Genomic DNA, 480,803 nt, shown 5'->3' on the forward strand with positions numbered 1-480,803 from the left:
TGTGTGTTAATTAAATGTGTGAATCAATGTGTAGATATATCAGCATGTGTGAATGATTGTGTGTGTGTGTGTGTGTGTGTGAATGAGTATGAGTATATGTGAGTGGAAATGTGTGTAAATGCTTGAGTGTGTATGTGTGGGAGCAGATTTAAGTATGTTTGAGTGTAAAATTGTGTGACTATATTCTTGAGTGTGCATTTAAAGGTATGAGTGTATAAGTGTGAGTGTATATGTTTGAGGGTATGTAAATATGTGGGTGAGTGAATGGACACATGGATATAAAGTCTGAGTGTGTAAGGTATGAGCACATGTGTGAGTATATGTGTTTGAGCACATGAGTCTGAGCAGGTGAATCGTATGGGGGTGTGAACATGTGGATGTAAATGTTTGGGTGAACAAGTGTGTGCATGTATGAGTGTGTGTGTGTGTGTGTGTGTGTGTGTGTGAGAGATGAGTGTATGTGCAGAGGGTACCTGCAGGTCTGGAGAAGCAAGCAAGTGGTCAACCACAGCTTAGGGATAAAGCCAAGCTTCTCCCCTGGGATGTGCAGGGCAGCTGTCCTCAGGCAGTGTCTTAGGTCACACTGGGCAGAAGTTCACCTGCCCAGTGCCAGCCCCTGTATTGGACCCTAAGGCCCCTGGCCTCCTGGTCCCTCCTCACTCACACTCCTGAGGGGCAGCAGGTCTCCCAGGCACTGGTCTCCTGGCTGTGGCCTCGTCTGCCCCCTCCGAGTTGAAGAAGTCTGGAGTTTACAGGTCACTTTTGCCTCCAGGTTTGTTATCTGGGTAATGTAGGTAAAGCACGTCTTATTGGCACTGTTATACTTTTCCCATCAGCCTCATTGCAAAGGCTCTGAGGCAGGAAAGGCAGATGTGATCTGGAGGTTGCTTTTAAATTTATTTATTTATTTAATTTTATTTTTGGCTGCATTGGGTCTTTGTTGCTGTGCGTGGGCTTTCTCTAGTTGCAGCGAGCGGGGGCTACTCTCCGTTGTGGTGCACAGGCTTCTCATCGCGGTGGCTTCTCTTGCTGTGGACCATGGGCTCTAGGCACGCTGGCTTCAGTAGTTGTGGCACACAGCCTCAGTAGTTATGGCTCGCAGGCTCTAGAGCACAGGCTCAGTAGTTGTGGCACACGGGCTTAGTTGCTCCGCAGCATGTGGGATCTTCCCCAACCAGGGCTTCAAACCCATGTCCCCTGCATTGGCAGGCAGATTCTTAACCACTGCGCCACCAGGGAAGCCCTGAAGGTTGCTTTTAAAAGCCTGCTTCTATTTGAGGAATAATAGGGTAGCTCCATTTTTTAGAGCCAGACACTGTACGGAGGGCTTTGTGTATATTACCTTATCCAATCTTCCCAAATACCCATTAGGAAGCCCCATTCAGGTTCAGACAGACCTGTGATCCTGGTAGTAGTTAGCTGTGTGACCTTGACAACCAAGAGTCCCTTCTCGATCTGGAAAAGGTTGCTGGGGTCCGTCTGGAGGGGCGCAGCCTGTTCTCATCTGCCAGGCCTCCCCCCAGAACTTCACCTCCTCACCTAGTTCCCTCCCTCCATTTTCTCCATCACATAATCCTGTTTGTTTCCTAGATCACACAATCTACAATTATCTTAGTCTTTCATTTGTCTGTTGATGTTTCCACCTCCAGACTCCTCTGAGGCAGGTACTAAATCTGTCCTGGTCACAGCTGAATCCACAGCACTTAACACAGCTTGTGGCACATAGTAGGAGCTCAATGAATAACCTCACTGACTGGCAAGGAATTAACTCATGTATATGCCAGGGAGGTAAACACCTCTTGAAACCAGTTACCCACTGGAACCTCCCATTCGCAGAGCTCAGGTGTGGCATTTCCTTAATTTTCGAATTGGCTGATCCTAAGATTCTAGAATTGTACTTTTACACATTTCAATTATTTGAAAACTCCAGTTCTTGGTCCTGGGTCCACAGGCCACTGTCTGGCTATTTCTGACACTGCAGTGCCACCTACTGGTTACAGATGGATCTGCAGTCTCTGGAACAGTCCCTACCCTGCAGTCTTCAAACTAGGAATGGAATTGTGAGGGTGGAGGGGACTGAAACTGATGAGAAACTGATAAAGTGAAGCAATGACCATGGAGAATTCTGAAAAGCAACTTGACGGTAAAATATAGGAAACTTCTCTTCTCCCTCTGTCCACTTTCTTGAAACATTAAATTCCTCTTAAGACCAATTCTCAGGTTCCAGGGACCTCAGAATCCAACAAAACTCCTCCCCCTCCCTTCAAGTCGGCATCCCCGAAGCCTTCCCCATCTCACTAATTGCTCTGGCCAAACCACTGGAGAGATCCTGGGAGAGTCTTTGACTCCTCCCTTTCTCCCATGCCCACGTGTAGTCCATCAGCAAACCCTGTCAGCTCCATCTTCAAAAAATATCTACCTTCCCTGATCTTACTCTGGTCTGAGCTGACAGCATCTCTCTACTGGAAATGACTCCTCCATAGACGTTTCTCCAAAGAAGATACACAAATGACCACCAAGCACGTAAAAAGATGCCCGACAACGTAAGTCGTTAGGGAGATGCAAATCAAAACCACAATGAGATACCACTTCTCACCAACTGGGACGGCCATTATAAAAACCAAAAACACAAGCGTTGGCGAGGATGTAGGGAAATTGGAACCCTCATGCACTGCTGGTGGGAATGCAAAATGGTGCAGGCACTGTGGAAAACAGTCCGCAGTTCCTCAAAAAATTAAATATAAAAGGTTAGTTCTTCCTCTCACCACAGTTGCTCGGAGTTTGGATTTTTCTCGCTCTTTCTGGGCTCTATAGTTCTTTCCAGGCTACTTCGTAGCAATTTGAAGGTCTTGAGCGTCACCTTCTGGGGAACCCAAAGATCCAGGAGGGGTCAAGCTGTGACTAGACTTCCCATACACTCATCACAGAAGCTGAACCCAACCTGGATCCTGGCGTCTTCTCAGATGCCCAGTGAAGAAGATTCCTGGGAAGATTCCTCACAACGTATCTCAGGAGTATTAATAAAGAAGCTTAGTAACTTTACTCTCAACCCTAGTACCAAATTCCCTTCTTTTCTACTGCAATGTCCACCCCAGCAGGGCGGACAAGACAGAAAAAAGAACTTACGAGGGTTTGGTGGAGACACAGTCTACAGGAGGAAGAGTGGGGTAAGGACAATGATAAGTGCTTGGAGAGAAAGTGTGGAAAGGATGATACAAATCCAATCATTAAATACCACTACCTCAACCAACTTCCTCCACTTCAGAGAACTGCAGGAGAAGGAAGTGGATGTAAGTAGAAATTTTATGTGGGTGGGTATCTGGTTTGCTTTTTTGGAGACGAGGAAAGGGGAATTGGCTTGGACTTCCTGAATCTCCAGGAACTCTGGAGAAATCAGTTCATGTTTGCAATTTAAAAAAAAATAGTCTATTTTTCTTAAAGAGAAGTTTTAGGTTCACAGCAAAATTGAGGAGAAAAGTGAAATAGCCATGTACCCCCTGGCCCAACACATTCACAGATTCCCCACTATCAACATCCCCCACCAGAGTGGTACATGGTTACAGCTGATGAACCTACATCGGCACATCATCACCTAAAGCCTATAGTTAACGTTAAGGTTCACTCCCGGTGTTATGTTTGTACTTTTTTTAAAAATTTATTTATTATTTATTTATTTATTTTTGGCTGAATTGGGTCTTTGTCGCTGCTCACGGGCTTTCTCTAGTTGCAGCGAGCAGGGGCTTCTCATTGCAGTGGCTTATCTTGTTGCAGAGCATGGGCTCTAGGTGCGAGGGCTTCAGTAGTTGTGGCACGCGGGCTCAGTTGTGTGGCTCGCGGGCTGTAGAGCACAGGCTCAGTAGTTGTGGCGCATGGGCTTAGTTGCTCCGCGGCATGTGGGATCTTCCTGGACCAGGGCTTGAACCCGTGTCCCCTGCATTGGCAGGTGGATTCTTAACCACTGCGCCACCAGGGAAGCCCTATGTTTGTACTTTGTCATGTCCTGTCACAAACATGATGCTCGTGACAATGCCATGTAGTAAGGGAACAAATACCCGAGCACAGAATGTCCCGTAGCTGAATGAGTCACATTTAAGGCCTTTAGAGAACTGATACTAAGAACATTTCCATGGACTGACAATCGGCAGCTGTTAACCATTATAAAATGACCCACAATTTGGCATTCTTTGGTACCCATACATTTCAATCCTGCCTCTTCTTTTTCACCAAAACGTTTTGGTTTTGATCTTTTTTTTTCCTGGTGTTCTGTGTTCCAAAGGTTACTCTTTTTTTTTAATTAATTAATTTAATTTATTTATTTTTGGCTGTGTTGGGTCTTTACTGCGCAGGGGCTTTCTCTAGTTGCAGCGAGCGGGGGGCTACTCTTCGTTGCAGTGTGCCGGCTTCTCATTGCGGTGGCTTCTCTTGTTGCAGAGCACGGGCTCTAGGCACGCGGGCTTCAGTAGTTGTGGCATGTGGGCTCAATAGTTGTGGCTCATTGGCTCTAGAGCGCAGGCTCAGTAGTTGTGGCGGACAGGCTTAGTTGCTCCATGGCCTGTGGGATCTTCCCGGACCAGGGCTCGAACCCATGCTCCCCTGTGTTGGCAGGCGGATTCTTAACCACCACGCCAGCAGGGAAGCCCCCAAAGGCTATTCTAATAACCAACATTAGATTTGAGGATTGTTATATCTCTTTGGGGTAAAATTAATCCATTTCATTATTTTAATTATTAACCCAATTTTTTCCTGACAATCAAGAATGGAAAGATTCAGAAGTAGCTGTCATTAGTGCCTTTATCATAGAGGTATCTCTGAGAATTCTGGTATGGAGAATAATGATGACACAGACTCTATTTAGCCAAAATCCTTATTCTTGTACTGTTTTTTCTTGCTAGCAATTTTAGGATCATTATGGAGCAGCCTGGGCAAGCTACTCTATGCTAGAACAGACTGTATACCAATATTTTGATAACCTACAATATAAGTTCTGTGATATTTTTTTTCCTGCATCTTCTTTCTACCTTGATACCAGTAACTTATAAGGAATCTATGTAGTTTGCGTTTGAATGACTTCAAAATACTGTACTTCCACTTTTTGATTTGACCCAAAGAAACACAATAGATCTCAACTATTGCCTGTTTTAGAAGACTGAAATCAGTAAGTAAGATGAAACCAAACACCAAGATTTTGAAGCAAATTCTTAATTTGTGTGGAGGGAATGTAAAGAAAACATTGGGTGGTTTGGCTAGAACATAATTAGGGCAGGGTGCATTAACTAGATTCTCTGCTTTCAAAAATTTGAATTGCAATAAAAAACTTTGATGTGCTATTTCACTTTTCAGTAGCAAATAAATGCGTGTACAGAGGATCTTATTAAAATTTGAGACATATTAGAGTACTTTTAAAAATTCTTGTTCTTATTATTTTATATTTGTTTTTGATAGCCATGTATTCAGTGAACGGTAATTCTTATTTTCATAACATTTCTAGTATATAATTGTCTGGCACTCTAATATTTCATGATATTGTCCTACTGGTATGGAACTTTATGCATTTGGGTTAGGAAACAAGGGCACAGGTATTTGCACATATCAACTTCCTGGAAGAGATGTCAAAAATGGAGGGAGGTATGGTATATATACACAATGGAATGTTATTCAGCCATACAAAAGAAAGAAATAATGCCATTTGCAGCAACATGTATGGACATAGAGATTATCAGACTAAGTGAAGTAAGTCAGACAGAGAAAGACAAATACCATATGATACCACGTACAGGTAGAATCTAAAAAGTGATACAAATGAACTCATTTACAAAACAGAAACAGACTCACAGACTTAGAAACAATCTTACAGTTACAAAAGTGGAAAGGTGGGGTACATAATAAGGGAAGATGCAATCCAATAGTGTTTTACTTCAGTAATTTTCTCTTATAACCCATAATGTACACAGACCTGAATTTCTTTGTGGAATACAAAAGATATTTGAACTTTATCTTCTATCCTCCAAAATAATTAAATATAGAATTACCATATGATCCAGAAATTTCACTTCTGGGTATACACATAAAAGAATTGAAACCAGGGAATCAAAAACAGATACTTAGATCAGTATTCATAGCAGGATTATTCACAATAGTCAAGGATAGAAACAATCCAAACGTCCATCAGCAGATGACTGGATAAACAAATGTGATATATACACACAATGAAATATTATTATTCGGCCTTAAAAAGGAATGAAGTACTGACACATGCTACAACATGGATGGGCCTTGAAAATATTATACTGAGTGAAATAAGCCAGGTACAAAAAGACAAAGATCGTACGATTCCACTAATAGGAAATATCTAGGATAGGCAAATTCATAGAGACAGGAAGCAGATTAGAGGTTACCAGGGACTTGGGGGTGTGGAGAGAGGTATGGGGAGCTATTGGTTAATGAGTACAGAGTTTTTGTTTGGGATGGTGAAAAGTTCTGGAAGTACATCGTGGTGATGACTCCAGAACACTGTGAATGTACGTAATGCCATTGACCATACATTTAAAAATGGTTAAAATGGATTATCAAAAAGACAAGAGGGGCTTCCCTGGTGGCGTAGTGGTTGAGAGTCCGCTTGCCGATGCAGGGGACACGGGTTCGTGCCCCGGTCCGGGAAGATCCCACATGCCGCAGAGTGGCTAGGCCCGTGAGCCATGGCCACTGAGCCTGCGCGTCCAGAGCCTGTGCTCCGCAACGGGAGAGGCCACAACAGTGAGAGACCCACGTACCACACACAAAAAAACAAAAAAACCAAAACAACAACAAAAAAAAGACAAGAGGTAACAAATGCTGGGGAGGATGTGCAAAAATGGAAACCTTGGTGCACTGTTGGTGAGAATGGAAATTGGTGCAGCCACTGTAGAAAACAGTATGGAGGTTCCTCAAAAAATTAAAAATAGTACAACCATATGATCTAGCAATCCCACTTCTGGGTATATATCTAAAGCAAATGAAATCACTATCTGGAAAAGATATCTGCACCCCCATGTTCACTGCAGCATTATTCACAACAGCCAAGACATGGAAACAACCTAAGTGTTCATTGATGAATGTAAAGAAGTTGTGATATAGGGAATTCCCTGGCGGTCCAGTGGTTAAGACTTGGTGCTTCCACTGCCGGGGTCCTGGGTTCAATCCCTGGTTGGGGAACTAAGATCCCACAAGCCGTGCAGCGTGGCCAAAAAAAAAGTTGTGATATATGTGTATCCATGAATATTATTCAGCCATAAAAAAAGGAGGAAATCCTGCCATTTGCAACAGCATGGATGGACCTTGAGGGCATTGTGCTAAGGGAAATAACTCAGAGAAAGACAAATACCATAGGATCTCGATTGTATGTGAAATCTAAAAACAAAACCCCAAACTCATAGAAACAAAGAACCGGTGGGTAGTTGCCAAAGGCAGGGATTGGGGGGTGGGTGAAATGGGTGATGGTTGTCAAAAGGTATAAACTTCCAGTAATAAGAGAAATAAGTCCTGAGGATGTGATGCACAGCACGGTGACCATATAGTTAACACTTCTGTATCATGTACTTCAAAGGGGCTAAGAGAGCAAATCCTAAAAGTTCTCTGTACAGGGAAAAATATTTCTTTGTAACTCTGTGAGGTGATAAATGTTAACTAAACTTGTTGTGGTGAGCATTTTGCTATATACACCTATGTCATTATACTGTACACCTTAAACTTTCACAGTGTCAATTATATCTCAGTAAAACCAGAAAAAAATGGTTAAAATGGTCAATTTTATATTATGTATATTTTACTATGATTTTAAAAAGTGGGGGACAAGGGGAAAAGAGACTCCCCTCTGGTTTCCCTCCTTGCCCTCCCTTCAGCCTCTCCCCAAGTAGGAGCCACAAGGCTCCTGTGAAACCCTGTTGGGTCACCTCCAGCCTCCACTCAGAACCTCCCATGTCCCCCCCTTCCTCAGAGTAAAAGCCAAAGTCCCCACTGTGGCCTGAAGGTCCCATGTGATCTGGTCCAAGGTCACCTCCTGACCCCCTCCCCACACTGGCCTCCTCACCGCTCCCCTATCTAGCAAGGCGCACTCTCTCCCAGGGCCGTTGCACTGTTCTGACCTTTATCGCTGTAAATGAGTTAGGCCACTTCTGGAATTCCACACAAATGGGGTCATGCGATAGGTAGTCCTTTATGTCTGGCTCCTCTGCTCAGTGTAATGGTTCTGAGATTCAGCTGTTGTATGAATCAGCGGTTTGCTACTCTGATTGGATGGACGGTCACTTGTAGATAGATGGTGGGCTGTTTCCAGGTTTGGTAATTATGAAGAGTCCGTCACAAACCTTGCTGTCCAAGCCCCCGGTGGCCCTGAGTCCTCGTGTCTGGGGACATCTACCTGGAGCAGAATGCCTGGTCAAGTGCAGGCTTACCTTCCATGTCAAATGGCAGAGGAAGAGCGGCTGGACTTTGCATTTTCCCTCCCTCTAGTAGCCCAGGAGGGTTCCAGGTGCTTCCCATTCTCACCAACAAGTGGCATAGTCAGCCTTTTCGACTTTACATTGTCTGCACAATCAAGGCTTGTTGTGGCTGGAGATTCTGCTCACCTGTCCAGCCTTGGTCCCCGTCCTGCTCTTAGACCTGTCCCTGTGCTTCAGAGGCTCCACACTGGAACCTTCTCCAGGGGCTCCTCCCTCCACAGGGCAGGGAGTTCGTACCCTGCCCGCTTCTAGGCCACACCGCAGGGCTTCAGGGCCTGGAGACTTCAAGGCTTCTCTGTCCCAAGGTCCTGGAGCCCATTTCCAGGGCCTGCGCTTCCCCAGGAGGAGCGGGTGGTGCAGCTGCAGCAGGATCTGCTCTGGAGAAAATGGAAGCTGAAGAAGCTCAAGAGAGCCAAGCAGATGTTACAGAACCAAACTTGGGTCTGCTCGCCGTCACGCAGTAAAGCCAATCTACTGACACTGGGTTGTGGCGAAGGAAAGCTCAGCATTTATAGCAGGGTGACAAGCAAAGAGGCCAGGCGGCAAATGCTCAAAAGGCCCAAACTCCCTGAAGGCTTTCAGGGAAAGGTTTTTAAAGCCAGGGTGAGGGAGGAGTGTGTGTGATTAGCTCATTGACATTCTTCTGATTGGTTAATGATGAGGTAATTGGAAGTCAACATCATCAACCTTCTGGTTCCACCTGGTCTGGGGTGCTTGTGGGCAGCAGACAGTTAACTTCTTCTACCTGATGGGGGTTTCGGTATCTGCAAAACAGCTCAAAGGATATGCCTCAGCATGTTACCTATAGCCCTTGAGGAGGAGCTAAATGTCCTCAACTTTGTTTTATGGCTAAACTATTATTATTTTTTTCTTGCTTGACTGTTTTCCTTTCTTTCTTCATTCTCTCACTTCTCTCATTAAATTTACTCTTTGGAACTCGGAGAAGGCCTAGGAAGCGAAAGTTTTTCCATAGACAAGAGGCAGTCAGAGGACATGGGGTGGGAGGATGTGCTCTAAGAAGATCCCATAGGGTCCTGCTTGGTTATACAGAGGGCGAGCGCTGGGCTGGGCCCTAAGGTGACACTTATTGGCCTTGTGACTGAGCAGCACACTTCCCCTCTCTGGGACTCAATAGCTTTGTCTATAAAATGTGAGAGTTAGCTCTGGAGGTCAAAACCTGGCTGTTGTTTTCCTGACGAATCTGCCCCCAGACATGCTTTGCTTGACCCGCATAGTAATTTATGAACTTTGAATTAGTTGTCTACCTGTAGAAATAGGGACATTTCATCTAAAAGCAAGACGTGGGCCTCTTTTGAGAAATGAGTCCTTCCCTCATGGCTGTGGTGGACTGGGTGAAGTGGAGGCTACCCCCTTCAGAGGTCTCCTGTCAGCCTCGGGGGCTCAGCCTATGTAACTCCAAAGGCCTGTCTGAAGAATCTACGCTTCTATGAAGAGGATCCTGAGGTGGGGTGGGGGTGAGGTGTTAGGTTGCCAGATTTAGCAAATAAAAATATAGGACATCCCGTGTGGCAGCCCCAGGCTACTTGGGCTTTTGCCCTTCCTGGGAGCCTGCCTGACTGCAAGAAATGCTGCAAGGTTAAAGTGCAATTCTGATTCTTACCACCAGGGGGAAGCAGAGCTACAAAGTTGACCTGCGTCTTCCAGGCTCAGGAGTTTTCCTCTGCTGGGGGGTTAGCGGCGGGGGTGGGGGGGCCGGAAGCTGAAAGGAGAAGGAGGAGGGAGGAGCCGGGGACTGTGCCTGACCCAGTGTCCAGCAACAAGGGGAGGCCAGAGCGGGAGAATTAGTAGTGGGTGTGATCAATGGAAAAGGAGACTGGAGCCAGGCCTGAAAGACAGTCAAGGTTTGGATAGTAAAGAAGGGCTCTGTAGCAGGGAGGCATGGCTTGAGCAAAGGCATGGTGGGAGGAATAAGTTTGCACAGGGAGTGTAGCCTGGCTGGAGACAGTATGACAGTGTCAGAAATTCTGAAGTACTTCAAGCATTCTTTTAGTCATGATTTATGGATACAAGTGATAGAAACCCACCTCAAACTGACTTAAGAAAAAAAGAAAAAATTATGCTCTCATGTAACTAAAAAGTCCAGGAGAAGGAAGACTTCAGGTATGGCTGCCTCCAGGAGCTGAATCTAATGATGTCATTGTGCATTTGCCCCTATCTCTTGGCTCTGCCTCTCCCTGTGGTGGTTCCATTCTCAGGCAACCTGCCTTCTCCGAGTGGCAGGATGGCTACCAGCAGCTCCAGGCAGGCCCCCTAGAACATTCTAGCAACCACAAAGCAAGGAGAAAACTTGATTCACAATTCCACCAGATGTCCTGGGGCTTACTCTGATTGGCCTGGACTCGGTCATATGCCCATCCAGAAACTAATTGCTACAACTCTGATTGACATGGTCTGAGTCAGAGGCCACCTCTGGCATGAGGGGTGGATCCTTCTACCTCCAGGAATTATACCGAGGAAGGGGATAGTCTCCAGAGGAAAAGCAAGAGGGCTTTCTCAGAAGATGGGACAATGGGTCCTGGGTACCAGGTTCTCATCTGAGAGATGGTAAATCAGAAATTGTGGGGCAAGGAGGGGTGGGGCATGAGATTCATTTTTGTTGTCTGTTTATTTGTGGGTTTTTTGCTTATTAAAAGCATGGTTGTTTCAAAGCCATGTCTACAGCTTCCTTCTTGGCACAGACCTCCAGTGTGCCTTACCTAGAGAGCTGCAGCCTGAATTCACTCATGTTATAACTAGTTAGTGGAATCCACCATGTGCCAGGCACTGTGCCAGAAGCTGAGAGGGCAGAGCAATGGACAAAAGAGATAAAGTCCGGGCTTCCCTGGTGGCGCAGTGGTTGAGAGTCCGCCTGCCGATGCAGGAGACGCGGGTTCGTGCCCCGGTTTGGGAGGATCCCACGTGCCGCGGAGCGGCTGGGCCCGTGAGCCTGGCTGCTGAGGCTGAGCTGCTGAGCCTGCGCGTCTGGAGCCTGTGCTCCGCAACGGGAGAGGCCACAACGGTGAGCGGCCCGCGTACTGCAAAAAAAAAAAAAAAGAGAGAGAGATAAAGTCCATGCCTTGCTTTCCTGCAGTTTATAATGTGGTGGGAGAAATGGATAAAAACAAAGAGACAACTAAATACATATGTCCACTGCTGATTAAATGCTGTGAAGAAAAATAAAGCAGAGTAACGGAAGGTCGATTGGTGTGTGTGTTTGTGTGTGTGCATGTGTGTGCATGTGTATGTGTGTGTGATATTTCATACAGGATGGTCAGGGGAGGAATATTTAAGCAGAAATCTGAAGGCAATGAGGAGTGAGTCAAGCAGAGATCTGGTGATGAGTATTCCAGGCGGAGAGAACAGCAAGCGCAAAGCCCCTAAGGCAGGAATGAGTTTGGTGTTTTCAAGAAACAAGAGGGACTTCCCTGGCAGTCCAGTGGTTAAGACTCCTTGCTTCCACTGCAGGGGCATGGGTTCCATCACTGGTCAGGGAACTAAGATCCACATGCCGCCCGGTGTGGCACCCCCAAAAATGAAACAACAAAAGTCCTCAAGGCTCTAAGTGATGGGGAGAGCGGTAGGAGGGGAGGTCAGAGGAGTGGAGGAGACAGAGGCAGGAGGTACAGGGCCTTGTGGGCCACGGTAAGAACTTAGGTTTTTACTCTCCCTAAAGCAAGGAGCCATGGAAGGGTTCTGAGAAGCAGAGGGACATGAGCTGACTTTAATTTTTAAAAGAACCATCTGGGGACTTCCCTGGTGGCACAGTCGTTAAGAATCCGCCTGCCAATGCAGGGGACATGGTTCGAGCCCTGGTCCGGGAAGATCCCACCTGCCACAGAACAACTAAGCCCGTGCGCCACAATTACTGAGCCTGCGCTCTAGAGCCCGCGCTCTAGAGCCCGCGAGCCACAACTACGGAAGCCCGTGCGCCTAGAGCCCATGCTCCGCAACAAGAGGAGCCACCGCAGTGAGAAGCCTGTGCACGGCCACGAAGAGTAGCCCCCGCTCACCGCAACTAGAGAAAGCCCGCATGCAACAATGAAGACCCAATGCAGCCAAATAAATAAATAAATTTATTTTAAAAAATAAAAAGAACCACCTGGTAGGAGATAGTTCACAGGGGACAAAGGTGGAAGCAGGGAGACCGATGGGGAGGCTGTTGAAGTTGCTGGGGTGAGAGGAGATGATGGCTGGACCAGGGTGAGGAGGGGGGATAGGGTGGGATTCTGAGTACATTTTGAAGGATGAGCCAATAGGATCTGCTGCTAGATTGGTTGTGGGATGAGAGAGAAAGAGAAGAGTCAAGACTGACCCCGAAGTTTTTGCCCGAGCAACTGTTAGGAGAGAGTTGCCTTTTCAGAGACAGAAAGCCCGCAAGAGAGCAGTCAGCACATGTTAGAGAACCCACTGTTTGCGGCCAAGCCAGCCTTGTCCTAGAGCCTGGCGAGAGAGACAGACAGTAACCTCTCACAAGCAAATAAAGGAAGATGCCAGCTGGTAGGAATGGCCACACAGATCAGAACAGTGTCATGGAGTCTGCATGCTATTCGGAGAGCAACCAGAGACCACTGGACATCTTTCAGCAAGAGTGACAGGGTCTGCCTGACACTTTAGGAGACCACTCTGGCCGCCTTGGAGAGAACAGAGGGCCTCACCTTTGTCCACTTAGAAAATAGGGGTTGTAGACTGTGTACGTTAGGGAAAGGTGAGGATTCAAATAATTCATATTCTTAGAACAGTGCCTGACACACGGTAAGTGCTTTGGAAATGTTAGCTTATTATTAATTACCGCTGGGGCCACGGTGGGTGTAGCAGAGTCTGAGAACCAGCAGGGCTCAGTCTCAGCCAAAAGGCTGGCCCCTGCTCGTGGCCTGGCTGGTTCAAAAAAACCTCAGAAGATTTAATTCACCACCAACAAAATTGCAGAATGAGCCTTTTAAGGCCATCCAATCCAAGTCCTCTATGACCATTTTGCAGGTGGGGAAACTGAGGAGCAGCAAGACACTTACCCAAGTAATAAATGGGAGGCAGCATTAAGAGAAATATTTGGGAACAGACAGATGTGGGCTTGAAGCCCAGCTGAGTGACCTTGGGTCAGTACATCTGCCTCTCTGGGCCTTGGGTTTCTTTCTTTTTTTTTTGGCCATGCTGCTCGGCATGAAGGATCTTAGTTCCGCAACCGGAGATCAAACCCGTGCCCCCTGCAGTGGAAGTGCAGAGTCTTAACCACTGGGCCTCGGATTCTTGTCTATAAAATGAGTCATCGCTGCACCTATGGTTGAACATTAAATGAGGCTCTCTAAACGCTTATTAAATGTCAGCTCCTGTGTCACATCGACATTATCATGAAACATGGGCGCTTACGTGGTCATTCTGGAGGGAGGGGGCCTTCCTAGCCCAGGCCTCCAGGACCCTGGCCCGGGGGGGCTTCAGCCCCAGTCTTTCCTCCTAGTTCTGGCCCCGCACGCTATCTCCCATCTCAGCAGAGGCCCCCGCCGGCCTGGGCTCTGGTCCCACCAGGAAATCGATCCTGGTTGTCTGTCACTCACCTCCCCAGCACCACGGAGCTGCTTAATTGCATAGATGGTGGTGCTGTCGCCAAGGCCTCAATTCGTCAGAGCCACGTGGTCACAGCCGTGCTTGGCTGAGAGGTACATTCATTATGCAGACAGCTTTTATCGGGACTTCCAGACTGACGGGCCGAGGAGTGCGGCGAGCAGGCGAGCTCCATCCCTGGGCGCAGCAGGCCTCTCATCCAGGCTGCTGACTGACACTCACGTGGGCCCACTCTGTGCCAGGCATCATCCTAAATGCTTCACGAACAACACCTCACAACAGCCCTATGAGGTAGGTATGTCCCCATTTTATAGATGGGGCAACTGAGGCCCAGAGAAGTGCAGTGATACGTCCAAGTTCACTCAGATAATAAGTGGAGCCAGCGGCTCCAGGGTGGCCTCTCAGTGACACGGGTGTTGATAAGTATGACATCACTGGCAGCTTCCAGGTACTGGGAGTTAGCAGGAGCCAGGGGTGGTGCTAAGCACCTTTGCGGACCTGCTTTATTTGATTTCACTCGGACTCTCTGAGATAAGGATGAACAGCCCTTTTTATAAATGGCTGCGGCGGGTGGAGGAACTTGCCCATGACCACACAGCTGGTACAGGAAACAGCTGCTTTGTCTTGTTAAATGAGGCAGTTCTGGCTCCAAGCCTCAGCTTTAACCACCCCCTCTTGTGTGTGGCTCTGGTGAGGTCGCTGACCCTCTCTGGGCCTCAGTACACTTTTAATCCGTCAATGAGTCTTTACCAAGTTCCCGAGACTGGGGTTGGGGCAGATACAGAAGAGGGAGGGGACGCAAGTCTCTGCCCTGAGGGTGTCAGGTACCTATTTCCAGCCGCAAGGAGCGTGTCACCAGCGTTTCTCTGGGTGGGCACAGACCACCTGCAACGCCGTGATGGGGGGAGCTTATTGGTAAGATGGTGTCAGCCCCAGAAATTCTGATTCAGAAGGCGTAGGGTGGGACCTGGGAACCTGCACTTAAAGAAACTCCCACAGGCTGCATGGAAGCAGATTCTGCACTCTCCGCTCTTAATCAAAAAGGCTTATGAAGAGAAGCCATTCTCTATCCAAAGCCTCAAGAAGGTTATTTGAGTCATTTAACCAATTAATATGAAATTAAACAAGTTTTAAAAATCAGAAAAGTCATAAGTATACATGTTAAAACATTCAAACAGCACAGGAGGGTGAAGGAAGAGCTTCAGCTGCTCTCCCTCCACTCTGCACCCCCAGGCCTCTCACTGTTGTGGCCTCTCCCGCTGCGCAGCACAGGCACCAGACGCGCAGGCTCAGCGGCCATGGCTCACGGGCCCAGCCGCTCCGCGGCATGTGGGATCTTCCCGGACCGGGGCACGAACCCGTGTCCCCTGCATTGGCAGGCGGACTCTCAGCCACTGTGCCACCAGGGAAGCCCCCCTGCAGACACTATCGATCACCTTTTCAGAGCCAAACACTGAGCTGGGCATTGGGGACAGCAGGGGACCAGACAGACACAGTCCCTGCAGAACCAATGACAATGACCTCGGCAGTTGAAGTTTATTGAATGCTTGCTTACAGGGGCCAGGCCCGATCCTGATTCTTATAACGGTGCTATGATTATTCTCCTTTTATAGAAGAGGAGAATGGAGCATTTTGTCCAAATCATGATATCCCAGACTTTGTCTGAGTTCAGAAGCACTGGGATTGGCCATGTTGAAATGCAGATTCCTGGGCTTGCACTCACCTGCTTCCTGGAGTGGGGCCGGGAGCCTGCATTTTACGCACACACCCTGGGAGTCTCTGGCCCCTGTTTGATTTTGAGAACCACTGCCCCAGCTGTCCTGGGAGGTGGCAGGATGAAGAGACCACAGAGGTGGTAGGACTCTGAAGAGGGAAGCAGCCCCTGAGAGGGTGCACCCAGGGCGACGGTGCCGAGTGGGGTACGTTCACCTGCTGCGTATCTCTCAAGCTGAGTCTCGTCCACGTCTAACCACCCCCCGACCAAGGCCGCCAGCCCCCAGAAATCTCTCCCCCTCCTTCCCAAGATGTGCAATTATCCCAGCCTCCAACCCCCAGGCAATCCCAGCTGCTTTTTTTATATCTTATTAGTCAAGTGGAACATTAATTAAATGTGAGAATGATAGACCCAGAGGTTAAAAAAAAAATTGTAAAGCCCAAGAAAGAAAAGAAATCCATTCACAGGGCTCTGTGGTAGCTGGAACCCTTAACTTTGTGACAATGAGGAAAGCTATCACCCTGATGTTCGCACTCTGCCAGGTGACTCAAGGTAGCACCTTTAGGGGTGTGTGTGGGGAGGTGGCAGGCATGGAGACGGTGAGTCCAGGGAGCCTGCAGAAACCAGGGCTACCCAGGCCACCATGAGGCTCTGTGAGGGAGGGGCACAAGGCGGGCCACCACACTGGGAGAAACCAGACCCCATGGGAAAAGAAGTCCAGCTGCCTCCCTTGACCCCATCCTCACCCTCCTGCTGGCTTCCCCTAGTGAGCTCCTATTCATTCTTCAAGGTCCAGCCCAAAAGTCCCTGCCTCTGGGAAGCAGAGTTAATCGTTGCATTTCCGGGGCTGTGGCAGCACTCGGAGCAGCTCTGTCACAGTTCAGGTTCCTATTCCCATGTCTGTCTCCCTTGGGGTCCTCAGAACAAGGCCTGGCCCTTAGCAGGTGTTGATGACCATGTGTTTTGGTAAGACATGGGGCTGGAGCTGGTCAGTTCTGGTTCCAGACTCCTCCTTTCAAATTAAGTGTTGTCCCAACATCCAGCCAGTACAGAACAAGTAGACTAGAGTTGTGTGGACTTCTTTAAGTAACATTCAAGGTCCTTCGTGACCTCAGCCTCACCTCCCTCTTCAGCAGGTCTTCCCAAGCATGTTCCTGGGCAACCTGCATCCAGATCACCTGGGGCCCCACCCTGGACCTACCGAGTCAGAATCTCATGGAGTTTGAGGAGCTCCAGTCTGCAGAAGGCACTGGGCAGTGGGACGAGATGGTGATGGGCAAGGTCGCTGGAAGCCAAGTAGACTCGCCTCTTGCCAGCCCTCACCCCCACCCCTTTGGCAGTTCTCCTTTGCCAAGCAGTACAGTTATCTAAATTAAACACATTGCTCCTAATGAAACAATGAGAGTTATTACACACTCCGCTACCTCCTAGCAAAGCCTCTAATTGACTCAGCCACCCCAAGAAGGCACCGAGAATTGGAGTGTGGTCCACCCGCACCCTGCCAGAGGGGAGGGGCTTGGAAGCTGGAAGGCAGCTCAGCAGAGCCTGCCTACCTGCTTCGTTCACCGAGGTCCTAGAGCTGCAGCGCCCGCCCTGGGGGGACTGGGGTGTGAGGAGTTCAAAGTGGACCCATGGAAAAAGTGGACTCTTCTCTAGCCTTCCTTCCTTCCTGGCTTTGTGAACAAACACCGTCATGGCTGGGCAGCTGGGGGCTTCCCAAGCAGCCCCAGCCTGAGGCTCGGGCCCCCCCTGGGCTGAGTGACAAGATGCCCTGCGTGCTCTGCTACGTGCACCCTCACACGCTCACACCTTTTCCCGTCTCTGTCCCTTGGCAGCCCCTCCTCTCATTCCCCCAGCTAATAATATCCAGAGTCCTCTCTAAGACTTGCTGTAACCATTCCCACACCCCCAGCAGGAGGAGCTTGCCCTCCCCATGCTCCTGTGGTAACTTACAGGGATCCTATGAGAAGAAGCTAACACTTACTGAGCACTTACTCTATGCCGGGCCTCTGATTCCTCTCTGGACTGTCACTGCAACAGGCCTTGAGGCCCCAGTCTTTCCAGCCTGGGGAGGGAGTGGAAGAAACGGGGAGAGGGGTTTGGTTCCGAGGTGACCTTGTGAGGTCCCTGGGTGCCCCTGTGTGGTGTGAGAAGCAGCAAAGCGATGCCCACATTCCAAGAGACATGGTGTAGCCCAAGAGGCCCAGGCAAGGGGATCTTGCAGTGAGGACCCAGGGGTCTCAGACCATGTAGACCGTGACTACAGAGCACATGGGGACAAGGCTGGCGCAAAGGAGAGAGTGTGTGGAGGATTCTTCCAGACGGCCACAGGCTGGCCCATCCCCCAGGCTCATGTTGTAAGATGTCAACACCTTCCATGGAGAGGGGGACCTGGCTTCCCTCCCCTTGAGTGTGGTGTGTGACTATAGCTTGTGACTTCCAAGGCCATCATAAAAAGTGGCACAACTTCGGCCCGGTTCTTTTGGGTCACTTGCTCTTGGCACCCGACCACTCTGCCGTGAGGGAGCCCAAGGGGCTTGGAAAGGCCACGTGTAGGTTTTCTGGGCCACAGACCCAGGTGAGGTCCCAACCAACAGCCAGCATCAGCTGCTAACTGAGGGAAACTTCAAGATACCTCCAGCCCCAGCCACTGTCTGACTGTAAGAGCACAAGAGACCCTGAGCAGGAACCACCCAGCTGAGCCCAGTCTGTCCCCAGAACTGTCCAGAGAATAACAGACTATTCTGTTATTCTGTCAGTTATTGTTTTAAGCCACTAAGTTTTGGGATGATTCCTTGTGCAACGATAGAAAACCAGCGCAGGGACTTCGCTGGTGGTCCAGTGGTTAAGACTCTGTGCTCCCAATGCAAGGGGCCCGGGTTTTATACCTGGTCAGGGAACTAGATTCTGCATGCAGCAACTAAAAAGATCCCACATGCCATAACAGAGATGTGGCGCAGCCAAATAAATAAATACTTTTTAAAAAAACAGAGAGAGAGAATACCAGCACAGATGGGGACTCCTGGGATTGAGTAGTAGGGGTGGGAGATTTTAAAACGACTAAGATTAAGCTTCCACTTCTTAACAGAAAAAGAGCTTGCGATGGAAATGAAGTGCCAATCTGGAGAGTCAAAATTTTTGCACATTTAGCGTTCAGGCTTTTAGACACAGAAGTCATATCCTTCATGCCAGCTGTGTGACCTTGGGGAAGTCACTTTCCCTCTCTGAGCTTCAATTTTATGAAGGACATGATGTGCTTGGCACTCACCTGGCTCTCCATGTGTGCTCATCCCTGCTCTCACCTCCACGGGGGATTGGGTGTCCTGTACATCTCCCTTGCCACCCTCCATCTCCACTCTCAGGTCATGCTGCTCCTGGGGACACACACACTCCCCCTCCTGCTTCCCTTGGTGCTGGCGTGAGCTGTGAGCCAGGCGATAGATAGCCAGACCTGCCTGGATGAGTTCTCTGCTCATTAGAAGGGCCTGCCACCGCTGCCTCCCTCCTTTCCATCTCAGCAGGTACCTGATTCAGGGCAGGAATAAAACAACTAGAAATCTGTTTCTCACCCATCCCCCTCACCCCATCTGCCCAGAGCCAGAGACCTGGCTGCTTATCCTGGCCCCCTGTGCCAGGGCAGGGCTTGGATGGAGACATAGACCTTCTAGGGGATTTTGAGGCTTCTGGCCATTTACCTCTCCCCCTGGTCATTTAGCCTAAACATTTACCATTAGTCCAGACAGCAAGACCTGTTTATTGAACATCAGCTGTGCATATATATATATATATGTCAATCATTCCCAACTGAATCTCTGTGATAGGCACTATGATGAGGTCAATTTGATGGAGGAGAAACCGAGGAGCAGATTAGTCAATTTTCCTGTGGTGCAGTTGGCTAGAATCAGGCCCACCTGACTCCCAAGGCTCCCTACACACAAGGGCTATCAAAATAGCCTCCAAATTCAAGCACCATCTTGTCCAGAGATCAAAGGAAGAAATCCTGTGGTTCTGAAGAAGAGATAGGCAGACAGGGACCGAGGATGGGAGTGTGGTCTGCAAATAAACAAATAAACCTATTTGTTTATTTGAGGACCTATTAAGTACTAGGCTCTGTTTCAGGGGAAGGGATAGAGCAATAAACAAAAGGAAATCCCTGCCCTCACAGGATTTGCAATCTAGTAGCCCAGGGAGGTGACGTCACTTGTCTGAGGCCACACAGCCTGCAAGTAGCCATATCTGTGGGCTAACCAGAAGCAGGGGGGAGGAGGTCATGGGAAGAAGTCCCATCTGATGACCCAGGGTCAGGCCAGCCAAAGCACAGAGAGCAGGAACTACTTTGGCAACAGACCAGCCAGAGTTCCGATCCCACTACTGCCCCATCCTCACCTTGCAACCTGAGCAAGTCACTTCACCTCCCTGAGCCTCTGTTTCCGCCCAGGTGAATGGGGATGGTGAGGCCCATGGTGAGATATTTGGGAAGGTGAAATGAGAGCTGGCAAGTGCTTGGGACTGGCTCATCCTCTTCCCCTTCCAGTGAGGATTTCAGGCCTCTTCTAATTCCTCTGTATGGGCCACCTTGGCCTTGGCCGACCCTCATGAACTTGAAAGAGATCTGAGCATACTGTGGCCTAATCAGCCACCGCTGCTTCCTGTATACTTTCAGCGGTTCATTCATGGGGTCCTGGGGCAGAAAGTGGCAAGGCCTTGGTGTGGGTAGGCAGATTAATGGTAAAAAGTTACAACACACACAGCACAAATTATAAAAGAAAATATTAAAAAGTTAACTACATCAGTGTGTGGAGAATAGATTAGAGGAAGGTGTATCTGTCAGCTATTGCCACAATAATGCTGCAGAAAAAACCACCTCCAAACTCAATGGCTTAAAACAATCATCATGTATTCTCACAGGCCTGCAGGTGGGCGACTCTGCTCCACATGCCTCTCATCTCCCAGGAGCAGTAGAGTTGAGGGATGTTCTCATGTTGACGGCAGAGGCACAAGAGGGCAGGTCCCAGGCTTGGAACTGACCCACTTCTGCTCTATTCCATTGGCCAAAGCAAGTCAATGGCCAAGGCCAAAGTTAAGGGGCAGGGAAATCCATTCCATCCATGATGAAGCCTTGGCAAAGGTGTGGCTGGAGGAAGGGGAGAAGAGTTGGGACCAATTCTCAGTATACTCCAGGAGGAAGTGGGGAGTAGAGTATCCAGTTGAGAAGCCTCTGCAGACCTCCAGCTGAGCAATAACGATGACACAGACCAGAGTGGTAGCAGTGGAGGTGAAGAGAAATATCTCTTGGGTGAATGAATGTTCATATACCTTGCTATGGTCTGAATGTCTGTGTCCCCACTAAATGCATATGGTGAAATCTAATGCCCAGTGGGATGGTATTAGAACGTGAGGCCTTCGGTAGGTGATTAGGTCATGAGAGTGAAATCCTCGTGAATGGGATTACTGCTTTCATAAGAGAGACCACACAGAGCTTCCGTGCCCCCTTGCACCATGTGAGGACACAATGAGAAGTCTGCAGTCTGGAAGAGGGCCCTCACCCGACCGTGCTGCCACCGTGATCTGAGACTTCCAGCCTCCAGAACCGTGTGAAATAAATTTCTGTTGTTTATAAGCCACCCAGTCTGTGGTGTTTTACTATAGCAGCCTGAACAGACTGAGACACTCCTTGACCAATTAATGGTCACTCTTGAGAATTAAGCTGAAGACATAATCTAAAACATGAAGGTATTTGTGGCAGCATTGCTTAGAATAATGAAGCGCTGGAAACTATTTAAATGTGCATGAAATGTGACCCCTGATCTCTAGGGCCTTAGAGAGTATAGCAGAAAGAGACTGGGCTTTGGATTCAGATAGACCTGAGTTCAAATCCCAGCTCTATCACTGTTGAGATATGTGACCCTGGGCAAGTCACTTCACCTGTCTGAGCCTCAGGTGTGAAGGAAGGAAAGGAAAACGTAACTTTGTAGAACAGGAAAGAGAGAGGTCACTGGTGTCAGGAAAGGCCTCCCGGATGAGGAGGGCTCAAGTGTGGGGGAGGGGGTATGGTTTGCAGAGGCAGAGGGAGAAGGCAGGCACTCTCAATGGAAAGGATGACACGGCTAAAGGCTTGGTGGCGGGAACGACGTGGCACATCTGGGGAAGCGGGAACACTGCAGGATTGGAGCTGAAGCTCCAAGAGAAGTGGTGGAGATGGGGTGGGGTACGGTTGAGGGGCACGACCGCAAGAGACTCTGAATTCTGGGCCTGGAGACAGAGGATTGGGGGGTGGGGTTGATTGAATTGTAAGTATGACCCCACTTTGGGCTTGACCCTTGCTTAATGGGCTGTAATCCAACAAGTGCCTCTCCTGGGAGAGTCCCTGTTGGACCACTAGACACCCTTTTGTTTAAAATACGGTTTGCTATGATCTTATGGAAAAAAACTGGAACAAACTTTTTGGCCAACCCAATACATAGTCCATTATGTTGTTAATGGACCACCCTTCCTTTTAGTTTTAGGGAACCAGCAGAAATTGGGTGCCCTGCCCATTAAACCCCTTACTTTGGCTCTTGATATCACTGTCCCGGTTAGTCTCACAGTGTGTCTCTCTGAATGTACAACTTTGTGTGTCCATGTGTATCCTTGATGTGTGTTCCTGTGTGTGGGACTCATGTCTCTCTGTGTCCTTGTGAGTGTCCCTGTGTGTGTCTGTATGTCTTTGGTGTCCTTGTTTATGTCCCTCGGTGTGTACTTGTGGGTGTCTTGACCTCTTGGTGTTTGTGACTCTGCATGTCTATGTGTGTCCCTACTGAGTGTTCCTGTGTGTCTGTCTTCATGTCTCTGTGTCTTTGTGTGTGTCTGAGTCTCTGTATTAGTCTGCACATGTGTTCATCTGTGCGTTCTGAGCGTGTGACATTTACTCCACCACCTTCCCCACGCCCCACCTCCTTGTCCACTCTACCCCATCTTAGGAGCTGGCAACCCTGACCTCTGTCCACCATGGACTTCTGTCCACCTGGTGGCTGTGACCTGGCCAGTCTCAGCACTCAGTCTTCCATCCCAACCCCAGTGGAAGTGTCAGACTTTGCAAAGGGTGCTTGAAACCCAAGCCCCCATCACCCTAACAGCTGATTTGTGACTTTCTGGATACGGACTGAAAAATGACTGGTGATAATTGCAAGAGGAGGGCGTCTCTTTCTTCTAGACTCCAGCTAGAATTTATTAAATGTTCTTCTTACAACTTCTTTTCATTTCCCTACCTGTTGGACTCAAGTGGCTCATCAATCACGGGACGTCTTCGGTGTGAAGTGCATCCTCAGTGTTCCCACTCGACATCCGGCCCTGCCCATTCCTGCAGAGCAGGGAGCGCCGTGTCTCATTTCCATTCTCAGGCTGCGTCCCTGAAAAGACCAAGCTTATCCTTCATCAGAATGTTCTCATCATTGCATTCCTCTCTCCACATTGAGGAACATTGACTGTGATTGCAATTGGAAGAGGGGGGCTTGAGAGCACGTTTATGGGGAGGGGTCTCCAAGTTTCTTATCAGCAGGGCATTCTGAAACCCCTTGACTGGATCTCTCTATTTGACCATCTGGATCCACTCTCCCAACTGCCCCCCCTGCTCCGTGCTTGGGGAACCAGCCTTCAACAATGGCTTCCTTGGCCCCTGGTTTACTTTTGGGTTCAGCCAATGGCGAGTCCCAGAGACGATCAGAGGTTGGGAGAAGAAAGAGGCGATGGTGTCTAATCCCCTGGCTTCTCTCTGTGGGGTCCCTGAACTGAAGGCTACAACTCCTGCCAAGACCCTCTCCATCCAGCCCCTTCCTTCTCTGGGCTCTGATGACTGCTGCCTACTCTCCCCTTTTAGGCTCAGAGGTGCTATCAGGTGTCCTCCACCTTCCCTGGGTGCAACACTATCCCTTGTACACTTTGCCCATATTTTTATAAATATTCCTTTTATTGAATTATCCTCAAACTATCCAACTAGAAGATGCCATCTATTTCTTGGCCTAACTCTGACCTATACACTTTTTCTACCCAGACCATAAGCAGATACACTTCTGTTGTTTTAAATTTTTTTTAAATTAACTATATTTTTTTCTGATAATAGAAGTGCCCATTGGGGAAAAGTCAGAAAATAAAAAACTATCAGCCGCATAGCACAGGGAGATCAGCTCGGTGCTTTGCCACCGCCTGGAGGGGTGGGATAGGGAGGGTGGGAGGGAGGGAGACGCAAGAGGGAAGAGATATGGGAACATATGTATATGTATAACTGATTCACTTTGTTATAAAGCAGAAACTAACACTCCATTGTAAAGCAATTATACTCCAATAAAGATGTAAAAATACAAAAAAACAAAACAAAAAAAATCCTATCATTTTCCAAATACCTGCTCTGTTTCAGGCAAACATGGTGCCGGGAACATTCCACATTTCCTCACATCACCTCCATGAGGTATGTTTTACTACCCTTGTTGTACAGATGAGGAACCTGAGGTTTGGAGAGGTGATGCTACTTGCCCCAGTCACATAGCAAGGTAGTAGTGGGCTGAGGAATGGAAACCAGGTCTGTGATATTCCAGAGCGCTTTGTGCAGCCCTGCTCCCCTCCTCAGAAGCCCTTGTTTATCTGAGCATCATTCAAAGTGTCCTGAATAACTTTCTGGCCCCAAAACCAATAAAGGAAAATCTATTTGCTGCAACCAGCTCAGTCCTCAGAATAGCCCTGGAGATGAGAGCAGTCCCGGCCTTTGGTATGACCAGACCCGGGATGCTTGTTATGGACCGCTCTGGCTCACCTCTCCACCCCAGCTGTGGGCTAGTGCTAAGAGAAGCCCTTTGTTGTGATCTCTTCCCCCAGAACCGAAGTCCTAGATCTGCACCCACAAATTACTCCTGGATAAGTGTTGATAGAGGCATCAGAAGTGCTGAGGGCTCGGTGGGTCTGCAGGGAGGGAGCAAGTCTCCTGCACTTGGCCAGCTCCACTTCCCCACCTGCACAAGGTGACCTCTCCTGGTGCCTTACCGTCTTTTCTCAAGCTTTTCTAATATTACCCATTCTTCAGCACCCCAGTCAGCCCCATCTCACACTTCAAATTTGACTGAACATCTCCAGTCCATAGGGGCATCTTCCCATGAGACACATCATTGGTGCTATGTGTCTTGGCACGTAATTGTTCTCTAGTCGTTTATACTGTTTTTGTCTTATCTCCCAGTTGCCCTAGGATCTCCATAAGGCAGGAAACCAGTTTACTTCTATCTCACTCACTTACTCATTCACAGATTTACTCACTTATTTATTCACTCCTTGACTCACCCATTCATTCATTCACTCAATCACCTAAAACTTTATTATCCTTAAAATTTTCTGGTCTCCCTTTGGCTACATACGAATGAGACCACTGGAAATGACCCATCTTTTGAAAGTCCCGGTCAGATGTTGTCCACAGGGCCAAGCTGAGTCCCACAACACTGACCTTGGGAGCACAGAGTCTTTTTTTTTTTTTTTAGTACTTATTTATTTTGGCTGCACTGGGTCTTAGTTGTGGCATGCGGACTCAGTTGCAGCATGCATGCGGGATCTAGTTCCCCAACCAAGGATTGAATCTGGGCCCCCCGCACTGGGAGCACGGAGTCTTACACACTGGACCACCAGGGAAGTCCCACATCATTCAGTTTTTATGAGGATTTAACATAATAATGCATGGGAAAAACAATTTGCAGAAGGACTAGCATGTAGTAACCAATTAGTTGGCTGAAATCTTTTTATTATTATGAGTGCTCAAGCATTATTTTCATCTTCATTTTACAGAAGGAAAACTGAGCCCTAGAGATGTTAAGTAGTGTACCTAAACTCCCCTCCCCTCCAGTGAATCAGTGGCTGAGCTGGTACTTGAATGCATGCCTCCAGAGTCTGAGGCAAAGGCTAAGACGGGGAATTTGCTCCAGTGCAACATGGTCCCTCTTTCCTGTCCTGGGATCCCTTTACTTTTTTTTTTTTTTTTTTGCGGTACATGGGCCTCTCACTGTTGTGGCCTCTCCCGTTGCAGAGCACAGGCTCCGGACGCGCAGGCTTAGCGGCCATGCCTCACGGGCCCAGCCGCTCCGCGGCATGTGGGATCTTCCCGGACCGGGGCACGAACCCGTGTCCCCTGCATCGGCAGGCGGACTCTCAACCACTGCGCCACCAGGGAAGCCCCCCTTTACTTTTTGACTTTCATCTGTTGTCATTAGGTTGCAAGTGACAGAAAGGACAGCACAGACTGACCAAAACAGAAAAAGAACTTATCAGCTCTTCCAGTGATATGTTCAAACAGTGTCATGAGACACCAATTTACTTCCAAGTTCTTGGTTCAACTACCTTTGTGGTGGCAACATTCACAAGCACAATCTTTCCATCAGGTGGTAAGCATGGCCCCCAACAGTTCTGGGCTTACGTCCCACAACCCCAACCTGAAAAGAACACCTCTTGCTTTTAGTTTCAGTAAAAGTCTCAAGTTTGAGTCTCATTGGCCCAGGTTGGCCATACCTCTGTCCTTGAACCTGGGGCGATTCACACCCTGATTGGCCAGGCCTTGGTCACGTGGGTCTCAAGGTGATGCTAGCCCTACCCAAACCAACAGGCCCGAGGGCAGAGGAGGGTGCTTCTCCTCTGTAAACCTGGGGTCCTGTCATAAGAAAAAAGGGGACCGGAGCTGACCATTTGAATATAATAGCCGCCTATACAAATGAAATAAGACTTTCTTTCAAGTTTGTGAGAATTATTTATGATCATGCTGAGAACATTTTTGGCACACCTTTGGGCCCCTGCATGGGATTTTTTGTTTTCTTGATGTCCTCGACCTTCATTTGACCCAGCTGTGTCCCCTTACCCTTCCCAATCCTCAGCATTCCTCTTCCCTCCTACTAGCTCTCTTTCCTGAAATCACAGCAGAATCTCGAGAGATCCTAGTACAGAGGAGGAGGCCTTATCAGTCAGGATTGCAAACAGCAGACCCCAACTCTAGCTAAAGGGGGATTTATTTCTCAGCAGGAACACTAAAGGATTGAAGCAAAAAGGAGAGCCTTGGAGGGTCCAGGCAGCAGAGACTTTCCAAACATCCTATCCCAGCACTGTCGCTGCTACTGATATGAATGCCTCCCTCTCCCCAACAACTCTGCCATCTCTCCACCCAGGAGTCCAAGTCCCAGGAGAGACTGGGTTCCACAGGCCAAGCTTGGGCCACATGCCTACCCCTTGCACTGAGACGGGGTGGTTTGGCTTGTATCCCATCAAGGCCACACTGGATGGGGATAAGGCAACTCCCCAGGAGGAAAGATGGCTCCTTCTGCTTACTGGAAGTCAAAGGATGGATACAGGAGGCCAAAGCGCAATGGTGTCCACTCCAGACTCACAAGTGAGTTCTCATGGGGCAATGAAAAGGAACACGACTCTTAGAAGGGGCAATGGGCATCTCCTTGGGCCAGAGTAACCGGAAGTCTCCGTCAGCACCTGCTGCGGCCCTCTCCCTCCGTCTGTTGTCACCCTGACTCATGGCCTAGTGTTAGTAGCAGATTAATACCTGCTCCCCGACTTGCAATATTCAGGGTTCAGACTCCATGTATTTTGAGGACAAGCTCTAATTAGCCAGGAACATTGGGATAGAGGCTGCTTGTGGCTGACAGCAAGATAAACATACCTAAATGGCCAAGGTGATTTGCAGTTGGTTTTCATTTTTCTCCTGTAATAAGAGAAGTGATGGCAGGGGTGGGGGCTTGTTATCTCTGGCAGCCCTGATGGATGATGAGGTGTCTCATCCACCAGTGATGGAGGCTCACAGACAGCAAGCGGTTTATCACCCATCCCCACCCCAACCCGCCCAAAGCGCTTCCGTCCTCATCAGAATCAGCAGCCTGAGAGGATCCAAAGATAAGCTTCATGATATTTCAAAAGTCAGAGTCTCACTCTGTATTATGGGCCTTGAGACAACAAATAATACTCCCTTTAATGTGGTGAGGAGAAGAGGTAAACAAAACATCAAATAAAATTTTGTAAAAGGAAGAAAAATTCTCCGTATTCGTCAGCATCCTAACTGTAGCTATTTTCATCTGGGTAGATTCCCTTCCAGTGGGAAAAAGTGGAAAATCTTTGGAATAACGCAAACCTGAGTTCAAATCCATGTTCCTCTATTTCCTGGCTGTGTAACTTTAAACAAGCCACTTCACCACTCCGAGCCTTGGTTTCTTTAAAGAGGCAGAATAATTTTGACCTCATAGGACTGTGTGCATTAAATGAGAAAAAACGTGTGCAGGGCACCCAGGAGTTGGTTCCTACACACAATCTCTTTCTGCTGTCCCTCTCCATATTCATCTCCTCAGCACCCACTGTGTGCTAAGCTCTCTGGGAGATGAACACACTCTGTCCTCAAGGAAATTCCTTCTGTTACATTGACACACGTTAACTTACCAGACTAGCTAGCAAAGAACAGAGAATGAACGAGTAAACAGGTCAATGCTTAAGGAGGCAACGAGGGTGGCTTATTCACAGGAAGAACGTTGGATCTAGAGCCTTGTGCCTTCATTGGATGGGCTCACCAGGGACCAGCTGGACCCTAGGATGATCACTAGACCCTGTCCCAGACTAGGCCACAGATAGGTGTGCAACACATGCGCACACTGACCGGTACACCTGGGCACAAACACACATGCATACATGCACACCATACAGACAAGGACTGCACATATATACATATACACACTCAAGGTGCACGTGTGGTGCAGAGACATGCACATAAACACATATGTGTATGTGCTCCATGTCACCTAAATGCATCAGATAACACTCCAGAACCGCCCACGTGCATCCAGCTCCACGCCAGCTCTGTCGCTGGCGGCAGCTCAGCAGCCACCGGGCCCTCCCTGAGCACAAGCTCCATTCAGCAAGCTCCAGCTGGGCAGAAAATTGCTCTTTGGAAACAATCTGGACCACACAGATCTGCAATTGGCCTCTCGGCGGGAATGTAAGACCTCATAGGGGCACAGGGCCTCGGCTGGTGGGGCTCAAGCCTTCAGCTTGTCAGTCTAGACTGTGAGTGCAGACTCCTGGACTGGCCCCGAGCCCAGACAGGACAGACTCTGCCTGGCATCTCACAGTGAGTGGGAAACCTCAACAGTCCCTGGACATTATCCATCTCTGGACCATGCTGCTCTGGCGAGGGGAGGTTGGGGAGAAGATGTCTCTGCTCAGGAAGGGAAGAAAAGCAGGTCCTCGGACAGCATGGGCTCACCTGTTTCCAGTTCTGCTTGTCCTGATTACCCCCATTCTCCTGCCCATCCACCTCCAGGAAGCTTGCCCTGATTGCTCTTGCCTTCGGGTCACCTCCAAAACTGCTCCCCACCATGTTTGTTCCTCCTTCTGCTAAATGTCTTGACCCTCTCGTGCGTGTCCAGAGATGATGCAGGGAGGCTGCCTTTGTGCCACCTCAGCCCGAAGGACAGGGCCAGGCATCTTGTGCTCACTCTCTCTGGGCTGAACGCATTCATTCATGCAGTCAGTCACTCAGTAACTCTTTACCAAGCGCCAGCTCTGTGCCAGAAACTGAAAACAGCAGGGAACAGGAAGCTGTGCTCATGAAGCAAGATTCTGGTATGGGAGGCAGACAATAAACAAGGGGCAAGGAAATAAATACCCGGTGGCACTTAAAGATAAAGGCTGGCAAGGAGGAGAAAGTGAGGTGGGCACCTGTTTCAGCCAGGGTGGCCAGAGAAAGCCTTCTGGCAGGTCCTTTCATCCAAAGTAACTCCAAGTCTTGTCCAACACGCCACCCCTGACCTATGGGCTGGATCTATGGCCCCACTCCAGGGCTTCTGAGCACTTGGTACCCTGCAATGCAATCTATGTGGACACATTCTCCTCCCCTCCCAGACTGCTAATATCTTCAGAACAGTGCTCCTTTCGGGATCCTCTCTGTGACCCTAACAATCAACACATGACTTGCTTAGGAAATGTTTATTAAATGAGCAAGTAAATGGATGAATTGATGAATAGGCATTTGCAGTAGGCGCTAAAGCTTAAGTAAGTGGCTCACAGGTGACGAGGGGTAACATGGAGGTGTGAAACTGCACAGCGTATCTGTAAAATGGGTTCCATTGCTTGATGTGGTGGGCGGTGTCTGGACGTGGAATAAAAGGAGAGCTGGAAGGGGAGGAGCTTAGATTGTGCCCAAATTATAAAGGGTCTTGAATGCCAGGCTAAGAATTTAACCCTACAAACAGAGAGAACCATGTAAAGTTTACCCTTCCCTGCATTGTCTGCGTGGAGGTGGCACTCAATAAACGTGTATGGAATTGAAGGGTTCTGGACAGAATGGACTGAGGTAGCTCTTCTTTGCCGGCAGCTGTGCAGTGACCATGGGTGGCTTAAGTGGAATAAAAATAGCAGCTGTCAGGAATCCTCCTGGCACTGAAATACAGCTCTTTTCCCATCATGGTGTCTGAAATCCCTCCATTAGAGAGTCATTTATTAGGGGCTTAATGTTTTGGGGGAGCTGGGACCCCCAAAGTTTCCAGAAAAGATGATACTCATATTTTATGTTTTTTATTCAATAAAGTGTTTATTGAACATCTATTATATATCAGGTCCTCTTCTCAGTGCTAGGGATAGAGCAGTGAACAAAATAGACAAATATTTTTAAAAAGTCATTTATGGGGCTTCCCTGGTGGCACAGTGGTTGGGAATCTGCATGCCAATGCAGGGGACACAGGTTCGAGTCCTGGTCTGGGAGGATCCCACATGCCGCGGAGCAACTGGGCCTGTGAGCCACAACTATTGAGCCTGCGCGTCTGGAGCCTGTGCTCCGCAAAAAGAGAGGCCGCGACAGTGAGAGGCCCGCGCACCGCGTTGAAGAGTGGCCCCCGCTCGCCGCAACTAGAGAAAGCCCTCGCACAGAAACGAAGACCCAACGCAGCCAAAAATAAATAAATTAAAAAAATTAAAAGTCATTTACGGATTTTATGATGCATAGCTTAGAAGGTTCTGCTGTACGGTCCTCACTGTAGAATGCTGGCCTGGGCTTTCTCAACATTGCTTTTGTTGAGTTCAGAGTAGACGATACTCTTTTAATGGCAATTTGCTGTCAACAAAACCAGAACAAGATCCTGGGGGTGGGGTAGGACGTGGGGTGGAAGGCTGAACCCACTCTGCCAGCCAGAGTTTGGTCATTTCCAGCTCCTTTAGAGAAAACCCTGACCCAGGCAGCGTGAAGGAAAGACACTGGGTAGAACAGTGGTCTTGAGGTTGTTGCTAATTCACTGAGGGACTCAGGTATGCCTTTCCCCTCTCTGAGTTTTGGTTTTGTCATCTGTGCAATGGGGACACAGAAGACCTGTGTTGTCTTATTATGTGTATTTTTTTGTTTTTTGGGGGTTCTTTTGGCCTCGCTGCATGGCTCGTGGGATATTAGTTCCCCGACGAGGGACTGAACCCAGACCCTCAGCAATGAAAGCGCCAAGTCCTAACCACTGGACCACCAGGGAATTCCCTACCTGCATTTTAAGAGATAATACAAAGAGGTCATATGTACCCTTTCCCCAGCTTCCCCTAATGGTTAAAATTGGAAAATTATAGTACTATATTCCAGCCACTGATACAATCCACTGAACTTTTTCAGATTTCCCATTTTACTTGTACTCATGTGTGTGCATGTGTACAGACAGTTCTATGCAATTTTATCCTGTGTAGGTTTTTGTATCCACCACATGGTGGCTTTTTAATTATAGAAAATGGTACCTTTTATATATTCAGTTCTTTCCTTTGTATTCTGCTTTTGCTGTCAAAATAATAAAGGTCCTCTCTTCCCCAAGATCATAAAAATTATCTCAAGGATTCCAGGAAGAAGAGTCCATTTAGTGTCTGTCTTTTCTCCATATAAATTCACTCCAGAAACCCCCCTAATCAGATTCCATTGGAGATTTTTGACCCAGTTGATCGATGATTTTGTTGATGATGAATCCACTGCAAACTTTTCAGTTCTTAATTCAATCATGGATTTATTTCTTTATTCAACAAGTATTTCCAATATATGCCCAGGTGTCCAGCACAGTTCCAGCCCAGGCACACAGTGGGTGTGGGGCGGGGAGAGGGTCGTACACAATAAGAGAAAGGAGGGAAGAGGTCATTTTAAAGCAGCGACCCAGCCGGACAACAAGTTAGGGTCCTCCTTTCTCTCTCATGGAGCTAAGAGTCCAGTCATTATATTGCATATACTTTTCTAACTTGGTTTTTTCTTCATCTGATGACAAAAATGTGCTTGATTTCAAGACCCTGCCTTCCCTGAGTTCCTCTGTCCTCCTCTCTCAAAATCCCTCTGCTCCCTGTTCAGAGATGTCCCACAGATATTGCAGGGTCTTTATCAACCCTAAGCTGAAGAAGGTCTGAAGCAGCCTCACCCAGCCTACCTTTTCATTTTTTAATGAACATATAACTTTGAGTGAGGCTGCTTCAAACCCTCCCAGGGACTCAATAGCCCTCCTTCAGGAAGACGTATGTGTGTGTGTTGGGGTGGGTGGTGGTGGTAGTTGTAGGCACTGGGAGTCAGAAATAGCATACAAACTCCATTAAATTACCCCATTATTCATTTTCACAAGCATAGCCATATTAATTTGATAAGCAGCTACAGTTTTGAAATCAAGCACATTTTTATCATCAGATGAAAAAATAAAGCAAGCTAGAAAAATATATGCAATATATTGACTGGACTCTTAGTTCCATGAGAGAGAGGAGGTCCCTGACTTGTTGTCCTGGTGGGTCTCTGTTTTAAAATGTAATTTTTATCATTATTCAGGTATGGTAAGGCCAATAGATCAGGAGACGACTGTCACTGAATTACTCACAGTTCCCAAGAGGGGGGCAGACCACACCATGCAGGGCCGCAAGGGGAAGCACCAAGGTCCATCAGGAGGCAGAGGGACCAGGGAGTGGGGGAAAAGTGGGCAAGAGCCTTTATTGTGGTGTCTCGGGATGGAACAGGTGAAGTGGGGTAAACAGGTTTAGAATTGGCTAGTTTGAATAATACTAGTGAGCTCTGGGGCATCAGGGCTGTCCCTACTGGTCTGGCACCTGACCCTGGGGGATTAGGGCTCTGGATTGGTTAGTTTGTATGTGAAAGGTGTTCTCATGGGAGTTCTTTACTATCTCTAGGAACTGGCTACCCAGGGAGGGGCAGGCCCTCCAGAGTCAGCAAGACCCCAGAAGTCAAAACATCAGAAACACATCATTAATACAGTGCCCAAAGTCTTGAACAGGTCCTAGTACCTACTAAGGGCTCAGTGGATATTTGCTGAAAGAAGGAAGGGAGGGAAGGAGGAAGGGAGGGAGAAAGTTGGTTTGCTGAGGACACCTCAGATGCCTGTACTATCCTCTCTGGTCCCTTGCGCTATGTGGGAACTCCTTCCCCACGCCCCAGCCATCCAGGAACTCTCCTCCTAACAAGCATCTCAGATACCTGATTATAGAAATGCATAGAATGGGCTCACCAGGGGCCAATGTTCCAGCCACTTCACCCTCTGAGAGGCAGCTTTTCTATCCATCCACGCATCACTTCTTTCCAGTCTCAGACTCGCACGAGATTTTGTTGTTTTGTGTTTTGGTGCTGTTTGTTGGTTTGTGGATAGGTAATCCTGCACTTAGAAAAAATCCAAACACCACTAAGGGCTGCCAGTGAAAGCAAGCCCCCAACTGCCCTCCCCTTCTCTGGCTCCCCAGCTTGTTGGCGCTGTACTCTTGCATCCCCCCAGAGGGAGTCTCTGCGTAAGAGCATCACGGTCCATCTCCTGCACCATCACACAGTCCATCTCCTGTACAAATTGTTCTCTTTTTCACTTAATTTCCCTGGTGGCGCAGTGGTTAAGAATCCACCTGCCAATGCAGGGCACAGGTTCGAGCCCTGGTCTAGGAGGATCCCACTTGCCACGGAGCAACTAAGCCCGTGTGCCACAACTACTGAGCCTGCGCTCTAAAGCCCGAGACCCACAACTACTGAGCCCACATGCTGCAACTACGGAAGCCCGTGTGCCTAGAACCCATGCTCCGCAACAAGGGAAGACACCCAATGAGAAGCCTGTGCAGCGCAATGAAGAGTAGCCCATGCTCGCCGCAACTAGAGAAAAGCCCATGCGCAGCAACAGACTGAACGCAGCCAAAAAAAAAAAAAAAAATATATATATATATATATATATATATCCTGGAGCTTATTCCACATCCACACATGTGACACTGCCTCGTTCTTTTATTTATTTATTTATTTATTTATTTTTGCGGTATGTGGGCCTCTCACTGTTGTGGCCTCTCCCGTTGCAGAGCACAGGCTCCGGACGCGCAGGCTCAACGGCCATGGCTCACGGGCCTAGCCGCTCCGCGGCATGTGGGATCTTCCCAGACCAGGGCACGAACCCGTGTCCCCTGCATCGGCAGGTAGACTCTCAACTACTGTGCCACCAGGGAAGCCCCCTCGTTCTTTTAAAAGCAGCATAGTACCCTATAGTTCTGGATGGGCCCTAGTTGATTTAAGCAAACCTCTCCTGATTGACAGACAACCAGGCTGTTTGCAGTTCTGGCTTCTATAAATCATGCTGCACTGAATACCCTGTGTATACAACATGCACAGGTGTGGGTATCTGTAGGATGAATTCTGGGAAACGCAATTGTCTTGTGGAAGGTACGTACGTGTTAAATTTTCAGGTTGCCAACGAAAGAGATGGTATCGATTTACACCTCCACCACTGTATATGAAAGATAGCAGGTCTATGTGTCTGTCTGATTTAATGCTTAGCTAGGGTGGCAATTCTTCAAATCCTGGGGTCTGGCTGTGAGATCAAGCCTGGGGACATGAAGTGTGCCTGGGAGTTGGGAAGGTGATCAGGCCATCTCGTCAGACCTCAGTTTCCTCATCTAAAAACAAGGAGCGGACTATAGCTGGTGATCTGAAAGTTCCCTTCCACCTCTAGCCTTCAGAGTCTTTCTGCCTCTCCAGGCCTCTGTGTCCCGATCTGTAAAGTGGGACTAATAGTCCCTACCTCATTTATCTTGAGAGGTAAGGATGATGTAAGGGTGTTGTAAGGATGCAGTGAGATGATGGAGGTACCTGGAAAGTTGGGTGCTCTGCCAAGGAAAGGAGTAACAATGAAACACTTTGGGTTCCCTTGTCAAGCCACTGGCGTGGCCTGAGACATACAACAGGTACTGAAAGTTTTAGGCTGAAGAAGTATCGTATGGGGAGAGAGAATAATGTTGAGACTGTCCAGAGGTAGGAGATGCCTTCACTGATGTTGTTCGCTCTGCCTAAAATGTCGTCCCCTCTAAGTATGCCTGGCACACTTCTGTCTCTCCAGGAGGGACCAAGGAGCCTGGCACACTGTGGGTGCCCATTAAATGTTTCAGTACGGAGGCTGTGCCTAGTACTAGATGTGGCAACGCTCTCCTCCAATGCATCATCTGACTTTGGGGACTGATTGGTGGACAAGTTCCTCGGCATCTATGCTTTTCTCTTCCCTGTATCCTCTCCCCTCTTTTGCCTGGGTGAGGTAGATCCAAAACACTTCTCATCAGGGAGTCACAAACTCCAATGTTCCTCCTCCGTGACTAGAGCCACGCATTGGAAGTAGAAAGTGGTGGAGAGTGTAGTGACCAGGATCAGCCAGGCTCAGCTCCAGCTGGCTGTTGTCAGGAGGAAATGCAAGACCACATTTTCCCAAGAGATTTTCAAGAGAAGCCATAAATCCATATTTTTCCTGAGTTCTCCTGGTTTTAAGATGTTGGTTATTCAGATTTTTTTCAAAAAACACTATGGTGCTCAAACAAAACCAGCTATGAACTAGTGGTAGCCCATAGGCCATCAGTTTTGGAACTCTGAAAACTGTCTCCCTCCCCCACTGTACGGATGAGGAAATTTGACCAGAGAGGGGGAGGCATTTTCCAGAGGTGACAGAGTCAAGATCAAAGCCCAGGTCCACTTGTCCACTTTATTCATCTCTCAGTCTCTCCTATACTCTCCCTCCCTTCGCCACCTCCCGTCTTGACTGCCTCTGTGTCTTTCGGTCTCTCTGGTGTGTGACTGCTCTGTATCTCTCTCTGTATGCATCTCTCGGTCTCTGTCTCTATCTCCGATTTTCTCCTGTGTGCATCTTTGTAATTGTGTGATTCTCTCAGCAACTCTCTGTCCCCTACACGAGTGTTCTCGAAGACCTTCGAAGCTGGGTGCAGAAACAACCCGCCACCAGCCCCCTATTCTGCCGCTTGTGCCTCCTCGCTCCCCCTCCCACCCCCCGCCGCCCCCGCCGTCCCCGCCCCATAGTTCCGGCGGAGCTGGCTGGCAGGCGGGCGGGCGGGGTACCCACGGGGCCGGCTGCCGTCAGCGTCCCTTCCCGGCGGCCGCGACCCCTCCCCGCTGACCTCACCCGCGCCGCCGCCTCGCGCAGATATAAGCAGCAGCCCCGCCGAGAAGCTGGCAGCCGGCGTCCCGGGTCCTGCGAGCGCTCCCCGACTCCTGACCCGCCCACTCCAGACCCCAAAACTCCGGATCGGAGCCCAGGATCCCGGACCAGTCCGCGGAGCTCGCGCCGGGCAGGTAACTACCTCCGTCCCTTCTCCCCCGCAGGCCGCGTCTGTAGCCCTGGAAAGGGGGCCCTCCGCCCGCCTTCGGGTGCGCCCCGCGGAAAGCGGCGGCTTTCGAGCCCGGAGCGCGCCCAGGAGGGGCGCTGCGCTCGTACCCCCTGATCTTTCACAGCTCAGGCCGGGGCCCGATGGAGGCACGGCGCGGGCAGTGGTGGCGGTCCCTCCCGGGTGGGCACGCATGTCCCGGCCTCTGCAGCGCTCGCGCAGCGTGTCGGGGGAAGGTTCGCACCCTACCCCTGCCGGGGGGCCAGCTGGGGCAGCGCTGGGCAGGACATCGGCGGGAGATCTTGGGAGTTAGAATTCGAATCCGGACGTTAGAAACAGAATTTTCGCGGTGGAATCGAATCTCAGCCTTAGAATCTCACTCTCAGCGCTAAAATAGGATTTTAGAGGTGGAGTTAACGTTGAAATCAGGATTTTAGCGTTAGAATTAGATTCGTAGCCTAGCCATAGAATCTTAGCATTAGAAATAGAGTCAGCGTTGCAATCAGAACGTTGTAGAAGGAGTATTGGAATGAGAGCGTTGCGCTGGGAAACTTGGGGAGAATTTTAGCCTGCGACGCTGCAATTAGCATCCTGGCCGTCGGACCCGCGCTGCAGTCTTCGTGGTTACACTCCTGGAGAGTCAGCCCCAGCGCTGGTTTCCCCAGCTCCGCGTGGCCTTGAGAAGTGGCGGTGGCGATGGGGCTCCCACGGCTTCCAGGCTCGCGCAGGCAGAACTGAGCGCGGGCAGGCTCTCCAAGCATCCCTACGGGTGAGGACGCCCAGGACCCGAGGCAGACCCTCCGGCTGTCCCCGCCCCGCCCCCCGTAAGGTGGCAGGTGGTCCTGCTCCGGAAGGATGTTTGAACGGTTGGTTCCCCCTGGCCTAGGGAACCAACGGGAAAACGGGCGATAGAATCGGCTGGGAGGGGAGCGCGGGGCACCTATGCTCTCTCTCCCTGTCCTCCCTACCCCAGGCGCCGCGATGTCCGGCCCTTGGTTTCTGCTTGCCATTGTTTTGACCCTGACCCTGACCGGTGTCCCCGGCGGCCGCGCACAGCCGGAGGTGGCCCAGCAGGAGGCGGCTATGGCCGCCGAGCAACTGGGCCTGGACGACCTCCTGCGGCAGGCGGAGCCCCTCCTCCTCCTCCGGGAAGACCTCCAGCGACTCCGAGAGAACCAGGAAGATAGCGAATCAGGTAAGGGGCAGGATTGTGTGGGGCTGCGGGTTGAGAGGAGGACGCCCGAGAGGTTTAGGGGAAACTCGGCCGCAAAGGGGAGGGAGCGACTTGGTCATTCAGCCTCTTGCCTTTCAGAAGCTCAGAAACTCCCACTGGCCACACCCTCGGCAGGTGGTGAGTTGACCCTTTCCTGGGACCAGATTCCTTTTCCATCGCAGTTTCAGGAATATTTCAGAGGGCAGACCTTCAGTAGGAAAGATTCTGTGCCAGGGAGAGAGAGTCTTTTTGTGTGTGACAGCGTTAATTACAACCTACTAGGCACGCATATGCCTGGCACTGTTCTAAGCACTTCAAACACCTTATCACACGATGGGATCTTCCTAAGCATCAGATAAGTACTGTTATTACCCTCCCACACCCCATTTTACACAGAAGAAAACTGAGGCTCAAAGAAGTTAAGTGAGTTGCTTACGGTCACACAGCTAGGGAGTGGCAGAGCTGAGACTGGAACCAGAGGCCATGCCCTTGACCATCTGTGTGAGTGTCTATGTGTCTGTGAGATCTGAGAGGCAGGTGCAAGGCCATGAATCTGGGTGAATGCTGTGGGGATCTGCCTTGACTGGGAGGAAGGTTGAAGTGGGCATCTAGGAGTCAGGGGGTCCCTCACTGGCCTCTTTCCTTCCCCAGAGTCCCAGATCTTTCAACCATATTGGCTCTCCAAGCGTCAGCATCCAGGCAAAAGGGAGGAGGAGTCAGAAGAGGGAGTGGAAGAGGAAGAGGAAGGAGGGGCCGTGGGACCCCACAAACGGCAGCACACTGGCCGGCAGGAGGAGGTGGCTGCATGGCCAGAGGATATAAGCCAGCAGAAGCGGCAGCACCCTGGCCGGCGCTCCTCCTGGCTTGGGTACACTTTCACCAAGAGGCAGCACCCAGGCAGACGGCTGGCAGATCCCCAGGCCCAAAGCAGCTGGGAAGAGGAGGAGGAGGAGGGAGAGCTGATGCCGGAGAAACGCCAGCATCCAGGAAAGAGGGCCCTGGGAAGCCCATGTGGGCTCTGGGGATCCTGTGGTCAAGCCAGCCTCCTGCTGGGCCTCCTGGATGACCTGAGCAGGGGCCAGGGGGATGAAGAGAAGCGGCAGCACCCTGGGCGGCGAGCGGCCTAGGCCAGGGAGCCCCTGGAGGAGTGAGCCCCGTTTCTTGTAAAATCAACTTGGGGTCTAAGAATGTCTTGAGCCCTGTATGCCCTACCCCTTTGTGACCCCCTTTTTCCATCCTCCTTAGATGCCTGACCATACATACCTGAGCCCCTGGTATACATACACATCAAACCCCCCTGGCCTCACCCGCCTGCTTCAGGGATGTGAGAAAGCCAGCCTATGAGTTAAAACCTCATATTACTCCACTTTGCGCCACTGGCAAGGGGGCAGATCCCAGAGTCCCTCTCACCCCCGCCCCTGCAGGCCTGCTCCCCTCCCTAGCCCTGGCTAAGATGACCCTGCTGTGTCTTCTAAGGCATCCCCAGAGTGCGGCAGGGTGCCTCTGGTGTGAACAGGCAGTGAGGGTGGGTGGGATTGAAGCCATGATGTCCAAATCCAGCTTCCATCCCTTGCCCGTGTGTCAGGGTTTGCCATGTGTAAACTTCACTCCCAGTACCCGGGTCTCCTCCTCTTCTTGGGCATCCTTTTGTGGGTGGGAAGAGCCCTGACCCACAGCTGTGTGGGGGGAAGCATTGTAGGTGCTGCTGTGTTGTGTGGTGGCTGTGGGAATAAACATGTGCAGGAATTTGTAAACATCACCTTGGAAGTCACGGCTTGTGTGTAACCCTCTAGGCTCCTTTCCCCATCAATGATAATAAAACCTGCATCTGGATAACCTCGGTTCGTTGCAGTTCTGTCTCAGCTGGGATTTCTCTTTTCAGCATTGAGAGGGGACAGGCTGAGATCTCCCCAGCTCTGCTGAGAAGGGAATCAGGGACCTTGGCAGGGTGAAAGGTCCTCTTCACTGTCCCCATCTCAGAACAAGCTTGGGAGGTGCACTGGAGCTCTGGAGCCCATTTGACACCGGGGGAGACTGAGGCTTGGAGATGAGGAAGGGCTTGCCAGAAGACACACAGCTAGCTGAGGTAGAGCCATGGGTGTGAGAGACAGCTCAGGACCCTGCCTTGAGTTTGCCTGATTGTTAGAGGGCTGGTCTGGCTCAGGTTGGTGATCGTCATTGTCCTGTGGCAGGAACCAGCAGCCTGTGTCATCTGGCAGGCACAATGAGGACAAAGGAACAGGCTGTGGGTGGCAACTCTAACCAGGCACCTTCTGGGGCCAGGCAGGGAGGCAGGCTGGGTGTAGGATAATAGGGAGTGGTGGAGACTTGGGCTAACAGGAAGAGGCCATCTGAAGACACTTGAATCCAAAAACTTTGACATCATGTGAATCAAATAATAATAGTAGTAACATATAGCCAACACTTATTATGTGTCAGGCAGTTCTTATGCACTTTACATATATTAATTCTTCTACTCCTCACAATAATCCCAGGCATTACTATGATTATGCCAAATTTCCTGACAAGGAAACCAAGGTACAGAAAGGTTAAGCAACTTGTCTGAGGCTGAGTTTGGCTCACTCATTTCCGCTTCGCTACCTCTGACTCAAACTCTGAAATTTCCTCAGGCCTTAGACTCTGCATTGGACACCCTCTTTTTAGTGGGCAGATGGGCTATTTGGCTTTTCTGCAAATAGCTTTTGGTCACCTTCTTGGGGAGGGAGAGGAGAGGTTGGAAGAGTGTCTGAGACCCTGCTCCTCTCCTCAGGGAACCGCAGTTCAGGTGAGGTGGGGTTGGAGGGAGACTCGGGGCTTATAAAATACACTCACACCCACCATCTCCATTAATATTCTCAGAAGCCTGCTGAAAAATTGAGCATTCGGTGGATATTTCTATTTTCTGATGAGGGACCCGGCACAGAGGTTAGGTGCCCCGAGGTGCCTGAAGGTAGAGCTGACCTTTCCTCTAGGCCCTCTGGCTTTCTTCACTGGCACCATCAAGGCAATCAGGGCCCTAGCAGGAAACCCTCTGCTCACAGACTCCCCCTGAAGGCGGACACCCTAATACAGGTAACATGGGCCACTTACAGAGCACTTCTTAAATGCTCAGTGCTTACAGACACTTTCTCATCCAATCCCATGGCCACCCCAAAAGGCTGTCATGTCCTTTTGAAGTTGAGTTTCAGTTGAGTGTGGAGAAGTGAAGTACTTGCCCAAGAATACACCCTACCCTCTTCTCCTTCCAAACTTGCTTGGTGTGGCCGCTGTTGTTACCTCCTCAGATATGGGACAATTTGAAGAGTGAGAAGACCACTCCCCCAGCCATTTAACATTTCCCCTCTGCCCCTGAGAGTGATCAGACCAGTGCAGCATGATGGAAAGGGTCTGGGCATTGGCTTCAGTCCTGGACAAATGATTGAACCAACTTGAGCCTCAGTCTTCCCATCTGTAAAATGGGCACAGTGATCCCTACACCTTTCTCAGAGTTGTTCAAAGGAGTAAATGAGATGGAGCAATAGGTGTCCAGCTCCAAGCATAGTGCCTAGCACCAAGTAAACCCTTATAAATGGCCTCTTTAGCTCTAGTGCTCCAAGACCAGAAGGGACTCAAAACTGAGCCTTGCAGACACACTTGTTCCTTCCTTCGTTCATTCTCCAATCACATACACAAAAAAGAAAAAAAGTAAAAACCCAGACACGGGGGTTTTGATGTGAGTTCTTGTCAGGCACTGGGGCTTTATCCTTAATAAAATCTGCATGCTGCTCCCCAAATACCTCTGTCCTTCCCCCTCTCACACACGTACCTTTTGCTTGGCCTAGGATGCTGTGGCAGAGATGCTGCATGTGCTTCCCTACATTTCCCAGCCTCCCTTGCAGTTGGCATGGAGTCATGTGACTAGTCCTGGCTAATGGGCTGTGAGCTGGAGTGTCAGTCTGGGGCTGTGGCAGTTAGAGCCCCTTAACCCTTTTATTCCTGCCAAGGAAGGCTGGGAGGCTACCGGTTGAGAGAGCAGAGCATGTGAGGGAAGGATTCTGAGCCCTGGCGTCACCAGATGGAAGTTAGATCAGACTTCTCACATGGAAGAAATAAACTTGTGTTGTATTAAGTCACTGAGATGTCAGGGTTTCTTTGTTACCACAGCAAAACTTAGCCAATTCTGACTAACACAGATGCCTCCCACCTTGTTCTCTCTTCACTGAAATCCTTCCCATCTTTCCCTTCTCATATGTGTCTGCTTTTATCAATGCTGCCTAAATAAGGGCCTGGCATGAAGTCGGTGCTCAATATATATTTGTTGAATGGATGTTGAAAGCTTCAGGTCACTTCCATTTTAGTTTTCCAGACCGACTCCCAGCCCTTAAGGGGCTCCCCATCCAGTGGGGAGACAGACGACCACTTCGTAGTTAGCAAAGCATGCAAGGTAGACACAGATGGCAGAACAAATTGGTCTGGATGGGCAAAGCAGGCTTCCTGGAGGAGGAAACATCCAAGGTGCGTCAAAGGATAAATAAGAGATACAATATTTCAGGCAGAAGGAAAGAGCATGAACAAAGGCTCAGTGGGAAGAAATCAGTGTTCTTAGAGTTGTTAACACTGGAAATCTGGGGTGTTTTGGCCCATTCCTTTCCTCCTTCACCCTATCTTCTAGCCCTGATTGCCAACCCTTAGAAGTGTGAGAAAGCAGTGCAGTTTGGGGTGGAATCAGGGAAGCCTTCCAGGGAGAAGGTGCACTTGAGGTGAGCTCTGAAGAATGAAACAAAAAGGAAAATTTTCCTAAGCACTTACTCTGGGGCCAGACATCAGGAAAAGCACTTTTATCCCACTGCCCAGCACATAGTAGGTAATTTGTAAATATCTGTTGAATGAATTAATCACTCATCATAGTCAACTCCAGTTCAGAGAAAAGGAAACCAAGAGAGAAGTAAGGTGACTTTTCTCAGCTCATAAGGCTGAACCCTGGAGGTCGTCTCTATGCCTCCCCTCCCCTAACATCCAATTTTTACCATGTCCTATAAATTTTACCTCCTGGATATATCTCAGGTCCACCCATTTTCTCCCAGTTCCTCTGCCACCACCCAGATCCTGGCCACCATCATTTGCCGGCCTCAGGCTTCCACCCTTGTCCCCCAAGCCCATTTTCCACATAGCAACCAGAGGGAAGCGGATCTGACCATGGCAACCACCCTGCTTGAGACCTGTCAGCAGCTTCCATGTCATCTAGAATAAAATCCAAACTCCTTACCATGGCCTGCCCATTCTGTTTCCTGAACACACATCAGGGCCTTTGTCCATGTTGTTCCCTCTTTCTGGAGCCTCCTTTTCTCCTACTCCTCACATTCCCTGGGGTCACCTAGGGTGCTTCCTGAACTGTGGAGGTTGGAAAGCAAAAACTGCATTTCCAAGGCTCCCTTGCAGCTAGAGTTTTGGAAGCACAGTAAGCTCTTGTGTGAGACTGAGAAGGCCACTTTGACGATTCCTGCTGGAAAGCAAGGTGATAATGATTTGTTTCTGCACCAAACTCCAGCTCTTAAGTATCTAGAGACAGTTGTTCATAGTGGCTTTCTGGCCAGGTTCATACCTATGGTCGTACGTTCTTTTCTCTTTTAAACAACTTTATTGGGGGTATATTTTACATATCACAAGATTTATTCATTGCAGGAATACAATTCAATGGTTTTTAGTAAATTTACCTAGTGATACAACCATCAGCATAAATCAGTTTTAGAACATTTTCACACTCCCAGTAAAATCCCTGTGTCCATTTACAATTAATCTCTCTCCCCACTCTCAGCCCCAGGCAACTACTAATATACCTTCTCTCTATCAATTTGCCTTTTCTGGATATTTTATACTACTAGAATCTATAATACGTGGTCTCTTATGCCTGGCTTTTGCCAATTGGTGTAATGTTTTTGAAGTTCATCCATGATGTAACATGTTTTGTTACTTTGTTCTTTTTGATTGCTGAATAGTATTCCAAGTAGTGGGTTCTTTTTAAAAAATATATTTAATTATTTATTTGGCTGTGTCAGGTCTTAGTTGCGGCATGCGGGGTTCTTTGTTGCAGCGCACTGGCTCTCTAGTTGCGGCTCACGGGCTTAGTTGCCCCACAGCATGTGGGATCCCCGACAAGGGATCAAACCTGCATCCCCTGCATTGGAAGGTGGATTCTTAACCACTGGACCATGATGGAAGTCCCCAAGTAGTGGTTTCTTAACTTGATGATTCCAATGGCAGCCTCCTCGTTTCCCAGTTTCCTGATTAGAAAACTGGGAAACAGCTTCCCTGGCAGGGCACTTCTGTGGTATTTTTCTGCAGGACAGCTCCCCAAGCTCTGACGATTTCGTCAGCACTTTATTTCAAGAGTGATATTCAAGATATTCAACAACTGGTGCAAGACAGTCTTCAGCCAATCAGGGCGCATGTCCAATCAGAATGGACAGATTCTGACAAATCTGTGAGGCCACAGCAGTGCAACTAGCTGAACGCCAGCCCTGCTATGTTAAATTAACTTTTCCACTTAACATCCCTAGAGTGAGCGATACCTATTTGCTCTGCTGACGCCTGATGATTCACACTAGGTAACTCCTCCTCCTCAGCTGGCATTTCAGACAGCACTTCGCTGGGATGTGGCTCTGCGTCTCGCTCCTTCCTTGCAGCTGTCACAGTTTGTAATTATATCTGTCTTAGGCTGGTTCCCCCAGTACCTAACGAGGTACTGGTTCCCCCAGTACCTAAGACGAGGACTTGAGTGCGAGTGGTTTCCTTGGAGGGTGATCCCAGGAAGCAATGGTCTCGGAGTGGGGGAGGGATTCGGGAAAGGGAAGGAAGTGAATGTAGATGCATTAGTGAGCAGGGTTTCCTTGAGAAACTGTAGAAGAGGCCTCAGTCTCCCACTTGACAGGGTGAGGAAGCTGGAGATTTTCTTCTGATTCCCATTGATCAGGGGTTGAGGGCTGCTCCTAGGGATGTTAACTCCCTGGAACTTCCAGCTTGCCCCAAGCACTGACCACTAGAGGCCCTTAGGTGTAGAATCTTAGGATGCTCTTGTGTGTACCGCAAAGGTGAGCGCTGAGGGGATGGAGTGAGGGACCAGCAGCGTCTGCCAGTCTTCTTGGGCGATTTTTTCATAAATGCCTCCTCCTTCACCAAACTCTGTGCTCCACGAAGCAGGGACCACTCCTGTACCCCCAGCACCGAGGACAGTGCTGGCACAGGGCACACGTTCAGCAAACATTTGTCGAATGTGTGAATGAAGGTGGAGATGGGATTTGAGATCAGGCCTGCCTGAGCGGGAGCTGGAGACGCAAACCCAAATGTTGCAGGGTGCTACGCAGTCGCTACAAACCTGTGAGCCCAGCCTCAAGGATGACCCCGGAGCTGAGAGCTTATGTTGTGACCCAGTGTAACATCTGCCTTTTAAAATGCCTTAGAGGAGGGCTTCCCTGGTGGCGCAGTGGTTGAGAGTCCGCCTGCCAATGCAGGGGACACGGGTTCGTGCCCCGGTCCGGGAGGATCCCACGTGCCGCGGAGCGGCTGGGCCTGTGAGCCATGGCCACTGAGCCTACGCGTCCGCAAACGCAGCCTGCGCGTCCGGAGCCTGTGCTCCGCAACGGGAGAGGCCACAACAGTGAGAGGCCCGCGTACCAAAAAATAAATAAATAAATAAAATAAAATAAAATGCCTTAGAGGACATTTAACAGCCCTCTGCAGGTGCCGGTTTTTACCTCTACACTGTGCCACCAAGAACCTCCTTTGTGCGGGGACTTTCCACTCATGATTTACACCCCTACTTTATGGGTGAGAGATGCCTGGTTTGGAGAGGTGAGGCAACTCGCCCAAGGCCACACATCTCACGTGGGTGGTACCAGCAGGCTCACCCCAGTTCTGTAGACTCCAAGGCCAGTGGTCTTTCCTCTACCCCTGCCGTCCCTCGCTCAGGCAGCTTTAAAAGCTGGGGAACATTCTTTCAAGGAGCTGCCTCTCACAAATTCAGTGAAGCCTCCTGTCCTGCTTTGCTGTGAACGGTCCCGATGTCACGACTTCCTCTGATATGTTCTTTAATTAATTCTCTCTGCGAACCTTATTTTGATTAATTAGATGCAATCAGAGGACTGGTTTGCCAAGAGACTCAGTTCCTGCTCAGGCCTCTTGGGTGGTGGAACATGTGGGGCTTCTTACCTGAAGGATGTTGGCAATTAGAGCCCATTTCAATCGCCCGGGTATGAGCTAACTGCCTTGGAACATCAATTAGCTCAGTGGCTAAACTGTGCTGAGAGTTATGGGTTACCAAGGGGACCTGTGGTCAATGCCAGGATTTAAGTGGCTCTAGCCTTTGGGGATCATCTTTCCTGAATCGCAGCCACGTTCTGGGCCTGGTGATTATCGGCAGGCTGATTAGACCCCGTCCATTGCGGGGAGTGACTTCCTAATCACCAGCTGCCGAGGAGGAGAGCTTCCCGGCACCGACGCAGGTACACCCTGTTTGACGTGCCACAGGCTGACAGGCCCGTGGTGGCCGCTTTAGGCCTATGGCCAGAGAGGTGGCACAGGGCACATGTCAGGCTCAGTCCGGTGCCCCCTGGGAGGAGTGTGGTGTCTCAGGGCAACCCTGGAGGACATGGAACCCCAGGCCATCCTTGGGAGGTTGAACATTATCTCTGAGGAGATGCCCAACCTAGGAAGAAAAGGGAGCCCCTGCTAGTGCCAGGCTCTGAGCTAATAATCGTAACGGTCAGTGTTTATTGAGCACTTACTATGTGTCAGGCACTGCTCTAAGCACTCCACAGGAAGCAGGGCATTCAACGCTCTCAAGAAGAAAACAGAGGCATAGAGAGGCTAGGCCACTTGCCCCACATCTGATATTTACACCCAGCCAGTCTGCTTCCAAGCTGAACAGCGATGGATAGAATGCGGACTCTCATGCGACACTGCTCTGATGACCCTTCAGGTCCTAAAACCCTTTCAGGGGAACCACGAGGTTTTCACTTTCCTGACTACATATCTGTGTGAGGCTTTCGTATGCTTCAACCAAAATTTAATCTGTTGAGTAAATGCAGAAGCAGATAAGAGAATCCAGTTGTCCTCTATTAAGTCAGACAATTAAAAAAAATTGTAAAAATGTAAACCAATGCCACTTTTCTCACAAAACTATATTTTCCATGAAAACATTTTAGTTATGTTAACACATCATGGATTTACCAGTTATTTTAAAACAAACAAATGTTAAAAAATTCTCATTTTAATTTCTAATATGGGAAATAGATATAATCAAAATTCTTTGAGGGGGGTGTCAATAATTTTTAAGTGCATGAAGGGGTGCTGAGAGCAATGCGATTGAGACACACTGATACACACATACTATCTTAAGAAGAGCTGGACTTAGCACTCTTGTGTGTTAGACACTGTTCTAAGGGCTTTACGTATTTTGACCTACTTAGTCTTCACACCCAGGAGGTCACTATTACAATTATCCACATGGGGCAACTGAGGCACAGAGCGGTTAAGTCTCTTGCCCCAAGGCTACAACCAGGACAGGGTAGAGCCCAGCTGCCAACCTAGGTCTCCAGGCTCCAGGTCTGAGCTCTTGGCCATGGCTCTGCACCCTACCTCCGGGCAGCATTGCTCACCCTGGCAGGGGGCGTCAGCATGGAGCTCAGGGCTTACTGCTTTTAATGGAATCATCCTAAGTTCCCCATGATAAGGACATTTCTGCACAAAGAGATACAGCGCTTTGCCTGGATCACACAGCCAAGGGGAAAGGGGGTTGCTCCTGACTCCCCAGTTCTGAGCCGGCCCCAGGCCCCACCTCCTCACTGCCTCAACAGTGACCGGCTCAGGGATGGGCCACACCAGGCCGATGAGAGCCGGCTTCAGGGTTTCTGTGGGAACTTTGGTCCAGAGGCTCTCTTTCCCCTCACAGCTTGCTAAGCTGGTAGGAAGTTAGCCTGGAGCTGCAGGAGGCCACCTGGCCAGGGCAAAGCAAGAAACTGGCTGAGAATCTTCACGACTCAGAAGACAATCAAGCACTGGAGAGACAGACAGACGTCTGGTGACTTTGAGACCCGATCCAGCTGTACCTTACATCCTTGGCCTTTTCGTTTACATGAGCCAATAAATTCCGTTTTTTCTCAAGTCATTTGCGTTTCAAATATAACACAACAAGTTTAACATAATCTATAAATGTCACCCTCTTTGAGCACAGTTTTAAAGACAGCCTGGATGCAGCTCTTCAGAGGTTGGATGTCTGTGCTTCCCTTGAGCCCAGTAATTCCTGGCGATTCTATATTTTAAAGATCTCGGGAGATTTCTGGCTGAAGGTGGACAGTTGACGCACAATTAGCTCCTCTCTTTCCTGAATGAATAATCAAGAATGTTCTAAACCAGCGGTCCCCAATCTTTTTGGCACCAGGCACCGGTTTCGTGGAAGACAGTTTTTCCATGGACGGCGGGTGGGGGACCTGGGGTGGGGTGATTCAGGCGGTAGTGCAATGGGAGCGATGGGAAAGAGGCACACGAAGCTTCACTTGCTCACTCGCCCTCCGCTCACCTACTGCTGTGCGGCCCCGTTCCTGACAGGCTGAGGAGTCCGTGGGCCGGGGTGTGGTGGGGGACCCCTGATCTAAGCATTTCAGGAAAACGTGCAACCTAAACAAGAGACTAAGAGAAACAGAAAAAAATGACCCCAGAGGAAACAGATAATTCTGAAAACAGAAAAGGAGAAATAAGACGAAATACAGCATCCAGGGAATTCCCTGGCGGTCCGGTGGTTAGGACTTGGCGCTTTCACTGCCGTGGCCCAGGTTCAATCCCTGGTTGGGGAACTAAGATCCCGCAAGCCGAGTGGCACAGCCAAAAAAATAAATAAATAAAATAAAATACAGCATCCATAAAACGAGTACAAGGTGATACAGAAACGGATCAGTCAGGGAATGAGAAAAAACTCGGAAATTAAAAATATGATTGCTAAACATCTTAGAAATGCATCTTTTTCTTTAATCCCACTACCCCTGCCCTAAACCTAGGGCTGTTCTTCTCCTCCCTTACCTGGTCTGTTGCTGTCTCTGTTTCTTCATCTCTTCTGACTGCTGAGTATCCTTCTTTTTGGCCAGCATGGTGATCTTTTAAAAACATGGACTTCATTATATGTCCCTGCTTAAAAACTCTGATGAGTCTTCATTTCCTTCATAATAGAAGTCATTCATGGGACTTCCCTGTGGCGCTGTGGCTAAGACTCCCAATGCAGGGGGCCCGGGTTCGATTCCTGGTCAGATTCCACATGCATGCCGCAACTAAGAGTTTGCATGCCACAACTAAGGAGCCCACGTGCTGTAACTAAGGAGTCTGCCTGCTGCAACTAAGACCCAATGCAGCCAAATAAATAAATAAATAAATATTGTTTTTTAAAAGTCATTCATGTCCAGAACGAGTGGCAGACACTGTTAATTGCCTTCTCTACAGACATTTCCCCCATTTCTTCCTGGTCTTGTTCAGGAATCAAGCAGCCACGTGTCTCCAAAGAGGTGAATCTTCATTGGTCTAAGCCAATCATGAAAATTCAATTCTCTTGCCAGTGATCTGTTTAGGGATGTTTGTGTCACTTAGTGAAATATGAGACGTCAGTGGGGGAAAAATGGCGTCCTTGGAGAAAGGTTTGTTGCTGATAAAACAGATGCACCATGGGAAAAAATAAGCCCTCTTCTTCTACTTAATGTCATAATGTTCTCAAGTGATATCTGGAACTCTGGCAGCCATTTCATGACCATAAGGGCAAAGCCTGAGATAGAAGTCAACCCACCGGGAATGGCAGAGAGGAAAGATAGGTACGTCTGAGTCCTTGACAATGTCATTGAGTCACGTAGAATTCACCAACCCTGGACGCACCACATCTCCGAACATCTTGTTACGTGGGATAATAAAACTGAATCATTGTTTAAACCACTTCTACTTGGGGCTTCTGTTACTTGTGGCCCAAAGCATCCTAACTGCTATAGAACCTGACATTTTAGCTTCGTCATCTGCCACGTCCCAGCTCTCATGCTCCCCCACACTTTGCTGTCGCTTGTCTTAGCAGTGCCCCATCCCCAAACATGCCACACTCTTTCCTGACTCTAAATCTTTGCCCCCATCATTCTGTCTGCTGAGAATGCCCTTGCCTACTCATCCTTTAGTACCCAGTGACTCAATGACACTACTGCCTTTGGGATGTTCCTAACACCCCTGGTTGGGTTGGATGACCCTCCTCTATGCTTCCAGCTCCCCCTTCACACCACTGACCACCAAGGAGCATGTCTATTCCCCACTGAAGTGTGAGATCTTTGAGGGGGGGGTGAAGAATTGTGTCCGTAGGACTCAAGAAGGATGCTTCTCATGTCCTCTGCGGTAGGAGGAAATTGCCTCCAAATTTATGCTCGTGTTTATGTGTTTATGTGGTAGAATGAGCTGCTTAAAAGCCAGGCTTTGGAATTCAGCAGACCTGGTTCTGAGTCCGACCTCAACCACTCACCAGCTGTGTGGCTTCCGATGGCTAACAGCCTCTCTGTGTCTCAGTCCCCCACGGCCAAGTGAAGATGGCAAAACCTAGGGAGTCGTGAAGATTTAATGAGATGAGGCATGTAAGTCATTTAACTTAGGGCCTGACACATAGTAAATTATTCACAAATGCCAGCTCTTGGGATTACCACTTTATTAGTTTGTATTTGTTTTTGTTGGGGGAAGAGTTTTGAGCTTTCATATAATTCTCAGAGGGGTCTACAATCCAGGAAGGTCAAGAACCGTTGGTTTGGGAATAAAAGGAGCGTGGGTCTGCCTGCTGGGGTGGGGATATTATGATAAATGTGCACGTCTCGGCTTTGTAAAGTCCGCCGGGATTGCGCCGTGTGATTGCCTCTGTGGGGTCAGGATGCCCGACCTAGCCAGGATGAGTCCCCCGCCTTTATCATCCCTCCCCCAAGGCCCCAGTCCCTGTGACCTCAGAGCTCTCCAAATGCCTCATTAGCGCCTGCTGAGAGCAGAGCCAACAAGTGGGGCTGCCGTGGCCTCTGCGGAGCACGCCCCTCATTAGAGCAGAAGGAAGCAGCAGCTCTGACAGCAGGGTGGGCAGGGCCTGCAGTCCCTTTGTGTCTGGGCCTGATGACTCAGGGAACATCGCATTTCTGAGGACATTATTGTCAGCACAAAGCAGTGGCTTCGGCCCTCTGGACCAGCACTGGTCCTCCCCCCCCACGATTCTCCAGCCCACTTTCTAAGCTGCCACAGCACCAGCCCTGAAGCCGCCTTTATAATAAACTAGTTCTTTACTAATCGGTCCTCCTAGTGGCCAAGAGAGGGTGAATCAGAACATGAGGCTCCAGTGAGGGGGGCAGAGCCAGGATTCAGACCCCGTGTCTCTGCTCCAAACCCTTGAAGTGGGGGGCAGACTTGATGTCAGGCAAACATCGTGGCTCCTGGTTCTGCCACTTTCCAGCCATGGTGTTAGGCAAATCATTTCTACTCTCTGCACCCCACTGTCCTCATCTGTAAGAAGGGGATGAATAATCATGCCTGAACCCCTACTCCCCTACCCTGCAGACAACTCATTTCACAAGTCAGCTCTGTTCACGTTTCTCTCCTGCTGACATCCCTTAGCAACGCTAACCCCGGCCCTCAGGACACAGGCCAGTGCCTCGGCCTGCCGTTCAAGGCTCTTTGTAAGCCGGACCCTGCCCATTGCTCCTGTCTCAGCACCCACCACCCACCTCATCCAATCACACTGTACAGACCGAATGATTTCTTCCTGCCTTTCTTTTTGAAGTTGGAAAATCCCAACTTCAGACTCAGCTCAGGCACCTCCTCCTCCAGGAAGCCTTCTGTGACCTCCTCCCATGTTGCATCAGGCAACTCCTCTGGGATCCCACCTGCCAGAGTTAGATAGACCTGGCCCCAGGATCCTGGGGTCCATCTAGAACAGTGCATCTCAAAGTGTGGTCCAGCATCATCTGGAAACTTGTGAGAAATGTGACTTCTCAGGCCCCACTCCAGACCTTCTGAATCAAAACTGGGAGCAGGGCCCAGCAATCTATGTTGTAAAAAGCCATCCAGGGAATTCTGACGTTCAGGTTTGAGAACTACCAGTCTAATCCAGGCCTCTGCAACCTGTTATATTTCGGTGTTTGAAGTGCTTCATGACATGGTCCCGACTCCAGCACCTGCTGCAAGAGGGAGAGGCCTAGGCCGAGCGGTCGTCTCCTCTGGGTGCCACCAGCTCATGGAGTTGTTACGGAAAAGAATTTTCCCCATCAAGTCCCCTTCTTCCACTTCCTGAAGACCCTCAACCAATTTCAAATTGTAATTTCCTTTTATTAACAAAGAAGAAATTTCAGCACCTGTCTCATTTATTTCTCATTAGCTTCTCTTCCATCCTAATCCTGCCAGGCTGGGGCCTGCTGAGCTTGAGAATCAAACCACCGGTCAGCTGCCTCTTCAGGAAAATGATGTCAATTTCATGTGGCTCCTCTCAGGCACACCAAATGTTGTCTGGAAAAATACTTCTTTTCTCCTCTTCTCTTGCCCAACACCCCACCAGTGTGGTTCAGAAAGCTGGGAAGGTCTCAGCAGACCAGACATTTTCTGCACCAGGTTCTTCTCCCATCAGAAGAGTCATTCCCCTCAATCTAATCCCCTTCCTCCACTTCAGGAATCTGCTAACCTGAAGTTCTTTTTGGTGTCTAACCCAACTCTTTCTTTTTTTTTTTTTTAATTTTTTTTTTTTTTTTTTTAATTTTTGGCTGTGTTGGGTCTTTGTTGCCGCACGTGAGCTTTCTCTAGTTGCGGCGAGCAGGGGCTACTCTTCGTTGCGGTGCACGGGCTTCTCATTGTGGTGGGTTCTTTTGTTGTGGAGCACGGGTTCTAGGCGCGTGGGCTTCAGTAGTTGCAGCATGCAGGCTCAGTAGTTGTGGCTCGCGGGCTCGACAGCGCAGGCTCAGTAGTTGTGGCGCGCAGGCTTAGTTGCTCTGCGGCATGTGGGATCTTCCCGGACCAGGTCTCGAACCTGTGTCCCCTACCTTGGCAGGTGGATTCTTAACCACTGTGCCACCAGGGAAGCCCCCCATAGTTGTCCTTTGATGATGGGCTTCTGAAGCTGGAAGGAAGAGGAGGAGGAGGAAGCTGCCCAGGAGCTGAGAGCAGTGGAGCAGATGCTGGCATCCAGGCAGCTAGTGCCAACAGGTCTGAGAAAAAGTCCCCTTTCCTCGCACCAGGCTGGGGATCCTGTTAGAGCAAAGCTTCAAAACCAGTGACAAGGGCTTCCCTGGTGGCGCAGCGGTTGAGAATCTGCCTGCTAATGCAGGGGACACGGGTTCAAGCCCTGGTCTGGGAAGATCCCACATGCTGTGGAGCGGCTGGGCCCATGAGCCATGGCCGCTGAGCCTGCGCGTCTGGAGCCTGTGCTCCACAACAAGAGAGGCCGCGACAGTGAGAGGCCCGCGCACCGCGATGAAGAGTGGCCCCCGCTCGCCGCAACTAGAGAAAGCCCGTGCACAGAAACGAAGACCCAACACAGCCAAAAATAAATAAATAAATTAATTAATTTTAAAAAATAAAACAAAAACAGTGACAAGCAGCAAAGACAGAGCTTGTCCCCTCCAATGCCTCCCCACCACCCTGGCAAAACACGTGGCTGTTGAGTTAATGTGTCTCTTTCTTTCTTTCCCCCAAACCTACCATCATTTTTAATTTTTAAAATTTACTCAAGTAACAAATGTCAACATAAAGAAAACAAAAAACTACACAATGTAAAAGCTGTGAGACGAGTTTGTTCTGTGCTGCTCCGAGGACTACAGCCCAGGGGACAGCCTCTCAGGCTGAGGAACTGCCCCAAAGAGGTAAGTGGGGAGACCAGTATATATGTGATTTTGGCGAAGTGGGTACAGGCAACCGAGCACACATCTCAGTAGCAGGAACAGATAGCTTAGTTAACGGTTTTAGTGCTTTCTCAAAGTGTGGGAAAATGCAAGAGTTTAGGTTCATAAAATTTTCTCCTGAAAATATCCAGCTATCTGAAGGCCTGTTCTGCCAGTTTTCCCAGAGCACAGAGAGCCTCATTCCTGATCTCCACCCTGAACTCCTTTCAGGGTGTGTTGAAGGTCAGGGACTGTAGTGGCTAGTGACCTAATCCTTGTAGAGCCGGATGGCAAGCGACATTCTTCAGTTGGCATAAATTAATACATTATTGTTTAAAAATTCATGTATATACAGATCTGCAGAGCAAAAATTAGAGTCTCATTTTGTAACTCCCCACCTCCCTGCATCCTTCTGAAGACATTATCACCGTTCACAGTTTGGAGGTAGCTGGCCCAGGGCATTGCTGCCAGGAAGTGGAGGGGCCTAGGGAGGTAATGAGGAGGGTGTGTGACCCTGTGGCCATTGCTTCATGGTAATCCTCCCAGACTGCTCACAGGTGCCACCATTTCACGGGTAACATCTCCAGACGGACTGCAAGCCTGGAGGGATCTGGAGTACCTGGAAGTCACTGCAGAGCACACCGAGGGGTGGCCTTTCAGGTAGGGAGGTGGGGGAAGGTTTTTAAACATAGATTTTGTTATTGTTCAGGTGTGGTGAGGCCCACGGGCCAGGAGACCACAGCCATTAAAAAGAGAGTTTGGGAATTCCCTGTGGTCCAGTGCTTAGGATAGGATACGGTGATTTCACTGCCGAGGGCTTGGGTTCAATCCCTGGTCGGGGAAATAAGATCAAAAAAAAAGAAAGGAAGAAGGAAAGGAAGGAGGAAAGAAAGAAAGAAAGAAAGAAAGAAAGAAAGAAAGAAAGAAAGAAAGAAAGAAAGAAAGAAAGAAAGAAAGAAAGAAAGAAAGAAAGAAAGAAAGAAAGAAAAGAAAGGAAAGAAAGAAAGAAAGAGACAGAAAGGAAGGAAGGAAGGGTGGGAGGAAGGAAGGAAGAAAAGACAGTTTGTTTCCCACAGCTCCTGAGTGGAGGGGACTCACCACTCACTCCATTGCAGGTGGGGACCCAGTAGGAAGCACCAGGCTTGCTGGAAGGCAGAAAGAGGGAAAATGTGGGCAAGAACCTTTCCTGTGGTTTCTGTAGGAAGGAAGGGGCGAGGCAGGGTAAGTGGGTTTGAATAATTCCAGTGGGCTCTGGGGAGGAGGGGCTGTCCCTAGCTGTCTGCAGCCTGGCCCTGGGGTGCTTAGGGCACGGGGGCTGGGGGGCGGTAATGGCTCAGGGTATAAGAGCTCCAGAAAGGAGGTGATGGGGGTGTTGTCTCTGGATGGGTTAGTTTGCATCTAAAAGTCATTCTTCCAGGTAATCCTTTACTATCTCTAGGAATTGGCTACCCTGGGAGGGACAGCCTCTCCAGAGCCTGCAAGGCCCCAGAGATCAAAGAAAGCATCAGAAATCAGAGAAGGTAAAAGGCACAGGGAGGAGCCAGAAACTCTGGGCTTGAGGCTGGTAGGCCAAGGGGGAGGGTCCCGCACTTCCAGGGCCTGTGACGGATTCGCCAGCTGGGACAGGACGTGCCCCAGAGGGATGTGCTCAATGCCGGTTGTGACTTCCCTCCCGGGAGTGTTTGGAATAGAGGAGGTACAGGATCTGACCTCTGGCTTGTGTGTTGAGGAGAGGTGCAGAGGGCAAAAATGCCGAATGTGCTGGGCATATAGTAAACCCTCAGTAAGTGTCAGTTGAAAGGATGCTCAATGTGTATACATATAGCTGGTTCAGTTTGTTATACAGCAGAAACTAACGCAACATTGTAAAGCAATTATACTTCAATAAAGATGCTAATTAGGGCTTCCCTGGTGGCTCAGTTGTTACGAATCTGCCTGCCAATGCAGGGGACATGGGTTCGAGCCCTGGTCCAGGAAGATCCCACATGCCGCAGAGCAGCTAAGTCTGTGTGCCACAACTACTGAGCCTGTGCTCTAGAGCCCGTGAGCCACAACTACTGAGCCCACGTGCCACAACTATGGAAGTTCGTGCGCCCAGAGCCCATGCTCCGCAACAAGAGAACCCACTGCAATGAGAAGCCCACGCACCAGAACGAAGAGTAGCCCCTGCTCGCCACAACTAGAGAAAAGCCCATGCGCAGCAATGAAGACCCAATGCAGCCAAAAATAAATAAATAAATTTAAAAAAATAAATAAAATAAAGAGGTTAATTAAAAAATAAAAAAAAATAAACTGCCAAAAAAAAGAAAAAAGAAAGGATATCCATTGAGTCTCTGGAAAGAAACACAAATCCTAGCCATAGTAGCCCCTGCATTTGCATATTTGCACACATCACATGAGCTCACACACAAACGCACTCTCACAACTTGTTTCCTCTTATTTTGCATAAATGTATCGTCCCTCTACTCTATTCCTCGTCCTCAGCTGCTTTTAGCACCACATGACTGTGCCATTAGAGATATCCCCTGGGTTTTTTTGTTTTTGTTTTTGTTTTCCGGTACGCGGGCCACTCACTGTTGGGGCCCCTCCCGTTGCGGAGCACAGGCTCCGGACGCGCAGGCTCAGCGGCCGTGGCTCATGGGCCCAGCCGCTGGGCGGCATGTGGGATCTTCCCGGACCGGGGCACGGACCCGCGTCCCCTGCATCGGCAGGCAGACTCTCAACCACTGCGCCACCAGGGAAGCGCCCCCTGTTCTTTTTAATCACTGCAATGGTTGACGTATGGAGGCGCCATCATTCATTTTCGCACTCCCTTATTGCTGGATATCTAGGTTATTTTCAGTGCTCCCTGATGACAAACCATGCCGTGATGAGCAGCCTTGTGCAGACGTGAGAGTTTCTGTGGAATAGAACACCTAGAAGGGAAATCTCTAGGACAAAAGTCATGGACAGATACAATTTTTGTAAATCCTGCCAATTGTTCTACAAAAGGCTGTACACAATTTATACTCCCACAAGAGTGCAGGAGATTTGAGAGTGCGCATTTCCCTTCACCATTTCCAACACTGGATATTATGAGTCTCTAATATTATTTATTTATTTGTTTGTTTGTTTATTTTTATTTTTGGCTGCATTGGGTCTTTGTTGCTGCACACAGGCTATCTCTAGTCGCGTCAAACGGGGGCTGCTCTTCGTTGTGGTATGTGGGCTTGTCATTGCAGTGGCTTCTCTTGTTGCGGAGCAGGGCTCTAGGTGCACGGGCTTCAGTAGTTGTGTCATGTGGCCTCAGTAGTTGTGGCACACAGGCTTAGTTGCTCTGCAGCATGTGGGATCCTCCCGGACCAGGGATTGAACCCATGTCCCCTGCGTTGGTGGGCGGATTCTTAACCACTGCGCCACCAGGGAAGTTCCTAATATTTTAATTTTTTATTTTTTTGCGTTATGCGGGCCTCTCACTCTTGTGGCCTCTCCCATTGCGGAGCACAGGCTCCAGACGCGCAGGCTCAGCGGCCATGGCTCACGGACCCAGCCGCTCCGCAGCATGTGGGATCTTCCTGGACCAGGGCACGAACCCGTGTCCCCTGCATCGGCAGGCAGACTCTCAACCACTGCGCCACCAGGGAAGCCCCAATATTTTTAAAATTAACCTATGTCTAGTATACATTCTACTTGATTCCCAAAGTGGTTCAAAGCAGCTTTTACTCAAAGATATGTGAAGGAAGCATTCTAGAATAGGGCTCAAGTTGTGTGGGCTCTAGAATCAGACCACTTAGGTTCAAATCTCAGTCACAACACTTGAAGGCTGTGTGACCTTGGCAAGTTTCTTATCTTCTCTGTGTGTTGGCTTCTTTGTGGTAGGATGAGAAAAAGAGGTTGTGGTAGATGGTAGCCATAAGAATGCACCCCTGAGGTTTCCAAGGATGGGGTGTGTCACTGACTGCCTCAGCTGCCTGCACTGAAGGAAGGACACAAGACACTGCCTCGGAGACCAGGTTCTCATGGCCTGCTTCCAGCCAGGGACTGAGCGCACCAGGCCCTTCCCAAGGGACAGGACACCCCAAGGGCCTGGTGGCCACACCTTTTACTTCTTCTTTTGACTCGCTTGCCTCTCTTTGCCAAGAATGCTTGTGATTACATTTAGGGCCCACCTGGATAATCCAGAATCATCTCCCCACCTTGAGATCCTCCATTCAATCCTATCTGCAAATTCCTTTGGACACATAAGGTAACTGTCACAGGTTCTGGGCATTTTGGGGGGCCATTATCAGCCTATCGCATTACCCACTTGCCCTCTTTTCCTCTCCTTCCCAAGGGAGTGAGACCTGCGTTGTGGTCGGATGCCTCTCCCAGTTGCCTCCAGGGGAAGTACAGGATGCCCAGTTAAAAGTTGGATAAACTATGAATAAATTGTTTTAACTCAGCTTCTTGAGCCATTTTATTTTATTCGTTTGTTTTGGCCACACTGTGTGGCATGGGGGATCTTAGCTCCCCGACCGGGGATCAAACCCATGCCCCCTGCAGTGGAAGCCCAGAGTCCTAACCACTGGACCGCCAGGGAAGTCCCTATATTTTTAATAGATATGTGGATGGGACATACTGCATAGAATGTACTTCTACTATAAAATTGTTCATTGTTTCTCTGCCATTCAAATTTAACTAGGTGTCCTGTATTTTTTGTTTGCTTAAACTGGTGACCTTACTCTGGCTCCTTCCCCACTTTCCTTCGCAGGGACGGCTGTGCCCTGGCTGAGGCCTGAGGACGCCTACATGTCCCATCTAGAGTGCAGTGGGTGTCTGGGGACTAAAACACCAGGCGTCCCCACCCTGACTCTGTGTCTCTCCTGCCTGGACAGGGCTGGACATTCTCAGCAGAAGTCAGGGCTCTGGCACTGGCGTCTCCATCATGGACACTTCTTTCTGTTAACCTATTCTGTATCTTTTCAAAAATGATTTATTGGGGATTCCCTGGTGGTCCAGTGGTTAAGACTTCGGCTTCCATTGCAGGGGGGGGTACAGTTTCGGTCCCTGGTCGCGGAACTAAGTTCTGGCATGCCATGTGGTGTGGATCCCCCCAAAAAAGATTTATGTTTAAAAGTGAAAAAAAAAAAAGTCCAGAAGTTCCAGAAGTAGCTACTTTTACTAGTTTCCTGTGTGTTCCTCTAGAGGGATTTTAAGCATTTTCAACATCCCTGTGCTGTCCTGGACTTGGGAGTTATCCCCTCCCCCCTCTCCCTCTCCGTGCAAGCCTGGAAGGCAGCCTCTATTCCGTGATCGCACGTGCCCTGGGTGTCCCTTCTCTGCTCCCTTCCTGGTGTGGTGAGTGTGCCCCTGGCTCTGAAGAACATGATTTGGGTTGGTATATGGCTCAAAGTTTTAATAGTTTAGCTTTTATTTAAATGTGTATTAAAGAAAACAGACTAGTACATCCAACTCATAATTTCACATCTGCCTAAAATGTGGTTAAAATTTTAAATAAATAAATAAAATTTATTTACCTTGTCTTCAAGGTAAATAACAGGCGATTTGTAAAAGGGGTGAAATTGTACAGGAGGCACAGGGACAGCTCAGAAGCTTGGAAATGCTGCTGCCTATAACAGGTGGTTCAAGAAAGTGAGACAGATGCTTTGTGCCTAGAATGAGCCCACCCAGCGGCTGGTAGAGGGAGGCAGAGGTCCTGAGCTGTGATTCTCAGTCTTGGTTGAACATTGGAATCACATGGGAAGTGTTAAAAACCCCAGAGTCCAGGATGCGTTTCAGATCAACCTGAGGGTTCCGGACAAGCATCAGAATTCTTTAAGTCCCACCAGGGACAGGTGAGTGGTTCCCAGAGCTCCCCTGAGCCTCTCAGGAGAAGAAGATGTTGGGCGCCCCTGCTGGCGGGAGGAGCCGCTTGCTCCCCCTCTGGTGGGATTTGCTGGGAGACTCGGGGTCTCAGCTACATGGGGAAGAGTTTGGCCGGTTTACATAAACAGTATTCCAGGCTGCCTATTCACAGTTAGCCAGAGGAGGCTATTTAAAGCAGGAGGCTGGGAGGCACATGGGAGGCCACTAGGCCTGGCGCATGGGCTCAGGTCGCAGGCAGAAGACATGCCCCAAATTCTGATTCTCAAAGTGCCACCAAAGTCAAACAAAAATAAGAGCAGAAGGCAGCAGCCAGACAGCACGGGGGCGTGGAGGAGGCTCTAATTAAAATGCTTAATACGCTTGGTGAGAGTCTATTTTTTCTCCCAGCTAAAATCTTACCCATTTCCATGCTCTGGCTTTCTGCTCATGAAGTAGAAGGTCACTCATGATTCAGCAATTCATTCATTCAGCAACTATTTCCTGGGCCAGGTCCTTTGCAGGGCACTGGTGGATAATAACAAAAATACTAAAAGCTCACAGTTATTGAGCACTTACTTTGTGCCAGGAACTGTTCTATGTGCTTTGCACAAATTAACTCATTTGATCCTCATAGAATCCTATGAGGGGGGTCATTATCCCCATTTTACTGGTGAGGAAACTGATACATAGAGAGGATAAATAACTCACTCAAGTTCTGACAGCTAAAATGTCCTGGTGCGTGACTAAGACAGCGTTTCTTCCTTGAGAAGCTCACTGTGTCTGGTCCGGTGACAGGCCTGGGACTCACAAGAGATGAAATGCCACCTCCATCTGGGAGGGGTTAGGGAGGGCAGGCCCTTGAAATGGGTTCTAAAGGTTGAGAAGAAGTTAGCCAGGCTTAAAGGGGGTGGGGGAAAAGGGAAGGGCACTTCAGGTCATGCATTCATTCGCTGAGTCCTGCAACAAACATTTATTGAGGGCCTATCACGTGCCAGCCCGTTTGGAGGCTGGGATGCAGCAGCAAATGAGGCAGAGTTGCTACCACGTGCAGCTGGCATCCAAGAGGGAGAGAGGGGAGCAATAAACATGCAAATTCAGAAGAGATGAAGGAAGTGAATGCAGGGCACAGCCACAGAGGGAAAGGGGTCAGGAGGTGGGTGAACAGCCAGGAGCAGGTGAGGTGACTGAGACTCCCTGAGTGCAGAAGGGAGGCCTGCGGTGCACCGTCTGAGAGCGAGCGCCCCCTTCAACTTTGTACCATGGGTGCCTCACCCGGTCCCAGCTGTGGCCTGGGATGTGCTGCTTTGATATGATGGTCGGGATGAGGTGACATTAGTGCAGAGGCCTGAAGGAGGTGAGGGACAGAGGCATTTAGGTATCTGGGAGAAGAGTGTTCCCCGCAAGGGACCAGCAAGTGCAGGTCCCTGGAGGTGGAGCATCCTCCCCAGTGAGGGCAGGAGCTGAGGCCGCTGTGCCTGAGCACTGGGGCAGTGGAGGGCGCCAAGCGATGCATCCGAGGGGGACCGGGGTCCAGGTGAGGCAGTCCTGTGGGCCATTGGGAGGACTTTGGTGGGAGCCTCAGGAGGGTGCCCGGCAGAGGGCCTGACCTAACTTTGGTCCGGTTGGATGCCTCTGTCTGCGAGGGGAGCAGAGGCTGTAGGGGTGCCTGGGGCTGAGCAGAGGCAGGAGGGGCGGGGAGGAGGCTGCTGCCGTCATCCAGGCCAGAGATGGCGGTGTGGCAGCGAGGTGGGGAGAACTGGGCATATTCTAGATCCGTTTCAGAGCAAAAGTCCACGGGACTGGCTGATGGATTCCGAATGAAGTGTGAGAGAAGAGGGGTCAAAGACGACCCCAAGGCTTTGGGCTGGGGCACCTGGCTGAACGGAGGTGCCATTTACTCCCATTGACAGGCTGTGGAAAGAATAGATTTGGGGGTGGGGTCCCAGAGAAAAAAGAACCCATGAGCTCTGCTGAAGGCACAAGGACTGTCCAGAACACGCTGTGCGACGGGCCGTCTGAGCTCCATGCTGTCGTCAGCTGCTCAGTCAAGCCCCTGCAAGAGAAAGGGGGTTCACGTTCAGCGGTGCACGGGCCTGGTCGCGGAGCAGGAGGGGGGCTGACTCTCTCGCACCAGGCCACTGGGGTGCTCACCCTCCGCTGCTGGGCAGCAGGGGGTAGCCTCGGAAGGCCTAAGATGGGGACCAGCCCACGCTGGCAACGTGGGCCGTCGGCACGGCTCGACGTGGCCGTATGGCGCCCCCTGGTGGCTGTCTCGGCTCCTCTCAGCCCTCTGCTCACCCTGCACGCATAGCCTACAAAGAGCATGCTCTGTGAAAAGGTCTCCTCCAACCCAGCGCCCCTCCCCAGAGGCAACTACTGCCAGAATTTGCTTCCTTCCGGAGACTCAGCATGCATCCTTTTTTTTTCTTTTTTTTTTTTGAATTTTATTTTATTTATTTTTTTTACAGCAGGCTCTTATTAGTTATCTATTTTATACATACATATACATATACATAGTTATCTATTTTATACATATACATATTATACATTTATATACATATAGATATTAGTTATCTATTTTATACATATTAGTGTATATACGTCAATCCCAATCTCCCAATTCATCCCACCACCACCACCCACCCTACCACTTTCCCCCCTTGGTGTCCATACGTTTTTTCTCTACATCTGTGTCTCTATTTCTCAGCATGCATCCTTTACACTGACACTTATCAAGGGTTTACTATGTGCCAAGCACACGTGGCATTGCTGTCCTCTGCCTCTGTTCCCAGGACAGAAGCCAAAAGGCAAATCCTGTTCCTCTCCTGCTCCAAACCCTCCTCCTTCCCCCACCTCACTCAGAGTAAAGGCAGAAGTCGCCATAATAACCATGACCTGCCCTCTCGCCTCGAGCTCTAGGACCCAAGTCCTATCACTGTCTCCCTCGCTCCGTCTGTTCCAGCCACATTGGCCTCTAGTTTTTTTACTTATGGTAAACATATACATTATATTTATCATTTTAACCCTTTTTAAGTGTACAATTCAGTGGCATTAAATATACTTACAATTTTGTGTAACTAGCACCACTAACTACTCCCAAAACTTTTTCATCACCCCCCAAAAACTCTGTACCTATGAAACTCCCCCTCCTTCCCTGTCCCCAGCCCCTGGTCACCTCTTTTCAACTTTCTGTCTCCGTGAACTTGCCTAATCTAGGGGCTTCATAGAAGTGGAATCATACAGAATTTGTCCTTCTGTGTCTGGCTTACTTCACTAAGCACGAAGAAAATGGTCCATCCATGTTATAGCATATGTCAAAAATTCGTCCCTCTTTATGACTGAATAATGCTCCATTGTACGGCTAGACCACATCTTGTTTATCCGTTCATCCACTGATGGATACTTGGGTTCTTCCCACCTTTTGGGTACCGTGCACAATGCTGCTATGAGCACGGGTGTTGGCCTCATCATTCTTTTTTCAACCTGCCAGGCCCACCATGCCTTAAGGATTTTGCACTGGCTTTTCCTTCTGCGTGGAATGTTTTTCCCCAAGAGATCCATGTGGCTCATTCCTCACTGCCTTCAGTTCTTTCTTCTTCAAACTGTGCCTTCTCAGTGAGGTCTACTCTAAGCACCCTACTAAACACTGTGACCTGGCCCGCCCCATCCCCTTTACTCTATTTGTTTCTTTTTTCTATAGCACTCATCACTTTCCAACATACTATATAATGTACTTATATAGTATATTTATTGTTTAGTGTCTGTGTCTGTCCACTAGAATGTCAGCTTCAGGATCTGAGTTACACATTTCAAACTGGAGGCGCAGGCCTGATGTGTTAGATGCTCTACATGCCATACTCTCTTAAATACCTCAAATACTTAAAATACCACATATTATATACAGATTACTTCAATTCTGGGCTGAAATTGGGATTAACTTCTCAACTGCCTGAGCATACATATCTCCAGAGATTTATGTCAGAGGAATGAGATCTGAAGCTGCAGACAACAACTGTCATTTTTTTCCCCAACCTGAGGACCATGTTGACCTGTAATCTCACCTCTGTCCCTGGGACTGTAGTGCGGGTTGTGTATAGCACAGTCGAGGGGTTGAGTGGGAGCAGAAATCCAGGCCTCGCCCCACTCGCCAAGCACAGGGCTTGAGTCCTGGCACAGGGCTACATCTGCTGGAGGGAGGGGGGCAGCTTTCTCATTCACCAAAAGTCCCTCTGGGTGGGTGGTGGCCCTGCTTTGTCAAAGGAGATGCCGGTCCATGACCTGCAAATTGGGTGGCCTTGCAGTTCACGTGCCCCCAAGTCAATTCCATATTTCCTACTTTTCAGGTCTGCAGAGGCTGCCACTCCCCACCCCGTCATGGGATTCAATGAATGTGGTTACTATTTTATTCTGTTCTGAGTTCCCATCTGGCAGGGCCATGAGTCTCAAAAATATTGCCACGAACCAGACTGGATCCTCACACCTCCTATAGCACAGCTTGATACAACTGCCAAGGCATTTGAATGACGCCTCCCTTCTCTGTATTTAACAAACATTTATTTAGTCCTTCCTGTGCACCAGGCATTGTTCCAGCACTTTCCAAATATTAACCAACTTAATCCTCCAACCTAGGAGGGAGGCACAATCATGATCCCATTTTACTGATGACAAAACTAAAGCTCAGAGAACCTAAGTGACCCACCCGGGATAAGATTACAGGGCTGGGATTCAAATCTGGGCCCACTGGCTCTGGCATCTGACAACTACGATGTTTCACTACCCCTTCAGTTTTTTCTTGTCATTTTTTTCTCCCTCTTTCCCTGCTTGCGCCTCTCTCTTTCTTCCCCTTCCTTCCCTCTGCTTGCTTCCTCCCTGACCCAGAGCAGCCTTCATCTGCCTCCCCTGGACACCACCCAGACTGGCACAATATCTGCCGATTCTCCAGACCAGGCCCTACCTTCCTGTGGCCCTGCCAGATCTTCCGTCACGGCTCTCATTTCCCTGTGCCAGTGGACGGGGTGTGCCAGCCCTCAACCCACCTGCTCCCAACCGCAGTGGCAGGTGGCAGAGGCCTGGGAACTGGGGCCTGGGCCAGCCTGGAGGGAAGCCAAGTGTTTGGGGAGTTGCATGACGTGCCACACACCCGGCCCTGACGTACAATGCCCACATCATGAGCTCCCTCTCCTGATCAGCGATTTCACTGTGATGCCCAAACATCGCGCTGCTAGGGATGGACTTAGACACTAAGGGGCCATGCGGCCATTGCTTTGTTGAGCAAATGAAATGGTGAATGTGACACTGGCTTTTGTGAATGTTAGAATAACAGGCAAAGTCATGATGGTTTAATAAAAGTTTCATCGCCTGATGCCAGACATAGTCCTGCCTGGGAGCATGGCTTGCGCTGGGACTCCTCTGACCCAGGCATGAAATAAGGTGTTTTCATTCCCCAGTCCTGGCTACCAGGACCCAAGGCAGAGGCCAGTAACAAAGGCAGATCTGGGTCTGTTGCTTTGCTTCTGACAGGTTGGCAAGTCTCTTCCTTGTCTGTGCCAGTACACAAGGGGAAGTCCCTGTCCACACCTCCCAACCCTGTAAAGTGAAAAAAATGGGGTCATCAGGTTGAAAAAATAAAAGAGCTTTGGAATCCATTTTATCTGTACAGATGGGAAAACTGAGGCAAACTAAGGGGACGGGACTTGATCAAAGTCACAAAGTAAGAGGCAACCTGGGCTCTGGATACCTATTTAACTGCCCTTTCACTGGTGATTACCCTCCAAAAGCTCAACGTTCTCCATGCTGGGAGCCTCATGTCCTTAAACAGAAGGCTATGGAGGCCAAGTGCTAGTTGCAGAATCAGTGCTCCTGTCCAGAGTTGGAGCCACTGTTAAGAACACTCCCCATACTCCCCCCGCCCCACATAATCTCACTCAGTCTTCACAGTCCTATGAGGTGGAAACTATTTTATCCCCATTTTACGGACTGTGATACTAGGAGTCACAGCAGTCAAGTAACACTGCTGGAACATGAACCGAGGTCATCTTCTGACCCCAAAGCTCAGGATCTTCCGATTATGCTCTATAGCCCTTCCCCAGGAGCCCAGGCCGGTGCTGAAGGCTGGCACTTAGGCAGAGTACAAGCCAAGTAGCTACCAAAAGCTGGGGTGAGGTTTTGCCCCTGTGTACCCTGGGGTACCCAGGACAGTGCAGACCATGGACTGGTGCTGACTGAGAAAACTCTCATTTTTTTTAAAGGTATACTTCACATATACCATTATATCAGTTTCAGGTGTACAACATAATAGTTCGATATTTGCATACACGGCAAAATGATCACCACACTAAGCCTAATTAACATCTGTCACCATATATACTTACGAAAATTTTTTTTCCTGTGCTGAGAACTGTTAGGATCTACTCTCTAAGCAACTATCAAATATGCAATACGGGAATGTTAACTTAGTCACCATGGTGCAGACTACAACAACAGGACTTACTTATTTTATAAGTGGAAGTCTGTACATGTTGACACCCTTCCCTCATATCTACCCCCCACCCAGGGAACACCAATCTGTACTCTATATCTAGAGCTCGGTTTTGTGTGCGCCTATGTTTACATTCCACATATAAGTGACATCAAATGCTATTTATGTTTCTCTGTCTGACTTCCTTCATGTACTATGCCCATCTCCATGTCCATCCATGCTGCTGGAAAAAGCATTATTTCATTATTTTTCATGGTTAAGTAATATATCATTGTATATATGTACCACATCTTCTTTATAAATCCATCTGTCAATGGACATTTTGGTTGCTTCCATGTCTTGGCTATTGTAAATACTGCTGCAGTGAACATCGATGTGCATGTATCTTTTTGAATTTTGGTGTTTTCTCCGTATATAGGCCCAGGAGTGCGATTGCTGGATCATATGCTACATCTATTATTAGTTTCTGAGGGAACCTTCATGCTCTTCTCCATCGTGGCTGTTATCAGTTTACATTACCAAAAACAGTGAAGGAGGCTTCCCTTTACTCCGAGCCCTCTCGCGGATGTACTGTTTGGAGACGTATTAATTATGGCCATATTCACTGGCCCAAAGTGACACCTCTCTGTAGTTTTGATATCCATTTCTCTAATAATAAGTGATGCTCAGCATGTTCTCGTTTTATTTTTTTAAAAAGTGTGCATAAAATTTACTTCTTGAAATTGGATTCTAAAAAGTTGGCCCTGTTTTGAATTCTTCTTCGATTACCTACCCCCAGTATATTTCTTTTTTTTCTTAATTAACTAATTGATTACTTAATTTTTGGCTGCGTTGGGTCTTCGTTGCAGTGCGCAGGCTTCTCGAAGTGGTGGCTTCTCTTGTTGCGGAGAACGAGCTCCACGTGTGCCAGCTCAGTAGCTGTGGCTTGCAGGCTTAATTGCTCCGCAGCATGTGGGATCTTCCAGGACCTTGGTTTGAACCCGTGTCCCCAGCATTGGCAGGCAGATTCTCAACCACTACGCCACCAGAGAAGTCACCCTCCAGGACATTTCTTGAGGGCACATGTCATTTATGGCCCCTCAGGCCTTGTGACTCTGCAGTGCCCATAAGCACCGGTTTTCCAGGTGTTGTTACGGGAGATGCCCACAAGGTGGCGGCACTTCTTCAAGTCCAACCCCGTTTACTCGGGTAACCAGAGCCATAGAGAAAGTCGTGTTCCCGGGTTAGGTAAGGGTGGAATGTGCAAGAAGAAACAGCTAAGGGCTGGTGTCTCATTGCTCCTTCGCTTTAACCTTCAGCCCCAGGCAAATCCCAACACCTGCCCACAGGACAATGCTGAGGACGCTGTAGTACGGAGGGGGGGATTCCGAGGAAGAAGGCTACCGGTGGGAACCCACCAACAGGAGACTTGGAGACCAGGTGACTTCTCAAAACTCTTCCAGGCGAAAAACTCCACCGGGATTTGGGTGCACTCGACTTGGTTGAGCTGTACAACGGCCCGCCTGGATCTGGAGATGGTGGTCCCATCCCCAGGGAACCTGGCATTGCAGGTGCAAGGGGGGCTCATTTGCTGGCCCATCCTCCCTAGGTCATTCAGCTCCGCCACAGTCCAGCCTTGAGACACAAGTCGGCTCAGGTTCCAGGGATGTGATACCAGTCCAGGTCACTGAGGCCTGTGAGGAATATCATTGGGATTTCTTTTCTTTTCTTTTCTTTTTAAATTTAATTTTATTTTATATTAGGACAAAGTGGATTTACAGTGTTGTGAATGTGTTGTCTGTGCAGCAACCTGATTCAGTTATGCGTATACAGATATCCATTCTTTTGCCGATTCTTTTCCAATATAGGTTATAACAGATTGGTGAAGATATTCCCTGTGCTCAGGAGTAGATCCTTGGTAATTGTCGAGTGTACATATATTATTGTGTATATATTAATCCCAATGGTCTAATTTCTCCCTCCCTTCCCCCTGCCTCCCTTTCGCCTCAGGTAACCGTAAGTCATTTTCTAAGTTTGTGAGTCTGTTTCTCTTTGGTAAATGAATTCATTTTTATTGCTTGTTTGATCCCAGCTCTAATTGGTCTCCTATGCTATTTGTCCTTCTCTGCCTTACGTCCTCCGCTAAGTATGATCATCTCCAGTGCATCCATGTTGCTGTAATTGACATGATTTCATCCTTTTATGTGGCTGACTGATATCTCATTGTATGTACGTACCGCATCTTCATTAGCCACTCATCTGTCGAAGGACATTTTGGTTGCTTCCAAGTCTTCGCTATTGCATACCGTGCTGTAAGCAATGTTGGTGTGCATGTGCCTTCTCGCATGATGATTTTCTCCGGATATAGACGGAGGAGTGGGATTGCTGGATCAGGTGGTAACGCTAGTTTTTAGTTTTTCTCTTCAGGAACCTCCAGACTCTAGTGCATAGCGCCTGTCAGCAATTTACATCCCCACCAACAGCAGAGGAAGGTTCCCTTTCTTCCACGGCCTCTCCCACACTTATTGTTTGTAGACTTTTTTTTTTTTTTTTTTTTTTTTTTTTGCGGTACGCGGGCTTCTCACTGCTGTGGCCTCTCCCGCTGCGGAGCACAGGTTCCGGACGCGCAGGCCCAGCGGCCATGGCTCACGGTCCCAGCCGCTCCGCGGCATGTGGGATCTTCCCGGACTGGGGCACGAACCCGTGTTCCCTGCATCAGCAGGCGGACTCCCAACCACTGCGCCGCCCGGGAAGCCCGTTTGTAGACATTTTGGAGATGGTCGTTCAAACGGCTGCGAGGTTTGAATTGCGTTTCTCTAAGAATTAGCGATGTTGCGCATAATTGCAGGTGGTTTTGTTTTAAACAGTGTGAGTACAGTTTCCGTCTCGAAATTGGCTGCGTGAAGGTCGGCCCTGCCTTGAATTCTTTTTCCATTACCTCCCCGAGGATGTTTCCTGAGGGCAGGTGTCATTTCCAGCCCAGCCGGTTCTGTCAAGAAGCAGCGGGTTTAAAGTTGTTGTTACGGGAAAGGACCACAAGGCAGCGGCATTAACTCCTGCCCAACTCTGGTTACGAAGGCTACAGGAGCCTTAGCAAAAGTCCTGTTCCTGGTTCGAGAATTAGAGTGGAAGGTGCCAGAAGAATCACCCACGGGCTTGTGTTCCATTTCTTATTCCCCCTTGTCAGCCCCTCAACTTCAGACAATTCCAAACCCCTGTAAAACCGCCATGCTGAGGGTGCTGTCGTATGTACATGGAGAACGACTCTAAGGAAGGAGGCTGCACGTGGGAACCCCACGACCGGGACACGTGCAGACCAGGTGATGTTTCGAAGTTCTTCCAGCCCAGAGGGCCCACCATTCTTTGGATGCACTAGGCTTGGCTGACGTGTAGCAGGGCCCTCCAGGATCTAGAGATTGTGGTCCATGCAGAGAGGACCCGTCACTACAGGTCCACGGGGGCTGCTTTGCTACCACACCCACCCCAGCTCCCTCAACCCCAGGACAGTCCAGCCTTGGGACCCAGGTCAGCTCAAGCTTTAGGGATGTGAGCCCAGCCCCAGTCACAGAGGCCTGAGGCGAAGAGAGTGGGACTTTCTTTCCTTTTTTCTTTATTTAATTTTTGTTTTCTTTCGAGGTATACTTGATTTACTATTATGTCGTGTTTGTTTTAGGTGTCCAGCAGGCTGGTACAATTACACATATACACACATGTATACTTTTGTGGATTCTATTCTCGTATAGGGTATATCAGAGTGTTGAGTAGATTTCCCTCTGCTGTACACTAGGTCCTGGTTGGTTATCTATTTTATACATGTTGCAGTGTATATGTGAATCCCAACGTCCTAACTGATTTCTCCCCCCACACCTGTCCCTTGGGTAACCAGCAGTTTGCGCCTCGTTGCAGGTGGTTTTATTTTAAACGGTGTGATGAGTACAGTTTCCCTCTCGAATTGGCTGCGTGAAGGTCGGCTCTGTCTTGAATTCTTTTTCCATTACCTCCCCAAGGATCTCACTTGAGGGCAGGTGTCATTTACAGCCCCCGCAGGCCTTTTGAATATGAAGTGCCCTTGAGCACCGGTTTTCAAGTTGTTGTTATGGGGGACGTCCACAAGGGGGCAGCACTTCTTCACGCTCAACTGTTACACGGACAACCAGAGCCATAGAGAAACTCTTGTTTCCGGGTTGTAGATTAGGGTGGAATGTGCCAGAAAAAACAGCTAAGGGCTGGTGCCCCATTGCTGCTTCCCTCTTAACCTTCAGCCCCCAGGCAAATCCCAACCCCTGCCCACACGGGCAGTGCCGAAGGCGCTGTCCTTCGTAGGTGGGGGGATTCCGAGGAAGGAGGCTGCCGGTCGGAACCCACAATCGGAAGACTTCGAGACCTGGTGACTTTTCAGAGCTCTTCCAGCCGGAAGGTCCGCGGGCCTTTGGGTGCACTCGGCTTGGCTGAGCTGCAGCACGGCCCAGTTGGATCTGTAGGTCGAGGTCCCATCCCCAGGGAGGCTGGTACTGCAGGCGCAAGGGGGGCTCTTTGCTGTCACATCCTACCCAGGTCCCTCAGCTCCGCCACAGTCCAGACTTGGGACACAAGGCTGTTCGGGTTCCAGGGATGTGACAGTAGCACAAGTCACCGAGCCCTGTGGAGAATAGCGTTCGGATTTCTTTTCTTTTGAAGTTTAATTTTATTTTATATTGGAACAGAGTGGATTTACAGTGTTGTGCTTGTGTTGGCTGTACAGCAACCTGATCCAGTTATGCGTATACAGATATCTATTCTTTGTCCAATTCGTTCCCCATATAGGTTATAACGGATTGGTGACTGGAGTTCCCTGTGCTAAGCAGTAGGTCCTTGGTAATTTTGGAGTTTACATATATTCGTGTGTATTTATTCATCCCTCCCTTTCTCCCTGCCTTCCTGCGCCCACCTTTCCCCTCTGGTAACCAGAAGTTGTTTTCTACGTTTGTGAGTCTGTTTCTCTTTTGTTAATGAGTTCATTTGTGTCGATTGCTAGATTCCACCCCTCTGTGGTCTCCTATGCTATTTGTCCTTTCCTCTCTGACGTCCTCCTCTTCGGTTGACCATCTCCAGTCCATGCATGTGGCTGCAGAAGGCATTATTTAATTGCTATTGTGGCGGAGTCATATTCCGTCGGGTATATGTACCACATCCTCTGCATTCGTCCATCTGCTGTGGGACCTTTGGTTGCCTCCACGTCTTGGCTCCTGTTAATACTGCCTCAATGAACATGGGATTAATGTATCTTTTCGAATTTTAGTTTTTCTCTGCATAGACGCCCAAGATTGGGATTGCCTGCTCATGTGGTAGCTTCATGTTAAGTGTTTTCACAAACCTCCATACTGTTCTCCCCCGTACCTGGTACCAATTTACCTTGACAAAAGCAGTGCAAGAGGGTTCCCTTTTCTCCGTGCCCTCTCCATCCTTTGTTGTTTGTAGACTTTTGATGATGGCCCTTCTGACGGGAGTGAGGTGATACCTCGTTTTGATTTTGATCTTACTTTCTGTAATCATTGGCAATGTGGATCTCTTTCCATGTGGTTACAAACCAAAACAAAATTAACAAAAAGGTGTCCGTCAAATTTCCCTCTTGAAATGGTTTCTGGCAAGTCGACCCTGGATGGAATTCTTTTTCGATTACTTACCCCAGGACGTTTCTTGAGATCAGGTGTCATTTACAGCTCCCGCGGGCCCGCTGGGGCTATGAAGTGCCCTTGAGCACCGGTTATCCAGTTGTTCTTAAGGGAAACGTGCACAAGGGGGCGGCACATCTTCAGGCTCAACTGTGGTTACTCGGGCAACCAGAGCCAGAGAGAAAGGCCTGTTGCAGGGTTGCAGGTTAGGGTGGAATGTGCCAGAAGAAACAGCTAAGGGCTGGCGTCTCATTGCTGCTTCCCCCTTACCCTTCAGCCCCAGGAGAATCCCAACTGCTGCCCACATGGCAATGCTCAGGGTGCTGTTGTCCACGGGCGGGGTGATTCCAAGGAAGGAGGCTGCCGCCAGGAACCCACAATCAGGTGACTTGGAGACCTGGTGACTTATCCAAGCTCTTCCAGCCGAAAAGTCCACCGGGCTTTGGGTGCACTCGGCCTGGTTGAGCTGTACGACGGATCTGGAGATAGTGGTCCCATCTCCAGGTAACCTGGCTTTGCAGGGGCAAGGGGGACTCATTTGCTGGCCCATCCTCCCTAGGTCCATCAGCTCCGCCACAGTCCAGCCTTGGGACACAAGGCTGCTCAGGCTGCAGGGATGTGACATCAGCTCAAGTCACCGAGGCCTGTGCAGAATATTGCTGGGATTGCTTTTCTTTTCTTTTTAAGCTTAGTTTGATTTTATATTGGAACAGAGTGGATTTCCAGTGTTGTGTTTGTGTTTTCTTTACAGCAACCTGATTCAGGTATACAGATAGCCATTTATTTCCGATTCTTTTCCCATATAGATTATAACTGATTGGTGACTAGAGTTCCCTGTGCTAAGCAGTAGGTGCTTGGTAATTGTCGAGTTTACATATATTATTGTGTATTGTTAATCTCAATAATCTAATTTCTCCCTCCCTCACCCCCACCTCCCTTTCCCCACAGGTAACCATAAGTCATTTTCTCAGTTTGTGAGTCTGTTTCTCTTTGGTAAATGAATTCATTTTTATCGCTTGTTTGATCCCACCTCTAATTGGTCTCCTATGCTCTCTGTCCTTCTCTGTCTGACGTCCTCCGCTAAGTATGATCATCTCCAGTGCATCCATGTTGGTGTAATTGGCATGATTTCATCCTTTTATATGGCTGACTGATATCCCATTTTATATACGTACCGCCTCTTCGTTAGCCTCTCATCTGTCGAAGGACATTTTGGTTGCTTCCAAGTCTTGGCTATTGTATATCGTGCTGAGAGCAATGTTGGTGTGCATGTGCTGTTTCGAATGATGAGTTTCTCCAGATATAGGCCGAGTTGTGGAATTGCCGGATGACTTGTTCTCTGTAATTTTACGTTTTTTTCTTCAAAAACCTCCATACTGCTGTGCATAGCGCCTGTTAGCAACTTACATTTCCACCAACAGCAGAGGAGTGTTCTGTTACTTCCACGGCCTCTCCCGCACTTACTGTTTGTAGTCTTATTGGTAATGGCCGTACTAACCGCTGGAAGGTGACACCTCGTTGCAGGTTTGAATTGCGTTTCTTTAAGAATTAGCGATGTTGCGCATTGTTGCATGTGGTTTTGTTTTAAACGGTGTGAGTACAGTTTCCCTCTCGAAATTGGCTGCGTGAAGGCTGGACCTGTCTTGAATTCTTTTTCGATTACCTCCCCGAGAATGTTTCCCGAGGGCAGGTGTCTTTTCCAGCCCAGCCAGTTTTGTGAAGAAGCAGCGGGTTTAAACTTGTTGTTACGGGAAAGGGCCACAAGGAGGCGGCATTTCCTCCTGCCCAACTCTGGTTACTAAGGCTACAGGAACCTTAGCAAAAGTCCTGTTCCTGGGTTGTGAGTTAGAGTGGAAGGTGCCAGAAGAGTCACCCAAAGGCTTGTGTTCCATTTCTTTTCCCCCTTGCTCTTACCCCAGCTTCAGACAATCCCCAACCCCTGTCAAACTGCCGTGCCGAGGGTGCTGTCGTATGTACATGGAGAACGACTCTAAGGAAGGAGGCTGCACATGGGAACCCGACGACTGGGACACGTGTAGACCAGGTGACGTTTCGAAGTTCTTCCAGCCCAGAGGGCCCACCATTCTTTGGGTGCACTAGGCTTGGCTGACGTGTAGGAGGGCCCGCCAGGATCTGGAGATTGTGGTCCATTCAGAGAGGACCCGTCACTACAGTTGCAATGGGGCTGCTTTGCTACCACATCCTCTCCAGATCCCTCAACCCCAGGACAGTCTGCCTTGGGACCCAGGTAAGCTCAAGCTTTAAGGATGTGAGCCCAGGCCTGGGCACATAGGCCTGCAGGGAGTAGAGTGGGCCTTTCTTTTTTTTTTTTTTTTCCTTAATTTAATTTTTATTTTCTGTCGATGTATAGTTGATGTACAATTATGTCGTGTTTTTTTTGGGTGTCCAGCAACCTGATACAGTTATACATATACATACATGTATACTTTTGTGGATGCTATTCTGTTATAGGGTATATCAGAGTGTTGAGTAGATTTCCCTCTGCTGTACAGTAGGTCCTCGTTGGTTATCTATTTTATACATGTTGTAGTGTATATGTGAATCCCAACATCCTAACTGATTCCTCCCCACACACCTGTCCTTTGGGTAACCAGCAGTTTGCTCTTCATTTCAGGTGGTTTTGTTTAAATGGTGTGAGTACAGTTTCCCTCTTGAATTCGCTGCGTGATGGTCGGCTCTGTCTTGAATTCTTTTTGCATTACCTCTGCGAGCATATCTTTTTAGGGCAGGTGTCATTTACAGCCCCCGCAGGCCTTTTGAATATGAAGTTCCCTTGTGCACGCGTTTTCAAGTTGTTTTCATGTGGGATGCCCACAAGGGGGCAGCACTTCTTCAGGCCCAACTCGTTACTCGGGCAACCAGAGCCATAGAGAAAGTCGCTTTCCCGGGTTGTAGATTAGGGTGGAATATGCCAGAAGAAACAGCTAAGGGCTGGTGCCTCATTGCTGCTTCCTTCTTCCCCTTCAACCCTCAGGCAAAACCCAAGCCCTGCCGACACGGCAGTGCTGAGCATGCTGTCGTTCATAGGTGGGGGATTCCGAGGAAGGAGGCTGCTGGTGGAAACCCAGAATCAGGAGACTTCGAGACCAGGTGACTTTTCAGATCTCTTCCAGCCGGAAGGTCCCCCCGCCTTTGGGTGCACTCGGCTTGGCTGAGCTTCAGCTCGGTCCACCTGTATCTGTAGGTCGTGGTCCCATCCTCAGGGAACCTGGCACTCCAGGTGCAAAGGGGTCTCGTTTCCTGGCCCATCCTACCCAGGTCCCTCAGCTCCGCCACAATCCAGACTTGGGACACAAGGCTGTTCGGGTTCCAGGAATTTGATAGTAACAGAAGTCACGGAGCCCTGTGGAGAATATCGTTCGGATTTCCTTTCTTTTTAAGTTTAATTTTATTTTATATTGGAACAGAGTGGATTCACAGTGTTGTGCTTGTGTTGGCTGTACAGCAACCTGATTCAGTTATACATATACAGATATCTATTCTTTTTCCGATTCGTTCCCCATATAGGTTATAACTGATTGGTGACTAGAGTTCCCTGTGCTAAGCCTTAGGTCCTTGGTAATTATCGAGTTTACATATATTCGTGTGTATATATTCATCGCTCCCTTTCTCCCTCCCTTCCCCGCCCACCTTCCCTGTCTTGTAAGCAGAAGTTGTTTTTTAAGTTTGTGAGTCTGTTTCTCGTTTGTTAATATGTTCATTTGTGTTGATTGCTAGATTCCACCCCTCTGTGGTCTCGTATGCTATTTGTCCTTTCCTCGCTGACGTTCTCCACTTCGGGTGATCACCTCCAGTGCATGCATGTGGCTGCAGAAGTCATGATTTCATTGCTGTTGTGGCGGAGTCATATTCCGTTGGGTATATGTACCACATCCTCTTCATTCATCCATCTGCTGTGGGACCTTTGTTTGCCTCCACGTCTTCACTCCCGTAAATACTGTCACAGTGAACAGGGGGTTGATGTGTCTTTTTGAATTTTGGTGGTTCTCCACATAGAGGCCCAAGAGTGGGGTTGCCCGGTGATGTGGTAGCTTTATTTTAAGTTTTTTAACAAACCTCCATACTGTTCTCCCCTGTGCCTGGTACCAAGTTACCTTCCCAAACCAGCGCAGGAGGGTTCCCTTTTCTCCATGCCCTGTCTCGCCTTTCTTGTAGACTTTTTGATAATGGCCCTTCTGACGGGTGTGAGGTGATACTTCGTTTTGATTTTGATCTTTCTTTCTGTAATCATTGGCAATGGGGACCTCTTTCCATGTGGTTACAAAACAAAACAAAAGTAAACAAAACGGTGTCCGTTAAATTTCCCTCTTGAAATGGCTTATGGCAAGTCCTCCATAGTTTTAAATGTTTTTCGATTACCTACCCTAGAATGTTCCTTGAGGGTTGCTGTCATTTACAGCCCCTGCAAGCCCTTTGAATATTAAGTGCCGGTAAGCACAGTTTTTTTTTTTTTAACATCTTTATTGGAGTATAATTGCTTTACAATTGTGTTAGTTTCTGCTGTATCACAAAGTGAATCAGTTATACGTATACCTATATCCCCATACCCCCTCCCTCTTGCGTCTCCCTTCGACCCCCTCCAACCCACCCCTCTAGGTTTTCACAGAGCATAGAGCTGATCTCCCTGAAGTACTGGTTTTTAAGTTGTTGTTCAAGGAGTTGTACACTAGGCGGCAGCACTTCTTCAGGCCCGAGTCTGGTTCCTGGGCGATCAGAGCCATAGAAAAAGTCCTGTTTCTGGGTTAGATATTACAGTGGAATGTGCCAGAAGAAACAGCTAAGGGCTGGCGTCTCATTGCTGCTTCCCCCTTACCCTTCAGCCCCAGGAAAATCCAACCCCTGCCCACACGACAATGCTGAGGGTACTGTCGTATGTAGGTGGGGGGATTCCGAGGAAGGAGGCTGCCTCTGGGAACCCAGCACCAGGAGACTTGGAGACCTGGTGACTTATCAAAGCTCTTACAGCTGTAAGGTCCACCGGGCTTTGGGTGCACTCGGCTTGGTTGAGCTGTACGATGGCCCACCTGGATCTGGAGATGGTGGTCCCATCCCCAGGTAACCTGGCTCTGCAGGTGCAAGGGGGGCTGATTTGCTGGCCCATCCTCCCTAGGCCCCTCAGCTCCGCCACAGTCCAGCCTTGGGACACAAGGCTGCTCAGGCTGCAGGGATGTGACACCAGCCCAAGTCACCGAGGCTTGTGGGGAATATCGTTGGGGTTTATTTTGTGTGTGTGTGTGTGTGTGTGTGTGTGTGTGTGTTTTCCCCACACATTGTTCTTTATCCATTCATCCGTCGGTGGACACTTAGGTTGTTTACATATCTTGGGTACTGTAAGTGATGCTGCAGTAGATAAGAGGATGTAGATACCTCTTTGAATTAGTATTTTTCTGTTCTGCAGATAAACACCCGGAAGCGGATTTAGTGAGTCCTATGTTAGCTCTGTTTTTAAATTTTTTGAGGAACCTCTGTGTTTTCCGTAGTGGGTGCAGAAATTTACATTCCCAGCAATAGTCTACATGTGTTCCATTCCCATCCTCCCCAACACATTTCTTTTGTTAACGGCCACTATAACAGTTGTAAAGTGATATCTCATTACTGTCTTGTTTGTATTGGAAAACTTCACAGATTTTCCTGAGCACTCTGTACGTGTTTTGGATGTATACTTCCTGTCATTATAAGCCCACTCTCATGCTGTTATATTCCAGACTCTCCACATCCTCCAAGCCTCTCAAATAATTCCTTTACTCTCTAGCGCTCAGGAAGTTTAATTGACTCTAATTAATTTAGAAGTGTTCGTTGCCTCATTCACTGCGCACCTCGGTCAAGGAGCAAAAAAGCACAGGCTTCAGTTTTCCCATACTTAACAGTGGGGCGGAGAGCAAGGGGCGTGGTTCAACTTCGCTGGCGGAACTACCAGAGTCGTCAAAACGTCGCAAAATTACCCAGCCTCGCCTGGCCGGTTTTTCCTGCGCCTGCGCACAATCCGCCGCTGGCCTGCGGTTGGGGATTCCCTTCCGTGCCCTCGAAGACTTGGCGCTCCTCCGTGGTCCGTCTGCCTTTCTTTCGTTTTAGGCGTCGACGCAGGCGCGGCTGTTGAGCGCCGAGCAGTCGATGGAGATGGTGGCCTCGACCGCTTGAGGGGTCGTGGAGGCCCCGAGCTCGGGTCGGAGAACTGGACAGGCCTTCGCGGCTGTGGGACCGGGAAAGGTACACGGGCTGGGCGTGCCTGCGGGGCTCTTGTCAGAAACCGGGCGGGCGGGCCGTGCGGGCGTGGGATCCGTGTGTGGTGGGTGTGACGTGCGTGGTGGGCGCTGGGGCTCTCGGGCCGCGCGTCTCGCTCGTGTGCCCGGGGTGTTTTTACTCCGTGGTTGCTTGGGGTTGTGTGAGCTCTGTAGCGTTACGCGGCTGGGGCGGCGGGGGGCTGTCTCCCAGGAGCGTTTTCTGGGTCTTCTGTGGAGGTTTAGGCGTTTGGCTTCGGGGTTTGTGTGGTGCCTATGTGAAGTTGTCGTGTGTGCTTTGTGGGGATGAGCCTTTTCACCCACCGCACTGTGGGTGCGGTGATGCGGCGCGTGCACGTCACGTTGAGTTACGTGGAGGGTGGTCGGGCGGCCGGGGGATGTGTGGTAGCTGCGGCGTGTGGCCGGCAGCTCTCACGCTAGACGTGGAGTTGCAGGAGATGTGGGTTTTATTTGGACTTTGGACGTGATTTAGGGTGCGAGGCTCTCGCATATGTTGTGGACGTGGGGCCTGGCTTGGTGGTTTATGGTGGGTATTTGGTATATGATTGTAGGGCTCGTCCGTTCATTCATTTATTCACCCTTGGAGCGTTGTTGAGATTTTCGGTGTTTTGTGCCGGGCACTGACCCGGGGAGTGTGGTGTTGGGAACGAGGACGTGGCTTCTGCTCTCAAACAGCTTACAGGCTGTTGGATTAAGTCGCTTTGTGTACCTGTGATTACAAATTGAGATAAATGCTATGAGGAGAGGTGCAGGGCTGCCCGATGGGAGAATGCGTCAAGCAAGAAATTCTCGAGGAAGTGAGGGTGTCTTGAGATATGGGGAGTGTGTGTTGGTAGCGTGAGTGCGTGGGAAGGAAGGGGGCTCGGGTGAACCCCTGGCTGGGAGGGGCCGGGAGCTGCTTTATCAGCGACCGTCTGGAAAAGGGGCTGAGATCTGAATGTATATAACCATTGGGCTTTTTAGCTAGAGGAAGAAAACAGGGACCTCGTGTTTCATTTGTTTATTTCCTGGGTCACTGCCACTCTTCAGCTTTGAGGGCTTAGGCAGTTCCTCCTCCGTGGCCCTGTTAGCAGGTCCATCCACAGCTCAAAGATGATGGTCATACATTCTCCCTCACTCTGTACTGTGGTTTGTGGCCTCAGGTTCTTGGGGAGAAATTTCTCTGCTTTTGTGGATTGGTTTTGTCTGCATTTCCCTATGGCTATGCATCTTTCTGAGGTGACATTGGAAGTGACTTTGCCGTGGCCTGATAAAACTGAAAATGTAACTTATTAAGCCCTGAATTGTATAAGCATCAGCTTCTTTTATTTTTGAAGCAGTGAGAACGTTAGGCTTGCTGGTTTATAAAGTCTAGTAAGTTTATTGGAGAAAAAGTACCCTACAAACGTAAGACACAGAATAGATTTTTCTTTTTGATCACTAGGTTTCTAATGCTCCTCCTTAGACTGAAGCTGGAATTTTGTTTGATTTGGTTTGGTTTGATTTTTAGCGCAGGTGCTATCCCTTTTATATCAGTGCCTTTTTGACAGAGGTGCAAGAGCTCCATATATGTAGTTGAATAAATGGTCAAGGTAAAGAGAGTCAAATAAAAATTTGTGCTTGTTGATAACTATTTCAGACATTTCCCCAGCGGCTAAAGTGGAATACAGATTATGAAGCTAGATCATTGGAATGAATGTTAGTGAATTGCCTTGGTATTGTGTTTACTGTTGAAGTTGTATTTTCCTTTCTTCAAGAATCTGTGCTTTCCCTTTCACTGAGTTGCCATTGTCCAGTGATGTTCTCATATCTTAGAAAGTTTTGTGTTTTGGTCTAAGGATTCGAGAAAGCAGTTTGTGTTCTCAAACTTGCACTGAAAAATGTTAAGTACCCTTCCTGAACTGTGAAAAGGACAAGGAAAATTCTCAATTGCTGCTAATTTGCCTGAATTGGTTTCCCCCCGCTTCTTTCCTTTCTTAGGACTCCTACTCCAGAGAGGATACCTCATCCAGGGCCGTGATGCCACTTCCCCATCTCTTGTGTGCTGCTTGGTTAAGCTAATGCTGCGGATCCCTTGTCTCTTGTGGAGGAATCAAGCTGACTCTTGGCATGAGGACCCTGCCTTGCGGGGGTTGAGAGTGACACTGCCATGGCTTCTCTGGATGACCCAGGGGAAGTGAGGGAGGGCTTCCTCTGCCCTTTGTGCCTGAAGGACCTGCAGTCTTTCTATCAGCTGCAGTCACATTATGAGGAAGAGCACTCTGGGGAAGACCGTGATGTCAAAGGGCAAATTAAAAGTAAGAGACAGGGACTCTCTGCTTATCTCATTCTGTCACTGGGAGCTTTAACTCGTGGGATGGTTTTCATCAGCTACCATGTTGCCACCGTAATATGATAAACAATACGAAATTAATAATAATAATAGAGAACATATTTCTAGTGCTTTCCATGTGCCAGGCATTATTCAAAATCTTCCCAGTGTATTAACTTCATTTAATTCTCACGATAACTATGTGACTATGAGCCCATCTTACTGATGAGGATACCAGACACAGAGAGATTAGACACAGAGATAACTTGCCTGAAGCTGCAAAGTGAGGTAGAGCCCGGCTTTGAACCTAGTAAGTGTAATTACTGTCCTCTGCTGTCTCTTGCTAGAATGTTTGAATTACCTAACTGCCAGCCTAAGAGGGTTTGGGGTGGAATTCCTTTCCTTTGCTCTGTAAGTGGAGGCACATTGTACACCCATTTATCTGTCACAAATTCAGGCCTTCCTGCCATCCTTACTTCTTCAACTAGACCTTGTCCTCTGCAGCACAGGAAAAGGAAGATTATGGTTGAAATATAAGGAGTTAAACCCAAAAAGTTAAAACTTGGTTTTTGAGCTTCCAAGGACCCTCAGGTCCTGGAGGTTTGCAGAAAGAATTTTTCAGATTTTTGCTATACAGATTATTCATTTCCCGAACTTTAGATTCTAACCCCTAAGTATGATGCTGGTGCTCTGGAATTCACTTTCCTAGTGATTCAGTTAATAGCTGGCCACATTTCTGAAGGCAATGAGATTAAAAAGGTCTATTGCTGTATTCACAATTCTTTGTTGGGTGGGAGAGAAAGGAATGATCCATGTATTCCTAAGCGGACTCTGGTCTCCACACGTGTGAGTCACATGCCCCTTGTAATCAAAGTCTCACTCCACGTCTCACTTTTCAGTTCAGAAAAAAAGAGTTGTTGAAAGTATTAACATTTATAACTTCTGTCAAAAATATGACAAAGTCAAACATTTTCAAAATCCTGAAGGCTGCAGTGGACTAGGTGGCTTCTGGCTATAGAGGCTGGAGCAGAGTCATAACTCTGAGGAGACCCAAAAGGAAAAAAAAAGAGAAATGTATGTTCTTTCACATACATTGTTATTTCATTTGACTCTCCCAACAACCCTGCAGGAAGGTGTTGGTCTCATTTTATAGAGAAAAAGTGAGGCTCAGAGATGTGGAGTGACTTATCCAAGGTCAGATAGGAATTGATGGAGGTAGGCCTTGACCTCATGTCTTCCATCACCTTTAAGCCTAATGCTCCTCTTTGTGCGTGGCATCACTGATGAGGTGAGGCCCTGTATTCCAGTCACAGCATGCACTGCAGCTGGAAAACTAGCAAACGAAGGGACTGATTGTCTAAGGGTCCTTTGGATAACTGAAGGGCCTCCATGATTTTCAGTGAGCATCTAGTCTTAGTGCCAGCTCAACTGAGTCATATACCGTGATATCACTAAAACCTTGATGCCGGTGGGTGGAGAGATTAGAGAATGTCCTCACATTCCTGTGATGACTGCCCTTGTATTAGGGGAAAAATGTGTAAGATTATCGAGGGAATAACAGATATAGGACCTTCTGCTGCTGACTGAATTGAAGTGAGGGTTGATCCTGAGTAGTAGCTGGAGAGAGACCGGGAGTTATCAAATTTAGTTTCTCTTTTCTGTCAGTGTCTGTTTCTCTCTGCTTTTCTGTTTCTGCCTCCTTTGAGAGACAGTGAATTTCCTGCTCCTTTGGCTGTGAGGGGAAGACAGGCAAAATGAATAAGGCACCTAGATTTTAGTCCCCTTTTCTTTCATGTAGCTCATAATCACAAAGTCAAGAAGTCAAGACTTGGGCTTTCTTTTCACTAATGAAAAGGAGAAACCTGGTACTGAGTTGAAGAAATGCTTTGGGCCGATCAGATACTGGAAACTACCTCTTCAAGTGGAGTTCTTTCCTCCTACCTCTGCTTCCTTTACTTGGCTTGTTTTGGGCTCTTGGAAAACCTGGGACTGGAAATAACTCTCAAAGATGTTAGCTAAGGGGCCGGGCTGCAAGCACTAAAGCCCGCTTTTATTAGGAAGGGCATTTCTAATTCTCTGTTTAGTGTCCGTTACAATGGAAGGCTGCAAGAAGGTCCTTCTTTGGTTGGCTCAAGCTTTGGTTCTAACTCTAGCATAGTCTCTTAAAACTAGCCTCACCATCCCTGACAAGGGCAGGTTATGGGCTACTTTCTCTCCTAACTCACAGTATCTCACATCAGAGGGAAACTATTTATGTATATAGCCCATTGTCTTCCTGGTGCCTTCACTAGGCTTATTTATAGCTACCTTCTGTTATAAAAAAGCCATCCAAACCTTTCAGGAAGGATTCAGTGTCTAGTGCATTTTGTGTCTAGGACATTTGCCTTATCTGAGATGCATTTTTTTTAACAAAGCCTTTTCAGGACACAAGGGCTGTCAGTTGAATTTAACTTTCCTCATTTTCTCTGTTCCTCTTAATCAGCCTCTTTTTTAGGAAGCTTGAAATTTGGGAGACACTCTGGTGTTCATTAAGATTCTGATTCCATTTGTCTTGCTGGAATTTGGGAGGCAAGACCCAAGGCTAGGGAATGACTTACCGGGGAATAGACTGTACTATCCATAATGTCCTCGGGACTCCCCTGGTGGCGCAGTGTTTAAGAATCCACCTGCGAATACAGGGGACATGGGTTCGAGCCCTGGTCCGGGAAGATCCCACGTGCGGTGGAGCAACTAAGCCCGAGCGCCACAATTACTGAGCCTGAGCCCTAGAGCCTGCAAGCCACAACTACTGAGCCTGCGTGCCACAACTACTGAGCCTGCGTGCCACAACTACTGAGCCTGCGTGCCACAACTACTGAGCCTACGTGCCTAGAGTCGGTGCTCCGCAACAAGAGAAGCCACCACAATGAGAAGCCCGTGCACCGCAATGAAGAGTAGCCCTAGCTCGCCGCAACTAGAGGAAGCCCGAGCACAGCAACGAAGACCCACTGCAGCCAAATAACAAATAAATAAATAAAAACATAATATCCTCATATTCCTGCTATTTAGCTCTCTCTCTTTACCTTTCGAGCTCTTGACCTGGTGTTTTTGTCCTCATAGAAGCACATAGTTCCTCTTGTGTACTTCCTTGGCCCCGAGCTGTTACAGTCCTTGAATTTCTTTAATTTTGTCTGAAGTAGTCTCTTTTATATTTTATGGCCCTAGGATTTTAGACTAGAGTTAATCATAATAATACTGCTGAAATCACAGTCTGCGGCTTTCTTATGGGACCCCAGACCCAAGAGTTCCCTTCCGTACTACATATCTAAAGTACAGATCTTTGAATTCAAGAATCTCTAGTTCAGAACCAACTTACTGGTACAGTTTGCTGATGTTCCTCAGCCTGCAGTTGAGTCTCTCCTTAACTTTATAATTGATTTAAGCAACAAGATCCCTGTGATGTATATGGGCTGGAGGATGGAATTGGACCAGTAAATGGGATTGTGACAGTGATTCTAGAAGTTTTCCTCCTTCCCCCATACTAATTATGTCCTCAGAAAATGAAAGAACCCTGATACAGGAGAAGCCATGAAATGCATTGGGACCCTGTTGATAGGTGAAATCTAAGTGCTTTTCCTGTAGGACCTTGACTCTCTACTGGGTTATCTTCGTGGATTCATATGGTGTTTGTTCCATTTTTCAAGGTCTTGTCCAGAAGGCTAGGAAAGCAAAGAACAGGCTGTTGAAACGAGAAGGAGATGACCGAGCTGAATCAGGGACCCAAGGATATGAGTCTTTCAGCTATGGAGGGGTTGATCCTTACATGTGGGAACCCCAGGAGCTTGGTAAGAAATTCTTTTCATTCGTTCATTCATTCAGCAAATGTTTATTGAACATCTATATGTTTTAAGAGTTGGCTGAAGAGACACCAGTAAATCAGAATGGTTGTAAGCTTCTGAACCTTGTGTTCTAGTGGGGGGAGAAAATGGACAAGAATGAGCTGGGCCTCTGCTTTGTGTTAGGCACTGCATTAAATGCTTAAACTCTCGTTTAATCCTTACTGAACTCTATGGGGACCTCCCAGGATCAGACAGCTAGGAAACTGCAGAACTGGGGTAGGGATCCAGGTCTTTGACATCAGCCCAGGTGCAGTCCATTGACTGGGCTGTCTCTTCTTGTGTAGACATTGATTACCTCCCTACTGAGAAGCACTGGTTCATGCAACTTAATTTTCTGAAGCATGTAATTGTGTTATCATCTGCTTCCTTTCAAAATTACCATCTTTTCGGGATGATGAAAATGTTCTAAAATTTATTTTGGTGATGGTTGCACAACCCTGTCAATATACTAAAAACCATTGAATTTGTATGCTTTATATGGTGAATTGTATGTATTTGAATGATAACTCAGTAAAGCTTTTACCAAAAAGATCATGCCACATGGAGTTGAACTAGCTAATCTTACATGTCCTTTAACTGTTGAATGATAGTGATCATTAATATAGTATTTTCTATCCATGCGATGGGTAAATAATGATTCTTTCGTAGTAGTTTATTATACTTTGTTTTGTTTTGGGGCCGCTCTGCATGGCATGTGGGATCTTAGTTCCCCAACCAGGGATCGAACCCATGCCCCCTGCATTGGAAGTGTGGAGTCTTAACCATTGGACTGCCAGGGAAGTCCCATAGTACTTTATTATACTTTGATACTCATTATCTTGTTCACCTTTCACAAGAGCCTTGTGAGGTAGAAAGGGTAGTAATGCTCATTCCATTTATAGATGAGAACACAGGCTCTAAGAAGGGAAGTGATATTTACCCTGGGGTCATCTACCAAATAGTGCTGCTGCAGGATGTGTCTTTTATTTTATTTTTTAAATAAATTTATTTATTTTATTTACTTTTATTTTTGGCTGTGTTGGGTCTTCATTGTCGCGCACAGGCTTTCTCTAGTCGCAGCGAGCAGGGCTACTCTTCCTGTGGTGCACGGGCTTCTCATTGCAGTGGCTTCTCTTGTTGCGGAGCACGGGTTCTAGGCGTGCGGGCTCAGTAGCTGTGGCTCGCGGGCTCTAGAGCGCAGCCTCAGTAGTTGTGGCTCACGGGCTTAGTTGCTCTGCAGAATGTGGGATCTTCCCAGACCAGGGATCAAACCCGTGTCCCCTGCCTTGGCAGGACGATTCTTAACCACTGCACCACCAGGGAATCCCAGAATGTGTCTTTTTGGAAGAGGAAAGTCCTAGAATTACACTATCCAATATGATAGCTACTAACTGTATGTGGCTATTTAAATAAATCAAAGTTAAATAAAATTAAAAGTCAGTTCCACAACCACACATTAGCCACATTTTAAGTGCTCAGTCTCCATGTGTGGCTAGGGGCTACCATGTTGGAGAGTGGAAACATTTTATTTTCATTATGGCAGGAGAAAAATGGCTTAAAAATAAGATTATATGCATATATTTATTAGTTACATATGAAAGAAACATGAAGGAGACTTTTCAAGCATATGAATTATTAGCTTTTTGATAGCTTATTTCATGATTGCCAGTGTTAAATTATCAAGGTGATTTACTGATTAACTTACCTGTTTCAGCAACTGAAGGAAGTCACAAATTACAAAAGGTCACGTGAATGGCAAATTTTAAAAGTTAACGTGTATTGTCACTCCTAAAAATTCGAAACTAAAATTTAATTAGGTGTTAAAGTTGATTAGGGAAGAAGAAAAGCGTGGATGCTTAAGAGTGTAGCATGAAGATCTAGATATGGTAAAGCAGCAGTCCCCAGCCTTTTTGGCACCAGGGACCAGTTTCAAGGAAGACAGTTTTTCCATGGACGATGGTGGAGGGTGGATGGTTCAGGTGGTAATGTGAGCGATGGGGAGCGATGGGGAGCTGCAGATGAAGGTTTGCTCGCTCTCTTGCCTTCCACTCACCTCCTGCTGTATGGCATGGGTTGGGGACCCCTGTGGTAAAGTACCTAAATGAATAGGCCATCACTGGGTGGAAGAAATGAAATGAGTGCTGGGAGGGTTGAGGGGGCAGGGCCGGCTTTCAGAAGAGGTGAGATTGAGCAGGTTATATTTCAGATGCACTGAGACAACAGGCTACTTGGTTCCATTTGTGTGAGGAGGTTTGTCCTGGGTCTTGGCTGCTGGACTGAGAAGTTACCAGTTTAACTAGCCCCCTCCAAGGGCATCTATTAGCGTTTACATTTGGGGGGCTATTTTGAGAAGGATTGTTTTTACTCTGATGAAAAACTATATTGTACCAGCTTTGAAAAGTACAGAAAAGTATGAGATGTTTAAAAATTGCCCATAATGTTACTGTCTTTTTATTTAACAAAAATTCATGTGCCAGGCAGTATTCTAAGGATTTTATAAATTTTAACTTCTGTAGTCCTGATAACAGCCCTGTGGAGTAGGTACTACTGTTTTCCCCATTTTATAGCTGAGTACTCCAAGTTACAGAGAGGTTAAGGAACTTGTCCAAGGTCACACAGTGTGTGGCAGAATTGAAACTTGAGCACAGGCTGGCCCCAGAGTTCAACCTCTGTCCTTAAGGTCTTTCCTATCATACTTTGTGGCCCCAAGGTGACCACAGTTAATATTTTAGCAAATTTCCTTCCATTTGCTTTTCTAGTTTTTTAATTTTTAATAAGACTCTAATGGACTTCCCTGGCAGTCCAGTGGTTAAGACTCTGCGCTCCCAACATAGGGGGCCCAGGTTCAATCCCTGGTTGGGGAACTAAGATCCCACATACTGCATGGTGTGGCCAATAGATAGATAGATAGATAAATAAATAGATAAATATAATAAAATCCTAGAATGTTTGAAATTCAAGGTAGAGAGGCTCCCTCAGGAAAACGACAAGTCGTTTATGTCACCACCTCCCCTCCTAGGTGCTGTGAGAAGCCATCTTTCCGACTTCAAAAAACACCGAGCTGCCAGAATTGACCACTATGTCGTTGAAGTCAATAAATTAATAATCAGGTTAGAGAAGGTAAATCTTTTGTTTTAAAACACTTTTTTTCTGCAAGTATAAATCTTCTGGGGGGAGAATTACATTTCTGTAGCATGTGTCTTGTATATTGTGTATATCCAATGCTGGCAAGGAAGCACCCCACCTAGAGCTGTGCTGAGGACGTGGTGGATGGTTCTAGCCTGGGCTGGCTTTACTGAAGGTGGTGGCCCAGGTTGATGACTGGCCACATATCCCGCTTCCCTTTTTCTTCCTATGAAGGCCACTTGACTGCTGGACAGCCTTTCTGCCTTTAGATCCTTTCCTCGTTTGGGTGTCCCAGGGACAATCACGCAGTGAGGCATAGTGTGTGATACCATGTGATGGCAAACAGAGAGGCTAGTAACCAGGCGTGTGAGGAGTACCCTGCCAGGGCCAGTGTGCAGTGTGGGAACCTCTCGTCCTGTGGTTGGTTTAAGAGTGTGTCTTCAATACCACGATCGCTCTGTTTACTTTAACCCTGGAAATGCTTGTTGTGTATAAGCTGGGTGGTGTGGTGGGCATGGCAGCAACCACACGGGTTCAATTCTTTATGTGTACTTCGTAGGGCAGAAATATGTGACCACTTTCATTGTCCAGGAGGACTGTGGTGAATCGGGGGGTTCCCATTGCTTTCAGTAGCCACCCCACCGTGCCCTTGCCTACCCCTGGTTATTGCTTAAGCGGGTAACTGACAATAAAGAGATTGGAATGGGTCATGCGAAGGGAGGTACCTTCTGGATGCAAAGCTAATACTGTATCCCCCACAAAGTTGTTTTTGTGACATTTTGGGTTTGGAGACGACAGATAAGACTTGAGCAATGCTGGTGTGCTCATTCCCACTTGATGCTTCTGCCTGTAGAAAGTGTATACACCACCAGATTAATTCCTTCTGGCACTTTTTTCTCCTTGTCAGCTCACTGCATTTGACAGAACAAATACTGAGTCTGCGAAGATCCGAGGTAACTCTAGAACTTTGCTCACATTCCTTCTATTCTTTATCTTTCTTCTTGACCAGATCTCCTTTTTAAAATGGCCTACATTTATGTTTGTTTGGTTTTTGTTTTGTTCTTCCCAAAGCAATAGAAAAGTCCGTGGTGCCTTGGGTCAACGACCAGGATGTCCCCTTCTGTCCAGACTGTGGGAATAAGTTCAGCATCCGCAACCGCCGCCACCACTGCCGCCTCTGTGGGTCTATTATGTGCAAGAAGTGTATGGAGCTCATCAGCCTTCCCTTGGCAAGTAGGTGATGAGGAGGCGGGCCCTGGACCCTGATCTCCTTTTGAGACTAACTTGTTTACTAATTACCACTGGGTGATTTGGGGGACTTTTTAAAAAAATTAATGGCCCATGGGATCTTCATTCATTTACTTGTTTATTCCTTGAAGCCCATTACAGCCTAGGCCCTGTGTTAGGGACCAGTGATTCAATGGTCTGTAACAGAGGTTGGCAAACTTTTCCCATAAAAGATCAGGTAGTAAATATTTCAGGCTTTGTGGGCCACATACGGTCTCTGTCACATTTCTTCTTCTGTTTTAAACAACCTTTTTGAAGTGTAGAAACCATATGTAGCTTGAGGGTCATACAAAAACAGGCTGGACTTGGCTTGCAGGTTGTTGTTTGCCCACGTCTGGTCTATAAGCATCAGCCATTCCTTCAGGGAGTCCAGCATCCAGCAGGGGAGACAAACTGACAAACAACTGCTTTATAAAGAGGCAAGTATGATGAGAGAAGTTGTGTCAGGCACATGGGAGAGTTGACGGAATCTTTTTTTAAAAAATAAATTTATTTATTTATTTATTTTTGGCTGTGTTGGGTCTTCATTGCTGCCAGCGGGCTTTCTCCAATTGCGGTGAGCGGGGGCTACTCTTCGTTGTGGTGCGCAGGCTTTTTTCATTGTGGTGGCTTCTCTTGTTAGGGAGCATGGGCTCTAGGCGTGTGGGCTTCAGTAGTTCTGGTGAGCGGGCTCAGTAGTTGTGGCTCGCGGGCTCTAGAGTGCAGGCTCAGTAGTGGTGGCGCACGGGCTTAGTTGCTCCGCGGCATGTGGGATCTTCCTGGACCAGGGCTCGAACCCGTATCTCCTGCATTGGCAGGTGGATTCTTAACCACTGCGCCACCAGGGAAGTCCCGAGTTGATGGAATCTTTGTCAGCTCTGCTTGAAGTGGCAGGTGAGGCTTTGAGAGGAGACTGTAGGAGGTGGTCTTAAAATGAGCAGCGGGCTAGTCCTTTCTTTTGAGCAAAGAGTCACAGACAGCTCACCGTCATATAGAATAGGCTGTAATGTCATAATATGAGAGCCACTGAGTGCTGCTGAGGCCGCTGCAGAGGCTGAAGAAGAGTGAGAGTGTGGGTGCTCAGGGTCAGGAGGTGACGTTTGAGAGCAGCCTTGAAACACAACTGGGACTGCAGAGAGGTGGGGCAGGCAGGCATCCTGGGGAGAGTGAAGAGCTGGTGCTTAGGCGTGGGATGTGGAAAGGCCTGGGGAAGGTTAGTAGATGAGCAGGTACAGTAGTTGGGGGTGTGAAACACTGCTTGAGAATGTGGGAATGAGGCTGTAAAGGTTAGGTGGAACACCGTGTCCCAGTGGTCCAGAACTTTGAACCTCAGCTGGTTAAAGGTTGCGAAAGATGATCTCATGGGGTTTTGGCTAATTCTGGGACTTTTGGGGTGATTTTGCAACCCTGGAGAGTTCTGCTGACTCTGCATGTACCGTTGGCTGCAGGATGTCTGGATAACATGGGACAGAAGCAGATGCTTCCTCTGTCGAGCTCTGATGTCCAGCGGGCTCGCATTACCTTGATACTTCCCCTTTCTCCCTGAGGCGACTCCCTGTCTTACCTGAGACTTTATAAGCTATGTTTTGGGGACACTCTTCACCTTCCTTCTTTTGAGCTAATTAACTGACATTTACTGGGTAGCTGCTATGAGGTGGCCCTGTTGGAAAAAATATAGGGCTGCAGCTATGAATAAGACAGTTTCTACCCTCAGAATCACAGATTCCTAGGGCAGCTCTGGGGTGTACATAGAGCTATCACTACAGGGAAAAGTGGGAAGTGCTCCACAAGGGGTGATGTAGTAGAAACTGATAGAAAGGCAGATTGTTTTTGCCTCAAGGAATTGCGGGGGGCGGGGGGGCTTCCAGGAGGATGTGCCATTTGAGCTGAGCTTTGGAAGGGGTAGGAGTCGGGCGTTTGGGCGTGGGGGAAGGCCGTGGAGGGTAGCCCAGGGAGAGCCTGGGTTGTGTCTCAGGCACGGGGCAGGGCAGTAGGTGGTAAGGCCAGGTTAGGGGTGGGCTTCAGAGCCTCAGAGACAGACTGTCCTCGGTTGCCTGGCTCTTTGGCAGCTGCACTGGGCATCCATCCCACCTCAGAGCCTGAGCCCGGAAGGCAGAGGTGTGGGTGCTTCTCACCTGTGGGCAGAGCCTGCTCTCGTGCCACCCCCACCGTTGGACTCCACTGCTGTTGTGGCTGGTGGGGTGATTGGAGGCTGCGGGCTCACTGCTGCCTGTCCTGTGTTGTGCTTTACAGACAAGCTCACCAGTGCCAGCAAGGACTCCCTGAGCACTCATACCAGCCCCAGCCAGTCACCCAACAGTGTCCACGGCTCCCGCCGGGCCAGTATCAGCAGCGTGAGCAGCGTGAGCTCTGTCCTGGACGAGAAGGATGACGACCGGATCCGCTGCTGTACACACTGCAAGGACACACTACTCAAGAGAGAGCAGCAGATCGATGAGAAGGAGCACACCCCTGACATCGTGAAGCTCTACGAGGTGATTCGTGTGTGGCCTTGAGTCTGATTCGAGAGATCTGGCTGTTGGTTATATACATGCCTGCAGATTTTGGAGAATGCTTTGGGAAGTCATTCCCTTGAATCATTTTTAGTTTTTGCCAAAGGGCACTAGCTAGGGCCCTGGGTGAGTCGCAGAGTCACTGGGTATGTTGCAACAAACTTGTTCCCTCACCCTTTCATGCCCACTTGACAGCGGGGTGGGGGGGTGGTTAAGGGCTTCTGTGGCCCAGGGGCAGGAGGAGGAAGGGTGGTTGCCATGCGGTGTAGACAAGTTCTGTGGGTGGGCAGGAGCTGGAGCTGGTGGTGAAGAGTGGGCTGGAAGAGTCCTGCCACACTCACTTGGAGTTTGAGAAACTGCCCGGAGGCTTAGAGCTTCCTCTTTTAAGTCCATTCAAATGCCTCAGCTCTCATTACCACCAGCAACCCTGGAATGCCTTCAGTAGATGCTGCTTTAAAGGAGCAGAGTGTGGTGCCAGAAGCTGGGATTTAGAGTCAGACTGGGTGTGAGCCTGGCTCGGCCTCCTAATGGCCAGGTGAGGCCTGCAAGATGAGAAGGATGAGCCAGGTTGGGGTTGGGCAGGGAGGTGGTAGGAAACGGGGAGGAGGAAACCCGCCCAGGCATCGGAAGCAGTTTGTGCAAAACTGAGCAGAGGAGGGGTGTATCTTTTTTTTTTTTTTAATAGATTTTATTTATTTATTTTTGGCTGCGTTGGGCTTCATTGCTGCGCGTGGGCTTTCTCTAGTTGCGGCTAGCAGGGGTTACTCTTCGTTGTGGTGCGTGGGTTTCTCATTGCGGTGGCTTCTCTTGTTGCGGAGCGTGGGCTCTAGGCACGTGGTTTTCAGTAGTTGTGGCACGTGGGCTTCAGTAGTTGTGGCTCGCAGGCTCTGAGCTCAGGCTAAGTAGTTGTGGAGCACGGGCGTAGTTGCTCCGCGGCATGTGGGATCTTCCTGGGCCAGGGCTCAAACCCATGTCCCCTGCATTGGCAGGCGGATGTTTAACCACTGCGCTACCAGGGAAGCCCCAAGGAGGGATGTGTTTTTGTCTGATGATCACTGAATGGTCACTGGTAGCAGTTCTGTAGGTCACAGTGGCTGTATTTCTGAAACCACCATGAAAATACTCAGGCTACTAGAAATGGTGTTAATTAAACCCTTGCTGAGCTGCAGATGTAGCCATTGTCCATCCTTTATGTGGAGCTCATGATCTGACAACTCATTTTTGTAAATAGCTGCCACACTTTTGGCTTCCTTCTTTTTTGAAGTGAGCCCTGGCAGTGCCTTGTGCTGGTATCTGGCATCACCTGGCAGATACAGGACATAGCAACTAATTTCTTTTCTCTACCTTGGTAAACTCAGATGACTTGTGTCCTGGAAGGCCTTGCTCCTCTCAGAAACATCCGGTCAAACATCCGGGCTTCCCTGGTGGCACAGTGGTTAAGAATCTGCCTGCCAGTGCAGGGAACACGGGTTCGAGCCCTGGTCTGGGAAGATCCCACATGCCGCGGAGCAACTAAGCTCGTGCTCCACAACTACTGAGCCTGGGCTCTAGAGCCTGCGAGCCACAACTACTGAGCCTGCGTGCCACAACTACTGAAGCCTGTGTGCCTAGAGCCCACGCTCCGCAACAAGAGAAGCCACCGCAATGAGAAGCCCGCGCACCGCAACGAAGAGTAGCCCCCGCTCGCCGCAACTAGAGAAAGCCCGCGCACAGCAACAAAGACCCAACGCAGCCAAAAATAAATAAATTTATTAAAAAAAAAAAGTTCACCCTCGCTTTCTTTCCTTCCTGCAAGCTTTTCTTGTAGAGTAGGTCTAAATCAGGAAATTGATAACAACAAACAAAACAAAACAGAGCTAAAAACCACTCTCTGCACTTTTTTCATTTTATAAAACTGCACATTTTAAATACATCTGTTGATTCAACATAACCTCTGGGTAGGCTTTTCTGTACCTTGAGAGCACAACTCACCTCTTCTTTTTTGTTCTTAGAAATTACGACTTTGCATGGAGAAAGTTGACCAAAAAGCTCCTGAATACATCAGGATGGCAGCATCATTAAAGTAAGCTATTCCTCTCTGTTTTACTAATTTAGTGGTGACTGTTTTCTGGCATTTTAGGTCAATTCTTTAGTAGGTGAAAATGACATTCCTAACTCTGCCCAGGCTTTTCTTCTGCCACTGACTGCAGAGAATCTTCGTCATATCTGTATTTCTTTGGGGTGCATGTTACAGTCCTGTGTAGTCATGTTCAGTCATGTGACCCCAGCTTTTCTGATTGAGCGGGTTTAGGAAGGGCCTTGGACGATAAGCACCACTGCCAAGTGCAGCATCCGGAGGTGAGCAAGGGCACTGTGCCTCATGCTTGTGCCTGGGTAGATGCCATTCAGGGTGACACTGAGGTGTCAGGGCTGAGAGCAGACATTTCCTTTAGGTCAGGGGTTGGCAGACTTTGGCCCTCGGGCCACATCTAGTGTGCCATCTCTTCTTTTAAAATTAAGATTTAATTCACACACCATAAAATTCACCCTTTTAAAGTGTACAGTTCAGTGGTTTTGGTACAACCATCACATCACATTTAGTACAACATTCACAAAATTGTACACCCATCAGCACTGTCTTAATTCTGAAACACTTTCATCATCCTAGTAAGAAACCCCATACCCGTTAGCAGTCCCTGCTCCATCTCCCTTTCTCTGGCAACCACTAGTCTGCTTTCTGTCTATGGATTTGCCTAGTTTGGATATTTCATGTAAATAGAATCATAGATATATGATCTTTTGTGTCTGGCTTTTTTCACATAATGTAAAATTTTCAAGATTCATCCCTGTTGTAGCATGTGTCAGTGCATCATTCCTTTTGTGTGAAGCACCGTGTGGGTAGACCACATTTTGTTTATCCATTAGTCCCTTGGTGAACATTTGAGTTTTTCCACTTTTGGCTATTGGGAATAATGCTTCTATCAATATTCATGTATAGGTGTTTTGTGGACATATACTTTTATTTCTCTTGGGTATATACCTAGGAGTGGAGTTCTTGGGTCATATGGTAACTCTGTGTTTAACTTTTTGAGGAATTGCCAGACAGTTTTCCAAAATGACTGCACCATTTTACATTCCCATCAGTGGTGTATGAGACTTTGAATTTCTCCACATTCTTGCTCACACTTATTTCAACATTATAAATACAATGTTATTGGGACACAGCCATGCCTGTTTGTTTGATTACTGTAGCTGATTTTGCACTACAGCAGCAGAGTTGAATAGTTGCAACAGAGACTGTATGGGCCTCCATAGCCAGGGGGGAGCTACCGTTGCTAAGCATGTTTCCAGGTGTCTAACTCTTACGCCTCCAAAGACCAGTTCTGAAGTGCTTTAAGTAAGTGCCTTTCAGTCTGTCACTCATTCACTCAGTGGATATTTAGCAAGCACGAGTTATGTGCCAAGTGCTGTTCTGGGTGCTGGGGCTGCAGCAGTGGACAGTGGAGACAGCTTCATTATCATGGGAGTGCAGACCGTAACCAAGTGAACAAGTAACGCACATGATAATAATGCCAGGCATGATAGGTGCTCCGAGGAGATTATAGTTGGTTGATGTGACTGAGACCAGGGCAGTGATTTCGGATTTGGGCCAACCCTGTTATTTTCCACATGACTTGGCGTTATCAAGACAAAGTACAAGTCTTTTTAGTTCTGATCTGATGTTCTTTTTGCAAACTGTGCAGTTAGAGATGATGAAACAACTTTATTGAATCTGCAGATTACAGCACACACCAAGATTTTTCCAGCTAGGCCTGCCTTATAGATGGAAAACAGGTAAACACAGCAGTTCTTTCTGTTTATTTAACTTAAATTGCTGTTGCCTCAGGAAGAGAGTTGAGTGGCCATTGCTGAGGCTGGATTAATAGCTTGGAGATCATTTGAAATGTTTCTCTTCACAGTAAACATTGTTTAAGCTTGTCCCATGTGCTAGTTACTAGGGGTATAAAAATGAAAAGCCATGATCACTGCACTTGGAGTTCAGCAGTCTGGTGGGAATGGCAGACTAGTAAAGGAACAATTCTAAGACCACATGATAACTGTTGCTGTTCCTCTGAGACTGGGGTTAAGCCACCTCTGGCCTTCCCTGATGTCCCATCCTCCACCCTGGGCAGAGTTACTCCCTCTCACCTCCTTTCTTGAGTTGGAGTCCAAGTGATTTTCTCACACAGGGAGCAATTGTTCGTGAGACCTGGGAGCATGGGGCAACTGACAGTGCCACGTGGGCCGTGGCTTGGATTCCTTGGTCAGCTTTCCTATCATTCCTCCGCTCCCTGGGTAGTCTTTGAGTGAGAAAAGAAAGTGCCTTCTCTTACGTGGTCTGACCAACTCATTTAGTAAACCACTTCAACCGTCTTACTAGATGCACTGAAATTGTTCACGGAAAGTAGGCTGAAGTAGATTCAGTCACATTTATTTTGGCAATGAGCTTAGGAGCTGGTCCTCAAAGACCTCGGCACTAGTGTGTCCCTATGGTGTCTGCAAATTAAAAGCAGTTTCTAGTTGATTAGCACTTATATTTTGAAAAGGAATGAGCATTGCAATATATGCAAGAGTCTGAAATGCCATTTGGAGAGAATTAACTGTCTACCCCTCTGTGAGTCCTTTTACACCACGCTGTCCGTTCAGTGCGATGACATTTAGATCAAACATCTCTGTGATTTCTCCCTAGTGCTGGAGAGACAACCTACAGTCTGGAACATGCCAATGACCTTCGAGTGGAAGTGCAGAAAGTGTATGAGCTAATAGACGCTTTAAGGTAAGGTCTGTTAGGTGATGTCTTACGTGCTGCCTTGAGTGGAGGAGGTGCTTTGTTAATGAGTGGTGGGCGGCCAGCAGACCTGAGCTTACCCAGTCCTGGTGATAGTGGGAGTGTGTGAGGAGGAGGCTGAGGGAGTTGCCAGCTCTGGCACTCAGTGCATCTCAGTAACTTTCGGTTAAGGATTTCTATTGTTCATTATTATTAAAGGAATAGGAGTTGATTGACACCAGCTGTGTGCCAGTCACTGACTACTTCCACACAGAGTAGCTCCTTTATCATACCATGGTTACCCTGTGAGGTAGAGATTAACATCCCCATTTTATAGGTGAGAGAATGCACCACAGCTAGAAGAAGGACTGGAGCCCAGATGGAAACACAGATTCTTTTCTTCAAGTTGACTGCTGCCTTGGTTTTTTTTGGCCGTGCTGTGCAGCTTGTGGGATCTTAGTTCCTTGACCAGGGATCGAACTGAGGCCCATGGCAGTGAAAGCGCCGAGTCTTAACCACTGGACCACCAGGGGAGTCCCAGTCGCTGCTTTTTTTTTTTTTTTTTTTTTTTTTTTATAGTCGCTGCTTTTTAACTGTGGATTGGCTGTTGGGGTTACATCAGCCCTTTGCAGTGTAGGAAGTACTGTGACTCAGAACAGAGATGCGGAACTCTTGTCCATCTGTACGTGCAGGGCTAGCTACGTGGTTTAGGGTCTGCTGCAAAATGAAAATTCAGGTCCCTTGTTCAAAATTAAGGATTGTAAGACAGTAATAGCAGAATATGAAACCAAGCACAGGGCCCTTCTGCTGTGCTGGTCACTCACGCACGACGCTGGCCCTGCACCAGTGGTCAGTGCCTCGATGGCTGAGTGTTTGTCGTTCACCCTGTGCTTGTTTGGGGCCTTGGGTACAGCCAAAGGGTAAGAAATGGGCTTTGCCTGCAAGGACATTTCAGTGGAGTCTCTAACCCATTTCTCTACACATGTTGCTGGCATGCAAGCCTGGTGACTCGGGACTTTTCACCCATGTTTCTGAGGCTGGCAGTGCCTGTTACAGTGATGTATTTGTTCCAATTCAGTAAGAAGATCTTAACCTTAGACTTGAAGCAGGACCCTCCACCACATCCAAACACTTTACGGCTACAGAGGATGATCAGATACTCAGCTACGCTTTTTGTGCAGGTAAAGCCATCCTGGGGTGGCAGAAACGCCGCACTCGCCTCCCCTGCTCTTCTACCACTCTGAAGGCAGATTGGGCCAATGGCTTGTTTATTTTCTGTTTGTACATTTATTACTTTTTAAGGTTATAAATGTGTCAGTCACATCTAGAGAAAAATCTGGATGTCAAAGAAAAGTAAATATTCCTTTTAGTCCTATGTCCTTAACACCATCCTGCCTCATTCTGATATATTTTCTTTTTTATTCCATTTGCACTGGTTATATAAAGTAGTTACATATGCTACTTATAGTAACTTATATAAGTAGCATATTTGCAAGTTTAGGCCTTCTCATTGCTGAATTTTATATCATAAGCCCTTTTTTTTTTTTTTTGGTGGCGCCACACGGCATGCAGGATTTCTAGTTCCCCGACCAGGGATCGAACCCATGCCCTCCGCAGTGGAAACACCAAGTCTTAATGACTGTAGTGCCAGGGAAGTCCCATAAGAACTTTTTTATGTGGTCCTCAAACAGCTCTTGTTTGAATGACTACAGAATAGTGCTCTGTGTACACTATCCTTTAACTATTCCCCTTTCACTGGGCATTTGATAGATTCCCATTTTTTGCTGTTGAGGATTGCCTGATGGACATACTTGCACATAGCATTTCCTCCTTGGGATAAGCTCCTACGGGACTCTTCCTGGGCCATTGGTTTGGAGGAAACAGGTGACAAGGGCGCACTAGACGTAGGTGGTTGGATCTAAGTTGTTTCTACCTCAGAAAGCCCTTGTGAGAGTCACAGTCAATCCCCTGTGGGGCTCCTGACAGAGATCTAAGCGTCCTGTTGGGTTAGTTTCCCAACATCGTAATGCAGAGAATGAGGCCCTTCCTGCTTTTGATTAGTGGCTGTATTCCACAGTCATTTGATGAGTGCCTGCTGAGTCCCAGGCAGTGTTCTAGGTGCTGGGTATCCTGCCATGAGTAAAGACAGACATTCCTGTTCTCATAAAGCTTGTATTCTAGAGAGGGGAATAGAAAAGAAACAACTAAAAAGTATAGCTTAAGAGGGTGGAGAGTGCTGTGGAGAAACGTAAAGAGCGTGGGGTTGGGGCTTTGACGGAGGCTTACGGATGTAGACAGGGAGGGCAGGAAAAGGCCCCACTGAGAGGGCAAATAACTGGGATGTCTGGTGTTGATCATTTCATCAGGAAAAGGCTGGCCTATTTGGAAGTTGGCTCTGCTCCGATTTCAGCGTTAGGTCCTTCCCTGCTCTGCTCATTAACGTGATTGTCCGAGAGTGGGGTAGTTTAGCTTAAGTGGGCTCTCACTAGAGGGCTTCAGGTTCACTTTTTCTCCTAAAAGGGTTTAAGTGTAAAATTGCCTGTGACCCCCTACAGGAAAAGTTGCTTGGTTTGATGTCACTGCCAACCAAAGAACAGTTTGAGGAACTGAAAAAGAAAAGGAAGCAGGAAGTGGAGAGGAAGAAGATCCTGGAGAGACGGGTGAGTGAAGCTCAGGGATGCTGGCGTCCTGGCTTCTTCCCTGCGGCTCCCTTGAGCGCAGAGGCTTCCTCAGGCTCCCAGGAGGTCCTGTGAGGTTGTCGTTAAGTCAGAACCTCTCACTCTCTCTAGTTTGCATTCTCCTTCTGTTCTGTTTCTGGCCTCTCTCATCTTCAGAGGTCAGGGTAATTATTTTTCTCTCCAGGTCCTATTTTTCTTTCAGAGGTTCTACTGATTTTCTCCTGTCCAGAATACCATAGAGACTGGCAATCCTCCCCCTGGTACAAGCTGCAGAGGACCCAGACACCAGGGAGTTCTTTCTAGAACACTTTGGAATATGCAGTATTAAACAGAATAATATGTGTATTTAAGATTGTGTGAGGTTCTAGTGTAGATGAATGGTAATAGACCTCAGAGAGTTAAGTACGTGGCCAGTGAATCTAAGATTGAGAAAAGCTTATCCCTTAACTTACTGTTATTTGGTATTTTAATTTTGAAAATCAGGGTGTGTCCCTCCTTCCCTTCTGATAAAAAAGCCTGATTTGATTTTAGCAGTTGGATATCGTAGTCCTGAGGTGGAGAATTGGAGTCTCACTGACACAGGGATAGCGGGACCGCAGAGGGTGGCTGGCGGTGTGGCTGTTGGCCTGGTGACCGTGTTTCTTCTCTTTGGCTTTGGTGTCTCCCCAGGCTGCCCTGGAATCCCAGCGAAGGCTTGAGGAAAGGCGCAGTGACCTGGTGTCTCATGCGACCAACGGGGAGGTGGTGTCCCTTCGCGGGGGCCATGCCCCGTTGAGAAAGGCTGAGGGCTGGCTCCCGCTCTCTGGAGGTCAAGGGCAGGTCGAAGACTCGGACCCACTCCTCCAGCAGATCCACAACATCACATCCTTTATCAGGCAGGCTAAGGCCGCGGGCCGGATGGATGAAGTGCGTACGCTGCAGGAGAACCTGCGCCAACTGCAGGACGAGTATGACCAGCAGCAGACAGAGAAGGCCATTGAGTTGTCCCGGAGGCAGGCCGAGGAGGAGGACCTGCAGCGGGAACAGCTGCAGATGCTGAGGGAACGCGAGCGGGAACGAGAACGGGAGCAGTTCCAGGCGGCATCTCTGCACACGCGGACTCGGTCCCTGGACTTCCGAGAAATCAGGCCTTTTCAGTTGGAGCTAGGCAGAGAGCCTCGCAACCACCTTGCTCATGCCTTGGATCTGGGCTGTTCCCCAGCTCAGAGCAGTGCGGCACCCAAGACCCCTTCACCCAGCTCGGCTCTCGAGCCCATCAGACTGTGGTCTGGGCCCCCAGCCCTTGGCCAGGAATTCTTGCCCCAGAGCACCACGTCGCAGCACAATGAGGTGCCCTCCCTAAATCCCTTTGATGAGGAAGACCTCTCCAGCCCTGCAGCAGAGGGCACGGCCAGCCCTCCTGCTGCAGAGCCTCCTCTCGGCCCTCCAGCCTGTGTCCTCAAGGAGTACAATCCTTTTGAGGAGGAGGAGGAAGAGGAGGCAGTGGCAGGGAATCCCTTCACTAGCCCAGACAGCCCAGCCCCCAGCCCCTTTGACGAGGAAGATGGGCATCCCCCTCAGAGACCCTCAGGACCTCCTGTTCCTGGCAGCCCCTTCGAGGAGGCCCCCTGTACTAACCCGTTCGAGATGGACAGTGAGAGCGGGCAGGAGGGCGAGGAGCCCATAGAGGAGGAGCTCCTCCTCCAGCAGATCGACAACATCAAGGCGTACATCTTCGATGCCAAGCAGTGCGGCCGCCTGGACGAGGTGGAGGTGCTGACGGAGAACCTGAGGGAGCTGAAGCACACCATGGCCAAACAGAAGAGGGGCGCCGACTGACCATGATGGGCAGGGCGCCTTTGGGGCCTGGCAGGAGCCAGGGGAGCAGGAGGGAGGGCTGCTGGAGTTGATGGACAAGGAGGAAGGGCGAGATTTAAGCTGCACGCAGGTCAGCGGGGGAGGAATCTGCTGTTTCGTGCTGTGCACTTGGAGATTTTCCATGATAGTTGAATAATAAAATGGGAACTAGAACAGGAAGAATCAGCATGCATTTGCTGTTTTTCCTGTTTTTTTTGTTTTTTTTTTTTTATAATTGGGTTTTCCCTTTAGAAGGGAATTTAAAACTTCACTGCCGAGATATAACTAAGCGCAGTTCTGTTGGGCCCTGGGCAGAAATGGCTACTGTGTACCTCTTGCAGCCATTTGCTCCTGCCTGGTGTTTGGTCATTATGCAGTATTATAGGGCAGCCTTATATAGGGCCTTTCCTTTAGCCAAGACAGACAAGATAGAGTCCTGTAAATTTTACTCGGCTCTGGAGGAAGTCTGTCCCCATTAGGGTATTATGTTGCTTTTACCTGGGACTTCCACTGCTCTACTGGGCACATTCTGCCTGTACAATGGAAGGGGGAGGTCTTGCTATGAAGGCAGTATTTAAGACCCAGGAAAGCCCAGCACCTCTTCTTAAGAGTGGGTAATGGTGGTGAGGTTTCACCGGGGTCTGTTTCCCTCTTTGACTTCTTGTTTGTCTCTTTCAGGAAGTTAAACTCCCAGTGCAGGGGTATCACTGTGAGTCTGATCGTGAACTTTTTACAAAACAGGAGTGGGTAACTTTTTGGTTGATGGAGGTGGTATAATTTGGGAGAAGAGTCTCTATCCAAGTGTGGCTCTGTGGAACTGAATGACCGCTGGGACAATTGTCTGTCCCCAGAGAAAGCTTCCTCTAGAGCTTTGGCAAAATAACTCTGAGCTGGGCTTTTTCAGACTTTTTCATAGTTTAGGAATTGGTGACCAGGAAGCTCTTGTGGAACATTGTCAGAAGAATTAAAGCTCCCCTGAGTCAGAAGGTCAATTAAAATAACTTCCAAGGCTAGTTGATGAGCCTTCTTCCTTTTTGGTTCATCTTGTGCTGGCCGTGGACACTGGTGAGATATTTTTTTACCAATGTTTAGTATTAAGAAACTGAAATGGGGAATTCCCTGATGGTTCAGTGGTTAGGACTCGGCGCTTTCATTGCTGACGGCACGGGTTCAATCCCTGATCAAGGAACTAAGATCCTGCACAGTGCACCGCATGGCTGGGGAAAAAAAAAAAAGAAACTGAAATGTTTGAAAGAGGCACAACCCAGGATCATTTTGGTAGAATCGCAGTACTTGAACTCTTCACCAATTAAGGGCAAAAAGGGAAATTGTTAATTTAGCTCTGGTGCTTAGGTTTACAGGAACATAACCCTTAACTGACATCTGCCATCTTGATACCCAAGTGTGCTCAGCTCTGGGTAGAGTTCCTGCAATTATGCTTGTTAACTACTGAACAATAACTGACCACTAGTCACTTTATACCCCTTAACTAACTCTGGGTCATACTCTCAATGGTTAATGGTGTGAGAGTTGAAATTCACTTTGTTACATTCTGGGACGACCTCTCTTGATCTTGGGAAGGTCTGAAAAACATTGTGGTGTAAAGGTAATCTGTTTTTGTATTGACACTATTCACATTTCTTTAGCACCTGCTGGATCTTTGGGCTGAATGAGGGGGTCCTGTATGGGGATGTGGGAATGGGGAGTGGGTGGGTGGAGGGTGTGTGGAGGACCCCTCGAGTCTGGGTTCTCTTCACAAAGGAATGTGAGTGGGTTTGAGGTCAGCCAGTTACCAACCTTGCTGATTGTCATGGTTTTGGGAAGTTGGCCGTCAGGCATATAAAATGTTGCCCGGTACAGGCATTTTTTCTTCCTCAGGGTCATTGCCCTTCATGCTGTTACTCTGGAGGGATTTATGGATGGCTGCATGCTCCTCCCTGCTCAGTCTGTCTTTTCTCTTTGACTGAAGAGAAGGAAGCTCTCTGTGCCGAAAAGCAGGTAGTTCCAGAAGCTAAATGCTGGTCTCCCTCATGATTACTTTTCTAATGAGAATATATCTCTTTTAGTTAGCTGGTGGTTTCAATTAAGACTAGTTTACCAAACATACCCTTTCTCTGAAATCAATTGCAGGTGGCAATGTATAAGTAACTAAGAGCATTGAGAGCCACTAATATAAGAAACATGTTTTTAAGCTAAAAAAAAGAAATTTTTTAACTGAATATACTAAATCAAACTAAAACCCTCTGATGTGATTGAATTCTTCCACGGCTGTATGTTTCCATTTAATTCTTCCATGGCTATATTCTCCTATAATCACAGACATGACCGGAGTTAGAATTCTCTATCCCTCGGAATTCACACGGGCACAAAGTTGGATTTACAGGGATGGGTTAACGTCAGGGAAGAGATGGCCTATGAATTGCAACCACAACTTCAGGTTTTTGCCTCGTGTGAATAGTTCCCCCGTCCTGCAGTCCTTCATCGCAAACAGCTCCATCTCATTGGAAAATGGGCAAGTCCTTGATACGGCGTTGGCAGATGTCCCTAGACACAGATCATGTATGCAAGAGACTTTGGGGATTCAGGCATCAAATGAAGCTGGCTTTTCCCTGTTATGCCTTGTCTGTATTTTCCCTTGTCTAATACACTAAGGACGCTTACTCGTTATGCTTGCTGCTCAATGTGTCTGTTCTGTTCAGATACTAAAATGTACCTGAATCAATCAAGAGCCACGTGGTAGGTTGGACGTTGGCATAGGTGATGGGACTCGGTGAGAAGCTGGTCTCTTTACCAGGTCACAGACTGTGGTAGTAGATTATGTTGGTCATCTGACAGTGACAGACAGTTTGAAGGTCATTGATTTGCATGCACTACTCTGAGGCCTTGTATTGGAACCTTTTTTAAAAAAATAAAATAACATGTTAGTGGTTGGGGGTGTGTGTGAGTATGTGCACACATGTTGCGAGTAAGAATTACCAGATAACATCTCTCCCCTCCTTTCTTAATAACTTCTGAGTATCAGAAGACAGCCCAGCTCCTGTGTTACCTGTGTGGTTAAGGCCTCCAGACAAAATCGAGGTCACTGGGCTCTTAACAGGAGATAAGTATGGGTTCAAGTTCTGTCCTTATCTTTAGTTATGCCTGCAGTGTTGATTAAATGAACTGTCTTCGGCAGGTGTCGTGCAAAACCCTTTGAGGTGGTTAATCAGGTGTTCAGCTGACAGATGAAGAAACTGGTTGAGAGAGATGAGCCTGGCTGGGGTCAAAAAGCCAGTCAGTGGTGGAAGGAGGATTTAAAGCCCAGTCTGCCTCACTCGCTTGCCCTATGTAGCAAGGAGGGTTCCACGTGGGTCAGGTACAGTGGGAGTGCTCAGGCAAGGTTTGTGGCCCAAAGGTAGCGGAAGTGGGCGACGGGGAAAGAGATTGGAAGCTGCTGAGTGGATCTCTGATATTGCCATCACTTGGACCTTTGAGACCTCCCAGGACTAAACCAGGAGGAGGTAATATTTAGCGCTCACTCTGGGTCAGACAGAATGCCAAGTATTATGTATGTGTACCTCATTTAATCCTCTCAACAGCTCCAGTTTACAGATGAAAAAATGAGTGTGGTGAGGTTAAGCCTGCTCAGGGTTACACCGCTGGGATTCCAGCCCAGGTCTGTCTGCCTCCAAAACCCAAGCTGCCCTGGCCTGCTTCGTGTATGGACACTCAGGTTTCTCACATGGGGTAGGATATTTCATCCATAGGAAGCACCTCCTCTGAACTTTAAGGTCAAAAGCTCTTCTGACTAAAACTCTTCAGTAGCCTAGCATGGTTTTAAAAAATACTTCAGAAAGGACTTCTGGCTTCAGCTCAGGCATACAAAGAGTTTGGCAGTTGTCACTCCTGTCCTTACCACAAGGAAAAGCTGGGCAAACTGAAAGTCAGTGACTCTTTGGATCCATCAGAGAACTGAGTTTGCAGGGCCTACTGCCACCTAGAAATGTGGAGAGGTGAATGCAGAATCGCAGCCAAGATCTGCTTACCTGAAGCAGAAGCCACTGGAGCCAGAGCTGCTAGGAGAACTCGCTGAATTGCTGGAGGCTGAGTGTGGACTAGCATGGGAGTAAGAAACCCCTGGGGGTCAGCCTAAGGACACCCCACACTCTCGGGTTTTACATCCTGGAACCCCACCTGGTTTTCATAGCTAATTGCTTTGGCGGGGAAAGGGGGAAGAGTTACCTTTGTAAAATAAACTCAGCATTCTCCATAACAAAGGCCTGTTGGGGGGCTGGGAGGTTTACCAGAGTCTAACCCCACGTGGGGAAGGGCATTTCACACTAGTCCCCTCTAGCCTTCCTGTCTCATCCAAGTGTGGGGAGGGTAAAATTGAAAACTCATGTTTTTCTATACATTCTACTCATACACTCTTCTGACACTAAATACGGGGTTTTTGTTTTTGATTTTTGCGGTACGCGGGCCTCACTGCTGTGGCCTCTCCCGTTGCGGAGCACAGGCTCCGGACGCGAAGGCTCAGCAGCCATGGCTCACGGGCCCAGCCGCTCTGCAGCACATGGGATCTTCCCGGACCGGGGCACGAACCCGTGTCCCCTGCATCGGCAGGCGGACTCTCAACCACTGCGCCACCAGGGAAGCCCAATACGGGACGGGTGGGGTTTCCACAACGACCAATTCTCCAACACCAGCTGGGTGTCCAACAATTCAGTTCAATTCTGACACTGTCTACCTGGAGTTACCATCAGATCCCACACGTTAAGGGCTCAGTCCACCAAGACTGCCCCTCCACTTCAGATGCCAATCACAAGTGCGGGCCTCGGGTACTTCTGACTTTCTATGAATCAGGGGTTTCTACAACTCCTCCTTGGTTTCGATAATTTGCTATAATGGCTCACAGAACTCAGGGAAACAGTTCACTTACTAGATTATTGGTTTATTGTAAAAGAAGACAACTTAGGAACAGCCAGACGGAAGAGATGCATAGGGCAAGGTATAGGAAGGGGTGTGGAGCTCCCATGCCCCCCTCTGGGCACATCACTCTCCAGCACCATGGTGTGTTCACCAACTTGGAAGCTCTCCAACTCCCTAAATTAGGGTTTTTATAATGAAGGCTTTATTACATAGGCGTGATTGATTGAATCTTTTGGCCATTAGCGATTAACTCAACCCTTAGCCCCTTACCTTCCTGGAGGTCAGAGGTTGAAAGGGGCTTGTTATGAATAACAAAAGCCACTCCTTTCACCTTCATCTTTCCAGAGCTGTTTCAGGAACAGGGACAAAAATTAGATATGACAAAAGAAGCTCCTATCACTCTTATCATTAAGGAAATTATAAGAGTTTTAGGAGCTCTGGCCAGGAGCTGGGAACAAAGACCAAACATATTTCTTATTCTTTATCACAGAGGGGGATTCAGAGACAGGAAGGTCATAGCCCAAGGACACAGACCCACTAAAATACTGAAATTTCACCATAAAATTACAGAATGCTTCCCTGCTACCACACCTTACTACCACACCAACAGAACTCCAGTATAAGGATGCATTACAGCTAAAAGAGCTACAAAACACAGACTCTAGGGAAGCCCAAAGTCAAGAGAGACAAAAACAGACACTAGAGGAATTTGAAGCCTCTGGGGCCTACAGCTACAGCAAACAAACACAGCTCTACTTCTAGCCAGAATAACATAACCCCTCATAGTAGAGGCTTATTTACCTCAGTTCCTATTACCTAATACAGCCAATAATGTCTCACTTCCAACAAAAAATTTTAAGTGTGCTAAAAAAGGTAAGGGAAAACCCCACAGTCTGATAAGACAAAGCACATATCAGAACCAGATTCAGATATTACACAGATGTTGGTGTTATCAGATAGAAAACTAAATGATTAATATGTTAAAGAGTCCAGTGGTAAAAGTAAATAATATGCAAGAACAGATGGGTAATGTCAGCAGAGATAAGGAAACTCTAAGAAAGATTGAAAGGAAATGCTAGAAATAAAAAAGACTAACAAACAATGCCTCTGATGAGCTCATCAGTTGACACAGCCAAGGAAAGAATCAGTGAGTCTGGAGATAGGTCAATAGAAACTTCCCTACTGCAAAGCAGAGGGAAAAAAGAATGAAAAAAACCCAAAAACACCGAATAGAACATCCAAGAACTATGGGACAATTTCAGAAGAGGTAAAACATGCATAATTGGAATACCAGAAGGAGAAAAAAAACGAGAGACTAAAGAAAAATATTTAAAGTAATAATGGTCAAGAACTTTCCAAAATTAATGACAGTCACTACACCACAGGTCCAGGAAGCTCAGAGAACACCAAGCAGTATAAATACCAAAAATATACACCTAGGTATATCTTATTCAAACTCTATAAACCAAAGACAAACTTGAAAGAAACCAGAAGAAAAAACCATCTTACCTATAGTGGAAAAAAGAGAGCTGACTACTCATCAGAAACCATGCAAGAGGAGAGTGGAGTGAAATAAAGTGTTGAAAGATGCCTCCCAACCCCCAACCTAGAATTCTATATCTGGCAAAATTATCCTTCAAAAGTGAAGGAGAACGTTCTCAGATCAGTAGGAAATGCATCTCATCCACCTTTTGCTTTTCAAGAAATTGAGGTCCAGAGCTCTCAAGTGGCTAAACTAGAAAGGAGTGGATCCCAAAATCTCCTTTTTTTTTTTCCTTTTTGCAAGTCAGGTTTTTAATTTTGTTTTTTTTTTTAAGTCAATGTTAGAAATTGCTTAGTTCTAACCCTTCACTTTAAAACTGGAGAAGTTGAGAGAGCAAAACTGACATATTTGAGGTTGAACAGAAAGTTACTAGCCGACTTGGTGTTCAAACTCAGCTCTCCTGAATTATTTCCTACTGTAAGTTTGTTGTCTGAATGATTGAGTTTGAGCCTATATAAAATATTTTCCCCTGGCGGAGGGGAGAAAGACTTGATTCACAAATCGTGAAAACCTTAACGTTCCAACAGGAGCTTTAACGCTTAGGCGTACGTGCCGGCTCCCACCGCCCCCGCCTAAGGAAAACTCTGCCAGCCAGTACTACAAGTCCCAGGCCGCTCCGCGGCGCGCGCGCTGCCCGCCGGGAAGCGTCTCCTGTGAGTCTGCGCGGGAAGTGGAAATCGGCGCTGAGGAGAAGCGGCGAGAGGGCCGCCCGGGCGGCGTCAGCTTAGCTCGTCTCTACGCGTTGCTGGGCTCGCGGCCGGTGGTCCGGCCCCTCCGCCGCAGCCGCCATGCCCATGAAGGGCCGCTTCCCGATACTCCGCACCCTGCAGTACCTGGGCCAGGGGGACATAGTGTTCAAGGAGTCGGTGAAGGTCATGACGGTGAACTACAATACGCACGGGGAGTTGGGCGAGGGCGCCAGGTCAGTCCGAGCCGCCGGGTCCCACCAATAACTTGCGAGTCATTGAGACCCGGCGCTGCGCTGGCGCCAGGGCCCCCATTGCACGGACGGGCAGCTGCCCCGGGGTTCCACAGCAGAAGAGGACCTGAGGGCCTCGTCGCGCCGGGTGGGGGCGGCGCTGACGGGGAGGCCGAAGCCTCCTCAGCCACCCGTGCCCCGCGGGCGGCGCGCGGTCCGGGTGGAGACCAGCCCGGGGCGACCGACCCGCTGGGGTCCGGGCTCTTCCACCTGCTGGCTTTGGGAGAGTTGCTTTTCCTCAGTGTTGCGACCGGGGTGATACCTATGTTTCAGGGCCGATTTGGGGGTGCATGGCAGGGGTAACAGCTGCTGGCATTTATTGAGTCCTCGTACGTGCAGCGCGTTTCTGAATGCTCCTCGTGCACTAGCTCGTTTGATTTCTACAGAAACCTCGCTGTTCTCTTCACTCCAGGGATGAAGGAACGCAGGAGGTTAAGGAACTGGCTTGTCCAGGGTACCATAGTCAGCTGGTGAGGGTTCTCGAAGGACTCGTGACCCTTAGAGTGAAGGGACTGTGAGCTGCGCAGCGGCCCCCGCCCCAACTTCTTAATGCTTTTCAGCCCGCAGCAGAGTCGGGACTCATTGAATGGATTTGCAAGTGAAAGGTTTGAACTGAACCTCGAGGCAGCAGCAGTGCTTTGGGCTTTTCAGGTGTTAGGCATAAATTTACTGAGTGCCTCGTGCTGTTGCTGGGAATTCAAGTCCTGTCTTACAGAAACTTTGGGATTGGGTGTGTGGGATGGATCAGAGTGAGCCTGGAGAGCAACTCCCTGTGGAGGGTGGTCCCACCATGGCGCGGCCTTCAGTGCAGGGCTGTTCAGGAGAGCCAGCAGCTACCCCCTAGCCGTTTGCTTTCCACAGGTCAACGCAAGAACTTGAACCTACTTGGCGTGGGGTCAGCTGGGATGAGGGCTTCCTAGAAGACTCAGTCTTAGGGCTGAATAGGCACCCAGATACTCCTGCATAACCAACTTTGCATCCATCCATCCATCCATCCGCACCAGGAGTCACAGGGCAGAGGCCAGGCAGGTACAAACAAAGGAGAGAGACAGTCTGGATGGGCCTGCAGTAAACTGAAAACGTGCCCTGCCTCACGGGGCCATTCACTGCTTGGCTACATCTTAGCTCTTTGGGCTCCATGGAGAATTTCTGACCTGTCAAGGAGCCAGAAATTCAGATTTTTATGTAAATCTGTGGTTTTTAAATGGTCAGCCAATCAAAATAGGCCTGCACATACTCGCATGCTCAAGTATTTTCATACTCTCTGGGTAAATAGGAGCCAAACAGCCATTCTGTGTTTCACTGTTCCTAGTGATAAGGGCTTGACTGTCCCACCGGTGCCCTTCGGGTTTGAGCCTGTCAGACTTGCTCTTTGTAGCCCCACCGGCCTTTCTTTGCTTGTTCATGTGCCCTCAGCACTTCATCTGGCCCTCCATTCCAAGTGCCAGTGGCCAGTACAGCACCTGGCTAGCAAGTCTTAGGGTATTTGCTGGGTGTGTGGGGAGCTGCCTTATTCAGAGTCTGAGAGCTAAGTTCCTCCTCACCTCTGCCAGGTGTTCTTGCCCTTAAGATGCAATGGGAGAAGTAGTAACAGCTGCTGGAATTTATTGAGTTCTGTGTCCAGCCTTGTGCCTCAGGATCCAGGTGAATTTGATAGTGATGGAGCCCAATGCTCACAGCCCTGATTGTTTGACTTACTGGTCATGTGACCCAGGGCAGTTTACTTTTCTGGCCGTTTTTAAAAAATTAATTAATTAATTAATTTTTGGCTGCGTTGGGTCTTCATTGCTGCACGCGGGCTTTCTCTAGTTGTGAAGACCTGCATATGTCTTTTTGAATTATGGTTTTCTCTTGGCATATGCCCAGTAGTGGGATTGCTGGGTCATATGGTAATTATTTTTAGTTTTTTAAGGAACCTCCATACTGTTCTCCATATTGGCTGTATCAATTTACATTCTCACCAACAGTGCAAGAGGGTTCCCTTTTCTCCACACCAGCATTTATTGTTTGTAGATTTTCTGATGATGCCCTTTCTAACCCGTGTGAGGTGATACTCACTGTAGGTGATACCTCGTTGTTTTTTTAAAATTTATTTATTTTTGGCTACGTTGGGTCTTTGTTGCTGTGCGTGGGCTTTCTCTAGTTCTGGGGAGTGGGGGCTACTCTTCGTTGCGGTGTGTGTGCTTCTCACTGCAGTGGCTTCTTGTTGTGGAGCACGGGCTCTAGGCGCACAGGCTTAGTAGTTGTGGTGCACGGGCTTAGTTGCTCTGCGGCATGTGGGATCTTCCCAGGCTCGAATCTGTGTCCCCTGCTTTGGCAGGCAGATTCTTAACCACTGTGCCGCCAGGGAAGCCCCCTCATTGTAGTTTTGATTTGCATTTCTTTAATAATTAGTGATGTTGAGTATCTTTTCATATGCTTCTTGGCCATCTGTAGTCCATTGATTCGTTTGCAAATATTTTCTCCCATTCTGAGGGTTGTCTTTTCGTCTTGTTTATGGTTTCCTTTGCTGTGCCAAAGCTTTTAAGTTTCATTAGGTCCCATTTGTTTATTTTTGTTTTTATTTCCATTACTCTAGGAGGTGGGTCAGAAAAGATCTTGCTGTGTTTTATGTCCAAGAGTGTTCTTCCTATGTTTTCCTCTAAGAGTTTTATAGTGCCTAGTCTTACATTTAGGTCTTTAATCCATTTGGAGTTTATTTTTGTGTATGGTGTTAGGGAGTGTTCTAATTTCATTCTTTTTTTTATATATAAATTTATTTTTTTTTAATTTTTTAATTTTTGGCTGTGTTGGGTCTTCGTTGCCACATGTGGGCTTTCTCTGGTTGTGGTGAGCGGGGGCTACTCTCGGTTGCGGTGCACAGGCTTCTCGTTGCAGTGGCTTCTCTTGTTGTGGAGCACGGGCTCTAGGCACAGGGCTTCAGTAGTTGTGGCACGCGGGCTCAGTAGTTGTGGTACGTGAGCTCTAGAGCGCAGGCTCAGTAGTTGTGGTGCACGGGCTTAGTTGCTCCGCGGCATGCGGGAACCTTCCCGGGTCAGGGCTCTAACCCGTGTCCCCTGCATTGGCAGACAGATTCTTAACCACTGCACCACCTGGCAAGCCCTAATTTCATTCTTTTACATGAAGCTGTCCAGTTTTCCCAGCACCACTTATTGAAGAGGCTGTCTTTTCTCCATTGTATATCCTCCAGAGGCAACAACTTTCAACTCTAACCATTTGATTAGAGTTTTACTCCCATATAGTTAAATACCATACTTAGAGAGCTCCTTACTTTCTTAGCTTTAGGCTTTATCTGTTGACTTGTCACTGTGGAAGGCAAGGATTTAGCTCTTCAAGAAGCATTGCTGTTCGCTACCGCAGCACATGCATACTACTCGACGCCCCCCCATCCTCCCAATATAGTCATTTAAGAATTTTGGATAAATCAGTATTCACTGTTAAATTATTATGACTTTGTAAACACTGTACACAGTTGAGTCAAATACTTTGATTATTTTTCCTTTTTGTTTTTGCAGTTTTTTGTTTTCCCTGGAGTTATTGTCATTGCTTTTGTTTTAACTGCAGATTCTGCCCCAATTATGGACATCTCCCCAAGCAAATGTCACACAGTCAGACCTTCTGTTGATCCTGTCTTTTTCTTCTTGAGACTAAACTACAAGCTGCTATCTGGACTGGTTGTCCTGCGTTGCCATCATGTTGGCATAAACACTGAGGCACACAGCAGTAACTTGCTCTGGGTTATATACAGCTGGGAAGTGGTGAAGCCAGGCAACCATGCTTCTACCCGTGTACCACTCGCACCTTTCCATCGTCTGGTATGGGGAGCAGGGTGGCAGCAGGAAGCAGAGAATGCATTTAAATTCGGGTCATTGGGGAGGCTTTAATCAAGAGACTAATTGCAAAGGTGCAGGCAGAATCTTAACCACTGTGCCACCAGGGAAATCCCTTGCAAAGGTTTTAATGTAATCAAATTTATCTGTGTTTTAAACCTTCTGAGTTTAGAGGTTTCTCCACTCCTTGATTGTAAAAGTATTCCCCATGTTTGTTTTCATGGTTTCATTTATTTTTAAATTGTGGTATAATTTACATAAAGTGCTCACCTGTAGATACACAGCTTCTCATATGAGTACACTGTGCAGCTGTCACACCAATCAAGACCGAGGACATTTCATGGTTTCATTTTTATATATATACTTCTGTTTTGGTGAGTTTTAGGCTAATATGCAACATGAGGTAGGAATATAGATTTCTTTTCCCTAAAATGACAAACCAAGAGTCCCAACACCCACATTCAGACAACACGTTAGTGGATTCCTGAGACCTGCTTTTCCTACCTCCACCTTTTCGCGGGGGGGGCAGGGTCCTCTTAGAATCTGATGAGAGTTCTGGACTTTCTCTTTAGAAGAACATACAGGTGCATACAATTTTAGGTTAAAAACTCTCATGGGTTTAATTTCTTCTGTTTTGCAGGAAATTCGTGTTTTTCAACATACCTCAGATCCAGTATAAGAACCCCTGGGTACAGATCATGATGTTTAAGAACATGACGCCAACACCCTTCCTGCGGTTCTATTTAGGTGAGCGCAGGGCCCTCTGCCATGGCCCAGGCCTGACTTGCCTCCCATGTTCCTCCTGTGTGGCAGTCAGCGGGGGCTGAGATGGGAGCACTTGTAAACCTACGTTGGTCCTGTCACCTTGGCTGTTATACCTGGCACACAGTGACTGCACAGATCTGGTCTGTCCCTCTCCAGCCGCATCTCCTGTTGCTGCCACATCTCCTACATATGCCTCATGTCATATGGGCTAGTCTTTCCAAATTCCCTTGCTGCACTGTGCTTTGTTGCCTTTGCTCATGTCGGTTCCTTTGCTGGAAATCCCCTTTCTACTTTTCTTTGCTTAATTAAAAAATAAATCCTTTGGGACTCAGCTTGGGCACCATTTCACTCAGGAAACCTTACCTACACCTTAGATTGGACTCTCCCTTCTCTCAGGGCACGTCTCTCAGTGCTGGCCACATTCTCTTGAACAGTGTATGTGTCTGCGTGTGTCCTCTATGGACCATATGCATTTACATGATGCTCTCCTGTCCCTGTGAGGAGCAAACATGAAGATGTATTCAGTTAAATTGGGCTCAGTGCCTGGAAGTCAGAAGACCATATATTCTAGCCCAACTCTCTACTCAGTCATTCTGATCCTGAGCGAGTAGTGTTCCCACTTACATATTTCTAGGGGAAGGCAAAACATCTTCCTTACACGGTTACGAGAATCAAATGAAGTATAGACTGGGAAATTCGTCAGGAAAGAAAATGATGATGTTCTTTCATTCATTCAGCAAATATGTATCAACTTCCTGTTAGGACCCAGGCACTGTTCCAGGTGCTTGGGGTGTCAGGGGGCCATACAAACAAAGATCTCTAGCCTTGTAGAGATGATATTCCAGCAGGAGGAGATAGAATGAACAAGAAACTCAATAACATGGTTTGTTAGAAGATGAGTGCTATGGAGAAAAGAAAAATAGAGCAAGGTGGAGGCGAGGAGAATGGTGGTCGTTGGCAATTTCGTGTATATATTTCGTGTTGGCGTTTTAAAAAATTAACTTTATTGAGGTATAATTTACCCATAATAAAATGGACAGGTCTCACGTGCATGGAGTGATGAGTTCTGATAGATGTGACGGGCCTGTGTCACTGTTTCCCAGTGAAGCCCCAAAAAGTCTCCCAGTACTGCTTTCCAGTTCCCAGTCCCAAGAGGGGCAACCACTGTTAGCAGTTCTTTTTTTTTTTTTTGGCCGCACTGTACAGCTTGTGGAATCTTAGTTCCCTGACCAGGGATTGAACCCAGGCCCTCAGCAGTGAGCACAGTCCTAACCACTGGGGCCGCCAGGGAATTCCCTCTGTTAGCAGTTCTTTCACCATAGACTAGTTAGTTTTGTTTCAGAACCTAATATAGAATCTCACAGTATACGTTCTTTTGTGTCTGGTTTTCACTTGTCTTTTTGAGATTCATCCACGTTATGTGTATCAGTAGCTTACTCATTTTTATTGCTGCATAGTGCTCCATTATCAGAACATACCACAGTTTATCCATTTATTTGTTGATGAACATTTGGGTTTTCTATAGATGCCAAGACAGAGCTACAAGTATGAGGTTTATTGGAGATGGGGGGCAGGCAGGGAGTCTTCAGATGGCAAAGCACGTCTGACATCTCTGGAAGGAGGTCTGGCCAGGAGACGCCTCAGATGAGAAAGTCGGGGCTGGTCGGTAGGAAGCTCTGGCTGCGTGTTGGGCAGAAGCGGCAGGTCCTGGACGTGGACCTGGGAGAGCCGGGTGGGCTTGGCTCTGCTGCTGCTGCAGCGGGTCTCAGAGACTCCTGCAAGGAGGGTCTTGCTCGAGGTGGGTGTTAGCGGCTGCCTGCCGAGGGTGGTTTTGGGAAGGTGCATGTCGCTGTGGACCTAGGTGTTCAGTTCTCCTGGGCACAGGCTCAGGATGGGCTTGCTGGGCCACAGAATAGGCACATGACCTTAGAAACCACCCAGACAGGCCTCCAAAATGGTTATGCCATTTGTCTCTGCAGTCCACAGGGTGAGGGGTCCTGCTGGCCCCCCATCCTCACCCAAACTGGTCCTATTGCTCATCTGCATTTCCTGTGGCTGCTGTAAGATCACCACGAGGTTGGTGGCTTAAAGCAATACAGATTTCTCATCTTAGTTTTGTAGGTTTGAAGTCCAACATGGGCTAAAATCAAGGTGTTCGCAGAGCCTTCCTTCCTGGAGGCGCTAGGGATGAATCCATTTCCATGCCTTTTCCAGCTTCTAGAGGCCCCCACATTCTTAATTTATTTATTTTTAAATTCTTTCTTTCTGTCTTATTTTTGGCTGTGTTGGGTCTAAGTTGCTGCACGTGGGCTTTCTCTAGTTTCGGCGAGTGGGGACTGCTTTTCTTTGTGGTGCGTGGGCTTCTCATTGCGGTGGCTTTTCTTGTTACGGAGCATGGGCTCTAGGCGTGCGGGCTTCAGTAGTTGTGGCTCGCGGGCTGTAGAGCACAGGCTCAGTAGTTGTGGTGCATGGGCTTAGTTGCTCTGCGGCATGTGGGATCTTCCCAGACCAGGGCTTGAACTCGTGTCCCCTGCACGGGCAGGCGGATCCTTAACCACTGCGCCACGAGGGAAGCCCGAGACCCCTACATGCTTTGGCTCGTGGTCCCTTCCTCCATCCTCGAAGCCAGCTGTGTTCGTGTCTGGCCCTCTCCAACAGTCACACGTCCCTCTGACCACAGCCCAGGAGGGTCTCCAACTTTAAGGACCTTGTGATTAATGGGACTGTAAGATTATCCAGGAGAATCTCCCCATTTCTGGGTCCTTAGGTATAATTTCTTCTGTAGAGGCCCCTTGGCCACGTCAGGTGTCATATTCACAAGTTCTGGGGGACTAGGTGGGGGTATCTTTGGGGGCCATTCTTGTCATCACATAAGTCTTTTCAGCCATTCCAGTGCCTGTATATCTCCTTGACATTTTAATTTGCATTTCCCTGTATCTTTCCATGTGCTTATTGGCCATTCATTTATTTCTTTTGTAAAGAGTCTGTTTGGATCTTTCGTCCATTAAAAAAAAAAAAAGTGGGGGGCTTCCCTGGTGGCGCAGTGGTTGAGAGTCCACCTGCCAATGCAGGGGACACGGGTTCGTGCCCCGGTCTGGGAAGATCCCACATGCCGCGGAGCGGCTGGGCCCGTGAGCCATGGCCACTGAGCCTACGCGTCCGGAGCCTGTGCTCCGCAACGGGAGAGGCCACAACAGTGAGAGGCCTGCGTACCGCAAAAAAAAAAAAAAAAAAGTGGGGGCTCTTTTCTTGTTGAGTTGTTCATATATTCTGTATTCGGTTCCTTTGTGAGATGTATTGTGAATATTTTCTGTCTGTGGCTGCCTTTTCATTTTCTTAATGGTGTCTTTTGAAGAGCAGAAATTTTAATTTTGATGAATTCCATCTTATCAGTTGTTTTCTTTTATGTTTAGTACTTTTTATGTCCTGTCCAAGAAATCTCTGCCTACCCCAAAGTCACAAAGATTTTTCTCCTGTGTTTCAAAACTGGGAGAGTCCTAGATTTACATTTCGGTCTATGATCTCGTTATTTGTGTATTAAGTGAGATAAGGATTGAGGTTCATTTTAGGTGTTTTAGATTTGGGATATTCAGCTGTTATAGCACCATTTGTTGAAAGACAGTGCTTCCCCTTATTTAATTTCCTTGGCACCTTTGTCAGAAAAATTGACCATGAATGGATAAACAAAATCCGTATATTCACTCAGTGGAATATTATTCAGCCATGAAAAGATAAACAAAATCCGTATATTCACTCAGTGGAATATTATTCAGCCATGAAAAGAAATGAAGTACTGGCACATGCTACAACACGAATGAACCTTGAAAACATGCCAACGGAAAGAAGGCAGATGCAAAAGGCCATATAGTGTATGATTCCATTTGTGTGAGGTGTCCAGAACAGACAAAGCCATAGGGATAGGAAGTGGTTGTCAGGGGCTGGGGCTGGGGTGGTGTGGGGAATAGGAAGTGACTGCTTAATGGGTACAGGGTTTCTGTTTGGAGTCATGAGAAAGTGCTGGAACCTAGATAGTGGTGATGGATGCACAACATTGTGAAGGCATTAAAAACCACCAAATTTTACACTTTAAGCTGGTTAAAATGGGAGAATTCCCTAGAGGTCCAGTGGTTAGGACTCCGTGCTTTCACTGCCAAGGGAGCGGGTTTAATCCCTGGTCAGGGAACTGAGATCCTGCAAGCTGCATGGCACAGCAAAAAAAAAAAGAAGTATAATTGATGTACAGTAATATTATGTAAGTTACAGGTGTACAATATAGTGATTCACAATTTTTAAAGGTTATACTCCATTTATAGTTGTTATAAAATATTGGCTATATTCCCCATATTGTACAGTATATCTTTGTAGCTTATTTTATATATAATAAATATATATATAATAGTTTGTACCTCTTACTCCCCTACCCCTATGTTTCCCCTCCCTCCTTCCCTCTCCCCACTGGTAAACACTAGTTTGTTCTATCTGTGAGTCTGCTTCTTTTTTGTTATATTCACAAGTCTGTTGTATTTTTTAGATTCCAAAAATAAGTGCTATCATACAGTATTTGTCTTTCTCTGTCTGACTTAATTTCACTTCGCATAATGCCCTCCAAGTCCATCTGTGTTGCTGCAGATGGAAAATTTCATTCTTTTTTTATGGCTAAGTAATATCCCATTGTGTGTGTGTATAGTACATCTTTATGCATTCATCTGTTGATGGGCATTTAGGATGCTTCCATAGCTTGGCAATTATAAATAATGCTGCTTTAAATATTGGGGTGCATGTATCTTTTTGAATTAGTGTGGTTTTTTTCGGGTATATACTCAGGAGTGGAATTGCTGGGTCATGTGGTGGTTCTATTTTTAGTTTTTTGAGAAACCTCCATACTGCACCGGTATACATTCCCACCAACTGTGTACAAGGGTCCCCTTTTCTCCACATCCTCACCAACCTTTGTTATTTGTGGTCTTTTTGATGAATGCCATTCTGACAGGTGTGAGGTGATATATGTCATTGTGGTTTTTTGAGTTGCATTTCCCTGATGATTAGGTATCTTGAGCATCTTTTAATGTGCTTGTTGGCCATCTGCATTTCCTTTTGGAAAAATGTCTATGCAGTTCTCCTGCCCATCTTTTAATCAGGTGAAGTATTTATTTATTTACTTGGCTGTGCCAGGTGTTTGTTGCCACAAACTTTTAGTTGCAGCATGCGAACTCTTAGTTGCAGCATGTGGGCTCTAGTTCCCTGACTAGGGATCGAACTTGGGCCCCTTGCATTGGGAGCACAGAGTCTTAATCACTGGACCACCAGGGAAGTCCCTCATTTTGTTTTATGTTTTCCTTTGCTGTACAGAAGCTTTTTTTTTTTTTTTGGCGGTACGCAGGCCTCTCACTGTTGTGGCCTCTCCCATCGCGGAGCACAGGCTCCAGACACGTAGGCCCAGCGGCCATGGCTCACAGGCCCAGCTGCTCCGCGGCATGTGGGATCTTCCCGGACCGGGGCATGAACCCATGTCCCCTGCATCGGCAGGCGGACTCGCAACCACTGCGCCACCAGGGAAGCCCCTGTACAGAAGCTTTTAAATTTAATTAGGTCCCATTTGTTTATTTTTGCTTTTATTTCCTTTGTTTTAGGAGACAGGTCCCCCCAAAATATTGCTGCGATTTATTTCAAAGAGTGTTCTATGTTTTTTCTAGGAATTTTATGGTAGCTAGTGTTTATATTTAGGTCTTTAATCCATATTATTTTTGTAGATGGTGTTAGAAAATGTTTTAATTTCATTCTTTTACATGTAGGTGTCCAGTTTTCTCAGCACCACTTATTGAAGAGAGTGTCTTTTCTCTATTGTATGTTCTTGCCTTCTTTCTGGTAGATTAATTGACCATAAATGCGTGGGTTTATTTCTAGGCTCCCTGTTCTGTTCCACTGGTCTATGTGTCTGGTTTTTTTTGTGCCAGTACCTTGCAGTTTTGAATACTGTAGCTTTCTGGTGTAGTCTGAAGTCAGAGAGCATGATTCCTCCAGCTCTGTTCTTCTTTCTTAAGATTGTTTTGGCTATTCGAGTTTATTTCTGAACTCTTCATCCTCTTTAACTGAGCTGTATGTCTGTCCTTATGCTAATAGCACACTGTCTTGGTTTTTGTATTTCATGATATGTCTTAAGGTCAGGAAGTGTAAATCCAACTTTGTTCCCCACCCCCCCTTTTTTTTCCAAGATTAATTTGGCCCTTGTAGGTTCTTTGCATTTCCATTCTGACTTTAAATCTGCTTGCCAGTTTCTAGAAAAAAAGCTTGCTGGGATTTTGTTCGGAATTATAGATCACTGAGGATAATGGACATTTAAAAAAAATAAATTTATTTTTGGCTGCACTGGGTCTTCGTTGCTATGCACTGGCTTTCTCTAGTTGCGGCGAGCGGGGGCTACTCTTTGTTGTGGTGCGTGGGCTTCTCATTGCAGTGGCTTCTCTTGTTGCGGAGCATGGGATCTAGGCACGCGGGCTCAGTAGTTGTGGTGCACAGGCTTAGTTGCTCCGTGGCATTTGGCATCTTCCTGGACCAGGGCTCGAACCCTTGTCCCCTGCATTGGCAGGTGGATTCTTAATCACTGCACTGCCAGGGAAGTCCCTGGACATTTTAATAATATTGAGTATGTTTTGTGACTACTGTAAATGGTATTTTTAAAATTTTCATTTTTCAGTTCTTTGGTTAGCACCAAACAACTTTGTAGAAGTACCGCTGATTTTGTACATGGGCCTTGTGTCTTGCAATCTTGGTAATTCATATTTCTAGAAGTTTTTATTTTCTAAATTCCTTAGGATTTTCTACATACACAGTCATTACATGTGCAAATAAAATTCTTCCTTTCCAATCATTTAATTATTTTTGTGTGTGTCTTAATTCACTAGCTGATGTGGCTGTAAAATTTTGCATTTTTACTAGTAATTTAGGAAAGTTCCAGCTACTCTGCATCCTCACTAGCACTTGGTATTGTGTTTAAAAAAATTTTAGCCACCTTAATATCTCACTGTAGTTTTATTTTGTATTTTCCTAATGACTGATGATATTGAGTATCTTTTCATGTGCTTATTATTATCCATTTTTGTTGTTGTTAAATGTTTATTCAGATATTTTGCCCATTTTTTCTTTGGATTGTCTTTTTGACATTGAATTGTGAGAGTTCTTTAGTCAGGCTACAGGTCCTTTATCAGATATATGCTCTTCTTCCTCACTGAGTTGTCTTGTCATCTTTGCTGAAAATAAGTTGACCATAAATTTAGTAAGAGTTTATTTCTAGACTCAGTTCAGTTCCATTGCTCTAGGCTGTTCTTTTGCTCAGTACCACACAGACTTGATTACTGTAGCCTGTGGTAAAATTGAAATTGGGAAGTGAATGTTCGCCCATTTTCTTGTTTGTCAAGGTTGTTTTGGCTGTTTCGGGTCCTCTGCATTAATTTTAGGCTCAATTTTTCAGTTTTCTACAAAAACACCTGCTAGGATTTTTGATAGGGATTGACTGAATCCATAGACTGATTTGGGGAGGATTGCCATCTTAACAATATTAAATCTTTCTATCCATGAACATGGAGTTTCTATTTAAAATAGTATGCATGCTTTTGTACATACCTAAAGTTTATGTGTGCTCACATCTAAAGAAATACGGAAAAAGGGCAGCATAATTGGTTACATAAACACTTGTTTGACCATTAAAATGTTTCTCCTCTAAAAGCAAATCCCAAATCACCACCATTTGAGGCCAGGGAGTGTCTTGCTGTGTTCTCAGCTTTCTTTCCCTCTTCCTCCTGTTTCCAGATTCCGGGGAGCAAGTCCTTGTGGACGTGGAGACCAAGAGCAATAAGGAGATCATGGAGCACATCAAAAAGATTCTGGGGAAGAATGAGTGAGTTGTTGGGCTTGACCTGGAGAGGTGCAAACGTCTTGGCCCAGAGATTTGAGAGGGAGGAGATGGGCATGCTGGGAGGGGTGTTGAGAGGGCGGACTCTGGCAGGAGCCTCGGATGCTGACCAGAGAGTGGGCCGGAGTCTGTGCGCCTGAACCTCTGAGCTGCAGCTCCCTGCACCGTGAAGACAAAGATGGTCCTTTCCTCCTGGGTCCACGGGAAGCTGAGAGGCATCTGAAATGTGCGCCCTTGTGGCTGTGACCATGTCCCTCTTGGGGAATCTCAGCTTGGAGCTAGTGGGTGACCAACCCCAGGGCCTGCTGTGACACATTCCTTTTCTTCCCATGAATGGAGGGAGGGAAGATGGGAAAGTCTGTCTTGAGAAAGCGCACGAAGGCACTTCAGGCCCCTTGGTCCTGATTGCCTGTCCTCAGAGCTGGGGTCACCCCTTGCTACCCTTCACCAGGGTGCAGGCCTTCCTGCGCACTCCCAAGCCCCGGAGGCCCGGGGGGAGTAGGGAGCAGCGTAGGAGGTCTCCCTGGCAGATGCTGGGGCTCACAGCTGAGAAGTCCCCCACTTCCCAGCAGCTTGGAGCTGTGTCACCCACGCCTTGTTGCTGTCTGTGTTCTTTGGCAGGGAAACCCTCGAGAGAGAGGAGCAGGAGAAAAAACAGCTTTCTCACCCAGCCCACTTTGGCCCCCGAAAGTATTGCCTGCGGGAGTGCATCTGTGAGGTGGAGGGGCAGGTGCCCTGCCCGGGCCTGGTGCCATTGCCCAGGGAAATGACAGGGAAGTACAAAGCAGCTCTGAAAGCCAGTGCCCAAGACTGAGGCCCCAGAAAAGCCCCTGGTCCTATTCCCCGAAAGACTGAAAATCTCTTTGCAATAAAAGGGTCTCCTTTACACACTTGTGTAAAAGTGTATGGGGGGGAGGGGAGGAGTTGGGCTGTAGCCAAGCTGCCCAGTGAACACCCTGCGCCATCAGGGCAATAAATGCTTCAGGATCACTGAGCAGTGTGGCATGAATCCGGTCTGATAGGCCTTTGTAGGGAGGGAAGGTGTAAGGCCGCAGCCTGGTGACATCTCGTCTCAGTCCTGCAGCCCTTTCCTGGTCTCTACTGGCTTCGACTCTTCTTCCAGGCCTTGCTCTGGAGAATAATGAAGAACTGCCACGTCGCGGTCTGGCCGGAGCTGTCTGGCTGGTGGTATAGACGTCCTCTCCAGTCAGGCTCTTTGGGATTTTTCAGAAATCCCAGGGCAAGCCTGTGTGCAGCGCTCGCTTTTTAAACTAAAGCCAACTGACCACTGGGGCGAGGCTGTGCCAGAGGCCAAGAGGTCCCAGTGGAGGCTCAGACCTGCCTCCCTGGCAAGGAGAGGGCGCCCCCTGGTGGAGGGCGCTACCCTCTGGCTTGGTCAGCCTTCATTTACTGAGTTTTGGAAGAGGGTATGAGGTGTCACTGGGGGTCTGCCTGGGAGTTCTTTCCTCACAGGACACTGATGTTGCTGTCACTTCAGTTGTATTGGTTTCATTCCTCAGGAGACACCAGGGCCCTCTAGGGTCACCTTAAGATTAGGTTTACTTGGTCAGGAGTGAAGGACTTGGGCTGAAGCCAAAAGCTCCCTGTGAGATGGGAAGAAAGGTAGTCCTTGTCCCAGTGTGCGACTGGGATGTTTTATATAAGTGTTGCAGACTACCTCATTAAATTGGGGGAAGTTTGGCTCCTTTCACATATGGTGCTCAGGTTATGTGATTTTGTACCAGACCTGTGTTCGGGGTGATGGTGTAAACGTCAGGGTTGGGGGGAGGTGGGCATGTGGGTCTGATGTATAATGGGTAGCTGTCCTGAATGACCACAGGCTTATGAGGGTTGTTTAACTGAAATTCAACACTTTGGTGCTCTCTCCCCCGTCACCATTTCCGAGGGCGGCTAGAAAAACCTGTCCCCCATCCTAATCCCTCCCTGGGTGCTGGTCTCAGTTCCTGCCATGTTTCTGATACTGCTCCCAGCTGGTGGCAGCCATGGCCTTCACAGTGGCTGACTGGGCTTTTCAGAAAGAGTTGGTTCCTCTTGGCCTTGTCTCCAGAGCTAGTGAGACAGAAGGACTTACAGAAATGGCCCTTCCCTCCATGGTCCACAGGGCGCCCCCAGGGTTGCTAAATAGGAGGATCGCCCTGAACTAAGCTAGTTTTTGACCCCTCTTTAGAGAGAGAATAAATGTCCAGTGCCTGACACGATGGTGCTGCTGTTACTGTTTGCGTGGACTATTTTATAGGTAGCAGGTAACATGCATGGAGATAAACACCACTGGGGGGCATTATTCCTTTGTCATCTATTTCCTACTTTATTAGTGGTAAAAAGATGGGTTTAAATTTACAAAAATGGGAAGAAATTAGTAGAGAAGATTGCTATGAGGATCTTTTTAATTTTATTTTTTTATATAGCAGGTTCTTATTAGTTACCATTTTATATAAGTGTGTATGTCAATCCCAGTCCTCTCATATGAGGATCTTGTAATTGACACATTTTCTTAATTCTGTCTGCATAAGCAGTGTTCACCAGATGGTTTTTGGCCTTGTTCTACTGAAGTGACCAGTTTTCTTCTCATCTTGAGTTCTACCTGGCAAAGCCACTTAAAGCTATTTGGCTGCCTGTGGGTTCTGCCATGAATCTGACTTTGGACCTTAGAATCCTCATCTGTAAAATGAGAGGTCAGATGACATAATGAGCAAGTTCTAAACTTCTGAAACTTTAAGAAGACGTTTTTACCCTGGATAGCAAATATCCTTACAGGAAGCGTCTGCCGGTTTGAGGCCTGGCTCTGTGCACATTTGTCTGTGCCAGCGATCTGTGCGTCCAGAGGCCCAAGCTGTGCTCTGCTCTGCTCCGGGAAAGTCTGCGTGGCTTCTGGACACCATACCAAGGAGTGGCTCCACTGGGAGGACGCAGAGGGGATGGTCCCGCCAGCATTTTCGTTAAAGGTATTTACAATCCAGTGGACCAATCAAATGGACCATCAAGGGCTAAGTCACTTTTGGGCAAGGCTAAGGTGGGGTGCAAGCTGTAGGGGTCTGACGACCAGGGTGCCTCCTTGTCACCTACCTGGGGTTCAGGCAGAGCATTCTGGGTGCCTCTGGGGGTCAGGCGTTACCGATGTTACTATTACGAGGAGAAATGAGGAGCAGGATGCACATTAGTTTTTAATTCACTTTAATAGTATAAACCTCTTTTAGGTAGTAGTATTAAGCCACAACAATAATGCCACATTGAAACAGCATTTAATAAAATGCATAAAGCTAACTCATGCACTGCAATACTCTATATACAAACACAACAATGCAGATTCTTCGAGACTGAAGACATTGATTAGATATAAAATTCAGTTTAAAAAGAACATGCTGTTTTTTAAATGCCATCGCATAAACAAAGCTGATTTCAAGCTATACAGCTTTCGACAGATTTTAAACCTGGAATTAAAATGTGATGGCATAAACAATATTTTCTATATTGTGAAGGGCAGAGGTTACAGAAACGGTCCCAAAAATCTAACACCCAAATTTTCCTTTAACACACTTCTTTTGAAAGGGCTGGTAGTGCAGCTACATTTTAACAGACAGCTCCAAACTACAGGTAAAAACTATGGTTTGTACTATGAAAATGTGCAGTTTTCAGTTATAAAACTAGTTGGACACTGGTTTACAAGATAATTGGGAGAACGGAGAGAGTGTAGAAAAATACTCCAGCACTTGAGTTGTGTGTGGCAGCAGCATTTAGAATCCATGAGTGCTCTGGTTGTTAAAATGATAATTGACTACACTTTCCTAAAGAAAAGCCATTTTTAATGTAAAGACTACCATTTCTAATTGTTATCCAAGTGTTAAGCTTTATCACAGTCTGTCAATCGATAAATATTGCTGAGCTTTTTTTCCCAGCATTATTATCAGAATTATTATTGGCTTCTTAACTGAAAGTATAGCTGGGCATTAAAAATATCTCAGACATTCCTCACCCCCAAGATACTTTTTTTAAACTCACAGTTTAATTATTCTTAGATTAAAGTTAAGGTAAATAGCCCCAAAGGAACACTTTTAAAGATTCATTTAGAGACTGTCAGGCTTCCACTTGTTTTAACTGGAGAGCCACGTTCAAATAGTGCGATTGTCACGACAGGCAAGGACACGGGAAAGGTCGAACAATCACTGTGGGATGAGGCCAGTGAAGTAGCAGGAGCTTTTGTCACATCAAAGCTATGGGAAGCTGAAGGCTAAACGACCCACCATCTCACAAAAGGCACCGAGTACTGTGGTCTCAATGAAGTATTTTCAAACATTTCAGTAAGCTTATTTTTTTTAAAAAGTAACCTGTGGATTACGTGAGTTTTTGCAGTTATCCAGTGATTTCTTTCAGCAGGCCAGCTTTCAACCTTCCCACCATTCAGGTCTCTGCTTACCAGGTGCATGAGCAACTATTGCTGGGCTGGGCCCTGGCTCCTGAGTGCTGTATCTCAGTTAAAGCCCGATTAATGGGAAAATTCCTCAGAATAGACCTGGACAAGGAAAATTTGGCATTTGTAGCTTTAAGGGTATTATACATCTGTATAAAAATGCAATTTTTATCTGAAATTTAAAAATTTTAGAATCATAATTCATAGAAAGGAATAAGGTCAGTGGATTTCGTTCACATGCTATATATACAGTTAGATAATTTAAGATTTGTAATTTGTATACCATAGAAATCAGCCATCAACATTCATGCTTCCTAGAGAATAGAAAGCAATGTTATCCTGCCAGGGCCTTTCTGTCTGGAACTTGCCCTGGTGCAGAGTGGACACTGACCTCAGGGCCTTTCCCAGCCAGGCTCACCCAAAGGAAAATGGAGTTAAAGTCTCAGCAAATCCATCCTGCTGAGGGGACCATGGAACACCCACATCAATTTACTGTAGAAACTCTATCATAGATTCTCTGTAAAACAAAAGGGAAGTCTGGATACGTGGCTACATGTCTGTATACATAATATATACATCTATGTACACATACGCTATATACACTGTACATATAGAGAAGGTATAAACACATGTACATTCAGTCAGTCACACAAGCCTATAAATCTGTACACACACAATGCCGCCGAAGGGACCCCAGGGCTGAACACACAGAAGTGCCTGCTGGTGGGAGGCACAGGTGAGGAGGCCCAGGACTCTGTGTACAAAAGACTCATCCCACTCGGTCATGATGCGGAGCTAGCTTTGCAAATTTAACATCAAAGTTAAGACATTTTCCAAGAGCCGCACAACCTATGGAGAATGGAAGTGGGACAGTGAAGGATGTGAGTGTGTGCCCTGCTTTCTCCGGCCTTTCCAGGCTTTGAAGGGCACCATCCTCCAAAATAAAGGTGAGCATCAGAAGATGCCGCCTTTCATGACCTGGACTCAGAAGAGTTGTAATGTCACCTTCAGCCCCATTGCACATAAGGCCACTTCCACTGGAAAGTGGGCAATGCGTTTCCAGGCTCTAATCTGATCAGGCCCTGGAACTTGGATCCCCATCCAAAGGCTGCTTGTCAGGCAGAGGGCAGGGCTGGGAGCAAGACTGCTCTGCTTGGTGTTCCCTCAAAGGATCAGGATAAAGAGCACTAGGTACAACGAGAGCCCTTCTAGTTCTTGGCTCCCTGCCGTGGCTACCCCCAAACAAGCTAGAAAGCCAGTATGCAGTGTGGCTACAGCCCTGTGCCCCAGCGAGGGTGCTGCCGCCACATCGATCAGGGAGCCATTGGTAGCCGTGTCCATTGCCACCACCTTGGGAGAGAGTCTGCATTTAATACTGACGCTGACAGGCTAGAAAACGATCCCTCTTGAGGGCGATTACATAACATCTTACAAGTGACTACACCTGAAATTAAATATAAAAACTCAAACAACAAAAGAACCCTGACCACAGCCTCAAGGCAGAGGTTAGACAATAAATAAGGTAGCCTCCCCGCCCCACCCCCAAACACACATACACACACACACACACACACACACAAATCAGAAGGGTGGTAACATACTTCCTTAAAAATACTTTCAAGGAATAACATGGAAAATATTTGCTTGAGTAATTTGGTCTTTTTCTACATCTCTTCCGGTCCTGTTTTATGATTATATGTAATGAACTCCACAAATTTCAATAGATAACTGTCCAACATTATCTGAAATACCGATGGAAAAGAGCCCACTTCGTCAAGAAGCAGTGGTGTACGTCTGTCCCCACCTCCCTTAGGTACTTTCCTCACGGAGGGAGGGGTGGCTGGGCCAGGATTTTCGTGGCAAAGAATCCTGATCCTGGCTTATTTCACTCAGATGCAGACTACTCAGGGCTGGTCTCACTGTACTAAATCAGAGTTTCAAAAACTACTAACAAGGGTTAAAAGCCTGGTCAAAGTTGAGCCCAAATATTTACTTGCAATCTCTTTAAATAATTCTTGACTCTGGGTTTCTTTTAACCAGTTTGACAAGAGAGAATGGACCTGCTGTCAAAGGCTTGAGATGATCTGGAGTGGCGAGAATTCAGGTAGTGTGGAGCTGATTTTTACGGAAAAGTCCACTTCAAAGTAAGGCCAAGGGGATCTAGGAAACTAATGAGGAGTGTTCAAAGCCCAAAATGGTCCACTAGAATCAGCCATCAGCAGTGAAGGGACTCAGGGAGCAGGACCAGCTTAGAATCAGCTTTTCTCCCGAGCTGTCCTGCTGGAGTGGGGCATATGCTTATCCAGGTGTTCACTGGCTCCCTGCTGGTACCACCTTCTGTTCCCAGCAGAGACTTCAGTCTAGGTCTTGGCTAAGCTGCCCTCATACCTTAGCAACCTGAGTGTAAAAGCCTCACAGACACAGGACGCCCAGGGCAGCCGGCCAGTGTGGACCTTTTCACCATCACCGAGAGCTCAGACCTGAAAGATGTGTGACACAATACGTGTTCCCAGGGAGCTGCTACAGGATCAACAGACATGCTTACATCCAAAGTCAAAAGAACAGAAAAACAGGCAACTCGCTATGTAAGATGCACACAAGTGCTACAAAATACCCTCTGCGAAAATCCTTAGCCACTTTTTGCCTTAATTTTGAAACTTAAATCACTTCAAAGTTAGAAAACCAAAAATTTAAGCTGTCAAAATTAAATCCTTCCCATTAATTTTATAACAGGTACCCCCACTATTCTCCAAAATTTGCTCCCAAGGCATGAACGATAAATGACATAATCAGATCCAAACAGGAATTTCCAAGTTGGAGACACTGTTCCCACTGATTCCCACTAATGACTTCCATCAGTGCCGCCGCCAACTGCGGAATAGAGTCCCGTCTTGCCATAAGCCCGTGGCGGCAGCCCGGCACCCACCTTGCTCTCCTCAGCTTCACACGGCCGTGGATGCCTGGAGGCAGGGGAGTGAGTGCACTGGGGTCTTTTGGGGTATCATCTGATCAAAAGGTTCCAGAAATACAAGTTTAGCCTCACACTGTATTTTCTTAATCTGGGCTACACAGAAAGAAAGTACAGGTACCTGAGGCAGCCTTGCTACTTTTCCCAAATGGAAATGTGAGCTGCTGCTTCACAACCAGGGGAACTATGGGCGCTTTTCTCCAACTAAACTTCCCAATAACCGCATTCTGTTCTTGTAAACAATGGTCACTATCACTTACAAGGAGAAAGAAGATGATAACTTTGGGGATTAAAGGTTGTTTTTAAGGAGCATGCAGCCTGCTTCTACATCCATCATGTAAAACGCTCCAGAGTTCGTCTGCTGGCACACCGGGGGAACCCAAGTGCGTGGTACGCCAGGATCATTGAGAGACCTGCTGACAGAGGTGCTGAGCCTGGAGACACTGAGAAACATGCCACTCAGCTCCACCACACCTGCTGCCTGGGCAGGCAGCAAGACCCGCACCACAGTCCACCTCCCAGTTCGGACCGAAGTGCAGGAACACAGGCCCTTCCCAAGGGTTATTTGGGATGGAAACTGCTGAGAAGGGAGCCCTCGCACTCCTCCACCTGAAAAACATGCAACCCCCCGCCACACTGTAGTCGGGAGGTCCCGGCAAGGGTTCAGAATGCTCACCTTGCACTTTTTGGTCAGAACGCTCCAACTGCTGTAAGTGATGGAGGTGATTCGTGGATGTTTTCAGTTGCTGCAGGAATTGGCAGTTAACATCTTACTGGTTTAATCCAATTCTGAGAACCAGTCACCAGAAGAGGCCCGAGTTCAGAGGAGCCTGCAGATGCCCGTCACAGACCAGGACCAGAGGTCAGGGAGCCTGACAAGCATCAGCTCTGGCCGAGGAAGCTTCGAATTCAGGTCACCATGATTGTGCCACCACACTCCCCCTGACTGCACGTACAATAAGCTGCATCTTCATTCATTCCCGGGAATTTAGCTCTACACCAGCAACATGTGCGTACAGTTAGGAATGACGCCTTCCTTCCTTAAGCATAAATGATTGTCTCCTGTAACCCTATTGCATTTTCACAGAAATCATTAGTATTTCGGCAAAAGACATACACAGTTTTCCATTTGCCCTGCACACAGGCAAGATGTTGCTAACATTACACATTGATAAGAAGTGCTTAGAAAGTGCTAATATCATTACCCTGGTAATTAGTAGCTATTATTTCCAAGGACGTTTTTAATATATACACACATACTGTTGTTCTCTTAGGTTCTTTTAGTTTTCTTTAACTAGTCTGACGTTATAAAACTTTGCTTTTTTTTTGCCCTTTGAGAATTTCTAAATAAAAACTGAGTTAAAAGATTGTTCCAAAATCTGCTGCTTCATCAAAAGGCATTAAAACATTTCTTATGGCAGGAAAGGATCCTACTAGTCTTTTAGTTGCTACTGTCTGGGATTAACAGATAAGAAGAAACCAGGTAGGAAATAGCTAAGATACTGGAAATATTTGCACATACCAAAATACCACTACTTATTTTCTTTGTATTTGAGCGGTCCTGGGCGGATCCTGTGCTCCTCGGCAGGTGCGAGGTGTGCGCTATAGGCTGGCTCCGGTGATCTGGCCGTTATACTCTGCTGTCTCCATCTTGAGGATGTAGGGGATTATGCTGTCTATTGAAACATTGCCGATGAGACCAGTAAAAAAAAGTTCTTCTGTTATGTTGGAGCTCATCAGCCTGAGTGCTGGCAGGCGGACGAGAATCCGGGCCAACCTGTAAGAGGAAGGGTCATTAGAGAAAGGGGGGTTCGCTGCACTTCAGACTTCACCCTGGATAGGCTCCCAGGGGCCCTGTCTGCACTGCTCGGAACTGAACCAAACAAACACATTCACTGTCCCACCCTTGCTTTTCTGATTTCAACAGTTCCTCTTGTAGGAGTTTATCATGAGTGCAAAGATTATGTACAGATATGTTCCCTTCATTGTTTATAACGACTCTCCTCAGCCCCACCAAAATGAAAAATCTGAAAACCTGTCAGTGGAGGGTAGGTTAAAATAAAGTATGGTGCCTCCATATAATGAATCACTACATATTCATTAAAGAGGATAATAAAGGTCTATATCCACTGATAAGAATTCCATGACATACAGCTGAATAAAAACTTAAAAGAAGGATGTGAGGGCTTCCCTGGTGGCTCAGCGGTTAAGAATTCACCTGCCAATGCAGGGGACATGGGTTCAAGCCCTGGTCCAGGAAGATCCCACATGCTGCAGAGCAACTAAGCCCGTGTGCCACAACTTCTGAGCCTACGTGCCACAACTACTGAAGCCTGCGCGCCTAGAGTCTGTGTTCCGCGACGAGAAGTCACCGCAACGAGAAGCCTGCGCACCACCACGAAGGGTAGCCTCCGCTCACCGCAACTAGAGAAAGCCGGCGCGCAGCAACGAAGACCGAAGGCAGCCAAAAATAAAAAATAAAAGAGGATGTGAAACAGCAAGTACAGCGTGACCTCACTTGCGTATATTCCTTTGTACGTATGTGTGTAAATAAAGTACTTGGAAGGATGGTCACCAGAATGCTAATGGTTGACCTCTGGGTACTGGGATTTGAAGTGATTATATCAATTAAAACTTTTTCTATATTGCTCTAATTTCCAGTGTTCTTTTAGCATTGTAATTAAAAATAAAGCAATAAGATTTTTATTTGGAAGGAACCCCGGGAGGGCACACCATGACCCTGTCCTGGCAGGTCACTGAACACTATCTGAAGCATCTCGTGGATGGGCCATTTCCATAGCCAGCACCCAGAGCGGTGGGCACCAGGACGCAAACTGCAGGCCAGCCCAGTCTTGAAACGACTGATATTTTCATAAGTAGGGAAATGATGAAATTATGGCATCTCCTTAGCCATGGAAAATGATTTAGAAGAATGTATACATGCCCACTGAATATTAAGTGAAAAAAAGGTCACGAAACCTTATTTTCTATTTTCTGATTCCAGTTGCACATACTAAGAAATTACTGGAAGTAAATACATAAAACGTTAACAGGGAAGTGGTATTTACAAAGAGCTAAAAGTTTTCTTTTTGCTTTCCAGAATGTTCTAATTTTTTCTACACTGAATGTTATTTTTGAAAGGGGAAAATATATTTGTATTATGAAAGCAGTATTCCAGCACCATCATCCATTTGCCCAGCCATGGTGTCTGGCAGGGCACCCAAAGGTGCCAAGGGGCCGACAGGCTGAAGGGTCTCGGAAGTCAGCAAAGGCCAGTCAGGGGGGATATCTAGCTGGGCCTTAGACGCTGGCTAAGGTTCCTATCAGCAGAGATGCAAAGGATGGGAGAGGATTTCAGGAGGAACAAACAGCATGAGAAAAGGCCTAAGGATGGGACAGAGTAAAGCAATGACTGTATAAACAGGACGCAACCATTCTAGGGCCTTTTCTTTGGGAACTGAGTGTTCCCGAGTGCTATGAGAGAGCGCCCCTGCTCTCATTTCTGGCCCCAAATCACCTACCTGGCTTGCCCTCTTCTCCCCCAGGGTCCTTGACTGGACCAGGAGTAGTGATTCAGGAATTTTTCAGAAACATGTACTTTCAAAGGCCAGAGAGCTGCCATCGTCAAGGCAATTCTTGTGTGCTGGTGCTCTGCCAGCAGCCCCAGAGGAGCCTTTTCAGCCTCTTCTGGCCACAGGCTCTGTGTGGATTGGGCCCAGAGCCTTCTCAGGGGACAGCACGCCCACACGCCTGGCTGTATGAGCTCTGGTGTGGGTGTGTTACCACTTTGTATGCAATGAGACTGAAACCATTCTAGATTCATTGTGAGGTCTTCAGTGACTCCAGTAGAAAATGGATCCTGCTTTGGCAAAAGCTGTGTCTGGCCATGGCGGCGTGCCTAAAGCAGAGGCAGGCTCTCTGCCAGCCAGGCCCGCCACAGGCCCCCAGTCACACCAGAGAAACTGTCCCCCTGGGGCTGGGGCACTCAGGCCCACAGGGCACCTATTGACTGAGGTCTGTCTGCAGAGGACATGATGGGGGAAGGTGGGGAGGGAAACACTATGCTTGACAGGCCCCAGAAGTTCACATAGCCTCCAGTGGGTTAGAAGAGGTCACGAGGAAAGAGCTCTTCCACTCCTCAGCTGGAGGGAAAGCCTGCCAGCACATTCTGCCCTATTTCAGAACAACTTTCCTGGTCAAAGCTGCATGAGAAAGGCATACAGATAACATTTTTTTCCTGCTGCCCAAACATCATAAATTTTCACCCAAATAAAGGAACTTGAAAAAATCAGTTTATGTGAGGATTAAATTACTACTTTGTCCAACCCAGTCACTCTTTCTAGGGGTCAGATTTGGCTTCTGTCAAGGAAACCCTTTTGTCTAGCACCGTCTCCTCAGTGAATGCGGGGCAGGCGGGCAGAGGTGCCGACTGTTCTGGACAAGCGGAGTCTCCGTAAGAACTCATCTCACACACAACATCAGCCCCAAAGGAGATCACGGCTCCCAACCCCTCAAATTAAAGAGCAATAACCCAAGGTCTCACCCAGTCACCCAGCAACACTGGGATGGCCTAGGACTCCTGACCCTCCCCACTCCATTTTCAGCCGTAAAATGCAAGAATTAAAGTGTGATCAAATGGAGGCTCTACCAGGCTGCCAGCAATGGGAAGGCCAATGTAACTGATATCTGCAGCTACAGATCCAGCCTCGCCCCCATCGTGCCCGTGTGCCTCACCGGTAGGTGTCTTCCGAGTAGGTTTTCTGAACATAGTCCTGCAACTCCATCTGTGCCTTTTCTTGGAATTTTTCAATCTGGCTTGTGCTGGTCAAACCTGGATGATCTGAAAAAATAAAAGTACCCCAAATTGTCTTCTGTATTTGGAAAGCCTCATTTGCAGACGTCTCAGTACTTATTTTTAGTAAAACTTCTGACAAATTTCTCAAGTGCAATAGATTGAGCTCTGAAGGCTGGTCTAGTTTGGATACTCTTGCTAGAACACTGGCTCTTCCTCTGTGCTCTGCCACACCTGAAGGTTCCCAGGAGAGGTGTGGCCCCTGGGTGCTCACACCAGCCTCAGCAGCCCCACTGGGGCTGGTTCTAGACCTGTGGCTTCCTTCCTTACTCCAGACAACATATACCACATGAAATTAGAAATTATCATCTGCTCTCTAGATATTTAATCACATAGTGTCTCCCACTTTTATTAGCTATTTTGTTATTCATGAGTAGGGGACCAGGAGAGTGGGACAGAGAGGTTAAGCTGGGTCCACCCCTGCTGTCAAGGACAACAGTCACCAAGTGGCCTCTCAGGTGGCTCAGAGAGAAGAGCTGACGGGGAGTGAGTGAGGCCAGCCCCGTCGACTCTTACTTTCCACCAACAGTCCCGCTGCCTCTTCTTCATCTGCTGTGACCACACCTTTTGGCATGCCCTGCAGCTGCTGCTGCTACTGCCCTACAGAGACTGTGGGTAAACTTGTGCAGTTTCAATCTGTACTGGATTATAAGTGCTAACATACCTAAAAATTAGCAAAGAGCAAAACAGAACAAATCAAAACAAAAAAAGGACACTGGGTGGTAGTATAGTCATCCCTCGGTATCTACAGGGGATTGGTTCCAGGAACCCCCCATGGATACCAAATCCACTGATGCTCATGTCCTTTACGTTAAATGGTATAGTATTTGCATATAACCTACACGTATCTTTCCGTATACTTTTAAATCACCTCTAGATTACTTCTAATACCTAATACATTATAAATGCTATGTAAATAGTTGTACCTAGTTGCTGGTGCGTGGCAAAATAAATTTTGCTTTTTGGAACTCCTGGAATATATTTTTCCTTGAATATTTTTGATTCACGGTTGTGAATCCACTGATACGGAACCCGTGGATACAGAGGGCCAAATGTGTACTCAATTTTGTTTGCTGTAGTCTTATTTAGCCAATGGCTTAGTTAGGATACAGATGATATCTATTTAGCATATGAAGTTACCCGGCACTACAGCATATTTCTTTGGGAATATAAAGACAGGACTTTAAAAGAACGTATGTATTTATGTTAGCTAGCAAAGCACACATTACGGGAACATTCAGTCACACACAGTGTGGCAGGGCTCTCTCTACACTGCTGATAACCTGACAAACATGCTCATGTTCAGAAATATCAGTAGACACAGGTGGAAAACCGTCGTTGAGTGACCGTGACCACTGCATATCTTACCGGGGCTAAAGAGAACTATAGCTTTAAGGTATGCATACTCATAGCCGTCTATATCCAGCTTCGCCATACTGTTACAGAACTCCTGAAGCTTCCAGATGTGCTCCATGACTTGCTTTATCCGGTCGCCAGAAAGTTTATCTAGAAATCAACATCACAGATCCTCTGAGAAAGGCTAATGAGAGCAATAACATGAGCTTCTTTGAGGGGCCACATATTGAAAAAAATGAGAGAATAATTTCACTTTTAAATGAAAAACCAGTTATCTCAAGAGCCTCATTTTCCAGTTATAGGTGAAGTGACAACAGGCACTCAGATTCCACTCTGTTAATATTCTGCCTCAGTAACGACCTCCAAGACCAGTGATTCTCCCCGGCCCCACCCTGGGCAGCACCTTTGGCCTGCAGGTGCTGAAGGCCCACATGCCAGTTCTTATCAAGGTCAATTCTTTCCAAGTCTCTGCAGGCACTGAATAAATATTTGCCAACCTGAACACGTTGGCATTTTTTAGTTGTCAAAATAATTTTATCCGTTGTCTGATTTAGTCTTCATGACAGTATCTTGCTGAAGGCAGTATTATTATATTCAGTTAAAAATAAAACTAAAGCTCGTTTGCGAACAAACCTAAAATTCAATAAAATGTTACAGCGTTTTAAAAACCACCATTATATAACTATTCCAAAGGAATAACTAGAAAAACGAAGGTGTGACTAGGTGACTCACACTCCTAGGTCTCAAACACTGGGATGACTGATTGAAAAAGCAATTCAACTCCACCTCAGATGCAAGTGTGATCTGCAGGGATAGTCTAGACACTGGGCAGCGTGGGCTCCCTTGACAGTGTCTTCAGTGCGCTGCGGATGTGCAGCTTGTGGAGACCACCCCGGCTACTCCCCAGCCCTGATACGGCTGGGACCTGACCACCCGATGTCAGGTGGTTGCACAGATCTCATAATAAGAGACTCACTTGTTCATTCATGCTCTGGACTAGGGGGTCACATGACCCAGGTCTGTGCCCCAGTCCCCAGCTCTTCCACTTGCTGCTTTATCCCGGGCAAGCCAGGGACCTTACTGGGACCTGGTCTTCCCATATGTAACCCTGACATAACAGTTTCTACTGTACAGGGTTGTGAGGATTTGTGAGATACATGAAAGGGCAACCTGTCAATGAAGCTGAAAACAGAAGCTGTGACTGTTCTGCAAACATCACTCAATGTCTGTATGTCGGAAATCAGCACCTTTTCCCAATTATTTTTTTCCTTTCCTCTTCATTATATGAAAAGAAGGCAGTCGGGTAGAAATTTAAACATTCTGACGGGTAAGGGACGCTGTGGGACACAGGCTGGCTATGCGGAGGGCCAGCTGAGACGGAGCCGTCCTCACCCGCAGCCCCTGCCCTACCTTCCTGGATGCTGTTCTGCAGGTGGTTGACAATGGCGGCCAGGATGGTGGAGAGGCTCATGACCTGGGCGCACTGGGCCAGGCCGAGGGTGAAGAGCTCGTTCCAGCAGGCCCGCACCAGGCTGGTGTTGCAGTCCTGCCTGGGGACACAGAGGCGTGGTGGGTGCGGGGTCCGGTGGCACTCCTCCAAGCCCCCGCGTGTCCCAAACAAGTTGTGCCACCATGTATTTGCTGAAGGCCTATGGAATGCCCAGGATTGTTCTTCACAAACACCACTGTCTGTGACTACCTTAACTGAAGTCCCTCTGAGGAGAAACTATTCCCTTAACAGCCCTGGTATGGTTCTGTCACAAGAGGCTGCAGCGATCAAAGGACTGAGAGCCCGAGGGTGGGCTCCAAAAGGTAGAGACACACCCAGCCTGCCAGGGAGGAGCTGGGGCTGCAGCAGGGAGGAGGGGGGAATCTACGCTCAGGACAGCATGGCTGATGCACCTCGAGACAATCTGTCTTCATCTCAGAAGCCCCCAGACGCAGTACCCTGTATTTGTCTCAAGATCACAGGACGACTCCTGCCTTCCATTCCAGTCCATCCCCTGCACCTAGCACCAAGTCCAAGGCACATGGAGAAGGCACAATAAAGGTGTGAGGAACACTGCAGCCTTGGCCACCAAGGTTGTCCCCTTGCTACCAGTCCACCAACTGTATTTAACAAGCAAATCGGGCCAAAGGAACAAACTGGAAGGGCCCTCAGAGATCTTCCAGGCCATTCCTAGAGCAGGAAAGGCCCTGCCCAACGATACACACAGAGAAAAAAGCCACTTACCCAAGTGCCTGAAAGGCCGGGATGGACCTGGCCCAGTGCATGGAGAGGAAGAGCAGGCGGGACGCGGACTCGCAGATGTAGTGCACGTTGAGGTACTCGGGCATCGGGCTGGGCATCGTGAGCTGCGAGAGAGAGCACACAGCACGGGGGTGACCAAGTGACAGGGGCAGCTCATCAACACCAGTCTCTGACACTGAAGCCCCCGTGCAGAGCATCCTTGTGAAACATATGTCCTCTGCAGGGGGGCCGGCACTGACTCCCTGTGGGGTCCTGCCCAGTGAACTAGGGTCTGATGGCCCCTAGAATGTGGGAGGACGGGGACCTCCCAGCTTATCCTCACAAGACATACATCTCAACTCTGCTTCAACTACACTGGTACTTGTTCTAAGGCAATTCCATTTTGAGCCATAGGTTCAAGTCTAACTCAAAGTCGGGGACGGGTCGGCTCCACAGGCTAGCAGGGATTTGGCAGGTGGCCTCAGGGAACAGTGAATGAGAGCTGAGCAGGAGCCCAGATGGCAGGAGGAGGACACACCACCACCAGGATGTCGGGCTGGGTTCCGGGAGCCCCACTGTCTAGAAGAGGCTTGAATGCCTCTGAAGCTGGAATCCCACTGGTGACCTGTGTTCTTGGCACCCTTGGACAACTATGGCAGGGACTCAGTCTTCCTAAGTGATTGGCCAGATCTCTCTAGTGGAGAATACGAGGGGAACTGAAGACTCAATCTGCAGACCTAGAGACCAGGGGCTCAGGGAGGCTGGCAGTGTCCTGGAGAAGTGAGGCCGGGGAGGTGAGTGCAGGGAAGACTGTGGGGACCTGACCCAGTCTTCAAGTATATCTGAGATCTACTTTCTGTGGCTCTAGAGGGCAAGAGGTCAGGCCCAATGGCTGGGAACGCCTGCTGGAACAGACAAAGGGCCTGCCTGAGCCTATGCTGAAGCCAGGTCATCATGGGAAGGCGGACGGCAGAGCAGCCCGCATCAGCCTGTCTTGGCCGTGACAGGTGGCCACGCCTGCTTCAGGGTTACCGGCAGAGCCAAACAGCCAAGTGAGCAAAAGACAGTGAAAATGCTTCATAATGGGAACATTGTTCTGGAACACAAGATCCTGATCAAACACAACCGTATGAAAAATGAGCTCACTTCAAGGTTTCATTTTTTTAACTGAGACCAGCCTGGGCACAGAGCTCCTCTCCCAGCTACACACACTCACCTTAAATGTGACGTGAGTGTCTGAAAGGAGGGGGCCTTCGACCTCAATGATGGGTGTGGACTGGTCTCTGCTGATGACGTGGATGCTCCCTCCTCCACTGCCGTCTATCCCATCCGCCAGGCTTGGAGGTGAGGAGCTGTCTGTGGTGTTAAGTGCTTTAGCTAAGGTGTCGAATGCCCTGCGAGCAAAAACATAGCAAGCAAGTGTTGTGAGTCCACAGCTTCTATGAGGAGAAGAGCTCTAGCTGAGACGTAATTTAAGGAACAACACACTGGGGAAAAGATAATTAACTCTGACATGCTGAGAGGAGGGGCGGCGGCTTCCACATGCTGTCTCCATGGTGCCTTGGGTGCTAAGCTAGATATTTATTTTCACATGTAATTTGTTTTTCACAACTACTCTCCAAGGTAGAATTCTCTCCATCTTACAGATGTGAAAGCTAACTTTTCCAAGAACACCCAACTAGTAAGTGGTAGAACCAGAATTCGACCTAACTCAAATCCCATCCTCTTTCCACTGGATCCAGATTTTAATTTTCTACCAGACCACAAGTGAACATGAGGACTGGTGCACCTGAGTGGCCCCGGCCATGCACCTGCCTGGCCTGGCAAGAGGGGCAGGAGTGGCCGGCCCAATAGGAAAGGAGCAAACCTAGCGGCCCAGCTGCAAAGAGAACACACCCTTGGCAGCGGGAACAGGTGTCTGGACCAGCTGGTGCCATCTAACAGCTCATCTCTGTCTACCCTGATGAATCGATTTAAGCTCTAAACTCAATACTTGGAAAAAAGATACATAAGATAAACAGAAGTGGGAAAGGGGATGCACTGCTGATGTTTAGGCACCATAAGCAGTGACCAATACAAGTAACATCTCTTCCCCTGCTTCCACTGAGTTACTCAATTTAGTTTATTATCTGGAATGAAGAGTTTTTAGACTGTTTTATGTCATGTAATAAAATGCATCCACATTCCCATAGTTAAAATTTGAAAGAAGACAGACATGCAGGGGCACTGGGACAATTTTGCAATCCTTGATTAAATACAGGGTGGGTGTCAAAATGCTGCCACCCACCCTCACAACGCCATGCCTGTGTGTATGTCAGGAGGGGCCTCCACCCTCATGGGTTCGTACCGAGTAATCTCACTTGCAGACTGGTCCTCTGGCTGCATTTCTGAAGTGTCACCATTGTTAAGGGATTCACTTAGGTTGGCAAGGGAAGTTACTACATTTGCCAGTGTGCCCAGGGCTCCCTGGCTTGTTTCAGCCTGTTAATCAGAAAATAATAATGTTAAAGATGAACACATATACCAGACTCTCAGGGCAATGAAGGTTTAATGTTGCTTTAAAAACAGCTTCTATGGGGGTACGGCTATGATGGGGCAGTGAGAGGAAGAGCTTTTTGGTGATGAAACAGTTCTGTATCTTGATTGTGATGGTAGTTACACAAACCTACGCATGCGATAAAATGACAGAACAAAAACAGATAAGCTGGATGTCACCAAAATTTAAACTTTTGTGCTTCAAAAGACATTATCAAGAAAGTAAAAAGACAATCTCTCTCTCCCCACACACAAAACACAACCCAGAGAATGGGAGGAAAATTTTGCAAATTATACATCTGATAATGGTTTAGTAGCCAGAATATCTAAAGAGCTCTTACAGCTTAATAAGAAAAAGACAAATAAGCTAGTTAAAAATGCAAATAAAAACCACAATGAGATATCACTTTATACCCACTAGGATGGTCACAGTCAAGACAGATAACTACAAGTGTTGACGAGGATGTGGAAAAATTGGAACTCTCATACACTGCTGGAAGGAAAGTAAAATGGTGCAGGTGCTATGGAAAACATTCTTCAAAAGTTTAAACGTAGAGCTGTTATATGACAACAGCAATTCCATTCCTAGGTACATATGTAAGAGAAATTAAAACATATGTGCACAGAAAACCTTGTACACAATGTTCACAGCAGCATTATTCCTAATAGGGAAAAAGTAGAAACAACTCAAATGCTCATCAGCTGACAAATGGATAAATAACACATGATATAGCTATTCAATGGCATATTATTTGGCAATAAAAATGAATAAAGTACTGATACAGGCCACAACATGGATGAACCTTGAAAACATTATGATAAGAGAAAGAAGCCAGTCACAAAAGGCTACATATTGTATGATTTCCCCTTATATGAAATGTCCAGAATTGACAAAACCATAGTCAGAAAGTGAGTGGCTGGCAGGGGTCAGGAGTGGGAAGAAGGGGCAGTGACTGCTTAATGGATTCAGGGTTTCTTTTTGGGGTGATGAAAATGCTCTGGAATTAGATAGTGGAATTAGATAGAGGGGATGGTTGTAACAATCTTGTGAATATACTGAAAACCACTGAATTGTACACTAAAAGGGTAAATTTTTTGGTATGGGAATTACATCTCAACTAAAAAAAAAGAAAGCCAAAGATATACTCAAACAAATAAACCAAGATACGTATACAAACATGTCTGCTGTATCTTGATTATAAAAATGAAAAACTAGAATCAGTAGAAAAGATCATAAACAGAGATGTGGTTAATAAATCACAGAACCACCACAGCAGAATATCATGCAGCTGGTGAAAGATGTAGGTCGTCATGATAGATATGTTGAAGGGAAAAAGTTGAAGGGTGAAAAAAAGAAAAAGAACGATACCCACCCCTGTCCCCATATCCTGCCCTGGTCCTGATCCTGTGCTATGGCTCTGCAAGACACGGCCTCCGGGAGAGACTGGGTGAAGGGAGCATGCAGCACTGTGGTATCTTTGTATTTATTCAAAGTAAATGATTTTGAATGTATAATTGTTTCGTAGTAAAAGTTTAAAAATCAGCTTCTGAAAATAGCTACCTTTAAGGGGCTCTGCATATGTTCTATTATTCATGACAAGCTTCTGGGGTGGGTCCTGTCACTTCCACGTCCTGGAGGAGTGGCGGGCAGGGCCTGGCTATGACCTGCAGCTGCTGCCTTCACTACAGCTCACTCACCACCGCACAGCTTGGTGCTCCTTCTCCTCGGTGCAGCGACCACAACAACTCCTAGCAGCCAGCGTTTACGCAGTGGGCACTGCATGCTTTACCAAATTAACTTACTCGGGTTTCCCAACACCCCTGCCTGGTGGGCGCTGGGGTGGGGACGGGAGGGCATGGGGTGGCCGGCTCAGTACCAGCCTCTGTGCGGGTGGCACACGGGACAGGGGCTGCGCAACCCCCTGCCATCAGGAGTTCAGGGTGCTCAGGCCTTACTTTCGGGCTTACGGTGTGTCCACCCCACCAGGTGGTCAGTCACTGTCCTGCACGTCTGCCGGGTTAAGGCAATGAGCCAGGCATGATTCATCACCACCGCCCGAGGACAACAGGCTCAAAGCCCAGCCAGGGACCAATGGGTGGAGGGCAGCTGTCCATCGGCTCTCATTTTTGCCTTTCCTTTCCCAGAAGAGGACGTTCCTTAACGTGCCACATGTGCATGACAGCAGATGAGAGGGGAGCCTGCAGGCCCAGCTCTGGCTCTGAGGGCAGCAGCAACGCCAGCGCTGTTCTAAGTCGCTCCTTCCAGAGCAGAGACTTTGGGGCTCAGTGGGGCTGCCGCCGCTTCGTCGTTGCTCGAGTTATATCAGGGACAATAAGGTGAGAGAAGCAATGGGCTCCCTTGCCTGGATAAAACCCCCTCTCCTCACGTATCTCCACGGGAGGCAGCCAGCTGTTTCTTTCTTGGGATGACAAACATCTCTGTCCGCAAGTTGGATTCCCTGTAGCTGACCTGCTCTGTCCGGGTTGGAGCTGCCAGAATCCTGGCTGGACTTCTTCCTGCAGGTCATCTAATAAAAAGGAACCAGGGACTCCTGCAAAAGGCCATCTTAGGATAAGGAGCTCTTCCTCAGCCTGCCCGTAGTTTGCCAATGTGCGTCACTAGGGGGGAAAATCTTAGAAGTGAACCACAGAATTTTCACCAAATTGAACTCTAGACCCTGACATGTTAAGTGACCATGACCAGCCAGCTCTGACTGAGTTGCCAAAAAGCCATTGGCATCCCTGAAACGAATCACAGCACGGCTGTATCAGAAGTAAATGGAGATGCAGAAGGCCACGGCCTCAACTTAGTCTGAAGGCCAAGAAGAAGGTGGGTGCACACATTCAGAGAAGCAGCCTGCACTGAGACATAAAAGTGGAGAAGGCATGAGGAGAGAACATCACCTTGGAATCTGTGGCCAGGAGAACCGTACCATCCTCACGTATCAAAGGCTGCTGGATGTTCACAAGCATCCCTGGATCAAGAAGACCTGTTTGTCTATTTAAGACATAAAGAAACCCAGAGTAGCTTCCAACATTTAATGCACAGTGTGATCAGGCTGCGTTTACCTGTCCCGTCTACATCTGCAAGGCTGAGCAATAGTAAAGCTCACTAGACTCAGCCACCGAGTGACTCACCAACCCCCTTCTCTCTACAATGAGATGTGCAGAGCCGGGTCTGCAGCCTGAGACAGGATGACACAGACCGCACATCCCCCCAGGCTTCCACGTCCACTGCTGTGCCAGGAATGCTAACCTGATCTCAGAGTATCACCAGGGCATTCCCAACTCTAGCGCTTGCCATGATACATTTTGGATTTCTTGTTTCCCTCTTTCTGTTCCTTTAAGTTTGATAGATTATATTAAAAAAAAACACATATAAATTGACTTGTGGCACCATCTAGACCACACCTGGGTCTTAGGCCTTTTATCTCTACTGCAAAAAAGCCCCATTCCTGAGTGATGGAACAACTGTTTTCCTGCAAGAATGATGCCTGAACTACAGCACATAATCCCAGCACCTGGGAGAGGAGACATTCTGACCCCATCCTAAATCAACCATCCTCAGGCCTGGACAGAGGTGTGACTAGAGTGGCTCCAAAAAGGGTGGGATAAGGCAAGACAAGACTCAAGGCTGTGGCCCTCAGGTGGGGAGCCACATAAGCCCCCTTTCCAAGGAATATCTGTGCTTCCCCTAATCAGCTCCAAAGGCTGATTACAGTGTCGCCCTTTGTCAACACAGGGACTGACCTTGCTCCATCTTTATCTGCCACAAATGTTGGTGTGGCTATCAGAGGACTTCTCAGGTCCTTCCGGATATAGATTTTCTCCGTTGAAGCAGCACAATTGCTTGGTTTCTCCCGCTGCACATCAAAGGGCTTCCGTTCACTCTGCACAGCTTAAATCACAACAGAAATACCCATGTTTAAAAACCACATCCTTCACGGGAGAGGTAGGAGTCCTCTTGACTAAGCCCACTGCTGTCGGGATAAGCTCGGTGCTAGACACGCCTGGCTCAACTTCCACAGTGGATTTCGCAGCCAAAGGAGAGAAAGGCTCAAAGCCAAAGTGTTGTCAAATCTAAAGGAGCTCAAGATGGCGGGTGCCATGGCCAAGAAAGGACCGAGTGGCGTTTGTGTGGGTATCATTCTGTCACTTCCTGCTGCTCACAGGACTCTCTCCAGGAGGAGAAACACCCCCTCAGGTGGGCCCTTAACAGAGAGCTGCCCATGCCCCACGTGGAAAAGGAAGCATCCTAATGCCCAACTCGAGCTGGACAGCTTCTGCTAACTGTCAGTGGGGCTCCATTTTACGTGACACCAGTGACCTCTTCCTTCAGCATCTGGTACAAGAGCAAGAACACATGCCAGAAACAAATGAAGAAAACAGACCTTTGCAGAAGAAAAGAGGACCCCAGACACATCATGTAAGGAAGGCAAGGGTGCTATTTCATGGATGGGGACCTGTGGCTCAGAGGCCACATGACTTCCCAAGGCCTCCCGGCTCCTGGGGGCAGGGCTGGAGCTGACGTGGTATCAGCTTTACCCCAAAGCCTGTGTTCATCCCACTCCACATGCTGCCTCCCAAATTATCTGGACTAGGTTCCCACTGTGGAAACCAACCAATCCTAGTGGTATCAGCGCCGCATCACTGAGCTGACCCTGAAGGTGAACCAAAATGAAGCCTCAGCAGATACTGTTAAGAGTATTTTAAGGCCAGGCATGGAAACCTCACTTTTGCCCTCCTTATTAACTCACGTGGTTTTTTAATAGTTACTCACATTCCATCTTCATGCCCATCTCTAAGCATTTTTTCAGCCGGCAAAACTGACAGCGGTTCCGGTGGTGTTTATTGATGATGCAGTCTTGATTGCTCCGGCAGCTGTAGGTCAAATTTTTCCTTACGCTCCTTTTGAAGAAACCTTTGCAGCCTTCACAACTGACAGCCCCATAGTGACGGCCTGAAAGAGAAAGGTAAGTCTATCGGGGACTGGTGTGCAGGGTCAGATGCCAGCAGCCATGGGCCAACCACAGGCCTGAGTGCTAAGCATGGCACCCAGGGCCTTCACATTTTTCTACCATCTTTAAAGTAGCCCTGTGAGGTAATGATGGACAAATGGAAGCTCAGACAGGTTATGTGGCCGCTGGTAAATGGCATGACCTCGGTGCTCCGAGTGCACAGCAGGAGCTTGCGGATGATGGCTGGGCTGCATCATCCGTTGTACTCACCGGGCCCGGCTCTGCAGACCTGCCTGGTGAAGGCCCTCAGCTCCCCTGTCCCGTCAAGAGTGTCAAAGAGCAAACACAAGCCTGTGTTTTGTTAGCCCAAAGAGTCTCATCCTGCATTTACTCCCTCTGTGTGCGTCACGTCCTGGGCCCCAGACTGACCCGGGGTGGGGGGCGTGACTGTGTGAGCCCAGGCCAAAGGAAGGCCGCCAGTTCTTTTTTCTAAGCTTGTTTACTTTGGGGGTCTCTAAGTTCTAATTCCCTCCCACATTAAAAAGAGCTGTACGTGAGTTTACCCTTCCTCACGTTCCCAGCTGGGACTGTCCTCGCGTATGCTCTCCTGGTTTGGTCTCATGTAACCCAGGGTCACAACTACACTGCAGGGTCAGGGTTCACAGGGTCACTGTGGACGGCGGCTGCAGAGCAACCCATGGCCCTAAGCCCTAAGCTTTGGCACATGGAGCCGTTCTCCAACTCTGCACTTAGAGGGTCTCAACTGTGTGCCTTTAAGAAGAGTCATGCTGAAATGACTCTGTGGACATCATTCTTCCTTGCTTGCAGTGGATTTCCTTGGGCTCTCTAGGCCTTAGAGTGATCTCTAATATCTGGAGGCAATGGCACTGCAAGCCTGTCATGAGCTTTACGCGCAGAAGGGTAAGCCAAGCAGATTCTGTGGCCTCTGCTATGCACATGCTTCATTCACTTGTTCGAAAGTCTGCAGAATGTCTCTCCTTGCTGAGCAACAAGATGCGGATATAGAGATGAAGGGGTCAGACACGGTTCCTGCTCTAAAAAAAAGAGCACATTCTGGAGGGGAAGACAGGCCTGTAAGGAAGCAACTAGAAAAGAACACATCCAGTGCCCAGAGATCTGAACAAAAGGGTGATGAGGACAGAGGCAGCGCTGGCCCCTGCCTGCTGGGGCAGATGAGGGCTTCAGAGAAGGGGCGAGAGCACAGCACCTGAGGCATCAGCGGGCGGGGCTGGAGCTTCCGGCCTTCAGCTGGTGCTTGCCTGGGGTTGTCTTCCTCTTAAGAGGCTTGGCTCAGCACTTTTTTCTTTTTTTTAAAACCAGGACCACAAAGTATCCAAAGTTCCTACGAATGTAGTGACCACAGAATAAAGCAGAACCAAGTGGTCATCTCAGAACTCAGGTCAGTGTCCCTAGCATCACTTACCCTCTATGGCTCCCACTGTTAGCAGGCTGAAGTCTGAGCTTTGGGGCCAGACATCTTCTTTAGTCTCCTTGTACCCACCTCCTAACCATGGAAGCCCAGGAGTGCTTCCCCAGAGACATGGTGGGTATGGATGTTAAACTCTCCAGGCCCTGGTCCCGCCAGCTGGAACACTAAACTCTCCAGGCCCTGGTCCCGCCAGCTGGAACACCCTTCTGCTTTACCTGACAGCACACACTCAACCATCAAGGTCACCAATGTGACTTCAGGCCTTTCCTGACCCTGGGACTCCAGCCAGAATCGCATGCCCCCTCCTATTTATCACACTGGGTTACAGTGGGGGCATGACAGAGGCAGCTACAGTTAGGACAAGGGAGGGAGAGACAACAAACACATCTTGTGAAACAGCAAAGAACTGAGCCGATATTAACCAGACTAATGAAATGATTGCTCTTTTTTTTTGGGGGGGGGCAGGTGCGTGGCATGTGGGATCTTGGCTCCCCGACCAGGGATTAAACCCTCACCCCCTGCAGTGGAAGTGCGGAGTCTTAACTACTGGACCACCAGGGAAGTCCCAATTTCTTTCTTACTAGTACAAAAATAATTGACACCCAACCAAGATTTACAAATCACAGAAATAATTTCTTGATTTTTCCTTTTGATTCTTATAATCTGACAAACTGATTTGCTTATTTACATCACCACCCCAATAAGAAGAGTGGAGTTCATGTTTTGAAACCTACAACCCTCCCCCGCCCCAGATTTGGTGCATGATGTTGGCCCCTGATGTGCACCCAGCATGGCCTTTGGTTACTCACCTGAGGCTTTGTCGCCACACACCACACAGTACTCTACCACCTGGGGCCGCTGGACGTCGGCCTTCCCCAGAAGACGCTCCACAGAAGCAGAGTCCGTGACGATCTAAGAAGAATCAGGAAATAAGCAGAGTGCTGATGAAAAACCAGAGCACTAAGCAAAGTCATGTTGAACTGTGAATTCCTAATCTCAGGTTTCTAAGAACTCTGGGCAGAACTGGGAAAATGCCATGTGACAACTGAATATGCCACCAGGAATGGCGTGGCCGCTCATCTGGACCAAGCCCCTTGAGCGGTGGTGGGTGGCGGTGGGCTTGTCCAGGGTCAGACACTGGTTTTCAGGGACCTACCCTCCTATCTGGCCACCCCAACCACCTAGGAGTAGGGGCCGTGTGGGGACTCACAGGCGGATGCTCCAACATGAAGATACTCGAGGTCTTTTTGGTTGCTTCTCTATTCTCATGAAACAGCTTGAAAGTACACAGAGAGGCTTACTTGGCAGAGAAGTAATTAAGCTTTACTGACTAAATAACTAGCTCTCTCGTGAGGCAGCTGGCAGTGGAGGGACTAGGATAGGTGGCCTCTGAAACCTGCTATTTCTCCTTCATTTGTAGGTGACTTTCTAGGTGACCCACAGTGCTGCTCATCTGAAGAGTAATGTAACTGGTTTCAACATGAAAAAGTGAAAAATAGCTGTTATTAAATCATGTACTAACAATAAGCCTTAAAATGATTTATGTACAGTGAGAATATACACAGACATCATTATGTGCAATGACCTCTTATAAGACATGCAAGAGAATCACCAGCCATCCTTTCAAAAACAAGGAGTCGAAGCAAGCAGGGAGGAACTCTGATTCCAGATGATCAGAATGTACACTAGGAAGTATTTACTAATGGCATTATGAGGTGTCTCAAAAGTACAGCTCTGGAAGCTGAACATATTGGTGTTCTGAACCCAGCTGCAGCGGAAGGAAAAAAACCCTTTCCTTCCTGAATTTTCTCCATAGTAGAAATCTCCCTGCAAAACACATGGATTCTTAGCAGCATTATTCAAAGTAAAGGTCGAAGCAACCCAAGTGTCCACTGACAGATGAATGGAAAAACCAAGCGTGGTCTATACATACACTGGAATATTATTCAGCCTTTAAAATGAAGGAAATTCTGACACATAAGACAAAACACAGATGAACCTTGAGGACATTGTGCTCAGTGAAATTAGCCAGTCACAAAAGGACAAATATTACAGGATTTGACTTATGTGAGGTCCCTAGAGTAGTCAGACCCATAGGAAGTGGAATAGTGGTAGCCAGGGGCTGAGGGGTGGGGAACGGGAGTTGTTCAGTGGGGACAGAGTTTCAATTTGGGAAGATGAAGAGTTCTGGGGATTGGTGGTGGTGATGGCTACACAACAGTGTGCATGTCCTTAATGCCCCTCAACTGGACACCTAAAAACTATTAAGATAGTAAATTTTATATGTTACCACAAATTTTTAAAAAACTTAAAAACCAGAACCAAACAAGACCATGGATTGCACCCTGACCTGGACTAAACATGCTCCATGCTTGGCCACCATGGGACATTGGCCTTGAGTCCCTGCTTCTCTGAGTGTTGGACTTGGAAGTTCAATGCTTCCCAATAACCCTGCTCTTCTTCCAGCCCTTGCTCTCCTCCTTCCTGTACCTGCCCCAACCCCATCCCGCCTGCCAGAGCGGGGAGAACCAGGGCAGAACGGAGGGGCCCACAGGCAGCAGTTCACAGGAACAAGATCAGAATAAAGAGCCGGGCTAGTCCGAGGTAAGAGAACAAGTCGGTCCTCATCTGACTGTGGTCAGCCCTTGGTGGTGCCCCTAAAGCATCACAGGCCAAGGGCTGCCACCACATGGCCTTGGTTGAGAACCATTCTCCAGTGGCTCATGCCAACTGCTCAGGTGAGTCTCCTGTGGGACCGCTGATTTGCCGGCTCAAATTCCATCCATCTGAGCACTGCAGCGGCTGCCTTCTGGGCCTCGCCACTCATTTGCTGGTTTTTTACTTTAGCCGAGGCAGCAACCCACCATGTTTGCAGGTCCCCAAAGGACCCACTAGAGATGGATTTGGCCTCCACGGTAGAGGTAAGAGTCAAGAACAAGTGCAGTAGCAGAAGTGCTGAAACAAACACCTGTCAACAGGTCTTACTTGGATCCTGCCAGGGACGAGGTTGTCCGAGGTGGTGAATATGAGCTGCTTGGCACTGGAGGTCTCCGGGGAAGCCAGGATCACCTTCCCAGTTCCAGCTCCATCTGGGCTGGTCAGGATGAACTGCTGCTTGGGGGATCCGGAGGCGTCCACTGCGGTGACTATCTGGATCTTCTGTCCTGTCTGCTGGTCTGTCACGATCTACAAGACACAACACGGAGGCTGCTCTCACGGAGCATGTGCAGTGGCTGCCAACGCCGGCCCGGAGTCAGTGCTGGTCCAGGACAGTTTCACCAGTGCCGGTGAAATGGGAAAGAGAAAACAACAGGGAGCTTTTCAGAAACTGGTTTTCATACAGCTAATTTTATTCTAGGATGATATCGTCCCTCCTACTTTTAGAATTAAAATGCCCTTTGGAAGTGGAGGGAAGGGAAACTGTATGAAGGTGGTCAGCTTGAAGGTGTCCGGAGAGTAAATCCTTAGAGTTCTCATCACAAGGAAAAAAACACTTTTTTCCTTTTTCTTTTTTCTACATGTATATGAGATGGTGAATGTTAACTAAACTTGTGGCAATCACTTTACCATATATGTAAATCAAGTTATTATGTTCTATACCTGAAACTTAGTGCTGCATATCAATTACAGTTCAATAAACCTGGACAAAGAAAGGCCCTTTCTGTTATGAAATGAAGACAGTAATAAATAGTAGATGATAGGTTTAACTAAAAAAACAAGAAAAAAAATTCTTGTCCTAGGCATAATAAGAAATGTGGGCAACCCTAACTTTGTTTTTTTTTGGGCCATGCTGCACAGCATGCGGGATCTTAGTACCCCGACCAGGGACCGAATCCAGGCCCGCTGCAGTGGAAGCGTGGAGCCCTAACCACTGAACCGCCAGGGAATTCCCTACCCTAACTTTTTGAAACCCCAAAACCTGAGAATGGCTGCTTTAAAGGGCTATTTCTGAAGGGAAGGTCCTATAAATAATTCTGCCTTGCAGTGACAGAATGCAGGGAGTCCCTTGCTGACACACATCCAACTTCTCCCATCTCTTGACTCTGAGGTCTCTAAGCATAGAGATAACACCTGTTTCAGGGCTGCATCCCCAGGGCCAGCACAGGGCCTGGCACATGGAGAGAAGATGTGAATAAAAGACTGTGGAAGCCCTGGAGGCAGTGGGCGCTGACTCCGGAGAAGCCCTGAGCCTCGTTTCTCCAGGGACGGCCACCAGTCATGAGCCCCACTGCCATAGCTCACCTCTTCCCTGCATCCCTGCCTAAGTGCATCAGTCACAATTAAGATAGCTGCTACGTTAGAGCAACTTCTCTTATTCCTGCTCGTGAAGTTCTTTGAAGCTGTTCTAGCCCGTTCCTGTCTCTCTTCCAGGCCAAGTGCCCAACTTGGAGCATGGGGCCACCTTTTCCCTGAGGACCCCCAGCAGGCCCTCACTGCAGACAGGACTCTTGCGGTGCGTGCGCTGGGCCTTGGGAAGGGGAGACATACTGTGTCTCTGGTTGTACCCCAGCTCCCTACAGCACATTTATGGACAACATATCTGGAATCTGCGCCACCTCTTGATAGAACTGCTTTGGGTCATGGCATCCCAAGGTTCAGACAGCAAACTCACACAGAGTCCTACAGCTTTGCCAACAGTCCAATACGGAAAATCCAACAATGCTGGTAGGTTCAAAAGAAAATGACACAAGCAAGGAAAGAGTCAATTACTTAACACGTGTTAACTGGGCACCCACTAGGTGACCAGCACTATTCTCGGTACTAGAGATGGAAGTGTGAACACGGCGGGGAGCTCGCCTGCTAGAGGAAAGACAGACTGTGCACCCTGACATGAAGAGGCAGGAAGGAAACACAGAGGAAACAAAAAAGCAGGATAATGGACAGAACAAAATATGGGGAAGGAGGCAGGGGGGCAGCTTCAAGAGCAAAGACCTCTCTGAGGGAGTGACGGTGGACAAAGACCCAAATGAGGCAAGAGAGGAAGCCGTGCAGAGCTGTGACAGAGTGGGTTGCAGGCTGAGGGCCCAGTGAATGCAAGACCAGAGAGCCACAGGCTGGACATGAGTCCCAGCACATCATCGCTTCCAAGTGAATGGCCAAAAGACCTTTAAGGGGATTCCCTGGTGGCGCAGTGGTTAAGAACCTGCCTGCCAATGCAGGGGACACAGGTTCGAGCCCTGGTTCAGGAAGATCCCACATGCCACAGAGCAACTAAGCCCGTGCGCCACAACTACTGAGCCTGCGCACCACAACTACTGAAGCCTGTGTGCCTAGAGCCTGTGCTCCGCAACAGGAGAAGCCACCACAATGAGAAGCCTGCACACCGCAACGAAGAGTAGCCCCCGCTCACCGCAACAAGAGAAAGCCTGTGCACAGCAAAGAAGACCCAGCCATAAATAAATAAGTTAAATTAAAAAAAAAAAGATAGGACTGCCGAAAAGAAATAGAGTAATCAACCATTATAGTTGGAGTTATCATCACTCTTCTGTAAGCAACTGACAGATCAAGCAGGCAGAAAATCAATAAGGATATAGTTGACCTGAGGAGCACTAGCAACCCCCTTGATATAACTGACATGTGTAAACTCATCCATCTAGCAACAGCAGAATATACATTCTTCTCAAGCCTGCATGGAACATTCACTAAGACCACATTCTGGGCCACAAATATATGTATCAAACACACATATATATATCAAAATATATAGCTGAGTGTGTAAGGAAATGGGCACTCTCATACCAGGCTGGTGGGAGTATAAGTTGGTGGAACCTCTTTGTAAGGCAGTCTGGCAACTACTGTCAAAACTACACATAAGGGACTTCCCTGGTGGCGCAGTGGTTCTGAGTCCACATGCCAATGCAGGGGACACGGGTTTGATCCCTCTTCTGGGAAGATCCCACATGCCGTGGAGCAGCTGAGCCCGTGCGTCACAACTACTGAGCCTGCGCTCTAGAGCCCGTGAGCCACAACTACTGAGCCGGCGCGCCTAGAGCCCGTGCTCCACAACAACAGGCCACCGCGATGAGAGGCCCGCACACCGCGGTGAGGAGTGGCCCCTGCTCGCTGAGGCTAGAGGGGAGCCCGTGCAGCAACGAGAAGACCCAATGCAGCCAAATCTAACTAAATAAATAAAAGATAACATTCCTTCTTAAAAAAAAAAAACAAACAAAATAAACAAACTACACATGACACACCCTTCCAGCAATCCTACTTTGAGGAACGGATCCTACAGAAATACTCTCACATGTCTTAAATTAAGCAGGTAAAATGTTATTTATTGCAGCATCCAAAAAATGGGATATCAAACTGCCACTCAAGAGAAAGAGGCAGCTTATTTGTACCACAGGGAAATACCTCCAAAAGAGAGTGAAGTCCAGAGCAGTGTGGGCAGAATGTCGACAGGAGTGTAAAAATATGCTGTATTGTTTACATGTATGCTTGCAGGTGTAGATGCACAGCCCATCTCTGAAAGAATGAATATGCAATATGGTAACAGTGGCTTTTCTTGGGAGAGACGTGAATGACTCCATGAAGAGGGAGGGAGGGAGACTCGTCTTTTACTCTGTATGGTGTGACTTTGTTACAGTGTGCAACTACTACCCAGTCAGCACGTACAAACAGACAACTCCTACGAGTACCTGAGAGGGGCCACTAGAATATCAGAGCAAGAAAGGAAATATCAGATGGTTGCGGATGGAGAAAGGACAGAGAACAGGTACTGGCTGCTCAAGAAGGGTGTGCAGAAATAAAGAGCTGGTGGAAGAGAGACCTAGGGAAGGAGGATGCTACAAGAGCCCAAGATGCAGTCCCCTGGGGAATGTAGTAAGGATTTCAAACTTTTAAAAAACATATATACAGCAGAAGTCTTTTCTAGTAACATGTGAAACCTCAAAAAATAAAGTAGATAAAAAAGCACTGTATTATATAAATGTATTTTATAAGCTCAAATTTAAACATTTCCTTCAAACAATAAGTATAATTATGCTCTCCTGAAAACATAAATGTGAAATGGGGAGTGTGGAGGAATAGCTCTGGAAAACCTTAAAATCCATGGAGATGGCAAAAGAAGGTTTAAGCCAAGATCTGCCCCAAAGGGAATGAACACAGATTACAAGTGAGTGCACCAGTGACCTCCAGCATGTCAAATTTGGTATGTGACATGTTCAAGTGTATTTTTCTTTTAATCTACTTTAATTGCTTTGAAAGCTGGACTAAAAAATGAAATTTGAACATAATGTTTGTGTAATCTGGGAAACAGTAAAGAACACAGTTTGAAAACCACTGGCCTAAAAAGACTACATATGATGAAAACCCATGAAATTTACTGAGAAGCTAGATTTTGTGATGGCATGGCTCCGACTAAGCTTCATTTTCAGACAAGCAGGTGTTCTCCTACAGCTTTTCTTATCTCCATCTCCTTCCTCCCATAGTTTCTGCCCTAGACCTCTGTACCCCAAAAAATAACAGCTCTCAACCCCAGTCACAAGGCTACCTCTCCTGCTCTGAGGACTACCACCCTTCGCACTTGGCCCCAAAGCCCATTTGCAGCCATTAGGATGACATTATACTGATGAACACAAGTCCATCATCAGATCAGCCCTCTGTTGGTCTGCACAACTAGATATGTTGGGCTTGTGTTGACTGACACCTTAATTTTTGCTTTCATTATTTATTTATTTATTTATTTAATTTTATTTTAAGAGACGGGGTCTCGCTATGTTGCCCAGGCTGGAGTGCAGTGGCTATTCACAGGCGCGATCCCACTACTGATCAGCACGGGAGTTTTGACCTGCTCCGTTTCCGACCTGGGCCGGTTCACCCCTCCTTAGGCAACCTGGTGGTCCCCCGCTCCCGGGAGGTCACCATATTGATGCCGAACTTAGTGCGGACACCCGATCGGCATAGCGCACTACAGCCCAGAACTCCTAGGCTCAAGCGATCCTCCTGCCTCAGCCTCCCGAGTAGCTGGGACTACAGGCGCGCGCCACCACGCCCGGCTTTGCTATCATTATTAAAAACAAAAATAAATCCTGGAATGGGAAAAATATGGACTATGGACTAGATAATGGCATGTTTCAATATTAAATTTACTGATTTTGATAACTGTATTGTAATTATGTAAGAGAAAATACATGCTGAAGTATCCAGGGCAAAGAGGCATGATGTCTCCACTTTATTCTCAAATGATTCAGAAAAAACACATTATACATACATCCAGAATGTTACAGCAAACAACTGGTGAATCTGTGTAAAGGGGACACAGGATTTATGTGTATTATTTTCCTTAAGTTTGAACTTATATGAAAATAAAACATTAAAAAATTATATAACACAGATGCTAACATTTATTGACATCTACTTCCTACAGCTTTATAGGCAGTATCTCTTAATCCTTTTACAATCCTATAAAACAGGTACTATTACTGCTGTCACTTTACAATTATAGATGTTACAGAAACGTTTCCCAGGGTCACAGTGCTGAGTGGAAGCAAGATTTGACCCTAAAATCTGTTCCATTCAGAGCCAAAGCTCCTAAATATTGCATAGCTTGCCATCCTTACTGAATAATCTTTCCCTCCCAACCTTATCACACAAGCCACTATTTGAGTTCAGAGCACTGTTATTCATTAAAATATCAGAAAATGTATTCTTTCCCCACACCTCAGGGGATCAGAGATCCATTACTGAAGTCAGGACTAGAAATGAAAACTTCATCAAAGCCACAGCACCAACATCAAGAACCCAGAAACCAACCTATGACCTATAACTTTCCTTCAAAAAAACCAAACCTTGAAAAACAGTCAGTTCTGTTGCACCGAGGTAGGTCTCTTTTTTTTTATTTTTTTTTTTGCCCCACAGCACAGCATGCGGGATCTTAGTTCCCCAACCAAGGATCAAACTCGTGTCCCCTGCAGTGGAAGCATGGAGTCTTAACCACTGGACCGCCAGGGGAGTCCCAAGGTATGTCTAATTTTATTGACAGTACACAATGAAAAGATTTTCAACTATACTTACTTTACATAAAACTCTTGCTAATGGGTTATCTTCCCTAAAGAAACTGAAAGCTCAACGCGAAAGATCTATTCTACAAGACTGCTGCTCAAGAATCTTACTGCATTCTAGCCAGGACAGTGGTGGAACCATGGGCCAAGCACCAGGGCATGGGAACAGCCCCACTGTACGGAATGGGATGCCTGAATACCCCTCGGGAAAACAGAAAGATCCTTCTTATACCAATACAGGGGGCTGTATACCCTCTCTTGAAACACAAACTAGCTACCGATGGAGTTTTCTGGAAGAACTTTCTATGTTCTCATCTGCCCTCAGATGGTTGTGAAACCATAATATAACATCCATGGTTAAACGTACAAAGTTAGTTCCTAGTTAGTTAGAGTTGGGAGAGTTATGTAGGCAGGATCCTAACACCTGCTACATAAAACTATAAAGGACTCATTTTCAAGTCACAATCAGCAAATAAGAACAAAGCAAAAGAGAAAAAAATAACTTAGTTATATAAAGCTTCTAATTCTGAGGAATAGTAAAATCTCATTAACGTTGGACCAATTATCTGAATTTCTAGACACTCAGATATGTGTTTCCTACTTGGTGTGAAGAAAAGAAGTGTATGAACTTCGTTATTTATGATAAAATATTATGTAATACGGACATGATGGAAATATAATTTTTATCAACTCATTTCACTTTACTTATTAGAACTCTTCTATGCTTAGTTTATAATAATCCATAAAATCACTTTTAAGAATGGGTGAACACTATGGAAGTCATCTACTTATTACAGCATACTACTCACTTAATACTGAGTTTTAAAATAAAGAAACTGTAAATGAAAGCAATCCTTTACTTATTCACTCAAATACCTGTCCACCTGCTATTCTCTCAAACTTACGTTACATAACTAGAGTTTTCTCTGCCGTTCATTTCCGTGCATGTGTTTTGGTTTGGCCTTTTGAGATAACTATGAATCTCTTCTTTTTTTTTTACATCTTTATTGGAGTATAATGGTGTGTTAGTTTCTGCTTTATAACAAAGTGAATCAGTTATACATATACATATGTTCCCATATCTCTTCCCTCTTGCGTCTCCCTCCCTCCCACCCTCCCTATCCCACCCCTCCAGGTGGTCACAAAGCACCGAGCTGATCTCCCTGTGCTAGGTGGCTGCTTCCCACTAGCTATCTATTTTACATTTGGTAGTGTATATGAATCTTTAATGTATGTGTTTCATCAATAATTTTCCCTTCTTCTTGCTTGTTGATCATGATACATGTACCTTCTTTTTGTTCAGTGGGAAAGAGGCAGGTTCAGAGCCCTGGGAAGACTAAACCTCCCATAAGTGAATATCATCAATTAGTTAACAACAATACTAGCAATAATAGTTATTATAGATAATTAGTACATACCGAATGTTATTATGTGCCAAGCACCGTTTCAAGCATTTTACAAGCAATAGTCACTGATTCTTCCTAATAACCTTATGAGATAAGTACTACTATTATGTACATTTTCTAAATGGAAACAGTGAGACATTAGAAAAGCTATAAAATGGGGCACTGGATTTGACTTCAAGTGGAGGTCCACACTCTTAACGACTAACACATACTACCTCTCAATTTTGAAGCACATAAGTAATAAATGGTACTTCATTCCAATAGTTTGAAGTGACAGTTCAGACTTTTAGATTGAAAGTAAGTCAGCTTAGTAAATGTAAAATCTTTCTTCTTTTATCTTTTAAAAAATAAGTGAGATTGTACTATACTTGATGCCTAAGAAGCACAGCTCCTTAGTGAAACCCTTAGGCAGGTTTGTTTTCAGAAACGATTCAGGGAAGGCAGGTCTGCCCTCAGGCAGGTGGCTGGAACCAAGTGGGACTGGTGCAGGTACCTGAATGCGCTGAGGTGAGGCTACCGCAGAATCAGTGGAGATTATCTGGATGCGCGGGGAGGGGCTGGTCATCCCTGGAGATTCCGGCCGAGAAGTCTGTGTACGTGGTACCTGTGGGTGAGAAGAGGGCTGCATCACAAGGGGGCTTAGAAAGATGCCCAGTGGTGGTTTGAGGACCATGCCTCTTGCTTTCACTGTAGCTTTTTGAGTGATAAAATTGTATAGTTTTCGATGACAAAGGAATCAATGAGATATTTCCACAGAATGATCCTAAGAAACAGCTACAATAGCTGTTTCTAATGTTGAAAATGCAAGAAAAAAATGAAAGGTATTTTCAGGTCTGCTCTGCACAGCATCAATAAAATAAAAAGCTACCAAAATAACTTCTTAGAGATCATCTTTGAATTTTTTTCACTGTCTCTAAGGCCAGCTATAAAGCACTCCTTTAAGATGACAGGTTCCAGAAGACAGGCTCTCACAATACAGTTGAGGATGGCAAACAACCAGAATTACACTGGAAACTACTGGGATTAATACTTGTTAAAGAGTCTGGCAACCTCCCATCCTCACTGGGATGAAATCGGAAAAAGCTCATCAATAACACAAGGTCAATACCCACTAAAGTCAAGGTTCAAGGTTCTGAATGGTCACTTGGGCACCTGAAGTGAGCAGATATTATTTTTCCTTGAATAAAAGTATATCATGAACCAATGTTTTTCAAACTTCAAAAAAACAAAAAAAGGAAAAAGAAGAAGAGGAGGAGGAGGAGGAAGCAACACTTCCCAATTCATTCTATGAGGCCAGGATTACCTGATACCAAAACCAGACAAACATCACAAGAAAACTACAGATCAATATTCCTTATGAATATAGATGCAACAATCTGCAACAAAACCCTAGCAAAATGAATCCAGAAGCATATAAAGAATCATACACTATGACTAAGTGGGATTTATCCCAGGAATGCAAGGTTGGTTCAGCATATGAATCAAACAATATAACACACCCAAGAACAGAGGACAAAAGCCAAATGATCATCTCAACGTACAGAGGAAGCATTTGACAAAATTCAACACTCTTTCATGATAAAAACACTCACGAAAATAAGAACAGAAGTACTAGGCTTCCCCGGTGGCGCAGTGGTTAAGAATCCGCCTGCCAATGCAGGGGACAGGGCTTCGAGCCCTGGTCTGGGAAGATCCCACATGCTGAGGAGCAACTAAGCCTGCGCACCACAACTACTGAAGCCCGCGTGCCTAGAGCCCGTGCTCTGCAACAAGAGGAGCCACTGAAATGAGAAGCCTGTGCACGGCAACGAAGAGTAGCCCCTGCTCACTGCAACTAGAGAAAGCCTGCTTGCAGCAGCAAAGACCCAATGCAACCAAAAATAAAATAAAGTACATATTTAAAAAAAGAATAGAAGTACTGATATTCCATCAATCTGATAACGAGTATCTATAAAATACAGCTAACATAATACTTAGTGATGGAAGACTGAAAGCTTTCTCCTAAGATCAGGAACAAGACAAAGATGTCTGCTTTCACCATGTCTACTTGACACTGTACTGGAAGTTCTAGACAGGGCAATTAGGAAAGAAAAAGAAACAAAAGCAGCCAGATTTGGAAAGAAGAAAAACTATCTCTTTTTGCAGATGATACGATCTTGCACACAGAAAATCTGAAAGAATCCACAGAAAAACTATTAGCGCTAGTAAATGAGTTTCAAGGTTGCAGAATACAAGATCAACATATAAAAATAAGTTATCTTTCTATAAGTTAGCAAAGAGCAATCAGAAAATAAAATTAAAGGAACAATCCCACTGACCATAGCATCAAACACAAGAAAATAGTTAGGAATAAATTTAACAAAAGTGTAGTATTTGTATACTGAAAACTACAAAACACTGCTGAAAGAAATTAAAGAAGACCTAGATGACATCTGTGTTCATTCATCAGAAGATTTAATATTGTTAAGACAATATTACACAAATTGATCAACAGATTTAATATAGTTGCTATCAAAATTCTAGCTGTCTACATTGCATAAATTGACAAGCTCATCCTAAAACTCATGGAAATGCAAGGGACCCAGAATAGCCAAACAATCTTGAAAAAGAACAAAGTTGGAGGACTCACACTTCTTGGCTTCAAAACTTATTATAAAGCTACAGTAATCAAAACTGTTGGCAATGGCATAAAAACAGACACAATGACCAACAAAAAAGAACAAAGAGCCCAGAAATAAACCCTCCCATATGTGGTCAGATGATTTTTGACAAAAGTGGCGTGCCAATTCAATGGGGAAAGAACAGTATTTTCAACAAATGGTAATGGAACAACTGGACACAACATAGAAGAATGAAACTGGACCCCTCCCTCCTACTATATGGAAAACAATTAACTCAAGAGAGAGAATTCTGGGAAGATGGTGGAGTAGGAAGCACCAGGAATCTCTTTCCCTACCTAGACCACAATTGCACTAGTGGAATCTGTCTGATGTAACTATTTTGGAACTCAGGAGTCTACTGGAGGCTTGCAATTTCCAGGGGAAGCCTTGGACCATAAATTGCAGTTAATTTTGGTCAACTCCAGCTCCTAGCACAGTAGCAGCAGCTACCCATTCCCCACATCTACCCTATAACAGGCACCTGTGCACATGTTCCAGAAGCAGCTTGCACACAGCCTGTGGGAGCCAGGGTGGGCAAAAAGGGCCCTTGTCCTCCAAATACTGGGGATCTGTGCTCCAATCAATGATTGCTTCCTCTGATCCCACAGGTGCAGACAAAGAAGGGGTATCCATTGTCTTTGTACTTCTTCCTACTGTTGCAAGCCCCTCCATTTCTGCTGAAGTGATTTCCAGGGGACTTAAAAGACTGGATTGCTTCCCCCACCTCCCCATTTTTCTCTTTATCTTCTATTGGGAACCAGACATTAAAGACAAGGACATTCAAAACTAACTGCATATACAGGGACAATTAGAAAGTAAATACACATGCTCAGAGAAAGGCACAGGTTCAGAAAAGACCCTAGAAAAGACGTTAAGTTTACATGTCAGGATGCTCCTTGGAAAACAGCTTACAACAAAAACAATAAAGTAACAAAAAACAGTAAATATTTGGAAAGGGAGAGAATCTGATTTCCACAGTTACCACATTATTAGATTTAAATGTCCAGATTCAAATGTTGTTTCAACAACAACAAAACCACATGGCATACAAAGAAACAAGAAATTATGATCCATTCAAAGGAAAAAAAAATCAATGTAAGTTATCCCTGAAAAAGATCTCATGTCAAATGTATTAGACAAAGACTGAACTAAAGGAAGACGTGGAAAACTCAACAAACGATGTAAGAACAAAATGGAAATACCAATAAACAGATATAAAACCTAGAAAGAAACCAAAAAAAATTTTTTGGAGCTGAAAACTACAATAACTGAAATGAAAAATTCACTAAAAGGATTCAAAGGAAGATTTGAACAAGCAGAAGAATCAGTTACCTTGATAGAAAGTAGTGAGTCTGAGGAACAGAAAGAAAAAAGATTGAAGAAAACTGACCAGTGCCTGTGAGGCCTACAGGATACCAAAAAGTAGACCAACATAGCATTGTGGGAGTCTGGAGGACAAAAAGGGGGTGAGCAAAGAATATATGAAGAAATAATGTCTGAAAACTTCCCAAATTTGATCAAAGACATGAACATAAACATCCAAGCCCACCAAACTCCAAGTAATAGGAACTCAAAGAGACCGAAATCAAGACATTATAATCAAACTTTCAAAAGACAAGAAGAGAACATCTTGAAAACAGTAAGAGAGAAGCAAACTATCACATACAAAGGACCTGCAATTAGACTATTTGCAGATTTCTCAGGAGAAACTTTGGAGGCCAGAAGGCAGTTGGCCAATACAGTCAAAGTGCTCAAAGAAAAGAAACCTGTCAACCCAAAATACCATACCCGGCAAAACTATCCTTCAAAAGTGAGGGAGATTATAATTAAAACGGCAAAAGTTAAAGATAAAGAGAGGACTCTAAACGCAGCAAGAGAAAAACAAAGAGTTAATTTTATAAGGGAACCCCCATAAGGCTATCTGGTGATTTCTCTACAGAAATGCTGCGGGTCAGAAGGGAGTGGCAAGATAAATTCAAAGTCCTAAAAGGGAAAAACCTGCATCGTAGGATACTCTACACAACAAGATTATCATTAGAATAGAAGGAGAGTCAAAGAATTTCTCAGACAAGCAAAAACTAAAAGAATACAGCAATACTAAACTTTTAACCTGAAAGAAATATAAAAAAGTCTTCTCTAAATAAGATAGAAGCAAAAAAAAAAAAAAAAAAAAAAAGCAGCAGCAGCAGCAGCAAGAATCTATAGGAAAGAAAAAAAAAAAACCCACAATTGGGGCATTCCCTGGTGGCGCAGTGGTTAAGAATCCGCTTGCCAATGCAGGGAACAGGGGTTCGAGCCTGGTCTGGGAAGATACCATACGTCGCAGAGCAACTAAGCCCGTGTGCCACAACTACTGAGCCTGTGCTCTAGAGTCTGCATGCCACAACTACCAAAGCCCACGTGCCTAGAGACCATGCTCCTTAACAAGAGAAGCCACGGCAATAAGCCCACACACCGCAACAAAGAGTACTCCCCACTTGCTGCAACTAGAGAAAGCCCATCTACAGCAATGAAGACCCAACACCATCAAAAATAGACAGATAGATAAATAAATTACTTAAAAAAAACATAATTGAAAAGTATATCACTTAAATAAGCCAGTATGCAGATTAAAAAATTTAAAAAAAATTTGGGGGGTGAAAGTGGTAACTACAATGAACAGCAAAAGCATAAACATGAAGATATAAAAGAGGACATAGGGGCTTCCCTGGCGGCGCAGTGGTTGAGAGTCTGCCTGCCGATGCAGGGGACACGGGTTCGTGCCCTGGTCCGGGAAGATCCCACATGCCGTGGAGCGGCTGGGCCCATGAGCCATGGCCGCTGAGCCTGCGCGTCCAGAGACTATGCTCCGCAACGGGAGAGGCCACAACAGTGAGAGCTCCGCGTACAGCAAAAAAAAAAAAAAAAAAAAAGAGGACATAAAAATCATAAAATGTGGGGAAGGGAGTAAGAAATTGTAGATTTTTTTTTTTAGAATGTATTTGGAGCCTATATGACAACCAGTCTAAAGCAAGTAGATAACAGTAATAGGTTAGCATACCTGAAAAACAGGGTAACCACAAATCAAAAACATTATTCACAAAAACTAAAAATAAGAAAACACAAGCATAATATAAAAGAAAACCATCAAACCACAAAAGGAAAAACAGAAAAAAGGAACGAAGAAGAAATATAAAATCAACTGGAAAACATTTACAATCGCAATAAATATATATCTATTAATATTTACCTTAAATTATATGCCCCCATCAAATGACACAGAGTGGTAGACTGGATAATAAAATAAGAGCCTACAATATGCTTCCTACAAGGAACCCTTTAGAGTGAAGAACACACATAGATTGAAAGTGAAGGGATGGAAAAAGATATTTCATGCAAACGGAAATCAGAAGAAAGCAGGGGCAGCAATACTCATATGAGACAAAACAGACTTTAAAACAAAATCCATAAAGAAAGACAAAGAAGGACACTATATAATGATAAAAGGATCAATACAAGAAGAGGCTATTATGCTCATTAACATATGCACCCAATATAGGAGCACCTATATAGATAAAACAAATACTAACAGATATAAATGGAGAAACTGATGAGAACACAGTAATAGTAGGAAATTTTAACACCTCACTGACATCAGTGGACAGATCGTCCAGACAGAAAAATCAATAAAGCAACAGAGATCCTAAATGACACAATAGAACAGTTAGACTTAATTGATATTTTCAGGACACTACATCAAAAAAACCCAGAATACATATTCTTTTCAAGTGCACATGGAACTTTCTCCAGGATAGACCATACACTAGGACACGTAACAAGTCTCAACAAATTTAAGAGGATAGAAATCATTTCAAGCATCTTTTCTGACCACAATGGCAGCACAAAACTAGAAATCAACCACAGAAAGAGAAATGAGAAAAAAAAAAAAAACGATTACATAGAGACTAAACAACATGGTGCTAAAAAATCAATAGGTCAACGATGAAATCAGAACATATGTTGAAATAAATGACAATGATAACACAACCATACAAAATCTATGGGAGGCAGCAAAAACTGTCCTTAGAAGAAAGTTCATAGCAATACAGGCTTTCCTCAAAATACAAGAAAAATCTCAAATAAGCATCCTAACCTGCCATCTAAAAGAATTAGAAAAAGGAGAACAAACAAAACCTTAAGTCAGCAGAAGGAAGAAAATAATAAAGACCAGAGAGGAAATAAACAGAGATTAAAAAAACAACAGAAAAAGAACAATCAAACCAAGAGCTGGGTTTTTGAAAGGGTAAACAAAATCTACAAACCTCTAGCCAGGCTCACCATAAAGAAAAGAGAGAGGACCCAATAAACAAAATAAACGAAAGAGGACAAGTAAAAACTGATACCACAGAAATACAAAAAAAACATAAAAGAATACAACTATATGCCAACAAATTGGACAAACTAGAAGAAATGGACAGGTTTCTAGAAACATACAGCCCACCAAAACTGAATCGAGAAGAAATAATTTGAACAGACTGATTACTAGACGTGAAATAGAATCCGTAATTTAAAAAACTCCCTGCAAACAAAAGTCGAAGACCAGATGGCTTCACTGGGGAATTCTACAAAACATTAAAAGAACTTACACCAATCATTCTCAAACTCTTCCAAAAGAGTGAAGAGGAGGGTACACTCCCAAAGTCGTTCTAGAAAGCCACCTCACCCTGATGCCAAAACCAGACAAAGACACCACCAAAAAAGAAAATTACAGGCCAATATCTTTGATGAGTACAGATGCAAAAATTCTCAACAAAATATTAGCAAACTGAACCCAACAATACATAAAAAAGATCATACACCACAACCAACTTGGATTCATCCCAGGGTCACAAGAATGGTTCAACATACATAAATGAATCAGTGTGATACAACACATCAACAAAAGAAAAGACAAAACCACATGATCATCTCAATATACGCAGAAAAGGCATTTGATAAAATTCAACATCCATTCATAATAAAAACTCTTGCCAAGTAATAGAGGGAACATATCTCAACATAATAAAAGCTATTTATGACAAACCCACAGCCTACATAATACTCAATGGTGAAAAGCTGAAAGCCTTCCTGCTAAAATCTGGAATAAAGCAAGGATGCCCACTCTTACCACTTCTATTCAACAAGTTTTGGAAGTCCTAGCCACAACAATCAGACAAGAAAAAGAAATAAAAGGTATCCAAACGGGAAGGAAGAGGTAAAATTGTCATTATACTCAGATGACATGGTACTAAGATACAGAAGACCCTCAAGACTCCACATAAAAACTACTAGAAGTGATAAGTGAATTCAGCAAGGTAGCAGGGATACAAGGTTAACATAAATAAATCAGTTGTATTTCTTTACACTAGCAAAGAAATATTAGAACGTAAAAAAAAAAACCCTTTAAAAATCGCATTAAAAAGTAAAATATTTAGGAATAAACCTGACCAAGGAGGTGAAAGACTTACATGCTGCGAACTATAAAACACTGATAAAGGAATTTGAAGATAATGCAAAGAAATGGAAAGATATCCCATGTTCTTGGATTGGAAGAATTAATATTGTTAAAGTGGCCACACTACCCAAAGCAATCTACAGATTTAATGCAATGCTTATCAAATTACCCATGACATTTTTCACAGAACTAGAACGAATACTCCTATAAATTTTATGGAACCATAAAAGACCCAGAGGGCTTCCCTAGTGGCGCAGTGGTTGAGTCCGCCTGCTGATGCAGGGGAGACGGGTTCGTGCCCCGGTCCAGGAGATCCCACATGCCACGGAGCAGCTGGGCCCATGAGCCATGGCTGCTGAGCCTGCGCATCCGGAGCCTGAGCTCCGCAACGGGAGAGGCCACAACAGTGAGAGGCCTGCGTACCACAAAAAAAAAAAAAGACTCAGAACTGCCAAAGCAATCCTGAGGAAAAAAGAATAAAGCTGGAAGCATAATCCTCCCAGATTTCAGCCAATACTACAAAGCAAGAGTAATCAAAATCTCATGATATTGGCACAAATGCAGACATATGGATCAACCAGAAATAAACCCACACACCTGTGGTCAATTAATCTTCGACAAAGGAGGCAAGAATACACAATGAAGAAAGGACTCTCTTCAGCAAGTGGTGTTGGGAAAACTGGGCAGCCGCATGTAACTCAACAAAGTTAGAACACTCCCTCACACCCTACACAAAAATAAACTCAAAATGGCTTAAAGACATATATAAAACATGACACCATAAAACTCCTAGAAAAGAACATAGGCAAAACATTCTCTGACATAAATCGTAGCAATGTTTTCTGAGGTCAGTCTCCCAAGACAATAGAAATAAAAACAAAAATAAAACATACAAGCTTTTGCACAGCAAAGTATACCATAAACAAAACAAAAAGACAACCTGCGGACTGTGAGAAAATACCTGCAAATGATGTGACTGACAAGGGCTTAATTTCCAAAATATACAAACAGCTCATACAACTCAATAACAGAAAAAGGCAAACAACCCAGTCAAAAAATGGGCAGAAGACCTAAATAGATACTTCTCCAAAGAAAACCATACAGTTGGCCAATAGGCACATGAAAAGATGCTCAACATCGCTAATTATTACAGAAATGCAAATCAAAACTATAATGAGGTATCACCTCACACTAGTCAGAATGGTCATCATTAAAAAGTCTACAAATAGAAGCCCTGGTGGCACACTGGTTAAGAATCCGCCTGCCAATGCAGGGGACATGGGTTCGAGGCCTGATCCGGGAAGATCCCACATGCCTTGGAGCAACTAAGCCTGTGCGCCACAACTACTGAGCCTGCGCTCTAGAGTCTGCAAGCCACAACTGCTGAGCCCACGTGCCTAGAGCCTGTGCTCCACAAGAGAAGCCACCACAATGAGAAGCCCGTGCACTGCAATGAAGAGTAGCCCCCGCTCGCCGCAACTAGAGAAAGTCCCTGTGCAGCAACAAAGACCCAACACAACCAAAAATAAAAATAAATAAAAAATTTTTTTAAAGTCTACAAATAATAAATGCTGGAGAGGGTGTGGAGAAAAGACAACCCTCCTACACTGTTGGTAGGAATGTAAATTGGTGCAGCTACTGTGGAAAACAGCATGGAGGTTTGCTAAAAAACTAAAAGAAAGAGTTGCCATATGATCCAGCAACCGCACTCCTAGGCATGTATCTGGTGAAAACTCTAATTCAAAAAGAAACATCACCCCAATGTTCACAGCAACACTATTTACAATAGCCAAGACATGGAAGCAACCTAAATGTCCATCAACAGATGAATGGATAAAGAAGATGCAGTGTGTGTATGTGTGTGTGTGTGTGTGTGTGTGTGTGTGTATAGTGGAATACAACTCAGCCATAAAAAAGAATGAAATAATGCCATTTGCAGCAACATGGATGGACCTAGAGATTATCATACTAAGTGAAGTAAGTGAGAAAGAGAAAGAGAAACAGCATATGATATCACTTATATGTGGAATCTTTAAAAAAAATGATACAAATGAACTTATTTACAAAACAGAAGCAGACTCACAGACGTAGAAAACAGACTTATGGTTACCAAAGGGGAAGGGGATAAATTAGGAGTTTGGGATTAGCAGATACAAGTGTCAATGAAAATAATCAATAAAGAATCTATAGTAAGAAGAGTTTTATTTGAGCCAAACTAAGGACAAGCCCAAAAGCCAGCTTCCCAGATTAGTCTGAGAAGCTCCTCTGGAGAAGCATGGTTTCCAGCACAGTTTTATATCTTGTCAGAACAAAGAACATTACATTTCTTCAAGGTTTAAAAACAAAAGACCCCACAAAGATCAGTGATCAGTAAGTCAGCATGGCCTTGGCACCTGGGAAGGGAGTTTTATCATCAAAGAAGGCCCAGCATTGGCACCTAAGGAAGAGAGGAATCTTTATTTTTGACATGGACATTCTTTACTTCTGGTCAGTGTGCCCTTTTCTTTAATAATTAAAGCATATGTACAATGTATGTTTGATACGCCACAAACAGGCTATTTTAGTTAGCATAAAATTCAGGTTAACTCATGCATAAGCCAGAATGACTTCCCTGTATCTCAATACGTGAAAATTTCTTTTATCGCAAACTATACACACACACACATATATATACTACATATATTTACATATATAAAATAGATAAACAACAAGGTCCTTTTGTATAGCACAGGGAACTATATTCAATATCCTGTAATAAACCATAATGGAAAAGAATATGAAAAAGAATATATATATAAAAAACTGAATCACTCTGCTGTACGCCAGAAACACAACATTGTAAATCAACTATACCTCAATTAAAATAAACAGATAAATAAATACATATTTTTAAAACAGAGGGAGAAACCAAGACATTCCCAGATAAACAAAAGGCAAGGGAATTTGTGATCACTAGCTTTGCCCTGCAAGAAATGCTCAAGGGAGTCCTGCAAGGTGAAAGGAAAAAACACTAGGACATTGGAGAAATAAAGATTTCAATACAGGTAAGTAGGTGGGCAATTATAAAAGCTAGTATTATTGTAGTGATGGTTTACAACTATACTTTTTATTTTCTACAAATACATTTAAAGAAAAAAAACCCCTCAATTATCAGTGTAAAAGCTAGTACTGTTGTGACTTTAACTCTTGTTTTCTACATAGGAGACTAATGTATTTAAAAGAATTATTAGCTTATGTTTTTGGGCACACAATGCATAAAGATGTAATCTGTGACAACAACAACTGAAAGGGGTGGGGACAGAGCTGTAAAGCAAGAATGTTTTTCTGTGTGATTGAAGTTAAGTTGGTATAAATTCAAACTAGAGTGAATCTGTAACTTTAGGATGTTATATGTAATCCCCATGGTAACCATGAAGAAAACAGCTATAGAATATATACAAAAAAATGAGAAATGATTTAAACATTTCAATACCAAAAAAATCAACTAAACATAAAGAAGACAGGAATGCAGGAAATGAAGGACAGAAAAAGCTGTAAGGCATATATAAAACAAAGAGCAAAATGACAGAAGTCCCTCCTCATTAGTAAATATTTAAATGCAAATGGATTAAACTCTCTAATCAGGAGATAACGGCAGAATATTATAGAGAAACTGTGTTCCAACTGTATGCTGCCTATAAGAGACTCACTTTAGAGCCAAAGATACAAATAGACTGAAAATGAAAGGAAAAAGACCATGCGAATAGAAACCAAAAGACAGCAGAGGTAGCTGTACTAAAATCAAACAAAATAGACTTTAAATTTCAAAAGGTTGTAAGAGACAAAGAAGGACACTAATAAGAGGATCAACACAGCAAGAAGATATAACAATCACAAACATTTACACACCTAATAACCAGAAAAATATGTGAAGCCCAAACTGATAGAACTTAAGGAAGAAATGGACAGTTCTGCAATAATAATTGGAGACTTCAATAGCCCAATCTCAGTAATGGACAGAACCACTAGACCGAAGATATATGAGGAAATAGAAGACTTAACACAATAAAAACTAACTAGATTGAACACACTATACAGAACACTCTACTCAGAAACAACAAAGACACATTCTTCTCTAGTACACATGGGACACTCTCCAGGACAGGCCATAAGTTCAGCCACAAATTAAATCTCAACAAATTTTAAAAGACAGATACCATACAAAGTGTCTTCTCTGACCGTAACAGGATGAAGTTAGAAATCACCAACAGAAGGAAACTGCAAAAAATTGCAAATCTGTGGAAATTAAATAACACATTCTTAAACAGCCAATGGATCAAAGAGGAAATCACGAGGGTAATTATAAAAAACTTAGAGATGAATGGAAACGAAAACACAACATACCAAAACTTAGGGGACACTGCAAAAGTGGTGTTAAGTGGGAAATTTATGAGCTCTAAGTACTTACATTAAAAAAAAAAAATCTCAAATGAGCAAACTAACTTTTACAACTAGAATAAAAAAAGAACAAACTGAATCCAAAGCTGGCAGGAGAAGAGAAAACAGAAATATAGAAAACAGAAAATCAATGAAACTAAAAATTGATTATTTGAAAAGATCAACAAAATTGACAAATCTTTAGCTAGACAGACTAAGGAAAAAAAGAGAAGACTCAAATTACTGAAATCAGAAATCAAAGTGAGGACATTATTAACAATTCTACAGAAATATAAAACATTATAAGAAAGAGTAATTGTATGCCAATAAATTGGACAACCTAGACAAAATGAACAAACTCCTAGAAACAAAACATACCATGAGTAAATCATGAAGAAATAGAAAACATGAAGAGACTTATAACTACTAAGGAGACTGAATCAATAATAATAAAAAAAATTTTCCCATAAAGAAAACCCCTGGACCCAAAGGCTTCACTGGTCATTTCTTCCAAACATTTAAAGAAGCATTCTCAAACTATTCCAAAATACTGAAGAGTAAGGAACACTTCCAAACTCATTTGAGGCCAGCATTACCCTGATACCAAAGCCAGGCAAACACACTACAAGAAAACTACAGACCAATATCCCTCATGAACTCTGATACAAGAATCCTCAGCAAAATACAAGCAAACTTGTATCAGCAGCATATTAAAAAGACTATACTCCATGACCAAGTGGAACTTATTCCTGAAATGCAAGGATGAATCAACACGTAAAAATCTATCACTGTAATACACTGCATTAGCAGAATGAAGGAAAAAACCCCACAATATCATCTCAATAGAAGGAGAAAAGGCATTTGACAAAATTTATCACCCTTTCATGATAAAAACACTCAAGGAATTAGGATAGTAGACTATCTCAACATAATAAAAGCCATGTATGAAAAACCCACAGTGAACATCACAGTCAATGGTGAAAGACTGAAAGCTTTTCCTCTAAGATAAGGAACAAAAGCAAGGATGCCTGCTTTCACCACCTCTACTCAACATTGTACTAGAAGTTCTAGCCAGAGGAATTAGGCAAGCAAAAGAAAGAAAAGGCATCCAAATTGGAAAAGAAGAAGTAAAAGGTAAAAGATCTGTACCTTAAAAACTACAATACATTGCTGAGAGGAATTAAAGAATAAATGGAAACCTTTTCCATGTTCATGGGGTTGGAAGACTTAATATTGCTAGGATGTCAATATTTCCCAAAGTGATTTATAGATTCAATGCAATTCCTATCAAAATTTCAATGATTTCTCTTTTTTTGCAGAAATAGAAAAATCCATCCTGAACTTCATGTGGAATCTCAAGGGAATCCCAAATAGACAAAACTACCTTGATAAAGAACAAAGCTGGATCACTTCCTGATTTCAAGACGTGCTACAAAGCTATAGTCACAAAACTGTGGTACTGACATAAAGACAAACATACAGACCAAAGGAAAAAAGATTCCAGAAATAAATCATTGCATATAACGTTATGATTTTTTGACAAGGGAGCCAAGACCATTCAATGTGGAAAAGACATTCTTTTCAACAAATGCTACTAGGAAAACTGGATATTCACATGCATAAGAATGAAGCTGGACTCTTACCTCACACCATACACAAAATTTAACTCAAAATGGATCAAAGACCTAAAACTATAAAACTCTCAGAAGAAAACATGGGAGAAAAGTATCACACATTGGATTTGGTAATGATTTCATGAAAATGACACAAAAGGCACAGGCAACAAAAGAAAAAAAACCACACACAACATGAACTTCATAAAAACTTTTAAAATTTGCGCATCGAAAGACAATATCAACAGAGTAAAAAGGCAACCTACAGAACGAGAGAAAACATTTGCAAATCATGTATCTCATAAGGCATTAATTTCCAGATTATATAAAGAACTTCTAAAACTCAACAACATTAAAAAAAAAACTCAACCTGACTAAAAAATGGGCAAAAGATTTGAACAGACATTTCTCCAAAGAAAATACACAAATGGCCAATAAGCACACGAAAGCCTGTTCAACATCACTAATCATTGGGGAAATAAAAATCAAAACTACGAGATACCATCTCATACCCATTAGGATGGCTACTATCAAAAAACAAACAAACAAAAACAAAACCAAAAAAACACACCCCAGAAAATAACAAGTGTTGGTGAGGATGCAGAGAAATTGGAACCCTTGTGCACTGCTGGTGGGAATATAAAATCGCACAGCGGCTACAAAAAACAGGATTGTGGTTCCTTAAAAAATTAAACTAGAATTACCATATGATCCAGCAATTCCACTTCTGGGGATATACACAAAAGAGTTGAAAGCAGTGCCTCAAAGAGAGATTTGTACACACATTTACAGCGGCATTGATCATAATACTCAAGGGGTGGAAGCAACCCAAGTGTCCATGTACAGATGAATGGATAAGCAAAATGTGGTATATGCGTTCAATGGAATATTATTCAGCTTTTTAAAATGAGGAAATTTTGGCACATGCTACAACACAGATGAACTCTGAGGACATTATGCTAAGTGAAATAAGCCAGTCACAAAAAGACGACTATTGTATGATTTCACTTATATGAAGTATTGAGAGTAGTCAAATTCATAGCAATAGAAAGTAGAGTGGTGGTTCCTAGGTACTAGGAAAAGTGGGCAATGGGAATTAGTGTTTACTGGGTATAGAGTTTCAGTTTTACAAGATGAAAAGTTATGGAGATGGATAGTGGTGAAAGTTGCACAACATTATGAGTGTATTTAATACCACTGACCTGTATACTTAAAAATAGTTAAAATGGTAAATTTTATATGTATTTTATTACAATTAAAAAATGGGAAAAAATTAACTTAAAATGGATCAAAGATTTAAATGTAAGAGCTAAAACTATAAAACTCTTAGAAGAAAACATAGGTATAACTCTTCGTGAACTTGGATTAGGTGATGGTTTCCTAGATATGATATCAAAGCATAAGTAACAAAAGAAAAATTAGATGAAGTAGCCATCATCAAAATTAAAAAGTTTTGTGTTTCAAAGGACATCATTTAGAAAGTGGAAAGACACCTACAAAATGGGAGAAAAATTTTGCAAATCATGTATCTGATACATGGACATGCACATATAGACTATAAAGAACTATTATAATATTTAAAAAAAAACAAAGAGGCAAAGAAATTGAGTAGAAATTTCTCCCAAGAAGATATACAAATGACCAGTAGCATAGGAGATGATCAACATCATTAGTTATTAAGGATATTCAATTTAAGCCCACAATGAGATACCACTTCACACCCACTAGGATGGCTACAATCAAAAAGATGAGACTATAACAAGTGTTGGCAAGGATGTGGGAAAACGAACTCTAATACACTGCTGGAGGGAATACAGAATGGTACAGCATCTTTGGAAAACAGTGTGGTCAGTTCTCAAAGGTTACACAGAGTTGCCATATAAACCAACAATTCCACTCCTAGGTATATACCCAAGAGAAGGACAAACATATCTCTACAAAAATCTTGTGTAGAAATGTTCACATCAGTATTATTTGTAATAGCCCCAAAGTAAAAACAATCAAATATCTATAGACTGATGAATGAATAAAGAAAATGTGGTATGTCTATGCAATGGAATATTATTTGGCAATAAAAAGGAATGAAGTACCGATACATGCTACAACATGGATGAAATCAGTCACAAAAGACCATATATTGTATGATTTCATTTCTATAACATGCCCAGAATAGGCAATCCATAGGAATAGAAGGTAGATTAGTGGGTGCCAGGGACTGAAGGGATGGGGGAAAGGGGAGATAACTGCTAATAGATATGGAGTTTCTTTCTTTTATTTTTAGCCGCACCGCGTGGCTTGTGGGATCTTAGTTCCCTGACTAGGGATCGAACCCACGCCCTCACAGTGAAAGCGTGGAGTCCTAACCACAGGGCAGCCAGGGAATTCCCTGGAGTTTCTTTCTGAAATGATGAAAATGTTCTAGAATTAGACAGTGGTGATGGCTGTACAACCTTGCGAAACTGCTAAACTGTACACTTTAAAAGGGTGAATTTTACGGTAAGTGAATTATATCTCAATTTTATAAAGCACAGCATGAGGGCTTCCCTGGTGGCGCAGTGGTTGAGAGTCCGCCCGCTGATGCAGGGGACACGGGTTCGTGCCCCAATCCAGGAAGATCCCACGTGCCGCGGAGCGGCTGGGCCTGTGAGCCATGTCCGCTGAGCCTGTGCGTCCCGTGCGTCCCGCAGCGGGAGAGGCCGCGACAGTGAGAGGCCCGCGTACCTCAAAAAAAAAAACAGACAACAGAATGCAATATTCTCATAGTGACTTTTAGTTTACAAAATGCTTTGTATATATTAGTTTTCTCTTGGTTAAGAGATACGCAGAATAGGCACAAACCATTTTAGAGAGGGTGTGATGAGGCTCAAATCTTGCAGAATATATCTCCCAGCATCCATGTACATATATTTCTTAGCTCTGTTTATTTGTAATTAAGAAGAAAAGGCTGGCCAGTCATTTTATCAGTGCATAGGCATTAAATCCTTCTTTAGTAATGAACGTTTAGAATTCTGGTTGAGTCTATTATTACTCTGCAAGTTAATTCCACCCATTTCAGATATTCTGAATTCTTAACTGATAGAATAATATTCTGCCTTTCTGACTCACTTTATTTTTTAGAAGTTTTAAAGGAATCAACATTATTTGAGTACCCATAGGCTATGGAATCAGATAGACCTAGGCTCTGAAACACATACTGTCACCCTGAGAAAGTCATTTAAACCCTCTAAACTTCGGTTTTCTCAAATTCAACATAGACATATTGTTACTACTTTATGGGACTGATGAGAGGGTTAGTAAATAATATGTTAAGTATTAATTCTATTCACCACATAGTTACTATTAATACTATCACAAACTTCTGAAAATTTTTTCTAAAGCCTGAGTTATAAACAGTGTATAAATATCTTTGTTACCATGATTAATTGTACTAGTGAGATGCTTCTTGAATGGAAAATTCTTATTTTCTTTTTATAAGAAAGAATACCTCACATTATACACAAAAATTAGAAAACACAGGTGTAAATCTTCATGACCTTGCCTTAGGCAATGATTTCTTAGCTATTACACTTAAAGCAAAATAAAGAAACCAAAGATAAAACGAACTTTGTCAAAATTAAAAACTTTTGGGACTTCTCTGGTGATCCAGTGGGTAAGACTCTGCACTCCCAATGCAGCGGACCCGGGTTCGATCTCTGGTCGGGGAACTAGATCCCACATGCATGCTGCAACTAAGATCCCACGTGCCACAACTAAGATCTGGTGCAGCCAACATAAATTAATCAATTAATTTTAAAAAAAGGTCATTTTTAGGGAGCAGAGTGGGGGCAGTGATTGGGAGAGGACAGGAAATTCTGTTCTTAACCTGTGTGGTGGTTACATGGGAATGTTCCCTCTATGATAATTTACTGTGTTACACACTTATGAATTGTGAACCTATGTATGTTATACAATAAAAACTTTATTTAAAAGAATAACAGTATTCAAAAAGTATTTCACAGGGACTCAGAGAAACTTTCTAAGTCAGTAGGCCAAAGTGACCCTTGTCCACACTTCACTGGAACCTGCTAAGCACTGACCCTGTGCCACCCTGGGGCTGCGCACTGGGTGTGCACAGCAACCAGAAGTGGCCCTGCCTTCCAGCAACTGCGGCAGTGGGTGGACAGCTACAGGGGAGGAAGTGCGGGTTGGGTGCCAAGACTATTTGCCAGCTTTCTTACCCTGCCTGAGCTCCAGTTTAAACCCCCTGGACTCTGGTTGCCCCACGTTAAGGAATACGCTTGCAAATTTTTTGATTACTTTTATATGAGAATCCCAAAGACCTCCACAGATTTGCTGAGAGGGGGCAAGGGTCATGCTGGCGATGGGCTCTGTAATAAATTTATTTTAAAAATATTTATTTATTTATTTAGGCTGCACCGGGTCTTAGTTGAGGCACGCAGTCTTCTTAGTTGTGGCATGTGAACTCTTAGTTGCGGCATGCATGCGGGATCTAGTTCCTCAACCAGGGACGGAACCCGGGCCCCCTGCAGTGGGAGCGCGGAGTCTCACCCACTGGACCACCAGGGAAGTCCCTCAGTAATAAATTTAGATTGGGTGAACAGTCTTAAATATCCCTGGGATTCAGGGGAAGGATGCTTAACTCCAGAAGTGACAGGTAAGTGGGAAAATACCTGGGATCCCCTACTCCTGTGGCCTTTAGAAAGAAGGTGTGTTCTACTGGCACCACGGGCAGTTTAGATATGATCTGGCTTGAAGGCAAAGTGATGTCTTGATGGGATCGCCCAGAAATTCTTGCAGCTGTGTGAACTTTGAGCCTAATATTATGAACAGACATCAAAGCAGGAAGTCCACTTTTTTTCCTGAAGCATTCTGTTGAATATCATTTAGCACAATGATAAAAAGTCAATGACAGGGGCTTCCCTGGTGGCGCAGTGGTTCGGAGTCCGCCTGCCGAGGCAGGGGACAAGGGTTCGTGCCCTGGTCTGGGAAGATCCCACATGCCGCAGAGCGGCTGGGCCTGTGAGCCATGGCCGCTGAGCCTGCACGTCCGGAGCCTGTGCTCCGCAACGGGAGAGGCCGCAACAGTAAGAGGCCCATGTACCGCAAAAAAAAAAAAAAAAAGTCAATGACATAAAAATATTAGATGCATTTCTGACCGGCAGAAGCATCTCCTTTCCATCCTTTCCTGCCTACCTTTTCAGTGCCTGAAGTAGGTCTTGGCCCTCTGCCTTAGCTTACTTTCTACCCCTTCAATTTGCTCCAGCTGCAAAGGACACGCTCATTTAGTTCACAGTGAAGTGTAAACGCCCAGCAACACCCAGGTGTGTATTATACCTGGCCAGAGCGCTTGCACTTTGACACGGAAACAGCTACTCCAAAGGACTCAATTAAAACATGAGCAAGCAGAGTGTGAAAATACATTTGGATACAGGTCTTCCAGGGCATGGTGTCTGACTCACACTTAAAGGGTAAAATCGGCACTTCCATTTCACATCCTTTCTAAAGTTAACCATGCTTTACCCAACACACAAATGTTTACTGTCTAAAGAGTTCATGAAAGACCAGCTCGTCTGGTCAGCTGTCTCTGACCCCCCGGATTGGTGCACGAGTCCTGCTTTGGGCTCCCAGAGTGCCTGTATCTTAGCACTCTCCACAGGGCCCCTCATAGTACCTGCTCAAGTCTACCTCAGAGGGCCGGAAGGAACAGTTCCTTTTACTCCTAAGGCCAGGCACATATCAGGCCCAAAATGACTAGTTAGAGAATGAGTACTTTTTAACTTCAAGAATAAAGAAGTCGTCTTTTTTACAGTCCTGATGCTGGGACTCTGCCTAGACCTCTTTTTGTTTTACTCCACTCTTGTAACTATCTGCTAGTTAAACATCCTGCAGGTATGCACAACACCTGCCTTGGCAGTTTATCATATAAATAAACCAAGGCATATTGCCTCCACTGACACACGAGTATATGTGGCTGATGGGAAAGTACATACCTTTTTAACCTGGAATGAGAACCTTCTCTATTTCACCATAACATGCCACTGCCTTGGCAGCATTTTTGGGGGAATAATTTTTAGGAAAAATTTCTGTGTTAACATGCAATCATTCGGTAAAGGATGAACATCTAGGTTGAACAGAATGCCCAAAGCATTCAGCTAATAAGCAAAAATTAAGTTTCTAAATCTATAATTTATTCTGATTCTGATTTTTGGCTGCAACATTCCCATGGGTTATTAATAGGGCAACAAAGTTCACACCCTGTGTGTGTGGGGAAAATAACAGATCCTGCAGACTCAACATGTTAGGATCTCAATCAGGAACTTCCACTTCTCCTTAACATTCCTAGTGAAATAATGAACAATGTAAACAACTGCCTAAGTGGGTAAAGGGCTTCAGGCAGGGGACACCTCCAGCCTGAACTGAAATGTACCACACCCTCCTTTTATTTTTATTTCAAAGGACCACCAAATAATAAGTGTGGTGAAGGGTCAATGGGCAAAGAGTTAACCTCTCTTTGTGCAGCAACTTGTACCACAGAGGGAGGAAGCCAGAGGAGGCTGCTGGTCTTGAAAGTGCTCGGCCGCTCACCTCATACAAAGGACCAGAACCTTATACTGCCAAGTGTCCATGTTCCTAAAGAATTACTCCTGTTGAGTGGCAAGGGCAGCTCTTCGTTATACTAACGCCAGTGGAAGAATCAAACCTCAATATTAATAAATCCACCTCACTTAAATCAGAATTGATTAACCAGTTTGAAAATTTTCAAGTTGATAGTATGTTTAAAAAGATAAAACTACAGCCCTAAATTTCTTGGCACAAAAACAAAGATCCAAAATCAATGACTACTACCCCCAATTATATAAAACAGAGAGGTATTTAAGAACAGGTTCACATACTCTGTTCAGAGGCAGGTTAACCTACTGAAAACAACAACAACCACCACAAACAAACAGCTCTTGCTCCACTTGGGTCTACCCAGCACACTCAAATACAAGTTCCCACGAAGAAATAATTTGCTAGGTGCTAAGCATAGCAATAGACACTAAATTGATTTCCTTCAAATACATATTAGGCATCTAAATCCACTGTTTTTTACCACCTGCTATAAAAATAACTGCCTATGAAATATACTGCATTACAAGGAGACTTGCTTCCAGAAACAGAACGAGAAAAGGCTTCAAAATTAGTCTTATTTTTCTGCAGAACACTACACTTACCATGCCAGTGGCTCTCTGCAGCTTTATTTACATTTTTTCTCAGCAACTTGCCCATCCAGAGTCCAACCAAAACAGCCAGGGTTGGTGGGGGAACTCATCGGCATGTGCTTTCAAACTGCCAGTGCAGATTCCATTCACCAAAACCAGACAGAGCTGTTTAAAGATGCCCTCTCTATGACCCTGCTCTGCTGAAGGTCAAGTACACTATCACTCCTTGTAACTAAGGAAGCAAAATTGTCATGTTCTTGCTGTTTCACCAGCTGCTGAGGCAGTTTGTCTAATAATATGATTAATTGTTTCCAGGGAAGATGTAACTTTGCTTTACCAAGTTCTCCCTTCACCTAGATTGTTGCCTTTACTAAATGCTGGCCCCCGCCCCAGACCACCTTTCCTGAACTGAGAGCTCAGGAGAACGTTACCTTGGAGTACAACCAACTCAAAACAGTTTTAAAACTATAAGGAGTAAAGGGAAGATTTGGAGAACTCAGAAATACCACATTCTGCATATAGCATTTTCAACTTCACAGTACATTAAGTCAATATTTTTAAAGACATGGGGTCTTTGCAAGTTCCTCCTTCATTGAAAGGGAAGGCAACATCATAACCATCTGCATTACATATAAAAACACCCATAAGAATAACAGCACCAGGCTCCTTTAACATTTTACTACATCCACCCAACACGTAACAGGCATGTGAATACAGGTCAGAACTCTAGCCTCCAAAGCCTCCTATTCTGGTGAGAAGATGAACACGGGTAGTCAGGGCAAATGAGAGACTGTGGAATGGCTTCAAATCTAAGCCCTCCCCCCTTTCCCCAAGGCCACAGAGGAAAGGGAGCTCCTGGGGGAGGTCACAGAGAGGTGGGGCTGGGAGATAAGAGCACTTGCCTCCTGTTTGACATGGAGTGAATGCTGGTCAATCACCCTAAACCAAACAAAACAAATCAAAGCCTGGGGGAAGAGTAGGAAGAAATATATGGATATTTACTTTTATGTAGGATGGGAGGAGGGGATTGAAAGAGGAAGGAAATTAAAAAGAAATAAGGTCACACTGCCGTAAGTAATGAATTTCCACTCCACAAGTTTGTGGAGTGGAAACTTAAAACAATCTAAGTTAAAAGAATATGCCATCCATTTTTCAGATTCTAGCACAAACCTAGGCACCCCAACCGAAAGGGGAAAAATTAATCAAGAGTAAAAAAGATGATTATCCTTTTTTAAAGCAGTGACTAAAAGTCCTTCCACCTCAACAACTACTTAAAGTCCTAAGAAACATAACACTCTATTCACTAAGTACAGCCAGTAAATGACATGTTAATGGAAAGATTAATCTAAGGAAGCAAAAAGCTCCAAGGCCCAACTGTTGAGGTCAACAGGTCTGCTCCTCTCATCAAAAAAATTTGTTCATGCCCTCTGGCTTGGTAATTCTACTTTCAGGAAACCACCTTACACAAACTATCCTAAATACAGAAATGGCTTTATCAGTGTGTAATCCTAAATTATTTTTCTAGGGAATATGGAATTTCCTCTCTCAGGGGTTCAGATAAGGCAGAGCCCATCTCCAACTGTAGAGGCAGAAAATGCCAGATACTTGCAGGTCTGGCCTCCCTTGGAGGAGGGCAGGGGTTTGATCAGATGTGGAGACTTTGCACTAGCAGCAGAAGCCCCATGTCTGGCCTTGGGGTGTGGTGTGCAGCCACAGCTTCAGACCAGCTCTTCAGTGAGATCTGGGTGCAGTTCCTAGATGCAAAGCTAGTTCTCCACCTCTCCTGGTAAGTCTGTCAAGTAAGTTATCTATCCATCCATCCATCCATCCTCACATATATTTTAAGTCAATGTTTTTTAAAAATCTCATTTCTCTTTACATCAGCAACAGTTGGTTTCTGATGTTATTTGCTATTAGATTCCTTGACTGGTAAAGCATGGATATATTTATCAGTGTTAATTTATAATACAGAAAGGTCAAAAGCAACATAAATGTCCTAAACTAGGAGATGGGTTAGTAAATTATGCTATGCTCCCTTGATACAAAATTATGTAGCTATGAAAAATGATGGTCACGTAGGCTATGTAGTAACCTGTGGAAAGGATGATGACATTTAGTCTGTGAAATTAACATTCTGTGAAATCAAAAGATACAAAGTTGTATGCACAGGATGATTACAACTGGATGACATGCATGTGAAAAAAAAAGACCAAAAAAGAACATGTTTATTCATGTAATAAAGAAAGGTTGGGCTTCCCTGGTGGCGCAGTGGTTGAGAGTCCGCCTGCTGATGCAGGGGACACAGGTTCGTGCCCCAGTCCGGGAAGATCCCACATGCCGCGGAGCGGCTGGGCCCGTGAGCCATGGCCGCTGAGCCTGCGCGTCTGGAGCCTGTGCTCCGCAACGGGAGAGGCCACAGCAGTGAGAGGCCCGCGTACCGCAAAAACAAATAAACAAACAAAAAAGAATCCGCCTGCCAATGCAGGGGACACGGGTTTGAGCCCTGGTCTGGGAAGATCCCACATGCCACGGAGCAACTAAGTCCATGCGTCACAACTACTGAGCCTGCACTCTACAGCCCGTGAGCCACAACTACTGAGCCTGCACGCCTATAGCCTGTGCACCGCAACTACTGAGCTCACATGTTGCAACTACTGAAGCCCACACGCCTAGAACCTGTGCTCCACAACAAGAGAAGCCACCGCAATGAGAAGCCCAAGCACCACACGAAGAGTAGCCCCCGCTTGCCGCAACTAGAGAAAAGCCCGCATGCAGCAACAAAGACCCAATGCAGCCAAAAATAAAATTAATTAAAAATGAAAAAGCATGTAGCAATATATACATAGGTGGTAAAGTCATAGACAAAAGGAAATGGCTCCATAAAATGCAGGACGACAGCCACACACTGTTACTTCAGAGTAGATTTCATTTGACCCTTCAAAGAGAAACTAAGACAAAACACTGGAGCTAATTCAAGCCCTCTCCCTCTGTTCCTGACTTTCCCCCTCTCCACAGCACCTTCCCCACCCAAAACCAATCCATGTGCGTATCTGAGAGCCATGGGCTTGAACCCCAAGAGATAACTTATTCAATTTCATAGGGAAAATGAGTCAAATTAATCTACTTACTGAAAACTGAAGTTTATATCCCCAAAATGGGACATGCCAGATACATATTAAATAGAATTGGGAGGGTTTGGGTGCTTTTGTCAGTGACTAGTTACAAATGACACTCAAACTTACTCAAATGAAAGGGGAAATTTGTTGGAAGGACACTCACAGAACCCAGTCTCAGGATGTACGACTGTGCTATTTGGGAAGGGGAGAGCTGTGAGGCAGCTTCTCTATCTCTTTCTCAGGCCACCTGCTCACTCCCCCTTTGCTTTTTTCTGAGAGTCTGAGAGTCACTCTCCGGCTTCTCTCTGAGGACCACCTTTCTCTGCTTCTACGTTCTGCAACAACCTGGGCTTACACATGGCATCACCTCAAGCCCTGACACTGTATGATCTTTTAACTCCAGGGTCTAATGTCACCTTTTACTGACCATATGCCAGTAGACACGTTATTTAACCCTCTCCTGTGCCTTAGCTTCCTTAACTATGAAAAGTGAGAGCACCATTTCACAGGCATTATGTTAACATTAAGCAAGATGATACAGAGCTTATGTGCAGTACCTGGCACATAGTAAGGGTTCAACAGGTATCATTGTTAGCAAAGTATGTTCTGTTGCAACGTTATTTCTGTAATGCGATTCTGATTCTACAAAATTGTAAACAGAGAAATGATGGCAGTATAACACTTGAAATCACACTGATTTACAAGTGACTGCTCCCAATTCCTTAATGCTTTGTATCACAGTGTAGAGCCACAGAATGCAAAGCACATCGGCATCTAAGCTAACAGGAATTCAGTGTCATGCACGATGCCTATTCATAACCAGGTTCATCCTCTTGTCTCATTCTGGCCACGTGTTCTGTGTCTTGGAAAAGCTCATTGCATGGTTCTCCCTAATCTTTACGCATTTATTCAATAATTCACCATCTTTAACCCTTCCTCCTTATATCCTCTTCCATAAAGCTTTCACCTTGTTTTTAAGACAAAATCCTATACTTACTCTAATGTTTGATTATTAGGAATTTAACATGTCTTTTTAACTATACTAGCATTTTTATTAGGATTGTTATTATTTTTGTTAGTGCTCTGGGCCACGCTGAATGCTATTTTTCCATAAGCTCTGTTATTTATTTATTTATTTTTATTTTTGGCTGTGCTGTGTCTTCGTTGCTGTGCACAGGCTTTCTCTAGTTGCGACGAGCCGGGGCTACTCTTCATTGTGGTGCGCGGGCTTCTCATTGCGGTGGCTTCTCTTGTTGTGGAGCACGGGCTCTAGGCGTGCGGGCTCAGTAGTTGTGCCTCGTGGACTCTAAAGCACAGGCTCAGTAGTTGTGGTGCATGGGCTTAGTTGCTCCATGGCACGTGGGATCTTCCCAGACCAGGGCTTGAACCCGTGTCCCCTGCGTTGGCAGGCAGATTCTTAACCACTGCGCCACCAGGGAAGCCCAGCTCTGTTATTTTTAGTGTGTAGAACACAAGGTTTTCCAGAAACGCATATTTCGTGTAAAAACAAAAATGCTTGTTTTCCAATTCTTAAGAGTAGGAATCTTATCAGCTCAATCAGTCCATCAGGGATACAGGTTGGCTGAATCAGCTGTAGACCAAGGAGACCAGGGGTAATGTGCTATGGACATGGCCACGCAGGTAATTCCACAGCAGGGACTATGGGTAGCCATGGTTTAAAACCAGGGAGTACCTCAAACTGCCCACCTTCAATGAAGAGAGTATGGTCTGTCAGGTCAGGGTCTGAGTGCAGCAGTTTGCACAATCAGCAGGCTCCTAGTTCAACCCTCAAAGACAGGCCAATCTCCTGCTCTAACTCTCCAATGGCTCCCCAATGTACATAGAATAAAATACAAATTCCTGACCATAGCCTATATAATCATCTCCCACCACGTTCTCCCTCGCCCCCTGCACTCCTGCCACACAGGTCTCTTCATGGTTCCTCTACTGTGCCAACGCTCAGTACGTTGAGCTCCCCTCTCCCCTACGCTCCCCTCTCCCCTACCTGGAATGTTATCCCACGCCCTGATACTCTTATCTGAATCACTTCTCTTACTTCATTCAGGTTTCCATTTAAATGTCACCTTCTGGGACTTCCCTGGTGGTCCAGTGGTAAAGAATCCGCCTTACAATGCAGGGGATGCGGGTTCAATCCCTGGTCAGGGAACTAACATTCCACATGCCACGGGGCAACTAAGCCCACGCGTCACAACCACTGAGCTCGTGCACCTCAACTAGAGAGCCTGCGTGCCGCAAACTACAAAGCGCATGCACTCTGAAACCCGCGCACCACAACTACAGAGCCCACACGCCCTGGAGCCTGCGTGCCACAACTAGCGAAGAGAAAACCTGCACACCACAACTAGAGAGAAGCCCATGTGCCTCAACAAAATATCCCGCATGCCTCAACGAAGATCCCACGTGCCACAAATAAGAGCTGACACAGCCAAAAATTTTAAAAAATAATTTTTAAAAAAATTTATGTCACCTTCTAAGAAGTCTTCCCTGAATGTGCTTAGATAATACTCTTATCACTTTCTATCTCTTCACTTTTCTTTATAGCACTTACTGCTCTCTTGACATTTTTCATTTGTTTAGATGTTGGTTGTTTCCCAATAGGATAGAAGCTTCATGAGAGCCGAGTATCTTAAAAACTAGAACAATGTCTAGCACACGGCACACAGTAAGCCCTCCTTAAATACTCGTTGAATGGATAAGTGCATACTTATGAAGTACCTTGAAGTCTATCAGTGAACAACTTTAATTTGCTTTACTAGTAAGACTTTCCCTTACTTCCAGTTAAACATAGCAAACACATGCATTTATTATCTCTATTCCTTTAACAAATCACATTTAAGCATGAGTAAAGGATTAAGAAAATGTACAGATCCACAAGGACAAAAAGAATAGTCAAGGAGATGACAGTGGATCACAAATACTAACAAACGCTAGGAACAGGGAAAGTAGTTGGTGGAGTGGAAACTGACTCAGCAGGATGAACAAAGCTGAACTCCAAATGACTATAGAGGGGAATACTAATGAGAAACAAGCTAATTCCCCCCCACCCACCCCCAGAACCCTGGAAGGGCTCAGTAAGATCCCTCAGTTCCACAGAAAGCTGGGTTTAGAAATAGGCTGAAAACCAGAGGCTGGCTGAATACCTGTGGTGCAGCCATGTGACTCATCACATGACCACCACTTCCTCATTCCCTTGCAGGGAAAGTGCAGCTACCAGGCCCCAGACCAGAGACATCAAAACATCTTCACAGCGAGGAGGGAGCCACCCTTCTTCAGTTTGCAAAGAGTAGATTAAATATTGAACCTCAAACCCTCACTTTGTGCCATAACTTTAAAATCAACAACAATAAAAATACTGGAGAAAAGGCATAAATCACACCCACCCCCAAAGAATTCTTGCCTCCAAAACCTGAATGGCCCCAGAAAAGAAACCTATGGATAGTGACACTTGGAGCACCCTCCAAACAAAATGTGTGGGTGCCTATCTAATCACCCCAAAGTAAAATCAAACCAAAAGTTGACAAGCCTTACTCCTGTACAAAAAACATTTGTTTTTGTTTTCAGTTTTAAGTGCTTCATTTTAAAATGTGAACCAACAATAAGGATCATTAGCCATTTGAGAAAAGCTTCCTTATGAAGTAAAGGAACTAAAAGAAACAAGAAGGAACTTGGATAAAACAACACCTATGGAAGCAGCAAAAGAAAACTAAAAACAGCAAAAAACTGCAATTATCACCCTCACAAAAAGAGGACAAACTACTGCATACATGAGACAACAAAAAGTTGCCACACGGTTTGGTCTGGTTCTCCCACCGCTCCACGTCGGGTTGCAAGGCCTGGGCGGAAGAGGGCAGGAAGGGACAGCGCAGGGGGCCCAGTTCCTCGGGGATCTGGAGCGGCCCAGGCTCCACCCAAAGGAAGGGCAGCTCTCCCCAAGGGGCAGGGATGGAGGTACCCAAGAGATGGGCAAGGTTATCAGCTAAACTTGCTCCTGCAAAAGTGGAAACAAAGCCAAAAAGGGAAATGAGAACAGGGGAGCAAAGGGAAAACAGGCCAAAGTGGCTCAAGAACCAAGAAACTAAAGAAAGTTTACTTGCAGAAAACAGAACTGAAAGGGGGAGAGTCCAGCCTCTGATGAAGCAGGAGAGAAAGAAGCCAAGTCTGATGAATATCACACACTAAGTCTTATGAGTGGTCCCTGTCTCACTTCTTGTACAACGCGGAGGAATAACGTTATCAACTATTTCGTAAACACAAGGTTTTTTTAAAGTATATCTAGAAACATTTCTAAGGAGGAAATCCCACCACATCCAATTTTTCAAGATTCAATATTTTTTTTTTTTTGAGAGGTGAGTCATTTGCTGTTGCTTATTTTTCGATACAACCAGAAAATAGTGGGGTAATTGAGTGCAGGAGGCTTTGATTGTCTTGGATGTTCAGCTTAACATGCCATGGATGGGGGTCCTTTTCATTTCCTATTATACAAATCATACTAAATGACAACTTGCAGTCCCAGTCGTGCATTTAATACGCCTTGAACATTTAAAATTACTTCTGTTCTCATGTTGTTTTCAGTAAAATTGTTTCCTAAAGAAAACCACCCCTTGATCTTGGCCCTGCCTGTTAGAACTGCCTGCTCTCTGTAACATCTTTCATCATGCTAGTCCATCTTCCTAGTAACTTTGTTAATGTGCTGTGAAAGACCGAAAATTGGGAGTATGTATATGATATTAAAAATTGTGAATTAATGGGACTTAAAATGTAACAGTTTATCAACACTTGAAGATACTGGTACTTGATATCCTCTTACAGAAAAATTTGCTGCCAAATTTTAAGCTGCAATAACTTTAAGAAAGACAACTACATGGTTTTTTAGATGTTCGGTACATATGTCACAAATTGCGTACAAACTGAAATGTCTGTGTACTGATGCTCAAAACAACCAATAAAATTTCAATTAAGAAAGGAAAATAAAAGAAAAAAAAGTTGCTATAAAAGAAAAACAGAAAAAAGTTTCTAAAATGAAAAATAAGATAGCAAAGAAGAAAACAATGTTGAAGAAACAACAGCAGCAACAGCAGCAGGAGCTGGGCAGTGACTACTCGCCACACTGTATTATTACTATGTGACATGCTTTAGACACACTAACTGAATTCTCACAATAATCCTCTACAATAAGTATCATCATTAACCCCATTTGATAGTTGGGGACACTGGCACAGCAAGGTTAAATAATACGCTCAAGCAACTGGTAAGACCTGAAGACAGATCTAAGTTGGAAATCTCCCTGAAAGTAGAAGCAGCAGAAAGAGCTAGAAACAGAAGAGAAAAAATGAAGAAATGATTAGTTCAAGAGCTCCAGTATCCAATTAATTAGGAGTTCTGGAAAGAGACTGGAAAAATACTGAGGGAAGATATTATCAGAGAACTACTGTAAAACAATTTCATAGAACAGGAGGTCGTGAGTTTCTAGGTTGAAAGGACCCTCTGAGTGCTCAGTATAATGTATAAAAGAAAAACTACACTAAGAGACATTACTATGAAATTTCAGAACAAAAGGGATGAGGAAAAGATCTTTTTTTAAAAAAAAATTAATTTATTTATTTTGGCTGTGTTGGGTCTTCATTTCTGTGCGAGGGCTTTCTCTAGTTGCGGCGAGCGGGGGCCACTCTTCATCGCGGTGCGCGGGCCTCTCACTGGCGCGGCCTCTCTTGTTGTGGAGTACAAGCTCCAGACGTGCAGGCTCGGTAGTTGTGGCTCACGGGCCTAGTTGCTCCGCGGTATGTGGGATCTTCCCAGACCAGGGCTCGAACCCGTGTCCCCTGCATTGGCAGGCAGGTTCTCAACCACTGCGCCACCAGGGAAGCCCCGAAAAGATCTTAACCATGGAGGTAGGGGACAGAAAAGGCAAGAGAGAAAGAGGGAGAGAGACACTTAAAGAGAATCAAGAATGTAAATGGCCTTCTCAAAGCTGGAAGACAATAAAATGATGCCTTGAAATTCTGAGGTAAAATTATTATTTTCAACTTAGATTTCTATCCCCAAACTATCACTCAAGCATGTGGGTGTAAATAAAGACACGTTTAGATATGCAAGATCTAAAAACAATTCATCTCTGATGCACTCTTTCTTAGGACGTTTCTGGACCATGTTATTTACATTTTTTTAAAAAAAGGAAAAAAAACCATGAATTCAAGGAAAGAATCCCAAACAAGAGACAAATAAAGGATGACAGCTGTGCAGCAGGCTTAAAAAGCAATCAGTAGGGACTGGAGCAGGTCAGAGGACTTTAGGAGGAATGTTTTCACAGGAAAATAAAGGAAACTGAAAATTCCTCTGATGTATTTGTATGAAGAGTAGTATTCAGAGGGTTCTACAACTATATTGGAGATACTAGGAAGTATACGTGATAATGTCATAGTTAGGTAACAGAACATTAATTTATGCAAAGAGGATACACTTTTATTGGGAGAATGAAGGGAAGATATGGGCGTGTGAGGAACTGAATGAAAACTAAAGTTTATTTATATACTAAGTCAAAAAATGTCTAATACCAGAAATGAACTTATTACTGATTTTGCAGAAATAAAGAGGATTTTAAAAGAGTACTATGAACAACTGTATACCAACAAACTGGATAACTGAGATGAAATGGACAAATTCCTAGAAACATACAACCTACCAAGACTGAATCATGAAGAAATAGAAAATCTGAGTAGACCTATAACTAGTAAGAAGATTGAATCAGTAATGAAGCCTCCCCACCCCTCAAAAAGCCCTGGAGCAGCCCTACTGAATTATACCGAACATTTAAAGTAGAATTAACACCATCCATCTCAAACTCTTCTGAAAGACTGAGGAAGAAGGAACACTCCCAAACTCATTCTATGAAGCTAGCATTGCCCTGATACCAGTCAGGCAAAGACACTGCAAGAAAAGAATATTGCAGATCAATATCCCTTACGAATACCAATGCAAAATTCCTCAACAAAATACGAGCAAACTGTTATCAGCAGCATATTAAAAAGATTATACTGGGCTTCCCTGGTGGCGCAGTGGTTGACAGTCCGCCTGCCGATGCAGGGGACACGGGTTCGTGCCCAGGTCCGGAAAGATCCCACATGCCGCGGAACGGCTGGGCCCGTGAGCCATGGCCGCTGAGCCTGCGCGTCCGGAGCCTGTGCTCCGCAGCGGGAGAGGCCACAACAGTGAGAGGCCCGCGTACCGCAAAAAAAAAAAAAAAAAAAAGATTATACACATGACCAAGTGGGGTTTATTCCTGACAAAATTCAACACCCTTTCATGATAAAAACATCCAACAAACTAGGAATAGAAGGAAACTATCTCAACATAATAAAGGTCATTTGTGAAAAACCCACAGCTAACATCACATTTTGTGATGAAAGACTGAAAAATTTTCCTTTAAGATCAGGAAGCCAAGAATGACTGCTTTCACCTCTTCTACTCAATATACTAGAAGGTCCAACCAGAATGATTAGGCAAGAAAAATAAGTACAAGGCATCCAAATTGGGAAAGAAGAAGTAAAATTATCTTTATTCACAGATGACATGATCTTCCACATAGGAAAATCTAAAGATGTCACACACACACACACACACACACACACACACACAATAAACAAATTCAGCGAAGTTGCAGGATACAGAATCAACACAAAAATCAGTTGCATTTCTACACCGTTAACAATGATGCTCAAAAAAATTAAGTAAACAATTCCATTTACAATAGCCTCAAAAAGAATAAAATACTGCAGGGGTAGAGGGGAAGAGGGAATGGATGTTAGTGTTTAAAGGGTAGAGAGTTTCAGTTTGGGGAGATGAAAAGTTCTGATGATGGGCAGTGGTGATGGTTACAGAATAAGGTAGTTAATGCCATAGAACTATATGCTTAAAAATGGTTATAATGGCAAATTTTATATTTTACCACAATTAAAACTAAAAAAAACCTCTCTCCCAAAAAAGGGCAATGTCTAACACTGATTAAAAAAAAAATTGGAAGAAAAAATGTTTTTAATAAAATAAAAAATGAACTTACTGTGTAGTGTAAAAGTCTAGGCTCTTAAGTCACTCAGATATGGCAAAGTAATCTCTCTACCTCTCAGTTTCCCCCACTTAAAGTGGGGAAAATAATACTTTCCTTATAGTGTTAACTGAAGTATTAAATGAGGTGATGAGCTGAGCATAACACCTGGCACACTGTATTATGTAGCTACAGATACATCTGAGAAATAAATACCTTACAAAACTGGAATCAAACTGTATATACTGCATATGTAATCATGCTTTACTGTTTTAGAAAGTATATAATTCTAATTAAAAAGTAGAAGTCACAAATCCCTCTAGTTTTTTTTTTCTCCATTTCTTTTTGTTCTTTTATTTTGGAAAATACCTCTTAATTTTGGTAGAGGCATCTGGTTGCTGTTATGTATTGTTTTTAAAAAATACTTTTATTGAGCTCTAATTCACCTACCATACATTCTACCCATTTGAAGTGTATAATTCAATGGTTTTTAGTATATACACACATATGTGCAACCATCACCACAGAAAATTTTAGAAAAATCTCATCCCCTCAAAAAGAAACCCTGTACTCTTTAGGTATCACTTCCAAAATCCAGCCCTAGGCAACCACTATAACCTATTTTCTATCTCTATAGAGTTCCCTGTTCTGGACATTTCATATGAATGGAATAATATAATATGTTGTCTTTTGTGACTAGTTTCTTTCACTTAGTATAATGCTGTCAAGGTTCATCCATGCTGTAGCATGCATCAGTAATTCATTCCTTTTTATAGCTGAATAATATTCTACTGTCTGGATATACCACATTTTGTTATTCATTTGTCAGTTGATGGACATTTGACTATTTCTACCTTTTGGCTATTTTGAATACTACTACTATAAACATTGGTGCACAAGTTTTTGTGTGGACGTATGTTTTCATTTCTTTTGGGAATATAGCTTGGAATGGAATTGCTGGGTCATGTGGTAACTTCATATGTAACTTTCTGAAGAACTGCCAGACTGTTTTCCAAAGTGGCTACACCATTTTACATTATTACCAGTAATATAGGAAGTTTCCAATTTCTCCACATCCTCACCAACACTTGCTATCTGACCTTCCCCCCACCCCACCCCCCGCCATTCTAGTGGATGTAAAATGGTTATCTCCTTGTGGTTTTGACGAGAGTGGAAATTAATGAAACAGAGAATATAAAAACAATAAAGAAAAATCAATGAAATCAAAAGGCGGTTCTTTGAAAAGGTCAACAAACTGACAAATCTTTAGCTAGACTGACCAAGAAAAAGATTCAAATTACTAAATAGAAGCAGAAATCAATGAGGAGAAATTGGTACTGACCTTATTAATAGAAATAAAAAGGATAAAAGAATACCGTGAACAACTGTTGTGACAATAAATTAGATGACTTAGATGAACAAACAAATTCTCAAAAAGACACAGACTACTGAAACTGACTCAAGAAGAAAAAGACAATATGAACAGACCTATAACAAGTGATGAGACTAAATTTGGAACTAAAAAACTACCTGCAAAGAAAAGCCCAAGCCCACATGGCTTCACTGCTGAATTTTACCAGACATTTAAAGAAGAATTAATATTAGCTCTTCATAAACAATTCCAAAAAACAGAGAGGTCACACAGTTTGCAAGTGGCAGGATCAGGATTTAAACCAGGCCATCTGGCTCCAGAGTCTATACTCTTGACCACTATATTAAACTGTCTCTGTGAATAACTGAATAAATCGGAGCACATTATAGGACATCAAATTGTTCGTTTGTATGATCCAACTTTTGTAGTTTATTTTGGTAATGTGACTTATCTGGTCCATAGGGAAAAAGGTTGTCCTGGGGACTTGAAAGAAAATCATTTACACTATTGACAATGTTGCTCTATCTCATTTATGGAGCAAAAGCATGGGACCTGCTAAAGCTCCTTATACGTTTTTTTTTGTTTTTTGTTTTCTGTTTTTGCGGTACGCAGGCCTCTCACTGCTGTGGCCTCTCCCGTTGCGGACCACAGGCTCCGGACGCGCAGGCTCAGCGGCCATGGCTCACGGGCCCAGCCGCTCCGCGGCATGTGGGATCTTCCCAGTCCGGGGCACGAACCCGTGTACCCTGCATCAGCAGGCGGACTCTCAACCACTGCGCCACCAGGGAAGCCCTCCTTATATGTTTTTATTTCAATGACTTCTCAAAACAATCCCATGAGATAATAGGTTCTAGTACTACTCCCATTTTCTAGATGAGAAAACTGAGGAACAAGGCAGTCACCCAGATAGCAAATGGCAGGACCTGGATTTAAACCCCAATCTGTCTGATCCCTAGAGAGCCCCCTTTCCACTATGGAGAGCCTGTCCTCTGGTGTAGCCTGTCTCATGCCTGATCCCTGCAACACTGAGCTCTGGTGAGCAGATCCCCAGTCCTATTACTCACCTGTGTGTGCTTCTGGCAAACAGGCAGGGAAGAGGTATGTTTCTTCACTGTCTGCTGACTGAATAAACAACTGTCCCCAAATGACTGCTAATAACCCCTAATTTAAAAACCTCATTCCCACTCAATTATTGTTTAGCACCAACATGATGAACTGTAGGCTCTCTTACTCATTTCGCTGATTTAATATTATATACAGCTACCACATGTAGTTTAAAGTCATCAAACTTGAAATTTCAAAATAACAGCATGGAAATCTAGGGAATATTTTAAATAGGAAGATTGCTTTTGTTCTCCAAATTAATAATGCCTCCTACTATTTTGGATGTCTCCTCAAAATGTGCTTTTCGCCATGGGAAACAATAGTTGCACTAAATTAACACATGAAATTCCATTTCTTGATGGAAGTAAGGCATCTGACAGAAAATTTTACCTAGGAAATTTTCTGAATACATACACAAAACTTGTATTATCCTATAAATTACTATAGGTCAGTACTATAGGTTACTTACTATACTAACCTCTTCTCCTAAAGAATTAGTGATGACTTCTTAAGGCAGTGATCCACATACTAGTCTCCAAGTCAGTCTCAACTAGAAACTGTATTAAATGCAAAATAACCCTAAATATTTGAAAAGCCAACAGTGATTTTCAAGGTAATTGTTCCTAAGACAAACTATAAACACAAGCATTTTAACCCCAATACTTTCACAGCTCTTTAGCTCTTCCAAAAATATATTTAAAAATTTGTAAAATCTATCTGCTTTCATCTTCAGTTAACACTAACCCTTATTTGCCGGGTGAAAGGGATGATTATTATACTGCTGCCTTAAAGTCAATGGTTGATCTAAAATCTGAAAAGTCTGCTCACCAATTTTACTGGTATAAACTGGCATTCGTGTACTTATTTTTTATTTTAAAAAATCCTTTCTTTAAATGTCCATCCTTTGATAAATCTGTGTCTTCACCTTAGAAATACGATTATTGGTTCAAAAACACAAATCTGAATCCTTCTAATGGCTCCTGTTTGCAGCATGATGCATGGTTTATTGGAGGAGCTCTGGAAGAAGTGAAACAGAACTGGGTCAGTGTGCCCTTGGCCAGTTACTTGTCCTTGAGCCTTGGTTTCCTCACCTATTAAATGGGAATTAGCGATCACACCAAACCTCAAAAGGTTGTTGAGGACTGAAGCCCTTGCAGAGGGCCTGGTACAGACTGAAAAGATCTGGCCCTACTTCCCTCCTTTACACCTCGAGTTGCCTGAACATTCCAAGCTACTTCATGTCTCTGTCCTGTCTTTGCATAGGTTTCTGACTTAGGATACCCTCCTCAGCATCTGCCAGTTTCCAACCCTGCTTCCTTAGGTCTGCCTAACAAATGATTACTTGCAATGCAAGACCCACCTCCAGGATTACCTTCTTCACATGGAGTTTCACGTCTTACCATTTTATAATTACTCCTTAACCAGGCCCAGAGAACACTAAAGGAAGGACCAATGGCTCATTCACCTCCATATTTCTTAGCACTTAGCAAAATCCCCAGTACATGGAAGAAGGTCAACAATGACTGTAGAATGCACAGAATCCGCTTTCCACCATACACAGTATTAACAGAGTATCAACTATGCAAGAAACTAAGAGCCTTTGACTTAAAACTATACTCACAAGCTTGACAAGCATCATTAGACTCTTAGTTTTTGTTCAAAGTAAAATGTTTAAAGTCACCTCATCGTATGCAGCTAGGCCACCCTATTCATGCAAAGAAACTTTAGGAGCAAATGTTCTTGTCATTTTCATTTTTCTTCAATGGCAGCATCCTGCTTTGGATCTGGCTCACATGCTGACTTCATTGGGACTGTTTTGAAAGAACAGCACACACTGATGTACTTTTCCTTTTAAAAGCAAGGGTGCCAGCTATTTTGCTAGCCCCTGTCACTCACCTCAGCCACCTGCTGGGTCCCCACTCTGTGCTGAACCAGCCCCTCCATATTTGTAGCCATGGTGAAGCAAGATCATTAGAGAACCTGTTTGGAAAGATGTAGCAACTTCTATCAGGTGGAGAGAAACCAGCCTACTTGAAAAACATCAGTAATCAAAATCCTTTTTTGGTACCATCTGGTGTAGATTTTGCCCTCCACAGACAACGAGCTAGCAGACTAAGCATATCTGGATAGGCTGCACTGGCTTCTTCAATTACAGGTACTAATATTAATCAGTAGTAACATTTCAACTGGGAAACAAGACTTGCCCTGGTAAATACAGACAAGATGAATCTGGAACTTTATCAGTTCTCTTGGGTTCTAACAGCTCAGTTCACCTCTCAGGCAGGTGGGAATCGCACCTTTTTGGATAGCTCCTTGTCACAGTGTGCTGAATAAGAAGGTGGCTATCTGAGAAAGGTGTCAGATCAACTTCAATACAGAGCATTAGATTGCTATCAGCAACTGTACTTCTGTTACTAGTGACCAAGCAAGGAGCAAAACCCTGCCCAGGTGCTAACACACCTCACTCATGGGTTTAAAGGCAAACACTATCACTAACAAAGTAAGAAAAGAAGTAAGGAGACTGCATTACTAAAGTGGGCTAAGAACACGGTACTCATAAATTTATCAATTTATATTTTTAAGTCCTCATTAAATTAGAAACCCAGATAATTCAGCTTTATATTATTAGAAAAATTATGCCATCATTTGCCTTAAATTGAGGAAGTTCATCTAAAGTCCAAAAAGCATGCTAGTCTCCTGGGTCAGAATCACTTGAGTGCAAGCAGTGTTGATGAAACAGACCCCCTGGTCTCTTCAGGTCATGACATAAAGATCCCCTGAATAGTCCCTAAACCTTTTCCAATTAACTCTACCACAAAGAATTCAGGATAAAGGGATTCCACTTTGGACCTAATTCCTGGACAAAGCAAAGACTTCATTATTGACTGCACAGATCCTATGGTTAATAGGAGTTTAAAGCTCTTGTATAATTTATTTTCAGCATGTATACAAAAAATCTATATAGTCCTTCCAAGTGTGTAATGCATAAAATGCACACACAGTTTATTTGCTTGGCCCCTCCTCAATCACAAACTGGACTATTCTGCAATGCAACTTTACAAAACACTTTCCTATAGTTCTCACCTAAAGTATTATATTTATAAGCACTGATGTCTATAAACTTTTTCACTCTCTGGTAACTTTCTACGTTATTCTATCCAGTATTAGACAGCCACTTCTATTATCATTATTCAGATTATTTTATTGGCAAAATGGTAATGACAGAGAAATGGGAAACCCTGAGTGACAAATATAAAAGAAATATAAATATATAATATATAAATATATATATTTATATATAATATAATATATATAAATATATATATATTTATATATATATATAAATATATAAATATAAATATAAAAGAAATCGGCCCTGCCTTCAAGGATCAATATCCTCTAAGAGTACATACTGCATCAACTGCTATAACGATACCAGGTCACCAGTGCCAGTGAATCATCTTCTAAGAACAGGATTAGGACCAAGACTGGGGAGGCAGTGTTTCTGGCTATTTATTCTTTTAATAAGTCTTCAAGACTTTTAACTTTCGTTTACTTTTCTTTGTTTCTAGAAGAAAAAGCACAGAGAAACACTGGTCTTTTCCCCTACTCACAGTTTGATTCCAACTAATAAGGCATAGAGGAAAAAAGCATCACTTCACATGTACCAGAAAAGTCAATCAACTGTTGTTAAAAACACAACTATTGCATGTGAAAAGTCCAGAGTTCTAATCTTTTTTTCTCAAAACAGTAAGTAAGAGCTCTCTAAAGAATCAAATGGATGAAGATAGCAAACAGATTATATTAAGAAATAAAACCCAAATATGCAGCTGTGACTATTAATTTTATCACTTTTAGGTGTTATTAGCATTTCTATTGCTGTTAACTGCAGTTTTATGCAAGAAATACATGAACTTGAGTATTACAAAAATATTGTTAGGGAAATATTAGTGAGTATTAGAGTACAGAAATAACAAAGTATTAGAAAGGCATATCTTTCTATTGGGTTTCCCTAAAAGAGGTGCTTGATCCTCCAAGTTTTAAGGTATCACAATGTAAGAAGTAAGTAAAACAACATCCTCTGGTGATGTTAAGAAGGGAGGGAAAACATTTAACAAAGACTATGGGTGTCTGGATGTCAGGATATCAGGGAGTAAGATTCACCTGAGAGCCTGTTTTACTGGCTACCGCAGCCATAGGCTGAGACACATAGTGAGAAGGAAGGGTAAAGCTTTGGAAAGGGTACTGGGAGGTGGTTATCAATGAGGGGGTGTCCTTCAAGAATGAAAAGCTCCAGGGAACAGTGGGTCGTGTCTACATATTCACTAGCACAATATAATTTTGCATTTGAAATTTGAAAAACAAAAAAATCCTATTGTTTTGCCAGTACAAACTAGACAAAGCACTTCAAAACAGCCTTGCTGGTAGAGCTGAGCAGGCTAATGTAAAGAGTAACTAACACTTACTGAGTGGTTACTATACCCCAGGCACTGTATTCATAAGTACTCTGGACTGAACACTAAAGCAGCTCTGGGAACAGAAACCTGAGTCTTCAAAGGCTGGTGCTTGACCCACTCAGCTCCTAACCCTGAAGGACTGCCCCCAACGACCACAATGTTTCCCAATTCATTAACCAAAGAGCTATAAAACCAAGTACCTTAAGTTAAAACAAAACAACAACAACAAACACTACAGAATATTTTCCTATGGTGGTTTTAAACTAATCAAGTTCAACCACCATCAACCCTTTAAAAATAACTAAGCAATAAGTTGGCTGCTGAGAATTAGTAACAACAATAAGAAGGAAAAGAGGAGGAAGAGGAGGAGAAAGTCCTTGTCCTTGAAGAACTTAAGAAGGAAACTACTAAGAGCTGTGCCATGTAGATGCTACAGAGTGTCCGAAGGAAGAAGCACCTCTGAGAGCAATGACAGTTTCACAGGACAGGAGCTGTTTAGACTGGTCTTGAAGGAAAGTGGGAATTTAGCAAGCAAACAGAGGGCGGATGGGAGAGAATTCTAAGCAGAGCTCAAACTGCAGGTTATGAGAATGGCACAGCAGAGGAACAGCAGGCAATCTGGTGGGGATTGTTGGAGAGGTCATGGGAGGAGAGAGGCTGACACTGTAGACAATGAGAACTATCAGAAGTTTGGTAGGGAAATGTAGTGATCACATCTGGATCTTCAAAAAAAAATAAAAAATCCTTTGGGCGACAGTGTGGAGATGATAGAAAAGGACGGTCTATGGGAGGCCAGTTAGAAAGTGGTGGCAACAAAGACTATGGATGCAGGCAGACTCTTAAACTTAACCTGAACTAGTGAGTCCTTGCTGTATAGCACAGAAATGACAACAAGGCACAGTATATAAAAACTGTCATACAGATCACAGAATGGCGCAAGTAAAACTATTATTGCTTGGCCTCATGTGGCAGTAGGTTTTATAACATAAATTCTTTCAAATACAAGTAGATCAATATAACTCTTAACAGCAAAGATACAGAGAACACAATGGTGACTTTAATCAACTCTTCCAGACTTACGAAAAGTGTACAGCTGACCAAACTTTGCAAACTTTTCAGCGGAGGGCTACAAACCCCAGTGACCTGCAGTGAAAGCTAGGCTCGGCCCAGGAGCACCTGAATCCCAGTGAGTTAGAGAACAGCCCAGCTATGCTCTCCACAGGGGCAGGCTGAGAGGCCAATGTCTCAAATAACAATAAACAAATCCTAGGACAAGGAAACTCTGTCTTCACTGACAGGAATGGGTAAGCCTACCTTTCCCTTCACAATCAACTGATTCACATCATCCTTATTTACATATTACGTGGCCCATAATCATATAACATTCAAAATATTTACTGCCTTGGTAGTTTCTCTTCTAAACAAATATACTGGGTTTAGAGGCTCTGGCAGGCACTAATTTCTCTGATACTGAACTGCATGAAGTTATCATTAAGAATAGATCTTAATACATGGGGCTTCCCTGGTGGCGCAGTGGTTAAGAATCCTCCTGCCAATGCAGGGGACACGGGTTTGAGCCCTGTTCCGGGAAGATCCCACATGCCGCAGAGCAACTAAGCCCGTGCGCCACAACTACTGAGCCTGTGCTCTAGAGTCCACACGCCACAACTACTGAAGCCCGAGCGCCTGGAGCCCATGCTCCGCAACAAGAGAAGCCACCGCAATAAGAAGTCCACACACCTCAAAGAACAGTAGCCCCCGCTCGCCTGTGCGCAGCAACAAAGACTCAACGCAGCCAAAAATAGATAAATAAAATAAATTAATAAGGAAAAAAAAAAGAACAGATCTTTTTTTGTGTGTGTGTGTGGTATGCGGGCCTCTCACTGTTGTGGCCTCTCCTGTTGCGGAGCACAGGCTCCAGACACACAGGCTCAGCGGCCATGGCTCACGGGCCTAGCCGCTCTGCGGCACGTGGGATCTTCCCGGACCAGGGTACGAACCCGTGTCCCCTGCATCGGCAGGCGGACACTCAACCACTGCGCCACCAGGGAAGCCCAGAATAGATCTTAATACAATGTAAAGGGCCTAACACTGTGCCTGGCACACAGCAGGCATGCAATGCATGAGAGCTACTACTGGCACAAATTTCAAAGACATTTGAAAGCAACAACAAACTGTAAAATGCATATTATAATTAGGAATATGTCTCTCATTTTGACATAAGATCCACATGAAATTTAACTACATATGTATATGCATTATATGCTCATACAGCATTTATAACTGATTCTATTAAACTGCACAACTGAGTGAAATGAAATGGCTGAATTAGGATAAATCTCACAAATATTTAAAAATAAACCAATACCGAATAACTATTTGCAAAATACTACTGGGTACAGAACTTCTTGATAGTCACAAGGTATTCAGTGTAAGTTTTACTATGCTAAGATTGTCAGAATTCTCTTTATACTCATGGGAAAATAAAAACAAAAATATAAATAGCCTAAGAATTAAAAAATGAGAAATACATAGCTCAAGACTTGAAATCATAGATCAAGACTTGAAAACAGGAAATGGAAATCAAGTGACAGATTTAGTATAATTTAGTAGATGTTCATCAACATAAAAGATGCTTACGGGGATGTCTCTAAGGTCAAGTTGAGATATACATCCTGTCTGTCAGAAACCCTGACACTAGTTAGACTCAAAGATTACTTACCTTTTGGGTAAGGTGATATCCTGCCCCCACAGGAAACTTGTTTCTTCCATATTACAAGTCTGGGCTACGAGAAAGGGGCAGCGATGGTATGTGGGGGCTGGGGAGATGGGTGAGCAGTGACTTGCAGGGAAGAGAAGTGGCTCTCATCTACATGGAGTTCCTAGCTACCAGAGCAGTGCTACAGGTCTGTGTGTGGAGACCTTTCCTAAAATATCATTGTACAGTGTGGGTAGCTTTCCTGTTTCACCAAGGGCCCAAGTGTAAGGGTGAAATGCACCTTCTTTGTTTCTATTAGTGTGACCCAGGGGTAGACGGATGGAAGGAAAGCAGGACAGATTTTCTGAGAACCTACAACGTGCCTTATATCAAACTAGGCATCGTTTAATCCTTAACATACCTTCTGAGTAGGTATTATTAGCTGCACCAATGCAGACAGAAAAAAACGGAGACTCAGAAGTTTAATCAACTTGTTCCAAGTCATCCAGCTGGAAAGAGGTAAACCTGGGATTCTAACTCAGGTCTCTTTGACTCTAAAACCTCTGCACCAGGGACTTCCCTGGTGGTCCAGTGGTTAAGACTCTGTGCTCCCAATGCAGGGGACCCAGGTTCGATCCTTGGTCAGGGAACTAGATCCTGCATGCGGCAACTAAAGATCCCGTACACGGCACCTAAAAGATCCCGCATGTCGCAATGAAGAACCCCCATGCCACAAATAAGACCCGGCGCAGTCAAATAAATAAATGAATGAATGAATGAATGAATGAATGAGTGAATAAAATAAAAAATAAAATAAAAAATAAAACCCCTGCACCACAGCGCCCTTCAAAATAGTTTCCCAGAAGAGGAAGTCAAGAGAAGAGAATTTTAAAGAGTGACAGGAGACCAATTAATTATCCAAAGGAACAAGCTGCTTCCATCAATAAGCTTGATGATTTAATAACTCATTTATATAACCACTAATTCCTAAATATATGATTGATGTTTCAGTACTACTCACAGAAATTTCTGATCTAGCTCCACCAGGACAGTAACATGACAGTTCCTTTAGAACTTGAACACACCTTTCCCTTACAATTTTACCTACATAATAATCATATTGATTCAAACAGTGAGGATAATTTTATCATCATTTTTAAAGTAAAATTTTTTACTGAAGTATAACATGCAAATACAAAAGTGTACAAATCATAAATGAAACAGCTCAATGAATTTTCATTCAGAGAACACCACTCACATCAGAAAATAGAACATTACTAGCACCTTAAAAGGCTCCCTTGTACGCCCTCAGAGTCCCTTACTTCCCTTCTCTCCTGACTTTCACTATCATGGATTCGTTTTGCTTGTTTTTGAGCTGTATGTTAATATATTTTTTGTGTGTCTGGATTCTTTTCCTCATTGTTGTGATAACCATGAGTAGTCAGTGCATTTTCATCCCTGTATAGTATTCCAACATATGACTATGCCACAATTTACTTATCCATTCTATAGCTGATGAACATTTAGACTGTTTCTAGTCTGGAGCTCTTATGACTGGTGTTCCTATGAACACTCCTGTACCGATGGTCCCTGACTTAGGGTGGCTTGACTTACGATTTTTCAACTTTATCATGGTGTGAAAGTGATATGCATTCAGTAGAAATTGTACTTTGATTTTTGAATTTTGATCTCTTCCCGGGCTAGCAGTATAAAGTTACGATCCTCTCTCATGATGCTGGGCAGTGCCAGCTACAGCTCCCAGTCAGCCACGTGATCAAACAACCACTACACTTACAACTGTTCTGTTTTTCACTTTCAATATAAATTACTGGAGATATTCAATACTTAATTATAAGATAGACTTTCTGTTAGATGATTTTGCCCAACTGCAGGCTAATGTAAGTGTTCTGAGCATGTTTAAGGTAGACAAGGCTAAGTTACGATGTTTGGTAGGTTAGGTATATCAAATGCATTTTCGAATATATTTTCTTTTTTAATTAATTAATGGCTGCGTTGGGTCTTGTTGTTGCGCGTGGGCTTTCTCTAGTCACAGCGAGTGGGGGCTACTCTTCGTTGTGGTACATAGGCTTGTCCTTGCGGTGGCTTCTCTTGTTGTGGAGCACAGGCTCTAGGCGCACAAGCTTCAGTAGCTGTGGCACACGGGCTTCAGCAGTTGTGGCTTGTGGGCTCCAGAGAGCATGCTCAGTAGTTGTGGCGCACGGGCCCAGGTGCTCTGCAGCATGTGGGATCCTCCTGGACCAGGGCTCAAACCGTGTCCCCTGCATTGGCAGGCGGACTCCTAACCACTGCGCCACCAGGGAAGTCCCCTTGACATATATTTTCAACTTACAAATAACCCCATCATAAGTCAAGGAAGATCTGTACATGCCTTTTGAAAATTTTCCTACTTTAAAAAACTGTCTTTTATCTCTTCAGAAAAGAGACATATGTTATAAATTTAAAATTTCTTAAAAAAAATCTGTACTGTATTAATTATGTCATCAAACATATCCTAATTACCACTCTTTTCAGCCAAAGGCTGACATGCACTTTGAGATTTGTGCTTTTAATCTTGGTAAAAGGTGACTTTTCAGTAATTCCAGGCTTATTCACCTCATCAACCTAGTAGAAGGAAGCATTATTGCAGAAGCAATGGATGAGTGGAGAGAAAGAGAATGAGGGCAGTACAAATGACATTTCTGTAATGTTCTACAAATAATACATAATCAGATTCACTGTACAATAAATACCACCAGGGGAAATGCATCCTGAAGCCTGCTGACATTGTTTAACTTCTTAAGAGCCATCCAATCTCAGCTATCTATCTTTCTCAGTGGAGACCTGCCTGCCACATAGAGGTAGGCAGTTATTGGAGTTTTTATTGGAGGTGCATGTGTGGGCAGCCAGGTAAGAAACTTTTTTTTTGGCGTAGCTTCTATTCAAACATGAACAATAAAGGTAAGTAAGGTGGCTCCCAGTAAAACCATAAAACCTTCAAGTTTGTGTCTGGCCCTGCCAGCCTCTCATTTCTCTCCCCACTCTTTGAATAGCATTCACTTCATTTTCCAGGCCTCAACACCGTCTCTCATACCTTCCACTAATCCAGTGAGAGAATGATATGCTCTTCTATCATTGGCAGAAATTCCCCCCTATCAACATGTTAACACTTCCAGGGATTAGAATCATCAGGGTTACTGTCGATAATTTTGGAATGAAAGGTTTCGCCTCCTATTATGGACTTCAGGCCTCTTATTAGAATGGAAGAGGTATCACACTCTGTCCCTGAGGCTGGGTTTCATGATTATAGGCTACCTGGAGCCCAGGGGTAATCAGAAAGATAGCTGAGCATCTGAGCTAGCCTGTTCCTTTCCCATCCTTAACAATTCCCTTCCCATCCCTCTGCTCCAAGACTCCCAGATGCTGGGGTATGAATCTGCTCTTTCTGCCCCCCTAACAGTACCCTATGCCAATGCCCTGATCTGGACTTTAATGTCTTCTATCCACTCCCCCCACCATCACTGTGAGCTATGCTAGTTGACTGTTCCCAGGGAGTCTTGCCTTTTTGTACAGAGCCCCTGCCGCTTAAAGCTCTAGCACTCAGGGCACCTGAAGAAAGAATGGGAAGCAAGTAGCAGCAGTGCGTGACAAGGGATATGGGGAAGGAATGGCAGGATGGGACAGAGTCACAAAGAGAATCTCAGCCCCCAGGCCTATTAGGTTGAGGCAAGTGAAACTCCAACAGGTAAGAGCATATCTTTTACAACGTGTGACAGATTAGGTTAAAGATAATAATACATGGAGGGAAAAAGTCTACATCTAAGCTGCTCATAACCAGCAATAAAGTGAAAAGAGATAAACTAACCTCTGACAGGTGAGTTTTGCATCAGGTGTGAGGCTAGACTTGATGAGCCTTAAGACTGATTCCTTCCCAAATTCCCCCTATGCAGTATTGATTAAGGGGGACTAGTATCTGCTCTACGAGGTGCTTTGGGACTAAAGGAGCACATGGCACATAGGTAAGCAAACTCAGGGATAAAAATCCCAAATGAAAGCCCTTAATACGTGGAGACAGTCAGGCAGCTAGACACATGAGGCCAGTGTTCAGGGCCAAAGTTGAAGGTGGGCTGATCCACACAGGCCCACCTGCCTTGCTCTCTATGCCATCTGGGTAACAAGTGGTCCCTGTTTCTGACCCAAATCTCAGTGTTGGCTCCCCACCTCCCCATTTTACAACTGGGGAATGTATAAGCCTCAGAGAGGCTACCCACTCAAGGTTCCAGAGACAGGCGATACACTGTCACTTGACTCCTTGGAGACACATGCTAAAACTTCCCAGAAGTCCTCATGAAGTGACGTTATTACACATAGGTTTTCCTTCTTTCTGTAAAGGCATGTGCATGAAAACAAAACTTCACCATAAATACAACTGTTGAAAGCAATAAATAAGTAATTTAATGTTATAAGATAATATACACATACATACAAATATATATATATATTTAGCTTTTTCATTAAACTATCAGTTCTTTGGTTACCCTGAATTAGGTAGTTCAAGGAATCAAAAGTGTTGGATTGAACAAGTGATACCAAAAAATCCTTCAACAGGATAGAAAAGAAACATCCAAAAATAAATAAATAAAAGGGTGGCTGTTGTTTTAAAAATACCACAACACTTTATTTGTAAAATCTGTATTATATAAGTCAACAAAAATTTTCTATTTACCATGCTTTTAAGCAGAAGCTTGATATATACCTGGCAAAATGTGCTTTTAAACTTGGTAAAGCAATCACAAGGTGATTTTCAATAATTCCATTGCATGAATCAATTTATCTTTGGAAAGATTTTTTTTTTTTTTGCGGTACGTGGGCCTCTCACTGTTGTTGTCTTTCCCGTTGCGGAGCACAGGCTCCGGACGCGCAGGCTCAGCGGCCATGGCTCACAGGCCCAGCCGCTCCGTGGCATGTGGGATCTTCCCGGACCGGGGCACGAACCCATGTCCTCTGCATCGGCAGGCGGACTCTCAACCACTGCGCCACCAGGGAAGCCCAAGATAACTATTTTAAATTAATGGCTACAGAGGCTGAACTCCCAACTCTCTGCAAACCCATTAAGTCTTCTTCTCTGTTCTTTGATCTCCTGTGATAGAATAAGACCAGCATTTTTTATTTCAAGAAAATCACACTGGTGCTTTGATTTTTCAGTTAAAGTAAATGGCATGATTATTTTTGGCTGTTTACTAATGAGTTCCATGCGAACTCATTAACTTTCATGTAATTTACCTTGTAATACAACTAATTATTAAATTATCTATTTCTTGTCTCAAAAAGACCGCCCATAAATCAACATATTAAGTGTGTAAAAAAGGATTTATGTGGGTTATCTTACCCATATTCAAGTTTGCAGGCAGTGCCATATCTGTGAGGAACCACTTCCTGAATTCATCCAAATACCATAACAGATATTTATTTTATTGCCGGCACTGCTTCTGAATTGCTAACAAGCCCACATAAAAAGGCACCATCAATGAGCAGCAACTTAGTTAGCAGTGATATCATAAATTATAAACTATTCATTCACTCAACAAGTAGTGCCAGGCACTCTGCTAAGTGCTGGAAATATAATGGTGCCCAAAATGATTCCTGCTCTCATAAGGTAAGGGGAACAGGTATCAATCAAACAATCACATTACGGAGTGTAACTATGAAATGAGATAAACGTTAAAAAGGAAAAGAAGGGCTTCCCTGGTGGCGCAGTGGTTGAGAGTCCGCCTGCCGATGCAGGGGACACAGGTTCATGCCCCGGTCCAGGAGGATCCCACATGCCGCGGAGCGGCTGGGCCCGTGAGCCATGGCCGCTGAGCCTGCGCGTCCGGAGCCTGTGCTCCACAACGGGAGAGGCCACAACAGTGAGAGGCCCGTGTATCGCAAAAAAAAAAAAAAAAAAAAAAGGAAAAGAACACAATGTAAAGAAAAAGAATCTGATCTAGACTGGCATTGGGCATCAGAGAGCGATTCCCTGAGGAAGCGATGCTTAAGCTGACATCTGCAGGACTAAGGTGTATGGGGGGCGGGGGGGCAGGGGGCAAATGAGGACTGCAGGCTGAGGGAACATCATCTGAAAGGGCCTGGGGTAAAGGTAAGCCACACTTTCAAGAAAACTGAAGGCAGGCCAGTGTGTTTCATGCACAGGGAGCTAGGGATACAGGGATAAGAAAATGACGTAAAGTCTTAGAAAGGTTTTAAAATAGGGAGCAGGCAAAGGACCTCTACCATTATATCCTGCTAGGGCTTTAACACTATAATGCCTGTAAGAGAATTCTGTAAACTGTAAAGCACCCCACACTTTTGTTAATAGTATTAGTTACACTACTTTGTTTTCTAAATAAACTTTTGGTCTGGATGCCAAGTGACTAGCTGAAAGCAGAAGAGCCAAAACTAGTACCCCAGTGTTCTAATGCAGTGTTTTGCCCCTACACCACACTGCCTAAAAATCTCATTGTTTGCATCACTTAACCAGTCCAATGTCTTTACCAGACAGCTAGTGCTTCATGACAACAATAACTCCAATTGTGAGCATTTACTATACGTCACTTTTCTAAGCTCCTTATTTACATTAAACTCATTTAATCCTCAATTCTAGAAGGAGGGTTCTATTTACTGTCCAGATGAGGACAATGAGCCTCAAAAAAGTTAAATAACTTACTCAGAATCACAGGGCTAGTAAATATTGGCACTGTTACCCACAACACTATTTAGCTTCTGCCTACAACATTTGTGTGGGTATGTGTATGTATGCAGATGTATTAGGGAAAGAGGGAGAGAACAGAACTCAGGTGTATAGAACTATATTCACATACTTGACACCCACCAATGTCTTAGTCAACTAGCGCCTGGGTAATAGGGGGGTTCAGGAAATATTTGAGGAATTGAGGATGAACACAAGGGAATGACAAAGGATTTGAATCTGGAAGTAAAGTGATTTTCTGAGGCTTTCCACCAAATCATGTATTCAACAGGTATTCATTTCACGGCTATATTTTCCTCGACTCTCTCGTTGATTATTAAATTAGAGATTTATTCTCCATCACCTTTGTCATATTTCACATACCTCAACCTGGAGGTAGAGGGGAATAATGGACGGGACAACGAACGAGCTCTCCAGCCTCACTCACACCAAACGCCTTCCCTCCTGGGGCTTTCTTTGCATTTGCTGTTTTCTCTCTCACGCTATTCCTTCCTTGGGTTCCTCCATTCAAACATCACGTCCTCACGGAGCCCTTCCCCGACCATTCAATCGCAGCTGCGTCAGGCTTTCAACACATCCAGTTTCACTTCACTTACTTCACAGGATTTACCACTCTCCGAAATCACCTCTTTAATTGTCTATTCACCCTACCCCCAATTATAGGAGGGCAGGGGCCTGGTCTAGCTGGTTCTCTGGATGTATCCCCAGTGCCCCAGACTAAGCAAATACGTATGTAATCAACGAATGATAAGAGAACACTCCAGATTCTCCTCTGTTCTCTCAAGCCCTCAATATCCTTAGGCTTTCCACTCCGGGTGGCTCCACACTCCATTTTCAACAACAACACCATTTTTCCATTACTCTGAGGTTCGGAAAGTAGCCTGGACTCCATTTTCTGAGTTGAGCCCCTCAAACGATCTGAGAAGGGAGGTCCGGCCTGGCAAGAACGCCCATCCTCCCATTTCACAGTCGATGAAATTGAGCCTCATACGGGCAGGCGCCCTAAGGTGTCCAGATTCCAAAAAGCCCTTCCCACGAGCCAGCGCCCTGGGTTCAGGATGCTTCAACACCTTTATTACTATTGTTCCACAGCACTCATTCTGGACGCGTTCCACGCAGAGGACGCGCCCGGGCCCTAGCCGCGCGCCTCACGCTCACCCGGCCGCGCCCCCGCCCCGCCCCCGGCGCCCCGGCCCCACGTCGCGCCCCGGCTTCTGCTCCCACCCCGCCAGGGCTCCCGCGACGCGCGGGGACCGCCCCCTGCCGACAGATCCAGTCAGCAAAGCCTCGGGGGGCGGCGCCGCGGGGCCCCGGTCCTCCTATCTGGGCGCCAACTGGCCCACCCAGCTGTCGCTCACAAGCTCGCGCCCGCACCCGCCTTCCTCCCTTTCCTCCACCCTCCCCTTCAGGAAAAAACGGCGGTTGGGCCGCAGCGGCCGCCAACTGCGGGCGGGAAGCGGAGGGCAGAGGAGCCGGGGAGCGAGAGAAGGAGGGACTGCAGAAAGGAGGAGGCGATAGAGGAGGAGGAGGGGAGCGTGGCCCAGCAGGAGCCATCTCCGCCGAGAACAAAATGGCGGCGTTGGCGGAGGGCCAACTGTGAGGCGGGGCCGCGGCCATCCCCCTCCGCCCCCACCCTCGTGCCGGCCGGGCCGGACAGGGGTAGCCCGCTCGCTCCGCCGGCCGCGGGCGGGGAGGGGAGGGGAGCGGCCCGGCCCACTATGCAAAGCGGTTGGCGCCGGCGCCGCCGCCCCGTGGCAAAGGTAAAAGGGTCGGGTTCAGCCGCCGCCGCGGCGCCTCCATGTCCGCGCGCCAGGACCGCCCCCTCCGCCGCCGGCCCGAGCCCGCCCCGGCCTTTTTTCAATTTTACCTCAGGATTTGGCGCCAAAGCGACCTCGAAGCAGGTCCCGTGTCTGCGGCGGGCGGCCCCCGGCGCGGAGGGCAGGGCGCGGGGAGGCCGGCTTCCCGGCGTCGGCGGATGGCGGGAGCCCCGGGCCGCGGGCTCGCAGGTCAGCGGGCGAGAGACGAGACGCCCAGGTGGGAGTGGGGCGGCGAGGGCGGGCCCGGAGGCGCCGCCGGGGTCGCGGGGAAGGAGGGGTTTGTTATTGTTTTTGTCAGTGAAAGGTCAGAGTTCGTGACCCCGGTGCCGCCGCCGCCGCCGCCCGCGCGCTGGTAGGAGGAGGGCGAATGTTCTTCTTCCTCTTCCCAGAGCCAGCCTCGCTGCGGCCGCGGGGGGCGGGCGAGCACGCGATTGGCTGAGGCGCGCGCGCGCAACGGAACGCGGCGGTCGCGCTGCTCTGTCCGGCCCCTTGGCGGCTCGGCGGCGGCGGCGGCGGCGGCGGGCGCAGGGCGCAGGGTTTCGCGCAGTCGCCGGGGTGTCTGCCCCGGCTGGGTCCGCACCGCTGCAGGGCCACCATGTAGGTTAAATGCCGAGGTCGTCGGGGTAAGGGGTTGGTTGGTCGTTTTCGAAGGCCAGGAACGCCGGGTACCGTTATTCAGGGGCCAGCCCGTCCCTCCCAGGGGCCCGCGAGCTCCTCGAGGCTGGGTAGGGGCTGTGTTCTCGCTGTGACGTCCTCCACCCCGGCCCCCGCCGAGCTGAAACCTCTGTGTTGATTGAGGAAGCAATGAGAGAGCGGAGAGCCTGTAGGTCGGAAGCGGGTGGTTTGTTGGGTGGGTATTGAACTGTTTGTGCCCTACTCGGTATAGATGGTCCGAGGAGGCACCAGTTTCTGAGAGTATCAGGTCAAGTGCATAAAGAGTATCGCGATTTGAAACGAGTAAACCATGCTTAAATGTGTATTAAAAAACTCTTTGCAGGATTGCTTAAATTATATAAATACAATTGCTTCTCTTGAGCCTATGAATCTTGGGTTGTAGGTTTTCATTAGCTACTTCTCTCTTTTAAGTGGTTTTGACTTGCTTTGGAAGGTGTGGACCACTGTTTTATCAGGGATGCCCTGAAGTGCTTAGGCCAGACTCCTTGATCACCATGCTTTCTCTGTAGGCCGAAGATCCTCTGCTAATTGATTTTTTTCCTGCACTTTTCATCTTTATTATGATTACTGACTCCAAGGTGGATGGTTTAAGCTTTTTTCTTAAACAGTGGCCATTTGGGCTTTTATCAGTGTGACCCCAGATTTGAGTATTTTGTCCATAATCTTGTAAAATTTTTATTTGATAGGAAATGCTTTAAACATTTTCCTTCCTTGTTTTCACCTTGCAAGGAAGTAAGTGGGGAAAAGAGTTAAATTTATAATGTCGTGGTGAACCACAGATCCTGAAGCTGGAAGGGGTCTCAGAGATGATATGGTTGAATCCTCTTCTGGCAGAAAGATTTTACAGGAGAGGCAGATGAGACCAGAGAGGTCAAATGATATGCCTAAGGGAACACAGTGCTTTGATGGTAAATCCTTGTAAACATGGACTGCTTTGTAATTGTGTACTTTTTTTTCCCAAAAATTGTTTTTAATGTTATATAATACTTACAGATATAGTTTTAAAATACACACTTAAATGAGTTTTAAGGGTTTTTTTGGCAAATTATAATTGTTCTAGATTTTTAAATGAATACTAAAAATAGTTAATGTTTCTATGATGGCTTATAGTTTTCTTAATTTTCTCCATTTAATACTCAGCAATTCTGGAGCAAGGCACTGTTATTTCATTTTACTAAGGCGCAGGAACTGACACCCAGATAAGTTAAGCAACCTTCCCAGTGCTACAGGTGCAGAAAGTGAAGCCAGGGCTCTAATCTAGTCCTTTTCACCTTAAGGTTTATGTTGTAAACCATGCTGCATCAGTTTGCTTTGTTCGTAGTAGTATTCAGTAAAATTTCCAGTTAAAACAGGGATCCTCAACCCCTGGGCCATGGACCAGTAGCAGTCCATGGCCTGTTAGGAACCGGGCGCACAGCAGGAGGTGAGTGGTGGGTGAGCAAGCGAAGCTTCATCTGCCGCTCTCCACCGCTCCCCACCGCTCTCCGTCGCTCACGTTACCGCCTGAACCACCCCGCACCCCTCCTTCTGTGGAAAAATTGTCTTCCATGAAACCGGTCCCTGGTGCCAAAAAGGTTGGGGACCACTGGGTTAAAAGGTTAGTTGTTCAATATTAAAAGTAATAGCAAAGTTCACAATCTTGATGGGCTTGAGCTCTTTTCGTCCCCTGAATGACAGAAGCACATGTACATACACACACAGATTGCAAACAGTATCAGCAGGTAAAAGGCTTCTGCAAGCTGAGGGCACCACTGCCACAGTGCTATTTTTTGTTCCATTGTGTTTTTGGTAGAAGCTTTTAGTGAGAACTCTTAAATGGCTTTGTAACACTTGATGGACTTTATAATCACAAAAATATTATACATTTTGTGTTATACTAGCTATACTTTTTGACTGTTAATATGATGTATCCACATTTGCATTAACAGTGCTTTTAACGTTTTATCAGCCTTTAAAATAAAGTGTTCTTAATTGCAGAGTGTACTTCAGAACTGCCAGGCCCCCCGTTGGGTCTGAAACTGTAAGCTTTGGGTGGGGCCTGGCATCAGCACTTGTACTGAGCATCACAGATCATTCTGATGCACACTACAGGCCCAAATCACTGATCTAATTCCAAAAATGTGTGGCAGAAAAAAGAGACAAAACTTTTTGTTTAACCTTTTAAAAGAATCTTTTTTAACTCCTTAACTATGCCTGAAGATTACTCATTGACAGGGCCAGTGGCTCAGTGGGAATGATATATCCAGCAGTACCCAGCCCTTGTGTGTGCATCGCCTCAGCACCTACCCATCCTGAGCCCTGTATCGAAATGTGCCTTGTCCTGCTCTGTCTCAGCCCTTAACACAGTACCTAGTACAGAAGTACAGAATGGGCATGAAGTGGGCATTTATTTCCTTTTTTTTTTCGGCCGCACTGTGCAACATGTGGGATCTTAGTTCCCCAACCAGGGATCAAACCCGCACCCCCTGTGTTGGAAGGTGGAGTCTTAACCACTGGACCACCAGGGAAGTCCTGCAGTGGGCATTTATTGAATGAATGCTTTTCACAGCAACAGTGTATGGTAAACAGTGTTCATATCATCATCCCATTTTTACAGATGAACTCTGTAAAGGTTTTGGTGACTTCCTGGAGCTGAGATATGAGCCTGGGGCTTCTAGCTCCCTACACAGTACTTGTGAATGAGATCGAGGTGTTCCCTCCTCTGGTCCTCGGGCAGGTCCTTTTTCCCACAACACGTAAGCAGTCTGTTCTGCAGTCATTAACTGAGAGCAGGAACTAGATCATGCGGTTTCATTTTGTACCTAATAGAGTAAATGTTTTTTGCCATCCAAGCTTATTTTGAATTTGCATTTAAATGATAAATGTTGAGTCAATGAAAACCAAGTTTTGACTAAATAGTTGTAGATGTGCTAAATTTTTAAAATTACTATTATCTAGTAGAGATTTTTTTTTTTTTACCTGTAAGGGTATGGCTTTTGTGATAGCGTAAGTAATGGTTTTTTTTATTTTCATAGACTAGGAAGACAATAATTACCTTTGTAAGTACTTACGTACATCTATATGTCAATTTTTCTATAATAGCTTATGCTTTATTACTATATACAGTAATCAGTTTCTGAAACTTGTTTCTCATTTGTATAATTGATGTTTATAAAATAAACTTTTAAACCTCACGTAATTGTTGCTAGCCTTTTTTTTTTATGAATTTGGTATCTGAAGAGACATAATCATTGAATACCAGATTGCACATTCCTTACACTTACACATTATCCTGTTTAATCTTCATAATAACCCTGTGCAGTAGATAGTGTTATCTTTTTTCTCTTTTTTACAACTGAAGAGGCAGAGGCCTTTAACAGAGTAAGAATAACTTCTCCAAAGTCACGTGGCTAGCAGGTGGTGGAACGTTTATTAATAGTTATTTCTGCTTATTTCTTCTCTTTTGTCCTTGAGGACTTCGAAAGGAAGAAAACCCTCTTCTGCCCACCTCTGTGATTCTGTCACAGTCAAGCTCTGTCACAGTAGAAGGTTACTTGCGGAGGTCTCAACCTCTGTATCAATGGCCCTTGTTCTTCCCAGGAAGAGAAAGACCGACCCTGTGGTGGATGGATGGTTCTGGAACACAGGAACACTGCCAGAGTGAGTCCTGAGCCCCTCCAGAATGGCTTTTATTGAGAGTTATGACCGTTTGGTTTCTGACCTGGGGCTTCCCATGCCTTAGTAAGTTGTACTTGGCTCAGGTATCTTGGAAACATGATAGAAAATCAGATTATCAGAAAAATGCACCTGCCCTTAGTCCCATTTTAGAATATGCTCAGGAGAATGTCTTGTTTTTAAATGTCGTCTAATTGGGACTCTCAGTGTTTAGGCTGTGGCCTCTCCCGTTGCGGGTGCTGCGGACGTGCAGGCTCAGCGGCCATGGCTCACGGGCCCAGACGCTCTGCGGCATGTGGGATCTTCCCGGACCGGGGCACGAACCCGTGCCCCCTGCATCGGCAGGCGGACTCTCAACCACTGCACCACCAGGGAAGCCCAGGCCTGGAGTTCTTTACTAACCCAGCACCACCTCAAGAGCTAACCCACTTGGGACTACCAGCCTTTCACTGATGAAGTCTAGAAGTTAAATAGTAGCATTCCTTGAGTTTCTTAAAGAAATTATTTCCACCCCACAGCCTGTTCACTGCAGGCCAGGGAATGCACCTCAAAGCAGAAGTTCTTTGGAAAAGCCTCTCCCTTAAGTGCTTTGCTTTGGATCCTGCCCTTTCCCTTGGGGAGAGATGGGATGCTGCCTGAGGCTTCTGGCTTTCAGGAGCCTCTGGTTACACTGTTAAGACTGAGGGTCTAAACAACAAATCCCCTTGGTTTTACCCTCAAGTTTGGCCCCTCCTCTACTGGTCCCTAGTTTAGGTCTTATCTTCATCTCTATGCCGCTGTGTAGTTCCGCTGTGTAGTTTCCTAGCCTTCCTAACCAGTCTAACTAGCTGCCTTCCTCATTCATTCATCCTTGCTCCCTTTGTGCTGCTGCTGAAACAGAGCCTCTCCTAGCCCTCTTCTATTTATGAAGGTCTTTAATAGTTCTGCATTGCTTAGGGCTGAAGTAAAACCTCAGATGCCTCAGGTGGGGCCTTGGGGGAGGGTGTAGGAGTCTGGCAGACAATCTAAGGGAGGTTAATAAACTGATACAAACACAATTAGTATGTTAAATGGTGGTAGTGACACCTGGAGAGCTCAGTACCCACTTAAAGGGGTAGAGCCCCTCATCAGCTCCTGGAATGTGGTCCAGAGATGACGCATCTCAGATTTCTCAAGAGAAACCAGAAATCCAGATTTGTAAACATAAAAATTTCTTAACTTTAAAATGTTAGCAATTTGCAAATGGTTTTTAAACTGTGCAGGCCAAGCAGCGTCTCTTAAGCATGGTTCTGGGCCTCAGAACCAGTTTAGGACCTTGGACTAATCAGATAAAATACAGACTCCTCAGTCAGGGCAAATGAAAGTCCTTCATAATGGGTCTTTTCAGCCACCTTCAGATTAGAGCGTCATTCAGGGGTAGTCTCCCAACAAAAAAACTGTTGAACTCAAGAATTTTGATTCCTTCTATTGAGCACACATTTTCATCTCAAGGAGCGGGAACTTCGCAGGCAGGAAACAGGAGCCCCCCGTTTAGAAGTTGAATCCAGGGACTTCCCTGGTGGCACAGTGGTTAAGAATTCGCCTGCCAGTGCAGGAGACACCGGTTCGATCCCTGGTCCAGGAAGATCCCACATGCCGCGGAGCAGCTAAGCCTGTGCGCCACAACTACTGAGCCTGCGCTCTAGAGACCACAAGCCACAACTACTGAAGCCCACGCGCCTAGAGCCAGTGTACCTCAACGAAGAGTAGCCCCCACTCACTGCCAACTAGAGAAAGCCCGAGCGCAGCAACAAAGACCCAGTGCAGCCAAGAATAAAATAAATAAAATTAAAAAAAAAAAAAGTTGAATCCAAAGTGTGTGTGTGTTTCCTGTCTCCTTCCAGGGCAGTCACTTGTCTGTAGGGTGGAGTCAGGGGATGAGGGTCTCATGACTCCTTACAGAGACTCCACTGATGCTCCTGTTGAGTCCCACCATGGCCTTGAGTCCCACCATGGCCTTCCCAGATACGGTGCCTCCGGCTTCCAAGCCTCTCCGGAGGCAGGGGCTGATATGTCTCACTGGCATCTCTCCCAGGGGTCACTATGGTATTAGCTTTCTCCTCTGCCAAGTTAGCTGCCACTGTCCACGCATGTTATATCTTCCAAAAATGAGCTGACCATTTCCATACCCTATGCCTCTTGGATTTTCTTTGTCCTTTAGGTTATATCTCTTTATTCATTTACTGTCCTTTTAGTAGGTTTTGGGAGGAGCCAAGAAATGCATGTTTCGCGATTATCTAGGTGTTTCTTGAGACTCAGGTTTCAACGTGAAATTTGACTTGTTCACAGACGTTTCAGAAATGACTTAGGTAAATCAGCATTTCTCTGTATTAGGAAAGTCATTGTTTATGAGCGTATCAGAGTTTCAATCAGCAAAGTCTGTCTTTTCACCACAGGATGTAAAGTCAGTTTCCAGAATAACTGAAAGAATCTGGGTAGCTTTTCCATGAATTTTATATGTTTTCCTCTTTGTAATATTTTGAAGCATTCAAAAAATAAAACTGGAAGTGTCATTACATTTGAATATGTGTCTTTAGTTCTTCTGCTTTGGCTCATTATGTGTCTGACTGCAACTTTGTGCTCTTTATTTTTTTTTCCTTACCTGATACTCTTAGGCTAGTGGTTTAAAAATTTTTTGACCGTGATCTATAAGTATAAATACATTTTTATCAACAAGCAGCATATCACATATAGTATATACATAAACGTATGATTGCAACAAAAATGTCATAAAATGGTCCTTAAGGATGATGGAATATTCTGCTGCCTTCTACTCCGCTCTTTGGTGTGTGGGGCAGGGGTCGGGTCCTGGTTGTGACCCATTACATTGATTCCATAACTCACTTGGAACTTGGGGGAGACTGTCCAGTTTGAAAAACAAGAATAAAAGAAACTCATTTATGGTGCTTTCTTCCTTTTTTCTTTTTCTTCCTTTTCTCTTTTGTCTTGTGCTTTCTTAATACAGATTTTCTCTTGTCCAAGCCTCTCTTTTGCTCTCTACACTGGCTCTAGTTTAACGGCACCCTTGAAAGATGATCAAAGTAGAGAAGAGGCCCGCCGTCATTCTGCTCTGTCAACACAGAATGCCCTTCCCTGTAAGACATCGTCAATTATCTGTGCACCGAAAAGACCCAGACCATGTAGAGAACTCGTCTGCAAAATCACTCCAAGATCACCAGGACATTGTGAGGGTGGCCACGGGGCCTTAAGCTTCTCCAGAGAGAGATCTGGTGGAAGGGGATGTTGTGATGCTGGGCACTGCCTCTGTAGTCTGGCGTCTGGCTCGGTTAGGCTGGTTTCCCCTCAGATGTTCACTACCTTAGTAGTGTATTCCTCCTGATAACGTTTGGCACAGTGTGGAATTCTAAAAGGTGCCTTGCAGTCCTGTCTGACGATAACTAGTGACAGCCCTTGTGCCTAAAACATCATTTCAGACACTCTCGGGTCTCATTTTCTTCAGCTCAGGATCTGACTATACACTGCAGATAGACCCTGTACACTGGTACCACAGACTCCAAGCCTGGCCACAAGCTGAGGTCCCTGCCCACGGACTAAGTTAAGTTTTTACTCTGAAAACCTTCCCAGACCCTCCCAACCCTGGATCCCCAACTTGCCTGTCCACAGTTTCCTGAGGGCAGTTGTAGACCTAGAGAGGGGCACCCCAGAGGAGAGGGGTGGGCCGCGGGAAGAGCGTGAAGCCACCCACACATGCATAGTGGGGCAGCCGTCTCAGACCACAGAACCTATGCAGCTGTCCCCAGGGCCAGCTCTCCCTCTGCTGTTCCCCGCTGCACCCCAAGGGGGCAGCCTTGGTAAAGTGGCCCAGGTTCTGGCTGCAGCAAGTTGTACATTTGTGGTCTGTCACCCCGACACACTGCTCTGGCTTCACATGACCAACACACCCCGGGCTGTGCATTGCTTGCACTGGCTTGATTTCACTTCTGGAAATAGCCCCCTTCCCTTAGGGGTGCAACCCCCCAGGACACAGAAGTGTTCTGTGAACACGTGCTCTCTTCCCCTTGGAACTGGTGTGGCAAGGATATGATGGCTTCCTTCCCAAAATAAGACTTCTTGTCCATTCTCATAGGACACGTGTTAACTATAACCTTCGGGCTTGTCTTTTCACCACAGGACGTAAATTCATAAAGGGTTTGAGAATAGCAAGTAATTGATCAATTTTTAGGTTATTATTTATAAATCCATCATAGGAATTCTAAGCTATTCCATTATGTGAGAGAAATGGGCTGAATCCCCAAGGTTACTTACCTTAAAAATCCCTCATATTTGAGTATGCATTCTAACATGTCAATTATTGAATAACCCTAGAAATGTGAAATGTTAAATTATTTTTAAAGCATGTGTACTTTGGGTTTTAAATATCCAGATCCCCATTTTAAGTTGAGGTAAATCTTGTGCATATGATTGCAGAAAAAACAGAACTGTATTCATTGTTGCAATTAGTATATCGAAAACACTGGATTATGTACATGGATGGTACCTTACGTGACAACATCTAAGGATTCTGCTTGGAGAAAAAAATGCACAATTTTTCTCTGACTCAACATTGTGTTTGTTATACTGTTGGAAAAAAGGTCCTACTGATTGGTCCTGGGCAGTTAGAGATTTCTGTTGATTTTAGGAGGGACTTCATGTTGCAAGCGTCAGAAAATTGCCGAGTATCAGCTCACACACATTCGAGGGAGGCACCACAGGGGAGCAGTTACAAGCATGGGTTTGCCAACTGTGAGTGTGTGACCCCGGGCAAGCGACCTAACATTTCTATTCCCCAGTTTCCTCATCTGCAAAATGGGGATAATAATAGAAAAACAACTCACCTCAACAGGTCCTTGGGAGAATTAAATGGAGGAGCGGGGTTAAGGTGCTTAGAGCCCTTCGTGCCGAGATGTTTGCTATCATTTGTTGTTAATCACACAAAGGTCTTCTACAAGCCCATGAGAGATCAGTGCTGTTTGGCTGCTGATTTAATAATTGTGTTTATTAGGGGCTTAAAATACCAATAACATCAAACCAGCCTCCCCAATGCCACTTACAGTAATATTCAGCAAATATATAATAGATGCCCCAATGATGGCTGTGTAAGTTACTCTATCACAGAACATCCCCCAAATCCATGGCAAGGCACAGCCCGTGCACTACACTAATCCAAACCATAGTCTCCTTTCCAGAAGATGTGGTCCAGAGAGTGGCCACTGTGGGTGAATCCCCCCAGCCGCCTCCACCAGCTCCCTCTCCCCCAGCTGACTGGTCTCTGCCAGTCATAGTGGTGCCCTTGGCAGTGACAGCTCAGTAAGTGTGGTCCTGGAGCCGTGTGGAGGGTCTTCTGGGTGCTTCTAAGAAGAAGCTACAGGGAGCTGGGCCCCCTCCTTGGGGGCTGTGAATAGGCCAGCGGTAGCTCGCATCACTGGGGGCGGTCACCGGTCAGCCTCTTGGGAACCAGCCCTGGAATCAAGCTGACAATGGACGACAGGTCAGTAACCCAAAGAGCTTGGAGCTTGGGGGATACTCTCTAGCCCTGAACCTGCCCTGCTTTCCCACTTCTTGTTGAGCTGATTTCCTAACTGTCTAAACCAGCGTGAGGTTGGTTTCCCTTTACTTGCTATTGGAAACAGACGTCTTAGTGTGGATACATTTGTCCTCTTGACTGACACTTAATACGTGGAAGCACAGAAGTTTCCCTGCTCACAGCAGCCGCATATCACAGGCTGAATCCGTGAAGGGAAGAATATTCCAGCATGTGGTTGACTTTGCCCCACAGCAGAAAGAAACTTGGGGGCTTCCCTGGTGGCGCAGTGGTTAAGAATCCGCCTGCCAATGCAGGGGACACGGATTCGAGCCCTGGTCTGGGAAGATCCCACATGCCACGGAACATCTAAGCCTGTGCACCACAGCTACCGAGCCTGCACTCTAGAGCCTGCGAGCCACAACTACTGAGCCCTCATGCCACAACTACTGACCCACGCGCCTAGAGCCCGTGCTCTGCAACAAGAGAAGCCACCCAATGAGAAGCCCACGCACCGCAACGAAGAGTAGCCCCCGTTCACCACAACTAGAGAAAAGCCCGCGCACAACAGCAAAGACCCAATGCAGCCAAAAATAAAAATAATTTTTTTAAAAAAGGAAAAAAAAGAAAGAAACTCGGGTTCCATCAGCTCCTACCACTCCCACCCCAGGTGGCCTCAGTCCCCACGTAGAGCCTCAGTGTTCAGTGATGCCATTTATACTGTCAATCAAACGAGAGGCTGAACTAGATGGGAAAAGGACTCTGACCTGGTTCTGGGGCTACAGCAGGGCCGTCAGGGTCGGTGCACACCAGCACACCACCTGGGCATCAGCCCCTCACGCCTCACCTGCCCAGGCTGCATCCAAAAGAGAACGAGTGGTCAGGGAATCTATCAGCCTCAGCAGAACAACTCAGAGTATATTTCTGACATGTATTAATAGAAGACTTATTAGGACCCAGGAGCTCAATCAGTGTCCCGGGTCACTACCATGTTCCAGTGTGCTCTGCGTTAGTGACAACGAACAGAGTTCTTCCTGCTTATGAGTCCAGACTGGAGAGACACATCCAGTCTCAGGAAAGCTGTGAAACCACCAGAGTGTAAAGTAAGTGCTACCTGCTTTCCAGTGTCACAGCCTTCGGTCCACTTCTACAAACGCCCGGTGTGCGCTGTGTCCCCTGATCTCTTTGGGAAGCTGGAAGGGTCTCCGGGTGACAGGTGAAGGCACCGGGGCTCAGGGCTCCTGGAGTGTGTTCTGGTTTCTAAGCCACAGCACAGCTTCCTCTCTAGAAACACAGCCTCTGCTGGGGATGTGCCCAGGGGCTTCCCTGTGCCTGGGGAGAGCAGGTATCGTGGGGCCTTGGGCAACTACTCCTCCAGCCTCTGGGCCCGAGTTACTCTGGGCTCACCCAGTGGACAGACGGTGACATGAACATGTAAGACGAGCTGGCCAGAGAGAAGGGCAGGGGAGGGACAATGAACCAAATCAACCAGTAGAAATCGGATGAAATGAGTCCACGCAGAACCATGGGGAGGCCAGGTGAAAACAAGGCCCAGGTAACCAGGCAGATCCTCACCCAGTCACACGCGAGCTGTCCAGGACCTCTGTGGCTACTTCTTTGACACAACCCAACCAGTATGTTTTAGCTACAACCCAGGTGTTTTTCTCAGGGTTAACTATTCACTGAGAATAAAAGCCCTATCACATCTTCTTTACGGAGTATCAGAAGTAGGATGTTATACAGTAAAAGAGGCCTTCCAGATGACTTCCAGACATAATTCTACCCGGAGCTCAGAAACTGACAATGGGCAGTGGCACGGGCAGGTTGGAGAAGCGCCCACTTCCTTGTGCTGAAGTCTTGTTGTGCTTTCTAAAGGCTCAAAGGGTCTAGAAGGCCCATTTCAATATGTCTGATGATGAAAATGAAAGTCCTCAAAAATTAATAAGAAGGCCTCTCTAATCACTTACTTTGAATCATTAATTAAATGTTTGACCAAACATTTTAAAAGAACTGCAAACTAGAAAAAAAAATTCCCCTAAAAATATTTAATGTAAATAACTCCTGGAGATGGTGCTTTTTACAAAATGTTTGTCAGCAAATGCCTTTTTCAGGGGACAGGGCAGCAGGAAGATGGGGACAGGACATCAGAAAGTGTGATGATGGTTTTTTATTTCGATGAGAGTAACAAGGAGTCCCCCCACCACTCTGCTTTATGTAAAAACACGTCCAGCATCGTGAGCAGCAGTCATCAGCGGGGAGGTGACTGAGCCCCAGGCGCCCAGAGAGGATCTTCAAGCCACTATTTCTGTGCTCCCTCACTGTGTCCAGAGCCACTGGCCAAGACCACGAATTCACCTTCTGATTGCATCTTGTTTTCTCTCCTTTTGTCTCTTTCAAGGCTTCAGGAATACAGCAGAAGGATCACCGTGTCGAAAACAAGAAGAGTTCTCACAAGCGTAACGACGTCAGCTTGTGCGGGGTAAACTCAGGAAGGCACACAATAAATTAAAGCAGACCTCTGTCTCTTCAGAGGGTCTGCAGTGACCTCTGGGGGCGGGGGCCGGATCTGCCAGCAGCGGAGTTTCCCGCACTACTCTGGTGTTGGGACTGCCGTGGGGAGGAAGGAATATCTCCTTTCGGAAGCCCTGTCGGTCTGCAGGTCGAGTGGGCGGGCGGGCACTTGGAGGAGAGAGTCCTCCCCTTGTGCTCCAGTGCCACGTGGCCCTGCACCCTCCGTGGTAAGGGAGACCCTCCTGGTATCGCCTCCTTGCGCCACAGCCAGTACTGGTGGCAGATTAGTCCACAGGACTCCATCTACCATTTACTTAAGTAAATCCCTTGGAAAAAATAAAACTGGAGGTTGTTGCTCAGTAAAACAATAAAGTGCTTTTGATGAGAGTAGCTGTTATTTGCTGGTTGTTTCTCATTTCACCTGAGGCACTGACATCAACAACGTGAAAGGTCATCATGTTTACCAGGAGTAAAAATTGTAAAAGCTTGTTTCTACTAAAAAGCTTGCATTTCTAAAATGTACTTCTCTATTGGTTTCCACGTCTTCATGTTACTAAATTTTAACTCACTACTGGAAAAGGAAATAGTTTATGCCTGGGGCGGGGGTGGAAAACACGAAGACAGAAAAGGTCCATAAATATCCCTTAAGGGTTCCACTTGTGAAGGTGTGAGAGAGGGGTTACAGCAAACAAGGTCAGCCCCCATGCTGAATCGAGATGTGTGTCCAGATGAGTGGAGACACAGATTGGCTTCTGGAAGGGTCCACGCATCAACCTAAGAGTGTACTCTGAGTCCACGTGCTTGATAACTGCTATAACACACTTGCATCTTCCATGGCTTCGATCCACCTGCAACACAGAAGAGAGGGGACACTTGGTGTTGAGGCTCTGCCTGGAACCCTGGTCACGGAACCCATGAATGATGAGACTACGTTATTATTAGCCTGAAGTCATCAACCGTGTCCTACTATATTTGTTTCCCTAGCATTTAGCAAAACGCCTAGAGTACAGTGCAAAGGTTGCTGAATCAATGCACACCTGTGTGAATGAGTTATAATACAGGCAGACCTCATTTTATTGTGCTTTGCTTTACTGTGCTCAGAGATACTGCATTTTCTATAAATGAAGGTTTGTGGAAACCCTATGTCCAGCAAGTCTAGCAGCACCATTTTTCCAACAGTATTTGCTCAGTCTGTGTCTCTGTATCATATTTTGGCAGTTCTCACAATATTCCAAACTTTTCCATTGTTACTGTATTTGTTATGGTGACCTGTGACCAGTGATCTTTGATGTCACTATTAGAAAAACATCATGACTTGTTAAAGGCTCGGATGATGGTTAGCATATTTTAGCAGTAAAGTTTTTTCAAATCAAGGTATGTACATTTTTTTTAGATGTAATGCTATTGCAGAGGTAGCAGACTACAGTATAAACATAACTTTTTACGCACTGGCCAACCAAAAAGTTTGTGACTCGCTTTGCTTCAACATTCGCTTCACTGTGGTGGTCTGGAACCGAACCCGCAATATGTCTGAGGTCTGCCTGTGAATTTAAATCTGCTGTTCTGCTGTGGCCCGAGGGGACTTGAAAGGACAGGATGGATGGAGAAGAACAGAAGCCAAAGCCCAGGGCGACAGCTCGTTCCCTTCTGAGAGACAGGCAAGGAAACGCACGACTAGTTATTTTGGTACCTCTGAGCCGAATTGGTATCCTCTGCTTTGAAGCTATAAAATACGGTTTTCTTGTGGTAAAGGTGAAAAATAGGTCCTACTTCGCTGCTGCCCTCCTCCTTTTCTGGCGCAATGGTGAAACCTAGGAGGGGCATGCTCTCCAAGGCCACTGTGTCCTGCAGGGAGGCAAAGGGAAAACTGATGTTAAACACGGCAAGATACCCAGTCAGCAGCTTAGCAATCACTGATGCTTCCAATGTAACATGCACGACGAGCCCCTCTGTGTGGGGCATCTCTGGCAACGGTGCAATTATCACACACATACTCTTCACTCCCACTTCCCCGCCAGCACCAGTCACGAGGAGGAAAAGAAACTTAACATTTTGTGACAGCATTTAGGGTCCAGGCACATTCACTTTCATATTATCTTGTTTAATCTTTGTACCAATCATAGAAGGTGTCACCCCCATTCTAAGAAGAAACTGAGGCTCAAGGAAGGTAAATAACTCCCCAAGATCACCCAGCGAGTAAGGGGCAGAGCCAGTGTTTGGACTCGAGACCACTTTCTAAAACCCCACATTCTTTCCACTGACTCGATTTATCAGTGACTCAGATTTCTAGTGTTACCCTCGTTAACGTATTCTGTACTCATCCCCCCAGGTCCTCTTTCACAGCGCTTCAATATGGAGCACTCAGGGTGTCCGTGCTATAGAGCTGCTTACAATTTAGTGAGATGCACCCAGAGAACACAGATGAATCTTAAAATCACAGTGCTTAGTGGAAAAAGAAAGAGCTTTTTATATATAAAGATATTTTTATACACACATATTTATGTAAAAATACATGTTCATAAAGAATACAACTTTATAAAATCACATATAAACAAAGATATATAATTAGTTAAGCACATTAGAATGATTGTGGGAGGAGGGGGGGAGTAGAGTTTGTGTCTAAAAGGGAATCAATTTTCAAAGACTGCTAGATCAGTGCTCCTTTGGCAGCACATATACTAAAATTGAAACGATACAGAGATTAGCATGGCCCCCGAGCCAGGATGACATGCAAATTTGTGAAGCGTTCCATATTTTTATTATACAGCAGAAACTAACACACCATTGTAAAGCAATTATACTCCAATAAAGATGTTTAAGAAAAAAAAAGACTGCTAGATCAGAAAAAACTTTTGACAAAATTCAACATCCATTCATGATAAAAACTCATAGCAAACTAGGAATAGAAGGGAACTTCCTTAATCTGACCAAGGGCATCTATAAAATACCTACCAGTAACATCATACTTAAGAGCGAAATAGTGAATCCTTTTCTCTTAAGATTGAGACAAAGCAAGAGGATGCTCACCCTTACCAATTAAATTCAAAATTGTACTGAAACCTCTAAAAAGAACAAAGTTGGAGGACTTACATGACCTGACTTAAGGCTTACTATATAAAGTTATAGTAATAAGACAGTATGGTATTGGCATAAGGTTTGGTAAATATATCAGTAAAACAGAATAGGGAGCCCAGAAATAGACCCACACTTCGTCATTTAATATTTAATAAAGACACCAAAATAATCCAGTAAGAAAAGGAAAGTCTTTTCAACAAATGGTGCTGGAACAACTGGATATCCACAGGGGAAAAATTGAGCCTTGGCCCGTATCTCACACCATACACAAAAATTAATTTGAGATAGACCTAAATGTAAAAGCTAAAACATTAAAGTTTTCAAAAGAAAATACGGGGAAAACAACTTTGTGACTTACAGTAGTCGGAAGTTTCTTAGGACATGAAAGCAACAGCCAAAAAAGAAAACATTAATTGACCTCATTAAAGTTATAAACTTCTGTTCACCAAAAGACTGATTGATTCATTCATTTAAAAAAATGAACAGACAAGCCACAGACTGGGAAAGAATATTCACAAAACATCTATCTGATAAAAGACTCGTAGCCAAGGTACAGAAAGAATTCCTGTAACTCAATAACAAACAATCTACTCTAAAAAATGGGCAAGAGATCCGAACAGACACTTCTCGAAGAAAAAAATATATATAGCCAACAGACACACGAAAAATATCATTAGTCACTAGGGAAATCTAAATTAAAACCACATTAAGATACTACCACACCCTCACCAGAATGGCTAAATTAAAGACTGACAATACCAAGTGCTGACAAACACATGGAACAACCAGAACTCCCAAATTTACCTACACTGTTGCAGGGACTGTTAAATGCTACACCATTCTGGAAAAATGTCTGCTAATTTCTTAGAAGCCAAATATATACCCTTCTGTGATCCAGAAATTCCAATCCTAGGTATTCACCCAAGGTGAAATAAAAACTATTTTCACACAAAAACCTGTATGCAAAAGTTTAAATTGGCTTTATGCATAACCGCCTCAAATTGGAAACAACTCAAATGTCCTTCAACTGGTGAATGGACAAACTGGTATATTCACAAAACGGAGTACTACTCAGTCATAAAAGAAATGACCTACTACTGAATGCAACAACATGAATGAATCTCAAAAACATGCTGAGTGGAAAAAGTCACACATGATTCCATCTGTATGAAGATCTAAAAGAGATAACTAATATGCGGTAAGAAAAAAATCAAAACAGTGTGTTGCCTCTGGGGATAGGGGTGAGGTGGGGATTTACAGGGATATTCATTAGTCAAGACTCAACAGATAGTATCCTTAAGATTTGTGTACTTCATTATATATAAATTGCACCTCAAAAGAAAAAAAAGATACAGAAATATTGAACTCAGGAGGAAGTATACTTGAAAAGCATCAAAAAGTAAGACGGATGAGAGATGAATAGATATTTGTTCAAGGAAGTATAATAAAATGTTAATTGTATAATCTAGTTGATGGTTATAAGACCGTTCACTGTAAAATTCCTTCAACATTTCTTTATGTTTGAAATTTTTTAAACATAATAATAAATATATTAACTAAATAATAAAATATTGGAAAAAATTTAAAAGATTCCTATGTATTTCTGATAGTCACTCTCTCCCAGGACTGTTACTGACAGCAAGTTACATCTGGTTTGGGTTACCTCAGGGTACATGACGGGGCTCATGGTAGTGTAGACAGTGAAAACTGGCTATCCATTTTATCAAATTTTTTTCTTTGATGGAATTTGAAAGCTTGGTCCTGTCATTGGTTTAGGCTTAGTGAGAAACTGTACAAGTTCCTCTCTCTGAAGAAGTGGCTTTGGAAGCATACTTAAATCCGTCTTTTAAAATTAACCCACACTCTCACTTCCATGACAACTGTTGCTCGGGACCCGGGGCCTCTGGGTTTTCCATTCTCAAACAGGATCCACTCTCTTTGGTGGTTGGTTAATTATCACTAGCCTTTGTTCATCTGTCTAAGCCAGTATTTCTTCCCCAAGTGTGTTTTCCATGAGATGCTCTGTGAGGAAGGGCCTGCTGTCAGGCCACCTTGGGACTCTCCACATCCTGGGGACCCACAACACGCCGTTGTTCGTTAGAGACTCAAAAGCACTACTGTGAGGAAGTCCCACAAACTATCTACTCAGGGTTCTCTCAGAACCCAGTTCTCAGAGGGCCCCTGCGAGTGTCCTGTGGAATGCCTCCTTAGGAAGATGCCGCTCTGGGTTGCAGCACATTTCAGATTGTTCCAGAAAGATCCACATTCTCCTCAGCACGGAGAGCCCCATCTGTGGACCCATAAGCGAAAGGCCCCCTCAGGGGAGGGCTTGCCTCACACAGTGCCCGAGTCACTCAGGCCCACAGTGGGTCCCCTCTGTGTGTCTGCGTCCCTCCTGGCCTCTGGGATCCCTGAAGATGGGGCTGACTGCAGCCGGCGCAGCTGCAGGCCCCTCATGAGGGAAGCTTTATGCCAGGAAGAAGGCAGTGCCTTCTGCCCGGATGCCAGCATCTGCGGTCAGGGGAGAAGGGCCAGCCCTGTGCTGATGTGCACATCCTTGTGGGTAAAGCACCTACCCTGTGCAGCTGGGCAGAATGCATTTAAGTCCCATTTTCAAAGCGGATTTTGCCTGTGGAAACCATCAGATAGTGGGGCCTGGACACAGAAATCTTTCACATTATCCCACAGGTTCAGCCTGGGCCAGGACCAGAGCGCCCCCTGCTGTACAGCCAAGCTCACACCTATCTACTCCAGAAGCAGGCTTGACCAAGGCCCTCTCTCTGATATTTTAGTAGACGTAAATGTAAGATGTTCCATGATATATATATATATATATACACATAAACTTGAGTTTTACTTAGCAGAAGAGTTACCACGAGGCAATATAGTTCCCTGACAAATGCACAGACAAAAAGTAAAGAAGTGGGACTTCCCTGGTGGTCCAGTGGTTAAGAATCTGCCTTCCAATGCAGGGGATGCGGGTTCGATCCCTGGTTGGGGAACTAAGATCCCACATGCCATGGGGCAACTAAGCCCGCGCGCCACAACTACTGAGCCCACGCGCCTCAATTACAGAGCCCAAGCACTCTGGAGCCCATGTGCCACAACTAGAGAGAAGCCCATGTGCTGCAATGAAGATCCAGCATGCCGCAACTAAGACCTGATGCAACCTTAAATAAATAAGTAAGTAAGTATGGTAGCTTCCTCCAAGCTGCTGAATTTTGTCTCAAACAACTGAAGCGGAGAACACAAAGGCGCTCTCTTTTAGGGAGTGCCAGCTTGTCCTGGATGCTGGGGCTGTGATACCCAAATGCTATGCTGCACAGGCTTGCCTGCTGTACCGCCTTAGCCCCACAAAGAAACAGTAAATTACTCAGATTGGAAATGAACGCATGGCTGCATATCCACATGGCGTCCCTCAGTAAACACCTGACCGACGTGGGAACTGACGTGGGAACCAGATGCTAGACTCACACCGCCCTCTGGTGAGGCACAGTGCACACCCCACATAGACAGTCTGAGGCACAAGCTTAACCCACGGGCCCTCACGGGAGAGGAGAGAAAGCAGGAACCACACTACCTCACTGGCCATGTAGGTGTAGAGCACTTTGCCTTTGATGACAAACCAGAGCTTCTTCCAGTGCCTCTTCCCTTTCTTACAACGGCTGAGATAACCGCTGATGGCGGAGCCCTCTCCGGAGGCGGCCACCTGGCAGATGGAAGCAGGGCGGTCAGGGCACCAGGTAGTAGACACGGTTTACACAGAGCCAAAATGACACTGCGAACCCGCTGGCAGGGTGTTTATACTGCTTTGGAATCTGAGACTTGGATGATCTCGGGATCCACCCAGCACCTCAAAGGCAGCAAAATGGTACCATATCTGAGAGACAGGATTTACTGACAGGATTTGCGGATCCTAGACACTGGAATCAAAAACTGCCTGCAGGAGTGCTGCCCCCTGGTGGAGATTCAGATTCCTGGTTCCCTGCCCTCAACCCCCAAGCCCCCAAATTACAAAACTGCAGATATTTGGGGGAAAGTTTCTTCCTTCTAAAATTGATTCTTATACTTTTCAGCTTATTTCTTTCTTATATTTAAGAGGGGATCCCTTTTGTACTGTTTATCTGAAAGGTTTTATGACCTCCTGCCTAATGAGTTTGTTAACTCCTCTAAGTAGTAGTAGTAGTGGTTGTGGTCTGTTGAACAGGCTTCATAATGGGGGCTAAGAACACAGGCTTGGAGTAGGACCAATCTAGGGCTCCAGCACAGGCTCTACCAGCTACTAGAAGGGTAATGTCAGGCCACTTACGTCCTCAAAGTCTCAGTGTCCTTACTAGTAAAACTGGAATTAAGTGACATAAGACGGGTACCTGTCAGGTACAGTGCCTGACCCACAGTAAGTGTTCCATAAATATTCACCCTACTATGAGAGCAATAAAGCCAGGTTTTGAAATCATTTCATCTTTCTCATTTTACAGGTGGGGAAACTGAGGCCCAGAGGAATGGAGGGATCTACCAAAGGTCAAATCCTGACTTAGTTGAAGAGAGGGTAAGAACTCAGATCTCTCAGCAAATGCTCTGAAGGTCAGCTAACTTCAGTGTAGGGAGAGGAAGCTACAACCAGCCGGGTGTTTTGAGAAGTACCAGGAAAGGAACCTGCCCCTCTCCGGGTCCTAGGACTTCTAACACCAGACTCGACTTCTCTCCCCACCCTTGACCTGCTGGAGCAGCTCCAGAGTGAGAAAGGCAGAATGTACGGAACACATCAGGGAAACCGACTCTGCGGTCTCCCTCCCTGACAGATGCTCCAGAGGCAGCATTCCTGCAGACCTTCCCATGGGAAGCAGATCTCACTGCTAAGGTGGAGCTCCTGGGGGAAGAGGAGAGGGCGGAGAGGGACGGGCGCCCATTTCTTCTGGGGCTGCTGCAGAGCCCACGGTGTAGTCTTTGCTGAATAACAAAAAGGTTGTCACTTTGGGCAAAAACTGCCAACCTGGCTGGGGCAGATCCACACAGCACCAGGATCACAGTGCCCGGATACCCAAAGAGTGAGAACGGTTCTCGAACTCTGCACCCACAGAACACTCAGGTTCTATGAGCTCAGCTCATGCAGACACCACAGTGTGAGTGAGAGGGTGATCTTTTCTCAATTTGTGGAAAGGGACTAGTTAAATAAATGATGAGACAGCCACACAATGCAAGAAGTGTGAGATTTATGTGTATGAACTACTGTGAAATAATAATACTGAAGATAAATTAACTGGAAGAAATGTACAGAGGACCCAGTATATCATCTTTTGGGTAAAAAAAAGGACCTATGATCGTCTATCTTTATTATGTATATGCACAAAAATTTCTGGAAGGGTCCATAAGAAACTTGATGGTGGTTACCTTTGAGGGGTGGGACTGAAGGAGTCTGGGGAGGGAGAGAAACTCACTTTTTATCATATAGTCTTCTGTGTTGTGAAAAAATTTTTATCGCCTATGTGTTATTTACAAGATTTTTAAAATGCAAAAGGAATTAAGTTAATGGACAGAACTGTACTCATTTAAAATTTGCATCCCCAACACTTTTTTATTACCACCTGCTACTCAATAATGAATATTAATGAAAAAACTTGGAAACAGCTGATCACTCTTCTTTTGACAGCATGTATATTCATGGCACACATTTGTTTGTGGTTGTGATTAGAATACAGACATGTAATCTGGTCCTGTTTCCAGAATGGAATTTAGTTTAGCTAATTCTGAGGTTTCCTGCAAAGAGCCCCACGACCCTTAGGAGGCTCACCACCTGAGCCCGTGTGGGACCCCCAGGGTGAGAGAATGGTGCAAAGCTCGGGGGCGGGGGGAGGGGGCAGGGAAGGGCTGACGTGGGAGACCTGAGCCAGGACAAACAGCTTTAGACCCAAGTGCCCGGGTGATCTGTGCAGTAACCCTGGGGACTAGGTCTAGGCTGCGGGGACAGGTGCAGAGAAGGATGGGAGAGATGTCTCCTAGCACCACCTACAACCACTTGGGCTCCTGTCCTCTGTAACCAACAGGTGTCTTCTCGGTCACCCAGGAGACGGGCCTGTGCTTCAGGGCTGCCTTTGTTAGCGTGAGTCAGGACACCTCCCATTAGGGATCCTCTTTGTCCTGAAGAGCCTGGTCCGGCTTGGGTGGGGGGTCCGTCCCTGTCCACTGAGAAGGACCGAGAAACGTCTCAATCCCCAGCCTCCCATGCAGGTAGCCCCACCTGCCTCACCTCGGTCAGTGCCGAAGGGACTTTTTTCTGCTTCTTGAAGGCTGAGGGGTTGATGCTCTGGAAGACGGATGAGAAGGCGCTACTCGAGAAGCGGGTGGAGGACAGGGGGAAGCTCATGCTCACGGGCCGCCCTACATCAAGACAAGCGCCGGAAAGGGAGGTGAGAGTCCACGCGGATGGGCACAGAAGCCACGTGTCTGTGAAATCTGGGCTCCCGTCCCTCCCAAGATGGGACCCAGCCTCACTGGGGCGGTTCAGCGTGACTAGGAAGACGGGCACAGCCCCCTCTGCTAACACAAAGGCGGGGCTGGGGGCAGGCCTTCCCTGAGTGCTGGCTAGCCCCTCTTCTCCAAGTCTCCATGAGGCTGGGCTGTCCTCTCCGATGGCCTCAGGTGGCCCTGGGGGGTGGGGGAGGGGGAGTCTGGTTTTAGGCCCAGGATCCACCTGCTTTCCTTCCAGCTGACCCTGCTCTGCCGAAGCCTGTCCCCTGAGCAAGGGCTCTCACAGGCCAGCTCAGCTGCCTCGGGCTCCTTTACTGGAGGACCCTCAGCCCCTCCGCGACCATGACGCCTCTGCTCTCCATCTCGTCATCCTTATTGCAAAAAGGCCCCACGGAACACAGGCCTGCAGAGAGGGCCGCTACGCAGAGCAGACGTGAGCGCCGGCCAACCGTCCTCGCCACAGACGCGTGGACCCAGCGTTTCCCAAACTTAGCTGTCCATGGAACCCTTCCCCTGGGTGCACCTATGCACTTTCTACAGAACCAGCGTTTGCGGAAATGGTTTCCTCCTTGAGGGCTGCTTTTGTTCAGAGCCTCCCCAGGAAGGTGGTTGGGAGAAGCCACGTGGGGAAGAAAGGGAGGGTGGTCCCCGGTACCTCTCATCAGGCCTGGGATGTCCCCGCCCCTCTTCTTCAGCTCCCCGTAGCAGCCGTCACACACCTTGGCCATGCGGTCCTTGAGGTACTTCAGAGGGTACTTGTTCCTTGAGCAGTTCCGGCAGACGATCTGGTGGGGTGATGCATGTCAGAGGGTCTCACCCTCCCAGCACGCACACAGCGACGCATCCGCGCCCCCTGCCCACTCGCTCCCACCTCCTCCAGGGCCCCGTGCTCTGAGCACAGTAATTATGTTTCTGTGCAGGTGCTTATCTGTTTTTCTTTTCTAAAAATTTCTAAAATACATAACATTATTTTAGTTTCAGGTGTACAATGTAATGATTCAATATACATATATACAGTGGGCCCTCCATGTCTGTGGCTTCCATATCCCTGGATTCAACCAACTGTGGATCAAAAACATTAGAAATATTCCAGAAAATTTCAAAAGCAAAATGTGAATTTGCCGTGTGCTGGCCACTGTTTACACGGAATTCATGCTATGTTTATAACTATTCACATAGCATTTACACCGTATTAGGCGTTATAAGCGATCTAGAGGTGATTTAAAGTATACGGGAGGATGTGCGTAGGTTATATGCAGCTACTACACCATTTTACATAAGGGGCTTGAGCATCCTCGGATTTTGGTAGCCACGGGGATCCTAGGATCCTAGAACCAACCCCCTGTGGATATCAAGGGAGACTGTACGATGAAATGCTCACCACAATGTCCAGCTAGCATCCATCTACCACATACAGTTACAATTTTCTTTTCTTGCATGAGAACTTTTAAGATCTACTCTCTTAGCAAGTTTCAAACATACACTACACTTTTGCTAACTATCATCACCATGCTGTAAGCTGATCTGTTTTTCTGATGAGCCCGTGCCCTTAACCGTGACAGGATGCTTTTCATCCCAGGAAAACCACCACATCCGCTACGACTTCCTTTTGAGAGCTTGCTGGTGTAGTGGGATGGGCCTGGGATCTGGAGTCCTGGTGGGAGGGTATCAGTAAAAGGGGAATTAACTTCACAGGGTTGGTGTGAACATGCCCCACTCTGGGCCCGACACGCAGCAGCTGCTGGACGCCCCCCGGTCCCCACCCAACGCCGCCGCCACGCCCACGGCCCCCGACGGGGACTCACCTTGCCGCAGGCGTGACAGTGGTGGCGCCTCAGGGTGAGGGAGAAGTCACAGCCACAGTTCATGCACATCATCACGTGTGTGACAGGCACTAGGGTCGGGGGCCTCTCCCCCAGGCTGACCCCCAGCCTCTCCCGTATCTGGAACAGCGGAATCGGACAAGCAGTGGGGTCAGGAGACCAACTGGATGGACACCCCCCTACCCCGTACGGGGTGTGCACGTGTGTGGGCGGGGTGGACTCCTCTTCTACAGGCTCCCCTGCAACCCCCAGGGAGCTGACCTCAGTTACAAACGGAGCCGTAGGTGCCAGGCTCTGGGCTGCACAGTGATTATCCTGAGCCGGGCACGGGGAGGACCCAGGGCCCTGATGGAAGGAGATGCGAGGCCTCGTGGGTGTGCAGGGGCCCCAGGGAAACCCAGGTCTGTGAGACGGGTGCCCCAGAAACCCCGCTCACCTCCACGCTATGCTGGAAGGCAGCCAGAGCCTGGGCCTTGGAGTCCTCAGGGAGGGCTCTGCTCAGACAGCTGTGCCACTCGTCCCTCTCTGCACAGGAGCTGTGGGCATGAGCTGGAGTGAGCGAGGGGTGCACGAGGGCTCTGCCTTCTGCCCTCTGGGGGTGGACCACGCCCTGGTGGCCCCGCCCCTCCCCCACACCAGAGCCTCTCTCCCCCACGCCTGAAACCCCACTGGCCAGCCCAGCCACCTGCCAGACGGGCCAAGGCTTGCACCGCGGCACCTCTGCTTCCGAGCAGGCGGCCCCAAATGTTACTTTTATTCGGGCTCTGCCCGTAACAAGGGAACATCCAACACTGCTCCTCTATCTCCCAGGGCTGTTGTAGGGACCAAATGACACGTGTGGTGTGGAGGACTCTGTCGAGGACACAGCACCGTGCAAAAGCAAGGGGTCCCACACTTTAGGGGGGCAGGCTGGCAGGGGGATGAGGGCCAGGTACCACTGCGAGGGTGGGTGGATAAATGCTGGCAACCGTCACCGTCCCACTCTCTCCATCTTCCTCCTCAGTTTCCCACACAACTTCCCACTCACTCATCCAAAACGAAGACTTCCCATCCCTGCTCCGAGCCTGGCGGGGTCTCCTGAGTGGTGAGAGCCACACCTGGCCTGAGCTGCCCCAGAGCAGCTTCAGAGTGGAAATTCTCACAGAGCCCCCTAGATGTCATTCCCACCCCGTACTAAGTGTGTGGACTCAAACTAGAAGAAGGGACCGGTTTGGCCTGGAAGGGAGGGTGGTGGGCAGCCAGATGCCACATCCCTAAAAGGAGATGCATGAGTCCCCTGGAAGCTTCAGCATGAAGTATCTGGGGCTAGCAGGAAGGTGACTGGCCTGACAGTGACAGTGGCTCCTTGAGGCCACTGGCCAAAGGGCAGTGCCTCTGCCTAGGAGAGACAGGCAGCCCCACCTGAAGCGCTAAGCGTGGCTTGTCACTACCCTCACTTCACGGTTGGGCAAAATGAAACCACACCCTGGGCCTCCTCATGCCCCTGATTTTACCTAGAGATAAGGAGAGGAGAGGCCATGGAAACCCACCCAGGCATCACCTCCTCCAGGAAGCCTTCCCTCACTTCCCCAGATGGAGGGGTCACTCCTTAGAATTTCCAAGGCTACTTTTTCCCCCTCAGGCAGTAGATAGTAGTGGAGAAGTGCTCTGGCTCACACAGTCCTGCGTTTGAACACCAGTTCTGCCTCACATGGATGTGGAACCCCTCTCTAGGCCTCAACTCCCTGCACATGGGAGGAGCTGCAGGCCCCACCTCCGAGGGTGGTGCTGAGGATCCGAGGAAGCGCCTGACACCTGGCAGGTGCCCAGTGTATGTCACCTTTGTCATCACTACTATTACAGCAGTTATGCTCTGCTAGGTCATAACTTTCCAACCCGTAAAGTGGGCTCTTCTGAGCAAACCAGGGCTTAGACAGTTTGTATCCTCAGCACAGGACTGGGCACTGAGGACGGGAAAGCGCATCTATGACAGAGCGTGTGCGTCAGGCCGGAAGTCCCATCCCACACCCAGAACCACGCCCACAAAGGGACCTGCTGCCGCCCGGGTCACACGCTGGCTGGGAGGGAAGACACTCCAACCTGGGGAACTCTGTACCCCTACTCTGCCCAGAGAGGCCCCTGGCAGGAGCCCCCGCTCCCTGGTTTCTGAGCCCCTCCTCCGCACCCTGGCTTGACCTGGCATTGCCCCGAAAGAGGGAGGGGGGAGCCCTTTCTCTGCCAGAAGCCAGCGAGGAGGGGTCCCCGGGGCAGAGCTCGAGGGCCTAAAGAAAACAGCCATCTCTGATAGAAAGGCCTTACCCCCAAACAGGGAAAGTAAAATGATGAATGCTCACTCCTTATTTTTCTCTTGCTCTCCAGACCTGGAAGCCTAAACGCAGACCATTTTGTAAACTAAGGTGCACTACGCACTTTTCATTGGCTGTAACTTTTCTTACTGCTGCAAAGACCCAATAATCCTTAGGGTTTTACAACGATGAGATATTTTTATATTTAAGCAACGGGCTCTGGAAACCCCCGAGATTCTATGTAAAGTTTTACGTGTATGCTCATTTTTTTTTCTGGGGAGAGAAGCCATAGTTTTACCAGATTCTCCAAGAGGTCTGTGATCCCCAAAAGGACAAGAAATAATGAAAAGACAAAAGTCCTTTACCCAAAAGGATACCGAAATAAAAATGACAACACTTCCAGCACCTGTTATTCCAAATGTTCCCACCAGCAAAATCCTGCCCCTTCTGCCCCAGACCGTCCCTCCTCTCCCCTCCTCCTACCTTGCAGACAGGGTCAGGCAGGACTCGGAAGTCTCGATCTTCAGGGCATAGGGCACTTTCTCCATCACAGGGCGGCTGACCTGGAAACCAACAGCGGCCCCTCAGGATGGGGGCAGGAGGGGTTCTGCCACTGCCCCACTCTGAGCCTGAGTTTCCTCATTGTAAAGGGCAAACCTTTCTTACGTGGAAGATGGAGGGGTGTGTGTTTGTGTGTGTGTGTGTTTGTGTGTCTTTGTGTGTGTGTGTGCACAGGCGTGCGGTGAGGGCTCGGCTGCCGACTCCAACTCTGTGGCCACCAGCCCACACCCAGGAAGGCTACGAGCATCCCTCTTAGAACCCATCGTTCTGGACAAGTACCTGTCCAATGGCCACCCTCCCTCACGGCCTCCGTCACAGACTCCTGAGCAGAAGCTTTGGTTCAAAAAGGGAAGCCGCCTCCCAGCTGAACGAGGTGCTTCCCTTCCCCTTCTCCAGGTTAGGAGCCTCAGGAGCGGGAAAGCCCCTGCAGGGCCCCTACAGCATGTTCCCTCCCGTCCCTCCGCCCTCCCAAATGACAACCCACACCCAATTCCCCCACTTGAGTGCTCGCCCCTCTGACCCTGTCCCCACGCTGGGCTGGAATTAACTTCCTAAAACTTCCTACTCATTGAGAATCCCCTTCAGCTCCCAACCAGCCCCGTATTCGGGACCCAAGTTACAGCAAGTGAGGTCACAGCTGTGTCACTTTCCCTTCTCTCCAAGCTCACCCATGAGAATGTCCAGCTGGGCTGGCATCTCTCTCACATTTAAGAAATACCTGCCACTTGAATAGGTATTTGCACTCCCATGTACATTATTCACAGCAGCCAAAAGGTGAGGGCAACCCAAGTGTCCATGGATGGATGATGGGTACACAAAGTGTGGTCTACACATACGACGGAGTATTGTTCAGCTTTAAAAAGGAAGGAGATTCTGACACTTGCTACCACATGGATGAGCCTTTAGGACATTATGCTCAGTGAAGTAGGCCAGTCACAAAAGGACAAACATCGCATATGATTCCACTTATATGAGGTCCCCAGAGTAGCTAAATTCACAGAGACAAGAGAGTAGAATGGTGGCTCCCAGCGCCTAGGGGAGGGGGGATGGGGAATTAGTGTTTAATGGGGACAGAGCTTCACACTGGAAAGATGAAAAGAGTTCTGGGGTGGATGGTGGCAGTGGCAGTACAACAACGTGAATGTACTTGATGCTGTCAAATTGTACACTTAAAAATGGTTAATTTATATTATGCATATTTTACCACAATTAAAAAAAAACACCTGCTTGTTTCCTCCCTCCAAGCCTTTCCTTATGCATTTCCCTCCTCCTAGGACCCCCTCCTTCTCTCCCTTCCCTATTTGTCCAAATATTATCCACTCTAAGGGACTCAGCTCCCCCACCCAGGAGGCCTCCCTCAGCCTCACTCTCCCTGGACTACCTACAACAGAATCCTGCTGTAACTCACAACCCAGGCTCCCTCACCTCCGCTGGTCTGTGAGCTCCACAAGCAGGGCTGTGTCTCTGCCTCCCCTGGGGTCCCCCCGCCCACCCCAGGGCACCCACCCCAGGTATCTACCTTCATGCTGGCCACCGCCAATGCATTCTTCAGCCGGTACTTCCCATCCTTCTGGGGATACGTGTACAGGAGCACATCACTCATCTGGGGAGAGGGGAACCCCATCAGACATGTCTTGGCCCCAGAAGGCTGTGCTGGGTGTGTCCTGGAGCATCACTGAGCAGAGGCATCTTGCATTCCCCGTGACCCACACAGGAGAGCAAAACCACTCTGGAGTGAAACAGGACACCCTTCCCCACAATTCCACTCTGACATAGACACCCAGGAGGAACAAATGCAGATGCCCACAAAAAGTCAGGTATGGGGGGTTTCCCTGGTGGAGCAGTGGTTGGGGGTCCGCCTGCCAATGCAGCGGACATGGGTAAGTGCTCCGGTCTGGGAGGATCCCACACGCCGCAGAGCGGCTGGGTCCGTGGGCTGTGGCCACTGAGCCTGCACGTCCGGAGCCTGTGCTCCACAGCGGGAGAGGCCGCAGCGGTGAGAGGACCGCGTACCACAAAAAAAAAAAAAAAAAAAAAGTCAGGTATGGGAATGTTCCTAGAGGCTTATTCATAACAGCCCCAAAAGCAAACAACCCAAACGTCCATCAACGGGTGACTAGACACAGAAACTGTGATTCATCCACACCTCACAGCCACACAGTAACCACAGAGCAGACAGATACATGCCTGATGACAGGGTTCAACCTCCAACACATGCCAGGGAAAGAAGCCAGACTCTGGAGTACATGCTGCTTCATAACATTTATATGAAGCTCCAGAGCAGGCAAAACTAATCTATACTGATGGAAACAAGGCCAGTGGTTGCCGGGGGTGGGGGTGGGGGAAGGTGCCTGACAAGGGGCACAGGGCAACTTTCTGGGGGCTGGATATGTTCTGTACCTTGACCCAGGTGGTGGTCACACGATGATATACAATTGTCAACACATACTAACACGTACACTTAAAATTGATGCATTTAACTCTATATAAATTAAGCCTCAGGGACTTCCCTGGTGGTCCAGTGGTAAAGAATCCACCTTCCAATGCAGGGGACACAGGTTCAACTCCTGTTCGGGGAACTAAGATCCCACATGCCATGGGGCAACTAAGCCCGTGCGCCACAACTACTGAGCCCACGCGCCTCAACTAGAGAGAAGCCCGCACAACTAGAGAGAAGCCCACGCGCCGCAATGGAAGATCACGCATGCCGCAACAAAGATTCCACGTGTCGCAACTAAGACTCAACACAGCCAAAAATAAAAATAAATAAATATTTAAAATTAATTAATTAAGCCTCTACCAAGCAAAGTGAAGGAAGGAAGGGAGGGAAGGGGGAAGCTCCTTGGGGACAGGGAGCTGGTGTGTTCTATTCACTGCCGTACCTCCAGCAGTGCAGTAGGTGCTCAATTAATATTTGTTGAATGAACAACTGAAGCTTCCTGCCCTGAAGAAGGGCAGAGATGAAGAAACATAAGGAAAGTCACTTCTCCTCCGGAGAGAGTGCTTCTGTTTGGCTAAAAGTTTACAGCTTGAAGAGCCGATGTCACGCTCTGGGTGGGGCTGTGGGCCGTCAGTCCTGACCCTGCTCTGCAGCAGCTCTGTGAATTTGGACAAGCCGTTGCCCTCTCTGAGCCTCAGCCTCCTCACCTGCCAAGCGGAGGACATCCCTACCCCCACATCACTACAAACATTGAGAGTGGTCCCCAGTGAGCCCCTATGCGTGGGAGCCAAGGCAGACTAGGGGTGTCCTGAGGATAGAACAGGACAAGGCATCTCGGGGTCTGAAATGGAGCAAGAACTCAGGATTTACACTCCTCTCCCTGCAGACAGAGTCTGCTGAGGGGACAGAATGGGTGAGTTTTCCTGCCACCAGCTCTCCTGGCGCTTCTGGCCAGGGTGGTGCGGGAGACCCGGCCTGGGCACTGAGCTGCTGTGTGACCTCAGGCAAACCCTTCCTCTCTCTGGGCCTCACTGTCTAAACAGAGTTGGAATAGACCAGGGTTGGCAATTTTTTCGTAAAAGGCCAGATAGTAAATATTTCAGTTTTTGTGGGCCAGATGGTCTCTGTCGCAACTGCTCAACTCAGCTGCTACAGCCTAAGAGCAGCCACCGACAAATCATAAAAGAATGCGTGAGGCTGCGTTCCAATAGAGCTTTCTGAACAAAACAGGCAGCAGGCCGACCCCTGGGTCAGAGGAACCTTCAAAGCCCCTTCTGGCTCTGTTCTTCTAACACTGACAAGAACTACTGGGCATTCCACATGCACTCCTGGGCAGGCCAGGTGCTGGGCTAAGCCCCCGGAATGATCTCAATTCATCCCCCAGCAATTCCCTCAGGCAGGTGCTGTTATTATCATCCCCATTTCACAGAAGGAGAAACCGAGGCACAGACTGGCTAGACAACCTCCCAGGATCACAAAGCTCATCAGCGGCAGAGCCAGGGTCATGAGTAAATGAGGGTGCCTCCAAGTGTGTGCAGGGTAGTGTGTTGGTGGTGGTCACACCCCGCCCACCATGGGGAACCCTCCTGTGTCACTACCACAGCAGTTCCAGCCTCCCTGCGGCTGCCCCTGGAGCCCCTGTTGCCATGGCAACGCCACGAGCACCCAGGGCTCTATGAGTGGTCCAGGACCACGCTGCCTGCCTTGCACTGCAGCACCAGTCAGCCAGAGGGAGGGGTTCTCACGGGAGGTGACAGGTGGCTGCGAGGAGGGAACAGAGGGAGAAGAGCCTCTAAGCTCAGCGCCCCTTGTGCTCTATGAGGAGTAGAGTGACCCACTGAGGTCGGGCTGGGGCCTTGGGACACGTGCCACAGAGGCTCCCCAAACCCTGATGGGCAGCCGCAGACGTGCCGCTTCGGTCAGGCTCAGGATTCCCCTGCTCAGGACCATGAGCCCTCTCTGGAATTCAGTCCCCAAGTGGCAGAGGGTCTATCTGAGGCCTGGTGTAGACCCAGCTCGTGAGTGGAAGACCCCATCTGCAGCCAATGACTCCACGAGACTCACAGAGGTCCTCCAGACACACCACGCTCCTCCCGCCTCTACGTTTGCCCATGCTGTTCCCACTCCTCCAATGCCCTTTCTTTGTCGGCCTGTTCCTACACACTGACTCAGAGCCTCTCTCCTTTTACTCTGCACACAATTGTAACAAAGTGTAAGGAGACTGTTAGGGCAGCCACAACTGACAGTAACAAGAGATGACAGCTAACGGCGAAGGAGCAGAGAGAAAAATTACATCCAGCAGAGAGAAGAACTTAAAAGGCAAAACTACTTGCGGGGCGGGGGGGGGAGGGCATGGGCTGGGTCTCAGGACTGGGGCAAAGAGCTGCTTGTAGCTCAGTAGCCACTGAGGTTGATGTTACTATACCCCAGGCCTGGACACTCCCTGGTGTTCCAGACTGTGGCGGTAAATCATCAAAAATGTTACGTATATCCCATCCTGTGCACAGTGGAGAAAGGGCTGGGCTCGGGTCAGAACCCTGGTTCCCTTCTGGACCTCTGCCACCAACCTGCAGGGAGATCCGGCCAAGTCAACCCTCCTTTCTGGATCTCAGTTTTCTCGCTTGTTAGATAAGGCAGTTGAACAGCTATTCCCGGTTTAAGAACTTCTTGGTTTTAGGATGGGCACCTGGGTAATTAAATTTTGGCAACATTCCCCTCAAAATCGTTCAAGTAATACATTAGGGATGGATTGTAAAGCCCTCAGCTTTCTGGAAAGCTCGGCTATTCAGAATGATCCGCACCCTAAGGATTAGGCTCTGGTCTAGTCTCCCCTTTGCTTGCAGCTGTCCTTGAGTACTGCCCCAGAACACTTTACAGAACGTGACAGTCCTGGGGCCTGGATGGGGGCCAGGTACTTACCAGAAACAGGTGTCGGGGGCGTCTGTTTTTCCCTGTTACTTTCATCAGTGTCCCTTCTTTCAGAAACTCCTGTGAGGAGAGAAGCAGACCTCCGTGGTCAGGCTGACACCCCCCTATGTCCTGGAGAAGGGTGGGGGGAGGCCCTTTAGTGGGAAACAAATTACGGCACCTCCCAGAGTACCAGAGAGCAACTCATGGGAGAATTCCCAGCTTAGGAGACGTGCCCCGTGTTTGGTGGAGCAGCTCTGCGGACAGGCACCTGGCCTTTCAGGAGCATCCACCTTGAATTACACCAACCCCAGACACCGTTCCGGCCACAGAGTGGTCCAGACAATGACTCGCTTGCTGGTTCGCTACCACAAGGGGTCCAATTGGAACAGAGCCTTTGAAAGTTTGCTAAAATGGCTGAAGACCTGTGAACAGTTGCTACAGCCCCCTCAATTCTGGAGGATACAAATAGATGTTTAATAAATATTCACTAAACTGATGACTCGGGCCAAAACATTAGGTGTGACTTTACACCTAAGTGCAATCTCTCATTCTTTGTTCCTTGTCCTTCATGGACTGGAACAGGTAATAAACATATTTTTGACTATTCTTGAGCTGAGTTTTTTTTTTTTTTGCGGTACGTGGGCCTCTCACTGTTGTGGCCTCTCCCGTTGCAGAGCACAGGCTCCGGACGCGCAGGCTCAGCAGCCATGGCTCACAGGCCCAGCCGCTCCGCGGCATGTGGGATCTTCCCGGACTGGGGCATGAACCCGCGTCCCCTGCATCGGCAGGCGGACTCTCAACCGCTGCGCCACCAGGGAAGCCCTTGAGCTGAGTTTTATGTTTTCCATTTGGAAGCTTAAAGTGGATAAATTTGTCTCTTAAAAAATGTTATTTCTAAATTTATTTATTTATTTTTATCTGCACTGGGTCTTCTCTGCTGTACACAGGCTTTCTCTAGTTGCGGCGAGCAGGGGCTGCTCTTTGTTGTGGTGCATAAGCTTCTCACTGCGGTGGCTTTTGTTGTTGCAGAGCATGGGCTCTAGGTGCACGGGCTTCAGTAGTTGCAGCACACAGGCTCAGTAGTTGTGGCTTGCGGGCTCTAGAGCGCAGGCTCAGTAGTTGTGGCACACGGGCTTAGTTGCTCCGTGGCACGTGACATCTTCCCAGACCCGGGTTTGAACCCGTGTCCCCTGCATTGGCAGGCAGATTCTTAACCACTGCGCCACCAGGGGAATCCCCAAAAATGTTACTTTTAAAATGCTTTGTTGGGGTTCCTGAGAGATGGTTTCCCTGATTTCCCAGCAACTGGACTAAACTAAGAATACTGGTGTCTCTTTTTCTCAGAGGGACACGGAACCCAAATGGCACTGTTTCTTTAAAGGCCCTGAAAGCGGAAAAGCCCAGGGGAGGCAGCTGGGGGGCCTGGGGAGCCCAGCAGAGCCCTTGCCCTCCCCCCACCCTCCTGGGTGAAAGGCACCTGCAGCCAGGCCTGCCTGGGGCCAGCCCAGCTGAACAATGGGGCTTATCAAGGCCTCGCCTGCCTGCCGGGCTGCCCCTTGCCCTTGCCCTTGCCCTTGGCAGCAGTGGTGGCACTCACCCTTCCTGGCTGGAGGAGATCCCCTTGGCCCCGAACGCTGTGCTCAATGTGGACCAGCTTCTGTAGGTTTTCCTGCGGGCGGGAGCAGGGCGAGGGGGAGATGGTCAGGACGCCTCATCTCCTCTGTAAGGACTGGCATTGTTTCCACTTCAAAGAAGGAAATGCAGCCCAGAAGGGACTTGCTTCCAATCTGACCTCCTGTCGGTGGCAGGACCAGGAGTTGAGCCTGGGTCTGCAGGATGCCACCTGTGTGGACTGCCTACAAGCAGGCTAGTCTCTCTGGGCCTGGGGTCTGACACTGCCATCTTTCTGCAGGCCGTGGAGATGGTCACGTGGCCTCACTGTGCCGTCCGATACCTGTTTGTCTCCCGGCCTCTGCTCCTACTCTAGCCTGTGTCCCCTGTAACGCCTGGAGCATCCGGACCTCAATAACCCAGAGGTGACAGATGTCCAAGGCCGGACTGGCTCTGTGGGCTTGTGTCCTTTGTGGGGGTGGGGGGCGGGCAGGGCCTGAGAGAGAATAACGAAAAAACCGTAGCACCTGTGGAGGAAATGCTCTGTACTCCCTCAAGAAACACAAGTGTGCCGGGAGCTCCCTGTCGGTCCCTCACCGGGAATCCACAATACGTAAGGTGACATGCCCCCAGGCCTATGCACACCATCCCGTAAAATGAGAAATGACAAGCACCTAACCCATGGGGCACATGCCCCTTAACCTTTTGCAGGGTTGTTTCTAAAGCCAATGAACGAGGTGAAAATTGTGTGTAGAGAAACTGTCTTGAATTTCAGGCCTTGACACTGTCCCCAGTTTAGGGCATAAAATCCTACCCATTAGAAATGTATATAAGTTGTTCCACTTCCGCTTATCATGTAGGAGCTGCAAGGAAACCATGCCCCCAACCTAACAGGGAGAAAAAGCCATATCATCTGCAAAAGCATAACTCTTCTTATGCCTATGGGAGAGGTGGGGTCCCAAGGCCACTGGGTGAACTGAGTCCCAAAGACGGACCACAGCCCCACCATGGAAACACAAGAGGAACGAGCTATTCTGCCTTTGGCAACACATGGGGGAGGAGGTGGCCGGCATAAAAAAGGTGAGAAGAAAGCAGCTAAAATGTTGATAGATTCTTAAAGGTCAGGTGTGGACTGGTGGGACAACTCAGAATAACAGGGAGCCCCAGACACAAGGCGCATCTGCAGTCACTTGCAAGCTCTTTTCCAGGAGTTTCTGCCAGATACTTATAAAGAAGACTGGGGCCAGAGAGAACCCCCTCTTGGTGGTGAAGGCAAGCAGGCTACCACTGGGGGCTGGAATAAAACCCTGCCCACTTCCACAGGCCCCTCTCTGGTACAAAACCCTTCAGTCACTGGGGGAGGTGGGGCAACCCTCCCACTCCCAGAGCCCAGGCAAAGAGCTGCCCACTGCTTCTGGGGAAAGGGCAGAAGCAAAAGACATCTGTTCCAAGAAGAGGTGGGTAACCTCTCAGGCCCAGGATTGTGCACCAACACAAAGCAGAAACCTGTCAAAGACCCGCCACAGACACACAGCAGTTTTGCCACCATGCAGAGGAGGGGCAGGAATGCTGAGAGAGCCTGGCTCACAGGCCCTACTTAAGACTGAGGCTTGTCCAGGAGAGCTGTGACCTATGAGCCTAGCACGGAGTAACAGGAAACAGTGGTCTACCCCTGAGAAGGGGAAGGGGCAAGAACAAGGAGATCTCCAAAGATGGAGCAGGAACATGAGAAAAACTCTCCAGCACCTCAGGCCCAACACACAGCATCAGGTAACAGCAGCCCCCTTCTGGAGGAGCGTGAAGTCTGTGGGGCTCTGAAGGCGAGGATGGTGACAACAAAACCTAAACCCAGCTCAACTACTGACTGGATTGATGCAACTCCCACCCTCGACATGAATGGCATGAGTAAAAAAGAAGCATGTCCACTTCTGGAGGTAGACACTATTTCCCCCAGTCTCTACAGTTCTTCTACACATAATGTCTGGTATTTGATTAAACATTACGGCAAACGCAAAAAACAAGAACAAACCCCAACTCATTTTCAAGAGATAAAGCATTCAAGAAAACCAGAATGTGAGGTGACACAGATGTTGGAGCCATCAGACAGGGACATTAGAATGACTATGATTCATATGTTAAAGGAGCTAGTGGAAAAGGTAGACAGCATGCATGAACAGACGGAAATGTGAAAAATAAGAAATGTGGTATCAGAAATGAAGAATTCCTTTGACAGGCTTAACAGCAAACTGAACACAGCTGAGGAAAGAATGAATGAACTTGGAGATAGGTAAGTTGAGATTCACCAAACTGAAACACAAAGAGAAAATAGAGTGTGGGGGTGGGGAGGAAGAACAGGGCATCCAAGAGAATTTTCCAAAATTAATGAACAACAACAAACCACAGGTCCAGGAAGTTTAAGAATCACAACAGGATAAATGCCACACCCCTCCAAAACACACATACTTAGATATCATAGTCAAACTTCTGAAAGTCAAATGTAAAGGGAAGATCTTGAAGGCAGCTAGTAAAAAAGGGACACTTTACATAAAGAGGATAAATATAAACATTGCAGCAGATTTCTTATCAGAAACTAGGCAGGCCATAAGACAGTGGCATGGCATCTTTGAAGTACTGAAAGAAAATATTGGTCAACCCATATTTCTATACCCAGGAAAAATATTTTTCAAGAAGGAAGGTAAACTGATCAATTAAATAAATGGATGTTGGATGGCAGGAGCCAGGTTTCTCCCTGTTGGAGTGGAAATTTACAGATAAGCCAGGGAAGGAGGCTGGAATGATCCATTTGGTAAGAATCAGAGTTGAAGACATCAGTAAGAACTCATATCTAGCTTAATACAGGTGGTTATATATAGAAATAGCTATAAATATGAGTATATACACAGGTTGGTATATACACATTTATTACTTTGCTCTATAGCTAAGAGAATCTAGAAGAAATGATACCCCAATAGCAATGAGCAAACCTGGTGCCCAGATCTTGGTTTCTAATACCATTAACCAATTAAAGGAACCAAGCCTCCTTGGAGAAATAGCTGATTCTAGGACTGGGGCAGGAAATATACAACATGATCCTGGACCATCCAGTAGTGCCAGAAAGTAAGGAAGTGCTCAAAAAATAAATAAACAAAATAAAAACCCCCACCCAAACCCACATCAATGGGGGTATATGTAAGAGGCACAGGAACCAACTGGCCAGGTTCTCAATGGCCAAAGATGGAACAATTTGAGAAATAAAATAAAGTAGATGGGATTAGAACTCAAACATAAAATAAATATACGTGAATTCTTACTGATATAAATAATTTATTTAGAATTAGTGAATACATTAATAAATGAGAGAGAAGAGACAAATCTCCCTTGCAGAAGAATTCCAAATAATTTAGGTAGATACTCTGCTCTCAAGGAGAGGGAGCATTATTCCTCACTCCTTAAATGTGGGCTGTGCATAAGTGACTTTCCTCCAAAGAGTACGGACAGGGCAGGTGGGGGTGGAACTTTACATGGAGAAATCCGACAAACACAACCTTGGCCAGGTGATCACAGTCAACATCAACAGTCATACAACAGGTTGCCAGTATGTACCCTTCATATGCTATGATGAGAACCGTACTTTCTGTGATCTTCCGCCTAAACTACAAACCTAGTCTAATCATGAGAAAAACATCGGACAAATCCCAACAGAGGGCATCCTACACTATAACTGATTGGTATTCTTCAAAACTGTCAAAGTTATCAAAAACAAAGAAAGCCTGAGAAACTGTCACAGTCAAAGGAGCCTAAGGAAACGTGACATCTAAAAGTGACGTGATAAATATCTAAAAATCTTATATGTTCTGGTATAATGTTTAAGTCATAATTCTAGTTATTACTTTAAAATGTATATCTCAGAAACAACTAAATTTCCTTGTCAATTGCATTATTACGAACTTTCATCAAATCTTTAACCATGGTCATTTTTAAGTCTTTTGTCATTTACAGACAGTTCTGGGTATACTCTGATGCTTTTGCAAAAATGTTCCTATAAAAGGGTTTCATCTTCAAGGAATTCATGGAAAAGACTCTGACAAGTAAAGGTTTCTGGTAACTGACCATACTGCTGAACTGGAAGAGTAAGCATTTTCAGAACTCTAATGGAAAACTGATGAATTCATAAAAGTGCTAACAAAAGATCAAGAATGAAAAAGAAATTAATTACATGGGACTGAGTGAACTGATGAGGATGATTATAATTTTTGTGACTTTCTGTTTGAATAAAAAAAAAATCCCACAAGGACTCAGAGGCAAAAAATATACAAATCAATTTTCACTGCAAAGTAAAGGAGCTGTTACAGTGGAGGATTACTGGACTGAATGTCAATATTATGACATAGTGTGAGTGTGTTTCATGTTCGGTAATTGCAATCATTGTTGCTTGCTTTTGTTGTGGTCACCCATTTACAATGCTTGGTGTCAGTTTATTTATCTCTTGTAAAATAAAATACAGTGTGTGTGAAAAAAAACCCAAAACAAACAAAAAAAATAAAAATAAAAGTGATGCGATATCCTGGATGACAACCTGGAGAAAACATTAGGCAAAAATTAAGCAAATCTGAATGGACTATGGTCTTTAGTTAATAATACTACATCAATATTGGTTCTTTACTGTAACAAATGTACCACGCTAATATAAGATGTTCGTAACAGGGGAAACTGTGGCACGCGTGCGAACTTTCTGTATAATCTTCTCAATGTTTTTCTATACATTTAAAACTGTTCCCGAAAAAGCTCTATTCAGAAAGCAGAATGGTGGTAGCCAGGGGCTGGGGAGAGGTGGGGATGGTGGTGTTTCACACTGTGTGTTGGATGGTATGTGGGTCCCATTTTGGATTGGCGGGGTGGTGGGATCTGGCTTTTCCTGGAAACCATACCTCCAGCTATGACCTGTGTGAGGAACTGTGGTAATGGTTTGATGTGAGCATAAACCCCAAACGAACGCTGCCCTCCTCCAAGTAGCCTTCGCTGGTCCTCACAACCAATAAGTACTTTCCAGATTCTACTGAAGGCCATCTAGATTCATGGAAGACTTTGCAAAAAGGGGTTCTGGCACCATCAAACATATTTTAATAGGATCACTCTGGCTGCCAGATGGAGAATGGAATGGCAGAGCTGGGAGGTGATGAGGCCTGAGCTGGAGGGGGACCAGGGGGGAGGGGGAGGCAGAGCCCCAGTCCATCTTTCAGGAACACTCACAGCCACTGAGCTCTGCGTCGGGGTTGGGTTATCTGGACCCGCCCGTCCATGGCTCAGGCAGAGTCCTAGCCCGATCCCAGCAGGCGTGAGGTGGAGGCCACTAGTCCAGAGCAGGCCTGGTGCAGTGTCCACAGGCAGCTGGAGAGACAACAGCCAGCCTGCATCTTGGCGTAGCATCAAGCCTGGCCCTTGGAGAAAGCCAGGAGGGTGTTTGGCCGTGGGCTACTCCAGTTGTTCCTCCAGGCAGGGGCCATGTGCAGGAGCTCACCACAGGAGGGAAGACACAGCCCTTCCTGACCTAGATTTTCCCTTTTGGAAGCAGAGGCATATCCCTCCTAAAGGGAAGTGTAGGCAGCCCAGCCCATCTGCTGCTACGTCACGACAGGGCGCCGACTCCAAAGCACCTCTGTTTTTTGGCTACAGTGAGGGAAATCTCACTGTATGTACAAAATGCCAAAATGCCAGAGAGCAGGGAGCCCACGGACACCGGAGGGGGGTGGGTGCTGATGACAACAGCGTGTCTGACCCCCTGGATTTCGCACCCAGCTGTCTTCAGCCTCCACACTTGCACATGTCTCCACCAGCCACCTTGACTTCTCCCCTCAGACTCTTTTCCGACCGCACCTATGCTGTTCCCATCTTCCAGCCACGCTGGGTGACCCTCTGAACTCTGACATGTCTGGCACTTTCCCATCTCCATGCCTGTGCCCAGGCCAGGCCCTCTTCCTGGACCACCCTTGCTCCCTCTGCCTTCATGGCACACGCACATTCCTCCCTGTGTGGGCTCCTCCTGTATCACTGCTTCTCAGTGATCTCCCTGCTGGAGAGATGAATCCCTTCTCTGAACCTTGTAGCACTTTCTCTCTCTCCCTCACGATGTTTATCATGGTTCTTCATGTCCACGTATTTACTGCTCCACTAAGCTGTGATTTTCTCAAGGGCTGGGATTCACGTCTTAGCTCTGCATCTCCAGACCCCAACACAAGACGTGACATGCAGCAGGGGTCCAAGAGACGTTATTTCCTTTCCCCTATTTCTATCTGCTGATGACTGATTACACGGATGCTCTGCATACCTGCCACAGCAAAGCTGAGCAACAGCTCGGCATACACACCACCATCACTCCCACCTCTGCCTGTGGAAGACATCACTAACCGATCACTGAACTCTTTCCCACTGGCCTAGGACTCGGCCTCAGAATCGTTCTTAACACACAGCTCTAGCATATTTACTGCTTAGAGGTGCAGAAATATGTGGACACAAGTAACTGTGGTAACCACGGGAACAGAGTTGGGAGGTGGGATAAAACTGGCCATCCTGGACAGAAACGCAGCAAGCATCTGATCACCTCCCGAATGCAGAGTTATACACTGTCAGAACCAGGTGTGCTTTAGAGCTCACACGTTCTCGTGGATGAACGGCTCTCAAACTTTTGTGGGCCATTTATTTGGGGTGCTTGTTAAAAATGCCTATCTCTGGACCCTATCCCAGAAGTTCCAACTGGGAAGACCTAAGGCGTGCCTAGGAATCTGTAGTTTACAGACCACTCCAGGTGCTAACGCAAATGTTCTCAGACTACAGTCTGGGCACTACTTATCAGGTCTGTGCAAGTCTGCAGCCTCCCTCACTATTCAAATAAATGGTGAACTGGAGACCCAGAGAGGGACACACAGTACCTGAGGTCACACAGCACATGTCAGCGCCAGAACCCATGGCTTGTTGCAAGATCCCATGAGATAAATGGTTGCCTGCGCCCCTCACCAAGAAGTGGGGTATCACAAGGCAGACCTGTGCAGGGTGGAGGGGCTCCTGGAACCTGCAGCCAACGGAAGCTACCCAGGGCTGGACTTACCCCTTGCTCCATGCTGTCATTGGCGCGGTCTGTGACCTTGGAGATGAGGGTCAGCGAACCTACAGAAAGAAGCAGAGCCGAGGGCTGGGCCTCCTGGGGCGGGCCGGGCTAGCTGCCACCTCCTCGCCTCTCCCCACGCAGGATCCCTGCAGGGCCTTGTGTATGGGTGGCACCAATTCTTCCCATGGCCGGGTCAGGTCACTGGCCCAATCCCAGCTTGGCCACTACCACCTAAGTGATCTTGACAGTCACGTGACCACCCCATGCCTCAGTTTCCTTGGCTGTAACTAGAATATGTTAAAATAGGGACTGCCCCGGCAGGTCGCATGCAGGGACAGCCACACAGAACTGGGAGGAAACAGGGAGTCTGGGTGAGATTTTTAGACCTGGCACTACCTCCTATCACTGAATTCTGATCACCTCCTTCTCCTCCTCTGACTGGACGTCAGCCCATCCCAGGGAGTCCCCATGGTTGAAGTGAAGGGGAGTCACTTGGCAGCCCCGGAGGCCTCACGTCCCCTGCACACCCAGCTGGGGGGAGGGGGCTGTGTTGTGTGCCTGGGATCTGGTGTAGAGTCCAGAGTTGGGGAGAGGGACCAAAACAGGAATGTATCCCCTTCCTCTGGGTTCACACCGGACTTACCCTGTGTGTTATCGTACTCAGCCGAGTCCGGGCAAAGGTTATTTAAATAGTCTGCAGACAGAACAAGAGCCAGGAGTCAGTTTGCCCTGGGGAGGCCAGCCCCTCGTGTCCACAACAGGAGCCCCTCTGTCTCCAGAGACGGAATGAGACTTCCAGAAGAATGAGGTGCCCACCCTCTCTTCTGTTAGCCCATCACAAGAACACACTGGCACAAAAGTGGGCCCCCAGAATCACCACCAGCATCACGCCCACCACCGCTAGTCATTCATTCACTCATTCCACAAATATCTATTCAGCACCTGCTGTGTGGCTGGCACTGTGCTATGCCAAGGAAGCACACAGTCGGCTGGGGGAGACAGATGTGGCCGCCAACATGGTAGAGTGGGATGTGTCAGACCCTTAACACATTTACACGCGTAAGGCTCGACACGGGCTGGTCTTGCTCCAGCTACCTCTCCAGGCCTCTCGTTTAGTGGGGCAATGTAGGCATTCTTGCTACTTCTTGAACGTGCCAAGCTTGCTCAGACCCCAGGGTCTTTGCACTTACTATTTCCACCACCTGGTACTCTCTTCTTCCAGATCTTCATATCGCTCATGTCCTCACGTCACTGATATCTCTGTTCAATGTTACCTCCTCAGACAGGTCTTCCCTGAGGGATGGATCTAATACGGCATCCCTGTTCCCCTGAATGTCCTTAATCTGCTTTATTTTTCTGTAAAGCTCTTATGACGGACATATTATACTTTTATTTCCTTATTTGTTTGTTCGAGTATAAGCTCCATAGCGTCACAGAGTTTGTTTAATTCACTTCTACCTTTCCAGCATCTAGCACAGAGCCTGGTACACAGTAGGTGATTCATAAATACTGGTTGAATTAGATGAAAAAATCCTCCATCTCCTGGCCCTAATGTCTTTTCTTACAGCCTGGCTGGTCCCTGGAGTTACATGCCTGTCTCTATGTGTGTAGTTCCATCTTCCCCACCAGAGCACCAGCTCCTGAGCCAGGGGTCTCTGTCCATTTAGAAGGCAGTTGCTCAGGACAGAGGTAGGAGTGTTTCTGGCAGGCAGAGGTAGGGGAGGGGATGACACTCCTGAGGGAAGTTTGTATAGAAGGAAGAAACAAGGACCTGGGGCAGAGCCCCAAGAATCACTGACATTTACGGGGCCATGGAGAGTGGCCAGTAGAGATGGAGAGGGAGCGGTCAGAGGGGTCAGAGGGAGGCAGGGAGAGAGTATACCACAGAAGCTCCGGGAGGAAAGGGCTTCGAGAAGCAGGAAGTGGTCAGCGGCAAAGCCACAGAGAGGGCCAGCAGGTCCAAGGGGGAAAACATCCGCTGATTCAAGAGGGCTTTGGTGATAAGACAGCTTTAGGGAAATGAGACCCACTGAGCCAGGGAGGAAATGCAGCCCAGGGGAAGGTGTGAGTTCCTGTGTGTTAGGACAGAGAGGCTTAAGGGAGACGTAGCAGGTGGCCACTCGGGCAAGTTTCCACGTGGCAGCAGGGGATCCAAAGCTCAGCCGGAGGGAAGGTGGTGGCTGGGCCTGGCACCTCTGCAGGGGGTGACGGCATCCTTCCTCCCACCCCTTCCTGCTACAGTGGGAGGGGAGGTCTCATCGCATACCTTGCCAGGCCTCCCCCACCCCTCTGCAGGTGCTTCCCCTCCCCACACCAGCTCGGTACACCTTGACCTCCTGTGAGGCCCACCTGTGAGGAGCACTTGGTACTGGAACAGGCGCTGAACCACCCTCAGCAGCCGGTGCTTCACGTTCTGGCCACCTCCTTGCTGACTCTGCTGCTCCCAAGAGACAGGAGAACAAAACTCCATCAGAGACCCCTGCCTGAGGTCTCCGGGCTTACGGCATCCCACATGAGCCCATCCACACATGTTCCCTCCATGTCTTCTCCTGCCAGGCTGAGCATCTCCAAAACCAGGTTCCCCTCCTCCAGGGTGTCCTCCCAGATTAGCACCGCCCCACTCTGACAGTTCCATTCTTTCAGGCTCACAGACTGTGCTACACTCAGTTATACATCGCTCCCAGACCCTGCTTTGCACCTAATGTTAGTGGTAGAACAAAGTCCCTGATTTTGCTGCCCAGTAACTGGATCCCCAGTTGGTGGTCATTTGTTGGGCCCTCTGGTGGCTCAGGGCCCCAGCTTGCTTTGTGCTTCTCTCCTGGACAGAGAAACAGCTACTAAAACTCTCCCCATGGCTGGTGCTCACGGAGCTGTCATCAATGGCCCAATAGGGGATGTTCTGGGTTTCCCCTCCTGCTGGGTCACCCTCTCCTCCCTACCCCCAGGTCTGCCCGTCTGCCCCACTAAGAAGCCCCACTGATTTGCATTAAGCCCTTCCATGCCCACCCCCACCCCTGCATCCTTAGCGGGTTCTTGGACTACCAACAACCCACCTCAAATTCTCGGACGGCAGCTGCTAGCCGGGGGGCATGGAGGCAGTTCTCACCCAGCAGACTCAGGTACCTATCAAACTGCTGGATGTGAGCGGCATGGTGCTCAAACTCCTGCTCCCGGGCCAGGAAGACATCAGCCACCTTCTGCTGGCTCTCCCTGCAGCCAAGGAGGGGGCGGACAGGACAGCAAGAACTCAGCCTTGTGACCACACGGTGTTGGACGGTGAAGGTTGGCATTGCATCCCCGGTGGGGATCCCAGGTCGACTCTCCCACGGTTGTTTTACTTTGGGTGAACGACCTAACCCCTCCGTGTCTCAGCTTCCCCACCAGTCAAATGGAGACACCATTTCACATGGTGGGATTTTTACCCCACCTCCTGCATTCCCCAAGGCAACGAGGTGGGGACGGGGGTCCGGGGCCACTCACCAGTGTGACAGCCTCTCCTCCAGCTCCTCCAGGATCCCCTGGTGAAGGTCGCGGATGGGTGGGAGCTCACTCAGGCCACGTCGCAGCTCCTCCCTGGCCAACGTGTCCTTGCCCTCTTGGTCCATCTCATCCAAGGCCCCCATGACAGCTCCATGGAAATCCTGAAACCCCGAGAGGCCTGTTATGCATGAGTCGACTGGACTGAGCACAGTCCCCCAGGCAGCTCCTCCGCGGCTTTGGAGCCCTGGGTACATACTGATGGCACGGGACCTCACACCTGTGTCTCAGACCCTGTGAAATGGGGGTGACAACACGCACCTGGTGATCACAGGTAACTGATGCCCAAAGAGCCCCCCACGGCTCCCAGTATGGAGTAGGTTTAAAGCATGCTCATTCCTCCCCTTCCTTGTGGGACCTTGGGTGCACACTCTTCTTTTACAAGATGGGTAAGAAGTTGGGTAATTCCTTCTCTGAAGAAATATACAGCTCTTGCTTTACAATTATCCATCTCTGAAGAGGTTCATGGGCTGTTCTTTCAAAACAAAGTCTAAAGAAACTATAGGCATCTGCTCCCTGGTGTAAAAATGGTGAAGATGATGACTGTAAAAACATTCATGCGTAGTGCTAAGAAATCAGGAAGGGGTACAAAGCTGTCTTCCTACCCTAACACGGCTGTGTAAAAAATGAATAAAGGAAAAAGCTGAAAGGGAATGAAATGTAAACAGTTACAGTGTCAGGGGTATAGAATTAGGAATGATTATTTTCCCTTGTTGCCTCTGTTTTCTAAAATTTCTGTATCATGATTACATACTTTAACAATTAAAGTAAATTTAGGGAGTTCCCTGATGGCGCAGTGGATAAGACTCTGCGTTCCCAATGCAGGGGGCCTGGGTTCGATCCCTGGTCAGGGAACTAGATCCCACATGCATGCCGCAATTAAGAATTTGCATGCCACAACTAAGGAGCCCATGTGCTGCAACTAAGGAGGCTGCGAGCTGCAACTAAGAAGCCCGCCTGCCACAACTCAGGATGTCACATGTTACAACTAAGGAGCTGGTGAGCCACAACTAAGGAGCCCAAGAGCTGCAGTTAAGGAGCCTGCCTGCCACAACAAAGACGCAGTGTAACCAAATAAATATTTTTTAAAAATTAAAGTAAATTTAATAAACATTAAGATTATAAAGAATGTACGACTTCTTTCTCACAACAAAAATGTCTGATCTTGGGTTTCCCTGGTGGCGCAGTGGTTGAGAGCCCGCCTGCCGATGCAGGGGACACGGGTTCGTGCCCCGGTCCGGGAAGATCCCACATGCCGCAGAGCCGCTGGGCCCGTGAGCCATGGCCGCTGAGCCTGCGCGTCGGGAGCCTGTGCTCCACAACGGGAGAGGCCACAACAGTGAGAGGACCGCAAAAAAAAAGAAAAAAAAAAAGTCTGATCTTCAAATAAACATGCTCTTACATGAGACCCAGTACTACGGTTTTAAATACATGGACTATCCTGAAACCACCTTGAATCCTGAAGCAATGCACATCAGGTGAATCTCAGCATCAGCAGCCATGGTCCGGCGCAAATCCAGAAGGTGACGTCACCTTGTCAACATTCAGGAAGGACGACCACCCTGCCTGTTCAACTGCCTCCCTGATGGGGAACTCATTATGGGCAAGACAGTTAACCCCACTGCTGAATAGTTTTTACTGTTAGAAAAGTTTCTTTACATAGAGATCTGAAAAGGGAAAGTGCCTGAGAGGCAGGGAGGTGGATGGGGCAGAGGGAGGCAAAGGTGGAGAGGGAACGAAGAGAGCAAAGAGAGCAGAGGGAGGGGTGCTGATGGAGAGAGCGAGACAGAGAACGGGAGGGGCAGAGACCCGGGGAGACTCTCTGGCTGCCCCGGAACATCTGTAAAGAGGCCACTGTGCTCCAGGAAGGGCAGCAGATGTGGAGGTTGCAAAGGTCCCCACTTCCTCAACACCTCACCCCGTCCTGCGTCCGGGAACGGCAGGGGGGACACGGGGAGGGCGGCCACCCTGGCTTGCACTCCCAAGGAGCGGGGATGAGTTGGTCCTGTCTGAGGCCGGCCCTAGCCAGCCCCAACACTCAGGTCGGAAACTGGGTGGAGAGAATGTGTGTCCTTAAGTGGAGGCCACACTCTTGGGCCATAATTAGAAACCGAATCGCATTGTACCTGAGCTACCAGAGCCTTTCCTGAAAGCAAGTTTAGGAGGATGGAGAAAGTATGAATGACAATGAAAGGGCAGCTAGGTGGGGATGGCAGCCGGCAGGTGGTGCTACTGAATTCTTATTTCTGCCCACAGCTGGCTCTGGGACACTTGGGGTCATCCTGAACCTGGAGGGGAGGTTTCTCTGTTGACCTTGACCTGGCATGGGAGGGCCCACCCACTCCTCCCTTCGGCGTCTCTGTGTTCACTAGGACCCAGTCTCCAGCCCTGCAGGGTCTTCTCAGCTGCGGCATCCCACAGAAAGAGAGAAAACGTGCTTGATGAGGCTGATAACCCCTCCTGCCTGGCAGCTGGTGGACAGAGGACTTTAACACACCCCCTTATCGGCTCAGTGCCAGGTTCCAGCCCAGCTACCCCAGAAGAGGTCACGGGCAAGCTGTCAACCTATCTGAGCCTCAGTCTCCTCACCTGGAAAATGGGGATAACAGTACCACCAGGTATCTACAAAGTGAGGCTCCTGAGAGGCTCATCCTGATGTTTGAAACTGCTTTGTAAACTATAAAGCGCTATTCCTGCGGCAGCAATGGTTCAATTTTAGATATGACATCTTCAGAGCAGGGCCACATCTGTTGGTTTCCTCCCATGCTTCTGAAGTCCAGCAAAGCATGCGACACAGAGGTGTTTTATAATACTTGCTGATGGATGCACTGCAGCGCCCTTATTTACCAGAAAAGGAGAATGAGTCACGGGGGAGCCAAGACCCGAATAGGGTCACCCTGATACGCAGACCACAGTACACAGAAGGGGGTGGAGAGGGAGAGGGAGTGGGAACACGAAGGACAAGCAAAGACAAGGCTGATGGCTGCATTTGCATCACACTCCAGGGAGCTTAAATATTAATGGCTTTGCAAGCTGGCTTCTCATCTGTAATTAATTCTCACTCAATTGACTCAGTCCCAATGGGCAGGTCGGCCACCAACAGCATGACTCATTCCTTGAACTGGAGCACAATCGGAACCGTACAGACATCCTTTCTGCAAACTCGCATCGGCTGGAAGCGCGAGGGCCCGCCACCCCATCCATTGCTCCCTGAACGGTTTCTGCCATCACCGCACCTGGGGGCCTGGCAGCCACCACAGAGGGAGGAAGGGGGTAGAAGATCCGTGGTCTCATCTCCTTATCACTCAACAAATATCCTGAGCGCCTGCTCTGCCCCAAGCCCTGAGGGGACAGTGGGAACAGGAGAGACGCTGTTCTGCCGTCAAAGAGTTTGCAATCTAGGGGAAAAGCAGTGAGCAAAACGATGACGTCAACACAGGGGTGTAACTGCTGTGACGGGAAAAACACGGGCTGTGCAGACCACGGGAAGGAGACCCGGCTTAGCACCAGGGAGGCAACGCCCACACTGAGACAAGAGGGGGAGTGTTCCAGGTGTGGGGACAGCACGTGCAAAGGCCCTGAGGTGGAGGAGGAACCGAGTTGGGTGTGGTTTGCGTGCCGTGGGTGTGTGCACGCATGCCGCGTGCAGGATTGGAGCATGATGAAGCTGGAGGGTCAGACAGGACCCACCCCACAGGGCCCTGCAGCAGGCTTAAGGGACTTGGGTTTCATCCTGGGGTGGTGGGGAATCACTGAAGGTGCTAAGCAGGGGAGCAAAGTGACCAGGTTATCTGTCTTTAAAAGTTCACTTTGTTGGGAGAACAAACTGGAGATGGCTGGAGTGGGAGACCAGTGAGAAGGCCGTTCCAGTCGTCCAGAACAGGGGAGAGGCCAGGACCCAATGGTGCCATTGTGGGAGAGAGTGCACGGACCAGAGTCGGTAAGGAGTACGAAGTGACTGGACCCCATGCCTGCAGGGTCCAGCCCAACCCCCTGGGGCACCAGAGGCCTTCCTGACTCGGTCTACCCTCTCACATACGTGCCTCCCCAGCTCTGTGTGGAGTTCCTGTCCCAACCCTCGAGGGCTCTAGAGAACGAGGACGAGTCCTTGTCTATCTAGACGGTTGCCTCCATGTGACCTGGGGCAAGTCACTCCACCACCATGGACCTCAATCTCCCCCTCTGCTAAATGCGGACACACGTACCTCTGCACAGGGTTTGTGCAGACCTCCTTCTGTCATGTTTTAGGAAGATTCGTTTCTGGGCCTTGCTTCTCCCCTAGACTGAGTGCTACTTATCTCTGTGCCCTGAGCACCCAGCCCAGGGCAGGTGCTCAACAAACAGCAACGCTGATGGTTACCGAACGCTTGCATTATTATTATTTCTATTTTACCAATAAGGGAATTAGGCCAGAAGGATTAAGTAACTCTCCCAAGGCCACCAGATGGTGAGATTTGAGCCCACGTCAGCCTGACTCCAGAACCCTGGCTCTTCCAGCTGCTTCGCGCCAATTCCTCCTCTTATGACTGGCCCAGACAGGTAAGTGACTTGCTCAGGTCAAGGAGGGGAGACTGGAGCCCAGATCTCCAGAATCCTGGCCAGGGCTTTGCCCAACCTCAGAGACCCTGGGGCAGCCTCGGAGAGAGGCAAGGACGGCCTATGCCTCTGGAGCCCAGACGAGTCTCCTGGGAGCTCGCGGGGTTCCCAGGACCCTGCTCTGGACATGCCTGCAGTGGATGCAGGGACCTCACATTCAGGGGCCTGGTCCCCTGGCTCCTTTCCCCTTCTCCAAACCACTCATTGCATTTTCTGGGTGACATGGCATCTCCATTCTCTGGGCTAAACAGTTAGTGGGCGGCCAGAATGTCCTGCTCCTTGCTAGTGGTCAAACCACTGATGGTGCTGCCAGAAGTCAAGTGGACGCACTGGAATCCCATGAGTCCAAACGTACACCAACATCAACCTTGACCCACCTACGTTATAACTGCGCCCTGGTAGAAGCCGTGAGCTGTCCAGGGCACATGACTTCATTTGACCTGTGACCCTCCAATCACCGGAGGATACTTTGGAACCCTGAATATGTTTCTGTGGGGCACGCAAAGACTTTTTAAACCGTATACAAAAAGTACTAACCATACAGAAAAAAACTGTTAAATTGGACTTCACGTTAGAAGATGAATACGGAAAAATGGAATTTGGTTGTTCTGTGTACTACTCCTAATCTTGTTACTTTTCTATAAATTTTACTTTTCATTTCATTTTATTTTTTGCCATACCATGAGGCATGCGGAATCTTAGTTCCCCAACCAGGGATCGGACCTGTGCCCCTTGCAGTGGAAAGACACAGAACCTTAATCACTGGATCGCCAGGGAAGTCCCATGAATTATTTTAAAATTATTTTAAATTATTTTAAAAAGTCTAAGAATAATTTTAAAAGTAAATAAGATAAGAACAAAATGCTTAGGAATAAATTTAACAAAAGAGGCATAGAACATGTACTCTGAAAACAACAAAACATCACTGAAAGAAACTAAAGAAGACCTACGTAAATGGAAAGTGTCGCATGTTCACAACTTAATATTGTTAACAGGTCAGCACTCCCGAGTTGAAAGACAGATTCACATCAACCCCTATCAAGACCCAAGCTGCCTTTTTTACAGAAATTGACAAGCTGCCCTAAAATTCATATGGAGATGCAATAGCCCAAGCAACCTTAAAAAAAGAACAAAGTTGGAAGACTCACACTTCCTGATTTCAAAACTTCCTATGTGGCTATAAGAATCAAGACTGTGTGGTAATGATGGAGGGACAGACATTTATATTAATGGAATAGAAATAAACCCTCACATTTACGGTCAGTTGATTTTTGACAAGGGTGCCAAGAAAATTCAATGGAAGAATAATCTTTTCAACAAATGGTGCTGAGATATTTGAATATCCATATGCAAAAGAATGAATTTGGATTCCTTCTTTAGATCACACACAAAAATTAACTCAAAATCAAAGATTAAAGGTAAGAGCTAATACTATACGGGACTTCCCTGGAGGTCCAGCTGTTAAGACTTCACCTTCCAGTACAAGGTGGGTGGGTTCGATCCCTGGTCGGGGAGCTAAGATCCCACATGCCTTGTGGCCAAAAAACCAAAAAACATAAAACAAGCAGTACTGTAACAAATTCAATAAAGACTTTAAAAATGGTCCACATCAAAAAAATCTTTAAAAAAAAGAGATAATACTATAAAACTCTTTAAAAAATGAGAGTAAATCTTTGTGACTTGGGGCTAAGCAAAACTTTCTTACCTATGACACCAAAAGCACAAGCAAGGAAAGAAAAAATAGATCAATTAGAGTTCATCAAAATTTAAAACTTTTATGCTTCAAAGGATACTATCAAGAGAGTGAAAAGACAACCTACAGAACAGGAGGATATATTTGCAAATCATGTATCTGATAAGGGACTTGTATACAGAATTACAATAAAAAGACAACCTATTGAAAGATGGGCAAAGGATTTGAAAAGACATTTCTCCGAACAATATATACAAATGACCAAGAAGCACATGAAAGGATGCCTAACATCATTAGTCGTCAGGGAAATGCAAAATCAAAGCCACAATGAGATACCATTTTGCACCCACCAGGATGGTTATCATTAAAAAGACATATAACAAGTGCTGCAAGGAAGTGGAGAAACTGGAAACATCATACTACAACGGTGGGAATGTAAAATGGTGCAGCTAACTTTGGAAAACAGTCTAGGAGTTCCTCAAAAGGTTAAAGAAAGGTTACCATATGGTCCAGCATACACTCCAAAGTATATACCCAAGAGAATGGAAAACGTGTTCATGCAGGAGTTTGCACATGGATGTTCACAGCAGCATTTTCATAACAGTCAAAAAGTGGAAAGAACCCAAATGTCCATCAACTGACGAACGGATAAACAAAAATATGGTATATCCACTCAATGAAGTTTTACTTAGCCATGAAAAGGAATGAGTCAATGACACACACTACAACATGGATGAACCTTGAAAACATTATGGTAGATGACAGAAGCCAGTGTCAAAAGACCAAAAATTGTATGATTCCGTCTATATAAGATGTCCAGAATAGGCAAATCTATAGAGAAAGAACTGGACTGGTGGGTGCCTAGGGCTGAGGGGGGTGATAACTCAGGGGTATGGAGTTTCTTTGGGGTGATGAGAATGTGCTAAAATTGACTGTGGTGATGACTGTATAACTCTGAATATATTAAAAAGTATTGAATTTTATGCTTTAAACAGATGAATTATATGGTTATGAGATTTATAGCTGAATTAAGCTGTTGAAAAAACTGAATAGGGAAGCCACAGATTGGGAGACTATTCACAGTACACATATCTGAAAATGGACTTGTGTCCAGGATACTTAAATAGCTCCTACAAATCAAAAAGAAAAAGACAGACAACCCAATTAAAAAATAAGCCTAGGACATTTTTCAAAAGAGGATTTCCAAATGGCTAGTAAACAGAGGAAAGATACTCAATTTCATTAATCATCAGGGAAATGCAAATTGAAATCGCATGAGAAACCACTACACGATCAGCACAATGGCCATGAGTGAAAGGACTGACAGTGTGGGTATGCCGGCCAGTGCATGGAGAAAGCGCTAGTCCTACACATCGCGAGTCGGGGTATATATTGCTTCGACCATGCTGTAAACCTATTTGGCAGCTTCTAATAAAGCCAAATCTATGCTCACCCTATGACCCGACAATTCTACTCCTAGGTAAATATTGAGGAGAAATGAGTTCCCTAGAACATTCATAGCAGCTTCGTAATAGCCTCAACTGGAAACAACCCAAACGATGTTTAACAGGAGGATAGATAGACCAACTGTGGGAGATCCATACGAAAGAACACTGATACACGGAAAACTGGTATGTATCTCACATTACGTTGAGCTAAAAAAAGCCAGAGACAAAAGGAATACACAATTCATGATTCCATTCAGATGAGGTTCAGGAACAGGCTAAACCAACTGAACGTGATGGAAAGTAAAATCGTGGTACCCTCTGGGGGGATGACGTCGACTAGGGCAGGGCACAAGGTACCTTCTGGGATGATGGGGATGGTCTACCTGGGTGGTGGTTACAAGTGCACACACAGGCATGTATTAAAAATTTGACCCCCACCCTTGAGATGTGTGCACTTACCTGTAGGTAAGTTACAAGACATTTTTTAAAAAAGCAAAACAGTTCTCTGAGGCCCCTGGGGGAGTGAGGACACGCAAGAGCTCCCCACTGCTTTCACGCTCCTCCAAACCCCTCGCGGCCTCTCCTGCCCTCACAGCCAGGTCAGTCCGCTTGGCCGGTCGCTGACGGCCCTTCAGGAGCTGGCCGCGCTGGTTTCTGCAGCTGACGCTCATTCCTTTACACCAGTGGGGCTCCAAGCAGAGTGTGCATCCAAATCTCCTGCCCGGCTTATTCAAACCCAGCTTGCTGGACCCCAGCCCCAGAGTTTCCATTCAGCAGGTCGGGCGAGGGGTTGGATCATTTAACATTTCTTCCACGTTCCCTGATGTCGCTGCTGCTGCTGGTCCCGGGGCCACACTTTGAGAACTGCTGCTTTATAAGAATCCTCTTTCCCAGCCTCTGTGTGTTTGTTCTGTGCCTCCAGCATCTGATCCATATCCTGCTCATCTTTCTTTCTTTCTTTAATAGACCTTTATTGGAGTATAATTCCTTCACAATACTGTGTTAGTTTCGGTTATACAAAGCTGCTTTCAAACGCCACCTCCATCACGAGGCCTTCCTGGGTTACTTCTGCAATCAGTCTAAGGGACTCTCAAGTGTCCTAGGGCCTCCAGAAATCCGGGGTCACAGCCTGAAGGGAGCCACCCCGATCTCAGAATGTCTCTGAAGTCTCATATTTTAGCTTAAAAATGAATGCATATTTTACATTATTCTCCAAAATATACCCAATTTAATTAATTTAAAATTTCACATCGAGAGCAAAGCGGAGGCTCTTAATAAATGTGCCGTGTTTATCCCGTGGCCTCAACTATGCCCCAGGCACCTACTGCATACCTGGGGCAGTGTAACCTGTATCCCAGCCTGAAAAGTAATGGCTTTACAAGGTTTTGCATTGTCAGGCTATTTACCTGCTCCGCATGTTTCTATTATCTTCCCTCCAATTAAGCAGAGAGCAGGTTGTGTCTACCCACTTTTGTTTCACCCTTGGATTGACCGGGCTTTGTTCACAACTGTGCTGAACAAAGCAAAACGTCTGCTACTTTCCCACTAGGTTCTCCATTTCAGGTGCAAATTGCAATCACCTGGGGAGCGTTTCCACTGGTTTCCATGACCAGGCTGCACTCCAGACCAATTAAACACAAACCTCTGAGGGTGGAACCCCAGCATCCATAGTTTTTTAAAGCCGCCGGGCCTGTGCGGAGGGAACTTACAGGATCACCTATCTGTGTGTCTCAAATGTTAGTACTGCCTGGAGGGTTCTGAAAACACAGATGGCCAGGCCCCACCCCCAGAGTGTCTGACTTAGCAGATCTGAGGTTCTGAGGTGGGATCTAAGACTATGCATCTCCCACAAGTTCCCAGGTGATGCTGATGCTGCTGGTTCGGGGACCACACTTTGAGAACCACTGATGTAGATGAGTCTTTCTCACACTGTACTCCGTGGAGACCCAGGGCCAAGGAAGGTGGAGTCAGAGCCGACTTTGGCCTCCACCTGCCTCTGAACAAAAGTGCCTCCACTTTCATCCACTCTTCATACTGGCATTCTGAGTGAAATTCCTTTGAAAACAAGCTTCCATGGCTAAAAATGTCTGAGTCCCATCAGCCATCTCAGGGTGAGGCATCAAGGAGAAAGAGACCTTCCAAGGTCACACAGCAATTTCTTTTCCTGAACTGAATGAAATACAGAGGGAAGAGCCACACGCCTAGCACAGGAAACTCCTCTACTGAGATGCCCCCAACAGCCACCGAATTCGTACCTCCCAAAATGGGGAGCTCACCAACCCCCCCGGCACTTCAGGGGGAAAGCGAGCACATTTTGTCACACGCAACTGAAATCTGCTTCTCTCTGCTTCTCCCAAAGATCAATGTGCTCTCTGCCAGCAAAGACTGAGAAACAGAACCCCCCAACCCCCGCCAACTTGATTAAAAAGTATTTCTTAGTGGGCAGGGGCTGCAAAAATAAGTAAGAGACAGCCTCGTTCCTGCCCCTGAAAAACAGCAAATCTTCCTGGCTATACATCAACTTCCCCAGCATGAGGCCGTCTGGGGGCTTAGTCTGGGTTAAACTTGTGGTCCTCCAGCATCGCCCCCTCCCACCAAACCCACCAGACCAACCTTCCCTACAACTCCCTCACTACATCTGCCCTGCTCGAGTCCTCAGGGCTCCCAAATTCCTATGTCTCCTTTTTGAAACACGACACATCCTGGCATTCAGGCTCTGCCTGAAGACCAGCTCTCCAGACTCTTCCTGTACACCCTACACTCCCTAAGCCCTCCCATCTGTACACTTGTTTCTGTGGCTGCTACCTGCCAAAAGGCCTGTTTCCACTTCCTGTCCATCCATGTCCATCTCAACACCTCCTCTTCCAGGAAGCCTTCCTTGACTTCATTCCTCCCACTCACACTGACTCCTCCCTCCTCAGGCTCCTTGCCACCTTACTGGACTGTTCCACATTTATTTGTCTCCTCCCCCTTCTCAGGGCTCTGGAGTCAAACAGCCCTGGCTCCACTTCTCACTGGCTGTGTGACTTTGGGTAAGTCACTCACCTTCTCTGGGACTCAGTTCTGGATCCATCCAACCATGTGAGAAATATTAACTGAGCACAAACTATATGCAACTAAATGAGCTAACGTATGTAAATTGCTAAGCACACATAGGAGCTCAACAAATGCTCTATGGCTGGGTGAGAAAAGAGGGGACTAGGGGGGCCAAACTGACAGCACACCAATTTAGATGAATAAACTCAGAAAGTCGCCGAAAAGTCCCTCTAGATCCTCTGTTTGCCCCAGTCATGTCAGCACCGAGGCCACAGCCAAATTAAACTCCTACGTGCTGATAAGGAAGGGCTTCTGAATGACTCTCCTCTTTCTCCGAGCAGTCTGAGAAGTCGGGCTGTGTCCTGGGGTGCTCCTTACGCCCCTGACACCCTTTCCAGCGGTTACCACTGCTGAGAAAAGCAGGCGGTGCTGTCAGTGGGAGGGGCATAGGGAGGATCCATGAGCCTCTCCCTGCCCTTCTGTACCATGTCTGCCTAATACCCCTCCCAAAGTCCTTTCACCCCTTCATAAAAGCCTGCCAGTCGGCAGGCTCCCCCCTCCAGGGCACCTCCTTCCTCCCAGGATCCCTGAGAGCCCTCTCCTGACACTGCACCCTCCCTCGGGGAAATCTGAGCCTCTCCTGGAGCTTCAGTTAACTTCTCTACACTTGACCGCTTCTGGTGCACATCCTGCACCCAGCTGACCACTAGCACGTCCTTCCCCAAGACCCCCTCCCTCGACTTAACCCATCATCTGCCCCCAAGCCTAGCCTGACCCCCTCCAGCACTTGCTGTCTTAGTGAGTCAGCAAGTCAGCAAGCCAGAAATCTGGGGTCAGCCTGGAGCCTGCCCTCCCCCTCCCACACTCGACGGCCCACCAGTCCCAGGCACACAGTCCTCAAATCTGCCTGCAGCACCGCAGCCCACTCTCACTCTTGCTAGAATCACCCAACGGCCTCCCACGGACCTTCAGCGGATCAAACCCAAACCCCAAGCATGCCTCGCGGGCTCTCCGGGCTCTGCCCCGGCTGTGCTGGCCTCAGCGCTCACCGCTCTCTTACTCACAACGCTCCAGCCAGGCTGAACTTCTTTCCGTTCCCAATCACACCATTCTCCAGCTGGCCTCTGGGCCTTTGTACATGCTGATCCCTTTGCCAGGTGCAAGCCTTCCTCACTGCTCCCCACCCAGCTAACTCATCCCCATCCTTCAAGTCTCAGCTTAGACACGTTTCCTCTGGGAATCCTTCTTGGACCCCCAGAGGCCTGGGGCGGGTACCTCCCCTGAGCCCCTGCAGCCTTTGGGTGCCCCCCACCACTGTATTAATATTGTTTCCTTCATGCCCACTTCCCTCCTGGACTGTCAGTTCCTGGAGGGCAGGGCCCTCCCGCTTGTCATTCCTCCATAAGTCCCCCGTACCCACCCCACAGGAGGTTGCTCAGGAAATAATTTGGATTGAAGAAATGGTAAGAACTGACCCCGCCATCATTTATTCATCAGGCATTTACTGAGCACCGACAGCATCCCAGGCATCACAAACCACTGGGGATGAGATCTGACAAGAGCTTTGCCCTCAAGCAGCTCCAAGTCTAGTGAGAGAGGCAGACAATAAGCAAGCACCTAAAAGCCCTGAAATGCACGAAGCGAAGCAGACAGAACTGAAGGGAGACATGGAGGACTCAACACCCACAGGTGGAGACTTCAACATCCCACTCTCCGGGACGGACGGAAGACGAGACAGAGAATCACAGGGTGCAGCAGACTTGAAGAGCGCTACCATCACCCTGACCTCAGTGACATCTACAGAACACCCCCCACACACATCCTTTTCAAGTACACACGGAACATTCTCCAGGATATACTATATGTCAGGCCATAAAACAAGTCTCAATAAATTTAAAAGGGCTGAAACCACACAAAGCACATTCTCCAACCACAACGGAATTAGAAATCAGAAGCAGAAGGAAACGGGGGAAATTCACAAATATGTGGACACTAAATAATTTTAAATAACCCATGGGTCAAAGAAGAAAGCACAAAGGGAATTAGAAAGTATGTGAAAGTGAATGAAAATAAAAACACAATATAACAAGTAAACAAACAGATAAATTCGATCATTTCAGATAGTAAAAGGTGCAGTAAAGAAAAGAAAATGAAGCAGGAGGGAGCACAGAAGACAGGAGAGCTGCGGTTCCCTGCCCTCTCTGCATCCCCACCCTTGTCACGGCCTCATCGCAGGGGAGAGCACATCCCTGTCCCTTGCCTCTGGGCCCGGCCATGACACTTGCTCTGTCCAAAGCCACATGGGAAAAAGCGACGATGCGCCAGTTGTGAGCGTGAATTTTAGGAGCCCTCTGGTGTTTCTACTTGCTCTCCTACCATCACTCTGGGAATAGCCTCCCCCGAGGAACCTGCTGTACCTTCAGACTGGGCCCCAGAATAAACACACAAGAAATACAGCTGCTGACTTGAACCCAACTTTGACCGAATGACTCCCAGTTGACCCAGTTTCCCTTGCAACTAGGAGTGCCAAATGAGATGAAAGCAGAAGTTGTCCAGCGAGGCTTTCAGGAAATTGGTCTCAAGTAGACTAACTCAGCCAGGAGCATAACCTTTTGATTCCCCCCATTTCCTTCTTCCTGCCTGGGACATAGATGTGATGGCTAGAATACAGCAGCCATCCTGTATTCATGATACTCCTCCCACTGAATGGTGAAGACTATGTTCCCTCCCCTTGAGCGAAGGTGGACTTTTGTGATTGTCTCAACTAACAGAGTGTGGTAGTAGTGGTGCTACTTTTATGACCTGGCTTTGTCCAAGGCTACATCATAGAAATGTCACGTACTTCCTCCTGGCTCCCTCTTGGGACACTCATTCTTGGAATCTAACCACCATGCTGTGAGGAAGCCAAAACCTGCCCAGGCAGAGAGACTACCAGTAAGTGTTCTGGCTGCCAGCCCAGCTGGGGTCCCAGACAATAGCCAGCACCGAGCAGCAGCTGCTGGTGTGAAGGCACCTCTGGTTGATTCCAGCCCCTGGTCATCAAGTCACTCCTTGATTTTAGTCTTCTCCAGACATCATGGAGGACAGACACACTCTCCCCACCTTGCCCTGTCCAAATTCCTGGCCCGGAAAATCTGTGAACATCATAACATGGTTGTTTTATGCCACTAAGTTTTGGGCACCACCTTTGAGAAACTGACACTTGAACTGAGACCACAATGAGAAGGAAGAACTTGGCTGTGAGAAGAGCAGGGGCAGGACATGCCAGTGGAGGAAAGGACAAGTGCAAAACCCATGCAATGTGACTGCGTTTGTAGCACCTGAAGGACAACAAGAAGGCCAGTGAGGCTGGGGTGCAGGAAGGAGAAAGTGGTCAGAGGAAAGGGCGCAGACGTGGATGAGGATCAGATCGCATAGGGCCTCTTGGGTGAGGAACCTCCTCCTGGGGTCTCAGATGGTGACAGCTTCCACAGTCACCTCTCCCAGTCAGCAGACTGGCTTATGCACAGGCCTACAATGCTTCGGCCCAAAGGAGGGACCCACGGTAGGAATTTTCTGCAACTGCTAGTGACACGGAGCAGGACCCTATGGTCCTTGCCCACCCCCTACCCCACGTCCTCAGTCTGCCTTTTGTCTGTGGAAAAATTTTGGCCAAAGAATAAGTTTAATCAGAGAAATGAGAAAATGCAGAAACAAATGAAAACAGTCAAAGGAGACCAAATAATAATAGTTTAGTCATTAAACATAGTCAAGGACCTTTAGTTCCTTAAGGGCTATAGATAATATCCTGAGCCATATCCTGTGAGCTGTCTTATAGATACTAAAATGCCCACCAGGTGGAAGAAGTGAATTACATCATGACCAGGCTGTAGCCATGACATAAGCTGCCACAATTCCGAAAACTGGCCTCAAAGAGATGGAAACAAACCGAACCTGGAACTGAAGATTAACTGTACCTAATACAATCAAGATGCTGCTGGTCAGACCACTGAAGACCAATTTCAAGATGACTGTCAGAGCTGACTGTGCTGTTTCTGCATGTAGCCCCCTCCCTGTGTCTATAAAAGCTCTTGCCCCCGACTGTCAGTGGTGGGGAGTCGGCCTTTGGATAGGCGTCCGCACTGTGCCACTGCCCACCCCAGTTGCCAGCATCCAAAATAAAGCAAACTTTCCACCAACACGGCCTCTTAATTGGCTTTTGAGTGGCGAGCAGCCAGACCGCACTTTTGGTTACACTAGGAGAGGGATTTGTTTTAGATGACAAAACAAGAGAATTAAAGGTGTCTAGGGGCCACACCAGTTTAAAATCTCCAATGACTCATTATATGCAAGGAAAAGCAGGAGGCTTCTAGCTTGGCATTTTAGGTACATCTCAGTTTGGTCCTAACCTTGGTTTTGGACCCATCACTTGACCCACTTGGAAACCTGCCTTTCCAAACGTATCCATGTTCTAACGACGTGTGATGGTGCCCTGTTCTCCACACATATCACGTTCCTTTAGGCCTGTGAGTGTTCTTATGCTGACGACCTGCCCTCCTCTACCACCTTGGCCTGGTGGCTCCCTCAAAGTCCATGTCAGTGGCACCTCTTCTGCCAACTTTCCTGGATACCCCAAAGGGGAATAAGCCTCTCTGCCCCCCATGCTCGTGCAGACTTCTGCACAAATTATACTTACCACAGAGTAGCACAACTGTTCACATATATAGTTCTCCTCCCCACCTCCAACCTTTCCCTCAACAGAAAAAGGAGACCTACTCAAGGGCAGGTTGGGGGCCTTTTCCCTCTTTGGGGATCCAAGGCCTATCTCAGTGTCTACGGTGTTGTAAACATCCTGTGATGTTCTGTCCAGAAGGAACGGGTAAGTCAGATAGATAGATGGATGGATGGATGAACGGATGAACAGACAAATGGATGAATGGGTGGACAGGGAGTTTGATGAATGACTGGCTGGCTGGATGGGTGGATGGACATATCATTAGGTGCATGGACAGATGGAAGGACAGATGAGTGGGTGAAAGCCTGGCTAGATGAGTGGATGAGAGATTGATCATACACACAGGTGGGCAGGTGGATGAATACATTTATGACTGGGTTCAAGGAAGGATAGAGCAAGTCTTTAAACCAGAAGTCAGCAAAATTTCCTGTAAAGACATGGTAAGTATTTCAGGCTTTGTGAGCCACATATGGTCTCAGTCATATACTCTTCTTTGCCTTTTTTTTCACAAGTGTTTAAAATATGTAAAATCCATTCTTAGTTAATAGGCTGTAGAAAAACAAGATCTTGACCATGAGAATGCACTTCTGGATGACCAGAAATTTTATGAATCCCTGAGGTAGCGCTATCTACCATTTGACAAACACAAAGTTGAATCCCTAACACAGAAGGCCAGAGGCCATCTCTGTCGCCCTCTCAACAAAAGCACGATGGAGTCGAGGACTGTTCTAGCTGGGGAGGTTTAAAATGCACAGCTGGACCCTTCCCACCACCGGGCAGCCTTGGAATTTCAAAAGCAGCGGATCTCCACAGAGAAATTCTGAGAGTACCTGCCAACCTTAGCAATCAGACACAGACCCAGGGAGGGGAGTGGTGGAGAACGTCCCAAAGTCTGTGGTCTCCTTTGGACTAGTGTCCCTGGCTAGGACTTGGAGTCACATTGGGGCATTTCTGCCACTTCTATCCCCATAAGCACTAACATCACAATGTAGCTCCAGGCCACAATTTCCCACAACTAGCTTCTGAGTTGCGATTTTTTTTTTTATGGGCTCTTTTTTTCCCCTCCTCAGGATATTATTATGGATTACCAGCGGCTTCAGCATCTTTCCAACTGGCAGGAAGCAGTGCAAACAGAGATGGAAGTTTCCCAGTTAGAACCCTCTTAACAAAGTCATAAAACAAAAAGGCGCAGCCCCTCTGTCAAGCTGCCAGCTCAGAAGCAAGGGAGAAGCATTACAAAAGGGAGAGTGATGCTTCCTGCCGTGCTGGGGCCACTGCGCTTCACACCTGAGGGCTTTTGGGTTTAATCACCCACACAAAGTTCTCAGCCTGAAGGGCAAAAATGAGGGGCTGGGAGTGCAGGGCCAGAGCAGTGCTCTATCCCCCCTCTCCCGGGGACCTGGGTGCCTCTGTTCACATGGCAACACGACACCAGGGTGATGTCACCGAGAGGGACCTCAGCAGGATTCGACCAAAGACCTGGCTTGGTGCTGGTGCTCCGCTGCCGGCAGGAAGGCCCCTGCCCCGAAGAGCTCCAAAGGCGGAGGGGACACGTGACTAACACAGGACGGCAGCACAGCAGGAGTCAGGAGACCTGGGGCTTCCTCCTGGCTCAGCCACCGAGGGGCACTGGCCTTTGCATCACCACCGACAAAACGCTCAGGATGGACATTCCCAGCTCTGACATTCTTGGAAAGACACAAAGACGAATCAAAGCAGCACGGGACCAGGTGCCAGCCTACGAGGAGACTGCAGATGGCTTAGAGAGCCCAGCCGAGCAGGGAGCTCACGAGGGCCTTTATGGGACAGATGCCCTCACTTCCCACATCTTTGCTGCACCCTCTTCCCTTGCCCTTCCTTATGACTCAGCCCCAAAGTCACCCCCTCCGGGAAGCCTGCCTAGATTCCCTGAGGTTGTCAGTCACTCCCTTTTGCTCTGGATAATTACTCATTCACCAATCTGTCTCCTTCGCTGGCCAGATTGCCCCTGCAGAAGGGACTTGTCTGATCCAACTTTCCATCCCCAGCTCTTGTCACACAGCAAGTGTCCAAAAAACGTTCACTGAACTGAATTGAACTGACTGCACAGGGAGACCTTCCAGGCAGTCTGGCAGGTTGTGAAGGGTGGCAGTGCCAGAAATCCAGGCAGTCCCCAGTCTGGCCTCTTTTCCTCTGAAAAGCCAGAGGATTCCCCTGACCCCACCAGCTCAGGTGTTATTGTCCCAATACCAAGGTGACTGAGAAAGTTTCTTGATACCCCAGCTGCCTGGTCCTTGTGCAAACACATCACCTTCTCCACATAGACCTAAACATACAATGAGCGCACACACCTGTACACACACACACGCACATGCATATCCCCACCCCACACACCTGAACTTGCACACACACAGCTACGACCCAGAACTACATCTGTCCTCCTTCTGTCTTCTTCAATGAGAGGGTCGAGGAGACCGCAAACATCCTTCCAGAAACCTCAGCACGTCCCCTATGTACCCTCCACTCAGGCAGAGGGTAGCTCCATGGAAAGAGTGTGCTCTTCGCCCCCTGAAGCACACGAAGCAGGAGACAGACTTCCCTGAAAAGCTTCGGTGAACAGGTGCCTCTGCTTGTGGAAAGCACCTCTGTCTCCTCATTGCTTTTCTGCCCCTTATATCACAGCCTTGTAAAAGGGCCATTCGTTTTGGACAATTAAAGTGATTAACTCACCAGATGTAGGTGCTGGAGCATCTCCACGTATCTGCAGGGGGAAAGAGGTTTGAGTGTGCATTAATTCTCATTCTGTAGAAGCCGGGGAGGGGTGATGTTCTGTTAACAAGCTCAAGGCCACAGGCAGCTGCTTGGGGACTCACGCTTTCTCTGAAGACAGCAGTTCCTGTGCTATGACGTGGGCTCTGGACTGTCCGTCCACCTGTGGGAGGAAACAGAGCCATCAGGAGGGACGGTACCCATGGGGGCAGTAGAAGGGGAATCCCAGCTCCACAAGCATCAGTCAGGTTTATAGAAGGACCATCACGCTGCCGGAGGTGAATTCCACAGGCTTCTCAGGCCACCCCGGCACTCACTACCTGTGTGATCTTCAGCCTCGCTGCACCCCGGCTGCCTCATCTGTAATGTGGACATTAACAGCAACTAGTGCTCAGCCCAGTGCCTGCTGCGGCCTGCATGCTCGGCCGCCCTCATACCCATGCAGACTCTGCCCACAGCCCAGCAGGTTTTGAACAACCTGCGGTTCTCTGTGCCAAGCGAGCTCTCCTTGCTGTTTTACATGCTGTCACCTCAGTGTACTCTTCCTTTCTCTGCCTGGCCACCTCCCAGTTATCCTTGGAGACTTAGCCATGATGTCTATCACTTCCTCCGAGGAGCACTCCTGATCCCCTCCCCGAACAGGCGGGATTAGGTGTCCTTTCTGGGCAGCCCCCGCTCAGGACACCGATTACATCTCCCCCTGCAGGCAGGCACCGGGAAGTGCACCTCTGCAGGACAGTGCCCAGCCTGGGGTTTGTCCTCTTTTGTTACTGAAAGAATGAACGAGGGAATGAATGAATGAATGAATGTTCATACCACTTGGGAAGCACTGACTCTCCTGGCTAACCTCAGAAGGTGAGCCATTTAACCCATCTGAACCCCAGCCTCCGCACCTGTGAGATTCGACAATAACTGAGATTTTGTCTATAAACAGGAAGGATGAGTGGGGGCCGAGGCAGAGGCCCGGGCCTTCTGCCACGAGCAACCCCTGTGGCCCCAAACCTGCCGGATATCAGACACACCGCGGTGTATCCGGAAGAGCAGAGACACTATGGGGCAGTGACAGGACAGATGGGGAAAGACACTGGGCCTGTGCAGGCGAGGCTGGGCGGGGTGGCCGCCGCGGAGAAGAGGGCACTGACGGGACGCATGGCTCCTGGTTTCCAGTCTCCTGCCACCTTCCCGTGCAACCCTGCATAAGTCACTTTCCGAGGTCGGGCCTTAGCTTCCCAGGTGTGAGTAGAGTGACCTCTGAAGGCCGTTCTCTGCTGAACCTGTGTGTTATTAAACTTGAGATGTGATGATCTACTCCAGTGGCCAGAAACGCACTGCCTCTTGAGGGAGCAGCTGCATGGGGCTGTGGCTAAGAGCACGGACTCCGGAAACCAGGCAGTCTGGGCTCAAATCCTGCTTCTCCCTTGTACTAGTTAAACAAGTCACTTAACCTTTCTGTACCTCAATTTCCTTACCTGTAAAATGGGCACAGCAGTATAATGGTATCTCACACACACGCATATTGTGAAGATTACATGAGTGTGTATATATACAGATAGAGACCTCTCTGTATCTGTATCCATATCTGCATCTCACACTTGGAACAGTGTCTGGCACACAGTAAACACTACACAGCTAACCGCTATCATTATGCTTGTGCTTTTTGTACCCTGAGGAACAGAACCAGGTGCCCAGGGATGGAATAAGAACAAATAATTTACAGGGTCAAGTAGGGAAAGGCCTCAACTGCAGAGTAGAGGCTGAGCCACTCCTCTGATAGCAGTTGAGGCAGAGGAAAGCAAATGGACCGTGGAATCAAGCCCACCTAAGTACCAATCCTGGCTCCAGCATCGTGTGATTGTGTCACGGCTGGCAAACCATGACCTCTGAGCCTCAGCTTTTTCACCTGAAATACATGGAGAATGACCAACCCGGTCTCACACACTGCTGTCTGGGATGATGCACTCTTAACTCAGGCTTTGCATTTGCTGTTCCCTCTGCCTGTGATGCTCTTGCCCAGATCTTCTTCTCATTCTTTTTTTTTTTTTTTTTTTTTTTTGCGGCATGCGGGCCTCTCACTCTTGTGGCCTCTCCCGTTGCGGAGCACAGGCTCCGGACGTGCAGGCTCAGCGGCCATGGCTCACGGGTCCAGCTGCTCCGCGGCATGTGGGATCTTCCCGGACCGGGGCACGAACCCACGTCCCCTGCATCCGCATGCGGACTCTCAACCACTGCGCCAGCAGGGAAGCCCCTTCTTCTCATTCTTACTTTCTGACTTTTTCAGGTCTCTGCTCAAAAGTCACATCCTCAATGTGGCCATCCATGACCACCCGACCCAGAGAACTCCCAGAGTCAGTCTTACTCCGGGGTTCTCAGCCTTGGCACCACTGACATTTTGGGCCACACAGCTTTTGCTGCAAGGGCTGTCCCACGTGCTGCACGACTGTTAACAGCATCTATGGCCTCTACCCGCTGGATGACAGCTGTAGCCCCACTCCAAGTTGTGACAACTGAATGTGTCTCCAGACATTGCCAAATGTCCCCTGGGGGGCAAGAGCTCACCTTGGATGAGAACCTCTGCTCGAACCCTGTTTCTTGCTGTACTTTTCTTTATAGCAGTCACACTACCTAATGTTACCCTTGTACACGGGAGATGTTCAAGAAACGTTTGAATAAACGGATGGAATTGAGATACAGTGCCCAGCACATAGTAGGTGCTCAATAAACGAGTTCCCTTCCCTAGCTGGTGTGTCCCTAATAGCTTCTTGGCTAAGAGCACAGTGTTTTGGAGATTTCAGTCTCTCCAAGGCCACCCAAATTCAGCAAAACTTGGGCCTACGGTCAGTCTTCCTCCTGCCTCTCACTGCCGCCTCTGTGGTGGGTGATGCTGTTACACCATCCACAGAGCAGGAGGGAAACTTGTGAGGCCTGCAGAGGCCTTCAGCCTCACCTGGCCTCTCGCCCTGCCACGGGTACCGCATCATGACTCCCGGTCTGCCTTGTGCATCCACAGGGCTAGCGTGGGGCTCTGCAGGCAAGAGCAGCTCACTTCCCAAGCAGGGGCTCCTGCAGAGTACCACACGCAAAAAGACTTCGTAAAGAAAACCCTCACAACGGAAACGTATTCTGCCAGGACAGGCCTCAACAGTTAAGAAAACCCTGTGGTCAAGCTCCCGTAAAGAGAATTACTTTGTAGAGAAAGGACCGGGGTCAGGAGATTGGCCCTATAAGATGAAGACGAGAATCAAGATGACGTCCAATCTTCCAGGGGCCTGTGAGTCAAATCTCGTTTGTCATCCAGCTTGATGCTGAGACCTGTGCTCTGGGGTCGGAAGGCCTGGGTTCAAGTCCTGGGCTCCACCCCTTCCTACGCTTATGCCCTTGGACAAGTTATTTCTCTTCTGAGCTCCCTCTGTAAAACATGGATGATGATGATAATAATAATAATACCTACCTAATAATATACGAGCTAGCATTTATTGAACACTTAGTTTGTGCTAAGTATGGCTCTAGGATTCTCACATGTATTATCTCACTGAATTTTCCCAACAACCTAGGAGGTAGATGCTATTATTATGATCTCCATTTTACAGATGAGGAAACTGAGCAACAAGTAAGTCCTACCCTTTGCCCAGAGTCACTGCTGGTAAGTGGCAGAGCCAAGATTCAAAGCCAGGTCGTCAGCTCCAACCTTGAAGCACTTGGCAGCGTGCCTGGCACTCGGCAAGTGCTCAGTAAATCGTGTCTCTGCTCATTGGAGGAGGTGGGCTTTCAAGCTGGGAGACACCTACTGCTTTTCACCTTCACTGTGAAGGAGGCAGCAGGAGTCCAGCACTCCAGGGCACCCAGGCTAGTCCTCCCGCCACAGCCCTTTCTGATTCCCAGCCCGCAGAGCAGCACCCACCATGGCACACAGCAACGGGAGCGGTGCCGGAAGCGAGGACGCCCGGATCCACACCCCAGTCAGGCCACGAGCACCTATCTGACTGAGTGCAAGCCCTCCTCTGACGCCTGTCTTCTCATCGGGAAGATGGGGGTCAGTGTTCCCCCACTGCAAGGACCAGATGATGAGACGATGGATGGAGTGTCCCCGCCCCACCCCTCCGAACTTCTGGAGTTGTCCTCATTACCACTGTCACAACCTTGAAGCTGTCGGGAGGGACTTCTGTGCACGGGCCACTCTGCACGTCCCTCCCAGGCCCTCCAGCCAGACGGGCAGACTCTGGGCAGGATGCACAGGCTGTCCCGCTTTAGTGACTCTGCTGATGATGGATGTGTCTTCGCCAGCCAGAGAAGAAGGCCTGGCGGGCCATGTGCCTGGGGCTCTCCTCAGAAGCTGCTCCTGGGCGTTGCCCAGCCGGGCCATTTAATATAGATGTTTGTTTAACCAGGAAATGAACTCCGCGGTTGACGGCAGTGTCCAGGGACAGACTTCTGGGAACAGGGTTCCTCCCTGGCGTGTGGGGGCTGGGCCCGTGCTATCGCATTTCTCAGGCTGGCGCTGTGAGGGTTACATCAGGTAGCCGCCCTTCTGTCCGAGGTCCAAGCCCAAGCGGCTTATCTCCCCTGTTCCCCTGGGCCGCCCAGCCGCACTTCCTCCCCAGGCCCCAGGCAAACCTGCCGGCTCAGTGCTGGCTACTCTGGGAGCAGCGCAGGGCGGGAGGAACAGTCCTCCCTTAGGGACCCCCCTGGCTGAACAGACCCCAGAAAGAGTTGGGAGTCCTGGTCCTCTGCCTGGGACTCAGTTTCTCCAGCTATAAGACGGGGGTTCCTAGGCCCCTTCTAGAACAGCGGTTCCCCAAGTCTGCTCTGAGAAGCCCCAGGGTTCTGCCTCCCCTTCCCAACTACGTTATCTGTGTGAGCCTGGATTTTCACTAAACTTGACCAAAACAGCATTTTCAACAGACGGAACCCGAGAAGAATCCAGGCGTCCCCTATGAAGCCGGAAGTTAACACTGTTCGCAAAAATGTGAAACCTGGTCACTCTTGTCGCTAAATATTTTGCAAAACAACTATTTTTCATAATAAGTGCTATCTATGTTAACATAAAATGGTCTATTGTTATTTTTAAATGAATTAAAAGATAGATGTTTTAAGTTTTTCTCAGCGTTACTTTCTCACGTGGTAACTATGGATAGATATAACTTATAGAAATAAAAACTCTTAGGGGTCTTCAATCATTTTTATGAGGTTAGAGGGGTCTCAGACCAAAAGGTTTTGAGAACCACTGTTTTAGAGGCTGTCACTCTGATTATGTAGGATTGTGGACGGAAAAGCTCTTCATTCTCAGTGAAGATCCGAAGAGGAGGCATCACTGCCACTGTATTATAGTAACAATCACCGTTACGGTTATTGTGAGAAGTAGGGTAATGAGCCCCAGGCTGTATGGCCTGGCCCTCAGCATGGCCCTATGTATTCCCAGGGGTCACACCATCTCTCCACAGCGTCCTGTCCTGCAGAAGAGGAAGAAACCACCTCCAAAGCTCCTGTTTTGTCACCTCTCTCCCTGCTTGCAGGCCTCCTGGGTTGATACCTGCTCTGCCTTTAAACAGCTGCCTCTTTCCTTTCACCCTCATCTCTGCCAGCTCCGGGCCAAGCCCCATGTCCTGACGTCTTGGTGCCTGGCTCAGTGCCCCCTCCCTAGTTCACACCTGTACCCCGGCCTGTGGTCACCTGGGAACTCCACCCTCCACTCCGTAACCCTCAGCCTCTCACCTCCTTGAGACTCCCTTCCCTCTCAGATGACTTTCACCTACTTGTATGTCTGCTCCACCCACCTGGGCCTTGTCCCCGCTCAGAACTGCCTTGCTCTGAGGTGGTGGGGACCTAAGCTCCCGAGCTCCCCTCCACCCTCAGCTGAACTCCCCTCTTAGCTCACGAGAGCTGCAGCCTTGGACCTACTCCAATCCACACAAGGTTGTGGGAACTGCCTCCTGCTGTCACTTGCAGTCCCAAGTGGCTCTCCAGGACTTACAGAAAGAACTTGTCGTTCAGCTTGATGCTGAGACCTGCGCTCTGGGGTCAGAAAACCTGGGCTCAAGTCTTGGGCTTCAGCGCTTCCTAAACCTATGCCCTTGGACAAGTTACTTCTCTTCTCTGGGCCCCATCGGTAAAAGAGGGATAATAACAATATGTACTTAATAATATAACAGCTAGTGTTTCTTGACCACTTAGTATGTGCTAAACATGGCTCTGAGCTTTTTACATGAATTACCTCACTGAATCTTCCCAAAAAACTACGAGGAACTATTATTATTACCTCCATTTCACAGATGGGGAAACTGAGGCACAAATAAGTCCTACCCTGCACCTGTGACTCCACCTAAAGACCCTTTCCAGGCACGTACCTGCATTCCTCGGGGCTTTTTGGCTCACACAGATGCCTGTGTCCAGAACTTCCCTGTGATCGAATAAGTGTCTCTAGGTTACACGCTTCACCCCAGTGAGGCAGAGCGCCAAGGCAGGCCCCCGATGCTCCACGTCTGCCAGCCGCACATCCCGTGGGCGGGGCGGACGGGCACATCCGCAAAGAGGGAAGGGGCTGCCGTCCAGGGCTGCTTCAAGCCCTGGGGAAATACTCCTAATGAGCCCTTGCTACTTTGAGGGTCCCAGCGAGGGGCCTTCCTGGGATCTCCCGAGGCCACAGCTGGAGCAGGGAACGTGCTCAGAGAGCCACACTCACGGGGTGGCAGGGACCCCAGGAGAACGCTTGTCTCCAAGGCCCCTCGGGGCACCACCTGCACTGACAGTGGCCACCTCCCCCTTGGAATGCAGACCGGGGCTCGCAGCACAGCCTTCAGCGGCCACCCGAAAATTCAGACAGGCGCTCAGGGAGAGACGGCTCATCTTTCATCCCAGCTGTTGCCTCTGTTCCCACAGGTGGCAGAGGAGGGATGAGGAGGGCAAAGGAGAGGCAACACCTGCAGGACAAGGGGGGAAGAAGGAGGGACCAAACACAGCCCCTCCTCCCCTCCTCCCCCAGGACCAAGTGGTAGGCTTCGCTTCCTGCTGACATCCAGCCTTATTCTAGTTCCTGAGCACAGGCTGGTGTGAATCTGGGTTTGGCCCAGATACTCTAGAAAACTTTCAGTTGCAAAGAATCTTTGGTTCCGGATGCAGTTTGTAATAGAGGACAGCACGCTATCTTGGAACACCCCGCATGAGGCATCAGGAGACCTGGCGCCTACTCCTGACTCTGCCGCCAACGTGCCAAACAGCCACAAGCGAGCAGCGGCCTCTCCAGGAGCTGCAGTCTTCCCTCCCGTGAGACGAAGGGATCTTGTGCATCACAGACTCCACACCCAATTCCCTCTGCCCCCGGCCCCTGGCAACCACCATGCTACTCTCTGCTTCTATGACTCTGACTGTCTTAGATCTCTCCTGTAAGTGGCATCAGGCAGTATTTGGCTTTCTGTGACTCCCTTGCTTCACTGAGCACCATGTCCTCCAGGTCTGTCCATGTTGTACCACGTGACAGGATTTCCTTCCTTTTAAAGGCTGAATAACATTCCATTGTATGTGGAGACCACACTTTGTTTATCCATCCATCCCTCGATGGACATTGAGAGGGTAGATTTCATGTTAAGTGTTCTTACCACAATAAAAAAATAAAATGAAGTGACCTCTAAATGCCTCTGTCAGCTCTCTCAGCTTATAGGAGCCTGAGTGTGGTGGTAACTGTGACCAGGCCAGCTCTCACTGAACAGGCCAGCACACGGCTCGTACGAGACACAGGCTTCCTGTCCTCAGCATCTCACTTCAGTTCGGGAAAGGACCAGCCACAAGTCAAGAAGCCAGTCGGTGACGCGGCTGCATGCCTTCATGCTGCCTGCTTTGGCCTCCCACGTACCCTCTCTCTCCTTTCTACTTAGCCTCATCCTACTCTCCTTCACAGAGCACTTATGCCTCACCTCCTCCTGGAAACCTCCCTGGTTGTCCTGACTTTTAAGACTTGGGATAGTCACACTGCTCAGGGTTTAGGTCACAAAGCTGAGGCCGCCATGGCTGCCCCATAATTGTTCCATCTCACGAGCAGCCTTTGTCTTGTAAAAAACTGTCAGACGTAACCCTCATAAAAGTGTATAAAATGTAAAGTTTAGAGATTATCACATAAGGAGCTTTCTCAGTCTCCAGCCTGACAGTAAGTCCCCACGGTCAGGCACCCCAGAGAGCTGGGGGCGCTGTGGGTGCTCCATACAGACTGGACGGCTGACATACAGACCAGAGTTCAAACCTGAGTGAGCATATGAGCCACCGTGGGGGGATCCTGTAAACATGCAGATCCTGACTGGACAAATGTAGGGGGGCCTGGGGTGCTGCTGGTCCACATGTCCAACTCTCAGCAGCAGGGCTGTAGACCAGGCACAGAGAGCGACTATCACGAAGCTGGGAAGGAGAAAGTGAGGGCGAGTGTGACCCTGTGGCCCGAATTCTAAACTGGTCAAAGGGGCACGTTTGAGGGCTTCCCTGGTGGAGCAGTGGTTGAGAATCTGCCTGCCGATGCACGGGACACGGGTTTGAGCCCTGGTCCGGAAAGATCCCATATGCCGCGGAGCAACTAGGCCCGTGCGCCACAATTACTGAAGCCTGCGCGTCTGGAGCCTGTGCTCTGCAACAAGAGAGGCCGCGATAGTGGGAGGCCCGCGCACCGCGATGAAGAGTGGCCTCCGCTTGCCGCAACTAGAGAAAGCCCTCGCACAGAAATGAAGACCCAACACAGCCAAAAATAAATAAATTAATTAATTTTTTTAAAAAAGGGGGGGCACATCTGAGACTTGGCAGAGAGGAAAACCAGCCACAGAATAAGCTCTCACGGGACCAGGGTATCCCAACGGCCCCCATCCCCAGCTTCTTGGCTCCTGACAGCCTCAAGCCCTCCAGGGCCCTGAACAAGGGGTGTGAGACAGGCGGGTACCCAAGATGCCTCCCGGACCTCTGAGCTCCAGTTTTCTCCCTTCCCCTTTGGGTTCTGAGAGTCTGCACCCTCGTCCTCCTCCACTCAACACTGCCTGAAAATGTCTCTGCGTTACTCTGCTGAACTGCTGTGCCCTCTGCGTGGCTGCTGTGGGGCTGGTGACAGGCAGGCTTGGTTCCCCACTCCGTCCCTCGCTGTGCACTGTAAACGGTACAGGACCAAACGAGTGTTTTTGTTTATTAAACTGTCGTTCATCGAAGTTTGTTTTCCTTACTTAAACGCAGGAACTGAGTCTAAATGCATTCACTTACTTATTCGTTTTTTGGAGGATATTTACTCAGTACTATTTTATGTGCCAGGCAGCAGGGACGTAACTGTGAATAGGACAATCATGGTCTCTGCCTTCCTGGAGCTACTCTGAAAGGGGAAGGCAAACAATATGCAAGTAAGCAGAAAAATAAAGAACATAATCACAGCTTGGGATAAGCATGAGAAAGGAAATGACAGGAATGAGCAGGGTGAGCAGGGGAGGCCTCTTTGAGGAGGTGACATCTCATCTGAGACCTGCAGCCAGCAGTGCAAAGGGCAGGAAGAGCATCTAGAGTGGAAGCAAGTGCAAGTGCAAAGGCCCTGGGGTGGGTTTACAGAACAGACTGATTCGTTCTGTAGCCTTCAAGGCTGAATTTCATTTGATCCATAATTAAGACATGGCAACAGAAGATGAAATGCCAGGGATTTAAAATCTTTCAAATCTGGTGCCAACCGCCAGAATAGCAAACTCAAGTGGAGAAGCAGGCGGGCGGGTGGTGGGGAGCATGGGAAAATGGCGAGTTCAACTTGGGATGTGTTGAGTTTGAGGTGTCTGCAGGGCTTCCAAGAAGGGCCCCAAAAAGCAGTTCGTAGATGGAGTGCAGGGTCGCAGGGAGGGGTGGGGCAGAAGGTCGGCTCTGGGAACACACCTGAGAAGGGCTGGCCGCTGGCCCGGAAGGGGCTGCCTAAGCAGAGGACACAGGAGGATAGCGGGGCTGGAGGAACCCAGGCCCTGGGACGTCAATGCCTCACATGGAGGCGTGGGCAGAGAGGATGGTCAGGGGAGTAGGGAGAGAACAAGGAGAGAACGGAGCCAGAGAAGCCGAGGCAGCTCCCCGGGAAGGGAGACCACCAGAGCGTGGGCTTGGGATCTGAGGTGGACAGTGTGCAGGGCGAATGACTGCAGCAAGGGGGGCAGGACAGCAGGGAGGAACATGTCTGTGGGCGGAGCCAAGTCCTGCAGAACCCGTCCAGCCCACCCCCTTCTCCTCTGCTCCCCCAACGCTGACCTCGGCTGTACAGGCTCATTCCCACCACCCGCCCCGCCTCTGCGCTGCTGCTCCTGGCCCGGAATGCTCTGTCCCTAGACCTTCCCGTTTCCTCCTCCCTCACAACGTTCAGCTCCCTGCTCGAAGGGTGCCTCCTTATCACAAAGGCCTTCTCTGGGAAACTGGAACCCACCTGCATCTCTGGAGGGAAAGTCAAATGGGGCAGCTGTAAAATAGTATGGCAGTTCCACCCCCAAATTAAAAATAGATTGACTATGTGATCTAGCAATTCTACTACTGTGTACATAGACAAAAGAATTGAAAGCAATGTCTTAAAGAGATATCTGTACACCCATGTTCACAGCAGCCTGATTCATAACAGTGGAAAAGTGGAGGCAACCCAAGCATCCATCGACGCAACAACACGTGATACGTACACATAATGGAATATTATTCAGCTTTAAAAAGGAAGGAAATCCTGACACCTGGAACAACATGGGTGAACCTTGAGGACGTTCTGCTAAGTGAAATAAGCCAGACACAAAAAGACAAATACTGTACGATTCCACGCATGAGAGCAGTCAAAATCACCGAAGCAGAGAGCAGAGCGGTGGGTGCCAGGAGGACTGTGGTGGGGAGTTGCTGTCTAAGGGATACTGAGCTTCAGTTTGGGAAGATGAAAAAGTTCTGGAGATGGGTGGTGAGGATGGTTGCACAATAAGGTGAACGTTTTGTTTTTCTTTTTTTTAATGTAAGTTTACTGTTTTCTCTCTCATTTTTTTCAATTTATTTATTTATTTATTTATTTGGATCTGTTGGGTCTTCGTTGCTGTGCGCGGGCTTTCTCTAGTTGCAACGAGCGGGGGCTACTCTCCTTTGTAGCGTGCGGGCTTCTCATTGCGGTGGCTTCTCTTGTTGCGGAGCACGGGCTCTAGGCGCAAGGGCTTCAGCAGTTGTGGCACGCGGGCTCAGTACTTGTGGGACATGGGCTTAGTTGCTCCATGGCATGTGAGATCTTCCTGGACCAGGGATCGAACCCACATCCCCTGCATTGGCAGGCAGATTCTTAACCACTGCACTACCAGGGAAGTCCCAACGTGAATGTTCTTAAGGCCACTGAATGTTCTTAAGGCCACATACTTAAAAATGGTCAAGATGGGGCTTCCCTGGTGGCGCAGTGGTTGAGAGTCCGCCTGCCAATGCAGGGGACACAGGTTCGTGCCCCGGTCCAGGAAGATCCCACATGCCGCGGAGCGGCTGGGCCCGTGAGCCATGGCTGCTGAGCCTGCGTGTCCGGAGCCTGGCTCCGCAACGGAAGAGGCCACAACAGTGAGAGGCCTGCGTATCGCCAAAAAAAAAAAAAAAAAAGGTCAAGATGGAAGATTTTATGTTATGTGTAATTTCACAAAATTTTTAAAAATGGAAAAAAAAAAAAACCCCAGCATTCTCCAGCCTCCCTGTCTAAGTTTCCTCCCTCTCCTCACCCCCAGTGCTCTGTCCTCCGCCACCTTGGTCTGCTTTGTTTGTTCGTTGTTTATAGCACTTTCACCACCTAAACCCACCTTGGGAGTTTTCTGGATGATTGTTCATCCCCTTCTAGAATGTAGACTCTAGCAGAGTCTTGACTTGTGGCTGCTGTATCTTCAGCCCTTAGAAGGGTGCCTGGCACATAGTAGGCGCTCAGTAAGTACTCAGTAAATAAATAAAATTCTGTTGAAGAAGAGGAGGGACGGGTGAAACTGGGTGAGGACACAGAGAGAAGAGGTGCAGATGGGGGGGAGTTCACATCGACAGGAGAGTGTTTTCTGGGAAGGAGAACAGGCTGCAGGAGAGGAAGCTGCAGCAGGTTTGGAATGGCCTCCCCGGGGCCCAGAGGAGCGCGTGTCTGCAGTGGAGCCAACGCGCAGCCGGAACGGGGGTTCAGGGTCTCCAGCATGGAGAAGGCACAGTGTGACATTTAACACAGGCTGGAGACTCGCCCAGTGGAAATGACCAGGGTTCAAGTGGATCCTTGTTTTTGGTTTGGTTTGGTTTTTGGCTGTGCCACACAGCTGGTGGAATCTCAGTTCCCTGACCAGGGAGGGAACTTTCACCCTCGGCAGTGAAAGCACAGAGTCCTAACGAGTGGACCGCCAGGGAATTCCCCGCGCAGATCCTTTAACCCAGGCAGATGGTCAGGCAAGGCCACAGGTGCAAGGCTAGGGTCACGAGGTCAGCAAGGAGGCCCGGGCCAGGCCGCCAGGACCTTGGGTGCAGCCAGGGAGGGGACGTCCTGAGTGGGCGGGGACCAGGGAGGGCGTGAAGGCAGGATGGGTCTGCTCCAGGGGACAGGGCTGGGCTCAGGGGTGGACCCGGCCAGGAAACAACGTCCATGGTGACAGCGGGAGCCCGGCCAGGGAGGAGGTAGCCAGGAGGGGCTGCCAACTCCTGGGCTGGTCTCAGGGGAGCTGGTATCTCGCCTGAAAAGTCGCCATCAGCCTGAAAACCGGGCGCATTGTCAGGGAGGGGCAACTCGCCAGCCCGCCTTTGAATGTCTCCTTTCATTGCTAGATCTATCTTTAGGTCCCTCTTGATTCTCCTTTTTTGCCCCCTCTTTCCTTCAACCCACACCCTTTGTACGTCTGCGAGTGGGAGAGAGAGAGGTCAGACAGGTGGGTGGACCAGCTGGGCCCAGCATCCTGTCCTGCTCCAAAATCCTCTCCCCTCCTGACTCGGTCACCCCAAAACATCTGGGAAGGGTGGGGCTCAGCACTTTTAATTTATTGTTACATAAACCATATCACACTGAAAGAAGGGTGGGGCTCACCACTACACCCCCAAACACGCCTCCCAAGGCCCCGGGGAGGCAATTCTATGATCACGCACACTTGGTCCAGGTCTGCCCCTTTGAGACGGTTGGAGATGGTAATCTGGGTCCCACTTCCCCCAGGACAAGACGGAGGCGAGGTCTGCCTTTTGAGAAACAGAATTTTCGGAGAGAATGGAAGGCAAAAGAATAAGAAGCAAATGCCCCTCCTCCCCACCCCTGCCCCACCAAACCGTCTGCAGCAGAAAGGAGCCAGGAAAGATTGCTCAGTCCGGAAAGCTCCCAGCGATCTGGGAGCCCTTCCACCCTGAGGGCTGCCAGGGAGTGTCTGTAACAGACTGGGGCAGGGGATTTAGCAGCAGGTATGAAGACTGATCGAAACTGCAAGTGTCCTCGGATCCCCTCCTGGGATCCACCCTCTGCAAAAACGTGTGTGTAAGGAGGGGTATGAACAGGTGCCCTGCAGTGCTGTCCACTGAGCAGAAAAAAGAGACATTGTAAACGTCCCTCAGCAGGGGGAGGGCAAAGTAAATGACAGCACATCCAGACACTGGAATACTATAGGGCAGGAAAATATTAAGTTAGAGCTCCCTGTACCGATGTGGGAAGATCTCTAAGATACTAGTGAATGAACCCGGCCGAGTTACCCCTCCACCCCCGTTTCTTATAGTTTGATGTGGTTTACGGAAAAAAAAAAAATCAGAACTCCACAAACAATACCATCCATTTTCCACGCATAATGATGATATATGTAGGTGAATACAGGGAAAAAGTTCTAGAAGGATACACACCAAACTGCATACCGGTTACGTCCATAAGGGCACAAGGACCAGGAATGAGTGTCCCAGGGCACGGAATCCTGCCCCGTGATGACTTCATACATGATGAGGACCATCTAGCACAGCACACCTCGGGCAAAGGGAACCTGATTGCTAAAGGCCATTTTACCTCTGCTACATCATGAAGGCCTCTTAAGGAGGAAGAGAGCATGGTGGGGGGTCGGGGGTGGCAGTCAGTCCGCTCGGCAGCTGAAGAGGCTGGGCTCCCGAGACTGGACTGACCTGCCGTGAGGAGTCTGGACCCACACTTCTCCCTCTGTGCTCTCAGGATGACAGGACCGTCCTTCTCAGGATGGGAAGTGACCAGCCAGTGGTAACACAGCTGGAGAGGGAGATGCAGGTGGTCCCAGAGGAAGGTTTAACAGAGAAATCAGTGACTGGTCGGAAATCATCACGAGGTACAGAAAGTTGCACATGGGCCCCACTGCCCTCTCAGCCCTTCAACTCTTCTGGGCCTGGGATCCAGCCCCAGCTCCCAGCTTCAGAGAAAGGACCAAATCCCCGATGACAGCTATGTCTTTCTGCTCCCAGGCTCCATGACCCCAGGGATGCCCAGAAAAGCCAAAATCATCTCTAAATGGGCACCACTCACTGAAAGCTTGCCTCCCTTGTCACCCTCTCCCCACTCCAGGAGCCAATAGCTTCTTCTTGGGTGAGGGGAGGAAGTGGAGAGATAAGAGGAGGCTACCGGGACTGCAGTGGAAAAACAAACAAACAAGACTGGGTTTGGAGTCAGACCCGTTTTCAAGTCCAACCCCTTCAACCACTAGCAGTGTGGCCTTGGGCAAGTTACTTAACCTCTCTGAACCTCTGTGTCCTCGACTGCAAAACAAGACAACGGTACCGGCTTCAAAGTGTTTGTAAGGAGTGAAAGAGCAGACGAGGAAGCTGGGAGTGCCCAGCAGACAGCTCGCCATCTAGAGAGGGAAGGGGAAGCGGGTGCAGACGAGCCGGTGGGAAAGCCCCCTTCACCGCTCCCACAGCACTGTGTATATGGGCAGACAGGAGAGTGAATTTTTAAAAGAAATCGAGTGTACGAAACGAAATCAAAGACACGCCCATTTATAAAATGCTTGGTAGGGGCCAGGCACCTGTACCAGTGCTCCCACAGGAAGAGTCTGTAATCAGAGGGGCCCACCTCACCTAAGCTGGGAGGGGAAGATGCCCAGAGTGGGAGACAGCCAGGAACAGGGGCCCAAGGGCACTTCCTCTGCCACCCCGGCCCCTCCCTGGCAGATGGCAGACGGGAGCGGGCCCGCGAGATGGGGGAGGGGGAGAACTTCAGGCTGGCCTCAACCTTCCGTGCAGCTGGGGTGTCCTCCTGGTCTGAATTCCTGGCCCCCAGCACCTTGTGTTGTCTCCTGGGTGACACTAGTAACAGCCATGTGGCACTGGGCAAGTTCTTCCGCTCTGACAGTTTCTGCAAACGGGAAACACGGGAGACAGCCCGTGCCTCCTGGAAGGGGTAGGGAAGGACGAGATCGGCCGAGCAGAGGTAACCACGTCACACCCAATGCCCGACACCCAGTGCGAAGGTCTGGGCCTCCACTGTGACTTGGGCCGCAACTCGCCATCTGCCTCCAGAGAAGTAACAGCCCTTCTCTGAGCCCCGCCCCCTCAGCATCACTGCAGGGAACGGGGACACCAGCTCTCATTCTGAAGTTTTCACTTCACGGAACTTGCTTATAACCCTTTTAACTCATCTTACCCTCACAATTCCCACTTCACAGACGAGGTAACTGAGGCTGCCCAGGGGACCAAGGTCATTGGAATCTAGCCCTGTTTGGATTCAAATCAGGCGGCTCTATTCCGCTTCATCCCCAGGCTTCCTGGGACCCAGGAGGATGTCAGCAGTCACCCCCGCAGCATCAGCGCCCCCGTGTCTGCCACGTGCCTTCAGGCCGCAGCCCCAGCCGCCCTGTGACTCAGCCTCTGCATCCACCTTGGCGTCAGCTGTTTGAAAACAGCTCCCTCCGCACGGAGAAGGGAAGGAGTGGACCCTCTCTCCACTTTCACATCTCTGACGCCCACCTCCCACCGGCCCCCGGCCTGGGGTGGGGAGCCCTACCTTGTGGGTGAGGCTGGGGTCTCTTGGAGCACTGTCCTCCTCCTCCGAGCTTCCCCGCTCTTCATCCGACGTGAGGTCCTCCTTGGGGGCCACTGCCGAGATGGGACAGACCTTATAGGGCTCTGTGTAGGCGCTGGGGTCAGAGCAGAGGAGAGAGAGGGTTAGAGCTCCCTGTCCAACAAAGGGAAAGCGAACAGGCCAGGGGCCCTACTAATGTCATGAGCCGTTAATGAGTGCTCTGTGCTTCCATGAGGACCCAGAAGTGAATAAGAACCTCCTTCCTGCCCTCACTCCAGCCAGTCTGTTCTCCTACTAGTTCCTTGAACATTCCAAGCTCTTTGCTGCCTCAGTACCTTTACACATGCTGTTCAAGACAGACTTGTCTCCCTTAGACACGAGGTAGGCTGTGATGCTGAAGGAAGGTACAAATAATTACTATGAGGGCAAGAGATGTTCATTCTGATCAGTCTGGCAGTCTGGACTGGCCTGGTTGGGCGGCAGGGTCAGTCCTCAAGGTGGCCGTGTCCTCTGGGCCTGAAGAAGGGATGCAATGATGTGGCAGACAGAGTCTGGGATGTGCATTCGAGCCCCTCGCCCGAGCCCTGCTGCCAGCCAGATCATGGACAAGACACAGCTCAGGGTATCCGTTTCCACCTAGGCTACGCTGGAATAATGATTCCTATTCTCATTTTCTTGGCAGATGCTGTGAGGATCAGTATGTAGAAAGCTTATTCAGGTGTGATAATCTCATATCTACATAACTATGACTATTGTGTAGCCAATGTCATTAACTGATTAAATAATACATTCATTCAATAAGTATTCATTGATTGCCCGCTTTATGCCCGGCACACAGCTAGGCAGTGGGTAAAACACCGGTGAATAAAGCAGATATGGTCCCTGTCCTCAAAAAGGGAAAAGCTAATATATGATCATACATTGTGACACGTGAAGGAGAAGGATGTGCTCTCATAGAGAGTAACAGGAGGGGGGCTGTTGAGATAGGTCAGGGAAGGCACCTCTGAGGCTGAGACCAGAAGGAGGAGAAGGAGCCTTGCGATAGGAGGGGAAGTGTTCCAGGCAGGAAGCAGCACGTGTAAAGGCACCGAGGCAGCAAAGAGCCTGGCATGGGACATAAGCCGACCTAGAGCACAGGAACCCTCCTTTCTCTGCCTTCTAAACCTTCCTCACAGAGGATGCTCTGGCCCCATCACAACAGCCTCCTTGCTCTGCTCCTTGCTCCCAGCCTCCCTCTCCACACAGCACAGTGATTGTTCTGCAACAGAAATTGGGCCACATCCTCTTCTTACTCAAGAACCTTCAATGGCTCCCTCCTGCCTTTGGCAATGTGGTCCCAGACAACTTCTCACAAAACTTCTCTTCATGCTAAAAATCCAGGCATCTTATCTTATTAAATTCTTATCAAATACTGATTCCTGCCCTCTGGGAAGGATGGATGGATGGATGGATGGATGGATGCATGGACAGACGGAGGAGGGGCGGCAGGGAGGGAGCCTCCATCCTCTGGAGTGGCCCTGCCAACTCTAGCCCAGGCCTTTGGCGGGCAGGTGCAGGGCCCTTGCCTCAGGTCTGGTCCAGGCAGGGGGAAGCATGGCCGGGGTGGGTACATCAGGAGAGGAGAAACTGAGTCTTGGGCTGCAGTGCAAGTAGAGGCCCTTCTTGGAGCTCCTTCCTGACTATGATAGGAGCCAGACCACGGACACCTCTCTCCAGAACACCTGGAGCCCAGGAAACAAGGGTCCACCTGGAGCAGAATGGGCGTCCCCTGGTCCACACACTGGCGAAGAGGCTAGAAAGATCAGCAGCCTGTTCCTGCCTGGGCTCTTGCTGCATGTGTGTGTGTGTGTGTGAGTGTGTGTGTGTGTGTGTGTGTGTGTGTGTGTGTGTGTGTGAGTACGAGTGTGTGAGAGTGTGAGTGTGTGTGTGACAGTGCGAGTGTGTGTGTGTGTGTGTGTGTGAGAGTGGTGAGGGCTTGGAGCTGTGCACTTGTCTGCAGAGGCACAGCCCTGATCCAAGCTGCGCCACAACCCACTCTGCCATCCAACTGCACACCCTTCTGGCCACTCCTCTTTCTTCCTCTTTTTCAAGATTTACTTTGTTCTTTTCTTTCAAACTACGAGAGCAAACAAGTACTCTGCAACAAGCCATATACCATGGAGGTGTACAAAGGCATGCGAGAGCCTCCCCTCCTGCTGGGGCCACCAGTTCCCTCCTCTAAGGAGCTGTCCCCTGGCCCAGAGGTCAGGAACGCTGCAGCTGCTGAGGGAGCTCAGAACCATGCTCAAGAAAGTGATGGCGTGGACAGTCTCACTGAGCTACAGCTCCCCTCCCTCCAGAGCTGTGCATGTCCTCAGACAGGGAGCCGAGCCCTGCTCTCCCTCCATGAGGAATGGCCACATTAGGCCCCAGCAGGAGCCTATTAGGCATGTGAAGGATGGCCAGGAATGGTGAGGCAGGGAGCAGTTAACTGTGCCCCGGGACCATTCCTCCTCCTTATCAAGGAAAAGCCCCAGGACCATTCCTCCTCCTTATCAAGGAAAAGCAGGTATACGGCAGGCCTTTCCTAGAACGTGCTGTGAAGGCGGAAAGGATTCCCAGCCAAGCCTCCCGCCGGGTAAAGGGTGTCTCCATCCTCCCAGGCAGCAAGCTGGAAACCCGAGCATCTTCGCACAGCCAGCCACTGCTTGAATATTAAACCGCTCCCAAATTCACCTTCAAATCTTCCCCGACTCTGCTGGCATCTCTATGACAGTCTGGTGGTCCAAGCCATCTCTTGCCTGGATGTCTGTAACACTTGCTTCCTATTGGCTCCCATTCCCCCCGACTGCCCTCCGATCTGCTCACCCAGCGGCCAGAGGGACCCTCTCAAATCCAATCTGATCTTGCCACCGTCTTGCTCAAATTGCTCAGGGATATTCCAGTGCTGTTGGGATTTGGCCCCAACAGCCCAGCCTGCCAGGCAAGGCTCCACTCAACCTGGGGCTGGGGAAGTGGGCATCCTTGGGCCCTGATGCTGCCATGAAGTCTGCCCAGCATCAGACTCCACCAGGCATCCAGGGGCTCTGCCTCAAACCAGGCAAGGGCTGGATTCCTCGGAGCAGAGCCATGGGTGACACTGGGGAGAGACCTCATGGACACCAAACCTCCGGAGAGGCGGAGAGGCTGGCTCAAGGTCACGGGGCAAATCTGGACCAACACCCATCGCTTCGGAAGATGCCCCTGCCTATGCCTGATCCCACTTTAGAGACATGAAAACAGAGGCCCAGTCGGGTTCCCTCGGTGCACTGACGTGCGGGGTTGGGTCTCAGGTTGCAAGGGCAAAAGGAGCTTTGCTTTTGTTGTCTGTGCTCTTCTTTTATTTCCCTTCTGAGAAGCAGCAGAGTGCAGCGGTTAGAGCTCACTCTTGGGTGGGACTGCCTGGGTTCAAACCCTGGCTCGGCCACTTAATGGCCATGTTTAACCTCCCTAAGCCTCAGCAGTGCCCAATTCACTGAGCTGCTGGGAGGATTCAATGAATTAAATAATGTAAGACACTCAGAACAGTTCCCAACACTTAATAACTCAATAAATGTGAGCTCTCCTCCTTACCAGCTTGGCCTGGCTGTGCACGGCTGTTCCATTATTGACCGACTGTTGTCTAATGTCAGCTCGTTTTTAACATCTGAACTATTCTGACCTCATCCTGAGTGATAATACCCATGAAGTCACAGTACGTATTCTTCTAACACTTTAAGATAAACCATACAATAATTAACCTATAACACGTTTGACTAAAATGATCTTGCCCTCCATTGAAGATGCACAGACCTTAGAGACAAACGTGGTTACTGCTGACCCACCAACCATCTGTCCTCAATCCAACCTTACCTTCTGGCTAGAAATGTGGCTCAGGCTCTTTTTATTCTCCTTCTTCCTCTCACTTGTTTTCTAGAAAGATCTAAAAGGGAAGTCAGGAGACAAGGGTTTGGGTTCTCTGATGATATTCTGGCCCATTTATTTCACTGTCCTATTGAGGGATTGTGAGCACAGCAGACGGGGACAAACTGCCATTAAAAACATGCTTTCAGGGCTTCCCTGGTGGCGCCGTGGTTGGGAGTCCGCCTGCCGACGCAGGGGACACGGGTTCGTGCCCCGGTCCGGGAAGATCCCACATGCCGCAGAGCGGCTGGGCCCGTGAGCCATGGCCGCTGAGCCTGCGCGTCCGGAGCCGGTGCTCCGCAAAGGGAGAGGCCACAACAGTGAGAGGCCCGCGTACCGCAAAACAAACAAACAAACAAAAAGCATGCTTTCACAACATAAAAGAGCAAGTATAATCCGAGGCCTTAACAGATTCAGTGGAAGCTATAGTGACAGACCTTATATTGGACCAAAGTCATTTGTTAAATAAGCAAATCAAGACAGAACTGCCTCTATAGACCCCTGATGATATTTGCTACCAGGCTGATCTTCAAATACAGGGGAAGATAAACATCTCCAAATGTTTTCTTAATAACTTCTGCCCAAATGCTCTGCCAGGCCCTGGAGAACTCGTGTCCTGGGTGAGTAACCACTTCCTCCCTTGGAGGACAGACTGGGAACCCTCACATAGCCCATCCATTGCCCTAGTCTGTCAACATAAACCTGTGAGGTGGGTCCTCTACACAGTATGCCCTAAGGAAGGCTGCAAGGTCTGTATTTTCATCTATCTGGTTCCTATCTGCTTGCTTTTTGGTCATTCAGACTCTGTACTGTAGGTACTGGTAATACAGTGGTGAACAAACACATTGTCTGTTCTATGGCCTCTCCAGCCAAAATGCCCATTATAATCATAACTAGGTGAGGTGTTGTCTCTAGACACCTTTTTTTTTCTTTTTTAACATCTTTATTGGAGTATAATTGCTTTACAATGGTGTGTTAGTTTCTGCTCTACAACAAAGTGAATCAGCTATATGTATACATATATCCCCATATCCCCTCCCTCTTGGGTCTCCCTCCCACCCTCCCTATGGTCACAAAGCACCGAGCTGATTTCCCTGTGCTATGTGGCTGCTTCCCACTAGCTATCTATTTTACATTTGGTAGTGTATATATGTCCATGCTACTCTCTCATTTCATCCCAGCTTACCTTTCCCCCTCCCCGTGTCCTCAAGTCCATTCTCTACGTCTGTGTGTCTAGACACCTTCTTTGAATATACCAATAGATTACGTATGAGAAAGCCCTCTGATCCAAAACCTACCCGTCTACTCACTCACCCATCTATACACTTTTCCATCCACTCGCCCATTTAGCCACTCCTCCCTACCGCCCTCCTCTCCATCCACTCCTCTACCCATTCATCTATCCAATTACCCATCTACTTAGCCATCCATTGCTGCATCCATTCATCCACGCACCTACCTGGCCAGCCTTCTATCCACCCACTCAACTATCCAGCTACGCAATCATCCTTCCTCCCATCCATCCACTCCCTCACTCATTCAACAAACACAAATTAGCACCTACTTCAAAGTGCAAACACAGGGAGGCCTCAAAGATGATTAAAGCACTCTCCTGGCCTCACAGAAAGCACAGTGCAAAGTATTAGTTAAGAGGATGAGCTCAGAAGTCAGAACACTTGGTTTGAATCCCAGCTCTACCACTTCAAGCAAGTTACTTCAACTTTCCATGGCTCAGCTGTTGTTTTTTTTTAATCTGTAAATCAAGGGTAATGACACATGCTGGGAAAACAGACAAAATGCCACGTGGTCAGCACTGTAGGTTTAGAGACCAAGTGGTATAAAACTTTGGCATCAGATCAAGGAGAGTCACTGGGTGACCTTAGGCAAGCCACCCACCATCTCTGTTTCTTATCTGTCAAGTGGGGATGGCTGTATAGGTTCATTGTGGGCTTCAATCATGATAGTAAAAGTAGTCATTGCCTAGAACACAGTAGGTCCTTTTTGGCCAGCCTGCAGAGGGGCCAAGTTCTAAACCCCCAGACTAGTCTTCACAGAGCTGGTCTCCCTCCCTCTGGGTTGACTTGTGCTTTAAAGGGAACATAAATTACAGCTGCCCAGAGCTCGTGACCTTAAACGACCCTCCAAATGAGCACAGTCCTTTCCAGCAGCCTAGAGTCATAAAAGGACATGTGCACCCACATGCGGGGAAGAGAACTTTGTAACCTGGTCCAGGGCTGTCCGGCTCTGCCCATTAAATGCCGTCCCATGTGACACTCACTGGGAGCCATAACCCTGAGCACAGCCAAAATGGCCTCATAACTCATAAAAAGGGAACGCTTTCCTCACTGGGAGCCCTTCAGTGGGTGCTCTGGCCCCTCGCTCCACCCTTGCCGGTGCAGTGACATATGCATGGAGGAGGCCAGATTGCAGATGTAACGTCCTCTGGCTCCTCTGAGATAGGCTGGGGTCTTCCCGGAGCTCGCCAGCTCGGCGGGAGGGGCAGGGAGGCCTCGGGGCTGTGATCTCTGGGAGCTGGAAAGTTTGAGATGGAGGAGACAGGAGGACGGACTTGGTCAATATGACTATCCTAATTAATTAGCAGGGCAGCTGGAAGAGCATGGAAGTGGATGGAGGAGAGGGCTGGGCGCGAAATCAGGGATTTCCAAATCCTCAGACATTTCATCTTGTCCTGTGTCTCCTCCCCCATCCCTCAGCACCTGCAGAGGTCACTCAAACGTCCCTCCAGACCTTCCCCAGGTGGCATCTTCTGCCCTGATATTTCCTCGTCACTCAAAACTGACCCCTCACAGATCCCCCTCCTTCAAAGGCACATGCGATTTTCTTGGATACCACCCGCACTGTAACTGGGAACTTTCAATCTCAGACAGTGGAAACTGCCAAGAAGATGGGGGTCAGAGACGGGGGAGTCCTGCATTCACTGCTAACCCACTGCATGGTCCTCCTGGTGGGTCTCCACACCTGTAAAGTGGAGACGGAGAATAAGACACCCACAGACGTGAAACTGCGCGTTGAGACCGGACCACATGCATCCGATGGCCTGGGGGCCAGGCTCTGAGAGCAGCTGCTGCCTGGAGTCTTCTCCTCTCTGTTTCATTCCTTCTTGGAGAGAATGCATCTTACACCCAGGGTCAGCCAAGGGATAGTGCTTGTAATGCTTCCCAGAAACATGACTGAAGGAGAGGCTTTTTAAAAAATTCAATTTCCATTTTTCACTAAGTAAAAACAGAAGTGCATCCCTGCTCTCTGTCCTGTCACATCCACACCCCTCTGCTTAAAGCACAGCCTCAATGGTTTTTTACAGGGATTTGTTTTTTTGTTATAATAGCTTTACTGATATACAATTCACATACCATAAAATTTACCCTTTCAAAGAGTACAATCCAGAGCTTTTTAGTATAGCCACAGAGTTGTGCAACCATCACCACTATCTAATTTAGAACATTTTCGTCACCCCCAAATGAAACCATGTACCATTTAGCCATCAATCACATTCCTCCCTCTCCCCAATCCCTGGCAACCACTAAATTACTTTCTATCTCTATGGATGTGCCTATTCTAGACATTTCATATTAATGGAATCATACACCATTTGTCCTTTTGTGTCTGGCTTCTTTCACTCAGTACAATGTTTGCAAGGTCCATCCGTGTTCTAGCATCAGTACTTCATTCCATTTAATGGCCAAATAATATTGCACTGCATGGCTGTGCCACATTTTGTTTATCCGTCCATCTCCTGACGGACAGTTGGACTGTTTCCACTTTTTGGCTTGTATGAACAGTGCTCCTAGGGGTATTCATGTAGAAGTGTTTGGGGGGACATACATCTTCATTTCTCTTGGTATACCCAGGTGTGGAATGGCTGCGCCATGTGGTAACTCTACGTTTGACATTTTGAAGAACTGCCAGACCATTTTCAGCCGCACCATTTTGCATTCCCACTGGCAGCGTTGAGGGTTCTGATTTCTCCATATCCTCATCAACACTTGCTATTGTCTGTCTTTGTTATTTTAGCCTTCCTAGTGGGTTTGAAGTGGTTCTGTAGGGATTATCGAGGAATTTTGTTCTCCTTGATTACAATTCAGCCTCCTCCCGCCCCAAACAAACACTGCCTGTTTCCTATTCAGAGAGAAAATGTGACTATGAAGGCTTTCTTTTCAGAAAATCAGTTGAGGTTCAGAGGTCCAGGGAGAAAAAATTAATACTTTTGGGAGATCTGCAGAAGCCTCATGAAATGACAGACTAATATAAAGAGGTAACATACGAGAGAACAACCATAAGCCACAGTCCCAGTCTCCCCAGTGTAATGGTCTCTCTGACCCCGGCTTCAGTAACAGTATCTGCCTCATGCAACTCGGGCCACCAGCGAGGACAGCAGAGGAAGAGTCCTGAGCTTCTGGCCCTTAGCAGCAGCCACGCTGTTAGCACATGGCCCTGGCCCTGCTCTGACCACTGCCCCCAGCACTGTGGCCCTCTCTGGGGCCACAGGAGAGGATAATGTTAAAGGGCACAGTGTCAGAATTCCACCTCCTAAGGTCAGGACCAGCTCTTCCACTCATCAGCCCAACGACCCAAGGTCAGCTGCTTACCTGCCTCAGTTTCCCCATCTGTCAAATGGAGATGATACAGCACTTACTCGCCCAGGGTTTATAAGACGGTGTGTATGAATGAGGCGGGTGGACTGCTTAGCACAGTGTCTGGCAGGTGGATTGACTACAATCAGTGTGAGCTACAGGCCAGAGACGAATTAATCAGCCAGAGCTCCTCGAGGTCTCACAGAGCTGGGTTCTAATCCCACCTCTGCCACCAGCTTGCTGTTGACCCTGTGTGGGCCCTCTCCTCTCTCTGGGCCTCAGTTTCCTCATCTGTAAAATCAGGGAGTTGGAGGACTTCTGAAGGCCCCTTCCACCATGATGTTCTGTGAGTCTGTGTCCAAAGGGGTCCCCTGCAAACCTGAGGAGTTCTGTCTCGGTGATTCCCGCCACATATCTGCTGCTGTCAGCCGTCACATGCGGCCAAACCACCAGCTGCCTGACCCTCACACACCTTTGTACCTCCCCATCTCTGTGCCTCTTCCAAGGCTCCAGCCGGATGGGGCTCCCCTCACCACTTACATGTTGAGGCTGCAGAAATCTGTGTCCCTGTATCGGCTCCCCTGTCAGTCACCAGTTCTGAGGGCAGGAATCATGGGCTCGTTATGCGTTTCTGTGCATTCCATGAATGGCATATAGTAGGTATATGACGAGCACGTGTTGAGTGACCGTCCTATGCAGCTATTCTTCTGACTTCCATCAGCCTGTCAGTGAGGCCCCCTCCACTTCTGCACATCCGGCAGGAGCCTGGCGCACAGCAGGTGCTCACACCTCTGGTGGAAATGGCACTGGCAGGCACTGCGACCACCGAGGATGCTGTGGCGTGGAGTCTTAATGGATAGATGAGCTTTTTTGCTAGTTAGGCCGTAACTTTATATTGCTTCAAATACAGCTGAAGGAGGGGGGTTGGGAGAGGCACCCCCATGAGCTGGATGTGGTTCACCCACAGGTTCAACGGATTCTATGCGTTCAGTTTCCTCATCTGTAAGATGGGCTCCACAGCCCTCACTCCTGAGCAACAGCCCAAAGCAAGAGCGAACTCGGACACATCTTTGTCCTGTCATCTCTGCTCCAGATTCAGAAGCCAGAGCACAGGGGAGATGAGAAGGGCAGGGGAACCACAGCTGCACCCCCAGCAGCTGCAGATTCATGAGGGGCACTATAATTCTAGAATGGCACACCACATCTGAAGCTGCCAGGAGCTATGAGAGAGGGTGTTTGCGGCTTGTGTGCGTGGTGGTCTGAGAAACAAACAAGCCCCTTTTCCCACCCTTCCCTGCCACATGGACACAGCCAGCCAATAACAACAGCAGCAGCAGCAACAGTAGGAGAGGCAGAAGCCAGTGATCTTGAGTGCTGAGGACGTGACGGGCACTTGAGAAATGCTTCTCAATCACTGTATCCTGTAGGTATTAAGGTGCCCATTTTATAGATGAAGAAATAAGCAGGGACACGATATGTGCAGAGCTGGGATCTGATCTGAACACAGGGACCTCGGCTTCAGAGCCTGTCCTTGTAACCACTCACCTACACTGCTTCCACCAGCAGGAGCAGCTAACATGTGTCAGGCAAGGAGCTGCACATGCCTCAGGGATCATCCCTTGTGACCCTCTCAGCCACTTAGTGGGACAAGCCCCACTACCATCCCCATCCTGCATCTGGGGAAACAGAGGCTCTGCGAGGCTGAAGGACTCGCCCAAGCCCACTCTGCTCTGCCCCTCGCTCAGCTTCTCCCACACAGAACCACAAACAGCTGATCCGCACCTGGGCCCACTCATGAGACATGTTCACTCATCTGGTTCACTGTTGCCCCCTCTGTGCTGGGGAGACAGACGTGAAAACGTGCGAGACGTGCCCAGACACACTGGGGGTCCTCAGTGCAGTCGGCACAAGGCGGGTAGGAGGCGGGGCCTTCCTGACACATGAACAAGCGAGTCACGTGGGAACAAAGTGGGACGCCTGGATGGGGGACACGGAGTCCAGACAGAGACGGACACCCCAAGGCTGAGACCCAGAAGGGAAGGTGACACAGGCAAGGGCAACAGGTCTGGACCCAGACATCCAACATCGCACATACTCTTGTCACATGGCTCATCTGTGGTCGTGCCCACTCCACCAGCCTCCTTTCCCCCAAACAGGGAAGAAACATTTCCAGAGAAATGCCATCCTTTGCCAAAGGCCTGTAAGAGCCTATGAATCCACCCGGCTTCTTGAGGGCAGGGCTGCTGGCCGAGAACAGATGCCTGGGAGAGGCCCAGTGTCTCCAGGCCGATGGATTCGCCCCAGACCCAGCTCCGACCTCACCTCCTACTCCAGGAAGCCTTCCCTGACCACTGAGGCAGGTCTACCATGAACTAGTGAGGCTTAGGCTTCAGGCCCCACACCTGCATAGGTCTCTCTCAAGGCTCTGCAGATTATTTCCTATCCTTCGTTGTACATTCTTCATCTTAAAGAGACTCCCCAGATTACATAAGCTTCAGAATCTGCCCCTGCTTGGACACGCCTCCCTGCAGAGGGCCTGCTCCCCTCTACACGGCCCTGTACCCAGGGGCTCCCCTCACCTGGTTGTGGTCTTAGCTCTGCACAGTTTCCTCTACCGCACCAGCCCCCAGGGCTGAACTCTGCACACAGCAGGTGCTCAACTAACCTGCTGGTTTCAACGGACTCCAGGGGAAGCACCTCCAGCCAGATTCGTGCGTGCATCCGTGTGTGCTTCTGTGAGTAGACACGGATGTGGGGCATCCCCCGGTCAGAGCTGCCCCCAAGCACAGACACAGCAATTTCCTGCAGATGGAGCGCCTGCTGCCTGCACTCTCTTGCCCGACACACCTCACACGTGCTGACTGTCCACCCCACGCCTGAGCGGGGGACACAGAGAGGGAGGAGATACCCCTTCTCTGCCCCTGAGGCACCCACAGCCCAGCGGGAACGCAGACGGACAAGCAGCGGACAAGAAGGGTGGTGAGGGCTACGAGCACAGGAAAGGGGCTCTAAACTTGTGCGTGTGGGTGTGTGTGGGGGGGAAGGGGGGCGGTTCCAGGCCAGGGGAGACCTGAGACAGTCTGAAGGTTGAACACGAGACAGACAGGAAAAAGAACGTTAGGAGAGAGATCTCGGGAAATGCGCAAAGGCACAGAAGGGAGAGACGTTGGGGTCTGCGTGCTGTGGGGTGAGGAGGGCTGGGACAAGGGGCTGGCCAGGCAGCGGGCTCTCAAATGCCCCTGGACTGTGTATCCTGGGTGGGATGGGGGCCAGCGAAGGTTCTAGCCAGGGGAAGGACCCGAGCAGTTGTGCTCCCTGGAGAGTTCACCCTGGCCACCTGGGAGGAGCGGCGGGAGGAGACACAGTGGGAGCGGGGGAAGGGCGAGGCGTGGGCTCAGGCAAGTCCGTGGGCCCGACAGGGAGGTGTGGGAAACAATAAACTCTTATCCTCATTTCACAGATGAGAAAACTGAGGCTCTGAGACGCTGGGGGATTTGCTCAGGGTGACGCAGCGAGCGAGAGGCAGTCCCAAGACTTCAATTCAGGTCTTCCTGCCCCAAATACAACCCCTGTCTCTCAAAGGGTGAAATCGGGGATGTAAAAGCAACAAAAACAGTGCCTGAAACCTGGCACGTACTCAGTGAATGCTAGTCTCCTTTCCAGTTCTTATTCAGGCTTTTAAACATAACCCGTGTGGGACTTCTCTGGTGGCACAGTGGTTAAGAATCCGTATGGGGATTCCCTGGTGGCGCAGTGGTTGAGAGTCCGCCTGCCGATGCAGGGGACACGGGTTCGTGCCCCGGTCCGGGAAGATCCCACGTGCCGCGGGGCGGCTGGGCCCATGAGCCATGGCCGCTGAGCCTGTGCGTCCAGAGCCTGTGCTCCACAACGGGGGAGGCCACAACAGTGAGAGGCCCACGTACCGCAAAAAAAAAAAAAAAAAAAAAAAAAGAATCCGTCTGCCAACGCAGGGGGACACAGGTTCCATTCCTGGTCCAGGAAGATGCCACAGAGCAACTAAGCCCGTGAGCCACAACTGCTGAGCCCGCGAGCCACAACTACTGAAGCCCATGCGCCTAAAGCCCATGCTCCGCAGCAAGAGAAGCCACCGCAATGAGAAGCCCGCGCACCGCAATTAAGAGTAGCCCCCGCTCGCCGCAACCAGAGAAAGCCTGTGCACAGCAACAAAGACCCAACACAGCCACAAAATAATAATAATAATAATAATAATAATAATAATAATCCGTGCTTCCAGTATAATCAACCCAGGGCCCATTTTCACAAAATTTCAATTCACACACACTTCTCAGGCACATTTCTGTGGCAAAAGTGAGGCCACCCTGCACTTCTTGGGTCACAGGGCTGAGTGGGGCTGGCCTGCCCTTCCTTCCTCTCACAGCTGGGCTGCAGGCTACACCAGGGCAGTGAGTGTTGCTGTGCCTTTGTTAGCGCTGCAGCAAGTCACCCATTTAACAGGTGGGGAGACTGAGTCCAGAGCAGAAGGACTAGGGGCAGATCTCCTGTCGCCCAGCTCAGTGCTCTTTTCAGGCTCCCAGGAGCCTCCCTTGGGAGGAGGGGTGGGCTGGCCAGGGATCTGGAGGCTTGCAGGGTGTGGCGTCCTGGAGGAAAAAGGCAGGGGAGGTGCAGGACTGCCTGGGAAGTGGGACCTTTCCCTTCAACAGCAACGAAAGGCCTCATCCTTGGGGCGGGAAGAGGGGCACCCGCCCTCAGCCCCACTGCCAGGCCAAGACACATCTTCCACTCCTCCTCCACCCACCTCCCAGGCCTTGTCCTGCATTTCCTGTAAACACGGGCACTTCCTCTGGCTGGCGGGGGGTGGGTGTGGGTGGGTGGGTGGGTGGGGGTGCTGGCAGTGCTGGGGCCACGCCCGGTGGCCTGCCAGCCCCGCACACAATGGCTGGCCCGGGGCTCTGGCTGACCACTCCACACCCCAGGCCTTCCCTGGGACCCGGAGAAATGCCATCCATGGCTAGAGCTGGACAGTCCAACGCTCCCCTGCCACTGGCGGGCAGAGGAAAGCTAGGGGTGGTGGTTGCCCCTGGCCGCACAGCAAGTCTGCAGGGCAATGCAGGGGCACCTCGCTCATCTCTATAGCAGCACCTTCTACCCTCACTGCCACGTGTTCAGTCCTAGAACTGAGGAAGCTGGTTAGGAGCACAGACTCTGGAGCCAGCCCATCTGGGTTTCCAAAACCTGGTTCTCTGCCACTTACCAGCCTTGCAACCTCAAGCAAGTTTTCTGTGCCTCAGTTTTCTCATCTGTAAAATGGGGGAGAATAACAGTACCGATGTCATTGAGTTTTTAAGAGGATTTAGTGAGTTGACATATATATAAAAAGCACCCAAGACAGTGCCTGGGACGTAGTAGCTATGTTACTGTTGCTGTTTTTAAGTGTTTACTGAACATTCCATCCAGGGCAGACCCACGTCTCCAGGCTACAACCCACCACGGACGCATTTTGGGGTTGGATATCCAACTTCAACACAGTTCGAAGTTAGAAGGGCGATTCTGGGAGTCAGGAGACTCTTGTTCTGTCAGAAACTCACTCTGTGACCCTAGGGAAAGCCACTTCCCTCCACTGTGCTTTCGTTTTCTCACCTCTAAAAATTAAAAATCCCTGCTCTGCCCACCTCCTGGATTGCTGGGAGATCAAATGAGACAGTGGGCAGGAAACCAAACTGACATGTGTTCGGTGTATAAGACAGAAGCCGGCATTCCCAAGCAAATCGTTCCCAAATCTCATCTTTGATGATAAACTCTGAAAACTCCTTCCGGGCAGAGTTAACGTTACGGCTACAGCGAGAGCTTCCTGCGCACCAGGACCCGGCTGAGCACCTACCCTGCGTGACCTCCCACTGACTCCCAAAGACGGGCCGCTGAGTGGGTGTTACCATGCCACGTCACGGATGACAAGACTGAGGCTTCAACCTAACACCCTATGCCTAAAAATGGGCTGCACAGGACTCGCTCACAGCCCAGCTAAGATCCACATAGCACTTTACAGTCTACAAACACCTCTGCATCTTTCATCTCAGTGGACTCTCCCCACAAACCTGTAAGGTAGGCATCATCACCTCCAACTAAGAGAGGAGAAAATGAGGACCAGAGAGGCCCAGTGACCTGCCCAGGGTCCCACAGTAGAGAGGAGAAATGGAGACTAGAATGTGTGCCTGGCCCAGGCTGAGAAAGGTCTCCTCCATGCATGACAACGCCTGTTCCCCGGATGGCAGTGGTGGTTCCTGACACTGAACCAGCCCCATAGACCCCGGGTACCGTGTGAGCAGTTTTAGAGGCCTGTGGCCTGGTGTCTGGAAGTATTTATGAACCATGCAGCTAAGCTTGCTGTGTGTGTGTGTGTGTGTATGTGTGTGTGTGTAACTGCTCTGAAATATGGGTTCTGAGATTTGTGCTACGACGCCAGCTGGCACAGCCTCGCCCTCACACGCCAAGGACAGACACTACAACAGTGGAACGCTGGGAAAACCACCATCACACAGGCCATTCTGGCTCGGGATGAAAGAAAGGGCCGGAAAAGAGGCAATGAACTGGAAAACAGAACCCTTGAGGATGGCATGGCATGGCGCCCTCCTCCCTCAGCCCCATCCTCACGAATCGGTCTTTCAGTCCTCTGTGAGGGGCCCTGAGCTCCCAGGCCAGTTGAAACATGTTCTTCCACATGAAGGTCAAACTGCACACCCAGGTTCAATGATGAGTTTGCCCCTAGTTAGTGATTCAGGTGAAAAGTCTTATGTGAAATGAGCTAGAAGTACCATCGACCAGGGAAGAGTTTTCCAAAGAGAGTCGGTCGCCTTTACCTAAAGAAACCACAGGGCCTGGGGGCTGAGTTCTTGATAGACAGTCCTCGGTATCTATCCCAGCCCCAAACCCAACCTCCGAGCAGCCCAACTCCTCATCCCCTCACCCTTCCTCTCTACCTGCTGGACCACCTGGCTGCCAACTTCAGTCTTAGCCTCTCTCCAGATTCTGGATTCATTCCGCCACTAGTCAGGGAGGCGCTGGGGAACTTCATTCAGCTCCACAGCATCTGAACATAAAGCGCATCAAGGCAGTGTTCCTACTGTAGAGTCTGTAAGAGCGGGCTGGGTGATCGCCGCTCCATGGTCTTCCTCAACCATGCTGTTTCTGATACGAAGCCCACCTTGTAACCCCACTCCAGGGTCTGGGAACCCATTGTGATAAACCCTCTCACATCCCAGCCTCAGGAGTCCTGCTACCTTCATCCCACCTGCATCGCTTGTTCCCAGACTCCCTGGTTCCAAGAAACTTCCTGAACCTCTGAGAGCAGGAAGAGAACTAACAGATAAAAGTGCAATGTTGCCACAGCCTTGTGTGGGGGACGAGAATCCTGTTCCTGGAGGTACTCAAACACCAGCTTGTTGAGAACAGAAGCGTCCAGTGAGCAGCAGGGCGTCCGCATCTTGAAAGTCCTTTCCAGCCCCAAACTGACTAACGTCATTAGTTTTAATTCAAACTTCCCAGAGTAAAATAAGTTATGGGTTGATGTGGCTGGCAAGTTGAGGATGACTTCAGAATGCAGCTGGATGAAACCTTTCCTGCAGTCCACCCCAATCCACAGGGTGGAGGAGGAGAGTTGATGTCTGCCTTCAGAACACTTACCATGGAAAGGACCTGGGGTGGGATGAGGGGAATCAGGAGGGGTTTGTTGACATGTACAAGTGACAGAAAAGGAACCCCCCCCACACACACACAAAAAGTTCTAGGCATCTTCTGATCTAAGGCAGAATTTCTGTTGGAACCTGGGCTGAGGCAGACACCTGTCTTTTCCTAGCTACTCCAAAACTCAGGCGTAGGGACTTCCTTGCACACCTTAGGAGGTAATGAAACACCAGTCACGGGCTATTGCATCTGACCAGACCAGCACTATCCAGTTAAGAGGACAGATGAGGGAAGGACTTTCCAGGAAGGAAGAACAGCACAAACAAAGGCACGGAGACAGGCATGTGGCCTATTTAGGAGATTTTGTATTCAAGCACAACACTGTGCTAGCCCTTCAGAGACAGTCATTTAGTTCCCTCAGCAAGTCAATGCAGCAGGGCTCTCAGCTCTAGGGCACAGAGACATGAAACCACTAACCTCAGACCACACGGCTATGAAACTGTGTAGCCAGAGTTTTAAACCAAGTCTGTCTCATGGAAAGGCAAGATGCTCACGCACTGCGACCTGTATCTACCTGTCCAGGCCGGCCCTCCCGAAGGGACCCTTCCCTTGTCCTTTCCTTTACATAAATACAGGAGTGTCAGCCAGGTCCCAAGCCTGCCTGCCCTCAGGAGTGGACCTAACGGAGGGAGAGGAGACTTCTTCATGCAGCTAGTTAAGGAGAAGTCAGACGGTTAGGGGAGTGTTTCTCTAAGGTGCACTGGGGTACCTGGGGGAAGGTCTCTTATAAATGCAGATCCCTTGGCCACACCCCATACCCTGTGGATCAGAATCTCAGGGTGCAGGTCCTGGAAACCTGCATTTTTAATTTTTTTTTTCAAAGTCACAGTAAGAGTTGAGACATGCTATAGCTAAAAGGGTCAGGAGACTCTGGTTCAAATCCCAGCTCCCTTAGCTGTGCGACCCTGGACAAGCCACTTCTGTTTCCTGAGCCTCAGTTTCTCCATCTGTCAGGTGGGAATCCCTTCCTTCCAACCCACAGGGTTGCTGTGAGGATCAAAGGACGTTAGAAGAGTTTTCTGGGTACGCACAGCTGTGGACCCCAAGAGACCTGTGCTCCTTCCAGCCACCCGACTGGTACTTTGTCCTGATGGGGAGGGGCTGGCTGTGACCTCATCAACGGGGAGGTTGGGGCTGGCAGGGTGGACCAGGCACATCCGCAGTCAGGGCGGGCAAGCTGCTTGGCATCCACATGGCGCTCTGCAGGCAATGCCTGCTGCAGAGCCCTGGGGTGGAGGGCTGTCTGCAGCCAGGTCTGACTCAGCCCTCGAGAGAGCGTCTACAAAGGGAAGGGGGAGCCCAGTCCCAGCTTTCAAGGCCAAGAGGAAAAGACCACAGCAGGGAGGAATTCTGGCACAGCACATCAGCCTCACTCTCCTCCCAGCCCAAACTCCCTTGTAGCACATGCAGGGGACGGTCTCTAAGCTGCAGAGACCCCAAGAGTTCCTTGGTTGTTGAGCATAGTACAACTCAGTTCATTTTTGTGCAGTTCACATTTACAGAGACCCTGCTGTGTGCCAGGTGCTGTGCTAAGCTCTGGACAGGGACCCTCCCTTTCATAGAGAGGCAGAGTCTAAAAAGAAAATAAATAAATCAAGCAAAACGTCAAACATGAGAAAAAGGCAACTTGATTTAGATTCTTGTTTTCTTGAAGAAATATCAAGTATTCAATTCTCAGGATTTTTAAATTAAGAATAAGAAACATAAGACTGCATTTGATAAATATAACTAACTCTTAAAAAGAGAATTCTTTCTTAAAAATTTTAATAGTGGGGAAGAAGACGGTGGGAAGAAAGAACAGCACAGAGGTCTTGGGGGCAATCCGTCTTGGACAAGGTGACACCATGGACAATGGGACCAGTGTTTGACACCCAGCCTCCTACCAAGTACCCACCCATCTGTTTGCCCACCCAGCAGCCACCCATCTTCACGTCCACACACGGTACTGCACACGCCAGATTCCTGACAGACACGGGACGAGGAGGAGAAGCGCCTGCTCACCAGGAGTTCGTGCTGTAGGGGAGCTACAGCCAGTAACAGGCACACAGCTCCAAAACAGGGAAGGCGGCAGAAAGTTCTAGGAGCCATAAGAGAAGGAGGGAGAAGCTACTGGGAAAATTCAGATGACATCAGAGACACCACTAATTGCCAAAAGATACAACGAAGGCTTCAAGCAGAGGGTGGTACTTAAAACAGGTTGAACCGTGCCCTTGGGAAGGATGTGAACCTGCAGAAAGAGTGACAAAACAGCTGGGCAAAAAGCAACAGCGTGGGCAAGGGCTCAGGATATGTAATGGGACAAGACGGAATTCCGATTGAGGGATGGAGCAGAGAGATGTTGGGAGAAATGGGTCCCGACAAGTGTGCAGGGCCTTGAGGGGGCTCTGGGGCCGCTGGGAAGAGCCGGGTCGAAGAAAGAGAGGCGGGCCTCCCAAGCCTCAGGTCAGTGCACGTGGCCAGCCTCTGTGACCGCCATACCCGCGCTCTGGCGATGGGGAGGACGCCACTCCTAGAAACGCCTGACCCTCCAGGAAAGCACTTCCCAGCCCCAGGGAGCAGCAGGTCTCCAGCTGACAGGTGAGGGCTGCCTGTGATGCTGAGGCCGGAGGTCAAAGGAGAAGCTCCCTGGGGCTCCCTGTGGGGAAACTGGCAGCGGGGCTGCTGCGAACACTGCTCCAGGGTTGAGGACAACGTGGGTTTACAATGTGGAGATATTTCTCTGGATCCCAGAAAGCTGCAGCTGCCCGAGCCAGATGCCTCTCCAGGAAAAAAGCTCACCCGACTCAACCGTCAGGCTGAGCTGCGCCAAGCAGAGATGGAAGCCAAACGCCCAGAGTTTAGCAACCGCCTGAGAGTCCTCTTTGGGGAAAAGGACTGGCAAGCCAGGGTCTGGGACCCTAACAGACTGTGGGGGTAGGTGGGGGGGATGTCTGGGACCCTGGCACACTGCAGGGGTAGGTGAGGGAGGGGTTCTAAAGCCCCAGGAAAAGCACACTCAGGTGACTGAGAACTGTGGGAAGCCGGCAGGAGACCGCTGTTTGGGGGGCAGGTACCCCTTAATCTTACCCATGAGGTCAACACTGTCTGGTGCCTGGTGACTTTCCTTTCACACCCAGATCCATGGGAGATGACTTGGGGGCCCCCATCCCCCTACCCCTTGTCCTCTGGATAAGGGAGAAAGGACAGTTGTGGGTTATAACCATGCTCTTTGGTGCCTGACTTTTCCTCTATCTTTTCTGAAATCTTATCTTAAAAAAATATGTCTTCTCCTTAACTAAGCCTGTTCATCTCCTTCCTCCCTCCAGCAGCCCCTTCTGAGTCTCAGAATCTTGAATGATTCACACCGACCGTAATTTGATCCCAGTCAGGGCAGAGCAGCGTTTAACCCAGCCGCCTGGGCACTCAGTACCAGAGGCCGCCACCCCTCCTGCACACGCGGCACCTCCCACCCAGCTCGCACTGTCTCGCTTTTATTAACAATCATCACAACCATCCCTCAGTTCCGTCTTAGATGGGACCAACGGGGCAGGCCCAGGCGACCGCTGGCACAGCCCTCTGGACAGCACCTAGGCAACAGAGCACACCCGTTCCCCGACCGTCTCTCCTATGGAAATGACCCCAAACGCCAAAAAAGCTTTCATTACAAATACATTCACCTGAGTGTGTGGTACAACGCAGCAAGATATCACCAAGGCCCTAAATGGAGCTCCAAATGGGGCATTTGTGCAATCACTTGGTACTACTGTATCCGCAAAGCCCAACAGACTGTCTCCTCGCCAGTTTTAGTAATTCAGTAAGTTATTTAATAATGTAGGCAAATACTCACAATATGCAGTTAAATAAAATAAGCAAGATAAGAGAGTTTACGCACAACATGAGTACATCCTCGTTGAACGCTAGATATATTCACATAAGACAAGGACGAAGTACAACCCAATGCTAGGAGTGATTATGTCAGTACTGTGGGATTGTCTTTTTTTAATTTTTTTTTAAACCTTCACGTATGTTTGTAAAAGTGTGCACAGGTGTATGTAAAGTTATTAACTGTAGTATTTTCAGAGGTGTATAAGACTGGAAACAACCTAGCTATCCATCAATAGGTGACCAGATACTGGAGCTCTCTGCAGTCATTAAAAACAACGGGGGCAGATGTATGTGCCTTGATAGGGAACAATGTCTAAAGTAACGAAGCAGGGTCAGGAAGAGTGTGTTCAATACACTTCCACTTACGTCTAGAAGTAGTCAAGGATCGGGGGAGTGTGTGTGTGCGTGCCCCTGAATGCACACCATAAAGCATCTAGGGAGGGGCTGGAGAACAGGTTCAGTGGTGTGAGATTTGATTTTTTGCTGCAGATCTGATTTTTTTAAGTGCATGTCACCTTCTACAAAGCATTTTAAAAATGGTTTTTGAACCAAAATGAACTGGTCAAATTTCTCTCCCACTGGACTACCCCAAGAGCACAATTTCCTCCTTGTGGCCAGAATTCTGGCCATTGTAGTGACCTCTGTGACCCTGTGCTGAGCCACCCAAGGTGGGATCCTGCACCTCTTGTCCTCTAACCACCGGTCAATTAATCAGACTGGCATGTGGTGGGGAAGGGGTATTCCAAATGAGGAGAAGGTCCGTGGCAGTCTAACCTCCCTGGGGCAGGGGTCCCAGGGCACAGCAGGGCCCAGACCACAAATACGGCTACTATTTGCAAACAGTTCCAAGTCTACAAAACACTTTTCACATATTATTCCCACTGGACCTTTACAACAAGTCTATGGGGTACATGGTAATAGCTCCACTTCACAGCGGAGGAAACTAAGGCGCACAGAGGTGAAATGAATGTCCTCATTCTCCTCAGCTAGAAGGGGGCAGATCTAATGTGAGAATCTGTACGTTTCCCACTTCCTGGTGTTGAGGGAAGGGAAGGGGGAGTGCTGGAAACACATGTTAACAAACCCTTCTCATATCAAACATCACTCAAGTCCTACCTAAAACCTTTTTGCTGTATTTCAACTAAATTCCCTATTGCTCCTAACCAACTGACACAAAGCTGTGCAAATGTATTCTCCCAACATCCCGAAGACAGGGCCAAAATATAGTCAACCACTGCAGAGGTGAGGGTGTGGGTCTGGGGGGCTGGTGCTGTTGTGTTTTTCCCCATAGTTTTCAGAGACGGATATGAGGTTCCCTGGAATGTCATATGATTCCATTTTCCATTCTCTCCCTGTTTCAACGGGAATACCTATAACTGCTCCCATCATTGTTTTAGGGGAGCAGATAACTTCTTTAGGTTCCTAAGTTCACAAATGGAGAGGAATTATTCCCCAGGATGGATGATACCCAGAGCCTCACCCACACCCAATGAGAGGATTTAGATGATGAGGTCTGGGATTTCTGAGCTGATGAGATTCAGATGAGATTTGCTGAGCTGAAGCTGTCATGGGATGAGATCTTTGGGGGCCTTGGGATGGAGTGAACTTTGCATTTGGGATGGACACAAATCTTTGGGGGTCAGAGGGTGGACTGTCACAGGCAGAATAATGGCCCTCAAAAAAATGTGCAACTCCTAATCCTGGGACCTATGGATATTTTGCATTACATGGCAAAAGAGACTTTGCAGATGTATTTAAGAGTACAGACATTTTAATAGGGAAATTATCCTGGGTTATCTGGCTAGCCCAATCTAATCACAGCAGTCCTTAAAGCAGAAAACTTTCTGTGCTGGAGTCAGAGATCCGAAGTATGAGAAAGGGTCAACCCACTGTTGCTGGAGGGGGCTCCATGGAAAGCATGAGAAAGAATGCAGGCCACCTCCAGGAGCAAAAACAAGCCCTGGCCGACAGCCAGCAGGGAGTAGGGACCTCGGTCCTATGTGGATCTGAGGTCAGCCAACAACCTGAGTGCCCTTGGAAGTAAATTCTCTCCCACACCCTCCAAATAAAAGCCCAGGGCAGCTGACACCTTGGTTTTGGCCTTGTGAGGCCCTAAGGGGAGTACCCAGCCCAGTCTACTAGACTTCTGACCTACAGAACTATGAGATTTAAAAAATGGGCATTGTTTTAAGCCAATAGATGTGTGGTAAATTGTGATGGCAGTTAGAAATAGAAAACTATATATGTCATCTCAGAAGCCACTTCACCATTACCTTCATTTTTGCAAATAGGGAAACTGAGGTCCAGAGAGCAGAAAGCAACAAACGGTTACACAGCAAGAGGCAGAGAGCCCAAGAGCCCAGATATCCTGGGCTGGCTCTGGTTCTCAGAAGGAGAGATGCAGGACTCTATGCCCCAAACCAAACTGTGGACCATGTGAACAGCTTTGTGAATAACCATGATCAACCACTTCTGACGTGATGATTCACAGACAGCCCACAAGTAGTCCCAGCCTGCCTCCATCTCTGTGGGAGGCCGAGTCCACCCAGGCTGGATGTCATTTATACAAGACCCACCTGCTCTTCAGGCCAAAGAGACAGGCATGGGACAGGGCAGAGGTCGACTCAGAGACCAGGATTCTGAAAAACCACAATCTAGAGAAGGCTAGTCCTCAGGGGAAAGCCACCTAAATATATTTTTCCCACAGTGATTAGCTCTAAGTGGCCTATTCAAAGAACACTAACTCATGCGTGTCACCAGGGCACCATGGATTGGAAGCAACTTGAGAATTAAGTCCCTATGAGCAGAGTAGTGGCCCATAACTGGGAGGCAGACCCAGCCTCAAAAAGACATTGTTACATCTATCCCCTTCCCTGCTCCAACTGCAGGGGGAGAAGAGTCTCATATAATCCCAGATGGTTTCAATGGAGGCTGGAAAAGGCAGTCAGGGCAGGGAGAGCCCAGGCTGGGAGACCCCCCCACCCACAACCTGCACTCAGCCTCTGCGTCTACCTGCTGCCCTTCAGAACCTCAAGCTTTCAGTCGCTCCCTGAGCAGACAGTCTGGCCACCGTGCCCATGTCCTGTCTTTGGACACTCCAGGCCCTTTCTGACTGTGTGCCTTTGCACATGCCGTGCCTTCTTTGGAAAGCCCTTCCCACACTTCCTCACCTTGCAAACGCTTACTCTTCAAGCCCAGCTCAAATGCCCAATTTGAACCCTGCAAACTCCTCAGGAAAGCCTTTTCTTCAATGCACTTGGCTGCCCCTTCTGTGCTGCCAGAACATTGTTCATTTTCCCACTGCACTTATAATCGCATTCAGTCAGCTGTTTATGCATCTGCATCCCGCTCCCCCCCCATCCTGAGACCACAATCAAAGCTGCACCTGTGACCCCCAGCTCCCAATCCTGCAGGGGCTGCACGTAGTAGATGACCAGTGGATGCTCCTTAAATTGATGAATATTTCTCTCCAGACGTGAGGCTCACAAATGGTTCCTAAGGTCAGAATTACATGTACTAGGGGCTTCCCTGGTGGCACGGTGGTTAAGGATCCGCCTGCCAATGCAGGGGACACAGGGTCATGCCCTGGTCGGGAAAGATCCCACATGCCGCGGAGCAACTAAGCCCGTGCACCACAACTACTGAGCCTGTGCTCTAGAGCCCGTCAGCCACAACTACTGAACCTGCGTGCCACAACTACTTAAGACCGCGCGTCTAGAGCCCGTGCTCCGCAACAAAAGAAGCCACCGCAACGAGAAGCCCACGCACCGCAACGAAGAGTAGCCCCCGCTCGCCGCAACTAGAGAAAGCCCACGCACAGCAACGAAGACCCAATGCAGCCAAAAATAAATAAATAAATAAATTTAAAAAATTATATGTAGTAAAATCCCAGACTCAGGAGCCTGAGAAAGTTGGTTACCTGATCCTCTCGTTGTACAATGGAGGGAATAGAGACCCGGATCACACAGGTGATGCCAAGACAGATGAGATGCAGAACAAATGAGAAAAGGAAGGAGCCAGCGGCGAGGCCGGCGGGTGGTGAGTTCCCAGGTGCGGGAAGGGAGGAGAGCAGTAAGTGTGCACAGGCCAGCCTTCCCGTGGGAAGTGAGGGCTTTGGCCCAGCACACTGTGATGTCACCACGGCCAGCTGGAGCATCCTCATTCAGAGCAGAGCCAGCAGGAGAAAGGGTAAGGGCTCTGGAGTTAGATGGACCTGCATGCAAACCCCAGCTTCTCCTCTTGATACTCCTGTGGCCTTAGGCAAGTAAGGTTCCTGCTCTGAGTCACAGTTTTCTCATCTGTAAAACGTGCAAGATGACCTTCCTCACAGGATCCTCCCCTCCCCTCTCCCTCTATCAACTTCCTCTATCAAGTTAATTCCTCATCAGAGTTCAGGACTCATAAGCCCCAGTCTCATTTTCTCAGAGGTCTTCTCCAGCCACAAATAGATCAGGGCACCTGTCAGAAGCTCTCAGAATTGCCCGCACTTCTTTGGAGCACTCAGAACAGGTGAATTTAAGTAATTAACTGCGCACGCAGGCATTTCCTGTCTGAGTCCCCAAGCTATCAGCCAGCCTTGTCTCTCCTCTTGTCCCAGCACCCAGGGCACTGATGGGGCTCAGGAAGAATCTGTGGGAAGCCGGATCTGGTGGTGTCCCTCGGAGATAACAGTGTCCTTCAGCCTCCAGAAGACATCCCTTTATTTAACATACTTATTGAGCATCATCTGGGTACCAAGCTCTATGCCAAGTGCCAGGGACACAGGGATGAGCTGCGGTGGTGATGCCCTGGAGGGGCCCACAGTCTAGTAAAGGAGACAGTTCCAACACAGGTGGGCAGACTCTACAAAGACGCACAGCAGAGAAAGTGACCAGCCCTGGGGAGGGGAGGGACAGAGGGCAGTGCTTACCTGCTGGGGTTTGGGGAACACCAAGAAGGCTTTCTGTTCCAGAATCTTATCCAAGCACGTAATACAGTGTCTGAAATTCCCTCATCAGAGTGTCATGCCCTTCCTGCACGCCCTCACCGTCCTCCTTTCCATCATTACCTTATGCATTTACGCGGGTGGCAGCTGATCCAGTGGAAGGAGGAATGGAGGACCCGAGCCCCCTCTCTGGGCCTCGGCTTCCCCCTCTGTAAAGCCAGGTGGTATCCCGGACCTCCCTCCCCAACACTGGGAACAGGGGAGGGTAAACGAAAGACCAGAAATTGGGGCAAAGGCTGCAACACACAAATGTCTCTTCAGCACGGTGAGACCTCAGGACCTCCTGGGGTCTGAGACTGGGTTTGGAGAGGAAGGGGCTCCTTATCCCAGAGGCTGAGCAGCTGTCTAAATTCTGGTCTCTGCTAAGCCACTGACTCACTCCATGGCTCTAAACCCAGCCTTGACCTCTGGCCTCAGGCCGGCAAGGAAACTTGGGTTTGGACTAGGGACCTCCCTGGAAACCAGATGTAGCGTCTGCAAGGAGCTTCCCAGGAGGGGAGTGCGGGCCCAGAACAATCCCTAGCCTGTGACACCACCTCCTTCCTCCTGTCATCACCCAGAGCAGCTCCAAGTGCGCCCAGGACCTGACACTGCCTGTCCTGGGTCCGTGCCAGTACCAGCCTTGCTCAGCTCAATTCATCACGGAACACGTGGCCAGCGGCTTCGCAGCAGGTACCCCTGAGCCCTATGGCTGGGCTCTGCCACTTGCCAGCTACGTGACCTTGTACAATACTCTTCCAGCCTCCAGCTCCTTTTCTGCTCTTCCCTGGCATTTTCCAAACCCTCAGTCTTACAGGGACCTTCCCTCCTGCCTTTCCTCAGATCCCTTCTTTATATTCAGTACAATCATAATAATAACCATAATTGCATTCACTGAGAACCAACTTCATGCCAGGCCCTGCAACAAGCACTTGGTGTGGGTTACTCTTAACCATCAGATACCTGTCACTCCACTGTCCCCATGTTTCAGTCGAGGACACTGGGAAAACATTCCAGGAAAATGGCTAACCGCAAGCCCCACAAAGAAAACAACTCTGCCTGACTACCTTCTGTCCTCTTTCAGGTCTTTGCTTAAATTTTGCTTTTAATTGGTGTCTTGCCTACTCTAGACAGAGGTTGTTGGAAGAATTGATGGAGCTAACAGGCATGGAGAAGCTTTGTAAACTGTAAAGCGCAGTGCACACGTATGTGGCTGCCACATCGAAGTTTCATGACTTTCTGAACGTCCAGCTTTCTGACCTACAAAAGGAATCCGCAGGACAGCCTCTCTGGCAGGGGCTCAGCCAGCCCCTCTGCACACACCCACAGTGAGGGCGAATCAGTCTCCTGACGTGGGCGCAACTCTTGCCAGGAGCAAGCACTGCTCAGTGGAGCTGGGACCCCTCCGTGTGCCCACCCTGTGGGTCCTAGCTCTGTGCTCTGCATTCTCAGACCCTGTCTGTTTGCCTCCTCTGCCACATGATGTCTGGGCACCTCAGTTTTCTTACCTGTAAAATGGGGCCAATAATCAATGAGATAATGTGTATAAAGCAGTGGGGTGCACAGAGGTATGTGAAGTATTGGCAGACAGTGGAACCCACTGGGGGTTGCCTCCTTTCCCCACTCATATCATTAATTTCATTTCCATTCTTGTAAACCAGATGGTGAGGGGGTTATTATAATCCAGGAGTTTATGATCCAATAGTTATTTACCCCTAAACTGCTTCTCAAACTGCTACACCTTCCCTTCAACAAAACAAAAGCCCTGCTTCTGAAAGGTGGGCAGAAACCACCATTTCTCCACCTCCCCTGCACAGGGGTCTGTAAACCACTGATCACATTCTCAGTGAATATGACTTATAACTATGTATATTCAACAGACAGCACTTACTAAAAGAAGCCTGCCCAGAGTATCTGGGATGAGGTGGGGTTTTCAAACTGCATTGCTCAGAAACCCTAAGCCCTTTTTGGCAAGGATTCACAAATATCTGCTTGGAATTTCATGGGTACAGACACTGCTAGAGTATCAACAGCTGGAGTGCACTGAGGACTTCCAAGGACCAGACTCCAGCTAAAGTCTTTGCAAGTGTTAACTTACTCAAACCTTGAGACAATCACTTGAGGTTGGCAGTACCACCTTCCCTGCTTTTACAGATGAGGCTGCTAAAGCACAGAGAGGTTAAGTAATTTGCCCAAGGATACACAGCTAGCAGCTCGTCGATTAGGGATTTGAACCCAGCCATCTGCCCTAGAAAACACATTCTACACCCATGATACACCCACCACTTTGCACAAACAACACCCCTCATTAGGCCATAAGAGCAGCACTGTAATCCATAATTCCCAATTTCCAAGATTTCTATTCATTATGACAATCTTGTTAAATTAACTTCCTATGAAGTATTAAAAATTTTGAACTTGTGAAGGAGAATTATAATAATAAAGCTTTGCCTTCTATGCTGGGGTTCCGAGTAAGATTTCATTTAAAAAAGGATCCTGCTGCAACAGAAAGTTTGAAAACCACTGAGATGAAGTGTGTGAGGGAACCCCCCCAAGGGGCACCAAATAACCAACCTTCCCATCTGCTTCAATGCAGCTGGGCCCTTAGCTCCAAGAGGGGGCCTTTTGCCTTCCCCTGAGGCAGGCCATACCCCAAAGGCTACCACCCCCCAGGTACTGCCTCTTCAGCATTTCAGAGGGTTCGGATGCAGTGGGCAGGGGGTATGAAAAACTATGAAAAACATGTTTCTCCGTAACAGGAGGTGCCTTCTGGAACCAGGCTCAGAGCTGCTATTGAGTCTTCCTATAGTCTTCTGGGGCCTCTCCAGCCCCGGGGCCTGGACACCTTTTAGCAGCTGCTTCCTTGGGACTCGACCTGCCCAGCCAAAAATGACCCCCAGAGTTCAGATTTCCTGGCCTGTGTAAGTCATGATCAATTCCTGTATCCTTTCCACTGATGCTTAATTACTGACCATGACGAAGGCTCACGACCCCACAGGACAACCCTGCTGGACACCTCTTGAAGTGCAGGAAACTCTCATCCGAACAGTACAGCAGGCCTTAAGGTCTCTGAGCAGATTCTGCTTTTGTTTGGTTGGGGTTTTTTTTGGGGGGGGGGTGCGTATATGTGTGTATCTTGTCTTCTTTATTAAAATCATGCAAGCAAGCCTGAAGTGTCAAGTTCTCGGATCGTGCCCTGACCTAGAAAAACTTCTCTTGGGCCCTATTCAGGGCTCCAGATCAACCCCACGCATGTAGAGAATGGGTCTGTTTACATAGAGACCAGCCACATCATCCCCCAAAACAAGCTCAACCCTAACACATTCGTTTTACAGGAAAACAGCCAAAGACAGAGGCCTCTCCAAGAGAGGGAAACACTGCAATTCTCAGCTGCAAGCTCAGAAGTCCCTGCACGCAGCTGAGTGGCTGCCTTCGTATCTGGGAGACCGGACAGTCTTGGGACATTGTCAAGGAGCCGGATGAAACATCAATTCATCACTCAGAAATTATTATCAGTTTTTTGTCCTGTTCACCTGGAGTACTGTGAGCACGGATGATAAATTCCCCAATGGCCCTTCCTGAGCCCAGCTAGGCAATCTAAGGAAGCGTTAACCTCCTGCACAATATCATCCCTTTGACTACTAACGCAACAGTGTGCACTACTCTCTTTATATATAGTTTTTACATCATCCCCTGGACATGTGGATCTAAGCAAGGGGACAGTCATTATACTGTCCATTCTGAATGCCTACACTAAGGACATTTCCGTTCTAAAGATTCATACTCCATTGTGTGTCCTCACCTTTGACATCCGGAGGGGGGTCGATTCCAGTTGGGAAGTTCTCAAAGGGGGTGAATCAGAAAAAGGGAAGAATTTATACCTAAAGATACCTTCCTTCCCGTCCTGGCTCCATCACTTACTGGCTTACAAGTCATGTTACCACTCTGAACCCCAGTTTCCTCTTCTATTAAAAAAAGTGAAATTGGATAACTACTCCCAAAGGGACATCTAACAAATTAAATGTAGTGATGCACACAAAGTGAGAGGGAACCTCACAGCATAGTTGAAAGCACAGTTGCTGGAAACTGCCTGGGTTAAAATGCTGGCTCTGCTGCTGACCAGCTGTATGACCTTGGGCCCCTTATTGAACTTCTTTGTACCTTAGTTTCCTCATCTGCTGAGTGTAGATTTTTTTTAAAAAAGTATCTATGTGGCAAGTGGGTGTTTCGGATTAACTGAGTTAACACATGTAAAGGGTCTGAGACAGTATCTGGCATCTAGTGAACACGCAGCAAAGCCTCATCAGCTGTGGTGCACACAGCTCCCAGCAGCAAAGGCCAAGGCTGATGGTATTATTTTTTAATACCTGAGAAAGCCCTTGTGTGAGTATTATCTCTGACTCCTCAGGACAGCTCAGTGATGAAGGGACCATCATACCCCTGGAACCGGTGAGAAGACTGAGGCTCAGATGGGACAGGGGCAGAGCCGGACCCGATCTCATTCTCTTCCGGCCCTACTGCCGCCTCTCTGGTCCTGTCAGCTGTGTTGCCTACACGCCGTCAGGCACCCTGAGACCCCCACGCTGGGGAGATGCAGGCAGCCAGAGCCCTGGGTCACTCTACTCTGAGTGACTGTGCAGCCGCCGTGACTGGGGGCCATCACATTACAGAGGCTGCAGAGCGAGGCCTGTCATCATGCCTCGATCCCTTGATATTCAGACACCTTACTGGTGGGGCTTCTCTTCCCCCATTCGACCCCTCATGGCTGACAATAACTGTGCTAGAGAACTAGCTGATGACGCTCCCTTACGCTAAAACCTTCAATAGCTCCCTATGGCTCACAGATCAAATCAGTTTATGCAGGGAGCACAGGTCCAAATGTAGCACATTCGTTTTCAGGAATTTTCCCAGCCTTATCACCTCTCGGCCTCCCTCTGCTGGGCGCGTGTCCTCTCGGCTCCCTGGACCACCACCATTTTCTGTAAAGAGCACTCAGGTGTGGACTCAGAACCGTTGGCTCCAAGCCGGTCCAGAGCAATCACAGGTGAGAGAGAGACAAGATCCAGATGCTCAAAAATCACATAGCCAGGGGCAGAGCTGGGGCCCAAATTCAAACCTCCTTATACTCCCAGAACCATTCTCAATAGCAAATATTCTTTGCTGCATTTTCAAATTATTTGCTGATGACTGTAAACATACAAGTCTTAAAGAGTTCAGATAACTCCAACATTTTGGATCCTAACACTTCCTTCCAATGGCGTCTTATTAAAGTAAAATCCAAATCTTTTACAAAGGCCCCTGCCCACCCATCCCTGGTCACTCTCCCCACTGCGTTCTGCTCTCCAGCCACGTTGGACCCCTGGCCTCTCTACAAACCCCCAAGGGCCTCCAGCCTGAGGGCCTTTGTCCCTGCTGTTCCTCTACCTGGAACGCCCTTCCCCCTGATGAGGCCTGATCACCATTCAGGTTTCACTCCATGTCACCTCCTCAGAGAAGCCCTCCCTGACCACCCTGTCTAAACCGTACCTTCCACCAGTCACTTTCTATCACTCTGCTCTTTTTTCTTCTTTTTCACAAAAGAATAACCTCACTTGATATGAATTCAGTGAAGAAATGCACAAACTACAGAGATGACTTTTGCTCTCTGGCTGCATCCTTTGCATGGTACGCTTATCCCCAGTCCACGGGCCGGAAGACTGAGGCCCCGGACGTCAGCACCATGTACACTCAGGCTGGAACAAAGACTCCATGCCTCCTCTGGGGCTCAGCTGGTCAAGGAGACCAGCTGCTGACATTTCACCAAAGAACCCATGCAATAAGTCTGTCTGCTATTAGTGAGAATTATTCTCACACCTCCCACAGAGGGAAACCCTGACTTTATGAAGGTAAAACCACATTGTGATTAACAATCAGGATTTCATCTGCATTGTAGCTCTGTGAGGGAAAAAAAAATAGCTGGGGCTTTAATCTCATGCTAATAAATGTTCCAATCAGTGTGTTCCTGACACAATTTTCTTATTAGGGTCCTTCCATGTAAATTTTATTGCGTTTAATTAAAAATTATTGCTAAAAGAAACAGCTGCAGATGGTCTTATTTTAAGTCAGAAAATTAAAAACTGAATATTCTCATCAGTCAATTTCAACAAGAAGCACAGCCGCACGCAATAGGAATGTGATGGTTTTGAGATTATAATAATTTTTATGGCATTTCCAGGTCCTTTCAATGAAACTTAATGAAAGCTCTGCATGAGTTCATTTGTCAAAAACGTAATAATAATAGGAAAGCTCCCGGCTTGCACACCAATAGAAAGATACGAAGGAACACCACTGCTGGGCTGTGCCCAAAGCCCAGTGACGCAGCTCTCAGCACCAATGCAATCAGCCAGCAGGAGGCCTGGTTGCAACTCTGCCATATACCCACTCAAGGATGTGTAGCTGAGGCCGTAAATCACCTTTGTTTTACAAGGATGCATATTTTTGTTGCTGCAGCACTGTCTACGGTTGTAAAAAAATAAGTCAGCTTTTGCTGTCTCAGGGAATCACTTCACCGAAACATCTACTGCATTCTAAAGATGCTGGGGGCCAGGGAGGTAAGAAGGAGGGGCCCTCATGCTAGAGTCTGTGCTGGATTTCAGAATTTTAATTGCAGCCGCTGTCCTTGGTCTGGATTGTCCGTACAATTACCTCCCCCACCTTTGTTACTCGGCTTGTATCCTTTAACTTTTATTTTAGGGACTAAATTCTTATTATTTCTTGCTATGTCTTTGATTGGAAACCAGCGCCAGCCTTTCATCTATTTGGGACCAGACAGACTGTAAAAGGTAAACAACAGATTAAGAAGAGAAAGGCAAAGGCAGATACAGCTAGCCCTGGAGTGAACTGACACTGGAGGACTGGGCTGCTGTGCGCATTCTAGAGACGGAACACCACACGTCCCACTCCCTGCCACAGCCCCACGGGGTCTTCGTTTCCTCTGCAGGGGCTGGCGCAATGGCCTCCTGGCTAATGTCCCTGCTTCCCGTTGCTTCATCCCCTCCACTATCTATCCTGCCAACAAGGTGTCCAGTGCAATGCAGCATCCCCACCACGGCCCTGCCCTGCTGAAAACCAGCCAGGGTCTCCCCGCTGCCCTGGGATATCAGACAGGCTCATGGAGCCGAAATGTGAGGCACTTCCCGGCTGGGCCCCAGGCTGCCTTCCCAAGTTCACCTCGCAGGCGTGGACACTGAGCTCCACCTCAACACTTCATGGTCTTTTCTTACCCCCGACTCCTGCCCAGGCTTGTGCTCCTCCCCGACTGTGTGTCTCCATCATGAACACTTTGCTGTGCCTCTGGCAATACCCGCGGATAGCCCAGACAGTGAGGGCTCCCCGCTGCCCCTCCTCAGAGCTGTCTGGATGGACCTCTAACAGGACCTTTATTACGCTAGGTTCTAAGGACCTCGGTCTGCCTTTCTCCCCAGCCAGACGGAAACACCCTGAGGGCAGGAACCGTCACCCTCCAGTGCTAAGAACAGCAGCCGATGTTTAGTGGTTGGCCGGTGAGGGAATTAGCTGAGCCAGTGCAACCTTCTACCACCAACTGGGGACGAGAAAAAGATGGTGCAAGTTTAGTACTTGAGGCTTTCAACCCAGTCTCCCCAATGCAGTCTCTGTGTCTGCAGATGATGGGAACTGTTTTCCAGAATAAAGATATCGAAGGACATGCTGAACTAAGGTTAGGTTATTTTCACTGCAGCTTCACCTGCTAAAAACCACAGTCCTGCGTGTGTCTGTCTGTGCTCATACCTTCTTCTACCTCCATATGTGGAAACCCTACTTTTCCTTCAGTGCCTGTTCAAATGTCCCCTTTTCCACGAAGCTATTCCACCCTCGTCTAGACTCCTACTCTTTGGGTTCTGAGCATCTCCGATCTTGCATTTCAGGGACTTGGGTCTAAGTCCTCTTCCAACCACCCAACTGTACCTGCGCTGAGGCCGGTGACGGTACTGGGTCCACCTCTCCACCTCCTCCCACACATCACTTAGCACAGTTCCTACTCAGAATTGCTCATTTCTCGAATGGTCGTCATCGGCAAGCCAAAATATTCAATCCCCTGGATGCACCCACTGCGGGTCCTCATCTCGCGCTGTACCACGTGGCCAATCCACAAACTCCACAAAGCATGTAATTCGAGCTGCATTCCAACAGGGAACAGCTCTGGAGGAGAGCCTGAAATGCTGGGCCTCGGCCCACCCACAGCTCTCTCTGGAAGGCACTGCTGCTCCAGGCTGAATCGTCTGAAGCTCCCCTTATGAGTGGTACAGACAGCTGCTCTAACCCAGAGCTCCTCCTGGCTGCTCCTCGGGCACAAGGGGCCACAGGAGGGCCAGGGTCCCCCCGAGGCCCTGAGGGAGGGAAAGACATCTGAGCACTGCATTAGCAAGTCCCAGGAGAGGCTGTCAGTCTTCTTGATGAGTTGCCAAGAGAGAAGTAAACCCACCAGCCTTGAGAAAAGAGAATGTCCTTCTGCTTCTCCTCTGGACCAACAAGCAAGGCTACCCCAGCCTAACTCCTGCAAGCAAAGACACTTCACAGCGGTTGGATGGAGACCACCAGCTAACGTGGCATTTTTCAACCAAAGAAACTAGGACGTGGAAAGAGCATTCGGTCGAGAGGCAGAAAGACTGGGGTTTGAAGCTTGGTTTGGCTACTTACTACCTGTGTGACAGAGGATGGTTTATACCACTTCCCTGGGCCTCAGTTTTCTCATCTGGAAAAATAGGAACTGGAAATTCCTAAGGTGCCTAACTAATCGTGAGTTACAAGTGAAGTAATAGCTACAGTCAGAGTCACAGAGTAGGCACCTCTGCTAGCGAGATTACGGAATCAAAAAGCCCTGGTCCTGGGTCCAATTCAAGGCTGCTTAGGCTGTTGCCTGCAGCCCCAACTCCATCTCACGCAGAAGGCAGAGGCAGTGCTGACACCACACGCCACCACCGAAGCTCACGAGTTCACCCCTGGTCCTGGTTTATGGATGGGAGGTCCTGAACATTGAGTCAAACACACGCAGAACAGTCGTATGTGAGAGAGACAGAGAGATACTCCCTCAGTGAAAGGGACCCGATTCCCCACCTGCATCCACTGCTGTGTGACCTTGATCATGTCACTCGATAACAGCTAGTGCCTAGTGAACATTTCACTCTGTGCTGCATTAATTCATTTCGTCTTAATGACATTGTGAGGCCAGTACTACTATCATCGCCTTTTACAGGTAAAGAAACTGCGGCACAGAGAGGTAAGTCACAGGAAGTGGTGGAGGGCGGACTGAAAGCCACGCAGCCTGGCAGGAGCCTGCACGCTTAGCCACCGTGCTCTCACAGGCTCTCCCTGGGCTGCCGTGTCCTCATCTGTAAACATAAGCCACCAGAAATGCATCAGCAACAATATGCATCAAGAGTTGGAGAGGGCGCTGGAAAGGGATAAGAAAAAGCCAGTGCAGCAGTACGTTAATGTAAAATCTAGGAGGTGGGCGTATGGACATTCACTGTTAAGCTCTTTCTACTTTCCCGTAAGTCTGAAAGTTTTCATGATGAAATGGGGAAAAGGGGCCTCGGGGATCTGTGTTGAGGTATAACACTGAGTGATTAAAGGAGACTCATCATCATGCAAAAAGCAAACTTACAATTATGGGGATTTAAATGAGACACTCAGGACAAAGCAGTGTGTGGTGTTTTGCATCAAATGGATACTGAATAAGCGTACACAAAGCACCCCAAACTGTGTTTCAGAGTATACTTAATAAATGATAGTTCTTTCCCCCAGTGAAGCTCAAAATCACCAACTCATCGACATGCATTTATTAAGCTCCTAGTGCATAACCAACATACTGAGGTCCTGCGGGATATTCAGAAGTAAAGACTGGGTTCCCCAACCAAGAGTCCTGACTGAGGACATAAAACACCCTATTTGAAAAGGATGAGTGTTGGACTGAAAACATTTTTTGTGCGTATGAGAGTCAATTCAGGAAAAAAAAGAATGCTTTGGGGATGCACTTTAAACCAAAGGATAACGAAACCTCTTTTACATATGGGGGTGGGGAAGTGAGGACTGTACATAGGTAACAATGTATACGCTTTTATTTTATGAGATAGAAAACGGTTAATAAAATATTGTTGTAGCTTCGAAAATGCTATTATCTGTGTATACAAATCTCAAAGGAAGTAACTGTGTAGAAGAAACTTTATAATCATCCATCAGACCCGGAGCTGCTGCTCAGATTTAGGGATCTCTAAGGGCTCTCGGAATTCTATTACATACTCAAAACATTTCTTGAAGGGAGGCACTGTCAGCGGAAAAAGGACTCGGATTTAAATAACATTGAATCACACCACGAGAGAGTTATTCCCTTCTCAATCCACCTGAATCCTTCTGATTATGCCAAGTAGAAAGTCTCCGTGTGGTGCCAGGATGCCTTTAACACCTCTCCCTGTTTAACGAAGGGACCAACCTCCCGCTCACAGCCTTGGCAACTAATAACCTCAAGCTAGACTTTACCCGTGCTATTTTAATTTCTTTGTATCCTACTTTTACAATTGCCTTCTTCTATTTGTGACACCTAATACTGCTTTTCCATTTCCCAACAGTGGCATAAAATTTCCTTTTTAAATATTTTTAATGTAAAAAACATGGACTGATTTAAAGAAAAGCAGTGAGTGATAGCGCAGGTGGTTGAGAAGTACAGATGGGCTCCAATCCTACCGTTTTACAGAGAAGCGACCGGGGCCCAGCCTCCTCCAGGATCCCACAGCAAGTCAGTGACGGGGTGGGCTCTGAACCCGCACGTCCTGCAGCACTGTCCTGCGCTCTTCCAGGACTGTCAGTATTTATTTTGGCTTCTGCCTCTGATCTTCACACTGAAGCAAGGTCTGGGGCAGGACAGGCAGCGGAAGGAGGAAGGAACTGTCTCCCACCCTCTCGTCCTGTCCTGTCCAACCCCAAGCACCCCTGGGCACGTGTCTCAGGTCAGTGGCACCCCTCCGCTCGGTTCTCAAAGCCCTTATTCAGGCGAAGAAGCATGGCTCCTCACCCCGTGGCAGTTCCCCCTGCCTCTCAATTTTGTGTATCTGAAGCCGCCCTTGCCCAGACGTGTTCCCGCCCAGGGTGGGGATGTCTCTCTCCCTCTGCTTCCATCTGTTTCATGCAGGGAAGCGGAAGAAAGCTTTGCTCACTGATTGATATCCAAGAGGATGTGGTTCCTGCACGGGAGATTCATCCCAGTCAGCCTGACCTTCAGGGAAATAAATTCAGAGTGGGGCAACAGTGCTTTTGAAATTCAGAGTCTGACGGTTGAGTCAGACCCTAGGCCAAGGCCCTAGGCTGTAGCACCAAATGTGAGATAATACAGGGAAAGCACTAGCACGGTGCCTGGCACAGTAAGCAGTCAGGATACGGTAAGTATTAGCATTTTCTTGGGTATTTTATTCCCTTAATGTCATTATAGTTTGGATGAAGGGAGCTTTTTTGTTTTTTGGACTAAGTACAGATCAAGGCAACAAGGCCTTTGCATATGGCCAAGTAGCCTGTGCACTGCACAACCCCAGGGGCAGCATATTAGACGAAAAGGTGAGTGGGACCCTGGGGTTGTGCAGTGGGCAGCCTGAACAACCAGACCTGGCATCCTTCAGCATAATGCACTACAAATTCCTGAACCAAGAGTCAGGAAATCTGAGTCCTGACACTGATTTCTCCACTAAATTGCTTAGAGATTTTAGGCAAGTCTCTTTCCCTCTCTGTGCCTCAGTTTCCTCCTCTGTAACGGGACCAAATGTTGGCTGAAGTTCCCTTCCAGCTATGAAATTCTGTGATTCAACAGAAGCAGGTTTCAATTTCCGAAGGACAGTCATACAAAAGAGGAAATGAGCTCAGCTGCCTGGCTTGAGGGGAAAGAGCCAGCATGAGTGGTGTAGGGATATTAGAGAGAATAGCTTCTGTCTCAGTGGGATAGGGACATTAGGGAGAGATAGCTTTTGCCTCAGGCAGAAAGAAAAACTTAATCAGAGTACCTAGCAACAGACGAGGCACCTCTGGGAGGTGGTGAGTTCCCTGTGGCTTGAGGAATTCAAGCACAGACCCAGTTAAGAGAGGGACCTATCAGACATGGGAGGTTTGACCGTACGCTCTTTGAGGTCCTTCCCAGCATGGAGATTTCATGGTTTCAAAGCCTGGTTCTATTTTCATTAGTGCTGGAGGCATTCAGCTAGGGTTGGGTCTTGTCAAACCCCGCTGATAACTATTAACGCAATGAACTTGTCTGCTCTCCCGCTCCCACCCTCTTAAAGTTCGCACACATCCACATTCTCCAAATTAAATTGGATCCCTCCGGTGGCACTGATGTCTACCTTTGCTCTGGCAAACAAACCTAGGAAGAACCAATTCATAGCCTTACCCAGACTTGGGGCAGGGAGAAGATGGAGCCAGTGTGGGGAACCACGTGAAAAATTCAGGAGAATAAACCACACAAACACTTCTAGTGTCTACACTCCAGAGAAAACTAATGCTAATTGCAAATCATTCTTATCTATTCATTACTGCAGGTCCCCTGGGAATTCCGAGCAGCAACAGCTGTGCCCAGCTGCGATGAGTTTCTGCACAGGAGGGGAAAGAATCAGGTTTCCTTTAAAATCACCACCATTCTGACTTTTCATTAATTCAGATCAGGTGCCCCCAAGCGTGTAAATGGTCGAGGCTGAATCGCAGTGCCTTTAAGTTGCATCCATGGTGCATAAAAAACAGCAAGATTTGGCAATTATCCACTTGGGATGGTCAACAGGACATTCAGTCAGTCTCGGGAAGGTGGGGTCAGAAAACCGCCACTGTTGTCAATAATTGCAGTGTTTCACGCTCACTTCCAAGGTGACTGAGTCCAAAAAAAAAAAAAAAAAAATCAGCCTGGACGTACCTCTTAAAGACCTCTATTCAGAAATTTAGCTCAGGGCACCCTTAGCTCTTTAAACAATTTAAATAAATTGTCTTTTCTAGTTCCTTTGAACAGAGTATATATTGACACAATAAAAAGGTCTCAATCTCAATTTAGGGTATTTTCCTGATGGTGAAAGATGTTTAGTTTGACAAGATTCCAGAACCTTCTCTTTTGGTGACTTTCCCAGAAGGGACTAGTAAAGCCATCTACCTAGGAGATGAGAAATGTACCCCAAATAATAGAAATACATACACTCACATGGGCACTATATTTGGCATCTTAGCCAAATACTTTCAAACAGATTAGGTACTCTCATCTTTTCAAACACTCTGCCTAGAGGTAGCACAAATCCATTTCCCAGATGAAGTAACTGAAGCCACTCACCCCAAGCCACAAAGCTAGAGAGAAACAGAGCCTGAGGCTAAAAAGCAAGTCCGTTCTGTCCCCTACGCCTAAGCTTGCCTCTCGGATAGTTACACCTGGCGAACAGCAAAGGAAATGTCATTTCACAGTACCTTTCTGCCTCCTGGTCTGCACTCTGCTGTTTGCTCTCGAAGGCGTTGAAGCTGCTCATGTCCACATAGCCGTCATTCTCGTTTGCTGTGGACAGGGCTCTGCTCTGATCTTCAAACAGCTTCGTAAACGTCCCGGCCCTTGGGGGCCTCCGAGGTGGAATCTGGATATTTTCATAGTCCGAGTTCATGGCCGGGATGTTCTCGTAGTCCGAAGTGTCAGCGTTGGGGAACGAGATGGAGCGCGGCTTGGTCAGGGGCAGGGGCAGAAAAGGAGGCCGGGAGCGGTCCTCGAAGGACTCCACCCTGGACACCGTCCTGCTGAAGGGGACGCCCTTCCTCTTGCCGTCCCTGTAGAAGATGAGGGAGGAGGGCGAGTCGCAAGCCCGGAGCTTGCCGGTCCTCGCTCTGAGCTGCGGGGAGTTGCTGAGGCTCCTCCGGTCCATCTCCAGGAGCCGGGCCGGCCCATGGTAGCTGGACTCTGAGGAGGACCTGGACGAAGACACGTTGACGTCCACGTGCACCTTGCTCTCTGTCTTCTTCTTAAACGTCAGCGCCAGGAACCGCTTAAAGGACGGCTTCTTCTTCTTGGTGTGCTTGTCCGGGGGCTCACTCTCCACCAGGAGCGAGGGGGAGCTCTTTGTGATGGGCTTTTTGGTGATGCACGCCAGGTCAAAAGGGGGCGGGATGTCAACCACGGAAGACGGGGTGGAGGTGCCGCTGGATGGGAGGTGGCCCCTCTGAGAGAAGCTGCCAGAGGAGCCAATCACGCAGGGCAGAGAGAGGTTGTCGTCCTTCCTCTTGATCCCGTGGCCGTCTAGGCCACACGCCTCGGGCTCCCGGCACAGGGACATGGGGATCTCTCGGCCTTCCACGGAAAACGATCGCGGGTACAGAGTGAAGGCTCTGGGCTTTGCTGGCAAGGCCCTGCCGACGTCCAGCGGCTTCCCCTCCAATGACAGGACCGCCTTCCTCGCCTCCTTGGTGACACCCCCAATGCCAACGGCTGATGAGCCAGCTTCCGGTCCCGTTTCTTCCGGGACAGTTTCTGGGACGTAGCCAGCCATCTTCCCGGAGTGGGGCCTGGCCCTCGTGGTGACATTCTTCCTGTCGATGGGGACCAGGCTGCCCTCCGCATCAGAGCTCACCTCTTCCTTCAATCCACAGCCATTCGCAGTGCCCGAGGCAGCCTGTGCCTCAGGCTTCTCCTCCTCCCCAGGGTCCACCCCGCACGCCATGCCAACGCCCATCTCATAGGGGTTGGCGAGCGCGTCGTCCATGGCATCCTCCTCCTCTGGCATGACCACCACGTCAGGGACAGAGGGTCCCTCCCCGGCGCCACCCTGCAGGGAGCCACGCCGGCCACATCCAGGCCCAGCCACGGGGTCCTGCTGCGCCCGTTCCCCTGACCGCGGCTCCTGCTCGGACTCTAAGCTTTGTGCTGACTCGGAATAAGGAGAGCAGCTCTCGCTACAGAAAGAGGTGCTCTCGCTTGGGAAGAACTCGTAGGGACGTCCTGAGAGTGGAGCCACAAAGTCGTCCACACAGTCCCTCTCGAAAGGAATGATCTGGCAGCTCTCCTCAGCTCCTTCATCCTGCACAGGGTCCTCACCTTCTTGAGGGTCCCCTCCTGCCTCCTGGGTGACCACTGCTGTTGCTTCTGGGTCAGGTTTCTCTTTCTGATCAGCTGGCTCATCCTGACCATCCTGGCCACCACCTCCTGGGGCATCTTCACACGCCTCCTGGGAGATGTCAGGGCTGTCTGTGGCCACCTCCGCCTCCGGGACACCGGGGGCCAACCCCTCGTTCTCTGGGGGCTCCTCGCTGCCATCGGCAGCGTCCCGCTCAGGGGGCCCGTCAGAGCCCACACACTCGTCTGATGCCCCCAGTTCTGTGTTGGTGCGGCCTTCCTCACCATCCTCCTCTGACTCCCCGGGTGTCACAGGCGGCCTGGGCTCCTCACCACGAGCTGCTGGGTCCTCTGCATCTAGGTGAGTTAGAATGATATCGCTTGGAAGGACCGCCTCTCCATCCCCAGCACCCCCGTCCTCCAGGCTGTACACGCTGTGTTCTTCCACCTGCTTCTCCTCGTCGTCACTTGTGAACTTCTGCTCCTCTGCCCCCGGGGCACAGGCACAGTCCTCCACCTCCATGTTCTCAGGAGTGGGGGTGACGCCTCCATCGTCCTCTCCACCCAGCACCGCTTCAGCCGGGGCTGCCCAGTCCTCTGCAGCTGCTGCCCCTTCCTGCTCACACTCCTTGCCTCTCTCTTGGCACTCCTCCCCACCGCTGGCCTCTGGAGGCACCGTGACTGCATTCTCCACGGAGCCCCCATCCCTGGGTCCATCCTCTGCTGCCGGAGCCCCGGGGGCCACGATGTAATCCTCGTCTGCCTCGGGCTCGGAGCATTCCGGGGTGGACCGGTGCTCGTCGTAGAGCCCCCTGTCTACGCAGGGCAGCTTCCCATTGCTGCATTTGTTCAAGCTGTTGATCATGTAGATGCTGGCCCTCCACTCACTGGGGGTAGCCAGCCTGGGCTTTGGGGCGATGGGGGGTTTCGGCCCCCTGGACATGGAGTTGGGACTGTGAAGACACTCGCGCCGGGGTGACGAGGAGAATTTGGGTGCCGTCACTGGCGTGAGGGGACTGGCAGCCTTCGGCTTAGGAGCAACTGGTGGTTTGGGTGAATCTAAAGGATGAGAATAAGAAAAGGAGAGAGAGAAGGTACAGTTACCATTATTTCCTTCCACTCAGAGTCTCCTACTTACCATTCACAAGAGAACACCGAAGATGGTTTCCCAACCCACGTGAACCCAATCTACCATGTTCTGTCAGGTTTACACCCTCCACCAACATCTTTAAAATCCCTCGACCTTCCAATAAAGATTCATTCTGTAAACAAGGTGAAGAGATCTTTCTTCTATGCACAGGCCAGCTAACAGAGCCCAACTGAATGACACCCTGTGCTCCTCAAATAAAGGTGTCCAGGTCGTTGCACTCATCCACTCAACAACGACGCAGTAAATGCTTTCGATGTGCACCGGCCCATGAGACACTGCTGGTCCCAACAGTCAGATCCCTGCTGCCCTCGTGGAGCCCACAGTCATTCCACCATTCATTCATTCTTCTATCTATATACGCAGCACTGCAGATGGCAGAGGCTTCTAGGACCAAGAAGAGAAGAACACCTCTGCTGAAGACTCACAATTGAATCAGGGAGACAAGACTAACAGAACAAGTGGAGGACTGAGCCACAGACCCTTGGAATATGATGACTGAATATCTCCCTCCCTCCAGAATGATACACCACAGGCTTGGGATGGTGGCATATGATTCTTCTGAGGGTCACCTCTGAATTCTACATGCTTCAAGACTGGTTTCCAGCTAACTGCCCTGCCTCCAAATTTCACAGGAGAAATTATATGGTATTTTCCAACATGGGATATTTGCAAAAGGCCTTATCCCCTGTGGATGTTGAGGATCTATCAGCCATGGCAGAATAAAAGATGTCACACAACATGCACGTGTGACAGGAGTTACGGAAGCACGAGTTGCCATGGCTAGGGAAGACCTCTCGGAGAAGGTGAAATTTCAGCTCACTTTTGCAGGACTGGAGGGACCTGGACAAGCGGAAGGAGTAAGGGAGGAGTCGCCCACTTCCAAGTTCAGCACCTCTCCTGCCACAGCCAGCCCATGCCTTCACACCTCCTGCCGTGCCTCCGAGCCCCTGTCCACACTGCAGGCAGGGTGAGGAATGCAGATTTTCATAAAATGCAACTCCATCCTGCCAACTTCACTTCAAAAGCACTGCCTGGCTGTTCACTGCCCAGGTTTAGGATGTACAGGTCCCCCCTTCAGTCCAGTCTCAACTCCCAGTTCCATCCCCACTAAGCCCTGGGTGTGATACAAAGCAGCCCCAGCATGCCAGCCCGGCTTGTGACAGAAGGAAGACTGAGCACAGGGTCTGGAGGTCTGTCAGCAAACTCTCCTCCTCCCCATACATTTGACTCCCAGCTCAATCCTTGCAGCATCTAACCCTGGTCATCTCTAATCCAGGGCTGTCTGACAAATATAAACGTGAGCCCCATTTATCATCACACACGTAATTTTTAATTTTCTCATAGCCACATTAAAGAGTCAAAAAGAAACAGGTGAAATTAATTTTAACAGTACATTTTTCAACTCAATATATCCCAAATATTATCATTTTGGACATTATCATGTGATCAATGAATCATGTTTGCATCAACATGTAATCAATACACAAAAGTCATTAACAAGGTATCTGACACTCTTGTTTGTCCTAAGTCCTCGAAATCTAAGGTATATGTCACACTTGCAACACATCACAATTCAGACCAGCCACACTGCAAGTGTTCAGTGGCCACGCGAGGGTGGTGGCTATGGGGCCAGCTAGCACAGCTCTAACTGATTTTAACCCATCTCCATGGGACTGTCCCACTGGCCCCTCAATTTCAGTATATCTGAGGCCAAAGTCAGTATCATCCCCCCCAAACTGGCACAGCTATGCAAAATTCAGCTGAGGAGCCCCAAAGGAAATAAAAAAGGCCCAGGACAGCAATAATATAGGGTTATAAAGCCCATGCACTCTGGCCCTGGAAGGGCCTGATTCCAGACCCTCTGTACATTGCTCATAAATCTGTTGAACTTAGTTGTATGGTTTCCCAGGACACAGCTAATTAGTGGGGGGTGGAGGTGCAGGGAGAGCGGCAACACTGCCAGTTGTAAGATGTGGTAGCAAACAGCAAGAAATGGAGAGAAGAGGCACAGCTGTCAAGACTTTAAAGGCTAAAGCAACCACTGCATAAACGCCCTAACCCACACCTACATTCATCCGCACCAACGCCCAGGCCAGCCACTGGCATCCGGATAATAACCCAGAGTCTTCAAGATAAAAGAAGTGACTTCCCAACTTTTTGTTTCCATACGCAATCAAATATATCCTAATTTAGAAAAATTTCTGTCCAATTTAGTTTAAAACAAACTCGAATATTTGGAGCTTAAAGAGCTACCTGTCAATGTGGAGTAACAGGGTAATAATAAGCCTTTGGAGCCTGGTGGTCTGGGTTCAAATTCCACCGTTGCCACATATAAGCTATGAAACTGACTCTCAGATTCCTCATCTGTAAAATGGGTTCAACAGTAACACCTATTATGAAGAGGTTGTTATGAAGATTAAAAGATATATATTAGCAGGCCTTTGCATAGACAGGTGTTCTCAATAAGCAGTAGCTATTATTGTTCTACTAAAGTCAGTCCTTCCCTACCCCACATCTTTCCCTGGTATAAGTCTTGCTCTAAACAGATATATGATGTAATACGAGCTTCACGCTCTCAACATCAGGTGTCAGGCATTGGCATGAAATTATTCTTTGGGGGTGGGGATTCTCACTTCTCATCCTTAACAGGTGGTATTTCACATGGGCACCACGAAACCTGACAGAGGTCATGGAAAATGACCGTCACCTAGGCTGCATCGCTCCCACCGCCCCCATCCTTCATCCAATCAAGCTATTGATCTGTGGGCGCCATCTCCTCAGAAAAGATTACAGTGGGTGTCTGAGGCGTGATCCTGAAAGAAAATGCCTTCCCCACAGGAGCCCCTAAGGAGTGACAGGTACACAGTGTCCATGCCCTGCTTCCAGCTCTAGAGCTCAGGGCGTTTCATCCACATCCCCTCTGAGATCAAAGGATGCCAGAGTCAGAAAGGCCTCGTCTGACACCTCATTGAAAGATGAGGAAACTGAGGCACAGAAAGGGTGGGTGACTGGCCTGGAATACTCAGCGAGTCCAGAGCAGGGCCCCGGTAGAATGGTTTTTTTTTTTTTTTAATAATAGGATTTTTAAAATATATACTTATTTATTTGGCTGCGCCGGGTCTTAGTTGCAGCATGCAAGATCTTCCTTGTGGCATGCGGGATCTTTAGTTGCGGCATGTGGGATCTAGTTCCCAACCCGGGGTCGAAGCCAGGCCCCCTGCACTGGGAGCGTGGAGTCCTAACCACTGGACCACGAGGGAAGTCCCAGAATTGGGGGTTTCTTGCTTCCTGGTCCACTCCCTTGAACCTCTGCCTTCACCTTTCTGCCACTGAGCATTTCTTCTACAGTGCAGACTCAGGGCTCCCAGCAGAGAAGGGCAAAACGCAGGAAAACTGAGGCCAGGGAGACCAGGGACCACTAACCAGGTGAGAAATTCACATAAGGCTGAGTTAGAAGGACTAACTGTGACCATAAAGTGAATGACTGGCTTTCCTTTGCTCCTATCCACTTTTTTTTAATCCATTAAATAGGTATTTATCGAGCACCTACTATTTGCCAGACACTCATCTAGACTCTTTAGATACATCAATAAACAAAACACTGTGTAGATGCTGCTTAGCCTTGAGCAGAAGGCCATGCACACTCCAGCTAGTGTGATGAACAAACTAGAAGTGGTGAGGATGGAAGGAGGGAGAGCAGGCAGGAGGCGCCTGCGATAATCCAGGCCAGAGAAGATGGAGGCCTGGACCAGGCTGTAGCAGTGGAAGTGGTAAAAAAAAAAAAAAAGAAAAAAAAAGAAAGAAAGAAAAGGTCAGATTCCAAATATGAAGGTACAGCTGGTGGGATTTACAGACAGTTTGGATTTGGGATGTAAGAGAAAGAATAATAAAGGACAACACGAAGGTTTTGAGTCACAGCAACCAGAAAAGTGAATTTGTTACCAACTGAACTGGGGAAGGCTGCAAGTGCCAGGGGAGGAAACCAGAATTTCGATTGGCACGTGTAACATCTGAGTTGCCTATCACAGCCCCGGGAGGAACTGTCAGTGGGCTCTCGGATGGACCAGCCTGGGTTCCCGGGAGAGGCCTGGAGGCAGCCATCACAGAGACAGGATTAAGGCATGAGCCGGGTGAGCCCACCAAGTGACTGAGCGGGGGCAGAGACAAGAGCAGGGCCCAGGAGGGAGCCCCAGTGGCCCAAAGGTTATGAGAAGGAGCCAGCAAGAGAGACAGAAGAGGGAGGAGAGAAAATGAAGAGTGTGAGAGCTTCTAGGTCTGCTCCCTCCCTGCTTCCCTCACAAAGAGGAACCACATACAGCCCCTGCCCTCAGTACAAGGGTCTCAGACCAGTTCTGCCCAGAGAAGACCCAGGGGACAGATAGCACCAGGGTGCATGCTGAAGGACAGGGAGGATTTTAATAATCAAAAAAGAGGTTGGATATGATCCAGCAATCCCACTTCCTCAGCATATATCCAGCGAAAACCTAATTTGAAAAGATACATGCACCCCGACGTTCACTGCAGCACTATTTACAATAGCCAAGACATGGAAGCAACCAAAATGTCCATCAACAGAGGAACAGATAAAGAAGACGTGGTACATGTAAACAATGGATTATTACTCAGCCACGAAAAATAATGAAATAATGCCATTTGCAGCAACATGGATGGACCTAGACATGATCATACCAAGTGAAGTAAGTAGGACAGGGAAAGACAAATATTGTATGATATCATTTATATGTGGAATCCAAAAAAAATGATACAAATGAACTTATTTACAAAACAGAAACAGACTCACAGAAAACAAATTTAAGGTTACTAAAGGGGAAAGGTGGGGGAAAAAATAAATTAGGAGTTTGGGATAAGCATATACACACTACTATATATAAAATATATAACCAACAAGGACCTACTGTATAGCACAGGAAACTCTACTCAATATTCTGCAATAACCTATATGGGAAAAGAATCTGAAAAAGAATAGATACATATATATTGTATAACTGAACTGCCTTGCTGTACACCTGAAACTAACACAACGCTGTAAATCAACTATACTCCAATATAAAATAAAAATTAAATTAAAAACATTTTAAAACAAGAGGTTGGGTGTTCCAGGCAGAAGGAACAGAATGTGCAGAGGCCCAGAGACAGTTAGATGCAAGCCCTTTGGGAGTAAAGAGTCCAGTTTGGCTGAGCTTTAGAGAATGGCAGGGATGGGGCAATTACAGGATAAATCAGAGCAGGGCTTTCCTCCTCTGGGCTGAGCTTAACTTTCTGACTGTCCAGAACCCAGCATGGACGGAACTGCTGGACCCTCTGGCTGCTGCATGAACCTTCTCTCTCTCTGTAACACAGAGCCTGGGGGGGCACAGCCTCCCCACCCTGAGGTACCAACTCCCAAAACCTCCTGGCAATTTGCTACACCTGAGGATGACTCGAATGCAGAATACCCTTTGAGCCAAGAGGCCAAGAGTTAACTGGGGGTGGGGAGTCACAGTGACAGGAGGAAGAGATTTTTAAGAGCTTCTGGTGATAGAAATCATCCCCAGCCAGGCCCCTGGTACCAGTTTATATTTTCTCTCTCTATTTTAATTAAATATCTGCCACTCACACATCCATGTTGCTGTTCCCTTGCCGGCTCTGCAGAGTTTAAATCAGAAGAGGTACCGAGAGGGGCACTGGACTGGGAGTCAGAGCTCTGATCTCCACTCCTGGCTCTGCCTTTAACTGAAGGGGAGACCTTGGGCAAGTCCCCTCCCCTCTTTGAGCCTCAGTTTCCACATGTGCAGAGTGAGGGGACTGCACCAACCAGTCAGTAAGTGCCTTCTGCTTGCTCTGGCCGACAACAGCCTTTTAAACTCATGGCTTTTCTGATGACGTCCCCTGACATTCCCATCTTCAGCCCCTGTGTCTGTTTCAACTGCAGTTCACCATACTCCCCCTGGAACTCTCATAACCGTATGTTCCAAGAGTAATTATCTTCCAATTTCACCTTCCAATTGCATCTTAATTTAACTTTCATTGCTGGGTGCCTGCTGGAATGTCCCAGCGAAGCCTGATGATTTCTAATTAGGCTGCTGTTAGGCTAGTCCAGCGATGCACGACAGCGCGGGAAGAGCATGGGTCCCCAGCTCAGACAGACCTGGACTCCAACCCCAGCTCTGCCGCACACTGGCTGTGTCACAATAACTAAGAGGATGGTGGTTACGAGATTCAGTCCCATGGAGTCTATGAACCACTATGCTGCATGATCGGGAACTTCAGAGCCTGGCACACAGAAATCATTATATGAGGTCTAGGACTGCCGTCACACTGCAAAAGTAACCAGGTTTATGCTGGAGGCAAATGACTGGATGGCAGATTTCCTGGGACCAAACCTGCCTTTACGTGTATTCCGGCTCACTCCATCCCCCAGATTCTCAGAGAAGGGAGGGCTTGCCCAAGCCTCATGCAGGGAAACGTGGGAATACCGGATCGGCTCTCACCATTGTTTTAAGCGAGTTTTATTAGGAGTGTAGGAAAGAGCTAGCCTGGCTCTGTCCAGGCTGTGCCAGATCAGGCAGCAGTCCACCTCCTTCCTACAAGGAGTGGCTGGCTGGGCGCTGAGACCCTGCCCCAGCCTTTTCCACTACTCAAAAGGGGAATCCCTGCTCCCACTCCCACCTCCTACCCTGCGACCAACACTCACTCACTGTCCAGGTGCGTACATGCCCAGCAAAACAGGGCCTGGACACAGGGAGGCGGCTACCACACTCCCAGGCCCCCAAGTCTCTCCTTTGTCAGATCAATCCAGCCAAACGTCTCCCATCTGCACCTCACTCGTAAGACAATGACTTTTTTCATCAAAAAGATTATACAAAGAAAAAGCCCACAACACACACACAAACACACACTTTTTACACATACTCAGGGCAGCAGGATATGGTTCTAAGACAGCCAAAATGGTGGCTTCCTGTTTCTTCAGGGATGTGTGTTTTGGAGTACGGATTCGGACAAGGGTGTTGGTCGGAGAGAGAGCTGCCTTCTGCTAAATTCTAAGAGAAAAATATTAAAAAAGCAGTAATCGCTCCTTGTCAGGCAAATGAAGTTAGCTGAGGCTGCTGCCTTGCAAACTCGCCTCTAGGAGAAAACTTTCTGCCCTCCCCGCGGAGGAGTCAGGAACCCGAGAACTGGGTTCCAGGCACCGCCCATCTCTGACTCTCAGTTAATAAACCTGTTAAATGGCACTCCTCTGGAGGGATCATTATCTACTGTCAAACGCTTTCTGGATTTCACGGAATCCCTGGCCTAGCAAAGGCAGATATGGAGAGCAGAGAAGCAAGGGCTTGGGAGGGAACGCCTGGAGTGCGGCTCAGCCTTGGCGTCCCCTAGGCGTTCGGTCCCCTGGGGGAGGCACAAAGAAGGCCCCGGGCCACGGCACTGCAGGAGGTTGGGGTGCGCTGCGGGTGTGTGTGTGTGTGTGACAATCTAGGGCTTTTTAGTTCCTTCGGAGAGCGAGCTCCAAGTCTGGGCGTCTAGAAGAGAGAAGGGAGCAAGAATCCGCTAAGGGCGCGCCTCGGAGTAGCGAGGGACCAGGAATAGACCCCGCAGTAGGGAAGACCTCAGACGGTTCCCGTGGGCCAGGAGGGGCCTCTGAGGGGCCAGCGAGGGCCTGGCGGGGACCCCGAGGAGCAGGAGTGAGGATTTAGGGTTGCGACCAAGTCGCCTTTGCGAAGGGAGCGTCATTCCCCGCTGCGAGGGGACCCTCAATACCGGGACCGCGGTGGGAGCGGGATACGGCCGTACGTGGCCAGGGTGCGGCCTCGCCGAGACCGAGGGTGCGTCCCCGAGGCTGGGCGTCTCGGACAGGGGCAGCGGCCCCCGATGTTCTCGTCCTCCTCGGCGAGGGCACTCGTGACCCGCCCATACCTCGGCCGAGGCAGAGCAGAGTGGGAAGGTCGGGGGTTTCTCGGCAGCTCGCTCCCGGCGCCCCGCGGGCTACAACTTGGAGCGCCTGGCGGGGGCCCCTCGCGCGCGTCCCTCGGCGCCTGAGGTCGCGCGGAGCCTCCTACCTGCTCTGTTCATCTTCCAGCGCGCGGAGCCAGGGGCCGCCCGTCGGTGCGTCCGTCCTTCCGAGCACGAGTCCGCGCGCCGCCTCACTCCATGGCCGCCCCGCGGGGCCCGCACCCCGTGGCGCCTGCCCCGCCCCCGGCGCGCGCCGGACTTCGCGCAGCGCGCAGGGCAAGTGGGGGCTTGGGGGGGTGCGAGCCTCCGGGGCTGGGCGGGGCTGGGCGGGGGCAGGGAGGGGAAGGGGCGCGAACGCAGGGCGCGCGGCGTCGCGTTCACTGAGGACTCCGCGCGGCGCGCAGGGCCAGGGGGGCGCAGGGCGCGAGCCTCCGGGGGGCGGGGCCGGGGGCAGCGGCCGGGACAGCGCGCGGTGTTGCGTCCGCTCCTGGCTCCCAGATCCGCGCGCGCTGCGCTCTGGCCGCCGCGCCGCTGCCCGTGCCGCCGTTGTCGCCGCTGCCCCTCCGCCCCCTCCTAGACGTTTCCTCCCGCTCCCGGAGAGGAAGCCTTTTTTTTTTTTTCTCTCCCCTTTCTGCTCTGTCAGGGATCGAGGGAGCCGAGGGGCGAGGCGTCCCCGCGCACATTTAAAGGGGCCATGGCCGTGGGGACTCGGGGAGCTGCGCGAGGTTCAAGGCACGAGGGTGGGAGGGGCGGGGTGAAGCTGGCGAGTTGGGCTTCTGGGGACTTCCTGGTGCCTTCGCCCAGCGGACCGTCTATCACTTTATTTTCAACCTCGGGCGTTCATTCAGTCCTGGGCCCAGCACCGTGCTGAGCGCAGAACAAGACAGCCCCAAATTCTTGCCCTAGTGGAGCTTAAATGGGATGTCAGTGGAGACACAAGACAAATAAGCAATAAACATCGTTTCAGAGAGTGATGGGTGCCTTGAGGGAGATAAAACAGGGTCGTGGGGCAGAGTAATTTTTAAAAATGCAAATTCTCAGGGCCCGCCCCAGACTTAACTGAATCAGAAATCCCGTGTTTAACAAATCCTTCAGGTCCTTCCGATGCAAGCTAGTTTGAGAACCTCTGGAGTAGAGAACAGGTGATCAAGGAAGGTCTCCCTGAGGAGGTGACATTGAAAGGGAGACCTGGTAGATGAGGAGCCTTTGTCCACTCAGCGCTCACCAGCCAGCATCTCGCTGGGACCAGGCCTGGTGCTGGGTGACATGGATGACTCAAGCCTTCACCCTTGAGCACCCGTTGGATTGGCCACGCAAACATAGGCAGTTCTGCTTCCCTGGACAAGTGCTGGGATGGGGACAGGAGCTTGTGGGAACTCAAGAGGTGGCCCCTGAGTGGAGAGGGTTCCAGCAAAAAAAAAAAAAAAAAGGCCTTTCAGATGGAGGGAGTAGCTTGGGCAGAGACTTAGATGTGTGAAAAGGCATGGCCTGATGGAAGAGCCGTGAGGGGTTTGGCAAAGCAGGGAAATAGAGGGTGGCAACATCTGATAAGAGGCACAGAAGGTTGGGGTGAGGCGTGCTTTGAAAGCCATACCAAGGGCTTCCTTCCATCAGCCATTGAAAGCTGAGGGCAAGGGTCATGTCTCTCATCTATAACTGGCAGCCAATACTTATAGAGCACCTACTGTGTGCCTGGCAAGGTGTTAAGCTCTGTACCTGCATATTTACTCGTTTAAGCCTCACCACAACTTTATGAAGCTGGTATCAAAATTCTTCCCATTTTACATTTGAGGAAACCGAGTAAACTAAGAGTTCACATGAGCTTTCCTGACTGTTCTTGCCCTGGCTGTCCCATGTCTGCATCTCCAGGACCCAGCTCAAGGTGTGGCTTGGTCATTTAGTAATTTGGTTGTGAGCCCACTACGTGCCAGGGTGTAGGCTCGCAGCAACCCCAGCACTCTGTGGGAGGGTGTGGGGCTGGGGCATCTCAATTTATTCAGGCGATTCAGCCAATGTATCTACTATGTGGGAGTAGGTGGGGGGGGGGGACATGGAACATATCCCCCCGCACCACCACCATACCTTCCTGTCCCTCATTTGGGGACGAAAGACCCAGAAATGGCCCCATGCAGGGTGATGACTCCAGGGCAGGGGCTGTGTCTGCTCTGCTTACCCCTGCAGCCCTGGCATCTAATAAAGAACCCAGCACTTAGTAGGTCTTCAAAAAATATGTGTTGTCCACAAAAATAAAGGCCTGGGACAGAGGTTCAGACTATTGTTTGGGCTCACTTTGGTTTTCTGGGACTGAAGGTGGCAGAGGCTAGAATTTTTGTGACTTTGACCAGCTGTGCTGGGAGCTTGTGAGGAGGCAGAATTTCAAATGGCCACGAGACATTTCGCAGCCTTGGCTGTCCTCCCTGAACCTAGATGCCTTCGGTCCAGCATTTGGTCCAGGCAGTCCCAGACAACCATATGTTTTCATTGCACAGATGAAACGCTTCTCTGAGCATCGTCTGTGGAGCCCAGCAACAGCAGCACTCAGAGGCTTAAGAATGCAGAATCCCAGGCCCCACCCCAGTCCTACTGAACTAGAACCTGCATTTTAACAAGACCTCCAGGTGATCTGTTTATACATCTGGAGAAACACTGCCCTGGATAACTCACCCCATTACTTTTTGGCCAGATGTGCTGCCAAAGTCCACAGAAGTAGAGAAGAGACTTCCCCAGGTTCTCACTGGGGTGAGAACTTAATCCTCTGACCTCTGTCTCCTTATTAATACATTATTGGAAGGTGGGTAGGTTTCTGGATATCTGGGGGCCTGCACCCAGCAGAACTCCTGGTGCATATTAGGTGCTCACTAAAACTATAAAACTTGTATGAAGGTCTGATTTGAATTGTTTCATGAGCCAGTTGGTGCCTGACACAGAGGATGTTCAATGCACACATACTGAAGACAGGAATCAATACATTTCAGTTAGATAATGTGGAAAGGCTCTGGGGAGGTGAAACTCTTGTTTCCCGTCATTATGAAAAATCTTATGTTTTCACACTCACCAAGCACTTCCATATACCTAACCAAGTTTGTAGGTTTTGTCTTGTTTTTATCTTTTAATGCCCACAGTATAGAATCAGATTATGTACATTTCAGGCAAAGGCCTAGGGTGTACCTCAGTTTCTCCAAATTCAGAAATGAATTTGATCCTTTCAAAGGACTTATTCGTGTCTGAACCGCTACAGAGTCCTTAAGCGTCCAGGCTTTTGCGGGGAAAACCTTTTGCCTATGAAATAGGAAATCAATGGCAGAATTTGTGTTACTTAGGCCCTTCATAAACTTTATGGATCCCTGCGTGGAAGCGGTGGAGAAGATGATGGAGGTGATGGCGAAGGTAGGAAAGGTCGTGTTGGAGGCGGAGGGGGAGGGGGAGGTGGTGACAGGATAGACGTAGCTGTGAACATCACGGTTAGGGTGGAAGGCGTGATGTAGTCGGAGGTGGTGGAGGACGAGGTGCATGGAGGTTATGGTTTTGATGGATGTGGTGGAGATGGTGGCCTTGGAGGAAGTGACGGAGGTGGAGGTACAGAGGGTGGGAGGTGTCCGTTTGAATATGGGTACAAATGAGTGAGTGGATCAATCACTTCAATATTTGATGCAAGAAGAAAATATGTTTTAAGAGTTGAGATCATTTCCGGGAATTAGCAATAAAACCCAAAGAACCTAGGACCCCCAAGGCAGGAGCAGGAGAGGGAGGCTCAGATAATTCAATCAACGGCCAGCTTACCCTTTGCTGTAGGGCCTGTGGAAAGAAGCAGGGAGGGCAGGAAGGGACCTCAGTGCTTGGCTAAGACCTTGCCATGACTGTTGAATTTGGGATTTGAGGTTAAGCAAAGTCTACTTTAAAAGATCATAGCACCAAGGGCAGTTGGGAAAAAAAACCCCAGGTCTGAACTTGTTTAGCTGAAACTACACGGTGGTGTGGAGTGATGGGCCATGAAGCTGAAACGCTTATTCCTTTGTTTGCTTTTCCTAATACGAGAAAATGGATGGGAAAGACCAGAGGGCTTTCCAAACATTAGGATCTGATACTGGTGGTTGGACTTGCTTAGTCCTTATGGGACTGAGCTATAACCACTCACCGAGCTCAGGGATGCGGTCAATAACCATGTGGGGCGTGATGACCCATCATCTCTCTGGGTTTGAGCCTTTCACACACATACTCTTCCCAAGAACCCTATAAAGTGTTTCTTATCTCCCCATTTCACACTTGGGAAAACTGAGGACCAGACTGGGGAAGTGACTTGCCCTTCCAGCCCAGCCAGGACTCACCCCCCCTTCACTCTGAGAACATGTTCTTAACTACCAGGCTACACTGATTTCTCTGTGATGGGCACAAAGTCTGCCTAGATTTCATGCTTTCCAAATCACTCAACATCTTACTTGCTCCTCTCAGCAGACATGAGCCACCCAGGGTAGGTGTTATGCCCACTTGACAGACACGGAAACTGAGTCCAGAGGGAAAAATAACTGGCCTGGGATCCTACGGTAAGTCAGGGGATTCCAGTGCTGGGATCCAGACCCCCTGACATCCAGGCCCAAGTCGGAATGATGTGGAGCTCTGCATACAACTTAAGTCACCTCAGATCAAAACCACTGAAATTCAGCTCCCTGTTCCCGCCTGCCTGAAGCCTCGGCAAAGTGCAGAGCCAGCACCAAAGCTGGATATGATCTCCAGAAACAGAGAGCGCCCAGGCTCTGTGAGCTCCACGGCCAAGCCTCCCAGACAGGCGGTAGAGTGCAGTGGTCAGGAGCCACACTGACCTGGGTGTGACCTGGGCGGGAGGGCAGGTCCCAGCCTCAGCTTCCCCATTGGTAGCTAGTATTTGCTGAGCGCTTATTTGGTGCATTCAGTAAGTCTTTTGCATATATTAGCTCATTTACTCCTCCCAACAAACAAACTCCTCCTGCCCCTGAAGTAGGCAATGTTATTACCCCTGTGTTACAGACAAGGCTACCAAGGCACAGAGAGGCTGAGGCATTCGCCCAGGGATACATAGCTAGTGAACAGTGGGGATTCCACCCTGGCTCTGGGGCTGGCTTTCTTACCCACTTCAACATGCTGCTGCCCTGTCAAGGATACGATAATAGTGTCTGCTCATTAAATGAGATGAATTATCTAAAGCATCCAGGAGGGGAGAGGGGAAGACAGGAGGTGCTCAAGAAATGATCATTATCATTTAAACATCTAGTACAGAGTTGGCGTTCAATAAATGCTTACAAACAAAGTACACCGGGAACTGGGCCACGCACACCCCACGATCGAGCAGGAGAGAGATGGGAGAGAGCATTTACTGAGCAGCCTCTGTATACTGGGATGGGTGAGAGGGGGCAACAGGGGAGCCCCTCAGGAGCACGAGGAGGCAGCCTGGACCCTGCTTCCTGGCCCCGGGGTGGGGGAACGATCGGGGTTTTGTTTACCGCTGAGATGGGGGCGCTTCCATAAAGCTGGGGCCCAAGACCAGCTACCTTCGCATCCCTCTCTATAGCAGAGTCCCCCTGGTTTCCCGGTTTCCACGAGGAGCAGCTCTATGCCTTTTGTCTCCGGGGATAAAATGCATGTTACGAAAACGGAAATGACCCCGGCTCTGCAGCCTCTTTGTGCTTTTGGACTGCTCACCCCACAACGCCACGGCTGCGACATCATCAGCTTCAGGGCTTATCTCCCCCTGGAAAGTAATTGAGTTGCCTTCCTGGCTCCAGGGGTGGGCAGATCTGAGCCAGACACCTGCCGGGGTGGACTCGGCTTAGCAAGGCCGCCCCTCCCTTCCTGTGCCCCAAAGACCGGGCCCTCACCCCCACCCCACTGCACACACCGGGCCAGGCACGAGCAGAGGGAGAAGCGGGGGTCCTGAAGGCCCCTGGTTTCACCAGTCACTGGTTCTGTGGCCTTGGGGGGGGGGGTTTCACCAGTCACTGACTCTGTGGCCTTGGGGGGGGGTTTCACCAGTCACTGGCTCTGTGGCCTTGGGGGCAGGGACACTTTGCCACTGTGCACCTCAATTTTGTCCTCTGTAAAATGGAAACAATGAGACCTTTCTCTCGGGGTCATGGTGAGGATGAAAGGATGTTATTTCCCCTCTCTCTTCCCTTTCCTGTCCTTGAAGAGCTCATGGCTTGGTCTGAGAAACGGGTCTGGGTCAGCTAACAGTGACACAGTAGAGCTAGGGGTGAAGGCAGAAGATTGAATGGGCTCATTGGGCTGGGCTTTACAGTGTCATTTACAGGTGGAGGGGTAGGGTTGCCGTTCCAGGTGAGGGTACAGCCCGTGGGGATGAAAGAGGAGGGCAGGATTGGGGCAAGGTGAGAAGTGTGCTCTGGACAAGCTCTCCAATGGCTGGCCAAAGAGTTTGGACTTTACCCTGCTGGTGATGGGGAGCCTTAGAGTGTTTCTGGGGGAGGGAGTGACATGGCTAGACCCGTGTTGTAGCCGGAGTGGGAGGGGAGCCAGAGGGACAAGTCCAGAGGTAGGATGGCCCAAGGAGGCTGGGGCAGGGACCCCAAGAGAGATTAGGTCTAAATTTATGAATGTTCCTGACCCACGATCGCAGGGCTCAAACGCATGCTAGGAAGGCTTCCAGGAGGAGGCAAGCTTTGCTCTGCACCCTGGAAAAAAATCACACAAGCAGAGGGGAGCAGGAAAGGGCCTGCCACACAGCGGGTGGGAGTGGGAACTGGGGGTCAGTAGCCCAGTAGGCTGATGTGTCCAGTGTGCAGGGATGGGTGAGAGGGACAGGCAGGGGCCTCAAAAGCCTTTGTGCAGCAGGCCTTTGACTCCCCAAGGAAGGGCTGAGCTCTGGGGGAGGGGAGTCTGAGGCTGGGCAGGGCCACTCGGAGTTTTTATCACCACTGGGTGGGATCCAGGGTCTGTGGAGGAAGTGACCGCCCTCTTCCGGCCAGCCATTTTTTTTCCTTCTGCTGCCCGTTTGGCTTTTTCCTGAGGCCGCATTTCCACAACGGCCCCTCCTGGCTGGCTGGGCGTGGGCATGGCTCCACCACACACCCAGCATTAGGGGTGGCCCGGCGCTAGGCTTCCTGTCCCTCTTTGGGCAGGCTGATTGGAGGAAAACAGCCCTCGAGCCTTCTTCAAAACAGGAAACTGCTCTCCCTGCTTCCTGAAGGACAGGAACTGTCCCCATGGCAACCATGGGACAAAGAGGCCATGTTAACCCTTCTGAGGTCAGGCCTGGCTGAGGCCCTTTCTTACCAGCCCCTCGTGGGTGTGGCACTGTACAGGTGACATCCTCCAAGTCTCACCACCATTCTGAGGGCAGGGCAGGTTGGGGACTTCATACCCATCGGATGGATGTCAACGTGGAGTTCAACTACGAGGGCAAAGGCGTGGCCACACCGCGAGCACACGGTGGGGTCTGAGGTCAGCTGTCTCCGTTGAAATCTTGGCTGTGCTGGCTGTGTACCTGGGGCAGGTGACTGAACCTTCCAGCCTCAGTTTCTCTACCTGTGAAACAGGAAACAGCGCGGGGCTGTTGTGAGCGTCCGCTGAGTTCACCGCTCGTCCAGCGCGTACTCGCTTGTGCTATGAGCTGTTCTATGCCCTGATGGCAGCGACAATGACACGAATGACAACCTCCTGCCTCGTGGGCTGAGTGTGTAGATGGGGGTCAGGAGGTCAATAGGCCCACATGTCCGTGCAGACCAGAGACTTGCAGGGAATGACCTGCAAGGGCTGCGGGTGGGGGAGGGGAGCATTCGGGCAGCGGGGCGGCAGGTGTGCTATCTGGGGATCAGTGAGGCACAGGGGCGGGCGAGGGGGGGAGCAGAGAGCCTTTGGGTCTATCCTCAGAGCAAGGCGGAGCCAAGGAGGGTGAGGCAGGCCGGACATGTTCTGATTCGCATGTTTAAAGACCTGCCTCTGGCTGTGCGGACATGCAGAGTGACAGGGACTCTGAATGGTGTGTTTCCTGGGGGGACCTTGCCCAGGACCCTGGAGAGACCTAAGTCATGGGGAGACACCATCTGTGCTGGTGCTGGGGAGCAGGGCAGGGCGGGGACTCCATGACCTGCCCCCAGTGCTGCCACTGTTCAGGGGCCCAGCCTTTTCCTTGACAGCGCACCAGGACACACCCAGCCTCCCTCCCTCCGACGCCCAAGGGCTGCTGCGAGGAGGATGCGGTGGACGCAGCTCCCGCACTGTGGCAGAGGCTGCTCTCCTCGCTGTGGCCTCCAAGATCCCACACTCCCTGCCTCACCACGCCCCCTCCCCACCCCATCTCCCACCACCCTGGGCTCCGGCCACACCGGCCTTCCTCTCCATCCCAGACCCTGCCCGGCTCCCTCCGGCCCCTGGGACTTGTCCTGCTCTCTAAAATGCCTTCCCAAATGCTCACGTGGCTGGGCTGACCCCCTCATCCGCCAGGTCTCCAATGTCACCTCTTCTCAGAGGCAACCCCACCCCTCCAGTCCCTCAGCATCCCCTCACCCAGTGTCTCTTCTTCACCTGCACTTACCTATATCTGAGATCATCTCAGGATTTATCTGTTTCCCTATGTGATGTCCGTCTCCCCACCTGGTACGACAGCTCAGGGAGGGCAGGGCGCCCGGAGCAGAGCCTGGCACACAGTGAGAGCCACTCTAATATCTGCTGCGTACCGAAGGGACGATACTGACAGAGGCCCCCCTTCCTGGGCCTTATCACCAAACCCCTGCTCACTTCCACAGTCTGAAGAGATGTGGTCTCTCGGCCAGGAAGGCAGCTCTCAAGAGGAGTTGGCTGGAGGTGAGGGGAGCAAGGGTTAAATGCCTGCCCTGTAAGGAACTACTTTTGTTCACGAATGTTAACAATCACCAAGAACTGTGTAGGGGACTCGTGCACGGGGAGGGATGTATCATTATCCGCATTTTTCAGATGAGGTAACTGAGGCGCAGAGAAGCAAAGTCTTGAGCCCAAGACCACACGGCTGGGAGGGGGCGGAGTTGAGGGGAAACCCAGGGGCCTGTGCCTTTCTCCTTAGTCTTCCGAAGAGCTGAAAAGGGCCTCGCACACAGATGAGAAAAGGTGATTGACTTTCTGAAAAATCTCTAAGGCTTTGTCAAGGCCACTGCCATCGGCCACATCATTGGGTTAACGTAGGTGAACACAAACTTCCTGGACTGAAGCACCCTCTGCACTGGTTAAAGCGCGAACTCCAAAACCCCATTCCAGGCCCAGTGAGTTAAGCCTCCCTGAGGTCGAGGTGGAGAGTCTTCATTTGGGGAAACACGGGATTGAGGCTGTGGAGGCCGCACTGTGAGTGGAGACTGGGCTGGGAGGAGCACAGGGATCCTTTCCAGCCAAAAAGCCTGAAGTTCCAACTGGGTCATCAGCTGAGAGCCTGTCCATTGATAATCTCAGGGTGTGGAGGAGTGTCTGAGGGGGCATGAGCATGTCCACACCCTGCCCTGCCAAGCTGGGGCAGCCCTGGGAAGGCCTGCCAGGCAGTCGATTCCATTCTCCGACCTCTGACCTCCTACCTGCTCTTGACTTACCCCAGGGACAGGGAGCTCATGTCCTCACAGGGCTCTCCTCCCCTTGTGAGACATCTTTGCGGAATGCGGGTGGCAATGTCACCTTCCAGGATGCACCAGCAAGGCTGGCGATTTTAAAACAGGCATTTGGATGAGCCACCAGGCCTGACTCCTGATTTATTTTCCGGAATGGAGCTCTGCCCCTCTGCCGGCTGGTGGCAGAGGTGGGGGGAGCGGCTCTGCAAGGACCATGTTAATTAGCTCAATAAGCGCGTGTGCACCCGTGCGGAGGGACCCAGAGGCAATGTGACCGCCTGTCATGGACACCATCAACTTCTGGGGTGAGCTTCCTCTACCTGAAATCCAGACACTTAGAGAAATGAATCCGACACCATGAAAACACTCAGCACCCTGGGCACCAGTGCACTGCCCCACAACTGGGGGTCTCCATCCTTCTAGAAGAGGCTGCAGTCAGCACGCATGGTACCCCGCGGGAGCTGCCTCCTAGCTGCCTTCTGGCAGGGGGGCTACAGGCTGTAGCCTGATCCTCTCCAGCTCAGGGGAGCCCCTAGGGAGGGGACAGCGTGTGAGGGAGGGGACCTTCAGCACATGGTCTGACAAATTCTGATGATCTCACAGTGTGAACTGGGGACAAAGCCTGACAGCTCAGAGTTTGGGACGAAGGTGTGGACTACACACTGGGGTTTGAGCCCCAACCCCCGCCCCATCTCTCAGCCCTGACCTCCTGGCAAGTCCTTGTCCCGCTGGGTATCCCCCTCATTTATAAGATGGGGCATTTCTAGCACCTACCGCACGTGCCCACTAGGGGAGATGAAGTAAGATGATGACCCTGCAGTGCTTAGCCCAGTGTCTGTTATGTAACATGCGCTCAGTATGTTAGATATTATTCCTAAGTATTACTAGTGAAGAAGTATCTGGCACAAAGCAGGCCATCAGTTAGAATTTGATGTCTTTTATTGTTTGTGAAGGTCTAACCTCACTGACTTGACAGTTTAATGTTTAACTATAAATAAAATTTGTTCACACTTTACTAATGAACAGGCAGCAGCATCCAGACTTTGCTCTGGGGTCCATTCAAACTCTTAAAGTCCGAGGATGATTTGCCTCCCTCAGGTTGCAGACACTCCTGCCTACATAGATGTGGGCTCGGTGCCTCCTCAAACTGGTGGAGCTGTGGTGCTTGACATGTTATGTTTAATCACCACAGGCACTCTGTGTGGCAGGTATGATTATACCCATTTTACAGATGAGGAAACTGAGGCCCAGAAATTTGCCTGGGAATACATAGGCATCGAGCAGCAGACGGTTGTGATCCCAGGTCTGTCGTAACCACACGGCTGGTGCTTTTCCCATTGCACTTAACTCAGGATCTCCCCAACCAAAATGGAGATGATTTCCCCCCAAACAGTGGCAGTCGCAGCACTGATGAGGGTTTGAGGGGTTCCCTGTGACCAGGGCACATGTGGGGCGGGTGGTAGAGCAGTATTTATAACCCCCGGCCTTTCCTCTGACATTCATTTCAACCCCATTTATGGGCACCCTTTTTGTGCCAAGCCTTGGAGGGAACCTGGGGGGTCAGACACACTCAGGGAGCAAGCGAAAAGCATCACAGCTAGGACCGGCCGTGCAATTGTGGGGCCAAGTGCAAAGCGAAAATGCAGTGCCTCTCGTCTAAAAATTAAGAATTCTAAATGGTGACAGTAGAACATGGGGGTTTAAACCAAGCACGGGGCCCTCCTGAGTGTGGGTCCCCATGTGGCTGTGATGGCCACACACTCGTGAAGCTGGCCCTGTGCACACCAGCACTGCAAAAACAGCACCTCCGAGTGCCCAGCCCACAGCCTGGCACAGAGTAGGAGCCAAGTACACATTCATTGAGCAGTGAGTTCTCCCAACTCTGTGAGATGGACACCTGATCATGAATTTGCAGCTGGGTAAACTGAGGCTCAGGAAGGCTCCCGCCTTGCCAGGCCTCACCAAAGCCCAGGTCGTGGCTTCCTGCTTGGCGTGCTGGCCCACTGTTCCATGTTGACCCCAATCCTGACCTTTGTTTTCCTGATCCCTGAAAGAAGGGGTAATGTTTACCACAGGCTGAAGTTTATTTTATTTTTGTGTTTCCCAATAATTGATTCCAACAGTTCCTACAGACGTCCTGCCGAAGGAAAACATGTTTTGCTCACTCAACCTTCGACTTCCTCGCGGCGCCAACGGTGGTGGGGGCCCACGGCCACAAGGAAAGCGTGGGGTGACTTTTCCCTTGGTTATTTTATTTTTTTTCCATCTCGCTGTCGGGGGACAACAAAACATGTTTTCCTTTTTCTCCAAAGGAAATCGGAACTTTCTTATTGACTACTTGTTGCCTAAATTTCATCTTCCTACTCCTGTGATTACCTTGGACTGGGTGAATTTTGTGAGAAAACTTCAAAATAAAGGACTGTCTGTCACTTTACTGAAAGGACAACCATCACAACCAAAATTTTCATTCACATGAAGCCACTGATGCCACCGAAATTCACCTTGCCTTCCTCATCAGTGTCTGTGCATGCTCTTGAAGTGGCTTTATTATTCCAAGTTCTCACATTTTCTCATAAGGTTACCTTCTTCAAAGTGCAGGACTAGGGAAACTTACACAGATCCAATGTTCTGGTCAAGATGATGGCTGCCTGGAGTTCACTGAAGCAGATATGGGCGTATGGTGTGAGGTAGGGGTCAAGGATCTTTTCTCCCTCATGTGCATATTCAACCAATCCAGCAGCATTTATTTAAAATTCATCATCCTTATTCCACTCCACTGCAGTGTCTCCGTTGTCATAAATCTGGTGATGCCACCCATGTTGGTCTAGTTCTGGACTTTCTATTCTGTTCTCTTAGTCTAGTTGTCTATTTCTGTGCCAAGGCCACCTGTCTTAATCAATGTTGTGTCCACTGAAATAGATAATCATGGTTTGCTTAATAACTCCTCTACTACTGAACATTTAGGTTGTTTCCAATGTTTTATTTTTATGACTTGCTTGTACTAAATCGTGGTAATAAAAATAGCAATAATAGCTGAGACAGTGTGCCAGTCTCTGCTCTAAGTGCTGTCCATATATTAACTCGTTTAATCTTCACAACAAGCCTTGGAGGGAGGTGCTCTTGTGATCCCGTCTTTGAGAGACAAGGCCCTTGTGGCGCAGAGAGGGATGATGGGGCTGGAGTCTGGACCCAGAAAGCCTGGCTCTGGGACCTGCACTTTCATCCACTTCCCCCTAGAATCAGAGAGTGGATGAAAGGGGAGTGTTGAAAGGGATGAATCAAATGTAGGCTGTAATGCCTTCCTCGTCTTCTGGAATTAATGAGGTGGCCTAGTGGCTGTGGAGCCTGAGAGCCCTGGGACCCCTCCCAGGCTGCACCACTCACTGGCTGGGTGACTTTGGGCAAGTGATGACTCCTCTTTAAGCCTCGGTTTCCCTGTCCGTAAAATGGAGATACTAGATCCACTTGTCTGGGCTATCGTGGGGCTCACGGGAGGTTCCCAGTCCTGTCTTAACTGCCTTGACTGATGGCCCAGGAGCCTCAGTGGCCCCAGAGGGCTCTCCCCAAAGAAGTTTTTGATTTGCAGGCATTCTGGGCTTTCCTGTTTCCTGGAGCAGCTGAGGGCATGGCTGGTGGCACCCCAGAACCTGCTTCTCGTGGCCTCTCTCTGCATTTGGGGATCTGAAGCTCTGGGCTTTCCTGACCATCAGCTCCCCGAGGTGGGTGCTCTCCTGAACACCCCTCCCCATTCATTGGGTGGCAACTCCTCCCCCTTTAAGGACTGCTCTCCTGACCTGCAGGCCTGAGTGAGCCTCTGATGATGTTGCCAGCCTCCTGCAGCTGGACCGTGAGCTCCGTGAGGCTGGACCTTGCCATGGCTCCACTGACAGAACCAGGCACACGCTCACAGCAAGTGGTATTTGCTGAATGGATGAATGAACCTTATCAAGCAGTTACCAGCCACCAACCATCCTGGTTTGCCCAGGACCAGGGAGTTTCCTGGAAGGCAGGACTTTCAGTGCTAAAACCATGGATGACTTGGTGAAACCAGACAAGGTGCTCACCCTGAGTTACGACCGCATGGCAGGCCTTGGGTCCAGCCTTTACAGTCACTGCTGGATCTATCCTCGTGTCTTAGGTTGGGGCCCCTAGAAGCAGAGCCCAAGTCAGGGATCCAGGTGTATGTGAATTATTGAAGAAGTGCTCTCAGCAGGAGTGAGGGATACAGGGAGGGCAAAGGCAAAACGCCAAGCGAGGCTGTGGCCCTGGCTGGAGACTGGCCTCGGCGCAGCTCTGGAGTGCCAAGAGCACCACAGAGTTAGCCCCACCTTGAGGGGAGGGGGCCCTGGAGAAGGGTGGCAGCCAAGGGCAATGCCCAGGAGAGGGGCAGCAGCTGTCAGCCATTAGGAGCCATTATCACTGCAGCTGAGGGACAGGGGGCACTGTCCTGAAACAGGGATCAGACCGTGGCACCCAGTGTCCACTGGACTTCATAACAGCCATGGAGGGAGGTCAAGTATGGGTATATCCCTAACAACTCTTTTAACCTAAAACCAGCCAGTGGAATGAAATCTGAAGTCCTTACATCAGCTGCTGGCCCCCGTCTCTCTCCTCCCCACCGTCTCACTGAACTCCCAGGCACCCCGGCCTCTTCTCTTGTCCCCGTGCACATCTTTGCCCGAGCACGGCTAGTGTCCTTGCAGTTTTCTCCCTCTCCCTTGGCCCAGCTCTCTCCCTGGCTGCCTCCTGCCCGTCATTCAGGTCTCAGCTCAAACGCCACCTTCTTGGAGAGGCCAGGGCACCCCACCCATATCCCCTCAACACTGCTAGTGACTCTCCACCGGGCGACCCAGGTTATTTTCTTCCTGGCACTCGCCACTATCTGAAATGACTCTATTTATGTTCCTCAATTGCTTTATGCCTGTCTCCATCTCCAAACACAAATTCTCTGAGGGCAGCAAGTCTTTCGCTTCTGTAGGGACTCAATAAATATTAGTCTAATGAATGAGCATGTCCCCACTTTACAGATGACAAATGGAGTCTCTGAAAAGTCACAGGACTTAAATGAAAGGTCACCTGCTGCTGAGCGGCAGAACTGGAGATCAAACCGGGCAGACCACAAGGCTGGGCTCCCAACCACCAGGTTGTCCCACCTCCTTTGCCTCCTTTGCCGTGATGGTGGAGACGGGGTCAGATTGTGCATCCCTGGCGTCCCAGCTCCCGGCTCAGAGCCTGGCCCAAAACACGGGCTGGCAGATGTGTGGGGAGCAGACGAGTGACAAGCCACTGATGAGAAACCCTCCTTGCCTCTTAGAAGGGGCAGCGGAGGTGGCTGTGCTCCACCTGCATTTCCTGGGGACTCGGGAGTCTCCCTAGCCACAACACCATCCTGTGATCAGAATGCACTGCGGTTCCAGGGTGGGGTGGCAGGTGCTGTCTGCTGGGTGATCAATGTGAATAATAAACTTGTAGACTTAATAAGCTCGAGTTAACTTCTCTCCCTTCAGTGACGAATGGGCTTCCCGGAGCCCATAACTCATGCTGTCGGCAAGCCTCCCATCCAGCCCCAGCCTGCTGTGAAACATTGCCCAGGGAAGGGGAGGGACCTGGGTGCAGCCGGGGACTTATTTATGGCAGGGAACACAGGGCTTTCAGGGAGCAGCAGGGTCTTTCTGGGTGGTTTCTGGCTCCAGAAAGGAGATGGCTGGGGGTGAGGGAGGTGGGCGATCAATCTGCCACCAGTGGCTGGGGGACCATGGGTGACTTCTTTCCCCTCCCGGGCCTCCTGTTCCTCGTCCGTCAAGGAAGATAATAATAACCTGGGCTGTTCCAAGAATCAGAGATGTGATGGATATAAAAAGTGCTGGACAGGGCTTCCCTGGTGGCGCAGTGGTTGGGAATCTGCCTGCTAATACAGGGGACACGGCTTCGAGATCTGGTCTGGGAAGATCCCACATGCCGCGGAGCAACTAGGCCCGTGAGCCGCAATTACTGAGCCTACGCGTCTGGAGCCTGTGCACTGCAACAAGAGAGGCCACGACAAAGAGAGGCCCGCACACCGCGATGAAGAGTGGCCCCCGCTTGCCGCAACTAGAGAAAGCCCTCGCACAGAAACGAAGACCCAACACAGCCAAAAATAAATAAATAAATAAATAAATAAATAAATAAATAATAAATAAAGTGCTGGACAGTTGGGGTGGGTTTGATCACTTCTGTTTGCAAATGTGTGAAAACTTGGGGGAGAAGATCAGGTAGCTGTGAATGGAGATTGCAAAGATCCTTGACCTACACTCCCCAAAGGGTGGTCCTCGGACCAGCAGCCCCGAATCTCCTGGGGGCTTGCTAGAAATGCAGACTCTTGGATCCTGCCCCAGACCTGTTGGACCTGAATCTGCGTGTTAACGAGATCCCTTGTGATTCCTGTTCATGTTTCAGGCTGGGAATCACTGGCCTAGACCAAGCATGGACCATCAGTGACTTTGGTGCTTCCATTGACCAGTCCCCTGACAAGAGCAGACATTGCTAATCAATCACAGCACCCTTGCCAGTGGAGCCTAGAAACGGCCTCAGAATCCCCTTCTGCATAGCAGCCTCTGCCACTGCTCAGAGCTGGCATGCAAGGTGGAAACTAGTTGTTGTCCTGGTCTCCCAAATCTTTAACCAGGATCAGGAAACCCAGCCCAGTCCCTTAGACACAGTTTCTGGAACCAGCACTATTCACAGAATAGGGAAGGTAGCATGAGGCACGGAAGAGGCAGATATGGGAAACTGAGGCAGGGAGAACCCACAAGGCTCAGTGAGCAGCGGGATGCCTGCTCATGTGAGGTGAGGCGTGGACACCGGAATACTCCTTGGAGGGTCTGCCAGACTCCCAGCTCGGCAGAGAGACGATGACCTCCTCTTATGGGCAGACCTTCATAAGAACCTCTCAAAATGGCTTTTAAGAAAAAGTATTTACTACTTAAATTATTGGAGCTATAAAAACTGACTGTGAAAGTCAAACAATACAGAAGTGACATAAAAATATAACAATCTTGCCCTTAACGATCCTCTTGCCCTGGGGTAAACAATGTTAGCAGTTTGGTGAATAGTTCTTTCCATTTTACTCTTTGCTCTTTCAAAACATGTTTACAAAAATAGATCACACCATGTACCTGACTTTGCAACTTGTTTTTTGTCCAGTAATATACACAAACACGGTTCCAGGTCCATACATATGGCTGCCAAATATTTTATAGAATGAATGTCCCAGGATTCATTCAAGCATTGCCCTATTGATCAACACTTAGTACGTGCCTTTTTTCGAACAAATACCCTTGTACCTATCACCTATGTGTCTGTATGGTTTTGCTGGATCAAAGGGCACACACATTTTAAACTTTAATAGAAACTGCAGATTACTGTCCCAAAAGACTGTGGCAACTCACACTCCCACCAGCAGTGTCAAAACTGCTTGACTGCCCCCCTCCTTGCTGGCACTGGATGTTATCAATATTTAATATTGTTTTCCAGTCTGATGGGAGAGAAATGGCATCTCACTGTTCTTTTTGTTTGTGTCTCCACCACTGCCTGAGCGCGGAGCGGCTCTGCATTCATTTATTTATTGGCCATTTGCATTTCTGGAGCGAATTGCCTGATCAGAGTCTTTGCCTGTATTCCTTCCTCTATTTTTGTTGTGTATTTTTAGGCACTCTTTGTATGTTACTATTAACTCTTTGCCTCATAAGTGGTCCACCTCTGTGCCAAAAAGAATTCCACAAGAGGAAGCAAGAGGAATAAATGCAAATCCTTCATCTTGGGTGGGCACACGCACAGCACCTTGGACAGAGGAGGCACGGCTTCTTGGCCGCTCATGGCGTCAGAAGTCGGGGGGCTCAGGGGGAGGTAACGGGGGACAGCTTCTAAAACAGCTAAATTGGGACAGAGGTGCATTCATAGAGGGAAGGGATTTAAAGTGCTGTTCCCACTTCTGGGGAAGGCATTCAGCTCTGACCTGCTGCAGAGGGGGGAGGAGGGGGCTGGAGCTCCCTTCCCATGAGTAGCTGGCCCTGCTCAGCCTGGAGCAGAGCAAGGCTATCCCAGGACTCAAGGAGCAGATGGGCTATGGGCCCAGGGGCAGGGTGGGGGCTGGTCCCAGCTGAGAGTGAAGAGGAATTTTCTCTTTAACCCCCTATTTTTTCAAATTGTATCTCAAGCACCTCCTGCTCCTTTCCCTGCTTTATCTTCTCATGGTGCTTATGATTTCTAACATGCTATAAACATTATTAATTTTGTATATTGTCTATGTCTCCTCACTAGAATGTCAGCTCCATGAGCACACACATTTTTGTCTATTTTGTTCACCACTGTGTCTCCTCCAGAAGCATTGCTATTGTTTCTCCCAGGCTGAGCCATGCAGAAGTGGGTTAGGCTGATATTAGGTAGTGAGCGCCCCATCGGAAGAGGTGAGCAAGTGGAATCTGCCTGGCCACCTATCAGGCTTTCTGTGTAGGGGATCCCAGTATTCATCTGTGATCCTCTCATCAAGGTGAGAGCCAAAAGGGCCTCTAGATCAATGGGAGACCCCCTGGGTCTCCCAGGGCTTCGAGGGGCCTGCATGTCAGCCAGCTGGGACACCAGAGCTCTCCAACTGGGTCAGCTTCTGTTTATGTCCTCGTCCTGGCCCATCCTGAGCCTGGCCCCACCCCCGGTCAACCCCTGTCCAACCTCAACTCTCCCCCCCAGCATGAGGCCCTCATGTTTTGGAAAATCGACCGGCATCACACCAGACTGAAAATATCTCAAAATATCGCTTGTGACTTCCTCCTGTTCCTGAGGCCCCCCGCCTGGGCGGGCAGCAACCTTTCCCTCGCTGTTGATTTTCAAGAAAGGCTCTTCCATCGCTGGGACACAGGGAATTTCCAGTATTTTTCTTCCTCTGCTCTTTTTTTTTTTTTTTTTTGGCCTTCAGACTCTTACATTGTGTTGTCCTGACGCAGCTCAGGCAGTGTTTGGCCCCAGAGGCCTGGGCTGGGTCAGCGAGGCTGGACCAGCAGCCCCGGCTCCTTGGGCGCAGGAACAATGCCTCCATAATTCACTGAAAACTCCCCTCGGATGACTTTTTCCTGTTGCTGATTGTCTCCGTGGTCCAGGCCCGCACAAACTGCTTTTTCCTGCAGCTAAATTTAAAAGAGCCAGACCTTGGAAACAGTGCCCCGGGCTGGCCTCGCTGTAGGGGCAGAGTGGGGGGAGGCTAAGTAGACGCAGAGCCCACCAGCCTGAAATATACACATCGACAAGTGGCCGCAGCCCTGTCCTCATTTTATTCTGCAAACCACCTTAGAGCTTCTCCAGCTACAGTCACAGACCTTGGAGTTCAGAAAAGCCTCCTGGTTCTGTAGAGGTCAGAGAGGCCCCAGGTGCTATCCCAGAGCAGGGCAGCAGGCAGGTCTGGGGGTCCACAGGGCAGCGTCAGACCTCGCCAGGCGTTGGATTCACAGGGTGAGGAAGAGGAGCTTTGTCTCAGGCAGAGTGGAGCAGGGAGGGCACAGGCGGCCAGGAGGAGTGAGCCCCTTACCACTGGGGGTTGCAAGCAGAAGGGGCATGGCACCCCCGTAGCCACGGGGTTGGGAAAGGCACAGTTCTGAGGCCCCCACCTCCGTTCATCTTCCCCGCCCTTCCCACGTGGTTCTTTCTTGAGGCCTGGGGGCCCAGCCCGGCACCACTATCAGTGTCACCCTGGATCAGCTGCCCGTCTGCCAGGGGACCTCACCAGCCCTGTCACCTCTCAGTGTCGGTCCCCATATCCCAGGGCTGCTGAGCGGCAGAGGGCAGACAGATGGCCCGCAGAGGGCGGCCTCGACGCGGGAAGCCCTGGCAGACGGGCAACTACGCAGCGCTCCTCCGGACCCCTAAGGACCAGGGTGGAAGGAGCGAGGTCAGTGTGAGTGTGGGCAGGTCGCGCCATGTGGAGACGCCCCCCAGTGGACTGGGGACCACAGGACATGGACCTGAGGCTCTCAGACGGTCCAGAGCCCAGCGAAGTTGGCGGTGGGGGGAGCAAAGGTTGGATCCCACCTGTTCCTACTTCCTAGAGGAAACGGCCAGGTGATGAGAAGGAAGAAGGGAGCAAATATCACAGACAGAGGCAGACACAGCACGTGCCCCAAACAAAATGACAAACCTCACAGCAACCCTACAAACACACTAATTAAGAGACGTTTCCCAATTGCTGGGTATTTACACATCACCTCAATGATGTTTGCCACGTTTATTTATTGAATGTCCATTACTAGACCCATTCACATTTTCAACTTAGATGTATTTAAAAGAAACTTCGATCACTGTTTAATTTGCCATACGTACAAGGTCACAGTAGACTGGAGAGACAGAACGTAAAGCGACATTGCTAAATTCTAGCCAAACACTGTTGCCTGCAAAGGCCCTGAGCTTCAGACCCCGTCCCTTGGTTAAGAAGGGAGATTACAAGTGTCAGAGAGGTTTTAAAGATGGCGTAGCACCCACCCAAGACTCTCCTTGATGTAACGGGAGGGCAGGAAGAGGATGGAAGGAGTACCTTTCTCACCCTGTGCCCTGTCTGCTTCCACCTAAAATGAATTGCTTACAACTGGTGACACAGCTGACAAGTGTCCTTGAAAGTACTAGCGAGGTGAGAATCCCAGCCATCCTCGGGGAGTCCCCTCCTGACCTCCCTCCCCACACAACCCCCAGGCCAGCTTGCAGAAGGGTCCCGGGTCTCAGGCTGGGAAACCCCAGGATCTGATCATACCCCAACTGTCAAGGTATGTGATCCTTTCTGGAACCTCCTTTACAGCTTGCACCTCCAGTGCCTCACGTCTCCGAAAGCTCCTCCCTGAGCAGAGAGGTCTCCTTCCCCCTTCTTTCACCTGCACAGGTGACATGCCGCACGGGAACCTGGGGGAGGTGGCATCAGTCCTCTCCACCTGGGTGACTACAGGGCGTCTCTAATGAACACAAACCTAACCAGTTCCTAATCCCCACCCCCAGGCAGGCTCCTCTTGCAGCCTCCCCCACTGCAATAGCATCTCCATCCTTCCGGAACACTGGAGTCATGTCCACTGTCCCTCTTCTCTCCTCAGCCCAAATCCAATCTGTTAGGAAATCCTGTTGGCTTCCAGATCTTCAAAACACATCCACACTCTCCCTGCGCCCACCTTGCCCCCAGACTGTTCTTCCCAGCTTTGGAGGAGGAGAGACCCAGGTTAGTATTTGTGGGGAAAATTGCTGCTTTTTATTTTTTCTGACATTCTCCTCTCCTTCCCTGTTTTTTTCTTTTCCCCTCTGTCTCTCTTTTCCCATTTCCAGTGTTTTAATCTCTGTCCTAAGCACAAGCTTTGTAGTCAAAAGGCTTGAGTTCAAATCCTGGCTCTGCCATTTACTGTGCATTTTGGGGCAAGTTACTTGACTTTTTGGTGTCTCAATTTCCACTTCTAAAAAATGAAGAGAATAGAAAAGCAAAGTCAGAGATACTACCCAAGGTCAATACTTACTCTAAAGCTACAGTAATGAAGACAGGATGGTACTGGCAAAAGAACAGACAGATCGGTGGAACAGAAAAGAGAGCCCAGGAACAGATCCACAAAGATATAATAAACTGATCTTTGACAAAAGAGCAAAGGCAGCACAATGGGGAAAAGACCGTCTTTTCAACAAATGGTGCTGGGACAACTGGGCATCTATGTGCAAAAAAAAAAAAAAATCTATACACAGATCTTACACCCTTCTATAAAAATTGACTCAAAATGGATCACTGACCTAATGTAAACTGCAAACTATACAACTCCTAGAAGATAACACAGGAGAAAATCTAGATGACCTTGGGTATGGTGATACCTTTCTAGATACAACATTAAAGGCACTATTCATGAAAGAAATAACTGATAGGCTAGACTTCATTAAAATTAAAAACTTCTGCTCTGCAAAAGACAATGTCAAGAGAAATGAAAAGACAAGTCACACTGGAGAAAATATTTGCAAAAGACACATAAAGGACTGTTATCCAAAATACACAAATAACTCTTAAAATGTAACAACAAAATGAACAACCTGATTAAAAAATAGGCAAAAGACCTGAACAGACACCTCACCAAAAAAGATATACAGATGGCAAATAAGCATATGAAAAGACGCTCAAAATTATATGCAAATTATATGAAATTATGAAAGCATAAATTAAAACAACAGGGACTTCCCTGGTGGCGCAGTAGTTAAGAATCCTCCTGCCAATGCAGCGGACACGGGTTTGAGTTCTGGTCCGGGAAGATCCCACATGCCGCAGGGCAACTAAGCCTGTGCGCCACAACTACTGAGCCTGCGCTCTAGAGCCCATGAGCCACAACTACTGAGCCCGTGTGGCACAACTACTGAAGCCCAAGAGCCTAAAGCCTGTGCTCTGCACCAAGAGAAGCTACCACAATGAGAAGTCCGCACACCGCAACGAAGAGTAGCCCCCACTCGCAGCAACTAGAGAAAGCCCGCACACAGCAACGAAGACCCAACACAGCCAAAAATAAATAAATAAATAATAGATTATGATTATATGAAGGAAATGATTAAAAAACAGCAACAATAATGAGATAACACTTCACGCCTGTTAGAATGGCCAAAATGCAGAACACTGACAAGACCAAATGCTCCACTGAATATGGAGCAACAGGAACGCTCATTCATTGCTGGTAGGAATGCAAAACGGTACAGCCAGTTTGTAAGACAGTTTGGTGGTTTCTTACAAAACTAAACATACTTTTACCATATGGATTAGCAATCACACTCCTTGGTATTTTCACAAATGAGTTGAAAACTTATATTTTCAAAACATAAATGAAAACCTTCACATGGATATTTATAGCAGCTTTATTCATAACTGCCAAAACTTGGAAGCAACTAAGTCCTTCTTGGGTGAATGAATAAACTCTGGTCCATCCAGACAATGGAATATTATTCAGTGCTAAAAAGAAATGAGCTACAGGACTTACCTGGGGGTCCAATGGCTACGACTCCACGCACCCAACTCAGAGGGTGAAGGTTTGATCCCTGGTTAGGGAACACATGCCGCAACTAAAGATCCCGCATGCTGCAACTAAAAAGAAAAAAAAGAAAAATCCTGCATGACACAACTAAAGATCCTGCACGCCACAAGTAAAAGATCCTGCATGTCGCAGCAAAGCTCCCACACACAGCAACAAAGATCCCACATGCCACAACTAAGACCTGACGCAGCCAAATAAATATTTTTTAAAAATAAATTTAAAAAATAAAAAGCATTAGTACATTATAGCATTAATACCATAGTTAAACTCTGAACAGCAGGGTCACTGACATAACAAAGAGTAAAAAGAAAAGAAATGAGCTACCAAGCCATGGAGGAACCTTAAGTGCATATTATTAAGTGAAAGAAGCCAATCTGAAAATGTTACAAACTGTATGATTCCAACTATATGACATTTTGGAAAAGGAAAACCCCCGGACAGCAGGGCTTGAGGGGAGGGAGGGATGAACAGGTGGAGCACAGAGGATTTTTAGGGCAATGAAACTACACTGTGTGACACTATAATGGTGGATACACATCATTACATCTTTGTCCAAACCGACAGAATGTGCATCATTGAGAGTGAACCCTAATGTAAACTACTGGCTTTGGGTGATAAAGATGCGTAAGTGTAGGTTCACCAATTGTAACAAATACACCACTCTGGGGGCCGATGTTGATGGTGAAGAAGGCTGTGCTTGTGTGTGTGGTGGGGACCGGGTGGGAATAGGGAGTAAATGGGAACTCTCTGTACTTTGGGCTCAGTTTTGCTGTCAACTTAAAACTGCTCTAAAAGACAGAGTCTATTTTTTTAAAAATTGGAGAGAATGAGAGCCCCTTCCTCCTGGGCCTAATGTCAGGCCTTAACGGGGGCATATGAGGACGGCTCCCAGTGCAGAGTCTGCAAGAAGTTCATTAATTTGGAGACCTCACAGGGTGAGGGCTTCTGATTGGGCAAAGTCATCCTCAACATATGGCGGGAGGTGTAGGCTGTGGAGGGCTGTGCACACACGGACCTGCCTCTGGGGACTCTGGCTTTTCCTTTTCCCCTCAGGATCCTCTCTTCTGATTTACTAAGAGCAGCCCCCCTGCACCCCAAATTCTTGCTGTAGACAGGTCCTGTCTCAGTCTTCAAATCCAGTGGCTTTCAGCTTTTTGTGACCCATCTCCCAGGGAAGAAAGACATTTTACATGAGGATTAAAAGAGCCAACAGCCATGGCGGCTCCACATTCCCTGAGCTCTCCCGAACCCCTCCTTCGTCTCTCACAATGACCGAGGTGTGGGTGCTACTCTTCTCCACGAACAGATAAGGAAACAGAGGCCTGGAAGGTGGCACAATGCATCCGAGGTCACGGGCCCGGGGCAAGTGGGCTCTGGCCCAAGGCCCACCTTGAGTGCAGTTTTTGGCCACTGCACTCAAGGTGACTGAAATAAAGCTTGTGGCTTTATTATCTGCAATGCACCCTATTTTCTATTCCAGTTCTCTTTTTAAAAATGCAGAACACAACTCATTAAATGGCTTTCACAGCTCACTAGTGGGTGTTCACCTGCAGGTCCTTGGCAGCATGTGTTGGTTCTCTGAGACCCCAAGTGCCTGGGGTGCACCCACTGGGTCCTCCCCAACCTGTCAGCACCCCTCCCAGCTCCCCCCTCCCCACTTCGCTTTCCTCCAACCCCACAGGGCCAGGAACAGAACGACCCAACTTCTCTCCCACATGTGAACTGACAGCTCCGGGGCAGCTCACCGTCCCTGTAGCCCCAGAACTGGGGAAGCCAGGGAGGGCGCCTATCCCCATCTCCCTGGTGGGGAATGGCATTGTGATGCAGCTGGCGAAGGAGCTTCTGCCTAGAGGGGCTTTCATTTCCGCAGTCTCGAGCTGTGGGGCGGGAGGAGATGGCTCAGAGATAGGGAGCTGCTGCTGGGCTGGTGCTTTATTCGTGCTCCCCAGCAGCCAGCCAAGCTCCTTAACCCTTGATGGAGCTGGAGACTGGGAGACAGCCAGCAGTGGGCCTTGCACTGGAGCTTGGCATGGGGTGGGGGCTCTTCAATCACCTAGTTATTAATAAATAGTTATTCTCATTCACGTTTGCTGAGCATGAGCTGAGTCCTTCCTCTGCATTATCATACAGAATCCATCCACAGACCTGGAAGGTTGTTACTGTGATTATCCCCACTTTACAGAGGGGGAAGTGGAGGCCCAGGGACCAAAGTTGCTTGCCCACTGTCCAAAGGCTTGGACGGGAGGAGCACAGGGTTTTGTTTTTTGAAGGGGGAGACACTTTCAGGTTCTGGGGGAGGGATGTCAGGGGCCTCAGCAACTGGGAGACTTGGATTTATCCTGCATCTTCCAGAGAACTCCTGGGCTCTCAGCAGAGAGGCCCCATCCTCCCTCATGCAAACCCCCTGCTCTGTCTTCCTCCTGCCTCAGTTTATTCCTGGCATTAATGCCGCTGTGCTGTGCATCTCATGCTGGTTCTCATCCACTCGAGCTGTGTGTTTATGACCCCCACGTCGCTGTGCGTGCAACCTGGCCCACTGCTTCTCACTGTGAGAAGTTGACTTTATGTGTTGTTCCTGTGTCCAGCATCTTGGTGAATCCATATTAGTTGTTATTTGTCTATTGATTCTTGGTTGGTTGTTCCATGCAGATGACTGAATCACCTGCAAATAATGGATGTTTTTATAATTTCCTTTCACATCCTTGTATCTCTTTGCTATGGACATTTGTGTTTCTCCCCAAAGTTTATACACTGGAGCCCTAACCCACAATGCAATGATATTTGGAGGTGGGCCTTTTAGAGGTAAGCAGGTTTAGATGGGGTCATGAGGGTGGAGCCCCCTAAGGAGATTGGGGCCCCTGTGAGAGGAAGAGACCAGCGATCTCTCTCTGTGCGCACACACCAAGTAAGGCCAAGCCCAGGAAGAGGGCCCTCACCAAGAACCCAACCATGTTGGCACCCTGACCTTGGACTTCCAGGCTCCAGAGGATGAGAAATAAATGTCTGTTGTCTAAGCCATACACTCTGCGGTATTTTGTAAGAGCAGCCTGAACGGACTATGACACTCTTATTTCTCTTTCTTTCCACATAGCGTTCAGGATTTCTAATACAGTGCTGTTGACTGTAGTATCCTTATCTTGTTCCTAACTTTACGGAGAATGCATTACAGTGTCTCCACTAAGAAAAATGTTTGCTGCAGGATTAAAAATAATTTTTTGAGGTAAAATACACATAAAAGTTGCCATCTTAGGCATTTTTAAGTGTACAGCTCAGTGGTATTAAATACATTCACATTGTTGTGCAGCCATTTTCACCATCCATGCTCATAACTCTCTTCACCTTGTAAAACTGAAACTGTCCCCGTTAAACACTAACTCTCCATTGCCCTCCCCACAGCCCCTGGCAACCACCACTCTACTTTCTGTCTCTACCATTTTGATTTCTCTGAGTACCTCATATAAGCGGAATCATGCAATATTTGTGTTTTTGTGACTGGTTCATTTCACTCAGCTTAATGTCCTCAAGGTTCATCCATGCTGTAGCATATTGCAAAATTTCCTTCCTTTTTAAGGCTGAATGATATTCCATCATGTGTACAGACCACAACTTTGATTATCCATCACCTGTCAATGGGCCCTGGGGTTGCTGCCACATTTCAGCTATTGTGAATAATGCTACTATGAACATGAGTGTACAGGTGTTTTTTGGAGACCCTGCTTTCAATTCTGTTGGGTATGTACCTAGAAGTGGAATTGCTGGAATATATAATTCTATTTTTAATTTTCTGAGGCACCATTATACTATCCCATAGCAGCTGTACCCTTTGACATTCTCAACAAGAGTAAACAAGGATTTCAATGCTTCCACATCCTCACCAACACTTGCTGTTTTCTGGCTTTTTGATAGGAGCTCTCCTACTGGGTGTGAGGTGGTATCTTGTTGTCGTTTTGATTTGCATTTCCCTAATGATTAGTAAGTTGAGCATCTTTTCATGTGCTTATTGGACATTTGTATGCCTTCTTTGGAAAAATGACTATTCAGGTCCTTGGTTCAATTTTGAATGAGGTTCTCTTAGATATTCTCTATATATTCTGGATATTAATCCCTTATCGGATATATGATTTTCAAATATTTTCTCCCATTCTGTGTACTGACTTTTTACTCTGTGAATACTGTCTTTTGATGCACAAAGTTTTTAAAATTTTCATGAAGTCTGATTTGTCTATTTTTGCTTTTGTTACATGTGCCTTTGGTGCCATATCTATGAAATCAGTGCCAAGTCCAATATCATGATGCTTTTGTCCTGTGTTTTCTTCTAAGAGTTTTATTTTTTTAGGCCTTACATTTAGGTCCTTGATCCATTTTGAGTTTTTTAGTATGGTGTTATGGAATGGTCCAACTTCATTATTTTGCATGTGGATACCCAGTTTTCCCAGCACCATTTGCTGAAAAGACTGTTCTTTCCCCATTGAATGGTCTTCACACCCTCATTAAAACTCATTTGACCATATAGGTGAGGGTTTACTTCTGGGATTTCTACTCTATTCCATTGGTCTATATGTCTATCATTATGCCAGTACCACACTGTTCTGATGACTGTAGTTTTATAGTAAGTTTTGAAATCATGAAGTGTGAGTCCTCCAGTTTTGTTCTTTTTCAAGATTGTTTTGGCTATTCAGGGGTCCTTTGAGATTCCATATGAATTTTAGGATGGGTTGTTCTATTTCTGGAAAAATGTCATTGGGGTAATAGGAATTGCACTAAATCTTACATCACTTTGGGTAGCACTGACATATTAAGTCTTCCAATCCATGAACGTGGAATGTGTTTTCATGTATTTATGTCTTTAGTTTCTTTCAGCAAGGCTTTATAGTTTTCATTGTATAGGTCTTTCGCCTCTTTGGTTAAGTTAATTCCTAAGTGCTGCATGTTATTCTTTTTAATGCTATTGTAAATGGAATTGATTTTATAATTTCCTTTTCAGATTGTTCATTGTTAGTGTATAGAAATGCAACACTTTTGCATTTTGACTGTATCCCATTCCTTTGATAAATTCATTAATTAGTTCTGAAAGGTTTTTTTTTCTGGTAGAACCTTTAGGATTTTCTACATACAAGATCATATCATTTGTGAACAGAGATCATTTTATCTCTTCTTTTCCAATTTAGATGCTCTTTATTTATTTTTCTTGCCAAATTGCTCTGGTTAGAACTTCTAGTACTATGTTGAATACAAGTGGTGAGAGCAGACATCCTTGCCTTGTTCCTGACCTTAGAGGAAAAGCTATCAATCTTTCACTATTGAATATGTTTTCTGTACATATGACTTTCATTATGTGGAGGTAGTCTCCTTCTATTCCTAGTTTGCTGAGTGTTTGTTTTTTGGGGTTTTTTTTGCGGTACGCGGGCCTCTCACTGTTGTGGCCTCTCCCGTTGCGGAGCACAGGCTCCAGACGCACAGACCCAGCGGCCATGGCTCATGGGCCCAGCTGCTCCGTGGCATGTGGGATCTTCCCGGACTGGGGCACGAACCCGTGTCCCCTGCATCAGCAGGCGGACTCTCAACCACTGCGCCACCAGGGAAGCCCCTGCTGAGTGTTTTTATCATGAAAGGGTGTTGAATTTTGACAAATGTTTTCTCTGCATCAATTGAGATGATCATGTGGGTTTCCCTCTCCTTCATTCTGTTAATGTGGTGTATTACATTGATTGAGTTTTATATGTCAAACCATCCTTGCATTCCAGGAATAAATCCCATTTGGTGTCATGGTGTATAATCCTTTTGCTATGCTGCTAAACTTTGTGTTGCTAGTGTTTTGTTGAGGATTTGCATTGATGTTCATAAGGATTTTTTTTCTTGTCATTTCTTTGTCTGGCTTTGGTATTAGGGTAATGCTGGCCTTATAGAATGAGTCAGAAAGTGTTCCCTTTTCAGATTTTGGGGAAAGTTTGAGAACTATTGATTCTTTAAATGTGTGACAGAATTCACCACTGAAGCCATCAGGTCCAGGGCAATTGTGGTCCAGGTGGGGAGACAGATTCATGGTTCTTCCTACTCGGCCTCCTTCCATTTGTGTCTCCTATTAATTCTTACCTTACCAGTATACTTACCTACTCTACCTCCTAAACAGCTAAATATTTTGTCACCTGAGCATGTCCCTTTAGTTCATCTACTCTTACCCTTAAGTACTTTACCTTCAAGTCTTTAAAAAATATCACTTCATTCTTCTTGCATCTCGTGTTGCTGTGAAAAATCTGATGTCAGTCTGATCCTTACTCCTTTGTAGGTGGTCTTCCTTCTCTACCTGGTTTCTTTTAGAATTTTATTTTCTCAAATTTCACTCTGATATGTTTCTGTCTGGGATTTTCCTCATCTCTTCCATTTGGTACTCTTATTCCTTTCATTCTAAAGTCTTTCATTTTTCTTAAAGATGGTATATTAATCTTCATTATTTCTTCAAACAGTCCCTCCTCTCAACTTTTATTTTCTGTTATTTTCTCTTATTTTTTAACATCTTTATTGGAGTATAATTGCTTTACAATGGTGTGCTAGTTTCTGCTTTCTAACAAAGTGAATCAGTTATTCATATACATACGTTCCCATATCTCTTCCCTGTTGCATCTCCCTCCCTCCCACCCTCCTTATCCCACCCCTCTAGGTGGTCACAAAGCACCGAGCTGATCTCCCTGTGCTATGTAGCTGCTTCCCACTAGCTCTCTATTTTATGTTTGGTAGTGTATATATGTCCATGCCACTCTCTCACTTTGTCCCAGCTTACCCTTCCCGCTCCCTGTATCCTCAAGTCCATTCTCTAGTAGGTCTGCATCTTTATTCCCATCTTGCCCCTAGGTTCTTCATGACCTTTTTTTTTTTTTTTTAGATACCATATATATGTGTTAGCATATGGTATTTGTTTTTCTCTTTCTGACTCACTTCACTCTGTATGACGGTCTCTAGGTCCATCCACCTCACTCAGTTTTGTTCCTTTTTATGGCTGAGTAATATTCCATTGTATATATGTGCCACATCTTCTTTATCCATTCATCTGTTGATGGACACTTAGGTTGCTTCCATGTCCTGGCTATTGTAAATAGAGCTGCAATGAACATTTCATTGTGGTACATGACTCTTTTTGAATTATGGTTTTCTCATGTTACTTTCTCTTATAATCTGGGTTTTGGCACTTTTATCCTCCACATCTTTTCAATGGGTTTTATATATCATCAGCCTTTCCTGATGCTTTCTTGGAGAGTTCCTCAGTTTGATCTTCCAACCTGTTAATTGGTTCTTCATCATTTATCTTATACATGTTCTTCATTTTAACTATCATACTTTTTTTTTTGGCGGTACGCGAGCCTCTCACTGTTGTGGCCTCTCCCGTTGCGGAGCACAGGCTCCGGACGTGCAGGCTCAGCGGCCATGGCTCACGGGCCCAGCCACTCCACGGCATGTGGGATCTTCCTGGACCGGGGCATGAATCCGTGTCCCCTGCACCGGCAGGCAGACTCTCAACCACTGCGCCACCAGGGAAGCCCAAACTATCATACTTTTTAAACTTAGAATTTACACTTTTTTTGGTGATTTCTTTTACTTATTTCATATTGCTAATACATTTCCCTATGTACTTAGGTATACTGACTGTGCTTACTTTTTTCTGGTCTTATCCAACAGTCCTGCTTCAAATGGTATTTCTTGTCCAGTTTCTCATCTTCTTTTGCAGTAAATGATTCTTCTTATATATTTAGTTATCTTGGCCTTTGAGCTCAAATTTCCTCGATCATGTCAGCTACTCTGATTATGTGTTTTGGGAAGTATAAAGGGACAGGTCCCATTACGTCAGAGTTGTAAAGGGATGAGCCACACATGCCACAGAACTTCAATACTCAGATTTGCTGTCACCCCACCAGGCAAATCCTCTGGATAAGTTATGACCTTAAAAACCCCTGGGGGAAGCAGCACCATCTAAGGGGGCTTTTCCTTGCCTTGTAACCAGAAGCCCCTGAAGTCTAGAGGGGAACGGGAGAAGGCATGAATGACCAAAGGTACCTGGTCAGTCAGCATCTGACACCTGGCCAGTTAGCGCCAGCTTTCATCAACATCCTAATGGACAAGGCCTTTACACTCCTTCAATATCACCACCTGCACCTGTACTAGTGGCCTGGCCTATTGCTGTTGTTGCTACAGTGAAGAAGCAGGTGAAGACTGTCCCAAAGCTACGTTGAGGAGACGCAAGACAGAGCTGAAAGGATTCCACACTATCCTCCATTGCCACCTCCACCTCCTGTCCTCCTCAGGCTGCAGCCACCCACATTACCCACATAAACCACTGCAAAACATGTTTAGCCTTCTGGGGTTTTCTCAAAGGATTTAGGTCTTGGTATCCATGCTTTTCTTTTGCTTCCACAGTTTCTCTGGGGTTGATTTGCAGGGAAGTAGCCAGCAGTCCATGCCAGTTTGCCATGTTGACAAGAACCAGAATTCTCTCAGTGGATGTTTATATCTTGAGGAGTGGACACCTTGCTGGCTCTACCTCTGCTCCCATTGGTCTTTGGACAAAGAGGCAGATTTCTCACTATGTTTTTGGGTTTCAGCCTAAGAAACACCACCTTATTTCAATGGAAAGGTGCTGAAAACTGTCTGACTTCTCTTTTACGGTCTCAGGCCCTGGGACAGCCCTGCTGAGATGGAGACAGTGATGAGCTTCCTTGAGGCTTTGGGTTCAGGATGAACCATCCCAGGCCCTCCAGCCACTCCTCACCGATTGGGGTCTGCAGCCCACTCCTCAACCTGGCTCCTTCCTCTGGTCATATAAAAAGTGTGACTTATATGTGCCACATCTTGTTTATCCATTCATGGAATATTACTCAGCCATAAAAGGAAACGAAATTGAGTTATTTGTAGTGAGGTGGATGGACCTAGAGTCTGTCATACAGAGTGAAGTAAGTCAGAAAGAGAAAAACAAATACCGTATGTTAACACACATATATATATGGAATCTAAGGGAAAAAAAAGGTCATGAAGAACCTAGGGGTAAGACGAGAATAAAGACACAGACCTACTAGAGCATGGACTTGAGGATATGGGGAGGGGGAAGGGTAAGCTGTGACAAAGTGAGAGAGTGGCATGGACATATATACACTACCAAACGTAAAATAGATAGCTAGTGGGAAGCAGCCGCATAGCACAGGGAGATCAGCTAGGTGGTTTGTGACCACCTAGAGGGGTGGGATAGGGAGGGTGGGAGGGAGGGAGACGCAAGAGGGAAGAGGTATGGGAACATATGTATATGTATATCTGATCCACTTTGTTATAAAGCAGAAACTAACAAACCATTGTAAAGCAATTATACTCCAATAGGGACGTTAAAAAAAAAAAGTGTGACTTTATGAGAAATCTTTTCAATAAAGTGACTCCCAAAGTTCTTGTACCATTTGACAATCCCACGAGCAATGTATTGAGTGGGCCAAAAAGTGCCTTTGTTTTTTTAAGTAAAAATAAAAGACATTTTTCATTTTCACCAAGAACTTTACTGAACAACGTATTCACACTTTTGTTCCACTACCTTCTGCCATTTTTCAGGCAACTTCATAATTTCATCTTCCCACAACTTTTTATCTTTTTGAGCAAAGAACTGTTCCAAGTGCCTTTTACAGTCTTCCAGGGAATTGAAACTTTTTCCATTAAAAGAATTTTGTAAAGACTGAAATAAATGAAAATCCGAAGGTGCAATGTCTGGTGAATACGGCGGATGAATCAGAACGTCCCAGCCAAACTGTAACAGTTTTCACCTGGTCATTAAAGAAACATGCAGTCTTGCGTTATCCTGATGGAAGATTATGCATTTTCTGTTGACTAATTCTGGACGCTTTTCGTCGAGTGCTGCTTTCAGTTGGTCTAATTGGGAGCAGTACTTGTGGAATTAATCGTTTGGTTTTCCGGAAGGAGCTCATAATAGAGGACTCCCTTCCAACCCCACCATATACACAACATCACCTTCTTTGGATGAAGACCAGCCTTTGGTGTGGTTGGTGGTGGTTCGTTTTGCTTGCCCCATGATCTCTACCATTCTACATTGTTGTACAGTATCCACTTTTCATCATCTGTCACAATTTGTTTTAAAAATGGAACATTTTCATTATGTTTCAGTAGGGAATCGCATGTGGAAATACCATCAAGAAGGTTTTTTTGCTTAACTTATGTGGAACACAAACATCAAAGCGATTCACATAACCAGGCTGGTGCAAATGATTTTCATTGCTTGATTTGGATATTTTGAGTATGTCAGCTATCTCCTGCATGGTATAACATTAATTGTTCTCAATTATTGTTTTGATTTGATCGCTATCAACTTCAACAGGTCTACCCGACCATGGAGCAAAGTCCAGCGAGCAATCTCCAGCAGGCAACTTCGCAAACCATTTTTGACATGTTCGATCAGTCACAGCACCTTCTCCATACAATGTACAAATCTTTTCATGTGTTTCAGTTGCATTTTTACCTTTCTTGAAATAATGAAGCATAACATGCCGAAAATGTTGCTTTTTTCCCCCCATCTTCAATATTAAAATGGCTACACAAAAATTCACCAATTTGTTTTTTGAGGGGCCTGCAGTAAGTCTCTAAATGCCAATAATGACTACAACTTTTCCTCTAACTCTTTCCTTTTCCTTTTTCATTCACTCTTTTCACTGTATGCAGCCCTCCCTCTCTGTCCACTTCCTACCTAAGCTTCATATGGTACTGCCGGATTGGTGCTTAACTAAAAGAAAGATTCTCAGTAGCAAATGAGGCATAAGTTACATTATGTGCATAAAATAAAAAATTCACCAATTTTGATGTCTTTTTGTAAATGCTGTCACATACAATCATGGCTGTCACATACAATCTAACAAAATTGTTTTGAATGAAGTTAAGGACAACTAAGTGCTACTAGAGCCATCTTACAGGAAAAAAAACGAACGAACCTTTTGGCCCACCTGTATGACAGCTCTGGTTGCTCCATATACTTGTCAGTACCTGGTATTTTCAGTTAAAAATTTTTTTTGGTCATTCTAGGAGGTGTCTAGTAGTATCTCATTTGTGGGTTTTATTTGCATTTCCTTAAAGACTAATGATATTAGGCATCTTTTCATGTGCTTTTTTTACCATCTATATATCTTATTTTGCAAAATATCTATTTAAATATTTTGTCCATTAAAAAAAATAGGGTTGTTTGTCTTCTTCTTGAGTTGTAAGAGTTCTTTAGTTATTCTAGAAATTTATATATTTTTCTACAAGTTTGTGTGTTTTTTCTTAAAGTTTTTTTCCCCCCAAAGAACAGAAGTTTTTAAATTAGGTGAAGTACAGTCCATTATTTTTTCTTCTATTTTTATTTTCATTATTTCTTATTGTTATAGGAAATCTGTGTCTGCCTCAAAAATCACGAATATTTCCTCTCCTATGTTTTCTTCTAGAAGTGTTTAAGTTAACATCTATGATCCACTTTGAATTAATTATTGTTAATTAATTATTGTTGCTGCAAAGATCAATTCTATGTTTTCCCCATATGGATATTCAGTTGTTCCAGCACCATTTGTTGAAATGACTATCCCTCCAAATTGAATTACCCTGTCATTTGTTGAACATCAACTGACTATATGCACATGATTCTGATCCTGGACTCTATTCTGTTCCAGTTATCTATATGTCTGTCTTTCTGCTGATAATAAACTAGTCTTAATTACTGTAAATTTATAGAAAATCTTGAAATCAAGTAGAGTTCTCCAATTTTGCTATTTTTCAAAAAATTTTGGCTATTCTAGGTCTTTTGCATTTCCATATAAATTTTATAATCAGCTAGTCAATTTCTACTAAAAGAGCCTACTGAAGTTTAGATTGGGATTGCACTGAAGCCATACATCAATCTGAAAATAACTGACATGTAACAATATTGAATCTTCTAAGTGGGAAAATTTCTAGAAAGATACAACCTGCCAAGACAGAATCAAGAAGAAACACACATTGAACAGAACACTAGTAGTAAAACTGAATTTGTGATTTAAAAAATTCCCAGCAAACAAAAGTCCAGGTCTGGACAGCTTCACAAGTGAATTCTATTAAACACATAAAGAACTAATACCTATCCTTCTCAAACTATTCCAAAAAAAATGGAAGTGGATGGAACATTCCCAAATTCGTTCTATGAGGCCACCATTACCCTGATACCAAAACCAGACAAAGATGTTACAAAATACAGAAAATTACAGGCCAATATCTTTGATCAATATAGATGCAAAAATCCACAACAAAATATTAGCAAACCAAATCCAACAATATGTAAAAAGGATCATACACCATGATCATGTTGGATTTATTCTAAGGATGCAAGGATGGTTCAACATTCACAAATCAAACAATGTGATACACCACATTAACAAAAGTAAGGACAAAAATCACATGATCATCTCAATAGATTCAGAAAAAACATTTTGACAAAATACAATATCCATTCATGATAAAAACTCTCATCAAAGTGGGTATAGAGGGAACATATCTCAATATAATAAAGGCCATTTATGACAACCCACAGCTATCATCATACTCAACAGTGAAAAGCTGAAAGTCTTTCCTCTAAATTCAGGAAAAAGAGAAGATGCCCACTCTCACCACTTGTATTTAACATAACATTGGAAGTCCTAGCCACAGCAATCTGATAAGAAAAAGAAATAAAAGGCATCCAAACTGGAACAGATGACATGATACTATATAAAGAAAATCCTAAAGTCCCCATCAAAAAACTATTAGAACTAATAAATGAATTCAGTAAAGTTGTACAATACAAGATCAATATACAGAAATCTGTTGATTTTTTATACACTAATAATGAGATAACAGAAAGAGAAAGTAAAAACGCAATCCCATTTAAAATCACATCAAAAAGAATAAAATACCTAGGAATAAACTTAACCAAAGAGGTGAAAGACCTATACTCTGAAAACAATAAAATACTGATGAAGAAAACTGAAGATGATACCAAGAAATGAAAAGATATTCTGTGCGCTTGGATTGGAAGAACTGATATTAAAATGGACATACTACCCAAAGCAATCTACAGATTTAATGCAATCCCTATCAAAATACTCATAGCATTTTTCACAGAACTAGAACAAATAATCCTGAAATTCATATGGGACCACAAAAGACCCTGAACTGACAGTTGAAAACAAAGGTAAATCTTATCTTAAGGAACATTACATCATCCAGAGCCACAAATAATCTCTATACTTTTTCATATACAATGTGTGGCATGCACAAAACATCAAATATTTTAAAAGTCAAGGACTAACTGAAAACTAGGAGAAACATCTACAGGGATATAGATATTGGAGATATCTGATACAGACATCAAAGTAGCCATGATTAATATATACAAGAAAATGGGAGATAAGATGAAGAATTTCAGCAGAGAATAAAATTCTAAAATAATCAATTAGACATTCTAGAATTTAAAAATAGGATAAATGAAATCAAGAACTCAAGGGATAAGTTTTATCAGCATATTAGACACAGTTAACAAGAACATTAGTAAACTGAAAGTCAGGTCAGTAGAATACAGACTAAAGTACAAAGGATGGAAAATATAGACTCGAGAAAAAAAGATGCATGGAACGCACTGAAAAGGTATAACATAAACATACTTGGAGTGCCAGATGCAGAAGAGAGGAAAAGGAGGAGGAAAAGAGGGGAAGGAAGAAGGGAGAGAAGGGAAAGAGGATAGAGTGAATATCTCATGAATTAATGGCTGAGAATTTTCCAAAACTAATGAAAGCCACAGATCATGAAGTGCTGCAAACAAAGGAAAACTCAGAATTTCAGGAATTAAAGAATAGCAACAGAAATGACAAATAACAAATAACATAATACACTTTGTATTTTTTCTTAAGTTCTTTAAAATATGTTTGACGGTTGAAAGTAAATATTATGATGTTGTTGAAGAGTTTAAATATATGTACATGTAATACATATGATAATAGAAAGGAAAGAGGGTAAAGAGACTTATGATTGTAAGGCTTCTACATTTCCCTTGAAATGGTAACTATTAGGCCTAAACATACTGTGAAAAGTAAGGCATGTATTGAATAGAATGTATATGCTAAGGCAAACAATAACATAAAAATTACAAAACAAAGAGCTATAGCCAAAAAGCCAATAGATAAATTAAACTGGAATACTAAAAATATTCAAACAATACAAAAGAAAGCAGGAAAGGAGACAGAGGGAAATAAAAAAGCAAAGGATACAAACAGAAAAATAATAAAATAGCAGACAAACTATATCAACAGTTATATTAAATGTAAATGGTCTAAATATGCCAATTAAAAGACAGTGTCGGGGCTTCCCTGGTGGCGCAGTAGTTAAGAATCTGCCTGCCAATGCAGGGGATGTGGGTTTGTGCCCCGGTCCGGGAAGATCCCACATGCTGCGGAGCAGCTGGGCCCGTGAGACATGTCCACTGAGCCTGCACGTCCGGAGCCTGTGCTCCGCAATGGGAGAGGCTACAACAGTGAGAGGCCCACGTACCACACACAGAAAAAAAAAAAAGACAGTGTCAGGGACCTCCCTGGCAGTCCAGTGGTTAAGACACTGCACTTCCAATGCAAGGGGAGTGGGTTCGATCCCTGGTCAGGGAACTAAGATTCCACATGCCACACAGCACAGCCAAAAGATTAAAAAAAGAAAAAAAAAAAGACAGTGTCAGACTAAACAAAAAACCAAGACCTAACTATATGCTGTTTACCAGAAACCCACTTTAAATATAATGATATAGATGATTAAAAATAAAATAATGGGGACTTCCTTGACGGTCCTGTGGTTAAGAGTTTCCCTTCTAATTCAGGGAGTGTGGGTTCGATCCCTGATTGGGGAGCTAAGGTCCCACATGCCTCGTGGCCAAAAAACCAAAAACATAAAAAAAAAAGAGGCAATATTGTAACAAATTCAATAAGGAGTTTAAAAATGGTCCACATCAAAAAAAAAAAAAAGTGAAATAATGGAATAGTTGTATCAAGCAAACACTAATCAAAAGAAAGCTGAATTGGGCATATTATCATTAGACAAATTAGACTTCAGAACATAATTATCAGGTATCAAGAGAGATGTTACATAATGACAAAAGAGTTAAATGTGCTGTACCCAACAACATAGCTCCGAGATGTATGAAGCAAAAAATTGATATAGAATTAAGGTAAAATAGACAAATCCATAACTGTATTTGGAGACATCAACATTCCATTCCTACTACTCAACAGAACGAGACAGAAGATCAACAAGGATATATAAGACTTTCACAACAATATCAACGAATTTGACTTCATTGACATTTGTTGAAGACTCCACCCATCAAGACCATGAATACAGACATATATTCTTTTCAAGTGCACAAACAGCATTCACCAAAACAGATTATATTTGGGGTCATAAAGCAAACTTTAATAAATTTAAAACAATGGAAAGCAAACAAACTACATTCTCAGACTATACCAGAAATAAACCAAAAATCGATAACAGAAAGACATCTGGAAAATCCTCAAATATTTGGAAATTAAATACCAGACTTCCAAACAACCTGGGTCAAAGGTGAAACACAGGGAAATTAGAAAATATTTTAAACTGAATAAAAACGAAAATCCAACATACCAAAATTTGTGGGGTGCAGGCAAAGCAGTGCTTAGAGAGACATTTACAAAATTAAATACTTATGCATTAAAAATATAAGGCCTCAAACCAATAATCTAAGTCACAACTTAAGGAACTAGAAAAAGAGCAAATTAAACACAAAACAAGCAGAAGGAAGATAAAGAGCAGAAATCAGTGGAATTGAAAATAGAAAAACAATAGAGAAAAATCAATGAAACCAAAAAGTGATTCTTTGAAAAGATCAATAAAATTGATAAAACTGTAACCAGACCGACCAAGATAAAAATGAGAAGACATAAATTACCAATATCATAAATAAAATAGGGAATATCACTAAAGACCCTATGGACAGGGACTTCCCTGGTGGTCCAGTGGTAAAGAATCTGCCTTCCAATGCAGGGGGCATGGGTTCGATCCCTGGTCAGGGAACTAAGATCCCACATTCCGTGGGGCAACTAAACCCACGTGCCAAAACTACTGAGCTCGCAGGCCTCAACTAGAGGCAGCGTGCCGCAAACTACAGAGCCCACACACCCTGGAGCTTGCACGCCACAACTAGAGAAGAGAAAACCCACACACCCCACTAGAGAGAAGCCTGTGCACCACAATGAAAGATCTCACATGCCTCAAAGAAGATGCTGTGTGCCGCAACTAAGATCCGACGCAGCCAAAAATAAATTAAATAAATAAATAAATAATAAATTTTTTAAAAAAAAAAGAAGGAGGGGAGGAATCAAGATGGCGGAGTAGAAGGACATGCTCTCACTCCCTCTTGTGAGCACATCAGAATCACAACTAGCTGCTGGACAATCAACAGGAAGACACTGGAACTCATCAAAAAAGATACCCCACATCCAAAGACAAAGGAGAAGCCACAGTAAGATGGTAGGAGGGGCGCAATCACAGTAAAATCAAATTCCATAACTGGTGGGTGGGTGACTCACAGACTGGAGAACACTTATACCACAGAAGTCCACCCACTGGAGTGAAGGTTCTGAGCCCCACGTCAGGCTTCCCAACCTGGGGGTCCGGCAACGGGAGGAGGAATTCCTAGAGAATCAGACTTTGAAGCCTAGTGGGAATTGATTTGACAGGACTGGGGGAAACAGAGACTCCACTCCTGGAGGGCACACACAAAGTAGTGTGCGCATCGGGACCCAAGGGAAGGAGCAGTGACCCCAGGGAAGACTGAAACAGACCTACTTGCTAGTGTTGGAGGGTCTCCTGCAGAGGCGGGGGGTGGCTGTGGCTCACCGTGGGGACAAGGACACTGGCAGCAGGAGTTCTGGGAAGTACTCCTTGGTGTGAGCCCTCCCAGAGTCTGCCATTAGCCCCAGCAAAGAGCCCAGGTAGGCTTCAGTATTGGGTTGCCTCAGGCCAAAAAACCAACAGGGAGGGAACCCAGCCCCACCCATCAGCAATCAAGTAGATTAAAGTTTTACTGAGCTCTGCCCACCAGAGCAACACTCAGCTCTACCCACCACCAGTCCCTACCATCAAGACTCTTAGATAGCCTCATCCACCAGAGGACAGACAGCAGAAGCAAGAAGAACTACAATCCTGCAGTCTGTGGGAAAAAAACCCACATTCACAGAAAGATAGACAAGATGAAAAGGTAGAGGGCTATGTACCAGATGAAGGAACAAGATAAAACCCCAGAAAAACAACTAAGTGAACTGGAGATAGGCAACCTTTCAGAAAAAGAATTCAGAAGAGTGATAGTGAAGATGATCCAGGACCTCGGAAAAAGAATGAGGCAAAGATGGAGAAGATGCAAGAAATGTTTGACAAAAACCTAGAAGAATGAAAGAACAAACAAACAGAGATGAATACAATAACTGAAATGAAAACTACACTAGAAGGAAGCAACAGCAGAATAACTCAGGCAGAACGGATAAGTGACCTGGAAGACAGAATGGTGGAATTCACTGCTGTGGAACAGAATAAAGAAAATAGAATGAAAAGAAATGAAGACAGCCTAAGAGACCTCTGGGACAACATTAAATGTAACAACATTCACATTACAGGGGTCCCAGGAGAAGACAGAGAGAAAGGACCAGAGAAAGTATTTGAAGAGATTATAGTCATAAACTTCCCTAACATGGGAAAGGAAATAGCCACCCAAGTCCAGGAAGTGTAGCGAGTCCCATAGAGGATAAACCCAAGGAGAAACATGCTGAGACACATAGTAATCAAACTGGCAAAAATTAAAGACAAAGAAAAATTATTGAAAGCAGCAAGGGAAAAGCGACAAATGACATACAAGGGAACTCCCATAAGCGTAACAGCCGATTTCTCAGCAGAAACTCTATAAGCCAGAAGGGAGTGGCATGATATACTTAAAGTGATGAAAGGGAAGAACCTACAACCAAGATTACTCTACGAAACAAGGATCTCATTCAGATTGAGGGAGAAATCAAAAGCTTTACAGACAAGCAAAAGCTAAGAGAATTCAGCACCACCAAACCAGCTTTACAACAAATGCTAAAGGAACTTCTCTAAGTGGGAAACACAAGAGAAGAAAAGGACCTACAAAAAAAAAACACATAACAATTAAGAAAATGGTAATAGGAACATACATATCAATAATAACCTTAAATATGAATGGATTAAATGCTCCAACCAAAATACACAGGCTTGCTAAATGGATACAAAAACAAGACCCATATATATGCTGTCTATGAAAGACCCACTTCAGACCTAGGGACACATACAGACTGAAAATTAGGGGATGGAAAAAGATATTCCATGCAAATGGAAATCAAAAGAAAGCTGGAGTAGCTATACTCATATCAGATAAAATAGACTTTAAAATAAAGAATATTACAAGAGACAAGGAAGGACACTACATAATGATCAAGGGATCAATCCAAGAAGAAGATATAACAATTATAAACACATATGCACCCAACATAGGAGCACCTCAATACATAAGGCAACTGCTAACAGCTATAAAAGAGGAAATTGACAGTAACACAATAATAGTGGGGGACTTTAACACCTCTCTTACACCAATGGACAGATCATCCAAAGAGAAAATTAATAAGGAAACACAAGTTTTAAATGACACAACAGACAAGATAGATTTAATTGATATTTATAGGACATTCCATCCGAAAACAGCAGATTACACTTTCTTCTCAAGTGTGCACGGAACATTCTCCAGGATAAATCACATCTTGGGTCACAAATAAAGCGTCAGTAAATTTAAGAAAATTGAAATCATATCAAGCATCTTTTCTGACCACAACACTATGAGATTAGAAATGAATTACAGGGAAAAAAATGTAAAAAACACAAACACATGAAGGCTAAAGAATACGTTTCTAAATAACCAAGAGATCACTGAAGAAATCAAAGAGGAAATCAAAAAATAACTAGAGACAAATGACAATGAAAACACGATGATCCAAAACTTATGGGATGCAGCAAAAGCAGTTCTAAGAGGGAAGTTTATAGCTATACAAGCCTACTTCAAGAAACAAGAAAAATCTCAAGTAAACAATCTAACCTTACACCTAAAGGAACTAGAGAAAGAACAACAAACAAAACCCAAAGTTAGCAGAAGGAAAGAAATCATAAAGATCAGAGCAGAAATAAATTAAATAGAAACAAAGAAAACAATAGCAAAGATCAATAAAACTAAAAGATGGTTCGTTGAGAAGATAAACAAAATTTATAAACCATTAGCCAAACTTATCAAGAAAAAAAGGGAGAGGACTCAAATCAATAAAATTAGAAATGAAAAAGGAGAAGTTACAACAGACACTGCAGAAATACAAAGCATCCTAAGAGACTACTACAAGCAACTCTATGCCAATAAAATGGACAACCTGGAAGAAATGGACAAATTCTTAGAAAGGTATAACCTTCCAAGACTGAACCAGGAAAAAATAGAAAATATGAACAGACCAATCACAAGTAATGAAATTGAAACTTTGATTAAAAATCTTCCAACAAACAAGAGTCCAGGACCAGATGGCTTCACAGGTGAATTCTATCAAACATTTAGAGAAGAGCTAACACCATCCTTCTCAAACTCTTCCAAAAAATTGCAGAGGAAGGAACACTCCCAAACTCATTCTATGAGACCACCATCACCCTGATACCAAAACCAGACAAAGATACTACAAAAAAAGAAAATTACAGACCAATATCACTGATGAATACAGATGCAAAAATCCTCAACAAAATACTAGCAAACAGAATCCAACAACACATTAAAAGGATCATACACCATGATCAAGTGGGATTTATCCCAGGGATGCAAGGATTCTTCAATATATGCAAATCAATCAATGTGATACACCATATTAACAAATAGAAGAAGAAAAACCATATGATCATCTCAATAGACGCAGAAAAAGCTTTTGACAAAATTCAACATCCATTTATGATAAAAACTCTCCAGAAAGTGGGCATAGAGGGAACCTACCTCAACATAATAAAGGCCATATGACAAACCCACAGCAAACATCATTCTCAGTGGTGAAAAACTGAAAGCATTTCCTCTAAGATCAGGAACGAGACAAGGATGTCCACTCTCACCACTATTATTCAACATAGTTTTGGAAGTCCTAGCCACGGCAATCAGAGAAGAAAAAGAAATAAAAGGAATACAAATTGGAAAAGAAGAAGTAAAACTGTCACTGTTTGCAGAAGATATGATACTATACATAGAGAATCCTAAAAATGCCACCAGAAAACTACTAGAGCTAATCAATGAATTTGGTAAAGTTGCAGGATACAAAATTAATGCACAGAAATCTCTTGCATTCCTATACACTAATGATGAAAAATCTGAAAGAGAAATTATGGAAACAGTCCCATTTACCATTGCAACTAAAAGAATAAAATACCTAGGAATAAACCTACCTAGGGAGACAAAAGACCCTTATGCAGAAAACTATAAGAAACTGATGAAAGAAATTAAAGATGATACCAACAGATGGAGAGATATACCATGTTCTTGGATTGGAAGAATCAATATTGTGAAAATGACTATACTACCCAAAGCAATCTACAGATTCAATGCAATCCCTATCAAATTACCAATGGCATTTTTTAGGGAACTAGAACAAATCATCTTAAAATTTGTATGGAGACACAAAAGACCCCGAATAGCCAAAGCAGTCTTGAAGAAAAAAAACGGAGCTGGAGGAATCAGACTCCCTGACTTCAGACTATACTATAAAGCTACAGTAATCAAGACAATATGGTACTGGCACAAAAACAGAAATACAGATCAATGGAACAAGATAGAAAGTCCAGAGATAAACCCATGCACCTATGGTCAACTAATCTATGACAAAGTAGGCAAAGATACACAATGAAGAAAAGACATTCTCTTCAATAAGTGGTGCTGGGAAAACTGGGCAGCTATATGTAAAAGAATGAAATTAGAACACTCCCTAACACCATACACAAAAATAAACTCAAAATGGATTTGAGACCTAAATGTAAGACTAGACACTATAAAACTCTTAGAGGAAAACATTGGAAGAACACTCTTTGACATAAATCACAGCAAGATCTTTTTTGATCCACCTCCTAGCATAATGGAAATAAAAACAAAAATAAACAAATGGGACGTAATGAAACTTCAAAGCTTTTGCACAGCAAAGGAAACCATAAACAAGACGAAAAGACAACCCTCAGAATGGGAGAAAATATTTGCAAATGAATCAACAGACTAAGGATTAATCTCCAAAATATATAAACAGCTCACACAGCTCAATATTAAAGAAACAAACAACCCAATCCAAAAATGGGCAGAAGACCTAAATAGACATTTCTCCAAAGAAGACATACAGATGGCCAAGAAGCACATAAAAAGCTGCTCAACCTCAATAATTATTAGAGAAATGCCAATCAAAACTACAATGAGGTATCACCTCACACCAGTTAGAATGGGCATCATCAGAAAATCTACAAACAACAAATGCTGGAGAGGGTGTGGAGAAAAGGGAACCCTCTTGCACTGTTGGTGGGAACGTAAATTGATACAGCCACTATGGAGAAGAGTATGGAGGTTCCTTAAAAAACGAAAAATAGAATTACCATATGACCCAGCAATCCCACTACTGGGCATATACACAGAGAAAACCATAACTCAAAAAGACACATGCACCCCAATGTTCATTGCAGCACTATTTACAATAGCCAGGTCATGGAAGCAACCTAAATGCCCATCGACAGACGAATGGATAAAGAAGTTGTGGTACATATGTACAATGGAATATTACTCAGCCATAAAAGGAATGAAATTGAGTCATTTGTTGAGACATGGATGGATTCAGAGACTGTCATACAGAGTGAAGTAAGTCAGAAAGAGAAAAACAAATATCGTATATTAACACATGTATGTGGAATGTAGAAAAATGGTACAGATGAACCGGTTTGCAGGGCAGAAGTTCAGACACAAATGTAGAGAACAAACGTATGGACACCAAGGGGGGAAAACCGTGGTGGGGTGGGGATGGTGGTGTGCCGAATTGGGCGATTGGGACTGACATGTATACACTGATGTGTATAAAATTGATGACTAATAAGAACATGCAGTATAAACAAACAAACAAACAACAACTAACAAACATTCTTTGGGTTATTTGTATGGAAATATGTTAACATAAATGTTTCAGACATTACATGAAATTTCTAAAAATCTTATATATTCTGGTATAATGTTATAAGTCATAATTCTAGTTATTACTTTAAAATGTGTATCTCAGAAATAACTAAATTTCCTTGTCAATTGCATTATTATGAACTTTCATCAAATCTTTAACCGTGGTCATTTTTAAGTCTTTTGTCATTTACAGACAGTTCTGGGTGTACTCTGATGCTTATGCAAAAATGTTCCTATAAAAGGGTTTCATCTTCAAGGAATTCATGGAAAAGACTCTGACAAGTACAGGTTTCTGGTAACTGACCATACTGCTGAACTGAATGAAGAAGCATTTTCAGAACTCTAATGGAAAACTGATGAATTCATAAAAGTGTTAACAAAAGACCAAGATGAAAAAAAAATTAATTACATGGGACTGAGTGAACTGATGAGGATGATTATAATTTTTGTGACTTTCTGTTTGAATAAAAAAAAAATCCCACAAGGACTCAGAGGCAAGAAATATACAAATCAATTTTCACTGCAAAGTAAAAGAGCTGTTACAGTGGAGCATTACTGGACTGAATATCAATATTATGACACAGTATGAGTATGTTTCGTGTTTGGTAATTGCAATCATTGTTGCTTTTGTTGTGGTCATCCATTTACAATGCTTGGTGTCAGTTTAGTTATCTCCTGTAAAAATCAAATACAGTGTGTGTGTGTGAAAAAAAAAAAAGAAAAGAAAAACGTTTTGGAGGTGGATGGTGGTGATGGTTGCACAAACAATGTGAATGTACTTAATGCCACTGAACTGTACACTTAAATATAGTGAAGATGGTAAGTTTAAAAAAAAAAGACGCTACAGACATTAAAAAGATAAGGGAATACTATAGACAATTCTGTGCACATAAATTCAATAATTTAGATGAAATAGGTCAATTCCTTTAAAAACACAAACTATCAAAATTCACTCAAGAAAAATAGATGACCTGAACAGTCCTGTATTTATTAAAGTAATTAAGTTTGATTTTAAAAAGCTTTCCACCAAAGGAAACTCCAGGCAAGACCATTTCACTGGTGAATTTTACTAAACATTAAAGGAAAAAAATAATATCAATTCAAAACAAAGTAGAAGAGGAGGAACTACTTCCCAAGAAATTTTTAAGGCCAACATTACGCTAATAAACCAGACAAGGACATTGCAAGAAAAAACACTATAGACCAATAACCCTCATGACTAAGGATGTAAAAAATTTCAACAAGATATTAGTAAACTGGATCTAGCAACAGAGAAAAAGAATAATACATATGACCAAGTGGAGTTCATTCCAGGAATGCAAGGCTGGTTCAACATTTGAAATCAGTGTAATTCACCATATTGACAAAATAGAGAGTCCAGAAAGAGACCTACACAAATATGGGCAATTGACTTTTTATAAAGGTGCAAAGGCACTTAAGAGAGAAAAGGATATCTTTTCCCCAAATACTGCTGGAACAATTGGATATCCATATGCAAAATAAATAAATAAATAAACTTCAACCCATACTTTGTACCTTATACAAAAATTAACTCAGAATGGATCACAGACATAAATGTAAAACATAAAAATATAAAACTTTTAGAAGAAAACTTCTGTGACATTGGGTTAGGCCAGAGTTTCTCAACTGGTACTACTGACATTTTGGACCATATAATTCTTTCTTGTGTGTGTGTGCGCTAGGGGGGATCATTTTGTTCATTGCAGGATGTTTAGCAGCATCTCTGACCTCTACCCACTAGATAGCAGTAGCATCCCCTCCGCAGTCATAACAGTTAAAAATGTCTCCAAACATTTTCAAATGTCTCTTGGGGGTCAAAATCATCTCTGTTGAGAACCACTGGGTTAGGCAAAGAGTTTTTAGACATGACATCAAAAGCACAATACGGAGAAGAAAAAAAATATGATAAACTGGACAGCATCAAAATAAACTTTTCTCCACAAAAGCACTACTAAGAGAATGAAAAGTGCAGCCACAGACTGGGAAAAAATATTTCAAAGTCCCATTTCTGATAAAGTACTTATATCCAGAGTAAGGAACTCTCAAAACTCAACAATAAGAATACAAATAACCCAATTTAAATATATGAAAAGATTTGAACAGATACTTCACCAAAGCAAATATATGAATAGTAAATAAGCCCATGAAAAGATGTTCAACATAATTAGTAATTAGACAAATTCAAATTAAAATGATATTGAAATATTACTACACATATATTAGAATGGCTAAAATTTAAGGGGAAAAAAAAGCTGACAATATCAAGTACTGACAAATATTTGGAGCAACTGGAACCCTGATACATTACTGATGGGAATGTATAATGGTACAACGACTTGGGAAGACAGTTTGGAAGTTTCTTATGAAGTTAAGCACACCATTTACATGCAACCGAGCAATCCAACTCTTAAGAATTCACCTAAGTGAAATGAAAACCTGTGCTCACATAAAAACCTGTTCTTGAGTATTTGTAGCAGTTATATTGATAATCACTAAAAACTGAGGACAATTTAAATGTCTTTCAATGGGTAAATGGATAAATAAATTTTTGCCCACCTATGTCACATAATATATACAGAAGAGAGTTAACATAGGAGGCCTGAAGCTGCTGTCTTTAGAAGGACCTGCCTACAAGGTTGGCCCCTGGCTGGTGTCTGGGAACTTGGCACTTGAACCATTTCCTATACTATGCCTACACTGTTTATATAAATAATGTGATTTATGCTAAACACTTGCTTTCCTTCTGGCAGTCTGCAACTTTGATATTTGTTAGTCAGAGAGTATCTACATGACTGCTACCCAATAAAAACCTTGGGCTCTGAGTTGCTAATGCGCACCCCTGGAGAGAAACATCACACATGTTACTGCAAGTTTTCACTGCTAGAGAATGAAGCACGCTTGGTGTGTCCCGTTACAGGAGGGAGAGCGCATGGGAGAGTCTGTATATGGATTTATCCAGATTCTACCTGTGTCTTTTACCCTTGCTCATCCTATCATGTATCCTTTCACTGTAATAAACCTTATCCATGAGACAACTATATGCAGAATCCCATGCGTACTAGTATCAATAGGTCTCTAAATGTGGGGGTGGTGTTGGGGCTCCCTGAAACAGAATACTATTCAGCAATAAAAAGAAACCATTGAGGGGCTTCTCTGGTGGCGCAGTGGTTGAGAATCCACCTGCCAGTGCAGGGGACATGAGTTCAATCCCTGGTACGGGAAGATCCCACATGCCACGGAGCAGCTAAGCCCATGAGCCACAACTACTGAGCCTGCACTCTAGAGCCCACGTGCCACAGCTACTGAAGCCCGTGTACCTAGAGCCCGTGCTCTGCAACAAGAGAAGCCACCACAATGAGAAGTCCTCGCACTGCAATGGAGAGTAGCCCCCGCTCACTGCAGCTAGGGAAAGCCTGCATGCAGCAACAAAGACCCAACGCAGCCAAAATTAATTAATTAACTAACTAAAAAAAAGAAACTATTGATACATGCAACAACATGGATGAATCTCACATGTCTTATGCCATGTGAAAGTAGCTAGACTCAAAAGGCTATATACAATATAATCTCATTTATGTGACATTCTGCAAAATGCAAAACCATAGCTACAGAAGACAGATCAGTGGTTGGTAGGAATTACAGGTGAGGGAAGAGTTTGACTACAAAGGGGTAGCATGAGGGAATTTCTTTTTTTCTTTTTTTTTTTTCGGTCGGTGGGGAAACTGTTCCGTATCTTGGCTACAGTGGAGGTTACACCACTCTATGCATTTGTCAAAACTCATAGACTTTTACACAAAAAAGAGTAATGTTTACTGTAATTAATTTAAAAATAAATTCAACTGAAACAAAATCAATTGCCTTTCTATAACCAGCAAATAGAAAAATTAAATTAAAACATAATTTATAAGAGCACCAAAACTATAAAATATCATAGAATAAATCTAATGAAAGACATATAAGACCTCTATGCTGAAAATCACAAAATATTATGGAGAGATTAGAGAAAACATAAACAAACAGATATACCATATTCATGGACTGAAATACTCCAATATTACAAAGACATTAACAATCAAATTGAAATCCCAGGACAATGTTTTAAATCTACAGGATGATTCTAAAATTATATGGAAATGTAAAGGGCTAAGAATAGCAAAACAGCTTAGCACACAAAGACTGAGTACTTACTCTGCTGTATGTCAATATTCATTATAAAGCTATAATAACTGGGTCTTTCCTGGTGGTCCAGTGGTAAGACTCCATATTCCCAATGCAGGGGGCCCAGGGAACCAGATCTCACATGCATGCCGCAACTAACAGTCCACATGCCACAACTAAGAGTCCACATGCTGCAACTAAGAAAGTCTGCATGCCACAATTAAAGATCCTGCATGCTGCAACTAAGACCTTGTGCAGCCTAAATAAATAAATAAATATTTTTAAAAGTTTTTTTTAAAAAAGCTATAACAGGGCTTCCCTGGTGGCGCAGTGGTTGAGAGTCCACCTGCCGATGCAGGGACACGGGTTCGTGCCCCGGTCCGGGAAGATCCCACATGCCGCGGAGTGGCTGGGCCCGTGAGCCATGGCTGCTGAGCCTGCGTGGCCGGAGCCTGTGCTCCGCAACGGGAGAGGCCGCAACAGTGAGAGGCCCGCGTACCACAAAAAAAAAAACAACAACTAGACTGTTAAGTGTTGGTAAAAGTTTTAACAAATAGGGAACAAAATAGGGACTCCAGAAAAACGACCCTTGATTTAAACATATAGAGCCCTTTGATTCATGGCAGAGTTTGCACCAAAGAGCTGAGGGAAAATTACAATCGTCTCAATAGGTGATGCTGGATCAGTTCAGTATATACATGGGGGAAAATAAAACTTGGCCCCTATGTCATGTCATACACAGAAATCATTTGCAGGTGGAGGATGGATATAAATGCAAAAGTTAAAAGAAAAAACTAACAGAAGGCAACTTTGGAGAATACCATCATGTTGTCTGAGTACAGAAAGTTCTTAAATAGGTTACAAATAACTAATTACAAACAAAAAGACTGAAAACTGGACATTAAACTTAGCAACTTCTGTGCATCAATAGATACCACTGCCAGAGTAGAAGTGGGAGAATCATTTGCAACATGTATAACTGACAAAAGTCTTGTATCCACAATAAAGAACTCCAAAATATAAATCAAGAAAAGACAAACAACCTGTAGAAAAATGGACAAGAGGACTCAACAGGCACTTCACAAAAGAGAATATCCAAAAACGTCAATGAACAATCGAAAAGGTGCTCAACCTCTGTAGTCACCAGGGCAATGCAAATTAAAAAACATTTCATCATTATAGAATGGCTGTAATTTAAACGATGGACAATATCAAGCACTGTGAGGATGTGGAGCAACTGGAATGCTCATACACTGCTGGTGGGAGTGGAACTTGAAACCACCATTTGGAAAACGGAGTCTCACCAGAACTACAGGATCTAGCATAACATACACATACTCTATGACAGCAATTTCACATCCAGGCATATCCCAACCAGAAATAAGGACATATACAAAAACCAGCACAATTTGTCATTACCAAAATTGTAACCAACCCAAATATCCATCAACATTAGAATGCAAAAAATTTTTAGTTTAGTCTTACAATAGTTTATTACATAGCAGTGAAAATGAGCAGTGGTTCCGCCACACGCAGCAACATGGATAAATCTCACATTGTAACCTTGAGCAAGAGAGGCCAGACATCAAAGAATACATACTGAATAGTTCTATTTAAATAGTTTAAAAATATATAAATCTATGATGTGAGAAATCATCCTGTTGGGAAGGAGGGTGGGATTATTGATAGGGAGGGGACAAAAGAGAATGTCTAAGGAGCAGATAATGCTCTGTTTCTTGGGGCCTATATGGTATGTTCAATTTGTGATACACATTGAGCTATATAAACTTAGGATTTGTTCATTTTCTATATTTTATCAAATTTTTAAGTTAAAACACAAGAGATATATATCTTATCATTTTTTTCAGTTTTCTAAAAACCTCATGAATCACATGATGTCACTTCCTGCCTTGCAGGTACAGAACGGCTTCCTCTATAACACTCACAAGGCTACCTGATCCAGCTCCTGCCTACCTTTCTGTCCTCAATTTGCATCCCTCTTCCCCCTTCCTCACAATGCTCCACACTGGTCTTCTCACTTTTCTTCACACATACCAAACTTGTTCTTATCTCAAGGTATTTGTACTTGTTCTGTCCTCTGCCTGATGATCCTTCCTGATCCTTCTTTGTGCCTATTTCTAATCCTTCAGCCCTCCATTAAAATATCTCTTCAGAACTGCTTCCCCGACTGTCTACCGAGTGTACCACATCCCACCCCACTTTCCAGTCACTCTCCATGCCTGGGATCAGTCAGCATTTTCTACAAATGGCCAGACAGTAAAAACTCTAGTCTTTGCAGGCCAGGTGGTCTTGGTCACAATGACTCAAAATTTCCATCTTAGCAGGAAAGCAGCTACAGACAACATGTAAACGAGTGGGCATGGTTGTGCCCCACTGAAACATTACTTATGGATCCTGAATTTGAATTTCATATCATTTCACATGTCACGAAAAACCTGTCTTTTGATTTTCTTCCTCCCAAGCATTTAAACATGTAAAAATGGGCTTCCCTGGTGGTGCAGTGGTTAAGAATCTGCCTGCCAATGCAGCGGACACAGGTCCGAGCCCTGGTCCGGGAAGATCCCGCATGCCACGGAGCAACTAAGCCCATGCGACACAACTACTGAGCCTGTGCTCTAAAGCCCGTGAGCCACAACTACTGAGCCTGCGCTCTAAAGCCCGTGAACCACGACTACTGAGCCCACGTGCCACAGCTAATGAAGCCTGCACGCCTAGAGCCCATGCTCCGCAACAAGAGAAGCCACCACAATGAGAAGCCCGCTCACCACAATGAAGAGTAGCCCCCGCTCGCAGCAACCAGAGAAAGCCCACGCACAGCAATGAAGACCCAATGCAGCCAAAAATAAATAAATAAATTTATTTTAAAAAATAAAAACATAAAAACGACTTTTAGCTCACGCATAAAAAAGGCAGGCAGTGGGGCCAGATTTGGCCCCTGACCACAGTTTGCCAGCCTCGGCTCTAACCCATGTCCCCGGTCTGCTTTCTTCCCAGCCTTATCCCTAACTAAAATAGTTCAGCTCTTCACATGTTTATCTTCTATCTTTCCCCACCCCTAAAATTTCAACTCCAAGAGGGAGGGGCCTCATCTGTTTTGTTCACCATCGCGTGTTTACTACCCATCTCAGCATCTGACACACAGAAGCTGGAAGAAGTGAAGGCCCAAGCCCACCTGGGTGTGACTGTGGCCTTGGCCTGGACCTTGATGGGTTTCTTCCGAGTGGTGCTCACAGGAGCCAACACAGGCTCCTCCTTCGAAGACTCTCCAATTGAGGATTCGGGTCGGGCTGACTGAGATCGTAATAAAAGGATTTCTCCTGAGTATAAACTCAGCTTGGTGGCGTGCTCAGGATAGGGCCCGGACCTTAATCTGGTCCGAATGATTTCTGCCTCTTCCTTTACCGGATATTCTACGGTGAACAAGCCTCTGAACAGAAGACACTGGTGTCACTCCCCGGCGTGGCCTGGCCGCCATGCCCTGCTGTGAGACTGCACAGCTCCCCCTCCAGGCCATTACTCTCGCAGTCTGCTGCCTCCCGTTGTCTGGCCCAGTGCTCCCACCCTAGTGCAGCTAGTGGATCAGTAAGTGCTAGCTGAATGGAAGAACAAATCAATCTCAGTTCTGGCCATCTGTCAAGACCCAGCTTTGATCCATCCTCCCCCACGGGCCTGTGTTTCATTCAGCTTTGTGTCCTTTATAGCACTCAATGTAGAGGCTGGGTACACTATGCACTCAATGTAGAGGCTGGGTACACTATGCATCCATGTTGTTCCCTGTGCCTCCAGACTTAAGTCATTTCCATCTATGTTCTTTGTTTTATTTTTCTTTTGCTTTCTCTGCTAGACTGGCCAAGGGCCTCTCATTTCTTCATTCACTTACCAAACATCTACTAAATGTTGGGCACTGGTCATAAAGATGACCCCATACAGGAGTTCCCTGCCTCTGGGAACTCCAAGCAGGAGTGGGGGGCGGGGATGGGAAAACAAAGAAATATTTATAACGCTAGGTAGTAAGATTTATAATCGTACTATATAGTCTCCTTACCTGCCGCCAGCAGGACGGAGTTCATGAACTGGGACGCTGTCTTCTGAAACCGCCTCTTGATCTCTGCCAGGGCCCGACTCATCTTAGACATCTTTTCATCCATGCTGCTGATTCTGCGGGTCATCTGGGGAAAGGCCGAGGGGAAGGGCATTGTCACCTGCCCCGCCAGGAGCCGTCTGCCAAGCCCAGTGACCACAAGGCTAAGCCCTGGCTTAGAGGATGTGCCGCTCCTGCCTGGGACCCACCTCTCTCCCCTCAGCCCAGTGAATCCCCACACACTGACCCAACCCACCTCAAACGTCCCCCCCCCAGGGAGGTTGGTTGCACTGGGCAGAACTGTTCCTTGCCTTGGACCCTCACCACTTTCTCTATGCAGCCTGAAGACAGAGGTTAGCCCTTTGTGAAGTGATCAGTTGCGTGGGAGCCTGTCTCCCCAGCCAGACTCTGAGCTCCTAGAGGACAAGGATCGGGTTTTGGTCTCCTTTGTGTCCAAGTGCCCATCACACAGAAGGCACTCAATTAATGCTTGTTGCGCTATGAATAACTGGATGGACAAACGCCTCTCTGGACGTTTGCTGCCTGTCTCCCTCTATCGCACGACCCACAGAACCCTCTTCACCCTGCTGGCCACTCTCTGCTGAGAGACTGCCCTAGGCCAGGGTTACACAGATTGACTGGTTCCCATGGGCACCAAGTCCCAGGCCTCCGGCCTCAGTTCAGGATTACTCCGAAGGGCCACACTGGCTCCGGAGCTCCTATGGGACAGTGAGGCCGCCCTGCAGTTCAACCTCTGCCTCTGCCGGGGCGGAACTAGGTTCAGATTCTGAAGTTAATGGCAATCAGGGTGTGACTTTTTCTTCAGGAAGGCGTTACAGACTTGCTAAGCTACCAGCAATCACTCCCCACATTGAGCTTGCACATCTGCTCATTCCTGTCCTTCTTGCCCTGGGTTCTGGTCACTTTTTACTTTCTTTATCCCTAAACTTCGTCAGCCCTGAAGGCAGGGTCCATGCAGTCTATATCTCCCACTTCACACAGAGGAGGTGTGAAATAATTTTTCCTCTGCAGAATTGAAGCCTCAGGTGGAGAGAGCAGGGTGAGTGGTGGACAGACTTTCTGAAGAGCGATAAAGTCAGCCACGTATCCCTCTTTGTCCTGTAGGCAGGGCTTCTGTAAACGATGCTCCAATTAATAGCAAAGCCTCAACCATCCTTCTGTTTGTTGGCCCCAACCTCTGCCTCTGGGCTAATTTTATTTATTTATTTATAATTTATACCCAGTCTTGCTTCCCAAAAGGATCTGAGGCAGCACTGGGCTAATAAAGCATTTAAATTGAGCCATTTCCTTGCTTCCAAAGCGCTGTCTTGATAGAAAATTTAGTGAGGAGCCTGGCCGCAGGGCTATAAAAGCTGGGACTGCCATTCTGCCTATCGCTCTGATGGGTGGTTCCTTCCAGGGTGATGGGTTTAACAAGTTTTCCACTGACAGGGAGTGTGAGGGAAGAAACCACCCTACTCCCACCCCTCAGCTTTCGTAGATGGCCACAGGTTTGCTGATGAGTGGGTGACAGCCAGCTCCAAACACACACACACACACACACACACACACGATTGCAGTTGAATGGATTTTTAAAGTCCCAGGAGAGAAGTGTGGGATAGCTGGGTGGGCCTTTACACATCACTATACAAATTGGGAAACTGAGGCCCAGCAAGGAAAGGGAAGGCCTGAGGCCACCTCCTAGCTGAGGCTCTCTGCCAGCCTCGAGATTTCACATAAAAATATTCCAAGATGTTTAACCTGGAAGCTAGGGTCAACATTTGGAAATCCTGTTACCCACAATAAGTCTTCATTTGTTGTTGTTTATCTAGTCAGAAGGTTGTAATATACAGTACACCACCCTGCTCTCTCAAACAGAAGAGGTTAAGACGAGGATGCTCTGGGGCAAGTCAGTCTCCTTGGTCAACATCAACAACTATCCTCTAGAATGCAGTGGTTTTCAGAAGCTGTTTTAATGTATTTGTCTGTTTATCCCTACGCTAGATGTCTCCAAGATGGTTATGCTTTTTGAGTTACAATGTCCTTTTTAATAGATAACTTCCAGCCTCCTTCCGCACTGTCAGCCTCTGCAAGCTTCCCTTAATGAGGATTCCACCTTTAGATCCCCACTGTTCACTAAAAATATAATGCGAACTGCATGTGTGGCTTTGAACATTCCTGAAGCCACATTAAAAACATTCTCAGGCTTCCCTGGTGGCGCAGCGGTTCAGAGTCCGCCTGCCGATGCAGGGGACATGGGTTCATGCCCCAGTCCGGGAAGATCCCACATGCCGCGGAGCGGCTGGGCCCGTGAGCCACGGCCGCTGAGCCTGTGCGTCCGGAGCCTGTGCTCCGCAACGGGAGAGGCCACAACAGTGAGAGGCCCACGTACCGCAAAAAAAGAAAGAAACAAACAAACAAAAAAACATTCTCAGGGAACTTCCCTGGTGGCGCAGTGGTTAAGAATCCGCCTGTCAATGTAGGGGACACGGGTTTGAGCCCTGGTCTGGGAAGATCCCACATGTCGTGGAACAACTAAGCCCGCGCACAGAAACTACTGAGCCTGCACTCTAGAGCCCGTGAGCCACAACTACTGAGCCTGCAGTCTAGAGTCCGTGAGCCACAGCTACTGAAGCCCGCGCGCCTAGAGCCAGTGCTCCACAGCAAGGGAAGCCACTGCAATGAGAAGCTCGTGCACTGCAACAAAGTGTAGCCCCCGCTCACCACAACTAGAGAAAGCCTGAGCGCAGCAACAAAGCCCCAACGCAGCCAAAAATAAATAAATAGATAAAAACATTCTCAGAAGATGAAATTAATTCTAATAACATATTTATCTAACCCAATACATCAAAAATATGATTATTGCAACATGTAATCAAAATAAATGATCAATAAGAAATGCTACATTCTCTTTTCACACTAAGTCTTTGAAGTGCAGCGTGTGCTTTCACTTCCAGGCCATCTCAGCCTGGAATTGTCACATTTCAAGTGCTCAAGAGCCATTTGTGACTCCTGGCTACCATATTGGACTGCACAGCTCTGGACCTCTGATTCTAGCTCTCTAAGGCTGCATTTAGCTAAGAAAACATAAGATGTTAATGACTGAGGGGCTTTCCTAGGCCAAGAGGACATGTTCGGTACATGGAACTTAGAGTGATTTCTCTCAGCTGTTCATGGGGGCCTTCAACTGCTTACATCCTGGTTCTTAGCCATGTTCCAAATTTCAGAGATTACCAGACAAGAGGTTGCCAGAAAAACAAAGCATTACTGAATTTTATGTGAACAAAAATTTTTCTATTATCTATTGCCTTTGATAAGTAAATGCACATTTTTTAAAATACAAATTGACAGAATGGACTCACTGTCATACAAATTGACGGAATGGACTCATCAATCAGCAGTCATCTCAGCCCTGATGGACTCAAAATCCTGGCGTTGTTTTGCTCTTTGGCATGAGGAATGTAGGCTGAAGTCACTGGCATCTGAGTTTCCTGGGTGCTCAATGAGATCCCTTTAACGAACCCACCAGCTCCCTCAGCGCCCCTCTCTCCCACACACCACACCAGTCAAGCTGGATCACAAACCTGTGTTGATGCTTTTGCCCCTTCCATTAGAGTGAAAGTATTTCAGAGACTAGAGGGAGTGAGGCTTCTTTCACTTCGACATCCCCAGCAGCCAATCCGGCACACGGCAGGTGCTAATACATGTTTTTGGGGTTTTTTTTTTGCGGTACGCGGGCCTCTCGCTGTTGTGGCCTCTCCCGTTCCAGAGCCCAGGCTCTGGACGCGCAGCCTCAGCAGCCATGGCTCACGGGCCCAGCTGCTCCGCGGCATGTGGGATCTTCCTGGACCGGGGCACGAACCCGTGTCCCCTGCATCGGCAGGCGGACGGACTCTCGACCACTGCGCCACCAGGGAAGCCCGCTAATACATGTTTATTGAATTAGCTAATGAACTAATGAAGTTGAAATGCTGCTGAAATGTAAGAGCAGTGAAAAAAACAGGTGCAACGCTTCCCTCCAGGAAAAACACAGGTGTTCTCTGTGTCTTGCTTAGATAACATGGGTCTCCAACAAATGCCAGCCTCGCGTGTCCCCATGTAAAGGGGAGACGTGGGGCTGGCTGCTCCTATGGGCTCTGTCAGCCCTGCGAGCCTGTTGGCATGTGGTGGCAAATGCCCTCACAGTGCAAACGCCTCCTTCAGAGTGACTATAATTTATCAGCCAAACTGGGACACTTCTAAGAGGGATGCTACTAATAACTCCTGGGCTGATAGGCGTAAACCGGGACTGGCCCCGGGAAGACTGGGAGGTGTGGTCCCCCCGGCTCCCACTCCAAGGAGGCTTCTTGAGTGAGCCAATCCCCTGTGTGTAATGCCAGCGGTCAGTGCCACCAAGGAGCCCATGGCCACCCCAGTCTCATGGTGAATGTCAACTATTCTCTTCCAGACTATAAACTCCTCAGGGATCAGGGACTTTGTCCCCTCATCCTCTCCATCTCTTTCCACAATGTTGACTCTGGACCAGGCACACAGTAGGATCCACAAAGACCCAGTGAATGAAGAACTGAGTTTCCAGACTCCAACATTGGCTCACCTACCCCCTTAGCAAGTGCTTCATTTGAAGCAGTCCCTGTGCTTCAGGGCAACAGTACCTGTAGGAATCACAGGGAATTCCCACTTTGGTAGAGAAGGCTGGCTTGTAAATAAAGCAGTGTTGGAATGGAGGTGAGTCACTGCTGGGAGGGCTGAGCAAGGGGACAGGCAGACTCTACCTGGGATGGGAAAGGGGGTGGTGGAGAGGGTCATCAATACATGGGCAGTTACTCTATCCGGCATCATATCTCCCTTTTCTGGTAACAGCACCGTGATTTTCCTTTATGGAACACACTCCTGCCTAATCATTTGCCCGAGTGGTATACCTGGGGCTGATCACACCCCTCGGCTCCTGGGATGGACATGACTACTCGAGCCTGGCTAGTAAGAGCAACACACATACCTCACCACAGAGAACATTTCAGGTGCAGGAAGTAGATGGAGCCAATGATGTTGGTGTTGGCACCTCTACTGAAGTGCTTAGCAAAGAGAACTCCTCTTTTTCCTGGGGAGACCAAAGCTGGTAGAACAATAAGCCTGGAGAGGCTCATGACCATCTTGTCACCATAATAAGAGAAACTCCTTGGAAACAGAGCCAACGAAGAGGAAGGCAGAGCCAAGAGATGGGAAGATCTGATGAAATCCTTTGAGGGCCTGGATCCAGCCATGCCTGATGCTGCCTATCTACAGACTGACTTTTCAGTTTATTGAGCCAATACAGTTTCTTTTTTTTTTGCGGTACGTGGGCCTCTCACTGTTGTGGCCTCTCCCATTGCAGAGCACAGGCTCCGGACGCGCAGGCTCAGCGTCCATGGCTCACGGGCCCAGCCGCTCCGCGGCATGTGGGATCTTCCCAGACCGCGGCACGAACCCGTGTCCCCTGCATTGGCAGGCAGACTCTCAACCACTGCGCCACCAGGGAAGCCCCTGAAAGACTCTTGATAGAAGTTTCACAGAGAAGGTGGTACTAAAGTCAGACAGTGAACGATGAGTACAAGTCCATTAGACAGGTAAAGAGGTGGGGCCTTGTATGGGTAGGGGAGGCAGGAAGAACAAAGGCATTCCAAAGTGACAATCCATGTTAAAACACTCTGGGGTCAGGCCTGGGTGACTGGTCTGTGTGCCTTACCCGTTTATTGTGCGATGTCACATGTGGACAGCTGTTGGCCGATATGGGGAGTGTTACTGTCTCATTCAGGGAGGTAAAGGTGGCCATGATAGAATCCTGTCCTAGCACCATCAGCTTCATTTGCTCATTCACCTGTGGATAAAAAAAACAGGACTCAGTGGATCCCTGCTTCTGTTGTCCCACCTACCCGTTCCTGACCGGGTAGGGGGGACAACAGAAAACCACAAAACACAAAACCCCTCTTGGCTTGGGCCTAAGAGAGCTGTAAGATCTTTCTGGTTATTATGCTAGAATCCTGTTTTCAGGGAGAACACATAAGAATTCCAATTTTTCTTTGAGGGATAAGCAGAAAAAATAATGATGGTTCTTTACCCCTGCCCTTTCCCTTTCCAACCCAAACCTGTAACCAACTGTGAAGGAGACACAGGGATCCAACAGGCGAGTCAGCTTTGGCTCTGGTAGAGTTGGATAGGAGTCAGAAGCCAACACTGTCCCTGAATCTGATGCTGGGTCCACCCAGGCACCAGGTCTGACTAGGAAAGCACGCAGAGCTACCTTGGCAGGGGGACCAGACCTCACCCCTCTGCAGGTGGGTGGGCAGATGGCAAAAGGGAACCTAGCCAGGGTCGTGCCACACATGCTCATTTCCCTCTCCTGCAGTCACCAAATGTGTCACCACTCCTCCCCTGAGGAGGGGCCACCCTTTTTCATCACTTCCAAAATGGTGGGATTTCCTAGGTAGCAGTCCCAGAGAAGAACACAGGGAGGGTGAGTTGCCCTTATAGCAACTCACTCCTTACTAAGAACTCTGTGGCCTGGAGTGAGTCCCAGGTCTGCCTCTGGTTAGCAAGCCACTGGGCCTCCCTGAAGCTCCCAATCTTCAATATCAGAGTCAAAATGCTCGTGTTAGGTTCAAATAAGATAAAGATTATGGAAGTGGCTTTCTAAGTCACAAAGGCCCACACCAAAGACGAGCAGATATTGTCAGGATGTGGCAGAGCAACGTGCACGTAAGGCCCTGGATGGTTCAGGTGTGCAGAGAGTTATTTATGCACAGTGGCCCCACCAGGGCCTGGGCATCTGTAGCTCTACAGCCCCTGACCTACACGTGCCCCAGAACTCCTCGGAACTAAGAAAGTGCTCTCCATCTTCACTCCTCCCATTTCCTTCTAGGATTCCACTTGCTGGTCCAAAGGTCCACACTCAATTTCCTCACCATCCAGCCCCTTCCTCATTCTCTGCAGCCTGGATGCTAGTCCCCTTCCACACTCTGAAAACATCTGATCCATGACCATCTTCCTGCCAAGTGTGTGACATCTTCAAACTTGTAGATCACTCTCACTTAAGAGAGACACTACCTGCTCCAGTTCTCCTTCTAGAGACTGTAGAACAGAGCTGTGAGCTGTGGCTGGGAGCTCAAGCACTGTGGTTGGACACTTGAGGCAGGTTGCTTAGCTTCTCTGAGCCGGGGGACAATAACAGAATCTTTCTCTGGGGCACTAAGCAGATTTCACAGATAAAATAAGCAAAGGGCTTAGCTTGGTAGAGCTGTTTTTAATTATCTTGGCCCCTGGGTGGTTTCTCTTCCTCTTCCCAATGTCCCAACGATGGTGCTCTGTGAACTCAGCCACTGCTCATCTTCCTGGGAGTTCGTGAGCCACATGTATATGACGTACATATCATCCCCAATCTCTCGTTCTAGGTGAGGATCCCTGTCCAGAGAGAGATGTCCACTGAGCCCAATTAGCACATCAAAAACCATATGGGTCTCTGAGCCTCTCAGAAACTGCTTTGTTTCCACCCAGACACACACACTCCATGTGGAGTCATCTATAATTCCCTCCTCCTCTCATTTATCCCCTACAGCCCATTTCTGAATGCCACTGATTTATTTTACTGAAATGGCCTCTTTAAAAAATATTACTAATACCCTCCATCATGTCAAGTCTGGCTAGTAACTCCTTAACTAGTCTTTCTACTAGCCCCATCTGCTGATCTTTCCCTCTCCAGTCAACCTTCCACATAAATGCTGGATGGAGCATAGCAGCCCTCAGCTTAAAAACTAACCAGCTGGTTATACTCCCACTATAGCTGAGTCAGGTCCTAACAGGCTGATCCTCCCACAGAACTTGGAAAAAATACAAAAAACAACTACTCAAAGGCTCAGAAGAATAAGCAAAAGCAGGCAGATTTCGAAGAGTCAAAACTTAAAAGGATCAACATGGGATGAGTTCTTTCTGGCCCAAAGAATCAAAGGACAAAACCTGGGGTCAACTATAGTCACAGAAAAGTAAGGAGAGAATTACAGAAGGGACAGAGAAGTAGAGTCCCAAATGCTATGATTAAACAGTCCACAGCTTTGGCTGATCCCTGAACCATGTGTGAGCAGTGAAAACTCAAGGCAGTTTACTTCCAGGGAAACAGAAAACTGGACTGAGATTTGAGCTGCTGCCCACTGCGGGTGAGACAAAGTTTGCATTATGAGTCTAAACAAGCCCATTGCCTGTTAAAACAAAAAAAATCAACACTCTTCAGAGAAATACATCAGAACTCAGAGACTCTAAAACATAACATCCACAATGTCAGCAATCCAAAATAACTCAACATGTGAAGAGCCAGTGAAGTGCGAGCTGTTCTCAAGGCAACAAATAACCAATCCTGTCTGATATGTCCCAGATGTTGAAATTACCAGACAAGGCTTTATAGCAGCTAACTTAACTATGCTCAATGAGACAAAGGAAAATATATTTGTAATGAAAGAAAAATTAGGAAATCTCAGCAGAGAAACAAAAAATATAAAAAACAACTAAACAGAAATCATAGAGTTGAAAATAAATATCTGGAATTTTTAAACATCACAGGATTAGCATAACAGCAGAATGGAAATGACAGAATAAAGTCAGTGAATTTGGAGATAGATCCATGTAAATTATCCAATCTGAAAAGTAAACAGAAAAATATTGAACAACAACAAAAAGAACAGAGACTCAGGGACCTTTGGGACAACATAAAAGGTCTAAAATACATGTAATTGGAGTCTCAGAAGAAAAGGAAGGAGACTGGAGTGCATTCTTCCCCTAAAACAACAGCAGAAGACTCCCCAAAATTTGTTGAAGGATGTGAATTTACAGATTAAAGTAGCTCAGTAAACCCCAAACAGAATTTATATGAAGACAACCACATGCAGACACATCATAGTCAAACTTAGAAAACTAAAAGAGAAAATCTTGAAAGGAATGAGAGAAAATGAACAATGATTTGAATAACTACAAACTTCTCATCAGAAACTATGGACGACAGAGACAGTGGAACATCTTTAAAATGCTGATAGAAAAAAACGTCAACCAGAATTCCATATCTGGCAAAAATATTCTTTCATAAAGACATTTTTCACATGAAAGAAAACAGAATTTGTTGCCAGAAGATCTCCATTTCAAGAAATGCTAAAGGAAGTTTTTCAGGATGAAGAGAAATGATACTGGAGGGAAACTGGATTTTCAGAGAGGAATGAAAATGCTGGGAACGATAAATATCTGGGCAGAAACAAACTTGCCACTGCAGCCTCCAAGACAGCATGCAAACTCCTCAGCATGACATCCAGTGCCTCTCACCTCCACCCCCCTGACACATACAGCTCTTCCCTACTCTTCTTTCATGAGAAGCACTTGTGAACTTTTAACGATGCCACCCTGAGTCCCAACTCCAAGCCTTTACAGATGATATTCCTCTATCCAGAATGCTCTCCCTCCTTCTTATCTGTATCTATGAGAATAATATGCACACACACTCATGTTACAACTCAAGGCCACTTGTGTTCCAGGCCACTCCTGACTGTACCAGCCCCTGTTGTGCATTTCTGTATGCAGCTCTAGGGAACAGAATAATGAACTAAGACACACTGCTGAAACACTTTAGTGTGTCAAAGCACCTTCCCCACCACTGTTTCATTTAGTTCTCACAAAAGCAGTGTGAGGCAGGAGGGAGGCTCTTGTGACCCACCTTGTATTGATGAGCCACCAAGACTCAGAGAAGCTGAGTGGTTTTCAGAAAGCTGCACACCCAGGGTTTGGCAAAGCTGACACTAGTACGTGGCTCCTCAGACCCTCATCCCAGAGTTCTCTGTCCACTTGGCCATACTGACATATAACATATGGTGTCTGCCTGCAACCAATTTATAATCTTTTTGGATTGTAAACTTTCATATAACTACAAAAAGTTAAATAGTAAGGCAATAACTCAATACACTCCTGGACTGGAGATCTTGGACCTGGTCAAGCAATAGAAAGACTTGTGAAAACTACAAACTCCAGAACCCATGACAGACCAACTGAATCACAATCTCTCTAGGGCTGTGCCTGGGATCTATATTTTTGTTAAAGTCCCATGGGTGATTCTGATATGCAGCCACAACTGAGAACCTCTTCATTACATGACTAATTGTACAATGACTGAAATTTGTCATTTCAGTCCGGATTACTTTTTAATCCAGACAGTGGGCACTGGGAGAAGAGAGAAATGGGTGTGGACTGGAGTGCCATGAGAACAGGAAGTCTGAGTAGGGCTTTGAAGGAGGGAAAATTTGGATTGGCAGAGAGAGAAGATGTATTATATTTCAGGACATTGGGGTAGGAAGGGTGATATACGTTCAAGGAATTGAATGTTTCTGAGCAGTGGTATGGTCTACAGGAATCGAGATATAAGAATGAGAATCCAGTGGTCAACATAGAGGATGAACAGGAAGGGCATGAGACAGGATGCTTGAGCCCTACCATGAACTCTAACAGTGCTTCTGTCTGTAACTCTTACCTTGGGTGGATTCTATGTTCTGTGATCTTTCTCTGAATCCCAATCCTATGAGCTTGTCCTTCTCTCACAGCCCTTATACTTTTCTACCACATATTCTTATTATTCCCCTAGATTTCTGAGTTCCTTGAGGGGTATTGTCTATCTTTCTATCCCCTAGATTGGTGATTTTCAACAACAGGTGATTTTTGCCCCCCAAAAACATTTGGCACTGTCTGGAGATATTTTTGGTTGCCACAACTAGGAGAGGGGGTACTCCTGGCATCTACGGAGATACTGGTAAATATCCTACAATGCACAGTTATTAAAAGGATTATCCATCTCAAAAAGTCAGTAGTTCCAGGGATGAGAAACTCTGCCATAGGTAAAGTGACAAGCACACTTAATTGCTTTATTAGTATATTAAATGTATTAAGTTATTATTTAATATTAGTAATTAAACATTTATTATTTAATAACTCTTTGATGAATAGCTGAACAACCAAATGAATGAAAAAAGGATTTGTGTCTATCAGCTTCCTTTACCTCTCAGATTTTTTTGTTTCACAGATAGTAAAACTATAAACACAAAAACTGGGGAGACCAACATAGAATTACTTTTCTTATTGCCACACATAGGCATTAAAAATAAAACTATCAAACTACTGTAACAGTTACTTCCTAAAATAAAGGACATTTTAACTATAAAATATAATATCATTAATAATAAAAATAAAACAGGAAGCATATTACCAAGAAAGGTCAGTACAGCAGCCAACAGTTGCTGTAGGCTGGTGAAAAGTTCACTTCAGTCAGCCCTGGACCACTGCCCATCAACGTGGGAACCTCTGATATTACAAGCTCCTTGAGGCTAGGGCTCCTGTCATACAGGTAGCCCTCTGGCTCTTAATGCTGGACAGCCCAGTGGCAAGCCCCACCTCTGCTGCCCACCCCTACCTTGTATTCCAGAGAGAGCAAAGTCTCTGTCTTGGAGGTCCAGCTCCACTTGTGGACTACATAGCCGTTGTAGTCATTGGCGGTCCCACCTTCTTCATCCAACACCAAGACGTATGGGCAGCTAGGAGAGATACATAAATGAGGAGCTTCCTCCAGGACCTGGAAGGAATCCCCCATCACTACAGGCTATAGGCAGGCAGGGCTCTGAGACTCTGCCCCAGGTGGAGGAACTGTGGACTCTTGCAGGTGGCCCTACTTACCCTCCCTAACATGGTCTGATGTCCCCTCACACCTCTTGATGCTACTGGGGAGTCTGCTGGGAAGGTCAGATCTGAAGGAGATGGTGGAGGCTCAGGCCTAACCCAAGGGGGAGAGAAATGGAACGTGTGCCCGTAGCCCAGGAGCCTGAGCATATAAGATCTCAGGCACCAAAATGGGAAACGGAACAACCGTCACATGAAAGTAAGTCAATCCCTCCTAGAACAGTTCCTTAGGAAAATCAGACAAAATCAACATTTGGCTACCAAGAATATGTGCTACCCATGGTCTCTCCTACACTGCTTCCTAGTATAAAACACTTCCCTTCCCTAAAGAATTCTTCCATGAATCTAGCTAACAGTGAAGATCTCAGTGCTCTGGCGGGAACAAGTGGAGTAGGACTTGGGGAATTTCCCTTCTCATTGGCTATGACATGAATCCAGCAAGTAAGGGCCTCAAAGCACCTATGTCCCTACAGGCACTGCTTTGGCCCTGCCACACTGTCTTCCTAGATCTCTGGACACTGCCTGGTCCATCTTTTTCCCAGGGGCTCCTACTTTGCACCTCGGTGCCCCACTTTGTCACCCTCAGAGATACTTCCATGGGGCCAAGATTCCCCCAACTGACTCACCAGGCCTTCAGGTTGTAGTGAATGCAGCCCTGGCCTTCAGCATTGAACACGGCCAGGAAGGAGAAGCTGGGTGTGTCATTAAAGAGGCAGGTGATGGCTCTCCCTCTGCAGCACATGGGGATCTGACACACGGCGATGTGTCCAGAGGGATAGCTCGCAGAAATTGTTAAGTAGAACTAACAGAAAACTCTCAGAATTCTGCTCTTAGGTGCCTCATGGAAAGCAAGTCTACATGTCAGTGTTTTAGCTGTTTGGTACATCATTCCCAGTCTTCTGCACTTTGCATAAGTAACAACTAAATGACTATGGAACCAACCATGCCCTGGGTGCTTCCCTGTATCCTCTTTCTACTCCTCACAACCACCCTGTGGTAGGTACTATTACCTTCATCTCACAGATGAGTAGGGTTTCCCTGCATGTAAGGGGTTTCCTGAGATGCATTATTTTCAGTGATAAAACCAGGAAAGTCCCAGACAAACCAGGGTAAGTTATTCACCCAACAGATGAGGAATCCAAGGTGCAGAGAAGTGATCTGCCTTACATCACATCACAGGAAGTGGCAGAGCCAGTATCTGAACTCTGAGGCCAGGATATTTCTAATGCTGTTAGGCTGCTTCCCCTTCTTACCAATCTAGAAGAGTAGACAATGTCTCCCTGTTCATTTCCTACTTAGGAGGCCGCAAGGAGCACTGGTCCTGACTAAAACAGATATGGTGTGGGCAGCTACTATCCTTTTTGCCAGAATTTCAGAAATGCCCCAGACAGGAAGAATTTCAGTGATCCTACAATCCCACTCCTGGGCATATATCCAGAGAAAACTATAATTCAAAAAGATACACGCACCCCAATGTTCACTGCAGCACTATTTACGATAGCCAAGACATGGAAGCAACCAACATGTCCAGCAACAGATGAATGGATAAAGAAAATGTGTTATACACACACACACACACACACACACACACACAATGGAATATTACTCAGCCATAAAAAAGAATGAGATAATGACATTTGCAGCAACATATAGGACCTAGAGATTAACATACTAAGTGAGTAAGTCAGAGACAAAGACAAATATCATATGATATTGCTTATATGTGGAACCCTAAAAAAATGAACTCATTTACAAAACAGGAATAGACCCACAGACATAGAAAACAAACTTATGGTTACCAAAGGAGAAAAGTGAGGGGAGGGATAAATTAGGAGTTTGGGATTAATATATACACACTCCTATACGTAAAATAGATAACCAACAAGGACCTACTGTATAGCACAGGGAACTATGTTCAATAATTTGTAATAACCTATAATGGAAAAGAATCTGAAAAATAATATACATATACACATATAACTGAATCACTGTGCTGTATACCTAAAACTAACACAACATTGTAAATCAACTATACTTTAATTTATTAAATTTAAAAATAAACAAATAAATAAATTAATTAATTATTAAACCAAAAAATAAATAAAATTCATTAGATGGATTTCGCACTATGCTGGAGCAGGAGAAGAAAAAAATCAGTGAACTTGAAGACAGAACAACTGAAATTATCCAGGCTGAGGAGCAAAAAGAAAAAAGAATGAAGAAAAATGAACAGAACCTAGGAGACCTGTGGGACACCACCAAGTAGACCAATATATGCATAACAGGAGTCCCAGAAGAAGTGAGGGGACAGAAAGAAATAATGGTTGAAAACTCCCCGATTTTTATGAAAGATATGACTCTATACATTCAAGAAGATCAACAAACTGCAAGTAGGATAAATTCAAAGACAGCCACGTTATTATCGAACTGCAAAAAGACAAAGAAAGAATCTTGAAAGCAGCAAAAGAAGAGACTTGTCATGTACAAGGGATCCTTAATAAGATTAGTGGCCAAGTTCTCATCAGAAACCAAGAAGGCCAGAGGCACTGGATGAAATATTTAAAAAGCTGAAAAAAAAAAGCTATCAACCAAGGCTTCTATATTGAATAAAACTATTCTTCAAAAATGAAGGAGAAATTAAGATTTTTCCAGATAAACTAAAGCTGAGACAGTTCACCACTAGTACACCTGCCCTACAAAAAATGCTAAAAGGATTCCTTAAAGTTGAAATGAAAAAACACTTGACAGTAACTCAAAGACAAACAAAGGAAAAAAGAACACCAGTAAAGGTAACTACATAAGTAAATATAAAATTCAGTATTATTATTTTGTTTATAATTCCTTTTTTCCTATATGATTTGAGAAAACAAATGCATAAAACAATACTTGTAAATCTATATTAATGGCAATGTATGTATAAAGAGTTAATTTCTGTTAAAACAAAATAAAGGAGGAGGAATGGAGCTGTATAGGAGCAGAGTCTTACATGCTACTGAGGCTAAGTTGGTCTTAACTCAAACTAATACGTTGTCAAATGTAATTAGTTTCTTCAGGCTGCTGTAACTAAGTACCACAAACTGGGTGACTTGAACAGCAGAAATTTATTCTCTCACAGTCTGGAGTCTAGAAGTCTGAAATCAAGGTGCTGATAGGGCCATATTCTTGGAGGCTCTGGGGAAGAACACTTCCTTGCCTCTTCCTATTTTTCTAGTGGTTACCAAGAATCTTTAGCATTCCTTGGTTTATAGATGTATCATTCTAACGTCTATCTCAGTCATCACGTGGTGTTCTTCCCTCTCTGTGTGTCTGTTTTCTCTTCTTATAAGGACATCAGTGGATTAGGGCTCATTCTAATCCAATATAACTGCATCTTAATAATTATATCTGCAAAGACCCTATTTCTAAATATGGTCATATCCTGAGGTTCCAGGTAAACATAAATTTTTGTTAGACATTATTCAACCCATTATACCAGGGAAACCAATAAGAAAATAACTAGAAAGTGTGGAGAAAAGGAAATCAGAGAGCTACCATATAATCCAGCAATCCCACTCTTCAACATATACCCAGAGAAAAACATGGTTCGAAAGGATAAACACACCCCAATTGTTCATTGCAGCACTGTTTACAATAGCCAAGACATGGAAGTGACCTAAATGTCCACTGACAGATGAATGGATAAAGATGTGGTACATATATACAATGGAATATTACTCAGCCATTAAAAAGAATGAAATGATGTCATTTGCAGCAACATGGATGGACCTAGAGATTATCATACCAAGTGAAATAAGTAGGACAGGGAAAGACAAATATCATATGATATCACTTATATGCTGTATCCAAGAAGAAAAAATGAAAGAAATGAACTTATTTACAAAACAGAAATAGACTCACAGACTTAGAGAAGGAACTTATGGTTACTGGGGAGAAGGGTGGGAGGAGGGATAGATTGGGAGTTTGGGATTGACATGTACACACTGCTGTATTTAAAATAAAATGCCTTGGGACTACCCTGGTGGCGCAGCGGTTAAGAATCCACCTGCCAATGCAGTGGACACAGGTTTGATCCCTGGTCCGGGAAGATCCCACACACCACGGAGCAACTAAGCCCATGTGCCACAACTGCTGAGCCTGTGCTCGAGAGCCCGTGAGCCACAACTACTGAGCCCATGGGCCACAACTACTGAAGCCCTTGTGCGTAGAGCCTGTGCTCCACAATAAGAGAAGCCACCATAATAAGAAGCCCATGCACCACAACAAAGAGTAGCCCCCACTTGCCACAACTAGAGAAAGCCCGTGCACAGCAACAAAGACCCAATGCAGCCCCCATACATACATAAAAATAAAATGCCTTTCCATGAAAAAGAAAGAAAAGAAACAGCAAAATGGCAGAATTCAGTCCTCCCATATCATCAATTACTTTAAATATAAATGGATTAAACTCTCCAAAGGCAGAGATCTGCCAAATGGATAAAAACAAAACAAAATATATTACTCAACTATATGCTATCTACAAGAGACTCACTTTAGATGCTAAGACACAACTAGGTTGAAAGTGAAATGATGGAAAAGGATATTCCATGCAAATAGTAACCAAAAGAAAGGTGGCTGTATTGATATCAGACAAAATAGACTTTAGTAAAAATTTTTACAAGAGACAAAGAAAGACATTATATATTGAGAAAAGGGCCAATACCTCAAGAAGATATAACAACTATAGACATATAAACACCTAACAACAGAGCCCTAAAATATATAAAGCAAAAATGCACAGAATTAGAGGAAGAAATAGTTCTACTATAAAAGAGACTTCACTACCTTACTTTCAACAATGGCTAGAAAAACTAGACAGAAAATCAGAGGACTTGAACAATAGTATAAACCAACTAGAGCTACCAGGCATATACAGAACGTTCCACTTGACAACAGGAGAATACACGTTCTTCTCAAGTTCACAAGGATTGTTCTCTGGTTTACACAGTATGTTAGGCCACAAAACAAGTCTCAATAAATTTCAAAAAACTGGAACCATAAAGAGTATATTCTCTGACAACAGAATGAAACTAGAAATCACTGGCAGAAGGAAATTTAGAAAATTCACAGACAGTGGAAATTAAGCACACACTTTTAAACAACTAATGGATAGAGAATAAATCACAAGGGAAATCAGAAAATACTTTAAGATAAATGAAAACAAAAACACAAAATACCAAAACTTATGGGATCAGGTGAAAGCAGTACTCAGAGAGAAATTTACAGCTATAAATATTCACATTATGACAGTCTCTAGGCCCAATCCATGTTGCTGCAAATGGCATTATTTCATTTGTTTATACAGTCTAGAGATTGTCATACTGAGTGAAGTAAGTCAGTCAGAGAAAGACAAATATCTTATGATATCACTTATATGTGGAATCTAAAAAAATGGTACAAATGAACTTATTTACAGAATAGAAATAGAGTCACAGATGTAGAAAACAAACTTATGTTACTAGGGGGGAAAGGGGGGGAGGGACAAACTGGGAGATTGGGATTGACATATACACACTACTATATAAAAAATAGATAACTAATAAGAACCTACTGTATAGCACAGGGAATTCTTCTCAATACTCTGTAATGACCTGTATGGGAAAAGAATCTGAAAAAGAGTGGATATAGTAAATCAACGATACTTCAATTTAAAAAAAGATAAAAAGATTAAAAATTTAAAAAACTATGAGTGGATATATGTATAAGTGATTCACTTTGCTGTACAGCAGAAACTAACAACATTGTAAATCAACTACACACTAATAAAATTTTTTAAATATTCATATTACAGGAGAAGAAAGATCTCAATTCAATAACCCAACCTTCTACCATAATGAACTATAAAAAGAACAGTAAAGTACAACTAAAGCTAGCAGAGGAAGGAAATAATAAAGATTAGAGAAAAGAAAAACAAAACAGAGAACAGAAAAAACAATAGAGAGAACTGGCAAAACCCGAAACTGGTTCTTTGAAACGATCTGTAAAATTAACAAAACTTTAGCTACACTGACTGAGGGGGAAAGAAAAAGGAAGACTCAAATTCCTAAAATCAGAAATGAAAGTGGAGACATTACTACTGACCTTACAGAAATGAAAAAAGATCATAAGAGAATTATATGAAGATCTGTACCTCTACCAGTTAGGTAACCTAGTTGAAAAGGACCAATTTCTAGAAACATGCAAAGCAAAGTTGCAGGATACAACACCAACACATAGAAATAAGTTGTCCTTCATGAACATGGGATGTCTTTCCATTCATTTCAGTCCTCTCTACTTCAGCAATATTTTGTAGTTTTCAGTGTACGAGTTTTACACCTCCTTGGTTAAATTTATTCCAAAGTATTTTATCCTTTTTGATGTTATTGTAAACGGTATCATTTCCTTTTGTTTATTACTTTTCTATTGTAGTTGTTGCTCATATAGCATTTCAGATCATTTGTTCCCGGTGTTCATGGATTGGAAGAATTAATATTGTTAATGGCAATGCTCCCCACAGTGATCTACAGATACTGGGTTGGACAAAAAGTTTGTTTGGGTTTTTCTGTAACATCTTAGGGTCTTTTTGGCCAACCCAATACAATGCAATCCCTAACAATCCCATCAATCTTTTTTGCAGCAATGGAAAACTTGATCCTAAAACTCGTACAGAATTGCAAGGGTACCCAAATAACCAAAATAATCTTGAAGAAAAGAATAAAGATGAAGGACCCACACTTATTGATTTCAACACTTACTACAAAGTGATAATAAAACAGTGTGGTACTGGCATAATAGACATATATATCAACAGAACAGAATTAAGAGTCCAAAAATAAGCCCATATATCTATGGTCAATTGATTTTCAACAAGGGCGACAAGACCATTCAATGAGGGAAAGAATAGTCTCTTCAACAAATAGTGCTAGGACACTTGGGAACCACATGCAAAAGAATGAAGTTGGACCCTTACTCATACTATATGCAAAGATCAACTGAAAAATGGACCAGAGATCTAGACCTAAGAGCTATAACTATAAAGCTCTTAGAAGAAAACAGAGGAATAAGGAATAGTTTCTTAGATATAAAATCCAAAAATATAGAAAAACTGGACTTCATCAAAATTTAAATCTTTTGTATATCAAAGGATGCTATCAAGAGTATGAAAAGACACCTCACAGTACAGGAAAAATATATGTAAATTATATATCTGATAAGGGTCTAGTATCCACAATATAAAAAGAACTCACAACTTAATCAAAAAATTGGCAAAGGACTTGAATACACATTTCTACAAAGAAGATTATACAAAGAAGGCACATGAAAATGCTCCTAATCATTAGTTATTAGGGAAATGCAAGTCAAAACCATGACAAGGTATCACTTCACACCCACTAGAATGGCTGGAAATTAAAAATTGGAAAATATCAAGTATAGTCAAGGATGTGGAGAAATTGAAACCCTCACACATTGCTGTGGGAATGTAAAATGGTGCAGCCACTTTGGAAAACATTCTGAATGTTTTCATAATAAGTTAATAAGTTAAATATAGAATTATCATATGACCCAGTAATTCCACTCCTAGGTATAGACAGAAAAGAAATGAAAACAGTGTGCAAATAAAAACTTCTCCAAGAATGTTCATAGCAGCATTATTCATACTAGCCAAATGGTGGGAGCAATCTAATGTCCATAAATGAAAGAATGGATTTTAAAAAGTGGTATATCCATTCAATAGAATATTAGTCAGCCACGAAAAGGAAGGAAATTCTGACACATGCTACAACATGTATGAATCTTGAAAACATTAAGTGAAGGAAGCCAGGCATAAAAGGCCACATACTGTAAGATTCCATTTATATGAGATGTGCAGAATAGGCAAATCCATAGAGACAAAAAAACAGATTGGTGGTTGCCCCTGGGGGTAGGCAGAAATGAGGAGTGACCAATTAATGGGTATAGGATTTCCTTTTGGGGTGAACTCAATAGAGGAGTTGGTTGCACAACACTGTGAATGTGCTAAATGCCACTAAATTGTACACATTAAAAGGACTGATTTTATGTCATGTGAATTTCACCCCAATCAAAAAAACAAAAGGAGGGAATTCCCTGGAGGTCCAGTGGTTAGGACTCTGTGCTTCCACCGCCAAGGGCTGGGGTTCAATCCCTGGTCGGGGAACTGGGAGAACTGATGCATACTACAACATGGAAGAACCTCGAAAACATTATGCTAAGTGAAAGAAGCCAGATAAAAAGACCGCATACTGTGTGACTCCATTTATATGCAGTGTCTGGAATAGGGAAATGCATAGAGACAGAAAGGAGATGAGCAGTTGCCAGGGACTGTGGGGGAGGGGAAATGGGGAGTGACTGCTTATTAGGTACATGGTTTCCTTCTGAGGTGATGAAAAAGTGCTGGAAACTAGATAGTCGTGATGGTTGTACAACACTATGAATGCCACTGAACTGTACACTTCAAAATGCTTAAAATGGTAAATGTTATGTGCATTTTACATATTAAAAAAAAAGTGCACCTCACACAGCAGTTCTGAGTGCTCAACAAATCCCTAAAGGAACAGCACTTAGCACAGTACTGGGCACATGGGGATTATGGTTTGTTTTTAATGTGGTGAGTTGTATCTTTGTATGAAAAAAGGACTTGAGGGAAGTTTGACAGGAGACTCAGCCATTGAGGAGAGAGGTCCAAGGAGATGCTGACAGCCCAAATGAAAGCGATGCCGGGGATGGTTCTGGGGTCTGACACTGACCAGTGCAAACCCACTGGGGCTTGGAGCTTTTTGGCAATCCAAGGGCAGACACATCACTTCTACCTGAAAGTTTTGCCCAGCAGTCTCCGTGAAGACAGAATTAGCTGCCAAGTCCAGGGTTCTGTGGAACCCATGAGGGAGGGAAGTGTCTCCCAAACATTTTCTCTAATCCAGAGGGATCCAACACCTGCACGTGTGTTTTGGCCATTTGATCACAGTAACGCAGATGCTGTCCTTCAAGATCACTGGGTCCAACTTTCTCACCTTATAATGGAGAGAAGTGAGGCCCAGAGAGATGGAATGGCTTATGCAGGGTCACCAAGAAGAACTGGGCCTAGAATCCAGGCCTCTTGGGACTCCCACAGCAGAAATACATTAATGACCAAGATCACTGGGGTCTGAGTCAAGCGCACCAGCATCGATGGCCTGAGGTCTCGGGTGGTCCCAGCAGGGGGTCCTTGGGATTCTGTGGCAGGGAAGGGAACATGGATCCCAGCAGGCTGGTCTGCAGTACCTTGATCCCCTGATCTACACTTGTCCACCCCTCTCTGGTCCTGCCAATAGCAACCTAATTCACGGACACAGCTTCACGAGTTCAGGGTGATGGTCCCATTCAATGCAGTGTTGAGGAAGAAAAGGGGGGAGAGGGAGCCCCATGACCCCTGTGAGCAGCAGCTGCCTGGGAAGGTGTGTGCTGAGTTCAATGCACAAGGTGCCCTGGAAGCAGGGCTGAGCAGAGGGTAATGAAAGCACTCATTTATGGTCAGAGAAACCATAGGACTCCTTTGACAGGCACTGCAATTCTGAATTCCCAGTTCAGTGGAGAGGAGGCCAAAGGAAGCGAGGGGGGCCATGGCCAGAAAGGCCTGCCGAGCCGCCTGTTGAGACGGCTCAGAGAGCCACCTCCCTCTAAGGTAAAGTGGTACATTCACTCCATTCCATTAATCATTGCATATAATACTCGATAAACATCTGTGAATGAAGAAAGCAACCTGACTCCATTCATGCTAAAATATGCATAACTCTCAGCCTTTACCCTGCATGTTAGAAATCTTAGTTTTCCTCAGTCTAGGGTTCTTGGTGCATGGACAAGCTTTGAAGGTCTGCAGACCCCCTGCAATCACAGGAAATGTTTTACATGCATGTGTATCAGTTCATATTTCTGCGAAGAGGGTCTATAGCTTTCACCAGATTCTCAACGAGAAAATGTGTCCCCTTGTGCCACTCACACACCCCGAGGTTGGGACCCAGCTGCCCACATTCTCATGAATACCGCCAGACCTCAGCTGCAGATCAACCCGAGCATGTGCCAGGTGGGGTATGTGCAGTGCGGGTTAGACTCCAAATACAGGGATCTTGGGGGCAAAGTATGCAAGAACCACAGTACTTACCCATTGAGCCTGGGACAGAAGGACAAAGACCACCCCCCCCCAGGATGGAGGGTCTCCTATCACCTTCTCTCGGCTAGAGATGAATTGTTCTGTGTCTCCAATCTCTTCCCACCTGGGACAGCCTCGAAGGCAGGAACTGCTGCTGCACCCCCAGCCCGCACTGACACGTAATCACAGATAGTCGGGTTCAGTACGTACTGGTTGATCAGGACTGAATTTGAGGCTTGACTCTTGGTACTTCTTCTCTGACCTGAACAAACTCTTAATATCCCAGAGGACCCGTCACCAGACTTCTCTGACCAAATGAAAAGCCAAAGGAAACACTCTGGCTTTGTCAAAGCCTGGAGTTCTCTGGGCTGAGCTGCTGGGGAGAAAGGGAAGCACCAAATAAAAGGATACTAAACGAAGAAGGACCCATCATAGAAGGTGTAATGCAACTTGATGGCCTTCTTGGGTGCCTTCCATTCCTGAGAATGCCGGTCCAAGTGAAGATGATGGGCAGGAGGTTGGTGAGGGGTGGGAGTGGAAGTCTGAGCACCTGGAGGGTGCGGATGGTGGGAACTTGGGATCTGAGCAACCCCTTTGGGGGTAGACATAGATGAGGGGGCATCTTTGCCCTGGAGTTGCGTAAGATCATGGGTAGAAGATATTCCTCCCTTTCCACGAGACCCTTTCGGCTTCTCTGCAGGGAAGGAGACCAACATATTTTCTAGCCACTTGCCTCTCACTCACCAGACTCTCTACAGCCCCTCCCCAGCTCCCCAGACTCCCATTCCATTTCCCTGTCCCCAAAGTATCTGTCCCTACCCTAACCCCTCATCCTTATAGGTAATGTTTTTAGGAAGAACTGGGAAGGTCCCCATACCCCTTTGAGACCGGCCCTGGCCTGATTTCCACCTTTTGCACAGGAGTGGGGACCCATGGAGTGGAGCTGCGTGTGGAACGGGGTGGCAGAGCTGGAGGCTTTGATCACCTCTCAATCCTGAGCTTACAAAGGAAGACAGCTTCCTTCTGGAATGTCACAGTAAGGAGCAAACTGGGTGGCTGCCCTCTACGCATATTCTACAGCTGCAGTGACAGTGGCCTGTGAGCCCCAGGACACATATATGCTTAGATGTAACTAGGTTTGAAATCCTTTATGGCCCATGGTCCAGGCCTTTGGAGGAACGCAGATTCACTTGCTCGGACTTGTGGGACACACAAAATCATAAATACCATTAATCACCCATGTCAGTGTTTTTTGTTTTGAGAGCTGTTCCTTTTTTTCTAAGAGAACATCTGACAAATTATGTCAAGAAATAAACATTCTTAACTGTAAGGGTGTGTAAACTTTAAGAAGCCATGCAAAGGGGTCTCACTGGTGAGGAGGCAAAGAACATTGCCCTGGGACAGGCCCATTGAGCTGTGGGACCTCAGACAATGCCTTACCATGTGCTTGGGGTACCTCAGTTTCCTCATCTGTAAAACGGGAATAAACCTGCCTTCCTCATAAGGTCATAGTAGGACTGAAAATGACTGTGATTGTGGAAGGACTAGGGACCTGTGTGTGAGGGACAACTATCACCCTGTCACTGTGGCTGGGGGCACGGGGTAGCCAACATGTCCGTGATCCCCCTCCACGCACACACAGGCTGTGCCCTCCTCTCCCATACACCCCCAACCACTAAGGTGCTCACACAAGGCGACACATCTCCTGCAGCTTCTCCCGGGCTTCAGGGCAGGGGTCGCTGAACTTGATAACCTCAGAGGCAGAGGTTCCCGCTCCTCGTTGTGGGGATGTCAAGACTACTTCTTCCAAATTTGGGGGTTTGCCTGTAGCTGGAGATGAACAGGTTAGGGAGGGTTTTAGAAAATGGTTTCTCAAGACGTCATGTTCACCTGGGGTGAGGGGGCGGGGAGAGCAGGACAGCTGCATCCCTTGAGAATCAAAATAACTGTGGGAATCATTTATGCTTCCAGGGATAAGCATCCCCAGCAGGTCACTGATGAAACAGAGGCGGCGCTCTGTGAGTCAACCGAGTGTGTGTCAGGAACACTCATGCAGAGTGGTGAATCCAGCCACATTTCCCCAAGGGCGGCCTGGTCCTGGGTAGAGACAGCACACACATGGCTGTGGTGGATGCAGAAGGGATTCCCTTGTGACACTTCTGACTTAAGACAAAAAGTCCCAGCTCCATCTCAATGGCTCAATGGCTCAAGGGCTTCAACACTTCTCTGATGCTGGCTTACCTCGGCCTTCGGCAGAGGGCAGAGTATATCAACTGAGACTCAAGACTGTGATGTTTTGCGGGCTTTTGTGTGTGCTTGTGGTAAAATACATATAACAAAAATTTACCGACTTAAATTTTAAGAGGCAAGTTCAGTGGTATTAAATACATTCACAGTGTTGTGCAACCGTTATCACCATCTATTCCCGTAACTCTTTTTATCTTATAAAATTGAAACTCTGTAACAATACCCCCCATTCTCCCCTACCCCCAGCCCCTGGCAACTGCCAATCTACTTTCTATCTTTATGATTTTGACTACTCTAAGTACCTCCTGTAAGTGGAATCATACAGTATTTGTCTTTTTTGTGACTGGTTTGTTTCATGTAGCATAATGTCCTCATGTTTCACCCATGTTATAACATATTGCAGAATTCCCTTCCTTTTTAAGGCTACATAATATTCCATTATAGGTATAGACCAAATCTTTCTTTTCAATTTTTTAAAATATTTATTTATTTGGCTGTGCCAGGTCTTGGTTGTGGCACTCGGGATCTTCATTGCGGCATGCGGGATCTTTTAGTTGAGGCATGTGGGATCTCGTTCCCTGAACAGGGTTCGAACCAGGGCCCCCTGCATTGGCAGCATGGAGTCAACCACTGGACCACCAGAGAAGTTCCAATGATTGAGTTTTATATGTTGAACCATGCTTGCATTCCAGGAATAAATCCTGTTTAGTGTCATGTTGTATAATCCTTTTATCATGCTGCCGAATTCTGTTTGCTAATATTTTGCTAAGGAATTTTGCATCAATGTTCATCAGGTATATTAGTCTGTAGTCTTCTTCTAGTGTCTTTGGCTCCAATATCAGGGCAATACTGGCCTCACAGAATGAGTTGGGAAGTGTTCCCTCTTCAATTTTGGGGAAAAATTTTAGAACAATTGGCATTAATTCTTCTTTAAATGTTTGGGAGAATTCATCACTGAAGTTATCAGGTCCAGGGATTTTCTTTGTTGGGAGATTTTTGATAACTGATTCAATCTCTTACTATTTATAGGTCTAGTTCAAATTTTCTATTTCTTCATGATTTAGACTAAGTAGGTTTTGTGTTTTAGGAACCTGTCCACTTCATGTAGGTTATCCAATTTGTTGGCATACAGTTAGTTGTTCATAGTACTCTCTGATAATCCCTTTTATTTCTGTAGAATCAGTAGTTGTGTCCCATTTTCAATTCTGATTTTAGGAATTTGAGTCTCCTTTCTTTTTTTCTTAGTCCATCTAGCTAAAGATTTGTCAATTGTGTTGATCTTTCTGAAGCATCAACTTTTGGTTTCATTGATTTTCTGTTGTTTTTATATTGTCTATTTAGTTTATCTCTGCTCTAACCTTTATTTCCTTCCTTCTCTAGCTTTGGGTTTAGTTTAAAGTTCCTTAAGTTGTAAAGTTAGGTTGTTTACTTGAGATCTTTCTTGCCTTTTAATGTAAGCATTAAAAGCTATAAATTTTCCCCTTAGCATTGCTTTCATTGTACCCCATAAGTTTTGGTATGCTGTTTTCATTTTCTTTTTTTTTTTTTTTTTTGCAGTACATGGGCCTCTCCCTGTTGTGGCCTCTCCCGTTGCGGAGCACAGGCTCTGGACACGCAGGCTCAGCGGCCATGGCTCACGGGCCTAGCCACTCCACAGCATGTGGGATCTTCCCAGACCGGGGCACGAACCTGTGTCCCCTGCATCGGCAGGTGGACTCTCAACCACTGTGCCACCAGGGAAGCCCGCTGTTTTCATTTTCATTTGTCTCTAGTATTTTATAGTTTTCCTTGTAATTTCTTCTTTGATCCATTGATTAGGTGTGTGTTATTTAATTTCCACAATTTTGTAAACGTTCCAGTTTTCCTTCTGTTACTGATTTCTAACTTCATCCCATTGTGGTAAGATAAGATACTTTGAGTGAAATCTATTTCTTTTAATCTACTGAGACTTAATTTGTGGCCTAACATATGATCTATCCTAGAAATGTCCCATGTACACTTGAAAAGAATGTGCACTGTTTTTGTTGTTTTGTTTGTGTTCTGCATGTGTCTGTTAGATCTAGTTGATTTATTGTGTTGTTTTTTATTTTCTTACTTCTGTCTGTTATTCTATCCATTATTGTGAGTGGGTTATTGATGTCTCCCACTATTACTGTAGAACTACTTGTCTTCAACTGGTCAGGTTTTGCTTCATATATTTTGACAGCCTGTCATTAGGTGCATAAATGTTTATAACTGTTGTATCTTCTTACTGTATTGAAATTTTATTATTATAGAATGTCCTTCTTTGTCTCTTGTAATCTTTTTAAATTTAAAGTCTATTTTATCTGATATTAGTATAGTCACCCCTGCTCTCCTTTGGTTACTATTTGCATGGAATATCTTTTTCCATATTTTCACATTCAAACCCAATTGTGTCTCTGGATCTCAAGTGAGTCTCTTATAGCATATAGTTGGATCATGAGTTGCTATTCATTCTCCCAATCTCAGTCTTTTGATTACAAAATTTAGCCAATTTACATTTAAAGGAATTACTGATAAGGAGGGACTTGCTTCTGTTACTGTGTTTATTTTCTATATGCCTTATTAGAGTTTTTGTTCTTCATATCCTGCATTACTGTCTTAATTTGTTTTAATTTTTTGTAGTGAAATTTTACAATTTCTCATTTCCTTTTCTGTATATTGTAGTTATTTTCTTTGTGGTTACCATGGGGATTACAACTTCAATAACGTACAAAACTTCAATAACGTACAAAAACTCTCCTCCTTTACAGCATCATCCCCATCACTGTCAGTTGTTAATGTCCTAAAAATTACATCTTTTTATATCGTATGTCCCAAAACATAAATTAACATTTCTTTTAAATCTTTCAAATTATGTAGAAACTAAGATTTGGAGCTACAAACCAAAGTTAACAGTAATACTGGCTTTTACACTTATTTTTTTCTTTAAATATATTAGTCTCTTAAATCATGTAGAAAAACAAAAAGTGCACTTACAAACTGCTGTTACAATAATACTAGCTTTTATTCTTTCCTATGTATTACCTTTATTGAGGTCTTTATTTCTCCATATAGCTTTGTGGTTCTCTCTAGTGTCCTTTCATTTCACCTTGCAGGACTCCCTTCAGCACTTCCTGCAGCACAGATTTAGTTGTCATGAACTGCCTCAGGTTTTGTATGTCTTAATTTCTTGCTCAGTTTTGAAGCACAGTTTTCCTGAATTCAGGATTGATTCTTAGCTGACAGGTTTTTTCTTTAAGCATTTTGAATGTATTTGCCCTGTACCTTGTATCCTCCAAATTCTGATGAGAAACCTGCTAATGATCTTATTGAAATTCATTGTATGTGAGGATTCACTTCTCTCTTACTGCTTTCAAGATTCTCTTTTCGTCTTTGTCTTTTGAAAGTTTGACGATTAATGTGTCTTGGTGTGGGTTTCTCTGAGTTCATCTTTCTGGGAGCCTGCTGAGTTTCTCTGACGTTTATATTCATGTCTTGCATCAAATTTGGGAAAATTTCAGCCATTATTTCTTAAATATTCTCTCTGCCTCTTTTGATCTCTCTTCCTCTTCTGGGACTCCCACATGCATATGCCACTTGATGGTGTCCCACAGTTCCCTTAGGCTCTGTTCATTTTTCTTCAATCTCTTTTCTTTCTGTTCTTCAGACTCAATAATTTCCATTGTCCTGTCTTCGAGCTGATTCTTTCTTCTGCCTGCTCAAATCTGTGGTGGCAATGTTTTGTGCTTATTTCCATTATTTTCACAGTTATCCCCCATGGCAAGTCTTAGGTGGTATGAGGATATGATGACATAAAATTGTGGAGGTGATCATCCATGGCTGAATTTCCAGAAGCATCTATTCAGGTCCTGCCTGCTTCTGAGCCTCTGCTGCCTACTCAGCTGGAGCCACATGCTCTTCCTTGATATATGTAGGCTCATCTTCACCTTGGACTCAAAAATAAAATGAGTCTTCAGGCCAGGGGCATTGCTTAGGCTCCAACTGAGCCCTGAAGGCCTCAGAATGGAGACTTTCTCACTGTCAGCCTCGAGGTTTCTGGTTGCTGCTTGGGTACCATGTCTGATATCTGTCACCTTCAGTGGTTCCTGGTCCCTTTCCTGACTCCTCCAGCCATGAGACCAGAGACTTGACCCTGAGGCCCACCTACCTGCTGGCTGACCTCCTGGAACATCTGCTGGCTTGAGCATCCATTTCTGGCCTGCCTCTAGTTGCTTTGGGTCCCCAAGTATGACAACCAGGAACCACTGTTGACAGATTTCTCTCAATTCTCTGCCTGTAAAGTTGGGCTGTGCTCCAGAAATAGCTGTTGTCTGCTCAGGGAGTAGGTCCAACTCCTGGAGCCTGTCTGCTCCAAGTCTGCATGACCCTAGAACTGCAAAGGGGGCCAGCTGGCAAGGTGTGACAGCACGTGTACATGGAACAGATAGCAGAGGTTCCAAACCCAAAGTGACTTAAAACCACAACGACTCTACAATATGTTCTTTAAGCTAGGGTACTTTGGAGTGAAAGTGGGTATAATTAATAGTTATGCCAGGACAACAGCATAAACTGGGACTTTCCTGGGCAAGCTAGGACACACGGTTACTTATAAACTATTAGGGAAGGTTAACCACCCATCCTAGCACACATGTGTGAGAATAATTTCTAAACAGTATCAGGAACCTATAAGAAATGCAGCAGCGTTGAACATCCTAGTGAGAATGATGCAACATCATGGGGTAATCACATCCTTGGGTGGCAGAGGAAAACAGCCACATAGACAAAGAGACCAACAGACATGTAACTTTTGTTTTGGAACAACCTTACTCAAGGCATCACCCCTGAGGTCATTAGGAAGAAAAATCATGAAATCACTGGGTGTCCTGAGGATACTTTGTTTCCCCTCAAAGTGACTGCATTGATTTAGGGCCAGCTCAGGAGGAGATATGATAAACCAGGAGCATATAAAGAGGGATGCTGGAAGTGATGCTCACAGTGACAGAAAATGTGTCATGAGAGGTAAAGGAACAGGGGAAACAAGAGTCTGAGGATGTCACCTCCATCAGGGAAGGTGTTCCTTGTCTTAAAATCCACACATGTACCCACAGCATTCAGAACAGTGACTGGGGCTTCCCTGGTGGTGCAGTGGTTGAGAGTCCGCCTGCCGATGCAGGGGACACGGGTTCGTGCCCCGGTCCAGGAAGATCCCACATGCCGCGGAGCGGCTGGGCCCATGAGCCATGGCCGCTGAGCCTGTGCGTCCGGAGCCTGTGCTCCGCAACGGGAGAGGCCACAACAGTGAGAGGCCCGTGTACCAAAAAAAAGAACAGTGACTGACAACTAGCAATTGTTCAATAAACATTTGTTCACTGACTGAAAGGCTACAGGATCAACTTGATACGGAGAGTGAGGCCTGGAAGAAGGCAAATCTCATAGCAACCCGAGGTGGGCTCAGGAATAAAATCCAAGCTTCTCAACTTCTAGCCTTACCTCCAGTGTCTGTGGGAATCACTGGACAGGCTTTGAGCATCCCAAACTTCTGTGGATCCTCCCACCACCACTTTGCGAATACAGTCCCTCCCCTACCCCACCACCCTACCACCACAGCCTTGGGGGCCCTGGAAGTTCCACGAGAGAAAGTTCCTTCTCTGCCCTCTCCAGCCCCAACTCATCTCTCCTCCAAGCTCTGGCTGCACAGTCACTGCTACCCTGTTTGGTCTCACCTGCCACCAGTTCTTTCCTTTAAGCCTTTCCTTCTGCTCTGTGTTTTCTGCAATAGAATAGAAATGGCCTCTATGTCTGTTTTCTGCCCACATAAACTGACCCAGCTGGGGACACACGGTTAGGCTTGGTATCCAAATACGTCCGTTCAGGTACTGGTTCCCCCACTTGCTGGGTGAGTATGGGTAACATAGGTCTCTCTCTGAGAAGAGGGGGTGAGTATGGGATAACATAGGAGGTGGAAGATGTGGGTTTGCTAGGGGTGTTGCCCCAGGTGAGAGGAACCGCATTAACAGAAATGGAGCACTTGTAAACATTCAAACGATGAGACTGCAAAGTGGAGTGACTTGGTTGAGATATGTCACCTTTTATGGGACAGAATCTGTCAATAGCTGCTGGGTCTCCGGCCAGGGCAGCTATATATCCTTCCTATCAGAAAACCAAATCAAATCATCTCATCAACCTACACAGGAAATCTTCTATCCCCCTCCCCATCCCACCCCCACCACCAAAGGTAGGTCAAAAGGTCTTGCTGGGAATCACTGTTACCTGTTTTTTCTTGACTTCCCTTCCGGTTGAGAGGGAAAAGCTCAGACAGCCAGTAGAGGACTCGTAGACAAGCTGGTAAGGTGAGTTCACTCCCATGGCTGGGATGTTTGTGGAAGAATCTGGAGTGGAACAGATGGGATTCTGCTTTCAATTTTTTTATTTTAATTTTTTTAATCAAAAGTATAATAATGAAGTTTTTGTCCTAGTTGTATGGTAGACCAGATATTCTAAAGTGCCCTGTTGTTACAAAACAACCAATTTCTGGAAGAAAAAGATTTTTTAATGCTGGAGAAGGCTCAGAGTAATTAAGAGAAATCTTTAAAGTTCTCTTCTACGGTGTTCTCCCAGTTCTCACGACTCTCCTGGTTCTGGCTCTGCTTGGCTCTGTCTTACTACCCACCAACTGGCCCTCCCGATTTACCCCCTCCTCCTGGGTGCTGCCTCTCTCTACCTTGGCATCATTTCCACAAACTCCCCCTTTCAACACCTCACACTGTTCTCATGACCAACGTCTCAACCTGGGCTCAGCAAAGCTGGAGGGATAGGAGGACAAAATGGAGAACGGAGAGGGGTGAAAGGATGATTCTTGGGGGTGGTCTCAGGAAGGAGCTGAGTTGCAAAGCTGACCCTTGGCTGCCACCTTTTCACGGCGCATTCTTGTAGACCTGTCTGGGGTGGGTGCAGTGGATACATACACACATGCCCAGGCCAGACCCTTCCAGGCCTAGAAAAATGAGCCAGGATCCGGTGAGCCAGACTTCGCTGACTTACTGGACATGGACTCCAGCGTGGCCTTCATCTTCAGGGTGAGGAGCTCGGTCAATAGGTGGATAGACTGCCTCTGGAACCTGTGCAGGGTCTCCTGGCTGGATGGCCCCGTTGGCCGTGGGTAGGAGAGTGTGTGGAGAATTTGGCCGGCCCAGTGGAAGCGGGCAGCATCGGCAGTGGTAGCACTGGCGGAGGTGGCTTGTTCTGGACAGGGGCCTGCACAGGGGCCGGTTCCATAAGCACCACGGGCGGGGCTCCAATGCTGATCTCCAGGCCCAGGATCTCAGAAGGGGTAGGGATCATGGGGTCAGTGATCAGCTCCTCCCAGGTAAACTCAAAGATGTTTCTGATGCCCTTGGGTACAGAAATGCCTGCACCCTGGCAGACGATGAGCAGCCTGGAGATGCGGGCCAGCACCTTGGGGTCCATGGCGGTGTATTGCTGGTATAGTTCTCGGTTAGTCTTGATGTCATTCATGGTCCTAGAGCACGCATACTACTAGGTAATACTGTCCATCTCAGACAAGAAGGACCTTCAGCTGTGAGGAGGCAGACACCCTGAGAGCTGAATGAGAGCCAAAGTTCTCACCTAAGGTGAGGCCTTGGGGACAGATGGAATGGAAGTGCTGAAATGGCCCTTACAGGTCATTAAGCCAGGGCATCCTATGCGGGAGGATAAATAATTGGTCACTCTCTCCCACAAAGGGATGCCCCCCCGTCACCCCACTTCCCTTCCTGGGAATGCGTCAGAGACCACGTTAGTGAGTCACTTTGGGAGGGGCCTGGGGATGAGCAGGTTCCCCAAACAGACCCTGGGCTGGAGTAAGGAAAAGGACGGGGAAGGGAAAAATGTTCCATCGCACCTTTTGTAGTCAGAGATCTGAGGGTGGAAGATCTGCTTGTGGTCTCTCAATAAAAACCTGCAAAAACAAAAAGATGTTTCATTGGTTCCTTCTGGGGGTAGGTGATGTGGATGGAAGCTCCTGGTTGCAACGCAAGGATGGGCCTGGATTCAACATGTACATCCAAGGGCGAATGGGAAAGGAGGATGATGAATTTTTTTAGTCCAACGACTAATATCGTTTACCACATCTCCTCAAATCTAGAACTTCTGACAACTCCTGCTACCGCAGCCTTCCAGTCATCAGTTCTACCCGACAACCACTCCCCATGACAACCATCCTGACAACCACTCCCCATGACGTCCATGGCCCTCTTCTCCTGCCAGACAATCCTCATTCTTTCACTCTTCAAACTGTGTCCTCTGGAGCCACCCCAAATTTGCCATTCCAGAACTGCACCCCTGGTGCATACCCTCAGCATTTACAGTGCGGCTGCCCTGGTGTGAAAAGGCTATTATCTTTCTGGTTTCACTGATGAGGAATCGAAGGCTTATAGAGACAGAGCTCTTGGTCACCAGTTGCCTGCCTGCAGACTCTTGGCATAGAGACCTTTCCAAAGACAACACGACTTCCTCACGGTCTTCCAACTGAACTGCCCATCCACCAGCAAAAAAATCTCCTAGGAACAAGAGTCCCACAGAGCAACCCCTTCAGACATTCTGCTGGTTTGCAGATAAACTGGCTTTCTACATCTATTTGCTAACTCCCTGGCATCTCTATTCCTCAGCTTTGGAGACTCAGAAAAATAGGTTCATTTTTGAAATGATAAGTCTACAGAACAAAGAGACCACTCAGAATCTTGGTCATCTGGGCAACCAGCCAGAAGGATCTGACCCTGACCATGCAGGGCAGATCTGTTTTAAAGCCAGGATTCAAATGAAGAGAAGACGAATACAATCCTTTAAATGTTAACTGGTTTGAGGAACCCCACCCCACCCCCTACCAGTTCCTTTCTTGTGAGGTTAATTTTGAAGATATGCCTTACAAACAGATAAAAGCTGGGTTTTAAAACAGCTTTATTGAGATGTAATTCACATACCATACAATTCACCCTTTTTAAAGTGTACAATGGTTTTTAGTATAGTCACAGTTGTGCAACCATCACCACTACCTAATTTTAGAACATTTTTATCACCCCCCCAAAAAAACCCATTAGTACTCACTCTCCATTCCTCCTCCCCCCAGGCAACGACTAATCTGCTGTGTGCCTCTATATATCTGCCTGTTCTGGACATTTCATATAAATGGAATCACACACTATGTGGTCTTTTGTGACTGGCTTCTTTTACCATCATGTTTTTGAGGTTCATCCAAGTTACAGCATGTATCAGTACTTCACTCATATACTTCATTATATGGAAAGACCACCATTTGTTGATCCATTCAGTATTGTTTGGACACTTCGGTTGTTTCCACTTTTTGGCTATTACGATGGAACATTCAGGTACAAGTTTTTCTGTGAATGGATGCTTTCATTCTCTTGGGTTGATACCCAGGAATAGAATTGCTGGGTCGTATGATAACTCAATGTTTAACATTTTCGGGAACTACCAGGCTGGTTTCCAAAGTAGCTGCACCATTCTACAGTTCTTTTTACAAAACCTGTAATGTATGAGGTTTTAAATTTCTCCATGTCCTTGTCAACACTTGTTATTATGTCTTTTTGATTTTAGTGCCATCCTAGAGGGTGTGAAGTGGTACTTCATTGTGTTTTTGATTTGCACTTCCCTAACGACTAATGATGTTGAGCACCTTTTCACGTGTTTATTGGCCACTTTTCCACTTTTATATCTTCTTTGGAGAAAAGTCTTTTCAGATTGAACAACTGTTTTTTTTTTTTGAAAAGAAATGTCATTTTAAATTAAACGCACAAATAACCTCTATTTGTTACCATGTATTTATCTCTGCAAAACTCAGCTAGAGGTGACCACGTGACTCCATTCTGGCCTATGAGATGCAGGTGGAGCTGTTGGGTGGGATCCTGGATATCTTTTCAAGAAGTCTGTCTGCATGGAGAGAACACTTTTTCTTTACTCACTGCCCTTCTCTTTCTTCTTGTCTGGAATAGATGAGATGGCTGTAACTCTGGCAGCCATATGGAGCCATGAGGTTACCTTGAGGAGGGAAGCCATGCATGAAAGGTGGCAGAGCAGAGGCACAGAGCCTGGACTCCTGCTGACATTGTGGCACCCACACAGCGGCACTTAACCACCTGCCTCCAAATTTGTTTCACCTGAGAGAACGAACCCCTCATCTCTTTAAGTCCCTTTATTCAGATCTCTGTTCCTGCAGCCAAATGTGATTCCTGACAGACAACCAGCCGTGTGGGAACAGCATCACTCCCTCCTTTCCATATATCTAATTTTCATTGTCACTCGTCCATTTTTCCATCACTGAGACACAGGCCTTGCCCTCAAGTAGCTCAATGTTCAACAGGCAAAACAGACTTACAAAATTGATATAAGGGTCACATTGCCAAAAAAATGTACAAAGGCCATGAAAACCCAAAGCCAAAAGTCTAAAGGAAGCTGCACTGAAGGCTGTCATAGAAGATGAATAAGAAGTCACCAGGCAGGTAGGAGGGAGAAGGCATTCTTGGTAAAAAGAAGAGTATGTGCAAAGGAACAGAGACATTTAAAGCATGGCAGGTTCAGGGAACCACAAAACACATCAGTATGGTTGGGGCCTTGGGGCTCTATGGGAAAGTAGCAGACAAAGCTGGAAAAGTGTCTAGAATCAAATCGTGAAGGGCCTTGCATGCCATGCCAAAGAATTTGCATGCTATGTAATCATATACTCAGTGAAAGTACTCAATGTATCATCTTTAATTGCTAGTTGCATCTCATGTGGTCTCTGCAAACAGAGGGCAAGCATCACGTCTTCTCCCCCTTTTACAGCCTCCACGACACTAAGACACCAAGTAAGCTGCCACATGCCAGAAAGTGAAAAATACTTATAGCATGAAAATCCGACAGATAGCCCAATAGGCCCATGTAGATGGCTATAAACAAAGTTTCAATTAACAATTCCCACAAAGAAATAAAAAGAGCGTGGAAGAAGTTTATAAAGGATATGAAAAATGACGACTCTCATTCCAACATCTTCAAAGTTTTGCGGGCTGTCTCCTCTTGAGGGCAGGACAGAGATGAGGGGAGGAGTGCACACGCACACAGGCTACTATGCCAAGTCTGAGTGCTCTCTGCCAGGCAGAGGGAAATCCAGAAAAGGCAGTGTCACCGGGCGGCTAAGAACTCAGGCCATGTGACCTCGAGCCTCGCACTAGTGGACACTAGGCCCTGCCTCCCAGGACTGTAAGGACTAAATGAGGGCATATGTGTTAAGGATTGGCACAATGCCTAAAAGAGGTAAGTGCTCAATGAATGCTAAGCAGAAAAAGATAACCATTTGAAGTGGTTGAAGAAGGCTGTGCAATGGAAATGACAGAAACTGGTTCAGAAGTAGGTGACTAGTGAACAAGGACAGGAAGAACACTCCAGGTGATGAGAACAGTGCTTGCTCAGGTTGGAGGCTCTAAATTGCCTGGCAAGTTTGGGGAACTGCAAGTAACTTGAGGATGCTACATGTTACTTGGGGGGGCGGGGGGATGTGTGGGAGGGGTGGGCAGCAGCCTGCTGAGAAGAGCTGGTGTAAACCGCTGAACCCTGACTTCATCTTGCAGATGGGAAACCACAGGACTGCTAGCAGAGGTGGCATCTATATTGTAGGGCGCTCCTCCCACGGGCCAGCAGTGTGGTGGGAAGGAGTGTGAGAAATACGACTGCAGTGGGATTAGCCAAGGAGGAGAGCTGTACCCACAGCACCCCAATTTCTGCCTACAGTAAAAAAGCAATTTCCAGCCCATGCACCTGAAAGAGTACTTCAAAAGGCACAGACCCAGCAAACTCCCAGGGGTACACCGTGGGGCGCAAGCAGAACAAGGGTGAAAAGTGGGAAAGTTCTAAACAGGCTTTGGGAAAATCAAGGGCACCCAACGAAGAAGGAAGCTGAGGGGGAAATTCAGGCATGGCTTTGAAAAAGAGAAAAGGGCATGCTTCCTTCTCGTACTGGCACTGATTCAAGAATCCATTTTTGGGTAGAAGTTGTATCCAGCTGCATATTTAAAACCAAAATTAAACTGTGCTCCCTCAAGTAATCTGGTCCTGATTTTCTTTGCTATTTTCTCTAGTCTCCGGCTCTCTCTGGTTTTAACCAGAACGCTTTTGGTAAGGACAGTGAGCAGGCCAGATGTAACCATGTGACTGCCATCTGTGAGTAAGTGCAGCTTCAGGCTGGGACAGGCAAGAGAACAAGCCCGCACCTGATGCACGAAAGACATGGAAATGGAATTAGAAAAACTAATAGACGCTGTCCTCTCCATTCAATATATAAAGAACGTTCTGGACAGATGCTTGAATTCTCTAGCAGATGAGAGGAAGAAGGGCTGAGCTATGGAGAGGAGTGGATCTGAGAGGAAGGAGAGGGGGGGTCATGTGCATACGATCAAGCTTAACTGCCTGCTGCCCAGCAAGGTTTGCTCTCGAGACTGCAACCTCAGTCACCGCTCTTCCTCGAGTTGAATCCACTTGCAAACCACCTGCATCCTCCACCAGGGGGATCCACTGTGGCACCAAAGGGCCATTAAGATGAGTCTCCCGGCAAGACCCATCGAGAGACAAAAAAATGATCAACGCTTTGACCCAGTGATTTTAGTTCTGAAAGTAATGCCCAAGGGAACAGTTTTAAAAGGAGGAGGGAAGATAGTTCTTCAAATGTGGTCAAACCAAACAAAAAGATGCTTATAGCCACTTCATTCCTAACAGTGAAATAACGTAGCCAGCCAACAACTGAGGAACTGTTTGACAACGATGCAGATTAATATGAAGTATTAGGCAGCAAAAAAATAACTTGTGCTCAGTTTTGAGAAATGTTAAATTAAAAAAAACCCACACAAATGGTAGGTCTACATTGATTACACATCCCATAAACACCTATGCTGATCATAATTGGAAGCAGAGATACAAAGTCTTTCAGTTTTAAGGTAAAGATGACACTTTAGGAAAGAAGACAACAAACGAGGGCCCCTGAAAAAAAAGCAGCATGTTCTCAGACAGGCTTGTGACCTGGGAGACCTAGGCTGGGAGCAGGGCCCATTCTTGTATTTCCTGGTTTCCATATCAACCCTGAACAACCGAGACTGTCTGTGCAGAGAGGAGTGGTGTGGGGACTGAGAGGTCAAGAGCTACACCCGTGTTCAAGCTCAGGGAAGCTTACTTGCTGATAACGACCAAATAGAAACAGAACATATCGTACCCCAGGGAAGGTTTTTTACAACGGGGCAAAACCACCACCTAGCAGGTGAGCTTAGAGTTAGAGAGAACATGGCAGTTAGAAATGTAGCGGGGAAAGATGCTGTTTAAATGGAGGGTAGAAAACAAGTAATATTTGTGACCACTCCCATCACTGGACAGACGTACATTTACTGGGCATGGTTACACGAACAGCCGGGATTTACCGAGAAACGGTAACAGAAGATCAATACTCAGCCTGGGTGACAGGTTTTCACTAAAACACCCTGATTCTTTCGATTGTTCTGGTTTTCCCATCTTCCTAGACAATGATCTACACCATCCCACCGTTCTCCCCACTCTGCCCTGCCCCCCACACATGCTCTGAACGTTAAGCCAATGTCCGGGTCCACACCAGCAAATGCCTCACCACCTACCAGCAGGGCAGGTGCCAGGACCACGGGAGTTTCATTTTCTCTCATGGTTTTCAGCAGGTTAACAAATTCTTTTCAATTATCACGACTTACCTTAGCCATATAGTTTTTTACAGGAACTGCTTGACGTATAACTGACTTAGTTCAATTCACTGGCTGAAAAAAAATTAAACACATATGGCGTGGCTACTCTGTGTTGTATTAACTGTAAAGACCAGTACCCACTCCATTCCAAATTCTAAATTCTACTGCCTCATCTGTGTGTCACAAAAAGGTCAGCTGATAGCCATCTCCCAGGCTGCACTATGGCTTTAAGAGGAAATAAATTATCCCACAAGTCTTCAGCAAATGCACCGCTAAACATAGCAGGAATCTCATGTATATGGATTTAAAGTTTCTCCTTTGGGAATTTTGCAAGCAAACAAAATGATTTATTTAGCCAATTCAAACGAACTGTATCAAAACACACAAAGGCCTGGAGAAAAGATTACAATGAAAACAAATAATTCAAAGCAATTTCTGATCCAAAATATTTCGCTTAGCTCCACAATGCCACGAATGAGGTGTGGTCATGCTTTCTGATAGATTTCAGCACTGCTAGCTCCCAAGTCAAACAAGCCATAGGAGTAGCGTGAATGCTTAATGTATGCTTGGAAGAGATGTGTTTGCCAACCCTTTAGTTACTAACAGGAGAGTTATGTACAGTCAGACCACAGAACATGTAAAAACAGATCATTTAGAGTTGTGCTGTGCATTCAGTAGCACTAGACTTGTGTCTTTTGAGCATCTGAAATGTGGTGTAGTATGACTAAGGAACTACATTTTATTAAACTTAAAACTTGATAATTCAGTTATTGGCAAACTCTTAAATGTTTTCAGTATGTTTGGATGAACCTGGGTATGTGAATCTACTTTCAAATGTATTTTATGAAATCTAAATACAGATCAAGTATTCCTCATGAAAATTTAGCATCTGAATTAAGATGGGCTGTAAGTGGATACACAGATTTTGAAGACTTGGTGTGAAAAGAAATGCAAAATATCCCATTAAACGTTTTGTATATCGATTAAATGTTGAAATATTTTGGATATACTGGATTCAATAGAGTTGACCCTTGAACAACATGGGTTTGAACTGTGAGGGTCCACTTATGCGCGTATCTTTCAATACTACTACAGCACTACAGGATCCACAGTTGGTTGAAACCAGATACAGAACTGTGGGTACAGAGGGCCGCCTGTGGAACTTGAGCATCCACGGATTTTGGTTTCCATGGCAGGTCCTGGCACATACAGAGGGATGACTGTATACCACAAAATTAATTTCACTTTTTAAATGTGGTTCCTAGAAAACTGAAACTGACACACACAGCTTATACCTCATTTCTACTGGGCAGTGCTACCAGAGCACGGGTCTGCAGCCTAAGAACTCCAGTGCCATCTGCTGGACACACTCCTACAAAACAGGCCCACAAGAAACACTAAAACTGGAATTGTGTTAATGCTGAAGGACCCTGAGTCTGAAATGGAAGAGGATAAAACAACTGGGCTCATAAAACACTCAACATATGCTGTTAAAATGAGATTAGAAAAAGGCTTATACAGTCTTTGAAATCCTAGAGAATATCCAACTTACAGTTATTAGTCGACAGTGACCCTGAGCCAGCATGCACAGGCTGCTCTGCCGTCCAACGTGGGTGCCCTGGGCAAGGACAAAAGGTTATTTGGGGACCCCTTCCGTGACCACTGCCTCCTATACTCATGTGCTTGTTGCTGCCTGCCTAGTCTTCCCATCCCTTCTCTACACTATGCCTCTCGAGACCTTCTGCTCTACCTTATAAACACAACCTCTTCCCATCTTTCTCTAGTCTATTATTCACCTTCTCTTTTCTTCTATTTTTCCTTATGATTCTAGGATATCTAATAATTGTTTTTTCCTTTTAGTATTCCAATTTTTCTTTTTGTCTCCTCTCCTTTTGTCCTACAAGCTGTTTCAGTTGGTTTTACACTTTTACATTTAAGCCTTTGGTCCATTTTGAGGTGCTTTTGTTTTTTATGTGGTGAGACGTATGAGTCCAAGTCCATTGTTTTGCATGTGGCGAGTCAGCTGTCTCAGAACCATCTGTAGAAGACTGTTCTTTCCCTACTGGATGATTCTGGCACCGTCAAAAAATTAAGTGACCATAGATGTATGGGTTTATTTCTGGACTCTCAACTCTGTTTCAGTGATTTATCAATATGTCAGTACCACATTGTTTTTTTTATAAATTTATTTATTTATATATTTTTGGCTGCGTTAGGTCTTCGTTGCTGCACGCAGGCTTTCTCTAGTTGTGGTGTGCAGGCTTCTCATTGTGGTGGCTTCTCTTGTTGCAGAGCATGGGCTCTAGGGGCCCGGGCTCTAGAGTGCAGACTCAGTAGTTGTGGTGCACAGGCTTAGTTGCTCCGCGGCATGTGGGATCTTCCCGGATCAGGGCTCGAACCCATGTCCCCTGCATTGGCAGGCGGATTCTTAACCACTGTGCCACCAGGGAAGTCCAGGACCACATTGTTTTGATCCCTGTAGCTTTGTAGTAAGTCTTGAAATCAGGAAGTGAGTCCCCCAACTTTGTTCTTATTCAAAATTGTTTTGAATATTTGATATTCTGGGTCCCTTACAATTCCATATGAATTTTAGGATGAGTTTGTCAATTTCTGCAGAAAAAGGCAGCTGGGTCAGTTGGTTTTCATTTTTGTTAGGAGAGATATTTGCCTGATCAGGCTGACAAAATGACCATTTAATAGGTCTCGCAACTCCACCCTTGATCTGGACTTCAGAGGTTAAGTTTGCAAGAATTTGGAATTTTGTCTATTACTGATCCATACTGGGGCAAAAGACTGAGAGCAGAGGGTGCTGAAGAAAACATGAGTCTGAAGCAAACATGCACCTAAACAATCTGCCACTTAGATATCACGTGACTAGTCACGGACCCTCTCTGTGCTCCCATCAACACCACTGTGCTGTGGGAACAGAGACCACAGGCTCCAGCAGGTGCTTTGAGGACCTGCTCTAACACCTTCTTACAAGACTCACTGGCCTGGGAGGCAGCTGTAACAGCCCTGTGGACCTGGTGGTCAACTTCTACTGCTTGTCTGCAGCTGTGAAGAGAACATTGAGGTGTAGTAGGTAGAGGACGGGAATGGTACTCAGGCACAGGAAGTCCTTCTGGAGTTCTGCTCACCCACTTGTTAGTAAAGACAAAAGGACCTTGCTGTCCCTCACTCCAGCGCAAGTCCATCCTACCCAGGCTGAGATGACTCAGCTCCCAAGAGAGATCAGGGCCCAGAGCGGGAGAACCAGGGAGGCAGGTGGAGATGAAAATCCAACCCTGGTGGCTAAGGAGCACAGCTCTTACCATGCCCAGCAACCTCCACATGTGCCCATCACTCAATACACACTTAATGAACGCCCACTAAGCGTGGCTGTGATAATCGCCACTCAAAAAGGAGTGATAGTAAGAGCAAGTGACGTCAATGTCTACCTTTCTGGACTGTGAAGTCCTTCCTGGTCTTCCTGTTCATTTCAAATGATATGCTTAATTCTCCATTAGTGTCAGGGTCCTCCTGGAGACTAGATCACTTTGCCTCCCAGTGTACCCTCATGTGCCATCATTTGACAGGCTAAAATTCTTCCTGACAGATGCTCCACCAAATGACCTGGAAGCTGAATGCTTGGAACAAAGACACCTACAAGCTAGTACTGGCAAAAGGAAAGGAGTGGAACCCTTAAATCTGAATAAGTCTTGGGAGTGGGTATGAAGCAGACAGGATTGCAAACACCTTAGTATCAAGTATTACAGAGTATGTTTACTCTACCTCAGCTCACATGTAAATCCAGATGAACTGGTATCTCCATACCAATGAGAATGAAATGAACAGCTAAGTGGCCGGAGTTCCCACAGTACCATTCACTTTCTTCCCTGCTGACAAATACAGCCTGAAGTCTGGATCTTCAGGGAAAAGACAGGAAGAGAAAGTTACAGTTCAGTCCCTAAAGTTAAGTTATTTTCTCTGCTCTGGGAGAGGAAGGCACCATCAATAGTACAGACCCAAGTTATAGTGTTTTTAAGTTCATGTCACTTGTTTATAGTATGAAATCATATCATCCAGAGTTTCAAAAGTGACCGCCTGGGCTTGTGGTAGGCCGCTGGGGGCTGGAGTGGATGATGTATGTGAAGAGCTGGGGTCATGGCTCTGGCCAGGGTGCTGCCCCGGGTCACTCTGTGCAGGTGCAGGTCTGTTCCATGCCTGGCTACTCAGAGAACCAGTTCTTTTTTGGTCCACAAAGTAATTCGATGGTGGGGCAAACTCAGGGTCTCTCTCAGCCCGGAGATCTGATTGCCTCTTCAACCAATACCCAAAGGAAAAGTCTAGTAAAAATAAGAAAGAGTATTATTAGAACTGATGATTGAATCATTGAATGTTTATTGTTATTACTTTTTAATTATTGTATATACTTCTTAAAAGCCACCTTAAATTCTCTGGAGAACAAGGACAGTAATAACAGAACTATAATACAAGGTATATGCGATGCCTACAAAGGATAAGGAACCAGGCCAAGAAAAAGGAGTGAGAACTTCCATGTGGAGAAAGGTTCAAAGAAGGTTCTGTGGAGAAAGAAGGCTGGCAGGCTCTAGAGACAATGCCAAAAAAGTACTAAAATTGCATGTGAGAGACAAACATAAAAAATCAAGCACTTAAATCATTTGCTTGACATAATGTTACAGGTACTTCATAGCAAAACACAAGTTTTGTCTTTTATTGAGTTTTAGAAGACACAAAAGGCACCTGTCCAGATCTATCTTGGTATTCCATCTCTATTTCTAACAGTAGCACTAACCAAAGGCACTCACCCATCTGCATATCTTTTACTTTAGTCGTGGATCTCATCAGTTCCAACAATTCACGCTAATGTACCACTGAAATGATCTTTTTCAAAAAGACATAAACCAGAGCCTTCTCCCAAAGAGAGGCTGCTGTAGGGACCGTGGTGTATTTACAGAAAAAATTTACAGACAATTCTGCATAACCCAATGGAACCATATGTGAATCCGAGTTAATACACTGGGACACAGACTGTTTTCAACTGAACATAAAAGAGACTGCTAAAAACACGGAATACATTAAAGTACCAAACCTTCATAAGGTTTTAAAAACTGGTTCCTGAAAAACAGCATCCCAGGGGCTTCCCTGGTGGCGCAGTGGTTAAGAATCCGCCTGCCAGTGCAGGGGACACAGGTTCGAGCCCTGGTCCGGGAAGATCCCACATGCCGCGAAGCAACTAAGCCCATGCGCCACAACTACTGAGCCTGCGCTCTAAATCCTGCGAGCCACAACTACTGAGCCCACGCGCCACAACTACTGAAGCCCGCGTGCCTAGAGCCCATGCTCCACAACAAGAGAAGCCACTTCAATGAGAAGCCCATACACCGCAATGAAGAGTACCCCGCTCACTGCAACTTGAGAGAGCCGCGCAGCAATGAAGACCCAAAGCAGCCAAAAATTAAAAACAAAAAACAAAAAAAAAACAGCATCCCAAAGCTGTAAGACCACATGGGGGCAGCGGGAATTTCAGAAACCTTCCCCCAAGTGCTTCTCAATAAAAAAAAAAAAAAAGAAACTCATCCTTTAGGCATGACGCCTTGTAGACCCTGGTCTTTTATAATCACACTGTCTAATGCTCCTGGGTATTGAGAAGAAACAAGTTCAACGATGTGGAGAATTCCTTAAGCTTCCAAGGACCAGTAAGACTCACCAGAATCACACTCTGTTCAGGAGAACTGACCCCCTTACCTTTTCCTCTGTCCCACTCCCGGATGTGTGGCACCCCAGGCCGGGTATCCTTCCTCTCCTGAACGATGACTTCGACTTTGCTACTCTGGGCAGCTGTATGAGGAGCTGGCATGACCTCTGGTTCTGGTGGCAATGGCCCAATAACATCTCCATCTATTTTTGGCAATGGAATAAGACTTCATTATAACAAAGCTTAAAACTACTTTAAAAAATTAAATAGAACATGCTCATCCTGAGAGTACAAACAATAACCGGTATTTATTGAGTATCTATCATGTGCCAGGCAGTGGGCTAAGTATTTTGTATACAATAGTTCACTTAACCCTGTAATAACCCTAATAAAGTCAGGACTGGTATTCCCACTTTATACCCATTTTATAGATAAAGAAAATTAAGATCAGAAATGCTACACAGGTGGACAGTGACAAGGGCCAGGATTCAAACCCAGGATGGATGGATTTCCAAGTCTCTGTTTGCCCCTATGCCACCCTGCTTCCCCTGACCAACAATCGAAGGACCAGAAACCCCCCAATTACTCAACTAAAGTAAGAGTCTCCGACTAAGCAAGGGGACTGAGGGTGATGAAGAGCTGGAGCCTGGCGACAGGCTGTATGCTATTCTATTTTGGCCATATTTTAAAAGAAAATAGATTTTTAAAAAGCACTGGTGGCACTTTACATCTTGTGGAAATGACAGATGTTCAGGAGTACAGCAAAAACAGAGAAACAAAACACAGTTTAACATGTCACAGGGAGACAGCATTTATACAAAACTAAATGGACCATTTTCCGATTCCCAAGTGTTCTGATCTCCTTCCAAAGCTAAACTGAAGTGTGTTCAGAATTAGAAAATGGCCCGTGGCTTAGCACAGGCTTCCGGGAGAGCCGGAGAAGCTTCTATGTGCCCCTAACACCCACACCCCCTTCTTCCTTTTGGGACTACAGTGCCCCCCAGCTTCAGCTGGATATGTGTCACCTCGTCAGAGAGGCCATTTCCCAGCCTCCCCTGCAGCTAGGGATGGCCCGTGGATTCTGGCCATTGGGATGTAAATCCGTAGGTTGTGTGTGATCCTGACTCACATCCCTAGAATGGAAGCTGGGTCCCCGCCCCTTCTTCCCCAGGGCTGGATCATGAACAGGTGCTGGGGAGCTAGCGACCGTGCAGCTGAGAGGAACCCTCTATGGAATGACAGAAGGATTAAGACAGGAACAGGCCAGGGAAAAGGTGACCGTACAGGGCAGAGCTACTACCTGCCCTGGACACCCACCACCTCTGAGGTGTTAAACTAGAGAAGCAGACGTCCACCTGGTTTGAGCCAGTCTCTGCAGTGTCTCTGTTGGGGAGTTTATCCCAGTCTAGCATAACTCTCACAGTGAGCAAGTCTGACCACAGTACTGAACGGTGCTCCCAGCATTTCAACATTCCCTTGGTAAGCTGTCTATACCCATATTTGTAAATCCTTTATTTTATTACTTTCTGAATGCACGTCTTCTTTAAAATACATTACTTTATAATAACCAACAAAAACCGCAGCCATAGCAAATGAAAATAGGTCTAAAACATGTACGTGCACAACTAAATTTTATCCTAAAATACCTTTTAATTATTTTACTTAGGTATTTTACTCCTAAGTCTCAGTTACTAAACCATGCTGTTCTATGAAACAACACAATATACTGCTAATACCCTTGTCTACAGCCTAAAATTTTCTTTGGAGTGTAATTCCATGCCACTTTGGTTATAAAAACTGTTCCTGGCAATATCTCCAAGGTGCACTGCTTGCTTAGAGAATAAAACTAGATGGCTGATTTCCACATTGCCAGTCCTATTATTGAGACATCAACAAAATTTTTCCTTTTGTGGTTTAGAAACACGAGCCAAGATATACCTCTAACTTCTTGCTCTGCTCCATCCTCTTTAGATGTTTTCATCTTTTTTTGTCGGAGTTTGGCAAGTCTTGCTTCTAACATAGCCTTTCTCTTTTCCTTTATATTTTCTCGTTTTGTTCTCTGATCTGTTGTCTGAACAGAACAGAAAATTAGAAAATGATTAGCGTATTCACAATATTTCTGTTGAAAAGGATGAAATAATTAATTTTATTCTAAAAATAGACTAATTGATTTTCATGCCACCTCTAAGAAGCCATCCTTGAGATCTTCAACATGAAGACCCGTTAAGTCCTCTTACACAAGCCCTCTGATGTCTTCTGAAGTTTAGTAAGAGTTCAGAGTATCCTGGAAGGCTTACCTTTCAAGAAAATTCTGTCCTACTCCTTAACCACCCTCTAATAACTTTCTATTTTCTCACCCAGGCCGCTCCAAAAGTGCCATATTTGAAACCAAGTTTAAAACATCAAAGTTATACAAGTTACTTTTGAACAACTATAATCTTAAAGTCTGAAACACCAAAATAATATCGCAATTACCTTTATGAAACCGATAATTGCATTCTGAATAGCAATGTAAATTTCTAATTAATTTACTAGATTTTTTTGCAGTACGGTACAACAAGAAACCCAACCGCTCAAATCCTTAACATCAACTGAGTTTAATTTGTACCTGCTCACGCAGCATTTCTAAAGTTTTCATCTGCTTGTTTCTCAACTCTTTATCTCGGGCAAAGGCAAAGTATCCAACACCAAGTTGCCGGGCCTCTGAAATAAGTCAAAATTATCCAAAAGGTTAGATTTCCCTGATCAGTGAATTAAATTCAGACCAAATTCCTACCACAGCAAAAAGTAACACAATGATGTCTCACACATTTTGTTTTGTTTTTTCTAAGAAGCAGCTAAAACAAAAGTTAGAAGTTGTTTCCATCCTGTTTGCCAAGTGACAAATATTCATTAACATTTTAGTCATAGGCTGTCTCCACTTCTCTTGGGGAGCAAACTCGGATTAACAGACCCTCTGTTAGGAAGATACTCCCAATATGAATATTTTTAGGCTATGAAGTGAAAAAAGGGGTATTTTCAATTCCGAAAGCAGAATCTTTTATTTCCACATAAGAGCTGCTGCTTCACGAATACTTCCTTTTATGCTTGTCATTTGTTCAAGATAAAAAAATGATTTAAAAAAGCTGCCAGATGGGGGCTTCCCTGGTGGCGCAGTGCTAAGAATCCGCCTGCCAATGAAGGGAACACAGGTTCGAGTCCTGGTCTGGGAAGATCCCACATGCCGCGGAGCAACTAAGCCCGTGTGCCACAACTACTGAGCCCATACGCCTAGAGCCCGTGGTCTGCAACAAGAGAAGCCACCACAATGAGAAGCCCATGCACCGCAACGAAGAGTGGCCCCCGCTCGCCGCAACTAGAGAAAGCCCGTGCACAGCAACAAAGACCCAATGCAGCCAAAAATAAATAAATTAAAAAAAAAAAAGCTGCCAGATGACTATACCATTTTCACGAATGTCTTCGTAATGTACGGGCCCCATTGGTCTTCTCAGGGACTCCCTCTCTTCTTCCTCCCATTGCTGGCGCTGGAGTTCTTTTCTCATATCTTCAGATAGTAAGGTTTTTTCATTTGCAGGACTAACGAAACTAGGAAAATCGAGCAAAAACCATCTTAGATAAGAGTTGTGACACAGCAATGCTTCAGTTCAGGAGTGCGATCATGGATGAGTAACTCTAGTTATGAAGAAGACAGTTCCTTACAGAGGCTTCTGACCCACAATACCACTGGGAACCTGCAAAAACTATTTTCACCTTTCTTTAATCAAAGCAAGCAACATGTTACATTAGCATAATGAAATCTTGCCTCACCACTCAGACAAATTACTTTCCCTCCCACCCTGGTCTTGGGCTGAATGGAGGGGGCAGGAGAGGCAGAGAGGAGGAACTACGGGCCTCCTGTGGACGGTCTCCCGTGCAGGACCTCATGTCCTGTCAGGTGGCTCAGGGCTTCTGCACTTTCTTCCCTGTGCCAAGCCCAGGCCTACCTGAACCTGGATGATGTGGACAAGGTGGACCTTCTCCCAACACTTTCCACACAACAGCTGCCCTTGGTTAGAATTTTATTCCCTGGGATGTTTTAGCAAGTTACCTCTTGGGTGTGTCTTAGGCACCACAGAAAAAATTCTAGCCATAAAGCCCTTACTTCAAAATGCAAAGGTGTATAAACGAAAAGTTAAGCTAACTACCTGCCTGCCCCCACCTGCTGTGGGATAACCAAGAGTACATTCTTAAACACTTTCTCCGCAGTGGTTTGTTTGTTGGCTTGGTCTGGGCTCATTCTCTATTTGTTACTCTGTAGGCAGACATCCTTCCAAGTAAACAGATAGGCTCTAACTCATCCCTTTTAGTAGCTACACAATCTGGATGATCAATCACTCAGGTTATTCCCTGAGTGTGGACTATGTGTGTATGTGTATGCTAACCCCAAAAAAGTGCTTCCACTAATATTCTTATACATTAAAAAAATACTCTTACAGCAGAGCACCAAAGAAAATAAACTAAAAACAGCCTTGCGCACAAAACAATCCCCGTGTCTGCATGTCATGGGCAAAGCTTTGCATGTCACACACTTACAGCCTCCCCTGAAGATTTTTATCCATTTCCAGCAGATGTGGCAAATCCTTTCTCATACAGCGCCGGGATCGCCCTAAAGAATCCACATAATCCACCCTGAAATAAAAGTGAAAAGACGTGGAAAATTGTACATGACATATGGTTCCGTAAGTTAGGAAGTTGGTGCACAGTAAAAAGTTAATTTAGGCCCCATCACCAAGAAAATCCCTCAACCTGAGAGACCACTACCATTGGTAAGAACATGTTTTTCAAAGTTAAAAGTTGACACACAGTAAGTTCATTGAGCCCTTTATTAAATCTTAGTTTTAGAAACTGTAGAAAATGATCATGTACATCTCTGACCTCAAGACAAATACGCCACAAAGACCCCTGCTGCAGCATCTCAGAACTTACTTTAATTTGGTTTAAACAATTCCAAATATTTTATCAGCATCATAATAACTTTGCTCCGTACCATATTCTCAACTTGCTCACTTCCTTACAGTCTTCCCAAATTTGACTTTTTATTCTTTCCTGTATTTCTTCAAATTGGTACAATTCTTCCCAATGAATTAGAACTTTCTTAATATAAGTATTTTGAGAGACTCTTTTTGACTAGGAGGAAGCCAAGCAACACACATTTTATACCAAAGAAGCACCTCAGCAGTGGGCCAGTCTGTTATCTTTCACCCCTGTTCCTCTTTCCTCATCCTGGCCCCAAGTATCTTTGTCCAGGTATGAGGCAGGGGAGCCAGGCAGCCGGCAAGGCCAGTGAAATACTGAGACTCCCCCATACAGGAAAAGGGCAGGTTTTCATGAGTAACATTTCATTTGCATTATGATGCAAAACATTTTAAATTTTTTAAATTATGGGCAAGGACTCCCTCACAGCCTTTGGCAGGAGGCTGAAGAAAGCACAGAAGGGCCAGCGCTGCTGCTGGACCAACTCAAGGTCAGATTACCATGCATGTGGCTTTGCTTTTGTTAGCCTTTTCTTTTGTCTCACACCTGCCGATTCCAACTGTCAGCCTATGATTTAAAAACTGAATGTTTGGGAATCCACAACTATAGTCCTAAAACTGATGACCACAGAAATAAAACCTCCAACAGCAGAGAGCAGGTTCTTTCTCCCTTTTCTTCTCTTCCTTTTTTCTTCTTCTATGAATGGAGAACAAAAAACATTGAGCCAGATGGTCTGAGTAGTTATTTACAGTATTTTTGTGGAAAGATTTTCCACCACCTGGAACTTAACTACTTAAAGGATTTTACAAGCAGTTACAATTCTGGAACCTAATTTAAAAACAAAAAAAGTGTCAGAACTGCTTGCAGTGCATCTTCCTTCACCATATGGTGGCATGTGACACCTTCAATTGCCCTCCAAACTCTTCAAATCAGTAACAAATTGATTGTAATCATACAGGCATTAATATGAGGGGAAAAAAAAGACATTAAACCTTTCAAAGGAGATGAGATTTCTCCTATGAAAAGCAATCACAGGCCATTCTGTCTCTGGAGAAGGCCTCCAAAACATTCAGATCCCATCAAAAAGAAGTGGCAGAACAGCAGCCAGCAACTGCCCCATGTAATCAGCAATCACTGAGCAAGCTCTCAGAGAAACAATTACTCGAGGTACAAGGGGGACACAGGAGGGCTTGGAGTCATGCCCTCTTCACAGGGCTCTAGGGGGAAGTTAGGGCACACGCTCATGAAACACTCCTAACAGGAGCAGGCAGGGTGTAAAAAGTACCAGAAGTTTGCCTCAATCTTCTTCTGGTAATGAGGCCAGTTATGTGTCAATATAAATAAAAGGTAAGACCCAAAGGAGCAGAAAGTATGTTTAAGTGCTACCAGAGTTGAGATGAGGGAGAAACCACTTAGACTAGAAATGATGAAGAGACCATGACAGAAGGGATGGCATCATACAGGCTCCTCTTCTGGTTGCTATAGCAAGTGTGTGGCCACTTAGCCCACCCCAAATATAAGTGTTTTAGAAGGTAGGTAAGAAGACCCCTCCACAGCATGAAGATGCACGTTCTCTGTGTTCCCAAGCAGTAAGACTGCTCTCCTCACTCATAAATGACTCCTGCCCACAGGGGCAATGGCTGACAAAAGGTCAACGAGTGCTGCCAACAATCCTAAGCAGTTCCTAACAAACACCCCCATAAAGAGGACATTTGAGCCTTGAAGTGGGGGAGGGGTGGGCTCTGCACCAGCAGGAGGGGAACAGGCAGGGTTACTCCCAGGACACAGCATCAGTGCATCTCCATGCAATTTCAAGCCCTTTTGAACAAGTTTCTAAACAATGTCTTAGGTACAAAAAAATCATAATGGAATTTTCATTCTGGTCTCTTTGTAAAGAAAAGACTAGTTTCGTTTCCCCATCATTCACCTACTAGGCATCACCATCCCTGTTCTACAGATGAGGAAACTGAAGCTTAGAGAGGGTAGGAACTTGATCACAACCATATCACAAGTGAAAGGCAGAGCTACTGCTGTCCAGATCCAGGTCATGATGCCTAGACCACACTGCCAGAAAATGTCACAGCCAGAGTAAGGCTCACTGGATCAGCTCTGCCAGCCTCTTTGCACTGGAAATAGAGATAACACTATCTACGTGATGACTCTCCATGATGCCCGAATAAGGACATGGGTAAGGTAGCATGGGTAACAAAGGAACATTCTTCTGCCTAAACAACTTTTTCACATCAATGAAACAGGCCTATCAATGCCTCCATACCTGGCACAGTGCCTGGCACATGGCAGGAGTTCAGTCTATCTGTAATTATTTCCTTATTGGAGCTACTCCTTCTATACCTATAAATCCAATCCTATTTAAAGTGGAGTCTCTAAAGAAAGAAAACTGATTAAGAACAGAGAGAAAGGGACTCCCTTGGTGGCACAATGGTTAAGAATCCACCTGCCAATGCAGGGGGCATAGGTTTGAGCCGTGGTCCGGGAAGATCCCACATGCCATGGAGCAAATAAGCCCATGTGCCACAGCTACTGAGCCTGTGCTCTAGAGCCCGCGAGCCGCAACTACTAAGCCCGCATACCTAGAGCCCGCGCACCGCAACGAAGAGCAGCCCCTGCTCACTGCAACTAGAGAAAGCCCACGCACAGCAATGAAGACCCAATGCAGCCAAAAAAAGAGAGAGAGACTGGGACTTCCCTGGTGGTCCAGTGGGTAAGGCTCAGCACTCCCAATGCAGGGAGCCCGTGTTCAATCCCTGGTCAGGGAACTAAATCCCTCATGCATGCCGCAACTAAGAGTTCACATGCTGCAACTAAGAAGTCTGCACGCCACAACTAAAGAGACCGCATGCCTCAACAAAGAGCCCACATGCCACAACTAAGACCCAGCACAGCGAAAATAAATAAATAGTAAATAAATAAATATTTAAGGATAGAGAGAGATGGCTTGATATCAACCAAACAACATAACTCTCAAAAACTAAACGCAAGTCTGACAATGTTAACATGACCAAATGGCATAATATCACCAACCATTCTTCACTGGGATCCTGGGGAGGAGGGATATCTTTTTCAGAAACGGTTTCTTCATCATCATCTCTTTCTGTCTTTCTATAATCTCTATTGGCACCAAGCTCTTCCATTTCTTTGCGTTTGTCTATGATCTTCTGTGTGAAATCCACAAGGTACATATCCTCCACTTCTTCATCTAGGACATAAAAAATAATTTTCAGATTCTTGACATCAAAGAAGAAGACCACACGTGGAATTGACAGGAAGCAGTCACATTCAACACTAGGCGGCTATATTACCCGACAATTCAGTAGTTGATGTCCCCACCCACCCCCTAAATGCTCACAAAGACACAGAGCCACCTCGAGACTGACAGGGAAGCTGTAAATAGACCACTGGACACATGTACCACATAAAAAAATCTTTAAAAGCCTAATGTTTTCTGCTGCATTGTCAATAACAAAAGGCTTTAAGATAACAAAACCATTTGATTTCAAGAGACTCATATAGCCAATTACATAATACAGAAGCAGAACTGTATTTCTCAGTAGTCTTTGTGGCTATCAGTAATACCCCTCTCTAATCATGTGGGCCATATCCCATAACCCTAATTATACTGCTACAGTATGGCAAATGTTTGAAGGGTCATAACACAAGTAAAAGAAGTCATCTGAATTCTTTTCAATCCAAAGAACACCACTTTCAGGTAAGACACGGTGCCAGGATCTGCAGGGCATACAGAGATGTGTAAAGTGCCATCTGCCTGCAGGCTTCATGATCTACTTGAGCTAAAACATACACTGAAAGTTAAACAGCAATCCATGATTTTAATTTAACACAGTATAGTGGGTGTATTCACAATGTTTCATGAAGTTTCACTCTGCTAGATTTAAGCTCTAAAGAACAGATAGTAGGTTCCCTACTACCAGGGGCTGGTGTCACCCTCACTGTACAGTGGAGAAGAGCTGAGGCTCCAAAACTTGACTAGCCCGAACATGCTGGTCCAATATGCCTATCAGGAGGTGGGCCTGCCGGTATGGACAGAACCAAATCTCCACGTCTACACACTCCTTTGGACTTGATTTCTATATTAACAATATAAGTAAAGTTTGAATCAAACGAAAAAAGACTTTTTTTTTTAAGCCACAAAAACATGTAACTCAAATGGGAAAGAGATACACGTTCCCAGAACTGAGGTGTAAGACCATGTAACAGTGAGGCCTCCTGCTGACTGACACCCTGCTGCTTCTTTAGGAGGAAGGCAAAGCCTCTCCCAGGGCCCTCAGCTTTGCGCGCACCCAACCTGCCCAGGCTGGGCTCCCCACCACACAGGGAACACGCCTCTGCTGTCTGGGCCGCCCATGACCAGGGTCCCGCCCCGCTACCCTCCTGCTGCCCCACTACCCCCTCTCCCTGCCCCTCTGACCCAGCCCTGCTAGTCGGCTCTGCCAGCTCTGGCCCTCTCCTCCCTCCGATCTGCTCTCTCCATTCTCCCCCTGCAGAATCCCTTTCTCCAGTTTTCCAACACCTTCAAGACCCCCATCAGAGGCACCTTCTCCCTAGAGACTTCCACACATGCCTTTTAAAGGCAATAAGATATGTACTGCCTTGTAAAATCTCTTCTACTGCTGTTGAACTGTAGGTTGGGTTTTATTTTTCTGGGGCAGGTATGAGGAAAGGGGGATCTTTTTATTATTATCTTAAAAGCAACTATAAGCACATCACAGAAAAAAACTAAAAATAGAGAAAAACAGGGGAAAAGGAACCATAACTCCAGTACCCTGATATAACCATAATTCCTCCCAGGTTTTTTTTAACATAGCAATAACTGTAATTGTGGCCTATTTAGACCTTGCTTCCTAAATTTGTTTTGTTCTGTGCCATTTTCCTCCACTGATGATACCCCGCCTTGAGGGCAGAGGCAGAGAATCTGGCTTATACCGTACTAGCTTGTCCCTTCATAGCACCTATCATGGAGCCCAGCACCCACGGGGCAACTGAAAAACTATTGCTGATTTTCTTGTCTCTGTGCTGGCACGGAAAGTAATCAATTTTATTCTTTAAATTTCTCCCTATTCTTACAATTATTTTAACAAATAATAAAATACCACAGAGGTATATGAATTACAGAAAATAAAGATATATAAATAATCATATTTACCTATAAAGGCTCCTTTAGTCATTTTTTCATATAATTTGGCTTTTTCTTCCAATTTCTCCCTAGTAGTAAAAAAAAAAAGCAAGTATTAGAAATGGTCTTATCACTGCAACTCCTGGTAAGTCTGCCCCATCCCCAGCCTTACTGCTGCAACCTGCCCAAGGGACCCAGCCTGACTACAGCTGAAACCCCGCCCTGAGGGGACCCTCAGGCCCAGCCAGGTCTGCTCTGCCAACTAAACGCAAGCTCCGTGAAAGCCTAGCCCATGTTTCTCTCATTCATGACTGTATCCCAGGGCCTAAAACAGTATCTGGTGCATAGCAGATGCTCAGTAAGTATCTGATGAGTGAATACATGAATGAATTAAGATTCCAATTTAATTTAAATGCCAAATGTAACTTAAATACCAAAAAAAGAGAGATGTCTAAACAAAAACATTTTCTATTTGCAACCTTCCAAATGGATCAACAAATTCTATTTGTTTTACAAATTCCTTGTCTTATACAAGGGTCCCCGGTCTCCCTTGGCTCATCAGGCCTAAGGGAGGTAGAGACCAACTTCTTGGAAGTCTGTTAAAAATATATCGTGTCTATTTTATACAGAACATGAATAATGTATTCATGACAAATAGCTAATAAAAAACAAACATCAACCCTGGTATTTCAATACAGCAGTCTCCCTGCTCATGTTAATTCTAGAGACATTTATTCTTTCGTGGGTAAGACAGCTGACAATTCTTTTATTCTAGAAATACCTATAATGGTAAAGAGCCCCAAACAAGTCATCTGAGTTTTTGCTTGTGAAGGATCACACTTAACCATAATAGAAAATTTCATTTCTAATGGTGTCCCAAGGGAATTCCCTAGTGGTTCAGTGGTTAGGGTTCTGTGATTCCACTACAGGGGGCATGGGTTCGATCCCTGGTTGGGAAACGAAAATCCCACATACCATGCAGCGCAGCCAAAGTAGTATTAACAATAATAATAATAATAATGGTGTCCCAAGGCAATGAAGTTCCTTGGTCACACTGCTGTGTGCTCTGGAATAAGTGACTTAACCTCTCATACACCTCAATTCCCACATCACAATAGGAAAGATAGCACTGCCTCTTAGGGTTGTAATGAGGATCAATTAGATAATACACGTAAAGCATGCCACCAGTTACAGCCTCTTCGTATCTATGTCAGAAAGATTCCTCTTTCATTTTACACATTCATTCGCAAGCACTGACTACATAAGTGCCAAGCACTGTTTTAGGTGCATAAGACAAAGTTCCAGCTCTCATGGGGGTCACACTCTAGAGAAGGAGAAAGACAATAAATAAATCAATGAAAAAGAGGATTTCAGACAGTGAGAAGAAGGGAAGGAAATAAAAGCAGGTTTTCCCAATAGAAGCCCTTTGTCATGCATTGATGGAGTGCTCTGTGGACCAGCTTAGTCATATCAACTTCTAAGAGGTTAAGTTGCTCTTTTTCAGATGGAACTTAATGTAACAAGCAGTCTTGTTACAGAATCTCATCATCTTAGTAAAAATAAAACTTCAAAAAATTTAGAAAACAAAATACACTGTCTGGACAGAGAAAATGGGCAGGACACTAAGATAGGGTAGTCAGGGGGAACCTCTCTGAAGAGGACGTTTGGCCTAAGGCTTGCATACCAAGAAGTCAACCATGGAAGGAATCTTCAGGGAGAAAGCATGTCAGGCAGAGGAAAGATGAAGAGGGAATGAACTTGACATGTTCAAGGAGACATCAGCGTGGTAGAGGGTGCTGAACAAAGGGGAGACTGGTACAAAATAAACACAACAGAGACAGGTGGGGACAAGAGTGCAAGGGAAAGGATAAGAAGTTTGGATGCAGTGTAACAGAAAGAAGACAGTTTTAAGATGGCAGGAAGAGTCTTCAGATGAATAATGGAGGGACTTCCCTGGTGGCGCAGTGGTTAAGAATCCGCCTGCCAATGCAGGGGACACGGGTTTGAGCCCTGGTCCAGGAAGATCCCACATGCTGTGGAGTAACTAAGCCTGTGCGCCACAGCTACTGAGCCTGCGCTCTAGAGCCCGCGCGCCACAACTACTAAAGCCTGCGCACCTAGAGCCCGTACTCTGCAACAAGAGAACCACCGCAATGAGAAGCTCGCGCACCACAACGAAGAGCAGCCCCCACTCACCACAACTAGAGAAAGCCCGTGTGTAGCAACAAAGACCCAATGCAGCCAAAGAGTATACATTAATTAATTAAAAAGTAATGGCGCTCAAGGAAGACGTCAGGGAAATGGCCACTGGATTTAGTATATGAGGAAGTCATTGGTGACTGTAAAGAACATTTCTTCAGTCAAGTAGTGAAGATGGAACTCAGAGGGCAAGGGTATGGGACACTTATCTGGAACCCACTATGTGCCAGACACTATATAACTCCTTTAATCTCTTAAGGGGCTTCATGAGTTAAGTATTAACCACCACACATCACAGACAAGAAAAGCATCTCAATGGAAAAGTAACTTGCCTGAGGCCTTACATCCTCATGGACCTACCTCGGCCTGTTGTAAGCTCTGGAGAGATGCAGAAGTCCTGCAGATCATGGGGAGACTTGATTCCCCACGAGCACAATGAACGTATTATGTAAAAAGTTACTGGATAGAAAAATCACAGCAAAGTACCAAGGAATACTCTCTTATACAGAGGAAACTAAAAAAGATCATGCCGATAGTTAATACTCAATGGTGAAAAGGTGGAAGCTTTTACTCTAAGGTCAGAAACAAGACAAGGATGCCTACCCTTAACATTGTTATTCAGTGTAGTATTGGAAGTTCTAGCCAGAACAATTAGGTAAGAAAAAAAAAAAAAGGCGTCCAAATCAAAAAGGAAGAAATAAAACTATCACTATTTGCAGATGACATAATATTATATATAGAAAATCCTGGGCTTCCCTGGTGGCACAATGGTTAAGAATCCACCTGCCAATGCAGGAGACACGGGTTTGAGCCCTGGTCTGGGAAGATCCCACATGCCATGGAGCAACTAAGCCTGGGCGCCACAACTACTGAGCCTGCGTGCCTGGAGTCCATGCTCCGCAACACCACTGCAATGAGAAGCCCGCCCACCGCAACGAAGAGTAGCTCCTGCTCACTGCAACTAGAGAAAAGCCTGCACGCAGCAATGAAGACCCAATGCAGCCAAAAATAAATTAAAAAAAAAGAAAATCCCAAAGACTCCACCAAAAAACTGTTAGCACTAATAAATGAACTCAGTGAAGTTGCAGGATACAAAATCAATACTCAAAACTCTATTGCGTTTCTATACACTAATAATGATCTATCAGAAAGAGAAAATAAGAAAACAATCCCATTTACAATTGCATCAAAAAGAACAGAAGAGACTTCCCTGGCTGTCCAGTGGTTAAGACTCCATGCTTCCACCACAGGGGGTGCAGGTTTGATCCCTGGCTGGGGAACTGAGATCCCACATGCCATGTGGCACAGCCAAAAAAAAAAAAAAAAAAAAAAATCATAAAATACTTTGGAATAAATTTAACAAAGGAGATGAAAGACCTATACACTGAAAACTACACAGCACTGATGAAGAAACCAAAGATGATGCACATAAGTGGAAAGGTATTTACAGATTAGAAGAATACTGTTAAAATGTCCATACTACCCAAAGCAATCTACAAAATCAAAGCAATCCCTGTTAAAACTCCAACGGCATTTTTCGCAAAAATAGAATGAACAGCCCTAAAATTTGTATGGAACCACAAAAGATCCCCAAAGAGCCAAAGCAATTCTGGAAAAGAAGAACAAAGCTGGAGGCATCACGTTCCCTGATTACAAACTATATTACAAAGCCATAGTAATCAAAACAGTATGGTACTGGCATAAAAACAGCCACATAGATCAATGGAATGGAAAGAGAGCCCAGAAATAAACCCACACACATGGTCATTTAATTTATAACAAACGAGCCAAGAATATGCAATGGGAAAAGGACAGTCTCTTCAATAAATGGTGCTGCGAAAACTGGACAGCCACAGGCAAAAGAATGAAACTAGACCATTATTGTACACAAAAACTAACTCAAAATGGAATAAAAACTTGAATGTAAGACCTGAAACCATAAAAATCCTAGAAGAAAACACAGGCCACAAGTTCCCTGACATCTGCTGTGGCACTGACTTTTTTTGGATTTGACATGAAAAGCAAAGGCAACAAAAGCAAAAATAAAGAAGAGGGACTATATCAAACTAAAAAGCTTCTGCAGAACAAAGGAAATCATCAACAAAATGAAAAGGCAACCTATTGGATGGGAGGAAATATTTACAAATCATTTATCTGACAAAGGCTTAATAGCCAAAATAAACAGAGAACTTACATCTCAACAGCAAAACAACAATCCAGTTTTAAAAATGGACCTGAATAGATATTTTTTCAAAGACATACAGATGGCCAACAGGTACATGAAAAGCTGCTCAGCATCACTAATCATGAGGGAAACACAAATCAAAACCACAATGAGATATCACCTCATACCTGTTAGAACAGCTACTATCAAAAAGACAAGAAATAACAAGTGTTGGTTGGTGAGGATGTGTAGAAAAGGAAACTTTCATGCACTGTTGGTGGGAATGTAAACTGGCATAGCCACTATGGAAAAAGAGTATGGAGATTCCTCACAAAATAAAAATAGAACTACCATATGGGGACTTCCCTGTCAGTTCTGTGATTAAGACTCTGCACTTCCAATACAGAGGGGAGGGGTTCCATCTCTGGTTGGGGAACTAAGATCCCACATGCCGCACAGCGTGGCCAAAAAAAAAAAAAAAGAACTACCATATGATCCAGCAATTCCACCTCTGGGTATTTATCTGAAGTAAATGAAAACACTAATTCAAAAGATACATGCACCCCCATGTTCATTACAGCATTATTTACAATAGCCAAGATAAGGATACAATCTAAGTGTCCACTGATGTATGAACGGATAAAGAAAAGGTGACATACATACACAATGGAATACTATTCAGCCATAAAAAGCAATGAAATCTTGCTATTTGCAATGCTATGGATGGACCTTGAGGGCATTATGCTAAGTGACATAAGTCAGACAAAAGAAGACAAATACCGTATGATTTCATTTATATGTGAAATTAAAAAAACAAAAACCCAAACAAACTAACAAAAAAACCCTAAACAAAAAAACTAACAAGTTCATAGATACAACAGGATGGTGGCTGCCAGAGGTGGCAGAGGGTGGGGAGGAAATGGGTGAAATGGGTGAAGGGGGTCAAAATGTACAAACTTCCAGTTACAAAATAAGTAAGTCATGGGGATGTAACATACAGTATAATGACTGTATTGCATAGTTGAAGTCTGTTAAAAGAGTGGATCTCAAAAGTTCTCATCACAAGACAAAAAAAACTGTGTGGTGATAGATGTTAACTAGATTTATTGTGGTGATCATTTCACAATATATACAAATATCAAGTTATTATGTTGTATACCTGAAACTAATATAACATTATACTTCAATTATATCTTAATAAAATACATATATAAAGCATTAAAAAGTTATAGCATCTTTCAACAAAATTAAAATTCTAAGAATAATGTCCAGTAGTGAGAAAAATGTCTCAAAAATGAACATACCTTTAAGTCAAGTCTCATGTCTGTTGAGGATAGGCCAAACATTAAGAAAAACAATCCCCCAAATGGGCTAATATTCTGCCCTTTATTCGCAGACCCAAAAGAGCTGAGGAGCTTTAGCAACCACTGTTTTCAACTTTCATTATGCAATAGATCCAAAAGCACATGTGGCAGTCATGACAGACATTAAAACTTGGGATTCTGAGTCCAGGGTGATACTGCAAATAAGGGAAGAGCTCTTCTTTACAGAAGAATGCCAGTTAATAAACAGAATGAAAAAATAATAAACATGGAATGATAGAATTAGAAAAATCCTAACTTTGAAATCATCACTGTAATAACTGACCCATCAGTGATGACAAAATCGTCGCATGAAAACATACTGGCAAACAGGATATTCACAGTCTCAGTTTCCCTCCTTAGATTATTATTAATTACAAATGCGGAAGAGCATCTTTACAGTGGAAAAATCTAGCAGACCTATCTTAACTAAGTGATCAAAGTTATCATCACCAACAATGACTTAAACTGACATCATGAACCTCCTGATGTGATTCAATGGGAGGACATATCATTACCTATATATTCAATAGTATTCTTATCAACAACAGTTAGTGTGACTCTAATCAGATTGTGGGACACTGTAGAAACAACTGGGCTGGACTCTTTAAAAAACATTAACAGCATAACAGACAACAAAAAGGGAAGGGAACTGTTTTAGATTAAGAGAGACTAAAGAGATATGAAAATTAAATGCAATATGTACTCTTTGATTGACTCTTGGATTAAATGTTTTAAAAAATAATAAAGGACATAACCTTTATTTAGGATAAATGGTGAAATCTGAATATGGACCATATGATAGTATTATTTTATCAGTGTCAAATTTCTTGGGTATGACAGCAGTATTGTGATTATGCAAGATAATGTCCTTATTCTTAAAAGATATATGCTGAAATATTTAGAGGTAAAGTATCATGATGTTTAACGAAGTTTCTCTACACACACTGGAGAGAGGGAGGGGGAAGAAGAAAGTAAATTTTAAAAGATGTTAATTGGTGAACCTAGGTGAAAAGTATTAGAATATTCATCACACTCTTCTTTCAAATATTCTGTCAGTTTGAAGTTTTTCATATTAAAAAGTTGAGGGGGAAATTCACTTTCTAAATGCTAGTAGCATGCCACCTAGTAGCCCCAAACCACACCACCATGAGGACACTTCTTAAACACTTGTTGATAACCTCAGTGCCTAACAGGGGCTCAAAGTGGGACTGTTTCATCTTTTAAACTGAGGCTTTCTCTTGTCTTCTTATAAGACTATAAATATGTCTGCAAATTATATTATTTTCAGAGTAATAAGAGTATTTGGCTATAAGGATGATAAAAATTAAAATTGTAAATCAAAAAGAGTAAAAGTTTAACTTTCATTCCTTTACCTGGGTAGCCACAACAGCAGCTACATTTATCAGAGCGAAACTTTACCTCGCTTTGTCCAAAGTCTTCTGTTCCTCAATCTTCTGTTCAGCATCCTTCTCAGCTCGATTTGAAACTCCTGTGTTTTGTCTGCTCCAGATGCTTGGTTTCTGGAGAATAATTTAAAAAGACAAGACAGAATCTCCAAATGATCGCAAAAACTCTCTACTTGTCTTGTACATCAGAAGGAAAAAAAAGATAATTAGATCTTATGAATCAGTGGAAATAACTAGACTTCTGACAGCCAGCCTATGTCCTGTAAATACACTGTACACAGCAAAGCTGGAGCTGAAAAAAAAAGCCCTAATTACATAAAAAAAAATTTCTTTACACAATTGCAGTTACTTTTCTTTTATCTCCTGAATGATTACAACCTAATTCAAGACTAATGAAAACATATATAACAGAGATTTAGTAACACAAGTAACAGATACCATTAGCTATAAAATTGTAAAAACATTCACAACTCTTAAAGACCCAGTTATATTTCTGCTATATTTCTATATTATCTAATTGTTTATCTCTGTTTGGATTTATAACACCTGTAAAACTAGATCATCTTCCATGGAAATGTAAATAAACACATTCTAACAGCATGTACTATTCCAAAAGAAGTGGCTAAAGAATTGGATCATTACAATGCGCTTTTTTTTTTCTTTTTTCTTTTTTTTTGCGGTACGGGGGGCCTCTCACTGTTGTGGCCTCTCCCATTGCAGAGCACAGGCTCTAGACGCGCAGGCTCAGCGGCCATGGCGCACGGGCCCAGCCGCTCCACGGCATGTGGGATCTTCCCAGACCGGGGCACGAACCTGTGTCCCCTGCATCGGCAGGCGGACTCTCAACCACTGCGCCACCAGGGAAGCCCATAATGCGCTTTTAAATCTTACTAATTTCTATCTTAATATTTAAAACATTTCATGCAGATGTTCAAATACAAGACAGGGATTTTTATGTAGCAGACACCATGAACACTTTCAAAAGACCTAAGTACAGTGTAATTTCCCTATGTTTGGAATTGATGGAGATAATTAGATCTTATTTTTACCTTAGTAGTTGGTTTTGGTTTCCCCAAAACTCCAGCATCTTTTAGAAGTTTTTCTTGTTTGAATTCTTCTTGTTTTCGGAAGAGTTCAGCCTTAAGGTCTACCAACTAAAATAAAACCAATAAGCAAACAAAAACAATTAATTCTAATGAGTGACTGGATTTCTAAGTTTTTACAATTCTCAAAACAAGATTACAAGCTCCTATAAATGGATAAAACTGGATATAAAACTAAAAGTTTAAATGTAGAATCTAGTACAAAATAAAACCAAGTCATATTTCATTCCAGCTCTGTTGTAAATGTATTTAACTTTCAACACTTCAAGGCTTTCCTCTGGGCAAGGGGAGAGTGATAAAGCAAGGTAAATGAAATCTGCATCTTTTAGATTCAGATTCAACTAACATTATTAAGCACCTTCTGTCTGACTGGCACTGTCCTTGGCTTTTTCTTGTAGTAATTTCACTTAAACATCACAACAATTTATTATTTCTATAGGAAAACGTCTTTGTTCAGCAACAATCTGAGCACCAGTATATGTCTGGCACTTAACACTGAAGAGCAGGATACCAACATGAATTAGACATAATGCTGCCTCAAAGAGCCTACAATCTCCTAAGAAATGTAACTTACAATACCAGTCCGTTGTAAAAAATGCCGTGAAGAGTGGAATTAAGTAGCAAAAAGTTCAGATAAAGGAGTATTTCCTTCTGGCCAGAGTGATCAGAGATGGCTCTGAAATGAAGCTTAAAGGATAGGCAAGATTTCAATAGCTAGAAAGAAAATGGACTGAGCGAATTTTGTTTCGGCATGTTTTGGAAACTGCAAGTTTAGCTGAACAACAGGGTTCAAGAAGAGGAAAGGCCAGAGCAAAGGGTACAGGGGAGTTGGATCAGTCACCACTATCTACTCCAAAAAAGGATGTAATGACAGTTTCCTTTTTAAGGATCCAAGTACAGCTGCTTATACACATGGTCATTTATAAAGCAGATACTTATAAAGCCCAGCATCACAAACTGACTTTTAAGGTAAATCAAAATGACTGAGCTCAATGATTTCTATTTTGGAAGGAAGCAATTTAAAAATAGGCTTGGCAGGGTTTTTAATAATGCCAAGGGCAGGTTCATTCTAGGGCCTAATACTCTAAATTTAAAAAAAAAAAATTTTAAACTTAAACCTTGGGACTTCCCTGGTAGTCCAGTGGTAAAGAATCCACCTTCTGATGCAGGGGACGTGGGTTCGATCCCTAGCCGGGGAACTAAGATACCCACATGCCACGGGTCAACTAAGCCCACGTGCTGCAGACTACAGAGCCCACGCTCCACAACTAGAGAGAGAAAACCCGCACACCACAATTAGAGAGAAGCCCGCGCGCCACAACGAAAGATCCCGCATGCTGAAACTAAGACCTGATGCAGCCAAAAATTAAAAATAAATAAAGTTACATGTATCACTAAAAAAAAGACTTGTACATTTAAGGAAAAAAACTTAAGCCTGTTCTTCTAAGCCTTTTTTTTTTTGATGTGGACCATTTTTAATGTCTTTATTGAATTTGTTACAATATTACTTCTATTTTGTCTTTTGGTTTTTTGGCCCAGAGGCATGTGGGATCTTAGCTCCCCAACCAGGGATCGAACCCACGTCCCCTGAATTGGAAGGCGAAGTCTTAACCACTGGACTGCCAGGAAAGTCCCTCTAAGCCTTCTTAACTACATTAATTTTCTAGCCAGACATTTTCCTATTAAACTTTTGAACTTTAAAATGAAGATGCTCAGAAAAGTGTCAATTCCCAGATGGCATTCACATTATGAGTATTGCTAATTTTAACCCGTCAGGAAAGGATAACTTTAATTTTACAGCTTTTTGATCCCTAATCCTCAAACATAATAACTAGTACCAATTTTCAGTATTAGACGGGGGAAAGGAGCTCAAATATTGGGCTACTTCCATCTTTTCCTTCATATCGCTTGCATCCTAACATTCTGCAGTAAATCCGAGATTAAACCAAAGGTTAGGCAATTTGCTCTGATATAACGGAAAAGACAACAGCTTTGGAGTCAAACGGAGTGAGCCCAGTTCTACCACTAAGAACTCAGTATGTAAGCTGGAGAAAGCCACTTCATTTTCGGAGCCTCAATGGCATCACCTATAAAATGGGGATATTACTAGCACCTGCCTCCTAAAACAGTCAGGAAGATTCAATGAGGTAGTGCATACAAAGTGCTGGCACAAAAGTACTCAGAACAGGTTTTCTTCCTAGAAGCAACTAACTTAACAATGCTGTTTACATTCTGTTAGACCTTACAGCTTCCGGGCAGCGCAGCCTACGGGTGTATTAACAACTGTTTAGTTCCTGGTGGGGACTCTGGGCATCTCGGATCCTGGGGAACAAATCACACTAATGTTCTGGGGGGACCATGCCCGTCCCTGAACTAAAGGGAGACATATCTGCACAGCTAGCAGAGGCTGCGTTCCCCCTCCGACGGTAACGAAGACAAGGCTGGCAAAGAGACCTGGCCTGTTGTCGCGGAGGGGAGGCAGGGACATTCCAAACCCGGAAAAGACACCAGGTTCTGGTCCGCGTCTGACGGGCAAGCCTGGTGCCGGTGCACGGCGGAGGGGAGACGTCACGTTCAGGGTTCTACAAGCAAGAAGTGAGCCCTGGCTTTTTCTGGGAGAAAAGCCAGGTACCGGGGGTCCTGTCTGAGGGGAAGCCAAGTTTGGGTCCCCGAGTGAAGAAACAAACGAGGTCGAGATTCCTGTCCGGCAGAAGCGAGGAGAAGTGGAGCCCGCAGCATCATCTACACCCGTACTCACCGAGGACGCCGTGACGTCCAAAGGCTTTTTCTTCCGGTCCATGGTCGCACTAGGGCGCCCCAGCACAAAGTGAACGCCTCACCGGGTCTCCGCAGGCCTCTTATACAGGCTTCCGGCGTAACCGGAAGTGTCCTCATGAGAGCGACGCTGTTTACGACGCTGGCGCCATCTTGAGAAGGTCAGGATGTGGTGCGCGCTGCGTCCTTCACCATTTTGAGAAGATCAGCGTACCCAGGAGTGAAGCTAACTGCTAAGGCCATCTTGAAGAGGGCGGAAGGCAACAGGGCTAGTATTGTCGCCATCTTGAGAAGGGCGGCATACGTCTTTCAGAGCAATGCACGCCAGCTTGAGTGGGTCAGTTGCGCGGGGCGGGTGTGTGTGGCGATGGCGCCATCTTGGAAGGGCAAGGGAACTGAAATGAATGTCTTCCAGTGACAAGAAAGATAGGTTAACCGGACTGCAAAGATCTACCTAAATACCATTTTAAGACCTGATGTATGCTGGGCACTGTTTGGTGCTTCTCAAAGGTTAATTTATTTAAATTCTCACAAGAGTCATATGAGATAAGGATTATTATATTAATTTTAGTAAAAATAACAACAATAATAATAACTAACATTGATATAATGCTATATATGTATAGTGTGTCACTTTACATATTTCAGCTGGTAAGAACATGAACTCCAGAAGCCAAGTTCCTCAGCTGGAATCACTGCTTCACCACTTATTGACTGTGTGACCTTGCAAAAGTTACTTACTTGGTGCTTCAGTTTCCAAATGGGAATAAAATAGTATTTACTTCATGGGGTTCAGTTAGTGTTAGATGAAGTAAATGAGCTTGGTAGACAGACCAATGACACGTGCCCCCCCCCCACACACACACACATACAAGATGTCCATCTTCTAATCCCTAGAACCTGTGACTGTGTTACCTTATATGGCAAAAGGGAATTTGCAGATGTGATTAACGATTTTGAGATGAGATTATCCAAGTACTGTAGGTCCAATGTAATCACAAGGGTGTTTATAAGAGGGAGGCAGAAAATTCAGAATCAATGAGAGATAAGAAGTAGCTACACTGTGGGCTTTGGAGAGGGAGGATGGGACCACTGCCGAGGAATGCAGGCAGCTTCTAGAAGCTGAAGAGACAAGGAAATGAATCCTTCTCTAGAGCCTCCAGTGTAGCACTGCTGACACTGAGATTTTAGCCTTGTAAGGCTCATTTCAGACTTCCCACCTCCAGAACGTTAAGAGAATAAATTTGTGTTGTTTTGAACCACTAAGTTTGTAGTGATGTGTTACAGCAGCAGTAGGAAACTGATACAAATGATAATGATTGCAGCAATAGCATATGTGTGTACCTCTTTTCATGGATTATCTCATTTAATCCTTGCAAGGATCCCAGAGGTGGGAGCTATTTACACCATGTTACCGAGGAGAAAAGTGAGGCCCAAGAGGTTAAGTGACATGCAAAGGACATTTGCCAGCTACCAAGTGATGGACCCTAGGGTCAAAAAATAACTCAAAGGCATTGAGTTAATTATTTGCATGCTATTTACTTGTAAAGAGGGGAACCCATATAGATTGACTTCATCTAATAAAGGCTAGAAGAGGATTTATATAAAAGAAAGAGGGGAGAAGGAAAAGCCATAAATAGATTGGAAACCATGAACTTCAGTTTCCTTGCCTAGTTGGCCACTGGTAATGAGGCCAGTCAGTGTACTGATCTTGGGCTTCTAGAAAGCAAAAACTTTCAGTTGTTTATGGATGCCGCAGAAGACCTTGAGAGTTTAGCTTTCTCTGTATAATGCCTGTCAGTGTCCTGGCTGTCATCTCCACGTTCATTAGGCAGGTTTGTACCAATACCATACTCCGAAATTCTCGCTCCCGTGGCATCCAGCTGATTTCAGTTACCTACCAAGTCATTTAAATTACTGGGAGCAAACCAGTGAGTCTCCTCTGTTCCCCCAGCCCTCGCACACACCCAGGTCTGGAGAAGCACAGAAAGCTTAATCCTGGATTGGCCAGCATGCCCTCCTGGCACATCAACCGTTTTTCACATATTCCGTTCCTCAAATTCTCCTCTTCCTTTTATACTTTCCAAATGTCTGGGTCTGTCTGGAATTGCCTTCCTCTACCAGGTACGAAAATTGAGGCCACAGCCCTCAGTTCTTTACCACACCATGCTCTCTTCCTGGGGTGTCATCCTCTAAACCAGATCTCAGTCCACTGGGTCTCCTACACAGACCTGGGTTTGTTCTGGAAGAAAGGGGGTGGTCAGGACCCTCATCTGCTGAAAAGCACAGGATTTCCTCCGAGATCAGGCTCAGCCGAGCTGCACCCCTCTGGTTACCTTGAGAACCTCACATCAGCCCCCTCTGAGCCTCACTTCTCGCACCCAGTTGGGTGCACGGATGTTTGAGATAAAGAGGAGTGTGGAAATGGTCTTCTGGCTGAAAAGTGCTATGCATGCATCTCTCGAGGAATAGAGAAGTTCACTCAGTGCCAGTTTTCTCGCCGCAGAAGGCACGTGCCTGGCGACAGTCTGTGTTATGATGCTGCATGTTTTGCAGCGCTATGAGCTCAGCTTGTCCCCCTACCCCTGTTGGGTCCCACAGGGGTAAGGCTGGGTGGCAGAGCTAGTATCTTCTTCCTTTTCCTCTCCTATTGGCCTTTAGTTGTCTGTCAAATCTCCTAGGTACTTTAAATAAAGGTGGAGAGAGGCGGCCTTTGGAAACACACAGCAATTATTTCCCTGTGAGCACGGCCACCCAGGCATGCTCTTATTTTAAAGGGGGACCCCGCAGTCATTTTCTGGCATGAAGATTCATAGCGACAGGGTTGCAAGTTGTAGCCTGTGCTGCTATTGTAATGTTTTAATTGGTAATTAAGTCAAGAGGTTTAATTGAGCCCAGGCTCCTTTTGGCAAGTGAATGATTTCTCTCCACCCCGTATCCTGTTTCCTCAAACTGAAAATGTGTCTCTCCCAGATGTGTCCAGCCTGCAGTGTCTTAACATTTGTTCAGTCTCCAACACACTGTCTCTGATAATAAATTACGCAGCAGTGGATGAATTAGCCAAGTCCATTGTGTGAAAAAAGATTAGGTCGGATCTAAGGAAATTTAGGTTCTAAGTATGAGCATAGGATGAGGTATAAAGATACCGAGCCTCGTGCCCTGGATGACAGAGAAGCTAACATTTATTAGTCTCAGGCACAAAATCAGTTATTGGCATTATCTCATTGAATCCCCACAACAGCCTCAAGGGTGGGTGCTATTATTATTTTATTTGGCAGATGAGTAAAATGAGACACAGAGAAGTTAAGTAACTAGTCCAGGGTCACACAGCTAGTCTTGGCCCCAGGATTTGAACCCAGGCAGCCTAGTGCCAGGACCTCACACTGTCCTCCCTCTGTGGATCTGAGACTATATTCGCTTTGCATTAATTAATTAATTCATTTATTCATTCATCCATTCAACTTTACTGGGGAAGGGGCAAATTTTTATAGGAGCTGGCCCCAGAATATTTCTGCAGGAGGGACCTGTCATTAGGTCATTGCAGTCAGAAGGGACCCACTAGGTGAACGCCAGGAGGCCTGATGGGGCAAGCTGGGACCGGACAAGGACCACTTGGTGCCCTGGAAAGCCCAGCTGAGCTTGCAAATGTGGAGTAACTGGATGCTGAGTGGGGCTTTTCCTGCAGCCTGGGAAACTGGTGCTTGAAGCCATCACTGAAAAAAAGAGGTGCTAAGAACTCTACAGCCTTGAGAAAACTGCCAACAAGTAGGGCCCAAGTGCTGTCTCCCAACTTCAACCGAGCAGATTATTATGAGCAGGGGAAGATGCTTCACTATGTTCAACCCCACCCAGGCCCACTGCATAAACAGAGGCAGCTGGGAGGGTCAGAGGGAGCCTGAAGCCCAGTGAGGCCCTGCAAGGGTGGGGCACAGAGGGCAAGTCAGGGACCTGGCAAGGCCGGGGCGGGGGTATCCCTCAGAGTGTAACCGAGCAGGACACCATAGGGCCTTCCCAGGACACACACCCCCCACCCCCAATGTACTCTGCCTACCTCTTGCCTGTAGAAAAACTTTAGCCTCCTAGGTCTTCCCTGAGTTCCAAAGAATAAATTTAATCAGAGAAGTGAGAAAATGCAGAAACAAAGGAAAACAGTCAAACACAACAAAATAATAATACTTTGGCCATTAAACAAAGTCAAGGACCTTTTCTTCCTCCTCAAGGGCTATAGGTAACATGCTGAGCCATATCCTTTGAGCTGTTTTACAGAGACCCCCCACCAGCTGGAAGAAGTTAAATGTATGCTGCCCACAAGCACGTAGACCACAGGATGGTTGGAACCAGAAGGTTGATGAGGTTGACTGCCAATTATCTCACCACCTACCAATCAGAAGTATGTCTATGAGCTGATCACGCACCTGCAACCCTCTCCTCAGCACCTAGCCCCTTCCTCTTTTCCGTACATTATCTCTGAGCTAAACCTGGGGTGTTGGGGGTTGGTTCTTTGGGATATGAATCCACCTTCTCCCCAGGATTGCTGGGTTCCTCAATAAAGCTGTCTTTCCTTTTACCCAGCACTGTCTCTCAGTATTGGATTCTTGAGCCACGAGCAGCTGAACCTGAGTTCGGAGACAAGAGGGTCTTGAAGGCCACGAAGTGGGGAAAAGCAGAGAAACAAAGGCTGCTTTTGCCCTTGCTCCCTGCTCCCCCCTTCTGGTCCTGAGTTATGTTCCTAGGGCCAAACTAGGGTACTTAAAACAACGGAAACGTATGGCTTCACAGTTCTGGAGGCTAGAAGTCCAAGGTCGAGGTGTCGTCACTGCTATTAACATTGATCACCTGGCTTGATGCAGGATTTGCCAGGTTTCTCCACTAGACAGTTGTCTCAATCCATGCTCTTTGGAAGTACGTCACCTGGATCAGCCCACCCTCAAGTGGCACTTTGCGTATTTTAACTCATTTAACTTTCACAGTAACCTTACCAAGCAGGGCCTATCATCATCTCCATCTTACAGTGGAGGGGTCCGAGGGAGGTCAGGTGGTGACGGAGGCCATGGGAGCTCTCCTGCCTCTCCAAGCAGACGGGGCGCCTACACCCATCTCTTGCCAAGTCTGCCACCTTCTCTGCATCCTGCCTGCGGTCCTCACCCATCACACATCCAGAGGTGGAAACAATCCAAGTTTCTTTGTGGCCCCAAGTCTGGTGTGAGACTGTACCTGAAAGAAAGAGGCCCCGAACCACATTCCTTCCTGTCGGCACTCTTGGGTTCTGGAGTCTGGAGCCTGAGCTATTTATTGTGGACACCATGCTGCCCACTTTCATTTCCGGCATGGTCTAGATGGACACAGACAGAGACAGAGCGGGGGAAGCGTCCTCAGCGGATGAGCTGTGAAACTCACAAGAGGGACTCTAACAATGGCTGCGTCCCTCCTGGATCCTGCAAGGGAGAGGCAGGCTGCAGGGAAGCTGGGCGTCAGCTGGGACCATGATTTTGGCATGAGGAAGCTAGGATCATGGTCTTGGAGGGTGGGGGAGGAATCATCGAGACAGGGAGAAGCAGAGGCTGCCTGGGGGACTAGGGCTCTGTTTGGGAGCACACGTGCTCCATCCCTTCATTCCAAAGAGCCTCCCCTGCACCCCAACTCCATCTTCTTCCTCCCTGAGAATTCACCCTCAAAACGACTCACACAGGGAATCGACTGTCATGCTTTTACTCAAGCATTCTGTACTCAACACACAGCTAACAAGAGCCTGCTCTGTCCTGGGAATCGTGCCAGGGGTTCTGCACATGCTCTCCCCCTTTATCCATAGAGCGGCCTGGGGGCTGGGGGAAGGATTTTCACACCCATTTTACAGATAAGGGGACAGAGGCTTGGAGAGTGAAGGTGACTCACAGCTGGTGTTGGAACCAGAATTCAATTCAGGGTTTGTTTGTTTGGGGTTTTTTTGGCCGCACTGCGCAGCATGCGGGATCCTAGTTCCCCAACCAGGGATGATCAAACCCAGCCCCCTGCAGTGGGAGAGCGGAGTCTTAACCACGGGGCTGCCAGGGAAGTCCCTCAATCCAGGGGTATTGACTGCAAAGACTCCGCTCTTGCCACCCATGACTCATCCACTCATTCATTCAAAAAAGTTATTTTTGGCCCGTGCACATATGCCAGCTGTTGTGCAAGGCACTGGAGGTACAGAAATAAATGAGACGGCATGGTGCTTGTCCGCGTGTCCTCACCTTCCAGGGGGAAGACAGACCCCTCCCTCACCCGGCAAGCAGCACATCAGCTCATTGTGAATCACGGTCATTACCATGGAAGGATGATGGTGATGTGATGTGAGAACAGAGACGCATGAGGTGGTGGGAGGGGATCTGATACAGACTGTGTGACCAGGGAAGCTATCTCTGGGCAGGTGACATTTAAACTCTACCCGAATAATTGGAAGAGCAGCAGGAAAGGTATTTAAGGAACATCAAGAATGAAGGCCGTGGGGTCTGAAACAGGACCAGAGGGAAGGCAAGAGTGAGTGGAGTAAAGTGAGGAGGCGGAGAAGGTAGGATGTGCAGTCACAGAGGTGGCCAGGGTCCAGGTCCCGCAGGGCCTTGTAGATCAAGGTAAGGGGTCCAGAATTTATCCTGGGTGTGACAGACGCTGTTGGAGGGTTTTAAGGCAAGCAACGAGTCCCTTCTTTCAAGATGCCCGTATTTTAGAGCAGAGGTTCTTAACCTCAGTGCTGCTGACCTTTTGGACTGAGTAACTCTTTGTGGTGGGGCCTGTTCAGGCTTGTCTGGAACTGGAGGATGTTTAGCAGCACCCCTGGCTTCTCCCCACTAGATGCCAGTCACCCCTCCCCACTCCACCCCACCCTTAGTCATTACAATCAGAACGTCTTCAGATGTTACCAAATGCCCCGCCCCCCACCTTGAGAACCAATGACTTAACATATTAGTGGTTTACTTGCTGCTGTCACAGCAAGGAAGGGGCTGGATCTGCAGGAGAGACCACCTGTAGACCCAAAATGCTTGGGAATGCCAGACTTGGAGGCAGGCAGCTGAGCTCCAGGGCAGCTAGAAATTGTAATCTCTCTAATATCAGGACAAAGTTGCCTGACAGGACACCTTGACTTAGAAGTCCAAACAAAGAAAATAATATCCAACACTGTTCTGGCTTATGAATCACTAACCTAACCTGACCACAACCCTGAGAAGCAGTTACCTCTGAGATCCCCATTTTACAGGTGAGGAGGCTCAGAGAGGTTAAGCGACTGACCCAAGGTCACCCAGCTAGAGATGAGAGGACTGAGACCCAAAATCAGATTTCTCTGATTCTACAGCCCATGTGTTGCTTTATGTGTGCGTATGTTTACGTAATAAATTCTAATATCTTTCCCGAGCTTGTTTTAAAAATAAAGCCAGGATAGCCTTTTGTTTTCATCTAAGCCTGGGATTTATCAGGCTGTCTATCCAGGTCACCCAGAGAAGGCTTGCGAAAGCCAGAGTACCCCTCCCTTCTCCTCCCTCCTCGGGTCCTGTGTTTGGGTAACTACGCCTTCCATAGAGAGTACATATTTAAGCATTTCCAGGGCCCGGAACATCTGCTGCATGGGATGCTCGCGTTCCCTCCTGCAGGTGCATGGTTCTGCGTGGGCGAGACCGAGCGTGTAGAAGACGTGCTATAAATGTCAGCACGATATTCACACCCGACTGTCTAAGAATTAACAAGCCTTTGCCGAATGGCTTCTGTCGGCAGCCCCAGGCATGGGGGACACACCCACTTCAGGGACCATGCGTTCATGGTTTGTGCCGATGGCATCGCGAACGCGAACGCGTGGGGTTGTGTTTTGGAGAGGTGGGAGCACACGCACGTTCATGTTCACACAGCCCGGCCAGAACCCAACCAGCCTGGTGGAGCCCAGCCAGTGAGTCAGCCGGCTGCCGCCCAGGGAAGGGAAGCAGGGTGGTGGTGATGTCTTCAGATGGAATGCTGCTTCCTGCCACCAACGGAAGAAAAAGAGTCTTCCTGGTAATTTGGAGGAAACAACCAACCAAATCAAACCCCGACTCTTAACCAGCTCTAGGGAGACTCATTAGTGTGAGAGGTACTTTATCACAAAGGAATTGGGCTTCTCTTCACAGAAGTAATCAACGTGAAAGCCTGTTTCTCACAACCAATTTTGAAAACAAGCCAGAGTGAGTTTTACCAAGGCTTCTGTTTCTTCCTCCCTTGCATCATTAGGCAGACAGCTCTTCATTCTCAGTGTCCTTACCTGAGGTGTGTTCCCAGCCTTTGGTCTATCACATTGTCCTGGGATGAGACCAGATGGTGGGTGTCTTGCTAGGGCATTGGGAATAGGGACAGACTTCTGGTAGCCAGGTCTAGGGGGTCCAGTGGACACCTGAGGTCTCTCTCTATCCTGTGTCCAATCTCCCTTCTGGTGAGAGCACCCCAATTTATTGTGGGGAACCACCATTCCCTCACTCTAAGTCTACATGGTTTGGGAGGAGCTGGCCCCCTCCTAGTTCTGAAGATGAAGATGTGACCCAGGCCCAGCCAATCAGCAAATTCCATTGCCATGGGCTCAGTCATTGGTTTAAGGATGGGTACATGACCCATTTAGTCCAGTGAGCGACAAGTCTGGGACCTTAGTTGGAACTATTGGGAAAGGGAAGTCCTCTTTTCACTGGTGTTGCCAACAGCAAAGAGAGCAGGCTGGGGCTGCTCAAAGTCATCTTGCCACCAAGAGGGGAGGGTCTGTCACAGACTAAAGCTGACCTAGAGGAAAGTAGAGCTCAGAATACGAGCAATAGAAAGCTTCCAGATGATATCTCTAGGGCACCTAGGTCCACCCGTGCCTGAAGCTATCATGGCCCTGGGCTGTATTAGATAAGTGAGGCCATATATCCCTCTGTGCTCAAGCCATTGTAGATTGGGTTTCTAACACTCTCCACCAGGAGATTCTTAACTCACACCAGACATTTACTTAACCAAGGGATCTGATGCTCCCAAGAAATTAGGGCAGGGCTCAGTTCAAGGGCAGACTGAGGGTGCCTGCTTATAGCTAAGAAGCTTGAGTCTGGTAGATGCTAAAGGTCCAAGCCCAAGACTAGGAATTTTCCTCCATGTTGTGTGGTAATCAAAACCAATCCTCTGTGTGAAGATGCCCAACATCATTAGTTATCAGGAAAACATACGTCAAAACCACAATGAGATACCACTTCTCACCCACTAGGATGCATGGCAGATGAAAGCTGAGGTCAAGAAACAGTGGGGAAACGGGGTGCCAGGATTTGTGGACTGAAGAGTGTGAGGACCATGCCACGCAATTCCAGCTCCCCTAGAAAAGATGCTTTCTTAAAACCATCCCTTATGTGTACACAGGGCTCTATAGCTTACAGATACTAATGATAACATTTGCAGCCCACACTGTCCCTGCCCTCCTGCCTGTGGCTTCTTGCTGCAAACACCTGTGACTCTGCCTGCAGGTGCTTCTCTGGCCCCAGGAGTAAACTTGGACCAGGCGCAAGGCAGGCTGGAAATGCCTGGGAGGTAATGCCCAGAAGCAGCCCTCAAACAACTACCAGTGGCAGCTGGTGCATCAATACCCCAGCCCTCTTGCCCCCTGGGAAGTGTACAACTCTTGAGCTGCATCCTCAGCCATCTCTCGGAGTTCCCCAGCAGCATCGAGTCCCATTGCCCACAGCCTGCACATTATTGCACCTCCTCTTCCCTGTCTCACGCCCCCGTTCCTTTACATTAACAACCTGGATTACCTCCAAGTAAACTACTCGCGTGGAAATCTTAAGTCTCAGAGTCTGCTTTGGGGGAACCCAAACTGATAAGAGCTCACATTTATCGAATGTTTAGGAATTAAGCTAATTTTTACACAGATTATCTCACCTACCCTTATGACACCTCTGAGGTCAGCATTGTTATACTCACTTACCACATGAGAAAACTGAGGCTCAGGAAAGTGAAGCAACTTACCTGCTGGCTGACAACTCAGATTCAAACCCAGGCAGGCTGAGCAGTTTCCAATAAAATCACCTCTTTCTTACACCATGAACCTCCCTGTGGTCTTGATCCAAACATCAAACTGACTTTGCCTTGAGAGCTGACTCTTGTCACTGTGTTGAGAAGGATTCTGAGGCTTCATCTAGGCTCTGTAGTGAGGACTTAGACCTTCATCACTGGTGTCTGCCCAGCTTCTCTTTCTCTTTTCATCAGGAGGATGGCTCCTTCCCGACTCTTTGTGATTCCGTGGGCTGCCAATCCTGGTAACCAACATCCAGCCCCACCACTGAATACATGACTCCAGCTGGCCAATCTGAGACCTTTCCTGAAATTTTCAAATTGGAGGAAGAGGGGCATGCTCTCAACCTTTCCTCCAGGTTAGGAAACAGAAAGGAGGTAACCTCAGAGCTGCCAGCTGCCAGTCACCAAGAGCCTTGCCTGAGAAAATAATGCCAGCAAACATCCAATCACCTAGATGAGAAATGAGGAGGTGACGGAGACCTGATGAGGTTCCCAGGAGGGCCCAGAGCTTCCCTGCTGCCTGCAGCTCCTTCTCTGGCTTTCTGAGCTACTCCAGTAGCTGTACAACAAACCCCTTTTTGCTTAAGCTGGGCTGTCATTTCCAACCAAAAGAGTCCTAACAGAATGCCATGATTGATTAGTAATGTCTGCCTTTGGGAAGTGAGTGGGGAGCAGAGGTTCATGTGGCAGATATATCCCATTCCTGGCTAAGGGTTTGTTTGAGACACTGAGCATGAACCATGATTAATACTCTTAAAGCAATAAGAATATTAGTCATCAAACCATTAATAAATACTTATTGAGCCCATACGCTTGCCTAGTCTGGTGCTAAGTACCCGGGGACCATAACATGAGAAGGGTGAACAGAATTAGCATTGAACATCTACTGTACGCTGGATGCTTTATGTGTGTGTCCTCTAATTTCGTTTCACCATCATAACACCCAGTCCTGAAAGATTTTATTAGCCCCATTTTATAGATGGTGACCTGAGGATCAGAGCTAGTCAAAGGCAAATCCTGGATTCAAATCCAAGCCTTTGATCTCTGGTCTGAGGCTCTTTCCACCACACCACTTGCTTATTGCACTCTTTCATTTATTCCATATACAGTGATTTGGCTAAAAGCAACAACAACAGCATGACAACACCATCATAGCAGCTACATTTGCATAGTCAGGCATGGCTGTAAGCACTTATTATACTTAATTCACTTGCCAGTTCCATGTTAACTAGAAAGGCAGAAAAATAGGTGAATAGGTGTTTCCTGCCCTCAAGGAGCTTGTTATCCAGCCAATGACACAAATACTTAGGTGGGTAATTAATAATTTCATGTTCACGTCCACACTCTCAACCTAACGATGTCAAGACTCAACTTAGGCATCACCTCCTCCAGGAGGCCTCCCTGGATTCCCCCAGCCTCTAGGTGCTGGGGAGTCCTGGGTGGTCCATCTCTGATCTCCAGTTCCCAACACCAGACCTTTCCCAGAGTGGGTGCTGGGGAGTATTTGCTTCGTGAACATACACATAGAAGTCTCTGGGGATGGATGGATGAGGGAAGGGGATGGATGGATGACTTTCCAGGGTCAACAGGAAAGCAAATCTCTGGGGCCTTTCAGGGACCAGGACGCTAAGCCAGCCTGATAGACTAAACAATGAAGAAATGGTGTCACAAAGTAATATATTTTGGGCTTCCCTGGTGGCGCAGTGGTTGAGAGTCCGCCTGCCGATGCAGGGGACACGGGTTTGTGCCCCGGTCCGCGAAGATCCCACATGCCGCGGAGCGGCTGGGCCCGTGAGCCATGGCCGCTGAGCATGCGCGTCCGGAGCCTATACTCAGCAACGGGAGAGGCCACAACAGTGAGAGGCCCGCGTACCACAAAAAAACACAAAGTAATATATTTTAAATTATTCGAATGAAAGAATGAACATTTTAAACAGCACAACGCAAAAAACACAACGAGGAGTGTGTGAGGAATGTGTTCCGGAAGACCGTGCATAATTCAAAACTCTCATAATTCAAGACCCCCAAGCACCGGACAGAGGCAACTTGTTTATGGTTTGAGTGGCGCCACCGTGTGGCAGCAGTGCAGTATGACTTAGAATTGTGGAGGCCTGCCTGCTATGAAAATGCTTGACACTTGCATTTCCTTCCACTCGCTGGTGTGTGTGTGTGTGTGTGTGTGTGTGTGTGTGTGTGTGTGTGTGTGTGTGTGTGTGTGTGTGTGTGTGTGTGTGTGTGTGTGTGTGTAGGGGGCAATATTTGTATTACCTTCAGTTTTGCATTTAAAATAGGGCTTTGTTAATGTTGTACAAAGCACTGCCTCAAATTAACATAGAATGTGACCCCTCTGAAATGTCACAGTCTGAATGTGTGAAGCCCCAAATTGCTGCTCCCTGACTGTGACAGTTTCCACAAGGCACCACGGTCAGTGGACCATTGCCTCTCTCTCGGGTCCAGAACCCAGGACATGGAGGCGTGAAGCCAGGGTGGCTACCCAGCCCCAAGGGGCACCATCCACACTGTAGAAGTGCCCCTGCTCAGAGGCAAGCCCGTTGCTCTCAGCTCTGGGGTAGCCCCACTTTAGTCTTGAGTTTGGGATTCAAGACAACGTCTCAGACTATCCAATCACTTGTCCAATAAGTGAATATGGATTGGCACTTACGATGTCCCGGCTGCTGCGCTGGTGCAGAGGGGGTCCCTGTTCTCACTGAGCGCCGTCCAGGAGGCTGCTTTCCTACCAGATCCCGCTCTTGACAATCTCCATCTTATGCCGGCTATGTGGTATTCAGGCAATTCTGGTCCTGTACTTTCTTGGGGGCAAAGAGAAATCATTCAATGTTCAATAATATTGCAAGAGCATCTATTGTTGCCGGCCACCTACCCCTCGGGCTCCTCGGGCTCTGGGAATGAGGCAGGTGGCTGAGCTGCTCCACCATTAAGGGTCTGGGATGGCCCCAATTTCAGATATTTTGGTCTGTGATTCTACAGAGTAGTTCCCAGCTTGGGAGGACAAGGGTCCCAGCAGCCTCTGTCAGTGTCCTGCGAGGGCCCCTGGCTTGTCCATCTGTTGGGGCCTGAGGCCTTTTTCTGGCTGCCGGACATGCTGGCAAAGCACCGCCCCCTGGGAACAGCCCCAACCAATGGCTGCAGAGAGTCGGGGTGTAAGCATGCCAGCTCCCTCACCCCTCAGGTAGGACAAATGTGAGCTACTTCCTCCCTGACCCTCAGCTAGTCCCCATGGCTTTCCGCTCCAATTGTCCCCAGCAGTGTCCACATCTGAGCAAGTTTCACTGGCTGCTTTCCTCTCTCTGTCTCACTTGGGCTCTGTCAGCCATGCACCCTGGATCCCCTCCCAAGAAAAATGCATGCACTTAAATTCTCCACTCAGGGTCCGCCTCTGAGGGAACTCAAACTAAGACAGGGGAATATTTTCAAAAAGCCCCAAAGGTGATCCCAAGATCCTTCCCTCTGTCCCCCTGAATTAACAACCCCTTCAGCAAACCATCAGAAACTCTTGGAAAGTCAGCTTGCCTGGGATTAACTCCCAGCAATGCCACTAGCCAGCTGTGGTACCTTGATAAGCTACTTAAGTCATCTGGGCCCCCGTTTTCTCACCTGTCAAGGAGAGAGTCTCCTTTCCCAAGTGTTGTGAGGATTCCACGAGAGGCATATGGACTCACCCTATATGGACACGGACACTGAGAAAACACTCAATTTATGATGTTTTAAATGTCAGGAAGTATTACCTTAATATACATGTCACAAAAATCTTTGTCAGACTCTGTTCTGATTTACTTGCTATGTAGGTCACATAGCAAGGAAATGCCTAAAACGTACAATTTAATGGCCACTTAATAAGCTCTTCTTCCCTTGGACTGGAATGATGTTCTGGAATTATAAATGAGAAGGACCCTTGTTCCCTACCAGCTGGCGGACAGACATATGAACAAATAATTGTACAGTGTGAAAAGGGCTCTAAGAGGCGTCTGTGGTAGGCACTTGTGGGTTCTGGCTGCTGGGTACCCACTTGGCCTCAGGTTCCAGAACCATGATTTTTCCCTCCAGAAGCTGCCCCTCCCCATTCTAGTTCCTGGACTCCAGGGGTGTCATGCGACTCAGGCTAGGCCAATCAGAGTTGTCGATCCCCTGGCCACAGTGACTGGTTCAAGGACCAGCACATGACCCAAGCCAGACCAATGAGACTCAATTCTGGGACTTTTGCAAGACTGCTGGGAGATAGGAGCCTTGGGCTGAACTTCAAGCCCTGGGCTGAACTTCCCACACAAAGGAACTCAGAGAGCTTCCCTGGTGGTGCAATGGTTGAGAGTCTGCCTGCTGATGCAGGGAACACGGGTTCATGCCCTGGTCCGGGAAGATCCCACATGCTGTGGAGCGGCTGGGCCTGTGAGCCATGGCTGCTGAGCCTGCGCGTCCGGAGCCTGTGCTCTGCAACGGGAGAGGCCACAACAGTGAGGGGCCCGTGTACCGCAAAAAAAAAAAAAAAAAGGAACTCAGAGCCAGTCGATGCTAGAAGCAGAGTCTCAGCGGCTCAGTTTAACCCTTTGTCTCAGCTGTGTTCAAAGCAGTTCTACCACACGGTCATTTCCATTAAATAAACCAATGATGTAAAAGGAAAAAATCTTTTATCTTAAGCCATCTACTACCAAGAGTCATGCTAAGGAGTGTGCAAGACACAAAGGAGGCACAGGGCAAGAGGTCAGCCACTGCATGAAGGGTCTGGAAAGCTTCTGAAGAAGGGGGCCTCTGATCTAGGTTCTGAGGGATGAATAGAAGTTTGTTCTTCGATGATCAAGGCAGGGAAGGGCGTTTGAGGCAGAGGAAGTAACATGGCAAAGGCATGGAGGTGGGACTTGGGAGTCCTTCAGTATGGCTGGAGTATGGGACATAAGAAGATGAGGCAGGGATGTTAGAAGGGGCCAGATCATGGACAGTCAAATGCCAGGCTACCAGGCTGGTCTTTTCTCCTGTGGGAGTCCAGGGGAGCAGAGGGTAAATGCCTGTGTGTGGTAAGCACAAGGGAGGGTGGATCAGGCCTCACCAGAGCTGTAGAGACTTACTGAACATCTCTTGTAGAAAGTACCCTCCTCACAAGCAGATATCTTAAGGGCTTAATATGCTAAGATTTCAGTTTGGGTCACACCCAGTGAACATGGGTCAAGGCTAAAGTCTGAGGGACCCTGGACAAGCTAACTATCTCCCACCTCAGTAGCCAAGGTTAATGAAATAGGTGTTTGGCGTTCATGTGGCAGAGGGGCAGATGTTGTATGGGAAGGGGAGAGGAAGATGTGGGTGGCAGGTTCAACCTCTGCTCCCCACCCTGAGCAATTCCACTCTGGCCCCAAACTTGCATCCCCCTGCCTCAGTAAAACACAGCCCTGCAATTATGGGGCCACCCTTCTTAAAAGGCACGAGGGCCCAAACTCCTTGGAGCCTCCCACTAGGGCAGCCTCTTCAAGAATCTCACCCCCACCTCAGAGGCTATGCAAACCCACCCAATTTCCTAGTGACATTTTAGCAGCACTTACACGTTGGTGCCTTGGGCACCTCCTATTGTCTGGCTCTTTAATCCAGTCTGGGGGTCAACAGAAGACCCTTGAGAACCCGGACTCATGGACTGGGGCAAAAATGCTGAGTGGGTTGCCTAAGGCCACACAGCCTGCAGTTGACCTCAACTCTGCATGGTTCAGTGCATGGTCTGGAACGGCAGTGGCGTCTCCCGCAAGCTTATTAGTAAGGCAGAATCCAAGTCCCCACCCCAGGCCTACTAAGTCAGAATCTGCATTTTAACAAATCCCTGGGTGAAAAGCGCTGGGCTATATGCTGAACGAAACTAGCCAAGGAAAAAGACAGAAGAAAAATAATACCCAAAACTACATTTTTCAATTTGGGGTTGAAATGAGGGAATTATAAAGGGTTATCTTTTTTCTCTTCTGCACATCCCAAAATGTGGTTATATTACTTTCATAACGAAAAAAAAAAACACTTAAAATTTAAGATAATCTAAAACACAAAATTACACAAGGTTATAAACTGTAAATTAAGAAATGGTTATTTGCATTTAAAAATAGGACTCATTTTTGGTCTGTTATTACTTTTTTTGTTTTAATTGTCCCCTCCCTTAAAATTTTTTTTTTCTGCCTCCAAAGCCAGAAGCAGAAGTGCTTTTGAAGGCAGGCATGGACCTTGTCCTCTGGGAATGTCTGTGTAGGGAAGGGTATCTTTTTGTCTGCAAAGGGAACTCATTATAATATAGGTCTTAGCAAAAAGCATTTCCATGTTTGTTGAAATGAAAGACAACAAATGATTTAAGTGTAAGTGTGATTCGGGACTTAACCTTTTCCCCATAATGATCTCCCCTCATTTGTCCTTTTTCTGCCTGCACAGCATGAAGGCTTCTCCCCTTTCCTGAATTCTCAAGGGTTTCAAGCCAAAGCTGCTGACTTCAGACTTGGCCTCTTTGTCTAGTTCACTCTTACCCATTCTTCAGCAATCAGAGTGAATGTCACTCCTCAGGGAAGTCTTCCAAGACCCATTAGTCCTGTATTAGGCCAAACTCTCAATTGCAAGTGGTGGAAAAACAAACTTAAACTAACTTAAGCCAAAAAGGGTGATTTTTGGTTCAGATAAAGCCTGGGGGGTAATGGCTTCAGGTATAGCTGGATTTAGAGTCTCAAATGACATCACCAGGAAGCTGCCCGATATCAAATCTCTCAGGCTTCCTCTAGAGAACTCCAGGTTTAGGCAGGCTGTGCCTGGGGCGCCCACGGAAAAGCCAGATTTTTGATCCTCCAATTTAGAAACCCCAGAAGAAAGAGAACTGTCTTTTCCCAACTGTCCCTACAAAAGTCCCAGAGTTGAACGTCATTGGCCAGATTTAGGTCACAGGTATATCTCTGACCAACCATTGAAGTGGTCAGGGAATGGAATGCTCTGATTGGCCAGGGTCATGTACCTACCCTAAACTCACCATCACCACCTGAATCATATGGACTGGTAGAAGGTAAAAGTGGGTCCCCAAGGGAAAATTGAGAAAATGAGGGCATGAGGCTGGGTGGGCATTAACTCCAGTAGTTTACAACAGACCACCTGTTACAAGTTTTCATGGCACCCTGCAATTGTCTTTGTAACATTTGCTGGGTTTTAAAACCTATATATTAATTTGAGGGGTTACTAGATTCATGTCTGTCTCCCTAACTAGACTGAAACTGTAAGGGCAAGGATTATGTGTGCTCAGAGATAATAGTATTCACAATGCCCCACACATAGTAGGTGTTCATCAAATATTTATTGAATGGGTGGATTCTTTCCAGCTGCTTTAACAACAGCTATGTTTACTCACATTTGCCAGAGGCAATTCTGGAATGCATGGTAAACACAGCCAGAACCTCTGTTCTACCTGTGCCCTAGGACAATCTGTGACACAGAAATGCTGCCCTGCAGAACTGGGGACATCTGCCGTGCAGCCAATGGCAGCTAGAGACTGTTGTCAGATAGTACAGACCGTGGGGTGGGTTGGCAGCAGACAGAGGGGGGAGACTGGGGTAAGATTTTGAATTCTGTTGCACTGTAGCACCTGACATCTCAAAGTAGACTATCTCAAGCTTTACAGGCTTCCTGTATGGTAATATGATTACATCCATTTATTTTGAGCAAGAGACTGAGGTTCAGAATAGCCCACAAGGTCTGCGGGCTCATATCCAACAGAGCCTGTACTTGAACCAATATTTGTCAGTACTTGGTGTCTTCCTGACATCAGCTCTGCCATTAGCTTTTTGCGTCACCTTCAGCAAGTCTCTTTACCTCTGGGAGCCTCAGTATGCTCATCTGTAAAATGGGTGTGGTTATCCTCACCTGAAAGGGGTGTTGTGAGATGAGATGAATTCTTATACAATATGCGTTCCCCTTCCTTTAGACATTTCTCCAGCTAAGTTGTGTATCCCAAGTGCCTCCCTAGCTGGACCTGAAATAGAGATGTGAGCTAATGGGGGGAAGCCACCAGGGGGGGTCTTCTCTGGGTTCAACTAGACAATGAAATTCGTATCTGACCATAGGTCGCTCAAGACACAGTCCAAGAAACAGCCTGCCTGAGGGCAGCACCAGGCCTTTCCCATCCCTGCGACTTCCCACAGCAGCTCAGCAGCTCAGGAGTGTCTGGTCCTCAGGTGACGACTTAGGTCCAGGAGATGAAGTCCACACTAGGCAAGAAGTGTGGATCTCAAAGACTCATGCCTCAGGAGTCACTGTCTTTTTTAACAAAAACTCCATATGCAAAGTTTCCAGGGAGCCTGCAAGGGACACGCCCAGTTATAAGACTCTTTGTACACAGGGAAGCTTAACATTTTGGCGTCCCCATCGGGCATTTATAATTCATTCATGGTCCTTCCAGTCCAGATGCAATTTACCAATCAAGAGTCATTTTTAACATAAGCAATGTTGCCTGGCAACACAGCTGACATGCCACCTGTCTCCGGTTTCTAGGGTTAACAGAGATAGTAAGTGAACCCAAGGTCGGATTTGTTCTTAAGAGAAGGAGAAAGGGTTTGGTTAACCCTTCATGCACAGGTATTTACTGATGTTCCTCCCCACACATATGAACACACACACACACACACACACACACACACATACACACACACACACAGAGCCGCCCTTTCCCCAGTCCTTTGCTCTCTCCCATCTGACATTGTTTCAGAAAAAGAATGATAAACAGAAACATGGCAGGGGCGGGAGGGCAGGGCGGGTGGTGGTGGGGGGAGTGGGGAGAAGCTTTGAGTTTTAAAAGTCTAGACTTTTTGGATTCAAATGCCAAGAATTTCAAAAGCAAACACTTTCTAGTTTGAAAGTTAAGACTTTTGAGTTTCAAATGCTGGGAACTTTGAAATCCAAGGCCAAGACTGATAAGTTTCAAACGCCATTTTGATTTTCCTGAGTTTGGCCTTTTGGGTGAGTCAGTGCACAGGCTGGTTGGTGTTCTAATCGATAGATTTGGGAAGAACAGATGAAAAGCCAGGTGACCTGGGCCTCAGAATTTTGAACGGTTTTCTAGATTGAGAAAAGGAGCGGAAGACGAGGCATGAGGGGCTGCAGACAAGGGGCCCAGGGCTGAGGGGGTCTGCCTGTCCTCTTGGGCAACCAGTAAGGACCACTGCTGAGAGAGCAGCAGGAAGGACCTGTCTGGTTCCATCTGACTTACCCCGTGTGCACAGCCCCTGCTCATCACTCCATCGGAGATGGTGAAGGTGCCTGGAGCTTGGCAAGGTGCTGGTGGCCTGGAGGGAAACCTGTGACCTAGCCCTTTGATGGTTCTGAGCAGAGCCCACCTGTGGTCTCCCGGCCAGGTGAAGCAGCAGGGGAAACCCAGCCCCACCCTCCTGGAAGCCCACATCCCACGAAGATGAGAGCAATGAGCCCTGCTGCTATTGTGTGTGTGAGGGAGGGGATGGGACTCTTGACCCCAGTTCCCCTGTGTGAGCTGGGAAAAGGTCATTGATTCATTCAACAAATTGTCTTTCCTCTCTGAACACAGGTTTGGGGGCCAGACTGCCTGGGATTCCCAGTTTTGCTACTTCCTTGAGCAAGTTGTTTCATCTCTTTGTGCTTCAGTTTCCTCACCTATAAAATGGAGACAAAAAATACTACCCAAGTTTTTTTTTGTTTTTTGTTTTTTTTTTTTTGCGGTATGCGGGCCTCTCACTGTTGCGGCCTCTCCCGCTGCGGAGCACAGGCTCCGGCTGCGCAGGCTCAGCGGCCATGGCTCACGGGCCCACCCACTCCGCGGCATGTGGGATCTTCCCGGACCGGGGCACGAACCCGTGTCCCCTACATCGACAGGCGGTCTCTCAACCACTGCTCCACCAGGGAAGCCCACTACCCAAGTTTTGAAGGGTCATTTTGAAGTCTAAAAGGATTCGTATATCTAAAGAAATCACAAAAACACCATGCAGCTGGTAAGCCCTCCACAAACGTTTAGTACTATTATTACTACGTGTCAGACCTTTTTCTATGAACCAGGGGTACAGTGGTGACAAATCAAAGCATTGGCCTCACGGAGCTTAGTGAGGGAGACAGGTAGTAACAGACACAAAACTAATGTCTGTGTTTGGAAGAAAGATAAAGCGGGAAAAAGCCAAGGTGGGCCCTTTACTCTGAGTGCTGGCCCCTCTGGTGTGGGCAGCAGCACCCATGCACCTGGACTTACTAGCACCCAGGCAGTGCTCACTGAAAGGGGCCCTGCCCTCCTCGCTGCTGCCCAGGCGACCAGCCGGAGGGCTGGAGAGCCCTGGCCCTCAGGAGCACCAGGAGAGATGACAGAATCACAGATACAAAGGAAATTCCCGGAAGCTCTATTCCTGCCAACCAGATGTTCCCACGCCTTTCTCAAACAGATTAGTGTCCTAGCAACTGGAAAAGGGGAGAAAAGGTCTGTTTCTCTCTGGGAACAGAATGGACAAAAGACATTTGTTTAAGTTCAACCTCTGGGAAAGACCCACGGGGGGCGGTGGGGGGGCGGTGAAGGGGAACGCACTGGGGAAGGGAGAATTCAGTTCAGGATACCCCCTTCCTTCCCGTCCCAGGTCACTGTCCTGCTTCGAGAGCCCTCAGTGACTCGCTGTTGTCCTTCAGAGCGAAGAGAACGGGACTTCTGATCCTCTCCACAAACCTGCTTCCTTGTTAGCCTCCAAAACCCCTCTTCCTTGTCTTTATTTAGGGGACGCCATCTACCCAGAAAACTGGGGTCCTCCAGACTCCCTCCACCCCTCACTCTCACATACAAACCTCAGCAATGTGGTCTGGTTCTATCTCCTCCTGTATCTGCTATCTAGAAAGACAATACCGTAGTCCACCCCCCAACCCAGCCGCGGTTTCATTTTCCTTGGTTTCAGTTACCCGGGGTCAACTGTGGTCTGAAATTTTAAGTGGAAAATTCCAGAAATAAACACTTCAGAAGTTTTAAATCGCTCACTGTTCTGAGTAGTGTGATGAAATCTCGCGCTGTCCTGCTCCCTCCCACCTGGGACGTGAATCATCCCTCTGTCCAGCACATCCACACTAGATTCGCTTCCGGAGTTAGTCACTTAGCAGCCGTCTTGGTTTCAGATCGGCTGTCCTGGTATCACAGTGTTTGTGTTCAAGTAGCCCTTCTTTTACTTAACAATGGTCCCAAAGTGCAAGAGTAGTGATGACAGCATCTCAGATATTTTCTCTGACTGTGCCTAATTTCTAAGTTAAATTTTATCATAAAAGAAGCATAGTCTATATAGATTTTGGTACTGCTCGTGGTTTTAGGCTTCCACTGGGGGTCTTGGAATGTATCCCCCAAGGATCAGAGTGGGGCTCCTGTACTGCTGCGTAACAAACAACTCCAGACCTCAGGGAATCCAATGATAGCATCTGTTCATGTGCCCAGGATCAGCTGGGGGTGGGCTGGGTAGTTCTCTAATCTTGGATGGACTCTCATGTGTCTGGGGGTTGCTGGCTGGCCATGGATCTAGGCTGGCCTTGGCCTGGGGCAACTGCACACGTCTCCCATCCTCCGCCAGGCCAGCCCAGTGCATAGTGATGGCAGAGGCTCAGGATGAACATCCCCCAAGTGCATGGGCCTATTTTAGGCTCTGCTGCGGTCACATCTGCTGACATCCCATTGATTGGAGCAACTCACGGGCCAAGTCCACCACGAAGGAACAGGTGCTGCAAAGTTAAAGTGCAAAAGGGTAAGGCCTCACGAGGTAAAGAGTTAGGACCAAGTGGTGTAGCTTCCACCACCTTTTCTGCGTCCCCCTGCTTTGCCCCAGACCACCAATTAGCTCAATTTTTTCCCCAGCCTCTGACCACCCCTCTTTCATCCTCTCTTGAAGTCCATTCCTTTGCAGAATGGACCTTTGCACGCCATCCCAAAGGAACTTCCAAAAGAATCCCAAAGGAACTTCTGGCAACGTGAACCTGACCATGTCTTTCTCTATCAGAAACCCTACATGGCTTCCTGTTGCCCTGAGAGTGAAATCCAAACTCCTTACGGGACCACAGAGCCCTTGGGATAAGGCTTTGCCATTTTTCTCAACCTCATTTCTGACCATGGCCTCCTTTCCTCTAAATCTTGCAGCAGCCAGAGTCCTCATTTAGTGCCTCCAACTGGCTCAGCTTGTTCCTCTCTTCTGGGCCTAGAACATGCTCCCCTTACCCTCTCATGACTACCTTCTCCTTGCCATTTAAATCTCAGCTGAAGGGCCACCTCCTCAGAGGAGCCTTCCCTGATCTTCCTCTCAAAGTAGATTCTACTTTGCCTCTGTCACAGCCTGTTTGTTTTCTTCTAACCACTCATTATATCTCATTATACCTCATAACTTTCCCCCATTTCCCCCCTTCCCTCTAGAATTTAAGCTGCATGAGGGCAGGGACTTTTTACACCTCATTCGCCCTTTAAGCCCTGCACCAACACCATAGATGGTGGCTATGGACTTAACTGTGTCTCTCCAAAATTTATACGTTGAAGCCCTAACCCCCAATGTGATGGTATTTGGAGTGGGGCTTTTGGGGGTGATTAGGTTTAGGTGAAGTCGTGAGGGTAGGGCCCTCAAGATGGGATTAGTGCCCTGATAACAAGAGGAAGAGACACCAGAGGTCTCTCTCTCCATGGGAGCATGAGGAAAGGTCACATGAGGATGCAGTGAGAAGGTGGCCGTCTGCAACCCAGAGAGAGAGCCTCACCAGACACTGACCCTGGTGGCACCTTGACCTTGAACCCCCAGTCTCCAGAACTGTGAGAAAATAGATTTTGGTTAAATCCTACCAAGTCTGTGGCATTTTGTTATGGCAGCCCTGGCTGACAAAGACAGTGGTCACAGTGGATGTAGAACCAAAGCACACATTTCTCATTCTAGCACCCAAGGCACTAAATACCATGTTCCTACAAAGACACCAGGGATGGGGGAAAGGGGGAGGAGGACCGCTGGGACCTGGCATTAGACCTGTCTACTGGGGTGGGGACCAAGGACAGGATGGCAGCCCTGGGGTCTGTATAGACACATTCCCTAACTCAGCGTCCAGCTTAGCCACAGTGAAGAGTGAACAGAAAACAATTTCTGAGCCCAAATCCAGCCCCGGGGACAGCCACTTCACAAATATCTACTGAGCACCTTACTCTGTCAGGGATGCAGCAAGCCCTTGGAGACCTGGGAGGACTGGGAAGGACATTCTTCTGTCATTCACCAAACACTTAGCCCCTCTCCTACATGAGCACAAGGCCAGGTGCTGGGACTACTCCTGGGGTATTTTGGCCAGTCTTGTGACCCATTTGCCTACATGTTTGTGTCCCTCACTTGTCCCCCAGCACCTTGGGGATTCTGGCACCTGCGGGCCTGGCACACAGTATGGAGCTGGAGAAAGGGCCACTGGTCGAAAGCAGATGGACCCAGAACTTGCCCTCAGAAGGCCACACACAGTCCAGGCAGGAACAGACACTCACATACAGGATGGCAGGGCTGCCATCCGGGGACAAGACAAGCCCAGATGTGGGGAGAGCACTTGGCTCACAGTAGGTACCAAATCAGGATTTTTAATTCCCCGCTCTTGGAAAACTCTTATTTTTTGTGACCCTGGTCAAAAACCTCTCCTGCGGGAAACTTTTCTTTCTCTCCACTCATAGTAGATGCTGCAAGCGCTCCACCCAGATCCCTGTCACCAGACGGTGCACCCACCTCCCAGCTGCTGTGTGTGTTGGCTGCTAACAGCTCTGGCTGCACCTTCTCCTGAGAATGGCTTTCAGCCAACAGGAGCCTTCTGGGGGTGTGCGGGGTGGCGTCTGGGATGTTACACTCTTCCCGTGGGATGGGGGAAAGTATTGTTCCCTCAAGTATCGTTCGTGCTCCAGAGCAACCTGTGGGGTCAGGCTGAGGCCAGACTTCTGAAACCACCTCCCTGCTTGGTTTCTTCCCTGCCTCATCCGGCTTCCCTCCCTCCCTTACCAGGTACTCCTGAGCTTTCCCTAAATAAATGCTTGCACCAAGCGTCCCTAAGGCTTGGTCTAATCTAAGACAGTGTGTGTGTGTGTGTGTGTGTGTGTCTCTGTGTGTGTATTGATACTATATATCTATATCTGTATCTTTTTTCTTTTGCTTAACGTTAGGTTTATTTTATTTTTTTATTACTTTTTAACATCTTTATTGGAGTATAATTGCTTTACAATGGTGTGTTAGTTTCTGCTTTATAACAAAGTGAATCAGCTATACATATACATATATCCCCATATACCCTCCCTCTTGCATCTCCCTCCCACCCTCCCTATCCCACCCCTCTAGGTGGTCACAAAGCACAGAGCAGATCTCCCTGTGCTATGCAGCTGCTTCCCACTAGCTATCTGTTTTACATTTGGTAGTGTATATATGTCTATGCCACTCTCTCACTTCGTCCCAGCTTACCCTTCCCCCTCCCCATATCCTCAAGTCCATTCTCTACATCTGCGTCTTTATTCCTGTCCTTCCCCTAGGTTCTTCAGAACCATTTTTTTTTTTAGATTCAACATATATGTGTTAGCATACGGTATTTGTTTTTCTCTTTCTGACTTACTTCACCCTGTATGACAGACTCTAGGTCCATCCACCTTGCTACAAATAACTCGATTTCGTTTCTTTTTATGGCTGAGTAATATTCCATTGTATATATGTGCAACAAAAAGAATATATCTATATCTGTATTATGTGATGTAAGCCTCTTCCACGCCTCTCAAACTTCCCTGACTCCTGTTTCCCTTTTCACCAGCTCAACTTATATAACCATGTGGAAATAGTGGGGTCACAACACAGAAGAAACTTGATCTCTGAATCACTGCATGGAGAAGGTGGTTTGGGACTTCACATTAGTTAAGAAATAAGCTTATATCATATTTGAGCCACTATGCATTTGGGGGTCTGTTGGATACAGCGGTAATGTTCTTGTAATTAATACATTTGGGTCGAGTCATTTGTAAGCCTGGTTGATGCTGCGGACAAGCGTGAGCCTCGTAGTAGTCAAGCTGGGGCTCCAGCTCTGCCACACTTTGCTGCCCTGGGATTCAGTTCCCTCAGCTGCAAAGGAAAAAGCACAAACCCTCCTCTGAGGGTGATCAGGAGCATTAAATGAGATCACTCCTAGCCATGGGGCTTAGCCTGGCGCAAACTTGCCAGAGGCTTGATAAATGTTAGCTCCTTTCCCCAGAAGGTTCACAATGCCATCACCTTGAGTTTGGGGGCATGATTTCACACTGTGTGCTCTGGCCTAGGCTGGCCTCTCCTTGAGTGTGCTGGGTAGAGGGGCCTATGGCTAACGTGGCGTGATGGTTAACTTCATGTGTCAGCTTGGCTGGCCTTAGGGCACCCAGATATTTGGTCAAACATTATCCTGGGTGTGTCTGTGCGGGTGTCTCTGGATGAGATTAACATCTGAATCAGTAGACTGAGTAAAGCAGCTTGCCTTTCCCAGTGTGGGTGGCCCTCACCCAATCCACTGGAGGCCTGAATAGAATAAAAGGCTAAGTAAGAAAGAATCCTTTCTCTCTGCCAGTCTTTGAGCTGGGACACTGGTCTTCTCCAGCCTTAGGACTCGAACTGGAACTTACAACATTAGCTTTCCTTGGTCTAGACTTCTCAGTCTCCAAAATCACGTCAGCCAATTTCTTATAATAAATCGATCTATATCTATCTATGTCAATATATCTGTATATCGATATATCAACATCTATCTGTCTGTATGTATGTATACACACACACACACACACACACACACACACACACACACACGCACACACATCCTATTGGTTCACTGGAGAACCCTGACTCATTCACATGGGGTTTTCAGCCAGACTTCATTGCTGGAGCATGGCCACATCACACAATGTCACCCATATGTGCCTCTTCCCCTTCAGCCATCTCCAGGATCCCTGCCCCAGGGCAGGGCCCCTCACCCTCACTTGGACCATCACACACCCCTCATTGGTCTCCCTGCCTCTGATTTTGCCTCTCCAATCCATCCTCCCCAAGGGCCACAAGAATGAGGTCTCAAAAACCCACATCAGTCCATGTTATACTTGTACTAGAAAGCTTAATAGTTGAGCTTACAAGCCTCAATTTGCTCATCTGTAAAATGGGAAGGTTGACTAGATGAACTCGATGCCTCCTTCCAGCTATTTGTTTTCATGGTTTGGAAATGTGGTCCTTACTCCCTGGGCTGGACTGAAGGTTACTCTTCATCTGGCCCAATGGGTCTTCATTACTTTCTCTCCTATGAGTCACATGTGTAAACATTCTGCCCCATCCACACTGTTCTGCTCCTCTGACACCCAGGGCTCCTTACTGCCACTGGCCATTTGCCCACATTGCTCATGTCCTCCTACCAAGCCTGCTCTACCTCTTGTGAAAAATCTTTCCCATCCTTAAAGGCCCAGTTCAAATGCCACGATCTTCATGAAGCCTCCCTTGAATTTCAACAGGAGATGACAAGATTGCTCCCTCTCCTTAAAATCCCAACTAAATTGCATGGTGGAAGGGACTGTGATTTAATTGTCTGTGTGTCTTGCACTGAGCACAGTCCTGCACTTAGTAAGTATTTTTACAGTATCTGTTGCATCGATTCTATTTTACATCTACTATGTCAACATTTGTTTTCCATCTGTACCACCCACTTTATGTTTTGTTTCCTCTCTCCTTGTCTTGGACTAATCAAGAATTTTTTATTATTTCATTTCCCCCCTCTGTTAGATTATTAGTTATATATTCTTTGCTGATTAATTTAGTGGTCACCCTCAATATTATGACATGCATCTTTAGAAGAGTCCAATGTAAATTAGTACTTTTATCACATTAGAGACCATGCTAGGACCTCACAGTATTTTTACCTGGCCCGTTGTTTCCATGCATTTTAATGCTACATGTATTTTATTGTGTTTTGTTTTGTTTTGTTTTGTTTTTTGCGATACGCAGGCCTCTCACTGTCGTGGCCCCTCCTGTTGAGGAGCACAGGCTCCAGACGCACAGGCTCAGCGGCCATGGCTCACGGGCCCAGCCGCTCCGCAGCATGTGGGATCTTCCCGGACCGGGGCACGAACCCACGTCCCCTGCATCGGCAGGCGGACTCTCAACCACTGCGCCACCAGGGAAGCCCCTGCTACATGTATTTTAAACCCCAGAAAACATTATAGCTTTTTTGTGCAGTCAAGTTCCATTCCAATTTACTCCAAATTTACCCTTCATTTCTTTCTGCATGTTCATATTTCCATCTGGGATTATTTACCTTCTGCTTGGAGAACTCCCTATAGAATTTCTCTTAGTGTGGTCTGTGGGTAACATCTCTCTCAGTTGTATGTGTCTTTATTTTGCCTCCTTTTGGAAGGATATTTTCTCTGTGTACAGAATTTTAGGTTGGTAGTTGATTTTTGTCAGTACTTTAAAGATGCCATCCATTGCCTTCCACCTTCCAATGTTTCTGTTAAGAAGTTAACTGTCGGGCTTCCCAGGTGGTGCAGTGGTTGAGAGTCCGCCTGCCGATGCAGGGGACACGGGTTCGTGCCCCGGTCCAGGAAGATCCCACATGCCGCAGAGCGGCTGGGCCCGTGAGCCATGGCTGCTGAGCCTGCGCGTCCGGAGCCTGTGCTCTGCAACAGGAGAGGCCACAACAGTGAGAGGCCCACGTACCGCAAAAAAAAAAAAAAAGAAGAAGAAGAAGTTAACTGTTAGTCTGACGGCTGTTGCTTTGAAGGTAATGCGTCTTTTTTCCTCAGACTGCTTTTATGTCTTTTCTGCTTGTTTGTTTTTTGCCTTTGGATTTTTGCAATTTTACTCGTACAGGCTTAGGTGTTGTTTGCCTGACATTTATCCTGCTTTGGGTTTGTAGTATTTATTGGAACTATGGCTTGATGTCTTTTTATCAGTTTTGGAAAATTCTTGATCATTATCAGGACTTCTGCTTCTGTCCCGTTATACTTCTCTTCCTCTTCTGTGACTCCAGTTCATGTACGTTAAACCTTTTCACTGTGTGCCGTACATCTCTTTGCTGTATTTTCCATCATTTTTGTTTTTTATATTGGAAATATTTTTCTACATATTTCTACTGACCTACCTTCCAATTCACAAATCCTCTCTTCAGAGGCACACAGTCATCTGTAAACCCACCCATTGAGTTCTTGATTTCAGTGATTGTGTCTTTCAGTTATTGAATTTCCAGTTGGTTATTTCTTATAGATTCCAATTCTCTGGTGAAATTCAGCATTTGTTACTTATTCTTGAACATATCAATCACAGTTGTTTTAACGTCCACAGCTGATGACACTAAAATCTGGGTCACCTTTGGGTCTATTTCTATTGGCTATTTTTTTTTCATTTTGGTTCCGCTTATTGGTGTGTCTGGTTTAAAACAATTTTTTAAAATTGAATGCCAGACACTGTGCATGAGAAATTGAAGATGATCTTCATGCTGTTAGCTTCCTCCAGAGAAGACTTGTCCTTTCCTGTGACATAGCTAGAGTTAGGGTATATTGCCTTAATTTCATCAGGGGCTCAGCTGATACAAGTCTGGGTCGCTATATTTGTAAGTCTTGGCCTACCTGTGGTTTCCCCTTACTCCTGTGCTAGAATCCCCTCCTCCCCTGCCATGGTCCCAACGACAACCCTGGATGGTTCCTAGAGCTTCTCCTCTCTGATGGGCTCCAAACTGCAACTTTGTCTCCTAAGTGCTGTGAGACTGGAGAACACTTCAATTCTGCTTTTCAGTAGCAAATGCCTGTGGGAAAAACTGGTAGCAAGGGTTGGGCTTACTTCTCTGTGCCTCCCTTCTCTCTAGGATCTTCAAGTCTTGGTGGCTTTGGTAGCCCTGAACTTCGAACTTTGTCTAGTCAACCCCAGGAAACTACTTAGAACTCATTCGGCTTCTTCACCTCCCCACACTGTGCAGATGACCCAAGGGAGAATGTTGGGCTCATCTCAGTGAGCTGCCCTCTGTCTAGTATCTTGATCCCTCGAGTCCTGGATGCCTGTGCAGCCCTCTGATACAAGCTACATATGGAATGGAGCGATTAATATCTTCCCTTCTCATGGTTTTTGAAGAAGGGACAATGATTGGTTTAAACAAACAAACAGACAAACAAACAGAGCTTCCCTGATGGTGCAGTGCTTAAGAATCTGCCTGCCAATGGAGGGGACATGGGTTCGATCCCTGGCCTGAGATGATCCCACATGCCAGGGAGCAACTAAGCCCACGTGCCACAACTACTGAGCCCACATGCCACAGCTACTGAAACCCGCATGCCTAGAGCCCGTGCTCTGCAACAAGAGAAGCCACAACAATGAGAAGCCCGCGCACCACAACGAAGAGTAGCCCCCACA

The 480,803-nt window shown here is 46.8% G+C and overlaps 7 protein-coding genes, 3 long non-coding RNA genes and 1 other non-coding gene across 17 annotated transcripts; 6 read left to right on the plus strand and 5 right to left on the minus strand.

Annotated features, from left to right (window-relative positions):
• The first annotated feature begins 36,094 nt into the window (after nucleotides 1-36,094).
• TRH (thyrotropin releasing hormone) lies at nucleotides 36,095-39,417 on the plus strand. Of its 2 annotated transcripts, none has more exons than XM_067755560.1 (3): nucleotides 36,095-36,334; nucleotides 37,340-37,561; nucleotides 38,231-39,417. In XM_067755560.1, exons 2-3 carry the CDS (start codon nucleotides 37,348-37,350, stop codon nucleotides 38,704-38,706), a joined length of 690 nt encoding a protein of 229 aa, XP_067611661.1. In that variant the 5' UTR covers nucleotides 36,095-36,334; nucleotides 37,340-37,347; the 3' UTR covers nucleotides 38,707-39,417. The 2 variants fall into 2 exon arrangements, with proteins under 2 accessions (XP_067611661.1, XP_067611663.1); XM_067755562.1 differs by lacking the exon at nucleotides 36,095-36,334 and adding an exon at nucleotides 36,610-37,135.
• Nucleotides 39,418-76,924: 37,507 nt separating this feature from the next.
• Nucleotides 76,925-102,930, plus strand: RBSN (rabenosyn, RAB effector). The gene is made up of 12 exons (XM_067755563.1): nucleotides 76,925-77,619; nucleotides 79,611-79,927; nucleotides 83,625-83,765; nucleotides 86,818-86,918; nucleotides 87,832-87,877; nucleotides 87,996-88,157; nucleotides 90,444-90,685; nucleotides 92,695-92,765; nucleotides 95,412-95,498; nucleotides 96,568-96,670; nucleotides 98,045-98,149; nucleotides 98,837-102,930. Exons 2-12 carry the CDS (start codon nucleotides 79,780-79,782, stop codon nucleotides 99,983-99,985), a joined length of 2,355 nt encoding a protein of 784 aa, XP_067611664.1. The 5' UTR covers nucleotides 76,925-77,619; nucleotides 79,611-79,779; the 3' UTR covers nucleotides 99,986-102,930.
• A 4,175-nt stretch (nucleotides 102,931-107,105) lies between these two features.
• Nucleotides 107,106-129,814, plus strand: MRPS25 (mitochondrial ribosomal protein S25). Of its 2 annotated transcripts, XM_067755580.1 has the most exons (6): nucleotides 107,106-107,376; nucleotides 111,904-112,010; nucleotides 119,835-119,922; nucleotides 122,810-122,900; nucleotides 126,404-126,467; nucleotides 127,097-129,814. In XM_067755580.1, exons 1-6 carry the CDS (start codon nucleotides 107,243-107,245, stop codon nucleotides 127,141-127,143), a joined length of 531 nt encoding a protein of 176 aa, XP_067611681.1. In that variant the 5' UTR covers nucleotides 107,106-107,242; the 3' UTR covers nucleotides 127,144-129,814. The 2 variants fall into 2 exon arrangements, with proteins under 2 accessions (XP_067611681.1, XP_067611682.1); XM_067755581.1 differs by lacking the exons at nucleotides 122,810-122,900; nucleotides 126,404-126,467; nucleotides 127,097-129,814 and adding an exon at nucleotides 120,559-120,823 and having other exon boundaries at nucleotides 107,110-107,376.
• Nucleotides 123,113-206,038, minus strand: NR2C2 (nuclear receptor subfamily 2 group C member 2). Of its 3 annotated transcripts, XM_067755576.1 has the most exons (15): nucleotides 205,903-206,030; nucleotides 192,032-192,115; nucleotides 155,614-155,724; nucleotides 147,698-147,898; nucleotides 145,522-145,624; nucleotides 143,085-143,264; nucleotides 142,055-142,202; nucleotides 141,209-141,302; nucleotides 138,117-138,250; nucleotides 136,986-137,163; nucleotides 135,773-135,894; nucleotides 134,950-135,089; nucleotides 133,552-133,689; nucleotides 132,066-132,171; nucleotides 123,113-129,108 (listed from the first exon to the last, which is right to left on the minus strand). In XM_067755576.1, the coding sequence occupies exons 2-15, from the start codon at nucleotides 192,089-192,091 to the stop codon at nucleotides 128,934-128,936; spliced, it is 1,890 nt and encodes a 629-aa protein (XP_067611677.1). In that variant the 5' UTR covers nucleotides 192,092-192,115; nucleotides 205,903-206,030; the 3' UTR covers nucleotides 123,113-128,933. The 3 variants fall into 3 exon arrangements, with proteins under 3 accessions (XP_067611677.1, XP_067611678.1, XP_067611679.1); XM_067755577.1 differs by lacking the exon at nucleotides 192,032-192,115 and having other exon boundaries at nucleotides 205,903-206,038; XM_067755578.1 differs by lacking the exons at nucleotides 192,032-192,115; nucleotides 205,903-206,030 and adding an exon at nucleotides 204,399-204,415.
• Nucleotides 149,173-155,054, plus strand: LOC137232792 (uncharacterized). The gene is made up of 3 exons (XR_010947185.1): nucleotides 149,173-151,427; nucleotides 153,572-153,673; nucleotides 153,768-155,054. It is a non-coding gene; the product is annotated as an uncharacterized lncRNA (long non-coding RNA).
• LOC137232791 (uncharacterized) lies at nucleotides 205,668-216,225 on the plus strand. The gene is made up of 3 exons (XR_010947184.1): nucleotides 205,668-205,795; nucleotides 209,981-210,166; nucleotides 213,165-216,225. It is a non-coding gene; the product is annotated as an uncharacterized lncRNA (long non-coding RNA).
• A 1,647-nt stretch (nucleotides 216,226-217,872) lies between these two features.
• Nucleotides 217,873-340,906, minus strand: FGD5 (FYVE, RhoGEF and PH domain containing 5). Of its 3 annotated transcripts, none has more exons than XM_067755565.1 (21): nucleotides 340,738-340,906; nucleotides 322,751-325,436; nucleotides 284,198-284,330; nucleotides 268,383-268,441; nucleotides 268,240-268,270; nucleotides 249,987-250,147; nucleotides 249,560-249,716; nucleotides 248,856-248,943; nucleotides 247,150-247,200; nucleotides 246,507-246,565; nucleotides 239,391-239,462; nucleotides 237,803-237,871; nucleotides 233,963-234,046; nucleotides 232,366-232,445; nucleotides 230,034-230,133; nucleotides 229,580-229,717; nucleotides 228,430-228,559; nucleotides 227,554-227,684; nucleotides 224,887-225,015; nucleotides 219,922-220,076; nucleotides 217,873-219,079 (listed from the first exon to the last, which is right to left on the minus strand). In XM_067755565.1, exons 2-21 carry the CDS (start codon nucleotides 325,318-325,320, stop codon nucleotides 219,043-219,045), a joined length of 4,434 nt encoding a protein of 1,477 aa, XP_067611666.1. In that variant the 5' UTR covers nucleotides 325,321-325,436; nucleotides 340,738-340,906; the 3' UTR covers nucleotides 217,873-219,042. The 3 variants fall into 3 exon arrangements, with proteins under 3 accessions (XP_067611666.1, XP_067611665.1, XP_067611667.1); XM_067755564.1 differs by lacking the exon at nucleotides 340,738-340,906 and adding an exon at nucleotides 333,585-333,733; XM_067755566.1 differs by lacking the exons at nucleotides 224,887-225,015; nucleotides 340,738-340,906 and adding an exon at nucleotides 333,585-333,734.
• LOC137233223 (U6 spliceosomal RNA) lies at nucleotides 220,887-220,989 on the plus strand. Its single transcript, XR_010947382.1, has one exon. It is a non-coding gene; the product is annotated as a U6 spliceosomal RNA (small nuclear RNA).
• A 44,648-nt stretch (nucleotides 340,907-385,554) lies between the features above and the next one.
• On the minus strand, nucleotides 385,555-418,890 carry C10H3orf20 (chromosome 10 C3orf20 homolog). Its single transcript, XM_067755582.1, is given in 15 exon segments — nucleotides 385,555-386,008; nucleotides 386,629-386,752; nucleotides 392,387-392,518; nucleotides 398,126-398,246; nucleotides 399,015-399,167; nucleotides 408,959-409,136; nucleotides 409,139-409,195; nucleotides 409,198-409,241; nucleotides 410,236-410,350; nucleotides 414,892-414,903; nucleotides 415,691-415,700; nucleotides 417,068-417,186; nucleotides 417,839-417,943; nucleotides 417,946-418,497; nucleotides 418,698-418,890. Coding segments are annotated over 14 exon segments (1,899 nt in total). The 5' UTR covers nucleotides 418,313-418,497; nucleotides 418,698-418,890; the 3' UTR covers nucleotides 385,555-385,646.
• Nucleotides 418,891-424,862: 5,972 nt separating this feature from the next.
• CCDC174 (coiled-coil domain containing 174) lies at nucleotides 424,863-451,524 on the minus strand. The gene is made up of 11 exons (XM_067755584.1): nucleotides 451,397-451,524; nucleotides 448,585-448,689; nucleotides 447,549-447,649; nucleotides 440,433-440,491; nucleotides 438,293-438,467; nucleotides 434,810-434,905; nucleotides 433,680-433,822; nucleotides 432,846-432,940; nucleotides 432,176-432,308; nucleotides 430,288-430,440; nucleotides 424,863-428,864 (listed from the first exon to the last, which is right to left on the minus strand). The coding sequence occupies exons 1-11, from the start codon at nucleotides 451,436-451,438 to the stop codon at nucleotides 428,566-428,568; spliced, it is 1,401 nt and encodes a 466-aa protein (XP_067611685.1). The 5' UTR covers nucleotides 451,439-451,524; the 3' UTR covers nucleotides 424,863-428,565.
• Nucleotides 451,525-462,411: 10,887 nt separating this feature from the next.
• Nucleotides 462,412-465,261, minus strand: LOC137233151 (uncharacterized). Its single transcript, XR_010947322.1, has 3 exons — nucleotides 465,052-465,261; nucleotides 464,099-464,246; nucleotides 462,412-463,262 (listed from the first exon to the last, which is right to left on the minus strand). It is a non-coding gene; the product is annotated as an uncharacterized lncRNA (long non-coding RNA).
• Nucleotides 465,262-480,803: the final 15,542 nt, after the last annotated feature.

Source organism: Pseudorca crassidens, chromosome 10 (assembly GCF_039906515.1).
Source record: "Pseudorca crassidens isolate mPseCra1 chromosome 10, mPseCra1.hap1, whole genome shotgun sequence".
In the NCBI taxonomy this organism is placed as follows: domain Eukaryota; kingdom Metazoa; phylum Chordata; class Mammalia; order Artiodactyla; family Delphinidae; genus Pseudorca; species Pseudorca crassidens.

Bases quoted from the DNA above. Each gene is read 5' to 3' on its own strand.
- NR2C2 (XM_067755576.1), bottom strand. From the start codon at position 192,091: ATGGCTACAAATATGGAGGGGCTGGTTCAGCACAGAGTGGGGACCCAG. The intron at 155,725-192,031 runs GTGAGTGACAGG...TCTCACCCACAG, and splicing joins GGACCCAGCAGGTGGCTGAG to GTACCACGTACACAGACTTC. The intron at 147,899-155,613 runs GTACCTGCACCA...TGTGTCTTGTAG, and splicing joins CCTCACCTCAGCGCATTCAG to ATCGTGACAGACCAGCAGAC.
- CCDC174 (XM_067755584.1), bottom strand. From the start codon at position 451,438: ATGGACCGGAAGAAAAAGCCTTTGGACGTCACGGCGTCCTCG. The intron at 438,468-440,432 runs GTAAATATGATT...TTTATGTCCTAG, and splicing joins GACTAAAGGAGCCTTTATAG to ATGAAGAAGTGGAGGATATG. The intron at 432,941-433,679 runs GTATAGTCATCT...GACTTATTTCAG, and splicing joins CGAAGACATTCGTGAAAATG to AGGCCCGGCAACTTGGTGTT.
- RBSN (XM_067755563.1), top strand. From the start codon at position 79,780: ATGGCTTCTCTGGATGACCCAGGGGAAGTGAGGGAGGGCTTCCTCTGC. The intron at 86,919-87,831 runs GTAAATCTTTTG...TCTCCTTGTCAG, and splicing joins TAATAATCAGGTTAGAGAAG to CTCACTGCATTTGACAGAAC. The intron at 87,878-87,995 runs GTAACTCTAGAA...TTCTTCCCAAAG, and splicing joins TGAGTCTGCGAAGATCCGAG to CAATAGAAAAGTCCGTGGTG.
- FGD5 (XM_067755564.1), bottom strand. The intron at 247,201-248,855 runs GTGGGCCTCACA...TTCTGTCTGCAG, and splicing joins GTACCAAGTGCTCCTCACAG to ACTATTTAAATAACCTTTGC. The intron at 219,080-219,921 runs GTACCAAAATAA...TCTGTGTTGCAG, and splicing joins GATACCAATTCGGCTCAGAG to GTGGATCGAAGCCATGGAAG.
- TRH (XM_067755560.1), top strand. From the start codon at position 37,348: ATGTCCGGCCCTTGGTTTCTGCTTGCCATTGTTTTGACCCTGACCCTG. The intron at 37,562-38,230 runs GTAAGGGGCAGG...TTCCTTCCCCAG, and splicing joins CCAGGAAGATAGCGAATCAG to AGTCCCAGATCTTTCAACCA.
- MRPS25 (XM_067755580.1), top strand. From the start codon at position 107,243: ATGCCCATGAAGGGCCGCTTCCCGATACTCCGCACCCTGCAGTACCTG. The intron at 107,377-111,903 runs GTCAGTCCGAGC...TCTGTTTTGCAG, and splicing joins GAGTTGGGCGAGGGCGCCAG to GAAATTCGTGTTTTTCAACA. The intron at 112,011-119,834 runs GTGAGCGCAGGG...TCCTGTTTCCAG, and splicing joins CTTCCTGCGGTTCTATTTAG to ATTCCGGGGAGCAAGTCCTT.